The 576,716-nt window shown below is 42.6% G+C and overlaps 2 protein-coding genes across 3 annotated transcripts in view; both read left to right on the forward strand.

The window, feature by feature from the left end:
• The first annotated feature begins 61,165 nt into the window (after nucleotides 1-61,165).
• GPR158 (G protein-coupled receptor 158) lies at nucleotides 61,166-425,405 on the forward strand. The gene is made up of 11 exons (XM_073629786.1): nucleotides 61,166-62,566; nucleotides 139,579-139,684; nucleotides 278,024-278,126; nucleotides 288,336-288,553; nucleotides 316,135-316,203; nucleotides 374,662-374,771; nucleotides 392,314-392,552; nucleotides 397,767-397,905; nucleotides 401,147-401,252; nucleotides 405,137-405,283; nucleotides 417,496-425,405. The coding sequence occupies exons 1-11, from the start codon at nucleotides 61,713-61,715 to the stop codon at nucleotides 419,296-419,298; spliced, it is 3,894 nt and encodes a 1,297-aa protein (XP_073485887.1). The 5' UTR covers nucleotides 61,166-61,712; the 3' UTR covers nucleotides 419,299-425,405.
• A 139,856-nt stretch (nucleotides 425,406-565,261) lies between these two features.
• Nucleotides 565,262-576,716, forward strand: part of MYO3A (myosin IIIA) — a 285,335-nt gene continuing 273,880 nt past the window's right edge. For both annotated transcript variants that reach the window (XM_073629787.1, XM_073629788.1), the window contains exon 1: nucleotides 565,262-565,590. The gene's annotated coding sequence lies outside the window, so the exon portion shown is untranslated. The remainder of the gene's footprint in view (nucleotides 565,591-576,716) is intronic.

Raw genomic sequence — 576,716 nt, forward strand, 5'->3', positions numbered from 1 at the left:
TGAATAGCTAAACCAGCACATAGAGTAATAAGAAACCCCCAAAAGAGGGGAGGACTATGATGTGAAACGAGGGAGGGGGGGCGTGGCCTAGCGCAGCATGTGAATAGACCTGTTCACCGGAGCTCCCGCTGTTGATCCTCTGATTGATCCTCTCCTCGCTTCTCCCGGCGCCCAAAAATCACAGTGACTGGTGCCCACAGCCTCCCTGTCACCCCAGGACACAGATACAGCTGCAAATTTGGGTATGATGACCCGAGGGAATCACAGAGAATCCACAGCCTCGGCCGCTCCGGACTTCCAAGATGGCGCCTGGACATCTCAGCCGCAGAGAACGCCATGAGGCCAGGACAAGAAGGCAGAGCAGGGGGGTAAGTCACAGAAACCCCCTAATACCAAAGACCAACCCAGGGATATGCTATACTACGCACAGAAGCTGGCAGGCTCTGCAGATCCCACACAGAACAGTGCACAGCTCCCAGCAGTGTCCATGGAGCAGGCAGGCAGGGGGGCCACAGACAGGCTGGAAGACACTGACACTATGGAATCTGTCCCTGATCCCATGCGGGCCTGTTTGATTTGCAGGTGGAGGATAGCCCCCAACCTACGCTCAGTGAAATACTGTATGCGGTCCATACTGCATGCGGAATATGTACTGCCTAAGTGGATAATTTTAAAGAAAAATTTGGGGGGTTGAAGGAGACTGTCTCTCTCCTTCACCAGGACATTCAAAAAATCAGAGAGAGAATCACGGCAGTGGAGGGGAGAGTAAGTGATATAGAAGATCAGATGCCTCATCTGAACAGAGATGTAAGGGGGGCCGCACAACATGCGGACCAGGCCTTTGAAAAGACTGACGACATCGAGAACCGCCTGAGACGCAACAACGTCCGTATAGTGGGGCTCCCAGAGAAGGTGGAGTGCAGGGACCCCACGGTGTTCATTGAAGGATGGTTACAGAAAATATTTGGCAAAGAGGCCTTCTCTCCCCTGTATGCGGTGGAACGGGCACACCGTGTACCGCCAAGACCTCTCCCACCAGGAAACCCCCCTAGAGCGATGCTGGCCAGGCTCCTTAACTATCGGGACCGTGAAGTAGTGCTACGACTTGCCAGAGAGAAGGGGGCTGTGCAGTTTAATGGTACCAAAATCTCCTTTTATCCCAACTTCTCAGCTGAAGTGCAGCGCAGAAGATCCAAGTTTACAGATGTTAAAAAAAGGCTGCAACGACTACAGCTTAAGTATGCGATGCTATTCCCTGCCAAGTTGCGAATCACAGCTGGAGACCAGAACCACTTCTTTGAAAACGCGCAAGATGCTGCAAGATGGCTGGACCAGAACGAACAAGACCTGCGTCGCCGCAGATGCGAAAATGAGGAAGGATGACTTCACTTAACCCATTTGTCGTAAGCATAAAGGGCGCCCACATTCTACTGCTGTTAACGCTCCTTATACAGAGGAACTTTCCTTAACACCAAGTACCAGCGAGTGAATCTCAATATTTTATGAGGTTTCTACAATTGTTGTTTAACCATTTAGGTGGATTGCGATTGCGCTCCACACCTGAACTCAACATGTTGCCACTGTTATTATGGCTTGAGTTTTTGTGCCCCATTGGCTCGGTTAGGGCCTACAGAGCCCCACAATACTCGATACCCCTTCGTTTGGCACTGTCAGTGGGGGCTGTTTTACAGGTTCTATTTTACCTCTGGACCTATTACTTGGTTCACTTTACTCTGCAAACGAGTTTACAAACTTTTTCATGAAAATTTGATGCTTCTCCACTACATGTACTGCCTCATCAACACGTCCCGTGATCCACACTGCCGGTTGACCATTTCGGTTTGCACATGGACTGCAGATTGGAAGTCCACAGGTACATTACCCAGTACTATAGGACCTTGTTACACTTATAAGAAATAGATTAGATTTTTGCAATGTCTGATACACCCATAGTGTCCTGGAACGTACGGGGAGTGAACGATCCACTGAAAAGATCTATGATCTCGGCTGGACTGCGGAAGTTCCACCCAGCCATAATCGGCCTGCAGGAAACCCACCTGCGGGTCGATACGGTCAGCTTCCTGCAGTACGCCTGGGTGGGTAAGGCCTATCACTCCACTTACTCCGCTTTTTCACGCAGAGTAAGTGTATTGATACATAAAGCCCTAGCGTACCAGGAATTGGACTCCCTGATAGATATATCTGGTAGATTTGTGTTTCTGTACTGTAAACTATATACAATTATATTGGTATTAGTCTTTGTATATGTGCCCCCTCCATTCTCCAGAGAGGTATTACAGCTGTTAATCTCTTACTTAGCGAACAAACCGGATATACCAATACTAATAATGGGTGACTTTAATTGCTACTTGGACCCTAAACTAGACAGACACCCACCTGTGCAGCCACCTGGGGGTGGACGGGGCACTGCTCTTAGCCATCTACTTGCAGAGGTAGGATGGATCAATTTGTGGCACAACCGTAATCCAGATAGCAAGCAATTTTCTTGTTTCTCTAAGACCCATGGGTCACTGTCTCGTATTGATTTATGCATAGACACCCCAAATCTAGTTGGTAGCATATCTAAAGTCGAACACTTCCCCCGGGGAGTGTCAGACCACTCTCCACTAGCTCTATGGCTAACTACCCGACCCCCCAGTAATTTACCCAGAGCCCCGTGGAAGTTAAACGCTTTCTGGTTGAAGCTTTTTGCTTCGCAGGAAAGAATAGCCTCTCAGATATGGGCTTTTTTTTAAAACACACCGACATTTAACTGATGCCCATTTGAAATGGGAAGCCTTTAAAGCACATCTAAGAGGGATTTATATTCAGGAAATACAACAGGTTAAACACAACTCCTCGGTCCTGTTAGAAAAGGGGGGGGACTTGGTAAGGCAACTAGAATGAACCTATGTAACTGATCCTACTGACTCCGCCATGGAGGCATGGATGTCGGCCCAGGACTCCTTGGACCGGCTGAGATCCTCCACTGCGGAGTGCAAAAGGTTCTTCACGAAGCTGGCGTTCTACGAGGAGGGGGAAAAGACGAGCCGCCTACTTGCTAAAATTGCACGATCGCAACAACAGTCACCAGCCATTGGAGCTATTCGCGCTGCCAATTCGGAAATTAGTTAACTCACCGGAGGTCGTTATATCCGAGCTGGCATCCTTCTACGGAGACCTGTATAGGCCGAGGAATGCAGAGCTAACCGCATATATGTCAAAAATTGATTTACCTTTATTGTCTTCAGCAGCTCAAAAACAATTGGATGCTCCGATAACTCTGGAGGAGCTTCAGATGGCGGCCTGCTCTTTTCCCACATGTAAGGCACCGGGAGAAGATGGCCTCCCTATGGAGGTATTTAGTCAATATGGTGAACAGATACTTCCTGAATTGTTAAAAGTTTTTAATGCTTGCCTGGAAGCAGGTAGACTCCCTGAATCTATGGCAAGAGCGAATGTAATTCTACTTCTTAAACAGGGGAAGGATCCGGTTGACCCCGGCTCCTACAGACCTATCTCATTACTCCAGAGTGATGTAAAGATCCTTGCCAAGGTCTTGGCACTCCAGGTCAATGGGATCATCTCCTCCATTATACACCAGGATCAGGCTGGCTTCATGCCACAAAAGTCCACGGCCACAAATCTGAGGAGATTGTTCCTAAACATGCAAATTGCAAGCAGATAACGGGGGTCAAAGAGCGCTGCTGTCTCTCGACACCAATAAGGCCTTTGACAGCATCAGCTGGAGATATCTATGGGCAGTATTAGAAAAATTTGGTTTCCGGGAACGCTTTATAGCATGGGTTAAGTTACTGTATGCATCCCCTCAGGCCAACATTAGAATGGCGGATAGAGTTTCACAAGCCTTCCCCCTGGGCAGGGGGGCAAGGCAAGGTTGCCCACTGTCCCCGCTGCTCTTTGCGATCGCAATAGAGCCACTGGCAGCCCTGATAAGAGACAGTGCCCAGATCCAGGGGTTTCAATATGGAACTCTACATGAAAAAATAATGTTGTACGCGGACGACATGTTACTCTTTCTGGGGGACCCGAGTCGTTCATTGTCAGAGGTGATGTCTATAATAAAACTGTTTGGCCACCACTCCGGGTTAACCATAAACTGGTCCAAGTCAGCCCTGATGATGTTGGACAGAGATCATGGGGTTGCACTTCCTGATCATTGCCCCATTCCTCTGGTCACTGGTTTCAAATATCTGGGCATACAAATAGCGCCAAAGATTCGAGACTACTGTTCCCTAAACATATATCCCTTGCTGTCTCGGTTTCAAGACAAAATAAATACCTGGAATAACTTGAAGATGTCTCTGCCAGGCAAGGCTAATTTAATTAAAATTCTCTTAATGCCCCAGTTGCTATACTTCCTACACAATACACCGGTAGTAATTCCTTAAAAAATTTTCAGAATAGTAAATACCCTGTTTCGTCGACTACTATGGAATACCAAACATCCCAGAATTAAGCTAGAACAGTTACAGCAGTCTAAGGACAATGGGGGGTTGGCGGTCCCCAACCCCTGGTTGTACTATATAGCGTCCCAATTGCAACAGCTGGTTGGCTCCATGACTCCAGAACCGAAGGGCTCAGCGGCGCAGATAATGCTGATTGCCTCTGGAGTGGAGACCATTCCCATGGGCCTTGAGGCACAACTGTTTGCGAAATCCAATAAACAGACCCCAACGCTGTCACTAGTACAGAAAATATGGAATAAGGTCAGACAACTCCAGGGTGTGCAAGGCTTCACAGATTTCAGTCCTATATGGGGCAACTGCTCTTATACTGAGCTGGGAAAATTACAACAAGGGCCTAGATGGTGTCATTACGGGGTAAAACTGCTTTCACATATATTTAGGAACGGTAAACTGCTTTCCTTTATAGAACTGCAGGCCAAATTTAACTTGCCAGATAACATGCTCTATTCATACCTCCAATTGCGGCATGCTGTCGCTGCGCAGGGGGACGCCGGTGAGTGGACATTGTCACCCACTCCTGTGTTCCATGTACTGCAGTCCAGTAGTGTAACTAAAGGAATTATATCCCAATGCTATCAGATGTTACTAGCAAGACACTTGGGGGCCTATCCATGCAATGCGGCATCTGCTTGGGAGGGGGACCTTGGCCAGATCACAGGTGAGCAGTGGGAGGAGGCCCTACAGTCCATATCCACGTGTTCCCTTAATGTTGCACAAAAGGTTTCCCAATTGTTCATAGCACTGAGAGTGCACTATACCCTGAAAAAGTTACATAAGATGGGCAGGGCGTCAGATCCTTTATGTTCCCGTTGTCAACAGCACGATGGGGACCTTATTCACCTCCTATGGAAATGTCCGAAGCTCCATCGGTACTGGAATGAAGTGATGGGCACGCTCAATGGGGTATTTCAGACAAAGGTTCCCATTGATCCTATGTGCTGTATACTGGGGGTCCTGGAGGAGGAGATCCCTGAGGAGTCGACCAGGGTCGCGTTCTCCAGAGCTCTATTTCAGGCCAGGAAACTCATCCAAATGGGGTGGAAATCTACACTGCAACCAACTAGCAGCTCCTGGGTGGAACACATAGGACAAACCCTCATAAGGGAAAAATACATATACCAACACAGGGGGTGCCCGAGCAGGTTTGAACGTATTTGGTCAAAATGGCCAGACACACCAGGATTAAGCCCGAGAGAGCTTGTGATGTCCAGACTCCTGCAGTCTCTTTAAACAAGATGAGGGGATGCAAGGCAGATTGTATAACACAAACAGTGCGTGCTGTGATGGTGGAACCAGGGAGAGGTGAACTATTGATGTACGGAGAAATGCAATAAGTTGATAGATCAGTTGAATCAAATACTGTATACGTGTACATGAACCAAACAGGAAATAACATTGTATCTGTAATTGCAACCTGAGCTTTGATTATTGTTGGAAAATATGTGAAAGTTCAATAAAACCTTTTTTGATTTAAAAAAAAGAAAGGAGGGAGGGGGCTGTTCTAGGGAGTTGACACTTTTTGGAGTGTCAATTCCCTGGCAAGTTCAGAGGAATATATGTCATTGACAATATAAGTTGTTTATGGAACGAGAAAACTCTGCAAGTAAGCATTTTAAACACTTGAATTTTCTGTACCGTTACCTTTAGTTTTTAAGTCGGCAACAAGGTTTCTTAAGGCCCCTTTTAGACCTGCATGTTTTATTGTGTTTTATTGCAATGTACAGTAACGTGTGCTGCAGTGCCATTCATTTAGAAAAACACCCTATCACACAAGTAAAGTGCCAACCAAACCACAATCAATTACCCCAAAACATACATGCTGTGTATTGTAGTGTGTTGCATTAAAAATTGATACAGTATGTGTTGGCAGCTTTTTTTAAAATGAATGTACTGCCTTAATGCAACTTACATTAACATGTGGACTAATGCATGTTATTATGTCTGCTAAAATAGACCACAAAGGTCTGCAGGGGCCTTTAAAGTGAAACTAAAGTCTGCTGGGTGGGGGTGTGTTCTTGTCACAATGTACATTATACTTAAATACACATACATGTACATGTACACGTTCAACGTGTGCTGTGCACACACAGCCTCTAGTGTGCCTCCTTCCAGGGATGACAGGTCCATGCTTCCAGTCAATACCACTACCCCTGCCTTACTGTCATCATCTTCTCTAATGCTTCTTTCAGATCCCGCATCTTCAGCCTTTGGGCAGTCACTAATAATGTAACCCCTGTGCATGCACAATTTGGCACACCACAGTTGAGCCTAGATAGAAGTTTAAAAAAATTAGGAAAATCATTTTTAAAAAAGAGGCTTTCATGCCTCGTCTGCCAAAACACTCTAACTCCTAGCGCCCACAATAATTGGAAAAAAATGCAAATGTATTTATTTGATTTTATTTTGAATCTGCAAATCATTGCAACCATGACCAGTGGATAGCTGCCACAATGCTCAGATTCCTGCAGACTATTCCTCCAGCCCAGGTCCATACTGCGTAACAGCCCTTTGATTATGGGGCTGAAGGAAATGTCAGTGGACTACAACTGTGGTGGAGTCACAACACTTGTCCAACTGCTGCAGTGGAAATGGGACTTGTAGACTCTCTATTACAGATCTTTGTGAATGGGTGATGCGGCTATGCAGGCAGAGTCACCCAACTGTGCCAACTTAAAAAAAAAATCACAGGAGCCTGAAGAGATGTGAACCTTTGGATTCAGTAAGGAAGGGGGCGGTTTGATCATCTTCTACGTCACAACCTAAATATGTGTGTAATATGTAACATGGTCAGAAAAGTGGACTTTAAAGAGGTTGTAACCCTTAAAAAATAAATAAATAAATAAATTCTGTTTCTTTAAAGCATGTTAAGCATAATGCTTGTGCGGTGTTATTTGTCCTTTTCTATGTCTAAAATACCTGGTTGATCCTGCTTGTTCCTGTGTCCCCTTAGGTGTGCTGACCACGGTAATGTGATCCATGATACCGCGGTCAGTTTATATGCCTCCGTCATCCCGCTGTGTTTAGAGTATCTCTCTCTCCCTCTCCCTCCCTGCCTGTCACTTCCTAGTGTGTGAGCTGATCTCCAAACCCACCCCCCCCTCCTGTCGCTATCACGTGTGGCAGTAAAGTTAGTTATCACAATTACGGCCAGCCCCCTGTTATATCAAGAAATAATACACAGTGTATGTGTTTTTTTTAAATTCTGCAGCTAAATACCTTATTTCACATCGCCGATGTGCGGTCACGGAAATCGCAGCCCCTCTCACTGTAGTCTTTAGATCGGGCAAGGAGAGCAGCAGGTGGTCACGTGACCGCACATCTGCCATGTGAAATAATGTATTTTGCTGCAGAACTTAAAAAAACACACATACACTGTATAGCATATCTTGTTATAACAGAGTGCCAGCAGTAATTGTGATCACTGGCTTTACAACCACTTTAAATTCTGCTTTAAGCTTTTGTGCAAGTAACTTTTTCATCTTAGAAAAAGCAACCACAATTAAAAGAAAAGATTTCCTAGACAAAATGATGATAACAAAGTATCTACATAAAGTGCAAAAATAAAAGTGGAAATGTATTTTTGTACTTTTGTATAGCCAATTGATAGCAGCCATATAAATCCACAAGTCAGCAAACTGACTTCTGTGACATCATGACGGCACTGATGGGAGCGTGGAGTGCCCTGCCAAATTATAGATAACCCCAGGAGTCTTTATTGCATTGTATATATGGAAACTATGAGTAGCCCGATCTGGAGACTGAGCCATCTGAGACTGTAGCTTTGTGAATGTCAACAGATGAGCAGTAATGCATTAGCAGCAATCAATGTGGTTTGAGGGGACTTTTGTCTCTGTAATGGCATTTGCTGTTTCTTAGTAACGTTATAAAATATTTATATTGGATTTGACATCCTGATCAAAATGCCGCTTTGATGTATGTAAAAAAAATCCTCTGTAACTCAGTATCATTTATTTCTGCTGAAATTACTTGGGCTTTCATTATGTTATTCTTTCCACTGCAGAATGGAGAGGCGGCGGAAGGGGGGGGGGGTTCTGCAGGTTAAGGGTGTGGAAGCAACCTATGTACACCACCTACAATTAAAATTATTGTAAAGAGCATTGGGCACCAAGAAGGTTGTATCGAGTTAAAGGAAAAGTATAGCCAAAGCAATTTTGGCTATACTTCTATGGATCACAGTACTGCCATTTTCCTGTAAACCATTTTCAGCCAACAGCGGGTTAAAGCACGCTGTTGGGTGATGTCGCAGAGCCTGTGACCAGCATGTAGGCAGGTGGCCTACTGTATTGTATGTTAGTTACTGGTAGTTATTTGGCTGCCTATATCAGGGGGAAAGGGTTCATATCTTTGTCTCCTTCCTGGAGAACCTTGCAGGGGTCTTCCTGGACCTGTGGTCCACTTCCGGAGCGCCGGCTCATCAGGACACAACAAATCATGGACTTCTCCATTTTATTTTAGCCAAGTATGGACTCTATCCCTAAGGACTTCACATGTGCAGGTACAGTGTGGCAGCTACACCACAGATAGGTGGAGTTAGAAGAAGAATATTTATACATGTTGTACATAGCTTTCAGTAAAAGTAATTTAAACTGCTTCAAGCCTAGTCTGAAGTCATTCAAGGGGCGCATGTTGGATTTGGCGTATTCCTAAGAACCTGGATCTATAATAGCAACATGGGGTATGTGTAACACCATTACGAAATGTTAACCTACAAGGATAAGAAGAGAAGGTAGTTCCCAAAGGTAACAGCAAGGAAGAACAGCTACAGCAACCAGTCATCTGGCGTGGTTAGGTGACAGGTCCTTCGGTACTGAGGGGGTCGGTGTTCTGACTCCCTCCCTAGCAGTCTGTCACCTCCAGATCGATGCTGCATCCATCTAAGTTAGTATGTAGGACTTCTTTTTTTTTTTTTCAAACCCATACTTCTCTTTTAAAGCAGAACTCAACTGTATCTGAGCACCACTAAGTGAAAACACAATTTTTTATGTTTAATATACATAGCAAACTCTCTCATTCATCCATGTCTCCATGCTTAATTTTACTAAGAAATCACGTTGTATCACCCCTAAGCATTTCTGGCCATGGACACCTTATTCAGGTACTGTAGCATTTAATACCCAGACTCCATCTGCGCTTAGCTCAGGTATGCAGGCAGGAGGGTGTGCTTAGCTGAGAAAGCCCTTCCTCCCCCTCCATATGGAAGAAAAAAATGCCCAGGAAGACACCTGGGATTGGGAAACAGAAGCCAACCCCCAAATGCCACTAGGGGGGTAAAAAAAACAAAACAAAAAAAAACAAAACAATGGACCATCTTCTGGAATGTATGACAAACTTTGACCTAAGCCAGAAACCAGAAGGCAATTGAATAAATGTAAAAAAAAGGGTTTAAACAAGCAAATATACCTTCCTATCTATTTACTAAGGCTAGGAGCATACGGCTTAAAATAGTTAATGTTGATTGAGAATGTTTCGTTCTACTATAATTATGTAATAAAGGTCAGTATATGCATTCTTTTTGGATATCACATTGATTTTGTAGTTATATTTATTTTCTACTCTCACATGCAGGCCAAGCTGTCCAATAAAAGGCACCAATATGCAGATTGAAAGTCAGTGTGAAGTCAGAAATCACTGAAACCGATGGATGAGCATGACAGTCAGACAGCTAGAATTCTCAGAAGCAGAGGTCAGCAATGGCATCCTGCCTTTTATCTCCTGTATAATAATAATCTCAGGGCAGGTTTTCTTTAGGCCCCCTTCACATCTGTGTGGTCGGCTGCAGTATGCTAAAATTCGATGTGAATGCTAACAACAAGCTTCTCTTTTTTTGTAGAAAAGGAAGACCAACCTACTTAGGACTTTGAAGGTTCAACATGAATCCAAATATGCAAACACTGTTACAATGATCATAATAATAATCATAACTATAATCATCATGATAATGATCATAATTGTATCATAAAATTATTATAATTTTTACAGAATTTGAGTATTTGGATTATTGTACTACCTTCAACATTTTAAATAAAGCTGGTCTTCTTTTCTAGTTCTATGCATTAGGTATGTGGCACACCCTTAACTGCTTCTTTAGGGAAGATTTACCGCCCTTCATAACCAGGCCATTTTTTGCAATACAGCACTGCGTTACTTTAACTGACAATTGCACGGTCGTGCAAAGCTGTACCAAAATAAGATTGATGTCCTTTTTTCTCACAAATAGAGCTTTCTTTTGGTGGTATTTAATCACCTCTGCGGTTTTTATTTTTTTTGTGCTTTAAACAAAGACAGACAATTTTGAAAAAAATACAATATTTTTTGCTTTCTGCTCTAAAACACATCTAATAAAAAAATTTAAAAAATCGAATTTCTTCATCAGTTTAGGCCAACGTGTATTCTGCTACATATTTTTGGTAAAAAAAAAATCGTAATAAGCGTATATTGATTGGTTTGCGCAAAAGTTATAGCGTCTACAAACTATGGGATTTTTGGGGAATTTTTATTTATTTATTTCTACTAGTAATGGCGGCGATCAGTGACTTATAGCAGGCATGGATATTGCACCAGAAAATTGGACACTAAGTGGCAATTTTGGGGATCAGTGACACCAATACAGTGATCAGTGTTAAAAAATATGCACTGTTACTGTCCTAATTACACTGGCAGGGAAGGGGTTAACATCAGGGGCGATCAAAGGGTTAGATGTGTCCCTAGGGTAGGGAGTACTTTCTAACTGTGGGGGGTGCTTTGGCTGTGGGAAGACAGAGATCCATGTCCCTGCGTAGCAGAAACACAGGATCTCTGTCTTCCCTACTAACAGAACGGTGATCTGCCTTGTTTACATAGGCAGATCGCTGTTCTGCTTCTGTCGGGAGCAATCAGCGGGTCCACTCGCTGATTGGCTCCCATTGTGTTCAATCACAGTGAGAGCTGGTCGCCAGTGGCCCGCGTGCGCGCCGCAGACCCGGGAGTGCAGAATCCTGTACCTGTATGTGATTCTGCGCAGAAGAGCCGCTGCCCCGCAGTAAATGTACGTGGGGTGGTCGTCAAGCTGTTAAAGAGAAAAATGGTTGGAGTGCATATGTTATTTTCTATATACCTGTAATAGAAATTCTCCCTTTTGGTCTGTTAAATATGCCTTTTAAAGCATTTAGCTATCTGTTTGACACGTTTGAAAAAAAAAAAAACCTGTTGATCTTGCTGGAAATCTGATGAACCAATAAGTTCTTGTGCACTCTGCCTGTACTGACTGTTATCATTTACATTGTTCTCTGACAACTGCAGATCTACAACCCTCTGTGGTATGGACAGTAAGAGAGGGGTCAGGTTCTGTATTCCTATCTTTTATTTGTTGTCCTGATACAGTAAGTGTAAGTAAATGTTGTCACTGTAAGACAGGAAGCCTGTAACTCACAGAATTACAAAGCTTGAAAAAAGAAAACAAATGCAGCCACCAAATATAAGAATTGGTAAGCTGTAGTATTACATTTTTCATTTTGGGTTTAGACAAGCTTTATTTTTTAAGTCATTTGAATGGGCTGGTAAAGCACCTCAACATACCAGAAAACGCACCTATACTACTCAACATATTGAATGAATGAATAAATGACTTGTATAGCGCTGCAAATGCGAACTGAATCGCCTCAAGGCGCTTGGTCCATCCTGTGGGTCCAGCTTGTTAGAAGAGGTAGGTCTTGAGTTTCTTCCTGAAGGCCTGATGGTTTTTTCCATACGGATGTTGGTCAGTAGAGTGTTCCATAACCGTGGTCCTTGGACTGCGAATCTTCGTTCTCCCTTTGATTTGTAGCGGGATTTGGGAACGTGGAGGAGGTTTTGGTGGGTTGATCGAAGACTGCGATTAGGTACGTAGCATTTTATTTTCTCGCATAGGTATTGAGGCGCGTTTCCATGTAGGCATTTGTGGGTGAGGCAGAGGGTCTTGAATGTGAACCGATCCTTTATGGTTAGCCAGTGTAGGCTCCTCAGGGATGGGGATTCCCAGGGTATTTTTCCTGTTATCAGTCTTGGTGCGGTGTTTTGGATGAGTTGTAGGCGTGCAATCTGGTATTTAGGTAGTCCGGCATAGAGGGAGTTTGCGTAGTTGAGTCGGGAGTTAATGATAGTTCCAGCTACTGCTGCTTTGTCCTCTTTTGGAATGAAGGGGATAAGTCTGTGTAGCAGGCGAAGAAGGTGGTGAGATCCGCTGACTACTGATCCAATTTGTGCATCCATTGACATTTTTGAGTGAAAAATGACTCCAAGACTTTTGACTTTGGTGCTTGGGGCGATGGTCTGTCCAAAGACGGTGGGCGGTGTCCGAGGGTTCTTGTTTTTTGTATTTTGGTTTGCGTGTAGTAGAAGAAGCTCTGTTTTGGATCCGTTTAGTCTGAGGTATCTAGTGGTCATCCAGTCGTCTATCAATGTGAGGCATTTTTCTAGTTGTTGATAGTGGTCTTTTTGTCCGGTGATGCAAAAGTAGAGTTGCGTGTCGTCAGCGTTCGAGCGGGCGGATATAGATGTTGAAGAGGACTGGTGATAACGGTGACCCTTGAGGGACTCCATACGATTTTGCCCGGGTTTCAGAAGTGAATGCTCCAAGTTTCACTGTCTTGAGAGCGATTTTCCAGGAACGATGCGAACCATTGTAGCTCTGAATCTTTGACTCCCGCTACTTCTGTGAGGCAGATGAGTAGGGTGTTGTGGTCCACTGTATCGAACGCTGCACTGAGGTCCAACAGTACCAGGAGACTTGATTCTCCGTCATCTGCAGCTTCGAGGGCGTCGTCCCATACTTTGAGGAGTGCCGTTTCTGTGCCGTGGCCTGGGCGGAAGCCTGTTTGCAGGGGTCCAAGAGTTTGTGTGTGTCCAGGTGGAGTTGTAGCTGTTGTACGACTGCTTTCTCCATGACCTTGGAGATGGTGTTAAGACTTGTTATCGGCCTGCGGTAGTTGGGGTCTTTAGGGTTGAGGTTGGGTTTCTTTAGAAGAGGTTTGATGATGCCTTGCTTGTGGGCGATTGGGACAGTCCCTTCTTTGATTGACTGATTTATGAGATGTGTTATAGTGGGAGCGAGGATGTCGGAACATTCTTTCAGAAGTTTTGTGGGAATGATGTCATTTGGTGAAGTGCTGTCTCTGAGGCTTCTAATGATGTTTTTGGTGCTGTCAGTGATGATTGGGGTTAGTGAGAATTTTGGCCCTTGTGTGCTGTTCGTATCGATTTCCTCTTTTTGCTTTCGTTGATTGAGGTTGGTTGTTTTTTTCTGTTGAATTGTTTTCCGGATATTGTTGATTTTGTTGATGAAAAAGTCAGATAACTCATTGCAAAATTCTTGAGTTTCATTTGCTGGGGGCTCAAGGAAGGTTGGGTTCATAGTCTGGGCGACTATTTTGAAAAGTTCCCGAGGGCGGTTTAAGGCTGTTGAGATGGTGTTCGAGAAATGTTCTTTTTTTTGCTTTGAAGATTGCTTTGTGATATTTCTCGGTGAAAACGTTGTAGTTTGGTTTTCCTTAGTAGAATTTCTTCTCCAGGCTCTTTCAGCTCTTCTGCGTTCACGCTTCAGTAGAGTAAGGGTGCCAGTAATATTGAATGAGTTACTTTGCTCTGAAAGCCATGTGTGTCGGACTTGTGTTTTTCTTTACTGCAGCCATTAATATATAGTGGACTGCGGTCCGGATCGAGAAACAGTCCTATCTGGATCACGGCCAGGCCAGACAACCTCTGGAAGGGAGGTTCAACGTAAAAACAACCACCAAAAGTCTCTATAAAGCGCTTAGAACAAGGCTGTTTGTGGCATGGGTGTACAGACCCCTCTGTTAAACACCAGATGTTATGTAATGGGAACACCTGACATAACAGGGCGCTGATGGGGATGCCTGATGTATAGGGGCACTCTGATGAGGATACCTGAAGTAAGGTGGGTTCTGTAATGGGGACACCTTATTTAGATGGGCACTGTGATAGGGACACCTGAGGTAAGTGGGCACTCTGATGGGGACGCCTGATGTATGGGGATACTTTGATGGGGACACCTGATGTAAGGAGGCACTCTGATGGGGAGAAATGATGCAAGGTGCCTCTCTGATGGGGTACCTGAATTAAAGGGGCACTCTGATGGGGACGCCTGAAGTAAGGTTGGTTCTGTGATGGGAACCCCTGATTTAAAGGGGCACTGTGATAGTAACACCTGATTTAAGGGGCACGGTGATGGGGACACTAGATGTAAGTGGGTACTGTGATGGGGACGCCTGTTGTAAGGGGGGACTCTGATGGGGACGCCTGATGTATAGGGGCACTTTGATGGAGACACCTGATGTATGGGGGTACTCTGGTGGGGCCACTTGATGTAAGGTGCTTCTCTGATGGCAACACCTGATTTAAAGGGGCACTCTGATGGGGATACCTTAAGTAAGGTGGGTTGTGTGATGGGAATACCTTATTTAGAGGGGCATTGTGATAGGGACACCTGAGGTAAGTGGGCACTCTGATGCGGATGCCTGGTGTATAGGGACACTTTTATGGGCACACCTGATTTAAGGGGGCACTCTGATGGGGGTAAAATGATGCAAGGTGCCTTTCTGATGGGGACACCTGATTTAAAGGGGCACTCTGATGGGGACACCCGAAGTAAGGTGGGTTCTGTGATGGAAACACCTGATTTAAAGAGGCACTATGGTACGAACACCTGATCTAAGGGACACCATGATGGGAACGCCAGATATAAGTGGGCACTGTAATGGGGACACCTGACATAAGGGGGCACTCTGTTGGGGATGCCTGATGTATAGGGGCAATTTGATGGGGCCACTTGATTTAAGGTGCTTCTCTGATGGGAACACATGATTTAAAGGGGCACTCTGATGGGGATAAATGAAGTAAGGTGGGTTCTGTGATGGGGCCATTTGATGTAAAGCGCTTCTCTGATGAGAACACCTGATTTAAAGGAGCACTGTGATAGGAACACCTGATCTAAGGGGTACCATGATGGGGATACCAGATGTAAGTGGGTACTGTGATGGGGACACCTGATATAAGGGGGAACTCTGATGGGGACGCCTAATGTATAGGGGCACTTTGATGGGGATACCTGATGTAAGGGGAAACTCTGGTGGGACCACTTGATGTAAGGTGGGTTCTATTACGGGAACACCTTATTTTGAGGGGCACTGTAATAGGGACACCTGAGGTAAGTGGGCACTCTGATGGGGACACCTGATGTATGGGGACACTTTGATGGTAACACATGATGTAAGAGGCCACTCTGATGGGGACAAATTATGTAACGGGGCACTCTGATGTAAGAAGGTACTGTGATGGGGATGTCTCATGGAAGGGGGCACTCTAATGGGGACTTATATAAGTCATAGCACAAACATAGGATTTATAACTCTTCTGGAAGAAAATTTTACTGACTGGACCTCTTTAAATCTAAATTCAATAGCCCTGATTTAGTACATGGTGGTGCCTTTCAAACTACAAGACACTGCAATGCACTAAAACTCATGTTACTGCTTTGCAAAGGTGTGAAACCAGATTTTTGCTTTGAAAAGGCTTAAAGAATAACTCCACTTTTGTTGAGAAAAAAAACATTCCCCTCTGGATGATCTATGTGTATTGCAGGAATTTTAATAAACTTTGTTGCAGAATCCTACCTTTTGTTAAGAGTGTTTTCCTACTTTTCAACAAGCTGCTTCACTTGCAGGGCTCTAATGAGGAAAGTGGCAGGGTCTGCATCCTTTTAAACGTGGTTCCCTTTTGGGAGTATCTCACCAAAAATGAAATTTCCTGACAGCTCCATGTCAGCCTAATACTGGGTATGCTCCGCCCATACACCCCCCCCCACCTGCAGGACCAAACTCATAAAATTTGACTCCCACCCTCAGGCCGGCATTCCTTTCTATTCCTCCTCACTTAGTAGGACCAAGCAGAACCCCTTACCTGGCTGCAATAAACTTGTGGCCATCCACCTGTTGCTCTCTCCATGCTACCCCAACTTTCAGGGTATCAGATTGCCTGTTTGTGGTTCTCAGAGGTTTACGCAAGGGAGCCATAGCTTCAAGCAGAGTGATTGCTTCTTGGATTGTGAAAGTGATCTCCCTCTCATATAAGGATAGGGGGTTGGCCCTTTCGGAAGAAATAACGGCGCGCTTCACAAGAAGCGTTGCAACCTCCTAGGAAAGGAAAATTGCGGTAAGTACTTGATATAAAATTTTCTGTTTTTTGTTGCACTGGATGCCTTGTAGCTGATTTGTATCTTAGTACAGACTTCTGGGAAAACCAGTAAGCCAATCACACAAGCAGGAAATTATGTTTCTGGGGGGCGTTCTTTACACATTCTGTGTACTGAACATCTCCACGTAGCCATATTGCATTGCAATTTACAGAAAATTACAGCGGCTGCAGATTGAAAAGGAAAGGCAATTTTTAATAACATTAAATTCCAATATGACTTGAGTCGCAGTTGTATACACTATATTATTATTTTTTTTTAATTTGCTATTTTTTTCCCACAAAAGTAGAGTTACCCTTTAAATCTCAGGTGTGGTATTTCCTTTAACCCTTTCCCTGCCAGGTCCGTACATCGTATGGACCTAACGGCAGGGGGTATCACACAAAATTTGGTGTATGCAGCCACCGGGATTGTGTGTGAAACTGACAGGCAGACTCCTGCCTTTCAGGTGAGAGCATTCGGGTGGCTCCGCTGCCCCATGATCGCTCGCACACACCCCGGTACCGGCGCTCCCCCCCGCCATGGTGCCCCGCTTGCCCATCGGCGGGCCTGGGATCTCCATGGCGGCTGCCAGGGGCTGGAGGGGAGGAAGAAAAGCAGGCACACGTCTGCTCTCCTCCCCTTCTTCTTGTAACCCAGAAAGCGATGTCTCTGACTTCACTTCCGGGTCAAGATTTCGGTGTCCCCGGCTCGCTTTGCCAGGAAAGGATGTTTTGCAATGCAATCTACATTGCAAAACATTCAGTGGAGCTCAGGGGAGACATTGGGGGTCTTTTAGACCCTGCATATCTCAATAAAGAGAACCTGTCACCTAAAAATCATCACATCCCCTATATGATAAAAAAAAGTTAAGCAAAAAAAAGTTTGTTTTTTTTAGCAAAAAAAAATAAAGTTAAACCCAAGCACATAAACCCCCCCCCCAAATAATTTTTGAGCCCCCCCAAATCCCAGATATACACAAGCACGAATGTAAACACATGTGTCAGGGGCGCCTACACGTGAAAACGTCGACTGCGATACACATGTTACATATCGCCACGCACGGCGGAGTGAGAGCAATAATTCTAACACAAGACCTCCTCCGTAACACTAAACTGATACTTATAGGGGGCTTTTGAAATGTCACCTATAGAAAATATAGGGGAATAAATTTTGTCGCCATTTCACGACATAAATTTAAGGTTTGGCATGTTGGGTATCTTTTTACTCGGTGCAACCTCATCTTTTGTATTTTACCAAACATTTGGGTAATTTATTGCGTTTGTTTGCCCTAAAATTCATGTTAGTATGTTTTTAACTGAAATTTTGCATTTCCTTTACCTATCATGTGACATAAAAAATTGCAAACAACCACTATTTTATTCTCTGGGGTGTCTGCTTTCAGAAAATATGTAATATTTGTGGGTTTTGTGTAATCTTCAGGCCTTAATTATTTTTTAATCATGTGTGCAAAAAAACGCAAAAACGGCTCTGGCAGTGAAAGGGAAGCACATAAGGCAGCTTTCTAATACTTTTATTAGAAGCCCAATTATTAAGTTGCACCTTTGCCTCTAACCTATTATTGCCTCCTAACAGAATTCAGATGACTGACTAACAGTCGGTGCCAGCAGTGTCCAAATCATTTTCTGTTTATCATTCATAAGTCACCTCCAATTTGTCACTTGGTTCTGGCGAGCTGACCAGCGGCTGTATAGGATCCACGAGTATGCCGCAGAAGCGTGGGGGGCTTTGGCTGTCTATTAAGTGTGTCAGCAAAGATCATTTGCCCCTCAGTAAAAGCCAGCTAAGACTGACTAATCATATTGCACCCTACTGCTTCTTTAATTGCCCTGTTTATCTGTTTACTTCAGTATTTGCTAACAATTGCCACTCGTTGATAGGGATAGTTCCACCTCTTGCTACATATCAAGCAACATGACAAATGGTGGTTATCTAAATCGTACATTGTGTAAAATTATATTCAGGAGATCATTTGATTTGGAAGATGTATGCACTTTCTAAATAGACACTTGTAATATACTCATGAGAGCCACTAATTACACATAAATTAGATTTGTCTTGAAATATTAATATAAATTCGCATTGCATGCTGCAAGGGAGATACATAAAATTCTCATTTTAAAACTTACAATTTGTTCTCCTTTGTCAACAGGGTACATGCTAATTAGGTGGAGATGGCATATTATGCAAAGCTGCTTTATAGCAGAGTAATAAATGAAAATAGAACATCGCATCTCATTACCCTCCATATTTTAAAGGGCCGCCAAAAGCAGACCACAGATTGCATTACTCAATCAAGGTATTAAAAACATCCATAGACATAGATTTCAAAATTTGGCCTGCAATGTTTGAGGTATTTTGCTTTGAGTAAAAGTGAGCCTCTGCTCAGTATTAAAAATTTGCAGTAAGTACTTTCAGTAAAGCTGGCCATAGATGGGCAGAATTGTTAGTGAAAATTCTTGGGGAAGGAAGGGTCTAAGAAAGTTCATACTTTTTTCTAATCATTAGTGGGTCAAATCTGAAAATCCAAAAATTCGAAAATCCAAAAATTCGAAAATCCAAAAATAAGAACGAAAATCCAAAAATTCAAAAGAATGAAAATTTGAAAGTAAGAACGAAAATCCAAAAATTAGAAAGCCCAAAAATTTGAAAATGTGAAATAACTAACTAACTAATAATAACTATTACTAACTATTAAATTATGGGTATTGGAATTTCCTGTCAAACTTGACTGTTAGTGAACGTAATGAATACAAATTTATCCGAAGTTACGAATTATCTGAAATAACGAATGCCGCATCTAAACAAATGGAACGTAACAAATTAATAATAATAAATAATAATAATAAAAAGTTTTTATTATTATTATTTATTATTATTATTTTGTTACGTTCCATTCGTTTAAATGCGGCATTCGTTATTTCGGATACATTCGTATTCGTTAAGTTCACTAACAGCCAAATATGAAAGGAAATACCAACACCTATAATTTAATAGTTAGTTATTATTTCTGATTTTTTGATTTTCGGTCTTATCTTTGGATTATCGTTCTAATTTTCAGATTTTCGTTCTTTCGAGTTTTCAGATTTTCTTTCCTATTTTAGGATTTTCGGATTTACGATTTTTTGGAATTACGAATTTCCGAATTTTCGGATTTCGAATTTACGAATTTTAGAATTTCCGCATTTTTGAATTTACAAACTTATTTGAAATAACAAATTTTGATCATAATGAATAACACGAAAAAAACAAAAAACGAATGAAACGAAAACGAACAAATTTTTTGGCAGTGCACATGTCTAATGAATGGTAAAAAGAGTATTGGTATATTTTCCTGACCTAGAAAAATGGTGGCCTTGGCTCCCTATGTGGCTTGCCACATGACCAAATGGCAATAGAAACTACACTATATGGTCAAAATTATTGGGACACCTCTCTTTTCACGCACATGAACACATGGTGGCATCCCAGTCTTATGCCCCGTACACACGGTCGAACATTGATCGGACATTCCGACAACAAAATCCTATGATTTTTTCCGACGGATGTTGGCTCAAACTTGTTTTGCGTACACACGGTCGCACAAAGTTGTCGGAATTTCCGATCGCCAAGAACGCGTTGACGTAAACCACGTACGACGAGACTAGAAAAGGCCATTTCAGAACCAAGTGCGGCACCCTTTGGGCTCCTTTTGCTAATCTCGTGTTAGTAAAAGTTTAGTGAGAGACGATTCGCGCTTTTTCAGACTCGTGGCTTTCAGATCATTTTCTGCCGTTCAGTTTGTGCTTGTGGGTTTGTATCTGCTCTTCAGTGCGTGCAAGTAAGTTCCGCGTGACTTAGTCATTGTGTTCTTGTTCGTTCATTACTGTTTTTCAGGTCGCTCTTCACAGGCCTTGCTGTTCTTCAGTGCGTTCTGTTACTTTGTTCTGAGCAGCCGACCGTTTTCTAGCCATGTTGCGTATGCGTACTCCTCGTAGAGTTCGTGCTGTGCGGGGGCTTGGTGTTGGGGTCCTGACCTTGACACAAGTCCAGTCCATGAACAGGGTGGGGAGGAGTTCATGGACCAAGAATTGGTTGCTTCAGCGTGACCAGTTCTCTCACATGCCTTTGCTCCGTGAGATCCGTGAGAATAATCCTGATGATTTCAGGAACTTTCTCAGGATGACGGACCCCGTTTCACCGTTTGTTGGCTTCACTGACCGCTTATATTAGCAGGCAGGATACCTGCATGAGGCAAGCCATCACTCCGGAGCAGAGGCTCGTCGCTACCCTGCGGTATTTGGCGACAGGGAGAAGTCTGCAGGACTTGAAGTTCTCGACAGGCATCTCCCCCCAGGCTCTGGGTATCATTATCCCAGAGACCTGTTCTGCCATCATCCAGGTCCTGCAGAAGGAGTATATGAAGGTAAGATTTTTATCCTTTAATATCACATTTTATTGTATTTAATGTTTGCTAATATCTTGTATTTCTTTCCTCATTCCCTAATTACCATGATTGGAATATGCTGTGAATGTCCCCTTTGTCCTCATGCATGCTGGTTTTTTAGGTAATTAATTTTGTAGGTCCTTCATACAGATTGTCCTTCACTAACCTCCCCAACATGGTCTACGGGCCCTATATTCACCTCATGTAGTCACTTAACAATGTATTTTATCAGCTCCATAGTAGTGCTTTACCCCAAACACCCCCTAAAATGTTTTGAAATGTAATTTGTGCTTTAAATTCAGGCAGAGTGCCTGAGGCTCTTTTTTTGTGGTGTCCCCAAATCATTTTTAGTAACCCTCCCTCCCCCAACTGCTAAGTCAGCTGATACCAATGCTCTATCTATCCTCAATCATCTATCTGCTGACTTTGTAAAACCGATACACACTATACCCATCTCTTTTGTGGTGAGATGTATGGATGAATTCCCCAAAGCATGTAGTGCAAGGGCCTGCCTGTATACTTTCCAATGGTAGTGTTTAAACTTTTTAGATCCTATTATTATCTTGATAGGTAATAACAGAATGTCCAAATGTGCTCAAATGTATACAGTGTGTATTTATATCTTTGTATTATGACACTTCTTACCTGTCCAGTGGGCTGCCAATAGTGTAACTAAGGAGGGGCTGTTCCAAGTAATACCCTGTATTTAGGCATTCATCTCTCAATGAAGTGAAGAGTGTTACCTATCCAAGATTTCCCCACCCCCCATTATGTTAGAAATGGCCCATGAGAGGGGGGGGGAATATGATAGGTGTACCTTATACTTTGGTGTTGTTAAATTCCCCTTAATAAATGCTATCTGGAGGTTGCCCCAGAATGTTTGTGCCTAATCTGCTTGCCATGTTTCTGAGCAAAAATATTAATATTTATTTTTTTTCCTCAACAGTTTCCTTCCACGCCACAGGAATGGCAGACTGTGGCCTCCCACTTTGCCCAGCGGTGGGACTTTCCTAACTGCGGAGGGGCAATTGATGGGAAACACGTCCACATCATCCCACCACCCAACTCGGGGTCGTACTATTTCAACTGTAAGGGGTTCAATAGTATTGTGATGTTGGCGGTGGTGTCGGTTAATTACGACTTCTTGTATGTGGACGTGGGGAAGGATGGCCGGATGTCCGATGGTGGAGTCATCGCCCAGACGGAGTTCTACAGGTGTCTCCAGAATGGCAGCTTGGACTTGCCAGCTCCAGTGGACAATGTGGAAGGACTCCCATTTGTGTTCGTTGCTGATGAAGCATTTGCGCTGGGGGACCATCTTATGCAGCCATTCCCGATGAGGACCCTCACCCCGGAACAGAGGGTTTTTAATTACCGGCTGGCCAGAGCCCGAAGAGTGGTGGAGAACACATTTGGAATCCTGGCCAGCCGGTTCCGCCTATTTCTGACACCTATCCATATGGCGGAGTATAAACTTAATCATATAATCCTGGTGTGCTGTATTCTCCATAACTTTTTACGGAAACATTCGGCCAACTATGCTGGCTCAGTTGGGCCTGAGGCCGGAGTGATCCCTGAAACAACACTGACGGCGCTTGAAAGCGGCCGTCCTGGCTTGCCCTCCCTGAGTGCCTGTGATGTCCGGTTACGATACCTGGAGTTCTTTGCGGGTAGGGGGGCCATCAATATGCCTGCAAATTTGTGAAGCCTTTTTCAAATAAAAAAGCAAAAAAAAGAAATTCTTTGTGGACATTTACTGCTTGTGTTTGTTTTAGCTGAGCCTGACAGCAATGTGGGGAATCCTGTAAATTGCGTGATTGTGTAACCTTATACAAAGCACTGTTGGCTGTTATATACTAAAGGCGTATACACTTTTTATACTACAAGTGCTCTTGAAACTGCAATGAAAATGCTCTTGTAGTGCAAAGAGGATTTGCCCTTAGGAAATAACCACCATTTTCTACGAAAACAGCAATTACATCACCACAAAAGTGTTGTAGCGTTGAGACAATAATCCACACATTCTTGATTAACAATCTTTTTAATACCTGCACAATCACATGTGCATTTAGAAACGGTTTTTAAAACAAACCAACATGTTTGTTGTATAACAATTTTTGGGGTGGCATTATCAAAAATAGAAATGTCCATTTACGATAAAAAAGGCCTGTGTAAAACCAAAAAGAAAGACAAAAAACTTGAACTTACAAAGTTCACATATGGTAAAACCTGAAGGCAATATCAGACATGAGTATTGCTTGGAAGTGGGGTACAATTGTCAATTTTAGCAGAGTTCCAAGATGTCGCTTTTTTATTGTCCTTTGTCAACCTGCAATACTTTACCTGTTTAGTACAAGCTTCACAGATGGAGACCCCCCTATAGTATACACTGGAGCACCTGTGTGCCCCCCCTAATAAAAATGGTGTTCTTGTGTCCCACACTAGTGCTCCAGTGTCCAGATGTGAAAACAGCTGCTCAGTGTCCTCTCCTTACACAGAATCTAGTTTGCATTTCATTCTAGTACAAACCCATCTACACAACCAAATATTTTGCATCCAAGTAGGCCCTAAAAAATGTAGGAAAATGCATATGGCCTAAACAATAGTGTTTTAGAGGGCGAAAAAAAAAAAAATGTTTGATACGAACGAATAATGGGCCCATGAACATTAAAATTGACATTTTAAACTGTACAATTAAGAAAAGCATATGGAGCAGCACGAACGTAATAAAGACAAAAAGAATAGGAACACAGCACAACTATTAACTTTTTTGCAGCACTCTCCGGATCTTTCGGTACTGCTCGGGCTCTCTTAATTTTAGGTCCGACCACCACTTCCTGAGCTGATCTTTTGATCGTCGTACCCCGAAATTCCTGTGCAGTCTTTTGACCACTTTCACCATGATCTTGGCCTTTCTGATATTGGGGTTGGGGTAAGGCCCATACTTCTCGTCATAGTCGGCCTTCTTCAGGATGTCCACCATCTCCAACATCTCCCCAAAGGACATATTTGTGGCCTTAAATCGTCTCCTTCTGGATCGGGACGTGTCCGGATCCGGGCTTTCCTCCTCCTCCTCCTCGTTGCTATAATTAGCACGCACCTGCTCTGACTCCGCCATGTGCTCTTCACCCACTTCATGTCACTATTCATTGATATGTTAAGGGAGCTGCCATGTCTGTGGGAGATCAACAACCCACATTACAAGAACCAAACAAAGAGAAAGGCAGCACTGGATAAATTGTGGGAAATTGTGAAGCAGGTGATCCCCACGACAGACATCACATTTTTGAAGATCTTAATTGGTGGCCTGAGGAGCACATATGTAAGGGAGCGCCAGAAAGTCCAGGATTCGCAGAGATCCGGAGCAGCAGATGACATCTATGTCCCCAGGATGTGGTACTATGACAGGCTGCATTTTCTGGCAGGCCAGACTGAACCCAGGCCATCCCTCTCCAGTCTTCCTTCCACGCTTCCTTCCCCTCCAGCTGAGGCTTCTGATGCCCAACCTGGGCCTTCCAGGCACCAACATGTGGAGGAGCCCAGATTGAGCCAGGCATAGCATTCCTCTAAATATTGCTGGTTGTCCAATCAATGATGTTAACTAGATGTTAGTTTGGAGTACTAATTTAGGATTGTGATTGATGAAGCAAAAACTAAAACCATGTCCCTTTTTCATACACAGGGAAGTCTCAGCCAGGAGGTGGCCGGGCCGAGCTGCCTGCCTGATATGCCGGTCCCTCCCCAACACCTGGAAAGAGAAAGTGGCAGGAGGAGGAGTGCCCTAGAGGAGGCTGCCATAGGCCTTTTTTGGAGGGCTACAGAGGCCCTGGGAGCACCACACACCATGGAGGAGGACATCATTGCCTCTAAAAATGCAGAGGATGGAGGAGGGACAACAACTCATGTGTGAGTCGCTCATATTGGAGGCTCTTAATAAAGGTATGAGGGGCCAAATTACATCTCAGACACACCTTTGCGAACTCAGAGATGGTCCTCCTCCTCCTCCTCCTGCAGGTCCTCCTCCTCCTCCTCCTTCTCCTCCTCCTCCTCCTCCTCCTCCTCCTCCTCCAGGTCCTCCCAGTCCTCCTCCTCCTCCAGGTCCTACTCCTCCTCCTGCCACATCTCCAACAGCACAGCCACAGCCCGGAATGAAGCGTGGAAGGAAGACCAGAAAGTGAGGACCCTGGATCCAGTCTGGTCGGCCAAAAGATGCAGCCTCTTGTGGTACCACAGCCTGGGGACACAGATGTCATCTGCTGCTTTCCGGATCTCTGGGACTTCTGGACCAGACTGGCCTCCCTTACATATGGACTCCTCAGGCCACCAATTTTGATGTTCAAGAATTGATGTCTGCCCTGGGGGTCCCAGGCTTCGCTAATTTCTCATGTTTATCCAGTGTTGCCTCCCTCTTTGTTTGGTTCTGAACCCTTAATAAAGGAATTTTGTTTTGAATTATACTTGCCTATGTGTGTTTGACTTCAAAAAGGACAGTTGGTTTGTGAGGATTCAGGTACATTTCAAAAATACAATGTGAAATTAACAAGGGACACCAACAACAAACAATCTCCTTGAGATTAAATAATAAAAGATATCAATGGTGTTGTGGTAACTTGACACACAAAACACACACAAAAATAGTCTGTAGTAAAAATAAAAATAACATTAAACATAGATCAGCCTTGGAAAAAATACAAACATAAAATCTAAACCAAAAATGGCTTTAAATCACAAAAAAAAGAAAAAAAAAATTCTGTTAGATGTGACAAATAACAATATATTCCGGGAATCCCAAGAAAAAAACACAAAAATAAGTTTGTGAGAAGTGTGTGTGAATATGAGCAGCAAAACTACTTAATTCTTGCCACATTATAAAGAAGAAGAGAGTGCGCTGTATTAAACCATTTTTAACATTGCAGCGTGACGAAAGTGCTGTATCCATTGCGAACGCTAAGTTTACCAGACCGAGCTGTTCCGTGTCGGAATTTCTTCTGAGCATGCATGGCACTTTGTGCGTCGGAACAGGCCACACACGGTCAGAATTGACGCAATCGGATTTTGTTGTCGGAAAATTTTATCTCCTGCTCTCAAACTTTGTGTGTCGGAAAATCCGATGGAAAATGTCCAATGGAGCCCACACACGGTCAGAATTTCCGACAACACGCTCCGATCGGACATTTTCCATCGGAAAATCCGACCGTGTGTACGGGGCATAAGTCTGCAGGGTTCAATTTTGAGTTGGCCAACCCTTTGCAACTATAACAGCTTCAACTCTTCTGGGAAGGCTGTCCAGGTTTAGGAGTGTGTCTACGGGAATGTTTGACCATTCTTCCAGAAGCTCATTTGTGAATTCCTCCAATGAAAGTAGGGGAGGGGAAGCGAAGGGAAAGGGTAGCACTCTCACCTAGCAGTAAAAAGGGTTGCTGGTTCGAATCCCAACCACGACACTACCTGCCCGGAGTTTGCATGTTCTCCCTGTACCTGCGTGGGTTTCCTCCGGGTACTCCGGCTTCCTCCCACACTCCAAAGACATGCTGGTAGGTTATTTGGCTTATGTCCAAAATTGGCCCTATTATATGAATGTGAGGGACCTTGGATTGTGGGCTCCTTGAGGGTAGGGACTGATGTGAATGTGCGATGTATGTGTGGAGCGCTGCGTAAATTGACGGCGCTAAATGGGTACCTTAAATAAAATAATTATATAATAGATGAGCATCTTAATGAGACACAATGTACAGGGATAGGGACAATTGTAGACACTCACTCAGGTTGAACTGGATTGACTGGTGTCTTTATTCAACCTTACTAACTATGTGACTATGTAACTGTGCAGACCAGTCAAGTTCCTCTACCCCAAACTCGCTCATCCATGTCTTTATGGACCTTGCTTTGTGCACTGGTCAAAATCGTTTGGTGGAGGGGGGATTATGGTGTGGGGTTGTTTTTCAGGGGTTGGGCTTGGCCCCTTATTTCCAGTGACGGGAACTCTTAAGGTGTCAGCATACGAAGATATTTTAGACAATTTCATGCTTTCAACTTAGTGGAAACAGTTTGGGGATGGCCCCTTCCTGTTCCAACATGACTGCACAGTTTGGGGTGGAGGAACTTGACTGGCCTGCACAGAGTCCTTACCTCAACCCAACAGAACACCTTTGGGATGAATTAGAGCGGAGACTGCGTGCCAGGCCTTCCAGTCCACATCAGTGCCTGACTTCACAAATGTGCTTCTGGAAGAATGGTCAAACGTTCCCATAGGCACACTCCTAAACCTTGTGAACAGTCTTCCCAGAAGAGTTGAAGCTGTTATAGCTGCAAAGGGTGGGCCAACTCAATATTGAACCCTACAAATAAAGTTTGTGTACAAGTAAAGGCAAGCGTCCCAATACTTTTGACAATATAGTGTACAAGTGACCTTTTCAATACTTATTATGCAGGCAAGGTTCACATGAAACCCACCCTAAGAAATGCCATGCAGCTTTTACTGGAGTGAATGGAGCAGGAAGTTGATGTAAAGAGCCTAAAGGAGATCCACACTACTGAGATGCCAATAAAAAAAAAAGGATGAAAAAAGGGTGACAACATGCATTTAGTAACAATTACAATTGTCTAGCAAACCAAATGCTTACATCTGCAATTACTCAGAAGAATACAAAGGACATCGTTGCTAACTTTCTTCTGTAATAAAGTCAAAAGACTTTGCAAAGCTGAAATTGACTTGCTATAAACAGCACTGAAATGCAGAACTTTTTTTTGACATCCCCATAGGGCCCCTAGAGTCTTTAGAGTCTTAGGCCTCAGGCAGTTGCCTATTCTGTCCTTGTTATAATCTACCACTTGGTGGATTGCTTGGGGCATGCATAATTTTATTGGACATACATATTAAAATTACTGTTTCATGTTTTATAAGCGGCACAATTCAAAACTTGACAACTAATGTTAGGATGGAAATTTGAGGCCTCTCTGTAAGAATGGGATTTTTGTTTTTTAAGTAAGGAACCACCTGGGGGGGGGGGGGGCACTTTGCCTCCCTTTTATTTTATTTTACCTACCTGGTTTCTCTACCTCAGTCATGTCTATACCTGTAAATGGCCCAGTCTGAATTGCTGTTTTGTGAATTTCAATGCAAGTATATTATGCTTATTCTCTATGACTAACCGTTCCTCTGGCGATCGAATATAATTTTCTCTCATGGAATGTGCTGGGTCTGAGTGATGTGGTCAAGCAATTTTTTCTATACTTAAATCATACCGCTCTGCGATTGCGTGTCTACAGGAAACGCACTTACAGTCCACTACACTCTCTATGCTGAAAAACCCTAGCTACGAAGTGCAGTTTCATTCCATTCACCGCGCATATTACAGAAGGGTTAGTATTTTAATCTCTAATGATTTCTCTTTTGAATTACTGCATTCTAAAATATTTTTCTATTGTGCAAGCTAGCTGGCATGATGTGTATTGTAGCTAATCTTTATGTCCCTCCACCCTTCTCTGTTGACGGGTTAAATTGCTTGGCGCAATTTATGGCTCCATATCCTGACATACCCCTATGGGTCCCGGGTGATTTTAATAATCTTCTTCACAAAAATTAGACAAATTTTCACCCTCCCCGATGGACACCCCAGGGGCTCAGGGGGAACCACTTAATTTGCGCGACTGATCTGTGAGCTTGGGTTGGGAGATGTGTGGAGGGACAGGTATCCAGATGGGAGATGGTACTCATGCTACTCTGCCACGCACAGAGCGCTATCTTGCATTGATCTTTGTTTGTGAAATTCCTTAGCTATGCCCAAGGTTACCCTGATTGAATATGTCCCTCAAAGCATTTCTGACCACTCTCTTCTATGAGCATTGATTTCTGTTCTGGGCATTCCTGGGGAAAGATTATGGAAAGTAAACCCTTTTTGGTTACAATTGTTCCCTGCCGAGGATCCCCTACCTAGAGCAATCACTAACTTTCTTAGGTGTAATAGGGGTTCAATGGCTCTGTGCATTATCTGGGACGCCCTTAAGTCGCATCTTAGGGGCCTTATTATAAAACAAATATCTGCTATCAAATCTCACACTAGGGAGTGGGAGACTCTGGTGTCTTCTGAGGCTAGGAAGGCCAAGGAACACTACATAGCTCAGCTCTCACCAGAATCTGAATGTAGTTGGCTGGCTATTGGCAGTCCCTATACCAACAAGTCGTTACCACGGCTGCAGAAAAGAAATGCTTTTTTATGCAACAGCGATATTTCGAGGAGGGAGAAAATACTGGACATCTATTGGCAGTGATCTCTTGGGCACAACGGGCAAAGTCACAGATTGATGCCTTTCAGACCCTGGCCGGGGCAATTGTTTACAACTTGGATCAGGTGGCATCAGTGTTTGGGGCATATTTTGAGGATGTGTATGACTCCAAAGTCTCTCCTACAGTTATGGACCTAGCAACCTTCTTAGATCAGTGTCCTGTCCCAGCTCTATCTGCGGGTGGCCGTAAGAAGTTAAACGCTCCTACCACACTGGAGGAACTCACTCAAGCAGTTGCCTCTATGGCCAATAGTAAATCCCTGGGCATGGATGGTCTCCTGGCTGACATTTACAAGCGGTAAAGTGAATCACTCCTTCCTCCCCTGTTAGATACCTTAAACGCTGCTGTGCAATCTGGAAATCTCCCACATTCTATGAATGAGGTTGGTCATACCCAAGCCTGGCAAGAATCCATTGCAACCTGACTCGTATAGGCCCATTTCACTTATAAACTTGGACATTAAACTACTGGCTAGGGTTCTAGCCACGAAATTGACGGAGGTAGTCTCAGGTTTGGTGCATTTGGATCAATCTGGTTTCATACCGGCCAGGTCTACTGCGCTCAACATACGTTGCTTATTCCTGAATATCCAGCTGCCGGTGGATAATCCTGGACATAGGGTGGTGTTCTCCCTCGACGCTGCCAGAGCTTTTGACAGCATCAAGTGAAAATACCTGTGGGCGGTGTTGAAAAAATTTCGAGTTGGAGAAGCTTTTCTTGCCTGGGTGCAGCTGCTGTATTCTGCAATGTCTCAGCTGGAAATGGGCCTACCTAGGGCTCCATTGGAATGCCTAACTGTCCATATGCTTAGGAGACTCTGGAAAGAGCTGAGGAAGCGTCTGGGCATTGAGGGCTTCCTTGATTGTACACCCATTTGGTATAATAGATCCTACCCTGAACTTGGGAAATTGTGTAACCGCTCTATATGGAATACAGCCGTGATTAATCATATGTCCCAGCTGTTTGATGGCACAGTGATAAAGCCCTTCTCTTGGCTGAGAGAGGAGCTTCCTTTGTTACCAAACCACTACTTTATGTACCTGCAGCTGTGCAATGCTGTGAGAATACAGCGAAGATGCTCTGTCTTGCGCCTAGATGACTGACTTCCTCCCCTCTATTTTTGATACTAGGGATAAGAAAGGATTTATCTCTCGCATATATACTTGCCTGCTAGCTCACATCCAAGCCCCAGATCTACTACACTGTAGGGAGAAGTGGGAAACTGATGTTGGCCCTATAGATGGGGATAGCTGGGATCAGATTTTGGCGAATGGCCCCCTAGTTTCTGTCTCCGTGGCTCAAAAGTTGTCACACTTATTTATCCTCCACAGGGTGTGCAGGACCCCAGTACAACTACATAAATGGGGAAGGAGGGATTTCCCCTTGTGCCGTAGGTGTTAGCTGCATCAGGGCACTCTGATCCATCTGCTTTGGAACTGCCCCAAATTGGTGCAGTATTGGCATGACGTTGTCAATCTTATTAATAATATGTATCATCGTCAACAACCAGTAGACCCGATTACATGTCTATTGGGTGGTCTGGTGGAGGAATTGTACCCTCCTTCTACTTATATCACTTTAATTAGGTTGCTTTACCTGGCCAGGAAATTGATTGCAAGATTTTGGCTCTCACCCAGAGCTCCCACATCTGCTCAGTGGGTGCAACAGGTGAATACAATACTTGTCCTATGTTGATTGCCTATCAACATAGGAATTGTAGCACCCTCTACCAATAGGTAGGTGCTAGTATAGGATTTTTACTAGAGAGACTGTCAGCATAGGTAAATTTAGGCAGGCTTATTCTTTATGCTAGGCCTGTTTGTTTTGATTTGGGGGAAGGGAGTGGTCAGAGTAGCAGTGGGTGTGACCACCTGCGCTCTTGTTCTGAGGCACCTCCCCTGCTTCCAGGGAGAATGTTCTGGAAGAGGGGCAGGGCCTAGAACTGGAGTAGCAGGTAGCTCATGTGGGAGCCCTAACCAATCCCCAACTGGTATTGGCAGGGGGTGGGCCTCCTATATAAGCTGAGGTAACATGCCTTTGGGGGTTGTTGTTGGCCCGGAGAAGTGGAGAATGGAGTACTAGACAGCAGCAGGAGGGCACCCCCATCTGGAGGGGTGCGCCGATCACAGGAGGAGACCCAGGGAGAACTGTGAAGGAACTTTGCCTTTACATGGTCATTGGCGAAGTCCTCATCATTACACAGTCATTAATGAGGAACTCCTGGAGCAGAGGGGCAGGTGAAGCTGTCGGAACGTATGTTCCGGTTAAGTTCTCCATCAAGGACTCGGGGCAGAGAAAGTTCGATGAGTGTACCACAGTGGAGGGCTGGATGTGCCAGGAAGTCTGTGAGGGAACTTTACTTTTACATGGTCATTAGTGAAGTCCTCATCATTACACGGTCATTGATGAGGAGTCCTGGATCAGAGGAGAGACTGTGGGGAGTTGTGTCAAATCAATGTGGCCTGAGGGCACAGGATTTGCAAGTTGGGCTGGCTGGGAACAGTAGTCCACCATTCAGAACATGCTTTTAAACTACTAGGTCTCCGGGGAGAGGTATTGCAGGCCTCTGGCCTAGTAGCAGCAAGCAACCAGAGCCAGCATGAGAAACTATTCAGAGTGGGTTCTCTTGCTTACAGAAGAGGATGTGACAGGAAAATAATGTGCTACAACATAAGTTTGTGCAAGAGGAGAGGATTTTCTGGGAACTTCACCCTTACACGGTCTTGGGTGAAGTCCTTATTCTTTACACGGTAACTAATGAGAAATTCCTGGGGAGCAATAGTCTGCAGGAGTTACGCAGAGGAGGAGCAATAGTCTGCATGGTGATGCAGGAAGAGGCCTGTAGCTGTTAAACATGAGCATCATTCCTTCAGGCTCAAACTATGTGCTAATCTATACAATCCCTAAATATGATGGCAAATTGATCTGTTCTATGGGCATCCCATATACCCCTTTCCCCCAACCAAGTTGTACCCCCCAATAAGCAAAAACAAAACAAAGCAAATGACTGATCATTGTCTCTAAAGTGATATATGGGAGTCTGGCAGCGTGGTGATATGGTGGATGTTTGTTACTAGTGACAACTATACCGCTACAGAAATTTACTAAAATCTGGCAGGAGTGGTTGGAGAACCCTGAGGTAGCCCCTCCTCAACTGGTTCTTACTAGATTACTCCAGGTATAGGTAAAGAACATGGAGTGCACTATACACTTCGGGAACTGTATGTTTTCAGTTCTCTGAGTTACGGTTAGTTTAACATTGACTACTTTGTCTGATACTACATTTATTCTGCAGTAGAGTTACCCTAATACAATGTATAACTTGTATCTGATTCTTAGGTATGTTCTATCCGTTGTAACTGTTCATATCTTATTTTATTTTATGTACAATAAAAAATATCTTTTCTGATAAAAAAAAAAAGTAAGGAAGCTTTTCGTTAGTGTGAGGTTCCATGAGCCTGGTGCTGCAAACATCTACAGACCTTCTCATGTCACTGGCTGTCATTGAACCTCTGCACAATGTATGAAGTCCAAAACAAGACCTTTTGATGGTGGCCACTATATGGTCTGTTAAAGAGGAAGTAAACCCTCCTGCAAAAAAAAAACTAAAGACACACCCTGCAAGAGAAAGGCATAATGAGCACACTAGCTCATTATGAATTGCTTACCCAAGAACGAAGCCCCCGCAGCCATCCTTGTCTCCCTCTCAGGCCGCCGACATGTCGCCCGGGGCTTGCTTCCGGGTATCATGGCTCCGGCGCTGTGATTGGCCGGAGCCGCGATGACGTCAATCCCGCGCATGTGCACGGGAGCCGCCGCGATTGGCACAGTACAACTGAAGCAACGGCAAGTACGTGCCATTGCTTCAGTTGGCTTAAGTGCGCATGTGCCGCATGACGTCGGCACATGCAAATACAGGGATATCTCCTAAACCGTGCAGGTTTAGGAGATATCCAGTGCAGCTACAGGCAAGCCTAATTATAGGCTTACCTGTAGTTTAAAGTGGTTGTAAAGGGTTTACAACCACTTTAACTACATACACACTGAAGATTCTGCAAACAAGTATAATTAATAGCAAAATGTATTAGCACACCAAGGATCTCCAGAACGGGTCCAAAGCTTTGTTCAGCAATCACATCATTTCATGCTTGATGAAGGGTTCCTGCGTGGCTCCGAAACATTGCAATCTGCTGTAACAATGTGTTTGCTGAATAAAGCTTTGGGCCCGTCCTGGAGATTCTTGGTGTGCTGGTGGCATTCTCTTCCTCTGACTTGACACAGTTCCAGCCAGTGGTCGCTTCAGCACCCACTTATATGCACAGCCATTTCTACAGAAACGTGTGCGTTGGGAAAAGTGTGTAGTTAAGTTTGTATTGACACCTGCATCAGATCGCAAACAGTGTGGGAAACTCACAGGGATTGCGGTGTTTCCCGCACCACATATGTGTGAACTGGGACTTACAGGATATGAACCCACCCCAAGTCTTCTTAAAATATAAAAAATATCAAATATACACAAAGATTATGCATGGGAAGCCTAAAGAGGGCGCATTAGCCTAGTGCGTTATGCAAAACACCATTTATTTATGGAAATCAAGTAAGCGATTATACTCAAACAAAAATGCATAAAAGGCTCATCACAAGTGCCAGGAAGGAGTTCAGATTAGGGCCTCAAACCGTGCCCCCAGATCGACCAAGATGGCATCAGAAAGGATCTGCAGATGCTGCTGACGCGTTTCCAGGGTGTCCCCACTTCCTCAGCTCAAATATAATTGCTTACTTGATTTTTAAATGGTCTTTTGCATAACGCACTGGGCTGGTGCGCCTATTTTGTCTTTTGTAGTAGACATGTGCTCTGCCAAAAAATGTGTTTCTTTTCGTTTCATCCATTTTTTTTTTTTTTTTTTAGTTTTTCGGGTCATTCGTTATGATCGCAATTCGTAAATTAAATCATTCGTAAATTCGAAAATCCAAAAATAAAGAAAATCTGAAAATTCGAAAGAACGAAAATCCAAAAGTTCTAAAGAATAACTAACTAGCTAACTAATAATAACTAACTATTAAATTATAGGTATTGGAATTTCCTTTCAAATTAGGCTGTTAGTGAATGTAACGAATACGAATTTATCCGAAGTTACAAGTTATCCAAAATAACAAATTCCACATCTAAACAAATGGAACGGAACAAACTAATAACAGATAATAATAATAAAACGTTTTTATTATTATTATTGTTATTTGTTATTATTAATTCATTACATTCTATTCGTTTAGATACGGCATTCATTATTTCGGATAATTCATAACTTAGGATAAATTCATATTTGTTACGTTCAACAGCCAAAATTGAAAGGAAATTCCAATACCTATAATTTAATAGTTAATTGTTATTTAAAATTTTAGAATGTTCAGTTTTTCGGATTTTCGAATTTTCAAATTTCCAAATTTTCAAATTTTCAAATTGACGAATTTTCGAATATTCAAATTTACAAATGTTTAGAAAAATTTGTTAAACGTGTCTTTGTTAATTCGGATGTTTTCGAATCAACTAATTTGTTAAAATTCATTAAAAAACTAATTCGGAATGAAACGATTTGCACGTGTCTATTTTGTAGATCACCCAGGTCTGAAGAGGGCTGCAAGGCATAATAATTACTTGATGACTGGTGATCCCTCCATGGAGAACTAAAAGTATAGACCACCCACCTTCGATGTCTGTCTCATAAACTAATTCGGAATGAAACGATTTGCACGTGTCTATTTTGTAGATCACCCAGGTCTGAAGAGGGCTGCAAGGCATAATAATTACTTGATGACTGGTGATCCCTCCATGGAGAACTAAAAGTATAGACCACCCACCTTCGATGTCTGTCTCATACTTCAGCATAGAAGATTGCTCTGTTCTTTTTATACAAAAATTATAACCACAGTACAACTTCTAAGACTCTATTCCCAAAGCTTTACACAAGGTTATTTATTCCAAGCCATGTGACTGTAATTTTTAAATCCCATTGGACGCCACTGAAAATAACTGTCACCTTTTGAAAATAAGGATCTTTGTTCAGATGCTTTGGCTTTTTGTATTAGGCCAAATATGTATTTTAAAGTGGATTTACAGTGGGGACGGAAAGTATTCAGACCCCCTTAAATTTTTCACTCTTTGTTATATTGCAGCCATTTGCTAAAATCATTTAAGTTCATTTTTTTTCACAGCACCCCAGAATTGTTGACATTTTTACAGATTTATTAAAAAAGAAAAACTGAAATATCACATGGTCCTAAGTATTCAGACCCTTTGCTGTGACACTCATATATTTCACTCAGGTGCTGTCCATTTCGTCTGATCATCCTTGAGATGGTTCTACACCTTCATTTGAGTCCAGCTGTGTTTGATTATACTGATTGGACTCGATTAGGAAAGCCACACACCTGTCTATATAAGACCTACCTTACAGCTCACAGTGCATGTCAGAGCAAATAAGAATCATGAGGTCAAAGGAACTGCCTGAAGAGCTCAGAGACAGAATTGTGGCAAGGCACAGATCTGGCCAAGGTTACAAAAAAATTTCTGCTGCACTAGGTTCCTAAGAGCACAGTGGCCTCCATAATCCTTAAATGGAAGACGTTTGGGACAACCAGAACCCTTCCTAGAGCTGGCCATCCGGCCAAACTGAGCTATCAGGGGAGAGAGGTAAAGAAGAACCCAAAGATCACTGCGGCTGAGCTCCAGAGCTACAGTCGGGAGATGGGAGAAAGTTGTAGAAAATCAACCATCACCGCAGCCCTCTACCAGTCGGGGCTTTATGGCAGAGTGGCCCGACGGGAGCCTCACCTCAGTGCAAGACACATAAAAGCCCGCATGGAGTTTGCTAAAAAACACCTGAAGGACTCCAAGATGGTGAGAAATAAGATTCTCTGGTCTGATGAGACCAAGATAGAACATTTTGGCCTTAATTCTAAGCGGTATGTGTGGAGAAAACCAGGCACTGCTCATCATCTGTCCAATACAGTCCCAACAGTGAAGCATGGTGGTAGCAGCATCATGCTGTGGGGGTGTTTTTCAGCTGCAGGGACAGGACGACTGGTTGCAATCGAGGGAAAGATGAATGCGGCAGGAATATGCTGGATGAAAACCTTCTCCAGAGTGCTCAGGACCTCAGACTGGGCCGAAGGTTTACCTTCCAACAAGACAATGACCCTAAGCACAGCTAAAAAAACGAAGGAGTGGCTTCACAACAACTCCGTGACTGTTCTTGAAAGGCCCAGCCAGAGCCATGACTTAAACCCAATTGAGCATCTCTGGAGAGACCTAAAAATTGCTGTCCACAGGGGCGTAATTACCACCATAGCGACCCATGCGGGCGCTATGGGGCCCGCAGCCAAGTGGGGCCCAGTGAGGACAAGAGCACCGCCGGCACAGTCTCCCAGCCAGGGGAAGAGAGAGGAAAGGAAGAGGCGAGCTGTCCGTATCAGCAGAGAGCTGAATTGCCCGATGTAAGAGCTTTCATTAGAACTTCCAGTGTTGCCGGGGCTCACGTCACATAGCTTCACCTTTTGGCCCGGTGCCTTTGATAGACAGAACGTCGATCCAATGCGGGACATGTGACGTCATCAAAGGCGTCGGGCCAAGAGGTGAGGCTATGTGACGATGAGCCCCGGGAAGACGGGAAATTCAAGTGAAAGCTATTACAGCGGGCAATCCTGCTCTCTGCTGATCTGGGTGGCTTGCCTCTTCCTCTGCATAGGTGGGGCTGTATGGGGCACAGGCAGACCAGGCTGTATTGGGCACAGGTCACGCTGTATTTGGCACAGGTCATGCTGCATTGGGCACAGGTCACGCTGTATGTGGCACAGGTCACACTGCATTGACACTAGGGCAGCTGTGGGGGCGGGGGGGGGGCTGTTTGCAGGGGGGCCCCATACAACATTTTGCTATGGGGCCCTGCTATTTCTAGTTACGCCCCTGGCTGTCCACCAACGTTTACCATCCAACCTGACAGAACTGGAGAGAATCTGCAAGGAGGAATGGCAGAGGATCCCCAAATCCAGGTGTGAAAAACTTGTTGCATCTTTCCCAAAAAGACTCATGGCTGTATTAGATCAAAGGGGTTCTTCTACTAAATACTGAGCAAAGGGTCTGAATACTTAGGACCATGTGATATTTCAGTTTTTCTTTTTTAATAAATCTGCAAAATGTCAACAACTCTGTGTTTTTCTGTCAATATGGGGTGCTGTGTGTACATTAATGAGGAAAAAATGAACTTAAATGATTTTAGCAAATGGCTGCAATATAACTAAGAGTGAAAAATTTAAGGGGGTCTGAATACTTTCTGTCCCCACTGTAAATCCATTGATTTAAAGATGAACTGTCAAGCCATGAAATGGCAGCAGGTTGTGGTTAATGCATTTTACCAGTGCGTTTTTTGTGCTCTTTGGCACGAGTTTTGACTCTTTTTTAATGTGTTTTTGATGCATTTTTGGGATTTGTCTCTTGCTATGCAGAAGAAACCAGCAAAAAATACACTGGAAATAGATCAAGCACTGTGTTTTTTATGCGTTTCCATTGAAGTTTATGAAACAAAAAACGCAACCTGCTGCAGGCAAAAAAGTCCCTGACCCTTTCAAAAAGATGCATCGGTTGAAAACGCACAGATGTGAACGTGACCCATAGGAAATCATGATAACAGGACTGTAGTGCGTTTCTGCAAAACTCTAAACACATTGCAAAACACATAGGTGTGAACCTAGCCCAAATTATGGCCAGCACAATGAATAAGTTGAGTGCACATGCTTAGCGTCATATCCAGAGGCTGTCTTTGGGAAATAGATGTATGAGTGCTGCCAACATTGCTGCAGAGGTTGAAGGGGTCGTGGTTTAGCCTGTCAGTGCTCAGACCATACGCCGCACACTGCATCAAACTGGTCCGCATGGCTGTCATCCCAGAAGGAAGCCTCTTCTAAAGATGATGCACAAGAAAGCCCGCAAAGAGTTTGCTGAAGACACGCAGACTAAGGACATGGATTACTGGAACCATGTCCTCTGGTCTGATGAGACCAAGATAAACTTATTTGGGTCAGATGGTGTCAAGCATGTGTGGCGGCAACCAGGTGAGGAGTACAAAGACAAGTGTGTCTTGCCTACAGTCAAGCATGGTGGTGGGAGTGTCAAGGTCTGGGGCTGCATGAGTGCTGCCGTCACTGGGGAGCTACAGTCCATTGAAGGAACCATGAATGCCAACATGTACTGTGACATACTGAAGCAGAGCATGATCCCCTCCCTTCAGAGACTGGGCCGCAGGGCAGTATTCCAATATGATAACGACTCCAAACACATCTCCAAGATGACCACTGCCTTGCTAAAGAAGCTGAGGATAAAGGTGATGGACTGGCCAAGCATGTCTCCAGACCTAAACCCTATTGAGCATCTGTGGGGCATCCTCAAACGGAAGATGGACGAGTGCAAGGTCTCTAACATCCACTAGCTCCGTGATGTTGTCATGGAGGAGTGGAAGAGGACTCCAGTGTGAAGCTCTCGTGAACTCCATGCCAGAGAGGGTTAAGGCTAGGGCTGCTGAAATTAATCACAGCATCGATGCATCGCGATTCGGGTGTCCCCGATGCGGCATCGATGCATGCGACCCGAATAATCGATTTCTGGCCCCGCCCCCTCCCGGGAGAGCGCTCCGTGCGTAAAGCTGTTATTAGTGTGTGTATATTCCGCTCATGTGACTCTCGGCCGCGCCTCCCTCCTCTCAGTCTCTCCTGATGTCAGCTCCGCCCACTGACTGGAGCTATCAGGTCAGAAGAGAGGCGGGCGGGGCTGACATCAGGAGAGACGTGAGAGGAAGGAGGCGCGGCCGAGAGTCACATGACCGGAATATACACACACACTAATAACAGCTTTACGCACGGAGCGCTGTCCCGGGAGAATTCACTGCTGACCTCAGGAGAGATACGATGGAAAGAATGTGATAGTCATGCCAAGTATCGACAACTGGCGGCTGGAATGGAGATCGGGGGGAGATGGTGAGCAGGCAGATCGCCCTGCTCATTACAGGCTGCCACCGGCAGAGCAGCATGTGAGTACAGAGGGGGAGGGGGGGCGGCGCTGTGACACAAGTCCATATCATAAATTGTCTTCTATGTGCCTTCATCACACCACAACTCTGAATTATTGTCCGCAGTCTGTGCCCATCTCCTGTGCCATGTCCACCGCAGTCTTTGCCCATCTCCTGTGCCATGTCTGCTGCAGTCTGTGCCCATCTCCTGTGCCATGTCCGCCGCAGTCTGTGCCCATCTCCTGCGCCATGTCCGCCACAGTCTGTGCCCATCTCCTGTGCCATGTCCGCCGCAGTCTGTGACCATTTCCTGTGCCATGTCCGCCGCAGTCTGTGACCATCTCCTGTGCCATGTCTCCCGCAGCCTGTGACCATCTCCTGTGCCATGTCCGCCGCAGTCTGTGACCATCTCCTGTGCCATGTCCGCCGCAGTCTGTGCCCATCTCCTGTGCCATGTCCGCCGCAGTCTGTGCCCATCTTCTGTGCCATGTCCGCCGCAGTCTGTGCCCATCTCCTGTAGCATGTCCGCAGTCTGTGCCCATCTCCTGTACCATGTCTGCAGTCTCTGACCATCTCCTGTAGCATGTCCACAGTCTCTGACTATCTCCTGTAGCATGTCTGCAGTCTCTGACCATCTCCTGTACCATGTCTGCAGTCTCTGGCCATCTCCTGTAGCATGTCTGCAGTCTCTGACCATCTCCTGTAGCATGTCTGCAGTCTCTGACTATCTCCTGTACCATGTCCGCAGTCTCTGACCATCTCCTGTAGCATGTCTGCAGTCTCTGACTATCTCCTGTAGCATGTCTGCAGTCTCTGACCATCTCCTGTAGCATGTCCGCAGTCTCTGACCATCTCCTGTAGCATGTCCGCAGTCTCTGACCATCTCCTGTAGCATGTCCGCAGTCTCTGACCATCTCCTGTAGCATGTCCGCACTGTCTGACCATCTCCTGTAGCTTGTCTGCAGTCTCTGACCATCTCCTGTAGCATGTCCGCAGTCTCTGACCATCTCCTGTAGCATGTCTGCAGTCTCTGACCATCTCCTGTAGCATGTCTGCAGTCTCTGACCATCTCCTGTAGCATGTCTGCAGTCTCTGACCATCTCCTGTAGCATGTCTGCAGTCTCTGACCATCTCCTGTAGCATGTCCGCAGACTCTGACCATCTCCTGTAGCATGTCCGCAGTCTCTGACCATCTCCTGTAGCATGTCCGCAGTCTCTGACCATCTCCTGTAGCATGTCCGCAGTCTCTGACCATCTCCTGTAGCATGTCTGCAGTCTCTGACCATCTCCTGTAGCATGTCCGCAGTCTCTGACCATCTCCTGTAGCATGTCCGCAGTCTCTGACCATCTCCTGTAGCATGTCCGCAGTCTCTGATCATCTCCTGTAGCATGTCCGCAGTCTCTGACCATCTCCTGTAGCATGTCTGCAGTCTCTGACCATCTCCTGTAGCATGTCTGCAGTCTCTGACCATCTCCTGTAGCATGTCCGCAGTCTCTGACCATCTCCTGTAGCATGTCCGCAGTCTCTGACCATCTCCTGTAGCATGTCCGCAGTCTCTGACCATCTCCTGTAGCATGTCCGCAGTCTCTGACCATCTCCTGTAGCTTGTCCGCAGTCTCTGACCATCTCCTGTAGCATGTCCGCAGTCTCTGACCATCTCCTGTAGCATGTCTGCAGTCTCTGACCATCTCCTGTAGCATGTCTGCAGTCTCTGACCATCTCCTGTAGCATGTCTGCAGTCTCTGACCATCTCCTGTAGCATGTCTGCAGTCTCTGACCATCTCCTGTAGCATGTCTGCAGTCTCTGACCATCTCCTGTAGCATGTCCGCAGACTCTGACCATCTCCTGTAGCATGTCCGCAGTCTCTGACCATCTCCTGTAGCATGTCCGCAGTCTCTGATCATCTCCTGTAGCATGTCCGCAGTCTCTGACCATCTCCTGTAGTATGTCTGCAGTCTCTGACCATCTCCTGTAGCATGTCCGCAGTCTCTGACCATCTCCTGTAGCATGTCCGCAGTCTCTGACCATCTCCTGTAGCATGTCCGCAGTCTCTGACCATCTCCTGTAGCATGTCCGCAGTCTCTGACCATCTCCTGTAGCATGTCCGCAGTCTCTGACCATCTCCTGTAGCATGTCTGCAGTCTCTGACCATCTCCTGTAGCATGTCTGCAGTCTCTGACCATCTCCTGTAGCATGTCCGCAGTCTCTGACCATCTCCTGTAGCATGTCCGCAGTCTCTGACCATCTCCTGTAGCATGTCTGCAGTCTCTGACCATCTCCTGTAGCATGTCTGCAGTCTCTGATCATCTCCTGTAGCATGTCTGCAGTCTCTGATCATCTCCTGTAGCATGTCCGCAGGCTCTGACCATCTCCTTTAGTATTTTGGAAGAGAGCCTGGAGCTCCTCTGCTGTCTCTTTTTTTCTTAAGAACAGATAGAATAAAAAAAATGGAGTCCTCCTGACTACTTGAATTTTTTTTGATGAAAACCATGAGAACTTGCGGACTTGCGCTGTAATCGTGATGCATCGTGATGCATTGCGGAGTCGAATCGAATCGTTGACTTGATAATCGTAATCGAATCGAATCGTGAGGCCAGTGAAGATGCGCAGCCCTAGTTAAGGCAGTGTTGGAAAAAAATGGTCGCCACACAAAATATTGACACTTTGGGTCCAATTTGGAAATTTTCATTTAGGGGTGTACTCACTTTTGTTGCCACTGGTTTAAACATTAATGGCTGTGTGTTGAGTTATTTTGAGGGGACAGCAAATTTACACTGTTATACAAGCTGTACACTCACTACTTTCTATTGTAGCAAAGTGTCATTTCTTCAGTGTTGTCACATGAAAAGATATAATAAAATACTTACAAAAACGTGAGGGGTGTACTCACTTTTGTGAGATACTGTAAGTCTTATGCCGTGTACACACGGTCGGACTTTTCAGCAACAAAAATCTGACGGCCTGTCTGACAGACTTTTGACGGACTTTCTAACGAATGGACTTGCCTACAAACGATCACACAAAAGTCAGACGGATTCGTACGTGATGATGTACACCAGACTAAAATAAGGAAGTTAATAGCCAGTAGCCAATAGCTGCCCTAGCGTCGTTTTTTGTCCATCGGACTAGCATACAGACGAGCGGATTTCTGGGTCCGGCGGAGTTACGACGTAAAGATTTGAAGCATGTTCCAAATCTTAAGTCTGTCAGATTTGCGACTGGAAAAGTCTGCTGAAGGTCCGGTGAAGCCCACACACAATCGGATTGTCCGCCGGATTTGGTCCGTCGGACCAGTCCAGTCGAAAAGACTGACCGTGTGTACGCTGCATTATAAGCAACACCATGTAAGTCGTTTATGCATATAGTCATGCAGGCATCTTGTTAAAACAAAAGGCTTTAATATAATTTTAACAGGCTCATGTTATAAGTGGCTCAACACACCAAACAGAATGTGAAAGTTGGGAACTTGCAGGATGATCAGCAACTGCGTGATCAGATCAGTGAGTGTATGTTCATAGCAACACCAGATAAGTCTTATAACCAACACCATGTAAGTCTTTCAAGCATATATATAGGCATCTCATTAAAACAAATGATAGGGAAGGGGGAGGCATTAACCCATTTGGCCTCAGGGTATAGATCTTCCCTTCCTTTGAAAAGATTGAACCCGAGTTTAAGATCGCCTGGGAAGATGTCTTAAAACAGTGCTCTACAGCCCTTATGGTGCTTTTGATTTCAGAATACCGCAAAAGAATCATTGATATTGTTGTCAAAATTGATACATTGAATGCACAACTAACTAAGCTTAAAAGACATACGTTATATGAATCATTGGAAAAGAAACGTATTATTATTATTATTATTATACAGGATTTATATAGCGCCAACAGTTTTGCGCAGCGCTATATAACATGAGGGCAGACAGTACACTTACAATACAAATCAATACAGGAGGGATCAGATGGCCCTACTTGTTAGAGCTTACAATCTAGAAGGAAGGGTCAAGTGGAAACAAAAGGTAATAACTGTGGGGGTGTCAGAAACCATGAACCAGACCGAGACAGAAGTACAGTAAAATCACACTTGTTTATTAATAATAATAAAAAGGTAAATAGAGTAAGCATAGTCAAAGCATAGCCAGAGTCCAGTAACCGGATCGGGTAGTCAGCCAAGCCAGAGTTCAGTAACCAGATCAGGTAATCAGCCAGACTAGAAGTCAGGGATCCAAGTAGAGGAACAGCAAGCAGGATAAGGAGCCAGAAGGGATGTCAGCAAAGCCAGTCTTTAAACAGGAATGCAGGAGATAGTTTCTTGTGATGTGACCAAGGAGAAGGCAGGAATGAAGTGAGCTGAAGATCTTTAAGTAGGCGGGACTGACGAGCAGATCCACAACAGCTGGTTAACTGTGGAGAGAGATGAGTGCTGGCAATTTTTTTTGGGGGGGGGGGCTTTGGTGAGATGTCAGGGGTCTAAACAGACCCCTGACATCTCCCCTTTGAGACAGACAAAGGGACTGAGGACACATTCCCCAGTCCCTTTCTCGGCACTAAAGATGAATGAACAGGAGACAGAGGCTCCTGTCCATTCATAAACTGAGCAGAAGAAACACTGCTATCAAATCAAGAGGTAATAAAGGTTGGTTGGTTAACAGGGCAACATTCTTACTTCAGAAACAGACTAGCAAGAGGGCACTAAATTTAACGGGCCATAATTTTGGGTAAGACAAGGGAGATAATAAAGCATTGTAATGTGGACAGGTCTACAGACCGTTAAGCAAAAATAACATACCAGCAATTATTAAAGACAAATAAGCAAAGCAGATAGCAGTGTTTCAGTTTTTGGGTGGAGATGGTTCAGTTAGCACATACCAGCAATTATTAAAGACACATAAGCAAAGCAGATAGCAGTGTTTCAGTTTTTGGGTGGAGATGGTTCAGTTAGCACATACCAGCAATTACTAAAGACACATAAGCAAAGCAGATAGCAGTGTTTCAGTTTTTGGGTGGAGATGGTTCAGTTAGCACATACCAGCAATTACTAAAGACACATAAGCAAAGCAGATAGCAGTGTTTCAGTTTTTGGGTGGAGATGGTTCAGTTAGCACATACCAGCAATTACTAAAGACACATAAGCAAAGCAGATAGCAGTGTTTCAGTTTTTGGGTGGAGATGGTTCAGTTAGCACATACCTGTAGAAAGAGAGAAGAGATTTACAGATGAGACAATCAGATAATGATGAATGCAGAATCAGAAATGCTCCCACTTATAGGAAAAAAAACTTTGAGAAAGGGCCCCAGTTGCAAATGTGCCCCCTGCAAAACTTAAGGATCATTTGGAAAAATTTAATAACCACATTCTTGTCAAGAAGGACAAAAAATTCTATCGTGACAAGAAGGCCTTTAGGGAGGAACGGGCATATACATGGAAAGTATACATGGAATGTAAGCCCCAAAAGGGACTTACAGAAATAACCCCTCTAATACAGCATACAGCTCTAATGTCCCCAAACAATTCTCTTCATTAGGAAATTCCTCACCACCAGCACCGACACAATCACAGGGACAATGTCGCCATAAACGGTCACAAAGAAGTAACACTTCTAATGACGATGGTTCTGAGACGGAAGATTCTTCCTCATCATCACACACCACTGGTCATCACAACAGTTCCCATAGTAACACACAATCTAAAATTTAAGTTTCACACAACACTTCCCGAGGTTCTCTAAAATCTAGTACCCCTCTGTCCACTCCATTCTCAGGGGGTTCACAGCGTGGTGATTTTTTTAGATTTACTACGAGCACAAACCCAAAAACACCAGGACTATACCAAGAAACACAGTCAAGAAACAAGCAGATCTCACAAACCCCAGACTCATTCAACATAATTAATCTATCCTTTTATGTGTTAACCTGGGCGAAGAAATGTGTTTTGAAAAAAGGGCTCACTTTTAGTCCCACCGTTCAAATTAACAAATTTGAAACGATCAAAGATATACACCTGTTTGTGCACAATTTGCTCGTCAAAAGCCTGTTTGTTAAAAAACGGACAGACACAGACCCAACTTACACACTTACAAGAGCTTGAAGCGATTGATCAGCTCACAGCTCTGCTTGAAGAAAATGATTCTGAAGATCAATTAGATTCCATTGATCTTGAGACAATACTAGCTGAAGTTGACGGCATCATTATAACTCCTTCTCCCCCTATCTCCTTATTTAAGGGCTCAAAAAAGAAATCAAGCCTTTATCCAGCTCCTAACTCAAACCCAAATGCTACTACTTTTCTTAAAGCAGTTTCCAAAGACATTCAAGAAATGAAAGTTCCATTGAAAACGGAAGGAAATTTGACAAAAGATGAATCAAAAGCACTAAAATCCCTATTGCAAAACTCAGATATAACAATAAAACCTGCTGATAAGGGTGGTAACATCATTATCCAAGATAATACAGATTACATGCAAATGTGTAAAAACATTCTGGATAATCCTGAATGGTATCATTTGATATCCAGATCTCTGACAATTTTACTGAGGAATTATATGGATTGGTTGATGAGGCACACTACTGTGGGATATTGGATACAATACATGGGAATATGTAAGATCTAGCCACTCCCGAGAGGCTACTTTTTATCCCTTACCAAAAGTGCATAAGAATCCCAAAAAACCTCCTGGTAGACTGATCGTCTCTGGGAGAGGCTGTCTAACTGACAATCTGAGCAAATTTGTAGATAATCAGTTAAGACCATTGGTTGAGGAACTTCCCTCCCATACAAAGGACACTATCCACCTCCTCCAAACGCTGGAGGGCCTCCACGACGATGGCCAAACCATTTTGGTGGCCATCAATGTCGAGGCCCTCTACAGCTCGATACCACGCGACAAAGGTCTGTGTCTTCGACATCACTTTGAACATGTGCGAGTGCAATTTGTGCTGGCAGCCTTAGAGTTCATGTTTAAACACAATTTTTTTTCGTTTCTTGATTCCCACTACCTCCAGGTGCAGGGCGTAGCTATGGGCACTTCATGTGCCCAGTCCTATGCTAATCTGTACCTGGGGGAGTGGGAACACCATCTTTTTCCAGATAAATCAGCATCGATGTACGAGAGCCATGCGTTAGCATGGTATCGATACATCGCTGATATCCTTATTATTTGGGATGGGTCAGATACACTTCTTGACCAATTCCTCCTACACATTAACTCCAACAATGAATTCAATCTCAAATTCACTATGACACATAGTCTTTCATCCATTACTTTTTTGGACTTAACTATTTGTAAATACCCTGATGGGCATGTATTTAGTATATATGTATATCGCAAATCAACAGCAGGTAACACCATCTTAGAAGCATCCAGCTTCCCCCCTTAACCCCTGCTAACCTCTATACCTTATGGCCAGTATATCCGTGCCAAACGTAACTGAGTTTATATGAAATCTCCATTAATAGCTGTAAAATATTGTAATTAGGAATATATATAATTTAGCTTGTATCTATGCAGAGATAGTATCTTTACACATATTTGTGAGAAGACCAGACAAGATGGGCCCAGGCTTTTGTGTACAAACAATGGGATGCAAACCTCATTGTGGTACACAAACTCACTTCAAAGGATCCCATGCTGGGATATACAATGAAGGGAGGCCCACCCGTAATCCCGGGAAAATTCAAGTCAATCTGTGGCTCACAAGGATTTGCAATAAAGGGGGCTGACTTAGGCAAAGTATAGGGAAGCTAACCAACCAGAAGTCACGCTATGCCGACCAATGAGGCACCAGCCTGTATTGATATACACAGACTAGCTGGAAGGAAAGGCGCACTTTTTTTATGGGAAAGCAGCAATCAGAATGGAACTAAAGGGTAATTATGGAAAAGGTCTGTTTTACTTGTAACTGAATATGTTTGTAGATTAATGTTTTAAAGTAATATACTCTGTATTTCTCCATGCAACTCTTGTATTTTAAGCTAATATTTCCTCCTTTGGTGTAAGACTATAGATAGATGTTTGTGTATTAGATAGAAGCTTTCAACTACTTCCTAATAAATGTTATTATATTAGAACTTTCACTCTTGGTCAAAGAACTCTCATTTATGTGTAAACAAGGGTTGTGGCGCTTCCTATGGGGTACTGGATGGGAGGGGTGTTAATAATGTACACGGGTGGTTCCCTCAATGAGCCCCAATACAGGTACCTGGTAGCTACCAGGGACAAACTATGTTACCGTAAGGGTCTGTATGTCTATAACTAGATATACACACATACATCCATATACACCCGCCTGTATCAACAAAAATAATATTCCTGAAGATGGTTCATTCAGACCTAATTAAAAGGGGTGTGGGCTGGTTCATTCAGACCTAATTAAAAGGGGTGTGGGCTGGAGCCCCTGTGGCTGTGATACATATGCCACCACTAGGTAATCATGTGTGTGTAACCTTATAAATGCTCTTCTGCCAAAATAATCCAAACACTCTGCTACCCGTGCCAAGTGAACATACATAAATGAGCATACATAGAATATGTTACCCAAACATTACATATAATAATCAAATGAACATAATGTGATCAAATTAAGTGCAAAGGAAACCAATAATTAGTGATAGTAGTCCATAAAATAAAGAACTTGTTCAAATCCAGTATTCCAAACAATTTCGTGACTTGGGTGCTCTCGGGTAATTCCTGTGACTTTAGTGCTCCCCCTTCAGATCCCCACTCACCAAATACAACAACCCCGTAAAGGGGCAACCAGCATAAGATGTCTCTTTCACGATCTCTTCTCCACGCTGATCTGGCGGGCTTTACAGGATGGTTTCCGTTGGTTATCCCAATAGATTCCCAGATCCGGGTATACAGGTGGCTTTCTAATAGGTAGAATGTTCACAATGGCTCCCTCATGGAAAGGAAAAAATAGGAAGCTTCCATGGTGTAGTATGTAAAAGGCTTTATTCAAAAAACTCCATCAACAATCAGCGGAGTATATTAGGCAAAATAAAGTGCATAAACCATAAAAAATATAATAGGCTAACTCAGACCGAAGCCTGAGAACAGACCCGTAGCGAGGTGGAAGGCGCGTACCGCCGGTAAGAGCTGTGTGCGCTCTGCTTGCGTTCCAACTAAAGTTCGTGTCTGGAAGCGGTATGCGCTCCACCTGCGTGTCAGCTAGGGTCCGTAACCGGAAGTGACGTAGCGTGCGTGGCGTCGTTGTACGCGTTTCGTCATAGACGTCTTCAGCAACGATGCCAGCACGCCACGCGCTACGTCCATTTAAGGAGCCGTCAGTTTCGATCCGCCCCTTAATTTCTACCCCATCCAATCCTATCATACCAAGGCGGGGTGACACTCCCACCTAAGCTGGAGTGTCAGCAGGGATGGTCGTACACCATTATTCGTATTACAAACCCGACTAATGGGTTAGAATCTGCCCTCCTATATATTAAATAATACCAAATGGTTAGGAAGTGGGCATAAGGATAAATATAACGTAAACTACAATTAGAATTTAGAATTAAAAATTAAAAATTAAAAATTAAGATTTAAAATTAAAATTAAAAATGGAATTAAGTTTAATTAAAATTAAATTAAAATTAGATATATAGATATATACCCAGCCCGTTGTGGGATAGTAAATATGGGAAAACCATGAGGCTTATTATGGACCAAGTGTGTGAAGGAAGGAACCTGTCCATAGATTTACTCTCAGACACTTGAGAGCAGGGAAGGAAAAAGGGGATGTTGTTACAAGTCGAGACCCCCAGTATTAGTTATAGTGAAAGTATATATAGGTTTCTGTATTCCAAATATTTGGGGGTATTGCCTTTTGGGTCAGAGGATTTTCTAGAAGGAGATTTGGGGTCACCCCCCTATTCTATGTGTAAGTGGCTAAGAAGCTATATATGCATTACCTTACACCTTATATCCATAGGGGGAAGAGACGGTAGATATTCACAGATATAAGTAATGTACCCCTATCTCTCACGGATTAGCCAGGAAACAGTTTAAATCGATATCCAGGTTGAGGCCCCTCGGAGCAAGGGACCTCAGCCTGTATATCCATGCGGTTTCGTTTTGTGATATAAGTGTGGTTTTGTTGCCCCCTCGCCAGTGATCCCTCACACAGTCAATCCCATAGAAGATCATCCCTGTGGGGTCCCGGTTATGTACTGTGTCGAAGTGGCGGGAAAGATGGTGTTTTGGGAACCCTTTTTTGATGTTTTTTATGTGTTCCCGTATTCTCACATATAGGGGTCGGGTGGTTCTGCCCACATATTGCATTTGGCACGGGCACTCGATGATATAGGTCACGTGTGTGCTCTGACAAGTGATGAGTTCCCTGATCTGGTATTGTTTGTGATCTGATCTTGATTTAAAAGTTTCCCTTTTCCGAGGTTGTTTCTTGGTGACCCTACATGGTAGACATTTTTGGCACCTGTAAAACCCTTTCATGTCTGGGAAAAATCCGAGTCGTTTTGGGGGGGTTTACAACATTATGTACTAAAAGGTGTCGTAGATTAGGCGCTTTTCGATATACTACCTTTGGTTTATTAGGTAATATACTAGCTAGTGTTCTATCCTCCTTTAAGATAGGCCAGTACTTCTTCAGGATCTGCTCAAAATCTTTGTATTGAGAGTTGAAACCTGTAATGAACGTCAATTCTGCATTGTTTTTCTTCCTTTTGGGTTTTGTCAGTAGATTCTTGCGGTCTAGTTTTGCTACGTCCCCCTTCAGCTTATTCAACGAGTCTAGGTTGTATCCTTTTTCATGAAACCGCTCTACCAGGATGCTCGCTTGTTCCAAATAATCATCCATGGTTGCGCAGTTTCTCCTTAGTCTCGTTAACTGGCCTTTGGGGATGTTATCCTTCCACTGGGGATGGTGACAACTGTTAATAGGGATGTACCCGTTTCTATCGGTTGCCTTGAAGAAGGTTTTTGTACACAGGCCATCATTCTTCTTAAATATTTCAAGGTCGAGATATTCAATCTTTTGGGGGTCCCATTTCCCTGTGAAGGTTAGTCCGTATCTATTGTTATTCAGCCCTTGCAAGAATTTTTCAAAGGTCTCAGATGTTCCATCCCAAAATATGATTAAGTCATCTATGTACCTACGGTACAGTTTCACTTGTGGTATATCTCTAGCATAAATGTATTCCTCTTCCCACATGTTCATGAGCAAGTTGGCCACACTTGGTGCGTACCTAGCGCCCATAGCGACTCCCTTGGTTTGAACATAGTAGTTTTGGTCATACCAGAAATAGTTACAGGACATCGCCAGCTCCAGGCCTTCAAGTATGAAATCTATCTGTTCTTGTCTCATACTAGTAAGCTCATGGAGAGCTTTTTCCACACCAAGCAAGCCATCTTGTTGTACAATGCTAGTATATAGCGAATTCACGTCAATAGTGGCTAGTAAATATTTTTGTGCCCCGTCCATTTGCTGTAATTCTCCTAAAAGTTGGGCACTATCCCGTAAGTACGATTTTCCCTTCTTGACAAGCGGTTTAAGGAATACATCAAGATACTCTCCTAGCCTAGAGAATACTGAATTAATACCACTAATTATGGGTCTTCCTGGTGGTTTGTGTAATCGTTTGTGGATTTTTGGTGTATAATAAATCACCGGAGTTTTCGTGGAACTTGAGACTAAATATTCTGCTTCTTTAGTGTTTAGGATTCCAATCTGTTTTCCTTTGTTTACATAGGCTCTCAATTTCTTTTCATATGCACGCTTAGGATTCTTCCCAAGTTTGCTGTAGGTGTTTTCTACCTGAAGCAGGTTCCTCATCTCCTCCTCATAATCTTTCTTATTTAATATTACTAGCCCTCCCCCTTTATCTGCGGGTCTTATGACCACCTCCCTTCTCTTACTCAAAGATTTTATTGTTTTCCAGACATTTCTCGTTTTGTGGTTGTTCTGTTTTTCTAGCTTCCTCAGATCGTCTTCCACCATTTTCTGGAATGCTTCCATGCATTGATTCCCAGATGTTTTAGGGTTAAAGATGGAGTTGTTTTTCAAACTTGTTTGCTCATATATTACTTCTCTCCTGGTTCTTGTATCGGTTTTTGTGAGGAAGTGTTTTTTAAGATTGAGTTTCCTCATAAACTTTTTCAAATCAATATAAGTTTCAAATTTATCCAGATGTTTTTCAGGCGCAAATTTGAGCCCTAAATCAAGAATTTTCATCTCATCTTCAGAAAATTGGACGTCACTGAGGTTAAAGATACCCTTCCCTAATATTCTCGTCTTCGTTTTCTTCCTCCCTCCTCTATTTCCTCTGGTCCTTCCCTGCTCTCAAGTGTCTGAGAGTAAATCTATGGACAGGTTCCTTCCTTCACACACTTGGTCCATAATAAGCCTCATGGTTTTCCCATATTTACTATCCCACAACGGGCTGGGTATATATCTATATATCTAATTTTAATTTAATTTTAATTAAACTTAATTCCATTTTTAATTTTAATTTTAAATCTTAATTTTTAATTTTTAATTTTTAATTCTAAATTCTAATTGTAGTTTACGTTATATTTATCCTTATGCCCACTTCCTAACCATTTGGTATTATTTAATATATAGGAGGGCAGATTCTAACCCATTAGTCGGGTTTGTAATACGAATAATGGTGTACGACCATCCCTGCTGACACTCCAGCTTAGGTGGGAGTGTCACCCCGCCTTGGTATGATAGGATTGGATGGGGTAGAAATTAAGGGGCGGATCGAAACTGACGGCTCCTTAAATGGACGTAGCGCGTGGCATGCTGGCATCGTTGCTGAAGACGTCTATGACGAAACGCGTACAACGACGCCACGCACGCTACGTCACTTCCGGTTACGGACCCTAGCTGACACGCAGGTGGAGCGCATACCGCTTCCAGACACGAACTTTAGTTGGAACGCAAGCAGAGCGCACACAGCTCTTACCGGCGGTACGCGCCTTCCACCTCGCTACGGGTCTGTTCTCAGGCTTCGGTCTGAGTTAGCCTATTATATTTTTTATGGTTTATGCACTTTATTTTGCCTAATATACTCCGCTGATTGTTGATGGAGTTTTTTGAATAAAGCCTTTTACATACTACACCATGGAAGCTTCCTATTTTTTCCTTTCCATGAGGGAGCCATTGTGAACATTCTACCTATTAGAAAGCCACCTGTATACCCGGATCTGGGAATCTATTGGGATAACCAACGGAAACCATCCTGTAAAGCCCGCCAGATCAGCGTGGAGAAGAGATCGTGAAAGAGACATCTTATGCTGGTTGCCCCTTTACGGGGTTGTTGTATTTGGTGAGTGGGGATCTGAAGGGGGAGCACTAAAGTCACAGGAATTACCCGAGAGCACCCAAGTCACGAAATTGTTTGGAATACTGGATTTGAACAAGTTCTTTATTTTATGGACTACTATCACTAATTATTGGTTTCCTTTGCACTTAATTTGATCACATTATGTTCATTTGATTATTATATGTAATGTTTGGGTAACATATTCTATGTATGCTCATTTATGTATGTTCACTTGGCACGGGTAGCAGAGTGTTTGGATTATTTTGGCAGAAGAGCATTTATAAGGTTACACACACATGATTACCTAGTGGTGGCATATGTATCACAGCCACAGGGGCTCCAGCCCACACCCCTTTTAATTAGGTCTGAATGAACCAGCCCACACCCCTTTTAATTAGGTCTGAATGAACCATCTTCAGGAATATTATTTTTGTTGATACAGGCGGGTGTATATGGATGTATGTGTGTATATCTAGTTATAGACATACAGACCCTTACGGTAACATAGTTTGTCCCTGGTAGCTACCAGGTACCTGTATTGGGGCTCATTGAGGGAACCACCCGTGTACATTATTAACACCCCTCCCATCCAGTACCCCATAGGAAGCGCCACAACCCTTGTTTACACATATATTAGTTCACAGAGAATCCTTTTAGGAAGCTCTTTTAAGGGAGGCAGCACACCTAACTTAGTGTCCTAAGCGCAGCTTTTTGTTCTTAACTAAAGAACTCTCATTTAACCCACATCATATCTTTGAGATACTAAATCTTAAATATAATAAACGGGTAACAATTGGCGAGCCCAGAAGTAGAGTACAAGACTGAAAGTATTTAATATAATACCGAGATTTGTGTAATGCAGATTAAGATTATTGGGGGGAATTTAGTTTGTTCAGTTTGTCCGTAATTTTAATTGAAAAAGTTCTTTGGAAGTACCATTATAACCGGTCAATGTAATGGGGAGGAAGTAACTTGGCGGGAACATTTTTTATTTGTTTTTATTTGTTTCTTTTGTGCTCACCAAGCTTCATTGCTCTCTCTAACCATTGTTTGAGCGTGCTTTATGGTTGTAACTGTTCGAACGACACCCTCTTTGATAAGGAGGCGACAGCCCTTCGAATGAGATTACGTGCCCAAGGTTATTCAAACAGCATTCTAAAAAAAGCTTATAAAAAAGCCAAAAACAAAACATGATCTGAGTTATTTTTTCCACATTGGAAAACTGAAACCAACAGCGAGCTCTGTCACTACGTGACAAACTAGTACATAGTGAGCTTATGATAAATAAGACTAAAGTCAAATATCGAGGTACGTACCCATGTGGCCATTGCGGCTACTGTCAATATATGGCTACATGCAAGAATATTATTCTGCCTAACGGAGAGGATTTCCAACCCAAACACTATGTTAATTGGCGCAGAGCAGGGGTAGTATATTTACTGTCCTGCAATTGCGGCAGTTTTTACGTAGGGAAGACTAAATTAGAATTCTGGCACCGCATATATTAACATGCTGTTAATGTTGAGAAAGAAGATCCTTCTCTCCCCCTGGGTAGGCATAGTGCATCAGTACATGGGGATACTATTCCCTATTTTTTTAGCACTGGATCACATTGGTGCTACCCCACGCAGAGGTGACTACAATAAATCTCTTTTACAGAGTGAACCCAGATGGATATTCCATCTAAAAGCTACCACGGCACCTGGCCTCAATGAGGCCTTCAATTTTAGACCCTTTCTACCCGACTTTGAATCAGGAGTCTGTGAACTATATCTCTAATGCACATCACACTAGCCTTTTCAACCCTTCTTCCCAATTACAGATCATTATAGTTGATTACATTGTTTATTCTTAGTAGTCTACCAACAGCGTTGTTTATACCTATATTTATATATAGTTTTTTTCATTCTTTATTGTACACACTGTATCAAACGTTGTATATCATTATCAGATGCCAAGTTAATTGGTTGTCATAATGCCTAGAACTTTCTTGTAGGTTAATCTGCTATGTTTGTGTGTTATATTAACAATTCGATTTCCATCAATATGCTGTCATTGTTTGCAACTTCTATCCATTTGTGTAAGTATTAGTGGTCCTCCTTCCTCGCCCACTTTCCGGTCTGAGGTGCCCTTTACTTAACTCCCAGCGCTTGGGGGTCCGCGGTTTTACTCCTCCAATTTTTTGGGGGGGTCGCTTGGGACATTGTTTTGGCTATGGGTTCCCCGGTTTCCTGGGTTTTAGAGTAGAATTGAAACAAAATGTGAAATTTGGGAACTCACAGGATACATGAGTGACAATGGGCATGATCAGATTAGTGAGTATATGTTCATAGCAAGAGCATGTAAATCTTATAAGCAACACCATGTAAGCCTTAAAGCATATAGTCATATAGGCATCTCATTAAAACAAAAGGATTTAATATAATTTTAATGGACTCATGTTATAAGTGACTCAACACACCAAACAGAATGTAAAATTTGGGAACTCACAGTATACATGATCAGCATCATTGTGATCAGATCAGTGAGTGTATATTCATAGCAAGAGCATGTAAGCCTTAGAAGAATTGTGTCATATAAGCATCTCATTAAAACAAAAGACTTTAATATCATTAGAAAAGAATTAAAACTAAATGTGAATCTTAGAAGCATTTTGTCATAAAAGCATCATTTTAAAACAAAAGGCTTACAAAATGTGAAAGTTGGGAACTCACATGATACATGAGCAAAACATGTTTAAAGCAAGAGCATGTAAGTCTTATAAGCAACACCATGTAAGTATTTTAATCATATAGCCATGTCATTAAAACAAAAGGCTTTAATATAATTTTAATGGACTCATGTAAATCTTTTAAGCATATGATCATATTGGCATCTTATTAAAACAAAAGGCTAATATAATTGGAAAGGACTCAAATCATAAGTGACTCAACACACCAAACAGAATGTGAAAGTTGGGAATTCACAGGATACATTATCAGCACCCGTGTGATCAGATCAGTAAGTGTATGCTCATAGCAAGAGCATGTAAGTCTTATGCCGCGTAGACACGGTCGGATTTTCCGATGGGAAATGTTGGATGTGAGCTTGTTGGCTGAAAGTCCGATCGTGTGTATGAGGCATCAGAAGCATTTTGTCATATAAGCATAATTTTAAAACAAAAGGCTTTAATGTCATTAGAATAAAATTAAAACAAAATGTGAAAGTTGGGAACTTATAGGATACATGAGGGACAATGGGCATATTCAGATCAGTGAGAACAGTTGTGGTCATACGTTTACATACCCTGGCAGAATTTATGATTTCTTGGCCTTTTTCAGAGAATATGAATGAGAACACAAAGATAACATCTTGAAACAAGCCACACCACATGTTTTCAGAGAGTCCTGTATTTCACCTGAAGTTATTTGTGGGTTTTTCTTTGCATCCCGAACAATTTTCCTGGCAATTGTGGCTGAAATTTTAGTCTACCTGACCGTGGTTTGGTTTCAACAGAACCCCTCATTTTCCACTTCTTGATTAGAGTTTGAACACTGCTGATTGGCATTCTTAATTCCTTGGATATCCTTTTATATCCCTTTCCTGTTTTATACTACCTTTTCCCGCAGATCCTTTGACAACTCTTTTGCTTTCCTCATAACTCAGAATCCAGAAACGTCAGTGCGGCACTGGATGAAAGATGCAAAGGTCTGTCAGGAGTCCAGAAACTCATTGACCTTTTATACACACACACTTAAGCAAACAGGTGAGGATGGTTACCTTTAATAGCCATTCAAACCCCTTTGTGTCAACTTGTGTGCACGTTATCAGGCCAAAATCACCAGGGTGTGTAAACTTTTGATCAGGGTCATTTAGGTAGTTTCTGTTGCCATTATGATTTGAAAAGAGTAAACACAGTTGATTGATAATAATTTGGCTTGAGCCAAACACTAACCATGAGTGAAAGAAAAGTTTTCGTGTTATCATTCATATTCTCTGAAAAATGCCCAAGAAATCATAAATTCTGCCAGGGTATGTAAACTTATGAGCACTACTGTAAATGTCATAGTCACATAAGCTTCTCATTAAACAAAACACTTTAAAATCCCTTGAATGGACTCATGTTATAAATGACTTAACACAACAAACAAAGTGTAAAAGAAATATGAAAGCTGGGAACCTCCAGGAGGATGGATGATGGGTGTGATGAGGTCAGGGGGTGTATGTTCAGGCAACCTCCAAAAGGAAAGGTGATGGGTGTGATGAGATCAGGAAGTGTATGTTCAGGAATCCTCCAGGAGGATGGATGATAGGTGTGATGAGAGGAGGAAGGAGGATGGGTGTGATGAGGTCAGGGAGTGTATGTTAAGGGGACCTCCAGGAGGATGGATGATGGGTGTAATGAGAAGAGGATGAATTATGGGTGGGATGAGATCTGGGGAGGGTGGGTGTGATGAGAGGAGGAAGGATGATGGGTGTGATGAGATCAGGGGAGGATGGGTGTGATGAGAGGAGGAAGGATGATGGGTGTTATGAGATCAGGGGATGATGGGTGTGATGAGATCAGGGAAGGATAAGTGTGATGAGATCAGGGGATGATGAGTGTGATGAGAGGAGGGTGGATGATGGGTGTGATGAGAGGAGGAAGGATGATGGGTGTGATGGAATTAGGGGAGGATGGGTGTGATGGGATCAGGGGATGATGTATGTGATAGGATCAGGGGATAATGGGTGTGATGAGACCAGGGGATGATGGGTGTGATGAGATCAGGGGATGATGGGTGTGATGGGATCAGGGGAGGATGGGTCTGATGAGATCAGGGGATGATGGGTGTGATGAGATCAGGGGATGATGGGTGTGATGGGATCAGGGGATGATGGGTGTGATGGGATAAGGGAATGATGTGTTTGATGAGATGAGGGGATGATGGTTGTAATGGGATCAGGGGATGATGGGTGTGAGGAGAGGAGGAAGGATGATGGGTATGATGAGATCAGGGGATGGTGGGTGTGATAATATTACGGGATGATGGGTGTAATGAGAACAGGGGATGGTGGGGGATGGTGGGTGTGATGGGATCAGGGGATGATGGGGGTGATTAGAGGAGGATGGATGATGGGTGTGATGGGATCAGGGGATGATGGGTTGGAAGAGATCAGGGGATGATGGGTGTGATGGGATCAGGGGATGATGGGTGTGATGGGATCAGGGGAGGATGGGTGTGATGGGATCAGGGGATAATGGGTGTGATGAGAGGAGTATGGATGATGGGTGTGATGAGATCAGGGGATGATGGGTGTGATAAGAGGAGGATGGATGATGGGTGGGATAGGATCAGGGGATGATTGGTGTGATGAGAGGAGGATGGATGATGGGTGGGATGAGAGGAGGATGGATGATGAGAGGAGGATGGATAATGGGTGGGATGGGATCAGGGGATAATGGGTGTGATGAGAGGAGGATGGATGATGGGTGGGATGGGATCAGGGGGTGATGGGTGTGATGAGAGGAGGATAGATGATGGGTGTGATGAGAGGGTGATGGGTGTGTTGAGAAGAGGATGGATGATGGGTGTGATGAGAGGGTGATGGGTGTGTTGAGAAGAGGATGGATGATGGGTGTGATGAGAGGAGGATAGATGATGGGTGTGATGAGAGGAGGATGGATGATGGGTGGGATGGGATCAGGGGATGATGGGTGTGATGAGAGGAGGATGAATGATGGGTGGGATGGGATCAGGGGATGATGGGTGTGATGGGAGGAGGATGGATGATGGGTGTGATGGGATCAGGGGATGATGGGTGTGATGAGAGGAGGATAGATGATGGGTGGGATGGGATAAGGGAATGATGTGTTTGATGAGATGAGGGGATGATGGTTGTAATGGGATCAGGGGATGATGGGTGTGAGGAGAGGAGGAAGGATGATGGGTGTGATGAGATCAGGGGATGGTGGGTGTAATGAGAACAGGGGATGGTGGGGGATGGTGGGTGTGATGGGATCAGGGGATGATGGGGGTGATTAGAGGAGGATGGATGATGGGTGTGATGGGATCAGGGGATGATGGGTTGGAAGAGATCAGGGGATGATGGGTGTGATGGGATAAGAGGAGGATGGATGATGGGTGTGATAAGAGGAGGATGGATGATGGGTGGGATAGGATCAGGGGATGATTGGTGTGATGAGAGGAGGATGGATGATGGGTGGGATGAGAGGAGGATGGATGATGAGAGGAGGATAGATAATGGGTGGGATGGGATCAGGGGATAATGGGTGTGATGAGAGGAGGATGGATGATGGGTGGGATGGGATCAGGGGGTGATGGGTGTGATGAGAGGAGGATGGATGATGGGTGTGATGAGAGGGTGATGGGTGTGTTGAGAAGAGGATGGATGATGGGTGTGATGAGAGGGTGATGGGTGTGTTGAGAAGAGGATGGATGATGGGTGTGAAGAGAAGAGGATGGATGATGGGTGTGATGAGAGGAGGATAGATGATGGGTGTGATGAGAGGAGGATGGATGATGGGTGGGATGGGATCAGGGGATGATGGGTGTGATGAGAGGAGGATGAATGATGGGTGGGATGGGATCAGGGGATGATGGGTGTGATGGGAGGAGGATGGATGATGGGTGTGATGGGATCAGGGGATGATGGGTGTGATGAGAGGAGGATGGATGATGGGTGGGATGGTATGAGGGGATGATGGGTGTGATGAGAGGAGGATGGATGATGGGTGGGATGGGATCAGGGGATGATGGGTGTGATGAGAGGAGGATAGATGATGGGTGGGATGGGATCAGGGGATGATGGGTGTGATGGGAGGAGGATGAATGATGGGTGGGATGGGGTCAGGGAATGATGGGTGTGATGGGAGGAGGATGGATGATGGGTGTGATGAGAGGAGGAAGGATGATGGGTGTGATGAGAGGAGGATGGATGATGGGTGTGATGAGAGGAGGAAGGATGATGGGTGTGATGAGAGGAGGATGGATAATGGGTGTGATGAGAGGAGAATGGATGATGGGTGTGATGAGAGGAGGAAGGATGATAGGTGTGATGAGAGGAGGATGGATGATGGGTGTGATGAGAGGAGGATGGATGATGGGTGTGATGGGATCAGGGGATGATGGGTGTGGTGAGAGGAGGATGGATGATGGGAGTGATGGGATCAGGGGATGATGGGTGTGATGAGAGGAGGAAGGATGATGGGTAAGATGATAGGAGGATGGATGATGGGTGTGATGAGAGGAGGATGGATGATGGGTGTGATGGAAACAGGGGATGATGGGTGTGATGAGAGGAGGATGGATGATGGGTGGGATGGGATCAGGGGATGATGGGTGCGATGAGAGGAGGATGGATAATGGGTGGGATGGGATCAGGGGATGATGGGTGTGATGGGAGGAGGATGAATGATGGGTGGGATGGGATCAGGGGATGATGGGTGGGATGGGAGGAGGATGGATGATGGGTGTGATGGGATCAGGGGATGATGGGTGTGATGAGAGGAGGGTGGATGATGGGTGTGATGAGAGGAGGAAGGATGATGGGTGTGATGAGAGGAGGATGGATGATGGGTGTGATGAGAGGAGGATGGATGATGGGTGTGATGGGATCAGGGGATGATGGGTGTGATGAGAGGAGGATGGATGATGGGAGTGATGGGAGGAGGATGGATGATGAGAGGAGGAAGGATGATGGGTGTGATGGGAGGAGGATGGATGATGAGAGGAGGATGGATGATAGGTGTGATGAGAGGAGGAAGGATGATGAGAGGAGGAAGGATGATGGGAGGAGGATTGATGATGAGAGGAGGATGGATGATGGGTGATGAGAGGAGGAAGGATGATGGGTGTGATGAGAGGAGGATGGATGATGAGAGGAGGAAGGATGATGGGTGTGATGAGAGGAGGATGGATGATGGGTGTGATGAGAGGAGGATGGATGATGGGTGTGATGAGAGGAGGATGGATGATGGGAGTGATGGGATCAGGGGATGATGGGTGTGATGGGAGGAGGATGGATGATGAGAGGAGGAAGGATGATGGGTGTGATGAGAGGAGGATGGATGATGAGAGGAGGATGGATGATGGGTGTGATGAGAGGAGGATGGATGATGAGAGGAGGATGGATGATGGGTGTGATGAGAGGAGGATGGATGATGGGTGTGATGAGAGGAGGATGGATGATGGGTGTGATGAGAGGAGGATGGATGATGGGTGTGATGAGAGGAGGATGGATGATGAGAGGAGGATGGATGATGGGTGTGATGAGAGGAGGATGGATGATGGGAGTGATGGGATCATGGGATGATGGGTGTGATGGGAGGAGGATGGATGATGAGAGGAGGATGGATGATGGGTGTGATGAGAGGAGGATGGATGATGGGATCAGGGAGTGTATATTCAGGTTCAGCACTGGACAGCTCCTTCTACCGTTCTTGTAGAAATGGCTGAGCGGTGATTGACATGGATTGCGCCCATACACAGGGAAGGAAGGCTGAGCATACCTATAGGAGGCCGGTAGGTGGGTGGGAGGAGGAGGAGGAGGCTGTACGTGTCTGTCTGTAGAGAAGTGTAGTTGAAGGATCGGGGAGGACGGAAGGCGGACTGTGATTTCTCCGGTAGTGTATTAGCGGGCAGTCCGGCGGGGAAGGTGATGCCCAGCCCGGAGGATCGGAAGGATTATCCGGGAGATGCGGGGAGAAGGGAATATGGGAGGATGGGGATTCAGACGTAAGCAGTGTAGCCTGTGTGCTCCATGGGATGTAACCTGCTCACATCCAGGCGCCTGTCTGCGTAATTCCAGCTGGAAAGCTGCTGGGAGGGAAGGCTGGAGCTTCATCTTCCTCTGCTCTTCCTTCCCCCTGACCACAGGTGACACCTTGCAGGGATATTAGAAGCTCCGATGGTCAGCAGTCGTTAAACTTCCCCGGGAATCATGGCTCCGGTTGCCGTGTTTGCCGCCTTGGTGGCCAATGCCTGCTGGCTGGCGGCGGCGGGGTCTGGCTTGGGTCTGGACGGGATGATGAAGAGCCGCGATCAGCCGCAGCAGCCGATCTACAGCATGGAGCGCGCAGCGCTGTGGATCAGCACCACGGACAGCAGCGGAGCGGCGCCCAGCCTGGCCGAGGACCTACCTAAGCATGTGGCCGCCTTCCTCTACACCGGGGACTCCAATGAACTCCGGCGAGCCAACTGCTCCAAGAGGTACGAGCTGAGCAGCCTGTCAGGGTTGTCCCCCAGAGCCACCCATCAGTCCCTCAACAGCTCGGTGGAACTGCTCATCCATTCAGCCAACTTTTTGAACATGATGTTGCAGAGCAATAAGTCAAAGGAGCACCCAGCTCATAGGGACCTGGAGTGGTACAAAGCCCTGATAAGGAGTATTTTGGAAGGAGAGCCCAGCATCCTGAGGTGTGCCATCACTGTCAATGTGGAGCCACATTCCCATGTCCCACAGGTGTTTCTACAAGGGACTAGAGTTGAGGACAAGATCCTCCTGGAAGACTTGACCTCCTCAGCTTACCACTTGGCCAATGCCAGCCAGGAAACTGACTGGTTCCACACCTTCAGACACAAACTCAGGCCTCACCATCACAAGAGGTCCACCAATGGTGCTAAAACTTTGGAGGAAAGCTGGAAGAAGGGGACCAGCTTCATCACCAACAAAAGTCATGTCAGGTGGTCCTCTCCTTTTCTAGAATGTGACCAAGGGACATACAAACCCAACTGGATCCTAACGCTCTCTGCTGCGTTTTATGGGCTTAAGCCAAACCTTGTGCGGGAATTCAGGTAGGAGGACATTTTTTTCTCAACAGGTTTTTGCTTTCAGCCCATAGCAGACAGAGGCAGACAGTGTATAATAGGTATAGTAGTAGTTCACATTTAGTTGAAAATATTCTAAAATGTTGATGACGTTTTGATACCCACCCAAGTATCTTTCCCAACTTCAGGTAAGGTCCATGAACATACCCCAACATTTATAGTCACTTTTATAGTCACATAGGTAGTAACTCAGTCACCATAATCCAATCACCATAGATTGTATTAAGGCTGATGTGTGGCAAGCAATGGAGACAGAGGCAAATACTGTATAATAGGGCCAGTAGTAGTTATCAACATTCAGTTGGACTTGTTCTGTAACGTTGATGACATTTTGACACGCATCCAAGTATCTTCCCCAACTCAGGTGAGAGCCAGGAACATACCCCAGTGTTTATAGCCACATAGGTTACTCCGATACCAAAATACAATCATTATGGACTGCATTAAGGCTGCACTCATCCTAATATTTTCCTCAGCTCAAGTTAGGGTTAAGAACATACCTCAGCATTTACAGCCACACCATAAACCCATCACCATAGAATGTGCAATGCATTTTGCGATAGATATGTTTCTGGCAGTCTTTCCAGCCAAACAAGCTACTTGAAAGAATGGGTGAGGGCTGGAAACATGCCCTAGCTTTCATAGCCTCGCCATAATCCCATCACCTGAGAAAGTGTTAAGACATTTTGTGGCAAGTAAGGTTGGGTATGTTTCTGGCACTCTTTTCAGCCAAACAAGCTACTTGGATGAATGGGTGAGGGTTAGGAACATGCTCTAGCTTTCATAGGCTCGCCATAATCCCATCACCTGGGAAAGTGTTAAGACATATTGTAGCAAGTAATGTTGGGTATGTTTGTGGAACGTTTTCCAGCCAAACAAGCTACTTGGATGAATGGGTGAGGGTTAAGAACATGCCCTAGTATTCATAGCCTCAGCATTATTCCATCACCATGGAAAGTGTTAATGTATATTGTGGCAAGCAATGTTGGGTATGTTTCTGGGACTCTTTTCAGCCAAACAAGCTACTTGGATGAATGGGTGAGGGTTAGGAACATGCTCTAGCTTTCATAGCCTTGTCATAATCCCATCACCTGGGAACGTGTTAAGACATATTATGGCAAGTAATGTTGGCTATGTTTCTGGCACTCTTTCCAGCCAAACAAGATACTTGGATGAATGGGTGAGGGTTAGGAACATGCTCTAGCTTTCATAGCCTCGCCATAATGCCATCACCTGGCAAAGTGTTAATGCATATTGTGGCAAACAATATTAGGTATGTTTCTGGCACTCTTTCCAGCCGAACAAACTACTTGGATGAATGGGTAAACATCTTGAGCATTACAGAACAAGTCCAGTTGAATGTGACTAACTACTACTGGCTATACCATGATTTGGATAAATGAGAACCTTCAGAGGCACTGTGTAATAGGCAATTTTCTCATTAGAGCTAGCCTTTGCCAGAACGACACCTCGCTGATGATCAGCTAATAATAAGAATGCTAATAAAAGGTTTCACTAAGCGCTGTTTACAAATCTGTGATACTTGGTGGAATTCTGTGAATCGCGTATTTGCATAATAACAACTGCAGACTAATTAAGTTTCTTAATTACACAGGATGTTGTGGAAAGCTAAAATGAATCTATTGTTCAGACAGATAACCCTGGGTACAACTGCCGGCTTAATAAATGTAATAACTGTAGCTGCTATGTTATTACTTACACTACACTGTGTAATTAGTGGCTGCCGTTACATTCATAATTTTACCAACTGGAAAGCACATCTCATTGTTCTTCAAAACAGGCACATCCTGGAATGATGGGCACACATACACACACATATACACACACATACACACACACACATATACACACATATACACACACATACACACACACACACATACACATATATACACACGCACACACATATACACACACACATACACACACATACATGCACACACACACACACATATACACACACGTGCACACACACACACATACTCTATCTTGCTATCAGTCACTTCTTTAAAAGCATTTACTCACATGCTACCTATACATACCTATTTTCTCTTTCTCCATCGCTCATAGAGGTGAAACCTCTATTAACTTGAGGGTAGACACACTCATTTTCAGACACATATTTAACATATACACATACTAATACACCTATATAAAATATGTGCACACACAGCATGCATTGACATTCATAGATAGACACACACACATATTGCACGCACACCTAGATACACACATACGCACACACACACGCCAGCAACAGTTTTCTAAATATAGCTCACTAAAACGGCTCACCCTTTGTGCGCCGGACTAGTGATAAGTCTAAGAAGGATGAAGAAGCAGCATCTGCAGTAACCTCATTATGTCTCTCCATTACTTATTAATCATGTGTTGAAGTACATACAGTACTATAATATATTAATGTCCTCTTCTCCTCTAAATACAAGCATGGACATAAGCCAGACTCAATCTGGGTGATCATGGCAATTGGCAGCGAGACGCAGCGCCAGGCAGTGCGAACAGCTATGCCAGTTAAAGGATTTTACTCCTGAATGACTGAGTCTAGAAGGAATTGGGGTAATTTGTTTTTAAGACCAGGGGATTTCAGTGAATGACTTGACCCTGGGCAAACTCAGTGCAGTTATTAGATACAATAAGCCAATAAAGTCAGGATTATCATCCTCAGCAGCGCACCAAATAGCTGGAGACTGATTTCTTATGGAGCATTAGAGTGGCTGTAGTGTAATAGCACAAGGCTAGTTCTTTGGTTACCCTTTTTTTGCTGTAAATAACACATAATGCAGTTTGGGTTTTTTGTCAACGACCTGAAATATAATTCACTAATTCATGTGTTCAAATGGAGCCAAGCCATGTTTTCTGACAAAGGCTGGTAATTTTCCATCTCATTTTATATTACCACACTTACAATTTTAATATTTAATTTTGTAATGCATCAATAAAATTTCAAGTTCATCTAAACACGATATCAACAGTGCTCTCTCCATTACACATAAAAATGTATCCAGAGTTATAACTGAATAATATGTAGAGACTTCTGTAGCATTATCACTTGTTTGGTTTTGACTTACGGTAATTTTTTAGATTTTTACAAGAAAAATGTGTAAGATACAAATATTGCTGTTACCTTTAAACACGTGTACATAATCACATCAACCATTCAGAAAATTAAAAAAAATAGTGAACTGATTGGCTCAAACCAGGATTCAGCCTTGAACACCGCAGACCTTTGGTGCTTTGTCCCAGGTATGTTTGCGCCATTTTCAGTTTAATGTCCTCATGCATGCCCTCCTGTCTTTCTCTGTTTCAGGCGAGTCTTTCTCACAGCCAACACAACACTCCATTGCAGTATTGGAGTGTTTTTTTGAGTACACTGGTAGTCTCCCTCTTTCCTGTGCAGGAAATTCACCAACCACAATGTATTGTGGGATGACCTCTTCCGCTACTATACCTTTGATAATCATCATAATTTATAATAGTCACAGATGCAGTTCATTTGCTGTTTGTCTACTATAATTCATCAATAATTCTTCTAACTTTCACTTTGTGGGCCATAATTACATAAAAGATGAAAAAAATGCTTGTATTGTCACGTTATTTGTCACTCGCAGTCAGTTAAGCATGACCATTTTAAGTCAATTAGTTATAGTAGTTAGGGAGAAAAACGGAAAGTTATAAGGACAGAATTAGGAGTTTCAGGGTTAGCTGACTGCTTGTCCTATATTGATTATTATTGGTATTTTTATAGTGTTGACAATCTTTTTTTATTTTTTTAAAAGAGTTTTTATTGCAACATGTACAAAAACAAGAGAGGAGCAAATTGCAGATAATTGTTGTACAGAAAAAAACCCCACTATAAACATTGTTTTTCCAGTACAGGACAATCCTTCCATATATTCTACATCAATAGTCCTATAAGTACATATAGCTTTTTATTTTTAAATAACAAACACACGCAAAATCAATTGAATAAAAAAAACATAAGATGATACCTACCTCAGAACCATTGTGGATTGTACTATTACCTTTCTGCTTATATTGTACATCATTTGGATGTGTTCTTCTGAATACATATACTTAGCTAATAGTTAACTTGCAGCTCCTCATGGGCTATCTGTCACTGTATCCATAGATTCTACCCATTTCTCACAGATTTTATTACATTTTTTGGACATCCCCTAGCATCATAAGTCATTTTGTATAGTGCGACATTAGCATTGACTAGGGATTTCCAGGCTGATAATGTAAGGTACTCCTTCCTAATCCAGTGGATTGCAATCAGTTTGCAAACATAGAAAAATAACAGTCGTAACAGGGTTATCATATTATTGTCCATAAGCTTGTCTTAATTATTCCCAAAGGCCCCACCATAGGACTATATATATTCAGGAGGTCGAAAAATTGTCTGCAATGAACTGAGTGACCTGGGATCAGAGGGGGCGAACTCTACTGCACTCCCAGACCATATGTAGAAAGGATCCTTCCATAGTTAGGAGTCTAATCTTAATCTAAGAGGTATATAGTACATTTGGTATAGATATCTCAATTGTATCATCTTATCCCTGGCTAAAATGACCATGGCCATATACGAGGCAAGTACTCCCTCCCAAAGTTCTTCCGTCAGTTCTGGTATGATAATGTGCCATCTATCCCTAATTCTCCTGTTTTTCCATGTTGCAGTCTTGTATATTGAAACCGCCAAGCACTAGATATCCTTAGCTCCATTTGCAGTTGTGCAAAGAATTTGAGTCTACCTATGTCATATATTTAATGAAGATATTTGATCCCAAACTGAGACCATCTGTACCTATCCTCCAAGTGAAAGAATTAATTTAGACATGGGTTGAACCAAAGTGGAGCATTGGGAGATAAATGTAGGGGTTGGTCAGCGATATGTTTTAGGCAAATCCCCAAAATGCATTTAGCAGACTTAAGTATATCCTTGCCCCCTAACTTAGGTACCTCCTCTCTGTAGAAGAAATTCAATAGGGCCTTGTATGAGGAAGCAACTGCTGCCTCCACTGCCACTGCCGCATTATTCATTTTCAGAAACATCCGCCAATGAATATATACTAGTTGAGATGCAAAGTAGTATAGACGGAGATCTGGCAACGCCAGTCCTCCCTGATAAACTGGCAGTTGCAAGATATCTAAGGAAATCGTTGACGCTTTGGAACCCTATAAGAAAGAGTTTAGCAAAGAGATACTATATGTTTATTATTTTTAGGGACATACACAGGGGTATTAGAGAGAGCATTCAATAATTTTGATGGGAAAATTATTTTGAATAGATTTACTCTACCCAATAATGTAAGTGGGAGAACCTTCCCTTTTTGTATCCTGTCTCTAAACATCCTGATAATAGGCCATAAGTTTATATCTATTAATGTCATTAATGGTAATTGAATACTAATTTCCAAATATTAAACTTATCTCTTACTATTATGGGGCAATGGGCAGGAATTACTAGATCAGGCCGTGGGTCCAGCGGGAACAGCGTTGACTAATGCCCTGTACACGCGGTAGGACACTGATCGGACATTCCGACAACAAAATCCATGTATTTTTTCCGACGGATGTTGGCTCAAACTTGTCTTGCATACACACGGTCACACAAAGTTGTCGGAAAATCCGATTGTTCTAAACGCGGTGACGTAAAACAGGTACGTCGGGACTATAAACGGGGCAGTAGCCATTAGCTTTAGTCTCTTAATTTATTCTGAGCATGCGTGGCACTTTGTGCGTCAGATTTGTGTACACACGATTGGAATTTCCGACAACGTATTTTGTTGTCAGAAAATTTTATAGCAAGCTCTCAAACTTTGTGTGTCGGAAATTCAGATGGAAAATGTGTGATGGAGCCTACACACTGTCGGAATTTCCGACAACAAGGTCCTATCACACATTTTCCGTCGGAAAATCCGACCGTGTGTACAGGGCATTAGTCCAATTGATACGAAATCCTGAGAAATCACCGAATTTCTGTATCAACGAAAGTGCAGCTAACAATGAGCTATCCAGATCACTCAAGTACAGTACAAGAGCATATTGTCTGCATATAAAGAAACACGCTCCTCTCTTGTGATGTAACTTTTTTCGCACCTCTCTTGTGATGTAACTTTTTTCGCACCTCTCTTGTGATGTAACTTTTTTGCACCTCTCTTGTGATGTAACTTTTTGGCACCTCTCTTGTGATGTAACTTTTTTCCAGCACCTCTCTTGTGATGTAACTTCTTTCCAGCACCTCTCTTGTGATGTAACTTTTTGGCATCTCTCTTGTGATGTAACTTTTTTCGCACCTCTCTTGTGATGTAACTTTTTTGCACCTCTCTTGTGATGTAACTTTTTGGCACCTCTCTTGTGATGTAAATTTTTTCCAGCACCTCTCTTGTGATGTAACTTCTTTCCAGCACCTCTCTTGTGATGTAACTTTTTTCCAGCACCTCTCTTGTGATGTAACTTTTTTCCGTGCACCTCTCTTGTGATGTAACTTTTTTCCATTAAAAAAACCTTTTTTGGACAACTTTTTTTGCTGATGCACCTCTCTTGTGATGTAACTTTTTTCCATAAAAAAAAAACTTTTTTGGACAACTTTTTTTGTTGGCACCTCTCTTGTGATGTAACTTTTTTCCATTAAAAAAACCTTTTTTAGACAACTTTTTTTGCTGATCCATGGTGTGCTGGCGAAGATGTACGTTCCTCTAGGTCTCCTGTCTGCAGGCCCCGGACACTGTCATCCTCCCTCAGCTTAGCAGCCAACGGTTCAATGGCCAATGCAAACAGGAGAGGAGACAGGGGACAGCCCTGCCTAGTCACTCTGTGTATCTTGAATGAATCTGAGATAAGCCCATTGACCCTGATACTTGCCATAGGTTAATTATATACAGTCGTACTCAAAAGTTTGCATACCCTGGCAGAAATTGTAACATTTTGGCATTACAATTGAAAATATGACTGATCATGCCAAAAACTGTCTTTTATTTAGGGATAGAAATCACATGAAGCCATTTATTATCACATAGTTTTTTGGATCCTTTTTGAATCATAATGATAACAGAAATCACCCAAATGGCCCTGATAAAAAGTTTACATACCCTGGAATGTTTGGCCTTGGTACAGACACAGAAGGTGGCACACACAGGTTAAAATGACAATTAAAGATTAATTTCCCACATTTGTGGCTTTTTAAATCACAATTAGTGTCTGTGTATAAATAGTCAATGAGTTTGTTAGCTCTCATATGGATGCACTAAGCAGGCTTAGACACTGAGCCATGAAGAGGTAGAAAAGAACAGTCAAAAGACCTGCGTAACAAGGTAATGAAACTTTACAAAGATGGAAAGGGATATAAAAAGATATCCAAAGCCGTGAATATGCCTTGAATATTCAGTACTGTTTAATCACTTATTAAGAAGTGGAAAATTAGGGTTTTTTTTATACCAAGCCAAGGTCAGGTAGGCCAAGAAAGATTGCAGCCACAACTGGCGGAAGAATTGCTCAGGATACAAAGAAAAACCCACAGGTAACCTCAGGCTACTCTCCAAAAAGACGGTGTGGTTGTTTTTAAGGAGCACAATTCAACGATACTTGAACAAAAAAGAGCTGCATGGTTGAGCTGCCAGAAGGAAGCCTTTACTGTGCCAATGCCACAAAAAAGCCAATGAGGCATGTCAAGGTGTTGTTGGGCATATTGTAATCAGGCTTTTTTGTGGAACTTGTACAGTAAAGGCTTCTTTCTGGCAATTTGACCATGCAGCTCTTTTTTGTTTAAGTATCATCGTATTGTGCTCCTTAAAAACAACCACAACATCTTTTTCCAGAGCAGCCTGTATTTCTCCTGAGGTTACCTGTGGGTTTTTCTTTGTATCCCGATGAATCAGACTGAGACAGAAGTACAGTTAAATCACACTTGTTTAATAATAAGTCAATACATAGCCAGAGTTCAGGAACCCGGAATGGATAGTCAGACAAGCCAAAATGTCAGGGAGCCAGAGAACAGGTTAGTAGAACAGCAAGCAGGATCTGGAACCAGAAGGAATGTCAGCCAATCAAGTCTTTAACAGGAACACAGGAGAGCGTCTCTAGAGATGCGACCAAGGTGAAGGCCGAGATCATCTGGACTGGACGGCTTAAGTAAGCTGGACTGACGAGCAGGATATCATCAACAGATGAGTCACTGTGGAGAGATAGGAGCTGGCAATTAGCCGATAGCTGAGCGGCCAGCTCAGAGAAGGAAGGGCTGTAGAAAGGGAAGACACTTATAGGAGAGGAGAAAATAGCTGCACACCTCGGGTAATGTCAAAGAAAAGGAATTGTCCCCCATAAGGGGTTTTCTAGGCAGCAAAAGGTTAAAAAAATACTACATGAAATATAATTAATTAAGGTTTTATTATGACATAGTATCAAAAATTTGACAGAATCGGTCAAAGCATGAGCTGTGGTACAAAAGATAAAAACATCAACATCACTCATGTAGCTGTACACAATGATACACAGTGCTCAAACAAGAAAGTAGAGATGATATGTGAAATCCTGACGTGTTTCGACCCCACCGAGTCTTCTTCAGAGGATTTTGTAAGCTGTAGGAATGTTTAGATGTGTTGGAATTCAAATTATAATCATAGAGTAAAAAGAACAATAATAGACATTTTTATATAGTTACCAATCACATTGTGTTGTGCGATGTTTCAAGAGCCTCTAAAAAGAGACCCCCTTACTTGATCCAAGAGTCCCCGTTTGGCCGGTGCATCCACAGAGGGGGGAGGCCAAATGCTCATACGTGTCTTGCGAGGAGTCATGCTAGTGGCAATCCCAATGGCCTAGGAGGGGCATGGAGGCAGATGGACAGCACAGCACCTGCATTTGGGGCATCAAATCACAATGCTATGGGTGTATTTTGGAAATCAGATATTCCGCGCTTAGGATCGGTGTCACCAAGGAACTGCAGCCCCCCAGGCAAACTGGAAACACCGAAGTGAAATCCACGTGATACAATGTGTTCTAAATAGGGGAATGGCGCTGTTCACAAACTATAAAAAACAAAAAACCAACAAACCAAAATAGCACCAAGAAAAAATGAATGATAATCTGTATATGTGGACAGAAAATGTGAAATGTGCACCAAAGTCCACAGCAAGTGCAATATTCTACATAAAACCCTGCAAGCTATTCCATGGCATATATAGCATAGGGTGTGGGTGTGCAGATCACTGGCATTAGTGAAAAAATGAAAAAGCGTGCATGTTACAAATATTGAATAGAAAATACCCTAAAAAATATATACATCAACATTTAAAAATCCCACTCATGTGCCCAGTGACATGAAAATGCATGTGAATGGACCAAATATAAATGAACATTAATACCCCCTCTGACATGAATCGTGAGCAAGAGGTGGGTATGTGTTAGAAAGATGATAATAAATACGATCAAAAAATACATAAAAAATACAATGTATAGTGTATGTGCTGCAAACAATAACGTCCAATATAAATTGTCCAATAGGTGGCCGAAATTCCTCTCCACAGATGGTAGATGTATTTAACAAATGTGTAATCCCCAACGAATATACAATGATGATGTGTCCATGTCAAACAGGCCCCCTCTTGTGCCCTCACTCACCAGAGAGCCCAACCCCTGCAGGGGTAAAGGGCATAGATAGATCCTGTGGCCGGAATCCTGGACGCCCGGAATCCCCCTCTCAGGTCCAGCGAGCTTCTTCCTTCTGAGTCCACAGTGTTCTTTAAGTGAGTATCCACCGGACAAAACCAATATGTATGGAGAAACAAGGAATCCTCATAGAGTAAGTCCGTAAAAACTCAAAGTTTATTAGCCAAAAAATATATAAGTTAAAAGCGGGAGCTGACAATACTCCCCTGAGAAGCAAAATCCAAATACGAGTAGTCTCTGTGGTAGCGAGGTGGCAGCGTGCGTTCCACCAACCTAACTACCGAAACCGGAAATACAGAGTCAAGAACGTAGAAGCGACGTGTGCGTACCGCATGACCACGACTTACGCGTTTCGTCATCAAGACATCATCTGAGACGTGGATGCCTCAGATGACGTCTTGATGATGAAACGCGTAAGGCGTGGTCATACGGTACGCACACGTCGCTTCTACGTTCTTGACTCTGTATTTCCGGTTTCGGTAGTTAGGTTGGTGGAATGCACGCTGCCACCTCGCTACCCCAGAGACTACTTGTATTTGGATTTTGCTTGTCAGGGGAGTATTGTCAGCTCCCTCTTTTAACTTATATATTTTTTCGCTAATAAACTTTGAGTTTTTACGGACTTACACTATGAGGATTCCTTGTTTCTCCATACATATTGGTTTTGTCCGGTGGATACTCACTTAAAGAACACTGTGGACTCAGAGGGAAGAAGCTCGCTGGACCTGAGAGGGGGATTCCAGGCGTCCAGGATTCCGGCCACAGGATCTATCTATGCCCTTTACCCCTGCAGGGGTTGGGCTCTCTGGTGAGTGAGGGCACAAGAGGGGGCCTGTTTGACACGGACACATCATCATTGTATATTCGATGGGGATTACACATTTGTTGAATACATCTACCATCTGTGGAGAGGAGTTTCCGCCACCTATTGGACAATTTATATTGGACGTTATTGTTTGCAGCACATACACTATACATTGTATTTTTTATGTATTTTTTGATCGTATTTATTATCATCTTTCTAACACATACCCTCCTCTTGCTCACGATTCATATCAGAGGGGGTATTAATGTTCATTTATATTTGGTCCATTCACATGCATTTTTCATGTCACTGGGCACATGAGTGGGATTTTTAAATGTTGATGTATATATTTTTTATGGTATTTTCTATTCAATATTTGTAACATGCACGCTTTTTCATTTTTTCACTAATGCCAGTGATCTTCACACCCACACCCTATGCTATATATGCCATGGAATAGCTTGCAGGGTTTTATGTAGAATATTGCACTTGCTGTGGACTTTGGTGCACATTTCACATTTTCTGTCCACATATACAGATTATCATTATGGGTGTATTTTGTTTAACGCTAGTAGGGATATAATATATACTTCCAATACTAAATACTGGGAATGGTGAATGGATGGTTAAAGAATGGACGGCTAAAAAAACACACACATATATAAATATATAAATATATACATATATTTCCTCAATCCTACAGCATATGGTTATAGAAAGTGGATGCATCAATGTGCAAATAAGAAACCAAGGACTAATGAATATAAGTATTTCTAAAAAATATATGTAAGGTGGTTGTATTCTCAAAAATCGCTAGTATGATGGAATGAAAGAAATAAGAAAGGATAAAAGGAAGAATAAAAAAAAATAAAAAAGGAAGGAAGGAGGAACATGGTGTGGAATGAATGTGAGGAAAGGAAGGGGAGGGAAAAAAAGGGGGAGAGAGAAAGGGGGAAAGGGGGAGGGGGAAGACAAGGGTGGAAGGAAGGAGGGGGAGAGGAAAAAATGGGGAACGGAAGGAAGGGGGTAGGGATAAGATGAGCTAAGAAAGTTGGCCAAGAAGAAATGTAGGAACAATGGAATTTGAAAATGTAAAAAAACAGTGAAAAAGTGGAGAGTGTATGTAGTGAAAGTTGAGAGATTACACTGTGTGTATATGGGAGTGCCATGGGAGTGAAATGAATGTGAGAAGGCAGGACAAAACCAAGTAACCATTGTAGTGAACACAAAACCAAAACCAAACAGGGAAAGGGGGAGGTGGTGTGAGTGATGGGATGTGTGTGTTAGTGCAGGCAAAAGTAGACTAGAATAGGATTTTACCTCGTGTGTTCAAAGGGAAATTGTTCCAGCAATAGGAGAAAAAATCTCACTGTAGATATTCCAACTGATTATATAAGCGGTATGGGCAAATCTACAATATCAAGAAATGTATCAACAAATGAATTAAATTGTATATAATGATGAGATATAATCAGTTATTACCATACCTGGTAGCCCATTCAAGCTTCTCTTTAAGAATAAATGAGGGTGTTGTTCAGCCCTACTGGGAGATACTGAGCACTGCTATAGTTCTCTGACTAAGCTGACCCTGTGCTGTAGGTGCACTATGCCAGGTGCATGGTATTCCCCTTAGGTATCATAACATGTGGGGTAGCAGGGGTAGAAATCTGTAAATTCCTTTCCTGCTGTCTGTACTGCTGAACACCAATCAATTGCTGTGGAAATGTCCCCGAAGTCTGCTGGAACACTGACACTATAAGAAGCAGTAGTGATGTGGAGATCTGAGAGAGGAATCATTGAACGCTGCCAGAGACACAGGAGGCCAACACTCCCAGTAGTGACAGTTTCCTAGCGGATTTTGGGGAATGATTTTCCAGCGGTGGAGCAGCGTTTGTCAGTGCAGGCAGGAGTAGTGGTAAGTATTTCAAATATGTGTCTATCCCACCGTGCTACTGTGTGCTATGGCTGAATAAAATCACATTAAATGTAAAAGGATTGCAAAATAATGAGGTTTGCTGCTATACACAAATATGTGTTCCCACATATAAAGATTGGAAATAAAATGAGTGAAGCGCTAGCCCCATAACAAATAATAAAATAGTGTACGTGGTAGTGCTGAATATACAGTGAAAGCTTCCAACATCTAGTAATAGTAATCCATACAAAAAAAACAACAAAAAAATATATATATAAATATTGTGAAAATACACAACAATGGTGCAACCCCCCCCCCCCCCCCATATCAAACTGAACATACACAATCCAATACACGTGCTAATTACTAGAATATACCCATGCATGTAAAAAAAAAAAAACTGTGACAAATGAAATATATAAATAATATAGTAATCATAAGACCCCCTAGTATTCAGGCTAGGTAAATCATGCTGCTCCTGTAGTGATCCAATAAATGTTGAATAATACAAGCAGTAGATACCCAAGCTCAATGGCACAATTGAGAAATTGCTTGCTGAGATTCTCAGACTGGGGAATCCCTACTCCCTTGTTCAACCATCCAAAGCAGAAATTTAGCCGGCAACTCAATAACTCCTTAGGATTATCCTTTATTTGGCTACATCATATACACTGGATCAATTCTGACATGTTTCGTTATTGCAGAGTTAGAAATGTTAAATAATGTCTTAATAAATATACTCAATAGTTCTTCTGTGCTTTTGTGAAAAACACCTTGTGTCCCGCCACCAGCCAATATATGCGCTCACCTTGCCTCAAGACCTGCAAGAGGTCTAGATACGCCTTCCCTTTAGGGGTATTAATCCAGTGGCAAGCAGCTTCTAATGCCCTGTACAAACGGTCGGATTTTCCGATGGAAAATGTGTGATAGGACCTTGTTGTCGGAAATTCCGACCGTGTGTAGGCTCCATCACACATTTTCCATTGGATTTTCCGACACACAAAGTTTGAGAGCTTGCGATAAAATTTTCCGACAACAAAATCCATTGTCGGAATTTCCGATCGTGTGTACACAAATCCGACACACATAGTGCCACGCATGCTCAGAATAAATTAAGAGATGAAAGCTATTGGCTACTGCCCCGTTTATAGTCCCAATGTACGTGTTTTATGTCACCGCGTTCAGAACGATCGGATTTTCTCACAACTTTGTGCGACCATGTGTATGCAAGACAAGTTTGAGCCAACATCCGTCAGAAAAAATCCATGGATTTTGTTGTCGGAATGTCCGATCAATGTCCGACCGTGTGTACAGGGCATATGGGACATCAACACTCCTCTTCTTGGGGGACGTGCTGTTGGTTGTGCAGTGGTCTTCATTCAGGTTTGTGCTTAATGGGATAAAAAAGCCAACATAGTGCTGAACTGCATAAAACCACTATTTTATTCATAAATGCACTCAAAATTATTAGTGCACCCACTCCAGTGCACATGGATGAAAGACTTGACACTTTAGGGGTACATGGCCCCTTAAAAATCATATAAATATCAGCAGTGGCTCAGCTCAGGGAGATCGGGATATACTTCCTACTTTGGCATGATGATGTCACAAACCCTGCTGACGCGTTTCGTCACTTACCACATGACTTCATCACGGAGGAAAGCGGTAAGTATTTACTTTCTTTTTTTCAGGTAACAGCTTTATTTTAAACTTTATATTGGTGATAGAGTCACTTTAACTAGCAATGGTTATTCCTCATGACAACTGGATTTGGCAACACCACCTGATTATACTGTAAGTAAACTTTCTTTTAAAGAAGAATTCCAGGCATGGATATTTTATACATAGTTACATTGGTCCAGCTTGGACCAATGTAGCTATGCATATATAATACCTGGCTGATGCCCCTGGAAACTGGAAATCACTGAAGTAGACACCGCTAGTGGAGTGATGTCCATTTGCTTCTGGCTGCCCTGCTGATTTCTGAACACAGACGATAGGCTGCTCAGCACAGGCACTATTCAGAGAATAAAATGAATAATATAAACACCCGAGTTCATGTAGCACAATATAGTATAATACAATAATAAAGTGAAAGTTTACAACTGTTGTAATAAACACCAAAGTGTTAGCAAATTAATATACAAAAAACAGTCCTTGCACCTAAATGAAATCAAAAGTAAATAAAAAATGTCCAATAAAAGACCTAAGAATCAAACATAATGTGCTGTGTTCTTATACACCCATGTGCTCCAACAACATATAAGCATGGGCTTCACTCCACCATGGAGTGAAGCACATACCTATATTTTGTTGAAGCGCATGGGTATAAAAGGACAGATTATGTTTGACTCTTGATTTCATTTAAGTGCAAGCACTTTTTTTTTTTATTTACCATTCAGGGAATGCTTTGCATTTTTCATGTGAATGGAATGGCACAAATGCAGCTGACCTCCTGTGCTCAGAATGCAGCAGGGCAGCCGATCCAGGGCTTAACTTGGAAGCCAATGGACATCACTTGAGTAGAGGTAGTGATTTTCATCCTTCAGCCAAAAATGGTATATGTATAGTTACAAACTGGACCAATGTGACTATATATAAAATATCCATACCTGGAATTCCTCTTTAAATGAATGCACTTACGGCCCCATCAGCAAAATGGGCATCTGCTGCTTGTCCTCCATATGACAAATATAAGGTGCTGTCATAATACTCATGAACAGAAGCCAAATATTGGGTACGTAGTTGGCATGTATCCAGCAAATCACTCTCTGATTTCCACATTGCCTTATTAAAGTATGTGACAAGGGCCAGAACATCCATCATCTCCGAACTGCACCTGCACGCTCATTTATTTCCTGGTTTCTGTCATTAATTAAGTGGTAAAAAATAATAGAAACATAGGAACAAGCTGAAGACCATTCAGCAAATGCTTTAGTGATAGACCAGTTTAAATAGGCCACTGGGCGCCAAGTGCTAATTGGTATGTGCATGCTCTCGCACACTAATGCGCGCTCGGCATGAATGCATTCTTGCGCCCGAATATGCGCACAATGAGCTGGCACAGCATATGTAACATTGGGCCTTCGCTCATTAAAATGAGTTCGTGTGCAAAGTGCACCAGCATGAGCATAATTACGCACTGGCTTTTTGATGCTAGAAATTCGGTTTATCCTACACTCTTTCTGGTAAAGTGCTTTATTTATTTAGATATCAATTTTCCTTCTTTTTTACTTTTTTTTCCCCATAAAGTGCCATTACATTTTCCATGAAATTACAATATATGAAGTAGACAAAGTCAAGAACATTTACACAGAGCCTTGAAATAATACAGTCCCCAACTGGTCAGCACACAGTCTTCAAGGGTCCAAAAGCACTCCAGAAGGTATCAATAAATGCCAATAGGTATCAGTAGAGAATGCCTAGTATTGTCAAGGATAAACTTGACCTGTACATTCCCATAAGACTTCGACTCCAGCCTTCCATCTGTGGGGTAGTGTTGAGTTAGAACCAAAAATCTGCGAGTCACTCCACTGCTTAAGCTTGTGTCCGTTGTATTACAGGAGTCATAATGTTCATGTATCCAGGGGATGTTTTGTAGTGCCCAATATGTAGTGTATTTAGCTAATCTATCTTTTGTTACGTGTAAAACTTCCTTAATTTCAGTTGCTTTGCTCAGTCTTGTGAACTATTCTTTCAAAGAATTTTATTGAAGAAATGTCCATGTGCTGCCCTTGATTGTGATACTAATGTTGTGCCTCTTGTCCTGTCACTAGTAGCTGATTTGTAATACTGTTTAGTGTATACATAAAAGAAAATTTACATTAAAAGAAACTTATGCTTTTGTATAGTTATTCTTTAGGTTTTTACTCTTTATAAACAGTTATAACTAAACGTCTGTGTAGAAAAAAGAAAAGGTATAAGTAGAAAAGATATTCTCCTGCGCTAGTACGGAGGGCCTTAGTACAAATAGTAGTATTTCCTGGTAGAGAAGTGATCATGCCTACCCCGCTGCCTAGGCCGACTAGGGGAAGTCCGAAATGCTATGTAGAAAAAAGAAAGGAAGGAACGTGGCCTGATGCATGAATCATAATAAAGAGTTTATTATAATAAACAAATGAGTTAATACAGGGGTAGATACTATGTATTCAAAATTAAAATAATAATAATAGCTAACGACAATGTTGTCACTAGATGGACTGATATAAAATGATACCCATACAAGGGATAAAATGAAGTGAATAGCTGGCTAACGCGTTTAGAGGGTTTTCCTCTTCATCAGAGCCTTGGTCTGCGTGTTACAATAGAGCAACATCTGGATGGGTGGTATAACTCTAGTTGAGTGATGTAACCATATGAGTGGAATATCCTTCACTGTTGGGATTTATCCTTCCACATGGCATTGTTCTATATTAAACAGACACCAAATAGACATATGTAGAGAATTGCAGACGCTAATACAAATATTAGAATCATAATAAATAAAATCTGGATTATGGAATATATGGATATATATATATCTAAGGAACACAGTATAAAATCTATCCGAAGTTTAAAAACACATATATATATATATATATATATATATATATATATATATATATATATATATGTATATATGTACATACACGTGTGCATACACACGTACACATGTATGCAAAACCACATGTTCATGCACACTGAGTGTGCATGTAACCCAAATGTGCCCAAGGTGTACACATAAATATGGCACACACTCCTGCGTGTGTAAGTGCAATAAAGCTGGCCTCATCAGTAGTTTGACAGAAACCATAGGACATTTAGAAAATTAAAAGAGTAAGTTAAAAAAAAAAAATTGTAAATAAATTAAATATTGGTAGTTACCATATATTGCTGTGATCATAGACCACTATATCTAAACCACTTAAGCCAGAGTGTGTCCTCTTTTGTGTAATGTAATTGTTATAAAAAATGGAAACATAACTAAAAGTCTCCAGTGTTAAATTTAATAAATGGGAAGGGAAGTAACTCACTTTGTCTTTTTTTTTTTGCTATAAAATACTTGAATTAATGAGGAACTTTTGAAGTTTATTTAATATTGTTTTGCTTGACCATCTGATAATACCCAAATATATTCAAATACCCAAATATATTGGGAGGGGTGTTGACGTCACGCCACCGTTTTCTTGTTTGTTTGTTTTCCATGGGGAAGTGTTTTAAATTCTTGTTAGAGAAGGGTTTGGGACTGAACATCCCGTGGGACTTTAAATGAAACCATGACATGATGCGGTCATGTGTTTCCATCCCTGTACTAGTCTAAGAAAAAAGGAGCAACAAGGGTGGGACTTTAAATGAAATGCGTGAATGCTCAGAAACTAAACCGATGAACAACTAGGAAAATGTATTTAATTCCTAAAAATATAACATGCATATAATAAAAATATATCAATCATAAATGGAAAGAAATATTGGCAATAATAGCAGCAATTATACATGATTATATGAATACAACAATTTTCCATGGTACACCAATTGGATATAAATACACAACCATATAATATAGGGTATTGTCTACAAAATAAGCCTCCAAAAAATTCCAAATAAAAAAGTAGAATCGCATGACGCTGGTGAAAAACGCGACAATGGTAGCTCTACGCGTTTCGAGGCTGTTGTGCCACTCATCAGGAGCAAGCGCGTGTCTTATCTAGGATAGGAGATATAAAAAATTGGTCTAGTGAATATATACATGAAACAGAGGTGGGGTAATTAAAGAGCTCCACACAAAGTGCATGCTTACGCATTGTGATTTGTAGGATGGTGGCCGAAGGCCATACACCGCTCGACAATCGGAGACGCCACCCCCCGGGAGCTGAGGTGGATGGATCTGCGGGGCAACCCACAAGGCACCATCCAAGGTAGGCATGTTCCCCCGAGGCAAAACCTAAGGTGAAAAGTGAGGGTTGAAAATAAAGATACGACCATACCATAGAAGTAAAGGGCGGTGTGTGAGTGAGAATGCAAAATTGATACTGCCCGAAAGAAGGAAAATATGTTACCATGTTAGGGATGAAGGAGAAATCTGGATTGAAACACTGGAAAGAAAGTGCTGAGGAGAAGAAAAAGACTGAGTGCCCAGGAGTAGAGATGCAAAGAAAGGAGGAACGAGTAAAGCATGAGAGGACATGGAAATGACGATACCTGGTGTGCGAGGTGGAGCAATGTGGAGGAAGAAAAGCAGTAGCAATCCCCAAACAAACATGGCATCCAGTGGAGTGAAAGCCTCGAGAGCCAGCACCGCCAAGGCTACGCCCATATAGGCGCCACCACGGGGACCGCCCACCAACGTCACGCCGCAAACACATGGGAGGGGCGAGCGGCAATGCCGATCGGGCACTGAACGCCCGACCCGCCGACGCCAACGCCCCATCCCTGTAGTGTGCGGGAAGGACACCATCCAATCGGACGTGTAAGCATCCAGGGGGGCGCGCACGTCCGATGGGGAGTGCGTGACGCTGACGCGCAGTGGCGGCAAATACACCCCCCCCAAGGGGGAGGGGCCGAGAGGCGCGTCACAGCTCCCGGAGGGGGAAACCCAAAGCAGTCGGCGGTGTATTATGCCAATGGAGCCACCACCAAAACAAACAAACCATTGACATGACTAGTATCAAAATTAGATTGCAAATAAGATTAAAATCCAAAATAGAGATGGCTTAATTAGGATAGTAAGATCGAGCAATTAAATAAGGGGAGGCAAATGAAAAAAAAATGATATATATATATATATATATATATATATATATATATATATATATATAGTACATCACAACAGGTGTGATGAAGTTAAATGACAGAGCAATTTCACGCATTTCCATCCCTATGCATTAATGTTAGAGAAGGGTTTGGGACTGAACATCCCGTGGGACTTTAAATGAAACCATGACCTGATGCGGTTTCCATCCCTGTACTAGTCCAAGAAAAAAGGAGCAACCAGGGTGGGACTTTAAATGAAATGCGTGAATGCCCAGAAACAAAACCGATGAACAACTTCAGCCACCATCTTACAAACCACAATGCGTAAGCATGCACTTTGTGTGGGGCTCTTTCATTACCCCACCTCTGTTTCATGTATATATTTACTAGACCAATTTTTTATATCTCCTATCCTAGTTAAGACACACGCTTGCTCCTGACGAGTGGCACAACAGCCACAAAATGCGTAGGGCTACCATTGTCGCGTTTTTTCACCAGCGTCAATTCTACTTTTTTATTTGGAATTTTTTCAAGGCTTATTTTGTAGACAATACCCTATATTATATGGTTGTGATTTATATACAATTGGTGTACCATGAAAAATTGTTGTACTCATATAATCATGTAAAATTGCTGCTATTATTGCCAATATTTCTTTCCATTTATGATTGATATATTTTTATTATATGCATGTTATATTTTTATGAATTGAATACATTTTCCTAGTTGTTCATCGGTTTCGTTTCTGGGCATTCACGCATTTCATTTAAAGTCCCACCCTTGTTGCTCCTTTTTTCTTGTGTTTTAAATTCTTATGCTGGCAGCTTTATCAATAAAATACTGCACCCATATATACTTATCTCTGGGCTCTGTGTAGTAAGCTTTTTTGTATAGGACCTCGCTCTGGTAACTTGAGGCTGGATTGTAGAGGTGGACCCCACGGATATACGGGATAGGCTATTATACATGCTAATGTATATTGGCTGTCTGGTGAGTGCATAAAGTTGGAGGATTATTCCACTGGTGGCAGAGTGGAAGTGCTTTTTCTGCACTTGGAGACACCAATTCACAGTATTCTGAGAAGATTTGTGATGAATATACAGATTATGGGACATTTATTTTTTACACAAGCACGTTTTTTTGGCTCACACCTAATTGTTTTATACATATGTTTGTGCACTGTGTTTAGCATTCATCAGCAGATTAATAGTGCAGTCATTGCCATGGCCATTCACACTGCTAAATGGCAACACTTTTTTTGTTTTGTATTTTTTTTCTAAATACCTTTGTTTCAATTTTTTCCTGCAGCACTTCCGGCTCTGGCTGCCAAGGCGATTACGTCACAAGGCGATTCCCATGGACTCCTCTATCTTAGGAGTCCATGGGAATTGCCTAATACTGAAATCTCAAGTGATTTCCTACTGGGATGTCCTGTGACAGGTTGCCATAACAATGGGACGGAAACTTCTGGCGCCGCCACCATTGCTATGGCAACCTGTCAGGAAAAAACATGACCGCACAGTGGCATTACTGCGCAGGTGCGAGATTGGTAAGTGCATGCTGGGTAGCCAGCTACACCGAAATGTGGGAATGAAAACAAGCGGGCTTCAACAAACAAAAAAAAAAAAGGATCACATTACTGACAGTATCCTAATTTTACAGTAGAAGTGGTAACAATTATGGGGGAGCATTTAGAAAAAAATGTATATGATTTGGGGGACTGGAACTCCGCTTTCATTTTTCCCCTTCCCCTTTTTCCCTTTTGCTGCTTTAACAGACTCTACTTTTATGGGAAGGCTTTTCACAAGTTTTTGGGGTGGGTCTGTGGAATGTGTGCCCCTTCAGTCAAAAAACAAGTTGTAGGGCCAGGTACGGATATAGGATGAGAAGATCTGGCTCAGGTCTGCATTCCAATTCATCTCAAGGGGGTTCAGTTGGGTTGAAGTCAACTATTTATGCAGGCCACTTGAGTTCTTCCATACCAAACTTATGAAACTACGGTAATTCCTTTTGGATATGGCTTTGTGCACAGGGGCACAGTCATGATGAAATAGAAAAGGGTCTTTCCCAAACTAGTTGCCACAAGGTTGGAAGCACGCAGTTGTCTAAAATGTCTTTGTATGCTGTAGCATTAACAGTACCCTTTAATAGAAACATATGAGCTAAATTATGTTGGGGTGTCCACTTCTTAGTCATATAGTATTTGAACACTCAAGCAAAGAAAATTAAAAGCAACTTACCCATAGCCACACACCAAATTTCTTGCTTCATTTAAAAGGTGGATCTTGATAGTTTTTAAAGTAAATTTTAAAGCAGAAAACTTTCCAAAAAAATGAGTAAGCTATTTCTTTAGTGGCTTGTCCTATACAAAGTGACGCCTGTGGGGATTTGATTTAGTAATTGTGTGCCGGTACTGTTATAGCTCACAATAAAAAGTGCTTTTTATACCAACTGTAGTTCTCCTTTAAGTACCATTTGTGCACCACTGGGGTCTTATTCTTATTGTTCAAAGCTGCTGTGACTTCAGGAATGACCTGGATTTTGCACATTGGGGACTTTAATAAATGACCTTCGCTTTTCTGTCAAGGAACAATGGAAGCAGAAAGCTTTTTTTGAGCTTTTAAAATTACAAGGCTTTTAGACGTGTTTAAAATGGAAAATGTCTACTAGGTTTCGCTATTTCATTTTACAGTTTCCAAAATAAAATAAAGATGCACAATTTCTGGTAATGCCGCGTTTAATACAAAAGATCAACCTTAGTTAAATTGCAGCATTTAGTATTAAAATTCAGAGGCAAAAGTTCCTTGAAAACTTGCCATATAATATATATTTTAGAGTTATTATTGCATATACTGTATAATCTGAAGATTAGTTTGGCCTCTGATTTCACAGTCCATATTTTCATGGTAATATTTCAAAATTTTATTTGATAAAGAATAAACATTGGACAAAAAAATTCACTACTACAACAAATGTCTACCCATTCAAGCATAGTCAAGAACACTAGTATAACAGTATAGTATAACATAATTAAATACAGTTTAGCTAAATAGTGTGCATCTCTGTTTTTCTGGAATACAATAAAAAACAAATGCAGGTGCCTCTGAGTTAGACAGTAAAGTGTGTATTAATAAAAAAACACATAGTAACTTACAGCTAGGTAAACAAGGAAGGGTACATCTGTGGGTAAACGCTGTGTGTGGCATCCATCACGCTGGTCAGTAGAAGGTATGCTGTCTCAGCTGTCTCAGCCGCTCTGTGGGCTCTCTTTGGCCGGCAGGATGGTGGTATGATGGTGGAGAGCTGGAGAAAGGCTTGGAACACTTCCTGGATCACAGTGCTAAAGGGAATGACCTCACAGGCTTGATCGCGACATGTTTCTGGGCTGGCGCACCCTGGTGGTGGGAGGAATGCGCGTTCCTTTTTCAAGATTGAAAAAGGAGCGCGCATTCCTCCCACCACCAGGGTGCGCATGTGAGGTCATCCCCTTTAGCACTGCGATCCAGGAAGTGTTCCAAGCCTTTCTCCAGGTCTCCACCATCATACCATCTTCCTGCCGGCTGGGGGAGCCTACAGAGTGGCTGAGACAGCATACCTTCTACTGACCAGTGTGATGGATGCCCCACAGAGCGTTTACCCATAGATGTTCTCTTCATTGTTTACCTAGATGTAAGTTGTACATATATATAAAGTGCAGCGCTGGACAAGGTGAACAAGTTGTTATCAAAATGAATATATACAGTAAAAGTGAAGTGATAAAAAATCAACACTACTTACAATAAAGTGTACTTTAAATTACCAAAAAAAATAGTGAAAATGATTCAAAACAGTGAAAAGTCCAAAGAAAATGTGAAAAGTCCAAAAAAAATCCAAAGTTGATCGCATATATGAAGGGCGTATTAAAGGACCCCAATATAATACTCTAACTGAGATAGAGCTGCCCGTCAATAGGTGTAAGAAAAGTGGAGGCTTACCAAAAAGCCTGCGACTGCCCTTACTCAGGGGGGTCAATACAGGCTTAGTAGAACTTCACGATCGAACGTAAGCTGATGGTCCTCAACTCTCCTTCCTCCTTCCCAAAAATGTCCTTAGTGATGGCGGGGAACGCTCCAGACAGTGAAGTAACAGGATCCCTTGAAGGCTCAGGCACTCCAGCAAGTAAACCATGTTAAAGAAAAGAGAGGAATTCCCATAGTGTAGATTGCAAAAAATAGGTTTATTTAAAAAAATGCTGTATACATGGCTCGTTTGCAAGATAAAAACAGCAGAAATCCAATCAGAAATAAAAAAGGCTAGTTCGCCATTTAAAATTGAATCGCGCATGCGCAATACAAGTTCACGCTGTGGGTCACAGGCCTCCACTTTTCTTACACCTGGTGACGGGCAGCACTATCTCAGTTGGAGTATTATATTGGGATCCTTTAATACGCCCTTCATATATGCGATCAACTTTGGATTTTTTTTTTTTGGACTTTTCACATTTTCTTTGGACTTTTCACTGTTTTGAATCATTTTCACTATTTTTTTTTGGTAATTTAAAGTACACTTTATTGTATGTAGTGTTGATTTTTTAGCACTTCACTTTTACTGTATATATTCATTTTGATAACAACTTGTTCACCTTGTCCAGCGCTGCACTTTATATATATATGTACATATTGCTTCTTGCCCTTATATCGGGGTTATAGTGTCCAGCAGCAGGACCTCCATCACGGTAGAATTTAATAATAACATTTATTGAGTTTTCATAGCACGTGCGCCTAGCGCAATTCTTTTTTGTATATATTTTTTTTTGCACTAGATGTAAGTTACTATGTGTTTTTATTAATACACATTTTACAGTCTAACTCAGAGGCGCCTGCATTTGTTTTTTCTTGCATATCTTGGAGACCGCTTCTGCTTCCCTGCTAAGGCTGGCCCTGAATCAGTAGACTATTTTTAGGCTGCATAGCAGCCCACTGGCCACTTGGACTTCAGTACTATAGGATCTGTTTCAGTACCAGCGCCACCTGTATATTTATTTCTTCTGGAATACAATAATGGTGTTCTTGAACTAACTGTACTGTTTATTTCCATAATAAACTCTCAAAGAATGCTCTTCAAGAAAATCCAAGAGTAAGGCTTCCTTTGTAATGTTTAATAGGATTTCCCTAATAGCAATGCAAAGTACTAGATAAATAGAGGAATGAGCAGATGTATTATGTGGAGGGATCAGAGTGGCGGCTAAAGTGATACTAAACACACACTGTTTAATTTACATTGCCCCCTTCTATTTCTGTATGTGGATCATGGGACTGTAATTATTTTATTCAAAAAGAACATCTAAGTAATTTTTTCCTAATCGATATACAGCTGTCACATGACCCCGATCCTTCCCAGCCTGTCTGCAGGGAAACATAATCAGGAGGAGCTTCTAGTCCTCTGCTGCTGGTCACATGTTCAAAATAAAAAAATAAAACAGCCTTTGGAATGCAGAGTAAAATAAGTAATTAATATCAATAAACTGTTTTAAATCGGCATACAAATATATATTTGAAATCAAATCTTTATTATTTTGTGGAAATACCATGGTGTGGGCGGATTCCCGCCAGTCACAGGCTGTGTCATGCTCCTCCAGCCTGTGTCTTAAAATAAATGGGAGGTGAAGCAACCATTAATCTACATTTGATATGCCGCCCCTATTGTGTTTAGTTGCTTAGTGGGCATGGAGGAGGTGGGAGGGAGCGGGCTGTCATTTACCACTGTGTATTCGCCCACGTGTGACTCTATAGTCACATCGGCTGCTCAGATGTGATAGGAAGGAAATGCTCGGCATAGAAACTCACTGAAAACTGAGCATGTGCAGAGTTGCCACCACAGCTGCAAAATCCCTAGCTGAATTGTGGACATGAACAGAAAGTGGAGATAGAGAGCAGCAGGATCAACCAGGATTTTTGCAGTTAACAAAAATGAATCTCATAGTGACTGTGTGAGTATGAACAGGATAAAATAATATACCATTTTTTTAAAGTTTTTTTTTTAACATTCAAAGTTTATTGAACATCAACAGTAGTATAGAGATGGTTTAAAGTTTTTTTTATGATGTGCGTTTAGTGACACTTTAAGTAAGAAATGTAAATGAAAACAAAGGGGTAAAAAAAGAGGAAAAAAAAAAAGTGTTGGCGAAGGAGTAGGATTGTGTTCATGGACATATTTCATATATAGATATTTATTATTATCCTCTCTGGAGACAACTGTATGTCAGAGAGTACAGTCAAGGACTGAATAGCCATAAGGACTGAATAGCCAATGGGGCAAAATCACCTAAAAAAGTGAATTCATTACAGTAAAAGTCTGCAGATCAGGCCTACCTCCAAATATAGAAGATGACGTTAATAAATTGTTTTTCAAATAGATGTACAGTCCCAATAAATTTAGTAGAAAAAGGAAAGTGGGTGTGGTAGGTAACTGTTTGAAGCCTATTGTACCAGTTGTACCAGTTGGTTAGTACTGTGTTCGCAAAATAAAAGTATCCCCCTCAATGGTAAATGTGTGATTAATTCAAACGCACACCAAATGTAAAGTAAATACCAAAAAAAGTGCCGGGTGCTATTGACCATAAACTAGTGCTGAAAACAAATCCTCCAATACATACATATGCAATACTAAAAATAAATAAAATAAAATGAATATAAAAAAAATTATATAAGTACAAAATAAAGTGATTTCATAAACATATACTTGATTGAATTGAATAAAAGTACTAAAATATGTTTCCAAAATAATTAATTCAACAATATAATAAGTCCATGTGCAGTTTAGTTTGCAAAATAAAGTGACTGGTGCTATAAAGTCTATAGGAAGTTACTGCCAGTGCAGGTAGATAAAGGGGGCAATGATATAAACACTGGAGGAAACCAGGATGGTGATGGAGATGTATGTAAGTATGTGTGTGTGTCTTGTTGTCTACTAGTGCAGTTTTTTTTTATTTTTGACACACGTTAACATTAGCATTTTTTGCTAGAAATTACTTTAAACCCCCAAACAATTATATGTTTTCTTACAGTAGAGACCATGGAGAACAAAGTGGTGGCAGCTGCAATTTTTTATGTTGCATGATATTTGTGCAGCTATTTCTCACTTAGGTAAAACTACACTAAAATTAATTTCATTGCAAACAAACACACTAGTATACGCAATATTTTTGTAAAATGTAAAAGATGGAGTTGTGTTGAGTAAATAGATACCAAACATGTCAAGGCTTAAATTTGCATGTGTATGTAAAGTCTCAAAAAACGATGGTATCCAAAATTGTCCAAAGGAGAAGTTTTAAAAGCCTTTACAGTTTATCAGTTTAGAGTTAACTATAAATGGTAACCAAAAAAAAGAAAAAACCTAGTGCTCAAGGCACTGTAATACCCCTCTGGATTTTATAGACAGACCAGGTAATGTGGCAAAAAATATATATTTTATTATAAACATATAGTAAAATTGCAAAAGCAAGAGAATAGAATTACATCATAAAAATGTGTATATAACAAATAACAAGTATACTCAAATTAACATTGGTATGAAGCTTGGCTGCCCTGTAAACAATGTTGGGCTAGAAAGAACGCATACTACAAATGACGCCTAACATGTTTCGGACCTTCTAGTCCTTCTTCGGAGGCTTATGTCATTTTTTTGAAAGTCATGAGTATTCTATAATATAAATATGGTAATGCATTAGTAGAGTAATGAATTAGTATAACAATGTTGTAAATAGTAATTTAACAAAAGAAAAATATTTTTTAGTCAAAACAAGTATGCATCTCTAGACACGTTTGAAAACAACATAACAGCAAAAGAGACTATACTTACAAAAGTGAGCAAATCAACGATAAAAGCAACCAGGGGGCCAGGGGCTGTATTCCCACAGATTGAGTGCACAACTGAGGTAGGCCCCAGATGGCAACCGGGTAAAGGTAGGCGGGAATGCACAAAGGGGCAAGAGAGCAAAGAGGCACCTGTCCCAACTGCAAGGATTTCAGGCGCGTACAGTCAAACTCCTGCCAAGATTCTGACCAAAAGGCAATGGAGTCTAGATGTATACTGCAGTAAAGTGCTGTGTATATTTCTCTGTATATGTATAAGAGGAAAGAAACAAAAAAAGGTATAAAGAAAGAGGTACTCATAGAATGTTGTAAAGATGCAGATTGGTAAGTATGTAGACATGGTAGACATAGTTATCTAAGAACTTCACCCCTAGCATAAGTGTGCTAAATAGGGTGGAACAGGTAAAATAAGGTAGATTTAGGTTTCAAAGAGTGAAAAACACTGTGTGCCACTTACATACCTCTGCCTTGTGTCCTGTAAATGTATCGTCCCGCCACCACCACGGCATCACTGTGGATGTCTGGGGTGTGGGTTAATATACCCCTGGTGAGGTTGACTGAAGTCAGTTGCACTCAGTGCAATTGAAATCAGCTGGTGGTCAGTGTGACAGATCGTGGCGCTAAACCAATTGCAACCTCGATCTGTCATGAAGTCCCTCGACGTGATGATGCGTTGCGCAAGCCCGTCACAGGGGGCAGGGTCACGTCCCGCATCACCGCACCCCCGACGCGCGTTGTAAATCACCGGTCCAATCCCTGCCCCATCAACTATAAATGATGGTCCTAGACTTAATGCTCTCAAGTTGATGTTTGCGTCAATCCATCACATGTGTAGCGCTATACATGTGTGTGCACTCCGCTTCCCATTTGCTTTGGGGTTTGCACGGGGGTGACTGGGGTGCTTTTCATTTTTTTAAATTATTTTTATTTATTTTATTATAATTTATTTTTTACACTCTTGTTTTAACTTTATTGCTATCAAAAGGGGGCTAAAAAAACCCAAAAAACCCTATATTGATAGTATGGGCAGGTGCGGGCGGGTTCATTAGTCGCAGGGGGATCGGGTAACCTTCTCCTGCCATTTGTCACGGTCTTGGGTTCTTTCTGGAGGCACAGGAGAGCCCAGGAAGCACTATGGGGAAAGGCCTACACCTTCAGAGCCCTGTAAATCTGATCACTTTTACCTGAAAACCCTTCACCAAGTCTAAAAATGAGTACCCAGTTCATTGCTACAGTAGCAGGCGTGAGCTTCTTATATACCAGAATGTTTATAAATGTACTATGATAGACAAAGTATTAAGTAATCTTGTCCTTTAACCTCTTGACATCGGTCACACGCAAATATGCGGCTTCTCGACGAGTGGGCCTTGACGCCCAGTGGCTGCATATTTGCGTGCGTTAGTGCAAACACAGCTGTGCTGTGAGCGTGCTCTGTGAGTGCTAACAGAAAGCTGCTTGCGATCGGGGAGCTTTCTGATCATGTGACGGCCGTGACAGCAAATTACACAGAGCAAAATATCTTGTTTGTTTATATCTTGTTTAGCAAATTACGCAGGTCACATGATCATAAACCCCGCCCCTCCTCCCGGCATCCTAAACCACTTAAAGGGCCGGGAGGTGCCAGCTCCAAGCAGTTAAAATAAACACAGCATCATATCTCAAAAGATATCCTAAAATTTGCTGTATTACCCTTTAAACAGAATTAGTACCGGTAAGTACAATGACACAAGGTAATCAATCATACTAATTCTTTGTTTCACTTTGCGACGATAAGTTGAAATTGTATCATTTGCTAGGGTTCCTGTTGGCCACTGCACTTTTCATATAGCCATTGCACTACTTTAAAAGGAAAGGACAGCCTTAAGATAAAATAAAAAAAATTTTTTTTCTTCAGAGGAAATGCTGCTTTGCTGGCAATTTTAGTTCTTTGACATAAATAGTGTAGTGTCTTTGAACAGCATTGTCATAGTACCCTTGTTAGCTCATTGCTAGGTAGAAAAATGCTTCCTACTAATGAGCTCTGTTTAGTAGAATATAACGTTTGATGTTCTGTAGCCTCATTATTCTTATTAAATACAGTTCACTTCAAAGGGTTACTAAACCCAGGACCCTGAATTCGCTATATCTGGTCTCCCACAGTACACAGAACATGGAAATGCAATTATTTTAGTAAATATAAACTGCTAAATACCTTTTCGCATTAGCAGTCTTGTGCTTCCATCAGTGTCTGGTTAAAGCTTGTAGGAAGAGTTTTCATACTGCAGTGAGCTGTCCTATGAGCAGGCAGGGCTCCTGACCCTCTGTCTGGACATGTCTGGACAGTGCTGATTGGCCTTGTGCCAATCACGTGCACTCTCCTAAGAAAAAAAAAACTCTCTAGCGATAAACACCAAACTGAGCATGTGCAGCCTGACTCCAAAGGCTCTGTCTTGTCCAGGGGAACAGTGCAGGGAGGGGAGGATCTGTTCATAAAAGATCAAACAGCCTTTTTACACAATGCAGAGGATTAACACCTTAGGTTCCACAGTGAGTATAACAAGCATGTTTTACTGCATATAAAGACTGATTTTACTGTTGTGGGTTTAGTAACACTTTAAGGTCTCTGTATAGAAATAGTGCTCATATTTTATATTTACCAGTTATAGCCAGCAGGGCTCCAAGTTAAAGCACCAGTGTTTTTAAAGATATACAGTAATGTGGCATAAACCTTTATTTTTACAGCTGTAATGTGACATACAGTATATATGAACAGCAGAAGAAATCAGGATGGATGGCTTATAGTAGGGCTACACCCTTTCTTCCCTCTTCCAGCACAGATTGGAATGTCTCTCTTTAAAAAATAAAAATATAAAAACCTGCAAATTAAGTTTATACTTTTTTTTTTTTAACAGTAAAGAAACTTTATTTAAAGTTTTAAACATATATAACATCAGTAGCTGCCATAAAACAATGCCACAGATCAGGTAATATTTATTAGTACAGTATATTTATAGATGTATAAAACCTCACAGAAATTACAAATCGGTGACAGAATTCAGATAAAAAGTATGAAAGTAAAAAAGTGCATATAGCAAAAGCGTATACCACCGCAACGACAAGTCTTTAAAGCGAAGTTCCACCCATTTTTACAAATTACTTTTATCCACATGCCCATCTGCAGTGCATTCCTAAATGGAAAATAATTTATTTCTTTTTATCATCTCAGTACCTTTTTTTTAGCTGTGTATGCAGCACTTCTGGTCTGCCCACCTAGGCAATGTCCTCATAAGATGATTCCCTTGGATTTCCTGGGATATCGACTACATCTATCCCAGGAGTCCAAGGGAATCACCTAATACTGAAATCTCGCTTTATTTCCTTGACTGCACCTGACTTCCCGATTGCGGGTTGTCATCTGATTTACAGGTTGCCATAACAACGGGGAGGGAACTTCTGCCAATGCCGCCTTTGCTATGGCAACCTGCAATCAACAATTTCTAGGACATTTTGTCCAAGTCGTCCTCATTAAAAAAATTTCGCCATTGCTATGACAACCTTCAATCAACAATTTCTAGGACATTTTGGCCAAGTCGTCCTCATTAAAAATTTTCCAGCTGCTGACCAATTTTAAACTACTGTATCCTAAGATTTTGATGGAAATTGGCTAGTGGTGGGACAGTTTCAACTAAGGATAATAGGCCTAACTGCTGTATGCCTAACTTTTATGTTATCTATGGAGCTAGGGAGGTTTGTGCCTGCTACAGTATGAGCTAAGCGAAAACAGGGACAGCTTCAGGAAGCTACTGGCCAATTTCTATATGTTGGTTAAAACAGTCCAATTATAGCTGTGTGAAACAGCATGTGTCACTTTAAAAAAAATCTGAAATTAATTAGATTAAGGTGTTACTGTAGCATGTAAACCAAGCTAACTGTAAAAGAAAATAAACAATGTTACAGTCAAATATGCGCCGCAAGTGCACACTGCCACTAAGACTGACTGTGACAGTTGTACTGTTTCATCCCCCAAGAATGTTAAAAGATGCGTGTAGTTTCCATGTTGACCTTGAAGTTGCATGAAAGGACCCTTACCCCGTTGTACTTTGCTTTAAAAAAATTTACATATCGCCTATGACTGTGCTTGGCTTATACCCATACCCTTATTTTACAGTAAGTTGCATATTAGCCCTAAATATGGCCAGAATTTATTAACAGGATTTGCCCCTTATAGACTTTAATGAGATTAGTCTCTAAATTTAGGTTCACCGATATTCAAACCAGTAGAAGCTGGCCAGATTTGCTGATCCCTAATCTTCATCATGTGGAACAAACCATTTTCAACATGGAGTTTAAAGTTCATCCCTATAAGTATTGGCTTAGAATCTTTTTGACAACCCTGTTTAAAAAAAAAGGTGTTTTCAATTTTATTTACCATCCTTATATAAAATATAAAATATATGAGGTGTGCAGCTGTAAAATGTGTTTAGCTATAGATTATATTTATGACAGAGAAGAGATTACAAGCCAATCCAAGACAATTCATGTTGAATGATGCTTTCACCTCTAACTGTCCTTGAAGGTCATTAGGAGGAAGAAGCCGGGGATTGCTCAGCGGAGGATGTGCAGCTTCTATAATATCCTCACCTTTGCGGCGTGTCTCCTACTCCGTAACTGAAGATGAATCATTGAAATTATATCTTTAACCGTTTACTGGAAGAGCCTGCAATCCCCTAATGTTTAATATATTGCCCTCCCGTAAAAACTGAGAGAGACTAAATTTCGAGATGGCAGATTTTCTGCACGAGTTGATTTATGAGCTCTTGTCGTTGCCACATTTAGAAAACCTTTACTTTATTGTGAGTTTCCATGGAGCCGTGCATTTCTCATTCCATCCAGGAAAGTAATGCAGTGTGCACAAGGAAATTCTGATCTCATTATAAGAGCGCCGGCGTGTTTCAGCTGTCATCGGCTGCTTTGCTACTGAACTGCGCCAAGAATAGGAAAACTTTATCTCATTACACAAGACTTAATACAACAAATAACACTTAAACTAATAAAGGGAGTCACTTAAAGAGAGGCATTTACCATACATGGGGGTACTGTTCATCATTTTTAGCAGACTTTGCAGGCGTTTGTGAGCAAAATAAATAAGTAAACTAATGAGCTTGAAAATGCTATTGGTTTTAGATTATTTTAAATGCTTTTAACTCCTTGTCCCTGATAAAAAAAAAATGTTTAAAGCTGAACTCCAGGAAGGTGTCCAAATACTCCAATGAAATGAAATTCAGCTGCTTTAGCTGCCAAAGGATTTGTATTTCTCTTCATCCAGTCTTAAAATCTACACAACCCTGCCAGAGTACACACCAGCCTGGTGACCTGACTTTTTTAAATGTAGTTCAGCTGGTCACCTCCTTGCCCCCAGTCTGTGAATGGACAGTGAAGGAGCAGCAATAGACTGATGTGAAAAATTGGCAGTTGGAGAGGCAATATGGACTTTCATGGTACAGTATAGACTTACACAGTTGTAATACAAAAATATATATTTATTAAACAAAACATAATTGTTTAAAACATAGACAGATATACATTATACAAGGGATGCTGCTCAAAGGAGAGGCACCCTATTCTCTGACACAATCTGGAAAAATAGGATGGAAAGAATTTCTGCAGTGATTTTACAGAAACAATATTCCAGTTGCAAACTCTATATGTTTCGCGGTGACCCACTGCTACAGGAGTATACTTTCAGAGAATATTAAATCTAGAAATAAAACATATACAATAAGCCAACAGTCAATTATCAAAAGATAAAAAAATTTAATTTACATATAGTCAGGCAACACAAGACTGAGGCAAGTCACCACAATGCCTACCATCATGGTGAAGCATCCCAATCCATGGCCTGAGTAAATAGTATGTTTATTCAGAAAACCCCGGAAAGAAGATGGGGCCAGAAGAGATGTTGATAGGGGAGCAAAATGATACTCACCAACGCTGCCAGCACCAATATGCTTGGGTATCACAAGGCCTGTAAAGGCAATCTCCCGGGCGAGTGCAGGAAACAAGTAAAATACAGAAATGTAGAAAGCTGTTTCAAAAAGAAAAGAGAAAAATAATATACCATGTAGAAACATCCAAAACAAGGATGCCTTTCATAAGGTCTATAGTAGGGATGAGATAACATCTCAAAAACCCACGCCTTATCGATAAAAAACAATTTGGGTTATATAGGATATGATAAAGAAAATACGAACCTAGGATGTCTTCATACAAATATACATGGCAAGGCCGGGAGTGTGGACCATCAGGTGGAGCGCTCTAATCCAAACTGGACAGTAGTTCCTCAAAATGGAAGCGGTGTTCAATATAAAATGTAAAACAAACACCAGACAATACAGTAAGGAGGGGATCATGCCATTATGGCATATGTACAGTATATCCCAATGTGTCAGAACCAACCAATACATAACCGTGTACACACTCACCTAATCAGATGTTAAATCACCAATAGAATCAAAATTTCTCACAGCTATAATGTCTGGAACCCACTGATTCAAGCAGGGAATCCAAACAATAGACAGATACTCAGGTGGGGTGTTTTCACAGCCAAACACAATTTCCAGTCACAAGCATCACCATCCAGGTAACCTAAAGTAAACAGGCATATAAATGACCATCAAAAAACCTTTGCAAGGTATACAAAAATAAGACTAATGCCCTGTACACACGATCACACTTTCCAACAACAAAACCGTGGATTTTTGTTTGAAGGTTGTTGGCTCCAACTTGTCTTGCATACACACGGTCACACAAATGTTGGCCAACAATTACGAACACAGTGACGTACAAGACGTATGGCGAGCCGATAAAAAGGAAGTTCAATAGTCATGTGATATCTCCAATACGAACGCTATTTTTACAAGAACGAGTGCTTCCGGCTCGTACTTGATTCCAAGCATGCGTGAATTTTTGTGCGACGGACTTGTGTACACACGATCGGAAAGTCCGACAACAAAGTTTTGTTGGCGGAAAATTTGAGAACCTGCTAGCCAACATTTGTTGGTGGAAAGTCCGACAACAAATGTCCGATGGAGCATACACACGGTCGGACTTTCAGCCAACAAGCTCACATCCAACATTTCTCGACGGAAAATCTGACCGTGTGTACGCGGCAAGAGTCAAAGGGATACTGACCAGTGAGCCTGCTCCAACAAACACCTCCACCGCTATGCACCCTGCCACAATGCAAGCATAGGGAGACCCGCTCCCATTAAATACACCTGGTTCCTATCCGGCTGATGACACCAGTAGGCGCCGAGGCGCCACCGAATGACATCACCGGACACGGTCTCGGACTGCGCATGCGTCGTCGGGTGCATGCGCAGTACTGCAAAACAGCACTCAACAGAGGGGAACCTGAAGAGCGCCGTCTGTCCATCTTAATAGAAAGGGCATCCAAGGGCACCATGTAGTGGACAACCCCAGGATGATAATAAGGATAGGAGACCACACACTCGCTTGGAGAGATTAAACACCCAAGCAGGAGGAAACGACAGTCAGGACAAATTGCTCCCATTGTAATGGCCACAATGACCACTGGGGAACTCCAAACAGACACATCATACCATATAAAATGTTGAGTTAAACCTTGGTACGCAAAGTATATATACACATTACACTTATACTTATATATACATGTATATACACTTAAATGTAAGTAAATAAATCACAAAGTGCCATAATAAATTTATTTCAATGCTTATATTACCTTAATTGCATTGTCAAAGCAAGGACACGTGGATAAAGGATCCAAGGGAAAATTAGGACCTCAAGGAACAATGGGCCAAGAATTCATCACAGGGTTAGTAAGAAAAATAAACAAGACAATGTTGAATCACAAACAGACAGAAATAACGATGTTAATCAAATGGACATCTTCAGAAAAGGTTTGCATGAATTAATTTAGTTAATTCCTGGTGGGTTGAAAGCAGATAATTTCTCAAGCCAGAGTGTTTCAGATCTCAAAATGCCATTGTCCCAGTCACCTCCTCTAGGGTTAAAAGGAATAATTTATAGTACAAAAAAGGAAACTGAAGAATTTTCAAATTAATGGAGAAGGCCTATATGTCTGGTAACGGGGGTAATAATTCCTATCCTATGGCCCAGTTCGCGTATAGTTTCTCCTACATAAAACACGTGACAATGGCACATCATCAAATATATGCCCCCCCCCCCCCCCCCCCCGCCCGAGTTGTGCAATCTGCATATTGTCATGACTGATGCCAATGACCATCAGGCAAATAAATACCACTCCCTTCAGTAATGCAAGGACAACGGCTACATTTGCAGCAACGATAGGTCCCCCTAGGGGGGTCGAGAGGAAAGATCGGATCCACTTTGATAATGACTAGTAGTGAGGGTATCTCACAAGGAAACAGCCTGCCTAAACACCAGTTCAGGTGTAGGATGTACATATTTAGATAATGTGTGGTCTTCGGCCAATAAATGCCAGTGGTTAGAGATAGATGAGCGAAGAGATTGTTCATGAGCGGAAAAACGGGTATGAAACTTGACTGTGTTAGTCATGGTTTTGGGAGCACTTTTATAGGAGTTCCGATCTAGATCTTGCTCTAACTTTATTGAATGCCTTTCTCAACAAAGTTTTGGAATATCCCCTATCAAGTAGTCTTAGTAGACCAGAATGATGAAAACAATCTTTATCAGAGGAACAGTTCCTGCGCAGGCGCAAATATTGCACATAGGGTATGCTCCCGATCAGTGGAGCAGGTGCGAGCTAGAAGCATGCAAAATAGTGTTCCCTGAACTGGGCTTGCGATAAAGGTCAGTCACAATATAGCCAGTCTTGTCAACAAAAAGTGTAAGATCCAGAAAGGCCGCTTGATGGATACTAAATATATGTGTGAATCTCAGGTTAAAATCATTTGTGTTGAGAGCTTCTAAAAAGTTTAGGAGTTCATCCCTGGACCCAGTCCAGACGATCAAAAGATCACCAATGTAGCGGAACCAGTATTGAACCTTCGTTAACCAAAACATGAACTTCTCATTAGCAAAGATACACCTTTCCCAACCACCCAGATATAAAGTGCCCATTGCAACTCCTTGCACTTGTAAATATGCCTGGTTCATGAAAGTGAAATGATTTCTAGTGAGTATAAACTTAAGTAGATCCAGAACAAAGCCATTGTGGGACCAAGTTGTCTGATCTTGTTCCATCAAGAAGAACCCGATCACCCGGATACCCTGCTCATGAGGGATACTAGAGTACAAGGCCTCTATATCCACAGCTACGAGCAGGGCACCCGGGGGAACATGAGTCCCCTCTATATGTTTCAAAAGGTCCTGTGTATCGCGGATATAGGAGGGAAGGCAGGTGACATGGAGCATCAAAAAGGAATTGACATATCTACTTACTTTTTCGGTAAGTGATTTGTTCCCAGAAATGATTAGCCTCCCTGGAGGGTTTTTTGGGTTCTTGGTTTTTTGATCAATCAACCCCTCACAATATGCATTGGTGCATAATGTTCGTACGTAGTTCATTTGTATATATTTGTTCCTTACCGATTCTAGAATACCACTCTCGATTTTTTCGGATATTAAGGCACATAGACTGATGATTGTACCTCACTACCCTCTCCTGTCAATAAGTTCCTTGTCATGCAGCATACCTGATTGACCCCTTTTGTTGCACCTCCCTCTCATAGTCTGAGTGCTGCTGTATAAGGAATTAAGCTGGCCATACACGGATCAAAGTTTTTTTAACAGAAAAGTTTTAATTTATCTCCAACAGGAGATATATTGTAGTTACATACAAACATACAGTATTATACAATAACTGATATTACCTCATTTTTCAAGGCATATAAAGTAAAGCATTGTATTACAAACAGTAAAACACATGCTAAGAACAGTCATCCATGCGAAAATTGCATTGGTCTATAAGAGGCTCTTATGTACATGGATCAAAGTTTGGCCGATTCATCAACGACTGGCTGAATTTTGATCCAGGTGTGGCCACATTGTTTGAACAGAAGTTGATCTACCAATTTACTTCTGTTCAGCCACCCTATAGGTATTTTTTCACTCGATCATCGCTACAGGCTATAGACTTCAGAGCTGATCTGTTTATTCTGATGGCAGGGAAGTCTCCTCACTGTCAGATTACAATGACAAACCAAGGAGAATACAATGACACACCAAGGAGGATTCATCATCAAGTGTGTGGATGGGGGAATCTGGTCAGTTTTTTTGTTCCACCCTCTGATTGAATGAAAAAAACTGACCCATGTATGGCCAGCTTTATAGGAGGCTCAAATCAAGTTACAGAATTGATAAGCTAAAGGTTTTTGATAGCAGCTCCCCTTCTTGCCTCCATATCATAAACATGTAGGCTTGGCCCAGTTGAGTGTGCATGTGTGTGTGTCAGGGCTGGGCTCAGCCCTTCCTTCACAGAGGTGGCCACTCAGCTGTCAACTTATTGCCAGCTCCTATCTCTAATCAGCTGTTGATGATTTCCTGCTCATCAGTCCTGCCTACGTAAGCCGTCCAGTCCAGAGGATCTCTGCCTTTGCCTTGGTCAACATCACAGAGACATTCTCCTGCGTTCCTGTTTAAAGACTTGCTTTGCTGACATCCCTTCTGGCTTAAGATCCTGCTTGCTGTTCCATTGCATTGATCCCTGACTTCTGGCTTGGCTGACTATCCATTCCGGCTACTGAACTTTGGCTATGTTTTGACTACGTTTGTTCATTTTACTTTTATTGTTAAATAAGTATGATTTAACTGTACTTCTGTCTCGGTCTGATTTCATGGTTTCTGAGAGTATGGAGCTGTCAACAGACAGAGAGGCCTAAGGGTGGTCTGCCTGTTCTTGTACAAAGCTCTATACATAGTAAAGTTTATGCAAAATCAGTGTGATAAATCGGTTTCCTTAAGACTAATGCCCTGTACACACGGTCGGATTTTCCGACGGAAAAAGTGCGATCGGATTGTGTTGTCGGAAATTCCGATCGTGTGTGGGCTCCTTTTTCCGTCGGAATTTCCGACACACAAAGTTTGAGAGCAGGATATAAAATTTTCCGACAACAAAATCCGATCGTTTAAATTCCGATCGTGTGTACACAAATCCGACGCACACAAAGTGCCACGCATGCTCAGAATAAATTAAGAGATGAAAGCTATTGGCTACTGCCCCGTTTATAGTCCCGACGTACGTGTTTTACGGAACCACGTTCAGAACGATCAGATTTTCCGACAACTTTGTGCGACCGTGTGTATGCAAGACAAGTTTGAGCCAACATCCGACGGAAAAAATCCATGGATTTTGTTGTCGGAATGTCCGATCAATGTCCAACCGTGTGTACATGGCATTAGTAAAACCATGCCACATAAGGGCCTGCTGACACAATACATTTAATTTGTGTCCAATCACACAGACTCTTGCTTTTGACTATGTACAATAGTTGTTGGTAGATCTAAAGGTGAATAAAAAGATTGTAAAGTGTATAGTTAGCTGACAAGTGACTGTGTCAGATTAAAAAAATCATTTATATGAAAGGTCCCTGCTTAGGAAGCGTTTTTACACTCAACTGTCCAGCAGCTTTTGTCTCCCCGTTCCAGCACTGCAGCCTTGGTAAGGCTCTCCAGCATTCAACTGTAAAGAACTTACCTTCTTTGGTGGTATCCTGTTCCCACTCCCATCATGTCCCATGTGCACAATGACATACTGTATGCATTTGTGCCCATGGCAGGGCGTACTCCTATTCTGTAGCTCACTCTTCACCATTGTGAACTTGTAGTGTTTTCTTTGTCATAAACTAATACGATGTGCCTTATGGCCTGCTTTGTTTTGTATTTGTTCTCTTTTGAGCTGAGACCTTTGCTCCACTTCCTGGGAGTGACCTTTGTTCCTGACTTCTGATGTATTGCCTGTCCTGTTTAAAGGGATCTTGTTTTTTCCCTTCCTGCCCATGGTACAAATAAGGCCTCATGCACACTGGGCATCTGCCCAAACGTCTTTTACCTGGCAGGAGAAAATCAGGGTCAAAAAGGAGCCTAAAGCCGCATATTGTAAATGGGTTTCGGCACGTCAAGCATTTTTTCCGCCAAAACGCTGCTGTTACAAAACACGCTGGCAATTTTTTTTCCTGCCTTTAAACGCCTCTGTGCATGGACACAGGCTAACATTGAGGGGTGTTTAGAGCAGGGCTTGACAAAACCCAGGCACCAGACCACAATGGCGACTGGGTATTGCTCCCATGTGGCCCCCCCCCCACGGTGCAATGACTACCGTCGGGCTGGCCAATAATTGAGGCCGCGGCCTGCTTGAGCAAGATACATGCTTCTTTGTGCGAACCACCGTCCCCTGGTGGGCAGTGCTGTGATGAGCACGGCTTGCTCTCACTGCCCGCCCATCTCCAACATCATCTTCCCAGTTTGACAGCTGGGGTTGAGGTTGCGGGCTTGATCGGTTGTGATTTTTTACGGAAGTGCCGCCTATCAGTGCCACCTGTCAGTGTCCATCAGTGCCACCTATCAGTGCCCATCAGTTCCTCCTGTCAGTGCCACCTGTCAGTGCCCATCAGTGCCACCTGTCAGTTAGGGTTGCCACCTCATCCCTTTAAAACCAAACACATATTAATTACACAGGTTCTGTGGCTGATTAAGGTGGTAAGTAAATTCACTTAGTGCTTTACCTGCATTAAATTAGCCTCGCAACCTAGGTAATTCATATGTGTTCAGTTTTAAAGGGATGAGGTGGCAACCCTACTGTAAGTGCCCATTAGTTACACCTGTCGGTGCCCATCAGTGCTGCCTATCAGTGCCACCTGTCAGTGCCCATCAGTTCTACCTGCTTGTGCCCATCAGTGCTGCCTGTCAGTACCCATCAGTTCCGCCTGTCAGTGCCCATCATTGCCACCTGTCAGTGCCCATCAGTTTCAACTGTCAGTGCCATTTGTCAGTGCCCATCAGTACCACCTATCAGTGCCACCTGTCAGTGCCCATCAGTGCAGCCTATCAGTGCTTATCAGCACAGCCTCATCAGTGCCGCCTTATCAGTGCAGCCCTTTAGTGTCCATCAGCGCAGCCCCATCAGTGCCCATCAGTACAGCCTCATCAGTGTCGCCTATTATTGCCCATCAGTGCACCCTCATCAGTGTCGCCTATCATTGCCCATCAGTGCACCCTCATCAGTGTCGCCTATCATTGCCCATCAGTGCACCCTCATCGGTGTCGCCTATCATTGCCCATCAGTGCACCCTCATCAGTGTCGCCTATCAGTGCCCATCAACGCAGCCTCATCAGTGCTGCCTTATCAATGCCCATCAGGGCCCATTAGTGCAGCCTATCAGTGCCCATTAGTGCAGTCTCATCAACGCACATCAGTGAAGGAGAAATTATGACTTACTACGTTTTTTTTGTTTTGTTTTTAGGTCTATTTTTACTTAGCATCAGGCGTGAGCAATTCTTATTGCTTGATACCCTGGAAATGCAGTTCTGGGCGCTGTGCAGCGGATTTAAAAAACTGGCTCCTAACTTTTTTTAGCTGGCTCCTAGATTCTAAGCAAATTTGTCAAGCCCTGGTTTAGAGGCAGAAAAGAAAAAGTCAAATACTCCTAAAAAAGTGGTATTTTTAATGCCCAGTGTGCAGAAGGCCTTAGGGCCTGTATTGGTGGGTTTTGTTTGCTTACATTCCCAAATCAGTCTATGGCAATGCAAAAGCCATTTAAAGTCAACTTAAGGCCAAATGCACTTGTCAGTAATTTCTGAATAATTTTATAAGCATCTCAAACTAATTTCCAACTAATGCCGTTGTCATGAGTTTAAGCCCATTGACACAGGTCCTCAGCTTTGCCCTATGCATGTACCTCCTGATTGTTACTCTGGAATTTTAGGCTGGCCAAAGTCTCCCCCTCAGCCAATTTGCTGCCAGACCTGACCCTCAGCTTTTCTTTCTGACTACTCTCATGCTTACAATTGCTCCTTGATACCCCTTCTCTGGTTTGTCTCAATCTAGCCTGTTCCCGACTACTCTCCTTATTTACCGTGTCTCCTACTTCTCTTTGGATTTATGATTTGTCAGGGGCCTTGCCGAAGATCAATGTTGAGAGCCTGTCTTCCAAATAGCTGGTGGGAACTAGTGCTATTTGCTGCACCTTGGCTCACGCCTGGCCTTGGACTATACAGGATCATTACATCAACATTTTCAAGAGTGTGGATACTGTGGCTCATGCCTAGTGCTGTAGTTTCTTCTTCTGACCCCTGCATCACTACAGAACTCAGCAGTGATATAGGGGTTGGAGGTTGGAAGCACAACGAGTTGGGAAACACAGGCATGCAACAATTCATGAAATGATGAAAAGAGAAAGTGCAGTGGTTAAAAGATTTATTACAGGCACAATGGGATTAAAAACACTTACAAGATGGTAAGAGGTCATAGACATATAATGATTTGTCCTCATGCGGATCCCTGTAATCCTTGTCTGTCTGGGGGAGAGAGAGCCATCCTGTAGCTGTCAGAATCCCTGGTGACGTTTTTTTTTGGCGAGGAGGTGAAGATACATTGAGGCGGCGCGGGCTCTGGAACGAAGCTGGAACTCATGCAGCTGATGTGACATCAGGTGAAGGTGGTGGGCGGTAACGCGTTTCGGAACATGCACAGCTCCTTCTTCAGACCACTGCACTTAGAGGCGCCTTTCTCTTTCCTTTATCACCCTCCAGAGCTACTTCTTCTCTACAAAGTGCTGCCTTCAGTGCCATCTCTCCACTGCTACTAAGGACCGGATACCCAGCCTCACCAGAGCGCCCTAATTTCTCCCTCCTTTCTGAATGCCCAAAATGACGAATTCTGAAAGTCTGCAGTGTGTATCATTTTCAAGCAATCATTATTTTTTTTCCCAAACAATGGCTAGAGTTGGGGATGTCTGTTATCAATGCTCTAGTACATAAACAGGCTTGCTTGGGGAATATAAGCATGCATCTTAATGCCAAAATAATTTAAGGCAGTAGTAAAGTCAGTGTTTTGACTTGTACCTACAGTTAAGCATCTACAGTACTCAATTGTCTAGGTAAGCATCTAATAAGGCTTACCCCTCGGTACAGTGAATATCTCTTAAACTTAATTTAGGAGATATTCACATGAGCTCTAGCTGAGTGTTTCCTGAAACTAGAGGGCCATGCCGCAATGATGAAAAGTGGCCAGAGACCATGAACCCAGAAGGATGACTGGGTGAAGATGGGAGCGCCGGCAGTGGTTCATACTAGGACATTATGGCTTTAACTTCCGGGGGGGGGGGTTGTTACAACTGCTATAAGTAAGCAGTTGGCATTTTGGTAATGTTTCATGCCCATCCTCAATCTACTGCTTGCAGCCAACGTAACAGAATGTGGTCTCCCCTATTTAAGGAAAAGCTGTCTATAAAATGAAAGATTGTATATAAAGTCAAAAACCTCTCTTCAGCAATATTAGAAACTGAACAAGGTTATACTGGGAAGAAGGAGACCCTATGCCTGGGACAAGGTAATTCTGCATGTCAGGATACAGTGTCACTTGTGTATTTGTTTCTGTTCTTCTCTGTGACAGTGACACCTTGAGAGGTAAACAATGGGCAGCTCTCTCTCTGCATAGTTATTAGAACACACAGAAGACACTTCCCTTTCTCCGTTGATTGATTTCTTCTGTCAAGATCAACAGGGGGTTCCAGTTATTTAATTAGATTTTCAGAGCAAGGGACATGTTTGCAAATGAGCTTGCGCTGTAAATATCCCCAAAGCCAGCTGGAGAGTTGATACCAAGAGCTGAATAGCAATCTTGGAGCTATACCTGCAAAATACTCTCACTGCAAGGTCAGCCATTTTAAAGTGTCTGATTCCTTACTCATCCATTTGCCTCCTCTGATAAAAGAGAACCTCTGCAGCTTGTTAAGGAAAAACACCAGGGTATTTTCACCTACAATGTATTTAGACTTATAATTGTAATGTCAACCTAAAGTGGACCTGATTTAAAAAAGTGAATTTGCTGTGCTATAAGGGACATCTAGAAATGTTAATTGTCCCTAAGTAATACCCTGATAAAATCTACCTTTTGTCTAGCAGAGCACTTCCTGTGCCTGGTACCTTTATACACTATATTACCTAAAGTATTGGAGTGCCTGCCTTCTTTACACGTACATGAACTTTAATGGCATCCCAATCTTAGTCTGTAGAGTTCAGTATTGAGTTGGACCACCCTTTGCAGCTATAACAGCTTCAACTCTTCTTTGAAGGCTGTCCACAAGGTTTAGGAGTGTGTCTATGGGAATGTTTGACCATTCTTCCATTCCTCCACTCTAATTCATTCCAAAGGTATTCCTATGAGTTGAGGTGCAGGCCAGTCAAGTTCCTCCACCCCAAACTCACTCATCCATGTCTTTATGGACCTTGCTTTGTACACTGGTCCAAAATCATTTGGTGGAGGGGGGATTATAACTTGGGGTTGTTTTCCAGGGGTTGAGCTTGGCCTCTTAGTTCAAGTGAAGGGATCTCTTAAGGTGTCAGCATGCCAAGACATTTTGGACAATTTCATGCTCCCAGCTATGTGGGAACAGTTTAGGGATGGCTCCTTCCTGTTACAACATTACTGCACACCAGTGCACAAAGCAATGATCTCTGCTGAAAAGAAGGACCATTCAATAAGTAATTTTTTCAGTCAAAACGTGGTAAAACAAAGTTGCCAAATATATGGCCAGCATTAAACGCTTTTCATATACAGAATTATAGTTTCACTAAAAATGTATATGAATTGTGTCATGTGGCTGAGGTACAAATTGTGCTGCTCGGTGCAGTTCTTTATTCTGCAAAGCAGCTGAGTTTTCATTTAAAATGTCCATATTGTACTATATTTTGAGTTGAGCCTCATACAGCATTTTGCTTCCTCCAGCTATACATGGCCAGGCGTTTTGTCATATCCAACAAAGAAATGTGACAAAATCAACTGATATTCTTTGCATTAATGAATATTGCAGATGGGAACAAGGAAAACCTTGAAGCTTTACCAACAGAAACACTTCACAATGAGTCTTCAAACTCTCACCAAGGCTGAGGTACACCCTAAGTGTACTTCAGGAAAATTTGTAATAAAGAAAAAAGAAAAAAAAAAGACTTGCTGCAGATACTGTATACTATATATAATGTGCAGGCACCTAGAGGTGTTGGAGCTTGCTGATCCCTAGTGTGGAGTTTACAGGAAGGTTTAGGAGGGGTGTTTGGTTAGGGTTACAGGGAGATTAACCACTTGACAACTGGGCACTTAAACCCCCTTCCTAACCAGACCAATTTTCAGCTTTCGGTGCTCTTACATTTTGAATGACAATTACTCAGTCATACAACACTGTACCCATATGAAATTTCTGTCCTTTTTTCACACAAATAGAGCTTTCTTTTGGTGGTATTTAATCACCGCTGGGTTTTTTATTTTTTGCGCTATAAATCAAAGAAGACTGAAAATTCGCTAAAAAAAAAAAAAAAAAATCTTTGTTTCTGTTAAAATTTATTGCAGAGTATTGGCGAGTATTGGTGAGTATTGGCAGAGTATTGGCAGAGTATTGCAGGGTATTGCAGAGTATTGGCAGAGTATTGGCGAGTATTGCAGAGTATTGGCAGAGTATTAGAGAGTATTGGCAGAGTATTGCAGAGTATTGGCAGAGTATTGCACATTATTGCAGAGTACTGCAGAGTATTGCACATTATTGCAGAGTATTGCACAGAGCAGCACTGTGGGCACTACAGATCCAGCTGACAGCGCTGCTAAAAACGATCCCTCCCCCTCTCCCCTCGCACTGTACAAATTGGTACAGAGAGGGGAGGGAGGAACGCATGATGCCGGTTTGTTTACAAGTGATGTTTGCGGGAGCACGCCCCAGGGGGCACGCAAGAGCAACATTCTGAGAGGACGTCCATGGACGCCCTCCCAGAATAGGCCAACCGCGCTGTAGCCCTCTTTCGGCTATGGCCCTGTCGGCAAGTGGTTAATGCGGGGAGTATAGGGGTCAGTGTTAATCTCGTCTACGAAAATATTTCTGTCATAGTTTACATCAACTGCATGTTTAGAGTTGCACGATTCTGGATAAAAGGAGAGTCACGATTTTTTTGCTTAGAATAAAGATCACGATTCTCGGCGTAACATCATCTTTCACATTATACAAAAAACTGGGCTAACTTTACTGTTTCGATTTTTTTTTAAATAAGTGTATTATTTCCCCAAACAATTGCGTTTGAAAGACGGTGTGACAAATAGTGTGACATAAAACATTTCAACGACCACCATTTTATTCTCTAGAGTCTCTGCTAATATATATATATATATATATATATATATATATATATATATATATATATATATATATTGTACAGGACGCCGTGGCTGGGTCCTGGAAGGACGCTATGTTTCCCCTCTGTTTGGACTGTGGTCCCTTTAAGGGAACAAAAAGGGTTAACTCACCTGTCAGAGGAAGTGGGTTTAAAACAAGACAGGAAGTTGGAGAGGGTGTGGAGGAGTGTAAAGGAGAATGTGGATGGTGGATGGTGTTTGTTGTGCAGCAACAAAAGTGAATAGCAGTGTCCTGCCTGGAAGTCTCCTGCCAGGGGAAGCTAGCTGCAACAGAAATTAAGGACTGTTTAACTGCGATAGCAGTTCTGGACTTTGCAAGTCGGTGAGACTAAAACCTTTTTCTTTTGTTTTTGCTGCTGTAAAGCTATTTAAGTTCAATAAATCTCCTTTTGAGTGAAAAGCCTGTGTCCTGCGATCTAGCTGGTCCCCCAAACATTACAAGTGGTGCTCGAATGCGGGCAGGACAGAGTAACAGGCATTTTTCTTGCTGTTTTTTTTTTTTTTGTGTATTGGACTTAAAACTGACATTTAAAGGGACAGTACAGTGGATTTATGTCCTGGGTTAAAGCCGCACAAACCCTGAAAGCTGAAGCAATGGAGGAGCTAATTAAACAGCTGTCCTTGGCTAATATACAAGCGCAGACTCGCCATGAGGTACAGCAAGAAAACACTCGCCTGTTGGTGGCCCAGTTGGCAGCCCAGCAAGCGACCCAGCAAGAGGTTATGCAGGCTCAAGTGACTGCCTTAAAAGAAGTAGTGCAGCAGCTTTCTCAGGGCCGTGAGCAAGCGGCTGTTGCCCCTGGCAACCAGGTGACCGTGAGGGCAAGCCATTTTTTGCAGAAATTGTCCCTGAGTGATGATGTAGAGGCATTTCTTGCTACATTTGAGAGGACGGCAGAGAGAGAAGGGTGGCCCCAGGACCAGTGGGCCGGCCTAATTGCTCCTTTCCTAACCGGAGATCCGCAAAAAGCCTACTTCGACCTGCCACCAGATCACGCTAAAGACTATCAAAAATTAAAGGCAGAAATATTGGCTCGTTTGGGGGTAACTACAGCTGTTCGGGCCCAACGAGTGCACCAATGGAAGTATCGTCCAGATCGTCCACCACGGTCTCAAATGCATGACCTGGTGCAACTGGTAAAAAAATGGCTGCAGCCCGAAATGTTGTCTGGCCTCCAAATCGTGGAGCGGGTCGTGCTGGACCGATACCTAAGGTCACTGCCAGACGACCTTCAACGGTGGGTCAGCCATGGAGACCCCAAAACAGTGAACCTCCTTGTCGAGATGGTAGAACGATACACAGTGGTGGAGGATCTGCTTGGCCCTACCAAGCGCCAAGGACCCAGTCTGCCATGGCCTATTCGTTCGACTGCTGCCCTTCGAAAGGACGTTCCCCGGAGCCCTGGAACCAACACCCCAGAAGGTCAAGAGTCACTCCCGATACCTTCTCAGCGACCTGTTCCTGTTCGGAGAGGAGGGGATGTACAATGTTGGCGATGTCATTCCTGGGGCCATACCCGGGCCCACTGCCCACTGCAAGAGGAGCCCATGGAATGCGGGGTTCTTCGGAGGGGGTCTTTTTATGCCCATAAAGCATGTACAACACATATCGATCTTGGAGAAGAGAAATTCGAGTGTGAAGTCCAAGTGAACCACCTCCCTGCCCGGGCTTTGCTGGACTCCGGAAGCATGGTAACCCTGATCCATCCTAGAGTGATTGGGAAGATCGGTCCGGTAAGAAAAACTTTACGGGTGGTGTGCATTCACGGGGACACTAGAGAGTACCCTCTCATCTCGGTGACCATCTCCGCAGCATGTGGCACTGGTACTCAAGAGGTGGGGGTGGTAAAAAACTTGGTACATGATGTTATCATAGGACGAGACTGTCCGTTATTTGCAAAACTGTGGGGACAAGGAGAACTACCTGAACGGTCCAGAGACTGGGGAGAAACTAGTCCCTCTGTTCCTGCGGTTGAGAGAAATAACCCTGAAATGCCGAATGTTCTTGAAAATGCTAATGATTTGGTTAATGGTGATGAAAGTAGTGCTGATGTTATTAAGGGTGTCAAAATGTGTGGTTCACAGACCTACCTGAACACTGAAGAGGGGGGGGAACCTTTCCCACTTCAGGTAATGCTGGGGGAAGAGGATGAGGAAGTGGCCGTTACCCCTGCCCTGCCGGATTTGGGTGTTCCGCAGGGGGCATTTGGTACTGCCCAGATGCAGGACCCCACTTTGGCCCATGCACGGGAACAGGTGGTAGTATTAAATGGGGTTCCCCAAGAGCCAGGTGCGAATGAGCGGTGGCCACACTTTGCAATATGTAATGAATTGCTTTATCGGGTTACCAAAGTGAGAGAAAATGTGGTAGAGCAATTATTGGTACCCCAACAGTATAGACGCAAGGTCCTGGACCTGGCCCATGATGATGTTTTAGGGGGACACCTGGGAGTTGAAAAGACGGAGGCACGGATCACCGACCGGTTTTACTGGCCAGGTCTGAAAGCAGAGGTAAGGAGATACTGTACCTCTTGTCCCACCTGTCAGTTGACCGCTCCGGTGACCCACTTCCGGAATCCTTTGGTCCCTCTGCCCATAATTGAGGTCCCATTTGAAAGGATAGCCATGGATATAGTAGGTCCCTTGGTGAAGTCGGCTCGAGGTCACTCCTACATACTGGTGATTCTCGACTATGCCACCCGATATCCTGAGGCGCTACCCCTGCGAAATACCTCCTCTAAGGCTATTGCCCGGGAATTATTCCAGTTGTTTACACGGACTGGTTTTCCCAAGGAAATACTAACGGACCAGGGCACCCCGTTTATGTCGAGAGTTATGGCCGACGTGTGTAAGCTCTTCCGGATTAAACAGCTGCGCACATCGGTCTACCATCCCCAAACGGATGGGTTAGTGGAACGCTTTAATAAGACCCTTAAATCTATGCTTAAGAGAGTTGTACAAAGGGACGGGAAAGACTGGGACTGTCTGTTACCAGCTCTCCTGTTTGCTATCCGGGAAGTGCCCCAGGCCTCCACTGGGTTTTCGCCCTTCGAGTTGGTATATGGGCGGAGACCTCGCGGACTACTGGATTTTGTTAAGGAGGAATGGGAAAGTGAACCTAGTCAGCATAAGAGTGTTCTTGAATATGTTTCCCAAATGCAGGAGAGGATCCGAACTGTGTTGCCACTAGTCAAGGAACATTTACAAAAAGCTCAGGAGGCTCAACGACGAGTCTATAATAGGGCTGCTAAAATAAGGAATTTCCAAGTGGGGGATCGAGTAGCGGTGTTGATTCCCACTGTGGAAAGTAAATTCTTAGCCAGGTGGCAAGGCCCCTTTGAAGTTGTAGAAAAAGTGGGAGAGGTGAATTATAAAATCCACCAACCGGGTAAGAGGAAACCCTATCAAATATATCATGTAAACTTGTTAAAGCCCTGGACAGAGAGGGAACCAGTGACCTCCCTGGCTAGTGCAAGATTGGAGCCTCGGGTTGGGGTGGAGAGTGTCCAAGTAGCAAATACCCTGTCTAAAACCCAAAGCCAGCAGGCAAAGGAGTTCTTGCAGAGAAATAAAGAAAAATTTTCAGACTTGCCAGGGCTCACGAGTACCATAGAGCATGATATCATCACGGAACCAGGAGTCAAAGTTTTTGTCCGGCCCTACCGCATCCCAGAGGCCCAAAGGAAGGCTGTTTCAGAGGAAGTGAAGAAGATGTTAGACCTGGAGATTATTGAGGAATCGCAGAGTGAGTGGTCGAGCCCGATTGTGTTGGTACCGAAGCCCAACGGGACTCTGCGATTCTGCAATGATTTTCGGAAACTTAATGAAGTTTCACGGTTTGATGCCTACCCCATGCCCCGGGTAGATGAGCTTATTGAGAGACTAGGTCCAGCCAGGTATATCACTACATTAGACCTTACCAAGGGATATTGGCAAATCCCGTTGACTAAGGCTGCTAGAGAGAAAACTGCTTTTTCTACCCCAGAGGGGAGTTTTCAGTACAAAAGGATGCCTTTTGGATTGCAAACTGCTCCAGCCACATTCCAGCGAGCAATGGATAGGATTTTATGACCTCACCAGAAATATGCCTCAGTGTACTTGGACGACATAGTCATTTTTAGCAGAGACTGGGAATCACACTTGCCCAAAGTCCAGGCAGTGCTGGACTCTCTTTGGAAGGAGGGGTTTACAATAAACCCTGAAAAATGTGCTTTGGGAATGGAGGAGGTGAAATACCTGGGCTATATCGTGGGTAGAGGGGTGGTGAAACCTCAGGTCAGCAAGGTAGAGGCTATACAGAGTTGGCCCCGTCCCCTCACAAAAAAGCAGGTACGTGCATTCTTGGGCATGGTGGGATACTACAGGAGGTTTGTACCCAACTTTGCCACGTTGGCGGCTCCATTGACCGATCTGACTAAGGGTCGGAAATCGGTCATGGTGGAGTGGAATGCAGACGCTGAGAAGGCCTTTTTGGAGCTCAAGTCGGCACTGTGCCAACACCCTGTCCTGGTAGCACCCAATTTTTCAAAAGAGTTTGTTGTCCAAACTGATGCTTCTGATGTAGGATTGGGAGCGGTGTTGTCACAGGTTATTAATGGAGAGGAGCACCCGGTAGTCTTCCTCAGTAGGAAGTTAACACCAGCGGAAAAAAACTACGCTATAATTGAACGAGAGTGTCTGGCCATTAAGTGGGCTCTGGAATCCCTCAGATATTACCTTTTGGGGAGGAAGTTTAGGCTGATTTCTGACCATGCCCCTTTAACATGGTTGAGACAGGGTAAAGGGAATAATGCCAGGGTTACTCGGTGGTTCCTGGCACTCCAGGAATTTAAATTTGTAGTGGAGCATAGGCCCGGGAGACTGCATCAAAATGCAGATGCCCTCTCCCGAGTCCATTGTTTGAGCTCTACTGTTGCCTCCACCTCCATGGCGTTGGGGCACAGGGGGGGATATGTACAGGACGCCGTGGCTGGGTCCTGGAAGGACGCTATGTTTCCCCTCTGTTTGGACTGTGGTCCCTTTAAGGGAACAAAAAGGGTTAACTCACCTGTCAGAGGAAGTGGGTTTAAAACAAGACAGGAAGTTGGAGAGGGTGTGGAGGAGTGTAAAGGAGAATGTGGATGGTGGATGGTGTTTGTTGTGCAGCAACAAAAGTGAATAGCAGTGTCCTGCCTGGAAGTCTCCTGCCAGGGGAAGCTAGCTGCAACAGAAATTAAGGACTGTTTAACTGCGATAGCAGTTCTGGACTTTGCAAGTCGGTGAGACTAAAACCTTTTTCTTTTGTTTTTGCTGCTGTAAAGCTATTTAAGTTCAATAAATCTCCTTTTGAGTGAAAAGCCTGTGTCCTGCGATCTAGCTGGTCCCCCAAACATTACAATATATATATATATATATATATATATATATATATATATATATATATATATATATATATAATGTTTGGGGGTTCTAAGTAATTTTCTAGCAAAAAATACTGATTTTTAACTTGGAAGCAGCAAGTGTCAGAAAAAGGCGTAGTCTTTAAAAGAGAAGTATTTTTTTTTTTATATTTATACTTACCTAGGTGGATGCAGCATCAGACTGATGCTGCAGCTGTCCCCCAGCACCTCTGCACTGAGAACCGAGCCACCGAACATCGCAGATGGCTTGGATCTCACTCCTTCTCGAGAGGAGAGCTGCTGACTCTCAGTCAGCAGCTCTCCTCTCTGATCCTCCACGCTTATTGGAGCGCTGAGCTGTGGAGAGGCGGGGAGCTGCTGTCTTAGCATCTCGCTGAGACGCTGAGACTGCCATCAGTCAAGGCAGCTGGCGGATTCAGACTTCGGAAGTTGGGATGACGCGCTGCCTCGACTGATGGCAGTGACGTCATCGAAGAGCAGACTTCAGACCGCTCCCTGCTGAAAATGGGTCACAGGAGTGCAAAAGGAATTGCACTCCTGAGACCCTTAGGAGAAGCCCAGCTTAAAAAGCTCACGCTGGACTTCTCCTTTTAAGTGGTTAAACTGACCTAACTTACAGACCGAAGTTCACCTCTTTGATGTAAAGAACCAAATGATACAATGTTTCTTTTTATCTCAGCGCTGAGCAATGTTGTGATAAACTTTGCCTGCTTTTTTGTTTTTTGACAGCTGTGAGCAGAGAACGGCTCTGCACTTGTTATATAGAATCATGGAAATGCTGGATTAAGATCGTGAGGGGGGTTAAATGGAGATCCCAAATTTTTAAAGATTAGTCGTGCAGCTCTAGTTTTCAGTAACGAAAACTAAACAAAACTAGAATTAAGTCAATTGACTAAAACTATCAATTCCAATTATCATTTAGTCTACTAAAATCTCCAGTGCATTTCAGTCAACTAAAATCTAATGGGTTTAGTTAAATTGTAATGCATTATTTAAGCATTTCTCTAGAATTTCCAAACTCATTATATACTCCTGGAGTAAAAATCTAATAATATATTAAATTTTATGGTATTAAGGTTTGAACATGAACTACAGACACAGATTTACCCATTGTGAAATATAAGGTCCTTATAAATAAAACCAAGTTTCATATACAAACAAAGATGATGCTTTTTGAGAAAAACAGAAGTGCAACTTTAAACTATAAAAAATACAAAAACTGTAAACTCTTTTGGCTGTAATGCCAGGCTGCAAGTGGGGATGGGGAAGTAAATGGGAGTGAGGGAGTGCACAGGGCAGGGTGCATTATACTTTGGGGATTGGGGATGAGGAGGTGACCTGCAAGTGGGGACAGGGAAGTAAATGGGAGTGCACAGGGCAGGGTGCATTATACTTTGGGGATGGAGAGGTGACCTGCAAGTGGGGATGGGGAAGTAAATAGGAGTGAGGGAGTGCAGGAAGACAGAGGGAGCCAATACAGCTTGCTGAAGAGGTCAGGGGTCTGGGGCTTTAACAGACAGGTGGAGCACTGAGGAAAGTGGAAGTTCAGGTGGGTAATAGAGATTTTATTTGACTAAAATGTACTGGAGATTTTAGTTGACTAAAATACAACTAAAACTAAAACAATTCAAATAACTAAAATACTACTAAAACTAAAATGGCATTTTAGTCAAAAGACTATGACTAGGGGGGAGATGGGCGGAGCCTAGCGGAGCAGACATGCATTGTTAGAGCTCCACACCGCTGAGGAGAGAAGAGAAGGACAAAGCGGAGCCTGCAGGCTCAAAAGGTATCCATTTGAACCTTTTTGCCCCAGGGAACAAACTGTGAAAGTTTGGGCAGGAAATATGGTACTGGGAGGAAACCATGGCAGAAATAAAAATCACCTCACAAAGAGCTCACAGGCACTCACTGCAACTAAAGCAGCTCCAGTCACCTCACAAGATACAGCATCAGGCGCTCTCACAGACAGAAAATATCACAGCAAGACTCTCCATTTGAGTCAGATACAGAACAAATCCTCTCACAAACTTCTCCACAAGCCTCCTCAGCATCCCCAGTAAAATTATTACAATTTGAAAAGATGCTTCATAAGGCTTTAAAACAAACCTCAGACCAAATAACAAAAAGCCTAACCAAAGAAATAAGAGAGCTGGGAAACCGCACCGCAGCCCTAGAAATAAAAATGGATGAAATTGAAATTACAACCCAAGTACCGTATTTATCGGCCTATAACACGCACTTTTTTCCCCTGAAAATCAGGGGAAAATCGTGGGTGCGTGTTATAGGCCGATCCCCGCCGATTTCTGTGTCATCGGAGCGATCGCGGCAATTGCCGCGGTCGCCGCCGACATACACAGCCGTGGGTAGATTCAAAAATGGCGCCGAGACTGCAGGGAGCCGAGATACACATACTCGAGTGTTCTCGGCTTTTTCCGGCGCCGCCGTCACGCCCAGTCCCGCCCCTGGACCTGTGTTATGTCCATCATAGGGCGGGACTGGGCGTGACTGTGAGCGGCGCCGAAAAAAGCCGAGAACACTCGGGTATGTGTATCTCGGCTCTTGTCGGATCCGAGATACACATACCTGAGTGTTCTCGGCTTTTTTCGGCGCCGCTCACAGTCACGCCCAGTCCCGCCCTATGATGGACATAACACAGGTCCAGGAGCGGGACTTGGCGTGACGGCAGCGCCGGAAAAAGCGGAGAACACTCGAGTATGTGTATCTCGGCTCCCTGCAGTCTCGGCGCCATTTTTTGAATCTACACCGAGTGCACAAAGCTGCACTGACATGGCTGGACTGGGGCAGACCTGCACTAACGAAGCTGCACTGGGGCAAGGCTGCACTGAGGCAAGGCTGCACTGGGGCAAAGCTTCACTGACAAGGCTGCACTGGGGCAAAGCTTCACTGACAAGGCTGCACTGGGGCAAAGCTGCACTGACAAGGCTGCACTGACAAAGCTGCACTGACACTGAAAAGGCTGCACATGGACAGATAAGGCTGCATTGATGGGCATTTTAATGTAAGTTTTTTTTTCCTTAAACTTCCCTCCTAAAAATTTTTTTTCCTTAAAATTCTCTCCTAAACTTGGGGTGCGTGTTATACGCCGGCGCGTGTTATACGCCGATAAATACGGTAAATATAACAGAATTGGAACAATTAAAAGAAGAGAATTTAATACTTCAAACTAAGCTCGAAGATTACGAAAATAGAGCCAGCCGTTCAAACTTGCGCATAAGGGGAATACCTGAAACTGTGACAGACCTGCAATCTACTATTACTGCTCTATTACTAGAACTAAAGCCAGATATCCCTATTGAACGTTTAGAACTGGACAGAGTACACAGAGCCCTCACAGCCAAAAAGAAAGATGGACCCCCACGTGATATAATCACAAAATTTCATTATTACAGAACGAAAGAACAAATACTATTTGCTGCAAGAGAAAAAAAGGAACTTAATTTTCAAGGACACAATTATCACATTTTTGCTGACCTATCCCAACTTACTATTACTAAAAGACGATCCATGAAACCCCAACTAATGGAACTGCAACGCCACAACATTATGTATCAATGGGGCTTCTCCTTTTCAGTCAGATTTAACTACCAAGGTACAATTTACAGAAGCAGATCAGCAGATGAACTACAACAAACCCTTTTAAAATTAAATCTGACAGAACCCACAAGCAGCAACTCTCCCACACGCAGAAGAATGGCATCATCTTCACCTTCAGGCAGCACTCAGAAAATTTCAGAACAAAATGGGAATCATCATTCTCACAAAAGAGGCCGTTATGCCACATCATCCATGGACCAAGAAGATTCAATGGACTGACATCCTAATTCCTGATATCTCTCCATTTATTATACTAAGAGATGGTTCTCTATAAAAAAAACCTGTATTTATAATTGAATGTAACTGCATTCTGATAGTCACACACTGTGTGGGATCATGTTACATTCCAGTTATATTTCTTATTACTTCTGATTCATATAGCCTTAGAATATATAAGTGAAATAAGGAAATACTTGTTCAGTTATATATTATCAGGTAATAACAATAGATTTATTACTTTTTAGGACAAATATGTTCAATAATCCAGAAGTAATGGAAGCTTTTTCTTTCTTTTCTTAAAACAAATATATTATTACCTAACTAGTTCCTAGAATTATGTTTTTGTTTATTCTAATCTGAAGCAATACAACCTCAATTTTATGAGTTAACATATCTAATCAGTTGCATATGAATAAAATATGTAATTGTTTACTCTAAAAGGGTTAAAATAATTCAAACTATCTTCATCAATACCAAAGTTATTAACAGTACCTTTCTAACTGAATTATTTAGCCTAGGGCAAGACTAACCATATACAACCACCCTGGAATAAATAATTTCAACAAAAACTATATTCTGCACTCCAATTAATGAAACATCATTTTGATGTCTTTTGACATAGCACTTCTCTCCTGTAAGCGGAAGATCCGTGTACCCCCATTAGCCCTCCTCATTCTCCCAACCATATTATGTGGGAGTGTGACGAAGGCACTTATTCCCCTGAGAGAGATATTTATTCTCTTTCACGGGTAAATTGTGATTACTTGCAAAAAATAATTTATACAATGTATCATCTAATCTCATATGTTTTTTGTTTACTCTTTACTCCAGAATTCACTGGTTTCTTTTCTATCTATTCATCTCTTCAGTCCACACAGGTTGATCTGCGCAGTCAGCTCTGCATAGCAAAAAATAAGTCAAAACCATTTGATCTGTTGCCATGGCACCACTGAATATACTTTCCCTGAATGTTCAGGGAATAAATGTCCCTCAAAAAAGGACCAAAGCCTTCCGTACTTTCCATAACAAGAAGACTCACATAGTATGCCTCCAAGAAACACACTTCACCAAAGATTCTACTCCAAAATATATTTCTCCTTTTTATCAACAAATTTACACGGCTTCTGCCTGTACCAAGCAATGGGGAACTCTAATTGCATTTCACCGATCCACACCATTCACCTTATCATCAGAAATTAAAGACCCAGAAGGTAGATACCTGATACTCATGGGTTATATAATGGATACAGCAATCACGGTGATTTCCTACTACGCTCCTAACAAACAACCTACACCATTCCTCTCACATATATTACAAGTGATTAATACACACAAAATAGGAACAGTGATAATGTGTGGGGATTCGAACCAGGTCCTCCTCCCATTTCTAGATAAATCACCTTTTACACCATCCAAAATAACCTCTAGATTACCTTTTTCTCAACTTCTTTCCAAATACAATCTGGTAGATTCGTGGAGAGAAAGTAACCCAATGAAAAAGAAATTCACTTATTTCTCGCACCCTCATCAAACCTTCACCAGAATAGATCATATTTTTCTAACAATAGGAATGATACCAGAAATTATTGCATCAGATATAATTCCGATTCCGTGGTCTGACCATAATGCAGTATACACTACTATAGCCTCAGCCATACCAAAAGCGCATGACCCAACGTGGTACTTACCGGACATAATGCTCAAACACCCACTACATCAGATGGCCATTGAACAAGCTTTAAAGGAATACATATCAATTAATAATACAACAGACATCTCCCCAATAACACTGTGGGAAGCTCATAAGCCTGTCTTGCGTGGTACAATACAAAGACAAATGGCACTATTTAAACGGGAACGCAAAAATCTAGCAAAAAAACTAGAACTCAATTTTAATGCAGCCTACATATCATTTCAAGATAATCCATCTCAGAGTACAAAATCTCATCTGGAAAAATCTAGATTGGAATACGATCTATTTCTCACTGAGTCAGTTGATAAATCCCTCAAACGCTCCAAACACAATTTCTACATGAATACAAACAAACCAGGTACATATTTGGCTCGGGCATTAAATTCAACTAACAAATCTTTCAAACCAATACGTTTGAAATGATCAAAAAATGTTTACACTTGTAATCCAGTTAAAATAGTCCATAAATTTCACTCACATCTCGCAACTTTATACAAGACAAACAATGAATTTAATCCTACAGAGGCTGAATCCTTCTTCTCAAAAATAACCTTACCTGAGTTATCTCAGAATCAAAAAAGCAGTTTGGATGAGCCTATAACTATAGATGAAGTTGCTAACGCCATAAAAGACCTAAAACTTAACAAAAGACCAGGCCCAGACGGCTACTCGGCTTTATACTATAAAACATTCTCAGAAATACTCTCTCCCATTCTCACTGAAACTTTTAACAAACTTCTAGATGGACATTCTTTTCGGCAAGAAACGCTAATGGCAATTGTTTGTATGATCCCAAAACCCCTTTCTGATGATACTTCCTGTGTGAATTATCGGCCTATCTCTCTGTTAAACCTAGATATTAAATTATTAGCAAAAATAATAGCAAAACGTCTCAATAGCATTATAGGAAAATTAATACATAGAGATCAAGTAGGCTTCATGACAAATAGACAGGCAGGCGATAAAATACGCAGGGCAGTGTTATTGGCACATATTGCTAAAAAACGGAAAATCCCTTTATGTTTTCTATCTCTCGATATTAAGAGGGCATTTGACACAGTATCCTGGCAATATATGCAATATTCATTACAAAAATGGGGTTTTGGACCCCACTTTTTAACATGGATCAAAGCATTATATAATAAACCCAAAGCCTATATAAAATATGCTGGATACAAATCTGAAGCCTTTAATATCGAAAGAGGTACCCGACAGGGTTGCCCATTATCTCCCTTATTATTTGCCCTTATACTCGAACCCATGGCCCAATACATCAGAACAAACCAAACTATAACTGGCATTGAAGTAGGAGGTATTACACACAAATTATGTATATTTGCAGACGATATATTACTTTTTCTATCATCACCACAGGTCTCTGGTCCTAACTTAATACCAGCTCTTGATGGATTTGCAGCCCTATCCGGCCTTATGATTAATCCTAAGAAATGCCTAGTGCTTAATATTTCACTCACAAACATGGAATTGATCCCGGCTAGGGCTGCACTCCCATTCACATGGGCAGAAAAATCAATCCCATATCTTGGAATTCATTTAACAGCATCTCATTCTGACTTATTCTCAACCAATTATCCTCCTGTATTAAGACAGATCACAAATCTAATAAAACAATGGTCGCAACTTCCTTTATCCTGGATAGGGAAGATTAATGCAATCAAAATGACTATTCTACCCAAATTGCTTTATCTATTCAGAGTCCTCCCTATCCCAATTCCTTCCTATTTTTTGAGAATAGTACAAAAAAGAGCAACTTCGTTTATATGGGGCTCTTCTAAACCACGTATACCTATACACACACTACATCTTCCCAAAAATAAAGGAGGCCTGGGATACCCTAATTTTACTAACTACTACAGAGCAGCACATTTGGCCAGTCTGTCCAAATACCATGCAAAACAGGAAATCCCATTATGGGTATTTATAGAGGCTTCAGAAAATGACCCTCTATTAATATCAAATTTATTATGGCTTGATCCTAAAGACCGCTTTAAAATTCATAATCCCATAACTAAACACTATCTCTCTGGGATAAACTAAAAACCAAATATCAGTTACAATCTCCACACAATCCTCTCCTTTCTTTTACCAGAAATCTGGCCTTTTACCCGGCATGGATCTACCCAAATTCTTTTAAAGCTTGGACAACATCAGGCATTCAGACACTAAATGACTTCATAGCATCTAATTCATTCCTTTCATTCCCATCGCTTAGAGAAAAATATGATCTACCAAACTCTGAGATATTTAGATATCTCCAAATCAAAAATTTCTATACACCATTCCTAAAGGGGGATACACCATTATCCCAATTATCCATTTTTGAATCAATCTGTACAAAAGATCCATTTGCTAAAGGTACAATTTCATCACTTTATAATCAATTATATGGAGTAGCAAATCTTAATAGACCCTCTTACGTTCAGAGGTGGGAGGAGGACCTGGGACGAACTTTAGAAGACACGGACTGGTCTAACATATGGCTCACATCTAAGTCATCTTCACCCAACATCTTAGCACTGGAGACAAATTATAAAGTCCTAACTCGCTGGTACCTTGTACCCGCTAGAGTGGCAAAATATTCACCTAATACCTCAGCTCTTTGTTTTCGAGGATGCCCAGAAATAGGCACATATTTACACATATGGTGGACGTGCCCAGTAATCCAAACCTTCTGGAAGGAAGTCTTCGTGATTGCATCTAAAATATTTAAAAAAATAATACAACCAGATCCATATTTAACTTTACTTAATCTAAAACCGGAATGGTTAGCACTCTCTCAATTCAAACTTATGATCCAACTAATAACGGCTGCAAAACAAACAGTGGCCAAGGCATGGAAATCTCCTACATTGGTACTAGCAGAAACAATTCACAGAATGAATAATACAATGTCCCATGCTAAGATGGTAGCCATCGATCAAAATCAAATTCCAAAATTTGAAAAACTTTGGCATCCTTGGATAAAACAACAGTTCCTGTCAAACTTCAATGACTCTGTCCTGTTGCCATGATAACAGATTAAATGACTTACAGAGACACCCATTCTAAGGCTTCAAAGAGAACTAAAAAGAATAATAAACTGACGAACGGGACAACCTTGTGGACCATACCTCTACCTTTCAACCCTTTTTCTTCTTTCTCTTTCCTTTTCTCCACCTTACGATTAAAGCTCATTATCAGAATTTATTTGACCTATATACACTCTACTTGTAAACAATATGTATAGTAGGTATAAATCATTTAAATACCTACAAAAGTAACTAAGGAAATGATATATATCTTTAATTTAGGTTTACGTGAACCCAATGTTTAATATTTGAAATTTCATGATATTTACCTATATAAACCCTACTGTAAAACAATGAGCTTACTTTATAGATCCTTGTAAACTTACTTTATGTATCTTTATAACATTGTATACTCAATAAACTTCTTTTGACAAGGAAAAGACTATGACTAAAACTAAATCGAAAATGTATGTTAAAATTTACAGTGATGGGGGTTAGGGTTACAGAGAGGGACTGTGTGAGGGTTAGTACTGAGTTTACAAAAGGGTAGTGTGTGAACAAACTGTTCATATGTAATAGTAAAATCATTATGGGAGCTGCCATATTGAATAATTCCCAACAATGTAGTGTCTGATGCTCTATTTCCTATCCTTGGCTATGCTGGTTTTGGTTAGTACTTGTTTTGGGTTCCCTTTAACCATTTGCGGACTGCCCACCGTACATTTACTGCGGCAGGGTGGCTGCTCTGCGTCTGATCCTGTACCTAGTACGTGATCTGACATTTCTGGGTGTGGGGCCCGCACACATGTCCCGCCGGAGACCCAATCCCGCTGTGATCACACCTGCTGAATACACAGGACGCAGGCAGAAGACAATCTGCCTATATAAACAAGACAGATTGTCATTCTGTCAGAAGGGAAGTTATTGATCCTGTGTTTCTGCAAAGCAGGAACACGGATCTTTGCCTTCCCTTAGTCAGAGCACCTCCCCCATACCTTTTGCGCAAGCCAATCAATATACGTTTATTGGGATTTTTTTTTTTTTTTTTACCAAAAATATGTAGCAGAATACATATTGGCCTAAATTGATGAAGAAATTCGATTTTTTACATTTTTTTACTGGACGTGTTTAAGAGCAGAATGTACATTTACATTCTGCTCTTAAACACATCAAGTAAAAAAAAAAAATGTAAAAAATCTAATTTCTTCATCAATTGTTTTTTTTTTTTTCAAAATTGTTGTTTGTTCTTTGTTTATTGCGCAAAAAAAAAAAAAAAAAAAAAATGCAGAGGTGATCAAATTCACCAAAAGAAAGGCCTATTTGTGGGAGAAAAAAGGACATAAATTTTATTTGGATACAGTGTTGCACGACCGCCCAATTGTCAGTTAAAAGAAAGCAGTGCCATATCGCAAAAAATGGCCTGGTCAGGAAGGGGGGGGTAAACATTCCGGAGGTGAAGTGGTTAATTAGGACCTGAATAATACCAGTAAGCCATTGACGTACATATCTAATAACTTATCATGTAAAGCTAAGAATCTGAAAATGGCTCTCACTAAAGACAGGGATATTTGTGGGTTATTTTTGTTTGCAGCGAACTCATCCGTCAAGTCATGTGCTTCAGAATAAAATAAACAAATGACTTTCTGCGGATAAATTGTTTGGCAGAGTCAGTTGACTGTTTTATTCCTTCATATATATGTTGACAGATTTTGCTGTGGGAATTAGATTCATTTCCATTTGAGATATATCATGCGGTGCTGAGTGTACCATATGGCATTCATTTAGATCTGTGCCACTGTTTAGGGCTTAAGAATTCTCATTACTAACTGACTCAGATCACTGCATGGCTCCTCATATCGGTCCGACACTGTGTTAAACTGGCCATACACGGTTTGTTTTTTTATCTGAAAAAAAAAAAGAAAAAACTAACAGGTTCATCTGTCCACTTAAATGAGTTGGATTGAGGAATCCTCCGCCACTGTTAGAATACACTGATCAGTGTGTGCAGCTGATTGGCTGTCGCTGATTGCTGATTATAAGCAGGGGAGGCTAGACACTGATCAACATTTGTCCAGTCCCTTCTGGACTGACAGAATTGCGATCAATGTGCAGCCGTGGCCAAAAGTTTTGAGAATTACACAAAGTCTGCTACTTCAGTGTTTTTAGATCCTTTTGTCAGATGTTACTAAGTGTATACAAAGAGTCAATATTTGCAGTGTTGACCCTTCTTTTTCAGGACCTCTGCACTTCGCCCTGGCATTATGTCATTCAACTTCTGGGCCACATGCTGACTGATGGCAGCCCGTTTTTGCATAATCAATGCTTGGAGTTTGTCAGAATTTGTGGGGTTTTTTAATTTGAATATGTTTTTATTGAGTATAACTGATGAACAGTGTATAAACAATCATACACGACTAAGGACTGTACAGATAATCATGAGTCAAGATAATGGCATCATGTATACAGGCTTACAAATAAAGTAGCATAAGAGAAATCTAGAGGAGAGCTCGAGAAAAATAAAGATAAACCATTTGCAGTGAGCTCGTACTGTCTGATCGGGACTGTCAGGGGAACTATCACTGAGAGAGCAACATTAAACCTAGAATTTTGTCTCCGGGAGATGGACGCTGGTCGTCCCGAGAGGTCTCGCACACACCACCCCTGTGGGATCTCCCTGTAGGTGTGTACAGGGTCCTCCCGGAATCCACGGCCACTCCCGTAGCTGAGGTCGCTATGGATAGAATGGAAAGGCTATAAAAGCAGAGCCTTTCATTTCTAGAATACTGCCAAGTTGACGGAGTAAAAATTGAATAATAGAGAGAACAAAATCCTGCTGACAGCCCAGTCATCAGTCTCTGAAGTTTTCCCCGCGGAGGGAATTACAGGTCATTTTGTACTAAAGGAATGGAAGGGACTAGGTAGCTTTGTGGGGTTATTTGTTCACCTGCCTTTTGATTTTGAGGACTAACCACAAGTTTTCAGTGGTTTTAAGGTCTGGGGAGTTTCCTGGTCATGGACCCAGGATTTCAATGTTCTGTTCCCCAAGACACTCAGTTATCACTTTTGTCTTATGGCAAGGTGCTCCATCATGCTGGAAAAGGTATTGCTAGTCGCCAAATTGTTCTTGAATGGTTGGGAGAAGTTGCTCTTGGAGGATGTTTTTGTACTATTTTTTATTCATGGCTGTGTTTTAGGCAAAATTGTGAGTGAGCCCACTCCCTTGGCTGAGAAGCAACCCCACACATGAATGGTCTCAGGATGCTTTACTGTTGACATGACACAGGACTGTTGGTAGCGCTCACCTTTTCTTCTCCAGACAAGTTTTTTCTGGATGCCCCAAACAATCGGAAAGGGGATTCATCAGAGATAATTACTTTACCCCAGTCCTCAGCAGTCCAATCCCTGTAGCTTTTGAAGAATATCAGTCTGTCCTTAAAGTTTTTCCTGGAGAGAAGTGGCTTCTTTGCTGCCCTTCTTGACACCAGGCCATCCTCCAAAAGTCTTCACCTCACTATGTGTGCAGATGCACTCATACCTGCCTGCTGCCATTCCTGAGCAAGCTCTGCACTGGTGGTGCCCCGATCCTGCAGCTGAATCAACTGTAGGAGACGGTCCTGGCACTTGCTGGACTTTCTATGGAGCCCTGAAGCCTTCTTCACATATGCAGTGGAAATGTTTTTTATGGGATAAGGTTCATTTTAATGGCAAAGAGGGACGTTTCAATTAATTGCAATTCATCTGATCACTCTTCATAACATTCTGAAGTATATGCAAATTGCAATCATATCATCATTTGTGAAAATTAATATTGGTATCATTCTAAATACTTTTGGCCACAGCTGTAGGCTAACTTTAGTGAGATTTCCCCACAGGAGATGACACGATTGCCCCATCTTGAGGACAAAATAAAAGTGGGCTTGATGTCAAACACTACCCTCAATTCTGTCTACAATGTGTAAATTTTCAAAAGGGCAATCCACCTGTGAGCCAGAGCAGTCCAGCTGGTCCATTGATTCCCTACTACTTCTGACCTAACTCCTTGGCGAAGTGACCAGATCTGTGAGAGTAATGCCCCGTACACACGGTCGGATTTTCCGACGGAAAATGTTCGATGGGAGCCTTTTGTCGGAAATTTCAACCATGTGTAGGCTCCATTGAACAGTTTCTATTGGAATTTCCGTTGCACAAAATTTGAGATCTATTTCTCAAATTTTCCGACAACAAAATCCGTTTGCGTAAATTCCGATCGCGTGTACACAATTCTGATGCACAAAGTGCCACGCATGCTCAGAATCAAGCAGAAGAGCAGCACTGGCTACTGAACTCGTCGTACGTGTTGCACGTCACAGCGTTCTTGACGTTTGGAATTTCGAACCAACTTTGTGTGACCGTGTGTATGCAAGACAAGTTTGAGCCAACATCCGTCAGAAAAAAAAACATGGATTTTGTTGTCGGAATGTCCGATCGTGTGTACGAAGCATTAGAGGCATCTAAAGCTGTCTATAAATGGCTTGAATTTAAGGTAATTCCTGTGAATTGTTTGAAAAATTTGAGCTGTGGGTGGCTGTTCCGACACCATCCAGCTTGACATATTTTAAATGAGAAATCAAAGGAGCCAGTGGGAAAAATCAGTGACAGACATTGTTCACGTATTCTGGCATTTGCGGGTGTTGGCTGTCAAAATACAATACCCAGCAGCAAGAGCTTCAGCCATCTATGCTGTTTAGCATGGATGGGGGAATCTATGGATTTCTCTTGTTCTATCAATTAGTCTGAGCAGCCAATCAATCCTTCTGTCCCACACTGAGCTCACCCTCAGGTGTTAGACCAGAAGCAGCATAAAAATGGACATGCTATTGAGAACAGAGGGAGCTTGCTCCAGACCACAAGTTGCAAATGGTTGGTATTTTAGCTGCTCTTTTTAAGATTTACTCATCATAACCAATACAGTAGGGAGCAAATTGGCTCTATTAAGGCACATATTTCTTCTTGATGAGCTTTTTACATTCTTTCTTCCTTTTTGCATTCTATTGCTAGAACCTCTGTATGGCTTTTGTCTGTGGTCTTGTCCCCTTTGGGGAGATTTATCCTTCCTTTCCTGTTGGAAATTTCTTTCGTTTGAATTTTATTATATATTTATAGAAATGACAAGAAAAAGGTAACTGCTTCATATCCAAAAATCTGCAAAAATATGGACAAGTATAGAGGAAGATCCTCTCCGCAAATTTGCAATATTCAACAGTAACATAGAGGTGAAGGACCATTGGTCCCAAGCAGTATCGTACCAGTATATAAACGTTTGTCAGAGCCCTGCCTGGAAATGCGATGCGCTTTGTTTTGTGGAAAAAAACAAAAAACCTTTCAACTAAGGGCCCTTAGGCGCTTAGAAGTACCGCTGTTGCTCGAAAGTATAAAAAGAAAAAGAGAAAAGGGCAGCGCTTTAGCGGAGAGAGTCAGGGGCATGACCCTGCAAGACCCCTTCAGAATAAGACAAGTATTTTCATTGTTCAGCAGTCAGTCATTGATCGGTGAGCTGGAAATTAAAGTGCACATTCAAGGTGTTACTTCTAGGGCAGGAGCTAAATAGGAGACAGGGACCGACCCATGGTCAGTTTTCTACACTTGTATCGAAGGTAGGTGATAGTACTCCTCACCTCAGGCTAATACTCTCCTGGCGAGTCACCAAAGGCAACCAATCAGGGCTCATATTTCAATGTTCTGATTCTGTAAACTGCTGAACTTCACAATCTGATTGGTTCTTATAGATACAGGTAACTACTGATTAATAGAACCACCGGGGTCTTCATGTGTGATAGTTGTGGCAGCAACTTTCTAATATTTGTAAATGAAGAGCCTGTAGGGTCAACTGCACAGACATTTATATAACAATCTATAATTGTAGAAGGGGCATAATTTATTAGCACTTCTCTTAGCTTAGTTTGGCACCTTTCTTTTGACTGTAAATCTTTTCACCTGCTTGGTTCCTAACACCTAACAGAAATGGAACGGTGTCATACATATAGCTAAAAGGAAAAATGTTTACAGAGGAATAATATGTAATAAAATGATTCAACTAGTAACAGTCTCTTCTTTCAATAAGCATGGATGCAGAACCAATATACAGTATCTTAGCTTGTCATGCACAAAACAAGACCAGAGAAAACTGTATGCCCAGATAGATATGGTATGTTTTGTATGTTTAATACATATGCATTTTGTTTAATTTTTTGCATGACAATTTAAACTTCTAAAGACTTCTGTGACAGACCCAATCGGAACAGGGGCTTTTAGAGGGGACTGCAGGCTAGACTCTTGTCTACTGGCTATGGGCCCTGGCATTTAAGGGGGTTCTATTATTTGGCAGGTTTTGGAGTAGTTTTACTTCAGATTCAAGTCCACGTCTCCCTTAAACACACAGATTCTGGGAATTGGAGGACCTGGATACAGATTTTGGGCCTCTATGGCTAAATCAACATTGACTGCGTCAACCCCTCCTAGACTCAGAGCAGATGTTACTATAATCAGCTCAAAACAACCTAATGCTGGGGTCTCCTGCTATAATCTGTTTATTAATGTGTTGTGTGTTTATTGTTAAGTGTGTCTCTCCCATTGTGTGTCTCCTAGGTGTGAATTCCCATTGTTAATTGAGTTAATTGAGTCACCTATTGTTTCTGTCCGTTGGCTAATCCTCTTGGAGGTTCCTACATAATGGGATTAGTCTTGTGCCAACTTAACCTCGTTATCTAACCATTGTGTGATGTTTTGGGTAATATTTGTTTTTATTGTTCATGTGGTAAATGCCCTACTTTTGAAGTGTATAGAAACTTGTATTTCTGTTCAATAAACAGTCATTCCTTTGGTTTTACCTCAACATCTTGTCTGTGTACAATGCTTGGGATAAAAGGGCTGGTATTAGCGCTCAGTCTGCTGGAAGGGTTTGGAGGGCAGGAGGCACTGTTTGGCGGAAGCACCCAATCGGGGTGCCAAGTGGTCCATCACAATTTCCTACAGATAAAACCTTATTTGCGGAGTAGCTGCTAAGCTGAATAATCGCTTAGCATTTTTTTTTTATCTCTTGGAGACTTCAGCGCTAAGATAGCTCTACCAAAATTCTACCTTTTACTACAGCCCTCACAAACCACAAGAAGGGACTAGGTTGAGTATAGATAAGGAGACATCTTTCCATCGTTTGTAGTGCCAGAACCCACTGTTGTTTCTCATGCATCTCATCTCATAGCCTTTGGTCCACGTTTCCTGTAAGCTTTTTGGAAATCCAAACTACTAAAAATAACATTTAATAGTGGATTCAGATTTGGCCATCCATATCTGTGAAATTCGGAACAAAGTTATTGCCGTCCGGAATTTTATGATTGACGTTACCGGACAAACAAGCTACCACTGGACAAATCACCACTGGGGGTTCCAAGGAGCTTGGAGTTAACATTCGTTATTTATGAAGTGAAAGTCAACGGGTTAGGAAGTGAATCAAACATGCAGAAACATAGGTGTATTATCATGCAGTTTTAAAAGGGGCACTATTAAGGAACATACATTTCTGAGCCCAAATGTTCAAAACCTGTCACTGCAAATGGAAATCAGGAAAGGTAGCATTATGGCATGGTCATATTTTTATTTCCACGATTCCCAGTGTGTTCACTATTATGGTGCTCTGTACAGTTTAGCAAAGTATCCTCAAGGTCTCAGCCCCAGTGCACACATTGGTCACTACCCCGTATCCTGCCCCCAGCACACACATTAGTCTCTCCCTGTATCTTGCCCCAGCACACACATTAACCTTTCCCCTGTATCCTGGCCCCAGCACGCACATTGGTCTTTCCCTGTATCCTAACCCCAGCACACACATTAGTCTCTTCCCTGTATCCTGCCCCCCTCATAAACATTGGTTTCTCCCCTGTATCCTGTCTCCAGGACACACATTGGCCTCTCTCCTGTATCCTGCCCTCTTTACACACATTGGTCTCTCTCCTGTTTTCTGCCACTAGCATGCAACTTGGTCTCTCCCCTTTATCCTGTCCCCAGCACACACATTGGTCTCTCCCCTGTATCCTGTCCTCAGCACACACATTGGTCTCTCTCCTGTATCATGCCCCCATTACACACATCGGTCTCTGTCCTGTATCCTGCCCCCAGCACGCGCATTGTTCTCTCCCTTATATCTTTCCCCCAGCACAAACATCTGTCTCTCCCCTGTATCCTGTCCCAAGCACACACATTGGTCTGTGTCCTGTATCCTGCCCCCAGCACGCACATTAGTCTCTCCCCTATATCCTGCCCCCAGCACACACATTAGTCTTTCCCCCTGAACCCTGCTCCCAGCACACACATTAGTCTCTCCCCTGTATCCTGCCCGCAGCAAACAGTCTCTCCCCTGTATCCTGCCCCCAGCACCCACATTAGTCTTTCCCTGTATATTGCCCGCAGCACACACATTAGTCTCTCCCCTGTATCCTGCCCGCAGCAAACACAGTCTCTCCCCTGTATCCTGCCCCCAGCACACACATTAGTCTCTCCCCTGTATCCTGCCTGCAGCAAACACAGTCTCTCTCCTGTATCCTGCCCCCAACACACACATTGGTCTCTCCCTGTATCTTGCCCGCAGCACACACATTAGTCTCTCCCCTGTATCCTGCCCGCAGCAAACACAGTCTCTCCCCTGTATCCTGCCCCCAGCACCCACATTCGTCTCTCCCCTGTATCCTGCCCCTGCGCACACATTAGTCTCCCTGTATCCTGCCCCCAGCACACACATAGCACACACATTCGTTTCTATTCTGTATCCTGCCACCAGCACACACATTAGTCTGTACCCTGTATCCTGCCCCCAGCACACACATTAGTCTCTACTCTGTATCCTGCCCCCAGCACACACATTAGTCTCTACCCTGTATCCTGCCCCAGCACACACATTAGTCTCTACTCTGTATCCTGTCCCCAGCACACACATTAATCTCTCCCCTGTATCCTGCCCCCAGCACACACATTAGTCTCTCCCTGTATCCTGTCCCCAGCACACACATTGGTCTCTCCCCTGTATCCTGCCACCAGCACACACATTTGTCTCTCCCCTGTATCCTGCCCCAGCACACACATTGGTCTCTCCCCTGTATCCTGCCCCAGCACACACATTAGTTTCTCCCCTGCATCCTGCCCCAGCACACACATTAGTCTCTCCCTGTATCCTGCCTGCAGCACACACAACCCTGTATCCTGCCCCCAGCACACACATTAGTCTCTCCCCTGTATCCTGCCCCAGCACACACATTAGTCTCTCCCCTGTATCTTGCCCCAGTACACACATTAGTCTCTCCCCTGTATCCTGCCCGCAGCACACACAACCCTGTATCCTGCCCCCAGGACACACATTAGTCTCTCCCTGTATCCTGCCCCAGCACACACATTAGTCTCTCCCCTGCATCCTGCCCCAGCACACACATTGGTCTCTCCCCTGCATCCTGCCCCAGCACACACATTAGTCTCTCCCCTGTATCCTGCCCCAGCACACACGTTAGTCTCTCCCCTGTATCCTGCCCCAGCACACACATTAGTCTCTCCCCTGCATCCTGCCTCAGCACACACTTTAGTCTCTCCCCTGTATCCTGCATGCAGTACACACAACCCTGTATCCTGCCCCCAGCACACACATTAGTCTCTTCCCTGTATCCTGCCCCAGCACACACATTAGTCTCTCCCTTGTATCTTGCCCCAGTACACACATTAGTCTCTCCCCTGTATCTTGCCCCAGCACACACATTAGTTTCTCCCCTGTATCCTGCCCACCGCACACACAACCCTGTATCCTGCCCCCATCACACACATTAGTCTCTCCCCTGTATCCTGCCCCAGCACACACATTAGTCTCTCCCCTGTATTCTGCCCCAGCACACACATTAGTCTCTCCCCTGTATCCTGCCCGCCGCACACACAACCCTGTATCCTGCCCCCATCACACACATTAGTCCCTCCCCTGTATCCTGCCCAAGCACACACATTAGTCTCTCCCCTGTATCCTGCCCCAGCACACACATTAGTCTCTCCCCTGTATCTTGCCCCAGCACACACATTAGTCTCTCCCCTGTATCCTGCCCCAGCACACACGTTAGTCTCTCCCCTGTATCTTGCCCCAGTACACACATTAGTCTCTCCCCTGTATCTTGCCCCAGCACACACATTAGTTTCTCCCCTGTATCCTGCCCCCAGCACACACATTAGCCTCTATTCTGTATCCTGCCCGCAGCACACACAACCCTGTATCCTGCCCTCAGCACACACAATAGTCTCTAGTCTACCCTGTATCCTGCCCCCAGAACACACTTTACATCCCGGTATCCATAGCAACAATGAGACTGTTAGTACACAATAAACCCATTCATAAACAGGTACACAGGTGAATAGTTTTATTGTTGTTTTTTTTATTATTATTGTATATTTTTAACATAAATAAAATAGCTAATCCTCCAAGTACTAAACCTGATTAAAAATTCCCACTTACGTTTAGTGCTAAGGAGAGCACGACCACTACATCCATCAGCATCACATGCGGATAATACAACTTCTACTGTGCTTTAAACATTTGCCAGGCTGAATAGTTCTGAAAAGTGTCTGGTGTTATATAATTATTACATGTTTGCGAGATTAAAAAGAGAGAGAATGATGAATCTCCTGACAAGTCGCAGATACAGTAACTTCTATCATCAGCTGTGTAATGATGCAGCTTATTGTCAGTCCCCATGGCAACTTGAGTATTTTAGTTTGTGAACATTTAATATAAGGCAGCCTAGGTGCCATCAGAGAACAGAGTCTTAGTAGGTGTTCACGTGTCAGCTTTCATGCAGATGCTGTCATTATCCTTTTTTTATAGAAAGCTAACATGTTGCAAAAGTTATTAACAGTTAAACGGTAAACTAAAAGAAATTTTAGAGCAGTCATGTGGGCTGTGTCTGCGTATCTGCAGTAAATTACTGGAATTTACAATTTGCCAAGGATTTAATCTGTTGCCCTTAGACCCCTTTGTCAGTGTGGCATAGATGTGAGTGGGGCTGTGATACAACTGCATCTAATGGTTCTGATGTCCTACCAGTAAGGCTGTATAGCCGAAACGCTTAAGCCTGTGTTTTGACTGGATCTTACCATGTAGCCAATAAAGATTCATGTTTATAGATGCCACCGAGTTGCTAGCTTTACTCTGTTGGACATGGTTCTGATGTGGTGAAGAGGGATTTTAGTGTAAAACCCCTCTGCAAACAGGTCTGCAGGAGGTTGCATATCGTCCCCCTGATTGCCGGTTAGCTGTGGGCCAGCCACTGCTAACATAGCTATCCACACAGATCAGCTCTGCCATCTTGAAAGGGGCCTAATAGCTAGCCATCTAGGATTCCAAAGAGATATCAATGTTCATACAGTTCAAAATAAGAATAAATCAATACCATTAATCCAGAAGAAGGCAAAACTTGACTTTAAATTGGCAACTCTCAATTTATAATCACATTAAGAAAAAAACACATTCTTTAAGCTAAAGTTTAGGTATGGACTAGGCAAAGTTACATTTGGCCAGCTTAGACTAGTGTAGGAATTCACGTGCTATACCTGGCCAATCTCTGTGGAAGCTGGAAACCACTGTAATAGGAACTGGTACTACAGTGATCACCGCTAACTCTGCTAACTTGCCAAGTTAGCAGAGTCCCATGCCAAGTGTCTGCCCTGCTGCCTCAAGAATACAGAAGTTTGCTTTTTCAGCACAGGTGCCATTTAAAGCACACTTTGCTTTTTTTTCAATGAATGCAAAGCATTCTCCAATTGGGCGAGATGGAGATTGTGATGTCACCGTCCTGCCTCTCCATCTCCCCCAATGAGAAAACACTTTGCATTCCTTGAGGAAATGGAAATGGTGCCCGTGCTCGGAACAGCAAAGCCAGTGACAATCACTGTAGAGGTGGTGCTTTCTACAGTGATTTCCAGCTTCCACAAGGATCAGCCAGGTATGGCACATGCATACTTATATTGGCCCAAGCTGGACTTGCGCAACTTTGCAAAATTGTCTAACCCTAAACTTCAGCTTTATAGCAGAACTAAACCCTTCGATCTGCTGAGGATGGTTCTATCTTAGCCTTTATTTGGATTTTCTTTTGCCATGGTGCTGCACGTGTGATTTGCTAAAACACTAAGCATTATTAAGTGGCTCAAAATTTGAAAGCTGACATAAGCACATAGGTAACCGTGAATGTAGCATAGACTGTACATGTGCTGATAGGCAGAACATAAATGAAAATGCTGCTGAAAACAACATCAGTATATTCAAGGATTTAATAACATTTAATTATTTGCAAACAGTTAATTCGGTGGGTTCATTCTGATTTAATCTCTTGTCTGGGACCATTCACATGCCTGGAGATGTCATTGTTAATAGGAAAGACATTTTATCTACATTTAAATTACCTTATACTGTTCTCTGACACCTCCTTTGGTAGAGAATTTTGAAGTATAGATTACCAAATTTGCCTTCAGCAAGTATTGGTATATTATAAAGAATCTTGTGCCCCTTCAATCAGGGCCGCTGATAAGGCAGTACAGCCAGCCCTCAAGTACTCAAAATAGTTCAAAAAGGGGGGCCCAGGCACCTGCTGAGCAGGAGGGTCGGCTGTACTGACTTATTGCAGACACTGATCCTCTTCTGTCTCCCACTGCATCGCTGACGACTTCTCCTACTCTCCCTCCCTCCGGCTGCACGGGGCCCCCTGTGTGCCCCTTTCCCCCACAGCGCTGGTGGCTTCCCTCCTCTCCCACTGAAAGCCGATGTGGACACACAAGGGGATGTCATTTACTGGCCCCTTCCTTTCCTGAATGAACACAGTGGGTGATTGGTACCAATCACTCCTGTGTCTATTCATCATTGAAGCGTAGTAAACTGGGTTTACTACACTTCGGTTTGTGAATGAGCAAGAAGCCTCAGAACATTCCCTATTCATCTGTGCAACTGAGCATGTAGAAAAAGAAACTAATAGTTCTATGTCCTTGGTCACTTTTGGCCCGGGGGGGTTGTTACCTGTTAGGTAGACTGTATGGGGCCCCGTGATTTCTAACAGCAGCTCTGTCTTCAATGCCTGATTAGTATATATGGAAAAACCTTGGAGTCAACTTTATACATTTTATGGTAATTAGAATTAGTGAATCTTAATGTTCTTTAAATTGTAATAGGAGTTATATTATCCAATGTATAATTGACTTTTTTTACCATCAAGGTATAACTAACCAACAAATCTAGGCCATTCACTGTGCTGGGAAAACATATTAGATAAACTTAATTTAGGGACATACAAGATGTTTATTTTTTTAAGCAGTAGATTGTGAAATGTTTTTGTGTGTAAGTACGGTAATCTCAAATCTATTTCACAAACAGCAATACTAAAAAAATAAAAAAATCCAAACAAGCTAAATAATTTTATTAGAAATATAAGCACACAAACCACTGCCCAATAATCCGGTGATAATCCACACCAGGTTCTCTTCCTGAAAAAATAATCTTTGTTGCTTTGACTTTGTTAATTCAATAAATGGATATTTAACGCAAGCTTAGTTACGTTTATTTTCCAAGCATGTAAATTGCACATTTATTTAAAGAAAAAAATGTGTCACATTAAGCATTATTTTTAGACATCTTCATTTGCTCAGTCTGGGTTGGGCCTTAAAAAGTGCAGATAGCTTCCCTCGGTGCTGTAATGAGCACAGTTTTAAATCAGTTAAAGCCCAATTAAACCCGCAGTTTAAATCAACTAAATACATTCCAAGTACATTATTATTATTATACAGGATTTATATAGCACCAGCACTTTACGCAGCGCTTTACAACATGATGGTAGACAGTACAAATACAATACACTTGGCTGATGTTGCGGCTGCCATAGCCTACCTTCCTTACTCTTTATCGCATTCAACACCCTTTACTAACAACCATAAATAACATTTTAAACATTTTATTCAATTTTCCTTAACCACTTCAGCCCCGGAAGATTTGGCTGCTCAATGACCAGGCAATTTTTTTGCGATACGGCACTGCGTCGCTTAAACTGACCGGTGGTGCATGGTCCCGATGATCAGGTGAAGGGGAGCTTGAGGGAGAAACAGAAGAAGTTCTCCTGGCCGGGTCCCACCGATGACGGGGATTCCTCCCAGCCCCCACAGCGGTAAAAGGAGTCGGCCTCTTAGCCTTAGGGGCTGAAGGGTCCAAGATGGAGCTCTCTGAGCGGCGACTCACCCTAGGGGTCATCTCCGTGCTGAGGCACGCAGGAGGCAGAGACCTCCTCGCATGTGGGCGAGCGGGAGCAGGTGATGCTGTTACCTGGATCACATTGGCAAGCTGGGAATTCAGCCACTGAGGGCCGTTCAACAGTGCAGCAGTCCGCAACCACCCCAGTAGTGCGTCCACGTTTTCCATACTGAAAAAACAAGCAGGGCAAGGGCTACCAAAAATGTCTTCTTCTTGCTGCCGGGCTCAGACTGATCCCAAATGGCTCCTTCCTGACACTGAACCCCCACTGCCGCACCCAGCCCCACCCTGTCCCCCAAATTACCCAATAAGGCAGGCCCCTGGTACTTTATTAAAAACAACAACCTTCTGGTTATAGCCTAACTCAGTCATGTAGGCCTTACACTTATGCTGGGCATGCAGTTCCTGGCCTTTTCTTTAATACAGGAGGAATCAGAGGGCCCTGCTTGTTAGAGTTTACAATCTAAGAGGGAGGGTCAAGACATACAAGAGGTGATAACTGTGGGGGATGGGCTGATGGAGAAAATAAATGTATAGTTGTTAGGTGGGGGCCAGATAGGCTTCTCTGAAGAGATGAGTTTTCAGGGATCGTCTGAAAGTGGACAAAGTAGGAGATAGTTGGACAGATTGGGGTAGAGCATTCTAGAGGATGGGAGAGGCTCAGGAGAAGTCCTGGAGGCGAGCATGGGATGAGGTGACAAGAGAGCTAGAGAGCAGGGGGTCTTGGGAGGAGCGAGGAGAACGATTTGGTTGGTATTTTGAGAATAGGTTAGTGATGTAGCTGGGGGCCAGGTTGTGGATGGCTTTGTAAGTTATTGTTAGTATCTTGAATTGAATTTGTTGGTTGAGTGGCAGTCAATGGAGGGATTGGCAGAGAGGGGTAGCAGACACTGAATGGTTTGTAAGGTGGATGAGTCTGGCAACAGTGTTCATGATGGACTGAAGGGGGGATAGCCTATTTAGAGGTAAGCCAATGAGGGGGGAGTTGCAGTAGTCGAGGCGGGAGATGACCAGGGAGTGGATTAGAATCTTTGTGGTGACATTAGGAAGGGGCGTATCGCTAACCACTTCCCGACCGCCGCACGCCGATGTACGTCCCTATTTTGGGGACGGATATCGTTGTTATAGCAGCTAGCTGCCATAACCCCGGTATCCCCGTGTACTGCCGGCGGCCTGGTACAAGATAAAAGTGGTCTCTGTGCGGATTCGCCGCAAGATCACTTTTATCGGTGGCTGGAGAGGGCCCCCCCGCCACGATATCCGGTGCCCTCCACCGCTTACCGGAGCCATCGGCAGCAGTGGAGGCGATCGCGTCTGTCTCCTTCCTTGGTATGGAGATGAGTGAGGGGAAGATAGCCCCCACTTGTCTCCATACCATAGCGGGGCGGAAGGGACGTCAAAACGTCCCTTCTGCCCATACGTCATAAAGGCACATTTTTTTGTTGTCATTTTTTCAAAATGACAAAATTTTTTTTTTTTTTTGCATTTAAGTCCAAACATGAGATCTGAGGTCTTTTTGACCCCAGATCTCATATTTAAGAGGTCCTGTCATGCTTTTTTCTATTACAAAGGATGTTTACATTCCTTGTAATAGGAATAAAAGTGACACAATTTTTTTTTAAAACAGTGTAAAAATAAAAAATAAAAGGTAAAATAAATAATAATTTAAAAAAATGTAAACGCGCCCTGTCCCGCCGAGTTCGTGTGCAGAAGCGAATGCATATGTGAGTAGCGCCCACATATGAAAACGGTGTTCAAATCACACACGTGAGGTTTCGTCGCAATCGGTAGAGCGACAGCAATAATTCTAGCCCTAGACCTCCTCTGTAATGCAAAACATGCAACCAGTAGAATTTTTAAAATGTCGCCTATGGAGATTTTTAAGGATAAAAGTTTGTCGCCATTCCACGAGCGGGCGCAATTTTGAAGCATGACATGTTGGGTATCAATTTACTCGGCGTAACATTTTCTTTCACAATATATAAAAAAAAATTGGGCTAACTTTACTGTTGTCTTATTTTTTAATTCAAAAAAGTGTATTTTTAAAAAAAAAATGCGCTTGTAAGACCGCTGTGCAAATATGGTGTGACAGAAAGTATTGTAACGACCGCCATTTTATTCTCTAGGGTATTAGAAAAAAATGTATAATGTTTGGGGGTTCTAAGTAAGTTTCTCGCAAAGAAAAACTGTTTTGAGTTTAAACACCACATCTAAAAAAGTGGCCCGGTCTTAAAGTGGTTAAGATGTTGCAGAGGTTGAGGCTGCAAGCTCTGGACAGCGATTGGATGTGGGGCCAAAAGGATAGTTCAGAGTCCAGGATTACGCCTAGGACCCTGGCGTGGGAGGCGGGTTGATAGATGAGCCATTGATTTTGACAGAGAAATCAAGGGAAGAGGAAATCACATGAGCTTGGTTTTGGATAGGTTGAATTTGAGGAAGTGGTGGGATATCCAGGCTGAAATGTCTGTTAGTAAGTTGGCGATGCATCAAAAGAGAAGGTGTTTAATGTCTTACAGTTTATTTTCTTTCTAAATTGGTTTCAGTATAAGGCCCTATTCACACTTGTTAATGAGGCACTTAGCAATTAGGTGCATGAGACTCAGCCAGTGTTACTTCGGGCAGAAGCCCCATTGAAAGCAATGAGAGGCTGACAGCTCCCGCAGCTATTCATGGCTACTCGCAAGTGATCACTAATCAGCCCTGGACTGTCTGCATCCAGGGCTGATCATTGCTAGGTAATTGCTGCTTAAGTGATTACACGAATATCTGCAGGAGCTGTTAGCCTTCCATTGCTTTCAAAGGGGCTTCCGCTTGCAGCCAATCACCAGGAATTCCCCACTGGGTCTTCCACTATTAATCGCTGATGACCCCATTCACCAGTGTGAGCAGGGCCTAAGTAGAAAAGCCTCTCCCATTCCAGCAACTACAGAGTGGGACAGTCTGATTGCAGAGGTCCGACACATCCCCTACTGGGTCAGACCTATACCGCTGCAATGAGTAAAAGTCATGCTTTCTGCTGGTTAGAGAGCTCTAGCTCTAATTCAGCAGGAGGTGTGTTGGACCTTTGCAGAGAGATCACTGCTTCCCCACAGGGAGCAAGGGTCCCACTCTAAGGCATGCTGTCAGGGGACAGGCTTTTCTACTCAGGCTGTGGCTGCTTTCTAAAGGAAATGAAATGTAACACTTTGCACAATACGCTTGGAATGTATTTAGCTAATTTACTCTGAAAGTAAATTGGACTTTAACCATTATATTTAAAATTGCATCAAGTCAAACAGCTGCATACACAGGTTAAACACATACAATATCTAAAACATTTGTTATAAAATGCAGACTCTTTCCCTTAAAATAGTTTTTCTTTTTTTTTTCCAGGGGAGTGCTTAAAGTGGATGTGAACCTGCAAAAAATAGACATTAACCAGTGCTCCAGTGATGGATGGTTTTCTGGAACTCACAGGTGTCAGCATAACAGTTCAAAGGTGAGGAGCAATAATGTCATAAATTGTAATGTATTGCTTCAATATGACATGCAAACTGACTGTAATGATATGCGATGCGATGCAATGCTAGCCTGTATTATTTTTAGGATGGTCAGATACCTTCCTGAAAATATTACGATAGCAACCTACTTAGTCACTATGGAGCCTGGAGGCAAAATGCCCCAAGGTAAAATTCCCCCCATCATCTCTTGCCTGAAGCCTTTTGTGTTGCTACCATCGATTAGGATTTTCCTGCCTGTTCTTGGTTTATACATAATGTAAGCTGCTTAAAGCTGTTCTACAGGCAAACAGCTAAATAGACAGCTGAAATACATATACATACACACATACATACAGTACTTATGCATTAACTGTTTTGAGGATTTGTAAAGGTTTTCTGCCAGTTATGTGGTATGGATGCCAAGTAACATAGTTAGATCACTGTTCTATTTTCTCTGCTGTAGTTAAGCCATACAGGCTGGTTACCAGCCTGTCCCCATCCTGTGATTGGACAGCAGAGGAGAAGCAGGACTCTGATGGAGTCACAAATGCTTCTGTCTCCTGTAAAAATGGTCAAATGCTTTATGACAACACTCTGTGTAAAATTGTGTTGAATGATTTTTAACAAATGATAACTGGATTAAAGATAGCTGGCTTAAAGTGGTATCAATCTCACCTTGTACATTTTGCTCCACAGGTAAGCTTATAATAAGTCTTACCTGCAAGTACCTTGGAAAGCCCCTAAACCTGCACTGTTTAGTAGATACTCAAATCAGCATTAATGGAGCACTGCCTGTGCCGTGAGCGCTGTGCTAAGATGGTGAGCTCCGTGCGCATGCGCAGGAGTGACATCATTGCAGCCCAGATATTCAAGCAACCGGACAGTGAGAACCCAGAAGGAAGACTGGGCGAAGATGAAAGCGTCAGGGGATAGTTTAACAGGTAGGTCTGTCATACTGTGTATACTAGCACATTATGGCATCAACCACCTGGGGTCCACTTTAAAAAAAAACAAACAAACAGATTTAAAGGGTTTCTCTCCTTTTTAAAGCTGCACCTTCAGTGCAGTTACACTTTTTTTGTAGCTTGTGGTATAGCACCCCCCCACACTTCTATTAGCCATCTTTCCTCAGTCCACCAAGCAGTGTCGGGACAAGGTCATCTAGAGCCCAGGGCAAACATGCCAAATTGTGCCCCCCCCCCACCCCAAGATGTATAGGCATTATGTGTCAATGTGTCAGCGAAAATCTCCTCTCCCTCAAAAAAACTGAGTACTAATCTGCAATCTAACCCCCTAAGCATAAATTCTCCTCCTCCCAGTACAAGTACAAATCCCCCCCTGCTAAAATTCCCCCTCCCAGCACAAATCTCTCCCCCCCCCATACCCCCAGCTCAAATTCTTTCTCTCGCCATATGCCCCTAGCACAAATCCCCCTTGTTGCTTTGTGCACTGGTCCAAATCACTTGGTGGAGGGGGATTATGGTGTGGGGTTCTTTTTTCAGGGGTTGGGCTTGGCCCCTTAGTTCCAGTGAAGGTAACTCTTAAGGCGTCAGCATACCAACTCAATTTGGACAATTTCATGCTCCCAACTATGGGAACAGTTTCCTGTTCCAACATGACTGCGGACCAGTTCACAAAGCAAGGTTCATAAAGACATGGATGAGCGAGTTTGGGGTGGAGGAACTTGACTGGTCTGCACAGAGTCCTTACCTCAACCTGATAGAACACTGTTGGGATGAATTAGAGCGGAGACTGCGAGCCAGGCCTTCTCGTCCAACATCAGTGCCTGACCTCACAAATGTGCTTCTGGAAGAATGGTCAAACATTCCCATAGACAAACTCCTAAACCTTGTGGACAGCCTTCCCAGAAGAGTTGAAGCTGTTGTAATTGCAAAGGGTGGGCTAAGTCAATATTGAACCCTCTGGACTAGGACTGGGATGTCATTAAAATTCATGTGCATGTAAAGGTAGGCGTCCCAATACTTTTGGTAATATAGTGTGTGTATGTATATATATATCTATATAGATCTATATAGATATGTATATATATCTATATATAGATCTATATATATATATATATATATATATATATATATATATATATATAGATCTATATATAGATATATATACAGTGGGGACGGAAAGTATTCAGACCCCCTTAAATTTCTCACTCTTTGTTATATTGCAGCCATTTGCTAAAATCATTTAAGTTCATTTTTTTCCTCATTAATGTAAACACAGCACCCCATGTTGACAGAAAAACACAGAATTTTTGACATTTTTGCAGATTTATTAAAAAAGAAAAACTGAAATATCACATGGTCCTAAGTATTAAGACCCTTTGCTGTGACACTCATATATTTAACTCAGGTGCTGTCCATTTCTTCTGATCATCCTTGAGATGGTTCTACACCTTCATTTGAGTCCAGTTGTGTTTGATTATACTGATTGGACTTTATTAGGAAAGCCACACACCTGTCTATATAATACCTTACAGCTTACAGTGCATGTCAGAGCAAATGAGAATCATGAGGTCAAAGGAACTGCCTGAGGAGCTCAGGGACAGAATTGTGGCAAGGCACAGATCTGGCCAAGGTTACAAAAAAATTTCTGCTGCGCTTAAGGTTCCTAAGAGCACAGTGGCCTCCATAATCCTTAAATGGAAGACGTGTGGGATGACCAGAACTCTTCCTAGAGCTGGCCGTCCAGCCAAACTGAGCTATCGGGGGAGAAGAGCCTTGGTGAGAGAGGTAAAGAAGAACCCAAAGATCACTGTGGCTGAGCTTCAGAGATGCAGTCGGGAGATGGGAGAAAGTTGTAGAAAGTCAACCATCACTGCATCCCTCCACCAGTCGGGGCTTTATGGCAGAGTGGCCCGATGGAAGCCTCTCCTCAGTGCAAGACACATGAAAGCCCGCATGGAGTTTGCTAAAAAAACACCTGAAGGACTCCAAGATGGTGAGAAATAAGATTCTCTGGTCTGATGAGACCAAGATAGAACTTTTTGGCCTTAATTCTAAAAGGTATTTGTGGAGAAAACTAGGCACTGCTCATCACCTGTCCAATACAGTCCCAACAGTGAAGCATGGTGGTGGCAGCATCATGCTGTGGGGGTGTTTTTCAGCTGCAGGGACAGGACGACTGGTTGCAATCGAGGGAAAGATGAATGCGGCCAAGTACAGGGATATCCTGGACGAAAACCTTCTCCAGAGTGCTCAGGACCTCAGACTGGGCCGAAGGCTTACCTTCCAACAAGACAATGACCCTAAGCACACAGCTAAAATAACGAAGGAGTGGTTTTACAACAACTCTGTGACTGTTCTTGAATGGCCCAGCCAGAGCCAATGACTTAAACCCAATTGAGCATCGCTGGAGAGACCTAAAAATGGCTGTCCACCAAAGTTTACCATCCAACCTGACAGAACTGGAGAGGATCTGCAAGGAGGAATGGCAGAGGATCCCCAAATCCAGGTGTGAAAAACTTGTTGCATCTTTCCCAAAAAGACTCATGGCTGTATTAGATCAAAAGGGTGCTTCTACTAAATACTGAGCAAAGGGTCTGAATACTTAGGATCATGTGAGATTTCAGTTTTTCTTTTTTTAATAAATCTGCAAAAATGTCAACAATTCTGTGTTTTTCTGTCAATATGGGGTGCTGTGTGTACAATAATGAGAAAAAAAATGAACTTAAATTATTTTAGCAAATGGCTGCAATATAACAAAGAGTGAAAAATTTAAGGGGGTCTGAATACTTTCCGTCCCCACTGTATATATCTATATATAGATATACATATATATGTATATATATATCTATATGTATATGTATATATATATATATATATAGATATATATATATCTATATATATATAGATATATATATATATAGATATATAGATATATATATATATATCTATATATATATATATATAGATATATATCTATATATATATATCTATATATATAGATATATATATATAGATATAAATATATATATAGTGCTGTAAAAAAGTATTTCTCTTTGCCTCCTTCCTGATTGTTTATTTTTTTGCATATTTCTCACACTTAAATGATTCAGATCAACAAACAAATTTTAATATTACACAGAGATAACCCGAGTAAATCCAAGATGCAGTTTTTAAATGAGTATTTCATTTATTAAGGGAAAAATCCTGCCTGCTTGGCCCTATGTGAAATAGTAATTGCCGCCTCCCATGCTGAATAATGAATAAACTGTGATTAACCACAATTTTTTTCTCGACGGAAAAAGTGCGATCGGATTATGTTGTCGGAAATTCGGATCGTGTGTGGGCTCCATTGGACTTTTTCCGTCAGAATTTCCAACACACAAAGTTTGGAGCAGGCTATAAAATTTTCCAACAACAAAATCCGATCGGTTAAATTTCGATCATGTGTACACAAATCCACAAAGTGCCACGCATGCTCAGAATAAATTAAGAGACGAAAGCTATTGGCTACTGCCACGTGTATAGTCCTGACGTACGTGTTTTACGTCACCACGTTCAGAACGATCAGATTTTCCGACAACTTTGTGCGACCATGTGTATGCAAGACAAGTTTGAGCCAACATCCGTAAGGAAAAAAATACATGGATTTTGTTGTCTGAATGTCCGATCAATGTCCGATCGTGTGTACAGGGCATAAGAAAGAGACTGGGCTAAAATGGCATCCATGGGAGAGTTCCAAGGCCAAAGCCACTGTTGACCAAAAAGAAAACAAAGGCTCACCTCACATTTACCAAAAAACATCTTGATTATCCCCAAGACTTAGGCAAATATTCTGTGGACTGATGAGACAAAAATGTAACTTTTTTGGAAGGTGTGCGTCCCGTTACATCTGGTATAAAACTGATACAGCATTTCATAACAAGAACATCATACCAACAGTCAGACATGGTGGTGGAAGCGTGATGGTCTGGGGCTGCTTTGCAGCTTTAGGACGTGGACGATTTACCATAATTGATGAAACCATGAATTCTGAGCTCCACCAGAAAATCCTAAAGGAGAATATCCAGCCATCAGTTTGTGACCTCAAGCTCAAGTGCACTTGGATTATGCAGCAGGGCAGTGACCCGAAACACAGCAAGTTCACCTCCAAATGGTTCAAACAAAGCAAAATGTAGGTTTTGGAGTGGCCCAGTCAAAGCCCCGACTTAAATCCAATTGAGATGCGGTATCATGACCTTACACAGGCCGTTCATGCTGGAAAACCCTCCGATGTGGCTAAATTAAAACAATTCTGCAAAGAAGAGTGGGCCAAAATTGCTCCACAGCAATGTGAAAGACTCATTGCCAGTTATTGCAAACACTTGATTCCAGTTGTTGCCGCCAAGGGTGGCACAACCAGTAATTAGGTTTAGGGGGAAGTTACTTTTTCACATAAAGCCAGGTAGGTTTGGACAGATTTTTTGCCTTAATAAATGAAACCATCATTTAAAAACTGCATTTTGTATTTACTCAGGTTGTCTTTGTGTAATAATAAAATTTGTTTGATGATCTGAGTCATTTAAGTGTGACAAATATGCAAAAAAATTAACAAATCAGAAAGGGGGTAAATACTTTTTCACAGCATTGTATATATATATATTGTGCAGGACGCAGTGGCTGGGTCCTGGAAGGACGCTATATTTCCCCTCTGTTTGGACTGTGGTCCCTTTAAAGGAACAACAATAGTTAACTCACCTGGCAGAGGAAGTGGGTTTAAAACAAGACAGGAAGTTGTAGGTGGGGGAGTGTAGAGGAGACTGTGGATGGTGGTCTTTTGTGCAGCGGCAAAAGTGAACGGCAGTGTCCTGCCTGGAAGCCTCTTGGCAGGGGAAGTTACCTGCGACAAAACCCAAGGACTGTTTAACTGCTATAGCAGTTCTGGACTCTGTAAGTCGGTGAGACTGAAATCTCTTCCTTTTGTTTTTGCTGCTGTGAAGCTATTTAAGTATAATAAACCTCCTTTTGACTGAAAAGCCTATGTCCTGCGATCTAGCTGGTTCTCTGAACATTACAACTGGTGGAGAATGCGGGCAGGACAGAGTAACAGGCATTTTTCTTGCTGTTTTTGCATTGGACTTAAACTGACATTTAAAGGGACAATACAGTGGATTTATACATAGTTAGTTACATAGTTAGTAAGGTTGAATAAAGACACCAGTCCATCCAGTTCAACCTGAGTGTGGGTGCGTGTCTAGAATTATCCCTATTTATTTAAGGTACCCATATAGTGCCATCAATCCACGCAGTGCTCCACACATACATCAGTCCCTACCCCCAAGGAGCCCACAATCCAAGGTCCCCAACTCACATTCATATACCAGGGCCAATTTTGGACAGAAGCCAATTAACCTGCCAGCATGTCCTTGGAGTGTGGGAGGAAACCAGAGTACCCGGAGGAAACCCACGCAGGCACAGGGAGAACATGCAAACTCCAGGCAGGTAGTGTCGTGGTTTGGATTGGAACCAGCGACCCTTTCTACTGCTAGGCAAGAGTGCTACCCACTACACCACTGTGCCGCCCATTACACCATTGTGCCACATTTATATCCTGGGTTAAAGCTGCACAAACCCTGAAAGCTGAAGCAATGGAGGAGCTAATTACAGCTAATTAACAGCTGTACCTGGCTAATATGCAAGCGCAGACTCGCCATGAGGAAGCTAATCAGCGCTTAGCAACCCAGCTGGAGGTACAACAAACGCACCACAAAGAGGCGCTGGCTCTGCAGCAAGAAAATACTCGCCTGTTGGTGGCCCAGTTGTCAGCCCAGCAAGCGACCCAGCAAGGGGTTATGCAGGCTCAGGTGACTGCCTTAAAAGAAGCAGTGCAGCAGCTTTCTTTGGGCCGTGAACAAGCGGCTGTTGCCTCTGGCAACCAGGTGACCGTGAGGGAAAGCCATTTTCTGCAGAAGTTGTAGAGACGACAGAGAGAAAAAGGTGGCCCCAGGACCAGTGGGCCAGCCTAATTGCTCTTTTCCTCTCCGGAGACAGGGTTGCCAACCTCCCGTAGCATTTTTTGCTGACAAAACATGGAAAATTTACTGGCGGAGCACATTTTTTGCTGGCAACCTGAAAAATTAAAGAACTCCTATTGAAAACTAACACAGTGAATATTTAAACAGTATACACATGATATGGAAATACTGGCAATACCTATAACAAAGTAATTTGCTTGGTTTACACTTAAAAAGTCAACACAGCATGAAATTATCAGCTCCTGATATTTACTGGCAGTTGTAAAAAAAATCACTAATTTTTACGAACTGTCAGTAAATCTACTGGCAAATGGCAACCCTGTCCGGAGATCCTCAAAAAAGCCTACTTCGACCTACCACCAGATGACACTAAAGATTATCAAAAACTATAGGCAGAGATACTGGCTCATTTGGGGTGACTACGGCCGTTCAGGCCCAACGAGTGCACCAGTGGAAGTATTGTCCAGATCGGCCACCCCAGTCTCAAATGCATGACCTGGTGCAACTGGTAAAAAATTGCTGCAGCCCGAAGTGTTGTCTGGCCCCCAAATCGTGGAGCGGGTCGTGCTGGACCAATACCTAAGGTCACTGCCAGATGACCTTCAACGGTGGGTCAGCCATGGAGACCCCAAAACAGTGAACCTCCTTGTCGAGATGGTGGAACGATATACAGTGATGGAGGATCTGCTTGGCCCTACCAAGCGCCAAGGGCCCAGTCTGCCATGGCCTATTCAATCGACTGTCGCCCTTCGAAAGGACGTTGCCTGGAGCCCTGGAACCAACACCCAGGAAGGTCAAGAGTCACTCCTGGTACCTCCTTAGCAATCTGTTCCTGTTCGGAGAGGAGGGGATGTACAATGTTGGCGATGCCATTCCTGGGGCCATACCCGGGCCCACTTCAAGAGGAGCCCATGGAATGCGGGGTTCTTCGGAGGGGGTCTTTTTATGCCCATAAAGCATGTACAACACATCTTGACCTAGGAGAGGGGAAATTAGAGTGTGAAGTCCAAGTGAACCACCTATACATGAACCATGTATATTAGGCTCTCGGGTGACAGCATGGCTCCACCCTCGCTGACAAAGTCCCATTGGACGTAACGCCGCGTACGGGGGCGGAGCTTAATTTCTGATGTCACCCGCTGCCATCTCCCAGCTGTTCGGACACGAACAAGCTGTTTTACTGTGTGCTGTGTTTTAACTGTTTGCGATGCACAGCGCGTGTTATCTTTTAATAGACAATTCATCTTAACAAAACACTAATGCCCTGTACACATGATAGGATTTTCTGATGGAAAATGTGTGATAGGACCTTGTTGTCGGAAATTCCGACCGTGTGTAGGCTCCATCACACATTTTCCATAGGAATTTCTGACACACAAAGTTTGAGAGCTTGCTATAAAATTTTCCAACAACAAAATCCGTTGTCGGAAATTCCGATCGTGTGTACACAAATCCGACGCACAAAGTGCCACGCATGCTCAGAATAAATTAAGAGACGAAAGCTATTGGCTACTGCCCCATTTATAGTCCCGACGTACGTGTTTTACGATCGGATTTTCCAACAACTTTGTGTGACCGTGTGTATGCAAGACAAGTTTGAGCCAACATCCGTCAGAAAAAATTCTAGGATTTTGTTGTCGGAATGTCCGATCAATGTCCGACCGTGTTTACAGGGCATTAGAGTCTTTCTTCTTTTGTCTTTGGGATGGCTGTATTCTATATTATACCGGAGGATACATCTTCTTCATTACTGCATTAGAGGGCTGTCCTACTGGATCACAGAGGATATTTAAAGTGGCTGTGCAGCTTCCATCCAGCTTCGATTGTATTTATGCGTTTATGACCTCCTGTAACAAAAGGTCCACCCTATCTGGTAAACACATTCATGTGTCTGGGGTGGAGAATATCGTTTTATCACACAGAAAAATTGGTTTCCCCTTCTTATTATGAGGGATTTTTCCTCTCTTCATATCATGGACTGTTGTTATAATTAATCATTCTATGCGCTGCACTAATATTGTTTTACAAGTGAACCACCTCCCTGCCCGGGCTTTTTTAGACTCTGGAAGCATGGTAACCCTGGTTCATCCTAGAGTAATTGGGAAGATCGGTCTGGTAAGCAAAACTTCACGGGTTGTGTGCATTCACTGGGACACTAGAGAGTACCCTCTCATCTCAGTGTCCATCTCCACAGCATCTGCCACTGGTACTCAAGAGGTGGGGGTGGTAAAGAACTTGGTACATGATGTTATAATAGGACGAGATTGTCCATTATTTGCAAAACTATGGGGAGAACTACCTGAACAGTCCAGAGACTGGGGAGAAACTAGTCCTTCTGTTCCTGCTGTTGAGGGGAATAACCCTGAAATGTCAAATATTCTTAATGTGGTTCCAGTTGAAAATGCTAATGATTTGGTTAATGGTGATAAAAGTAGTGCTGGAACTGTTAAGGATGTCAAGATGTGTGGTTCACAGACCTACATGAACACTGAGAGGGGGAACCTTCCCCACTTCAGGTAATGCTGGGGGAAGAGGATGAGGAAGTGGCCTTTACCCCTGCCCTGCCAGATTTGGGTGTTCCCCAGGGGGCATTTGGTACTGCCCAGATGCAGGACCCCACTTGGCCCGTGCACGGAAACAGGTTGTAGAAGTAAATGGGGTGGCCACATTTCGCAATATGTAATGATTTGCTTTATCAGGTTACAAAAGTGAGAGAAAATGTGGTAGAACAATTATTGTACCCCAACTGTACCCCAACAGTATAGACGCAAAGTTCTGGACCTGGCCCATGACGATGTTTTAGGGGGACACCTGGCAGTTGAAAAGACGGAGGCACGGATCACCGACCGGTTTTACTGGCCAGGTCTGAAAGCAGAGGTAAGGTGATACTGTACCTCTTGTCCCACCTGTCAGTTGACCGCTCCAGTGAGCCACTTCTGGAGCCCTTTGGTCCCCCTGCTCATAATTGAGGTCCCATTCGAGAGGATAGCCTTGAGTATAGTTGGTCCCTTGGGAAAGTCGGCTCGAGGTCACTCTTACATACTGGTGATCCTCGACTATGCCACCCGATATCCTGCGCGATACCCCTGTGGAAAACTTCCTCTAAGGCTATTGCCCAGGAATTATTACAGTTGTTTACACAGACTGGTTTTCCCAAGGAAATACTCACTGACCAGGGCAAACCGTTTATGTCAATGGTTATGGCCGATTTTTGCAAGCTGTCCTGGATTAAACAGCTGCGCACATCAGTCTACCATCCCCAGACGGATGGGTTGGTAGAACGCTTTAATAAGACCCTTAAGTCTATGCTCAAGAGAGTGGTACAAACGGATGGGAAAGACTGGGACTGCCTGTAACCAGCTCTCCTGTTTGCTATCCGGGAAGTGCTCCAGGCCTCCACTGGGTTTTCGCCCTTTGAGTTGGTATATGGACGAGACCTCGTGGACTACTGGACTTTGATAAAGAGGAATGGGAAAGTGAACCTAGATGAGCTTAGGTCTGGCCAGGTATATCACTACATTAGACCTTACCAAGGGGTATTGGCAAATCACGTTGACTTAAGGCTGCTAGAGAGAAAACTGCTTTTTCTACCCCAGAGGGGAGTTTTCAGTACAAAAGAATGCCTTTTGGATTGCAAACTGCTCCAGGATTACTCGGTGGTTCCTGGCACTCCAGGAATGTAAATTTGTAGTGGAGCATAGGCCCGGGAGACTGCATCAAAATGTAGATGTCCTCTCCTGAGTCCATTGTTTTAGCTCCACTGTTGCCTCCACCTCCTTGGCGTTGGGGCACAGGGGGGGATATGTACAGGAAGCCGTGGCTGGGTCCTGGAAGGAAGCTATATTTCCCCTCTGTTTGGACTGTGGTCTCTTTAAGGGAACAAAAAGGGTTAACTCACCTGTCCGAGGAAGTGGGTTTAAAACAAGACAGGAAGTTGTAGGTGGAGGAGTGTAGAGGAGACTGTGGATGGTGGTCTTGTGTGCAGCGACAAAAGTGAACGGCAGTGTCCTGCCTGGAAGCCTCCTGGCAGGGGAAGTTACCTGCAACAAAACCCAAGGACTGTTTAACTGTGATAGCAGTTCTGGACTCTGCAAGTCGGTGAGACTGAAATCTCTTCCTTTTGTTTTTGCTGCTGTGAAGCTATTTAAGTTTAATAAACCTTCATTTGACTGAAAAGCCTGTGTCCTGTGACCTGGCTGGTTCCCCGAACATTACTATATATATATATATATATATATATATATATATATATATATATATATATATATACACACAATGGGGCAAAAAAAGTATTTAGTCAGCCACCAATTGTGCAAGTTCTCTCACTTAAAAAAGATGAGAGAGGCCTGTAATTGTCATCATAGGTATACCTCAACTATGAGAGACAAAATGTTGAAACAAATCCAGACAATCACATTGTCTTATTTTTGAAAAAAATAAGTATTTGGTCAATATCAAAAGTTCATCTCAATACTTTGTTATATATCCTTTGTTGGCAATGACAGAGGTCAAACGTTTTCTGTAAGTCTTCACAAGGTTGTCACACACTGTTGCTGGTATGTTGGCCCATTCCTCCATGCAGATCTCCTCTAGAGCAGTGATGTTTTGGGGGTGTCACTGGGCAACACAGACTTTCAACTCCCTCCAAAGGTTTTCTATGGGGCTGAGATCTGGAGACTGGCTAGGCCACTCCAGGACCTTGAAATGCTTTTTACGAAGCCACTCCTTCGTTGCCCGGGCAGTGTGTTTGGGATCATTGTCACGCTGAAAGACCTAGCCACGTTTCATTTTCAATGCCCTTGCTGATGGGAGGAGGTTTGCACTCAAAATCTCACAATATATGGCCCCATTCATTCTTTCATGTACACGGATCAGTCGCCCTGTTCCCTTTGCAGAGAAACAGCCCCAAAGCATGATGTTGCCACCCTCATGCTTCACAGTAGGTATGGTGTTCTTTGGTTGCAACTCAGCATTCTCTCTCCTCCAAACACGACGAGTTGTGTTTCTACCAAACAGTTCTACTTTGGTTTCATCTGACCATATGACATTCTCCCAGTCCTCTTCTGGATCATCCTAAAAACTCTAGCAAACCTCAGACGGGCCCGGACAAGTATTGGCTTAAGCAGGGGGACACGTCTGGCACTGCAGGATCTGAGCCTCTGGCGGCGTAGTGTGTTACTGTTGGTAGCCTTTGTTACGTTGGTCTCTATACTTTGCAGGTCATTCACTAGGTCCCCCCGTGTGGTTCTGGGATTTTCCCTCACCGTTCTTGTAATCATTTTGACCCCACAGGATGAGATCTTGCGTGGAGCCCCATATCGAGGGAGATTATCAGTGGTCTTGTATGTCTTCAATTTTCGAATTATTGCTCCCACAGTTGATTTCTTCATACCAAGCTGCTTGCCTATTGCAGATTCAGTCTTCCCAGCCTGGTGCAGGTCTACAATTTTGTTTCTGGTGTCCTTCGACAGCTCTTTGGTCTTCACCATAGTGGAGTTTGGAGTGTGACTGTTTGAGGTTGTGGACAGGTGTCTTTTATACTGATAACAAGTTCAAACAGGTGCCATTAATACAGGTAATGAGTGGAGGACAGAGGAGCCTCTTAAAGAAGAAGATACAGGTCTGTGAGAGCCAGAAATCTTGCTTGTTTGTAGGTGACCAAATACTTATTTATCACCATAATTTGCAAATAAATTCTTTCAAAAATCAGACAATGTGATTGTCTGGATTTGTTTCCACATTTTGTCTCTCATAGTTGAGGTATACCTATAATGACAATTACAGGCCTCCCTCATCTTTTTAAGTGAGAGAACTTGCACAATTGGTGGCTGACTAAATACTTTTTTGCCCCACTGTATTTATATATAGAAAATAGAAGTTAAAAGTATGCCCCTCTAATAAAAGCCCCTTTACACTGGTGGTCAGAATAACTGCTCCCTTACATTGGTGAACAATTAAAATGTCCCCTTGGTGGTCATTAGAGAAATTTCCCCTTACAGTAATGGTCTGTCCAAAATGAAACTGGTGGTGGATATGCATATTAGAACTTGCAGCCAGTCATGTCTGTGGATACCATATTGTTGAGGGCAAGAGTTGTGGTTTGTCCTCTACAAGTTGGTATGGGCAGTAAACCTGTGGTAGGGCCTGCAGTTAGATTTGTGCAATGCAGACGTCATATAGCTGAGTACATTAATGCTGGTTTGTCATCACCAAAATGACTCAGTATGGCATGTTGTACCCAGGCGCCATTTTGTTGAAGGCAGTGACAGAACTATAACGGCACTTAACACTTTCATGCACAGTACTGCTTGGTGATGGATATTCACAGTTGCTAGTTTTCCTTTGAGGTGCTGTCTGGTATCATGTTGGTAAAGACACAATATACAGTGTTATGCCCTGTACACACGATCGGACTTTCTGACGGAAAATGTGCGATCGGAGCTTGTTGTCGGAAATTCCAACCGTGTGTGGGCTCCATCTGACTTTTTCCATCGGAATTTCCGACACACAAAATTTGAGAGCTGGCTCTAAAATTTTCTGACAACAAAATCCGTTTGCGTAAATTCCAATCGTGTGTAGACAATTCCGACGCACAAAGTGCCACGCATGCTCAGAATCAAGCAGAAGAGCCGCACTGGCTATTGAACTTCATTTTTCTCGGCTCGTCGTACATGTTGTACGTCACCGCGTTCTTGATGTTCGGAATTTCCGACCAACTTTGTGTGACCACGTGTATGCAAGACAAGTTTGAGCCAACATCCGTCGGCAAAAATCCGATGGATTTTGGTGTCGGAATGTCCAATCGTGTGTACAGGGCATAAGTGTTGTACAATATATTGGAATTTCCATGAGTTCTGCAGCCACCCTGCAGGAGCCAAAGAAGTAAGGATGGTGGTTGTACTGGCCATATTTCCTTTACTGGAGCCAGTAGGCACACAACCTTTGGCACACAAAGTAGCACCCCTCGGCTGGTATCACTTCCTTTGGCACAGAATATTTTCTAGCTTTCTGCCTGGTGTTAATATAATTTGATATTTCATATATGAAATGACTGTTGATAATAAAATGAAACTGTGTGTGGCCAATAACTCTACAGGGACCTCTTTGTCGCTGCTGCATATAGGCACAGGCCTAGAGTGCCTAATGTTAATTCCGGCCCTAAGAGAATTGGGGGAGTCGGCACGGTGGTAGAGCAAACACTTCCCCTCACGTCCTGGGTTTTAACTTTAATACATCTATGGAAAAGCTGTTAGTTTGAACAAGGCCTAATAAAATATCATAATGTTTGTTATGCCATGCCTGTCCAATTATTTAATTTTGCTCCAGTGTATATTTATTACCTTGAACTCAATGTGATGTTTGTGAGCCTGGTGCTTTATTTTCCTCAGTGGAAGCCATCTAATTGCATTTTCCTCTTCATGCACAATATATGTTACTGTCGTTTCTTGTTTTTTGAGACTAATTAAACCCAGCATGGTTTAGGTTTCCTGTAGCGTCTTTAAGCTACAGAAACCAACAGAACAAGCTGACAAGTCCAACTTTCTTATTAGAAGCCTTTGAATTTACAAGCTGCAGCTGATTATATTTTAGTATTAAAGGCTCAGTCCACTCAAAAACCTACCTTGGAATTCCTGATAGATACTCGCTATGCAACCACCAATTAGCTTCTTTTATCTCCCAATGACCAGTGGCAAGATCACCACACCAAAGTTTCCAGCTCTGAACCATCTGCCAGTAATAATGTACCAGGTGTGAAAAGGCCAAGAGGCTGACAGAGATACCCTCAAAATGGCCATGGAAGATATGCCAAGCTGGGAACTCTCTTTTTGTTTGCATTTTCATCTTATGAAGCCCAAAGTAACATTAAAGTCTAAGTGTTTTTTCATAAACCAGATACAAATATTAGTTACATGTATTATCTTTTTTTTTTCAATAAATTTGCTTCCCTAAGCTAATTTTTCAAGGAAAAGAAGAAAGAAATGGCTGCACTGATGCGTTTCACACATACATCTTGTTCTTAATCATTTTTATTTGGTAATGATTAAGCACAAAATGTATGTGTGAAATGTGTCTACGTGACCATATGTTGCTGTCTTTGGTATTATCTTTGTGAACAATAAAAGGCAATCGGAAGTTCTGGATGTGCAGCCATTTCTTTCTTCTTTTCCAAGTTTCCCACGGAGGCGGGCTGGGGCTGGCACTCTGTGAGACATTCCAACTAGTCTTGTTTCCTACACCTGGAGCAACAGTTCCTTATCTTGTATGCAAAGATTATTTTTCAAGGTGCCCCCCAGCCATGATGACACACTCGCCATTCTTTGACTGCTCATTGTGCCCCCAGGACTGGTATGAGTCTCCTGTACATGCGCATTCCTGCCCTGTACTACAGCGCTTCATGCAGCTGCTGCAAGCCCTGAATGCACAGGCAGCTTGAGAGGGGCACCAGTGCTAGTTGCCCGTTCTAATGTAGCCTTAAGGGGGTACACACTATGAGAAAATCATAAGAAAAATTCTGCACAAGGCACGATCGTTCGATTCAGAGTACTTTTCTCGTACATTAACAGAACAAACTATTTTAGTTTAATGTGTAACATTTTTGTATGATTTTCGTATGAGAAAAATCAGAAACAAAAGATTGCGCATGATCAGAAACAATAAACAACAAAAAAAAAGCCTTTGTCATAGGAGAATCTTTGTATATTATTTCCTTCCTCGGTTCCGACTTGCTGAGGAAATTCTGGTCATTTGATTTTATCATAGTGTGTACCAACCTTTAGGGCTCTTTCTCACGGGGCGGATCAGTGATGATCCGCCCCGTGAATATCCGCTTGCTCAGCGGGGATCACTCCGCCGATCCCAGCTGAGCAGGAAGATGACAGGTGCATCGCTGCACACTGTGCAGCGACGGACCTGTCAGAGTGCCGCTCTCCCCTATGGGGGGATCGGATGATGACGGACCGTAGTGTCCGTCGTCACCCGATCCGATCCGAAAACGGATGGAAAAGTAGGTTTTTCCTCCGTTACACTTTTCGGATCGGAGCGGGTCGGATGTCAGCGGACATGTCACCGCTGACATCCGACGCTCCATAGAGATTCATGTATGTCCGTTTTTCATCCGAAAACGGAAGGGTGAAAAACGGACATACGGATCGTTAGTGTGAAGGAGGCCTTAGAGGTCCTCAGACTGAAAACACAGGCTGTATTCAAAGTGTGCCTAACAGTTTCATATACCAGAGCCCTGCAGCTAAAAGGAATGTAAACAGCTACTTGGCAATGGGTTGTATACTGTTATGTCTACTTAAAGTGGTCATTTTTTCAACTTTCCATCTATTTAAATCTTCTGCCTTTGTTGTTTTAACTTTGGATAGTAAAACAGTTTTTTTTGCCAGTAAATAACTTATACAGCCCACTTCCTGTTTCTTGTCTGGTAAAAAGCCTAGGCATATGACATCATGCACAGCTCTCTCTCTCTCTCACTTTCGCGAGAGTTTGCTAGGAAGGGAGGGGGGATAAGTCATAAGAGAGACAATGAGAGCTGCAGGGCTGCAGAGCTGGAGGTGTGCTACTGTGTGTCTGTGTAAATCCAGGAAGTGAACAGGCAGCAGCTTCCGCTGCCCACAGTTAAAATGGTTGCAGCCAAACTTAGTGGAGGGAGATTTCTGCAGCATATTTGGCAAGTACAGAATCACAGTATATATCAAATAATATCCAAAGTGGTTGGAAGGAAGCTTTAGAATGGCATTTTTTTTATTACAAATTATGTGAGCAGACTGCAGTTCCTCTTTGAAGTGTTACTAAACCTAGGACCCTGCATTCACTATATCTGGTCTCCCACAGTACACAGAACAGGGAAATGCAATTATTTTAGTAAATATAAACTGCTAAATACCTTTGCTCATCAGCAGTATATAGCAGTTTTGTGATTTCTATCAGTTCCTGGTGATGCTTGTAGGAGGAGTTTTCATACTGCATTGAGCATTCCTATGAGGTTGCAGTTCTCCTGACCCTCTGTCTGGAGAGTACTGATTGCCCATGTGCTCATCACATGCACTCTCCCAAGAAAGAGAAAAAACCTCTCTAGCAATACACACCAAACTGAGCATGTGCAGCTTGACTCCAAAGGCTCTGTCTTATCCAGACTTGTCCAGGGGGACAGTGCAGGAAGAGGAGGATATGTGCATAAAAGATCAAGCAGCCTTTTTACACAATGCAGAGGATTAAACCCTTGGGTTCCACAGTGAGTATAACAAGCATGCTTTACTGCATATACAGACTGATTTTACTGTTCTGGGTTTAGGAATACTAGAGGAGCTTCAGCTAGGTTTCCAAAAATTAAAAGTCAGCAGTTACAAATACTGTACACACGTGTCTAGGGATCCAGTGCCGTTCTCACCCAGGCCGGTTCTTCAAAAGTCCTCGGCTCCCCGGCACTGGCAACTGTGGAAAGTGGGCTATGACTCCTTGCGACTTCACAGTCAGCTTTCCACTGTGCATGCTTGAGCCATACTGCATCCTATGAATGGTCCCACAGCTCCCTGGGAAGTGCGACGTGTCCTAGAAGGTTACGAGCACGGAGAGGAAGCCAAAGTGGGAGTGGGTACCCACCAAAAATAGGTACGCTTTCCTCCCCCCCAAAAAATTGTAATATGGCAGAGGAGGGGGGGGGGATGAAGAGGAAGAGCGGAACTTACCCTTTTGGGTGAAGTTCTGCTTTAGGAGCTGGAAAACAGTCCCTGCAATTTACTAACAGTGTTTTAGATACTCTTTAGAAACCTGTCTTGCACTTGCGCAACAAATTGCAGAATTTGCAACAGGTTCATATTTGTGTTGGTAAGGTGTATGAATCTGTCGCAACTGTGACAAAACTGTCACCATCAACTTTCCTGCAAAATAGTGGAGTTTTACAGGCAGAGGAACTTTTTGGAAATGTTGGAAGGGTACTCAAATATCAGTTCCAGAGTAACTGAAAGGCTAAGTTCACCTTTATAAAAAAGAAAAAGCCCATATTTTTGCAGGAAAAAAAATGACTAACAATTTAAAGCGGAGTGCCACCCAAAAGTGGAACTTCCGCTTAATTGCTTCCTCCCACCCTCCGGTGTCACATTTGGCACCTTTCAGAGGGGAGGGGGGAACGGGAACCTGTTTTTTGACAGGTCCCCTTTCCCACGTCCAGGAGATCGGGGCCTGGCCCCCTCCTCCTTCCTCCGCCACCGAGCCAATCAGAAAGCACAGCGCGCTTCGCGCATGTGTAGTATAGAACTGCCAGGTTCCCTTACCTGGAATGGCAGCTGCTGCACCCGACAGTCGATCCGAAGATCGGCTGGGGTGCCGACATTGTGGGCTCCCTGGTAAGTGTCCATATAGTAAAAGTCAGCAGCTATAGTATTTGTAGCTGTTGACTTTTAATTTTTTTCCCCAAGGCGGAACTTCGCTTTAAATCAAGTCCATCTATTACTACGCTCTCCACTGATTGACAATGCTGCTATCTAAGGGTTGCTACGTTGCTCCTCCATAGATGCAGCGAAGGAGTGAATGTACCCACCCTAAGGCAGGAGGTATGTTGCTGGTCGATCACCAGATGAAAAAAATAGAATAAATCATTGGATGTGCAGCTTCATCCAATGATTGGTAACCTGCAATATATAACATTTTTTGTCTTGTGTTTAGTTACACTTTAACTGCTTGCCGACCTCCATATAGCACATTTACTGCTACAGGACATCCGCGCTGTGCTGGATCACGTATATGTACGTAATCCTGCACTTCCGAGTATTGGGTGCAAGTGCCTATCGCCGCCGGCTCGCTCCTGCTGTGATCTTAGCACCAGTGTTACCTTGGACACATTTTAGGCCAGTTCATATTTAATTTATAAAACTAAAAATTAAGTACAGCGCTACGTTTAGAAAAAAAGTGAAAAGCAGCCAACACACCTATAGACTCAAGGCAGAAAAAAACAAAAGAAACAAAAGTGTGGCGCTATATATCACATCCACAGCCGTGTGTATCACAATAAAAACATATAAAAATGGTGAATACTACCAAAAAATGTACGACCATAAAATGAATAGTGTCAAATAATTAGTCAGTGTTGATCACATATAAAGTAAATACACAATAATACTTAATCATCAGATGTGCCAGTGATTAATAGAAACCCGTGCTGGTTCCATGAGCCAGACACCAAACATAAAAAACATAAAACTTTAGAAGTCCATAAAAAATGTGTAGAAAAATAGTGAAGAAAACATCAACAGAGTTCAAAGGGGGTGATGCATGGCCAGATGGTATTCACAGAATTTTAATCGCACCAAATCTGGCGAGTGGGTAGAAGGGAGACCACAAGTGTGCATAGATTGTACATCAGTGCCGGGGCCAACACCAGGAGTAGAGGAGGCTTACCGGAAAGAATTGACCTGAAATGGCGTACGCCAGACAAGTCAAAAAAGCATAATAACCACTGGTTCTGGGAAATGCGTCTTTGGTGTTTGGTGTCTGGCTCATGGAACCAGCACGGGTTTCTATTAATCACTGGCACATCTGATGATTAAGTATTATTGTGTATTTACTTTATATGTGATCAACACTGACTAATTATTTGACACTATCCATTTTATGGTCATACATTTTTTGGTAGTATTCACCATTTTTATATGTTTTTATTGTAATACACATGGCTGTGGATGTGATATATAGTGCCACACTTTTGTTTCTTTCATATTTAATTTATAGATTTACCAAATTTCCATAATTTGTTAGCGATGTAATCATCCAGCTGTATTTAGGGTAAATAACAGGAAAAACAATAATTCTTGCTTGAATCCCTTTTAGTAGCGCTATTGGCTGTAGTATAATCTGGCAGCCTTGTGAATTTATTAATTACCTAAAACCATTTAAAACCAGCCATTAGTCACCTTGCATAACCAGACAAATATCAATAGCTTGACTACGTGGTCATATTTTAGCAAGGTTGTGGAATCATTTTACCTGGGACAGGTTACCATGGAAACAGGCCTCTCATGCTATAGAAAAACATCATCATCTGCAGATTGCACTGCTCATTCAGCAAAATAAGGTCAGCATCAATTTAGGAATTAAGCTTGACTGAATGAATCATATGATTTAGGAAACATCAGTGAAACATAAATAGCAGTTATCTATAATTTCCCCTCTTGACATTTTATGTATTTCCAAAGCTTTCTTGCATTTCATCTGAATGTATCATTAGGATTAAATGGTTTGTCAATTAATTCTGCTTTCAAGATAAATGACAATGTCATATAAACATGTACATAAAACTAGACTTGAATGCATTTTAATTAGCAAAAAATAGCGTTAAAAACCAGTTCAGTAGCTAAAAATGCGATAAAAAACTTAGAATGGCTATGAATTTTTTTCCTTGTAAAGTATATCTGTACTAGTTTTAGGTTTCAGTGGTGAATTTTTAGGGGTTTTAGGGTTCTAGTATGTCTACACGAGCTGTGATTTTAACTGACTGCTGGTCATTAACTAGAAGAACATTGATTATATGATCAGGGATCTATTCTGACTGATGCCGTGTTGATACCGTGGTAATATAGGGGTTTTAGATTTTTTTTTTTATATCCAGGAAATTTATTTTGACTTTCTCTGGATCAAAATGCAAGAACTTGTGAGAGGGTCAGCTAATAAAAGGCTGATATTGCTGATCTCTCCTTTTGAGAATGTTTGCTCTTGGCTTCTTTGTCTGACTTCTATAGCTATTGAGTAAACAGAGGAAAAGAATTCAAACAATTACTGGCACTCATTTAGTTCCAGGTTTGTGGCACAAAAGTGTTAAACTAATTAAAGGACAACTTCTTGAACACCTTGCTGCCCCCCCAGCAGTAACTTAGCTGCTGTCCTTTCCAGTAGTGACTCTGCAGCTCAGCTCCCCCTGCTCCCCTCCTATTAGTGAATCAGCAGCTTAGCTCCCCTTGTTCCCTCTAATTAAGTTAAAGCAGCTCAGCTTCCCCTTCTACCTCTCCGATTAGTGAACGAGCAGCTCAGCTTCCTTTATTCTCTCTCCCATTAGTAACACTGCAGCTCCCCCTGTCATTAGTGGTGCAGCAGCTCAGCTCCCCCTGCTTTTTCTCCCATTAGTGAATCAGCAGCTCAGCTTCCTCTGTTGCCCCTCCTATTAGGGAATCAGCAGCTCAGCTCCCCCTATTCCCTCTCCAGTCAGGACACAGCAGCTCAGCTTCCCCTGCTCCATCTCCCATTAGTGAATCAGCAGCTCAGATCCCTCTGCTGCCCCTCCCATTAGAGAACCAGCAGCTCAGCTCTCCCTGTTTCCCCTCCATTTAATGAATCAGCAGCTCAGCTCTTCATGATCCCCCTCCCATTAGTAACATTGCATCTGAGCTTCCCCTGCTCCCTCCCCCATTTGTGAATCAGCAGCTCTGCTCCACCTGCTCCCCCTCCCATAAGTGACTTAGGCACTCAGCTCTCCCTGTTCCTCCTCCTGTTATTGACACAGCAGCTCAGCTCCCCCTGTTCCCTCTCCAGTTACAGCACAGTAGCTCAGCTTCCCCTGCTCCCTCTCCCATTAGTGAATCAGCAGCTTAGCTCCCTTTGCTGCCCCTCCCATTAGAGAACCAGCAGCTCAGCTCTCCTTGCTTCCCTTCCATTTAATGAATCAGCATCTCAGTTCTTCCTACCCCCCCCCCCTCCCATTAGTAACATTGCATCTGAGATCCCCCTGCTCCCTCCCCAATTAGTGAATTAGCACCTCTACTCCACCTGCTCCCCATTAGGGGCTCGTCTTTTCCTGTTCCTCCTCCTGTTATTGACACAGCAGCTCAGCTCCCCTCACTCCCCTTAACAATAATTACTGTATTTATTGGCGTATAACACACACTTTTTCACCCTGAAAATCAGGTGCAAATAGCGTGTGCGTGTTATACGCCAATACTTCAATTTTAGCTGCCTTGGAGGGGACAGGGAGGGGGGCAGGACAAGCGCCATCAGATTACATATAGTGAAAATCTCCTGTTTACTTGGCGGCCTCTGTAATAGGAAGTCCCGTCTCCTGGGCCGCCATTGGACCACTGTTCTGGCTATCATAGGAGATTCTCACGGTATCTATTCTGTCGGCGCTCATCCCCCACCCTGTCCCCTTTAGGCTGCAGATAGGCGTCGATCAGGCTGCACTGATGGCAATGGTGCGGCTGCTGCATTGAAGGCAATGGTGAGGCTGCTGCATTGAAGGCAATGGTGAGGCTGCTGCATTGATGGCAATAGTGAGGCTTCTGCATTGATGGCACTGGTGAGGCTGCTGCATTGATGGCACTTGTGAGGCTGCTACATTGATGGCACTGCATTGATGGCACTTGAGGCTGCAGATGGGCATTGATCAGGCTGCACTGATGGCAATGATGAGGCTGCAGATGGACACTGACCCTTATTTTGCTTTCAAAGTTTCTTATTTAAAATTTAAGTTTTTTTTCCTGAAACGTCCCTCTTAAAATGAATGTGCGTGTTATACGCCTGTGCGTGTTATACGCCGATAAATACGATAATTAGCAGCTCAGCTCACCCTGCTCCCCTTCCCATTAGTGGCTCGGGAGCTCATCTCACCCAGATCTCCCTCCCAGGACTAACTCCAGCAGCCTAGAAGTAGCCAGCTCAGAGCCCAGTTCCGCTGAAAGTGGCCTGTCCAAGTCAATGGCAAGCTTTGGCTGAACAGGGCTGAATAACGTCCTGAGTGGTACAGGCATTTAGAGCCCTATGCGTTCAGAGATGAATGTCCAGGTTCTCCAACACACTGAGTAGGATGCACTGCAGCTGGATGGCCCCATGTGCAAGGGACCCAAGAGAACAACTTGTGCAACTTTGATGCTTTGAATTTTGAGGAATGAATTGCTCTGGTCTGACTATGGCACACTCACAATGATGAATGTTTTAGATCTGAACTGCGTTATTATGTGTTTTAAAGCAGTTAAGACTTTAATAACCTGGAAGTTCTTTCTAAAATAATCATCTTGCAATATATGGAAAAACATACATAATTGCCCCATGATTGACTTTTAACTTAAGAACTTTCAGCTTATTAAAATCTGAAGAGCCTTATTATTTTTAAAGCTTTCATATAGTGTATATATCAGTCAGTTAAGATTTTAATAAGCTTGGATTTTGATTAAAAAAAGAAAACCCATATTATTGTGTGTTACAGTGAAAAGTGAAAGTGGCTGATAATGTCAACTTTTGTGAGCTGGAATACTAGATCTCGATTAAACTGTCTTTTTCTGTAATATATCACAGTATCTTGCATTATAATTTATGTTTTTGGCCTTTTTAGCATGTGTATGCATTGTAAAGGACCGTACACATGGGCCAAATATTGAACTGGCCAACATTCAGCCCCTGTGTGTGGCAGCAGGTCTAACATAAGTTTCTGTCGAAGGGTATGACCGAAAAAAGGTCTGCCAATCAGCACCAGATCAGTGCTCTCAGCCCCCGGTCCCCCTGTCAGAACACAATAGCTCAGCAGGGGATATGTTTTGGCGTGGCAGGCTATGCGTACTGTCGAGATGTGAACCTAGAGGTTGAAAGTATAAATTTATGGACATCAGGATGTGGCATTACATATACTAACACCAGAAAATGCTTGTATATTCCCAAATATTTGAGGTTTTTATTACACTGTACCGAAACTGAGTGTTCATTTATCAGCCATTTTGTTGAAAACTGCGGATATGAAAGTTCAACATTTTGGCAAAGTACATTGACGTCATTAAAAAAGGTAAATTTAAGGTGTGGCTTTAACCCTAGTACTTAAATTGCCATACACATTACAGTGTCAGCATTACTTTTTGATCATATTGCTTAGTAATCACTTCTATATGTTAAAGATACAGTGTAGAAGATTTATGGTGTAATATTGATTTACAGTGTAAAGATAAGGTGTAGAACGGTGGTTGTCAATTTATGAGCTAACGTGGTCCCTGACATCACCGAAGGGCTGCACATAATGTGTAATATATGTAATGCTTGAGAAGACTGTAGGAAAGTGCAGCTCAAATAGGGCAAATGAGGGTCTGAGAGTGTAGACAAACTACATTTTTAGCTGGGGATATACATAGTTACATAGTCGGAGAGGTTGAAAAAAGACTCAAGTCCAACCTATGTGTGTGATTATATGTCAGTATTACATTGTATATCCCTGTATGTTGTGGTTGTTCAAGTGCCTATCCAATAGTTTTTTGAAACTATCCATGCTCCCCGCTAAGACCACCGCCTGTGGAAGGGAATTCCACATCCTTGCCGCTCTTACAGTAAAGAACCCTCTGCTTAGTTTAAGGTTAAACCTTTTTTTTTATCCCTATTGTGGGTTCACCAGTACAGTATTTATAAATTGAAATCATATCCCCTCTCAAGCGTCTCTTTTCCAGAGAGAATAAGTTCAGTGCTCGAAAGAAACCTTTCCTCACCCCCCCAACTAATGTCCTTCAGAACCTTTATTAGCTTAGTTGTCCTTCTTTGTACTCGCTACATTTCCAGTACAGGCGGTCCCCTAGTTACAAACATCCAACTTACAAACAACTTCTACTTACAAACAAAGGGAGACAACAGGAAGTGAGAGGAAATCTACCCCTAGGAAGGGAAATTCACTCCTGTAAGAGTTATTATGGGAAAAAGGTACCTCCACTGATGCTTTATGACCAAAGCTTGTTTCCACAATAACCCAAAATTTTCAAAACCCAATTGTCATTGGGACAAAAAGTGAGGTGAAATCAGGGACACAAACAGCAAAACAAATGTTATAGGGGTGTTAAATCTTTCCTATGCTATCCAAAAAGCTTAAAAAATATTTTTTTGGCTGGAGCTACACTGAAAAAATGTACCAGTCCCGACTTACAAACAGATTCAACTTAAAGAGGAGTTCCACCCAGGGGGTCCAAAAAAAAAAAAAAAAAAATTAAAAGTCAGCAGCTACAAATATTGCAGCTGCTGACTTTTAATTGGACACTTACCTGTCCCAGGGTCCAGCGATGCGGGGGATCGAAGCCCCGATCGCCCCCCCCTCCGCTCGTCGGCACTGGCATTTCAACTGTGGGCGCCGGGCTGTGGCTTCACAGCCTGGCACCCACTGCGCATGCGCGATCGGCGCTGCGCGCCGTGATTGGCCGCTCAATCACCTGGGACCTGTAATGGGTCCCAGATAATTGACAGGAGGGAGGGAGCAGAGCCGAGCCCTTCCTGTGCCGAGGGGGAAGTGATGTCACCAGCCCAGGCAAAGGAAGAGGCAGACTACGAGGGACCACCTAGCAACAGGCATTTAGAGGTAAGTAAAAAAAAAAAAATATCCTAATGTTTTTTTGTTTTTTTTTTTAGAATTTTTCAGGTATTTTTGTTTTTTTGGGTGGAACCCCACTTTAAGAACAAACCTACAGACCCTATCTTGTTTGTAACCTGGGGGCCGCCTGTACATCCTTCCTGAGGACTGGTTCCCAGAACTGGACAGCATACTCTAGGTGCGGCCAGACCAGAGTCTTGTAGAGCGGGAGAATTATCGTTTTATCTCTGGAGTTCATCCCCTTTTTAATGCATGCCAATATTCTGTTTGCTTTGCTAGCAGCAGCTTGGCATTGCATGTCATCTACTAGGACCCCCAGGTCCTTTTCCATCCTACATATGTTACAGAAGACTATATGAAACTGGGAACATGTTACATGAGGCTAGTAAAGATCAATTTTATTACCCTAATCATATCAATAATATGATCAATATCCCCACTACATCAAGTTGGGCACCAAGGGTGTAGAACCTCCCTCATCCAACCCCTTAACTATGTGTGTCCTGGCTCACCTGTGCCCTCTGGGAGCCCAGACATCAGTCTGCTATCAGTGGAGATGAGAAACATCTATTACTTGATCTTCTCTAAAATCAAAGAGTCTGAAAGCCCTCAACTCTGAGCACTTCCAGGTTCCCAGCTATCAGATCCCAGCTGAAAGCAGCTAATAACCCCCTTGTGATATCAATAAAGTTAGCTAAAAAGTAAAAATAATTTTTTAGAACTTAAAATGTTTTAAACTTAAAAAAGTTAAAGTGGAACTAAAGGGGTTAAACTTACCTTTCCAAGGGTCCCTCACCAGGCCTGGCATCTTCTTCTTTGTGCCATCTTCATTGGCCGATGTGGGATGATGCCACTCCTGCTCATGTGCTGAAGGCTGTGATTCTGGCAGTCAGAGCATGCATAGTTCAGTTTATAGTGCCAGAGTAAACAATGAGCAGGCAGGTAGAGGCATTTTATTGCAGAAGAATCATTCCATATCTCTTCTGCAATAAAAGCCTGCCTGCTGGCCATTTGTTACAGCGGAACTTCAGTTGCACTTTAAAGCCATCCTGACTCTGAGTGCATGCACATAATAATTCAAACGTAAGCTTACTGCACACATAGCTACATAAACAGTGATTGCACAACACAACACATACAGTGATTGCACAACACATCACCACACACGCTGTTACAAAAAGGAATAATTTTAGGGCTAATATTTATGGCTAATTAGATGAGCTGTATAGGTTTTGAAGCATCGAAAATTTTGGAGATCACTGCCATTTCATGACTGAACTCAATTTGAATTATTTACATATTAGGTTTACTCAACAACTAAGTCTAATTTTTAAAAATTCTTTACAAAAATGGCCCCTTAATATTATCATTATTTAGAACAAAACAGAAAGCGTAAAAAAAGAAGTAATTAAAAATAAATAAAGAAAGAAACCGAATACAAAAAAGGAAAAAAATGCAAATACAAAGTATTACTTAAATAAATTAAAGAACACTCTAAACACTCCCTCAAAAAACACACACACTGTGAAAAGAAAAAAGATTTATTTTCCCCAAAAGCAAAATTAGCGGCTAAGTGAAAAAATTGGGAGCTTTCCTTTTGGCAAAATTTTCCTGACTTTGCTTTGCTCATCTTTAGTCTTCCTGTAGGAGTGGTAGACAATGTTGAATGATTTTTATTTTTTTTTTATTTCTCCGTCATGAATACATTAGGGGCTTGCCTTATGCCACTGGAGGCCAACAACATACAGCAATAAAATTCACATGAAAATGTTTCGACCACACATTACTTTATAGGGAGTGCATATGTGGCGGCGTCCCTGGACAAAAACTCTTTCATTTATGCTTGCAGTGCACAATGGACATGATTCAAGACAAATTGTAGTACAATATGCATCAGTCTTGTCAGACGTTGCCTAGATGTACCGGCTTTTTTCTCTCCAAATTAGTTTCCAAGGTCTGAGAGTCGGTTACTCTATACTCAGCAGCAGAATCCCATTTCAGCTGGGAGGTGGAAAATATGACAGGAGCCCATTGGGGATATAAGGTTGGTCCATACAGAATCTTTCATTTGTGTTCCTTCCTCTGAGAAATGAAAATATCACACCATTAAAATTACAGTTAGGGTAGATAATAGATCATGCTGCAGCCAGATTCCCCCGAGACATGCACAATGTAAATGGAGATCGCTGCCTCTTACAAGGTCACTGTCATACATTAATGCCACAGTGAGGGGGGATGTGTGTAATGGTGTTGTATGGCATTATATATTCTAAGTATAAAAAAAAATTAGAATGTTACAGAACATGATTAAATAATAAAAATAAAAGCTTTCTGTTAAAAGTGGCACTTAAAAATCGAATTAAAAAAATGTAATGTTTACATAATATGGAGGTTAATTTAACTCATCTAGGAAAAAAATCTGTCATATTTATTATATAGACTTTATCATACAGAGAAATTGATATGACCGATCGAGCTCTCTCCTCTCATAGCTCTCATCTTCAGACCTACCCTTTGTTAAAGCAGAGCTCCACCCAAAAGGGGAAGTTCTGCTTGTTTGCACCTTCCCCCTCCCTCCACTGCCACATTTTTTTATGGGGGGGTGGGGGGGGGCTACAGGTACCTGGTTTGAACAGGTACCCGCTCCCACTTCCGGCTCAGATCACCAGAAGTTCAGCCCCCCTCCTCTCCTTGGGATACACCACAGGTCCCAGAAGACTGCGGGACCATTCACAGGTTGGAAGCCGGTTGTAAAGCTGCAAGGCATAACTGCTGCTTTCCCTAAGTCAAGATGCCGACGCTGCACCCGAGAGCCAATTGAAGAATTAGCTCGGGTGGGAACACCATGGGATCCCTGGACAGGTAAGTGTCCTTATACTAAAAGTCAGCAGCTACAGCATTTGTAGGTGAAGGCTTTTAATTTTTTGGGGGGAGCCTGGAGCCCTAACACAATTTCACTTTAGGCCTGCTGTAATACAATAAAAACAGTATTGCCTGTGTAACAACTCCAGGCAAGAAGTAAAATCTGATCTGCCAATTCTTCTAAGAATTTCTACAATTGGGCCCAGGCAAGAATGTCCTCTTTATATTTAGACCACATTCTTTATTGGAGGAAAGCACCTACGTTTTGACGCTTGAAATTTTCTACACTTTGTCATGTTACAACCAAAATGTAAATGTATTTTATTGGGATTTTATGTGATAGACCAACACAAAGTGGCACATAATTGTGAAGTGGAAGGAAAATGATAAATGGTTTTCAATTTTTTTTTACAAATATCTGAAAAGTGTGGTGTGCATTTGTATTCAGCCCTCCGAGTCAATACTTTGCCTTTCACTGCAATTATAGCTGCAAGTCTTTTTGGGGACGTCTCTACCAGCTTTGCACATCTAGAGAATGACATTTTTGCCCATTCTTCTTTGCAAAATAGTTCAAGCCTCTGTCAGATTGGATGGAGACCATCTATAAACAGCAATTTTCAAGTCTTGCAACAGATTCTCAATTGGATTCAGGTCTGGAATTTGACTGGGCCTTTCTAACACATGAATATGCTTTGATCTAAACCATTCCATTGTAGCTATGGCTGTATGTTTAGGGTAGTTGTCCTGCTGCAAGGTGAACCTCCACCCCAGTCTCAAGTCTTTTGCAGACTCTAGCAGGTTTTTTTCTAAGATTGCCCTGTATTTGGCTCCATCCATCTTCCCATCAACTCTGACCAGCTTCCCTCTCCCTGCTGAACAAAAGAAACCCCACAACATGATGCTGCCACCACCATGTTTCACGGTGAGGATGGTGTGTTCAGCGTGATAACGTTTTGCTTTTAGGCCAAAAAGTTAAATTTTGGTCTCATCTGACCAGAGCATCTTCTTCCCCATGTTTGCTGTGTCCCCCACATGGCTTCTCACAAGCTGCAAACTGGCCTTTTTATGGCTTTCTTTTAATAATGGCTTTCTTCGTGCCACTCTTCCATAAAGGCCAGATTTGTGGAGTGCACGACTAATAGTTGTCCTGTGTACAGATTCTCTCATCTAAGCTGTGGATCTCTGCAAGTCCTCCAGAGTTACCATGGGCCTCTTGGCTGCTTTTCTAATTAATGCTCTCCTTGCCCGGCCTGTCAGTTTAGGTGAACGTTCATGTCTTGGTAGGTTTGCAGTTGTGCCATACTCTTTCCATTTTCAGATGATGGATTGAACAGTGCTCCTGTCAGGGCTGGGCTCAGCCCTTCCTTCTCTGAGCTGGCCGCTCAGCTCTCGGCTAATTGCCAGCTCCCATCTCTCTCCACAGTTACTCAGCTGTTGATGATCCTGCTCATCAATCCTGCCTATTTAAGCCGTCCAGTCCAGAGGAGCTCTGCCTTCGCCTTGGTCACATCACAAGAAACTATCGCCTGCGTTTCTGTTTAAAGACTGGCTTTGCTGACATTCCTTCTGGCTCCAGATCCTGCTTGCTGTTCCACTACTTTGATCCCTGACTTCTGGCTTGGCTGACTATCCGTTCCGGTTACTGAACTTTTGCTATGTTTTGTTCTTTTTACTTTTATTATTGAACAAGTGTGATTTAACTGTACTTCTGTCTCAGTCTGATTTCATGGTTTTTGACAGCTCCTTGAGATGTTCAAAGCTTGTGATATTTTGTTATAACCCAACCCTGCTTTGAACTTCTCCACAACTTTATCCCTGACCTGTCTGGTGTGTTCCTTGGCCTTCATGATGCTGTTTGTTTACTAAGGTTCAGTAGCAAACCTCTGAGGGCTTCACAGAACAGCTGTATTTATACTGAGATTAAATTACACACAGGTGGACTCTGTTTACTGATTAGGTGACTTCTGAAGGCAGCTGGGTTCACTATATTTTAGTTAGGGATATCAGAGTAAAGCGGGCTGAATACAAATGCATGCCACATTTTTCAGATATTTATTTGTAAAAAATTTTGAAAACCCTTAAACCATTTATCATTGGCACAATTATGTGCCACTTTGTGTTGGTCTATCACATAAAATCTCAATAAAATATATTTAAGTTTTTGGTTGTAACATGACAAAATGAGGAAAATTACAAGGGGTATGAATACTTTTTCAAAGCACTGTATGTACCCTCTTTAAAAAAATATATATTTTGGTGATTGTACTATATTGAGTCCCTCAGAGTATACACAGCATTCGAACACTGAGGAAGGAAAAGATTTTTTGTCCCCGAAATGTGTTGGATGTTCTCTTGTGATTAAGTATCATCATAAAAAGGTTTTTGACCCTTCCCTTCTTTAGTCCGGTGCTCTCATTGAACTTTTTATGCATGGATTTTGAAGCTTTGCCCCTCACCACTCCATTTTAGGGTTATCTTGTTTGTGCTAATAGCAGCCTCACTAGAGCCACTTTGCCTCATATGATTTTGACAGATCAATATACATCAACCAAAACAAGGCTTAGGAGACCACTAGATACAGCCGAAGAGTGCAACATTTTAGGGCTACATAGGACGCGTTCCTCAGGTATGTCTAGTTGTACTCTTCCGCTGTGATGTGATAACTTTGAATAAAACCTTTAGATGTTATTTGATGATCCATGGTATGCAGGCAAATATGTACAATGATCTGTTGAGTTTCCAGTCCCCAGCTGGCTGTTGCTGCAGCACCTGCTATCCTTTAGCCCAGAGGTCTCCAAACTGCAGCCCAGGGGCGATATGTGACCCTTTGCTTGCCTTTATCTGGCCCCAACAGTGGGGCCTTATTTCTGCCAATGACACCAATGATGAGACATTATTCCTCCCACTGACACCAATAATGGAGCACCATTCCTCCCACACTGACACCAATAATATTACACTATTCCAAACATTAAAACCAATGATGGGGCATGGTTTGCTCCTGATGCTGGGGTTTGGAGACCCCTGCTTTAGCTTACTCCAGGAATGTGTGCGATGGGAATATTGACAATGGTTCATATAAATTTGATTTTCCACCATTATCCATTGATGAGTTGAATCCAGTGTCTTAAGCACATGCCCTTTGGTTGATAGCACCTACACTTTGGCAGGCTTCTCACTGGGAAATATCTCAGCATGAGTGGAGTGTCCTTGCCTCTGAGTTCTCAACCGACAGGCAGGGACAGGCCATACACAGTTCTAGGACAACTAAAGTGGGATAAATAAGTGTAACAGTAAAGAATGAGGTCAGTGCCTATTGGAAAGACAGGGGAAGCAAGTACAATGAAGAAGAATAGGGAAGAGAGATGATGAAATATGAGTAGAGGATGCTGTCATGGTGTCATTCATGTAATGTCATGGATATACAGGTTTTGTAAAGATTTTGTAAGTGTTTCTTGGAATGTTATTTTAAGCACATTTGAGATATTGTTCCCAGAAAACTGGCTTGACAGCTAGATGCATTTCAGCAGTGAGGTGACCTGGAGTTTTAAAACAGTTCCTGAATGAAAAAATTAAAGTATACTTCCACTTTTGCAGCCACATTTGAGAAAACCCCACTATATGTTTATGTGTTCCCATTCACATGGCATGTCTAAAAATATATTTTTTTAAATGTCTCACTTTTCTATTTGCTTATCTGGAGCAGGCCTCAGGAAGACTGCAGGCTTCTCTGAACAATTTGAAACCAGACGTAACTCAGTCTGTCCCCATTGACAAAGAGGGAGACACAGAGTTTTCCCTCCTAAACAATGAATACAGATTTAAGCCTTTGTTAGAACGGACAGTGTTCAAATCTAGTTTACAACTGATAATGATAACAACGCATTATAGACAGGCATAATTATGGTAAACCTTAAAGGAGAAGTGTGGACTAAGTGTGGATAAACAAACACATACTCATTTCCATGCTGCACCTCCAAAAGCTTGTTTGGCTGTACTTCTCCTGTGACCCATTTTCAGCAGACCAGTCCAAGCTGAGGAAAGATTGCGACCATATGGTTGGGATCTGCCCACAACCCTGGACCGGCGCCTGGCTCTGCTTCTCAGTGAGCCGCTGAGAGCCTGAGTCAGCCGCTCCCAGAGGCTCCAGTGATCTGGGGTCGGGGGCAGAGTACAGAGTGGTGACTGAGGCTGGGTTAACATATGTGCGGCCAGGGGGGTGGGGGGCGGTGCACAGAGCTGTGACTGAGGCCGGGTTCACATATGTGCGGCCGGGTGGGGCGGTGAACAGAGCGGTGACTGAGGCCAGGTTCACATATCTGCGGCCGGGTGGGTGGGGGGCGGTGCACAGAGCGGTGACTGAGGCCGGGTTCACATATGTGCGGCCGGGTGGGTGGGGGAGGTGCACAGAGCAGGGACTGAGGCCGGGTTCACATATGTGCGGCCGGGTGGGTGGGGGCGGTGCACAGAGTGGTGACTGAGGCCGGGTTCACATATGTGCGGCCGGGTGGGTGGGGGCGGTGCACAGATCGGTGACTGAGGCCACAGATATCTGCATCCGTGTGGGTGGGGCGGTGAACAGAGTGGTGACTGAGGCAGGGTTCACATATCTGCGGCCGGGTGGGTGGGGGGCAGTGCACAGAGCGGTGACTGAGGCCGGGTTCACATATCTGCGGCTGGATAGATGGGAGGCGGTGCACAGAGCGTTGACTGTGACCAGGTTCACATATCTGCGGCGGGGTGGGTGGGGGCCGGTGCACAGAGTGGTGACTGAGGCCGGGTTCACATATCTGCGGCCAGGTGGGTGTGGGGCAGTGCACAGAGCGGTGACTGAGGCCGGGTTCACATATCTGCGGCCGGGTGGATGGGGGGGCGGTGCACAGAGCAGTGACTGAGGCCGTGTTCACATATCTGCGGCCGGGTGGGTGTGGGGCAGTGCACAGAGCGGTGACTGAGGCCGGGTTCACATATCTGCGGCCGGGTGGGTGTGGGGCAGTGCACAGAGCGGTGACTGAGGCCGGGTTCACATATGTGCGGCCGAGTGGGTGGGGGTGGTGCACAGAGTGGTGACTGAGGCCACACATATCTGCGGCCGGGTGGGTGGGGGGCAGTGCACAGAGCGGTGACTGAGGCCAGGTTCACATATCTGCAGCGGGGTTGGGTGGGGGGGCGGTGCACAGAGCGGTGACTGAGGCCGGGTTCACATATCTGCGGCTGGATGGATGGGAGGCGGTGCACAGAGTGGTGACTGAGGCCGGGTTCACATATCTGCGGCCAGGTGGGTGTGGGGCAGTGCACAGAGCGGTGACTGAGGCCGGGTTCACATATCTGCGGCTGGATGGATGGGAGGCGATGCACAGAGCGGTGACTGAGGCCAGGTTCACATATCTGCGGCAGGGTGGGTGGGGGGCGGTGCACAGAGTGGTGACTGAGGCCAGGTTCACATATCTGCGGCCGGGTGGACGGGGGGGGCGGTGCACAGAGCGGTGACTGAGGCCGGGTTCACATATGTGCGGCCGCAGTTCCCAGCATGGGGTCCGGGGCGTTCATGTTCACCGGTTCAGGTGTGAATCAGATCCAGATTTTTGCCTGAATTCTTACCTGAACCGGACCCAAACACGCACAGGACCCTTTTGGAATGCGGACTGCGGCCGCCCTGAACCTGTGTGAACTGGCTCTTCAAGAGCCGGCCACACTCGCATGTCATGCGAATTGGATGTGGGGAAACCCGCATATATGTGAACCTGACTTGACCATCACCAGCTCTCTGCCTAACGGAGCTCTGAGAACCGAGCGATCAGCGGTGTTTGATCGCTCGTCTTAGAGGAGGTGGGGGACTGATGCAGCATCCACCTAGGTAAGTTTGATTCTTGAAAAAAAAACAAAACCTATACTTTATTACAAAAATGTAATATTTTGCAGCTGACCAGTTCTTGCAATAGCTTTTTTTTTTGTGTGTTTTTTCCCCCTATTTATATGACTTCCTATGAAGTTATATAAATAAGATTTGCCAAATGGGCCAAAGGTAGCTAGCCATCCCCCCTGCATTCAAGCAGCTCCACGATTTACAGGAAGCTCTTAGTGGTCAATGCAGAAGATTCTATAATTCTTTTTGAAATGTTCTTGCAGATAAAAGAGCAGCCTAATCTGCCCCTGCAATGAGGAGTACATGGGATGTTAAAGCTGTTTACAAATAAAGGAGTGCGTATCATCATCCCTGCCGTTCTGCTATTCAGCCCCAACCTAATGGAGAAATTATCTCAGCAAGAAGGCGTAGAGCTGTAGAAAGTGCAAAAGGAGGAATTACAGCACTAAACTAACTTAATGCGCTCAAGCAGTTTTCCAGCTCCCTGGTTTGCTAGATAATGGCATCCGGCTGTGATTTCCTAACTACAGGAGCCAGTCTTCCGTGCATAACCGCCCACGCTGCAGCATGCCTTTTCTCTGCCTGCAGCTATAATGTGGTTATAAGTTTATGGCAAACATACAAGTCAAGGCTGAAATTACACATTTCGTTTCACAAAATGTCTATGTACACACTCGGTGTGCCTCTGTTAGACTTTTTCATACCAGGCGTCTCTGTTACAAACTCAGCCAGTAAGGCTGGACATAGATGGATCTTTTTCTTTTTTCAGCCAGCTGGCTGATCAGTTGGCTATAGAAAGACAAAAAATTTCCAACAAACCTGGTCGACAGAAATCGATCATTAGATCGATTTCTGTTGCGTGGGAGCAGCTACAGTATTTCACAAAGGTGAGTACACCCCTCACATTTTTGTAAATATTTTATTATATCTGTTCATGTGACAACACTGAAGAAATGACACTTTGCTACAATGTAAAGTAGTGAGTGTACAAAATAACTCAACACAACCATTAACCACTTCAGCCCCAGAAGATTTGGCTGCTAAATATCTAGGCCATTTTTTGCAATACGGCACTGCGTCGCTTTAACTGACAATTGCGTGGTCATGTGACGCTGTGCCCAAACAAAATTGACGTCCTTTTTTTTCCAAAAATAGAGCTTTCTTTTGGTGGTATTTGATCATCTCTGCGGGTTTTATTTTTTGCGCTATAAACAAAAAAAGTGCAACAATTTTGAAAAAAACACAATGGGGGTTATTTACTAAAGGCAAATCCACTTTGCACTTCAAGTGCACTGAACCTGCAGTCGCTGTAGATCCGAGGGGGACATGCAAGGAAAATAAAAAACAGCATTTTAGCTTGCACATGATTGGATGTTAAAATCAGCAGAGCTTCCACTCATTTCAGATCTACCAATCGGATTTGCATATCCAAATGCATATCCAAATGCACTTTCATTGGACTTGTAGTTCAAAGTGGACTTGCCTTTCATAAATAACCTCCAATATTTTGTACTTTTTGCTATAATAAATATCCCCATTTTTTTTTTTTTTAAAGCGATTTTTTTCTTCAGTTTAGGCCGATATATATTCTTCTACATTTTTTGGTAATAAAAATCGCAATAAGCATATATTGATTTGTTTGTGCAAAAGTTATAGTGTCTACAAAATAGGGGAAAGATTTATGGCGTTTTTATTATTATAATTTTTTTTTTACTAATAATGGCCGTGATCAGCGATTTTTATCAGGACTATGACATTATGGCAGACAGATCAGACACTTTTGACACATTTTTGGGACCATTGACATTTATACAGCGATCAGTGCTATAAAAATGCACTGATTACTGTGTAAATGTCACTGGCAGGGAAGGGGTTAACTCTAGGGGGCGATCAAGGGGTTAACTGTGTTCCCTTTTGTGTGTTATAACTTTAGGGGGATGGGACTGACCAGAGTAGCTTGTAGGTACACACGATCTGTCTCTCCTCTTCTCACAGAACAGGGATTTGCATCCCTATTCTGGCTTTCGTGCCCGCAACTGCGCGTGGCCAGTGGTCATCGCGACCGCCGGCCACGTGTATCGGCATCCCGTCAGTGCAGCGCGCACTTGCTATCCCCGCTTAAATGGCGGACATACAGCTACGACATTTCGCGGGAACGTGCCGTCCTGCTGCCGTACAATGACGGCGGCTGGTCGGCAAGCGGTTAATGTGTAAAGCGCTGGCAACAAAAGTGAGTACACCCCTAAGAGAAAATGTCCAAATTGGACCCAAAGTGTCAATATTTTGTGTGGCCACCATTATTTTCCAGCACTGCCGTAACCCTCTTGGGCATGGAGTTCACCAGAGCTTCACAGGTTGCCACTGGATTCCTCTTCCACTCCTCCATGACGACATCACAAAGCTGCTGGATGTTGGGGACCTTGCGCTTCTCCACCTTCCATTTGAGAATGCTCCACAGATGCTCAATAGGGTTTAGGTCTGAAACATGCTTGGCCAGTCCATCACCTTTACCCTCAGCTTCTTTAGCAAGGCAGTGGTTGTCTTGGAGGTGTGTTTGGGGTTGTTATCATCTTGGAATACTGCCCTGCGGGCCAGTCTCCATAGGGAGGGGATCATGTTCTGCTTCAGTATGTCACAGTACATGTTGGCATTCATGGTTCCTTCAATGAACTGTAGCTCCCCAGTGCCGGCAGCACTCATGCAGCCCCAGACCATGACACTTCCACCACCATGCTTGACTGTAGGCAAGACACACTTGTCTTAGTACTCCTCACCTGGTTGCCGCCACACACACTTGACAGCATCTGAACCAAATAATTAGATCTTGGTCTCATCAGACCACAGGACATGGTTCCAGTAAGCTATGTCCTTGGTCTGCTTGTCTTCAGCAAACTGTTTGCGGGCTTTTTTGTGCATCATCTTTAGAAGAGGCTTCTTTCTGGGATGACAACCTCTGGATATGACGCTGAGCACGTGCACTCAAGTTCTTTGGTCGACCATGTTCTGATTGGAACATGGCCTGTTAAACCACTGTATGGTCCTGGCCACCATGCTGCAGCTCAGTTTCAGGGTATTGGCAATCGTCTTATAGCCTAGGCCAGTGATGGCAAATCTTGGCACCACAGATGTTTTGGAACTACATTTCCCATGATGTTCACCCACTCTGCAGTGTAGTTGAGCATCATGGGAAATGTAATTCCAAAACATCTGGGGTGCCAAGGTTCGCCATCACTGGCCTAGACCATCTTTATGTAGAGTAACAGTTCTTTTTTTCAGATCCTCAGAGAGTTCTTTGCCATGAGGTGCCATGTTGAGTGACCAGTATGAGAAAGTGAGAGCGATAACACCACATTTGACACACCTGCTCCCCATTCACACCTGAGACCTTGTAACACTAACAAGTCACATGACACCGGGGAGGGAAAATAGCTAATTGGGCCTAATTTGGACATTTTCACTTAGGGGTGTACTCACTTTTGTTGCCTGTGGTTTAGACATTAATGGCTGTGTGTTGAGTTATTTTGAGGGGACAGCAAATTTACACTGTTATACAAGCTGTACACTCACTACTTTACATTGTAGCAAAGTGTCATTTCTTCAGTGTTGTCACATGACAAGATAGAATAAAATATTTCCAAAAATGTGAGGGGTGTACTCACTTTTGTGAGATACTGTACCTATCAATTGAAATTCATCTGGTCCATGCTGAACTGGCCACATTTTTGAATCTTCTATGGCTAGCATCAGGGCTGCTGTTAGAAATCACAGGGCTCCATACAGCCTACCTGACAGCCCCCTGAAAATTACTAAGGACATAGATTTATCAGTCCCCTTCTCTGCACCCTCAGCTGCACAGATGAATGAATGGGAAGCACTCTGAAGCTTCCTGCTCATTCACAAATAGAAGCACAGTAAATATAGTTTACTATGCTTCAGTGATAAATGGATACAGGAGTGATTTGTACCAATTGCTCACTACATATTCACTGGCCCCTTCCCCTGCTCTCTATCCTAAATCATCCTTGTATATGCTCATAGTAATTGCCAGCTGGAGAAGAGAGGAGGGCAGCTGGCAGTTCTGTGGGGGAAAGGGGCGCATGGGGGATCCCGACAGCAAATGGAATGGGCACACGTGCTGGGACCAATCTTCCCGCAGTATAGCCGGAGGGAGAAAGAGGAGGAGAAGAGCTGGTAGCGTTGCAGGAGGAGGCAGAAGAGGATCAGTGTCTCCAATAAGACAGTACAGCTGGCCCTCCTGCTCAGCAGATGCCCCCCTTTTGAACTAATGGAACCCAGGCCCAGTAAAGGAAGGCTGGATATACTGCCTTATCAGCTGCCCTGGTCAGCATAGAGCATTATATATATATTTTTTAGCAGAGACCCCAGCGCGTAAAAAAGCGATTGTTGCAATTTGTTATGTCACACAGTGTTTTTTTTCAAACGCAATTTTATTGGAAAAAAGCACTTTCACGAATTAAAAACAAAACACAATATTTACCCCAATTTTTTTGTATAATGTGAAAGATAATGTTATGCCAAGTAAATAGATACCTAACATGTCACGGTTTAAAATTGCTCACACTCTTGGAATGGTGCCAAATTTTGTTACTTAAAAATCTCCGTAGGCAATGCTTTAAAAAATTTTACAGGTTACCAGTTTAGAGTTACAGAGGAGGTCTTGTGCTAAAATTATTGCTCTCAATCTAACGTTCGCAGTGATACTCACATGTGTGGTCCGAACGCTGTTTACTTACGTATGCGTTTGCTTCTGCATGTGAGCACGAGTGGATGGGTGCTTTAAAATGTTTATGTTTTTTATTATTTATTTTATTTTTTATTTTTATTGTTACACTGTCCCTTTAATTTTTTTTAATCACTTTTATTACTATTACAAGAAATGTAAAGATCCCTTGTAATAGGAATAAGGCATGACAGGTCTTCTTTTTTGAGACATCTGGGGTCAATGAGACTCCAGATATCTCCTCTACCCTGGAAAGCTTGAGATCAAAAAAAAAAAAAAAAGGACATTGATCTATTCTCCCCAGGTAAAAAAAAAAACTGGCAGTGTTTATATCTGCCAGTGCTGGAAGTCGCTAAGTCCAACCCTTGAAAATCAACCCAACACCATAATCCTCCCTCCACCAAATGATTTAGACCAGTGCACAAAGCAAGGTCCATAAAGACATGGATGAGTGAGTTTGGGGTGGAGGAAGTTGACCTCAACCCGATAGAACACCTTTGGGATGAATTAGAGCAGAGACTGCGAGCCAGTCCTGCTCATCCAACATCAGTGCCTGACCTCGCAAATGTGCTTCTGGAAGAATGGTCAAACATTCCCATAGACACACTCTTAAACCTTGTGGACAGCCTTCCAATAAGAGTTGAAGCTGTTGTAGCTGCAAAGGGTGGGCCAACTCAATATTGAACCCTACGGACTAAGACTGGGATGCCATTAAAGTTCATGTGCGTGTAAAAGTAGGCGTCCCAATACTTTTAGTAATATAGTTTTATTGCAGCTTACCAATCATTAGATGTGGCGGCTGCATTTTTTTTTTTGTTTTTTAGGCTTTTCCCCCTCTGTTTTCACCTGGTAATCTGGCCAGTAACACGCCTTCTGTATTACTCCACTCTGGGTGAAGGAGCACAGGGGGCACCTTTGGACAGCAGCAGCCTGGGGGAGAGGGGAGTGTTAGATGTACTAGCAGATTTAAATACACTAACTAACCCTCTTGAGCTGAGTCCATAAATTGCTACTGCAGGAGAAGGACTGTTACCAAAAACATGTACCCTCATCCGCTAGTCTATGACTTCATCATTATTGCGGTACCATCTGAACCTGAGGAAGTTTCTGCAGTCCTCATGGACGATGAAACAGTGGAACATTTGCTGAATGTCAGCCATAACAGCAATTGGCTCCTGTCTGGAGCAAAGTAAAACTCCTATAAGATTGTTATTTTGATTAGGCCCGGTGAGAAGATTGTCACCTTCATGATGAGCACTGGAGTTGAAGACCAAACTAATTTGATCAGGCTTGCGAGGATGGTAGACACCAAAGTATGGTAGATACCAACATTCTTCTCCTGAGGTGCAGGCTCAGCATAATCTCTCTCAAAAACCTTCTGCATAAAGTCCACAAAGTGCTTTTTCATCTCAGGCTTCCGGTTCAAACTGCGCTTTAAAGAAACAAACCATGATTCTGCATGTCCCCTGTTGTTTGGCAGTCTCTTTCTTGGGGTACAAATTGGTAGAGGTGCTACCCAACTGTTGGAATCATCTTGATAGAACTCTTTACTCATTGTTTTCAATAATTCTTTGTCTTCCATGGTAGCTGCCAACTCATTTTACCACGAACACTGTGTTGCCGATGTTGTCATCCCAGAAATTAAGGGCTTTCTTATCGTCTTGTATGATATGCGGTATTGCACCTTTTCCGAACAGTCTTTCTTTGCTATTATATTGATGTGGTCATTGTGCAGGACCAGTAGTCCGTCCGTTTGACAGGACATGTGTTTTAAAGGAAGAGACTGAGTAGGACCTTCTACCTTTGTCTCGACAGACATTGTCTATGATGACCCAGCCTAGATCCAGACACTGAGCATATGGTGCATCATGTGGACTGTTGATTTACTGATGAACCTTGTGCACCCTTAGGATGTCTCGGCCGTGTAACAGCAGGATATCAGCACTTTCATCGAGGGCTGGTATTTAGTCAGCTATGTCCTTCAAGTGAGAATAGTGAAAGGCAGCTTCAGGAGTAAGGATCTCCCCTGTTTTTTGCTTGGAATCTGGTTGCACTCAGTGATAGTGGGCAAAGATATTTCCACATTGTCATTCAGAGGAGCAACTACAAGACAGCTGGCTCTCCTACCTGTAGTGCCAGCACAAGTGCTCAGGGTATAAGGTCTTCTCTTCTCCTATAAGGTCATCTCATGTTATGTTCAGCAGTTCAAAAAACTGTGTTTTGCATAAGACCTGTTGCTCTGATCATCCAGAATAGTATACAGTCTTATAGAAATTTCAGGTTGACCTTTGGGGTATACACGAACCAAGCATATCTTTGCACAGGATTTGTCAGAGTCCTTCTCCACAGACTTCTGTACATGTAGAGAACACTGGGGTGAAAGGTGCTGTTTGATCTGTGCGCTCCCCTCCTTGCTTTGCCTCAGGAAGATTGTTAGAGTAGTAGAGTTTTGCGGATATTGATGAAGAGCTTGCACATGGTCATCCCTGTCGCACTCTATACATTTGATGATAGCTTTGCAAAATGTTCTGTGAAGGCACAGCATTTGTAGCAAACCCCAAATTTCTTTAAAAGTTCCTTACGTTCTTGTAGGGTTTTCTTTCTGAAGCCCATACATTTCTTAAGTGGATGTGGTTTGTTATGTATCGGACATTGGTGATTTGGGTTCTCAATTTTCTTGTTTTGATCAGTCTTTTCCAGAACTGTAGCAGGTTCAGATAGAACATTAGTCCTTTTCACTAACACTGGACCTCTATGGTCTCTGTGTGTCATACGTGTGTTTATAGGTCTTGGAGAGGGTGAACTGAGAGGGCTACAGTCACCATAGGAGAAACTTGGGTCATTCTTAGTGTCTGCAATTCTTTTGATGAACTCGCAGGTAGGAAAAAGGAGGAAAGGCAACTTGATGATTTTCCTTATACTTTGATCCAAGCACTACCCATTTTCCTTGAATGCCATATGGTAGCTTGAGAACAATGGGGTTGGTGCCACAAGTGGTGTCAAGGTAACTGAGACCAGGTAAGTTGATGTCAGCCTTAGCAAGTTGAAGCTCTAATAGAACATTGTTGAATTCTTGAAACTTTAGATTGTCTCTAGAAGAAATCTTTGGGAAGCTTTGCAACCTTTTGAATATGGCATTTTCAATGGCCTCTGGGCTGCCAAAGGTACGTTCAAGTCTGTCCTAAGCAGCATTAAGGCCTGCAGCAGGGTTGTCAATATGATCTGCCTTGAGCCTCTTGATGCGTTCAGTAGACTGGGGACCTAGCCGTCTGATGACCAGATCTAATTCCTCTGTGGCATTGATGTCTAGGTCACTCATTGTGGCCTTAAAAGTGGATTTCCAGCCTCTGTAATTTTCAGGCTTGTCATCAAACTTGGTGAGGCCTGTCTTAGTGAGCTCTCTCCAGGGCATGTATTTAGCAAACTGTGGCATGTCCATATTCTCAGACTTTAGATGCATGACTGCAGGTGTAACAGAGTTAGTTGTGATGGCTGGTGCATTGACATTGAGTGACTTGGGAACATATGTTGGTGCTAAGGAATTCAATGCTGGAACTGGCTTAAAGTTGGCATGTTGGTTTGTAGCTGTGGATTAGTTCGCTTGCTAGGAGGTATTGGATAAGGGGCAAAGTAAGGTGGACAGTCTGTTATATGCATACCAGTGTCTGGTGCTTGCTGAGATGCTGCAGTCTGATGTACTGGAAGATATAATGGCAAATTGTCTTGAGGTACAGTAGGTGCAGAGAAGAGACTTTGAGTGCTTTGGCTGCTGTGACAGGGAGTTGACGTTCTGGAGAGGTATGTGAAGAATCTGAGGCATAAGATACAACTGAGTGTCTGCAACTGTTGTCTCTTTCGCTTTCACTAGCGGCTTGTTCTAAGACCTTTAACCTTGCCATGGCTGTGGCATGCTCACATTGTTTTTCCAAAACCTCAATTTCTGCTTTTTGGCACGTGGCTTCAGCTTCCTTCTCTGCCTTCTGGAATGCAGCTTGAACTTCCATCTCTGCTTTCTGGCATGCAGCTTCAGCCTCCATGTCTGCTTTCTGGCGTGCAACTTCAGCGTCCATTTCTGCTTTCTGGCATGCAGCTTCAGCGTCCATTTCTGCTCTCTTTTGGGCGAAAGATGCTTGAATTTTAGAAGCTTCGGCATCTGTACGGGCCTTTATGAGTTGTTGACTGAATGTAGATGATCTTGATTGTAGGGATTTGGAAGATATTGTGGATCGTCTAGTAGATGCATAGCAATAAGATCTGTATTCATGAAGCTGTGTTATTCTCACTTCTGCCTTTGTCTTTGTTTGCACCACTAAATTGTCTCTTTCAAGACTGAGCCCCTCAAATCCCTTTAATTCTTCCAATGACCCTTGAGTGATGTACCGCTATAAGAGATCAGTATATTTAACACACAGTCTTTGATAACTCTGATAAGCAACATTCAATTGCGCCCTCTAGTTGTAATGGCTCATGAGATTGTTGGGAGAGAGTAGACATGCATTTAACAGTAGTAGACCATAAGTCATTGATATTAAACAGCAGTTCTTCTTTGTCAGCTTTGTCAAAAAGTGTAGCTGCTGACTTTTAATAATCAGACACTCACCTATCCCAGAGTCCAGCAATGGGGGCGCATGAAGCCTTGCTCCTCTTCCTCTCCTCTCCACAGTGCCGGAATTCTAACTGTGGGTGCCCGGCTGTGGTTGCACAACCAGGCACACACTGCACATGCGTGAGCCGTGCTGCACGCTGTGAATGGCCGGGCAATCTTATGGGACCTATGACGTGTCCCAGAAGGTTGCAGGGTGGGAGGGGGGAGAGGTGATCTTCCTGCCGGTGCCACGGCACCAGGGGAGGAAGTGAGAGCTGGGTGCCTCTAAAAACAGGGTACCCGCTCCCCCCCCCAAAAAAATGTCATGCCAAATGTGGCATGTCAGGGGGTCACCAGAACTTAAAGCAGAAGTTCCATTTTTGGGTGGAACTCCACTTTAATAAGGAGAGGGTTTATAGTAAAGTTTTCCAGCAGCAGAGAAATGTATCAATTTGCTGTGTTTGTTGGAGAAAGGTTTACTTTGACTTTCTTATAAGATTTCACAGACAAAAAGCCATGTGCTAATGCATACAGAGGCAGTGTATAAACTGTTTGTATGGCACAGTTGTATGTATAATATTGTCCTGTGGCTGATGAGTGCTATATTGAGACTTCTTGCAGACGCACACAGGCTTGTGTAGTAATAGCTGCACTGTCTGATAGCTGCTATTTCCAGTGTCCATATAACATCTCACAGTGTATCCAGAGTTAGCAAGGATCAGATCTTTTGATTGATCTTTCTAAGGATGTATTTATTGACTGATTTTTCTAATAATCTTTTGACTGTTCTGCCTCTCCAATCTAAGCATTGAAAGTGTGATCTCTGTAACTTACAGTTAGTTGTGTTGAGATGTCGATAGCCCCAATCTTATTTGGATAAACAGTGACTCGATCCAGACGAAACCTTGTTGACCTTGTGAAGTTTAATCCATAAACTGTGAGGATCTTACAACAATGAACATTGGATAGGTCAAAAGACCATAATGTGATCCAGTCCATGAGACATGTGCTGAGAAGCATTACTGGGAAATTGACAAAGGTTTGAGCTAACTATACAGGATAAGCTGATCTACAGGAACCAAGGACAGAATAATACATAGAACATTTAAAGGCATATCACACAGCATATGAAATATGACACAGAGTGACGGCGGAGCCTGTGACACCATTCCTCATACTCATAAGTGGACGAGGGGGCAGGCAGTTACTAAAGAGCAGGAAGATCATTGAACTATGAGAGCACTCAACGGCACCCTCACAATTCATTGAGAACTACAAGCCATCTGCTGCAACGACAGACAGTAGTTGTAGTTCAGTCATTCACAGAACTCTGTGAATGAATGATGTGGCTGTGTGGGCTGCACTGTTTTCTTTAATTGTGACAGTGGGTGCGTGGAGAAAAATCCCTGCCACTGTCAAAGGGGGAGGATAGGGGGTGCGGGGAACTGCTGGAGCATGTTACACATTAAACCCTAAATGTGGATTTAACATATAACATGCTACCAAAGGTGAACTTAAAGTGGTAGTAAACTCTGTTATGCCACTTATGTCTACAGGTAAGCCTATGAAAAGGCTTCCTTGTAGGTTCTGTGAATATCTCCTTAACTTGCAGGGTTTTTTTTTGGCCCGTGCGCTCTCTCTCTCTCCCTCTCCCCTCTTGCTATTTTTTCAGGATCTGTGATAATATACAGTGTTATTTCAAAGAAATGGGAAATGGGATTTAGTGGACTACCAGGTGACACAAAATGATGAGTGGAAAAATTAAGGTGCTATCATGGAATGTGAGGGGGTTGGGTGATAAGGGAAAGAGAAAGGCAGTCTTTGAAGCAATTGAGTTTTATAAACCTTTAATAATATTTTTGCAGGAGACCCACCTTGAGCGAGAGGATATGAAGCTTTTTAAAAGATCAAGATTTACATATTAAACTCACGCGGTATATTCTACCTACTCTTGAGGCATCAGCATCCTGATCTCTCGCTCGATACGGTTCTCATGCAGAGAGCATTAAAGATCCAGAGGGTCGTTATATTGTACTCCATTGCTCATTAAATGATAAAAACTTTTTGTTGGTGAATGTCTATGTTCCTCCCCCATACAATGACAAAGTGTTGAAAAATGTGTTTAAGAAAATGACACAATGGCCGAATTTACCAACTCTAGTAATGGGAGACTTTAATAATATAATGAATGAGGAGGAGGATAGACATAGCATCATAAAAGGTAAACAAAGAATGAGGAGAACTAGATTTGCTGGCCATACACAAGAAATGGGTTAGTGGATTTGTGGAAAATTAGAGAGAGAATATTCTTGCTGTTTGAGCACATATCTTTGTCAAGAATAGACTTGGCCTTGGGGAATGATAATATTTCCCCATGTATTTCCTCATGACTAGAGTCAATTCAGTATGGCCCTAGGGGGTTTTCTGATCATTCCCCACTTATATTGACTATACATACTGAGGGTCAGTTGGCTCCTCCACCTGGAAAATTAATCCACAGTGGTTATTATTAATGACAGAGGAGGACATGATAGAACAACAGTTAATAGAATTTTTTAAAGAAAATAAAAACTCAACATCCTTATTAGTAGTTTGGGATACTATGAAGGCATATATGCGTGGGTGAATGATTAAAGAAATATCCAAAATTAGGAGATCATCTAGAAGTCGTGAGGAGGAGGTAATGCAAAGGGTGATTCAAACAGAGCAGGACTATATTATGGACCCCACAGAAGAAAAGCGCTTAGCCTGGCAGGAAGCTCAAAAAAGTCACAAAATGTTATTTTTAACTAAAGCAGAAAATAGCAGATTTTTTCTAAACCAAAAACATTACGAGACGGGGGAACAGGTGGGACATATGTTAGCTGCAATAGCCCGGGCTCAAGAGGATCTGATAACTATCGCAGCAGTTAAAGATGCAGAAGGGGTAGTGAAATATGATACAGGTAGCATTCAGAATATATTTGTTGACTTCTATACCTTACTTTATGAATCAAAGGTGGAGAAGGCAATGAACCAAGTAAAACAATTTATGGACAAATTTGTACTTCCAAAACTTAAATTAGAGGAAAGAGATTTTCTTGACAGCCCCATATCCCTGGAAGAGTTAAAACAAGCAGTTGCACAAACACATAATAATAAAGCTCCTGGGATGGACGGGATATAAAAAATTTGGTAAGATTCTGTTGCCAGAATTATTGGAAGTACTAAACGATGCTTTTCAGAAACAAAGACTTCCAGAGTCAATGCAGTAAACGATAATTATAGTAATTCCAAAACATGGTAAAGATTCAATGTTGCCTGAGTCTTATTGCCCTATCTCCCTCCTCACCTCAGATGTTAAGATATTGGCCTGGGTTCTTGCAAATAGATTATCATGCTATATTAACAATTTGATCCATGAGGACCAAACAGGTTTCATCCCAACAAAAGCAACATCAACAAATATTCGTAGACTTTTTTTAAATATACAACTCCCCATGGAAAATAGGGGATCTAGGGCAAAATTGTGTTTGGATGCCCAAAAAGCCTTTGATATGGTGGAGTGGGAATATCTATGGGCCATATTGAAGGCTTTTGGTATAGGCCCGGGATTTTTAAAGTGGGTCAAAATGTTATATAGAGAACCAAAAGCAAGGGTAAGAATTAACAATACGTTATCAAGATTGTTTAATTTGTCTAGAGGGACAAGTCAGGGATGCCCCCTGTCCCCATTATTGTTTGCAATATCGGTGGAAACTCTGGCCCTTGCGATTAGACAATCTATAGAAATAGTTGGGTTTTGACAAGCAGCAAGAGAGGATAAAGTGGCTTTCTATGCAGATGACGCTCTTTTTTTTTCCTGGGGGATACCTCAAAGTCACTAACGGAACTTATGAGCCTTATCTTCATATTTGGGCGAATCTCAGGCTTCCAGATTAATTGGGATAATTCTGAACTACTACCATTAGATAAGTTAAATGTCCTTTTATTAAACCACGTGTCTCAAATTCAAATTAAGCATACAGTGAGATATTTGGGGATTGAGATATCACGGAATGTAAAAGACTATATCAAACTGAACCTTAAACATTTACTGGTGAAATTTAAGGATAAGTGCCGAAGCTGGTGTAAACTACCATTGACAGTGATAGGCAGAGCAAATCTTGTTAAAATGAGTTGGACCCCTCAATTACTTTACTTGTTTAGTAATTCTCCTGTATGGATCACAATATTTTAGTTTAGAAAAATAGAATCCCTCTTTAGAGAACTTATTTGGAAGAAAAAACAACCACAAATAAAGTTAACAACATTAATGTTAAATAAGGAGGCTGGTGGACTGGGGATTCCCCATTCGAAAAGTTAGTTCCTAGCCTCACAAATACAAGTTTTTTTGGGATGGACAGTAATATCAGACTCTGATCCTATACAGGGTCTGCTATTATCAGTATATCCCGACTACCCATTGATTTCCTTATTGGAGACGAGAAACCAATTGTCTAATAAAGGATTTATTACGGGTGAATTGTTTGACAGGGTATGGCAAGGAATGACAAAAATTACGGAAGTAAAAGGTTATACACCCCCATATGGAATAATAGTAGCTATGTGGAACTGATGAAATTGGAAGGGTTTGAGATATGAAGGCTCAAGGGACTAAGGTATATGACACAGCTATTCCAGGATGAAGGGATAAAAACCTTTATTGAACTAAGAGATGAATATAATATCCCAAATCAAAGATTCTTTCAATTTTTACAGCTTAGGCATGCAGTACAAGCACAGGGCCAATTGACAGAAATGAAATTTAATAAATCAGAGGTTATAGCCTTGTTGGAAAAGACAGAAAAAAAGGGTCTGATCTCACAAATTCATGACATACTATATGATAAATTTAATGGAATAGTTGATATACCAGCAAGATCAACATGGTCTTGTGACATAGGGCCAATCTCAGATGAACAATGGGCATTGGCACTGTCGGTAACACCTCAGTCATCCCTATCCCCAACACAAAATCTAACACAATTATTTATACTACACAGGGCTTACTATACACCAGAGAAATTATTTAAATGGAAATGTAGAGATACAGCTCAATGCCCCAGATGTAAAGGGAGCCCTGCTAACTTGATCCATATGTTATGGAGATGCCCCAAACTCCATCGCTACTGGAATGAATTATTGATTAATAGTGCTTTTGGGACCGGCTTGTCTCCAGAACCGGGAGGATGCCTTTTGGGTATCCTGGACGAATGGGGAATCCCGAAGGAATATAGGATATCAATAACCAGTTTCCTATTTCAGGCTCGTAAGCTTATAGCGCAAAAGTGGATATCACTATTCCCTACAATAGCAGAATGGAGGACACAAATAAGGGAAACCTTAGTCAAGGAAAAGTATATATTTTTACATAGAGGCTGTCCAGGGAATTTTGAAAAGATATGGAGAAGATGGCCTGACATTTTGGATGTATAATCTGATGGGAGAGAGGAGAGGGGGGAGCGTGGGTGCCAAGGGGGTGGTGTTTTTTTTTCTTTTCTTCTTACCCCATCTTATCACGTGCTGGGGTTGTATGTTGGGTTTATGTTGTTTGTTATTCTTGTTGTTTTCTTTTTGTATGAAAAAATGATAATAAAAAATGAACTGATTAAAAAAAAACTTGCACAGTTTAGGAGATATTCAGAGTGCATGTAACCGGTGACGTCACTGGCACATGCGCTCTGAAGGTCCGGCATACAGTGCCAGACCTTCAGAGCCTGTGCCATAAACGGCAGCTCCTGCACGCTTACGCAGGAGTGACGTCATTGTGCCCTGGTCACTCGTGTAGCTGGAGACTGCAAACCTGGAAAGAAGACCGGGGAGATGGAAGCCCTCTCAGTGGTGAGATTGTGGCGCTGGAGGGCTTTGTTTTGAGGTAAGTCTTTCATACTGTGCTAGTATGCGATGCATACTAGTACATTATGACATTGCCTTGCAGGGAATTTCTTTTTTCCCTCAACTGCGGTTTACTACCGTTTTAAGCCTAGTACACACCATGCGATTATCGGATGAATGATCGTCCGTTTTTTTTCTTTTTTTTTATGCTAGTCTCCATATCGAAAATGAATAGGTTACTAAAGTATGAAAATTTTCTTACAACAGAATAAAAATTCGGAAGTGATGTAATTTATTTGTATTGTATTTTCGGATAAAATCTGTACTGATTAAATGAAAAGCGTACGATCTGGTATTGTATGAGAACATTTTTTTGTGTTTTCTCCCTTCGGAAAATTTCAGACGACAGCTATGCACTACCAATCAGATTATCGTACAATCGCTTTGAAAGCGGTATTTTTAGTATATTCTGATCGCGTGTACAGGGCTTTATCCTTTAAGCTTCATTGTCCGCTCATATTGTATCGTGTTGGATCACGTTTTATTGTGTTTCCTTGATGTAGGGGTTCATTTGTGATAACTTGGGGGGCGGATGTTGTTACATTTTTAACCACACGGAGGGATTTTCTTAGGCTGTAATTGTCATTCAACCATTACCATTTATTCTATCAGCAGGGTCCTTCTATCTAAGGTCTAAGGGTCATGGTTGCATGCGCACCTCCTCACATACAATCCAGGATTACTATCTTATTATTGTTCTTTTCTGCTTCAGGGAGAAAAGAACAGCTCTGGAGAAAATGATAGGTTAAGAAATACACCTCCCTGCCCCTAGACTAAACAAGCATTTAAAGGGTTAGTTCACCTTTAACCGGTTATGGACCGCCCCACACATATATACTGCAGCAGGGCTGCCCTCCTGTGCAAAATCACGTACCTGTACGTAATTTCATGCACTGGGGTGTGCCACCGGCGACCCGCTGTGATTGGACACATGATCATTCTATGTAAACAAGGCAGACCGCCAATCTGTGAGAGGGGAAGATGGAGATCTTGTGTTCCTGCTAATAAGGAACAGGGATCTCTGTCTTCCCACCGGTCAAAGCACCCCCCACATAGTTAGAAAGCACTCCCTAGGCACACATTTAACCCTTTGATTGTCCCTGATGTTAACCCCTTCCCTGCCAGTGTCATTAGTACAGTGACAGTGCATTTTTTTAGCACTGATCACTGTATTGGTGTCACTGGTCCCCAAAAAGGGACACTAATGCCGCGTACACACAATCAGGATTTTGGTTGGAAAAAGATATGATGGCTTTTCCGACGGGATTTCGCTCAAGCTTGCCTTGCATACACACAGTCACACAAAAGTTTGCTGAACTTTTAACCGTCAAGAACGCTGTAACATACAACACTACAACGAGCCAAGAAAATTAAGTTCAATGCTTCTGAGCATGCGTCAAATTGTTTCCGAGCATGCGTAGGAATTTTCCGCGTCGGAATTGCTACAGACAATCGCATTTTCGGATAGGAACTTTTTCCAACAGAAAAATTGAGAACCTGCTCTCATTCTTTTGCTGGCTGGAATTTGACCAGCAAAAGTCAGATGGAGCATACACACGGTCGCATTTTCCGACCAAAAGCTCTCATCGATCTTTTGCTGGCCGAATTTCCGATCGTGTGTACGCGGCATAAGTGTCAGATTTGTCCGCTGCAATATTGCAGTCCTGCTAAAAATCGCTGATCGCCGCCATTACTAGTAAAAAAAAAAAAAAATTCAATAAATATATCCCATAGTTTGTAGACGCTATAACTTTTGCGCAAACCAATCAATATACGCTTATTGTGATTTTTTTTACCAAAAATATGTAGGAAAATATATATTGGTCTAAACTGATGAAGAAATTAGCTTTTTTAATTTTTTTTTATTGGGAATGTTTTGTAGCTTAGAGTAAATTTTTTTTTTTTCAAAATTGTCAGTCTTTTTTGTTTCAAGCGCAAAAAATAAAAACCACAGAGGTGATCAAATACCACCAAAAGAAAGCTCTATTTGTGGTAAAAAAAAGGATATCAATTTTATTTGGGTACAGCGTCGCACAACCGCGCAATTGCCAGTTAAATTAACGCAGGGCCGTATTGCAAAAATTTGCCTGGTCATGAAGGGGGATAAATCTTCTTGGGCTGAAGTAGTTAAAAACATTTTTTTTTTTAAATCCATATGCATATCCATATTAAAAAAAATCCATATCCATTACAGCTTTGACTGTACATTAAAATGCTCTCTTCCATTTTTAAAATTGATCCTTTCTTTTGAAGCTGCTTTAACCATTGGGTTCACCTCTCTGTCCTGTCTGGATGGCAGTACAGGCTGACCATTGGATGGGCGGCCTCACTCCAAATCCACGAACGAGCACAGGCATGCTCAGTCTGCTCTCTCTTGCAGCAGCGGCTGAGCTTAGCTTTCTGAGAGTGAGAGAGAGCAGTCTGCGCATGCATGGTAAAATGAGTTCTCGTAGCCAAGTGTTTGTTTGGGAGGTGCTAGGGTTATGCATCCAACGGTATGACAGAGAGGGAAACAGGCACAGGAAAAGGGCAGAATGACAGTCGTGTGAAGAGGACTGCCGGTGTTCTGCCGAGAAAGTTCGGCGGATAAGGCCCCCCCTCTACTGCGCAGGCGCTGCGCCTGCGCAGTAGGATCCGGCGGAAATAGCCGAAGATAAATAGGGGAAAATCAGCTGTACACGGAGCCTGTAAGAGGGCCCCTCGTGGGCTCGCTTGGCTCGCCACGCTTCGGGCACGGCCTCGCTTCGCTCGGCTTTTTTAGATTCCCCCTCTAGGTCCACTTGGATGGTGGGGAAGGAACCTGGACCCAGGGCGCAGGTGCCGTGTACAGCTGATTGTAGATTTTGTTGTTCGGCTATCTCCGGCGGCTGCTAGTAGTTGGTACTGCGCAGGCGCTGCGCCTGCGCAGTACAGGGGGGAACTTATCCGCCGAGGGAACTTTCTCGGCAAGACACCGGTATTGGACTGAAAGGGCTCATTTACATTTGTTTTGGCTTCAACAAGGCTTTGGACAGGCTTTGTTAACCGCTCCAGCCCTGAAAGATTTGGCTGCTGAATGACCGGGCCATTTTTTGCGATTCGGCACTGCGTCGCTTTAACTGACAATTGCGTGGTTGTGCGATGCTGCACCCAAACAAAATTGACGTCCTTTTTTCCCCACAAATAGAGCTTTCTTTTGGTGGTACTTGATCGCCTCTGCGGTTTTTCTTTTTTGCGCTATAAACAAAAAAAGAGCGACAATTTTGAAAAAAACACAATAGGGGTTATTTACTAAATAAAAGAAAAATCCACTTTGCACTGCAAGTGCACTTGAAAGTAAAGTCGCTGTAGATCCGAGGGGGACATGTAAGGAAAATAAAAAACAGCATTTTAGCTTGCACATGATTGGATGATAAAATCAGCAGAGCTTCCCCTCTTTTCAGATCTACCCCTTAGATTTAGAGCGACTGCACTTCCAAGTGCACTTGCAGTGGAAAGTGGATTTGCCTTTTATAAATAACCCCCAGTATTTTGTACATTTTGCTATAATAAATATTCCCATTTTTTTTTTTTTAAAAAGCTAATTTTTTCTCAGTTTAGGCCGATATGTATTCTTCTACATATTTTTGGTAAACAAAATCGCAATAAGCGCATATTGATTGGTTTGCGCAAAAGTCATAGCGTCTACAAAATAGGGGATAGATTTATAGCATTTTTATTTTTGTTATTTTTTTACTAGTAGTGGCGACGATCTGCGATTTTTATCGGGACTGTGACATTATGGCGGACACATTGGACACTTTTGACACATTTTTGGGACCACTGGCATTTATACAGCGATCTTTGCTATAAAAATGCATTGATTACTGTAAAAATGTCACTGACAGGGAAGGGGTTAACACTAGGGGTTAACTGTGTTCCCTAGGTGTGTTTCTAACTGTAGGTGGAGGGGACTGACCTAGAGGAAATGACAGATCGTGGTACCTAGCTATTAGGAACACACGATCTGTCACTCCTCACAGAACAGGGATTTGTGTGTTTACACACACACGTCCCTGTTCTGCCTCTCATGCCCGCAATTGCTCGTAGCCGGCCACGAGCGACCACCGGCCGCGAGCATCCGAACCCCCGCAGTGCAGCTATCCCGATCCCGCGAGCCGACGTATAGCTACGACGGTTCGCGGGATCGTGCCGACCTGCCGCAGTATAATGATGGCTGGTCGGCAAGCGGTTAAAGCTCTCTGAATGCCAGTCAAAGCTCACTAAATAAAATGGTTAGATTACAGTCCTGTTTACACCTGCTTTTGCTTTGCTTTGCTTCGACTTCGCTTCAAAAATGATACCCCATGTAGCTTCAGTGGTGCTTCAAAGCATCTTCAAAGCCTCCATAGAAGTCTATGGCAAAGCTCGCTTGAAGCCCCACTGAAGCTCCACCAAAGCCCCATCGAAGCCTCATCGAAGCACCAAGCAAAAGCAGGTGTAAACAGGACTGTAAGTTAACTATTTTATTTACTGACAGGGGCTTTGACTGGCGTTCAGAGAGCTTTAACAAAACCTGTCCGAAGCCTTGTTTTGAAGCAAGTGTAAAGTAGCCCAAATGGAAGCTCGGGACTTTGCTGGAGCATAGAAAGGGCAAGTAGAATTTGCACAAAATCTTTTTTAACACAGGGGAGAGACTGAAAATTAAAATAAAATGGAACTGGCATTCCATTTTAAACAATTGGATAGGGATAAAAAAATGGTTCCAAGCCATCTCCAAGTGATATCTTCAAACTATGTGCAAAACACGCTATGAGGATTGTCCCCTTTAGAAACTCTAACTCCTGACAGCGAGTCTGATAGTGATAAATGTATCTGCTCTTTTTTCTCTTTCCAGTAGTGCTGTTGGATTTGACAATGATATTTGCAGAATACGATTTGTTGGAGTTTTCAGATCGCCTAAGAAAATCATCCTCAATTAGCTTCTGAAAGACATCCAAGCTGCCCAGTTTTGACAGATTAAAAGTGAAGCGTAGCTGCCAGGGTTAGGTGGAACGGCAGAATTGCTCGTCTGGAGAGGAGGCTCTGCCTGCAGCCGACTGCCGCCACTTCATGACCGGCATCTGAAAGTTGGTTCAGCAAGATTGACATTAGCCCTTCAGAAAGTGGAGGAAGTCAAGTGTGGAGATAAGTCAAAGTCACTCTAAGCTCCACATATGTGTATGCGCAAATAAAAAGCTTAATTCTAAACTGCAGGCACATATTTAAAACAATAATAAATGCTGTTGTGTATTACCTTGGAAGCAATGAAATGTGTTTTTGCATTTAGCTAGCATAAGTACTTGAATTTGTCTTGATATCAGTTTCTTGAGATCTCCTGCACAGCGGCACTCTGAGGGAGGAAGGAGCAGTACTGGGAGCCAGGTAGTCTCTGTTGCTGGCATATGTGCTGAAAGAGAACATGCAGACAGAAGGAGAGAGCAGAATGAACAGAGCTGACTTATTAGTTTGTTACTGAGAGGTGTAGAAAAAAAAATCACAAGTTGATAGGTGCGCGCAGCCTATTGCATTAGGGTGTGCACCCAGAAGCTCAAACAGAGTAACAGAGGCAGTAGCTAGGCAGTGGCAAGTGCAAAGCACATGTGAACGAGTCTTCTTTTTTATTTTTATTATTTGATTTTATTTGATTTTTTAACTGCCTTTTTGGGGGGCCTTTGGTATAATAGCAGGGTTCTAAAGAGTTTCTTGATGAAAATATATATATATATTTGAAAATAATAATAATGAAGAAAAATTAATTATTTATAGGAAAAAAATATTAGAAAATTTAATTAGAAAATGTACTTTTAATATAAGGACACTTACCTGTCCAGGGATCCCGCAATGTCGGCACCCCAAGCCGATTCATCAGTTGTCTTCGGGTGCTGGCACTGGCATTGTAAGTAAGGGAAACTGGCAGTGAAGCCTTCAGGCTTCACATCCGGTTTTCTACTGCGAATGCGCGAGTCACACTTCACTTTCTGAATGGTCCTGCCATCTTCAGGGATGTCTGTGTGACCCAGAAGGCAGCGGGAGAAAGAGGAGGGGCCAAAAATGTAGATCGCCGATCAGTGATCTTACCCAGAAGTGGGAGTGTATATCTGTCAAAACCAAGTACCTGCTCCCCCCAAAAAGTGCCAAAATGTGGCATTGGAAGGGGCAAGTGTGCGAGCAAGCAGAGCTTCCCCTTTTGTATGGAGCTCCGCTTTAAACAACTTTAAAAAAAGGTAAACAACACAGGCTTTCTAATTATGCCATGTATAAAAAGGATAAAATTGCGCTAAGTAAAGTCCACAGTGAAAAAAATAATAAATGAATAAATGATTGTATGAAAAAAGTCCCAATATAGCACAAACGATGTAGATGGTGGTTCACCAATCAATTAAATCAGCATAAACTTAACACCATGTGAAATGCAAGCTTACCAGATAGCAAGCCAAATCTCGCAGGTGGCCGTAACCCCAGCCTGGGTTGTAAATCTTGTAATTTGGATCAAACACGTGTGAATTCACTCAAGGCAAGTATCGATATAAATCAAAAAAATATAAAATATGGCATAGTGTGATACTGTAAAGACTATATATTGTGCACATTAGAAACAGAGTGCCCTAACATCGTGCCCAAGAAAGGACAAAATGTCACCTTTGTGAAAAGAACAAACTTATGTGACCCGTCACCACACAGAAGGGCTCCTTACCAAACGCTGGGAGAAAACAGGCAGATGTCTCCTTATAGAGGCAGGATGTCAGTTGTATCCAAATTGCACTTTAGATGTTAAACCCTATTGGCGCTCACAGCGTGGAATCAAAGGGACCGTCTGACCATAGATGCCAATGGTTAGTGACCCAAAGGAAGATATAACACACTATAGTGTAATACCATCATTACTTGTTTAATAAAAGCCAAAAATACACTTACACAAACGATAAAAACTTCAAGCATAAAACGTAAGCCGGCCGCCAAATTCCAAAAGCTCCCGTCCTCCTCGACGAGACGAGCTTGGTGACGTCAGCACGTACCTCCTCAGACACGTTTCGTCATAGCTAACATTCTCAATGGGGAACGGGCAGCGTGTTGAGTCACCACCTCTTATAGAACCACACCTCGGTCTGAGTCACGAGTGCGAGTCAATAGCCGCCATCTTTATCATGGGCAGCCCTTACTGTGTACTGAATTTAAAAGCGAGACCACAAGGAATCAATAGAGAACAGGCAACATGTTAAGTCCCCACCTCCTACGGAACCTCACCTCGATCCAAGTCACAAGTGTGAGTCAGTAGCCGCCATCTTTACCACAGGCAGCCCTTACTACAAAAATAGATGAATTTAGGACGAGACCTTAAAAATAGCAAAAATTGACGAACAAAAATATAAACATAAAACCTCCTTATCAATAAAATTGTAGAGGAATATGTGACCTGAAAAATACCCCATAAACGTACGTGATCTAATATTATTGGGTTATATTATAAAGGTACCAAACCTTTATATTGTGAATGTGTGTAAAAATTTTAGTTACATATCCCTGGCAATATTAATTGTCAGAGGGCATATGTAAACCACAAATATCACAAAAAACGTGTGCAAAATGAATTTATATTTGTGACTATTAACTAAATAAATATATCTGAATAAATGTGACTAAATAAAATAAAAAATATAAAAATAAATATAAAAAATAAAATATAAAATAATAAATAATAAAAATAAAATATTTAAAAAATATATATATATATTTGAAAATAATAATAATGAAGAAAAATTAATTATTTATAGGAAAAAAATATTAGAAAATTTAATTAGAAAATGTACAATATATAAATATAAATAAAAAAATATAAATAAAAAAAGTTGGTGGGTATTAAATACAAAAATAGGTGTACCTGACATGATACTAGCAGCATATGATAATGAATGGGAGGGCAAGATGTAAAGCCTCGCATAGGTGTCTCAGACCAGGTTTACAATCAATCATAGTTAGGAGTTGTCAATAATAGCATTCACGTCTACATCTATGTTGAGCCCATAGGACGCATAAGTTCTAGCTTTATATATCCATGACATTTTGAGCTTAGAAATCCCTCTCACGAGAGAACTCCCACGCCAAATTTTTTATTTTTATCTATTGGTGTTTATAAAATCTAACACTGGTGTGTCTTACAGGTTAGCCCTAGACACTACAGACTAAAAGTATATGTAAATGATCTCCTTGTAAAACTACCCATTCAGTTTAAAATAGAAATAAAAGGCAAACTATTTGTGTATATAAAAAACATTCTAAATTCCTTTTTTTCCCCTTATTTTATGTGATCACATAAACTCCATTCCCTCTGTTCTCAGCTGCATGAGCACTGGGGAGGAGAAACAACACTACACTGAGCTTCCCAGTGCAAGGCTGTGCAGGGGGAGGCGTGTTAGGACAAGTTTGATCACAGGAGGAGAGCAGGCTGAGTTCCCAGCATAGCTAGAGAACTGACCATGAAGTGTTCTCCTGCTTAGTGTGTTTAGTTTTTGATAGGAAAGCAGAGGGACTGACAGGGACACCAGGGATGTCACACAAAGGAAGCAATACAAAGAGAACAGGATACTTTTTCATACACGTACATGGTACAGCAGGCACATATCAGAAATATTTAATTCACCAACCTAACACAGCAGGATACTTATTTTCGAAAATGTGACAGTTATTTTCAGCTATGTCCAATGAGATTTGAACTAAATTTATCTATACCCATAAAAAGGGTATTGGAAGGATCTTTCCTATGCACTAGTACATAATGTTTGGATACTGAGTGATTTTTAAATCCTGATTTAATATTCGTGATATGTTCGTTTAGCCTGACCTGAAGGGGGCGTTTGGTCCTCCCTATATACTGCTTATCCACATGGACACTGGAGTAAGTATACCACTCCGGTTGTGGAACAAGTAATGAAGGGTTTGATGTCAAAACATATCTGGGTACTAGTGGACAAAAAACTGGTAGTTCTCCTATGAGGGCAGCCATTAAGTGAACAAACTCTACATTTGCGGCATTGGTAATAGTTTGTTAATTGATCAAAAAATTTTCTCTCCATAATTATGCCATGTGACTGTAATTTTCAAATCTCATTGGACATAGCTAAAAATAACTGTCACATTTTCGAAAATAAGTATCCTGCTGTGTTAGGTTGGTAAATTAAATATTTCTGATATGTGCCTGCTGTACCATGTATGTGTATGAAAAAGTATCCTGTTCTCTTTGTATTGCTTCCTTTGTGTGACATCCCTGGTGTCCCTGTCAGTCCCTCTGCTTTCCTATCAAAAACTAAACACACTAAGCAGGAGAACACTTCATGGTCAGTTCTCTAGCTATGCTGGGAACTCAGCCTGCTCTCCTCCTGTGATCAAACTTGTTCTAACACGCCTCCCCCTGCACAGCCTTGCACTGGGAAGCTCAGTGTAGTGTTGTTTCTCCTCCCCCAGTGCTCATGCAGCTGAGAACAGAGGGAATGGAGTTTATGTGATCACATAAAATAAGGGGAAAAAAAGGAATTTAGAATGTTTTTTATATACACAAATAGTTTGCCTTTTATTTCTATTTTAAACTGAATGGGTAGTTTTACAAGATCATTTACATATACTTTTAGCCTGTAATGTCTAGGGCTAACCTGTAAGACACACCAGTGTTAGATTTTATAAACACCAATAGATAAAAATAAAAAATTTGGTTTACTTGTTCTCTTGAGTATAATCTGCCAGGGGTGGATGAGTAATGCCACCTACAGACATGACGAATGTCAGAATAAAGAACAATTAGAACGAGTCTCAAGGCTTCTCATGCCTGTGGGCTCCCTTAGGGTCAACATTCCTAGAGTGAGGCTTTGCTCTTGGTCATCATATCACAACTAAGATGAGCTTGTGGGAAACTCGCAATGTATAAATTAAAACTGTAGCTTATACTGTCAGCTTTCTGCACAATGTGCCTCTGCAATGGAGCCCAGAGGTTTCCCGAAGTGTCTTCAGTATTGATTTTAGGTATAGATAGAACCGCTAAGAATTCTGTAGCCCTACCGGCATGTGCCTTCCCTTTTCCCATAAGAGCAAGTAAATTTGAGGCATTTCCCTTTGGGCACAATGGATTCTTCAAGTCAGTAAAAACATAAGAGAACATGACAGGTAATTAACATGATCTACAAAGATGATTATTTCATTTAACTTCCTTTAACATCAAATATGTCAGAAGTGACAAGCTGAGTTTCAAGATATATGATGACTAAGACTAGAGCAAGGATGGCAAGTGTAACTAACTTTCCTGAATCAAAGTAAAGAAAAACATAGACTGTGCCTTCCTTGATTCTATGTCCAGCACAGCATCATGTGACAAGATGCTGTAGTCTTGCAGTGAAGCAGTGTGAGAAGCTTGATGAATATGGGACGAATATGGGACAAAAAGGGACACACTTAAAGGGCCTGTCCACCCAAGTGATATCCAAGTTATAGTTAAAGTGGACCTTCAGTCATTTTTTTCATTTTTCCATCTAATAAATCTTCTGCCCTTGTTGTTTTCAGTTTGGATAGTAAAACATTGGGGGTTATTTACGAAAGGACAATCCACTTTGCACTACAAGTGCACTGCAAGTGCACTTGGAAGTGCAGTTGCTGTAAATCTGAGGGGTAGATCTGAAAAGAGGGGAAGCTCTGCTGATTTTATTATCCAATCATGTGCAAGCTAAAATGTTGTTTTATATTTTCCTTGCATGTTCCCCTCAGATTTACAGCGACTGCACTTCCAAGTGCACTTGCAGTGCACTTGTAGTGCAAAGTGGATTTTCCTTTCGTAAATAACCCCCATTGTTTTCCTGACAGTAAATACCTTATACAGCCCACTTCCTGTTTCTTGTCTGGTAAAAAGCCTAGGCTTATGACATCATGCACAGCTCTCTCTCTCTCGCTCTCCTGAGTCCTGAGAGTTTGCCAGGAAGGGAGGAGGGATGAGTCATAAGAGGGCAAATGAGAGCTGCAGGGCTGCAGAGCTTGAGGTGTGCCTCTGTGTGAATCCAGGAAGTGAACAGGCAGCGGCTTCAGCTGCCCACAGTTAAAATGGTTGCAGCCAGACTCAGTGGAGGGAGATTTCTGCAGCATATTTGGCAAGTACAGTATCACAGTATATATAAAATAATATGCAAAGTGCTTGGAGGGAAGCTTCAGAATGGCAAAGATGTTTTTATTACAAATTATGTCAGCAGACTGCAGTTCCTCTTTAAGGATTGGCAAAATGCCTCTCCACACCCTCCTACTCTGTCTGACTGGATTTTTATGTAAACAGGCTCATTTCTTTTAAAAAACACACATATTTTTAAAGAAATGAAATGAGAAAGTTTAATGCTATCCAATCTGGTTACAATGGCTCGAGATCATGGGAATTGTATTGGAGTGGGGTAATTCTGGTTTCTAAATACTGGTGCACATGTTTGAACGTGGTATTTACATGGTATTTTTCCTTATAGATTTTTTTTTAAGGTCAGTTATAGCTGATACTATTATGTAACTGTATTTATTCATGTGCTATATGTATGTATATATATATATATATATATATATATATATATACATACATATATATAAAACAACTACTTAGGGCATATACACATATTGGTAAGCACATAAATAAATAAAGGTATACAGTGAAAAAAAGGGGACACTCAGTGGAGTATAGACGGAAGGGCTGCGCACCCCACAAGATGCATAGAGAAAACAGGAAACCCCCTAATGGGGCTTTAATGCAGCCAATGATGTACAATTCAAAATGAATAAATGATCAAAAGTAATTTTATTAGTACAAAAGAATATAAAAGTAGTGAATTCTGACATTAAATGTCAAGACATGAACTGGAGTACAAAATTGATAAAAAGCAGACAATACCCATGACCGGGAACAGTGTACAGTACAATAAATCTAAGGCAACAAGATCAAAAATAGTGAAATACTGACGCGTTTCGACCCCAGTGGGTCTTCTTCAGAGGATAGATGACTAACAGCTGTAAGGATGTAAACATGCATCAAAAAAAATTCTTTTAAAACAGCACAAAACAAAACAAGAAAATAAATTTGTATGTATGCATAAACAGCTTCATATATTGCATAATTACCAGTCAAATTGCTCCCAATGACTATAGATGGCCGTGATGTAAAGAAGTTGCCCCCTCTTGTATCCTTAGTTTCCCAGAAGGTGGGCCGGTCCCCCGGAGAGCAGGTATCAAGCCAGCATGCCTTACAAGAGATCACACATAAACTACCCCCCAAAAAGGTTGGAGGAGGGGAGGGGCACGCACTGCACCTACAGTGAAGTAACAATAATATTAAATTGAGAATGAGAATGAAGAGGGGGGATATTTGTTCCCAGCGCAATAGAAGGGAATAACAAATTGCAATAACTTTGGACATGTTGGCCAATGTAGGTTATAGGTAGGTCCATATATGTGCAAGGAACAAGGTGAAAAGGGAGGGAAGGTTGACGTATAGGACAAAAAAAAAGGGGGGGGGGAGGAAAAGGATGAAGGGCATGGAAGGGGGAAAAGTGTAGTGAAGGAAGGGAAGGAAGAAGAGAACAGTGAAAAATCTTATGTGACTAAGGAAAGGTTGGGGAGGAAAAAGGATACTAGAAAGGGGAGAGCAGGTGGGACATATCCAAGGGCTGGGATAACAAGCAACTTGCAGGCATGTATGGACCGTCCAATGACAAGGATGTGAAAAGTAGTGGTAATCGCATTGCAAAGGTGAAGTTGAGGTGCCAAAATGTAAGGTGAGAGAACAGACCAGCCATGGGCTGGAAGGAAAAGGGGAGGACGGGGGGAGTGATGGGAATGGTGGGGTGGGAGTGGAGTTTGGGGAGACGTGAGTAATAGCAAATAGGAGTGAAAGAAGCAAAATCAACAAACAAACCAAAACGTGATGTGTGGAAAAGGAAAATAATACGTGATAAGGGCAATACAAATTACCTTTGGTAGGGGCACAGTCAGTGGGATCAGGATGCCCGAAACTCTAAAGAGTTATAAGTATATCAACATCAAAAATGGGTTGATAAAAATGGGAGATGAGAAGTAAACATGATGTGAACCACACATCAAAGCAAGCAATTGAAAAGAGCATAAGATTCTTACCAGTCAATCTGTGAGATTGCAGCATAAGAGCGTTCGGCAGGATCAGGAAGGTATCAGTGGACCTCCCCCGCCACCCTTTTCATTTATAAGGGTACTAATTGCCCCAAGGTACTGTCAGGTGCAGGTGCCTGTCCACTCCCCTACCTCCTCCTCCAATTGGGGGAGAGAGCAGCACATAGTGGCGCTCGCTGGGTGACCCCCCCGGCTTTCCGGAAGATTGATCCTCCCGGGTCCCCCGTCACTTCCGCCGCAAGTGCGCAGGCGCTGTGACATCACGCGCATTCCGTCGCGCGCGCGTGAGCACGGCGTCCGCAAGAGATCCGGGACGCCGCTGGCAGGGAAGAAAAAGGCGTCCAAACCAGGTGCCGCCACCTGGTGGGCGCATCAGGGAGACGCAGGGCCCTTGCGCCTCCCTTCTTACCCTGCCAGGAAGGCATGTATGACACGATCCCGCCCCCCAGACAAAAGACACAGCCAAGCAAGGGAGATGACCAAAATGGTATCTCTCCCTAGAAAGCGGGTGAATGGAAAAAAAAGGGGGAGGGGGGAAGTCCATACATATAGCCATTGGGCAATGACTGGATAATAAACTTTCATGTAAAATGTAAAAGATCATTTGTTGACTATAGCATAAATACTGTTTACACATCACCACTGTCACGGTGAAGGTAATTACATAACTGATGAACCATAACATAATAAATCATAACATAATAAATTATAATGAACAAGAAAAAGAACTCTGAACTGGCTTTTTTCTAAAGCAATATCCCTATGAGGTATAGATGGTTTCTACTGAGAGGGAGATACAAGCTCCTATACATTGTGCTGTTCAGGTTAAGAGATGGTAAATCACATAGTTGAAAGTATTATATGTGATCAAATGGAATTGCTAACAAGGGGGTAAAAGCGAGGCAGGAATAATCTATGGAATGGAAAGCGTGATTCAAATTGATTTCTCAAACTGTCACCAAAACTGAATAAAGCCCGAAAACAGTATCAGATTTGTTAATAGTAAAGAGGGAGCATTAGGGTCAATTTCTAGGGCACCCCAGGAACAGGTGAAAGGTTGTATACCCCCTCTGATGTAAAGAACTATTGGATGGTATGCATCTTATATGAAAATGGATTTCAAAGTGTGTTCAAATTGAATTCAAAAGTTTCGTCACCATCTGATTCGCTCACTGTGTCTTGCCAGAGGAAAACCCCTGCAATAAAGGAGCGAACGAGATGGATTCGTTAAGGCCTGGGGGGGAGGTGGCCTGTAATTGGAATATCCATCTCTGCTCTTTTTGTAGCAGAGCCTTATTCCAATCGCCATCTCTATTGGGAATATGCATCCTACAGAGGGCCGTGAAGGTGAGTTTCGGGACTCTATAGTTATGTGTTGAAACCACATGTCTCGCAATGGGGAGGTATGGGTTTCCCACCTGCATGCTGTATACGTGTTGAGAAATGCATTTCCGAAATTCCGGCCTGGTTTTTCCCACATAGTAGGCACCACATTCACATTCCATGAGGTATACCACTCCACGCGTGTTGCAATTTACAAAGTGTGTGGGTGTGAATGTGTTTCCATTGGGGAGAACAAAGGTTTTATCTTTTTTAATAATCGAACAATAGGAGTAATGTCAGCATGGAAAAAAAACAACTACGGAACAGTGTTTGGATCTCCTGGTTTCATTTTTGTATTCGCTCTGGGCAAGTTTGTCCCTTAATGACGTGGCTCTTTTATACGTTATAGCCGGTTGTTTGGGGACAAAGTTTCTCAATTTGGGATCATCCGTAAGGATATTCCAATGCCGTTTTATGATCTTTTTAATGGCTGTGTGTTGTCGCGAGTAACGCATGATAATGCGGGTGAGACTACAGTCGGAACTTTTGGGGGATTTAGGTTGAAATAGCAGCTGGAATCTAGATTGTCCTATTGCTTGGTTGTAGGCTTTTTTAAGGCAGGATCGACTGTATCCCCTTGCTAAGAGTCGGCTCTGGAGCCCTTCGGCTTCTTTTTTGAATAGAACATCATTGGAACAATTGCGACGGAGGCGCAGGTATTGTCCGTAAGGAATCGAGTTTTTGAGTGGTGTGAGTATAAAGGTATACAGTACGGTATATATATATATATATATATATATATATATATATATATATATATATATATATATATATTTTTTTTTTTTTTTTTTCTTGCGTTATGTGATGCCTTGTGTGGTATGGTCTGTGTCTTTTATTCGTATTGTCTTAAAGGCCCCTTTCACACTGGGGCGGTTTGCAGTCGCTGTTGCGCTAATAATGGTGCCTGCAAACTGACCCGAAACAGCCGCTGCTGTCTCTCCAGTGTGAAAGCCCCGGTGCTTTCACATTGGAGCAGTGCGCTAGCAGGACGGGAAAAAAAGTCCTGCTAGCAGCATCTTCGGAGCGGTGAAGGAGCGGAGTGTATACCGCTCCTTCACCACTCATGCCCATTGAAATCAATGGGACAGAGCGGCTATACCACCGGCAAAGCACCGACGGTATAGCTTTGAGGTGGTTTTTAACCCTTTCTCGGCCGCTAGCGGGGGGGAGGAAAACCGCCCCGCTAGTGGCCGAATACCTACGGTAAAGCGCCGCTTACAATAGCGGCGTTTTACCGCTGACTCCGCCCCCGCACCAGTGTGAAAGGGCCCTAAGATTGAAAAAAAAAAGGATGGGCAAAATTGAAAGTTTTTATTTCCATTTCCAGTGAAGGTTAAATTAGTATGTTTTCTGGCAATTTTTAAGGGTGCATTGGGCTTTAAATTGCTCCTGATGATTATGGCAGCACTCCTTTCAACAATTCTCTTCTCAATTCATTTTTCCTGCCAAACAAAAAAACTGTGAAAATAAAAAAATAAAGTAAACTGACATGAGGGCAACCTGTTTTCACCCACACAACACATACAGTATGCGTGGCACAATTGGGTGGGTTTTAACGCCCACACACCGCACATATGCATCACTGGGTGGCTGATGTTTCTGTGCTGGGGGTGTGGTCACTGTGCGCTCCCAGCACAGAGATCGAGCTGTCAAAGACAACTCTCTGTCCCTGCTAACAATCAGTAGCCGGCAGGACCGGTTCCTGATCATGTGACCACTTGAACAGCTAATGGTCACCAATTCTTCCTGCCTCCAGCCATTCAGAAACTTTTGAAGGGACACCCAAAACTCACACACAGACACAAATGCAAAGAAAATCTAGATCTAATGTAAACTGCTCATTAAGAAAATCTGATGCCCTGTACACACGGTAGATATGTGCATTTCGTTTCGTCCAAATCGAAATTCGGACTAATTTTTCATTATTCGGAAATCCGTATGCTTCCGAATTTCCGAATTACAAAAGTAACGAATTTAAATGAATCCGAAAAAAACGATCGAATTCTAAAGCAAATTCGAATCGAATTAGAAAAAAATAGAAAAACGATTTTCTAAAAAATACAATAGAATAGAATATAAAACAATAAAGCAATAGAATATATATATATATATATATATATATATATATATATATATATATATATTATATATTTTTTTTTATTATTCTGTTCTATTGTTTTTCTATGCTTTTGTTTTCTATTATTTTCTATTCTATAAGTCTTTTCTATTCCAATTCTAATTTATTCTATATGAAATTCGAATTTCGGAACATGTCTTCTGAAGTTCATATTTCGTAAAGAATGGATTCAAATTTGAATAGAATAGTTTAGAATAGAAAATAGTAGAAAATAATAGACTAGAAAAACAATAGAACAGAATAAAATATAATATATATATTATATTTTTTTCTATTCTGTTCCATTGTTTTTCTATGCTATTCTTTTCTATGAATTCATTCTATACGAAATTCGAATTTTGGAAAAGATGGCTTCTGAAATTCGAATTTTGTATTTAATGAATTTGAATAGAAAATAATAGAAAAGAATAGGCTAGAAAAACAATAGAACAGAATAGAATAAAATATAAATATAATATATATATTATATTTTATTCTATTCTGTTCTATTGTTTTTCTATGTTATTCTGTTATATTATTTCCTATTCTATTCCAATCTTTTCTATTCAAATTTGATTTCAGTCCACATGAAATTTCAGAAGATGTTTTATATATATATATATATATATATATATATATATATATATATATATATATATATATAATTTTTTCTATGCTGGTCTATTGTTTTTCTATGCTATTCTTTTCCATTATTTTCTATTATATTTTAATCTTTTCTATTTGAATGTGAATTCATTCTATATGAAATTCGAATTTCGGAAAATGATTATATAGAAATAGAATGAAATCGAGTTCTAATAGAAAAGACTGGAATAGAAAAAACAATAGAACAGAATAGAAAAAAATATTATATATATATATATATATATATATATATATATATATATATATATATATAAAACCATCTTCCGAAAATGGAATTTGGTATTTTTTTCTATTCTGTTCTATTGTTTTTCTATGCTATTCTTTTCTATTATTTTTTATTCTATTCAAATTCACTTTCATTTAATACAAATTTAGAAATTTCGCAAAATGGTTATATATATAGTTTACTTATTCAAATTCGGTCAAATTTTTTCGAATGCGGTAGAATTTTTTCAAATTTGATAGTTTTTTTCGAATGCGGTAGAATTTTTTCAAATTTGATAATTTTTTTTTTTGAATGCGGTAGAATTTTTCGAATTTGATAGGTTTTTTCGAATGTGATAGAATTTTTCGAATTTGATAGTTTTTTTCTAACGCGGTAGAATTTTTCAAATTTGATAGGTTTTTTCGAATGCAGTAGAACTTTTCGAATTTGATAGTTTTTTTCGAATGCGGTAAAATTTTTTCGAATTTGATCATTTTTTTTTTTGAATGCGGTAGAATTTTTCGAATTTGATAGGTTTTTTCAAATGCGATAGAATTTTTCGAATTTGATAGTTTTTTCTAATGCGGTAGAATTTTTTCGAATCTGATAGGTTTTTTTCGAATGCGGTAGAATTTTTCGAATTTGATAGTTTTTTTCGAATGCGGTAGAATTTTTCGAATTCGAAACGAAACAAATCACGAGTGTAACGAATGCAATTAATTTAACTAAACTAATTTAGTTAAATAACAAAACTAAACTAAACTAAACAAATTTTTTCAACCTGCACATGTCTAACACACGGTCGCACATTCCGACAACAAAAGCCTTCTGATTTTTTCCGACAGATGTTGGCTCAAACTTGTCTTGCATACACACGGTCGCACAAAGTTGTCGGAATTTCCGAACGTCAAGAACACGGTGACGTACGACACGTACGTGGGCACTATAAACGGGCCTGTAGCCAATAGCTTTAGTTTTGTAATTTATTCTGAGCATGCGTGGCACTTTGTGCGTCGGATTCGTCTACACACGATCGGAATTTAAACAATCGGATTTTGTTGTCAGAAAATTTTATATCCAGCTCTTAAGCTTTGTGTGTCGGTAATTCTGACGGAAAAAGTCAGATGGAGCGCACACACGATCGAAATTTTCGACAACAAGCTCCGATCGCACATTTTCCGTCAGAAAGTCCAACTGTGTGTACACGGCATGAGAGTTTCCACTGTAGCAAAATTTCACTGTGAAATCAATTTCATCAAAGTCACCCTGCTGATCTCTAGTTAAAGCATGGTAGGTGAAGATGCATTGATTTCTGGCTTCTTATGCCTTGGACAGTGAATTAAGCCCTTTATAATCACTGACTCTGCTCTTGTCCATCTGGAAGTTTTGGGTGTTCCCCGCTCACCTTTGTTCATTTTCTTCTAAAATAAAAAATGGGCACAGCAATGAACTCAACCAAACACTTAGCTTGCAGTTGCAATGAGCTCCTGCAATGTAAAATTGCTGCAATAATAATTTTTTTTTTAAAAAGCAGGTGTCGGGAGGTGACAGTAGCATCTCCTGAACACCTGCCAGATGCTGCTATACCACCCTATGTAAAGTGATACACTGCAGAATGCTTCTCAGAGGGCAGTAAGCAAATTTACTACTGGTGTGAAAGAACCCATAATGAGAAACAGCTTTTATCTGCTTGACAGCATTAGCCAGCTTGTACATTTTTTGCAGTGGCAACTGATGGGTGGTTAGTTCCTATTGACATAGGCATTACCCCAAAAGTACATCTCCTAAGAATCCTTTCGCTACACTCAGTGTGTGGGAAGCCCTTGAGAGCCTAGGAAGAAGCATTGTTTTGCTGGGAAAGAAATCAACGTATGCATTTGTAGAGGGATAGGAAGGGGCAGGTGGAGTTTTGTAGTTCAGCATGTAGGGCTGGCAATACCGGATTTCAGTTTAGAAAAGGCTCAGGTTTGTCAGCGCAAACAAGAAGTTAGGTACACACTGGCTTTTTTTGGCAAATCAATAGGTACACTCTATTGGCAAAAGTATTGGGACGCCTGCCTTTACACGCACATGACCTTTAATGGCATCCCAGTCTTAGTCCATAGGGTTCAATATTGAGTTGGTCCACCCTTTGCAGCTATAACAGCTTCAACTCTTTTGGGAAGGCTGTCCATAAGGTTTAGGAGTGTGTCTATGGGAATGTTTGACCATTCTTCCAGAAGCAAATTTGTGAGGTCAGGCACTGATGTGAATGAGAAGGCCTGGCTCGCAGTCTCTGCTCTAATTCATCCCAAAGGTGTTCTGTAAGGTTGAGGTCAGGCCAGTCAAGTTCCTCTACCCCAAACTTGCTCATCCATGTCTTATGGACCTTGCTTTGTGCGATGGTCCAAATCATTTAGTGGAAGAGGATCATGGTGTGGGGTTGTTTTTCAGGGGCTGGGCTTTGCTTAGCCCCTTAGTTCCAGTGAAGGGAGCTCTTAAGGTGTCAGCATACCAAGACATTTTGGACAATTTCATGCTCCCAACTTTGTGGGAACAATTTGGGTATGGCCCCTTCCTGGTCCAACATGACTGCACACCAGTGCACAAATCAAGGTCCATAAAGACATAGATAAGCGCGTTTGGGGCGGAGGAACTTGACTGGCTTGCACAGAGTCCTGACCTCAACCCGAAAGAATACCTTTGGCATGAATTAGAGCGGAGACTGCAAGCCAGGCCTTCTCGTCCAGATCAGTGCCTGACCTCACAAATGCGATTCTGGAAGAATGGTCAAACATTCCCAAAGACACACTCCTAAACCTTGTGGACAGCCTTCCCAGAAGAGTTGAAGATGTTGGACCCTACGGACTAAGACTAGGATGCAATTAAAGTTCATGTGCATGTAAAGGCAGGCGTATACTTTTACTTTTATAGTTACCAATACTTTTGGCAATATAGTGTATTTTATATGTACTCAGTGGTTTTATAGGGATAATACACAAGGGAATGTGCTTGTATTGCAGACATGTACTGAATGTATTTATTTTGCACTGATATACACCTCAATCCAACAATTGTTTGCCGGTGCGGTGGCATTGCTGGACTGTTTGCTCAATTTCATGGCCTTTAACCTTATGGCGTCTCTGCTTTCAGGTTTCATATATAAAGACCAATCTGGTATTCCCAGTTTGACCATAATAATAGTTTTGTCTTTTGTCGGTGACAACAGACCCTATCTTCTTAGGCTAATATTCCTTGATACGTAAAAAAAAAAAAAACCCAATCGTTTATTGTAATAAAAAAAAAAACATAAAAAAGTTACAATTGTTGGAGTCTTATCTCAGCCGTGCAGTGAGGTAGAAGTCTTGTTCTGTGCAAAATAATTATTTACTTGTATGGAAAGGGGATTAGCGATTTACATAAGAAGGGAAGTTGGCAGGACAGTGTGTTGCAAAAATAGCTTATTTTCTCATCCACTTAGGAAACTGTTCCCAAAAAAATTTACTGAAAATTACTGCCAGGAAACAGCTTATTTTACATATAGTACAAAATAGCGCTATTGCAGCTGAATAAAATATTAGAGCTCTTGGCAGTTCTAGCGTAGCAAATGATAACATGTAAATAGAAACATATTGAGCTTTTCTCCTTGTTGATACAATTGTACCTCAAGTTTGGAGGCTGTCCAGGTTCTTTGCAGTTTGAAGATGTATTGGAGTACATGTCTCATTTATAGCTTTCGAAAGAATCAGCAGTGACGGGACAGGGTCGGTGTTTGTGACAATGTCGCTGTGCAGTATTGGCTGTCCGTATGGAGAGTTGAATGGCCCGTGACACAGCAGAAACAGTGTTCTATATATAATAGAAACATAGAAAAGTGACAGCAGAAAAAGACCAAGTAGTCCATTGAGTCTGCCCACTTTAGTTATTTCTTTTTCATTAACCTTGTTGTCTGACTATAGATCCAGGGCTGGTACAAGGATTTTTGACACCCTAGGCGAAACCTCATTTTGCTGCACCCCCTATTGGCTCCACCGCTGACTCCACCCCCTTTGTCCTGCCCATGTATACCCCACCTTTTTAATGAAGCGTCCATCAAATGCAGCCCACCAGTGCCCATCAATTGCAGCCTCACCAGTGGCCATCAAATGCAGCCTCACCAGTGGCCATCAAATGCAGCCTCACCAGTGGCCATCAAATGCAGCCTCACCTGTGCCCATTAAATACAGTCTCACCTGTGCCCATTAAATACAGTCTCACCTGTGCCCATCAAATACAGTCTCAGCTGTGCCCATCAATTCCGCCTCACCTGTGCCCATCAAATACGGTCTCAGCTGTGCCCATCAATGCCGCCTCACCCGTGCCCATCAAATACAGTCTCAGCTGTGCCCATCAATGCCGCCTCACCTCTGCCCATCAAATACAATCTCAGCTGTTCCCATCAATTCCCGCCTCACCTGTGCCCATCAAATACAGTCTCAGCTGTGCCCATCAATGCCGCCTCACCTGTGCCCATCAAATACAGTCTCAGCTGTGCCCATCAATTCTGCCTCACCTGTGCCCATCAAATACGGTCTCAGCTGTGCCCATCAATTCCGCCTCACCTGTGCCCATCAAATACAGTCTCAGCTGTGCCCATCAATTCCGCCTCACCTGTGCCCATCAAATACAGTCTCAGCTGTGCCCATCAATGCCGCTTCACCACTGCCAATCAATGCATCCTCATGGGGGGGGGGGGGGGGCTCGGTGCATACTTGGCATTTGGGATTTGGCAGATCAGTGAATATACATATACACAAACATTTGCAAATTGCATGTCATTGTCATTATATAATACAATCTCATTATTTAAGACAGACAGCAACAGTTTTTACTCACCACACCATGTGAGATGATGGTCTTGGGCTCAGCAAACTTGTATGGACGTGACCCTGTGCTGCTTGCTGCCTGTTCCTTGCTCGCACGGTCGCACCAATCTAAAATTCTGCTTTATGCTGTACCTGCCTCTGTGTCGGGTGCCTCTTCCAGGCTATAACTCCACCTGTCCCCAAGCCCGGAGAGCCGCTGCCGGGCGCCACGCTATTTTGTCCCATCATGATTTACTCTGCTCCAGCAGTGGGAGTGTGTGTGTGACGCGGTCAAGGGGGAGGCTGGACCTGGACACTGTCACATGTCACTCACTGTCAGAACGAACTCCGCTCCGAATCAGAGCACAGAGCGGAGAGCGTGCTGGGGGGTAGGGATGGGTTCTGGAGACATGTGGAAACATGTCAGAGCGGCGGAGCCCAGGCGGGGGGGAGTGCTGGACTGTACAGTGGACACATGTCACACAGTGTCAGAGGACCGGGGGGGGGGGGGGAAGCAAGGGCGCTGCTTCACACATATCATAGCGGCTGACTGGTGTTAGTTGTAAGCTCTGCGGACTGACAGTGCAGAAGTAGTACAGGGCGCCGGCCCTGTATAGAGCTATGTTTATCCCAGGCATGTTTAAAGCCATTTACTGTTGACTGTCTTACTACCTCTGTTGGTAGTTTATTCCAATCATCAACTACCCTTTCAGTAAAATAATACTTTCTAAGATTCATTTTGATCTTTCCTCCAGTTAGTTTGAAGTCATGTCCCCATGTTTTTGATTTCGGTTTCATATTGAAAAGACTGCCCTCCTGAACCTTTTTCAACCCCTTGATGTATTTAAAGGTTTCAATCAAGTCTCCCCTTTCCTTTCTTTCCTCTAGACTGTACATATTAAGTTCCTGAAGTCGCTATTGATATGTTTTACCCCCCAAACCTTTCACCCTTTTTGTTACCTGTCTCTGGACTCGTTCTATCCTATCAATATGTTTCTGTAAGTGAGGTCTCCAGAACTAGACACAGTATTCTAAATGAGGTCCCATTAAAGATCTATATAGGGGAATCAGGACCTCCTTCCTCCTGCTGGTGATCCCTCTAGTAATGCATCCTAGTATTCTATTCCACTTTTCCACTACATGGTCACACTGTTTATTCATTTTGCCATCATCTGAAAAAAGCACCCCAAATCTTCTTCTTTTGTAGTACTGGCTAACACTGCACCGCCAATGTCATACTCTCTCAGGGGATTATTTTTCCCTAGGTGCATTATTTTACATTTAGGAACATTGAACTGCAGTCTCCACTGCTTTGACCAGTCTTCCAGCAAAGCCAAATCATGTACCATGTTACAGACACCCCTGGGATATCAACCCTATTACATACCTTTGTATCATCAGCAAAAAAACATATCTTGTACAGACATACAATGTCAGACAAGTATGGAAATGAAAGCATTACAGCAGCCAAACACTTAGTACAGGTACAGACATGCACTTAAATAGGTTGGTGGGCTTCTAAAATACCTAGGTCACCCTTGAGCTCCCAATTTAGAGTCAAATGTTGGGTAGTTCCACAGTTAAAATTGATGTAGGGTACTTTGCTGGGGACCAAGGGCCAGTGTGCCAGTGCCTAGTAATGTACCTGGCTAAATTAAAACATTTATTTTACAGACCACTAAGGCCCCTTTCACACTGGGGCGGTGGGGGCGTCGGCGGTAAAACAGCGCTATTTTTAGCGCTGTTTTACCGTCGTTTTTGCGGCTGTATTCGGCCGCTAGCGGTGCGGTTTTAACCCCCGCTGGCGGACGAAAAAGGGTTAAAACCGCTCGTACAGCGCGGCTATAGCCGCGGTATTGCCGCGGTATAGCCGCGCTGTCCCATTGATTTCAATGGGCAGGAGCGGTGAAGGAGCGGTGAATACACCGCTCCTTCACCGCTCCAAAGATGCGGCTTGCAGGACTTTTTTTACCGTCCTGCCAGTGCACCGCTTCAGTGTGAAAGCCCTCGGGCTTTCACACTGAACAAACAGCGGAGGCTGTTTAGGGGCGGTTTGCAGGCGGTATTTTTAGTGCAATAACGCCTGCAAACCACCCCAGTGTGAAAGGGGCCTAACACTTTGTGAATTGGCAGCATGCATACTAACAATTGTGCCCAACAGCTCAAGTACTTCAATACTGGGCATTTCACCCCCTTCCTGCTCGTGCGGTCACACGTTGAATGACAACTGCGTGGTCATCCAACACTGTACCCAAATTACATTTTTATAATTTTTTTGAGACCGATAACACTTTATTTTGATAGTATTTAATCACCACTTTTTTTTTTTTTGCTAAACAAACCAAAAAAGACAGAAAATTTAGAAAAAAAAAAATGTTCTTAGTTTAATAGCATTTTGCAAATAAGTAATTTTTTTCTACTTCACTGATGTGCGCTGATGAGGCTACACTTATGGGCAATGATAGGCTGCACTGATGAGGTGGCACTGATGGGCACTGATGAGGCAGCATTGATGAGGCTGCACTGATATACGGCACTGATGTGCATTGATATGCAGCACTAATGGGCACTGATAGGTGGCACTGATAAGGAGGCACTGATAGGTAGCACTGGTGTGCACTGATAGGCGGCACTGATAGATAGCACTGATGAGGTTGCACTGATGAGACTGCACTGATATATGGCACTGATGTGCATTGATATGTGGCACTGATGGGCACTGATGAGGCACTGATGTGTACTGATATACTGATAGGCGGCACTGATGGACACTGATAGGCGGCACTGATAGGTATAACTGATTGGCACTGATGAGGATGCACTGATAATCAGGGCACTGATTATCTGTGTAAATGACCCCTGCCGCACGTGCTGGTTACCGGCTCTCCTCTCCTCAGGCTGTGACAGTGTGTGAGGAAAGAAATGCTGATAACTGGCAACTTTGTTTACATGTGATCAGTTGTGAGTGGACACAGCTGATCACATGGTAAAGGGTCACTGTGATTGGCCCTTTACCATGATCTGTGATCAGTTGTGTCTGAAGGATTCGCGTCCAAGAGGGCACACGGGGGGGGGGGGGGCACAAATCCAATGCAAGTGACTTTGACAAGTGTTGGTATCTACAGATACCTGTGCATATCTGCAGATACGTTTACTGCACCTTCTACATTTGAATGCCCTGTGATCAAAAAAGCTTTAGCACTTCTTGGTAGTGATGGAGCGTGCCCATCATCCCCACATATTCCTATTGGTAGCTGTGGGAGTCCATCATAGTAATGGGCCAATAGGAATGCGTGGGCTGCAAGTGGAAGCAGGCAAGCTCAAACATTCCTCAAAGTGTCTATTCAAAAGGTCCATTCTCTACAATCACCTTTTGGGAGTAGAGAGGACAATGAGGTTTGACAGGTATGTGTGGACACCTTTGGGTTTCCACACTTTATAGCTGGAGGAGCTTTATTTATTGATTTCTTGACTGAGTCAGTTTAGGGTAGTGGAAAAAGAAAATCCGACTTGAAGAACAAGTAGCTATCCAGGTTGGTTTATGGCACAGATAGGAAAAATAAATCTATTTATCCAACGTTGTTGATTTAAGATTTCTTTAGCTGTGGAAGAAGTGTTCAGAAGGTTGAATTCGTTTTTGGTTCTCCCAGAAGCCTGTGTTGGGAGGAGGAGAAATCTCTCTTGTCTATTCTCATGGACCATTAGTTAGCAAAGAAAACTGCCCATTAGGGAAATGAGGAAGCCGCTAAAAATATTCCGCACTGTAGAAATAAAACAAATCTGGTAAATGCGTTTTCTCCATGCTGCATTGTCCCATGTGTTCTGTATTTTGTCAAAGTGGACCTATACTCAAACGTTAATTTAAAGAATTTATGGGTAATAGATAGTATTTTTGTTAATATGTTTTTTTATTGATTTATGATGTTCTTTATTCCTTTTTAGTCAGGAAAATATGAAACATGGAAAATGTATATTTTATATGTACAACTTGCAGCTATGAGGTGACAAATACACACAGCCTCCTAATCAGGGCTGGGACAAGGGGTGGGCAGGAGGGATGGCTGCCTTGGGCACTGTGGTATCATGTGAGGTTCGGGGGGCACCACAAAGAGATTGGGGGGACAGGATTTGTGTTGGGAGGAGGAATGTGGGGGGAGGGCGGGAGGAGGTAAGAATTGTTCTAGGAGGGGATATTTGGGGGGTGCTAGGAGTGGTGATTTGGGGGGGGATTTGTGTTGAGAGGAGGGATGGGGAAGAGAATTTCTGCTAGGAGAGGGGATTGGGGGGTTTGTGCTCAAAAAGGTAATATGGTAGGATCAGGGGATTTGTGCTAGGAGAGGATTTTTTTTTTTGGAGGGGGATTTGTGCTAGTAGGGATGTTTGGGGGGCATTTGTGCTAGGAGGGGGAATTTTTGCTTGGATTGAGGATTGGGGAGAGGGGATTTGGAGTGGGGGGTAGAGGATATGTGCTAGGAAGGGGGAATTTTCTTTGGTGGGGGGACGAATCCTGCTGGGAGCATATGCAGAATGAGAGAATTTGAGCTGGGGGGGGGATACGTGCTGGGAGGGGTCTTTCAGCAGGGGGGTTGATTTGTGTTTCGGAGGAGGAGAAATTTATGCTTTTAGGGAGGAGGGGATTTTTGCTGACACACAATGCTCATACATCTTGTGGGGGGGGGGGGGGGCGCAATTTGGCATGTTCACCCTTGGCTCTAGATGACCTTGTCCTGGCACTGCTTCTAATATCCAAGACAAAATACCTCTTTTCTGTGAACAGAAATGATAAGCAGAATATCAAATGATATATACACAGCTCAATGATTAAGAAGAGGGAAACCCAACTACCTTTCCCTGTGCAGAACTAGTGCTGGACTTTCTTACTGCAACCCCCGTCATGATCAACAAAGAGAATATCATGAAATAAAAATGTTTTAGTCTTACATAGTCTTACATAGTTAGTAAAGTTGCATAAAGACACCAGTCCATCCAGTTCAACCTGAGTGAGTGTGGGTGCATGTCTACAATTATCCCTATTTCTTTAAGGTACCCATAGAGCGCTGTTAATTTATGCAGCACTCCACACATACATCACACACTCACATCGGTCCCTACCCTCAAGGAGCTCACAATCCAAGTTCCCCAACTCACAGTCATATACTAGGGCCAATTTTGGACAGAAGCCAATTAACCTACCATGTATGTTAATACCCTATTGCCCACAATCTGTATATAATGTAATTCTAGCACAATGCTCCTTCTCCTTTGGCAAACAATCCAACCGCCGCCCCCCCTAGTCGGTTGGGTCACAGGCACCCTCTCCCCCCCTGGTCAGTCACCAGCCCCGCACTTACCCCATCAAGGTCGCGGGCAGCACTTCCTCTGGGCAGCATCTTCTCCTCCTGGTGCTACACGGTGGCTTCCCCTGCGTCTCCTCCATCCTTGGCGGCCAATGGTATCACTTCTCCTCTCAGCCTATCTGGTTACGGGTCTCAGGACCCGCTTCCTGGTTGGCCGGAAGGAGGATCATGAAGACAGTAGCGAATATTAATTTGCTTTTGTCACACAACTGGGTGGGCTTGGGGCGCATGATTAGAGCCCTGGCTCTAATCATGTGCTTATAAAAAAAAAACCCCATTGGAATCCATGGGTCCGGCGCCTCACATGTAGATTAGGGGGCCGGAAGCATGGATTAGGGGGGCGGCGCCCCTGCACCCTGCATTACTGGCTGCCACTGCCATTGACAATCCAGAACCAATTAGAGGGGTTGAATTACCATGTCAGCAGGACACAGACTGCAAAAAAAAATTTGACAAAAATGTTAACCCTTCTATACATTGTTCATTTTAGGCTATGCTTACATTTCAAAAGACACATTTACTTTAAAAAATCCTGCCCTTAACATCCTCATCAAAGATATACTAAGATATACTAGCTCTTTACAAACCCAAATCTTTAGAGAAAACTGGAGCTGGAACTGGAGAAGACATGGACTTTGCTGTGGCAAAAGGTATTAACACCACACATGTGAGGTATCCCCGCACACATTATAGTGATATTAGTAATGATTCTAGCACCAGACCTCCTGTGTAAGTCTAAACTCAGGGCCGCCTTTAACACAGGGCAAAAGGGGCAGCTGCCCCCGGACCAGTTATTGTTGTGGGGCCCAAAGCAACTGCCCCTTGAGTGAACAAATAGTTGATAAGTGGATTAGGGAGGGCCCAAGAATACGTTTGTCCAGAGTCAGAACAATAGCAAAGACTGCCCTATCTAATTTGGTAACCTGTAAAGGCTTTTTTTAGGTGTCGCCTATGGAGATTTTTTTTTTTAAAGAGGAGCTCCGGTGTCCCCTAGAAAAATGAAAGTCAGCAGCTACAAATACTGTAGCTGCTGACTTTTAATACAAAGACACTTACCTGTCCAGGAATCCAGCGTTGTCCTTACCCGAGCCAAATTCTTCAATTGGCTTTGAAAGCAGGCGCTGACATCTTAAGTAAGGAACACCGGCAGTAAAGCGGGTTTCCCACTGCGCACGTGCTGCGCTTTGTGATGTGTCCCAGAATGCTGTTGGAAAAGGGTAGGCATGAACTTCTGCTCAGATGGCCATGACGATCTGACCAGAAGTGTCAAAACCAGGTCACCGGTGAGCTGCGCTGCGCTTTGTGAATGGTCTTCTGGCACCTGTGATGTGTTCCAGAATGTTGCTGGGAAAGGGTAGGAATGAACTTCTGCTCAGATGGCCGTGATTATCTGACCAGAAGTGTCAAAATCAGGTACCCGCCCCCCCCACCCCAAAAAAGTACAAATAGTTAAAGAGGAGGTCCCTCTTCCATCCTCACAAAGGCTAAGTAGGGTCTGATAGGAGACTTGTATTCTGCTCTGCAAATGGCTGGTAGTGTTAAAGTACAAGTGAGCTGTAGTCGCCATTGGGGAGAGGATTTGGGTCTGTTGGATGATGACCAGTGGATTCAGGCCTTAGAACTCATATCTTCCCTTTCTTTCTTTATCCCAATCACATTGCCTAACACAGTTGTTTATAGTACACAGAGCTCATTATACACCTCAACATTTACACTCTTGGGGTAAATCTGCAATGCCTAACTGCCGTTGCTGTGTTACGAACATGGGCACCCTTATCCATACGTTATGGGGATGCCCCAAACGCTATCGTTATTGGTCTCCCATTTTTCAGATGCCTAACAGTATTTTATCTACTATTATTCCTTATGATCCCAAAATGTCCCTTCTGGTTATTCTCAAAAAATGTCAAAAAACTTGGGAACCATGATTATCATCCACAGTATCCTTGTTTGTGGGTTCAAGTGACTTACTAGAGTAAAGGCGAGTGGTATTTCCCTGCTGGGTATGTGTCTACTGGTATTTCTTGTGTCTATGAAGAAATTCCCTGGTTGCCCCTGTAGCAGATAGAGAGAATGTGTTCTTTCTTGTATCTGGAGTACTTTGTTCATGGTATAAAGATGAAAAGCACAATGTCAAATATTACTGTAACCAAGAAATTCAGTTTCTGTATTTTTCTGTTTCTTGCCCATTGGGCGTGGTTTTGCTTTCTTGTTTTTGGTTGTAACACTGAAAAATTTTTCACAATAAAAATTACCTGATAAAAAAAAATAGAGGAGGGATGAGGATGCAAAGAAGCAGAACTTCCTTTTTTGGGTGAAGTTCCTCTTTAACTGCTTCCGGACCGCACCACGTATATTTACTGCAGCAGGGTGGCCCTTCAGCGCAAAATCACATACCTGTTCGTAATTTTGATTTCTGGGTCTGGGGCGTGCGCGTCGTTGTGTCAGAGGAGAAGATGGAGATCCTGTGTTTCTGCTAAGCAGGAACACGGATCTCTGTCTTCTCCCAGTCAAAGCACCCCCCACAGTTACCAAGCATTCCCAGGGAATACATGTAACACTTTCTTCGCCCCTGATGTTAACCCCTTCCCTGCCAGTGTCATTAGTGCAGTGACAGTGCAATCTTTTAGCACTGATCACTGTATTGGTGTCACTGGTCCCCAAAAAGTGTCACTTAGTGTCAGATTTGCCTGCCGCAATCTTACAGTCCCGCTAAAAATTTCATAAATATGTAGTGGTGTGGTCACCACTTGATTACTATCAATCTGTCAATCACCCTGCTGCCAGACCCCCATCCATCAGTTAAGACAATGAACAGTCATTTGCGCAGTTTTGTTACGTTTATTGCAGGATACAACTTGTGTGGGATAAAGGAAGATATGAGATGCCCATAGCATTTAGCACATTGTAAGACATTATTCAGTGGCCTTGACCTTGCAAATTGATGCACACCTTGCACCCTCCTTACTGCAAACTACTGAAATGCAATTTTCACTTCCATTGGGACAAGAAAGAATCACTCTGAATAATTCCTCCTTGCAGACCATAATGGTATTGCCCCAGCGAACCAAGGAGCCAGAAGCCTACACAGTCTCTCCCCGATGGCTCAATGAATCAGACAGCCACACAGTCTTTTGGAAGGTATTACCAATGCGCTTAACCAGACCAGAGGTATAACGGGAGGACTACTGTTCCCAGCCAGTCCATAACTGTCAATGCTGCGTTCCCCGGCCACAGCATTCTGCACTACTCTCTATAGCTTCTTTTCTTCTGTTTCTGTCACACTGACCTTCACCCAAAAAAGGGATAGTTCTGTGTTCCCGGTTACAGAACGCTCATCTACTCTCCTCCGCTGGGCTGCTACTTCTTCCAGACTGATCTTCTCCGGCATACAAGTCTTGTGTTCCCTGGTCACAGCAACTTGACACCACTTCAGAGATGAAGATCTTTATCTAGGACTCCTTCCTAGCGGTTCCTCCATCCCTCCTCCGCGCATCCCCGCGTGGGGATGCACGGAACAGCAGATCAATGCTCCATTCTGTCTTTTCCTGCCTTCCAGAACTCCCCCCTGGCAGCATGTGACCTCAGCTTATATGGGAGGCCTGCCCCCTGCCAATACCCAAGGGTAATTGGTCAGGGCTCCTCACATGAGCTGCCTGCAACTCAGACCTCAGGTCCAACCTCTCTTCCAGAACAATCTGTCTGAAAGCAGGGGAGGCGCTTCTGAGTCAGAGCACAGGTGGCCACACCTCCCACTACACCAACTCTCCCAGTCCCAAATCAAAACAACCAGGCCCAGCCTAAAGCACAGGCCTAGCTAAATTTACCTGCACTTGGACCCTGAGCTGTATAAAATACTAGTCTAGCACCTACCTTCAGGTAGAGGGTGCTACAAATATATCTCATTGTTTGTAGACGTTATAACTTTTGTGCAAACCAATCAATATACGCTTATTGGGTTTTTTTTTTTTTTTTACCACAAACATGAAGCAGAATACACATTGGCCTAAATTGGTTAACAAATGTGATTTTGTACATTTTTTTATTGGATGTGTTTTATAGCAGAAAGTAAAAAATATTGTTTTTTTTTTTCAAAATGGTCGGTCTTTTTTGTTTTTTGCGCTAAAAATAAAAACCGCAGAAGTGATCAAATACCACCAAAAGAAAGTTTTATTTGTGGGGAAAAAAGGACATACATTTTATTTGTGTATAGTGTCGCATGACCACGCAATTGTCAGTTAAAAATAATGCAGTGCTATATCGCAAAAAATGGCCTTGTCTTGAAGGTGGGTAAACCGTCCGGAGGTTTAGTACCGTAGTTTGGCACTGTTCCACGAGTTTGCGCAGTTTTAAAGCGGGACATGTTAGGTATCCATTTACTCAGCATAACATCATATTTTATATGTTACTAAGCAATTGGGTATTATATTGTGTTTTTGTGTATTAAACTAAAGTGCATTTCTTCCCCCAAAAAATTGTGTTTGAAAAACCGCTGCACAAATTCTGTGTGACATAAAAAAATGCAACATCCTTCATTTTATTCTCTAGGGCCACTGCTTTAAAATATATACTGTATAATGTTTGGGGATTCTAAGTAATTTTCTAACAAAAAAAAAAAAAGTTTTTTACACTTATGTGAGAAGTGTCGAAATAGGGCTCGGGGTCAAGTGGTTAATGAATCCAAAGCTTAATTTGTGTGTTTTATATCTGCTTGGAGTTCAAATTAGTCTTAAGCTAGCCATAGATGCATAGATTTCTCAAAGACCAGAAAATAAAAATGTGATGGGTTCATCCAACCATGCTGGCTATTGTATTCAGCTGTGACACCTGTGGCCGAAACATGTGGCTGATTGGATACAGTTACTGTATGGCCAACACTTTTCCACATGACTCCTTTAATTTTTCAAAGCTTGTTGAGCCAAGTGGTACCGACAGGGCCACCCATGGCTCCAATTTGAAATTCAGAAGACATTGGAGGAAATTTGAGCCATGTGCAGCTTTAGCCTGAATGAGCCCCTTCTTAATTTTTATTATTATTATTATACAGAATTTATATAGCACCAACAGTTTACGCAGTGCTTTACAATGTAAAAGGGAGACAATACAATTACAATACAATGTAATACAAGAGGACTAAGAGGGCCCTGCTCAGAAGAGCTTATAATTGAATAGGGTAGTGTCAGGGCTGGGCTCAGCCCTTCCTTCTCTGAGCTGGCCGTTCAGCTGTCGGCTAATTGCCAGCTCTTATCTCTCCACAGTGACTCACCTGTTGATGATATCCCACTCGTCATTCCGGCCTACTTAAGCCGTCCAGCCCAGATCTCTGCCTTCGCTTTGGTCAAAATCTTCTGCATTGCTTGGCTGACATTCCTTCTGGCTCCAGATCCTGCTTGCTGTTCCACTATGCTGATCTCTGGCTTCCTGACTTTCTGGCTTGTCTGACTATCCGTTCCGTTACCGAACTTTGGCTATGCTTTGACTACGTTTGTTCTGTTTACTTTTATTATTAAACAAGTGTGATTTAACTGTACTTCTGCCTCGGTCTGATTCATGGTTTCTGACAGGTGAGGCAAGTGGTACAAAAGGTAGTAACTGTGGGGAATGAGCTGATGGAAGTTATAGGAGATTAGCTGGAGGTGTGATAGACGTCCCTGAAGAGATGAGTTTTCAGGGATCCCTTAAAAACAGCCAGAGTAGCTGATAGCTGGACAGATTGAAGTAGAGAGTTCCAGAGGATCGGAGAGGCGCTGGAAAAGTCCTGGTGACGAGCATGGGAGGAAGAGACAAGGGAGCTTGAGAGCATAAGGTCTTGAGAGGAGAGGACGGTTTGGGTGATATTTGGAGATAAGATTGGTGCTGTAGCTCGGGGCAGAGTTGTGAATGGCTTTGTATGTTGTAGTTAGTATTTTGAATTTATTTCACTGGGCATCAGTGTAGGGATTGGCGGAGAGGGGTGGCAGACACCGAGCGGTTGGTAACATAGGTAAGTCTGGCAGCAGCATTCATGATAGACTGAAGTGGGGATAGCCTATGGAGAGGTAGACCTATGAGGAGAGAGATAACAAGGGAGTGATTGAGTAGCTTGGTGGTTTCATTCATTAAAAAGGGGTGTTATGGAGGTGAAGTCTACAAGCTTTTGACAATGACTGGATTTGGGACTGGAAGGACATTTCAGAGTCTAGGATTATATCTATTACCCTGGCATGAGGGGAGAGAAGAAAGAAATGTGTAAGTTTCAGTAACTCATAGCAAGCAATTGTAGTTCAATATTCTGACTTAATGAATGCGCTAAATGTCTGACAGCTGAATTTTGATTGGCTGCACAGGTACCTGCTCTTTTAGGGCCCCTTCACACTTTCCCCCTTTGTTGTCCGTTACTGAATGTGTGCTAATGTATGCAGTGTTGCTTTAAAGTGTATTTCCATTTTTGAGAGAGTTGCCATTTTTGGATGTTGTTCTATTCTTCTATTTTACTGCACTTAGTCTGGCGCCCCCTTGCTGTCATGCTGATTACTGCAAGGATCATCAGGACCGCTACCAGGATATCCATATTAACAGCCCTCCAGGCATCTCTCCTGGTTATGAAAGCCATCTGAGAACTATGATAAGCTCTTGATTTTAGTAAATGCTATTTATTAATTGTCTTTTTCCAATAAATGTCTAAAACCTGACTTGTATCTTACTGCAGAGTTCTTCACACAAGCAGGAAATTACATTTCTGGGAGCATTCTGCACACCAACCGTGTACAGAACACCTCCAGGTTGCCATATTGCATTGAATTTTACCTAAAACAGTGGCTGCAGATTGAAAAGGAAAGGTCATTTTTAATAACATTAATTTACAATATGACTTGTGTAGCAATTCTACATGCTATATTATTATTATTTTTTTTGTTTACTATGTTTTTTCCAAAGAAGTGGAGTTACCCATTTAATCCTTGCAGTGTGGGGTGGGGGGGCTACTCCTGTACTTTTTTTCCCTATCTCCCCTCCCCCCTGAACAGCTTGCAAGCTGCCTAGACAGTCTTCTGTATAAACTTGATCAAGGAAACAACTATAATGGTAACAATGTATTTTTGTATTATTATTTTCAGGTAAAATGGTAACAATGTATTTTTGTATTATTATTTTCAGGTAGGTATTATTTTCAAATTGAACCATTTATCACCTGCTCCACAACGCTTGTGGTTCATTTGTTGCAATGCCCTTTTGGGCAGCAATACGTGGGTAGGACCAAACGCACCATGCAGATACATTTGGGTGAACATATTGCCAACATTAGAAATGGTTTTAAACACCATTCAGTTTCAAAACACTATGCCACACACCATAATAGGGATCCAGCCAATACCCTGTTCATAGGTATTGATAGTTCAGTGCTCATCGGAGGGGCAGTTCCCTGGTTAGAGAGCTATCCTGATTGGAAATGGCCTGGATACATAGAGTACGGTGTTAGACCCCTTTTGGCCTCAACATAGAGGTGGATGTTAATGTATTTATAGACAATTCTTGACATATAGACCATTTTGTTGTAAACCTGATTTGAGTTTTTGGATGACAATATCAATTTTTCTAATTAATAAGGTAACTCCTTGCCAATTTTTTTTGTATAATTCCCTCCCTGGGTTTTGTAATATTTTGCATAATTTTTGGGAGATAGAAAGAATTTCCTTTAACATCTTGGGTCAATATAAGTCATCTCAGGAATGGTATGATAGTAGGATTCATTCATTTTATTGATGTTGCAGTTCTGCCGTTTGACAGTAGGGGTCTTTAGTTTTTGACTGTTTGGATAATTAATACCAATATAAATTAGCTCTAACTTATCATTAGGGGTCGCTAAACTTTGGATTTGGCATCTCAAATAAATAATTTCCCTTTTCTCTATCATTAGGGGCTGTGGGTTTCATAAGTTGGGTGTCCCTAGGAATACGTATTTGGTTTACTTCCGTTTTGTTCGTTAGTCTACCCTAGATTAAAAAAGGGTGGTTATAACATTTAAATTTTAAGCCTTCGGTAAGGGTTGTAAGGTGGATCATGGCACTGACACACCAATGAAATTATTACAAATTAGTTCCAACTTAGTACCACCAGGGTCGCTTTTGGATTTAATATCCTAAATAAGTGATTCTGGATTTAATATCCCAAACAAACAATTCTTTTTTCCACCACTGGGGGCAGAGAGACCTGAAAATTGGGTGTCCCCAACTATGTGATTTAGTTTACTTCCGTTTTGATAGTACCGATTTCCGATTATATGTATATAAAATGTGGTTTCCTTTTTTCATGCTTTTCCTTTTCCACCTTTTCTGCATGAAATGAGTGTACCCATATATGCATAGAATTTTAGATCAAAGGGGAATTTAATATTCTAACTTTAAACCCTTAGTAAGAATTGTATGGCGAATTGAGACACTCACATACCAATTTTAACGAAATAAACTTTTTAGTTTTGCATAATACCAAGGGGTTGCCCCTGTATAGTCGAGACAGGTGACATGGTTTCAGCTGTGGAAGGGCAGTGATCATTTGGTCTAACTTTTTAATAGAGCTAATTCAGTAGAGTGTGGACATTTGCCCCCTTGCAAGATGGCGAATTAGGGAAGCGTCACCCAAAGCTCAGCCCGGGGTGTTGTTTTTGAATGGTTGGAGGAATATAAGGCGGTGAATCAGCATGTCGCTCGTGCCCCAGGATGACGTCAGGTGTGATGAAACACATAGGGTGGAGAGACGTGCTGACGTCACTGCGTTCACACTGGTCCCAGAGTGAGGGGCTGCAAACGAGAGGCGGCCGGCTTGTTTATACTACATCTTTTTATTGTTTTAATTGTAAGTGCAATACTTTTCTTTATCTAATAAAATCTCTTAAGATTTTACACTATGGAAGTTTTTATTTCTTTATGAAGATCAACTGGCAACACGTGCTTTTGAAGGATAATACCTGGGAAGACACTGGGATTATCGCTCCATTTCTTAAAGGCCTGGGCTGGGTATTAAGCCACAAGCGTATGTGATCTCCTGTAATAGGAGATCATTTGGTGCCGGTAAGCGGCAGTGTGTGTAGAGGTGGAGGTTATATCTTTCTCAACCAGGACTCTTGGGTGCATCGTGTGTCAATTTCACATCTGAAAATCATCTTAATACTGTGGACTATTCATAATATGATACAATGTGATAACTAATCAATTAATTTTTTATTTTTGCACAGAGTCACTTTATATACAAAAATTCAGCACTACCAATGTTTATTGCACAAATTCACTTTATATGAATTTTTAGCGCAACTTAATATAGAAAGTAGTATATTTATGTCCTTGTTTACCTGGCCACCAGGGGCCAGGAAAGCAGCCGATCAGACCGATCTGTGTCTGATTGGCTGCATGGGAGTCTAGAAGAGAGATTTGGGGTCTGTGGGGGTCACGGCCCATGCTGTCACAAGGGATGTTGTTCATCCCTTGTGAAAGCTATAGAGTTAATAAAAAAAAAGTGTAAACAACATTTTTTTGTATAAAATAAATAATAAAATATATATAAAAACATTTTTTAAAGCGTTCCCTGTCCCACCGTGCTTACGCGCTATAGCGCACGCATACATTACTCCCGCACGCAGGGCCATAGATAAGGGGGTACCACCAGTCCTCCTGTATGGCCAGCAGGGGGGCCCAGGCAGCAGGGGGAATCGGATGTGAGCAGGGGGTGATCAGTACAGCAGGGAGGCAATTGCTGGAACCAATCCCCTGTATGGCTCTCTCTGCAGCAGCTGAAAGCTTTCTTCTTCCCCTCTCCCTCCCATTGACTTTCAGCTGCTGCAGAGACATACAAAGGATTGGTTCCAGCAATTTCACCCCTGCTCACCCCCCCCCTGTGCACCATACGTTTGCCCCTGTATGCCCCCCTACCCCCGCAGCACTGCTGGCTTCTCTCCTCACCTTCCTGTCGGCAGCTGCAAGCACACAATAGCATCCTTTAAGATTGAGAGTGGGGGGGAAGGGTTAGGTAAATATGTCATATTTACCATTTTCCTTTCCTGAATGAACACAATGAGTGATTGTCATGATCACTTACTGTGCTCATTCATAACTGAAGCATTGGCTGTATGGGGCCCCTTGTCAGGTTGCCTGTATGGGGCCCCATGTCAGGTTGCCTGTATGGGGCCCGTGGTTTCTAACAGCAGCCCTGCACGCATGCATTGTAAATGTCTTATTACAAAGGTATTGTCGCGAACATCAGAGCAAGAGCAATAATTCTAGCAACAGACCTCCAGTGCAACTCTAAACTGTTAACCTGTAAAGGCATTTAAAGCGTTGCTTATGGAGAATTTTAAGCTCCGTAGTTTGCCGCCATTCCACGGGCAGACACAATTTTAAAGCGTGACATGTTAGGTATCTATTTACTTGGCTTAACATAATGTTTCACATTATACAAAAAAATTGGGCTATCTTGAGTGTTTAGTTTTTTTAAATTCATGAAAGTGTTTTTTTTACACAAAAGTTGTGTTTGAAAAACCACTGCACAAATACCGTGTGACATGAAAAATTGCAACACCCACCATTTTATTCTATAGGGCCTCTGCAAAAAAAAATATATATATAATGTATGGGGGTCCTAAGTAATTTTTTAGCAAAAAAAGTAGATTTTTACATGTAGGAGCGAAGTGTCAGAATTGGCCCGGATGGCAAGTGGTTAAATAAACTCACCTGTGTTCCATGAATAATATTCACCGTCCTTTTATTTGATGGCGACCTTAAGTGGAGGTAAATTATTCGTGTTTATCCGCAGCAAAAATGTTTGCATTTACTTTCCTAGTTATCAGCTGTGTGTAATCTTCACTGGGAATTTATCAATAAAAGAACAATTGATCACAAGGGAAAGAGCTGATTGAAAGGAAGAAGAATGTTAAACTGTGCAGTAAAGGCATTGTTGGTCAATGATATGGATTTGCCATTAATTGTTGAGCTTCTGAAAGAAGGAATGCAATTAAAGGTGTAATGTTTCCACTAATAACCCATGAGGGCCTGCCTTTGTCCAACTGTCGTCTAGCATTTCCTAGAACTGTAGGTGGGTCACTTTGTGGAGAAACAGTCAAATCTGAATAACGAGACAAAGGAAAATGGGAACAGTTATGATAACGGAAATGTTTGGACTTATCTACAGGATAGTTTTCATGAAAAGATCAGAGGTAAAACCCACATTTGGCAATTTTTTTCTTGGGTTTATATAGATTGGAGAAGTGCTTGAACCTCTGACGGGTTTTAAATACTGAAAAAAATTGTCTGTGTTTGGATGCATTGTGGTATTTTGGCTTTCCAAGTAATGGGCTTTAATATCATATCATAGCACATGTGACACAATATCACTGATTTACTAAAGACAAAGAGGCTGTACACTTTGCAAGGGAATGGGTGCTGCTTACCATTTTACATGTTCTTTTTTTATAACACCAGCACTGAAAAATCCTACTTAGTTGTCTTTGTTTATGAGGGGGCTGGGGGGTAAAGTGGTTGTAATCTTAAAAAAAAATAAAAAAATGATCCTGTTCCTTTAAAGCATGATGCACAGCATATGCTTCTGCAGTGTCATTTGTCCCATTCTATGCTGTAAAATACCTGGTTGATCCTGTCTGTTCCTCTGTCCCCCCTGTCTAAACTAACCACGGTAATCATGGCTGCTGATCCATGATACCGTGATCAGTTTACATGCCTCCGTCATGTGTTTTGAGCCTCTCCCTCTCCCCCTTCCCTCTCTGCCTGTCAGTTCCTAGTGTGTGAGCCACAGTACTGCTGTGCGGTCAGGTGACCTCCTGGCTGACGTCAGAGGGGAATCTCACTGTACTCCTTAGATCGGGGAAGAAGCTTATCGGGAGGTGATACCTCAATGGTGATACATGCATAAGGAATAAACTATTCAGTCTCAGGAAGTGTAAGAAGACATAGAGCAACTCAATGAAACTGGAAAACCTTAAACTGTGTAGGGGGTTTTTCACTGTCGGGGTGGTAAGGATGTGGAATTCACTTCCACAATCGGTGGTGTCTGCAGGAAGTATTGATAGTTTTAAAAACCTCTTGAAAGTGTATCTTAGCGAGCACAGTATACAGGGATACTGGAAATGATTATCAACACGCACACCTGCACAGGTTGAACTGGATGGACTGGTATCTTTATTCAACCTTACCAACTATATAACAATGAGGTCACGTAACCACACAGCTGTGCTGTGAAGTAAGGTATTTATCTTCATAATTAAAAAAAAAAAAACACAAACACTGTGATGTATAGCTTGTTATAACAGAGGGGATGCCAGTAATTGTGCTCACTGACTTTACAACTACTTTAATGTTTGCCATAATTAACCATGTTTGTAATGTACTGGTAGATCACATTATCAGTTGTAAACTAGATTTGAGATTTGAACACTGCCTGTCCTAACAAAGGGTTAAGGATTTAGAGGTTAGGCTTCTCCATTGCATGGCACTGAGCAGAAACTAGGTTTGCTCTAAGAGCCCTTGCACACTGGGGCGGGGGCGGCGTCGGCGGTAAAACGCCGCTATTAATAGCGGCGTTTTACCGTCGGTATGCGGCCGCTAGCGGGGCGGTTTTACCCCCCGCTAGCGGCCGAGAAAGGGTTAAAAACCACCGCAAAGCGCCTCTGCAGAGGCGCATTGCCGGCGGTATAGCCGCTCCGTCCAATTGATTTCAATGGGCAGGAGCGGTAAAGGAGCGGTATACACACCGCTCCTTCACCGCTCCGAAGATGCTGCTAGCAGGACTTTTATTACCGTCCTGCCAGCGCATCGCTCCAGTGTGCAAGCCCTCGGGGCTTTCACACAGGAATACATGCAGCGGCACTTTCGGGGCGGTTTTCAGGCGCTATTATTAGCGCAATAGCGCCTGCAAACCGCCCCAGTGTGCAAGGGCTCTAAAGCTGGCCATAGATGAGTCATTTTGTTTTTGTTCAACCAGCGGGTTAAAAAAACTGACCCGATTCCTCCATCCATACATTCAAGGTGGATGGGGGGATCCTCCTGCTGTGTCTTTGTAGTCTGACAGCAGGGAGAATTCCCTGCCATCAGAATACACAGATCAGAGTCTATAGACTGCAGCACTTATCATGCAGAAATTTTCCGACAGGGTGGTTGAAGAGAAGTTGATCGGTAGAGTTTTCTCAAATCAGTAGAGTTTTCTCAAATTTGACTGCAAAAGTGGAAATATGTGTTAAAGTGGCAAAGTTATTAAACGGGGCATCTTACTTCACTGCTTGATGGTCACCAGCCTGGTTATACCCCGCCATTGGCGAACTACCCATGTTAGTCGGAAGTGGGTATCTGTCTTGGCACAGGAACTGGGTACGCATGAGCGCTGTCATCATACTTGGCTCCACTGGAACATGTACAGAGAACCTTCTGAGCTTTGAGATATCCTTGCTGGGTAAAAGATGGTTTGCTATACCAGGGGTTCTTTTTTTGGTGGATTCCCTCTCTGTTTGGGTGCCCTCCTTGGGCTGTACTTTGCTGTACTTCTTTCTTTTCTCTCATTCTTATCTGCGTTCTCTTCCTATTATCCTATTATGTATGTTTGTGTATATATATACACAGTATATATATATTTTTTTTCCAGCATCAAATCCCCCCCCCCCCTTTTTTTTTCTGCAATGGAACACAGTGGCACTTAGGGTTGGCCTGTTACTACTGACTGTGCATTCTATATTTTACTGGTAAAGTGGTAACATTATGGAGGTGCCTTTTTTGTTCACTGCATACTTGTCTTTTGCACTTGATTATTATCTTTTGAGATGTACCGATGTTTATACCATTGCATTTTCTATTCTCGTCTTGTCATTGTTCACAGGCTCTTTGGTTTTCGGAGCCACTTTCTGAGCCACTTCAAACGGCCCCCATACTTTATACCTTTATTTGTATTTTTTTGTATCTCCATTATGTTTTGTTTATATACCCCCCTTTTGTATGTCCTACTTTATGAGGACATACTTTTTGGTGTTGTATTTTGTATGATTAAAAAAAAATGATAAACTTAGGTTGAACATAAAGTGGCAAGGTTGCAGTGGGTGGGACACTTCTGCCTCCCATCTGCCTATTCATCTACAACACTACAGGAAAAACAAATGATGGATCTGGTGAGAAAGTGTAGTTTGATATCTGTTATTGGCAAAACTGTAGTTTGCATTACAGATCATTCTGCTTTACAAAGGATATAGTGGCAGACGTTCAACTGAAAGGTGGTCATCTGATCAGACTAGTCCAGCCAGTAAATGCAGAACAGGGGAAATTGAAGTAGTGTGGTAATCCAGAATCATACAGAGAAAGATGAAAATCTGAAAGCAAATGATACGTATGATGCAACCAAGGGTTTATATAACTAATGATGATGAAGGCTGCCAAGATTTAATGGCTGATTTAAAGGAAACATTTTCCCCTTATATATTTTTAAATATATGTATAATTCTCAAGTGAAAGGAAATAAATTCCATGTTGGAACAAAATAATTAATGGAGTAAAAAATACAACTTAGATTATTTTTAAAATGTATTTTTTATTCAGATAAATATAAAATATTGTATGTCAAATTTTTTTTATGATTTTACAGCCAGCTGAACAGCAGAATCTCAGGTTATACAACCGCACACACACACCGTGGGCCAAATGTGGCCCTTTGCCAGAGTTTATCTGGCTATGGGGTTCCATTTCTCCCACTGACACCAACAGTAGGGCATAATTCCTGCCACCAACACCACAGATGGAGCACTATTCCTCCCACTGACACCAGCGATGGGGCACTATTCCTCCCACTAACACCTACAATGGGGCACTATTCCTCCCACTGACACCAAGAATGGGGCACTATTCCTCCCACTGACACTAAGAGTGGGGCACTATTCCTCTTACTGATACTAATGACGGGGCACTATTCCTCCCACTGACACCAACAGTGAGACATAATTCCTGCCACTAACACCCCAGATGGAGAACGATTCTTCCACTGACACCAACAATGGGACATTATTCCTCTCACTGACACCAACAATGGGGCACTATTCCTCTTACTGATACCAATGATTGGGCACTATTCCTCCCACTGATACCAACAGTGGGGGCATAATTCCTGCCACTAACACCAATGATCGGGCACTATTCCTCCCACTGACACCAACAATGAGGCCCTATTCCTCTTACTGACCCCAACAATGGGGCACTGTTCCTCTCACTGACACCAAGAATGAAGCATGATTCCTCTTACTGATACCAATGATGGGGCACTATTCCTCCCACTGACACCAACAGTGGGGGCATAATTCCTGCCACTAACACCAATGATCGGGCACTATTCCTCCCACTGACACCAACAATGGGGCACTATTCCTCCCACTGACATCAACAATGGGGCACTATTCCTCCTACTGAAATCAACAATTGGGCGCTATTCCTCTTACCGATACTCGGGGTAGAGGAAGAGGAAAAGCAGAGCATGCTTTTAGCGTCCAATTGTGGTGAGGGGAGGGAGAAGAAGAGGGAAAAAAAGGGGGGGGGGGAAGAGGGCTCAGAAAGTGGACAGCTCTGCTTGCACTGTTAAAGGGTCAGAAGAACACAGAAAACCTGCTGGAAGCAATAAACCTCTGCAGAACATCACTTGCCTCACAGATAGAAGAAGTCAAGGTAGACATATCCTTGATCAGACAAGACTTCCACAAACTTCGAGACCGCGTTAAAGAAACTGAAACCCGCATCAGCGATATGGAAGACACCATTCCCCCAATGAGAACGGAGGTGCACCACATGAAGCAGCAAATCCAACAACTATTCTCCAAGCAAGAAGACCTTGAGAACAGAAGCAGGAGATGTAACCTCCGCCTCATTGGTCTGCCGGAGGGGGCTGAGGGTAAGGATCCCACGCTTTTCCTGGAGCAGTTGCTCATCAAGACCTATGGTGGAGAGGCCTTCTCCCCCATGCTGGCAGTTGAAAGAGCCCATCGCATGCCCGCCAGACCGCCGCCACAAGGAGCCCCACCACGTACTTTTATAGCCAAAATGCTCAACTACAGAGATAGAGACGCTGCCCTGCGACTTGCAAGGGCAAGGGGCAACATCCCCCTAGGCAACGTTAAAATTGCGGTGTTCCCTGACTTTTCGGCGGAGGTGCAGCGTCGCAGACAAAATTTCATGGAAGCAAAGCGCAAACTTAGAAGCCTCAACATGAAATATGCCATGCTGTTTCCAGCGCGACTCCGAGTGGAACACGACGGCCGAGTTTCCTTTTTTGAAGATCCTGCTGAGCTGATGGCCTGGTTGGAACGCAGAAACAACCTGGAAAAGGCGGATTAAAGTGTCTGTGAGTATGTAATCATGCGTTAATCTTCCACATGCACACCTCTGACACAGATGCAACAACAATCCACTATTATTCTCCACTGAACACCCACCCCTATTTACTTCGCCAGTTGTTACCGTTGTGAAGAATAGCCCAAGGGGTAGAGGGACACAGTGCCTACACAAATATCTACATATACTCCCCTCTTGTGGGCTTAGATCCAGTTTGTATTCTGCGGAACATTTCTGATACACAATGCTGGAACTTTCCTGGGACAAATCCCTAAATGATCGAACTACACTCATTACTTTTTACATCTCAATGGAGCTCTGGACTACTGTAGTCCTACAGTCCACAAGCAGAGTGCAGCGTACTCAGCCCCCATACAAGTCTGAACCTGGCGGCCCAAGAAGAAAATACCACAACAACACCAATCTTGATAATGTGCAAACTCCAACTACACACCTGAGTGAAGAGAGGCTAGCCCTCTCTGTGTTTTTTCTTCCATGGAAAGAGAAGTTTGGAGGGGCACAGACAACCATCCTACTTCAAGTACTTTACTTTCATTATTTTTTTTCTCAATATGCCGTCAGGGCCGAGACTATACAGAAAGTTTTGTTATGGGTGAATGCTAGCATCAGTTGGGGAAGATGCAAAGCAGGGAGGGGGGAGGGGGGAGGGGAAACCTACAAGTTAAATTTCAATGTAAGTGTTTTAATGTTTAAGCGTATGGTGCTGACATACCTTTTGTTTCACTGGTGTTCAGATGTTGCATATAGTGAGTTACATCACACAACCAGAAAGAATATAATCATTTCTGTTTTTCTCCAATTAAGGAAAGTAGGGTATAGATTGAGATCACAAAAGCATATTCTATTACAACTCCCGTTCCTATATAAATATGTTACCCTTCAATATAGTGTCAAGTCTAGGTTTGTGGGGAAAGCATTGTCATGCATACACACCGAGACCAATTGGAGAGAATACGTATCAGGGGGGGAGGAGGGGGAAACCAAAAAGCCAGATCCAACTGCACGTGCTCCGGTTGACCTGTGTGTGACAGTGCTATATCCCACGTTTAACTGGTGCTCAGTCGTTACCCATAGCATGTTATACCGCAGATGTATTGGAAGTCCGACACTTTCTGTTCTGTTTTTTCTAAGGAAAGGGAACCTCAGGCTGGGTGCACAGAAATCCGTCTCATTTTATTTATTGCCCTTTTATTATCTCTTCTTTTATCACGCTATTAGATGCAAAAACATAAAGAAAAATCTGTTACTGATACAGGCTGGCACTGACTGGGTGGGGGAGTTTGCTGGGAAGGGGGAGCGGAAAAGGGAAGCTGAAAAACTAGGCTTAAACGTGCACACTTTAACTGCTACGTCCACAACACCAGCGCGTCCCGGTCCCATCGGGTGCTTACTGGACAAATATAATATGGTATATCACGCATCCCTGCTGTTTAACCTTCCTACATCGTCCCGCTACAATGGGGCTAAAAGCTACATTAACATACTAAAATATAAGCACAAACAACAATGCGTAAAATATCACTGAAGTTCCTTACATGGAACGTGAGGGGATTACGTGATAAAATTAAACGGGCGGCAGCCCTTACATTTATTAAAAAACAAAGAGCGGATGTGGTGACCCTGGTGGAGACCCACATTGAGGGTAGACTTCAGATGACACTGCGTCGCCCGTGGGTGGGTTGGGCATTCCACTCAACCCATACATCACACTCGAGAGGTGTCTCGGTACTTATCGCAAAAACAGTTCACTTTGAATTATGTGAGCTACACACTGACCCACAAGGTAGATTTATATCCGCTAAATTACACGGGGAACCCTTTTTGATCTTAGCTGTCTATGTCCCTCCCCCATTTTCCACTTCCATACTACTAGAGGGAATCTCCTTTATAGCAAAATACCCAACAGCTCAGACAATATGGATGGGAGATTTCAATAGTACACTCAATGAGGAGCTGGACAGACTGAGACCAACTTCACCTGCTACAAACCCCCCCAGAGATACTAAACTTGCCAGGCTTTTCTCACCTTTTCACTTGATAGACACCTGGAGGCATAAACACCCGCACACGCGTAAATACTCCTGCTTCTCAGCAACACACAACACCATGTCAAGAATTGACTTTATTTTTATATCCCAAAATCTGTTAGCACGTCTCCTTGAGACAGAGTTTGGTCCTAGACTGCTCTCGGATCACGCTCCATATTGGATCACCCTCACCTTCCATATAGATAAACCACCAACTTCATGGCGCCTTAATCCGTTCTGGCTGACACTGTTGCCAGAGGATGACGACTTGTCGGCCGAATGGGAGACCTTCTTTCTGGAAAACACAAGCACTGCCTCTTTTCCGATAGTATGGGAAACTTTTAAAATACACGCCAGGGCTACCCTAATAACTCGCATCAACAAGATCAAAGCAAACTCATCAGATATATATGAGAGGGCGGAGACTGAATTCTCACGCATAGAACACATATATCAAAATGACCCATCCCAAGCTAATGCCTCCCACTTAAAATTACAATCCAGGATCATGAACCAACTCCAATACGAAAAAGCAAGACAGAAATTATTTTTTGCCAAACAGAAATATTTTGAGCAGGGTGAGAGAGCTGGAAAACTTCTGGCGTCTCTAGCTCGGAATGAGGACAAACCCCCAGTGGTAATTGCACTGCATAGCCCAGAGGGGCAAAAAATCACAGATCCTCCTGTTGTGTCATCCAAATTTAGGGAGTTCTTTGTGGACTTATACAATTCTAGGACCCAGGAGGGACCAGATGATATGATCTCCTTTCTGGAAGGAGTAGCATTCCCGCAACTTACGCCTGAACAAAGGGAACTTCTAGAGGCCCCTCTCACTAAAGAAGAAATAGACGCCGCAATTGCAAGTTTCGCCAAATCTAAATCCCCTGGCTCAGATGGGTTACCCATAGAATTTTACTCACATTACAATGAAATAATCACCCCCAAACTGCTTACCCTTTATAATGTCATGTTTCAACAATTCACCCTCCCACCCTCTATGGGTGAGGCCACAATTGTCTTGATACCTAAACCGGGCAAGGACTTGGGTCACCCGGAATCCTACCGCCCTATCTCATTACTACAGGCTGATATTAAGATTCTGGCCAAAATTCTAGCCATGCGACTCAATCAAGTGATACTCAACCTTATACATGCTGACCAGGCTGGTTTTATGCCGGGACGTAACACTTCCTTTAACCTACGGAAATTATTTATAAACCTGCAGGCCACACATGAGAATGTGGGCACAAGGGTGATAGTCACCCTTGATACTGCCAAGGCTTTCGACTCGGTTGAGTGGGGATACCTCTGGTGCTGTCTTGAACGATATGGTTTTGGTCCAAACTTTATTCAATGGGTACAATTACTGTACCAGAACCCCACGGCCAGGGTGGTGGCAAATGGATGGCCGTCTCAGAAGTTCGACCTCCACAGAGGCACGAGACAGGGCTGCCCATTGTCCCCACTGCTGTACGCTCTGGCTGCGGAACCACTGGCTGTTTCTATCCGGACAGACCCAGAGATCATAGGATTAAAAACCGGAACCCTCACAGAAAAAATCAGCATGTACGCTGATGACACACTACTATATCTGGCGGACCCAGGTCCTTCCCTCCACCGGGCTCTCCAGACAATTGAACGTTTCGGGAAATTCTCGGGCCTCAAAATAAATTGGGGGAAATCCCAAGTTTTACCAATAGACACTTTCCCACCCACGGAATTCCAAGCCACCCTACCATTACAAAGAGTAGACACAATTAAATACTTAGGAATAAATACCTCCAAAAATCCAGCAGACTACATAACACTAAACATTAAACCATTATATTCCCTTATTAAAACTAAAACACAATCGTGGACTAGACTACCCCTAGGAGTGTGGGGTCGCATTAACCTTATAAAAATGATATTACTCCCTAAAATATTATATATACTCTGGCACACCCCAACATACATACCTCTAAAACACTTTAAAAACATGGAGTCCCTTCTCAAGCCCTTTGTGTGGGGAAAAAATAGACACAAGATTGCATGGCAAACCCTCAAAAACCCAACAGACATGGGGGGTACAGCACTTCCGGACCTTAATCACTACTATATTGCGTCCCAACTCTCCCAACTTTACCATATAGATAAGGTGGACAGTGAAAGATTCCGGATGCTAATCTGCCCACAATGGGCCCAAGAAACCTCAGATTCCATATATGCTATCACTGTGGGCACTAAGACCAACGAAGGTAACACACACAAAACATCCCTGTTGTATCAATATAGACGCATCTGGGAACTCGCAAACAACAAACTCAATATACCCAGACACAACGACTTCACTCCCTTATGGTGCAACAGAGACCTACCAGAGCTCCATAATATTCATGACCCGAGACCTTGGTTGGAGAGGGGTATACTCTACTTACACCATGTCTGGTCAAACGGAACCCTTAAAAACTTTGACACCCTTAAAGAGGAATTCCATCTAGCCAACAACATGGTATTCAGATTCCTCCAATTGAGACATGCAATACAGGCACAATTTCCGCAACCCCCACCACAGTCAGCCCCCAATCCTCTAATAGCAATCATAAAAGACACAGACCCAAAAAAATTAATATCCTGTTTCTACAACATGCTCACTACCCCAATAGCCACAAAAATAATATACGGCCTCAAATCCCGCTGGGAAAGGGATCTGGGTAACCTAGAAAATGAGGAATGGGAAGAAGCACTGGACACATGTAAAGAGGTATCTCCCAAACTGTCAGACAGGTTGACACAATTAAATATAATACACCGTACATACCTAACCCCGCATAGGATAGCCAGATACAAACACAACTGTCCAGCAGTGTGTCCAATGTGTAAGTCCACAGAGAGTTCGTTCTACCATCTCCTCTGGTCATGCCCTCAGATACAGGGCCTATGGAAGCAGATAGTAACCTTTCTTCATGACAACATGGGTTCACCTGTGACACTGGACCCCAAACAATGCCTGTTGGGTGTGTTCCCAAGCCCAATGGAAAAATACACCAAGGTATTTCTGCAGGAGACCCTGTTCTCATGCAGAAAGATAATAGCTAGGAAATGGATGCGTCCCTTACCACCCGAGATTAAAGAATGGAAAGCAGAGGTAAATGGGACACTCCCATATAAACGGGTGATATACATAAATAGAGGATGCCCAGACAAACACAATAGAATATGGGATCGATGGCTACAGGACTCGGAAACTTGCTCATGACCAATATAAATTTCTATGTACTGGAGAAATACCTCTCCTCAATGAAAATACTATAATTATACCCTATATTAAACGATAATATCAATAGAGAACATCAGAAGAAATGTACTACAGACCATTCATGTATGTAACCATCTTTATATCACGTACAATTACATTGCAATGTATACATGTATAAATACGTGCAAATGTTATGACTTGTATGTATTCTGATTCACAATAAAAAACTTTGTTGGGAAAAAAAAAAAAGGGTCAGAAGATCTTGGTCAAATCCCAAAGGAAAGTAATGAGATGCCAGTGGCCGCCATATGGCCTGGAACTTCTCAACTTTATCAGTGAAATTTCCCTGGATTTTTACATGTAGAAGGACATTTTTGAACCTAGACTTAATTTTGCTCAGGGATAGAAAACCTATGTAATTTTTTTTTTTTTTACCCCCACTGACCACAATGCCTGAGGCATTGTTTACTCCCTCTGATTTTCTGCTCCCATTAGCCACAGTCCAGCTCCCCTAAAGTCTGAAGGACAGTAAACTGTCCTTTTGTTTAGAAGTTTGGAGACCCCTGCTCTAGATCTTCTATCTACAGTAGCAGTCAACAAGTGCAGACCTAGTGCTGGGCTTTCTTATTAGGCCTCATGTACACTGCAGCTGGTAAACAGACGTTTAGGAGCATTTTTTTCAGAAGAGAGACAGAGAGAGAGAGATTTCAACTGATTGAAAACAACTACAAGTCCCATCTGCTACCATGAATACCATTGCAGTAGTTCTCAATGGACTGTGAGGTCGTTGAGTACTCCTGTAGTTCACACACAAGCCCTGCAGCTTCAAAACAGCCCATACAGAGATACGGGCAGAAACCTGTAGGACTGTAGGAGCCTGACATTGCACCTGTAATGAGAAAAAGAAGGGCCTGGTATGGATTTTTATGCTGGCAATTCTTTTTTTCGCATTTAACTGTCAGCGGGGAAACTCGCTGACAGCTGATGATTCCTTGGTCTTTAAGGACGCGGCAGCTGCCTTCCTAGTGAACTCCTTAGCAACCAGGTATATATACAGTGTGTTTAAACACTCAAGGAAGTATTGGAGGGGGGGCTGCTGCACAGAGAAGGTTTGCATGTAGGTAAAAAACCTTGTGCCTTTACAACAATTTAAGAAATTTTAAGCTTAATGTGACCAAGACCACTAGAGTTTAACTAAAATGTATTTTTAAATATCCTTCTGTAAAAAATTTCTTAAAAAAAACATCTCTAGCTGCTATACTTACCCTAAATCCAGAGCTGTCCTCCGCAGTGCCTCTTTTTTGGCACAAGATGGCCTCCCAGGATAAGTGAGCCCAGCATCAGTCTGCAAGACTGAGAAAAGACAGAGTCCAAGGGCATCATGGTCCGCCCCCTGCACACAGAACCCTACACTTACAGATGCAGAAAGCAATCGTTTTCTCTGCATCATCCAGGACTGTCCACCACCGGGAGAAGACTGAAGAGGAAGAGGACCCAGCACATCGCATGACTAACCAGAAGATATCAGGTAACTAAACAAAAAGAGCAAAGCATACTGCAAGAGGGGGATTTCAAGGAGGGAGGGGGCCTTTGGGAGGAGGGCATAGAATTGAACTTTTAAGTGTTACTAAACCCGGGACCCTGCATTCACTATATCTGGTCTCCCACAATACACAGAACATGGAAATGCAGTTTTTTTTTAATAAATATAAACTGCTAAATACCTTTTTCATCAGCAGTATATAGCAGTCTTGTGACTTTTATCAGTGTCTGGTTAAAGCTTGTAGGAGGTTTTAATTTTCCTCTGACTGTCCTATGAGGCTGCATGACCCAGGACACTCTATCTGGACAGTGCTAATTGGCCCTGTGCTGATCACATGCACCCTTCCCAAGAAAAATACACACCAAACTGAGCATGTGCAGAGTGCCCCCCAAAGCTCTGTTCTATCAGGAGATGAATTGGGGACAGTAAAAAAAGGGGAGGATTAGAGAAGACAGGATCAAACAGCCTTTTTACACAATGCATGGGATTAACCCCTTAGGTTCCACAGTGAGTGTAACAAGCATGCTTTACTGCATATACAGACTAATTTTACTGTTGTGGTTTTAGTAACACTTTAAGCTAATTTGCCTTGTAATGTTGCATGAAAAATGTAAAGGCTAAATTTAATGACGTTTCAGCGACGGGGAAAAAGCTCTCTTCCCTGCAAAATTAAATTTACCTACTCATCTGCAAAAGATCACTACAATGACTACAAACCACATCACATATATACTATAGTGTAAGAACTGTATGCTGTATAATCTGCATGCCACACAGGTGACACTGGAGCAACTCAGGACATTTATAATGTCTGTGTATTACAATTCCCCATTCTTACCCAGATATAAATTGCACACAGATGTAGAGAAATTTTTAGATCAATAATTGGACATATTTCCTTCCTCCAGAGGAGAATACAAGATCCGGTAATATAATTAATCCCACTATTTAGTTTCATTTACTGGTGACATGCTGTAAATATGATGGGCTTCAAACTGTACAGCTGTTTCATCAAGGATACTAAACCAGTGCAGTCAGCGTCATGTCTCTTGTGCGTGCTTTTAATTAAGCTGAATCTTATCTGATTATTTCATTATGTTACCATAATCCAGTGCTGTGCTCTGAACTGTTGGGTTTATTTAAAGGGTCTGTCCACCCAAATATTATATTTCAGCTACAGACGACTCTTTTGGAATGACTCCACTCTTGAATCTAATTAATATTGTTATTATTTATTATTATTATTATACAGGATTTATATAGCGCTGACAGTTTACGCAGCGCTTTACAACTTGAGGGTAGACAGTACAAATACAATACACTTTAATACAGTGGGAATCAGAGGGCCCTGCTCCTTAGAGCTTACAATCTAAGAGGGAGGGTCCAGAGATACAAGAGGTAATAACTGTGGGGGATGTGCTGGTAGAGAAAATAAATGTACAGTTGTTAGGTTGGGGCCAGATAGGCTTCACTGAAGAAATGAGTTTTCGGGGATCGTCTGAAAGTAGACAAAGTAGGAGATAATCGGACAGATTGGGGTAGAGCATTCCAGAGCATGGGAGAGGCTCAGAAGAAGTCCTGATTTCGAGCATTGGATGAGGTGACAAGGGAGCTAGAGAGCAGGAGGTCTTGGGAGGATGATTTGGATGGTATTTTGAGACCAGGTTAGTGATGTAGCTGTTGCCCGATTCTGGTGGCAGACTGGCAGCCAATGAAGGGATTGGCAGAGAAGGGTAGCAGATGCTGAGCGGTTTGTGAGGTGGAAGAGCCTTTTGTGCCGGACTGAAGGGGCAATAGCCTATGTAGAGGTAAGCCAATGAGGAGGAAGTTGCAGAAGTCGAGATGAGAGATGACCAGGGAGTGGATTAGAAGCTTTGTGGTGACATTGGTTATTAAGGGGCGTATCTTGGAGATGTTGCGGCGGTTGAGGTGGCAAGCTTTGGACAACGATTGGATGTGGGATCGAAAGGATAGTTCAGAGTCCAGGATAACACCTAGGACCTTGGTGTGGGGAGACAGGTTGATAGTTGAGCCGGGGAAGTGGTATGTGGGGGAGGAACTATCATGAGCTCAGTTTTGGATAGGTTGTGTTTGAGGAAGTGATGTGATATCCAGGCTGATATGTCTGTTAGTAAGTTGGTGATATGTGAGGAGACTGATGGAGTGAGTTGGGGGTGGAGAGATAGATTTGGATGTCGCCAGCAAAGAGATGATATTGGAAGCCATGGGAGGCAATCAACTGACCCAGGGAGGAGGTGTAGATCTAATATCCCTTGCGAAATTCAGTTAAATAATAATGTGTGCTGGTGTCTTATAATGTCATGCCTCCATTCCCTATTTGCATTTAGAAAGGACTAAAAACATTTTCCATGGAACTTTAACCACTTCAGCCCCAGAGGGTTTTACCCCCTTAATGACCAGGCCATTGTTTTTGCAATACGGCACTGCGTTATTTTAACTGACAATTGCACGGTCATGCGACGCTGTATCCACATACAACTGATGTAAATTTTTCCCACAAATAGAGCTTTCTTTTGTTGGTATTTGATTTTATTTTTTGTGCTATACACAAAAAAAGACTGACAAAAAAAAATAAAAATCCATTTTTTTTTACTTTCTGCTAGAATACATATCCATTAAAAAGAAAAAAAAATCAAATTTCTTCATCAGTTTAGGCAAATATGTATTCAGCTACATGTTTTTGGTAAAAAAAAATCCCAATAAGTGTATATTGATTGGTTGGCGCAAAAGTATTAGCGTCTACAAACAATGGGATATTTTTATGGCATTTTTATTTATTTATTCTTTGCTAGTAATGACGTGATCAGCGATTTTTAGCTGGACTACGACATTGCGGCGGACAATTCGGACACCTAACTGACATTTTTGACACTTTTTGTGGGGACCAGTGGCTTTATTGCAGTAATCAGTGCTAATAATATGCACCGTCACTGTACTAATGACACTGGCAACACCATGGATGATCAAAGGGTTAAGTGTGTCCCTAGGGGGTGCTAACTCTGAGGGGGTTGCTCTGACTGGGTGAAGACAGAGATCAGTGTTCCTGCTTTAGCGGGAACACAAGATCTCCATCTTCTCCCCAGTCGGAACGACAGTCTGCCTTGTTTACATAGGCAGATTGCCGCTCTGCCTCTCCCAGGAATGATAGCGGGTGGCTGGCAGACATTGGGTCTGCTGGACCTCCTGATTGGCATGCCGGATTTGTTTTGGTTTCTTTGTATGTATGGATGGCATGGGTTGTTACCGACATGTGGTGAAAATTTCATGTCAATAGCACCTAGATTTACCTAGAAAAATTGTGACGTGTTCAATACTTATTTTACCCGCTGTATCTGTAATATATATATATATTCCCAAGAGTAATATGCTTGATTAAAAACACAAGAAAAAGAAAAATGTGCATTTTCAGTCATTTATTCACCAAAAATAGCAAAGAATATAAAGCTGATATTTCCCCTTTTAGCAGCAATGGCTTCTTGTGGGGATTTTGTATGACTTTTCCTTGCATGAACTGCCCATTCCAAAATCCTCTCACAAAATATCAGTAGGAATTCATTTATTGCTTTGAATAGGGCAGTCCATGACCCTCTATTTCTTCTTTTTGAGCCATTCCTTGGTAGATTTGCTAGTGTGCTTTTGATCATGATTGTGTTGCTAGACTCAGTTCCAATTCATTTTCAAATTTGGATGGATGTCCTCAAATGCTTACCAAGCACCATTTGATATGATGCAGAATGTATAGTTGACTCGATGACTGAAAGCTGCCCTGGCCCTGAAGCAGCAAAGCTTTACATTTCCACCACAATGCTTCACTGTTGTTATGAGGTTCGTCTCCTGAAGTACTGTCCTTGGTTGGCAGTAAACATGTCTACTGTTACTGTGACTGTACAAATGATTGATCAGTCTTCAGTACATTGATCCAGGTGGTCTGAGCTTTGTTTATATATTTAACCGCTTCGGTACCAGGCACTTTTACCCCCTTCCTGCCCAGGCCAGTTTTCAGCTTTCAGCGCTGTCACACTTTCAATGACAATTGCGCGGTCATGCAACACTGTACCCAAACTTAATTTTTTATCATTTTCTCATAGTTTGTGGACTCTATAACTTTCCTACAGACTAAATAATTTACACTAATTTGGGCTATTTTACCAAATAAATGATGGTATTTAATTATCACAGTTTTTTTTTTTTTTTTTTGCTAAATAAACGAAAAAAGCACGATTTAAAAAAAAACCTACATTTTTCTTTGCTCCTGTTATAAAGTTTTGCAAATAAATAATCTTTCTTTCTACAACATTTCTTTGGTGAAAATAGCCCAAATTAGTGTAAATTATTTAGTCTGTAGGAAAGTTATAGAGTCCACAAACTATGGTGTATACAGTATCTCACAAAAGTGAGTACACCCCTCACATTTTTGTAGATATTTTATTATATCTTTTCATGTGACAACACTGAAGAAATGACACTTTGCTACAATGTAAAGTAGTGAGTGTACAGCTTGTATAACAGTGTAAATTTGCTGTCCCCTCAAAATAACTCAACACACAGCCATTTATGTCTAAATCGCTGGCAACAAAAGTAAGTACACCCCTAAGTGAAGATGGCCAAATTGGGCCCAGAGTGTCAATATTTTGTGTGGCCACCATTATCTTCCATTATCTTCCTGCCTAAACCCTCTTGGACATGGAGTTCACCAGAGCTTCTAAGGTTGCCACTGGAGTCGACTTCCACTCCTCTGTGACGACTTCATGGAGCTGGTGGATGTTAGAGATCTTGTACTCCTGCACCTTTGGTTTGAGGATGCCCCACAGATGCTCAATAGGGTTTAGGTCTGGAGACATGCTTGGCCAGTCCATAACCTTTACCCTCAGCTTCTTTAGCATGGCAGTGGCCGTCTTGGAGGTGTGTTTGGGGTCGTTATCAAGTTGGAATACTGCCCTGCGGCCCAGTCTCTCAAGGGAGGGGATCATGCTTTGCTTCAGTATGTCACAGTACATGTTGGCATTCATGGTTCCCTTAATGAACTGTACCTCCCTAGTGCTGGCAGCACTCATGCAGCCCCAGACCATGACACTCCCACCACAATGCTTGACTGTAGGCAAGATACACTTGTCTTTGTACTCCTCACCTGGTTGCCACCACACACGGTTGACACTATCTGAACCAAATAAGTTTATCTTGGTCTCATCAGACCACAGGACATGGTTCCAGTAATCCATGTTCTTAGTCTGCTTGTCTTCATCAAACTGTTTGTGGACTTTCTTGTACATCATCTTTAGAAGAGGCTTCCTTCTGGGATGAGAGCAATGCAGACTAATTTGATGCAGTGTGTGGCGTATTGTCTGAGCACTTACAGGCTGACCCCCCACCCCTTTAACCTCTGCAGCAATGCTGGCAGCACTCATACGTCTATTTCCCAAAGACAACCTCTGGATATGACGCTGAGCCCCTGCACTCATCTTCTTTGGTGGACCATGGCGAGGCCTGTTCTGAGTGGATCCTCTCCAGGTAAACCACTGTATGGTCTTGGCCACTGTGCTGCAGCGCAGTTTCAGGGTCTTGGCAATCTTCTTATAGCCTAGGCCATCTTTATGTAAAGCAAAAATTCTTTTTTTCAGATCCTCAGAGAGTTCTCTGCCATGAGGTGCCATGTTGAACTTCCAGTGACCAGTATGAGAGAGTGAGAGCGATAACACCAAATTCAACACACCTGTTCCCCATTCACACCTGAGACCTTGTAACACTCACCTGACATCGGGAAGGGAAAATGGCTAATTGGGCTCAATTTGGACATTTTCACTTAGGGGTGTACTCCCTTTTGTTGCCAGGGGTTTAGACATTAATGGCTGTGTGTTGAGTTATTTTGAGGGGAAAACAAATTTACACTGTTATACAATCTGTACACTTACTACTTTACATTGTAGCAAAATGTCATTTCTTCAGTGTTGTCACATAAAAAAAATACTGTATTTTTCAGCGTATAGCACGCACTTTTTCCCCCTTAAAATAGGGGGAAAATCATGTATGTGTGTTATACACTGATATAGGCTGCCATGGAGGGGAAGAAGGGAACGAGCGCCACCGAAATAGACAGAGCCGAATCTCCTGTGTACTAGGCTTGCAGTCACACCCAGTCCCGCCCCCTGGACAGCTCCTAACATTGATATCTTGGCATTGGACTGGTATTATGTCCATCATAGGATCCAGGCCAAGGGGAAGGACTGAGCGGGACGCTGAGCCGAGTACACAGGAGATCCGGCTCTGTCTATTCGGGCAATGACGAGGTTGCAGATGGACACTGATCAGGCTGCAGTGATGAGCAAGGCTGCAGATGGGCACTGATAAGGCTGCATTGATGGGCAAGGCTGCAGATGGGAAATGATGGGCAAGGCTTCAGATAGGCACTGATCAGGCAGCAATGATGGGCAAGGCTTCAGATAGGCACTGATCAGGCAGCAATGATGGGCAAGGCTGCAGATGGGCACTGATTAGGCTGCAATGATGGGCAAGGCTGCATATGGGCACTGATCAGGCTGCAATGATGGGCAATGGCGAGACTGCAGATGGGCATTGATTAGGCTGCAGTTTGGGCAATGGCGAGGCTGCATATGGGCACTGATCAGGCTGCAATGATGGGCAATGTTGAGGCTCCAGATGGACACTGATTAGGCTTCATTAATGGGTAATGGCGAGGCTGCAGATAGGCACTGATAAGGCTGCATTGATGGGCACTGAACCTTATTTTGCTTCAAAATTCTTTATTTAAAATGTAAGTTTTTTTCCTGAAACTCCTCTCTTAAACTTAAGGTGCGTGTTATATGCCTGTACGTGTTATACGCTGATAAATACGGTAATAAAATATTTACAAAGGGGTGTACTAACTTTTGTGAGATACTGTATCTGAAAATTAATCAATCCTAATGTACTGATGACCCATCTCATTTCTTGAGGCCCAAAAATGTCAGTATAGATATCCCCCAAATGACCCCTTTTGGAATGCAGACAGTCCAAGGTATTTAGTAAGAGGCATGGCGATTTTTATTTTTTTTTATCATACTGTTTTTACGATTTTTTTTTACCACACTTTGACCAGAGCAATATAATGTTACTATAGTAACATTGTACTACCCTGGGGAAGTGATCAGTATTTTAATTTTTTTACACGCTATGTTTGCATGCTATATGCAAGCATTTTACTGAATGAAGTTGATTTATTAAGTTTGTTTTGTTATGATTCACTGTGATTGGCCACAGCTGATCACATGGCACAGATGGGCCATGATTGGCCTAGCCCTAGTCTGTACCATGTGATCACTGTGACCAATCACAGCTAGCAACACAATTGTACACAATGAATGGCTTGAAGGAAGCCATCCAGGTTGGCTCTCTTTCTGATTATATGTGCATGGACTTTGACCTTGTCTATTGCAAGAGTTACCTGAATTGCAGGAAATACATTTTAGCATCAAGTGGTCATCGCATAGTTTGAATTTGCTTGGTTGGCCAGTCCTAGACACATTAGCAGTTGTTTGAAATCTTTGCCACTTGCAGATTATTTTCCATATAGTGGAACGATTGACTTCAATTCACTTCAATTCCTTCCTCATTGGCATCCACAATATTCTTTTTGAGGGACTTTTTGATTCTGAGAGCTATATTGATCTTGGCATGATGACATCACAAATGTCAATAGGAAAGAGAACACTACATCCTAAATATTTGAGGTTTAAATAAAATAGGTTCTACCTGCAAACTCCCTTAAAGTGGTTGTAAAGGCTCAAGGTGTTTTACCTTTATGCATTCTATGCATAAGAGTAAAAACCTTTTGTGTGCAGCAGCCCCCACAACCCCTCCAGTACTTACCGAAGCCCCATCTCAATCCAGCGATGTGCACAGACAACAGACTGTCAATTACAGCCAGTGAGCCAATGAGGAGAGAGCAGGGGCAGGACCGAGCCACGCTTCATGTATGAATGTACACACAGAGCAGTGGCTCGGGAGTGAGACTGCTCGGGTGCCCCCATAGCAAACTGTTTGCTATTGGGGCACTCGGCAGGAGGGAGGGGCCAGGAGCGCCAGCGGGGAACCCCTAGAAGAGGGGGATCGGGGCTGCTGTGTGCAAAAACTATTACACAGAACAGGTAAGTATGACATGTTTGTTATTTTTTTTAAAAATGCTGCCTTTAATATCACTTTAAGGAGGCTGTAATTATTGGCACCTAATCTGGAGAGCCAGATCATATCAATGGATATTTTCACATTTTCAGCCTACCTACAATTTTTCATATTTGCTAAAGATACTTTTCTTTTTCTGCAAAGGAGCAATTGACACTAAACTCTGGCTGAAAAGAATATATTTTCAAGTATTTATTCTTAAGGTGATATTAAAGTCTTGTTTTTTTTTTTTGTTTAAAAATATTTTTTTTTAAATAACAAACATGTTACACTTACCTGCTCTGTGTAATGGTTTTGCACAGAGCAGTCCCGATCCTCCTCTTCTAGGGTCCCTCCTCTGTGTTCCTGGCCCCTCCCTCCTGCCGAGTGGGCGGGTAACCCGAGAAGAGAAGGATCGGGGCTGTTGTGTGCAAAACCATTGCACAGAGCAGAGAGGTATGACATGTTTGTTATTAGTTATCCTGGCCCCTCCCTCCTGCCGAGTGCCCCCACAGCAAGCAGCTTGCTGTGGGGCACCCGAGCCGAGACACTGCTCTGTGTGCCCATTCAGACACAGAGCCGCGGCTAGGCCCCACCCCCTCTCTCTTCTCATGGGCTCACTGATTTTGATTGACAGCAGCGGGAACCAATGGCACCCAATTGGCTGAAAGTACAGGCGATCCTATTGGACGCCTAGAACGAGGGGAGGAAACGCACGGCCGCCGACATGGAGAAATAAAGGAGCTGCCCAATGCTGCTGCCTGATCCTGCTGCCGATGCTGTTGTCTGATCCCGCTGCCGATGCCCGATCCCGCTGCTGATGCCTGCTGGCCGATACCCAGTCAATTCGATATTCCAGTCGCACACATTCCCAGACAAATGGCAATAGAACATTAACCGGTGCTGTAACGATTACCAGTTGGGTTCTGGAAGCATCAAACAGAAGTACATCTTCGCCAGCACACCATGGATCAGCAAACAAGATTGTCCAAATAAGGTTTTTAATCGAAAACGGTCACATCACAAGGGAGGTGCAATGTTTCGGGGCTGCGCAGGACCCCTTCGTCAGGCAAGTGATGGGGTGCACAGTAAAATACAACATATATATATATATATATGCTGGCCGTTACCCGCCACCTAGATGGGGTAAGACAGCGAGCGGGCGGGGGCTGGAGGGTTTGAGGTGCCGCTGGCCACCAGGGGGATGGTTGTTTGCCGCCCCCCCCCCAAAAAAAAACATCAGCTGTCACTGATTCACACACACACAAATGCGGCTCGGTCCTGCCCCCTCTCTGTCCTTATTGGCTCACTGAATGTGATTGACAATGGCTCCTGCTGCTGTCTTATCCAATGAGGAGGGAGAGTCCCCAGAGAGCCAAGGCTCTCGTGCATATCACTGGATTGAGAAGGGGCTCGGGTAAGTATAAGTGAGGCTGCTGCATAGAGAAGGCTTTTTACCATAGAATGTATGAAGGTAATAAACCTTGAGTCTTTAGAAACACTTTAAGTAGGAAGGTACTGTACACTGAAAATTCAACAAATGAAAATAATAAAAATTAAAAGCTGTCTGACATCAGTTTTTTCTTTTTTCAATAAAAATAAAAAAGGAGTTTATTTGCACATTTACACAGAGTACATATTTCTGCAAAGCGGCTCAGGGAGGAGGAGAGTGTGAAGTGAAGCCTGAAATATATGTCAGTAAGCTGAAGTATACGAAGAGGCTGCATCAGGTAGCCATGGCAACAGATTGTAACCTAGCCGAACGCAGAAGTGATGTGACATACGAGTGCACAACAACATTCTCCTAAAAGAGAACCTGTCACTTTGTGGTGTTTGTGCCTACAGTCACAAGTTTATAAAAGAATGATTTTATCACCCCTTTGTTTAAAATTTATATATTTTCTACTTTCATTGTTCTCTCTATGTCAGATCCCACAAACAATAAAATAGGGTGAAGGTCTTTACTTTCAGCAGTCAGGGATGTCTGAGTGCCCGTGTGCCTAGTGCTCCGCTATAATTCAGGGCGGCTTCACACTGAGCCAGCGCAGTGTACCCGCTGTTTTGGTACAGGTTAGCTGCGCTTTGCCTTATGCCCCGTACACACGAGCGGACATTTCGACAGGACTGGTCCGATGATCTATCCGACGGACTTTTGGCGAATTTCCGACTGACTTTCCTAACGAACGGACTTGCCTACACACGATCACACCAAAGTCCGACGGATTTGTATGTGATGAGGTACAACTGGACTAAAATAAGGAAGTTGATAGCCAGTAGCCAATAGCTGCCCTAGCGTCGGTTTTAGTCCGTCGGACTAGCATACAGACGAGCGGATTTTTCGACCAGACTCGAGTCAGTCGGAAAGATTTGAAACATGTTTTATTTCTAGGTCCGTCTGACTTTTGGGAAAAAAAAAATTCCGCTGGAGCCCACACACGATCGAATTGTCTGACAGAGTCCGGTCCGCCGGACCAAGTCTGTCGGAAAGTCCGCTCGTGTGTACGCGGCATTAGACATGTCCCGCGGTTTTGATGCATTTTCTGAATGCACGCCAAAAATTCTGCATGCGTTACAAAGTAAAAAATGTATCCAAAAAGCAGATATTAGGGTTTATGCAATGCTACCCCCTGACTACCCTCTATCACCTGGCCCAATAAAAATTGCCTCAGTAGCCCAAAAATGATAAAGCAGTTTATTGCTGACATTTCTTGATAAGTTGGTCATGCGATTTGTGGTGGGCAAATTCTGGCTGTGTATATGTAAATATGGCAGCTCCACTTTACCTGCAAATAAAAAGTTTGGACTATACAGTATCACTAGCAGGCCTTCCACAATTTTGCCCTTGCTTGGACAGAGACAATTCAGGTTGTTAAAGTGTAGAGTCGTTTTTTTTGGATTGTATCATCAGTTTTGTTTCTATACACATCCTATGCCCAATCAGACTTTCTGGATCAGCCTTTACCAGGTTCTGTTATGGGTTCTGATTGCTATCATTTAAAATATAACTCCAGCAGCAAAATTGAGACTCCTTTATAGTAGCACTGATGGGCAACAATGGCGATCCAAGTGTAAAGATTTTGCCTCTACCATCTGAATGTCGCAGCTGAAATCGAGACTCATCAGACCAGGCAACGTTTTTCCAATCCTCTATTGTCCAATTTTGGCGAATCTGTTCAAATTGTAGCCTCAGTTTCCTGTTCTTAGCGGAAAGGAGTGGCACCCGGTGTGGTCTTCTGCTGTTGTAGCCCATCTGCTTCAAGGTTCGATGTGTTGTGCGTTCAGAGACAGTATTCTGCATACCTTGGTTGTAACAAGTGGTTATTTGAGTTACTGTTGCCTTTCTATCATCTCGAACCAGTCTGCCCATTCTCCTGTGACCTCTGACATCAACAAGGCATTTTCATCCACACAACTGCCGCTCACTGGATATTATCTCTTTTTTGGACCATTCTCTGTAAACCCGAGAGATGGTTGTGTGTGAAAATCCCAGTAGATCAGCAGTTTTTGAAATACTCGGACCAGCCCGTCTGGCACCAACAACCATGCAATGTTCAAAGTCACTTAAAGCGGAGTTCCACCCATATAAAATTCAGCAGCTACAAAAAGTGTAGCTGCTGACTTTTATTAATCGGACGCTCACCTGTCCCACGGTCCAGCGGCAAACGAAGCTCCTCTCCCCCTCCTCTCTGCGTCGGCGGCATTGTCACTGTGGGCGCCCGGGTGTGAAGCCACGGCCGGGCACGCATTGCGCATGTGTGAGCCGCAATGCACACTGTGACTGGCCAGGCAATCATCCGTAACCCGTGATGTTCCCCAGATGATTACCGAGAGGGAAGGGGGAGAGGTGAACTTCCTTCCGGCACTGCGGTGCCCCGAGAGGAAGTGGGAGCTGGATCCCTCTAAAAAGAGGGTATCCACCCCCCCTCAAAAAAAAATGACATGCCAAATGTGGCATGTAGGGATGAGCCGAACACCCCCCTGTTCGGTTTGCACCAGAACATGCGAACAGGCAAAAAATTTGTTCGACCACGCGAACACCGTTAAAGTCTATGGGACACGAACATGAATAATCAAAAGTGTTAATTTTAAAAGCTTATATGCAAGTTATTGTCATAAAAAAGTGTTTGGGGACCTGGGTCCTGCCCAAGCAAAAAAAAGTTTTAAAAACGTCCGTTTTTTCGGGAGCAGTGATTTTAATAATGCTTAAAGTGAAACAATAAAAGTGTAATATTCCTTTAAATTTCGTATCTGGGGGGTGTCTATAGTATGCCTGTAAAGGGGCGCATGTTTCCCGTGTTTAGAACAGTCTGACAGCAAAATGACATTTAAAAGGAAAAAAAGTAATTTAAAACTACTCGCGGCTATTAATGAATTGCCGGTCCGACAATATAAGTAGAAGTTCATTGATAAAAACGGCATGGGAATTCCAAACAGGGGAACCCAGAACCAAAATTTTTTAAAAAATGGCGTGGGGGTCCCCCTAAATTCCATACCAGGCCCTTCAGGTCTGGTATGGATATTAAGGGGAACCCCGCGCCAAAATTTAAAAAAAAATGGCGCGGGGTCCCCCTCAAAATCTATACCAGACCCTTATCCGCGCACACAACCTTGCAGGCTGCAGGAAAAGAGGGGGGGACGAGAGATCGCCCCCCCTCCTGAACCGTACCAGGCCACATGCCCTCAACATTGGGGGGGTGCTTTGGGGTAGCCCCCCAAAGCACCTTGTCCCCATGTTGATGGGGACAAGGGCCTCATCCCCACAACCCTTGCCCAGTGGTTGTGGGGGTCTGCGGGCGGGGGGCTTATCAGAATCTGGAAGCCCCCTTTAACAAGGGGACCCCCAGATCCCGGCCCTCCCCCCTGTGTGAAATGGTAAGGGGTACAAAAGTACCCCTACCATTTCATTAAAAAAGTGTAAAAAATGTTAAAAATGAAAAGAGACAGTTTTTGACAATTCCTTTATTTAAGTGCTTCTTCTTTCTTCTATCCTCTATCTTCCTTCTTCTATCTTCTATCTTTCTTTGGTTTCTTCCTCCATCTTCTTCTTCTTCTGGTTCTTCTGGTTCTCTCGTCCAGCATCTTCCTCTGTGGCGTCTTCTTCCCTTCTTCTTCTCGGGCCGCTCCGCATCCACCATGATGGGAGGCTCCTGCTGTGTGATGCTTAAATAACGGAGGGCGGGGCCACCCGGTGACCCCGCCCCCTCTGACGCACGGGGACTTCCCTGTGGCATTCCCCGTGATGTCAGAGGGGGCGGGGTCACCGTTACGTAATGGGTGAACCCGCCCCCCTCTGGCGTCACGGGGAATGCGACAGGGAAGTCCCCGTCAAGTCCCCGCATCCAATTCACATATATGTGAACCCAGCCTTAAAATGGATGTAAACCTGATTCATTAAATTTGAGTTGGGCGCATATATCTGCAGTGTTTTCTTATTCTCTCTCTTCAAAACACCAAGTCCCTTGGCTTTCTCCTGTTCTGTTCTTCTGTGATCAGCCTGATAACTTCTGACAAGTTCACCGACAACTGTGATAAAACCAGGCAGAATTTTGTGTTGTGGGAGGTTGGCGCCCATCATAGGAGGCGGTTCAGGAGGCGGGATTTCGAATGTCACTCGGCCGCACCGGAGAGGCGGTAGATGGAGATCCCCACTCTGTCCAGAGATGCTCGCCTACCCCCTTCCCTTCAGACTGGCAGCCCGCCTGGCGTGCACCCGAAAGCAGCCCCCGGCAAGCGGCCAATAGCCCTGAGCTCCCGGCCAACCCCAGGCCTTGGGACTTGGGGCTAATAATTGTGTCACTGTTACCGAAACCAAGGGTTTTTTGGGGGCCCCCACAGGGCTATAGCCCCAGTCAGCCCCCCCTCTCGACACCACTGGAGGTTGCTATCAATAGATTAGCAGAGAGCTGAACTATTCACAAAGTATCTGTCCATGTGGGGTGGGGGTGTGTTCCTTTCCTCCAATCAGCTGTCTTGGCTGTATGCCCAGATTTCACTTCCAGTGCTGAACAGGAAGAGAAAATCTTGATGTGAACTTTCTAAAGAATATATAAAGCTGAAGACAGCAGATATACATGTAAAACGTATGTAGGGAGATTTGTTTCATATCTGCGTATCATTTAGGGCTGTTCACTGGCTATATGTGATTGTTTACATCCACTTTAATCTTACCAGATTTGGAGTGAGATTTGGGGATGTCAGTACTGTGTAGCTCACTGTTCTCCTTTCTGGAGAGAAAGCTGTACTTCCTACACCTCGCGCCCTACTGCTTGAATATTATCAGCGATCATCTACCAAAATGGCTTCCTCTGCACAGATATGCAGTGCAAGACTAGGCGTGGTAAGTCAGTAATGGGTAAAAGATCATCTGCAGACAATACTGGCACCAGTCATTTGTTCTTTGTCTGCCTTTTTCATAATTACTTGTGCTGCAAATGTTCTAATAAGAGGATCGAGTGACAGAGAGATGAGCTGATAGCATTGTTTAATTACAGTGGAGCTGGGGAGTGCTGTGCTGTGTGGCAGAGCTTTGTGAATCTCAGGAATGTATGGACAACGCTACTGTACAACTCCCTTGGCAAGTAAAACAGCTTCCCTTTATGTATCTGGAGTTCAGCCTCAAGTAACTTATTTTAAAAAAAATCTCTGTTGATGCAGTGGCTAACTTGAAACAGTTAAGCAGATTAGGAGCTCTGACGTTGATGATTAGCATGCTTGTTGTGGGTCAGTGGCTCGGAAAACCAAGACAGCCAGGCAACTTTTATTTTTGGGTCTCATTCACATGTTTCGTCGAATAGACTATTCGACGAAACATGTCTTGGGCATGGTTACACGGCATTCCATCGCACTGACATTAGATGCCGCTGTCTGAGGAGGACTACACCGATCGGATGGCTGGGCCTTAGAAGGTTGGGTGAGAGATACACCAGTTTACACTTCAGGTCCGCTGTGACCGCGGTGCACCGTTGGATCACTGATCCTGTTGCTTGCTGTGCTTGCTGTGGATTTCTTTTTAAAGGCTTTTATGTTTCAGTTTAAAAGTGAGTGTAACCATTGAAGTGTGTTTGAAGTGATTTTAATAAATCTGTCAAAATGGTATCACGCTATGTGGAGCACTTTATTCATTTTTTCACATATGGAGCTGGCTTGATTGGAGTCATGGTTCATCACATGCAACCCAGGTGTGGTTCAATTGCTGTTTTGCCAAACACGAGAGTGGGAGGCTATACAATCTGGTGAGTGTGCTCTTCAGAGGGAGTGGTGTCACTATCACGGTGGTGTGGTGGAAGAGTAGAAGATTTTTCACAAGAAGATTGAAAAACAACTGTTGAACTTGATCATTCATTTCTTGTAATTTATTATTTATTGTGACACTTTTCACTGGGTGTTAAAGAAATTTCTTTTCATGATAAAATTAATATTTTTCATGACACTATGATTATTAATATTTGTATGCATAAGTAGAGGGTCATAGGCATTATACTGCTCTGACCCATTATTTTACACAATTTATATTAGCGCCGCTATCTCTATCTGTACACGTGTGAGAGGTATAGTTTTGGGGATTTTGATCAGTTTATGTATTTATTTAAGTGGCAGCTTTTTTTCACTGTACACTGTGTATGTACACATATTTTGTATTCATTTACACATCTTTGATATAGCTTTGCACTTTTCTTTGGCGCAGTGGAGTAAGAGAGATTCAGGGGCGGTTTATTTGTATATCTCTTGCTACAAACAATATGTAATCTGTGTGGGTACGGGTGCATGGCCCCGAATGCACCCGCATGGATGTCACATCGCCAGCAGAGGCTTCACGTAATGCAGCCGTTGCTGACTTCCCTCCAAGACCTCATTCACATGGGGCCTATGCATCCATGCCCCATGTGAACGAGGCCTTGGAAGGAAGTCAGCAATGGCCGTTTCCATATTCCTCCAAATACATCTTTCCTTTAAGTGGTTTAAAGTACAAGTAAACTCTTTTTGCACATGCTTAGTGCATATCAGAATTACAATGATGGTTTAAAAAATTGCAGCTTTGAAATTACTATATATAGATTTTTTTTTCATATACAAAAAGGATCGATATGATTTTCCGTCTCAGCTTACTGTGCAAATGGTGGGTTGAGATATTTTCCATAGTGTAACGCATCCTGCATACGTCACTGCAGTGTGCTCATGTCCTTTGCCCAGGCCTAAACAGAGCTGATTGGTGAACTGATGGTCATATTGCTTTCCAGGTAGCCACCCAGCGTGACACTCCTGCAAGTCATGCGGGGTGGCTCCATCATCTTGATTGACAGCAAGTGCACTTAAGTGTTTCTCCATAATAATCTGACCCATTTGACACTCATGAACTGTTAAAATGCTTGATTTCCTTGGTAGTCATGATGGCAAAATTACATGTGCTCTGCCACCCTGCAAGATGTGCAGGAATGTCATGTGGGGTGGCTAGTTGGAGAACGAAGAAAGACGACGACCTCTAAAACACTGATAATGGAGCATACACAGAGTGGCAACCCATAATACTGTGGATCATCTGACATAGTATTTCCACTTTGAGTACGGCGGTACTGTCAGGATCACCGGGTATTTAATGTGTGTTAATCTATTTTTTAACTAAACTATGACCATACATAATAAGGGAGAGTAGTTAGTGAGTCAGTGAGGGAAAATAAATGTTTGGGTTTACTGACACTTTAAGGTATTTGTCAGTTTGATGGAGTTTGGCATATTTGCCATATGAAATAAGACTGTGCATCAATGCCAAGTCTCTGTGGTGCTACCATTGCCATCTGCTTTTGTGCATTAGTAAATATGTCCAGGGAAAGGAAATGTAAGCAGGAACTATTGTGTAGCTGGTTACACCTTCTGTTACTAAACAGAGAATCTTTACTTATTTGTTACACACCGTTAAATGATGATATTAACTATGCATGGAAAATATACAGAAAAAGAAAGGACAAAAATCCTGCAGCAGACTTTTACAGTAAAGTAATACAAAGCCCGAGAGTTGGACTTTTAAAAAATGTGCCAGATGACAAGAATTTTGCCTGTCATTGCTGATCTGTCCAGAAAATTCTAACGGCCTGCCTACAATGCTGATGCTTTAGGTTCATTATTGCCTGACCTGTTACAGATCTAGAACAAGTAAAGGGATAAGGATTTCCAACTTTTGTCTGACTTTCTTCAGTTGGATACTTGTTCTAAATATGTGACTTAAGCTAGCCATACACTAATAGTTTTCTTTTTTTTTCCGCTCAGCCTATAGGGCTGGTAGAGGTAGGTAGAGGTCCCCTTAAGGTTGCTCCTCAAAGGATGCTCCTACTACTGGCAGAGCGCTTTGTGGGTATCCTGTTATATGGTTGGTGTTGCTTTAGCTTGAAGCCTTTTTGCCAGGAGAGAGAGAAGGGGCTGCTTCCAGGCATGCTTGTGCTCTCCCCTGTGAGAGGAGCCGACAGAGGAACCTCTTTACATTCTCCACCATCTCTACTACCTTAAAGTTGGAATTGAGGCAAGGAATGTCAATGGGAGAGGCTGGGACAAAATGCCACATAAAGACAAAGGTTGGTGTTTCCCCTTGTCCTTCCCTCTGAGAAGCAGTACCCAACGCTGTGTAAGGAACCCATGTGAGGACTGCATTAGGCTAGCATGAAGCCAACTGTTACTGGATGCTAGGCATCCTTTATGCACTTCTGACTTCAAGCTAATATTTGAAGATATCTGGAGAATTGCAATGCTAGTATTTGATCTGGTAAGATGTATTCTCTCCAAGCCTCTGGAAGCCTCTGTGTGATATCTAAATGAGAAGTGTTTTAGACCTCATGCACACGAGACGCTGTTAAACGCGCATTCAGAGGCAGTTGGACACTTTTTTCAACTGCCCCTGAACCCATTCAATGTTATTCTATGTGTCCATGTACACAGTCTCGTTTTTTGGTGTTTTTAGGCAATTGCGTTTAACCTCGTTTTTCCAGAAGCAGAAAAATGGGTTCAGACGCAAAGTTTTCCACATTTCAGACGCCAAACGCAGCTAAACGCCAGTACCGCGTTTAGACGCGTTTGCATTTAAAAGTTTTTTTTAAAGGAACATTTTACAACCCGACTTTGGGGCCCCATATCTCGGGGCCACTTGGTGCTAGGAACCCCCACTACAACATATCCAAATTTGGGGTTTCTAGCACCAAGTGGCCTTGAGAAATGGGGCCCCAAAGTCGGGTCACAAAATGTCATTCTCTGCTGCAGAAAAGTGTTTGACATTTTGGGACCTGAATTTGGGGCCCTATATCTCGGGGCCACTTGGCACTAGGAACCCCAAATTTGGTGTGCTAGTTGGACTAACACTATAACATATCCAAATCTGGGGTTCCTAGCACTAAGTGGCCCCGAGATATGGGGCCCCAAAGTCAGGTCGGAAAATGTCATTCTCTGCTGCAGAAGTGCTTGACATTTTGAGACCTGACTTTGGGGCCGTGTATCTCGGGGCCACTTGGTGCTAGGAACCCCAAATTTGGATATGTTGTAGTGCTAGTTCCACTGTGTTAGCACACCATATTTGGGGTTCCTAAGTTGGGTCGCAAAATGTCATTCTGTGCTCTGCAGACGCTTCTAGACGCAAACGTGGTAAAACGCGACTAAACGCGGCAAAACGGGCGTTTCTAACCGCCGGTTTCAGCTTTTAAAAACATGTGTTCAGCAGAGTTTGCACCGGCGTCTCGTGTGCATGAGGCCTTATACAGCTAAACCTGGGGAGTGGAGTGTGAGGTGTGTTACTGGTACAAGTCTACCTGCCTGGACCCTGAAAACCTACCTGTGGACCAGGTGGGTAAGTACTTCTGGGAAGAGGGGATTCATTAAATAAAGGACAAGGAGGATGGGAGCCTCAGGCCATCATCTGTGCATGGGACAGTATTGGTTCGGGGCGGGCTGCACAAACGCTCAGCAGCCTGTATTCTCTTGGGGTGAAATCTGGCTGCATGTGACAGTGAAGTGAAACAAGTTGGTTCCAAGCCTGCAAGCTGAACGAAAAAAAAAAAAAACACAAACAGTGGCTGCCTTTGGTCAAATGCAGCTGCGGTTCCTGTTAATACTTTCTAGTAAACTTCTTCTACAAAAAGTCGATTGAATGGAGCAGGGCTGTAAGGGTCACCCACTGAATGAAATGTCTCAGGAAATGGATGAAATTCACACAGTGTTTGGCCTGCTTTCGAAGCATTAAATCTGGAGACACACAGATAGCACTTACAAGAGTAGGCCAATTGCAGCTTCCATATTTCTCCCATGACCGGTGTACTTTAAAGCCCATTTGCGCCTTCTTGTAATATATGTGTATGATGTTCTTTGACTTTTTTTTAGCTGCTAAGGCTACAAGGGTTAAAATACCCAGTGCTTGCAGCACTAAGGAAGGTCAGCTAGCTGTTATTACATCGCAGTTGACTTGCTCTCCAGCGGTCCAGCATGCTTCTCTGAACACTGCTACAATCAACAACGCCGCATAGGGATCAAAGAGACTGTTGAGCAGTGTGCAGAGGGGCGCGCTTGACAGCTCTGCCACTGTGTTTTAGGCTAGGTTCACACTGCTGCGAATTCTATTGCGAATTTGAGCCGTTGCGATCGCTCAAATTCGCAAGTCATTTAAATTACATAGATTAACATTAGTGCCGTTCACATCGACGCGTTGCGAATATAACCTGCGTGAAAAAAAGGTCCTGTGCGAGTTTACTGCGTTGCGTTGCAAATTTAGTCTCCATAGACATCAATGTAAATCGTTCTTGAATCGCATTGATGGTTCACATATGTGCGAATTCCACCACACTACTCTCCACAAAAACCAGGAAGTACACAGGAAGTTAAGACCCTTTTTTTTTTTACATTATGATTCCATTGGCTAGACTATCAATCGCAGCTATATCCAACTCCTGAAATTCGCGGTAAAATCGCGGTAAATTCGCGGTAAAGTCGCGGTAAATTCGCGGTAAAATCGCGTTAAATTCGCACTGCAGCAGTGTGAACCTAGCCTTACAGTGCATCCGGAAAGTATTCACAGTGCTTCAGTTTTTCCACATTTTGTTATGTTACAGCCTTATTCCAAAATGGATTAAATTCATTATTTTTCTCAAAATTCTACAAACAATACCCCATAATAACAACGTGAAAGAAGTTTGTTTGAAATCTTTGCAAATTTATTAAAAATAAAAATGGAAAAAAAATCCCATGTACATAAGTATTCCCAGCCTTTGCTCTATACTTTGTTGAAGCACCTTTGGCACCAATTGCAGCCTCAAGTCTTTTTGATTATGATGCTTCAAGCTTGGCACACCTATTTTTTGGCAGTTTTTCCCATTCTTCTTTGCAGGACCTCTCAAGCTCTATCAGGTTGGTTGGGAAGCATCGATGCACAGCCATTTTCAGATCTCTCCAGAGATGTTCAATCTAGTTCAAGTCAGGGCTCTGGCTGGGCCACTCAAGAACAGAGTTGCCCCATAGCCACTTCTTTGTTATCTTGGCTGTGTGCTATCTTGGGTCGTTGTCCTATTGGAAGATGAACCTTTGCCCCAGTCAGAGGTCCAAAGCGCTCTGGAGCAGGTTTTCATCAAGGATGTCTCTGTACATTGCTGCATTCATCTTTCCCTCGATCCTGACTAGTCTTCAAGTTCCTGCCGCTGAAAAACATCCCCACAGCATGATACTGTCATCACCATGTTTCACTGTAGGGATGATATTGGCCAGGTGATGAGCGGTGCCTTGTTTCCTCTAGACATGACGCTTGCCGTTCAGGCCAAAGAGTTCAATCTTTGTTTCATCAGACCAGAGAAATTTTTTTCCCATCTGTCTGATAGCCTTTTGGCAAACTCTAGGTGGGCTGTCAAGTGCTTTTTACTGAGGCGTGGCCTCCGTCTGGCCACTCTACCATACAAGCCTGATTGGTGGAGTGCTGCAGAGATGGTTGTTCTTCTGGAAGGTTCTGGAGAGACCAGAGAGAAACGCTGGAGCTCTGTCAGAGTGACCATCGGGTTCATGGTCACCTCTCTGACTAAGGCCCTTCTCCCCCAATCACTGAGTTTGGCCGGGCGAACCCCTCTAGAAAGAGTCCTGGTGGTTCCAATCTGCTTTCATTTACGGATGATGGAGGCCACTGTGCTCATTGGGACCTTCAATGCTGCAAAAATGTTTCTGTTCCCTTCACCAGATCTGTGCCTCAATAGAATCCTATCTACAGATAATTCCTTAGACTTCATGGCTTGGAATATGCTCTGACATGCACGGTTAACTGTGGGACCTTATATAGACAGGTGTGTGCCTTTCCAAATCATGTCCAATCAACTGAGTTTACCACAGGTGGACTTCAATCAAGTTATAGAAACATCTTAAGAATGATCAGTGGAAACAGGACGGACCTGAGCTAAATTTTGAGTGTCATGGCACAGGATGTGAATACTTATATACATGTGATTTTTTTTTTTTTTTCGGTTTGTATTTTTAATAAATTTGCAAAGAATTAAAACAAACTTCTTTCATGTTGTCATTATGAAGTATTGTTTGTAGAATTTTGAGGAAAATAATGAATTTAATCCATTTTGGAATAAGGCTGGAACATAACAAAATGTGGAAAAAGTGAAGCGCTGTGAATACTTTCTGGATGCACCGTATGTGAGAGCAGCAGTCTGACTCTCCTATGTGAGGCCAGCACAGAGTATTTACTGCAGCACTTAGCTAAAAAAGTAAAAGAGCAGTATATGTATTATTGTATATGCAGCCCGACAGCATTACAGTAACAAGTTGGGTTTTAAGTTCTAACCTTACACAAGTTTGCTTTGGATTTTAATGTTTGTAGTTTAAAATGTTAAAACTGAATTGTAGGCTAATTGCATAGGTGAAATACATACTGTATAAGGGAGCTTTTTTCCTTCCAGAAAATATAATTCTGTTCATCCAGTTGTGAGGCACACACACAATATACAGACCTACCAAGCAGCACAGATGGATGACACCACTGTTTTTTAATGGTGTCTAATCTCCATCCCCACACTACTGACTGGACAGTGAAAGATCAGCAGTAGATTGATGAGTTCATCTCTCTCACTCTACTATCTCCTGCATGTTCCTTGTCAGCATTTTTGCATACAGCAATGCCCCCCCCCCCCCCCACAGTCTGAATGCCTCTCTATTGAGCTGGAGTCTCCAAACTTTCTAAACAAAGTCCTTCAGACTTTAAGGGGGCTGGATTGTGGCCAATGGGAGAAAAAAAATGCCCAGATGTCAGTGGAAGTAACAATGCCTCACCCTTGGTTGCCAATGGGAGTAAAAATTGCATAGCACCTGTGGTCAATAGCAGGAGGAATAGTGGCCCATCATTGGTATTGGTGGGAAGTAGTGCCCCATCGTTGGTGTCAGTGGGAGGAATAGGGCCCCATCATTGGTGTCAGTAGGAAGAATAGTGCCCCGTCAGGGTAAGTCATAGGGATAGTACCCCATTGTTGATGTAAGTGGTAGGAATAGTGCCCCAATATTGGTGTCAATTGGAGAAATAGTACCCCACCATTGGTGTCAATGAGAGAAGTTATGTCCCATTGTTGGTGTCAGTGGAAGAAATGATGCCTCATTGTTGCATGGTTGAAATGGGAAGAATTATGCCCCACGGTTGGTGTCAGTGGAAAGAATGGTCCCTTATCGTTGGTGTTAGTAGGTGGAATGAGGAATGGTGCCCCAAGGGCCAGGTAAAGGCCAGCAAAAGCCACATTCAGCTGCAGTTTGGAGACCACTGCTGTAGAAGATTGTAAAAGTCTGATATCATGTCAAATGTGGATCCTTTCACTAGCTGCAAAAAAAATCAAATGAATGACTTATTAATGAATACAGGTATGCCTTAGTTTGTCTTTGTAATTGCATGTAGGTCAGCTTCAGGTTCACAAAAAAATATTAGAAACCAGGGTCAGATATTTTGAATGACATATTTTCTAAACCTTTGATTCGCATTTGATTTAAGGCAGATGAAAACGGCAGCTATAGAAAGATTTCAATTCTTCCTGCAGGTCCAAAAATATATGAAACATTATTTGTTCATCTAAATGATGTATAAGAAAATCCAAAGAACAAATTCTGAACAAATGAGCTTTTTTAACTTTAAGCATACAGTACTAAGTTTTCTGTTTTTCCTGCTTTGAATGCTTTGCAATTCAAAGAATTGGTAGGACACGCCTGATAGGCCTTTAGCTGCTGGAGAGACTAGACCCCACGTTGCTTAATCTATTTTCTTGAAAATGTATTAACCAGGCTGCTTAAGTCCACAGGGCCCAAGAACACCTACGTCAGCAAAGCTAAAGATAGCAACAGTGAGAATTGTGCCTGCGCTCTTATCTAGATCCCTTTTACTTTCCACTGAGCTGCCGCTTGGCTGAACTTAGACCGCACTGAGAGATGCTCCTCTCCAAGCCCACTTTGTTCACTCACAACAAAATAAACAAGGTGGAGAAGAAAATGAACATTAAAGGGAAACCATAGACTATTTTTAATGAGCCCCTACTTCGAGTTATTACTGTGACAGCTACCTTAAATTGTAATTCCACTTTTGCTGTCAAATTTGAGAACCCCCTACCTACTATATATGTATATATATTAGTTTTGTGTTCCCATTCACACATCATGCCTAAAAATATTTTTAATGTTTTAAAAAATATTCCCAAAAGGGAAATATTCCCAGAGGAGCCGCTGCCCCTCGCAGTAAATGTATGTGGGGCGGTCGGCAAGGTTAAAGCCAGAACCTGTCATTGAATACAGCCCACCAGCCTTCTTCAAGGGGATTTTGCTTTCCCCTATAAGAATGCAAAACCTTGAAGATGGTCAAATGCAGGAAAAATGCTGTTGTCAATGAATTCTGAATGATCTCAGAAGCATCTAAAAACGGATGTGTCTAACATAAGGCGCAAGAGAAGGAAGTTAACCCTTTGTAAGCTCCAACATCATCCAACACGGAGCTTGCCCAGGGTTTGAAGTCCCATCTCTGTTGCAGGAATTTAGCGGTGGGGTAGTTTCACCAAATGGGGGATTCTCCCTTACAAGAGAACTTGAATGGGCAAAGTGACAGAGAGGGTCATTCACTAAGAAGAGGGCGCTGCACCAGTTCATACATTAATTTGTGCGCCAGAAAAATCATTACTCGAACGTGTGAATCAGTGCACAGTGAAGCTGTAATAAATACCCGCATTTGTAAACTGCAACTGGCGCTAGGCTAACTGTGGTTTTCTTGTTGATAATAGCGCACGCCCAATACAATTGGTTAATTTAACCCCTTCCCGCCGACCGAACGCATATATGCGTCCTCGGCTTTCCGGGGTTATACCGGGATGATGCCCGCAGCTGCAGGCATCATCCCGGTACCGTTGTTTTCAGCGGGCGATCGGCTACCCGTGTATAACAACCGATGCGGCTAAAAGCCGCTCGGTTGTTATACCGGAGGAGCGGGAGGGGACATCCCCCCCCTCCCACCGCCTCCCGCCGCTTCCCGCCGCTGTTACCGGGCCTCCCGTGCGATCGGGAGGCCCGGTGTCCGGTCCGCTGCCTTCGGCGGCTGGGGGCGGACTGGAACGAAGCTGCGAGCGGCTTCGTTCCAGCCTTCTTCTTGTAAATGCGGAAGCGACGTCATGACGTCACTTCCCGTTTACTCGGCTGCCAATGGCGCCGAATTTAAATATATATATACACACACACACACACACACACACACACTGGAGCAGGAAGCAATATACATTGGCCCGGAAGTGAATCTGTACACAGGAAGTAGGTGTGTGTTTTGAGGCCAAATCATTTAGACCCCTTTCACACTGGAGGCATTTTTCAGATGCTACAGCACCTAAAATAGTGCCTATAAAGCGCCAGAAAAAAGCCTCAGCTGCAAACCCAGTGTGAAAGCCCGAGTGCTTTCACACTGGGGTGCTGCGCTGGCAGGGCGTCACGAAAAGTCCTGCCAGCAGCTTCTTTGCAGCGGTGGAGGAGCAGTGAATACACCGCTCCTCCACCGCTCCTCCACTGCTCCTCCACCGCTCCTGCCCATTGAAAACAATGGGGCAGCGCCGCGATACTGCCGGCAAACCGCCGATGCAGTGGCGTTTTGCGGGCGGATTTAACCCCTTTTTGTTAAAACCGCCCCGCTACTGGCCGAATAGTGGCGGTAAAGCGGCGCTAAAAATAGCTGCGCTTTACCGCTGATGCGGCTCAGTGTGAAAGGGGTCTTAGACATAAACACATGACCCACACAAACACCACCCCATGTAAAAATAAAGAAAAAAATATCTTAATTTGCAAATAAGGATCATCTCTTCCTCAGAGAACAGTGAGCGGGGCATTGTGGTGGGAAAAAATTAGCAGGAGTACAAGCAACTTCCTGGAGGGGCGTGATGTCATTCCTGTGTGCTGGCCACCGCATCCGGGAACCAGATATGTGCCACGGGGACATGCATCTTGTTAGGCTGCAGCTGAGAAATCTGTTCCATGAAAATTGTTTAGGAGGGAGTGTAAAATGTATTACTTGGATTGAGCATGTATCTGCAAAACAAATAAAACATAAAAAAATTGCTACAAATTGTATTGGTCAACAAAACAGGACTTGGAAAAGAGCAAGGAAAAGAAAAATATCCCCCCCCCCCACCAAAATATAAAGGCAATTGAAAACACAGTCCATTGAAACACAGAAAATGCAAGTTCACCCAGTGTCGAGACATTACTTCAAAGTGCGTACACCTGTTAAGGATGTCCTTACATTACTAACCCAAAAAACACTCTCTGAGCATGCCCAGAAAAATCCAAGTGCTGTTCACACACAAAAGCTACACCAAAAAAGCAAAGTCCCTGAGCATGCCCAGACCAACCCAAATGCAGCTAGCACAAAATAAGCCACCCCCCGTCCAAAATTAAGCACATCATCCAGCATGCTACAAAATTACAGATGGGACAAATACCCCCTGGTCCGGGGAGCAAACAAACAGCCTAACATGGGCAAAAGTTATACACAAATGCCATTGCAGTCTATGGGAACTGACCTGTTAATTTTGCTAGTTCCCACTTGGCTGGCTTATATTCTAGTTATTGGCCCTAAAATCAGTATGGGGGCCCAGGTCCCACCCTGAGGGACATATAGCAATTTCACCAATTTTGACAACTCCAAAAACGAAATAAGGAGAAGCGCCTTTAAAAATGCAAAATTGCTTAAAAGCTAGTAACTTGGGGGGACTTACTCTGTCTGTAAAGTGGTGCATCTGTAGCACGTATCCAAAATGCTGCTTCAAAGATGTACGGATTTAGAGAAAACTTGCAAATCTACATTGCAGCTGCAAGATTTTAACAAAAAAAAAAGCAAAACCAAAAAATGACCTGCCCCCCCAATACATACAAGGCCATTTGGGTCTGTTAAGACCTAAAGTGAGAACCCCCACGTTAAAAATACCACCCCAAACGAAAAAAAGATTGTGCCCCTCCCAAACACTGACAAACCCCTAGCCAAACACACAGCAAGCCAGCGTATGAAAGGGGGTGGATGCTTGGGGGCAGGAGGGGCTCAGGCACCCCAAAAGTCAACCACCTTGTTCCCCTATTCAGGGGGACAAGGGCCTCTTCCACACAACCCTTGGCTGGGGTTGTAGGGGGCTACAGACAGGGGGCTTTACGGAATGTGGAAAGCACCTTTAAACTAGTGGGTAAAAGGTGCTTTGTGGTTGGTATTGGGCTGAGCCCAACATGCCCCAAAGTCAGAGTGCATGTGGCCTGGTATGGTTCAGGAGGGGCTTGGGTGCTCGCTCTTCTCACCCCTTTTCTAGCTGGCCCTGTTGTATGCTCTGGAAAAGGATGTGATTTGGATTGGTGAAGGCAGCTCATGGCCTTTTGAGAATGGAGTGGAGTGTGGAGTTCCCCTTTAAAAGCAAAAGCTAGCCCCAGAAAATCCAAGGTATTAGAGGGGGGAGACAAGAGCATTGGAGAATGGAGTGTGGAGTTCCCCTTTAAAAGCAAAAGCTAGTCCAAGAAAATCATATGCATTAGAGGTGGGAGCCCATGCCCTTTTAGGAGCGAGAGTCTTTTTACATAATTTTACCAAGGTACATGTCACATGTTGGCAAAGTAACATGCTCATATAACCTGTGTGCGAATCTCATAAAAAAATAAAAATAAAGGTGAACCAGCTTAACCACTTACCGACCGCCGCACGACGATGTACGTCCAAACTTTGGCGGCGGATATCGTTGTTATGGCAGCAGCTAGCTGCCATAACCCTGGTATCCCCGTTTTCGTGCGGCGGCCGGCTTTCAGATAAAAGTGGTCCCTGTGGCGGTGGCACCACTTTTATCGGTGGTGGGAGAGGGCCCCCGCCGCTACCGACGGCGATCGCGTCCTCCTCTGTGGTGTGTCTGGAGACGAGTGAGGCTAAGATGGTGCCCACTCGTCTCCATGACACTGCTGGGCGGAAGCGACGTCAAAACGTCACTTCCGTCCACGCCTCTTAAAGGCACATTTTTTCAAATGTAATTTTTTTAAATTACTTTTTTTTTTTTTTTTAATTGCATTTTAGTGTAAATATGAGATCTGAGGTCTTTTTGACCCCAGATCTCATATTTAGGAGGTCCTGCCATGCTTTTTTCTATTACAAGGGATGTTTACATTCCTTATAATAGGTATAAAAGTGACACCATTTTTTTTAAACAGTTTAAAAATAAATAAAATATTGTAAAATAAATAATAAAAAAAAAAAAAAAAATTTTAAACCCCCCCCCGTCCCGACGAGCTCGCGCGCAGAAGCGAACGCATACGCGAGTAGCGGCTGCATATGAAAACGGTGGACAAACGACACATGTGAGGTATTGCAGCGACCGGTAGAGTGAGAGCAATAATTCTAGCCCTAGACCTCCTCTGTACTGCAAAATATGCAACCTGTAGAATTTTTTAAACGTCGCCTATGGAGATTTTTGAGGGTAAAAGTTTGACGCCATTCCACGAGCGGGTGCAATTTTCAAGCGTGACATGTTGGGTATCAATTTACTTGGTGTAACATTATATTTCACAATATAAAAAAAAATTGGGCTAACTTTACTGTTGTCTTATTTTTTTATTCAAAAAAGTGAATTTTTTCCAAAAAAAGTGCGCTTTTAAGACCGCTTCGCAAATACGGTGCAAAAAAAAAGTATTGCAACAACTGCCATTTTATTCTCTAGTGTGTTAGAAGAAAAACCATATATAATGTTTGGGGGTTCTAAGTAATTTTCTAGCAAAAAAAACTGTTTTAAACCTGTAAACACCTAAAATCCAAAAGGAGGCTGGTCCTTAAGTGGTTAAAAAAAATTAGTCAAGATTAAAGGTGTGCCTGTTCAACACATGCAACTGCATGTACGTTGCTTAACATTTATTAAGATTTTGGGCGTGCAATGAAAAAACTCATGTGAATGGGAGCAGGAGCCGCTTGCGCATGCCCAATGCTAACATGTATCTCACGCAGTTCTGAACGTACTCAAAGGCGCAGCAGGTTCTCTCTGCAAAAAGTTACTTTCTCATTCTATTTTAGGCATGTTTGTTACTTGGGCAGTTGTTACTAAACTTCCTCACATAGACCCATAATATTGGCATCTCCATCTTATGTTAATACTGAATTGGAGATGCCGTGCGCAATGTCCATAGAAGCGCACAGATTGCATTCTCCCGTGCGCCGAGATCACAATAGTAAATGGTGGATTTGAGCTCTGTTACCGGCACACCATGTTGTAAATATGGTAATGTACGTTGCACCTCACCGTGCGCCTCTACTGACGGCGCACTGCTTTAGTAAATCGACCCCAGAGTCTCTCTAATCCTTTCACTACCACCAGCATATGCCATACATTGCCAGAAGCAGCAGCTGCTAAAGAGATTATATCTATGCATATCAGGAAGGCGTGCAAAAATACAAGCTTTCCTGACAAGCAGAAAACACGCTGCCATTTAGTAGATGTGCAGCAGTGCCATTTTGTGCTTGTTCGTAGCTATAGGCGTGAACTAAGACCTGACAAGCTGACTGTCGGTTGTCAGATGGAAGTGATTGGGTGGCTGTACAGCCACCTGATCACTCTCAAGCACCTCTGTTACATTTTCTGATGTAGTCCAGTAAATGTTACAACTGAGCTTATGTCAGTCAACTCACTGTAACTTTACTTTTAGCAGAGAAAAGACCAAGTGGTCCACTAAGTCTGCCCCTTTTATTTATGTATATATATATATATATATATATATGTATATATATATACTGTATATATACACTTTATTGTCAAAAGTGTGTATAATAACTTAATATTGAACCCTACGGACTAAGACTGGGATGCTAGTAAAGTTCATGTGCATGTAAAGGCAGGCGTCTCAATACTTTTGACAATATAGTGTATATATGTGTGTGTGTGTGTGTGTGTATATATATATATATATATATATATATATATATGTGTGTGTGTGTGTGTGTGTGGGTGTGGGGGGGGGGGGGTCAGCCTGTCAGGGCTCAGACCATACACCACACACGGCATCAATCTGGTCTGCATGGCTGTTGTCCAAGAAGAAAGCCTCTTCTGAAGATGATGCACAAGAAAGCCCGCAAGCAGTTTGCTGAAGACAAGCAGACTAAGGACATGGATTACTGGAACCATGTCCTGTGGTCTGATGAGACCAAGATAAACTGGTTCAGATGGTGTCAAGCGTGTGTGGCGGCAACCAGGTGAGGAGTACAAAGACAAGTGTGTCTTGCCTACAGTCAAGCATTGGGGTGGGAGTGTCATGGTCTGGGGCTGCATGAGTGCTACCGGCACTGGGAAGCTACAGTTCATTGAGGGAACCATGAATGCCAACATGTACTGTGACATACTGAAGCAGAGCATGAACCCCTCCCTTTGGAGACTGGGACGCAGGGCAGTATTCCAACATGATAGCGACCCCAAACACACCTCCAAGATGACCACTGCCTTGCTAAAGAAGCTGAGGGTAAAGATGATGGACTGGCCAAGCATGTCTCCAGACCTAAACCCTATTGATCATCTGTGGGGCATCCTCAAACAGAAGGTGGAGGAACGCAAGATCTCTAACATCCACCAGCTCTGTGATGTCATCATGGAGGAGTGGAAGAGGACTCCAGTGGCAACCTGTGAAGCTCTGGTGAACTCCATGCCCAAGAGAGTTAAGGCAGTGCTGGAAAATAATGGTGGTCACACAAAATATTGTACATGTATTTATTTATTATCCCGGGTCACAATGTTTTTACAGTGCTTCTGGGCAGCGGGGCCACAGTCTTTTGTCACATGTTAGAGAGAAGGCCATGCTGGAACTAGGGCTGGGGAAAAAATTGATTTAAATCTAAAATCGAGTTGAGAGGTCAAATTGATTCAAAATTTAAACAAATCGATTTTTTTAGATTTTTTTTTTTCACCGTGCCAGTCCTGAGGCGCTGCGGGCATGAGTTTTTAGGCGAGGCCGTGGCTTCAGCCTGCTTTGGCAGGATGCCGCGGACTAGGCCAAAGCCGTGGCCTCGCCGAAAAGCTCATGCCTGCAGCGCCTCAGGACCGGCGCGTTTTCCAAAGAGAAAAAAAAACAAGATTCGAATCGTGAATCGAGTTTTTTTTAAGAGAATCGAAGATTTTTTTTTTTTTTTTTTAAGAAAATCTCCCAGCCCTAGCTGGAACCAGAGAGCACAGAACTACATGCTCGCTGGTCAGATCCAACACTGTTAAGAACCCTGGCACAGCCTTCAGCTGAAAATGAGTGCCAATTAAAATATTTAGGTTGCTCAGTGGGTAGGCAGCATATCCTGAGTGAAATGAAATGGATGTTAATGTTTGACCGGAATGTACCTCTCATTTTGCAGCAGCAGCTTCACTTCCCACGGGTTCTCCAGAATAATAAACCGGGGAGAACTGTCTAGGGTTATTGTGTATCACACCATGTATAAATGTATATTCCCAAAGGCTTTGTTTGTTTAGAATGTGATGGGATTTGGTTCGTCATGTACATATGTTGATCTGTCTTTGCCAACTGCTTCTTTAATGAAAGAAGATTTTTTTTTTTTTAGTCATTAAATAATCTGTTCAAAGGGATTTTAACTGGTCTCATCCAATTATCTTTATAAAAGGAAATAGATTTATGTAAGGTCTTTTTCAGTAAGGTCTTTTTCTTATTCAAAGTACTAATTCTTAAGTGCTGTAACTCAGAGCAACCAATCACAATTCAATTCGCTGAAGTCAGTGCAGTATACAAACCAATCTGATAGGTTGGTATGGGTTTCTGCATTCAAAGTGGAACTTAAAGTGGAACTTAAGGCAAAACTTTTTTTTAATTTTGGATACAGTAAGGAAGGATTAGAACCCCTTACAGTTTTGTTTTGGCCATCTATATCCCATTGGAGAGATTTCCCTTCACTTCTTGTCCCACACCCATAGAGTGGCCTGGGGGGAGAGCCAGAAGGTGGGTCCAGCGTGTCTGTAGTAGCTTGCTGCCTGCACCTAGAAGAGGCAGCCAGCTGAAGAGGACCAATATGGCAGCGCGGGTCTTGGTGTATGCCACTCAAGCAACGGATTGCAGCAGGACAACGCTGGATTAGCTGTCTGGGTACAACGAGGGGAAAAATTATTTGATCCCCTGCTGATTTTGTACAATTGCCCACTAACAAAGAAATTATGAGTCTATAATTTTAATGGTAGGTTTATTTTAACAGTGAAACACAGAAAAACAACAAAAATATCCAGAAAAACGCATTTCAAAAAAGTTATGAATTGATTTGCATTTTAATGAGTGAAATAAGTATTTGATCCCCTGTCAATTAGCAAGATTTCTGGCTCCCAGATGTCTTCTATACAGGGAATGAGCTGAGATTAGGAGCACTCTCTTAAAGAGTGGCCAAGACCAAAGAGCTGACCAGGGATGTCAGGGACAAGATTGTAGACCTACACAAGGCTGGAATGGGCTTCAAGACCATCACCAAGCAGCTTTGTGAGAGGGTGACAACAGTTGGTGCAATTATTCGCTAATGAAACACAAAATAACTGTCAATCTCCCTCGGCCTGGGGCTCCATGTAAGATCTCACCTCGTGGAGTTTCAATGATCATGAGAATGGTGAGGAATCAGCCCAGAACTACACGGAATCTTGTCAATGATCTCAAGGCAGCTGGGACCGTAGTCACAAAGAAAACAATTGGTAAAGCACTACACCATGAAGGACTGAAATCCTGCAGCGCCCACAAGGTCCACCTGCTCAAGAAAGCACATGTACAGACCCGTCTGAAGTTTGCTAATGGACATCTGAATGATTCAGAGGAGAACTGGATGAAAGTGTTGAGGTCAGATGAGACTAAAATCGAGCTCTTTGGCATCAACTCAACTTACCGTGTTTGAAGGAGGAGGAATGCTGCCTATGACCACAAGAACACCATCCCCACCGTCAAACACAGAGGTGGAAACATTATGCTTTGGGGGTGTTTTTCTGCTAAGGAGACAGGACAACTTCACCGCATGAAAGGGATGATGGACAGGGCATTCACATCATGGGTGAGAACCTCCTTCCCTCAGCCAGGGCATTTAAAATGGGTCATGGATGGTGCCAGAAACCATGAACCAGACCGAGACAGAAGTACAGTAAGATCACACTTGTTTATTAATAAAAATAAAAAGGTATATAGAGTAAGTCAAAGCATAGCCAGAGTCCAGTAACTGGATCGGGTAATCAGCCAAGCCAGAGTTCAGTAATCAGATTGGGTAATCAGCCAGACCAGAAGTCAGGGATCCAAGTAGAGGAACAGCAAGCAGGATAAGGAGCCAGAAGGGATGTCAGCAAAGCCAGTCTTCAAGCAGGAACGCAGGAGATGGTTTCTTGTGATGTGACCAAGGGGAAGGCAGGAATGAAGTGAGCTGGAGATTTTTAAGTAGGCGGGACTGACAAATAGATCCACAACAGCTGGTTAACTGTGGAGAGAGATGAGAGCTGGCAATTAGCTGACAGCTGAGTGGCCAGCTCAGAGAAGGAAGGGCTGAGCCAGCCCTGACAGATGGGTCTTCCAGCATGACATTGACCCAAAACACACGGCCAAGGCAACAAAGGAGTGGCTCAAGAAGAAGCACATTAGGGTCCTTGAGTGGCCTAGCCAGTCTCCAGACCTTAATCCCATAGAAAATATGTGAAGGGAGCTGAAGGTTTGAGTTACCAAATGTCAGCCTCGAAAACGTAATGACTTGGAGAGGATCTGCAAAGAGGAGTTGGACAAAATACCTCCTGAGATGTGTGCAAACCTGGTGACCAACTACAAGAAATGTCTGACCTCTGTGATTGCCAACAAGGGTTTTGCCACCAAGCACTAAGTCATGTTTTACGAAGGGGTCAAATATTTATTTCACTCATTAAAATAAACCTACCATTAAAATTATAGACTGATCGTTTCTTTGTCAGTGGGCAAATTAACAAAATCAGCAGGGGATCAAATACTTTTTTCCCTCACTGGAGAATGTAGCACTAGAGGTAAGAAAACATGGGGGGGTTGAAAATTGAGTACCCCTTTAGGAAGTAGAACCTAAAGTAAATATATAAAGCCAAAACTTTGATGGGCATATTTCAAGTCAGTCTTGGTGTTGTTGACAGCACAGTGAGTTACTAGTTAGCACTCCTGCTTTGCAAAACTAGGGTTCTTTGTACGACTCCTGACCAGGACACTATCGGCATGAGGTATGCATGTTCTCACTGTCCCTTTGTGGGTTTTCCTCAGCGTACTCTGGTTTTCAACTCTAGTTCATGCTTGGAATAGACTTACAGCAGAAATAGTGAGTCAGTCAACAATAAGTGGGTTCAGACATACATGGGACAAACATAGACAGACTAAAACGTAAACAAAAAAAAAAGTATGAAGATTGAAATACATTAGGAAAAGATGGGGCAGACTTGATGGACCACTTGGGCTTTCTTCTGCCGTCTCTCTTTCATGTTTCTATGTTTTCCCTCACCCTATAAAGACAATCTATTAATTAATTTAGACATGTGCAGGACAAAACATTTTTTTTGTTTTGTTTCTGATTCGGTATTTAAATAAATTAGTCTAGTTAAATTTGTTTTTGGAATTCATCTTGTATTCGAATTCGAAAGTTTCAAACGCATTCGAAAAAAATCTGACTGCATTTAAAAAAAAATTTGAAAAAGATTATCGAATCGGTATTTGAATTTCAAAACACACTCGAATTTGATTTATTTTTTTTCCATTTAAATGCAGCTGTTGCATTAGGCTATTGATACTGACTGTCTAACAATTGGAAAATTTGAATAAAATTAGAAAAAAATAATATATAACCATCTTCTGAAATTCGAATTCGAATAGCAAAAGATTAGAATAGAATAGAAGATAATAGAAAAGAATAGAAAATAAGAGAATAGAATAGAAAAGAATTGAAAAATAATAGAATAAATTTAGACAGAATATATAACCATCTTCAAAAATTCAAATTTCAAATAGAATGAATTCAAATTCAAATAGAAAAGACTGGAATAGAATAGAAAAGAATAGAATAGAAAATAATAGAAAAAATATAATAGAAAATAGGAGAATAGAATAGAAAAGAATAGCTTAGAAAATCAATAGAATAAAATAAAATAGAAAGAATATAACGGTTGCATTCTATTTTATGTTATTCTATATTAATTGTTTTTATATTTTTTATTCTATTCTATTCTATTATTTTGGATTCCACTGTTTTGGATTCTATTCTAATTTATTCTATTCAAATTCAAATTTATTCTATTGGAAATTCAGATTTCGGAAGACGGTCATATTCTTTCTATTGTATTCTATTCTTTTGCTTCTCTATTCTATTTTTTTATTTTCTATTTTATTCTTGTCTATTATTTTCTATTCTTTTCTTTTCTATTCTATTCTAATATTTTCTATTGAAATTAATTCTATTCGAAATTAAAATTTCTGAAGATGGTTAGGTTATATTCTTTCTATTCTATTCTATTGTTTTTCTATTTTATTGTTTTTCTATTCTTTTCTATTCTCTTATTTTCTATTATTTTGGATTCCATTGTTTTGGATTCATTTCTGCACTGTGACAGATGTACGTGGGACAATGTTACACTGCGGCAGATGTTGATGTGGCACTGGTGGTACACTGCGAAAGATGTTGATGGGGCGCTGGTGCACAGTGACAGATGTGCATGGGGTGCTGGTGGTACCCTGTGACATATGTTGATAGGACAATAGTACACTGTGAAAGATGTTGGTGGGGCAATGGTGCATGGTGACAGATCTTGATGGGGGTACTGGTACACTATGGCTGATGTTGATAGGGGACTGGTACTCTGTAAGAGCCCTTTCACACTGGGGCGGGGGCGGCGTCGGCGGTAAAACGCCGCTATTATTAGCGGCGTTTTACCGTCGGTATGCGGCCGATAGCGGGGCGGTTTTACCCCCCGCTAGCGGCCGAGAAAGGGTTAAATACCACCGCAAAGCGCCTCTGCAGAGGCGCTTTGCCGGCGGTATAGCCGCGCCGTCCCATTGATTTCAATGGCAGGAGCGGTAAAGGAGCGGTATACACACCGCTCCTTCACCGCTCTGAAGATGCTGCTAGCAGGACTTTTTTTACCATCCTGCCAGCGCATCGCTCCAGTGTGAAAGCCCTCGGGGCTTTCACACTGGAATGAAAGTAGTGGCACTTTGCAAACCGCCCCAGTGTGAAAGGGCTCTTACAGATGTTGATGGGATAAAGGTACACTATGATCAATGTTGATGGGGGACTGGTACACTGTGACAAATATGTGTGGTGCACTGTGGTACCCTGTGACAGATGTTGATGGGACAATGGCACACTGTGGCAGATGTTGCTGGGGCACTCGTGATACACTGTGACAGATGTTGATGGCGCACTGGTACACTGTGACAGATGTTGATGGGGTATAACTGTTATATTCTTTCTATTTATTCTATTGCTTTTCTATTGTATTCTTTTCTGTTCTTTTCTTTAGTATTATTTTGTATTCTATTCTTTTCTATTCTAATGTTTTCTATTCAAATTCATTCTATTCTAAATTAGAATTTCGGAAGATAGTTATAATATTACCATCTTAAGAAATTAGAATTTCGAATAGAATGAATTTGAACAGAAAACATCAGAATAGAATGGAATAGAAAAGAATAGAAAAACAATAGAATACTAATACATAATAGAATAAAATAGAAAGAATATATAACCATGTTCCGAAATTCGAATTTAGAATAGAAAAGAATAGTCTAGAAAATAGAAAATAATAGAGTAGAAAAAAATATAATATAATAAAATAAAATTGAAAGAATATAATGGTTATATTCCTTATATTTTATTCTATTCTATATGAATTGTTTTTCAATTATTTGCTATTCTATTCGCTTATTTTTTATACTTTTCGTTTCTATTATTTTCTATTCTAATCTTTTCTTTTCAAATGTAATGGTTATATTCTTTATATTTTATTCTATTCTATTATTTTTCTATTCTTTTCTGTTCTATTATTTTCTATTATTTTGGATTTCTTTGTTATGGATTCTATTCTAATCTATTCTATTCAAATTTAGAAGACAGTCATATTCTATTTTTTTATTGTATTCTATTAAATTCTATTCTATTCTTTACTAGTCTTTCATTTTTATTCTATAGCTTTATTATTTTATATTCTATTTTATTGTATTCTTTTTTAGAAACCCGATTTCAAATTTTTTTTAATTCAATTTTTGTTTCAAATTTGTTTTTTCAAGTTTGATTCAAATTTATTTTTGAATTTGATTCATATTTGTTTTCAAATTAAAATTTGAATCGAATTTCATCAGTATTTCAGTTCGTTAATTTGGATTTTTTTAAATTCGGTACTATTGTAATTCGGTAATTCGGATACACTTTCCGAATAACGAAAAATTAGTCCAAATTTTGATTCGGACTGAAATGAACTGCACATGTCTAGATTAATTAGCTCAATTGAGTCCACACAAGATGGCTGGATCACCTCCTAAGTCCCCAGGGAGAGAAGTGCTGTATATATATATATATATATATATATATATATATATATATATATATATACAAATAAATTGAAATGCTGTATTTTACAGTCTCTTACTGGAAGAGGGAAATCTTCACCTGTTACAGTAAAAAAAAAAAATCCGTCCCACTTCCTGTTGTGTTTCCCAGTGAGAAACTGGAACAAATGACAATAGTTCCCTAGTCTATCCAACAGCAGAATGAAAAAGGTTTTAGATATCGAATAAAAAAAAAAAAAAATCTTTTATACCTTTTATAAGACTGAAAGTGTTTGTTGATGTGGTGGCCGCTTTTCTTGCTAGCAGTTCTGATGAGCACTGGTGAATTGAGTTGATAGGCCTACAATAGTACAGTGCCCGTTCCATTTCTGTAGTAACAAAGAACTAAAGAAAAAGAATGCAGAGGGAGACAGCCCTGAAGATTCTGTTATTTTATCCTCCTCCAATGTAATCAAACTATACTGCAATCTGCAAAAGTTCTTCAGACTTTAGATTGCGCCAACAGTAGCTTTACAAAATAAAGAGAAACATTAAAGTTATGATGCAATACAAGACAAGAAGGTTAGGAGGGCCCTGTTCATCAGAGCTTACAATCTAAAGGAAAGGGCAAGCAAGTGACATAAAAGGTTAATAATTGTGGGGGATATGCTGATGGAGAAAGATGGATCTGTCTGCCAAAAAAATAAATCTAAATTCCTTGTCTTACTAGAGAACCGTACCATATCTATTACAATCAGTGAAAGGTTTTCGAGAAGCTTTGTTACTAAAATTACAATCAAGAAGAAATTTGGGTAAAAATGTATGTTTGATAGCATCTTTATTCTATGGTATGCATTGGCCATCTGTGGTAATAAAATCATTTTAATACGCTTGACGGGCGATTGTGTCAGTCATGGATAGGCTGAGTCCAACAAAATGAATATGAAAATGATATATGTGAAGAAGCTGCTGACCTGCCATTCTTTGAAGCCTCTTGTAAGTCTACAGACAGTACATTGCTTGTTTTCTTCATTTCAGTGTATGCCACATAAGGGCCATGGATTTGTTCTCGGAGCCTACGAGTGCACTTGCAAGCCTGGATTTTATCATCCTGACATCTTTTCAGTGAATGGCTTTCAAAGTAAGTGCCTTTTGGTTGAGCAAGAAGAAAAAAAAAAAGAGTGACATTAATAATGCACGGCTCCTTTTTATCCTTGTCAGGGTTATACAGTAAATTCCCAGTGGTCTACAACTTTATAATTATATAATCACGTAAAGAAGAACTCTAGACAAGGAAATATTTACCAGTAAGCTTATATAACATATGACATATCTAGGTTTTTACCCTTTTGCATTGTCTTGTAAACCTTAAATGTGTTTTTGGTGAAGGCTGTATATAGGGGTGCACTGATAGAATTTTTTTTTTTACAGCGAGTACGAGCACCGATTCTTTTTTCATTTTGTATTTGCCAATACCAATTGCCAATACCTGCCAGCAACTGTTTTGTTTACGCTTCAGCTGTCAGCAGGGGAACCCTGCTGACAGCTGAATGAGTGATTGGTTGTTAGGGACGTGGTGGCCCCGCTTCTTAACCTCTTTGGTGATAATTTTGTCATTACTTAAGATAACAACGCAATACATATATGTTAGAGCTGCACAATTCTGGTCAAAATGAGAATCACAAATTTTTTTTTTTTTTTTTAGAATAAAAAGATCACGATTCTTGCGACATAAAATCTTTCACATTATACAAAAAAAAATTGGGCTAACGTTACTGATTCGTTTTTTTTTTTTTTTTAATTCATTAAAGTAATTTTTTCCAAAAAAAATTGCATTTGAAAGACCGCTGCGCAAATACAGTGTGACATAAAATATTGCAACAACCACCATTTTATTCTCTAGAGTCTCTACTAAAAAAATAAATAGAATGTTTGGGGGTTCTAAGTAATTTTCTAGCAAAAAAAAAAGATTTTTACTTGAAACCAACAAATGTCAGAAAAAGATTTAGTGTTTAAGTGGTTAAACTTTCCTCATTTACACACAAAGTCTATTCCTTTGACAAATTGTTACAATGTTTATACTTAGTTCCACTGCTAAAGAATGTTGTGATTCTTGGCAGACTGCCCGTTTTTTTTTCTTCCTTTCTTTTGACAGCTGTGGCTTCAGAAGAGCAGAGAGAATTCTTTGCATAGCAAGAATCGTGAAACACTTTTGTCAAGATCGCAGCGGGGAAAAATTTGCGATAACGATTCTTGACAATTAATCGTGCAGCTCTAATATATGTTTTTTTTTTTTTAAGGACAAACAACTTTTTTTTCTTAAATATTGTTTTACAACAATTGATGTTTTTTTCACAATCTTTAGACAATTAAATGTAACAAAACTTAAAAAAAAAACACTTTTCCTTTTTTGAGCAGTGTTAGTTATTGTTATTATTATTATTATTATTATACAGGATTTATATAGCGCTGACAGTTTACGCAGCGCTTAGTTTAAAAAATAATGTTACTGCACATAAAAAGTGTACATTTTATTCTGCAATTTGTCCTGTTTAAATTTACATGAAAATGATGATTCTAGTACAAAGCACTGAAAAGTTATTTACAAATGAAATACATTTATTATTTATTTTTTTCAAGTTTGTACTGTGAAATATGTAAATATATGTTAAAGGTGTAAAAATATTAACAAACAAAGCAAACAAAAATAAAAAAAAAAGTTTTATTCTGAAATTTGCAGCTTACCAATTGTATATGTGCTGGCTGCATTAGTTTTCTTTTCTTTGGTTGTTCCCCTTTCTTTTCATCTGGTGATCTGGCCAGGAATAGAGGACTGAGCAGAGGAGGCACATCAGACAGCAGCATTGTCAAGTCTGGGTGGAAGGTCGTGTTAAATGTATTAGCAGATTTAGAATCACTAATGAATTGACACATTTTATTCTGCAATTTGTCCTGTTTAAAATGACATTAAAATTATGATTCTGGTACAAAGCACTGAAAAGTTATTGAAATACATTTATTTTTTTTCAATTTTGTACTGCGAAACATGTAAATATATGTTAAAGGTGTAAAAATATTACCAAACAAAAGCAAACAAAAACAACAAAAAAAAGTTTTAATTATTAAAAGTTTATACAATAGAAATGAACAAAAAAAAAAAAAAATCATCAGGAAAATAATAATTAAATGAACTTAAGGATTAATAAGGGGTTGAACAGAGGAACATAATAAAATAATAATTAAAAAAACAATAGCTTTTCTTTACTTGACAGGTTGCTTTTAAATGAAACAATGTTTCTTCCTATCTTTCTGTTTTAGCAGCTGAGCAATGTTGTTGATAAACATTGTCAGGCTGCTTTTTTTTGACAGCTCTAATTGCCTGGACATTTCTTTTGTTTACACTTCAGCTGTCTTCAGTTGTTAATGACGCAGCGCCCCCATAACAAAAAAATGCAGATTATACCTCATTTCAAAACACTCGGCATTAACACGACCGGCCGGCTCTCTCCTCCTCTCATCCTGACTGAGGGGGAATCTCAGCCCCGTCCGCTGCAGCTGTCAGATGGGTAGAGGAAAGAGCCGGGCGGTCACTTGAGCACTGAGCGGCGCTCCGAAATGAGGTATAATCGGCATTTTTTAATAAATTACACACACAGGGATTCACAGGATTAGGACACGGAGTGGAAAGTATAAAGTATTTAGAGTGGCTTAGCAACCACTTTAAGTGGTTTGTCTCATCCATGTAAACTGATACATTCTGCTGGAGAGCTTGTGAAAAACAACAGACTTACTGAGATAAAAATAGAAGAAAGAAAGTGCATAAAAAGGAAACTAATACAGCCATCACATTTAAGAATTGGTAAGCTACAATATAATATATGTTTGCTTTTGGGTTTTTTACTGCTTTCTTTTTTATGCCTTTTTCCTTTATTTTCACCTGGTGATCCAGCCAGTAAAGTTGGGTGCACCTTGTTCGTTTTTTTCTTTTCAACTAGCAAGCGGAACAAAAGACCCACAGATTCTTACATTCACACAAGTGATGTGGATGCAGGAACATGACGTTTTTCCAGCAGGACCATTCAACAAAAAATGATCTGCAAAACAGGGAGGGCACTCAGAGATCGAAATTCGTCTGGTCCTTGATGCTTCGGCCGAATCTCGATCCGTGTGTACCCAGCTCAAAGTGATAATAAAGGCACTCATTTTTTTTTTAAATAACAAACGTTATATATTAACCTGCTTTGTGCAGTGGTTTTGCACGCCTGGCGCTCCTGGCCCCTCCCTCCTGCCAAGTGTCCCCAGAGCAAGCAGCTTTGCAATGGGGGCACCCAAGCAGATGCATGTCCATTCACACACAGATTCACAGCTCTGCCCTGCCCCCTCCCTCTCCTCATTGGCTCACTGGCTGTGATTGCCAGCAGCGGGAGCCGCTGCTGTCTCAGCCAATGAAGAGGGAGAGACCCAGCAAAGCCGAGGCTTTCATACACAGTGCTGGAGAAAGATCGGGCTCAGGTAAGTATTTGGGTGAGCTGCTGCACAATTGAGGTTTTTTTTAACCTTCATGCATAGAATGCATGGAGGTAGAAAACCTTGAGCCTTTAGAACCACTTTAAGTCTGTTTTTCAACTTCCTTGAACAGACACAGCTGTCCAGACAAAGTAGCAGTTCGGGGGTTGAGACAAACCATTTAACACTGACAGGGGTGCTTACAATGGTCAGCTTTTATTTATTTATTTATGTAAGACCTTTATTTCAAAAGGAACAGCAGGAACCGACTGAGATTCCAACCATTAATGGGCAGGCTGAATGTGCCAAGTTGATCGATCGACCCTCTAGGGGTACAACCATCCTGCCAGCTTGTGATTATAGCCGCTGCTATAGCCTTTAGCAATATTCACTGGCTGAGATGGCTCCCCCCCCCCTCCGCCGGGAGAAGACAATTGCTTGACAGGAGGGATTCCCCTGTCAACACTGTCTGTCAGTGGTGGCTGGAGCTTTAATTTTCTTGGGGGGGGGGGGTCGGTCGATCGTCTATCCGGGTCATGGGCGGCATCCACCCCCCCCCCAGTTGGTCAGTCAGTATTCGGGGCCCCGCACTTACCCCATCTCGCGGGCAGCGCTCCGGAAGGTGGGCAGCGGCAGCTTCTCCCTGGGCTGCGGGCGGCTGCTTTCTCACTTCCCCTGCGTCTCCTCCCTCCTCCTCCTGGCAGCCAATCCAATCACATCTTCTTTTGGCTAATCAGGTGACAGGTCTCAGGACCCTCTTCCTGATTGGGCGGAAGGAGAATCAGTGTTATAATCGCTATTGTCACACAGCTGGGTGGGCTCAGGGCACAGTGCTCTGCGCCCCGAGCCCTCCCATTTTTGAAGCCTATTAGAGCCTCTGGCTCTAATCACGTGCTTAAAAAAAAAAACCCTGATTGGAATCCATGCTCCCGGTGCCCCGCATGTAGATTAGGGGGCCGGACGCATGGATGGGGGGGGCGTCAACCTTGCACCCCCTGTGGATGGGCCACCGCTACTGTCTGTGTTGATGGGGGAATTGTGCAAATGTATTTCCTTCAAAACTTTTCCTGCAGCCAACAGCTGCATTTGTACTGGGATGACCTTCACCATTTCCAAGAGGAGGAACTATGGATTGTACTATTTATTGGATATAAAATTCCATAGGGGGACTTTCTGAACATCTTCCTGATAGGTGAACGTAAACCATTACATGGTATTAAACCCTAATCCTAAAATGTAATATTTTGCAGCTTACCAATCATTAGATGTGGTGGCTGCATTCGTTTTCTTTTTTTAGGCTTTTGCCTCTGTTTTCACCTGGTGATCTGGCCAGTAGCACACCTCCTGTATTAGAATGCCTTCACTCTGGATGAAGGAGAACAGGGGGCACAGCAGACAGTAGTATTGTCATTCGGGGAGAGGGGAGTGTTCGATGTATTAACAGATTTAGATACACTAAAAAATTGAAGCCAAAAGCTCTAGCTTATAATGCAGTTACATAGTTACATAGTAGGTGAGGTTGAAAAAAGACACAAGTCCATCAAGTCCAACCTATGTGTGTGATTATGTGTCAGTATTACATATCCCTGTATATTTCGGTCATTCAGGTGATTATCTAATAGTTTCTTGAAGCTATCAATGCTCCCCGCTGAGACCACCGCCTGTGGAAGGGAATTCCACATCCTTACCGCTCTTACAGTAAAGAACCCTCTACGTAGTTTAAGGTTAAACCTCTTTTCTTCTAATTGTAATGAGTGGCCACGAGTCTTGTTAAACTCTCTTCTGCGAAAAAGTTTTATCCCTATTGTGGGGTCACCAGTACAGTATTTGTAAATTGAAATCATATCCCCTCTCAAGCGTCTCTTCTCCAGAGAGAATAAGTTCAGTGCTCGCAACCTTTCCTCATAACTAATATCCTCCAGACCCTTTATTAGCTTTGTTGCCCTTCTTTGTACTCGCTCCATTTCCAGTTACAGCAACAGTTTTTGTTCTTTTGGGATAAAGGTTTTACATGAATTAATAAAAGTAGATCATTGTAAGCACACCTGTCAGTGTTAAATGGTTTGTCTTATCCCTTTTACTGATATGCAAGAGAGCCTATCCTTTGAATTAACAACAGACTTACAGCCTGGATCACCAGATGAAAATAGCGAAAGCCTTAAAAAGAAAACAAATGCAGCCATCACATCTTAGAATTGGTAAACTGCAATATTATAAATGTTTGCGTTTTTAAGACCACCTTATAGCTATTTTCTTAGGAATGGATGTTAGAAAATGTTACATTTGTTCTGCAAAATCCAACAAATAGACATTTCATACATATTATAAACATTACGAGGATTAACAATGACTTGTGCGCGGATCCTATCACAAACTAGATCCGGGCCCAAAATAAGAAATACACGGTATAGTCTGAAACCGCAGAGCGGTAATCACAGGCATCTTTAAGTTTATTGAAAAAACAAATGAAGTAATAACTCTAAAAGCGCTGGAGAAGTCGTTCAAGCCACAGCTCGGCGGTAATTCTCCAGCACCAATAAAACAAATGACTTGCATGCAACCTGCATGAAATAAATTAGAATGACAATATAGCTGTACCCTGTAATTACACGATTAGGTTCTCGATTGGCGCTTGTTCTTTTCATTGTTCTGTGGAATTTAGTAAAGGTTAACGTTGTTAATGGCAGTCAAAACTTATCACTTTTTGCACATAATAGCGTTATTTTCTTCACTACACCCGGAGTAGTTATTAAGGGACTCGCGGCTAGTAATTTCCATAAATAAAGGTTGTACATTATAAAGATAATAGAGGATTGGGTTAAAGTGAAATCAGGGTTTACAGCGGAATTGATGTCATTCTTTGAAAGGTAGAAGTGGTAAAAATGACAAATTGTCATACACACAGGCCGGCCAGAGGAGCGTGTCTAGTCATTTTTCACCAGTTCTTTCGCCACCATTTACCTTTAACCACTTCAGTCCCGGAAGCTTTTACCCACTTCCTGACCAGGCCATTTTTTGAGATACGGCCCTGCGTCGATTTAACTGGCAATTGTGCGGTCGTGCGACACTGTACTAAAACAAAATTGATGTCCTTTTCTCCACAAATAGAGCTTTCTTTTGGTGGTATTTGATCACCTCTGCGGTTTTTAGTTATTGCGCTATAAACAAAAAAGTGACAATTTTGAAAAAAATATATATTTTCTACTTTTTGCCATAATAAATATGCAAAAAAAATGTAAAAAAAAACTAATTTCTTCCACAGTTTAGGCCAATATGTATTCTACATATTTTTGGTAAAAAAAAATCCCATAAGCGTACATTGATAGCAAAAGTTATAGCATCTACAAAATAGGGGCTAGATTTATGTTTTATTGTTATTATTTTTTTTTACTAGTAATGGCGGTGATCTGCGATTTTTAGTGGGACTGCGACATTGCAGCGGAAAGATCCAACACTTTTGACACTTTTTTTGGACCAGTGACATTTATACAGCGATCAGTGCTATAAAAACACATTGATAACTGTATAAATGACACTGGCAGAGAAAGGGTTAACACCAGGGGCAATCAAAGGGTTAAATGTTCCCTAGGGAGGTGTTTCTAACTGTGGGGAGAGTGGACTGACAAGGAGTAGAGAGAGATCGCTGTTCCTAATCACTAGGAACAGATTGGCCCCCCGCTAGCGAATGGGCATGCGTGCCCACAGACCGGTGTTCTGCCGAGAAAGTTCCGCTTGGCGTATAAGTTCCCCCCTCTACTGCGCCTGCGCAGTAGGTATCGGCGGAAATAGCCGAAGCAGAACAGCTGAAAATCAGCTGTACACGGCGCCTGTAAGAGGGCCCCTTGCGGGCTCGCTTCGCTCGCCACGCTTCGGGCACGGCCTCGCTGCGCTCGGCACTTTTAGATTCCCCCTCTAGGTCCACTTGGATGGTGGGGAAGGAACCTGGACCCAGAGCGCAGGCGCCGTGTACAGCTGATTGAAGCATTTGAGCTTTGGCTATCTCAGGCGGCTGAGAGTAGTATGTACTGCGCAGGCGCTGTGCCTGCGCAGTACAGGGGGGGAACTTATCCGCCGAGGGAACATTCTCGGCAAGACACCGGCATGTATGCGCCCAACATACAATGACGGTGATTCCCGCATCTGAATCAACCTGCTGCAGTATAACTGCGGCGGCTGGTTGGCAAGCGGTTAAAATCTAGGAGTAGCTAAAATTTCAAAATAAAAAACTGAAAAATCAGCAGAAGGAACATACAGTCAGTAGGATGTGTCCCTTGTGCTAATTCCTCTTCTTCTAGGGTGAAATCCTCCTCTGTTCATGCAGCTCTCCACTTCGGCTGACATAATCTTCCAGTGTAGCGGGGGTTAATAGAACTAAGGGCTGTCAAGAGTGCCTGACTATGCCCGCCCGCCCGCCCTTTCTGACCAGCTCCTCCATTCATAGAAGCCATACTGCAGCTTCTAGGAATGGAAAGCGATCTATGAATGGAGGATGGGGCGGATGATTGAAAGCTGCACCTCCTCCATTCATAAATCGTGCTTCATTCTTGGAAGATATAGTATGGCTACTATGATAAGAGCAGCTGGGTGAAAAGAGCCTGTGACAGCCCCTTAGTTTTATTCAACCCCCGGCCGCACAGGAAGAATACAGGGGTGGGGGTCATGGACAGAGGAGGATTTCAGCATATATAAGAGACATCAGCACAAGGGACACATCCTGCTGACTGTAAGTCATGTCTTATGTGCTGATTTTTCAGTTTTTTTTATTTTGGCTCCACTTAGGATTTAACCACTTGCAAACCAGCAGTTTAATTTATACTGCTGGCCAGTGGCTCTGTTGTTCCCCCACAACATCCCTATAAATCACGGGAAGAAGAGAAAGAGACCTATACCGTGTCAGATACAGAGTATGGTGGTCCCATCCCTGATGCACTGAGCAAAAAGAAATCGCGGGGGAACTTTCGGGTTTATAGGCCCCCTGCTGCTTATGCTGTGCTTTGACACAGCACAAATTTGTTAGCAGGCTTACAGCCAATGATTTTGGCTGTGAACCTGCTAATGACTGGCCACCCACAGCACAAAAATATACTACTGTCTCCAAAAGTAAAGTGTCCCCAAAAACACAGTGCTTGCAGGATCAGCCCCGATCACTGCCAGCACTTGTGTTTAGCCCCCATCTCCAACAATTGCAGGGTCAGTATAATATTGATGCATTGTCTGCGAAACTTCAGTGTTAGTAAGATCAAGCCTGTTCTCTGCTAGCACTAGCAGTTAATTTTATTTCTAGCGTGCAAGTAGTCCCTGATTGCTAGCTTGAAACTCTTTTTCCCATAGTTGCCACTAGGTACCTGCAAAAGTTAGTGCCCAAAATGTCCAAAAAAGATACACTAGTGAGGAGGCGTACAAGATTCTGAGCATGACAGATCAGAGTGAAGGGAGGCCTCACTGTCAGAATCAGGCTCAGAATATAAACCTGTAGAGAGCAGCAGCACCCTGACATCGAGCCCGGACGATGGTAAAGAGGTCCCTGCTAAAATCAGGCGTACCCGACCCCAGGTTGCTGAAGTGCTAAAAACATGATTATGCTCAGATGCTGCAGGGAGGGCACAAGTACTAATGCTGCACTACATTTTGGTAATCTGGCAAGCACCAGCAGCGTAGTACGTCCTGGCATTTTAGACACCAACACTGCAGTACAAGCTGGTGAGATGGCTAGCAATAGTAGCGTAATGCAACCGCAGCCACCAAAAAATTTGAGCACAGGTAGGTAGAACCCATAGTAGCTTTCCAGAGGTACTTCCAAACCCTAATCGGCTGCCCCCACATTCAGCAGCACCTGTTATCCCCCCATTCACAGCCCAACCTGGGGTTTAGGTGGAAACAGTCAACTTAACAATGCCCCTTGACTTTTTTGAGCTGTTATTCACCGAAGACTTCTATAATTTGTGGGCCAAAGTAATGTTTTTATACAGTACATCACCACCAACCAAAATTCATACCTCGCCAGGCCATTTGAGTGGAACCCTATCATAGTTTCCGAATTTAAAACTTTTTTGAGCCTAACCTTTAACATGGACATTACAGAAAACCGAGCAAGTGTGCCAGATATGGGGTCAAAATGTACTGTATAAGCTTTGTTAGAGGGCCACAGGCTATACATATTGCTTTAGGGACAAGATAGTCAAGTGGAGTCCCCCGGATGCCCAGACTACATGGGGAGCAGTGGGAAGATAGTGTGGGACTTGTTGTTGCCCTTGTTCCGTATGGGGTACCATTTGTACATGGACAACTTATATGCAAGCTTGCCACTTTTTAGATGTTTGTTCCTTCAAAAAATTGACTGCTGTGGCACCATGTGAGCTAATCACAGGGGCTAACCCCAACGGCTCATTAACACCCTACTTCGAAAGGGGGAGAAAGGACAAACGTGATGTATTCATCCTGTCTTCCATTTACCCAGACATGACTGATCAAATTCACACAGCGTCTGGTGCCATTGAATAGCCTGTTCATGGATTGGGGATGCGCTCTTTAGTGGACACCTAACAGTAGCTGGAGGATTTTGAAGGAAGAGTGTTTTGAAGCAACATGGTCTATTATTCTATGTTTATATTCAGTGCCATTAAAACATCAGTGGTGATTACCAATATTGTATGTTTTGCCACTGGAAAGACCTATGGATTGCCTCATTTTCTTGTATGTGTATATACATATACACACACACACATATGTATATATATATATATACACACACACACAAAACACACATTTACATTTTAAATGCAGGTTTAATATGTGCCTAGCATTGCATATGTGACTTATGTAACAGCTGTTTTCATTCCTATAGGGCAGAAAGTGGATAACCATTTTTCTCGAGGAGAAATATCTGAAGAGGAATATAAGTGTCTGCCCTGCAGGGAAGGTTGTTCGTACTGTACAGGGGATGCACCCTGCTATGCTCAGGAGGACAAGTATTTGCGGATCGCTGTCATCTCCTTCCAAGCCTTCTGCATGCTGCTCAACTTCATAAGCATGCTAGTGGTCTACCATTTCCGCAGAGCAAAGGTAAATACTACAGCTCTCTCTGATACTCTCCCTCTGATATTCAGCCGGGATGTTGTGGCTATTGTTATCTCTGCAAATATGTCGCCACAGTGCCAGCTTATTAACCATGTCAGTCGGAATTTGTACACAGGGCCAGACTATGCTAAATATGAAGGAGCAATCATTTTTTATAAACCGGTACCAGTACATCTAGGAAATCAGAATAATTTGTAAGCTAGCACATAACAAATATACCTGCTCAGAGCAGGCGGGTTCTATTAATTATTTTGGAGTTTATTGACTGGAAAACCCAAGTTAGAAGACGAAATTTAATTTCTTTTTGACATAGGAAACGTGCTATGAAAAATATGTGAACTTCCTTCTAAATATATGTCAGCCTTCTCTGGCTTCACTGGCTTCAAATAACTGTAGCGCTACCCCTGAAGGAGCCACTGATAGATTTGTGTCCTTTTGGCCCTAAACGGAGCCCCACTTCTGCTCACAGCACCAAAATACCTTGATTGGGGAGTCTCCAGGCAGTTACACAAGAACAATACACACCAACTGTGATGAAAGAAATAACCAGGTTGTATTGGTAGCCATCAAGACAAAAAATAGTAAGGCAATTCAAAATTTCAAAGAGGAGGCAATGTGAATCAACGCAAGGACAATACCGTATAGTCAAAAACCTTTTAAAGTGTGGTCACCTGTCCTGCAGGACTGAGGGTATAAACAATAGCCCTCCAAATGGGAGATCACTCCCCAAGTGAGACTTGTATTGATATCAAGGAATTAAACTGGCTAGCTAACTTGCAGAACCTCATTTAGGAGAGTCTAGGTTTAACTTGGAAATATTCTGTTAGAACTCCTGCACACCAGTACTTCTAAAAGAATAGACCCTGGTTATAAACAGTCTGATGGTTGGTTCTTCTCCCGTCTTAGTTGGGGTCCTTAAGTTGGCGAGCAGTACAAAGTGCTGTCCCTTTAAAATGTGGAATGAACAGGATAGTTCCCTTTAAGTGGCAAGGTTGTTGGCACAGGTCATTTTAAGAGATAAGACTATTGGTGAGGGTCTCTTTTTAAGATATGAAGTTGTTGGCAAAGGTCACTTTAAGAGGAGGTGTGAAATGGTAGGTGTGGTTCACTTTAAAAGTTGAGTTTGAACTTGGGCTGCAAAAGCTCCCTATTTAAATGGCCTGAGTAAACATGGATGCAGCTGCAGGGAAAGGATTCTGCCTGGCAGGGAGCAAAGGGTCAACTCCGATCCACAACCTGCCGGCAGTAATCACAATGATAAACAAAAGAATGGCAGCTTGCAGCAATAAAGGGCAGCAGTATACTTGTCTTCAATATAGACCAATGCTGAAGAATGTTTGCACTCTTAACAGGCCTGGCCGGTAACAAGAACTTAATTCAACTAATAGCAATGATACGTTGGGGCAGCGACCCTCTCACTACTCCTTTTGCGATAATTGGAGATACGGCAGTGATGCATGCGACTCATGCACTTCTGCAGTGAACCAGGTTTCCCCGGAGCAGCCTTCTGTGTGCGGTGTTCTGCTTAACCGACTCTTCCTCAGCTTTCCCAGCTGGTCTGTACTCTCTGCCCAGGTTTCTGCCCAGGCTTTTCCTTTTATATGCTCCCGCCCCTTGTTGATTGCTCATGGGTTCTGTAGTTTAAGTTCAGCCTAACTGTGAAGAAAGTTCTGCCTTCAGCCTAAAACTCCCAGAAGTCTCTGAACACTTATATTAACCGCTTGACGACCGGGCCATAGCCAAAAGACGGCTACAGCGTGGTCAGATAATTCTGGGAGGGCATACTATAACATCCTCCCAGAATCACGCTCCCGCGTGCCCCCCAGGGTGGGCACCTGGGAATGTCAGTGAACGTCGGGTGTCCCAGACCCGGTGTGTCACGGATCGGGGTAAAGGGCCAGTGACAGCGGCCCTTTACCACGCGATCACTCCGTCCAATGATGGAGTGATCACTTGTATCAAACCGGAGCATGTCCGGTTCGGCTCCTCCCTTCTCCTCACACCGATGGTCACAGCATGCGAGGAGAGGAGGGGAGCCAGTGCATCCATGCTCCATCCCTGGCTCATCTATCCTCATTCATGCTCCATGCCTGGCTCATCCATACATCCCTGGCTCATCCATCCACATCCATGCTCCATCTCTGGATCATCAATCTACATTCATGCTCACCCATACTCCATCCCTGGCTCATCCATCCACATCCATGCTCCATCCCTGGCTCATCCATCTACATTCATGCTCATCCATACTCCATCCCTGGCTCATCCATCCATATCCATGCTCCATTTCTGGCTCATCCATCCACATTTATGCTCCATCTGTGGCTCATCCATCCACATTCATGCTCCACCTCTGGCTCATCCATGCTCCATCCCTGGCTCATCCATCCATCCCTGGCTCATCCCCCACATTCCTGCTCCATCTCTGGCTCATCCATCTACATCCATGCTCCATCCCTGGCTCATCCATCCTCATTCATGCTCCATCCCTAGCTAATCCATCCATCCATCCCTTTTTCATCCATCCACATTCATGCTCAGCCATGCTCCATCCCTGGTTAATACATCTACATTCATGCTCATCCATACTCCATCCCTGGTTCATCCATCCATATCCATGCTCCATTCCTGGCTCTTATCCATCTACAGCCATGCTCCATCCCTGGTTCATCCATCCACATCTATGCTCCATCCCTGACTCATCCATCCACATTTATGCTCCATCCCTGACTCATCCATCCACATTTATGCTCCATCCCTGGCTCATCCATCCACAGTCATGCTCATCCATGCTCCATCCCTGGCTCATCCATCCTCATTCATGCTCCATCCCTGGCTAATCCATCCATCCATCCATCCATCCATCCATCCATCCCTGGCTCATCCATCCACATTCATGCTCATCCAAGCTCCATCCCTGGCTCATCCATCCACATTCATGCTCCATCCCTGGCTCATCCATCTACATTCATGCTCATCCATACTTCATCCCTGGCTCATCCATCCATATCCACGCTCCATTTCTGGCTCATCCATCCACATTCATGCTCCATCCCTGGCTCATCCATCCACAGTCATGCTCATCCATGCTTTATCCCTGGTTCATCCACCCATATCCATGCTCCATTTCTGGCTCATCCATCCACATTCATGCTCCATCCCTGGCTCATCCATCTACATTCATGCTCATCCATACTTCATCCCTGGCTCATCCATCCATATCCACGCTCCATTTCTGGCTCATCCATCCACATTCATGCTCCATCCCTGGCTCATCCATCCACAGTCATGCTCATCCATGCTTTATCCCTGGTTCATCCACCCATATCCATGCTCCATTTCTGGCTCATCCATCCACATTCATGCTCCATCCCTGGCTCATCCATCCACATTCATGCTCAGCCATGCTCCATCCCTGGTTCATCCATCCACATCTATGCTTCATCCCTGGCTATTCCATCCTCATTTCTGCTCCATCCCTGGCTCATCCATCCACAGTCATGCTCATCCATGCTCCATCCCTGGCTCATCCATCCACATTCATGCTCCATCCCTGGCTCAACCATCTTCATTCATGCTCCATCCCTGGCTCATCTATCCTCATTCATGCTCCATCCCTGGATCATCCATCCTCATCCATGCTACATCCCTGGCTCATCCATCCTCATTCATGCTTATTTATGCTTCATCCCTGGCTCATCTACACTCAGCGATCCCCATCCATGGCTCATCCATGGCTCATCCATGCCACATCAGTGATCATCCGTGCCACATCCATGCTACAACAGTGCTCATCCATGCCACATCAGTGCTCATTCATGCCACATCCATGCCCATCCATGCCATATCCATGCCACGTCAGTTCTCATCCATGCCACATTACTGCTCATCCGTGCCACATCCATGCCACATCCGTGCCACATCAGTTCTTATCCGCGCCACATCAGTGCTCATCCGTGCCACTACAGTGCCCATCAGTGCCTCATAAAAGTGTAATAAATAGTCAAATTAGATTTGAAATGTATGTCCCTAGAACACCTGACGATGCTCCCTGCATGTTGAGCCTCTTTATGTGGCTAGGCTGTGTAAAAGTCTCACACATGTGGTATCGCCATACTCAGGAGGAGTAGCAGAATATATTTTAGAGCGTAGTTTTTGCTATGTACATGCTATGTGTTATAAATATCTTATAAATGGACAACTTTGTGTAAAAAAAATGCATTTTAATTTTCTTTACACATTTTCCAAAATCTTGTGGAAAAAAATGACAAAAGACTCATTATGCCTCATAGAATATACGTTGGGGTGTTTACTTTCCAAAATGGGGTCATTTTTTGTGCATTTCCATTGTCCTGGTGCTCCAGGACCTTCAAAAGTGTAATGCCACGTACACGGTCGGATTTTCCGACAACAAATGTTCGATGTGAGCTTTTTGTCGGAAATTCCGACCATGTGTAGGCTCCATCGGACATTTTCCGTCGGAATTTCTGAAGCAATTTAAGATCTGGATCTCAAATTTTCCGACAACAAAATCTGTTGTTGGAAATTCCGACCGTTTGTACACAATTCCGATGCACAAAGTTCCACACATGCTCGGAATCAAGCAGAGGAGCTGCACTGGCTATTGAACTTCATTTTTCTTGGGTTGTCGTACGTGTTGTACCTCACTGCGTTCTTGGCGATCGGAATTTCCGACAAGATTTGTGTGACCGTGTGTATGCAAGACAAGTTTGAGACAACATCCGTCGGAAAAAAGACATGGATTTTGTTGTCGGAATGTGTGATCGTGTGTACGCGGCATAAGAAGTGGTCAAGAAATTATATGTACACGGACTTGTTGGGCCTCTTTATGTGGTCAGGCTGAGTAAAAGTCTCACACGTGCTATTGCCATACTCAGGAGGAGTAGTAGAAAGTTTTTTACGGTGTCATTTGTGGTATGCATATGTTGTGCGTGAGAAATAACTTGTTATTATGTGAAAAAAACTTTGTGAAGAAAAAAAAAAATCTTAATTTTCCCAAGAAGGTGTAACTTGGGGGGGGGTTATGTGTACTGTCCTGGCTTGTTAGGGTCTCAAGAAATGAGAGAGGCCGTCAGTACATCAGGTGTGATCAATTTTCAATGGTTGGCACCACAGCTTGTAGACTCTATAAGACCCCTTTCACACTGAGGCAGTTCTCAGGCATTTTAGCGCTAGAAATAGCGCCTCAAAATTGCTTCACATTCATTGCAATGAGTGCTCTCACACTTGGGCGGTGTGCTTGCGGGACGTTAGAAAAAGTCCTGCAAGGAGCATCTTTGGGGGCGGCAAAACGCCCCTGCCTATTGAAATGAATGGGCGGCGCTTTGAAAGCACCGCAAATTGGGACTAGCACCCGAAAAAGCACCGCTAAAGCACCGCAAGAATGACCGGCGCTTTATCGCTGTTTTAGCGGCACTGCAGTGTGAAAGGGGTCTTACTTTCACAAAGATCAAATAATATGCACTTATTTGGGTTATTTTTACCAAAGATATGTAGCAGTATAATATTTGGCCAAAATTTATGAAGAAAAATGACTAATTTGCTAAATTTTATAACAGAAATGAAGAAAATTTCATTTTTTTACAAAATTTTCAGTCTTTTTTCATTTATAACGCAAAAAATTAAAAACCCAGCGGTGATTAACAACCACCAAAAGAAAGCTCGATTTGTGTGAACAAAAGGACAAAAATGTCATATGGGTACAGTGTTGCATGACTGAGTAATTGTCATTCAAAATGTGACAGCACTGAAAGCTGAAAATTGGCCTGGTTAGTTAAAGCGGTTGTATAGTCTTTTTTTAACTTTTACCTACAGGTAATCCTATAATAAGGCTTACCTGTAGGTAAAAAAAATATCTCCTAAACCTGTACGGTTTAGGAGATATTCCCCTTGCTATGAGCCACTGACTGCAGCTGCGCATGCGCACAGGGGATTCACGGCTGAAGGTCTGGCAAATGCCGGACCTTGCCGAGAAAGAAATCCCGGACATCGCGGCTCCAGCCACTCACAGCGCTGGAACCGCGATACCTGGAAGACATGCCGAGGCAACATGTCAGCTACCTTGGCGTGGACCAGGTAAGATAACAACGCCTCGTTCTAAGGTAAGTATTTCATAATGAGCTAGTATGCGGTGCATACTAGCTCATTATGCTTTTTGCTTTACAGGGGTTAAAAAAAAAAAAAATTTCAGCGGGTATACAACTGCTTTAAGAGCCCAGTGGTTAAGGCTGTGACAAGAAAAAGTGCTGAACGCTGCCATCTTGTGGATGGATACAAGTTTACCTTCACAGTAACAATGCACAGTGTTACATAAGCATGCAACAAGTGAAGTCCATTTTTCTGATCTGGTTACAGGTCATACCTTTCCTTCTCTTCTCTGTTGTCCTTTTAGCACCAGAAGCTAAGGAAAATACACCGTACTTGTACTGTATGTATGTAAAACAGCATGTGTCCCAGTTGTGTGACATTGCCGACTGCATTAAAGTAAACCTATTGCTTTGCCCTGCACAGATTTGCTATAACAACTTTGTACCAGCAAGACAGCCAGATAATGCACTTTTTTCAGAAGGAGAGTTTAGCAATTGTAGGCCACATATTTCTTTCATGGCTGTTTTTCTTTAAAATCCCCAACTCCAGGCTCAACCCCCTTAAGTAGCTACCCCCATGCAATATTTATGCCTTTTTTTGTTTTTAATATACTTACCTTTTTTTCTAATTGTTCAGGCCAGTCACATGAAACTTATAGTCCTCTTAAGATTTTTCCCAGTGCTGGGCCATTCTTCAAATGCAGAGATCAGTGCTGACATCATCATGTTAGCGCCTTGATGATTTCACTTTAAAATGTGTGCACTCTCAATATGAATATAGTGAGTGAAATAAGGGCATTGCAGTGATGCCCCCAGGGGACAGGTCCATAACGCCCTACAGTTACAGTATGTCCTTAGTCTTCCAGGTTAAGTGACACTGGGTGTCATTCAATCTAGAAGACTGAGGGCATCTTGTGGCTAAATAGTAGTACTGCAGGAGAGAACATAGATAAATCTAAGTATTATAGCTTAGCCTGTTTTTTTACGTTTTTAAACCTGCTAGAGAACCATTTTCATTTGAAACTATAAGTTGGGAATTTGACTTTTTATTCTACAGATCTATTCTCTCTCTTAGAAAGCTTCTATTGAGCGGTCTAAACACAACAGTAAAACAACTTCTAGGAATCATGTTTAATGGTGCATCCCTTTAATTTAGACCTCCCTAAGGTTTCTTACAAAAAGCAATACCACCTTTCATTCTCAACGGTGAAAATACATTGCATTATTTTCATTTTAAGCGTTTGTTCAGATTACAGGCCTAGTTTAATTTATAATGTATCCCTAATATTACTCTGAGGCATCTGTCGAGTTTGCACTTTGTTAATTTAGTTGAAGAATTCAATCTACATTATATGAGATTTCATACATTATGTAAATGTTATAGACTTTAAATGGCTTTCTTAAACAGATAAAATCATTAAGAGTAGCATAGCAGGAGAATGAAACCAAGCAGAATCTCCCAAATTAAGAATAAAGCAGATTGTCTCAACCCAAGTGAAACACACTGTTCTTACTTTCTCTTTCCTCGCTATGATTTTTCAGTATAAATGATGTGATATACAATATTGTCTGGAAGATATGTACATGTCATCAGTATCAGCTTTGATCCAGTGGGTACACTATCCCCAGTATTGTTGCACTTTCTACTGCCTTGCTTCCCAAAGCCTAAATCGCATTTCTTGTGTTGATGAGATCCAGCAATTCTAAAACAGCTGTATACAGGATGGATAAATGGCTCTCTATCCAAGGCTGTATCTGTATTGTAAATCATCAGTTTCAGATCAAAAGGTGGACACTGGAGCATAAAAAATAATTTAGCTCTACTCACTATTCTTAAAGTGATATTAAAGCCACATTTGGCGACTTTGAGTATATGGGTGCCCCCGGTGCTTTCCAGGACCCATAGAATCTTCTGAAGTCTCTACTTTGTACATGCTACTGTTTAGAATCACAGGCTTACATATACTGTAGTTGGTAAGGTTGAATAAAGACAATAGTCCAACCAGTTCAACCTGTATATTGTGTTTGCTAAGATGCACGTTCAAGAGTCCTTTGAAACTATCAATACTTCCTGTTGACACCACTCGTTGTGGAAGAGAGTTCCACATCCTTACCGCCCTGACAGTGAAAAACTCCCTACGTAGCTTAACCTCTTCAGCTCCGCAAGGTTCCCCCACCCCCCCCCCCCCCCTTCATGACCAGGCCATTTTTTGCAATACGGCACTGCGTTACTTTAACTGTAAATTGCATGGTTGTGGGACGCTGTACACAAATATAACCAATGTCCTTTTTTTCCCACAAATAGAGCTTCTCATGGTGTTTAATCACTTCTGCAGTTTTTATTTTTTGCGCTATAAACAAAAAAAGACCAACAATTTTGAAAAAAAAAACAATATTTTTTACTTTCTGCTATAAAACATATCCAATAAAAAATTGTAAAAAATCAAATTTCTTCATTAATTCAGGCCAATATGAATTCTGCTACATATTTTTGGTAAAAAAATCCCAATAAGTGTATATTGATATGCAAAAGTTATACCGTCTACAAACTATGGGATATACAGTATTTTTTTTTTTTTTTTTTTTTACATTTTCTTTTCAATATTTTTATTAATTTCAAAGAAATATGGAGAAACTGACATAAACCTGGCCTGCAAGGCCCCTTATATTCCATATGACAAGATACCTGTTATTAACGTTAACAGATGTGCTAATGGATCAAAGAGAGCTGGTAACTTATATCTCACCTAAATAGTGTGGTTATCATCTATACAAATAACATTATAACAACCTGTGAAAAACATCTTGGACATTTCGAGACAGATAAACACGACCTGAGGCATGTTTTATAGTCTGAATCCAGTTTGCCCAAGACGAGGCCCCCATTCCGCCCCATGGGTTCACACTGCACAAATGAGTAACTCACCGGGTATCACCACGATCCATACCGTGTCACCCCTGCTTCCCTCTCACAGAGCCAGGGTAAAAAGCACTGTGTTCTTAGTTTCAATGGCTTCAGAGCATTGCCTTAAGAAGTTTCAAAACTAAGTCTTAGATCCAACGCTTTGAAGTAAAGTCTATCAAAGAGAAACTAAAAGGAGAATTGCACAAACCTTGATCGAACACTTTGTATCTTGCCATGTGCAATTTCAAGAATCAATTATAATTGAGGTCCTCCAGTCCCCTTAATTTTGTTGCCCTTCTCTGAACTCTCTCCAGTTCCAGCACATCCTTTCTAAGGATTGGTGACCAGAACTGGACAGAATACTCCAGATGTGACCGAACCAGAGTTTTATAAAGTGTTAGAATTATCATTAATATATGGTAATATTCTGCTGGCTTTGCTTGCCGCAGCTTGACATTTCATGCTATTGCTCATACTGTCATCTACTAGGATGCCTAGATCCTTCTCCATCCTAGAATCCCCAGAGCTTCTCTACCTAGTAAGTAACCAGCATTTATATTTTTTGCCCACAAGTGCATTACTTTACATTTTTCAATGTTAAACCTCATTTGCCATTTAGTTGCCCACTCCATTAATTTATTGAGGTCCTCTTGTAATGTTTCTACATCCTGCTGTGTTATTGCCCTACTCATGTTTGTGTCTTCGGCAAAAAAAAACTGAGATTGAGCTATTTATCCCATCCTCTATATCATTTATAAATAAATTAAACAGAATTGGTCCCAGGACAGAGCCTTGGGGTACCCCACTTACCACTTTTCATACGTGCAGAAAAAGCAAATATGTGGCTTTGGTTTTGTGTCTCTTGCTCTGTCTGTGTGTACAGCGCTGGGAGTGGCTGCACGTAAGCTTGTAGTTCTTGTAGCACAAAGTGGAAACTCCATAGAATCTGGCAAAAGCTCTGCCATGTCGGTACAGGAGCAAGAAAACAGGTTCATTTTAAGGCCTTGTGGCCTTGTGTATGCTGCCTGTTAACATGAAAGTTGAAGGAGAGTTAGATGGGACAGACTCAGCTTTTATTTTGTAAAAAGAGATGATCCCACAAAAAACAAAAACTGGAATGAAAGTGTTTTGTATCTTAATGTTCCTACTAAGAATTGGAAATACCTTTTGTAGCACTACCGCAAAGGAGCTGCTGGCAAATTATGGGCTCAGTTACCATTTCCAGTCATGACCTGCCCCATAACTGAATCCAACAATACACCAATGGAAAAAATTGGCCTTTAATAAAATAGTATTAAGTCCTGGGGAAAGTACTGGTTAAACATGTTTTCAATCATAAAAGCAATAGTTCTGTGAGACTGATGTAATTCAATGATGCAATAGAATGAATATGGTTTGTATTCATTCTTCCTACTGACAGTGAAGGGCCTTGCCTGAAACATATTGGGAGAGTGGAGAACAATGCTGCAAATAGCAATCAATTCAACAAATATCCCTACTATATAGCAGGAGCGATGCTGCTCTCTATTGGGACCTAACTACAGTCAAATAGACCCTAGCTAACCACTGGCCGGTGGGTAAATCTGCACAAAGTCTGCTGGTGATTGGGCCTTAAGAGTGTAACAGTGTAGCACTCAGCCTTCAAAGGGGGGTATTTGTAATTTTGTAATCCAAAAAAGTAAAGGTATCTTTGGAAAGTGTCCCAAACAATTAACAGTAAAGAGGCCCCGCTTAAGAAAGCTCCATCATAGACACTAACATTCCCAAACAGGTGTAAACAATGTTCAGCACAGCACTGGGTGGCCCGAGGCTGCTCACCAATCTGACATCAGAATAATGTACACATTATTATAACTTATAACTTGAAACTTATAGTTTCAAATGAAAAGTCTATCCCCTGATGACCACTCCTGGGGGATGGATGAAGGAGGATGAGAAGAGGGTTACGTTGTCCTGGCAAGATGATGGTGGATGAGAGAGATTGGCCACTCATTCACCACCAGATTTCCCCCGAGGCTTCTCCATCTCACCCTGGAAGCCTAGTGCAGGAGTCCAACCACCCTGCTCTTAGGTCCATTTTTGGTGACCCCTGGACTTTTTTTCTCCCTTGTGGTCTATGGATAACACCTCACAATTACAGCCTGCACACCTCTCTCCTTGTGTAGAGAGGAGTCTTTCTGTCCCTCACTCTCTCTGGTGGTCCATATTTTGTTCCATAGTCTGTCCAAAAAGCAAAGTTAGCAAAGAAAGCTCCACCATAGACACTAACATTCCCAAACAGGTGTAAACAATGTTCAGCACAGCACTGGGTGGCCCAAGGCTGCTCACCAATCCGACATCAGAAGAATGTACACCTGAATACAGTCTATCCCCTGATGACCACTCCTGGGGGCTGGATGAAGGAGGATGAGAAGAGGGTTACGTTGTCCTGGCGGGATGATGTTGGATGAGAGAGATTGGCCACTCATTCACCACCAGATCTCCCCTGAGGCTTCTCCTTCTCACCCTGGAAGCCTAGTGCAGTTGCCTTAATGCAGGAGTCCAACCACCCTGCTCTTAGGTCCATTTTTGGTGACCCCTGGACTTTTTTTCTCCCTTGTGGTCTATGGATACCACCTCACAATTACAGCCTGTACACCTCTCTCCTTGTGTAGAGAGGAGTCTTTCTGTCCCTCACTCTCTCTGGTGGTCCATATTTTGTTCCATAGTCTGTCCAAAAAGCAGTTAGCAAAATTCTTTAGTACTAGGCATAATAACTCAGCTTCATTGTAAATCCCACATATATGTATTACATCCACATGGTTTTAGTATCTAGATGTTAGTATCTGCAGTTGCAATGGGACATACCGGCTTGCCCAGTGTCTTCCAGTTAACAGTTCAAACATTATATCATACTGTATATGTGACATATAGAAACTGATAAAAACTGTTATCCATTACCTAGACTAAAAAAGTTGGTGTTGACAATTTTAAAAACACACTAAAATCTTCCTAAAGCAGCAAAAGATGGCCAGTGTCTCTCCCAGCTTGTCATTAACTACTAAAAACAGTAAAACGTTAAAGCCTATCTTTAGGGATATGATGCCCTCATTCTGCTATTTTTCGACTCAAGTGCGGCCAATCCACCACTGCAGTCCAGGCCCTGGTCTTGTTACCAATTCTTATTGTGACATCATCACGCCAATGCTGAAGCCCTCAGGACCCCACCAATGGACAGCTAATGGGATATGACCATATAGATGACAAGCAGATATCCAGACTTTTCAGAAGAGCAGAGAGGACCACGTGGACATAGATTCAGGTAACTATTTGGGGTATTTACATGTATTTTTTTAATACTAAGGAAATAGTTAAAGGGCGTGGAGAGAACTAAAATTTTGTGGGGTGAATTCCTGGCCAAAGATTGGCTTTAAGAAAAGCTACTTTACATTTGATAGAAATATGCAACCACAGTTATCAACAGACCTATGTTTCTTTCAATACAAACTCAAACTGCGTTTATAATAAATTAATTAAGTGGTTGTAAACCCTTATAAATCCTACATAGGTTGTACCTGTATGTCTCCTCTCTACAGCCTCCCAAAGCACACATTTTACACAGCATTTCCAAATTCCAGAAAGCAGGGGATCTGACATCACAAACCGCACAGCATAGAGCAGGGAGCTGAGTGTAATTTGAGGCCTGAGTGGAGGGAATGAACAATCTCATAGGGAAACATCCACAGCTGAAGCTGTCAATCACTTTCTGTGTGCTGGAAAGGGGGCAGGGCGAATTTGTGGTGTCGGCACAAGTAGTCAGAAGTGATTTATACAGCTACCAGAGGGAGGAGAAAGCAGATAGGAACCACTCTAGTTGCTTTGGATTGAGCCAGGTACAAACTATAGAAGGATATGCTTTGTTCATTTTTTAATTTCAGAGGTTTACAATGACCTTTATCATTAGTAGATCATACTGTCTTTACACACCACTCTGCTTCATAAATGGCACAATTAGTGCAACAATAAGTGGTAGAAAATCATGATCTTGATTTTAAACACATTTGCAAGTCACCTTATCCCACTGCAGTGCCTTTCCCTCTACTGAACACAATGGTGAGTTATTTAGACCTCGTTTAATACATAGCTGTTACTCATCTGGTGTAAAGCAGTGAGCTGATTATATTAAAATAGGCTTTTCTGACCTTCTGTTCCATGAAATGTGTCACCGCGCCACAGCAGTGTGAATGCACAGAATTAACAGAAAGCAATTAAGAAGAATGGCTTGCATCTTTTAACATTATCCCAGGGTGAATAATTACGCACACCAACCCCAATGCTGTAAGTCTTGTCTAAATTTGATGAGCTGTGCATACATCATTTCCTACCTTGTAAGGTTGTGTGCCTGTTCTAACCTTTTTTCTTTCCTTTTTTTTTTTTCCAATAAATTATAAATGTAGAGGCTGTTGCTTTGGAATATAATTTTTTTCCATTATTGTGGTCGGGCATAGTTAATAGGAAGTTAAAATAGTTTTTCAGTGAATTGAATTTTTATGATAAAGGTTACTAAGTTTAAAAACTCAAAAGTCTTAAAAGCAGAATTAAACTGTATCTGAGCACCAGAAACTTAAAATTATATTTAAAGTAGAACTATAGTCAAAAATATATTTTTTTTCATTTTGCAAATAGTAAGGGAGGGTAAATGGTAACCCCAGTAAGGTTTATTTTTGCCATCGTTGTCTCATTGGGGAGATTTGCCTTCAATTCTTGTTCCATAGCCAAAACAGAAAGTGAGCGGAAATCCCTGCTAATTAGGGGAATCCCTTGGGGCCCCCCAGCTCACCAGAACTAGTGTCCCCATTGGAAGATTTCCCTTCTATTACTTTCCTGGGGACAACCCAAAATGTTCTGGGATATTCTTTCACTTTCACTTTTAATGAAATGGGTAAGTGGATGCATATATCGGACAGATAATTTCTAGGAAGTAAATGCACCAGTCCTCAGGAAGCATGTGCTGGAACTGGAGAGAGTCCAGAGAAGGGCAACAAAACGAATAAAGGGTCTGGAGGACATAAGTTATGAGGAAAGGTTACGAGCACTGAACTTATTCTCTCTGGAGAAGAGATGCTTGAGAGGGGAAATGATTTCAGTGTACAAATACTGTACTGGTGACACCACAATAGGGATAAAGCTTTTCCGAGAAAGGGAATTTAATAAGACATGCGTCCATTCACTAGAATTAAAAGAAAAGAGGTTTAACCTTAAACTGCGCAGAGGGTTGTTCACTGTAAGAGCGGTAGGGATGTGGAATTCTCTTCCACAGGCGGTGGTTTCAGCGGGGGGCATCGATAATTAAAAAAAAACTATTAGATAAGCACCTGAACGTAATACTGACACATCACACGCATAGGTTGGACTTGCTGAACTTGTGTCCTTATTGTACCTCGACTAATACGTAACTATATGTAAATACTGCATGAATCATCTGCCCTTACTCAAGATGGCCTCGGCCAGAAATGCTAGAGTGTTTTTCAAAGTGATTTCTCAGAAAAATAAAGCATGGAGACATGGATGGATGAGTTTGCTTTAAATATTAAAAATGAATTAAAGGAGTTGTAAAGGCAGAACATTTTTTTATCTTAATGCATTCTATGCATTAAGATAAAAAAGCCTTTTGTGTACAACAGCCCCCCTAATACTTACCTGAGCCCCATCTCTCTCCAGCATTATCCACGAATCCCTTGGCTGTCTGAGACTCTCCTGATTGGCTGAGACAAAGCAGTGGCGCCATTGGCTCCCACGGCTGTCAATCAAAGTCAGTCAGCCAATCAGGAGAGAGAGGGGGCTGGGCTGAACGGAAGCTCCGTGTTCTGAATGGACACACAGAGCTGCAGCTCGGGTGCCCCCATAGCAAGTTGCTTGCTGTGGGGGCACTCAACAGGAGGGAGGGGCCAGGTGCATAGAAGAGGAGGATCTGGGCTGCTCTGTGCAAAACCATTACACAGAGCAGGTAAGTATAACATGTTTGTTGTTTGAAAAAAAAAGCAAGACTTTACATGCCATGAAAGCAGCCTCACATGCAGGGGCGTTGCTAGGTCTACAAAAGATCTGGGGCTAGAGCCCATAGCAGCAAAGTAAAAGTCATATGCTTGGGGGGGGCATACACTTGTACAGTGCGAACGGAAAGTATTTAGACCCCCTTACATTTTTCACTCTTTGTTATATTGCAGCCATTTGCTAAAATCATTTAAGTTCATTTTTTTTCCTCATTAATGTACACACAGCACCCCATATTGACAGAAAAACACAGAATTGTTGACATTTTTGCAGATTTATTAAAAAAGAAAAACTGAAATATCACATGGTCCTAAGTATTCAGACCCTTTGCTGTGACACTCATATATTTAACTCAGGTGCTGTCCATTTCTTCTGATCATCCTTGAGATGGTTCTACACCTTCATTTGAGTCCAGCTGTGTTTGATTATACTGATTGGATTGATTAGGAAAGCCACACACCTGTCTATATAAGACCTTACAGCTCACAGTGCATGTTATAGAAAATGAGAATCATGAGGTCAAAGGAACTGCCTGAAGAGCTCAGAGACAGAATTGTGGCAAGGCACAGATTTGGCCAAGGTTACAAAAAAATTTCTGTTGCACTTAAGGTTCCTAAGAGCACAGTGGCCTCCATAATCCTTAAATGGAAGACGTTTGGGATGACCAGAACCCTTCCTAGAGCTGGCTGTACAGCCAAACTGAGCTATTGGGGGAGAAGAGCCTTGGTGAGAGAGGTAAAGAAGAACCCAAAGATCACTGTGGCTGAGCTCCAGAGATGCAGTTGGGAGATGGGAGAAAGTTGTAGAAAGTCAACCATCACTGCAGCCCTCCACCAGTCGGGGCTTTATGGCAGAGTGGCCCGACGGAAGCCTCTCCTCAGTGCAAGACACATGAAAGCTCACATGGAGTTTGCGAAAAAACACCTGAAGGACTCCAAGATGGTGAGAAATAAGATTCTCTGGTCTGATGAGACCAAGATAGAACTTTTTGGCCTTAATTCTAAGTGGTGTATGTGGAGAAAACCAGGCACTGCTCATCACCTGTCCAATACAGTCCCATCAGTGAAGCATGGTGGTGGCAACATTATGCTGTGGGGGTGTTTTTCAGCTGCAGGGACAGGACGACTGGTTGCAATTGAGGGAAAGATGAATGTGGCCAAGTACAGGGATATCCTGGACGAAAACCTTCTCCAGAGTGCTCAGGACCTCAGACTGGGTCGAAGGTTTACCTTCCAATAAGACAATGACCCTAAGCACACAGCTAAAATAACGAAGGAGTGACTTCAAAACAACTCCGTGACTGTTCTTGAATGGCCCAGCCAGAGCCCTGACATAAACCCAATTGAGCATCTCTGGAGAGACCTAAAAATGGCTGTCCACCAACGTTTACCATCCAACCTGACAGAACTGGAGAGGATCTGCAAGGAGGAATGACAGAGGATCCCCAAATCCAGGTGTGAAAAACATCTTTCCCAAAAAGACTCATGGCTGTATTAGATCAAAAGGGTGCTTCTACTAAATACTGAGCAAAGGGTCTGAATACTTAGGACCATGTGATATTTCAGTTTTTCTTTTTTAATAAATCTGCAAAAATGTCAACAATTCTGTGTTTTTCTGTCAATATGGGGTGCAGTGTGTACATTAATGAGGAAAAAAAATGAACTTAAATGATTTTAGCAAATGGCTGCAATATAACAAAGAGTGAAAAATTTAAGGGGGTCTGAATACTTTCTGTCCCCGCTGTATATAATATATCAGTATGTGTGTATGTATGTATACATATTTTATATATATATATATATATATATATATATATATATATATAATCTCATATAGTATCATTACATCAGGGTCCCCAAAGCCCCCCTCATTACATCAGGGTCCCCAGAGAGCCTGCCCCGTCTCCTGCCCCCAGATGCTGATTGTTACATACAGAGAAGCTAGGTTATATAGTATACAGAGAGGCTGGGCATACAGAGAGACTAGTGTATACAGAGAGGCTGGGTATACAGAGTGGCTGGTGTATATACAGAGAGGCTGGATAGTACAGTTTCCTCCCTCCCCCTCCCCCATGGTCTGCACTCACCTGCTCAGGAGATTGTGTGAGAAAGTTCCTCCCGACTCTATGATATGGAGAAAGGGAGGAGACTCGCTCTCACACACTGATCTCCTGGCTGTCAGTGTCAGCGAAGCATGGAGTGCAGACTCAGTGAGAGTGCCGCGGCTGTGTGGGACAGTGCTGTGTCAGGCAGCCCGTGACACTCTCACTGTAGGGCCTGCCCTGGACTCAGGGCTATGCGCCCCAGGTTCGGGGCACCAGCCTCAATAGCCACCCCCTAGTGACGCCACTGCTCACATGTGCCATAAATGTAGTCTCACATGTGCCATGAATGCCGCCTTACATATTCCATGAATGCAGCCTCACATGTGCCATTAATCCAGCCTTACCATTGCCATCAGTGCAGCCTGATTGATGCCTATGTGCAGCCTCTGAGGGGACATGGAGGGGGGCGGGACGAGCTCCGACAGATTACATACAGGAGAATCTCCTGTTTACTCTGCGGCCTCTTTAATACAAAGTCCCACCTCCTATGATAGACAGAACAGTCGTCCAATGGCAGCACAGAAGACGGGACTTCCTATTACAGCTGCCAAGTACACAGGAGATTCTCCTGTATGTAATCTGACGGCGCTCGTCCTGCCCCCTCCCTGTCCCCTCCGAGGCAGTGCTAATAAATACGATATACAGTATCTCACAAAAGTGAGTACACCCCTTACATTTTTGTAAATATTTTCTTCTATCTTTTCCTGTGACAACACTGAATAAATTACACTTATCTACAATGTAAAGTAGTGAGTGTACAGCTTGTATAACAGTGTAAATTTGCTGTCCCCTCAAAATAACTCAACACACAACCATTAATGTCTAAACCACTGGCAACAAAAGTGAGTACACCCCTAAATGAAAATCTCCAAATTGGGCCCAACGTGTCAATATTTTGTGTGGTCACCATTATTTTCCAGCACTGCCTTGACCCTCTTGGGTATGGAGTTCACCAGAGCTTCACAGGTTGCCACTGAAGTCCTCTAACACTCCTCCATGACGACATCACGGAGCTGGTGGATGTTAGAGTTGCGCTCCTCCACCTTCCATTTGAGGATGCCCCACAGATGCTCAATAGGGTTTAGGTCTGCAGACATGGTTGGCCTGTCCATCACCTTTACCCCCAGCTTCTTTAGCAAGGCAGTGGTGGTCTTGGAGGTGTGTTTGGGGTGGTTATCATGTTGGAATACTGCCCTGCGGCCCAGTTTCTGAAGGGAGGGGATCATGCTGTGCTTTCAGTATGTCACAGTACGTGTTGGCATTCATGGTTCCTTCAATGAACTGTAGCTCTTATGCAGCCCCAGACCACGACACTCCCACCACCCTGCTTGATTGTAGGCAAGACACACTTGTCTTTGTACTCCTCACCTGGTTGCCGCCACACACACTTGACACCATCTGAACCAAATAAGTTTATCTTGGTCTCATCAGACCACAGGACATGTTTCCAGTAATCCATGTCCTTAGTCTGCTTGTCTTCAGCGGGCTTTCATGTGCATCATCTTTAGAAGAGGCTTCCTTCTGGGATGACAGCCATGCAGACCAATTTGATGCAGTGTGCGGCATATGGTCTGAGCACTGAAAGGCTGACCCCCCACCCCTTCAACCTCTGCAGCAATGCTGGCAGCACTCATACGTCTATTTCCCAAAGACAACCTCTCTATATGACACTTCGCATGTGCACTCAACTTCTTTGGTCGACCATGGCGAGGCCTGTTCTGAGTGGAACCTGTCCTGTTAAACCACTGTATGGTCTTGGCCACCGTGCTGCAGCTCGAGGTTTCAGGGTCTTGGCAATCTTCTTATAGCCTAGGCCATCTTTATGTAGAGCAACAATTCTTTTTTTTAGATCCTCAGAGAGTTCTTTGCCATGAGGTGCCATGTTGAACTTCCAGTGACCAGTATGAGAGAGTGAGAGCGATAACACCAAATTTAACACACCTGCTCCCCATTCACACCTGAGACCTTGTAACACTAACGAGTCACATGACACCGGGCAGAGAAAATTGCTAATTGGGCCCAATTTGGAAATTTTCACTTAGGGGTGTACTCACTTTTGTTGCCAATGGTTTAGACATTAATGGCTGTGTGTTGAGTTATTTTGAGGGGACAGCAAATTTACACTGTTATACAATCTGTACACTCACTACTTTACATTGTAGCAAAGTGTCATTTCTTCAGTATTGTCACATGAAAAGATATAATAAAACATTTACAAAAGCGTGAGGGGTGTACTCACTTTTGCGAGATACTGTATATATATATATATATATATATATATATATATATATATATATATATATATATATCTCCAAATCACCAGGGGGCCGTATTAAACTGCATCGTGGGTCACAATTGGCCCGCGGTCCAGACTTTGGACATGCCTGATTTAAGGGAAAGTCATTTCCATATCTTCTCCTTTATGCTTGGTAATTCTCGATGTACAGTAAAACAATGACAGAGAAAATAGTTATTAATGAAATAACCTCTGTTGAAGTCATGGATCAGGCTTGAAGAGTGCTGGCTCACTACAAGAATCTGCAGTTAGTCTCCATGGCAACACACAACGAAAAATTCATTGGTGAGATCAATGGATCCCTGATTTCTGCTTCCTTGGGGTTAGAAATACCGTGTCACTTTCAGATCTGCGATTGTGAACAATTCACAGCGTGATGCTAGACATCAGACCACCGGTAGAATACAATATGTACTTTGTGAACTGTTCCTGCTAAAACAGAATAAACCAGCTGGTGTTTATTGAGCCAGAGAATGGGGTGTAGATTGCATCAAACAAAAACGAATCCGAAATCCTTTAAATGTTGGTCAGTGAAATTGTCCATCTAAGGGCTCATGCACTAGGGTTGCCACCTTTTCTTCAAGCCAAACCCAAACACTTTAGTGGCCTGGGACACCTTTGGGTGCCCCAAGGAGAATAGTAATGCGGTGCGTATATCACGCTACAGCGAGCAGTGGGTGTGGCCAAATTGCTCTTGCTGACATCATCGCCCTGCCCACCCAGTAATGCAGAACCTGCCCCCCCAGACAGCCGCCCCCTGCTCCTGTACATAAACAGGTTTGTGTGTGACTATCTTGGTTACTTGAGGAGCCCAAGCCTGGTCTGAATGATGTGTCCGGGTTTCAGTCTGCCTGAAACCTGGACACATGATTCAAAACCCGGACTTTCCAGGTAAATACCGGGCAGGTGGCAACCCTATCATGTACACTGCATCTCAAAGGAGCTCAAAGAAGCGTCTCCTACAGGCTTTTGAGCTCTCATTTTTTTCTGCCTAGAAACTCCCCTCCATGTTAGTCAATGTGTCTATGCACATTTTGGCTTTTTCAGGCATATGCGCCTACAGGCAGAAAAAAAAAACTCCAAACTTTTGTTTTTGAGAGGAGCTAGTGCCCAAAAGAGCTAAAAGAAGCTCGGAAACGCGCAAAAACTTTTGTTCTAGCTTTTTGTTTTGTTTATACAGTGGTTAAGAAAATACTATCTAGGAGGCTTTGTAAAAAAAAACACTTATGCTCAAAAAAGCTCAAAGGAGCTTGAAGAAGCTCAATGAAAACATGCACAAGAGCACACTGAAGCACATGTTTTTTCAAGCTGAAATAAAAGCTCAAAGCAGCTTTTTTTGAGCTGCAGTGTGCATGAGCCCTTTATGCTCATGCACACTGCAGCTCAAAAAAAAAACAAAACTGCTTTTACAGGCATTTGAGCTTTTATTTCAGCTTGAAGAAGCTTGTGCTTTTTTCTGCTCTTGTGTATGTTTTTTTTAAGCTTCTTCAAGCTCTGTTGAGCACTTTTGAGCGCCTTTGAGCTTTTTTGACCATAAGCATTTTTTTTCACAAACCCTCCTAGAAATTATTTTCTTAACCACTGTATAAACAAAACAATAATCTGGAACAAACGTTTCTGCACTTCTTTGAGCTTTTTTTTTAGCTTTTTTTTTTTGCTTTTTTGAGCTCTTTGGGGTACTAGCTCTTCTCAAAAACGTGAGTTTGGTGGGGGGCTTTTTTTCTGCCTGTAGGAACATATGCCTGAAAATGCCTGAAAAAGCCGAAGTATGCATGGACACATTGGCTAACATGGAGGGGAGTTTCTAGGCAGAAAAAACGAGAGATTAAAAGCCTGTAGGAGCCACTTCTTTGAGCTCCTTTGTGCTCCAGTGTGCATGAGCCCTTACTGATGGACTGATAGTAAGGCACACTTTGCAAGTTTAGAGCTCCGTGGGCTTCATGGCCTCCAAGTAGCCCTACCAAGTATGTGACCCTGTGTGCCAACACCTTACCATATATGACTATGGCTGTATATAAAACAAAAAGCTTACTTTTAATGCTCAGAAACAAATTTTTCAAAGTAAACGGATAGCAGAAGGAACCATACGTGAGGGTAATGTATTATTTGTGAAATATGGTGTGCAGGATGGAAATAAATTTGTAAACATTATTTAATTTGTATGACTCCAGGGTATTTAGACAGAGAGGGCTTAAAATAGCATTAGATTAATAAGATTGATAATGATCACTGACTGCGGACTGCTTATCTGATGGAAATATGTATTTTTGCTGTAGGTCAAAAAAAAAATTCACTACAATCAGACATGTAATTTCTGTGTGTCTGCCTTAAAGGGGTTGGGATATGCTTTAGCCATTTGTCATTGAATTAAAAAAGTATTGCATGATAGTTAACAAGATGTCATACATGCTTGAGGAAATAAAACTAACAAAAACATGAAACACACATTAAAGTGATTGTAAAGTCCAGTTTTTTCCTCTAAAAATAACGAACATGTTATACTTACCTGCTCTGTGTAATGGTGTTGCACAGAGAAGCCCAGATCCTCCTCTTCTCAGGTCCCTCTTTGGTTCCCCTGGCCCCTCCCTCCTGTTGAGTGCCCCCACAGCAAGCAGCTTGCTATGGGTGCATCCGAGCCGAGTCACAGCTCCGTGTGTCCATTCAGACATGAAGCCCTGGTTTGGCCCCGCCCCTCTCTCTCCTGATTGGTTAACTGACTTTGATTGACAGCCGTGGGAGCCAATGGCGCCGCTGCTGTGTCTCAGCCACCAGCCTCAATAGCCACCCCCTAGTGGCGCCACTGCTCACATGTGCCATAAATGTAGTCTCACATGTGCCATGAATTCCGCCTTACATGTGCCATGAATGCAGCCTCACATGTGCCATGAATCCGGCCTTACCATTGCCATCAGTGCAGCCTGATTGATGCCTATCTTCAGCCTCGAAGGGGACATGGAGGGGGGCGGGACGAGCGCCGACAGATTACATACAGGAGAATCTCCTGTTTACTCTGCGGCCTCTTTAATACAAAGTCCCACCTCCTATGATAGACAGAACAGTCGTCCAATGGCAGCACAGAAGACGGGACTTCCTATTACAGCCGCTGAGTACACAGGAGATCCTCCTGTATGTAATCTGATGGCACTCGTCCTGCCCCCTCCCTGTCCCCTCCAAGGCAGCGCCGATAAATACTATATACAGTATCTCACAAAAGTGAGTACACCCATCACATTTTTGTAAATATTTTATTATATCTTTTCCTGTGACAACACTGAAGAAATTACACTTTGCTACAATGTAAAGTAGTGAGTGTACAGCTTGTATAACAGTGTGAATTTGCTGTCCCCTCAAAATAACTCAACACACAGCCATTAATGTCTAAACCACTGGCAACAAAAGTGAGTACACCCCTAAATGAAAATGTCCAAATTAAGCCCAAAGTGTCAATATTTTGTGTGGTCACCATTATTTTCCAGCACTGCCTTAACCCTCTTGGGCATGGAGTTCACCAGAGCTTCACAGGTTGCCACTGAAGTCCTCTTCCACTCTTCCATGAGGACATCACATCATGAGCTGGTGGATGTTAGAGACCTTGCGCTCCTCCACCTTCCATTTGACGATGCCCCACAGATGCTCAATAAGGTTTAGGTCTGGAGACATGCTTGGCCAGTCCATCACCTTTACCCTCAGCTTCTTTAGCAAGGCAGTGGTCATCTTGGAGGTGTGTTTGTTGTGGTTATCATGTTGGAATTTTTTTCTTTTGCATACCTAATCCACCACTAAGCCAAGAGCTGGTCTGTAAGGTGCTAGGAGCCATTGTTTCAGATGGAACAGGGCAGCACGTACCCTCTTGTGAGTGCAATAGAGTTATGTCCCTTGTTGATATTCAGTAAATAGTTTGATCACACAGCTCAAAAATCCCTAGCTCCGAAGACTTTAGGACCTGTACTGGGTGCTTTAAAAGAGAAGTATGGGATTTAATAAAAATATATATACTCAACTAGGTGAATGCAGCACCAAACCCCCCCTCCCCGAACCCCCGGCCTCTAAAGCTGTACACACATACAATTTTTTTTTTTTTTGTTCAATTTCCTTTAGATTTCCCATCAACTATGTAGTACAAGGGCCTGCCTGATTGCATACAATTTGAAAGTGTTTAGGTTTGACCTCATATTATATGGTTTTGGTAAATCTAAAAGAAAATTGTACAAGAAAATTTTATAATGTGTAGCAAGCTTAAGACTGAGACCCAATGTTCAAAGACCACTGATCGCTTGGTTCTCAGTCTTCAGTGAGCAGAGACCAGCTGACTGTCTGCTCTGCCCCTCCAACACTCATTGGAGCCTGGGCTGTGCAGTAGGAGGGAGCGGATGGCTCAAGCTCTCAGGAGAACGCTGAGAGGCTTAGCCAGCTGCCGTAATAGGCATTCTGGTGGATCCTGACAATAATAAAGTAATAATAAAGTCGCTTTAAACAAGCTTTGACCCCACTTCTGCTTTAATCTGTCTCTCTACAAGGTGTTATATTGTGAAGGATTGTGAAGGACTTTATGGTAAACTCTACCACAAGGTGAGGTCAAAGCAGGGACTGCATGTTTTAAGTAAGGACTGGCAGATTTGTGTGTGACGTGTGCAATATGCTTACCTCTTCCAACTCTAGTGCCCATCTAAAAAAAAAAACAACTGAGGAACTCAACAGGGGCTCACTGTACTAACTATCCGATGTTAGTACAGCAATCTCCACACTGAGCTATTTTGTTCTGACAGGGGGAATCCCGCCCACCAGAATACACTGGTCAGCACTCTCAGCCATTGGCAGATCTTTTTCGGTCATGCCCCTTTGACAGAAGCCGAACGTTCAGCTAGGCTGCCACACGGGCAGAATGTCGGCCGGTTTCTGTTGAACCGACCGATATTTGACCCGTGTACACGGGGCTTAAAAATATCAACATTGTATATTTCTGTTAAACTGAGTTTTATATTAAATTCTGTAGGATGAAGAATATTTTCATTACCTTAAAGTGTAAATAAACCCCCCTATCGTTTTCAGCCAAGGAAGCTGCCATCTTTGCCTCTGTTTGAACTACAAGTGCCATGATGCTGCATGTGTGATCAGTTTGGACACCAGCCATTGGATGGATTGACAGTTTGGTTAAGAGCACAACCAATGGTAGTGTTACATTTCCGGCACGTGCCAGAAATGAAATTGTTTTATGGATCGGTTTACTTCCACTTTAAGCATAGTGGGGGAGATTTGTTAAAGCTGGAGCACACAGAATCTGGTGTAGCTCTGCGTAGAAACCAGTCAGTTTCTAGAATTTATTGTTGAAGCTTAATTGGACAAGCTGAAGTTTGAAGCTGGTTACTTTGCAGAGCTGTAGCAGTTTCAGTGTGCTCCAGTTTTAGTAAGTTCCCCCAAATGTGACCTTTAAGTTTATACATGTAGTAAGGTCCCGGACCCTTTTAGGCCTAATGATGACCTCCAGAGTCAGGGACAGCTGACATCCTTCTGTGTAGAGTGGGTTACAAGGCATGGTGGGTGTACTGCAAGATAAAATGGTGGGCACCAGACACTTTTTGAATGCAAAGAGATTTATTGTCTCTTGAACAGAACTGTGGGAGAGAGGGTTAGGGCCAGGACACCCTTGAGTAGATGCAATGATAATTGGCAGACTCCAGGACTTCTATAGGCAGACAGCTATACAGATGAAGGCCTCCAGCCGGACACCACTTCTGTATAGGTAGGACCGCTGTCTCCTATGGCAACAATCTTGTAGCTGTTACTAACAGTAATCGTGTTCAACTTTTGAAAACACAAACCATCACTCACTGTGGGTCCTCACACGACAAACTCCCAGTCTTTCACTAGACTTCAGATCCACTAGCCACTTTATCCCCTGAGCTCCTCTACTTTTAGCACTCGGTATCTTCCTCAAGCGTCACCCCCGCTTCCCTGCTGGGTCCCTGGCTTGGCACTCACAGATACTCTACAAGCGTCACCCCTGCTGACCTGCTAGGTCCCTGGCTTGGCACCCACTGATGCTCCTCAAGCATCACCTTTGCTGTCCCGCTGGGTCCCTGGCTTGGCACTTGCTGAAGTTTTCCCACTTCTTCGCCGTCCCCGGCTGGTGAGAAGACTGCTCTGGTACTGGCGTCAGCTTACTAACAGCGGTCTCCGGTAACAAGGCGGATGGACCCTTAGTGGCGACAGCTTCCCCTTCTACCTCCGACCACAGCTGAACTGCTACTTCTGGTTGGACTACAAGCCAGCAGTCCCAACCCTGCGCTGCTTCTCTTGCTTCTGGATATGACCCCAGACAGCCTAACAGCCAGATGTCCCCAGGATAGGCCTCAGGATTCCAGCCTAGCAGAATAACACATGTCCACCCAGACAGCTGTCCAGGTGGCAGAGAACCCCGATCACCTGACTCCAATCACCTGACTCCATCCAAATAAATAGGCTCTCCCAGCTGGCCAAGGGACCAAAGGAAATACCTGCCCATTGGCTGAGACACCCCATCCATTCATGTCTGAGCTTGCAAAGCCCCTGTCTTATCTAAAGTCACTAGCACAGTGCCACCCAGGGACAGAAGAGAAAGGGTGCAACAAGTCCAGAGTTAGGAAAGAATCAATTGATCTCCTAACAATTGACCAAGAAAAATATCACCTGGCAACTAAATTTGATAGCAACCCTGCCTAAACATCAGGGTGCTACTACATAATCTTATGGAAAGATGAATTGTTATGAAATGATCAATCTTTATGCTGAGGTCTGTGTCATTGGATTACGCTCTTTATGTGAGTTTCTGACCTATTGCAGTAGAGTCATTAGCAGGGTATTTAATTCAAAAATACATAAATAACATACATACATACAGACAATACTAAAATAAGTGTATAACAATATTATTTTGATATTGTGCATAAATGCCTCATGCTATTCAGCTCTGTCCCCAACTATTATAAGTTGGGTATGCCTAGCAGTACTACAATAGCATACCACACTCATATATCTGGAATATGTTGGGTGTTTGAACCAACCTGAATCTGTCATGTTCACCAAAAGGAACCTATAGGCCCCTTTCACACGGAGTGGATCCGCTTTGATCCGCTGATCCCCGCTGAACAGACGGATGACAGGTCCATCTCCACTCACTGTGCAGAGACAGAACTGTCAGTCCCGTTCTCCTCTATGCAGAGATTGGAAGAAAATGTACAGCCAGTCTGTTTTCATCCGTTCCCATCCGATCCAACCTGCTGGACGGATAGCGAACATATCGCCATCCATCTGTTTTCAGCGGATTTTCTCGGATCGGATGTCAACAGACACATGTCCGCTGACATCCTCCTCCCCATAGAGGACAATGGGGTGGCCCGATCGGGTCCGCCTGAAAAACGGACAGCTGGAAACTGAAACACAGGGGTTCATTTATTAAAGGCAAATTCATTTTGCATTGGAAGTTGCACTTTGCAATCGAATTTTCCCCAGAGCTTATTGAATGTGATGAAATTTCACTTTTCAAAGAGTATACCCAATCATGTGCAAGAGAATTAAAAAAAAAAATTTTTGCTTGCACATGATTGGATAATGGAAGTCAGCAGAGCTTCGCCTTATTCTACATGCTCTGGGAAAAATTTTCTGGCAAAGTGCAACTCCCCTTGCAAAGTGAACAGCCTATTGGCCTTTATTAAATCAACTTCATTGTCAAGCTTATTCAGTAAACAGGAGCAAAGCTCAAGGAGATGTAGAAAGTGCCGGACCTCATAACAACCAATAAGCCGTCAGTTCTTCACTCCATTGGAGTGATCTCGAATCTGATTTGCTGAAAATAGGTTACTGCATTTTATACATTCTCCATGTCTTACAGAATAAACTGTGTATGTCCTTATACAAAAATAAAACTTATAGAGGTTATTTGAAAAGAAATTAAACTCATTCCACTTGCAATGGTGGTGGGGATCTTTAGTAAAGTCTTCTGCTCATTAACTTGTTATTCATATCAATTCTCGTTTAAAAAATCCCTGTAATCACTAACATTCTATTACTAGTATTACTTATTTCCTTGTTACAAATAATACTGTAGTCATTGAAAGAATCTGATTTTATATATTTTTGTTACAGAGTGTTAGAGCATCTGGACTCATCCTTCTGGAAACCATTTTGTTTGGGTCACTTCTTCTCTACTTCCCAGTGAGTACCACAATTCTATGATTTCATGTTTGGAAAATGCTTGTTCTATATAAAATTGCATAAATCTGTGTGAGCTAGAAAAATACCCAGAGGTGACAACCCATGCTCAGTTGTGGGACCTATTGTTGGAAAGCTGTTGCATATATGACTCTTACCATCTAGGACACAGGTTAGAGCCCTTCTTACATTATTGGAAACAACAGGAACACAAGGGAGATGACTTATTAAAGCTAGAGAGTGCAGAATCTCACTTCAATTAAGCTTTGACAAAATACCTGGAAACTGGTTGGCTTTTATGCAGAGCTGCACCAGGTTTTACACTCCTCTGTTTTAGTAAATCAACTCCACAGAGGCAGAAGAGCTTAGTCATGTACCGTATATACTCGAGTATAAGTCGACCCGAATTCAAGCCGAGGCACCTCATTTTACCAAAAAAAATTGGGAAAACTTATTGACTCGAGTATAAGCCTAGGGTGAGAAATGCGCAGCTACTGTAAGTGGAAAAGAGGGTCAACAATGCCTATTTGCAGGCTCACTGTGCCCGTTTGCATGCCTCACTGTGCCCATTTGCAGCCATAGGTCCCCCGAATTTCAAACTCAGTGGTTAAGGGTTCCTAGATGCAGCCAAAATTTGGGGTCTCTGGACCCAAAGGGTCCTGAAATGACATTGCTGCAGATGGACACAGTTGACCGAATTTGGGGCCCCGTATCTCGAGGCCACTTGGTACTAGGAAACCCAAATTTGATGTGCAAACCCAGTGGAAATAGTACTACAACATATCCAAAGCTGTGGTTCCTGGAACCAAGTGGCCCCGGGATACGGGGCCCCAAACTCATGACATTTTCTGAACCGACTTTAGGGCCCCACATCTCGGGGCCACTTGGTGCTTTGGATATGTTGTAGTGCTAGTTCCACTGGGTTTGCACACCAGATTTTGGTTCCTATCATTAAGTGCCCCTGAGTTACTGGTCCCCAAATTCGGTTCAGAAAATGTCAAGCACTTTTCTGGAGAAGAGAATGACATTTTCCGAACCGACTTTGGGGCCCCGTATCTCGGGGCCACTTGATGTTAAGAACCCCAGCTTTGGATATGTTATAGTGCTACTTCCACTGGGTTTGCACACCAAGTGGCCCCAAGATACGGGGCCCCAAATTCGGTTAGGAAAATGTCATTTTCTGCTGCAGAAAAGTGCTTGACTCGAGTATAAGCCGATGGGGGCACTTTCAGCACAAAAAAATGTGCTGAAAAACTCGGCTTATACTCAAGTATGTACGGTAGTTGCATTAGGAAGAACGTTACATTAAACATAACACTACCACCTAGTGGCAGAACTAATAATCACAGTGTAATGTATGAGAATGGTTGTTGCACCTATGTTATATATAAACAGCATGCCAACACCCCCACTCAACAACTACCTATTATATAAATCCCATCTTATTTCAGAGTTCTTCATACTTTAGCCATAGCTGTGGTTTTGTCATAGCATCTGCTATTATTGTGTCATTTTTGCAGTATTCAAACACATTCACATTTTGTTCCATGAAGTCATGGAGGTAATGATGTTTGACATCAATGTGCCTAGATCTGGCATTGATCTTCCACTCTTCACAAGCTTTGTACAACTGTTATTGTCCTCATATTTACTGTTGACAGAGATCTTCAAGTAGCTGGCACCACCAAATGACAAGCTTAAGCTGCTGAAATATACTGTATTCAGCTCAAGTAAAAGATAATGACTTGAAATGTGTTTTTTGCTGGACCAGGATATTGGGCTGTTTATTGCCTATTTGGAACAAGTAACTACATGTAGATTTGCAAGTACTCTAATCCTTCTGGGTTCTGGGCCACCATTTGCAGATAGTCTCAGATTAATGTTTTGAGTCTGTTTTAGGTATTCCATAACTTTTAAAAGCATTCCAGTGCCTTGGTTGTGCTTTTATCTTTTTAAGAGAGTTTTTCTGTTGCTGTAATGTTGTCACATTTATCTGTATCTGCAGCAGTGTTTTGGTACTTTGGTTGTAGCTGAGTCCATAACCTGTTGGAAAGCTGCTGCAGATATGACTCTTACCATGTATTTTGTTGCTAAACATGTGGCTGAACCCTTCTGTGATGATGGAAACAACAGGAAAACACAGAGGCAGGAAACAACATCATAACCATGTAGCTTCACTAGGAAGAGCATAACATTAAACACAACAACCCCACCTAGTGGTATAAGTAATAATCACAGTGTAATATATGAGAATGGTTGTTGCACCTATTTCTGTATAAACATCATGCTAACACAAAAAATGGAAAACTTGATTCAAGAAGTTTATTTATTTACAAGTCGAAGTAACTATGTTTGGGATTATATGGAGGCCTGGAATCAGATGGACATTTTAGTAGGGTATTAAACCTAAACAAAAGTTCACTTATTCAGAAAAAAGTATTTTCGAGACAGGGGATTAGGATGTGCCCAGGACCAAAGAAGGTACTACCCTGTTAGCAGACACTCATGCAATGAAGAAATACTTGGTGACTGGTTATAAGATTAATAGCAAAAAGTAACCAATCACAAATAGCCATTGATCTTGTGATTGTCTGCCTTCCACGAAAGTTCATAAAAAGTTTCATGAAAATGGGTTCTACATTAAGGCAGTTTTCCTATTCCTCCCGCCACTGAGTCTTTGCTTATAGCTGCTTATGTTTCCTTAGATATTTCCTTCGACATCTTGTTCATGCGTATGGCCTGGCGATAGGGAATAATTCAGTGTGCTAAATATAGGCCAAAGGCATACATTTTTTCTGTTTCTGGGCTCCATATGTTTCAAAGAATGTGCCAAGAGCTAACAGGCCCAAAGCTTGGTCTAGCTCTGAAAGGGTCAGAATTTCAACTGATGAGTCTGAGGTCACTACTTCAATTTTAAACTGTAATTAGGAGGACAATGAGGGAGGGTGGGAGATCCTTGGTGTTTGTTGATAGTTCACTTAGCGTTTAATTGGTATGAGAGTCTTGGTTTATTATCACTCTTCCAAAATACCAAAAGCTTTTACAAAAGAAAATAACAGCATTGCCTACCACCCTTACACCTTGTAGCTTTTAATGCACATTGTTTTCTTCCAATCTACAAGTGCATGTCAAGAAGGTGATGCTTTATTAGAAAAGAAAAAAAAAAACACACATAATGGAGACAAACTATGGAAAAAAAACTACGTATAGATATGACCAATTAAAAGGCTTGCAAGAGAATGACATTATGCATCTAGCATATACGTTATGCTATTATAATATGTTATAGGAATGGGCCTGACATTTAGATATGACATTTAATATGGCCATATTCCTGTATAAATAGCTACTGCCTGTACATGGTACGACCTTGCTTTGGGAATTGTGTGGATTATTAAAGGTTCAGCAAGGAAAAAGGGGAAGGTAACACTTAGGCTGATCTTTCAATACCGCTAATGATGAAAAACAAGCCGCACCAGTGCTTCTTTTCCAGGCTACTAATTATAATCAGTCCTTTATAATTACTTTCTAATTACCATTATGAGCTGTAGCAGTGAAAGTGGACACTTATGTTTAAAGCTATAGATACCAGTGGGAATATCTGCGTAAATGGTGGAAGCTTTGGAAATAATTTAGTAAAGAAATATAATTTCCCTATTAAAAAAATTCTATCTTTTGTATTCATCTTCACCAGTGACCTTTTTTGTTGAATTGCCCAGAGTCATTTTAATAGAGGGGCAAAAATGACTTTTCCCAAGACCACCAAAAATGGGAACACCAAACAATAATGGAGCCTAATCTCAGATGTCCTAAAATAGTGCCTATCTTAGACCTCATACGGCTCAATTACCAAAGCATTATACAAAGATAACAATCTTTATCTTTAGCCATGTGACTGTCATTTTCAAACCTCATTGGATGCCACCTAAAATATAGATCATTTGGGAAAATTCATCACCCAAGATTGGTTGGTCCAGGGGTGTCAGCATTAATTGGTGGTAACCTATGGACATGAGATTGTTCTAGGTTGTAAAGGATAAATTCACATTTTGAAAATGTTACATGTTATACCCATCTTTAGAGTGTAACTTGTTTTAGCACCTCCCTCCCTCCCAAACCTCACTGCCTTAACCCCCTCCCCCTGTGACAGTGGGTGGGTTCCTCTCCCCAGCAGCGGCTGTCATATTTAAAATCGGCATTGCTGTGCGGGGCTCTGTGTCATTCATTTACAGAGAGATCTATGAATGTATGAACAACAAGTATCGTCTGCCATCACAACAGATAGCTTGTAGTTCTCAATGGACTACGAGTGCACTGATCAGCATACTCATAGTCCATTCAGTCTTCCTCCACCTTTCTAACTGAAAGCCTAGAGATACAGGCAGAAAGCTGGAGGAAGAGCGTGCAGGAGACTGACATTGCACCCGCAATCCACTAATTTTGGTGCAATACTTTGCATGCTCCCGTGTAATAAACAATTAAGGCTTTTTTTTTTTTTACCAGCAAAAATATGTGCGTATAATATTTTTTATTTAAAGAGTAACTCCACTTTTGTTGAGAAAGAACCCCTTCCCTCTGGGTGATCTATGTACGTTGCAGGGATTGTAACAAACTTTGTTGCAGATTCCTATTCTTTTTGTTATTCTGAAAAAATCCCTGTGTTTTTTTCTGTGTCCATGTGGTCAATTAATCTGTATAGGAGTGGTTTCAAAATTATTAACCACTTCCGGACCGCCGCACGCCGATATACGTCATGACTTTGAAGGAGGATATCGTTCTTATGGCAGCAGCTAGCTGCCATAACCCTGCTATCCCCTTGTTTCGGCCGGTGGTCCGCTTCAAGACAAAAGTGGTCTCTGTGGCGGATTCGCCGCAAGATCACTTTTATCGGCGGCGGGACAGGGCCCCCTCCTGCTGCGCTCCGGCGCCCTCCACCGCTTACCGGAGCCATCGGCAGCAGCGGAGGCAATCGGATGCTTTCACTAGCTGGGCATGGAGACGAGTGAGGGGAAGATGGCCCCCACCCGTCTCCATGACATTGCAGCGCCCATAGCTCTTAAAGGGCCATTTTTTAAAATTCTTTTTTAAATGACAATTTTTATTTTATTTTTATTGAATAAAATGTGCTAAATACCGCGCTGTCCAAAGAAGGGGGGGAAGCTGCCAGCACCGCAAATGACAATTGCAAAAAGTAAAATGGGAAAGTGATGGTGCAGCGCTAGTGACAATTTAAAATTTAAATGGGTAGTCTAAAGTGCATAGATGACCTAATACACATCTAAAATATATCAAAATTAGAATAATTGTGAAGATATCAAACAGTATACATGTGCAATATTGAAATAATGATAACAGGTGATTAAACCGATGTATAACATGCATATAAAATGAAGTGATATTAGGTGATTAAACCAATATATGCCATACACATAAAATACAGCGAACAACTTATTATAAACTCAAAAGCAATAATAGAAAAAATGAATGAACAAAGAAAGAGTCCACTGAGTGAGAAAAAAGTGTTTGATGAAAATGGAAATGTCCAAAACATATGTATCTTGATGCCCCAAATGGTAATTATCAAGCCACCGCTAAACGTGCATGAAAAGGGGGAGATGGAGCACCGCCACCAATAACCCTGAGGCTTACCGAAAAAAAGTGGATTCAGTAGGACATACGCCCTATGAATCAAATAGACTTGTCGGCGATTCTTCACCAAAGATAATAAGGCCCAGATGGATATAGGTGTTGACAGAATTGGGTAAAAAAATCTTCTCACAAGGACCACTGGTCAACAAGAAAGGAGGCTCCAAGATATATAAAACGTCTCATGGATTCAAACATATAAGGCCAAAAAGGAATAAAAAACGCACATAGCGTGAATCCGCATAACACAAAATTTATTAAAAAATGAAAGATTTACATTCACATTTAGAAGAGGTAAAACAAGCGCTTGTTAATCGATAAAATGACACAATGGGAACAGCAGGCTCAGCTGACGCTTTTCATCCACAAAGATATCGTCTGGCCCCGAAGAGATCTTCATGGATGAAATGCGTCGGATCGAGCCTGCTGTTCCCATTGCGTCATTTTATTGAGCAAGCGCTTGTTTTACCTCTTCTAAATGTGGGTGTACATCTTTCATTTTTTAATAAATTTTGTGTTATGCAGATTCACGCTATGTGCATTTTTTATTCCTTTTTGGCCTTAAACGTTTGAATCCATGAGACGTTTTATATATCTTGGAGCCTCCTTTCTTGTCGACTGGTGGTCCTTGTGAGAAGATTTTTTTCCCCAATTCTACCAACACCTATATCCATCTGGGCCTTATTATCTTTGGTGAAGAATCGCCGACAAGTTTGTTTGATTCATTGGGCGTATGTCCTACTGAATCCACTTTTTTCCGGTAAGCCTCAGTGTTATTGGTGGTGGTGCTCCATCCCCCCCTTTTCATGCACGTTTAGCGGTGGCTTGATAATTACCATTTGGGGCATCAAGATACATGTGTTTTGGACATTTCCATTTTTTATTACTTTTGAGTTTGAGTACTTTTTTATTTATGTGTATGGTATATATTGGTTTAATCACCTGACATCACTGCATTTGTATGTATGGTATACATTGGTTTAATCACCTGATATCACTGCATTTTATATGCATGTTATACATTGGTTTAATCACCTGTTATCATTATTTCAATATTGCACATGTATACTGTTTGATATCTTCACAATTATTCTAATTTTGATATATTTTAGATGTGTATTAGGTCATCTATGCACTTTAGACTACCCATTTAAATTTTAAATTGTCACTAGCGCTGCACCATCACTTTCCCATTTTTATTTTTATTACATTTTAGTGTAAATATGAGATCTGAGGTCTTTTTGACCCCAGATCTCATATTTAAGAGGTCCTGTCATGCTCTTTTTTTCTATTACAAGGGATGTTTACATTCCTTGTAATAGGAATAAAAGTGACACATTAAAAAAAAAAAAAAAAAAAAAGTGTAAAAATAAAAGGTAAAATAAATAAGAAAAAAACATTTTAAACGCGCCCCGTCCCGCCGAGCTTGCGTGCAGAAGCGAACGCATACGTGACTAGCGTCTGCATATGAAAACAGTGTTCAAATCACACATGTGAGGTATCGCCGAGATCGGTAGAGCGAGAGCAATAATTCTAGCTCTAGACTCCCTCTGTAACTTAAAACTTGCAACCTGTAGAATTTTTTAAACGTCGCCTATGGAGAATTTTAAGGGTAAAAGTTTGTCGCCATTCCATGAGCGGGCGCAGTTTTGAAGTATGACATGTTGGGTATCAATTTACTCGGCGTAATATTATCTTTCACAATATAAAAAAAAATTGGGATAACTTTACTGTTTTACTTTTTAATTCAAAAAAGTGTTTGTTTTACAAAAAAAGTGCGCTTGTAAGACTGATGCGCAAATACGCTGTGACAGAAAGTATCGACCTCCATTTTATTCTCTAGGGTGTTAGAAAAAAAATGTATAATGTTTGAGGGTTCTAAGCAATTTTCTAAAAAAAAAAAACAGTTTTTAACTTGTAAACAACACATCTAAAATAGAGGCTCAGTCATTAAGTGGTTAATCAGCTGCTGCACATGCAGGGCTCTAATGAGGAAAATTGCAGACTCAGCTTCCCCTTAGACATGATTTCCTATTAGGAGTATCTCACCAAAAGTAACATTATTGTTCCAGGGGATGCCTTAAATCTTGTATCCTAGTGCAGATGTCTGGAAAAATCAGTGAGCCAATTACACAAGCAGGAAATTACTGTACATATCCGGGGGGGGGGGGGGGGTTCTGTAACCATCTGTGTACAGAACGCCTCCAGGTAGCCATATAGCATTCCCCAGATAATTACAGAGCTGCAGAATGAAAAGGAAAGGTCATTTTTAATAAAGTTTGATTACAATATGACTTGTGTCACAATTTTATACGCTATATGGTTTTTAAATTTTTATTTGCTATTTTCTATATTGGTTTCACAATTGTATACGCTATATGATTATTATTTTTTTATTTGCTATTTTCTTCCCACGGAAATGGAGTTACCCTTTAAAGGTGAACTTAGCTTTTAAACCTTATTAGCCATTTTGGGTGACAATTGCATCATGTGTTTGGGTGCCTTAAAGTAAGCCCACCAAAAATGTGTGTATTTCAAAGCATAGGATGGAAAAATGCATAATGACAAGTTATCTTCATTGTAAAACGGGTCAGTTTTATCAGCAGATTCTGTACAGGCAACTGTCAGAACCCAGAAGCTGCTCTGTGTCTGCCTGGTTCTTATTTCACTGAACTACCTGAAATCCTGGAAAGCAGCTAGACCTTAATTTCATTCCCAGATCATCACAGCAGCTCATTTTGTATGTGAGTTTCAACAGTCTCAGATTAAGGAAAATTAAGAAAATTAAGGAAATTGCTTTAGCACAGTTACAGTACATTGCTTGAGTAGGTTTAGTAGTTTACTGATTGTTTTTGCTTATTGCCTAGAATTGGCTCACAGCTCTTGCCCCCTCTTCTTTCAGCTTGAATACTTTTGTACAGTGTATGAATGAAGGCTAGTAAGGCAGATTCACGTACTTATACTAATGTAGGTCCACTTATACGTTACCCCAACATTTCATATTTTTGATATGTGTTTATATTAGCATGCACTTGTATTAAAAAGTATCCTGTGCTCTTTGACTTACTTCTTTTGTGTGAAATACCTGGTGAGGCTATATATATATATATATATATAGAAGGTATTCAGACCCCCTTAAATTTTTCACTCTTTGTTATATTGCAGCCATTTGCTAAAATCATTTAAGTTCATTTTTTTCCTCATTAATGTACACACAGCGCTCCATATTGACAGAAAAACATGGAATTGTTGACATTTTTGCAGATTTACTAAAAAAGAAAAACTGAAATATCACATGGTCCTAAGTATTCAGACCCTTTGCTGTGACACTCATATATTTCACTCAGGTGCTGTCCATTTCTTCTGATCATCCTTGAGATGGTTCTACGCCTTCATTTGAGTCCAGCTGTGTTTGATTATACTGATTGGACTTGATTAGGAAAGCCACACACCTGTCTATATAAGACCTTACAGCTCACAGTGCATGTCAGAGCAAATGAGAATCATGAGGTCAACTGCCTGAAGAGCTCAGAGACAGAATTGTGGCAAGGCACAGATCTGACCAAGGTTACAAAAAAAATTCTGCTGCACTTAAGGTTCCTAAGAGCACAGTGGCCTCCACAATCCTTAAATGGAAGACGTTTGGGATGACCAGAACCCTTCCTAGAGCTGGCCGTCCAGCCAAACTGAGCTGTCGGGGGAGAAGAGCCTTGGTGAGAGAGGTAAAGAATAACCCAAAGATCACTGTGGCTGAGCTCCAGAGATGTAGTCGGGAGATGGGAGAAAGTTGTAGAAAGTCAACCATCACTGCAGCCCTCCACCAGTCAGGGCTTTATGGCAGAGTGGCCTGACGCAAGCCTCTCCTCAGTGCAAGACACATGAAAGCCCGCATGGAGTTTGCTAAGAAAAACACCTGAAGGACACAAAAATGGTGAGAAATAAGATTCTCTGGTCTGATGAGACCAAGATAGAACTTTTTGGCCTTAATTCTAAGCGGTATGTGTGGAGAAAACCAGGCACTGCTCATCACCTGTCCAATACAGTCCCAACAGTGAAGCATGGTGGTGGCAGCATCATGCTGTGGGGGTGTTTTTCAGCTGCAGGGACAGGACGACTGATTGCAATCGAGGGAAAGATGAATGCAGCCAAGTACAGGGATATCCTGGATGAAAACCTTCTCCAGAGTGCTCAGGACCTCAGACTGGGCCGAAAGTTTACCTTCCAACAAGACAATGACCCAAAGCACACAGCTAAAATAACGAAGGAGTGGCTTCACAACAACTCCGTGACTCTTCTTGAATGGCCCAGCCAGAGCCCTGACTTAAACCCAATTGAGCATCTCTGGAGAGACCTAAAAATGGCTGTCCACCAATGTTTGCCATCCAACCTGACAGAACTGGAGAGGATCTGCAAGGAGGAATGACAGAGGATCCCCAAATCCAGGTGTGAAAACCTTGTTGCATCTTTCCCAAAAAGACTCATGGCTGTATTAGATCAAAAGGGGCTTCTACTAAATACTGAGCAAAGGGTCTGAATACTTAGGACCATGTGATATTTCAGTTTTTCTTTTTTAATAAACCTGCAAAAATGTCAACAATTCTGTGTTTTTCTGTCAATATGGGGTGCTGTGTGTACATTAATGAGGAAAAAAATGATTTTCGCAAATGGCTGCAATATAACAAAGAGTGAAAAATTTAAATACTTTCCGTCCCCACTGTAAATCAGTGGTGGGGGCGCAAACAAACTGAAAAAATCTGATAAAAAAACACCATTAAAACACCGCCACTGTGCCATCAAACGCAGCCACTGTGCCCATCAATTGTAGCCACTGTGCCAGCAATGCCGCCACTGTGCCATTAAATGCAGCCACTGTGCCCATCAATTGTTGCCACTGTGCCAGCAAACGCCGTCACTGTGCCATCAACTGCAGCCACTGTGCCATCAAACCCCGCCACTCTGCCCCCACACCAATCGTCTGCCCAGCAGCCCAGTACCACCTCTTCAGGCACTGCTAGCCCTCCTGGCTGCAGCTGCCCTTTTCTCCTGCCCACTCCACAGTCCTCCTGACTGACCTTCCATCCATCCCAGACTGCTCCCAGTCCCATCAGGCATGGATAACAAATAAATAAACGCAAGTCGTAAACATTTTATTCATTTGTAACTTATATGTTAATTATAAATATTGCTCACTATATATTACAGATTGTTTTTGTGATTACTCAGTATGCTTTAAAATGTTGAATTTGTAAGAATGAAAATACATCCTGCATATCAGATATTTATATTTCGAATCATAACAGTCGCAAAATTACAGCAATGAAGGACCAACCAAAATAATTTTACTGTTAGAGGTCCCCACAACTTGGGAAATTTTATCAAGGGGTCACGGCACTAGTAGGTTGAGAACCACTGATCTAAAGGAAAGTTGTACAAGAAAATTGTATAATGTATGGCCAGTCTTAGCCTGCTTATTTCATCAAAAGCTGATTTTGTTATTTTATCTTTTAATGGGCTATTGATTTTTATCTTGTTGTTTTTGGATGGAGCTCTGCTTTAAGCCCCATACACACTATTAGATTTTCTGCAGATTTTTGCCTTCAGATTTACCAAAACCATATAATATGAGGTCAAACCTTAATGCCCCTTACACACGGTCGGATTTTCCGACGGAAAATGTGTGATAGGACCTTGTTGTCGGAAATTCCGACTGTGTGTGGGCTCCATCACACATTTTCCATAGGAATTTCCGACACACAAAGTTTGAGAGCTTGCTATAAAATTTTCCGACAACAAAATCCATTGTTGGAAATTCCGATCGTGTGTACACAAATCCGACGCACAAAGTGCCACGCATGCTCAGAATAAATTAAGAGATGAAAGCTATTGGCTACTGCCCCGTTTATAATCCCGACGTACATGTTTTACGTCACCGCGTTCAGAACGATCGGATTTTCCGACAACTTTGTGTGACCGTGTGTATGCAAGACAAGTTTGAGCCAATATCCGTCGGAAAAAATCCATGGACTTTGTTGTCGGAATGTCCGATCGATGTTCGACCGTGTGTACAGGGCATAAGAGTTTAAATTTGTATGCAATCAGGCAGACCCTTGCACTACATGGTTTTGGTAAATCTGTGTGTATGGGGCTTTAAGGCTGAGTTCACACTGCTGCCAGATGCGGCTCGCAGCAGGGGGTCTGGTGCGTCTCTGTTCTCTGTTTCAGGGATGAATAAGGGCCAAATTTTTGGCTGAATTCGGACCTGAAATGGAGCCAAAGACGCACAGGACCCTTCTGCAAATACGCTCTGCAGCCGCCATGGAGCTATGTGAACCGACTCCATTGGGTGCGGAGAAAGCCACATCCAATTCGCACTAGTGTGAACCCAGCCTAAATCTCGCATTCCTTAGTCCTGATGAAGGGGGAATTTTTTATAACCCCTGAAATGTTTTGACTTGTATTGACTAAAATATATATTAACCAAAATATTACACTTGGCAATCTTTTCCTTATACTTGTAGACTTTGATAGGGAGCTTCCCCTTGCCTCCTGCCAAGGTGATGGGTGACAGACAAAAGAGGAAGTAAAAATATTTTTTTAGTTTGTAGACAACACAAACAGCATTTCAAATGTGATATTGGTTCTATTTTTGATCCACTCTATAAAAAAAAAAAAGAGATAAAATGTTTTTGGCTTTAGGGGTTTGGGGTTTAGGTTGATTTAATAATAAAAAAAAAATGTTTACCCTATAAAGATTTAGTGCTGAAATCTAGTTATTTTTTGGATGAATGGCTTCCATTTTCTGGAATGCTATTTATTTCCCAAAGAGCAAAAAAGTCATAATCACACTGTGAAAAAAATTTAGTAAGGTATTTTAATTGGAAATGTATAATATCTGCAACCTCACAGACAGTGAGAATAAGTAATTGATACTGCAAAATGTAAAAGCAATTAAAAATCAATTATTGTATGTACTGTATTATATTATCTCCCTTAGCAAGTGTCAGAACTCAGCCATGTGGGTTTCTTTTGGGAAATGTAATTTGTAGATGTTAAACTGTCAGAGTTGATATAGGGAGCTTGTATCCGATAAAGTTTTAGACTCAGTAGAGGTCGAATAGTAACTGTTCTTCGTTTAATGCCAAAAAACTATTAAAGCGGAGTTTCGCAAAAACATTTTTTTTTAGATGTCAGCAGCTGCAAATACTGCAGCTGCTGACTTTTAAAATAAGGACACTTACCTGTCCCGGGGTCCAGCGATGTCGGCACCCGAGACCAAACTGTCCCTCGATCCTCGGGTGCTGCCGCCGCCATTCTCAGTGAGGGAATCAGGAAGTGAAGCGTTGCGGCTTCACTGCCCGGTTCCCTACTGCGCATGCGCGAGTCGCGCTGTACGTCTACACTGGTCCCCGTTGTGTTGTGGGAACTATGTATTTCCCACAACACAACGGGGATGGGCGGGGGTTTTGCGGCTAGCTGCGGCTAGCTATTCCCGGATATGGGTGCAGATACCTGTATTATACAGGTATCTGCACCCCCCTCCCCCCGAAAGGTGCCAATTGTGACACCGGAGGGGGGGGGGATCCGATGAGTGGAATTTCCACTTTAGGGTGGAGCTCCGCTTTAAACTATAGGTACCAGTAAAGCTTTTTATTATGTAGTGATGTGCACTGGGTATTATACTTCATTGTCCCGCTCTTATCAGAATGTCTCCAGGAAACACCAAAAAAGCCTCAAGTGATAGCGAAATTACCTGTTTAACCACATCTGTCCGGGCCAATTATTTAATGTTTCACACACATGTTAAAACCATAGTAAACTGCAGCCTATTTTTGTTTTTTTTAATCTGCAAGGTAAAGGCATAATGTGCTAGTATTCATACTAGCACATTATGAAATGCTTACCTTAGAACAGTGGTTCTCAACCTTTCTATTGCCGTGACCCCTTGATAAAATTTCCCAAGTTGTGGGGACCCCCAACAGTAAAATTATTTTGGTTGGTCCTTCATTGCTGTAATTTTGCGACTGTTATGAAACGAAATATAAATATCTGATATGCAGGATGTATTTTCATTCTTACAAATTTAACATTTTAAAGCGTAGTGATTAACCACAAAAACAATCTGTAATATATAGTGAGCAATATTTATAATTAACATATAAGTTACAAATGAATAAAATGTTTACGACTTGCGTTTATTTATTTTTTATCCATGCCTGATGGGACTGGGAGCAGTCTGGGATGGATGGAAGGTCAGTCAGGAGAACTGTAATAAGAGTATTCCTGCACTACCCAATTGGAAAAAGAAAAGAAAACAAGAACTCAGAAAAATAGTAAAAACGCACGTATGCGACTGGACAGCTGCATGCACCGAAGCAAGGGTCAGACATAAGCCCAAAATCAAACTGAAGTATAAGGGGGAGGTGCTGTGCTAACCAGAAGAAAGCTGTAAATCTCTGTCAGTGGTCAATTAATAAAATGACAAAAAATCGCATAATAAATCGCATAAATCGCATAAATAAGTATTGACACTAAAAAACATTCAAGTCTTAATAATCAGCATCATGTGTATGTGAAAAAAGTGCATAAAAATCCTTTTCAATTGGTATATACTAAATGACAAAAAAATCGCATGTTAAATCGCATAAATAAGTGTTGACACTAAAAACCTATAAATCTAGATAATCATGTGTTGGTGCACAAAGGGACATAAACACTACTTCATCTGAATAATTCTAAATAAAAATACATAGAATAAATCAGAAATAACCATCAAAAACATATCCTTATAAATGGTGCAAAACGTACAAAGTGCCAGTGCTTAAAGGTGATCTAGATATCGCAAATAAAACACATCAATCCAACGCAATATGGATAATAAATAATATAAATAAATGTCCCAATAATAGTGATATAAAATATATTGTGCTGGCCTGCGAAACAAATGACCAATGACATGCCAGTAAGTGCAGCAAACTTAAAGTGCCAGTGTAAAAGTCATTGAAGGTGCAAAAGCAAGTTCTGGTGTATTCAATAAAACAACAGTGGGGTGTCTGGGATGCAATTCACTCAGTGTCCTCTTCGTGCATAAAACACTAATGTAAGCAGTGGCCCCTTACCTAGCGGTGCTAGGTCAACCGCATGAATTGTAGCCAAAACGCCAGGTCCTGAGCCTCAATCGCGTCCCTATATCCACACTTGCCGGTGTTGGGTTATCCTAATGGCAGCTGATTACAAGTGGCTATGGTCCTATCAGGGGTCCTGGACCAGCGCGGATCCTAGCTCAGCCTCCACATCTCAGGTATGTATGTACAGGAATATGCAGGACAAAGGTACTTGATAGTGAAGTATGTATTAACCAGGTAATGCTTTATTAAAAATCTTTAAGTAGATGTACTCACATAAAAACAATGCAGAGCAAACCTCTCTCCTATGAGCAGCGAACTCGTTCTGTGTCTAGCAATGTGAAACAGCCTATTCCGTCCCTACGCGTGTCATCACCGATCACGTGACTTCTTCAGGGGATGAAGAAGTCACGTGATCTAAAGAGATACCAAACATGTAAAGATGCAAAAAATGCGCATGTCCATGAAATGGCATCACACTATGGAACCTAAAATTTTTCATAGGCGATACTTTAAAAGACTTTACAGGTTATTTTTGTAGAGTTAAAGTGATTGTGAAGTCTCATTTTTTTTTTTAAATAACAAACATATTATACTTACCTCCTCTGTGCAGTTGGTTTTGCACAGAGCAGCCCCAATCCTCCTCTTCTCGGGTCCCTCTATGCTGCTTCTAGCCCCTCCCTCCTTTGAGTGCCCCTTAGCCAGCAGCTTGCTATGGAGGCACTCAAGCCGAGTCAGAGCTCCATGTATCCATTCAGACATGGAGCCCCGACCTGGCCCTACCCCCTCTCTCCCCTGATTGGCTGACTGACTTTGATTGACAGCTGCCAGTGGCACTGCTGCTCTGTCTCAGCCAATCAGGAGGAGTGCCCTGGATGGCTGAGGGGATCAAGGACATCGCTGGGGAGAGATGGGGCTCAGGTAGGTTATTAGGAGGGCTGCTACACACAGAAGGTTTTTTATCTTAATGCACAGAATGCATTAAGATAAAAACCTTCTGCCTTTACAACGACTGTGGTGAATGATGACCCTAGAATTATTGCTCCCACGCTGATGTTTATGGTGATATGGTACTTCACATGTGTGATGCAATGTCTCCCCTGCCTTCCAGTGCAGTTAATCAAGCACAGATTGTTCTTGACTAGCTGCTTCCCTGGCTGTAGCAGCCAGGGAATGACAGCTCTGAAGCTGGAAGTGATGAAATTATCTTTGCTTCTGCCTTCATTATTCACAAAAGAGACCAGGGAACAGATGTTCCTCCATCTCCTCTGTGTTTAGCTATCCCAACCGTGTGGTCCAGAGCTCCCCAAGAAATAGTGGACTGTGGTCCGGGAACCACAACAAGAGGAGATGGGTGAGGTTGGAGGTGGGGCCCTTCTCTCTACAGTAAAAATGAAAAGGTGGCTCTAGAGCCACCCAAATCACTTTTACTGAACAGCCAATTGCCGGCTGTACAAAAACTATACCAAGCTCATGGAAAATACAACAATATGCCTTTTTTTTCTATAAGCAACAGAATGATACTTACAATTACCCTGGTCTGTACATTTTTTCTATAAACCCTAGCAATGATCTTATTTGCCTCCTTTTGGTCTGTTAAATATACCATTGAAGTATTTTGTTATTTATGTTCCATAAGTTAAAAAAGTACAGCTGATCCGATTAATCGTGTGAGCTTGTAACTTCTTGTGCTCTGTGACTATACTAAAATCACCGGCTGAACTACAGAACACTCCCTTTCCCCCTGTGTAATGGCAATGAGGAGAGGGGGAGATATTTTGTAGTTGTAGCCTACTTTTTCTCCAAGGGCGACAACAACTTCCATAGATACAGCACAGTAAGTAAGCGTGTCACCCTAGGACAGGAAATAAAGAAATAAAAAGCCTGAAAAAAGAAAAGTGATGCAGCCATCATATCTAAGGACTGGTAAGCTGTAATTTATTAATTGATGCACTTTGAATCTACTGTATTAATTGGATTTAAACAGAAAGTTCAGCTGAGCTTTGAGGAGGTAGCTCTGAATATAGCCTTTCTAGCAAAGTGTAACAGAACAGGGAAATTCATAACTCTAATGCCCTGTACACGAGCGGTTTTGGCGTCGGAATAAACTCTGAAGGTTTTTCCGATGGAGTTCCGACGGAATTCCGCTCAAGCTGTCTTGCATACACACGGTCACACCAAATTCCGACCGTCCAGAACGCGGTGACGTACAACACGTAGGACAGGACTAGAAAACAGAAGTTCAATAACCAGTAGCCAATAGCTTCCGTCTCGTACTTGCTTCAGAGCATGCATCGTTTTTGGTGCATTGGAACAGCATACGGATGAGCGGCTTTTCCGATAGTAATTTGTTCTGTCGGAAAAATATAGAACATGTTCTATCTAAGTTCGTCCGAATTCTCGACAGAAAAAGTCCGATGGGGCATACACACGGTCGAAAATTCCACTCGTGTGTACGCGGCATAAGACCTGGTTCACAATAGGGAGATTTCAGATGGACTTGTGTTACACAGAATACCATTACAATGGAAGTCACATTATTCTCCATGGTGCCCATTCACCTCAATCCACCACAGCATGGCGAGTGTTTGGAAAAGGACCGGTCCAAATCATTTGGTGGAGGGGATTATAATTTGGGGTTGTTCTTTCAGGGGTTGGGCTTGGCCCCTTAGTTCCAGTGAAGGGAACTCTTAAGACTTCAGCATACCAAGACATTTTGGACATATGCATGCTCCCAACTTTGTGGGAACAGTTTGGGGAATGACCCTTCTTGTTCCAACGTGACTGCATACCAGAGCACAAACAAGGTCCGTAAAGACATGGATGAGTGAGTTTGGGGTGGAGGAACTTGACTGTCCTGCACAGAGTCCTGATCTCTACCCAATAGAACACCTTTGGAATGAATTAGAGTGGAGACTGCGAGCCAGGCCTTCTCGATCAACATCAGTGCCTGACCTCACAAATGCTCTTCTGGAAGAATGGTCAAACATTCCCATAGACACACTCCTAAATCTTGTGGACAGCCTTCCAAGAAGAGTTGAAGCGGTTATAGCTGCAAAGGGTGGGCCAACTCAATATTGAACCCTACAGACTAAGATTGGGATGCCATTAAATTTCATGTGCAAATAAAGGCAGGTGTCCCAATACTATTGACAGTATAGTGTATGTGTGATATGCATGTTTTTGCACCTGAAGAATATGTCCTCTCTATAATTGCTCTTCTTCCCTTGCCTGTGATTGATATACATGCAAAAATGCCTGTAAAACACCTGTAAAGTGCCTGAAAGATGCCTGAAAAAAACAACTAATGCCACGTACACACGATCGGAAATTCGGCCAGCAAAAGACCGATGAGAGCTTTTGGTCGGAAAATGCGACCGCGTGTATGCTCCATCTGACTTTTGCTGGCCGAATTCCAGCCAGCAAAAGACTGAGAGCAGGTTCTCAGTTTTTCGGTCGGAAAAAGTTCCTATCCGAAAATGTAGCAATTCCAACGTGCAAAATTCCTACGCATGCTCAGAAGCATTGAACTTCATTTTCTCGGCTCGTCGTAGTGTTGTACGTCACCGCGTTCTTAACGGTCGAAAGTTCAGAGAACCTTTGTGTGACCATGGGTATGCAAGACAAGCTTGAGCGGAATTCCGTCAGAAAAACCATCCAAGATTTTTCTGACGGAAAATCCCTCGTGTGTACGCGGCATTACAATCACCAGGAATATGATCTATGTTCAAGCGTGAGGCCTCATTCACACTATGATGCACAATGTCCGGCATCACCCATATGCATTTTTTTGGTGCTTAGCATGCTACATGCATAGGGTAGGCCATTCATTTTAAATGCAGCAAAGAAGTTCACGCCCCTTTTTTGAGCATCGTGTTTTGCACGTTTTGGTAACCACGTGTTTTTCCTTGTGAAAAAGTGTGCATTTGCTTGCTTTGTTTAGGGGGTCATTAACAAAGAATGGCACCACAAGTCCAGCACGTTTCTGTGTGTTTCCTGAATGTACGCGAAATTGCGTTTTTTGCACACGTTTGCACACTGCTATAGTGTGAATGCAGGCTAAAATGCATAGAAACAAACTGAAAAAAATGCCATATGCATGCTGATTGGCTGCTACAGTAACACAGACAGTCCTTTCCTCAGACATCTTGATGAATGGAGCCGTTTTCTTTCTGTTATCACACGGAACACTTCCATTCAGCTCTGCATTTTTTACAGTCAATAGCTGCAGTCTCATGAACGGATAATGAGTGGTTTTACTAATTTGCACACAACCTCTTTGAACATGATCAGCGGGAATAATTCACAATGTTTAAAAGGATTTTTTAATCGTTAATTGGTTAAAAAAAAAAAAAAAGTGGAAGTCAACTGTGGGAATGCTGAGTTATGGGTTTTACATTCCCTTCAGAAAGGTAGAAGGACGGAAATGATTCTTATCTTCCTGTTTTTGATCCATATAGCTTGTGCAGTTTCTGGCAAAATAACAGTACATCCGAAAATGAGTTAATGAGAGTCTTATAATAATCATTTATTTGTGAGCTGCTGATATAATGTAATGCCCCGTACACACGGTCGGATTTTCCGATGGGAAATGTTCGATGGGAGCTTGTTGCTGGAAATTCCGACCGTGTGTAGGCTCCATCGGACATTTTCCGTCGGAATTTCCGACAAACAAAATTTGAGATTTGGATCTCAAATTTTGTTGTCGGAAATTCCGATCGTGTGTACACAATTCCGACGCACAAAATTCCATGCATGCTCGGAATCAAGCAGAAGGGCCGCGCTGGCTATTGAACTTCATTTTTCTCGGCTCGTCGTACATCTTGTATGTCACTGCGTTCTTGACGTTCGGAATTTCCATCAAGATTTGTGTGACCATGTGTATGCAAGACAAGTTTGAGCCAACATCCGTCGGAAAAAAAACATGGATTTTGTTGTCGGAATGTGCGATCGTGTGTATGTGAGCATTAGTATTGGAGAATAATTATTCCTCCATCATATTATGCCGTGTACACACGGTCGGAATTTCCGTCAGAAACAGTCCGATGGGAGCTTTTCATCGAATATTCCGACCGTGTGTATGCCCCATCGGACTTTTTCCGTCAAAAATTCAGATGGACTTAGAGAACATGTTTCCGACAGAAGAAATTACTATCGGAAAAAATGCTCGTCTGTATGCTGTTCCGACGAGATTAGCAGAAGGAGCCCAAGGGTGGCGCACTGGCTATTGAACTTCCTTTTTCTAGTGCCGTCGTACGTGTTGTACGTCACCGCGTTCTTGACGGTCGGAATTTGGTGTGACCGTATGAATGCAAGACAGCTTGAGCAGCATTCCATCAGAATTCCGTTGGAAAAACCTTCAGAGTTTATTCCGATGGCAAAACCGGTCGTGTGTACAGGGCATTACACAAAGCCATAGGAATTTGTGATTTGAAAGCTGAGAAGACAAATCAGGAGGTAATTTAAAGGACATCTTCACCCGGGAAGTTCAGTACACATTTGAACACATTTAGTTGTTTGCGATTCACATACTCCTCAGAACCACCTTCCTTGATGTGCTACATGGCTTCAAATATTTAAGGTGATTTTAAAGGTTGAAATTTTTAACAAACATGTCATACTTACCTGCTCTATGTAATGGTCTTTTACATAGCAGCCCAGATCCTCCTCTTCTTGGGTGCCCCCTCGATGCTCCTGGCTCCTCCCCCCAGGGCTAAGGCAGTACAGCCAGCCCTCCTGTACTGGGTCCGGGCCCCATCAGTTCAAAAGGGGGGGCCCGTTACCTGCTGAGCAGGCATTCCAATGGCAAGATCTCCATGCTTTATTTTTTAGACCTAACATCTCTGCCTCCCCCTGCAGCACTCTCAGCTTCTCCTCCTCTCTATCCCTCTGTCTGCACTGCGCCCCTGCCATCTGCTTTCTGGGCCCCCTGTGTCCCCCTTTCCCCACACAGAGCTGCCGACTTACCTCCTCTGTTCTCCCGCTGGCAGCTGCTGCAGACACACAGAGGGATGTTTTAGGACAGAGAGCGGGGGGAAGGGGGGCTGGTAATTATGACATTTACTGGCCCCTTCCTTTTCTGAATAAACACAGTGAGCAATCGGTACTAATCACTACTGTGTCCATTCATCCTTCAGTTTGTGAATGAGCAGTAACCCTCAGAGCGCTTCCTGTTCATTCGTCTGTGAAGCTGAGGCTGCAGAGAAAGGGAATGATAAATCAATGTCATCAGTCACTTTCAGCCGGAGGGGGGTGGGGGTCTGTCAGGTAGGCTGTATGGGGCCCTGTGATTTCTAACAGCAGCCCTGCCTCCCCCCGCCAAGTGTCCACCATTCTCTGCATTATGATAAAAAGCCTACTTCATGCAGCCCCCAGCCCCCCTTATATTTCACTGAGCCTGATCTCGATCCAGTAATGTGCTTGAGAGCCGGGCTCTCTCCTTCCTCATTTGCCCAGCCAGTGGCTCCTGCTGCTCTCAGTCACGACCAGTGAGGAGGAGATGGACACACAGGGGTTGATTTACTGAAGGCAAATAGACTGTGCACTTTGCAGTTGCTCCAGAGCTTGGTAAATGAGCAGAAGCTCTGCCGACTTCCATCATCCAATCATGTGCAAGCAAATTTCTCTTTTTTTTTTTCTTGCACATGATTGGATACTCTTTGTAAAGTGAAGCTTAACCTCATTTACTAAGCTCTGGCGCAACTGCTCTTTGGAAAGTACACAGTCTATTTGCCCTTTAGTAAATCAACCCCTGCATCAGTGTCCCAAAATAAGAATCCCTTTAAATACTGTAATTTATCCAATTTAGGATAAAAGTTGGGGGAGTCCCCCCCCCCCCCTACACAAACCCCTCAGTGTGATTCCTTGGCCACTCTGCTTGCCTGCTTTACAGACTATTGCCATTTTCCATCATAATGACTTAACAACCGTATTCCAGAGCCAAAGATGATCCCTTGCTGTAATGACCCCTTACATGTGAACATCTGCTCAGAACCGCAAACTATTTCATTCTGGCTTCCCGATTAATTATGTCCCTGAGTGCATTGTGTTGAATAGCAGGTGATGTTTTAATAAGTGGCTTGCTTGTCAAGAACTATAATTAATTAACCAAGTTGCACCATTTAATAGATCTGGATGCTGATACATAATATGGAGGATCCCCAGGAAGGTTGGCAGTAAGTCTACTTTAAAAATAGGTAACATTTTGAAGGAAGGTCGGTTGATGACAACTCACACTTTAAAGGATAATAATTAATTGACAATTTTATTTTACATTTTTGAAGCGTTACAAATGTACAAACTGATGTTTTAACATTTTATATACTGCACATAATGTATATATATATATATATACAGTATCTCACAAAAGTGAGTACACCCCTCACATTTTTGTAGATATTTTATTCTATCTTTTTATGTGACAACACTGAAGAAATGACACTTTTCTACAATGTAAAGTAGTGATTGTACAGCTTGTATAACAATGTAAATTTGCTGTCCCCTCAAAATAACTCAACACCTGACCCAACCATCTGAATGTGGCAGATGAAATCGAGATTCATCAGACCAGGCAACATTTCTCCAATCTTCTATTGTCCAATTTGGGTGAATCTGTGCAAATTGTAGCCTCAGTTGCCTGTTCTTAGCTGACAGGAATGGCACCCGGTGTGGTCTTCTGCTGCTGTAGCCCATCTGCTTCAAGGTTCGATGTGTTGTGCATTCAGAGATGGTATTCTGCATACCTTGGTTGTAATGAGTGGTTTTTTGAACTACTGTTGCCTTTCTATCATCTCAAACCAATCTGCTCATTCTCCTCTGACCTCTGACATCAACAAGGCATTTTCATCCACACAACTGCTGCTCACTGGATATTTTCTCTTTTTCGGACCATTCTCTGTAAACCCGAGAGATGGTTGTGCGTGAAAATCACAGTAGATCAGCAGTTTTTGAAATACTCAGACCAGCCCATCTGGCACCAACAACCATGCCATGTTCAAAGTCACTTAAATCTATTTTCTTCCCTATTCTGATGCTTGGTTTGAACTTCAGCAAGTGGTCTTCACCACATCTAGATGCCTAAATGCAATGAGTTGCTGCCATGTGATTGGCTGATTAGCGATTTATGTTACTAAGCAATTGAACCGGTGCTATAAAAATGCACTCATTACTGTGTAAATGACACTGGCAGGGAAAGGGTTAACCACTAGGGGGCGATCAAGGGGTTAAGTGTGTCCTAAGGAGTGATTCTAACTGTGGGGGGGATGGGCTACCACTGACATGACAGTGATCACTGCTCCCGATGACAGGGAGCAGTAGATCTCTGTCATATCACTAGGCAGAACAGGGAAATGCCTTGTTTACATTGGCATCTCCCCGTTCTGCTGCTCCATGACACGATCACGGGCCCCCGGACAGACATCGAGTCTGTGGGACCCACGGGCACGGTCACGGAGTATGCGGCGGGCGCGCACATACCCACAATGCGGCGATTTAAAGGGGACGTACCTTTGCACTCATTTGCCCAGCCCTGCCATCGTGTCGACGTACATCGTCGTGCGCTGGTCGGCATGTGGTTAAAGTATATTAAAAGCCAAATGTATTTTTTCTTCAAGTTTTAGAGTAGGGAATGATTTATACCATTTATATGTTCCAGACAGATAGAAGCTTTCAGCGCTGGCCCAATCAGTTGCAGCAGAGCATTCCCCACCCCGCAACTCCACGTAAACAAAGGGGTTGGGATGCTCTTGACATCATTGACCTAATATGACCACATGGCTATGCAGTATGTACAGTAGGTTGACTGTAGTGGACCCAGAGGTGGTGGTCCTTGAAACAGAGAACACATTCGCTTGCATTTGGACAGGTCCAATTAGAAGATGAGGATGCTGGCTCCACTGGGATTAGGATATCAGAACACCATGTTTGAGAAGATGAGTGCCGGCATGGCTAATAGAGGCATTCAGCAGGTAGGTCGCCTCTCCTGAGTTTAAATGCAAACTTTTCTTACTTGACTGGAGTGAACCTTTAACTAGCATATTTTATACATTTTCTTTTTGTCAGCTGCTACAGCTGTCCTACTTGGTATTTTTGTAAATCAGGCCACACATTCACTAATATGTACACACTTTTTGATTCAATAGAAATAAATGTTAATAGATCCACACCTTATAATATCCTATAACAATTATGGAGTGTTAGGTCCTGTTCACATCTCATGTAGCGGGAACTCATTGTCCCGCTTGTGACCTTTTTAGCATGACTAACAGGCATTTCCGCTCCTCCTCTACAGTATGTCTAGTGCCCCCATGGTAAGCCGCTTTCCATGGGGGCACTAGTGCATGCTCGCTCCCGAGCCCCACTGCTGCATCCATTCACACGGACAGTGCCCCCCCCTTCTTCCTCATCACTGACTTTGATTGACAGCATTGGGAACAGATGGTTCCCGGTGCCCCAGCAAAGCCAGTGAGACCCAGATGTGAGGGGAGAGATAAGCTGCAGATGTGCACGGCACTGGATGGAATGAGGGCTTAGGTAAGTAGGGCTTACAATGCTGTAAGGCATGGACGTCTTCCCGTGCTCACATTTCCCGCGCGCCCCCTGCGGCGTGTTCTGTGATTGACGAGTCCTTCAGACTCGTCTGATCACAAATTGGGGTAAAGGGCCAATGACAGCGGCCTTTTACCACGTGATCAGCTGTCAGCCAATGACAGCTGCTCAGCGGATGTGAGCAGAAGCTGGTTATCGGCTTTTCTCTCCTCACGGTAATAGCGTGAGGACAGAGGAAGAAAGCCGATAACCGGCTTCTGTAAAGGCACATCGGTCCCAAGATTGCCCACCAGTGCTGCTAATCAGTGCTCACCAGTACTGCCAATCAGTGCTCACCAGTGCTGCCAATCAGTGCCCACCAATGCCTCCTATTAATGCCACCTATCAGTGCTGCCAATCAGTTCCCATCAGAGCCTCATCATCAGTGTCAATTATCAGTGCTGCCCATCAGTGCCGCCTACCAGTGCCTATCAGTGCCACCCCTCAGTGCCCTTCAGTGCCGTCTATTGAAGCCCAGAAGTGCCAACTATCAGTGCAGTCTCATCAGTGCCCATAAGTGCCACCTCATCAGTGTCCATAAGTGCCACCTATTAGTGCTCATCAGTGCTGCCTCATCAGTGCCTGTCAGTGCACATCAATGAGGGAGAAAAATTACCTGTTTGCTAAATTTTATAAACAAACTGTGAAAATGTTTTTCTTTTTCAAAATGGTTGGTCTTTTTTAATTTGTTTAGCAAAAAAAGAAAAAACCCAGTGGTGATTAAATACCATAAAAAAAGCTCTATCTGTCTCAAAAAAATGATAAAAATGTCATATGTGTACAGTGTTGCATGACTGTGCAATTGTTATTCAAAAGGTGACAGTGCTGAAAGCTGAAAATTGGCCTGGGCAAGACGGGGGTAAAAGTGCCCAGTAAGCAAGTGGTTAATGCAAGGAATGCATTAAGGTAAAAAATGTTTAGACTTTAGAACCACTTTAAGCTCATGGACCAAATTTTGGCCCTGAACCAGGTGCGTTTTGCCGTACGAGTTCATTAAGAATGAATGGCACCTAAACGTGTCACGTTTTACCATGATTTCAATGTAACTTGGAGAATTAACGTCAATTCTGCCCGCAATTGCAAATTGCGAAGTGTGAACAGAGCCTTAAATACACATGCAAATACTTTCTCGATCCTTCAGTTCAGAATCCAGCTAACGCTGATTCTTCTATACAACAGAACATCAGCATGGAGATGAAAAGCACTACAAATCCTTGTTTTTTCTTCCCGGGAAAATAGAAAGTCATGTTAAATGGGCAGATCCAGGCTGCTGCTTATACAACGGCTAAAATGTATTTGCTGGAATATGTAAACAGTGTTTGCACAGCAAGAGTGTTAAATAAAACGAAGCAAGAAAAATCTATTAAAGTTTAGCAGCCAGTGACACATCCTCCCTGTGTATAGATCCCACTAAAACAGACTCACCTTTTTCTCAGTCATGGTACCCTTTAAAAGTATGCAAAATCTTGGGGGACCCCTGTTTAAAATGAGGTTTCACATCACATCAGAAGCCCTCCTTTCACACCAGAGTTCTCAGTCCCCCCCCCCTTTCACATCATTCCCCCCTTCAGTGTCACATCAGAGCCCCCCCCCGGCCCTACCTTTAAAATCCCTCCCCAAGTCCTCAATCACCCCTTACATATCAGAGACCTTAGTTCACCCCCTCCCCCCCCCCATTTCACATCAGTCCTCAGTCCCCACCATCCTTTTATATAAGAATTCTCAGTCCCCCCTTTTCACATCAGATTTCATGCCCCCCTCATATTAGAGTCCTCAATTCCCGTCCACCCTTTCACATCAGAGTCCCCAATTTCTCCCCCCCACCATCCTTTTTCACAAGACTTATCTTTTTTTCTTCACTACTAGACATGTGCAGAATGAAAAAAATTTGTTTTGTTTTGATCCGTTATTTTAATACATTTGTTTAGCTAAATTTGTTTAATCGGTTTTTGGAATTCGTTTCCTTTATTCTAATTTGAATCAATTCAAATTTGCGCAATTTGGTTGAAATGAACTCAATTCGACCAAATAAGGAAAATATTATTCGATTTGAATTCTATTCAAATTTGCGGTCAAATTTGAATTGAATTCCATTTGAAAATTGCATTTATTCTATTTGAAATTCAAATTTTGGAAGATGGTTATATTCTTTCTATTCTATTGCTTTTTTCTATTCTATTCTTTTCTTTTCTATTCGATTTCAAATTTATTCTATTCGAAATTCGATTTTCGGAAGATAGTTATAGTCTTTCTATTCTATTGTTTTATTGTATTCTATTTATTTTATTTATTTATTTATTTCAGGTACTTATATAGCGCTGTCAATTTACGCAGCGCTTTACATATACATTGTACATTCACATCAGTCCCTACCCTCAAGGAGCTTACAATCTAAGGTCCCTAACTCACATTCATACATACTAGGGACAATTTAGACAGGATCCAATTAACCTACCAGCATGTCTTTGGAGTATGGGAGGAAACCGGAGTGCCCGGAGGAAACCCACGCAGGCACAGGGAGAACATGCAAACTCCAGGCAGGTAGAGTTGTTGGGATCTGAACCAGCGACCCTTCTTACTGCTAGGCGAGAGTGCTACCCACTACACCACTACACCAATTCTATTCTTTTATTTTCTATTCTATTCGAAATTGAATTTATTCTATTTGAATTTTGGGAAATGGTTATATTCTTTCTATGCTATTTTTTTAATTCTATTCTATGCTTTTATTTTATTTTCTATTCTATTTTCTATTCTATTCAAATTTGAATTTATTCTATTTGAAAATTCGAATTTCGAAAGAAGATTATACTCTTTCTATTTTATTCTATTCTTCATCCCCTTCTAAATGCTGGAGCTGCCCTGGATTAACTTCATGCATTTTCATGGTGCTGGTGGCTGGGCCTTCCTGCACCATAGAAATGTATGATACTGTGAAAATTTACCAGAGGCATCACAGCATCCCAGACACCTGGAGACAGCCCACCAGGATGCCCTTACAGCTTGGTTGAGCTCTGTGTTATTAAAAAGTGTCCTGTGCCACCCCTCATGGTGATGTCACATCTCTAAAGAAATTATAAGGCAGATCAATTTACCCAATAGTTCCTGTAAAAGACTGCCAGATGCTAGATCACTTTGCTTTCCATCACCAGGCACCTGCTGCAACCCTGCACAGTGCACATATCCCACCCCCACGATGTAGTTATGCATGGTGGAGGAAGGAGGCGTGGGCTATCATTTATCCAGAGTGTATATGCCCACATGTGTGACTCTATGGTCATGTGGACAGATAAGAAAAATGTGGAAATGAACAGCTTAGAAGGGAACTGAAACGGGAGCATGCTCAGTAGATGTGGCAACGGCTGGTCTACACAATCTCAAGCTGCAGCAAGGACACAGGCAAGGAGGGAGGGACAGTGAACAACTGGATCAACCAAGTTTTTTGCAGAATAGAAAAAAGGAATCCCATAGAGATTGAGTGAGTGTGAACCGCATGTACTGACAGTTTTTAATGTGGGTTTAATGACGCTCTAAGCTTTTCATCAAGACACTGTTGTAGTGCACCCCATTACCCCCAGTCATTTATGTTTTTGGTAGTCTGGTGATATGGGAACTACTTCTGCTTACCAGTTTCTAATTCAGAAGCGCTATTCCCAAACACGTCATCTTTAAGCTCCTTGCATGTACAGAAAAATTATATATACAGCAGGTAAAATAAGTATTGAACGCGTCACCATTTTCTAAGTAGATATATATTTAAAAAAGTGCTATTGACATTAAATTTTCACCACATGTCGGTAACAACCCATGCAATCTATACATACAAAGAAACCAAAACAAATACATTCAAAAATGAAGTCATGTGTAATAAAATGGAATGACACAGGGAAAAGGTATTGAACACATGGAGAAAGAGAGGTGCAAAAAGGCACGGAGAGCCAAGACACCAGATTAAATCTACAGTGGAACTTACGAGCATAATCCGTTCCAGGAGAATGCTTGTAATCCAAAGTACTCGCATATTAAAGCGAGTTTCCCATTGAAGTCGATGTAAACGAAAATAATTTGTTCCGCATTGACTTCAATGGCATGCAATACCACATGCGGCCAGAGGTGGGGTGCGCTGGAGAGCCTCGGAAACGGCCGGAAAGACCCTAGGACACCTTGGCTAAACTCGGCAAACCTTGGAAAGACTCCATTCCCGGGGTTTGCCATGGTCAGCCGGGCTGTCCTCGGGCCTTCTTTCTGTGCATTTCCGATTGGCGCCGCTTGGCTCCGGCGCCCCCCCCACCTCAGGCCAAACGCGGTATTGCACACACTTTGGCCTGAATCGTGCTCGTTTTTCGAGACAACACTCGCAAACCGAGTTACGATTTTTAAAAATACAGTGCTCGTATTGCAAAAGGCTCGTTAACCTCGTTACTCGCAATCCGAGGTTTCACTGTATCAGTAATTCGAAAGCAATCCTGCCCCTTGTCAGTGCAAATTAATATCAGCTGGTTCAGTCTTAACTGATGGCATATAAAAAGGTGTCTTTTTCCCAAGAAACATCTCATGATGGGTAAAAGCAAAGAGCTCTTTCAAGACCTTCACAACCTCATTGTTGCAAAACATACTGATGGCATTGGTTACAGAAGGATTTCTAAACTGAATGTTCCAGTGAGCACTGTTGAGGCCATAATCCAGAAGTGGAAAGAACATAATTTCACCATAAATCGGCCATGACCAGATGTTCCTCGTAAGATTTCTGGCAGAGGAGTAAAAATAATTATCAGAAGAGTTGTCCATGAGCTAAGGACCACTTGTCGAGAGCTTTAGAAAGACCTGGAATTAGCAGGTACAATTGTTTCAGAAAGACCTGGAATTAGCAGGTACAATTGTTTCAAAGAAAACACTAAGAAAATGTGCTCAACTGCCATGGCCTGTATGCATGCTTACTACACAAGACTCCATTGCTGAAGAAAAAGATGAAGTTCGTTTAAAGTTTGCTGACAAGCCTGTGAAATACTGGGACAATATAGTCTGGTCAGATGAGACCAAAATTGAACTCTTTGGATGCCATAATACACACCATGTTTGGAGGTCAAATGGCACTGTGCATTACCCCAAAAACACCCCCATACCAGCAGTGAAGTTTGGAGCTGTTTTTCAGCATACAGTACTGGCAAACTTCAAATCCTTGAAACAAGGATGAATGGAAAAAATCTTGAGAAAAATCTGCTGCCGTCTACCAGGATAATGAAGATGAAACAAGGGTGGACATTTCAGCAAGACAATGATCCCAAGCACAAATCCAAGGAAACTCTCAATTGGTTTTAAAGAAAGAAAATAAAGCTGCTAGAATGGCCCAGCCAATCACCTGCCTTGAATCCAATAGAAAATCTATGAAAAGAACTAAAGATCAGAGTTCATAGAAGAGGCCCACAGAACCTTCAACCTTCAACCGCCAAAATCACACCTCAGCAATGCATGCGACTAGTTTCCCCATACAAGAGGTGTTTTGAAGCTGTCATTACCAGCAAAGGATTTTGTACAAAATATTAAATGCATTTCAGTTAGCGTGTTCAATACTTTTTTCCTGTGTCATTCCATTGTATTACACATAACTTAATTTCTCAACTTACTTGTTTTTGGTTTCTTTGTATGTATGGATTGTATGGGTTGTTACCGACATGTAGTAAAAATTTCATGTCAATAGCACCTTTAAAAATACATTTACCTAGAAAATTGGTGACGTGTTCAATACTTATTTTACCCGCTGTATATGTCAGTATAATATCAGTCAAATTCAGATCTGCCTTGGACATAAAGCAGAGAGGGGAAGTAACATAGCACAGCCTGCAGGTTTTTTTGCTCACCCATATGTGAGGTTCTGTGTGATGTCTGACTGCATTAAACTCAGATTAAATAAGAATTCAGTATAAATCAGCTAAATAAATTCCAGGTGCATCAAAACATAAGCTGTTAAATATATTTTTTTTTTCTAAAGTAGCTACAGTCTGAGTAGAAAAACCTGTCACCTGCCAGCAGCTTCAGAGTTGACTCTTGCTGTCTGTTAGAAGAAAGCGGTCTTTCTGCAGAGGTCCGACATGCCCCCTAGTGAGTCAGACCTGTAGCTCTGCAGTAAGCAAAGCTCATGCCCCTTTGCCGATTGTGGAGTTCAACTAGGGTTATGTCAGATCTCTGCAGAAGGATCACTGCTTCCCCACAGAGAACAACGCTCGTATTCTGCAGTGCGCTGGCAGGGGACAGGTCTTTCTACTCAAGCTGCGGCTGTTTTTTTTTTATAACCACTTGAGCTCCGGAAGGTTTTACCCTCTTCATGACCAGACCATTTTTATGCTTTTCAGCACTGCACTACTTTAACTGGCAATTTTGTGTTCATGCAAATTAAATATTTATCATTGTTTTCACACATGGAGCTTTCTTTTGGTGGTATTTGATAACCACCGAGTTTCTATTATTTGCGATATAAACAAAAAAAGACTGTAAATTTTGAAAAAAATATCCCCAATATTTTCTACTTTTTGTTATAAAACACATTCAAGACAAAAATAAAAAACATCAAATTTCTTTAATAAGTTTAGGCCAAAATGTATTCTGCTACTTGTCTTTGGTAAAAAGAAATCCCAATATGTGTATATTGATTGGTTTGTGCAAAAGTTATAGCGTCTACAAACTATGGTATATATATATACTGGAATTTACGCAGCTATAACACTATACTGAAAATGACAGTGATCAGCGACTAAAGCCCCATACACACGATAGGACTTTGTACAAACTTTCCCTTGGATTTTTGTACAAAGGGCGTTGGCCAAAAGTTTGTCTTGCATACAGACGACAGGACTTTTCCAGCCAACTTTCACCAATCACGTGGTTTTTCAGCTCTTTACCACCACCCCTTTGGTCAACTTCTTTATTGTTGTCTGATATTGTGTCAATCTCGCCACTTTTATTGGTGAGATTGACACCTTGCGAGCCGGGTTCACACTGGTGCGGGGATCCGAGTTGGATCCCCGCCAATGCCAGGCACTGTGTTTGGTATGAATCTTGAGGGGTAACTCCACGCCAAATTTTAAATAAAAAACCGGCATGGGTTACCCTCCAGGGGCATACCAGGCCCTTAGATCTGGTATGGATTTTAAGGGTAACCCCCTATGCCAAAAAAAAACGGCGTGGGGGTCCCCCCAGAATCCATACCAGACCCTTATCCGAGCACGCAGCCTGGCCGGTCAGGAAAGGGGGTGGGGAGGAGCGAGCGCCCCCCCCTCCTGAGCCGTACCAGGCCGCATGCCCTCAACATGGGGGGGTGGGTGCATTGGGGGAGGGGGGCGCCCTGCGGGCCCCCCCACCCCAAAGCACCTTGTCCCCATGTTGATGAGGACAAGGGTCTCTTCCTGACAACCCTGGCCGTTGGTTGTCGGGGTCTGCGGTCGGGGGGCTTATCGGAATCCGGGAGCCCCCTTTAATAAGGGGGCCCCCCACCCTATGTGAATGAGTATGGGGTACATCGTACCCCTACCCATTCACCTAGGGATTAAAGTGTCAATAAAAAACACAGTACACAGTTTTTTAAAGTAATTTATTAGGCAGCTCCGGAGTCTTCTTCCGACTTTGGGGGTCCTCTTCTGACTTCGGGGGTCTTCTTCCTACTTCGCGGGTCCTCTTCCTACTTCGGGGGTCTCTCCGGCGTCTTCTCTCGGTGTCCACATCTTCTTCCGGCTCCACCGCTATCTTCTGCCGCTCTTTTGCCAGCGGTGGCCCAGACTTCTGGATTATCTTCTTTCCTCTTCTCTTCCAGAGATGTTGACACAATGCTCTCTCCAGCTGGAATGCTCTATGAGTGCTCCGCAATGGACTTATATAGGCGGTGACCCCGCCCCCCTATGACATCACAGTCCCGGGGCATGCTGGGACTGTGAGGTCATAAGGGGGCATGGTCATGTCATCCTATGACCACATCGGACATTTTTGACACTATTTTGGGACCATTGTCATTTATACAGCGATCAGTGCTATAAATATGCACTGATTACTGTGTAAATGACACTGGCAGGGAAGGGGTTAAACACTAGGGGGCGATCAAGGGGTTAAGTGTGTCCTAGGGAGTGATTCTAACTGTAGGGGGGAGGTGCTTCCACTCACATGACAGCGATCACTGCTTCCGATGACAGGGAGCAGCGATCTCTGTCATGTCACTAGGCAGAATGGGGAAATGCCTTGTTTACATAGACATCTTCCCGTTCTTCCTCTCCGTGACACGATCACAGGCACCCGGCGGACATCGAGTCCGTGGGACTCGTGGTCACGGAACACGCGGTGGGTGCCCACAATGCCACATCTTAAAGGGGACGTACCTGTACGCCCATTTGCCCAGCCGTGCCATTGTGCCGACGTATATCGTTGTGCGCTGGTCGGCATGGGGTTAAGGTTCCAGTCAGTTCTAGAAATCGCCCAGATTTCTAAGCTGTGTTCAGAGTGAACGAGGGCTTTAGACCCCTTTCACACTGGGGCGGTTTGCAGGCGTTATTGCGCTAAAAATAGCGCCTGCAAACCGCCCCTAAACAGCCTCCGCTGTTTGTTCAGTGTGAAAGCCCGAGGGCTTTCACACTGAAGCTGTGCGCTGGCAGGAGAAGAAAAAATCTCCTGTCAGCCGCTTCTTTGGAGCGGTGAAGGAGCGGTGTATTCACCGCTCCTAAACCGCTCCTGCCCATTGAAATCAATGGGACAGCGCGGCTATACCACGGTAATACCGCGGCTATAGCCGCGCTATACGAGGGGTTTTAACCCTTTTTCGGCTGCCAGCGGGGGGGGGTTAAAAACGCACCGCTAGCAGCCGAATACCGCGGTAAAACAGCGCTAAATATAGCGCTGTTTTACCGCCGACGCCCCCTACCGCCCCAGTGTGAAAGGGGCCTAAGGTACACTGAATAGATTTTCTGACCTTACCACACTGTAGGGTTTTACGAATAACTTTTGCAGTTCACTGAAATATTTGACGTGCCGCTTGGATCATCGCTTCTACCTGATTTTTAGCTGAACGCCAGGAGCCTGTACATCCTAACTACAGACTTCAGCAATAATTGAGGTCATTGTAAGAGAAACACAGTTGCAATATTAACAAATACCTGTGAAAGGGAATGATTCACTGCTATAATTGTTCTTTCTTCCTAAATAATATATCAGGATTAGACATGGTACACTGGATAATATAAATTATTAAATTCAATCTGACACACTACTGCAAGTTACACTTGAACTTTGTTATGATGTTAGCCTTCCATTTACCATTTAGTGTGTGAATTGTATTCTTTCAGCCTATTATGTGATCAGTTGTGGCTTGCGCTAGTATCACATTGAGGTCATTGTGGAAAAGCAGTAGAGGTTTTGTTGGACTCTGAAAAGAAAAGTATAGTGTTTTGTATGTACATTTTATGTATTTATTTATTTGCATTTTTTTTACATTTGAAACACTTTGTACAGTTGAAATACTTCACTATCTTTGTTGATTCATTGCACCACTTTGTTATGAATAGGCAGTAGCTTGATCTGCTACTCAGAGTATTACCAAAAGTATTGGGACGCCTGCCTTTACACGCACATGAACTGTATCCTCCCTGGCGGTATGATTATGTCAGATTTTTGAATCTCAAAGCGGTACACTGTTTTGCATAGAAATTTGGCATTTTATATTTTAGGCCTGTAATTCTTAGGAATAACTCACTTAAATCTGTCCAAACAAGAGTCTAGTAGACATCCCGGGTATGATAAAGTTTGATAATATAGTAAATAACTATAAATGATTAAAAATAATAATATAATAATAATAATAAAATGAATTTCCCCACGATTCACTATCGCTCAATTCTGCAAGTGTTCTAATTTACTATCGCTGTTTTCTAGCTGGTCTAAAACCACTTTTGACGTAAAGGGACATTTGGTTGCTATGGACAATCTCCAGTTTCCAGGCAGAAAGAACAGTATATATAATATAAAAGTGCATGCAGGGCATTGGACAAAGCATTAGGGACAAAAGGGAGGTGAAATGATTTGATACAGTAATGTAATCGTACAGATTACAATGTACTGTATGTGTTATGTATTATGAACTTTTTGAATTTGCCACCGGGTTCCGCCCCCCATGCGTCGAGACGCTTGCGTGGGAACAAAGCACGGCACACAGAACACCGGGCGGAGGATCCAGCGAGGGACACTGCAGTGGAGGGGGAATCGCAGGATCCTGGGGACAAGGTAAGTTACCTGGACAAGGATTCTGCAATGCAATGCCCGTGGCTTGGGGTTACCGCTAATGGTACTGAAATTTAACTCCAAGCCACACTCGGGATTACCGCCAGGAGGGTAATGGCATCCCAGTCTTAGTCCGTTGGGTTCAATATTGAGTTGACCCACCCTTTGCAGCTATAACAGCTTCAACTCTTCTGGGAAGGCTGTCCACAAGGTTTAGGAGTGTGAGTAGGCCTGGCTCCCAGTCTCCCATTCATCCCAAAGGTGTTCTATGGGGTTGAGGTCAGGACTGTGCAGGCCAGTCAAGTTCCTCCACCCCAAACTCGCTCATCTATGTCTTTATGGACCTTGTTTTATACACTGGTCCAAATCATTTGGTGGAGGAGGGATTATGGTGTTGGGCTTGGCCCCTTTAGTTCCAGTGAAGAGAACTCTTAAGGCGTCAGCATACCAAGACATTTTGGACAATTTCATGCTCCCAACATTGTGGGAACAGTTTGGGGATGGCCCCTTCCTGTTCCAGCATGACTGCACACCAGTGCACAAAGCAAGGTCCATAAAGACATGTATGAACGAGTCTGGGGTGGAGGAATCTGACTGGCCTGCACAGAGTCCTGACTGCAACCCGATAGAACACCTTTGGGATGAAGTTGAGTGGAGTCTGTGAGTCAGGCCTTCTTGTCCACATCAGTGCCTGACCTCACAAATGCGCTTCTGGAAAAATGCTAAAACATTCCTATAGACACACTTACAAACCTTGTGGACAGCCTTCCCAGAAGACCTTGCATTGTGGCAATAATCATCTGGTCTCACCTAAATGGGTTTAGGGAACTGATGTTCAGACAGCATCAGCCAATCAGCAACAATGCCCTAGCAGCTCTGCACCCTTTAAGAGACATTATTTGCCCAGTGACTAGGCTTTATTAATATTATGAGAACAAATTCTACAGCAGAGGTATTTAACCTACTATTTTTACGGAACATGTTTATGGGAATATGTTTCTTAAGTTCATATAGGTCTATTTTAAGAAGAAAATCATCCTAAGTAGTTAAAAGCCTGTTGATCTATTGGGCAATGAATGGTAAGATTTTCTTTTCATTGTTGTATCCGCTGGGTTTTCCACAACCAACTTCATATAAAGCATTCTGGCCTTCTGTCTTCCGAAACTGTTATCTTAAGGTTTCAGTCAGTTCTAGAAATCCCCCAGAGTTTTAGCATGCTGTATCTAATAACATTTAAACATTGGCTGCATTCTATTGATATTACAGCTTTGACTTTAATAACCTCCACAAGACAGTTGAAGAACAGCAAGGTTATAGATGCCTTGTTAAAAGTTTCTTATATGATAAAGTCACACCAAACCAAAATGGTATTTAGGTTGTGCTGTGGTGAGGAATAAATACATAATGGTATTTTTGTGAGAAAGAAATAAAATATCTGTACTAGAGGGCATTTCTTATGGCCAATGTCTTCCTAAACATGAAGGTTGGTTTTCTTGATCATTCATGTTTAGGTTTATGGAAAGAGAAAAAAAAGAGACACACATCCAACATCTCCTCATGTGAAGTATCTGGCAAACTCTAATTGGCCAAAAATCTGCACGATCTTCTCAAAAATTGCCCAATCAGGAGATTGTTATTTAATGTCTTTGGACACTGTAAAGTAAACCTGCACTTCATGTGAACAATTTAAAAGTAAAAGCCCTGCATAAAAGAGAATAATACAAGATGCATGTTGTTGGAAGTCAACATGTTTTTATTATCAGATATTTCTGGACTGTTGAGACCAGGTTATACTGAAGACATCTGGATAGGGCTGGGGCTGTATTATTAAGAAATGCCTCTTCTGTGCCAATATAGGTTCACTTTATTACCAACTTGCCACTTTGTTACTAAGTCCCCCATGTCACGGCTGTTCTCCACCAATTGCTACCCCACAGTGAGAATGCCTTAGTTGCCAGAATGGCAGTTAGCCATGACGTCAAGGAAAATCAGCCTTCAGTATCAGCCATCTTCTTGGGTTTGCTCTAATACAGGAGTCTTCAAACTTTCTAAACAAAGGACTAGTTTATTGTCCTTTAGGCTTTAAGAGGGCCGTACTGTGCCAGAAAATGCCCCAGCATCAGTGGTCAGTGGGAGTAAAAAAAATTACAAAGCGCCTGTGGTCAGTAGGAGAAGGAATAGTGCCTTGTCATTGGTTTTAGTGTGAAGACTAGTGTTCCATTGATAGTTTCAGTGGGAGGAATAGTGCCCGATTATTGGTGAAGTGGAAGGAATAGTGCCCCATTGTTGGTGTTAGCAGGAAGAATAGTGTCTTGTATCAGTGGGAGGAATAGTGCCCCAAGGGCCAGATAAAGGCAAGCAAAGGGCAGCATCTGGCCTGCAGCCTGCAGTTTGGAGACCACTACTCTAATTAATTAATTAATTAATTAATGAAATCTTATCTGTGATGTATGGGCTATTAACCTTTGTCATTCCCTATACAGTGAACATTTGAAAATGTGCTTGCCTGCCACATGAAACAATGGAGGCTGCAACCTCAGGTGAAAGTGCTTTCTGCATTGCCAGTTTTTCTTTTCCCACATCTCTTTTAAAAAAAACTCCCTTGAATTCCAGCAATTTTTTGGCCAGCTACATGACATCCCAGGTTCCTCTTCCTCCAACCCCTGCTACATGTTTTAATACTGCAGAGAGTGGAGCAGACATCATCATATATTATACTCCAGTATTGTACTGTCTACCATGAAAATGTGGTGATACACATCTAGGGGGTAGGCCTATGACACCTTGGGCCCACTGGAAGTTGGTTGAATAATGCTGACCATCATTCAGCCTGGTAAAGGAATCATATTGGACCTCAGAGAGTTTGTAGGGAACAGCTCCTGGTAGAAGATGCGTGTTGCAGTAAAAATGCGGTGGCTGAATTATTTTTATTTTGTTAGTGTTTTTTTCTTTTGCTGTCACCTGATGATCCAGCCAGTAACATACTTCCTTTCTTAGGGTGGTAGCGGTATTTGTTTTCTTTAGGAATAAAGGTGTTACAAAACTGAAAAAAAACACTAACCATTGTAAGCATCCCTGTTAGTGTTAAATGGTTTAACACTAACAGGGTCTCAACCTTAACACTATGGTCTCAACCTTAAATTTACTTTTTGCTAGACAGCTTGGTCTGTTAAATGAAGTTGAAAAATACTAGACTAACTGGCTTGATCACCAGGTGAAAATAAGGGAAAAAAAGACTAAAAAAAAAAAAATGCAACCACCATATCTAAGAATTGGTAAGCTGATATATATTTAATTATTGCTGTTGGGTTTATTTACACTTTACATACTAGCTCATTATGAAATACCTTAGAAAGAAGCCCTCCAGCAGCGCCCGCACACCGCTGTCACGGCTGACATCTTCCCCGATGTTTCTTCTTGGTTTGTGGGCTCCGGCGCTGTGAGTGGCCGGAGCCGCAATGACATCACTGGGCTTTGAAGGTCCGGCACAGTAAGCATGACCTTCAGAGCGCATGTGCCAGTTAAGTCGTAGGCTGCATGCACTCTGAATATCTCCTAAACTGTGCAAGTTTAAGAGATATTCACAGTACCTACAGCTAAGCCTTACTATAGGCTTACCTGTAAGTACAAGTAAATAGAGTTCACTTCCTCAAAAGGAAAATGTTAAATTATTTTTATAAATTCATTAAATTCCGCGCTTAGATAATGTAGATGTGGCTGCTGCCTGCCCCGGAAACTCCACAAAGTGAAGTGTTGGTGACTAGAAGTAGGGGAGGATAAATGGCGCTGCCAATAATATAAAAAAATGTGTGTATTGCCACAATAGTGACAAATTAAAATCTTAGTGCCTGCTCATTAATATGAACCTTCATAGAAAATTTCCACAAGTGTAATATAAAGTGTTAAACAAAAATGTGCTCATTAATGCAAAAAAGTACAAAGTGATAATCAACTAATAGGTTCATAAGGTAACTCACATATATAAAGTGCTAGTGTACATGTTCATAGTCCAAGTAATGACAGTAGGAAATGACAAAAATAGTGTCCTTATATTGTGATCTTCCAAAGTGACTTGTGCATAAATATGCAACAAAGCCCAGCCCCCCCGAGAGCTTACATATTTGCGAGCGCTCGGCTCAAAGAGGTAAAATATTAGGGTAAAATATTTATTTTATAAATTAACATTTATCACACCTTCCATCCATAACACTCCATACTTAGTTTTCTAATAGGAAAGCCTAGATTTGCCTGTATGCATCTCTAAACTCTATTTTTCTATTTTTAGTACACTAGCTGCAGAAAGAGTGTTCAAAAAGTGACAGCAAGTTATAAATATCACATCTTCATGTGCATATTTACCTGATTAAAAAAACAAACAAAAAAAAACTTTTTGCTCGTTTTCCAAATAAAAAGTGTAAGTTTTAGTTCTAAACTTTATGAATTAGTAAAGAAAAGTACATGTTAGCTGTTTCATTATTTCAAGTGAAGTAGGTCACATTGTATTTTGGGATTTCAGCAATTCCTTCCTTGGGAAGTTTTTAAATAGTGAAATCACTGAATTCACAGCCAACTGCACTATATTATAAGAACTTAAAAGAATTCAGTCTTTATTTTATCTTTCAAGTTGATTTCACAATGCTGCTGTGCGCTGTATAAATGGAATACACGTGCGCGGTGTTGGTCGCTTCTCAGTGGGTTAAAGACTCCTTCAAGCGAGAAAGCTGTGTGACCTACATACCCTCTCCTCTTGCCGCTGTTAGCATAGTGATATTTGCTTTTTGAAATATCTTCCTCTTATGCCCTCGGAGCATTGCGGAAAAATGTGCCCATTAAAACAGAAAAGACAAACATTGCATATTCCCAAGACAAAACCCCCTTCTGCTTTGAATTTCCGTAATTCCGTAACGTTTTAAATTATTTTTTTTTCATAACTTACATAACTCTGTTATTCTCCCTTGTGCTTTAGTCCCATGCATATGGCTGGTGGTTTGTGACTGCCTTTGATATCAGGTAGGGATGGCACCTTGTGGGGTCACAAATGAGTCTCAGCAATAGAATGTGACATAAGGTTCTGGTCATCTGTATAATTTTTATGCAAAGTATGGCATACAGTAGGTACCACTGAAGACACATATCTGCACTGTGTGTGGCAATAGAGAACACACAGCTGGATTTCTTTGAAAAAAGTTAGTGAACACCATAGGGCTCACCAACACCTGAGGAGTGATTACATATATTTGCATATACTAGACCAGTGGTCTCCAAACTGCGGCCCGGGGGCCAGATGTGGCCCTTTGCTTGCTTTGATCCACCCCTTGGGGCACTATTTCATCCACTGACACCAACAATGGGGCATAATTCTCCCCACTGGCACAATTCCTCCCAATAATACCAATGATGGAGCACAATTCCTCCCAATGACACCAACAATCGGGCCCTATGACATCAATGATGGGGCACAATTTCTCCCACCTACACCAATAATAGGGCGCATTTACTCTCACTGAAACAAACAATGGGGCGTTATTTTTTCCCACTGATGTCGAAACCTTTACTCCCACTGGCCACAGTCCGGCCCTCCTAAAGTCTGAAGGACAGTAAACTGGCTCTTTGTTTAAAAAGTTTGGAGACCCCTGTACTAGACTATGCAGGCTTCAAACACTGAATACGTAAATACATATATGGCACAAGAAAAATATTTATACCTTTTTAAACCCACATTACATTTGTGGCTCAGAAATTATTTTATTAAATTATCAAACTAGTCATATAATATAAAAATGACAGTCACCAAGATTAAGAACAGGACAACGTTGTCGCTAAAAACTTTGCTCCGAACTTCAAGACTTTTCTGTAGAAAAATGTTTCCTTTTTAATTTTGGTGGCAGAGAGTTTTTTAGTTATATGATTATTTTTAGCAATTTAATAAAGTAAAACATTTGGGGGTATATTTACAATTTTCACCCAAGATTCCCACATGTTTTTAATTGTTTTTCATCAGTCACAAAATGTGTAAAGCTGAGTTCAGATATATGCGAATTGGAGCCGGTTCACACAGGTCTGGGACGGCCACAGAGCGGATTGCAAAAGGGTCCTGTGCATGTTTGGGTCCGGTTTAACAGTTGTACAGACACGCATCGAACCCCAGGCACGAACTCGTGGTCGCACATATGTGAACCCGGCCTAATGCCGCGTACACACGATCGGAAATGCCGCCAGCAAAACTCCGATGAGAGGATTTGGTTGGAAAATGCGACCGTGTGTATGCTCCATCGGACTTTTGCTAGGGGAATTCCAGCCAGCAAAAGATTGAGAGCATGTTCTCTATTTTTCGGTTGAAAAAAGTTCCTATCCGAATATGCGATCATCTATAGGCAATTCGAACGTGCAAAAAATCACACATGCTCGGAAACAATTCGACGCATGCTCTGAAGCATTGAACTTCATTTTCTCAGGCTTGTCTTAGTGTTGTACGTCACCGCGTTCGAAAGTTCAGAGAACTTGTGTGTGACCGCGTGTATGCAAGGCAAGCTTGAGCGGAATTCTGTCCGAAAAACCATCCAAGTTTTTTCTGACGGAATTTCTGATCGTGTGCATAGGGCATTAATCTTGGGTGAAACTTGTAGGAATATTGTGTGAAAATTTTTATAAGTAGAACCTTGGACTTCCAAAATTTTGTTTATAATTTTATAACATTGTTTATAATTTTGGTGATGGTGATTTTTTTTTTTTTTTAATATTTTTTAACTATTTCATGAAATTAAGTACTTTTTGAGAGCACAAACCTAACCTAACTTTGAAAAAAGATTATTTTATGTTCTATATATTAATGTTTAGTGGTTTAATTATGTTCAGGAGTATAAAGGATTAAAATTTTTTTTTATATTTTTACATTTCTTTTGGTCAAACAAATGTAGTTTACGCTGTGCTATACACAGGATTGCAGGATATTAATTTTTACACACACACACAGCAGAAAGATTCAACTAAATAACTCAAAGAAGGGACACAGACCCCTCCTTTTGGCCTAGTAGATACAGTGACCTCTAGAACTGTAGCTCAGCTGTACAGCATACACTGAACTATGGAAGCACCATGTACTACATTTTAATTTGCAAAATTATCAAGTAAGACATTCATACAAATAATAACATTTATACACTATAAACTTAAATTAATGTACCAAAAATAGTTTCCTTGTAGTGCAGTAGCCAGGGGCTAGATCCCCTCACCCAGGACACATATCCCAGGTCTTCTTCTGGGTGCTACAGGTTTGTAGTGTTGCTATTATACCAAGTGTTATTCCATAATCAATTATACTTTCATTTTTATATATAAATTTTAATTTACTAATATAATTTATACAGTACAGTATATATATATGCTTTGCCGAAAGTTACACAAAAGTGGGCATAATTAATTTATTAACATACATAGGTTATTCAAATTTCAGATGTTGGTAGAATAACTCTTCCTGTACTCAAAGGTACTACTCAACATAGTTTCCATCCAAGCTATGCATGTGTGCCATCGTTGAAGCAAACTCTTGAAACTTCCTTGAAAAAAATATAAGGTGTGCCCACTTCTTCACAGCCACTTCCATCTTGTCTGTGTCATCAAATCGTTTTCCTTGAAGACTGTCCCTCATTGGACTGAACAACCTGTGAGCATTGCTCTTGTCATTAGTGTCATCTCCATAAACATTCTATAGCTTTCTGTGGATTTCGGCCTGACAGCCTGCACCCCAGTTTTGTCAAGAACTCAAAGACGGAATGTTGCTTCTGCTTGGAATCCATTATTTACCTGCAATGAAAAAGAAGATTTACTATAGAGGAAGAGTTATTCTACCAACATGTGAAATTTGAATATATATATATATATATATATATATATATATATATATATATATAAAATTAGACTCAGATCTGATTCAAACAGAGCTTTTTAAAGGCCAATGGCAAGCAATTTAAATTAGGTCAGGCAATTAGGTTAGGTTCTGAGGTGTTTTTGGTATCCTTTTGGTGGGCTAGAGTACTAATGGCTCAGGTTTGAGTGAGTTCAATTGTAAAACGGAAAGAGACCAAAGAGAGAGAAAACAGCAAAGAGAAATAAGAGAGAAATTGGAAGAGATAATAGAGAAACAACAAACAGCCTCAAAGTAAGCAGAGGGATGACCTCATCAGTCTGCTGCTGCTTTTTTACTCTCCGATCTGCAGCCTTTGGGTGGAGAAAGGTCGCCATTGCATTCCCACAATATTCCTTTTTTATTTACAAGTAGCTATTTACCTTTTTGTCTGAAAAAAAATACAATAAAGAGTTGATGAAAAAATGGATATCAGGTATTTTGGAATGCTGCTCACTATTTAAGCTACAAATTATTCATGCACAACAGGAACAAAGATAGAAAAAGTGAAGAATGTAGATTGCAGATACTGTACATTGTAAACAAATGCTTCCTTCAGCGCTGTGACATAAAGTACAGAGAGAGGATGTCACAGTGTGATGAGATTCAGAATCAAAGGCCATATCAGCAGGTCCACCATACAGAGCCGCATTTGACCCAGAGCATTTGTCATCCTGACACATGAAAGGATGAGTCCGTCAGATTGTCAGTTTTTTTTTAGACAGGTGTCATGTGTTAAATGTTTCATGAATATTCAAGAAATTCAAACACAAACATACACTTTGACAAGCAACTCCACGCAAAAAAAATTATTCAGTGAATTGCTGATGCTGTTTGGGACAGCATGTTCTAAAAGTTAAAAATTCTGCCCATTTTACCTGTAATCTGAGTTTTATTTATTTAATTGCTGCCAGATTCAATCAATTTTTCAGCAAGGTTTTGTATGAGGGCTGTCCCGAAATTCCTGAAAAAGTGGGCATAACATTTTTCTTAAAATACAGGGGTCGTTAAAATTTCACATGTTGGTAGAGTAACTCTTCCTCTGTAGTAAATCATTCTAATTTTCATTGCAGGTGAATGATGGATTCCAAGCAGAAGCAATGTGCCATCATTGAGTTCTTGACGAAGGAGGGGTTCAGGCTATCCAACATCCGCAGAAGGCTACAGAATGTTTACAAAGATAACACCTTTGACAAGATAAATGTTTTGTCACTGGTGACTCTTGTCAATGGTGTCATCTCTGTAAACATTCTGTAACCTTCTGTGGATGTCAAACAGCCTGTAACCCTCCTTCGTCAAGAAATCAGTGATGGCATGTTGCTTCTGCTTGGAATCCATTATTTATTTGCAATGAAAAAGAAGAGTTACTGTAGTGGAAGAGTTCCTTTACCAACAACTTATGGAAGTTAAAAAGATTTCATGACAACTTTGCATTACTTTACTTTATTGGCTCCCGCTGCTGTCAGTCAAATCCTGTAAAGAAGGAGCAGGAGGGATCTAGCCTGCAGGTGTGCCACCATAGGAAGCTGACTATGGTGGCACACCAAGAATAGGAGGAACAAGGAGCACCAGTAGGGGACCCCAGAAGAGGAAGAATGGGGCTGATCTGTGCAAAACCATTGTACAGAGCACGTAAGTATAATATGTTTATTATATTAAAGAAAAAAAAATTACAGTTTGAAATCACTTTAAGACCACTTATACATAGAGATACCATTATCTACATAGATTTAGCTAGTGAAGATGTGTAGTTCTATTAAAAAAAGCCAGGACAAAATTACGAGCTACTTAGTTGGGGCAGTGCAAAGAGTTGCTGTCACCTGTCCAGCAAGGTATACTTCACTCACTCCCTAACCAGTGCCTGATGCATGAATCCACCCTGAGTAAGCTCTAGTTTCATATAGTGTTTGACCTACCCCGGATGGATACCATCATAAAGCACAGCCCTGTCTAGCAGTCAGGAGACTTGATCTTTCTCTGCTGCAGTTAAATAATACTTACAGGTCCCTCTTCCAGTCTGGGACTAAACAGCGAGGATGGGTTCACACTGCCGTGCGGAGCAGCTCACAGCAGGGGTCCGGTGCGTCCCTGTCCAACGTTTCAGGTCCAAATTTGATCCATATTTTTGGCTGAATTCGGACCTGAAACGGACCAGGAGACACACAGGACTCCTGTGCAATTCAATCTGCAGCTGTCCCAGAGCTGTGGGAACAGGCCCCATTGAAAGCCGGTCACAATCTCCTGACATGCATATTGGATGCGGGGAAACCTGCATCCAATTCGCAATAGTGTGAACCCAGCCTCACAGCAGATGTAACTCTCTCTGTCTCTCTTTTCTCTTCTCCTATCAACCTGTCCCATATTAACACATGAACACTGCAACACAACTGATTGGCACCTTGTGCTGCTTCTCAAAGTCTGAGCTCTTCTGTGCAGGGGATTGCAAGAGGCTTATTCCAAGTCAAATTCAATTGCTTACCCTACTTTAAATAATACATTTACTGATAAATTAATAAATACGTAGCTCTAATAATTTGAAATTAAATCTGAATTAAATCTTTTTAATCTGCCTGCAGTTTAATGAAACAATGCAACCAAGTATTGTAGTCAAGGAGACACTAGTACAGGATGTTCAGTTACTAAAGAAGAGACCACATTGTTGTTTTCTAAATGGTCTAAAAATTCTAAATTATTTTATACATAGCTCACATTATATTAATGTGCAAAGACAGAATCTATTTTTGTTCCTTGGAGTCATAACACTTCCTTTCTTTGCAACCCGAGAGTTTCAGATAAAAAGATTATTATCAGCTATTGTGTTACATCTTGTCATTCTCCGCTCAACTTCCAGTGGATGAGGACTATAGGACTAGACATAATCTTGGAGACAATTCTCTAACAAATTGAGTAGGAGATAATACACCCATGTAATGTACAACTACCCCTTATAGATGGTAAGACACAGTGGTATTGATTTACCAAGACTGGAGAGTGCAAAATCTGGTGCAGCTCTGCATAGAAACCAATCCAATCAGCTTCCAGGTTTATTTGTCTAAGCTTAAAGGAGAAGTCCAGCCTGAGCTCATTTGGCTGGGCTTCTCCTAAGGGTCACAGGAGTGCAATTCATTTTGCATTCCTGTGACCCGTTTTCAGCAGAGAGCGGGCGATGTTGGAGTTCTGACACCTCCAGCACTGAATGTATGTAATGGCAAGGGGTGCTGGTGTGTGCTTCAGGATATATTATTGCTGGCTGCTGGGAATCTATTGTCACTGGAGGGATCTTTTTTTGCCAGAGGGGCAGGTCTATTATTGCTGGTGGGAGACCTATTGTTGCCGGAGGTGAGTCTTCTGTTGCTGGGGGGTATGTTATTGCTGAGAGAGATCTACTGTTGAGGGAAGCAGTCTATTGTTGCTGGCTGCTGGAGAGTCTATGGATGCTGGCTGCGGGGGATCTGTTTTTGCTGCCAGGGTCCATTGTTGCCGGGGGAATCTATTGTTGCTGGGGTGGTCTCTTGTTGCTGACTGCAGGTGATCTATTTTACTGCTTTTATTGTTATCATTTACAAATTTCATACAAATTACTTAATACGGCAAATGTTACTTGGTTCTATATTCTCTAAAAGGGGCGGTACTGGGAGGTGGGTAGGGGGTGGAACCAAAGAACGATGCTCGGATGTTGGTAGGGGCGGAGACAAGAGATACTTGGAAATAGGGAGTTCCTGCACCTACTCCCTGAGAAATAAACCCTGCCTATTGCCAACAAGAATCATAAAAGGGACAGAGTTACCTTTTAGACCATATTGATGGGGACCCAGTGCATGGATTTTAAAAGAATAATGGAGTAATGACCACATTTGCGGTAGATTCAACACACCATACATTGGCATAGAAAGCACAGTTTGACTTCTATCACAATAGGAAGTCAACGTTTGATGGAGAGAGGGCACTAAGGAGTGAAGACACATGCACCTTTTCTATTTTAATGAAGGGCGTGGGTGGCTTGGATTCTCTTAAATGCACAGAGCATTTTATATCACGTGGACTGACTTATTATAATAGCACAACATTTACTGTAGATACTATCACATATTGATATAGTGAATATTAGCGCTGTCTTCCTTAGCAAAGGACTTGATTCACAAGATTCAGAATCAGTCCGGTTATCTAAATAAATGTTAGTGTATGAATCTAAAAAATGATAGGCAGGTTAATGGAGGGACATTCAGGAAAGATAAGACACCTTGGTCCGTTTATACCGACTTTAAGACCCGTGGACTGTTCAAGTTTTTGAATGTCGTACCAGAAGCACAGCTGGGCATCTCATAACATGTGGAACTTCTGTGCAGAGATTAGCAAAAATGCATTCACTGTGCATGAGGCCTGAAGCAGCCTTGTAGACAGTTCTCATGAAGATCATGACTGTAACCCTACGGCAGAATATCCAATATAGAAACTTGTCTAGCGAATGTCTGGAGCACAGCAGATGTGTTAAAAAAAAAAAAAACTAAAGTAAAATTACCAGAGTTGCAGATATGTCCAAATTAATTTACAGTTTCATTAACTGATGTTAATGCAAACTGTCAGCGCACCACATACTGCTAAAACACCAAATGCCACATTTTTACTCACTTATTTGTTTTATCTATTCATTACAGCAAAATTATTTTAAGGTATGGTGCACCCATTTATGTAATACTTCTTTTTAGATATACATGTGAACATATTCAGCTTAAAGCCCATTTTCAACCTAAATGTTTTATTCATTTTAATTTTGAAAAAGCTTGGAATGTTTTGAAGCTCTGTCAGACTTTTATTGCTATTGGGGATCTTTCCCTTTACCTCAGGACAGGAAGTGATGGCAACTTTCTCCAATGGATAATGAGCACTGTCCCAGAGGGGCTGATGTCACCACTCCCAATAAACTTTTGACACCAGCCTTTTAATGGGTATCTTCATTTTGGCTTTTTCTGAGAAAAGACTGGAGGATGAGAGGTAAATATAAAGCGGTCAGGGGTGGGCATTAGACAAAATTACTTTAGCTGGAAAAGGAAGAGTGCCAGGATTTTTTTTTAAATATCACTGGATGAGACCTTGTATACAGGTATTTTTTTTTAATGTTTTTTAAGCAACTCTGTAAAAGAACAGTACTACTATTTAGCAGTCCCACAGCCAGTGAATCGAAATTTTCTCTATTGAAGAACTATCTTCTACCTTGTCTGGTAGAACCTTCAGCATCCATCATTTTCAGTTGTGGTGGATGCTTGCATCCCCCCATTGCAGTTAAACAGAGAAGGCTTGCCGCTCCAGGTGAGATAGAGAAGTCTAATGGAAGTCATGGGTGCCCACCGCAGCTCGCCCTTGCAATCAATACAAGAACTCGTGGGTGCCCTGCTCTTGTGGTGTCATTCTTGAATGTCCCAATAAAGGATTTTGGATCACAGTTGTGGTGTGCAGCCTATTCTTTTTCTTGTATCCTCTATTGCATGCTTGTGTTGGATGCTGAATATTCAATTAGATCTTCCATCTATGCAAGATAGTTAAGATCTGATTTACCTGCATTTTATTTATTATAAAAATGGCTGTAAAATGATGTACCACATGTTCCCTAGAGTGTAGTATATCTAAGAGAATTTGAACTTTACTGGTACAAAAGAGGGCAAACACATCAATAGTAAAGAAAAGCCAAGGAGTTTATTACAGATCTAAAAATAATAGAATAACATTTCAATTTTAACCAGAAAAGACTAATCAATAGCTATTATGCCCATAGTTACACCAAGAGATCAGAAAAGGTTGACATGTTTCGTAATCCTTGCTTCCTTGGAACCTTGTATTCTTGTATATAATTAGCAGCCGGGGTATTATTCTTGAGTGGAAAAGATATGGCAGCAGATAATCAGTGAGCAACAGTAGCTTGGAAGGGCCCAAAATGGTACTACACCATATTAGATACAATCCCAATGAGAAGAATTGGTTACCAAATGTTAGAGCATTGGATGATAATACTAGCAGGGTCTCTATTGCTGTAAAGCCCCTTAGGGAAAAGATAACAGTAGATTCCAGTGTAATCCCCAAGTGCAGATCTGTCTATGTGTTTCATCAGAGGCCAGCCAAATACTTTATAGTATGAGATGTTCCACAAATCCAGAAACTCCCAGACAGATCTAAATTATTCAAAGCAAACACCCGTGCAAATGCTTACCACTAGGGATGGGCAAACGGTTCGGCCCAAGCAACAAGGGCCTCATCCCCACAACCCTTGCCCGGTGGTTGTGGGGGTCTGCGGGCGGGGGGCTTATCGGAATCTGGAAGCCCCTTTAACAAGGGGACCCCCAGATCCCCCCCTGTGTGAAATGGTAAAGGGTACATTGTACCCATACCATTTCACAAAAAAAGTGTCAAAATGTTAAAAAAAAAAAAACAAGACACAGCTTGGGGACAAGTCCTTTTGTTAAAAAATAAAAATGTAAAAATGTCCCACGAAGTCCATTCATATTCTTCTATCGCTCCGCCGACGGACCGAAAAAATAAGAAAACGCCAAAGATCCGCTCCCACCGCGTGGCGCGTCCTCGCAGGTGACGGTTCTTACATAACTGAGGGCGGGGCCAGTCAGAGGGGGCGGGTGACCCCGCCCCCTCTGACGCACGGGCACTTGTCCCAAGTGCCCGTGGCATCAGAGGGGGCAGGGCCACCTGTTTAAGTAACTGATAAGGTTCCCCTTAATTTCCATATCAGACCCGAAGGGCCTGGTGTGGATTTTAGGGGGACCCCCACGCAATTTTTAAAAAAATTTTGGTTCGATGTTCCCCTTAATAGTCATACCAGACCCAAAGGGCCTGGTAATGGACTGGGGGGGGGGGATCCCATGCTCTTTTTTTCAAAGAGTTTTATCTATATTGTCGAGACCCAACAATTCATTACAGCTGCGAGCTGCGAGCAGTTTTAAATGACAATCTTTCCTTTAGAAATGTTATTTTGCTGTGGTACTGTTCTAAACACTGGAAAACTGCGCTACTTTACAGGCATACTATAGACACCCCCCAGGCACGATATTTAAAGGAATATTTCATTTTTTAGTTTCACTTTAAGCATTAAAAAAATCACTGCTCCCGAAAAAACTGATGTTTTTAAACATTTTTTTTGCATTGATACATGTCCCCTGGGGCAGGACCCGGGTCCCCAAACACTTTTTATGACAATAACTTGTATATAAGCCTCTAAAATGAGCACTTTTGATTATTCATGTTCGTGTCCCATAGACTTTAACAGTATTCGTGTGTTCTGACAAATTTTTTGCCTGTTCGGTATGTTCTGGTGCGAACCGAACAGGGGGGTGTTCAGCCCATCCCTACTTACCACATGCAAAGCCATCATTTCATCATCCAAGGTCCCCTCAAAGCATCCCACCATGTATGTCCGCCACCAACACCTGGTGCTGGATTTGTGGAACCTCTCATACTATAAAGTATTTGGTTGGCCTCTGATGAGACCCAGACGGATCTGCACTTGGGGATTATACTGGAATCTACTGTTATCTTTATCTGGGTCCAAATTCAAATTCTCTTAAATATTGGTTTACCTTCAGTGGGGCTGGAAAGCAGTAGTACTGGTCTTTTTATGTACCTTTTTATATATATTTTATCTTTTTGTTTTTTTTTGTTTTCATAACAAAATCACTACCCCAGTTCTTCCTTCTAAAAATCATTAGTAGCCCGCACATTCTATTATCATGGGTCTTAAGTGGCTCATGGCTTTAATTTATGTTTCAAAGGATAATCTCTCAATGCTTGGCACCTCTAGGGAAGAGTACATTTTGCTGGAACCAACCAAACGACAAGGTTTCAGGAGGTTAATGCCGCGTACACACGGTCGGACCTTTCATCTACAAAAGTCCGACGGACTAAAGTCGGCTGACAATCCGATCGTGTGTGGGCTTCCCCGGACTTTCAGCGGACTTTTCCAGCCGCAAATCTGAGGGACTTTAGATTTGAAACATGCTTCAAATCTTTATGTCGTAACTACGCCGGACCCAGAAATCCGCTCGTCTGTATGCTAGTCCGACGGACAAAAACCCACGCTAGGGCAGCTATTGGCTACTGGCTATCTACTTCCTTATTTTAGTCCGGTGTACGTCATCACGTACGAATCCATCTGACTTTTGTGTGATCGTATGTAGGCAAGTCCGTTCGTTAGAAAGTCTGCCGCAAGTCCGCCAAAAGTCCGCCAAAAGTCCATCGAAAGTCTGTCGGACAGGCTGTCGGACTTTTGTAGCCGAAAAGTCCGACCGTGTGTACGCGGCATAACACTACCTTCATCACTTATCTCTTTGATTTCTTTGCCAGTCCTCTCCTTGCTTGCAGAATCCTATGTGTTTTACCTTTTATTTAATCTGTCTTGTTCCCGGAAAGCTCCACTGAGAATCATTTTTACATTTAATAGCAAGAAGGCCGTTACTGAATAATTAAATGCCCAGTTTAATATCAATTAAACACAGGTGCAAATGAACAGTGTTGAAAAAGTTATTCAGTGATCAGTCACCATAAGGCAATAAAAACTAAGATAAATAAGTGTACAAATAAGCAATTGTATAAATTAATTTCTGTTGTAAAGTGAACCTGTACTTTGTCCATGATGGCGAATATAACAGTTTAGTTTTATATGTAGTGCCCCCCTGGTACCCTTAGGGCCCTTCCACACTGGGGCGGTTTGCAGGCGCTATTGCGCTAATAATAGCGCCTGCAAACCGACTCGAAAGTGCCGCTGCTTTGTCTCCAGTGTGAAAGCCCCAAATGCTTTCACACTGGAGCGGTGCGCTAGCAGGACGGGAAAAAAAGTCCTGCTAGCAGCATCTTCGGAGCGGTGAAGGAGCGGACAGCGCGGCTATACCGCCGGCAAAGCGCCTCTGCAGAGGCGCTTTGCGGTGCTTTTAAACCCTTTCTCGGACGCTAGCAGGGGGTAAAACTGCCCCGCTAGTGGCCGAATACCGACGGTAAAGCGCCGCTTACAATAGTGGCGCTTCACCGCTGACACCGCCCCCGCCCCAGTGTGAAAGGGCCCTTAAAGCAGAATAACGCCTCCAGAAGCAGGTAGCGAGCTAGTAATTACTCCAGGCTGAGTCCATGGCTGTGGAGAGCTTTGAGCAGAAATTGAGCTCTAATCACTTTTGGTCCTTTAATTCTTTTGGTCCTCCAAAGTTTTAATGTTGAACCTAAAAGGAGGTAGAAGGAGACAAGGTTGGGGGTCTCAAATACCACAGCAGATCACTTAAAGATTCCTGGTATCCAACACAAAGTACAGCTTCACGGTTTCAGAACCTTTAAGCCGACCTGGCAACACTGCAAGCACATTTTCAGATCCAGAACATCAGAGTCCAGCTTTACAGGTTTAGGACCTTTAAGCTGACCACTGCAGGCACATCTACAGATTCTGGTGCATCCTCCAAGTGAGTCACCAGGCCCTTCTGAGAGACCAGGTTTCATCATGGCTCTATCCAGCAAGGGGCCTCCCCTGGATGTTCTTACCTTGACTTGGCTTCCTCCACACCGGGCAGGGCGGCCTCAGGACCACCTCAGTGTACGTAGGACCTAAATAGGCTTTTGGGCCTAAGCACAGAGCTTCCTTCAGCAGCACCTTCTCAGGCCTCAGCCTCAGGCAAGGGAGCAAGCACATGGCCCACCCCACATATTTATATCCTCTCCCAGCATGCGCCAGTGGCCATAGACCTCCTACTGGGCTGGCTGCAAGAAATATAAGTATTCATAACTCAGTCTAGTACAATCGCATACTATGACCTGTGATATCAATGACACCTACTAATGCACAACCCAACTGAGCTTAGGGAAAGGACAGATATAAACTGTACAATCCGTCTGAGCTGCCTACAGCCCAGCCAAAATCTACATTTACATAGTAGCCCCAGTTTAGGACCAGGGGGCTATACTTATCATGCACAATAAGAATCCTGTTCTTACTTTACCCTGTACTTCACCACTGCTGCCATAGAACTGTGTCCACCCAAAACATTTTTGTAACTTTGTATAGAAAGGGTGAAGGTTAGATGCTCTGCCAAGTTTTTTATGCTCTCTGTGACCTGTTCCAGGAGATTAGCCTTTTTTCCTGTGCTAGTATCACGTTCGGCATTGCCATTCGTTTGACTTCCTGCCACACCCATGGTCGGTTTTACACAGATAGTGGTAACCCTAGATTCACCCGTCTCTTACTGTATAGTCATCAGAACAGAAAGTGAGATGAACCTCTCCAGAGTAGACAACAATAAGAACACTTTTTGTAGTACAGTGGGAAAAGGTTAAAGTTATAAAATCTGCCAGGTTTTTATTGTGGCCTCTACTCGAAGTCTCTCATCTTGTCCCGTATGGTTAAAATATGGTAGATATTCTGAACTTTACCTACTTAAAAACAAGTTTTGGCTGCTGTTAGATTTTAGAACAACTCTGCTATAAACTCTGCTATAACTAAAAAGTGACAACTATAAAATGTCTCCTGCACAAAAGTGTGATAGCCTTGTACAGGTAATGCAGATAACTTCATGTCACAGGGGTATTGCTTCAAGTCTTGCTGCCCTCTAGGACTGAGGTGTCCTGAAGCCACTACAAAAAAACAACAAAAGAGGGCGCATCAGCCTAGTGCAATATCCCACAGCATTTATTAAAAATCATCACGAATTATACTCCCAGACAAATGAATTAAAAACGCTCATCAGACCACTCATCTACTGAGCTACAGTTGAGTAGTTTGATGATCATTTTAAATTAATATGTCTGTGAGTATAATATATGATGATTTTTAATAAATGCTATGAGATAATGCACTGGGCTGGTGCGCCCACTTTTGTTTGTTTTTTTTAATAACAAATACCCTGCAAAAGAAGAGTATTAAAGCAGAATTCCAGTCTAAAGCTAACTAGTTGTCAAGGTCAGGGGTCAGGCTCAGTGATGAATAGTTATAGCAGTTATTCACCCCAACCAGCATGATAAGCACGCCGGCAGGTCACCCTGGTGGATGACGCTGGCTCAACTGGAGCATGGGGTCTAAGCGCCAACCGGTCTTCACCAGAACTTTTGATGGTGTAGACAGGTTTTGCTGTGTGCTAGTGCTAGGCGGCAGTCCTCAGGATCGTTCCACTAGGAGGTGAGCAAGCCAGGGTCCAGATGGTGCTGGTAGGAATCAAGCAAAAGCGTAATCAGTAAACAAGCCAAAGGTCAGTAATAAATGGTTGCATTTTGGGATCAATCGGAAGTGTAGTCGAGGAACAAGCCAAAGGTCAGTAACAAATGGTTGTGAAGATATGGACGGCAGCAGGAGCGAAAGGTGGGGAATATTAGCTAGAGAGGAGCACAATAATCTGGCAAACAGGAAGTTTATGGGAGGAGCAAAGGTTTCAAGGTTCCCCAGAAACAAGACACAAAGCAGCGTTGTCCAAGGAATCAGGCAGGGAGCTCTCCAGCATCTCAGATGGCACAGCGAGAAGAAGAAACATAGCCAGACACCACAAAGATTCCAGGTTCAGCTCTGGATGCAGAGATGATGGATGCAGTGAAGTAGCAGCTAACAGGTGGTGTATGTCAGATGCTTGAAGTATACCTAAAGCCAAATTTTCCTTCACTTTCTTTCCCCTTGGCAATAGTTGCTAATTGGAAAAATAGATTGGTGAATCTTCCATCCTCCCAGCTTCCCAGAAAGGGTTTCTAACTACACCCAAACAAAAAGTTTTGCCTTAATATATTTCCTGCATCAGAGTTGTTTTAAGAAAAAGTACTGGAAAAAAAGGCATAGCTCGTGTGTTGCCAAGCTGGTATATTTTGAGGTTTATGCTACTCAGGGACTGTCTGCATTGTATTGTTTTCCCTGTATGCCAAATGATTTGAGTTTGTGTATTATGCAGATGAGAAATATATTTATCTGTATTTCACAACATTTTTTGCTTTTTTCTAATGATGTGTAACACAAAGACAGCTTCACAATTTTTGTCCTTTGGTCTCCATGTGTTGTATTGCTAAATCGCCCAACAAACGCTGCAGACAGAAAGTCCACACAGGTCATGTTTTTCTTACATTTTAATTATTTTAGGTGCAATATTTCAAATAAAGGAGACTTGAAGAGCTCTGGTCTAATTAAAAAGCGGAGTATTTTTTAACAAGAGGATCTTTTGATATTACTAAATATAACCAACTGCAACCGTTATCTCTTTTTGCTTGCAATTAAGTAGCAGTTTAATTGTGATGTAAATGCACCTAAAGGGAAACTTTTCGCCAATTTAAACCTTAAAGTGTTACTAAACCAACAACAGTAAAATCAGTCTATATATGCAGTAAAACATGCTTGTTATACTCACCGTGAAACCTATGGGGTTAATCCTCTGCATTGTGTAAAAAGGCTGTTTGATCCTGTCTTCTCTGATCCTCCCCTTCTTCCACAGTTCTCAATCCATCTCCTGATAGAACAGTGGCTAGGGGATAAGCTACACATGTGCAGTTTGGTGTGTATTTCTAAAGAGGTTTTTTTTCTTTCTTGGGAGAGTGCATGTGATCAGCGCAGGGCCAATAAGCACTGTCCAGACAGAGGGTCAGTGGTCCTGCAGCCTCATAGGACAGTCAGAGGAGAATGAAAACTCCTCCTACAAGCTTTAACCAGACACTGATAGCAGTCACAAAAGTGCTATATACTGCTGGTGAGAAAAGGTATTTAGCAGTTTATATTTACTAAAACGATTGCATTTCCATGTTCTGTGTACTGTGGGAGATCAGATATAGTGAATGCAGGGTCCTGGGTTTAGTTACACTTTAAGAACAGTGACCAGAAGGTGTCTGCTGTTATCATTGTTGCAGCTTGGAAGGATATCAACTGCAGCTCAAAAAGAGGTCAAATACACACGTATAAGAAACCGAATAAAATTCAGGAGCATCTCAAACTGATGACAAATGCAAGTGAGATGCACCTTTAAGCAAACTGCAATTGCTCATCTACACAAGCCTAAGCTTAAAGCAGTTGTATACCCGCTGTCTTTTTTTTTTTGTTCTACACCTGCAAGGGAAAAGGCATAATGAGCTAGTATGCGCCGCATATTAGCTCATTATGAGATACTTACCTTAGAACGAGGCGCCGGCATCTCACCTGGTCCACGCCGAGGGAGCTGACATCTCCCCTCGGCGTGTCTTCCGGGTATCGGGGCTCCGGCGCTGTGAGTGGCCGGAGCCGCGATGTCGTCACTCCCGCGCATGCGCGTGGGAGACTTCTGCCCGGCAAGCTCCGGAGTTTGCCAGGCTGTCAGCCGAGAATCCCCTGTGCGCATGCGCTGCTGCAGTCAGCGGCTCATTGCGAGGGGAATATCTCCTAAACCGTACAGGTTTAGGAGATATATTTTTTTACCTACAGGTAAGCCTTATTATAGGCTTACCTGTAGGTAAAAGTTAAAAATAAAGGTATACAACCGCTTTAAAGTGGTTGTAAAGTCAGAAGGTTTTTTCTCTTAATGCATTCTATGCATTAAGATAAAAAAGCCTTCTGTGTGTAGCAGCCCCCCTCGCCCCTACTAATACTTACTGGAGCCCATCTCTGTCCAGCGATATCCACGAGTTTCTTGGCCATCCTGGACTCTCTCTCCTGATTGGATGAGACACAGCAGTGGCACCATTGGCTCCCACTGCTGTCAATCAAAATCAGTTAGGCAATCAGCAGAAAGATGGGGCAAGGCCGAACCGCAGCTCCATGTCTGGATGGACACACAGAGCTGCAGCTCGGCTTGGGTGCCCCCATAGCAAACTGCTTTCTGTGGGGGCACTCAACAGGAGGGACGGGGCAGAAGCACAGAAGAGGAACCCGAGAAGAGGAGGATCTGGGCTGCTCTGTGCAATACCACTACACAGAGCAAGTAAGTATAACATGTTTGTTATTTAACAGCTTTACCTTCGTGTAAATATGGTGAATAATATAAAGAAAATTGATGTAAAAATAGAAACTATACATTAAATACTCTCTCTAAAGTGGAACTTCACCTGAAAAGGGAAGTGCAGCTCATCCTCCTCTCCCCCCCCCATAATTGAGCAGTTTTTTTTAGGTAGTGGGTACCTATTTCTGACAGGTACCCACTCATGCTCACCTAGGTAAGAATTGTGGAATTTGCCCCCCCCCCCCCACCTGCAACTACTGGGACAAATCACATGTCCCAGAAGAATGTGGACCTTTGAGAAAGCGCAGCATGTCTCGCTCATGTACAGTGGGAAGCCAGATGGAAAAAAGGAAGTAACAACTGGCTTCCCACGCGCAATATGGCGGACCCGGGGACCCAAAGATCGGTGAAGAACCAGCTCAGGTGATGATAGAGCTGGATCCCTGGGCTGGTAAGTGTCTGTATGTTAAAAGTCAGCAGCTACAGTATTTGTAGCTGCCGACTTTTATTTTTTTTCAATTGACTGCAGCTCCTTTTTAAAGTGGTGTAACGGCAGACTTTTTTTTTTATCTTAATGCAGCCCCTCTCAGCCCCCTTAATACTTACCTAAGCCCATCTCGATCCAGCGATGTTGCACAAGAGGCTCGGCTGTCCGGGACTCCCTTTTCTCATTGGCTGAGACAGCAGCAGGGCGCCATTGGCTCCGGCTGCTGTCAATCAATGTCAGTGAGCCAATGAGGAGAGAGAGGGGGAGATGCTGGGCCGCAACTCCATGTCTGAATGGACACACAGAGCAGCAGCTTGGCCCGGGTGCCCCCATAGTAAACTGCTTGCTGTGGGGGGACTCAGCAGGAGAGAGGGGCCAGAAATGCCGTGGAGGGACCCGAGAAGAGGAGGATCCAGGCTGTTCTGTGCAAAAACAATGCATAGAACAGGTAAGTATAACAAAAAGTTTGTTATTTTTAAACAAAAAATCAAGACTTTAGTGTCACTTTAAGCTTTTTAAGCCACATTTAACAGAATAATTTTTTTTTTTTTTTTTGGTCCTTCGGAGTTGTAGGGCATTTTGTATAAAACATGAAGTTCACTTTGTATTGTATTCTTTTCTGTAATAGGGCACTGAAAACACTCACGAGCATTTGTAGCAAGCATTTTTGTGCATCTTGGCATCTTGCAGGCGTATTGGAGATGAAAACACACTAAGCACTAAGGCTAAGGTCATACTTGCAAAAAATTCTAATGCTGACACTAATGCGAACCAATGCACCTATATCATATATAAAAATGCACCCAGAGGCCCTATGAATGATTTTTTTTAATAATGGTGAGATGTTTTTTTTTTCACCTCACTGATATTTTAGGAACACTACAGGTGCGTTTACGGTGCGCTACCATAGACTTATGGAAGGAGTTGACAAACTCCTCCCACACTCAATAAGTAGCTTAATTTTTCCCAAACAGCAATGTGAAGCGATGCAAATAATGTTTTTCAAATGTGAGCTGCTCTGTCCACTGTCCCTGTCCATATTATTCATTGTAGACTACTATGCTAGGTGTTTGGGGAGTGGCAAAAATTCACCCTAAACTCACATTTCTAATACAGGGTGAACAGGGCCTCAAAGTGTATGTATGGCCAAACTTTTTTTTTGTTTGCATAGAGTAGGTGTCTGGTAAAACCGAAATATGAACACATACTGTAAAAAATAACCAATGCAGCATTGTGAATGGAAGCTTTTGCATACTAATACATAGCAATAGGTGAACATGATTATTTTGATTGTTCTAAACTGTAAAGGTGACATTTGATTGGTTGGTATTGGTTATGACACTTCACGATCATCATAATTCTTTGAGTTTTCTATGCCTGACTCAAGCATTATCTATCTATCTATCTATCTATCTATCTATCTATCTATCTATCTATCTATCTATCTATCTATCTATCTATCTATCTATCTATCTATCTATCTGTCAAGTGAATATAAATATAATGATATGATAGTGTAACAGTTTCTCTTGATTGATATGAGTCTTTTGTCTGAAACAGGTTGTGATCTTATACTTTGAACCAAGCACATTCCGATGCATATTGCTCAGATGGGTTCGGCTGCTGGGCTATGCTACAGTCTATGGGACCGTAACACTTAAGCTGTACAGGTACACACCTTTTGTTCTTACTTTGTGTAATAATATAATCAAGTGTGACACATGGTGAGCATTGATGTCAGCGGGGATGAATTGTACTGAGCCAAGTTTTCTGCATATATTTGCAATCTAAAGTGGCTGTTTTAAATCAAAAAGCCTTGCAATTGCAATTTGCAAAATAACTTAGCTGAAGTTGACTGAGTTTTAAAGTATACATGCCACAACATATCACATATCACCAGCACACCAAAACACAATGGGGTTGATTTGCTAAAAGCAAATAGGTTGTTCACTTTGCAAAGGAAGCTGCATTTTGCAAGGGAATTTTCCCTAGAGCTTAGTGAAAGAGGTGAAGCTCTGCTAACTTCCATCATACAATCACGTGCGTGTAAAAATGCTGTTTTTATATATTCCTTGCATGTGATTCGGTATTTTTTGCAAAGTGAAATTTCACCACAATGGAGAAAATTCTCTTGCAGTGAAATTTGCCTTGCAAAGTAAATAGCCTAGTTACCTTTAGTAACTCAACCCCATTGTCTGTCGGATAAAGGCGTCCCTTCCTGGCCCTGAAAACATTATTGTTGCTTCCATTGGGGGCTTTACAATAAAGTCAGATTAAATATTAAATCTATTGTTTAATATTGAGCGGAGATCTCCAGGGAACCCTACTCTATAAGATGTCCATCAGGGACTACATATTTTTGGATAACTGGGCTTTCATGTAGCGGGAGGCTTCCCCAAACTGACTTAGCCAGTACCTGATTAGAAGTCCTGGATATTCTCTATCGTCTGTGTCAAACACCACTAACCACCCTAAGTTATTTGGCGTGAGGCTACCTTATAGACCATTTTAAGAAGTGATCTGAAGATCTGTTTCCCTGGATTCCTATCAGTGCTAAAGATATTACTCTCTGCTCAATTTTTTGCTTCTCGTTTTTGATTAATAATACGCCATAACCTCCTGAAGAAGCTTCTGTTGAATACGCGCAACATGTAGAGCTGAGTTTTAATATGACACACTACCTCTTCAATGTTTTTCAATACTATGGAGTGATCTGTTTAGTCCACTGATTTTATGAAAAATACTTTCTGTGTGTAGGTGGTGCATTGTTTATGCTCATAGGCACATTTTGTGAATGAATTAGGAAATTTTATGTAATTGTCTTGATTCTCTTTTTGTAATAAATATATTTTTAATATATACTTGTGTTATGCCTAAAAAGTCCATCATCCAAAAAATGTATCTATGTAACTATGTGAGCATATAATGAGAAATACATACACTATATCATCAAAAGTATTGGGACGTCTGCCTTTTTTGGGACGCAGAGGAACTTTAATGGCATCCCAGTCTTAGTCTGTAGGGTTCAATATTGAGTTGGGCCACCCTTTGCAGCTATAACAGCTTCAACTCTTATTCCAGAAGCGCATTTGTGATGTCAGGGACTGATGTTGGATTAGAAGGCCTGTCTCACAGTCTCCGCTGTATTTCATCCCAAAGGTGTTCTATCATGTTGAGGTCAGGACTCTGTGCAGGCCAGTCAAGTTCCTCCACTCCAAACTCGCTCAAAGTTGGGAGCATGAAATTGTCCAAAAATGTCTTGATATGTTGACACCTTAAGAGTTCCCTTCGCTAGAACTAGGGGGCCAAGCCCAAGCCCTGAAAAAAAAAAAAAACACTCCATATGTCCCCTCCACCAAATGATTTGGACCAGTGTACAAAACAAGGTCCATAAAGACATGGATGAGCGAGTTTGGGGTGGAGGAACTTGACTGGCCTGCACAGAGTCCTGACCTCAACCTGATAGAACACCTTTGGGATGAATTAGAGTGGAGACTGCGAGCCAGGCCTTCTCATCCAACATCAGTCCCTGACATCACAAATGCGCTTCTGGAATAAGAGTTGAAGCTGTTCAACATCTTAGACTGGGATGCAATTAAAGACCATGTGCATGTAAAGGAAGGCGTCACAATACTTTTGGTAATATAGTATATACGCAAATCACAACTTTTCCTGTGAAATTTATCTTGGCCCCATCCCTATCACCTTCTAAAATGACCTTATTCAACTATACATAAAGAGGTGACACAAAAGTCTCTTCATCTTCTGATTATTTTGACATTTGCTGTAAACTAAAGGTAATCCTTACCCGTGTTTTCATCATGTTGAATTTGCATTGACCAGATACATAACATGCTTGATATAAAGCAAACCTGGTGAATTCTAATGCCCCGTACACACGGTCAGATTTTCCGATGGAAAATGTCCGATCGTAGCGTGTTGTCAGAAATTCCGACCGTGTGTGGGCTCCATCGGACATTTTCCATCGGATTTTCCGACACACAAAGTTTGAGAGCAGGCTATAAAATTTTCCGACAACAAAATCCGATCACGTCAATTCCGACCGTGTATGGCCAGTTCCGACGCACAAAGTGCCACGCATGCTCAGAAGAAATTCCGAGACGGAACAGCTCGGTCTGGTAAAATTAGCGTTCGCAATGGATACAGCACTTTCGTCACGCTGCAATGTAAAAAATGGTTTAATACAGCGCACTCTCTTCATCTTTATAATGTGAGAAGAATGAAGTAGTTTTGCTGCTCATATTCACACAGACTTCTCACAAACTTCTTTCTTTATTATTTATCGTGATTACCTCAATATATTTTGATTTGTCACATCTGACAAAACTTTTTTGTTGTTTTATTTATTTATTTTTTTTAAAGGCTGTTTTTTTTTTTTTTTTTTTGGGGGGGGGGGGGTTGTATTTTTTTCAAGGCTGATCTTTGTTTTATTTTATTTTTCGTTTTACTCCATAATATTTTTGTGTGTGTTTTGTGTGTCAAGTTACCACAACACCATTGATATCTTATATTATTTAATCTCAAGAAGGTTGCTTGGTGTTGGTGTCCCTTGTTAATTTCACATTGTATTTTTGAAATGTACCTGAATCCTTACAAACTGTCCTTTTTTAAGGAAAACACACATAGGCAAGTATAATTGAAACAAAAAATCCTTTATTAAGGGCTCAAACAAAGAGGGAGGCAACGCTGGAGGAACATCAGAAATTGGCGAAGCCTTGGACCCCCAGGGCACACATCGATTATTTTACATCAGAATTGGTGGCCTGAGGAGTCCATATCTAAGGAAGTGCAGTCTGGTCCAGAAGTCCCATGAAAGCAGCAGATGACATCTCCCCAGGCTGTGGTACTATAAGAGGCTGCATCTTTTGCCAGACCAGACTGAACCCAGGGTCATCACTCTCTGGTCTTCTTTCCACGCTTCCTTTCACGCTGTGGCTCTGGTGTTGGAGATGTGGCAGGAGGAGGAGTAGGACCTGGAGGAGGAAGAGGAGTAGTAGGACCTGGAGGAGGAGGAGTAGAAGGACCTGGAGGAGGAGGAGGACTATGTGTGAGGTTACAAATGTGGGTAGCACATTTTGTTTGGCCCCTCAACCCCTTATTGAGAGCTTCCAAAATTAAGGACTCACACAGGAGTCGTTGGCCCTCCTCCATCTGCAGCATTTTGCAGGCAGTTATGCAAGCAAAGTCCTCCTCACTGTGGGGGCTTCTCAGGGCCTCTGTAGCCTTCCAAAACAGGCCTATGGCAGCCTCCTCCAGGTTACTCCTCTTCCTGCCACTTTGTCTTTGAAGGTGTAGGGGAGGGACCTGGATATCAGGCAGTCTGCTTGGCCCGGCCACCTCCTGGCTGAGACTTCCCTGTGTATAAAAAAGGGACATGGTTGTAGTTTTTGCATCATCAATCACAATCATAAATTAGTACTCCAAACTAACATCTAGTTAACATCATTGATTGAACAACCAGAAATATTTAGAAGAATGCTATACCTGGCTCAAGCTGGGCTCCTCCACATGTTGCTGCCTGGAAGGCCCAGGTTGGGCGTCAGAAGCCTCAGCTGGGGGGGAAGGAAGCCTGGAAGGAAGATTGGAGAGTGCTGGCCTGGGTTCAGTCTGACCTGCCAGAAAATGCAGCCTGTCATAGTACCACAGCCTGGGGACATAAATGTCATCTGCAGCTCCAGATCTCTGGGAATCCGTGACCTTCTTGTGCTCCCTTAGATATGTACTCCTCAGGCCACCAATTAGGATCTTCAAATAGGTGATGTCTGCCGTGGGGATCACCGTCTTCACAAATTCCAACAAATTATCCAGCGCTGCCTTCCTCTTGGTTTGGTTCTTATATTCAGGGTGGTTTATCTCCCATAGACAGGGCAGCTCCCTGAACATATCAATGAAGATTGCCATAAAGTTCTCATCTTTCAAGATATCCATTTTCACTGCAAGACACAACACAAGACAAACCCTAATGTCAGCCTAAAGTCTTCTAAACTTGTGCAAATACAGGCCTCAATCTAGAAGCAGTATAGGCCCAATGTTAAATCTTACCTTCGTTATCACGATCTGCGCCTCCGTTACTCCTTCCTCCGCTCACAGATCGTACGTACTACACACGCGTGTTACGCTTTATAGACACTGCGCATGCGTGAAACTCCACCCGCCCCTGACGTTCTTTCTAGTCTATTCCCCACCCCTTCTCGTTCGTGGGGAAGAGCACATGGCGGAGTCAGAGCAGGTGTCTGATATTTACACCGAGGAGGAGGAAAGCCCGGAGCCAGAAACGTCCCGATCCACAAGGAGACGATATAAGGCATCAAATATGTCCCTTGGGGAGATGTTGGAGATGGTCGACATAATGAAGAGGGCCGACTATGATGGAAAGTATGGACCTTACCCCAACCCCAATGTCAGAAAGGCCAAGATCATGGCGAAAGTGGTCAAAAGTCTGCACCAGAATTACGGGGTACGACGATCGAAAGATCAGCTCAGGAAGCGGTGGTCGGACCTAAAATTAAGAGAGCATGAGCAGTAGAGAAAGAGCCGGAGAGTGCTGCAAAAAAGTAAGTAGTTGTGCTGTGTTCCTATTCTTTTTGTGTTTATTACGTTCATGCTGCTCCATGTGCTTTTCTTAACTGTTATCCAGTTTAAAATGTCAACTTTCATGTTCATGGGCACATTATTCGTTCGAATCAAACATTTTTCTTTCGGCCTATAAAACACCATTGTTTGGGCCATATGCATTTGCCCACATTTTTTAGGGCCTACTTGTCTGAAAATAATTTGGTTGTGTAGATGGGTTTGTTACTAGAATGAAATGCAAACTAGATTCTGTGTAAGGAGAGGACACTCAGCAGCTGGTTACACATCTGCACGCTGGAGCACTAGTGTGGGACACAAGAACACCCTTATTATTAGGGGTCCCACACAGGTGCTCCAGTGGATACTATAGGGGTGTCTCCATCTGTGAAGCTTGTACAAAACAGGTAAATTATTGAAGCTTGACAAAGGACACTAAAAATTCAACATCTTGGAACTCAGCCAAAATAGACAATTGTACCCCACTTCCAAGCAATGTTTCATATTTATAGTTCTTCCCTCAAATATCTGTGTGCTAAGTTTACCATTTTTTTTTTTTTTACATAGGGGAGAAAAGACTCGGAGGACACCCCTCATCCGAGGAGACCAGAGACCCCCCACCTCTGGAAGAAGGGGAAATCCAACCAAGACAAGAAGAGCAGGAGGAGGAAGACGTGGTGCAAATTGGCACCACAACAGGTGAGTGTCTGTGACCACAGGCTCGGGTAAGAGATGGATGCCGCCATATTTATAATACATGTTTTTTTTTGGTTTCTATCTTTTTAGGTGATCGTGATGTTGTCGATCCAGATCCTTTCACCTCGGAAAGTGCAAAGATCCTGATCGGGGAGATCATGGGGTGTAATAGGGACTTGGAAAACATCAATAAAAACATCAATGATGTTCTTCAAAAAAATAAGAACATCATTGATGTTTTGGGGAGAGTTTAAAACCCCTCCAAATCCCTTTGTTTTTTGGTGTGCTACAATGTTAACATTTTTTGTCAAATAGTAGAAAAGCCAAATTTTGAAGAGGCACACAGTGTGTCAACATGTGCTATCTGCCATCACGGGAGATCAATGGACGCGTTTTGGGGGTGCAACCCCTTCCTCAATAATAAAGTAGCTGAGAGGAAGGGGTTGCTCCCCCAAAACACGTCCCTTGATCCCCCATGATGGCAGCTAGCACATGTTGACATTTGGCTATTTGTGTGCATCTTCAAAATTTGGCTTTTCCGGGGGTGACTTCCCCCCATCTGAACGCAATATCAAACACAGTTTCTAAATACTCATGTCTGATATTGCCTTCAAGTTCTACCAAATGTGAACTTTGTAAGTTCAAGATTTGTGTCTTTCTTGTTGGTTTTAAACATGCCTGTTTTATCTTAAATGGACATTTCTACTTTTTCTAATGCGACACCAAAAATTGTTATACAACAAACATGTTGGTTTGTTATAAAAACCTTTTCTAAATGCACATGTGATTGTGCAGGTATTAAAAATATTGTTAATCAAGAATGTGTGGATTATTGTCTCAACGCTCCAACACTTTTGTGGTGCTCTAATTGCTGCTTTCTGTGACAATGGGGGTTATTTCCTAGGGGCAAATCCACTGCAAGTGCAATTTCAAGTGCACTTGTAGTGCAAAGTGTCCTTGCCTTTAGTAAATAACACCCAACAGTGCTTTGTAAGGTTACACAATCACGCCATTTTCAGGACTCAACACATTTCTGTCAGGGTCAGCTAAAAGAAACACAAGCAGTAAATGTCACCAAAGATTTGCTTAATTTTTTTTTTATTTGAAAAAGGTTTCACACATTGTCTGGCATATTGATAGCCCCCCTACCCGCAAAGAATTCAAGGTATCTTAGCCGGACATCACAGGCACTCAGGGAGGGCAAGCCAGGATGGCCACTTTCAAGCGCCGTCAGGGTTGGTTCATTTTGAATTCCTGCCTCAGGCCCAACTGAGCCAGCATAGTTGGCAGAATGTTTCCGTAAAAAGTTGTGTAGAACACAGCACGCCAGGATAATATGATTCAGTTTATACTCTGCCATATGTATGGGTGTAAGAAATAGGCAGAACCGGCTGGCCATGATTCCAAATGTGTTCTCCACCACTCTTCTGGCTCTGGCTGGTCCCCCAGCGCAAAGGCTTCATCCGCAACAAATATGAATGGGAGTCCTTCCACATTGTTTTCTGGAGGCGGCAAGTCCAAGCTGCCATTCTGGAGACACCTGTAGAACTCCATCTGGGCGATGACTCCACCATCGGACATCCGGCCATTCTTCCCCACGTCCACATACAGAAATTCATAAGTAGCCGACACCACCGCCAACATCACAATACTATTGAACCCCTTATAATTATAATAGTACGACCCCGAGTTGGGTGGTGGGACGATGTGGACGTGTTTCCCATCAATTGTCCCTTCGCAGTTAGGAAAGTCCCACCGCTAGGCAAAGTGAGAGGCCACAGTCTGCCATTCCTGTGACGTGGAAGGAAACTGTGGAGTAAAACCAAAAAAAAAAAATGTGTCTTTTTGCACATAAACATGGAAAGCAGATTAGACACTTAGATTAGATGATTGAGGATAGATAGAGAATTGGTATCAGCTGACTTAGCAGTTGGGGGGGAAGGAAGGGTTCCAAATGATTTGGGGACCCCCCAAAAAAAGCCTCTGGCACTCTGCCTGAATTTAAAGCACAAATCACATTTAAAAACATTTTAGGGGTGTTTGGGGTAAAGCACTACTATGGAGCTGATAAAATACATTGTTAAGTGACTACATGAGGTGAATATAGGGCCAGGAGAGCATGCTGGGGAGGTAAGTGAAAGCAAATATGTATGAAGGACAACAAAAATAATTACAAAAATATCAAGCATGCATGAGGACAAAGGGGACATTCACAGCATATTACAATCATGGTAATTAGTGAATGAGAAAAGAAATATAATATATTATCAAACATTAAATACAATAAAATGTGATATTAAAGGATAAAAATCTTACCTTAATATACTCCTTCTGCAGGACCTGGATGATGGCAGAACAGGTCTCTGGGATAATGATCCCCAGAGCCTGGGGGGAGATTCCTGTCGAGAACTTGAGGTCCTGCAGGCTTCTTCCTGTCGCCAAGTACCGCAGGGTGGCGACGAGCCTCTGCTCCGGAGTGATGGCTTGCCTCCTGCAGGTAAACTGCCTGCTGATATAGGGGGTCAGCAAAGCCAACAAACGGTGAAATATGGGGTCCGTCATCCGGAGAAAGTTCCTGAAATCATCAGGATTAATCTCACGGAGCAAAGGCATATGACAGAACTGGTCACGCTGAAGCAACCAGTTCTTGGTCCATGAACTCCTCCCCACCCTGTTCATGGACTGGACTTGTGTCAAGGTCAGGACCCCAACACCAAGCCCCCACACAGCATGAACTCTACGAGGAGTACATATACGCAACATGGCTAGAAAACGGTCGGCTGCTCAGAACGAAGTAACAGAACGCACTGAAGAACAGCAAGGCCTGTGAAGAGCGACCTGAAAAACAGTAACGAACGAACAAGAATACAATGACTAAGTCACGCGGAACTTGCTTGCACGCACTGAAGAGCAGATACAAACCCACAAGCACAAATTGAACGGCAGAAAACGATCTGAAAACCACGAGTCTGAAAAAGCGCGAATCATCTCTCACCAAACTTTTACTAACACGAGGTTAGCAAAAGGAGCCCAAAGGGTGCCGCGCTTGGTTCTGAACTGGCCTTTTCTAGTCTCGTCGTACGTGGTGTACGTCACCGCGTTCTTGGTGATCGGAAATTCCGACAACTTTGTGCGGCCATGTGTACACAAAACAAGTTTGAGCCAAAATCCGTCGGAAAAAATCCATGGATTTTGTTGTCGGAATGTCCGATCAATGTCCGATCGTGTGTACGGGGCATAACTCTGTAAATGATGAAATATAGATAATTAGAGGTAGCAAAAATGCATCCAATTATATGTCTTTCTGTGGATTTTGGTAGATAAAGATATATGCAAAGTTTTACAGTAAAAGTCAAGTTTGGTCTGTTACACCCAGCCACCTAAGCAGTTCTTTCAAGCTTTTTTTTAATAATGGTCTGCCCAGCTGACATATAGGGAAACCTGGGAAGGGTTGGGACCAAGCTCAGCCTTTATAGTAAAGTCAAGGTTTGCATATTATTATATAGTGCCAACAGTTGGTGTAGCACTGTACACAATGGAGACAGTACAGTTCAATACACGAGGAATCAGAAGGCCCTGCTCGGTGGAGCTTACAACCTAAAAGGCAGGGGCAAGTGATACAAAACGTAACTGGGGGGGGGATGAGCAAATGGAGAAAGTAAAGTTTTCAGGGATCACCTAAAGGTAGATAAAGTAGTCATATAAACTCAACTGTCTATGTCCTTTGGTGATGGTTTTGACATGAAGGTTTCCCCTGAGGAGCCTATGTCAGCAGGGTTATATTACTTAGTTATCCCCCTTTCCACACATTCCTAAGGCTTGGTTCACATATATACGAATTGGATGCATCTTAAAACGCATCGAATTCACATGACATGTGAATGTGACCTGCTCTCATTGGAGCCGGTTCACACATGTCCGGGGAGGCCATAGTGCGGTTTCAAAAAGGGTCCTGTGCATTTTTGGGTCCCGTTCAGGTGCAAAATCAGGCAAAAATTTGTACCTGAATCGCACCTAAACCAGCGCACAGACACGCATCGGACCCCGCACTGTAAACCTCAGGAAGAAGACAAATCTGCCACAGTCACCGCAGGAGGCTCTACTGGTGATACCCTGTGCTCTGTGTGCACCGGGACCTGGGTAAGCAGCCTTATACATTCATTACTCTCTCCCCCCTTCTACCCCATTGTACAATTTGCACCAATTTCTTATATATCTTTGATTACATTGCTATTGATCTTGTGTCTATTTGCAGATGTATTTCTTGATGAAGCGGCCTATCCTGCAAAACTAGTCGAAGTACTTTGTATGCCCAAGTCACCTGTTTTAATTCTACTGTTATGTATTTTGTATTAATACATTTTCCGTAAATTTTACGATTGTCTATACGTCCTATTTGAACCTTTTCTGTATTGTACCGAGATAGTCCACTTGCCTCCCTGCCTCTGGTGAGACTTGGCTGTCTGTAATGCGATCAGCACTATGGACATCTTAGAACACACCATCTCTTCGCATTCAATTTAATCCAACATGATTAGTAATCCGATGTTAATGGTAAGTTGTATGCGCTATGACTTATTTTGCATTCATCGGTGCATAAAAATAAATTTGCATGGCAAAGATGAATCATGCAAATACTTAAAAGAGGTCCCATGTGAAACATTTTCTGCATGGAACTGCTTCATTTATCAATCTTTAGTGAAGCAAGCCCTATAAAGTCTAAAGACTATGAACGGCTAACATGACTTAACCGATAAAGAGAATGTACAGTATATGTAATTATTTTCTAATGCCAAATAACATTGATAGGTCTATTAAAATGGATACAGTACTCTTTAACATGGAAGATTCTATACTTTACATATCTGCAAAACAGAGATATTTTTAGGCTGTTGGTTAGACTAAATCACTTATTAAATTTCATTATAAGACGTTCCAGCAAAACGATAAAAATATCTATATATAGTCTGTGTGTGTGGGAATGAAGTAAATCAATATCCCATTGCAAGTAACTTCCGGGAAATCAGCGCAGTGTGTCATATCTGTGTAATAATGCTTCAGTAGATGAAAGTAAAATAGCATTACTTTACTGCAAAGGGATAAACTACACTAATTGATTACTATATTCTTCTAGTAAGGGCATTGTGATTGTAAAACATCTTTGTTAATAGGGGGGCTCATATATAAAATGTTCAAATACAAAAACGTTCTGTATTTCTCTTCAGCAACCAATCCGCCTCTTTCTCTTACTAGGGCAAGTTAGAACATATAAAGGTGCTACTTACTGGTTGCTTGTAGGAAAGCACAGACTGCTGACCCAAATACAAGGACCTCCTCTTAAATAGTAAGAAATGTAAATTTTGGATATGAGCTTGTTGTAGGTAAATCCGACCGTGTGTATGCTCCATCGCACAATTGTTGTTGGACTTTCCGCCAACAAATATTGGCTAGCATGTTCTCAAATTTTCCGCCAACAAATGTGTGTTGTCGGACTCTCTGATCGTGTGTACACAAGTCCATTGGACAAAAGTCCAAATTACAAACACGCATGCTTGGAAGCAGAAGTGGTCGGTCTTGTAAACTAGCGTTTGTAATGGAGAATTAACATTTGTGACATGGCAAATTATGAAATCTCCAAATGCAGCGCACATTCTCTTCTTCTTTAATGGGATAATAATGAACCTGGTGATACTGATGGAGTTATTGCATACGATTTTTCAAAAGCTTTTTTTTTCTAGTGATATCAAGAATAATATTATTATGTTTTTTTTATTTGTGTAAGTTACCACAACAACATAATCCCGTAGTTTATAAGATCAAATATACAACTATGTTGGTGTCCCTTGTCAATTTTACATTGTATTTTTTAAAATATAACTGCCTACTCAAAAAATATCATTTGAAGTAAAACACATAGCCAAGTATTATTCTCCACAATTTTTTTATTGTGCATTAAAAAAAAAAATAAAATTAGACATGATATCTGCCAATAGAAATTAACCAAAAAGTGCATTCTATGCATCCAAAAATATAGAAAATATACCAAATCAAATCATTATTCTTCAACCCAAAAAATAATGTCAAAGCAATAACTCCAAGGCCAATAATAAATAACACGTTATCTCCTCCGAATCCTCAACATGGCTGGTTGACGAACGGCCATTCAGAAACGAACTGAAAAGCACGAAATGAAAAGCGCTAAATGAAAAACGCGAAAAGAAAAGCGCAAATCAACACTCACCAAACTTCTACTAACACAAAATTAGCAGAAGGAGCCTAAAGGGTGGTGCTAAAGAGCTGAAAAACCATGTAGTACGTCTAGTACGTCAATATATTCGCAATTGTTGGTCAACATTTGTGTGACCATGTGTATACAAGACAAGTTTGAGCCAACACCCTTCGGACAAAATTCCACGGTTTTGTTGGCGGAAAGTCCGATCGTGTGTATGAGGCATAACACCCCGCTTATGCCCGCGGCGCCTAGGTGAAGGTGACATCATAATAATTTTGGTGAGATTTTGGAAATGCTGAGAATCCTAAACATGTGCAGAATGAAAAAAATAGTTTAGTTTCGATTTGTTATTTACATAAATTTGTTTTATTAAATTTGTTTAGGTAATTTAATTTGTTTTTGGATTCGTTTTGTTTATTCGAGTTTGAGTTGATTCATTATTTACATAAATTAGTTTACTTAAACTTGTTTAATTACTTTAATTGATTTTCACAATTCATAAAACTCTAATCAGTTTGAATTCCATTCGAAATCTGTTCGAAATCTGTTCGAAATCAAATTTTTTCCTTTTTAAAATTTGAATTTTGAAAGATGGTTATATTCTTTCTATTCCATTCTATTCTTTTGTTTTTTGTTTTTTTTATTCTATTCTATTCTTTTATTTCCTATTCTATTCTTTTCTGTTCTATTTGAATTTGAATTTATTCCTTTCCAAATTTGAATTTTGCAAGGTGGTTGTTAATTTTTTTTCTATTCTGCTCTATTGTTTTTTCTATTCTATTCTTTTCTATTATTTAATTTTCAATTCTATTCTTTTCTATTCTATTCTATTCTTTTCTATTTTATTCAAATTCAAATATATCCAAAATTTGAATTCTGGAAGATGTTTTTTTTATTTATATTTTATTCTATTCTATTCTTTTATCTTCTATTCTATTCTAATCAATTTTTTTCTATTCTATTGGAATTCAAAATGTATTCTATTCAAAATTCTAATTTTGGAAGAAGGTTATATTGTTATATTTTTTCTATTCTATTCTATTGTTTTTTTTTGTACTCTATCCTTTTCTATTATTTAATTTTCAATTGCTGTAAACGGCGGCTCCCACACGCATGCCCCAGAAGGAAGACAGGGTGAAGATGGAAGCCCAATAATCATTTAAAGTGCATCTAAGGCCAACATTTTATTACTTCGGTTTTGGATATCATACTGATGGATTAGAACTTCTGTCTGGTTTTTATTGCTGTTAGGGATATTTATGGCCCATTCACACCACCAAGCTGGAGTGAAGATTTTCCCAATATGACTCAGGTGGCCAACTAAATTCCATGTCAGGTGTTTGAACCCCTCCCTATTCCCAACAAAATGAAACAAAAACATAAAAGTTTGGCTTTAGATATACTTGAGTTGTGATACATGGATTTACTACACTTGGGAACTCCCAGGTACCATATTTTAGGTTCTCGATCATTGTTGCTATTTGAGTCCATGTGCATATATTGATACCATCAAGAAAAATAACCAGTTAGTGTTAAATATATTATCCAAAAGGATAGCCTTCTATCTGAGATGCAAATGTCTCAGTCACCTGGTATTATAAAGAAAGGGGAGGAGAGTGTGGGACTTTGTATGAATCATGCAGCCAAGGAGATAACATGGCAGGGTGTGTCTGGTGGGTAATACATAATTAATAAGAACCACATATGTTACATGATAGCACACTGCAAAAAAAAAAAAAAATATATATATATATATATATATATATATATATATAAAATAGAGTTTATTCCATATAGCTCGATGCGTTTTGTGGCTGAACGCCACTCATCAGGAGCAGAAGAAAGGCAGGAGTCTATAACAATGATATTAAGAATTAAAAATAAAATTTCCAGTAATATAAGGTTAGTTATAATAAATCCATCTAAACAGGAAAGATGGAAACGATGGAGATATATGTATATATCCAATCATACCTACAGACCACCATGCTGGATCTGGGTGCAAGCATGGGTGCTGTGGCCAAGAAAAAATGAAGGTGAAAAGACTGTGCCATAGAGTAGGAACAGAGTAGTAGACTAGTGAAAAAATATATATTGTAATATAATATATCCCACAGAGGGGGATAAAAGTGGGTGCAACCAAAACTTAAACCCAGGGCACAATGATACAAAAAGAAAACAAGGTAAAAAAGTGAGAAAGGGGAAAGCTACCACAATTATACCTGTATGGACAATGAAGTCCATATGGTGCACCGTGTCCATGGAAGGAAAAAACATGGGGAATGTCTTGTTAGGCTGGAGGGAGTATATACTCCAAACTGGCTGGAGGTAAACCACCACCATCACACTGGCGGCCAATGGGGGAAGGCGCCAACAACCAAGCAGCATTGCACCGTTCGACAGCCGACGCCAACCCCCTCGTGGAGGACGCCGAGAAGGAATCACAGCGCCGACGTACTTACGCCACCAATAGGTGATGGCCTACGATGCCAGAGGTGTGATGTCGATGCGCTGCGGGACTTTCGCCCAAACCCTCACACAGACCAGGGGGGAGGAGGGAAAGGGAGGACTCCCGGAGTGCATAACAGCTCCCGGGACTGGGAACAAGAGCACCCAAACCACCCAACCCAACACACCGCCACCAGAGCAAAGGATCTGCAAGGAAGGGGTGCATAGTAACCCTACATGTAATAGATGATGGAAAAACTAAGGATAGAAAATAAATATATTATAAGGATATTGTAATGAACACCTGGACTAATGCTGGCAATGGGTAGTACCAAAAAATAAAAATAAAAAATATATATAATTGGTGCATGATTCCATCCCTGATTGGTTAATAAAAAGGAAACAATTGGGACTTTATATGAGGCTTTGAACAACTAGAACAAATACCTCCATCCCTAGTATATGAAGAAAGGGGAGGAGAGTGTGGGACTTTGTATGAATCATACAGCCAAGGAGATAACACGGCAGGGTGTGTCTGGTGGGTAATACATAATTAATAGGAACCACATATGTTACATAATATAGCACGCTGCAAAAATATATATATATATATAAAGTAAATAGATTGATAACATGATAATAGCATAACATGGTAACATGTAAGTTCATATTGTAGGCAAGGATAAAAACCAAACTCATTGACTTGTATCTCCATGGTAAAAATTATTAAAATATAAATTAAATCGGTACACCCAATAAGCCTAGCACAAGTAATATTGATGAATCGGTACATTCCAATAAGACTCGCATATGTAATATTGATAAGATGGTAATCTTGTATTGTATTAAAAAAAGGCATATAATAGCTCGACGCGTTTCGTGGCTGAACGCCACTCATTAGGAGCAGAAGAAAGGCAGGAATCTATAACAATGGTACCATATTTTAGGTTCTCGATTGTTGTTGCCATTTGAGTCCATGCGCATATATTGATACCATCAAGAAAAATAACCAGTTAGTGTTAAATATATTATCCAAAAGGATAGCCTTCTAGCTGAGATGCAAATGCCTCAGTCACCTGATATTATGTATTATTTTTACAATATTATATTAAATGCATGAGCAGTTGCACTTTTTAATGCTATCTTTTACGTTTAGTCTGTAGATTTCAATAAAAAAAAGCTTTTATAAGCAAAATATTAATGTGAAACATTTTTACATGTATTTATATAGATCACAGTCCTTGATACTCCATCAGAATCACAATTAGGTTAAAAAAAAGTTCCTCCACTTACTCAATGTGGCCTCCCTCTAGTGAGTGGGCTGCCGTGCCCACACCAACGTGGCACGAAGAGCCACAGTTAGCCTTACAAAGCAATTTCCACATGTAACTCTCTCTCAGGTAGTTTTCCTGAGTCGCAGGTCAGAGCACCACTTGCACCAGCTCTTCCTTCTTTATTCCATCTGCTGCTGGTCAGTTGGACACAAAACCCGGCTCAGATTCCACACTGCCAAGGTGACCTTGAAAACATAGATGGGATTTCACCTTAGTTTCCCACATGTGAGGTGAAACACCATCCCTAAACCACCTCGCCTTTCATTATGTTACTATATATACAGTATCTCACAAAAGTGAGTACACCCCTCACATTTTTGTAAATATTTCATTATATCTTTTCATGTGACAACACTGAAGAAATGACACTTTGCTACAATATAAAGTAGTGAGTGTACAACTTGTATAACAGTATAAATTTTCTGTCCCCTCAAAATAATTCAACACACAGTTATTAATGTCTAAAATGTTGGCAACAAAAGTAAGTACACCCCTAAAAGAAAATGTCCAAATTGAGCCCAATTAGCCATTTTCCCTCCCCGGTGTCATGCGACTTGTTAGTGTTTCAAGGTCTCAGGTGTGAATGGGGAGCAGGTGTGTTAAATTTGGTGTTATCGCTCTCACTCTCTAATACTGGTCACTGGAAGTTCAACATAGCACCTCATGGCAAAGAACTCTCTGAGGATCTGAAAAAAAGAAATGTTGCTCTACATAAAGATTGCATAGGCTATAAGAAGATTGCCCAGACCCTGAAACTGAGCTGCAGCACGGTGGCCAAGACCATACAGCAGTTTAACAGGACAGGTTCCACTCAGAACAGGCCTCGCCATAGTTGACCAAAGAAGTTGAGTGCACGTGCTCAGCGTCATATTCAGAGGTTGTCTTTGGGAAATAGACGTATGAGTGCTGCCAGCATTGCTGCAGAGGTTGAAGAGGTGGGGGGTAAGCCTGTCAGTGCTCAGACCATACGCCGCACAATGCATCAAATTGTCCAAAATGTCATCCCAGAAGAAAGCCCCTTTTAAAGATGATGCACAAGAAAGCCCGCAAACAGTTTGCTGAAGACAAGCAGACTAAGGACATGGATTACAGGAACCATGTCCTGTGGTCTGATGAGACCAAGATAAACTTATTTGGTTCAGATGGTGTCAAGGTGTGTGGCGGCAACCAGGTCAGGAGTACAAAGACAAGTGTGTCTTTCCTAGAGTCAAGCATGGTGATCTGTGATGTCTTCATGGAGGAGGGGAAGAGGACTCCAGTGGTAGCCTGTGAAGCTCTGGTGAACTCCATGCCCAAGAGGGTTAAGGCAGTGCTGGAAAATAATGTTGGCCACACAAAATATTTACACTTTGGGCCTAATTTGGACATTTTCACTTGGGAGTGTACTCACTTTTGTTGCCAGCGGTTTAGACATTAATGGCTGTGTGTTGATTTATCTTGAGAGGACAGCAAATTCACACTGTTATACAAGCTGTACACTCACTACTTTACATTGTAGCAAAGTGTCATTTCTTCAGTGTTGTCACATGAAAAGATATAATAAAATATTAACAAAAAAGGGGTGTACTCACTTTTGTGAGATACTGTGTGTGTATACTGTATATATTCATGTTTTTTTTTTCTTAATTGTACAGTGTGTTTTTAAAATAAATATCATTAACCTTATAGTGATTCTGGTGAAGTAGCAAGCTCTGTGCTCTGCTCTTCCTCACCTCCTTATCTGTCCTGTACTAATGATGGATGGTCTTATTGACCAATCATGAGACTGGCTTGGTAATAGTGAGAAAATCCATGCTTGATATTGGTTCATTTAATTTTATAGGCAACAAACGGCTACACATTTCATTCATGATAATAGATTATATAATTATATTATCAATATGATGATGACTTGTTGTTTTGTTTCCACAGAGTTCTAAAGGTGTTCCTTTCTCGTACTGCCCAGCGCATCCCTTACATGACCAGCTGTAGGGTCATGCGAATGTTATCTGTCATTCTGTTATTAGTGGTGTGGTTTCTGGTTGCCTGGACATCTGCTTTGTTCCAGAACATGGACCGAGATATCCCGATTATTGTTCAGGGGCAAACTTCTGACCACCTTCTGTTTAACATGTGTCTGATAGATCGATGGGACTACATGATGGCAGTTGGTAAGTTGCTTAGTATATTCTGTTCCCTAATGGAAAACATAAGCCAGGGTTGCCATTATAGTTACATTGCTTACATTGTGCTAGAGTGATGTCCCCTATAGCAGGACCTTCATGGTGGGATCAGCGGTAATATTTTATTGAAAGCTGCAAATCTAATAGAATACTGAAAACAACTTTTGCAAATATATTACTATGTTAAGACTGAACTCTAGGCAGACACTCATTAGATTTGTAATCATTATTACATAAGTGGATATATTTTAAATGCAAATACCTAAATGTGACCTGGTATCAGCCTCTTGCAGTCCCTGTAGGTACAGCAAGGCTGGCTTGTGAGATGAAGAAACTGTGCATGTAGCTAATGGCTGATGCGCTGACAAGAAGCATGCTGATAGGAAGCAAAAGCAGAGTGTTGGAGGAATGAGCTCATTACTGTGCTGCTTTTCATTTCACTGTCCAGTCACAGGCTGGGGTGGGTCCGGGATGACCTTGGCTCAGAGGGAATGGGTTGAATGATGCAGGCCATTTTTGTTGTCTCATCGGACTGAGGACATCTAGCAGCCGAAAAAAGTACTGTGAGGAAACCTCTGAATTGAAGCAAAAAATATTGCAGTATAAGATAGTTCAGTTATTATGTCTTTTAAAAGACTATTTATATTATCTTGAGAGTTTAGTGAATAGGTTTATAGATTCTTAATCAGTTTGACAGTCTCTGAATTTCTAAATAATTCAGTAGCATGCAGTAGATGAAGCCAAACTCTTTTCACCAAAAACAGGGGTTGTGATATCTGATTTTTCCTGTACTGCCATCTCCTGGTGATGTCAAGTATTATGGAAGTTGCATTTCTGGGCTCACCAATGAACCTAAATGGTAGGATGTTAGTTTGCTGAACAGTGTAAATAACATTATGTTTAGGACCCCATTATTTATGATGGAGCTGCCAAATGTTTAGTTCTTTGGTGCCAGTGTGTACAGCAGCAGTGTGTACACGTGGAAGCAAGTAAAAGTTAATTTTGCTAGTTTTGTTTAGAGCTGTTAGAACATTGTGAAGTTTACACATTAGTATTCCATTACAAGCAATGCTACAAAGTAATTTAAAATGTACTTATCTTAAAATGCATGTATATGTTAATACCATGCAAATGAGCAGCTACAGCAGTTACAATTTCCCCCAATCTTTTATATTTAAAGTAGGACACTTGATTAATTTCCATTATCTCAGCAAACACATTAAAGTTTGAGACACGCTTAATACCACTTTTAAGCTTTGTTCTTTGATAATGTGCTCTGATCATAATGAACAAACACTGCAGTGGGATGGGATTATGGAAGACCAATGTCCTGGAAAAAAACATAATTAAGAAAAATATATATTCCAAGTTTTTTTTTTTTTCCCCCTAAACTAAATTTTATATACTTTGTGCTCTAAGAAATGTCAGTACACCTAATATTAGTATCTATTTTTTGGGGGTAATATTTTATGTCTTGGGGACTCCAGCAGCGAGATTGCTGATCCTGAATTTGCAAGCCTGTCAACCTGCAATAGCTGTTACAGAAGGATATCTTCTGTATATCTTATGTTACAGAAAATGAGACACAAGAAATAAGATGCCGCGACAGAAGGGGCAAAGCTAGCAAGTTCATTGTGTTAGTAAAAAATCTTTGGCTAATTCAGTCGGTCGGTATCCAGCTACAATTGAAGGTGAAAGTGAAACAAAAACAGATCTAATTGTTCAGAGCATTTAGCCATGTATAGCAAGTGACTACTCTTCTCTTAGGTTAAGCGACACACAACTTAGTATGCCTTCCTGCTCCAAATTTAAAACTTCCATGTCAGGACTCAATACAACCCTAATAGCAATGTACTTACCATGTACAACATTTAACCCTGCTTCAGTGCTGCATAAATTGTTGGCTCTGTATAAATAGCTGTGATGAGTAATTTATAAACCACCTAGGCTTTAACCTCAGACACCATGGACTTACCCCTAGCAGTATGTCATTGGGTTCCACAGTGAAAATCATGGGGCCAAGACAAAGGGCTCAAAAACAACTGCTAAATACGCAAGTGGGACAGACCAACTTTACCATTGATGCTCTGAGATAGAAAGTCGATGAAATTAAACATAGTTTGGCATCAAAACTACATACTGAGATCTTGGAAAGAATGGTTTACATAACAAGCTTAACTATAAGCCACCATGCTAAGGGCAATGAAGGACAGATCAACATAATCATCAACTTGCTACTACAGATCAGCAATAACAACAGAACAGGGGAGTTAACCAGAAGAATAAAGGATGGTAGCAGAACAGTCCAAAGCAATAAGGTCACTTGAGTAAATAATCTTGCAGACATAGAGCTTACTTAACTGGAGAATGAAGTCCAAATGACTGAACTTTGCTATGTCACCCCAATGTGTCCCAGTGATGGATATCATCACATCTACCGAATCTTTCATCCATAACCTGTGCTGTGGGATCACCTATATCTCACATTGTAGCTTACCTTGGATGAAGGAGGTGGAGAAGAGAGCCTTGATCTCTTCCAGATGAATAAAACAGTCATTTGTTCAAGTATGTGGATGATATGTAGGTGTAGGTCATGTTTGGCTCCACATTGACAAACAGACCTATTTGATCACTCTCATTAACATCCTCTCCTTTGGCAGCAGTGACTTCAAGAAATCGCTTTCGATAGCTCTGGATCAGACCTGCACAACTATCAGGAGGAAAATTTGGCTATTCCTCTTTACAAAACTGCTTCAGCTCAGACAGGTGTGAATTGGTTTCTTGAGGTAATTTCACAGAAGCTCTATGGGGTCAAGGTCTGGGCTCTGACTGGCTATTCCAAAGGCACATTTCCTTTTTCTGAAGCAAGTCTGTGGCGGGTTTACTTTGATGCTTAGAGTCATTGTCCTGCTGCATCTCCCAACTTCTAGTAAGCTTAAGCTGGTGGACAGCCACCCTGGCATTATCCTTTAGGGTGATTTGGTGAACTTGGAATTCATGTTCTCCTCAAAGATGGCAAGTGGTCCAGGCCCTGAGGCAGAAAAGCAAGATGGTAACAACAAACACAGAGTATAAAGACAAAGGACACAGACACCTCAGGAGTGTTTTGTAAGTTTGTGGTTACTCAGACAGGGCTTTCGTTAAGGCATCTCAAGGTCTCAGCAAAAACATGAGACCATCAAACAGAGGGGAGAAGCAGAACACATGGAGAAGTATAATCATCCCATGTGTAGCTAGAGTGTGGGAAAAATCAGAATGATTTTTAACAAACATTGCACCCCTGTGTTCAAACCCAGCAATACATGTATACAGATGTTTGTACATCTAAAAAGACCCAACACCTAAACACAAGCAAAGTAACATGGTATATGCAGTGTAGTGAGTAATGCTTTGACCTGTATATTGGGGAGACAAAACAATCTCTCAACAAATGAGTGGCCCAACATGGGAGGGTAGGTTTTATAGGTCAAGACTCAGCAGTCTTCTTACATTTTATGGAAAAGGCGCATTCTTTCGAGGACAATGAGGTACACAATTTGGACAGAGAGGACAACTGGTTTACAACAAGCATAAAGAAGGCCATCTAAGTCAGACTGGAACAACCATCCCTGAACAAAGGTGGGGAACTTCAACACAATCTGTCTACCACACACTGTTTAATGCCACTTTAATGTCTCTAACCCATGATTTGACAACAATTTACACATTTAGACATGTAAATTGGAGAATTGAAAATTCTCTTTCTTGAAATCACCATCTACATATTCCATGGTGATTGGTTTATGATGTCTGTGCTACCTGTGTGGAAATAAATGCTTCCTGACACTCATTGGAACAGAAGAAGTGGCATTGGGAAGCTATGAAATGTCTTCAACAGAACAAGAACAAGTTGAATGTGACTAACTATTACTAGCTATATCATGACCTGATAAATGGGAACCTTCACAGACAACTATGTTGTAGCCTTTTCCAGACAACAGCCTTTGTTGGATCCTTGACGTAGTTGCATTGAATAATTGTAGTACAGAGGAGAGTAGTCACTGTTTGCATGGGAGGGGGGGGGGGGATCTTAAGCATTTTAAAACCTAAAGCATTTTAAAACCTTGGGTAAATAAAACAGTTCACATGCATGTATTTCAATGACATATTTAGATATTTACTGGGCTTCAACTTTAATTAACAGGTTTTGACACTGGATGATAATTACAGGCAAATATGTTGTCAAGAAAACTTGTCAGTTTAACTCTATACTCTTTAAACCAGCATATCTTTTTTTTGCAGTTTTATAGTGTGGATAGATTAGGCTCAGGCAGTATTTTTATTGTTGCCTGTATCCCCCCAGCTTTATTATCTCTATATGTCCTCGGGCCCAATGTCACAGAGACTGAAAGTGAGGGAAAATCTGAACATTTGAGTTGTCATTGGGTCAGAAATAGAGGGCAAGTCTTCCAATGATTGGGACATTTGATCTGGTGACAACTGTCTAATGCCCCGTACACACGGTCGGATTTTCCGATGGAAAATGTCCGATCGGAGCGTGTTGTCGGAAATTCCGACCGTGTGTGGGCTCCATCGGACATTTTCCATCGGATTTTCCGACACACAAAGTTGGAGAGCAGGAGATAAAATTTTCCGACAACAAAATCCGTTGTCGGAAATTCCGATCGTGTGTACACAAATCCGACGGACAAAGTGCCACGCATGCTCAGAATAAATAAAGAGATGAAAGCTATTGGCCACTGCCCCGTTTATAGTCCCGACGTACGTGTTTTACGTCACCGCGTTTAGAACGATCGGATTTTCCGACAACTTTGTGCGACCGTGTGTAGACAAAACAAGTTTGAGCCAACATCCGTCAGAAAAAATCCTAGGATTTTGTTGTCGGAATGTCCGAACAAAGTCCGACCGTGTGTACGCCCTATAAGAGAGGATTTACCTCTCGCTTCTTGTACTGTTTCGAGACAAAATGGAAAGAAAATCTCCACAATGGGACAGCAAAAAAGTTGACTGGGGTTAAAGCCGTTTCCTTCTCTATCTAAAACTAAAATATGTTTTTGGCTTTTGAAACACTTTAATTGTAGAATCCATTTAAGAAAATGTATGCCTCTGCTACAGTTTAGAGTAGACCATAGTTTTACTTGACAAAGCTTCTGCTGGTCTGTTTGGAATAATCTGCTATTTCTTTACTTTCTTATCCTCCAGGTGAATTTTTATTTCTCCTTTGGGGTGTGTACCTCTGTTATGCGGTACGAACTGTCCCATCTGCATTCCATGAGCCACGCTACATGGCTGTTGCTGTGCACAATGAACTGATTATGTCAGCTATCTTCCATGCTATTAGGTAAGTGACTGAAAATAACATTATCTAGAAATGTGGTTTTGTTACATTGTGTGGAAAAATAGGAATATATCATGTAAGGGCTTGTGATTTTTAAGTTTACCATACACTTTACAGTCTGACTGTACAATGCTATTTAGATCTACCAAAAACTCTGTGGTGCCAGGGTCTGCTTGATTGGATACAAATTGATTAGATAGATTAGGTAGATTAGAAATCATATTACATTTGGTAAATCTAAAGTTGAATGTACAAAAATTGTTCTAGAACTCAGATTGTTATTACATTTGGTAGCATAAGTAGAGATATGTTGGAGGCATTGAAAGGGGTTTCTCTAAAACAGTAAAGAAGCCCAACCAGAGGAGATGCTGAGAAGAAACTTTGGGTCCTAGTGATCATCAATGGCTTTGGCTAATAGAAATTCATATACAAAAACAAACGTTTTTGATTTCAAAAGGACACATGTTGCTGAAATGGGTACATTTCTTAAAAATGTATCAAAAATTTGGAGTAAAACGGCAATAGTCAGTCATTTTTGGGCATTATTAAAGTCTACCCTCCTGGAGGCAACTAAATTATATGTTAGGCAAATTAACCACTTCAGCCCTGAAAAGGTTTACCCGCCTTCCTGACCAGAGCATTTTTTGCAATTTGGTACTGCGCTACTTTAACTGAAAATTGCGCATTCATGCAACACTGTACCCAAACAAAACTGATGTCCTTTTTTTCCCACAAATAGAGCTTTCTTTTGGTGGTATTTGATCACCTCTGCGGTTTTTATTTTTTGCGCTATAAACAAAAAAAGACCGACAATTTTGAAAAAAACAAAGTGGGGGTTATTTACGAAAGGCAAATCCGCTTTGCACTGAAAGCTCTAAATCTAAGGGGTAGATCTGAAATGAGTGGAAGCTCTGCTGATTTTATCATCCAATCATGTGCAAGCTAAAATGCTGTTTTTTATTTTCCTTGCATGTCCCCCTCGGATCTACAGCGACTTTACTTCCACATGCACTTTCAGTACAAAGTGGATTTTCCTTTAGTAAATAACCCCAATATGTTTTACTTTCTGCTATAAAACAGAGTATATTGATTGGTTTGCGCAAAAGTTATCGTGTACAAACTATGGGATATTTTCATTGCATTTTTATTTTTACTAGTAATGGCAGCGATCAGTGAATTTTAGAGGGACTGCGACATTGTGGCAGACAAATCTGACACTCCTCCTACTGGCACCAGCGATGGGACACTATTCCACTAACTGACACCAACAATGGGGCACTATTAATACCAATAATGGGCACTGCTCCTTCTTCTATTGACCACAGACACTATGGGATTGATTTACTAAAGGCAAATAGACTGCACTTTGCAAAGTGCAGTTGCACTCTGCAATAGCAGTTGCTCCAGAGCTTAGTAAATGAGCAGAAGCTCTGCTGAATTCTCTCATCCAATCATGTGCAAGCAAAAATGCAGTTTTTTTTTAATCTTCCTTGCAAGTGATTGGGTATTCTTTGCACAATGAAGCTTCACCTCATTTACTAAGCTCTGGAGCAACTGTCCCTGCAGAGTACAATTACACTTGCAAAGTGCACTGTCTATTTGCCTTTTGTAAATCAACCCCTATGTATTTTTTTATTTTTTTACTTTCTCTGATCACCAAGCCCCAGGCATTTTAGACTCCTGGTGGCCACAGTCCGACCCTCCTATAGTCTGAGGGACAATAAATTGGCCCTTTGTTTAGAAAGTTTGGAGACGAGAAAGTCCAGAGCGAGTCCAGAGACGGAGAGTGGAAATGGTGAAAGGTCTGAGGGATAAGGACAGCCTTGAGGAAAGAGGGGAAAAGGACATGACTGAAACCTTTAAATACATCATGGTTGTGAATAGGGTTCAGGGGGACAGCATTTTCAGTATGAAGCTAAGATCAAGAACACAGGGACATAATCTCAACTTAGCTCGGAGAAAGTTCAAAACTAATCCTAAACAGGATAATGCTCTCAGTAGTTAATGTTTGGACCGGACTTACAACAGAGTTAGTGAGTAGATCAGATCAACAGTAGGTGAATACCAACATGCATGGAGAAAACATAGATCTATACTCAAACAAAAATTCTATGCATAAAGGTAAAAAATCTTCTGTATGCTGCAGCCCCCCTAATACTTACCTGAGCCCCCTCTCGATCCAGCGGTGTGCACGAGAGCCTTGCCTCTCTGGAGACTCGCGCTCCTGATTGGCTTTTGGCAGCAGCGGGAGCCATTGGCTTCTGCTGCTTTCAATTATAGCATGTAAGGCAATCAGGAGATGTAGGGGCTGGTCCGAGCCGCGGCTCCGTGTGTGAATGGTCAGGAGGTCAGGAGCGTGCCCTCAGAGCACTGCTTGCTGTGGGGGCACCTGGCAGGAGGGAGGAGCCAGGTGCGCCGGCGTGGGACCCGAGAAGAGGAGGATCTGGGCTGCTCTGTGCAAAACTCCTGCACAGAGCAGGTAAGTATGACATGGTTGTTATTTTAAAAAAAAAAGAAGAAAAAAATTCTTTAAAATCACTTTAAGCTGCAAAGGCGGCTGGAGGGGATAATGCACATGTTGCACCCATGGCAAAAATGTAAACCCCCCATGTTGTGTTCAAGTGAGTGGGGCCACACCAAAACTGCTCTGCAACCGTGTGCAAAGCAACTGGCATGGTGGTGCAGGCTTTTAAGGGTTAAAACAGGCACTGAACAGGCAACATGTCAGCTCCCAGCCACCTGTCACGTGCCCTCTGAAAAGTTATCCCTTGCAGGCAGCTTTTCAGAGGAGCGGCAAGGGCTGCCACAATTGTAAGCGATCTTCTGTACTTCATACGCAGCTGACATTCCCCTAAACATTCCCTTTTACAGACCATAGGATGAAAAATGAATAAGCTAAATCTTTATACTAACCTTGTATCTCTTTATAATTATTTATTGAGCTATCTTCCAGGTTTTTTCCCAAACAGAACAAAAAACAGTTTAAAAACTTTCACTGCAATGTATACCTCCAATCCCTCCCCCATCCCTTTTATGAACATAGTTTAGCAATGCTGATATGATTATGGTAGGTTTTTATATTGCTAAGAAACAATCAGAAATCTCATTTAATTCTATTTTTAACTAATGAAACAGCGTTCTGAAAGACGTCCGTATGCTTGTGTAATCACTGCTGCTGAAATCAGGACTAAAAAATAACAACTGTAATTTGAAATAGATTTGCTAATTATTTTCTTCGTTGCAGGTTTGTACTTGCAGCAAAACTTCAGCCAGACTGGATGTTAATGCTATTTTTTGTCCACACTCATCTGACGGTGACTGTAACAGTGGGGTTATTGTTAATACCTAAGGTAATGAAATTTAAGCCATGTACAGTACATGTAGTATAATCTACCTTCTCATTACTTCAGTTGTCACTGAGGCTGTACTGCACCTGTCCACCCCACACCCTTTATTCTGTAACTTGGTAATCCTGGAGCATGTCTGCTGGTGATAATGGAATACACATTGCAGACTCCTTCCTGAATCCTGCCTCTCACATACAAAAGTACCAAATTAAAACGTCAGTATTAAAGTGGCTGTAAAGGAAAAAGTTTTTTTTTTACCTTAAAGTGTTACAAAACCTAAAAATAGTTTTTACCTTAATGCATTGTTTGCATTAAGGTAAAAAAAACTATTTCAATCTCTCTGTGCTCCGCTTCCCCTGTGTGAAGAGTAAGAGAAGGGAGAAGAGATCAGCGCTGTGCACAGCTGTATCTATTCTCCCCTTACTTCCTCTTCACACAGCATTCGAGAAGCAGCAGGAGCCATTGGCTCTTGCTGCTGTCAATCAAATGCAGTGAAGAGGAAGTGGGGTGGACCTAAGCGCGGCTCCATATACACAGGTCGGGAGCATACAGACCACATTTACCCCCAAAGCAAGCGGCTGGCTATGGTGGACATAAAAAGGAGGAGGAGCCAAGATCGCCGCCGGGGACCCCAGAAGAGAAGGATCGGGGCCACTCTGTGCAATACCACTGCGCAGATCAGGTAAGTGTAACATGTTTGTTATTTTAATTAAAAAAATTCTGACTTTAGTAACACTTTATATGCATTCTCTCCATTAAGGTAAAAAACATTCCAATAACAGAAACCTTTACTTACCTGAGTCCTGTATCGATCCATCACGGTGCCTGGCTTCAGTTCTTCTCTCCCTGCTCTCACAGACTAGGCTGAGAGCAGTGGGAGCCATTGGCTCCTACTACTGTCAGTCGAATCATCTGAAAAGGAAGCAGGGGTTGGTGCCACACCACGCTGTGCGTGTTTATGGATGCACACAGCCTGGCTCAGCAGACACTGAAGAGGAGGCGCAGACAGTGCTAGCAGGGGACCCCAGAAGAGTAGGTTAAAGGCCGCTCTGTGCAAAAGTATTGCACAGAAAAGGTAAGAATAACATGTTTGTTATATTTTTTAAAAAATAATAACCTTTACAACCACTTTAAAGTGGTATTAAAGCTTTGTTTTTTTATTTTTTTTTTAAATAACAAATGTGATACTTACCTGCTCTGTGCAGTGGTTTCAGGTTCCCTGTCGGCGCTCCTGGCTCCTCCCCCTTGAGCAGTGCCCCCAGAGAAAGCTGCTTTCCCCGGGGCACCGCTGGGTGCTCGCTCCCGAACTACTGCTCTATGCATCCATAAGACACATAGAGCCGCGGCTTAGCCCCCTCTCCACTGCTCTCTTCCCATTGGCTCACTGGCTGTGATTGACAGTAATGGAAGACAATGGGCTCCCCCTGCTGCTCCAGAAAATGAGGAGGGAGAGTCCCGGGACAGCCAAGTCTATCGTGAACATTGCTGGATCGGAGGGAGCTTAGGTAAAGATTGGGGGGGGGCTGGGGGGAGCGCTGCAGAATGCATGAAGATAAAAAACCTTCAGCCTTTAGAACCACTTTAAGAAGTCAGCCACAAAAGAGATGAAAACTGCCTTGTTTATTTTAATGTGATTTTCTATACAGAGAGAGAGTAAGTTGCACTACATTGACTATAGGAAGTACAATTCTACTCCCCTATCATTGACCTTAATTGAGCAACATGTGCTTGTGAATGCATCTTTTTACATATTCACAGCAAGCAGTAAGGTAAAAACAAACCCCAAGTGACCTCTGTAGCTGCAGACATTGTGGAGCAATTAATCTTCAAAGTTCACAATAGAAGCACTAACATACTCTCAGAAGGCCAACTCTCTCTGCTCCAACTCCCAGCAGAGACTCAGTATCTAACTGTACCTTGCTTCTCCCTCCTAGCACTGATTATGCATCTCAGCTCACCCTGCATCTCCCTACCAGCTCTCCATCATTCAAATTGCTATTCTAAACACATAGCAAAAACAGAAAAAAATAGCAGAAAGGGGAAGCAAGGTTAGCTTTGTTCCTGAGTCCCTGCTTTGGGGGGGGGTGTATCACTGACTTGCAAGTTGAGTGTATAGTTGCTGTAGTGAGTTTTTGAATTGTACAATAGCATAAACAGCCAACCTGTAAATATATTAGTAACTCACCTACTCCATTCACCCTGGATATAGACAGGGAAGCAATTGTATTACACAAGAAAAAGAGAAGTGGGACTTTAAATGAAGCACACAGCAGCACAAAAGCAGGTCAAGTGACCAAAATACATTTATTTGGTATAATCCATGGTATGTAAAAAACATTTTGGGCATCCAACCTCTAAAATACTGTGGGCATTAAGCCTCTATATAATAAACCATGGATTAATTATACATAAATTATACAATAAATCATGATCCTTTGTCATACACAGAGAGCAAAGATAACAATCAATATACATGTGTACATTTGTTACTATGATTGGACCCAAAAAGAGCCATAAAAAATAAAGACAGAAAATTCAAATAATAAAAGACTTAATGCCATAACAAATACTTATCGAGGTAGGTGGAATCATTGAATTCTTGATATTCCATGATAAAGGAAGATTGGTAATATTTAAAGCTCTACGCGTTTCGCGGTATAACAACCGCTCATCAGGAGCATACGTCATGGAATGATTCTAAAAAATATTTTTTATTTAAAAAAAAAATTATATTTAATAAATGTGCAAGAGATGAAAAAGGTTTTTTATATAAGAATAGTTTAATTGTATAGAATTAATTAAAGGTTGTGCGTCCAAACTCACGTCTGCATCAGCGATCCAGTAAAACTGCATCCAGAATCGCAGAGAGCTGCAAAGCAACGCCGCCGGACAACAGGGTGATCTGCGGGAATGAGAACAACCGCCATAGGCAAAACCGAATCTGGATGCAGTTTTACTGGATCGCTGTTGCAGACGTGAGTTTGGACACACAACCTTTAATTAATTCTATACAATTAAACTATACTTATATAAAAAACATTTTTCATCTCCTGCTCAATTATTGAAGAAAATTTTTTTTTTTTTATAAATAAAAAAATATTTTTAGAATCATTCCATGACGTATGCTCCTGATGAGCGGTTGTTATACCACGAAACGCGTAGAGCTTTGAATATTACCAATCTTCCCTTATCATGGAATATCAAGAATTCAATGATTCCACCTACCTCCATAAGTATCTGTTATGGCATTAAGTCTCTTATTATTTGAATTTTCTGTCTATTTTTTATGGCTCTTTTTGGGTCCAGTCATAGTAACAAACGTACACATGTATATTGATTGTTATCTTTGCTCTCTGTGTGTGACAACGGATCATGATTTATTGTATAATTTATGTATAATTAATCCATGGTTTATTATATAGAGGCTTGATGCCCACAGCATTTTAGAGGTTGGATGCCCAAAATGTTTTTTACATACCATGGATTATACCAAATAAATGTATTTTGGTCACTTGACCTGCTTTTGTGCTGCTGTGAGCTTCATTTAAAGTCCCACTTCTCTTTTTCTTTTTTAAACCAATGACCGTGATGGAGGCGAGCATCCCTTTGGTGCCAGCCTCATTTAAAGTCCCAAATTTACTTTTCCTTTTTTGAATTGTATTACGCAGTCACTATGTAAGGTAGGATCTTCTGTGTATCAGGTGCCCCAGCATTACTTGTAGAAATAAAGACACATAATTACAGGAATTCTTTCTAGCAAGTAACTAGGTTTTTTCTAGCAACTAATCCTGTAAGACAGAACAAGCTTATAATTGTAAAATATTTTTATTATTACCATTATTTTTTTATATTACTTATATATTTTTGTATTAACATTATTATGTTAGTTTTCACGCTCCCATAACAATCCAAGAGACGACATAGCAGCAGAAGCATATGAAGATGAGTTAGACATGGGGAGATCTGGATCCTATTTGAACAGCAGTATCACCTCAGCATGGAGTGAGCATAGCCTGGACCCTGAGGATATACGGGTGAGTTCATTTCATGTCACATCAACGTCCTTCTGAGTTCTTATAGTCAGGTACAGGGACCATGACAAAGATTCTCCAAAAAACATTCCTATAATTTATAAAAAAATATTTTCTTTATGGTGATTAAAGGTAGGCTGTCAAATTCTTCTTTTACATTTTTATGTAAATATGTTGTTAAACATAATGTTTTAAAAAAAAAACTTTCCTATTTTTTTTATAACAGTATATTGTAGCCCCATTATGAGATAATAATAATAATAATAATAGTTAGGTAAGTGGTGTAGTCACTTGAGCTCTGTGCAATGTAGTTACTAGACATGTGCGGTTCATTTTGTTCCGAATTAATATTCGGACAAATTTTTCGTTATTGGGCGATATATCCGAATACCCCAATTACAATATAAACAAATTTTACTGAATGCTCCGAATAACGTAACGAAATTCGTCCAAATTTGGGAAATTCGGACTGAAATTCGAATCGAATTTCACATTGAACTCCAGTCGAATTCTCACTACACATATTGCTGAAATCAAAGATTGTGTGTGTTATTAGAGTACAATTTCAAAATAATGCTGTTTTTGTTAAGTCAAAGGTAATTTAAAGAGTCATTGTAATCATTTGATGAAGAATTTTTTTTTGTTTGTTCACTTTGCTGCATTTGAATCAAACACCATACTGTATAACATTTTCGTTTCGACCGATTCGAAAATTTATTGATTTGAACGATTTTAATCGAAAAAAAGGGTAAATTCGAAGAAAATTAGAAAATTCCGAATAGGAATTTTGAATACGAATTCCGAAAATGGATTGAACGAATCAACCGAATTTAACGAAATGAAATAACTAGATTAATGAATCAAAATGAAACAAAACTAATTTTTTCCTCATGCACATGTCTAGTAGTTCCTCAATTTTTTTTTTACTTTAGGCTTCTAATATTGTACCATTGTAACAGAACTAATGTGATACGGTTATCTAAACAGCAAAATAATTTCTAGTGGTCTATGGCAGCCCTAAATAGAGATTGTGTTTCAGGGAATCAAGAGGTTGAACTTGAAGTTAGAAATTGCATACAGACATTGGGGTTGATTTACTAAAGCTGGAGAGTGCAAAATCTGGTGCACCTGTGCATAGAAACCAATCAGCTTCCACTTTTTGTTTTTTGTCAAAATTTAATTGAACAAGCTGAGGTTAGACGCTGATTGGCTACCATGCACAGCTGCACCAGATTTTGCATTCTCCAGTTTTAGTAAATCAACTGCATCGTATTCTGTCATGTATTTATTGTACATTATGGTAGTCAATATTCCCCCCAGTGCAGGTCTATTTTACAGGTGGGACCTAAGTATGATAATGGAATGCATTCTTCATCTATTATATATTTCATATTTGCCTGCTATGACTATATCAGAAATGTTTTGGACCAGGGTGGTGCTGTGGAAAAAGCATATCTTGATTGCAGCAAAGCATTTGATATGATTCCACATAATTCTTGCATAGAAAAAATTGTACAAGCTAGGACTAAAACCTTGGATGGTGCATAGTAGATACGCAGTTTGCTAAAGTATAGCAGAGTTTGGCTCTAAATGGAGTTCATTCAGAACAGAGACTAGTCGTTAGTGGTGTACTGCAAGGCTCAGTACTGGGTCCTGTTCTATTTTATCTGTTTGTAAATGATATATCTGAACTTTTTGTGTCAAAGGTATGTCTTTTTACTCATGACACAAAGGTGTACAAAAGGGGTTGAGTTTCCATATGGTGTTTGTAACATAGAACATGATATGGCATTGCTGGAAATTGGTCAAAACAGGAAAACTACAGCTCAATCACCAGAAGGAGGAAGGAGATCCTGATTCCCTTATATAGATCTTTAGTTATCACCAGAGGCATCACCAACAGGAAGAAGGAGACACTGATTCCTTAATATAGATCTTTAGTTATCACTAGAGGAATCAAAAACAGGAGGAAGGAGGTCCTGTTTCCCTTATATAGATCTTTACTTATCACCAGATGGATCACCAGCAGGAGGAAGGAGGTCCTGATTCCCTTACATACCGTATTTATCGGCGTATAACACGCACCGGCGAATAACACGCACCCCAAGTTTAGGAGGGAATTATAAGGAAAAAAATGTTTTAAGGAAAAAAACTTACATTTAAATGCCCATCAATGCAGCCTTGCACAGCGTCCATCTGCATGCTTGTCCAGTGTCAGCCTTGGTGTCATTTGCAGCCTTGCAGTCAGCAGCCTTGGTGTCATTTGCAGCCTTGCAGTCAGCAGGCTTGGTGTCATTTGCAGCCTTGCAGTCATTTGCAGCCTTGCAGTCAGCAGCCTTGCTGTCATTTGCAGCCTTGGTGTCATTTGCAGCCTTGCAGTCAGCAGCCTTGGTGTCATTTGCAGCCTTGCAGCTTTGCCAGTGCTGATCTGCAGCTTTGTCTGTGTCCTTTTGCAGCCTTGCCCAGGCGCTAGGTGTACAGATATTGTGAATAAAATTGTGAATAAAATAAAATTATGAATATAAACCTGTGAAAAGGTATCCTGCGGCTGAGCACTATAACCCTGATAGGGGGCACCACTAAGCATGTATACAAAAAGTTCAGCGCTGGATATAAATAAACATTAAAGAAGTACTGTGTTAAATACAAACAAACTCTGAAAATATATAAAATTAAAAGAACTGTGCACAATCGTTCGCTTGAAATAAATATTGTCCATGAGTATTCCCAATATAGTGAAGACAAACTGAAATGTGAATAAAACGTGCTTATTCATTTAAAATAGTGTCCATAGAGACATTTGTGAGAATCGCTGTTGGATATATATATAACTTCCACCGCTGTTAAACCCGTCACCACAGAGAGATTAAAGGCTTACCAGACAGCCCTTAAAGAAAGGCATGAAAACGACCTCCACTTTGGATGTTGTCCCTTAGGTGGATAGGTCCGGATCAGATGGATCTCAGGTTAGTGAGATCAGATGAGCATGTTGCATTAGCCTGCCGGCCTTAGATTATCACCTGGGCGTTTTCCTGGGAGATTTCCTCAGCCTCACCCTGTTTATTTATATCCAGCGCTGCACTTTTAGTATACATGTCAGTGTCACTGCAGTTTGAAAATGGCGCCGCCAGCGCCGAAATACACAGAGCCGGTCCTCGGCTCTTCTCGGCGGCTCTCGTTCACTTTCGGCTCCACTCATAGTCCCGCCCGGGATGGGCGTGACTGTGAGCGGAGCTAGCCGAACCTAGCCGAGTACACTCGGCTAGGTTCGGGCGGCGCTCGAGTGAAGCCGAAAGTGGCCGAGAAGAGCCGAGGACCGGCTCTGTGTATTGCGGCGCCATTTTCAAATCGCGGTCAGCGATCGATCCGCTCAGTCAGCGGGGGATCGCAGGGGACCTGATTTTAAGGGGAAAATAGTGCGTGTTATATGCCGATAAATACGGTAGATCTTTAGTTATCACTAGAGGGATCACCAACAGGAGGAAGAATGTCTTGATTCCCCCATATAGATTTTTTGTAAGGCCTCAGATAGAATACTGTGTCCAGTTCTGGAGACCTAACTTACAAAAATGTATTGATACGAAGAACAAGTCCAGGCATGGGCAACACACACAATGAAAGGTCTGAGGGATAAAAAAATATGAGAAGAAACTGCAGGAATGTACAGACTGAAGGAAAGAAAGGAAGGGATATGACTGAAACCTTTGAATACATTGAGGGTACGAGTTAGGTTCAGGAGGGCAGTATTCTTTATTATTGCCCTCCTAAACCTAATACTGCCCCGAATGTATCAAGAACATGAGGAAAGTACTTCAAAATAGCAGGGAAGTTGTAAACTAACCTTAGAAAGTAGTATTTTTCCAAAAGGGTTGTTAAAGCTTGAAGCAGACTTCCAGCAGAGATACTGGGGTTAATTTACTAAAACTGTAGAGTGCAAAATCTGGTGCTGCTGTGCATGGTAGCCAATCAGCTTGCTTCTAACCTCAGCTTGTTCAATTAAGCTTTGACAAAAAAAAAACCTGGAAGCTGATTGGTTACTATACAGAACCGCACCAGATTTTGCACTTTCCAGTTCCAGGTCATAGAGCCCATGGTTTTCATGCACAATGGCCAGTATAATGAATTCCCACTGGTGCTGTCTTACTTATGTTGATACAAGTTAGTCTGGTTTTTCATTACAGACACCTGATGACCAGTGGCGATCTAGCAGCAATGGCTATGGGGCCAATGTTGGGATCAGACAAATTCATGTGAGCAGAGAATGTGCTTTTGTATCACCTAGCACAATCAGCACAATCAAGCTCCAAAGGCTAATCAATTAATGATAACCTGTATCATTAATAACTATGCACTCAGTGTTGGTTTTAGAGCACGTTTGTGGTCATGTTTCTTGTTCCTGATTGTGAATGTATTTATCAAATTAACAACACTGATACCTATATATACACTGAATGATGTGTGCAGTAATGCATGTATAAAAAATAACTGACACACTGGATGAGTATTAAACTGCACTTGATATAAAATTTAAAAAGGGCATTGTCCAGATAAATGTTTATATAATAAACTACATAAAACACACTGCTAAGACACCCCTATTTTGTGAAAAGTCCTGTTTATGAACAGTGTCTGAAAGGGGATAGGCATTCTGAAAATGGTGGTGTGGCTGTATTAGGGCAGTATTTTGGAAGGCTGGAGTAAAGTTAAGGGGCCAGCAAAATTGATTTTTAATTTGCAGCAGAGAGTGTAATCCCCCATCAGCCTTATGTCTACATTCGAGTTATTCATTCTGTTATAAGGTGGGATCGGAAGTGAGTAGTATAAGTCACTACTGTGATTTGTGTGTAAATTTCAGATTAAGCTATTGACCTCTGTGAACAACAAACTTTGTCAATAGGAAACAAAGAGAAATAAAAAAAAACACATTAAAAGTAGCCTAAGAATCCACCTGTTGCCTGAATACAGTATTCAGATTTAAAGTATTCAGTATTTCGTATTTATGAGACTGGGAAAAGATTTTTATATTTTAACATTTTACGTTTTAAGTCCTGACCATAATAAAGAAAGGAAATATGTACACAATGCTAAACTTAAAGGGGTTGTGTCAGAAGAGTTAGTAGACCAGACTGTGTGGACTGCACAGAGGTAACCAAAAACGCATGGAAAGTGAATAGTAATGATATTTATTAAGATAGGTGATAAATAAGAAAATACAAACAGTGCACAACCAACCCAACAAACCCACCAACAACAGTATATACAGCAAGGGGCAGTACCAGGATCACAGATGTCAGCCAGGCCAGGGTCATACACAGCAGATCAGCAGAAAGACAAGGAATGTTCCAGAAACGTAAACATTAGCCAGGCCAAGGTCATACACGGGAGATCAGTAGATGAGGCACTGGGAACCAACAGGACAGGGAGGGGATGGATCGGGCTAAAGGGTAAACGAAAGGGTACAGGAACACAGGAGGGACAGCGAACAAGGTCAGGGCTCAAGGAGAGAGATACCAAGGCAAGCATGTGAGGGCTTGCCGGGTATTTATGGGACTGACAATAATTGTCTTCATGTAACACCTGAGCACAGGAAGTGTTGTCTGCTCCATACTGCCAGGATCCATCCGCTGGTGGACGTCAGTACTGCGGCCAAAAGATGAGATGACATCAGCAGGGAAAGATTCCCCTGACAGTTCCAAACTGCCAGGAGACACCTGCTGGTGGACCCCAGTACTGCACGCCAAATGATATATCTTACCAGCCTTAATTGTCCATAGTCTGTGGCATCGGGCAGAACGGTGGAAGAGATTATTTCAGGCTGGTCGTCAGGCACATCTGGGCAGACAGCTGGTACATCCGGGTCATTGAGCTGGGCAGCGGGCTCCCTACTGGCAAGCTGTGTAACAGGCACTGACTCGGCAAGCAGAGTAAGGGGCATTGGTTTGACAGACTGGGGCACCAATATCAAGACAACAGGCTGGAAAGCGGGCACATCAGACTGGGAATCGGGCACATCAGGCTGGAAAGCGGGCATCAAGACATCAGGCTGGAAGGCAGGCATTGAGACATCAGGCTAAAAGGCAAGCATCGAGACAACAGGCTGGAAGGCAGGCACCGAGACAACAGGCTGGAAAGCTGGCACATCAGGCTGGAAAGCTGGCACATCAGGCTGGAAAGCGGAGACATCAGACTGGAAGGCAGGCACCAAGACATCAGGCTGGAAGGCATTCATCGAGACATCAGGCTGAAAGGCAAGCTTCAAGACAACAAAGCGGGCACATTAGACTGGAAAGCAGGAACATCAGACTGGAAAGTGGGCACATTAGACTGAAAAGCGGGAACATCAGACTGGAAAGCGGGAACATCAGACTGGAAAGTGGGCACATCAGACTGGAAAGCGGGAATATCAGACTGGAAAGCGGGCACATCAGACTGGAAAGCGGGCACATCAGACTGGAAAGCGGGCACTTCAGACTGGAAAGCGGGAACATCAGACTGGAAAGCGGGCACATCAGGCTGGAAAGCGGGAACATCAGGCTGGAAGGCAGGCACATCAGGCTGGAAGGCAGGCACCGAGACTTCGGGCTAGAAGGCAGGCATCAAGACATCAGACTGGAAAGCGGGCACATCAGACTGGAAAGCGGACACATCAGACTGGAAGGTAGGCACATCAGGCTGGAAGGCAGGCACCGAGACAACAGGTTGGAAGGCAGGCACCAAGACATCAGGCTGGAAAGCTGGCACATCAGGCTGGAAAGCTGGCACATTAGGCTGGAAAGCGGAGACATCAAACTGGAAGGCAGGCACCAAGACATCAGGCTGGAAGGCGGGCATTGAGACATCAGGCTGAAAGGCAGACACCGAGACATCAGGCTGGAAGGCAAGCTTCGAGACATCAGGCTGGAAGGCAGGCACTGAGAAAACAGGCTGGAAGGCAGGCAGTGAGACAACAGGCTGGAAGGCAGGCACTGAGACATCAGACTGGAAAGCGAGCACATCAGACTGGAAAGCGGGCACATCAGGCTGGAAAGCAGGGACATCAGGCTGGAAAGCGGGCACATCAGACTGGAAAGCTGGCACATCAGGCTGGAAATCTGGCACATCAGGCTAGAAAGCTGGCACATCAGGCTGGAAAGCTGGCACATCAGGCTGGAAAGTGGAGCCATCAGACTGGAAGTAAGGCACCGAGACATCAGGCTGGAAGACATGCATCGAGACATCAGGCTGAAAGGCAAGCTTCGAGACATCAGGCTGAAAGGCAAGCTTCAAGACATCAGGCTGGAAGGTAGGCACTGAGACAACAGGCTGGAAAGCGGGCCCTGAGACAACAGACTGGAAAGCAGGCACATCAGACTGGAAAGCGGGAACATCAGACTGGAAAGTGGGCACATCAGACTGGAAAGCGGGAATATCAGACTGGAAAGCGGGCACATCAGACTGGAAAGCGGGCACATCAGACTGGAAAGCGGGCACTTCAGACTGGAAAGCGGGAACATCAGACTGGAAAGCGGGCACATCAGGCTGGAAAGCGGGAACATCAGGCTGGAAGGCAGGCACATCAGGCTGGAAGGCAGGCACCGAGACTTCGGGCTAGAAGGCAGGCATCAAGACATCAGACTGGAAAGCGGGCACATCAGACTGGAAAGCGGACACATCAGACTGGAAGGTAGGCACATCAGGCTGGAAGGCAGGCACCGAGACAACAGGTTGGAAGGCAGGCACCAAGACATCAGGCTGGAAAGCTGGCACATCAGGCTGGAAAGCTGGCACATTAGGCTGGAAAGCGGAGACATCAAACTGGAAGGCAGGCACCAAGACATCAGGCTGGAAGGCGGGCATTGAGACATCAGGCTGAAAGGCAGACACCGAGACATCAGGCTGGAAGGCAAGCTTCGAGACATCAGGCTGGAAGGCAGGCACTGAGAAAACAGGCTGGAAGGCAGGCAGTGAGACAACAGGCTGGAAGGCAGGCACTGAGACATCAGACTGGAAAGCGAGCACATCAGACTGGAAAGCGGGCACATCAGGCTGGAAAGCAGGGACATCAGGCTGGAAAGCGGGCACATCAGACTGGAAAGCTGGCACATCAGGCTGGAAATCTGGCACATCAGGCTAGAAAGCTGGCACATCAGGCTGGAAAGCTGGCACATCAGGCTGGAAAGTGGAGCCATCAGACTGGAAGTAAGGCACCGAGACATCAGGCTGGAAGACATGCATCGAGACATCAGGCTGAAAGGCAAGCTTCGAGACATCAGGCTGAAAGGCAAGCTTCAAGACATCAGGCTGGAAGGTAGGCACTGAGACAACAGGCTGGAAAGCGGGCCCTGAGACAACAGACTGGAAAGCGGGCACATCAGACTGGAAAGCGGGCACATCAGACTGGAAGGCGGGCACATCAGGCTGGAAGGCGGGCACATCAGGCTGGAAGGTGGGCACATCAGGCTGGAAGGAGGGCACATCAGGCTGGAAGGAGGACACATCAGGCTAGAAGGCAGGCACATCAGGCTGGAAGGCAGGCATCAAGACATCAGACTGGGAAGCGGGCACATCAGACTGAAAAGCGGGCACCGAGACTTCAGGCTGGAAGGCAGGCATCAGGACGTCACACTGAAAAGCGGGCACATCAGACTGGAAAGCAGAGACATCAAGCTGGAAGGCAGGCACCGAGACATCCGGCTGGAAGGCAAGCACCAAGACATCTAGCTGGAAGGTAAGCATCAAGACATCCGGCTGGAAGGCAAGCATCGAGACATCCGGCTGGAAGGCGGGCACCGAGACATCAGGCTGGAAGGCGGGCACCGAGACATCAGACTGGAAGGTAGGCATCAGGACATCAGACTGGGAGGCAGGCACATCAGACTGGATAGCAGGCACATCAGACTGGAAAGCGGGCACCGAGACTTCGGGCTGGAAGGCAGGCATCAGGACAGACTGGAAAGCGAGCACATCATACTGGAAAGCGGGCACATCAGACTGGACAGCGGGCACATCAGACTGGGAAACAAAGACATCAAGCTGGGAGGCAGGTGCAGAGACATCCGGCTGAAAGGCAAACACCGAGACATCCGGCTGGAAGGCAAGCATCGAGACATCCAGCTGGAAGATGGGCACATCAGACTGGAAAGCGGGAACATCAGATTGGGGTACAGGAACTTCAGGCAGAGACACTGGCTGGATATCAGGCAGAGGTTTGGCAGAATCAGGTGAGTTATCAGGTTTAGCTGGCATGCAAGCAGACTGGAGCAGGTTGGTTGGTGTGGAAGCAAGTTGGGTTACTGGCAGGATCGTGTGGGTAGGAAAGAACTTTCGTTTCTTTTTTGGTTTAGCCAGCGCAGCCTTGTAGGTAATTGCAGGGCTGTAAGAAAGGGATGTAACTGGGCAAAAGGAAGACCAGGGAACAGTGGCTGGAGGAGGGGTTTGTGGGATTGTTACAGGTGGAAGAGAAGAGGCAGGTGGATTGGAAGCAGGATAGGTGCAGTGAGTAGAGACTGGGTAATAGCACTTACTGGGAAGCTGTGTATACTGGACTGTAGCTGAGGTTGCCATGGGCGACTGGGAGAAAGATTCTTGGGAAGGTAGGTGGCTAATGGCGGGGCTGGGTTGCTGTGGCTTAGCTAAATGCAGGAGATCTGACCATGCTTGTAACACAGGTTGAACAAAAGTTGGTTCACATACAGCCTGTCTAATCAGAGATTGTATTGAACAAATGCAATCGGATAACACCTGCTGGGAACAAGAGGAATAATGTTCTTCAAAAAAAGCCGGATCATTCTCTAACAACCATACCAGGGATTCAACCTGGTCACCACTGAAAGGAGGGGAGAAATCGTCACTTCCTTAGGGAAAGCATGACAAGGCTGGCTTTGCACATAATTGGATTAAAGGCTGAACATCCTCAAATAACATACGACCCTGATCTACTAGAAAATGGGCTGATCGGATCGTTTCCAGCAGTTGGTCACTGGTCCAATCTTTAAGAGTCTGGCGGCAATATTCATTATCCTCTGCCGCCAGCAGAGAAATAATAGACAATTTCATTAAAGTCCATCTTTTATCTTTTGCGCGCCCACCGTACCAGGGTGGTTTCTCAGTGCAGCCACGTCTGGTCAGGGATGGCCTTGGTATACTGTCAGAAGAGTTAGTAGACCAGACTGTGTGGACTGCACAGAGATAACCAAAAACGCAAGGAAAGTGAATAGTAATGATATTTATTAAGATAGGTAATAAATAAGAAAATACAAACAGTGCACAACCAGCCCAACAAACCCACCAACAACAACAGTATATACAGCAAGGGGCAGTACCAGAATCACAGATGTCAGCCAGGCCAGGTTCATACATAGCAGATCAGCAGAAAGACAAGGGATGTTCCAGAAACGTAAACATTATCCAGGCCAAAGTCCTACACGGGACATCAGTAGGTGAGGGACTGGGAACCAACAGGACAGGGAGGGGATGGATCGGGCTAAAGGGTACAGGAACACAGGAGGGATCGGGTCAGGATAAGCACGGAAGGTCAGATGCAGGCTCAGGATCGGGTAACAGGTGAACAAGGTCAGGGCTCAAGGAGAGAGATACCAAGGCAAGCATGTGAGGGCTTGCCGGGTATTTATGGGACTGACAATAATTGTCTTCATGTAACACCTGAGCGCAGGGAGTGTTGTCTGCTCCATACTGCCAGGATCCATCCGCTGGTGGACGTCAGTACTGTGGCCAAAAGATGAAATAACACCAGCAGGGAAAGATTCCCCTGACAGTTCCAAACTGCCAGGAGACACCTGCTGGTGGACCCCAGTACTGCACGCCAAATGATGTATCTTACCAGCGGATGGACCCTTTCGTGACAGGCTGTAAAGTCAGAGGGTTTTTTATCTTAATACATTCTATGCATTAAGATAAAAAAGCATTACGTGTGCAGCAGCCCCCTTTGCCCCCCCTAATACTTATCTGAGCCCCATCTCTGTCCAGCGATGTCCACGAGTGTCTCAGCCGTCCGGGAATCTCCCTCCTGGTTGGCTGAGACACAGCAGCTGCGCCATTGGCTCCCACTGCTGTTAGTTAGCCAATCAGGAGAGAGAGGGGGCAGGGTCAAACCGCATCTCCATGTCTGAATGGACACAGGGAGCTGCAGCTTGGCTTGGGTGCCCCCATAGCCAGCTGTTTGCTGTGGGGGCACTCAACAGGAGGGAGGGGCCCGGGAGCACAGAAGTGGGAGCCCAGAAAAGGAGGATGGGGGCTGCTCTGTGCAAATCCACTGCACACAGCAGGTAAGTATAACATGTTTGTTATTTTAATAGAAAAAAACATGAGATTTTACAATCACTTTTACACTGAGGCTTGATCCTTAATCTAATCCTAAATATTACCCCTTGAATGGCAAAGCAACTGGTTCACATTAATGTTGACTCCACAGACCCACATATCCCTCTTGCTCCCCTGCCAGTTCAATCAGCTGCCGGAAGTCAAAGAAAAATCCTGTGTAAGCTACAAAATGCTAGAGTTTTATCCCACAGGGGACTGTGGACTCCCCATGTGACAATGCCCTTACATATCACACAGTACCAGATATTTCTTTACAAAGCTAAAACTTTTTTTGCTTTGGGTAAAGTATGGAATGGTTATTTTTAGTTTTGTTGCCTGTGTGCCAACTGGGATATTTCTCTTCACCTTATGTCCCAGAGACACAGCTGTGTAGGATGAAGCATCTCCAAAGTGAGGGTAAAGTCCCTCATTGGCTCCAAAGCAGTTGTCCCACTGGAAGATTTCCCTTTGCCTGTTCCAGCAACAACTCCAAAATTTTACATTTCCCATCAATTTTTGTACCAGAGATAATGGTCACCAGGATAGACTGTGGCAAAGAATCTTCCAAGCTGGGACCTTCCAACTACAGGCCCTAAGCAGCAATAAAAATCCTGATAGAAGATTTAGCATGTCCATACTCTACACAAATATGAAATAAAAATGTTTTGGATTTACATACATTTTTATATTTCACCTAGTTACTAAGAAAACTATCACCAAATCTATTGGACAGTATAAAAAGCATACGGTTGCCACATTGTTCAGTGTCAAAAATTCAGTCAGTTTAGTGTATTAATTCATATTTCATGTGGGCATTTATAAGTATATTGTTCCACATGTAATAAATTTTTAATTCTTATAATGATAATATATTTTTTTAATCAATTTTTAATACTCTTTGTGTTTACAAATTCTAGGATGAGCTGAAGAAACTGTACACTCAGTTGGAGATCTACAAAAGGAAAAAGATGATTGCAAATAATCCTCATCTTCAAAAAAAGAGGTGTTCTAAGAAAGGTTTGGGGCGATCAATTATGAGAAGAATAACAGAGATCCCTGAATCTGTTAGCCGGCAGTGTTCTAAAGAAGACAAAGAAGGTGGAGATCACAGTAACCCAAAAAACACCAGTAAGAAGAGTCACCAGGATTCAAATGCTCACAATGCAAAATTAAAGGAAGACTCCACAAAACACCGGCCATTTTCGCTGAAAAAGTCCCATAGCACCTACGATCATTTGAGAGGGCAAGATGACAAACCCAATGGAATTTCCACAGAAAAGATTGATGTGTCTGAAAATTCAATACGGAATTCTGTGAATGGGAAAAAACTTGGTCACAGGGAGGCTGAAGAACTAGAAGCCGTTTCTGCTGAATCAGTGCCCTTGGTCTGCAAGTCTGCAAGTGCCCATAATCTCACTCTAGATAAGAAACCATTGCATCCAAGTTTATCTGTCTTGCAAAAATCACTTAGCGCGATTGCAAACTCTAAGGATAAAAGCTTAGGTTTAGGCGAAAAAACAAAAAGCTTGGAAGACTCTGAAAAATATAAAAGAATTGATTCTAATGACAAAGAGGTTCAAAGAGGCAAGTCTTGTCCTGACAAAGAGGAGAACATAGATCAGCAGCAGCCAAGAACATCAAGCCCTATTGAGGAAATCCAAAAAAGTCACAAGCCTGGCATAATGAAGCAACAGGCAATGAATTTGACATTGTCGGAAGCTGATAAAGCAATAGGTGCTCTAGGATTTAAAGAAAAATTTGATATCGAAGAAGTGTGTCCTTGGGAAATGTACGATCTTACACCCACTGCTGTGCCTTCTGAAAATAAAGTACAAAAGCATGTCTCCATTGCTCCTTTAGACTCTGAAAAGAATCACACATCCCGCTCCAAAAGCAAATCTCACAGTCGAACTAAGACAACAGAACAAGGACATCATCAATCAAAACAGAAGAGCTCAGGAAAATCTGACCTAAATACAAAGGATAGCCAAGAACTGGCTTTGAAAGATGAAAGTTCCAAAAAACATCATCCTGGTGATGGTGGAATAGCAGAGCAAGAAGCACCAATGAAACAAATATCTGCTAGTTCACAAGATAAAGAACACAAAAAGAATCTCCCTATCATTGAAGGCATATTACCACCTCTAGATGGCCATATTAATTCCAATAACAATTTGCCACAACCCTTAGCTCTTCAGGCAGAGATATGCCCATGGGATTTTGAACCCCAGGATGGATTAAATGTAATAAGAGGTAAATATTCACCTACCAGCCCTGGTTTGAGTCCTTCATCTCCATCCAGAGAGATGCCAACATCTCCTTCAAAAAAGAGGGTACTGGCCATGCCAGCAAAAAATTCTGCAACATCTTCAAAAAAAGATGAAAATATTGAAAAGGATAAAGGTCGAAATAGAGGTCATGAAAAAGAATTGGATCCAAAAAGCTCAAATGTGAAAATGGACAAATCTAAAAGTGCAGAGGTTTGCTCAGCAGTTGGAGACCACATGTTAGCTGTTCCAGTAAACAAAGGTAAAAGTACCTCAAACCAACATGGCATAGACAAGTGCAAATTAGTCGAGGTATGTCCTTGGGAAAATCTTTCTACTTCACAATCAGAACAAGATACAGAAGCCACTGACAGTAAACACAACGAAACAATGCAAAAAACAAATATGGTGGACATCTGTCCATGGGACTACCATGGCAATGATGACAAATAAAGATAAATAAACAGCAGCTGAACGTGATACTTTAAACATTAGAAAGAAATGGAACTTTTGGTTCGACTTATTTAATCCTGATAACACTGCTAACTTAATGCATCCCAAAAAGATACATTTTATAAAATGACTGGTCTCGTTTTCTTATTAGTGTGTATGTTTCCTGTACACAGTTGTGTCCCATGTTAAAGCATTCCAGATTGTATAATATTTGCAAATAACTGATATATTGTGACACAAAACATTTATGCAAATTTACAGATATTGTATTGATATTGCAACCAAAATACCTGCTATACATTTTGTTTATAGAGTTTCTGTAACTTTTCACTTGGCTTTGAAAGCCACATATTGTACAAGAACTATTTTTTTGTTTGATGTGGTTTATATTGTGATTTGATTTATTTTTTTGTTCACCTCAATATAATATTCAGTACTCTAGTTTGATACTGTTTTAACCAGGGTTTCTTATTTTTAACAAAAGGAATGTTACAGTACCTGTTTGGCTTATATATATAATATATTTAGTGCTTATAGCCTTAGATTTAGTAGAAATCAACTGGTCCTACCTAAATATGAGTATGTGTAACTCAGAGGACAAGTTACTTATTGCCTATGGTTTCATTAAGAGTCCATGAAAAGGAAGTATCAGTATTTTCATGTAACTGTAGTAATTTGTCAGGGACGGACTTCACACCCATTAAAGAACCCTTTTACCTGTTTTTTTTTTTTAAGCTTTCACATCTTTGTAAAAAAAAGTGAATGTTTAACTGTAATTATTTTACCTCTGAATCGCATCTTTATTATCATTTGTAGAATAATAAGAGAGATTGGAAAGAATAATAAAAAATAAGGAAAAAAATAAAAATGATATAAAAAGTGCCTGCCCTTTTACAGTTTTGACTAGACCACTGAAAAGTAGGGAATCTTCACTGAATTTAAATATGTTACACTTTGATATTTTGAAAAATGAATTCATAAGCACAGGAAGACCTACAAGATGCAAATGTTCTAATGGTAATTGCACTTTAATTGTCATTGAGATAGCTTTAAGTTCTACCATGACCCATGTAATATCCAACCTTATTTACTTGTCTTTGGGCAAGACAATGCTTACTTTTGCAAAGCCACATCCATCCCAACCTGATCACTCCCTTAGGAAGAATAAAAATATTCCCCCGAAATTTTAACTCCATACCCAAAAGTACTGTAATATGTTTGGGTATGCACTTGCATATGGCCTACTACAGTGCATACCATTGTCCTGAGATATTTATTTCATGTGGATTCACCCCCCGAAACCTCATATGTTATACATATATATAGTGTTTGGATCTATACATCGACTTCTTTTTATGCATACTCAAAACTAAGCAAACACCTGTGTGTAAAGTACCAGCAGCTTTAAAGTGTATGCATTGTAAGCAGTTTTTTTCTGTTAACTATCAGTATTTGTTTTTTTTGTTTTTTATTACAGTGTGTTACAGCACAAAAAAGTAAGGCATGCAGGACAAGATGGGTCATTGACAACGTTTCTCTTTGTTGTTTGCATACTTGATGCGTGCAAGTAACAAGCAGCTTACTATGATACAAATTCTGTTGGTCAATATTTTGATGTTCAAATGAACCATTACAGAATTATTTAGGCATAATGAGATCAGCTAGGCCATTCCAAACTCTTGTTGATAGATTAGTGGTGTACATTGGAAGCTTAATCAACAGAGCAATATTTTTGCAGCAACAACCAGGACAATGATTTCATTAGTTGCTATCTATTAAAAATCATAGCACCATTTGGACTTCACTAGGAATTCATATGATTAGGTTTTTGTTGAATGAAATATAGACATATGTCAAGAAAGGGACAAAATCGTAACTTAAAGTGGGTCCATGCCCCACAGATAGTTAAGGCAATATTTTGAGGAATACTGCAAATCAACTTCCAAGAAACCTAAGAGGTCACTTACATGCAAGGCATTTTGAAGTTACTAGATTGTTCAGTGGATTTACAAAGTGTTGGACATCCCCTTGAACCCTGATGCAGGGGCAAGCTAACCTTGTTTTGCCTGGTTTAACCCAATGCGTAAGTCTTTCCACAGTATTAAAAATTGGTTGTTGTTTCTTCTTTGTCCTGCAACCTTTCATCCAAATGTTGACCTACAAAGCTGAAGGAGCCTGAAAGTGGGTTATTAAGGATAATGTGGGATTGTAACAGAAAAAATCTGGGAAAGTTCTAGAGTTTTGGGATTTGGCCAACTGCACAGTAAGGCTTGAACATCTACATTTGAAAGCCCACATTTGTGTACAAAATGTCAGGCCGCTGATGCAGTAAATACTGTACAGTGTCACACTGCTTATTCCGTAAGTGTCACTTTGTTGATTTTACTATCAAAAGAAATATTTTTGATTTTTTTTTGTATAATATAAGATTCAGTATGCCTGGTGCAGGATAGCCTATTAGATATCATACTGGTCCACAAATATTCTTACAGCTGCACCTCTAGCAAATGCTGTATTACCAAATTAGGTCTCCTAGAGACAATTTCAGTAATTTTCGGAGGTCCTAAAGTAGACCTGTCAGTTCCAAAGACCTGCTAAAATGGCTACACTTTCTAATTGGCCAGTGAAGTTCCCATCACAGAGATATGGTGGTTGCAAGGAGATAGGGCAGCTCTCAACTTTACTAGGAAAGTCAGAAACTGCTAATTAGATTTGCATCCAGAATACTTGTGAAAATATTGGATATATGCATGCACATCTAGATGATGAGATTTTATTCATGTGATTTTAGCTTTTTTTTTTTCAATTGGTGGGTATACTTTTGAGTTAAAGTGTATGTAAACCCAAAAACAACATTTTTTTTATTGCAGCTTACTAGTCCTTGGTGTGGTGGCTGCATTAATTTTCTTTTTTTGAATTTCTTTTGCTTTATTTTCACCTGGTAGTCCTGCAGATAATACACACCATGTCAGTTCTCTGCTGTATCTATGGAAGTAGTCATTGTTGTTCCCCTAGGCTGCTCTCCTGATATGTACTACAAACATGTCTGCATCTCCTCATCTGTATTACATGGGGAAAGAGGGGGGAGGCATTTTAATCTGTATTTTACAAAAGATAGCTATGAAGGAAGATAATCTTTGGTGCAGCTCACAGGAAGTGACAAACACTCTGCTTTTTTGGCAAGATCAATGTATTTGTATTTGCTGAAAATGTTCTTAGCTGGAAAAAAGTAACCTACTGCAGCCACAACATCTAAGGACTCGTAAGCTGCAAAGTATTGCATTTTTGTTCCTAGGTTTAGATACTCTTTAATAATTGACTCATGTTTTAAGTGACAAAATGTGAAGACGTTAGGGAGATATAATATATATGGAGGTGTAATGTTCTACACTTCACAATTTTATTTTTGACTGGCTGTGATTCACAAACTCAGCATGGAATTCCTGGAAACATTGAAAACAGTGTGCTTGTATTCCAGGAATAATAAAATTGATGCTATGTAACCAGTGGCAGGTTTTAATTACCTTAAATTGCGTGATCACATATCTCTAAGCCGTCAAACCATTCTTCAATGCAAGGTTTGTCTGCTAACTGTACATTTGACAGCAGCTTAAGCAGTGCATTGTGGGCTGAGGGCTTTTGTGCATGGGAACTTGTATGTACTTTTCTCTTTGTACAAGTCAATAAAAATGCAAAAGCAGACACAAAACAACTCAAAAGGAGGTCAGAAGGAACCTCAGATGCATCTCAAATGAAAGCTGAATGCACTTAAAAGCACACAGCATTTGCCCATCCAATACAAACATTTTAAATGTTATGTTAAAATGTAGTATCCCTAATTAGTAAAAATTAATAAAAGGTTATTGTTGCAATACTCGCCTCTCCCACAAGGCTCACTGCTCCAGTCATCCAGCACCAGTCCTCTTCCAGGTTCAATGACACCCAGCATCATTTAACCCACTTCCTATGTCTGCAGGGTGTCATGGACACGCCTTCTTAAAGCGGAGGTCCACCCAAAAGTGGAAGCTCCACTTATCTGCTTCCTCCCCCCCTCCGGTGCCACATTTGCCACCTTTCGGGGGGGAGGGGGAATAGGTACCTGTTTTTGACAGGTACCCGTCCCCTGGCTGTGGCAAGGTCCCCCAGAAGTTCACCCCCCCTCCTTCCCCCACTACCTGGCCATTCACAAAGCGAAGCCCTTACAGGCAATGGTGGCAGCAGCACCCTAGAGCCGATGGAAACATCAGCTGGGGTGCCGACATCGCTGGATTTCAGGACAGGTGAATGTCCTAATATTAAAAGTCAGCAGCTACAGTATTTGTAGCTGCTGACTATTAATTTTTTTTTTCGTGGGGGGGGCTGGACCTCCTCTTTAAGGGAATCACCATGGTACCCTGCAATCACAGTACAACGATGTACAGTACGGTTCTGATGTCATTACATCAGCCACTCTCTGCTTTACTGAGTACTGCCCAGTACTAGAAAAGAGGACCCTGTTTGTCAGGGGATAGGCAAGAAGATAACTGAACAAAGGTAATTATAGAAAAAATATACACAGGGGACTTTAAGGGAGAAGAAATTAGCTCTAAGAAAGATGGGCGCTAATAAAAATAGGTTAAAAGTGCAGTTTTCCTTTGACATCCAGTTGTTTGTGTGTAACTGGCATGGGGTTTGATTTACTAAAACTGAAGAGTGCAAAATGTGATGCAGCTGTGCACAGAAACCAATCGGCTTTCTGTTTTTTTTTTTTGTAAAAATGTAATTGCACAAGCTGAAGTTAGAAGCTGATTGGTTTCTATGCAGAGCTGCACCAGATTTTGCACTCTCCAGTTTTAGTAAATCAACCCCAATGTGCTTAAGTGGTCAACAGCACCTAAAGCCAAGTTCCACCAAAACCGTAGAATACTTTTTTCACTCAAAAGCTCCAGCGGCAAGATTTTTCAACTACAGTGTGCTTCTCTGCCCCTGCTCACAAACAGGAGATTTACAAAGACTAGAGCACTCAGAATCTGGTGCAGCTGTGCATGGTAGCCAATCAGCTTCTAGCTTCAGCTTGTTTAGTTAAGCTTTGTGAATAAAACCTGGAAGCTGATTGGTTTCTGTGCAGAGCTGCAGCAGAAATTGCACACTCCAGTTTTAGTAAATCCCCCCAATACTCTCTTGCAAAACAACCCTGTGGTTCACTGTTTATTCAACATTATAAAGAATCTATTGGGGCAGCCTGTTGAGTATCTGTTGAGGCAGTTGGGTGCATTTACTAAATGGAAACAGGCTGGCCACCTTGCAGGGGAAGTTGCACTTTGCAAGGGAATTTTACCCAGAGCTTATCGAATGTGCTGAAGTCACACTTTGCAAAGAATACCCAATTACATGCAAGGAAAGTAAAAAGAACTGCATTTATGCTTGCACATGATTGGATGATGGAAGTCAGTAGAGCTTCGGGCCATACACTAAGCTCTGGCGAAAATTCCCTTGCAAAGTAAACAAAGTGCTTTAGTAAATCAAACGCAGCGGTTGGCTATAATTGGAATCCCCAATATATAGAATTGTTAACAAAAGCACAAAAGAAGAAATATTTTGAATAGAAATTGTCTTTTATAAACAGACGTTTCCCCCATATATAACTTTTCTAACAAGCAAATGGTAAGTTGTCCTCTGACTGCATGCATTAATTGCACTCCACCGCTCATGTCTCTCTCCTTTCTAAAGGTGTTGGTTTCAAAACAAACAGATTCTATGTTTTTTTGTTGTTTTTTTTTAACCTCATAACATATGCAGCACAATAATATTTGGTCACTGACAAGGACATTCTTTGCATAAAATCTGTTGGTAGTTTTAGTTTTAAAGCCTAGTTTTTTGCATGCTAGTGGTAGATAGGACCAAGAAAACACTGCCTTCTTTTAGTATTTCTCTAGAAATAAAATATGCATAATACATAAATTGTAAGAAAATTCACCCTAATCTGTGTTACTGGAGAGGATATATATTATAATGGTATTTATTGTACAGCATCCACCATTAAAAAAAAATTTGATAGACTTATGTTGTGATGTGTCGCAGCATGTAAATATTATATTAAATACAATAAAAACACATTTGTAAGAAAACTGACTCGTGTTCTACTATACAATTTGATTGACTATATGACTTTATTTCAAGTAGACTATACACAATAATGTTTGCTCTAATTTGTGTAATCTTCTGCCAGTGGCATCTGACACCCGTAAGGGTCCATTGACATATGCACGTTGCCACAACATGCACTAAAATGCACATTTTACCATGCTACCACAAAGGATATTAAGATATAATCTTTAGTATTACAATAGATTGCAACATGCTTGCCATGCATACTTGTTAATATTTTTTTATGATTCAGCAATGGTATACATTCATTGAATTAAGAAAAGACTAAAAAAATGTAGCCGAATTGTGCAGTATAGGACATGTATTCATAGACCATGGGTTATATGCAGGTTATCTTCAAGTGATAGGACACTGGTAAAAAACTTGCTAGGGCCATCTCCAATGCATGCTCATATAACCCTGCCCACTCTGTGAGACTCTGTTTTTTTGCTAGTGTCCTTAGGTGATGGACCTGTTCTCCACTGAAGAAGTATTTTTCTTTTTTTAGCCATTTCATTTTTTTCTCTGATGCTTCTGTTAAGTTCAGACTGCTTATTGCCCTGGGCTCTCTAGCAGTTTCTGAATTGCTTACCCTCAGGATGTACCTTGGGGACCATACCTGCACCCCACTATGTGGGGCCAGCCTCTAATGTTTGCTTTGGGCACTTGATCCTGCGTTAGATGCTCACCCTACCAAGTAGTGCAACATATTGTTAGCCACAGGGTGCTATACAGGTCCTGGACTGTGGTCTATTTCTATGGTTCCCAGACCCTAGGCCCTGTTCACATCTGAGCGATTTTTTGCTTAAAGCTTGTAGCTCTAAAATGCTCAACAAGCCAAATCCCATTTATTTTGATGGCCCCTGTTCACATCTGAGCATTCTGTCGCCTGAAGCAAAATGCCTGTCACTCAAAAAAAAGTACATGAGCTTCTTTTTGGCCCATTAGAAGCGTTTTAGACCCCATAGACTTCAATAGAAATGCCTCACTTGTGCATTTTACAAGTGTTTTGTTGCTCGTTTTCTGCTCAAACAGCAGCTCTCCACCCCTAATTTCCTCTCCCTCTCCTCCCCCTAGTGCTTTCTATTGGCTAAACAAAACCGCTTGAAGCTGTAAATCCCTTGTAAAAAGCTGCAAAAACGCTTTAAATAAACACCTGAAAAACACCAGTAAATTGCTACACTCAAGTGTGAATGGAGCCTAAAGACCCCTTCCCAGACCCTGAAGACTACGTCAGGGGACCTTTAGTTGGCCCAGCTTTGTGAATAAGGTAAGACAGGGTTTCCCTTTATGTTATCATAGGTTCCTTAAACTTAAGCTGGGTACATCCAATCAAACTTATGATTGGAGCTGAACGTTAAATCCCTGATCGTCATTCCAGACTGCTGGAAACCTGCTTTGGTCAGTGGCTTGCATCCAATTGGCTGCAACAATGATTAGTTTATTCTGAACTTCTAAACTGGTGGCCCTATAGCTGTTGCGAAACTACAAGTCCCATGAGGCATTACAAGCATGACTCCCACAGGCAAAGGCATGATGGGTCTTTTAGTTTTAATTCAATCTTATTTTATTCATATAGAGAACAAGAGAGATAGAAGAATATATAAACATTACAAACATTGGTAAGGTACACCAATGATAAGTATCATGTACGTCAGAACAAATGCATATCCAGGTTACCTAAAAATGGAGTGAAAACATGTTTATGTGGCACATCAGGAGACCATCTGTGTTAGCAACCCCTGAAAACATTACAGGTTAAAGTAACATTCACCATCATTTCAGAAAAGGGGATCACGGTTGTCCCATACGTAATGCATCAGGAAAGGTTATTTGAAAAACCTGTCTTTATGAAAAATAATACGTCGTAGGGGTCACCCACTGAAGTATCAATGGATAAGTCAAAGTCATGGTCCATTTGCTCAATGGATTCCTAAGGGTGTATTTAGACATAGAGGAAAAGGAATAGGCAGAAAAGAGGGGGCAGAAAGACAGGGGACAAGAAGCACTCCATCATGGTCCCAAGGCGATGTCGTCTAGGCCACTCTCAGCCCAGGAGATAAACTCTGAGGAGTATCGGAACATGGACCATGAAGTCCAAATGAGAGAAAATTGTTCGTCTTTACCCTATTCCTCCGCCAACAGACGTTCAACGTCCCTTATGCGTTCCACTTCAGTAGCCCAATCCCCCAGGGAAGGCATGATTGTCGATCTCTAGTGATGGGGAATCACTACTCTGGCCGCTGCAAGAAAGTGTTGCAATAAATCTTTTTTAATAGATTTGAATTTGCCAGGGAGTATAGATAAGAGAGCCACCTCAGGTGAAGGTTGAATGGAAGTCGCCATCAGTTTACAGTATAGTTTGAAGATCTGTTTCCCAAAATCCCTGTACAGGAGGGCATTCCAACCAGATGTGGAGCATGGTAACCCAGGAGCTAAGACACCGCCAACGGGTATCTGGTACTGCCGAGTTGAAATGGTGTATAGTAGAAGGGCATCTGTACCATCTTGTTAACAGTTTAAATCCTTTTTCCTGGGTCTTAGTGGCTAGGGATAACTTGTGCGTTTGGATAAAATATTTTTGCCAGTAAATAGGGGAGACAGAGTAGTCTGTTGTCTCTGAAGCCACTGCATGGGGTGTCGGGAAAGCGAACCGGGAGGGGTATCTGTCCTTAAAGTGGGCTCTGCTCAAAGGACCTGGGCAAGTCTCATATGATCTTCTTTTCACCATGGTCTGAATCCTGTTATGACATAGCTGGCGGAAAGGCCTGGGACCCAAAGAAGGGAGTCGTAGGCCCCATGTGATTCAATAGGCTCCTTCTGGACAGCATGCGATCCCAGATCTGAATTGTTTGAGGGGTAAGGTCGTTGAGGGGGCCTGAGCCCCCCCCGGATTGTGGGCAAGGTCCATGGGAGAGCGGAGAGTTCAATTGGGTTCATATGGCTTTCCAAGTGAACCCAAAGCTTAGTTGAAGAGTGGTGAAACCAATCTAATATGCGAGTGAGCACCGCTGCTTTATGGTATAAATGGCCCAACTGTTATGCCTTGGATAGAGGAATTGTTATGTAAAGCCAAATGTTCCTTAGTAAGAACACAGAGGAGGGGGGAGAAGGGACACCCCTGTCGTGTCCCGTTAGAGATAGAAAAGGCAGGAGACAAAGAACCATTCAGTCTAATCCTGGCAGATGGAGAGGAGTAAAGGGACATTATCCTTGCTATCATACTAGTTCCCAAACCTATTTGTTGCAGGGATAACCGAAGGAACTGCCAGTCTACTCGGTCTAATGTCTTCTCTGCTGATAAGAGGCATAATGGAATATCATGGGTCCAGGCATAGTTAGTTAGAAGAAGGGTCTTCAGGGTATTGTCCCTAGCTTCACAGCCACTCACAAAGCAGACCTGATCTAAGTGGATTAACCCGGGTAACAATGGTTGTAATCTATTGGCCAGTATTTTAGCAAAGACTTTCAAGTCGACACCAATTAAAGACATCGGGCTATAATTTGCCCATAGAGTTGGGTCCTTGTCCGGCTTTGGGATGAGGGATATATGAGCCTCAAGTGTTTGTGGAGGGAACATTGAGCCCTATGACAAAGAGTTGAACATCTTAGTGAGGAAGGGCATGAGAAGGGGAGCAAAATTTTTTTTTAAAATTAGGAGTGAAGCTGTCAGGGCCTGGGCTCTTTCCACTTGGTGTACCCAGAATGGCTTTGGCATCTTCATCCTCCGTGATAGGAGTTTCCAGATCTGTAATGGTGTCACCATCCAAAGTAGGGAGCGCAGATTCCAAAACATAGAATAATTGGTCTTCCACCAAGGTAGAAGGGGAACCTGGCAATCCCTGTAATCCCTTACAGGGATTGATAAAAGTCCCTGAATTCCTCAGCCATCTTGAAAGTTGAGGAGATCAATTCTCCCTGCGCCCCCCAAATATGGGGCACAAAAGTGGAAGATACTTTTGGATGCAGGGAGCGAGCCAATGATCTACCACATTTGTCTCGAAATTTATACTGGTAGAAAGTGAGCTTATCCGCATATGTGCGTGCAGAGGTTTAATACAGTTCTCTGAGTTGTGATCGGACCTTGGAAACGTCCACCAGCGTCAACACTGTTGGGAAGCGTTTGTACTCAGTTTCACCCAATTGAATAACGATTCCATGTAAAACTGCTTTTAGTGCCTCCCATTAAATGGGAGGCACTAAAAGCACATGTACACTTCCTGATCGGAGTGGAGGGGAGCGGGAATGCCAGGTGTATAGGAGAATGGTCAGACCAGACCATTGAGTCTATGTCGCATTGAGGAGACTAATCCAGACAGCTGTGGTCACTCATTAGGTAGTCTATGCGACTATAAGTCTGATGTACATGAGAGAAGTGGGTATAGTTACGGGACGTGGGGTTCAACACCCTCCGAATGTCTACAGAATGCAGATCATAAAATGCACGTTTCAAAGCCCTCAGTTTGGGGAATGAGATACATGACCGCGAGGTGGAGGAGTCTAAAAGTGGTTCCAGAGGGGTGTTGAAATCCCCACCTAAAATGAGCTTACCCTCCATGAATCCAGACAGAATCCTCAAATACTGCAACGTTGATGGCACTTGATATTCGGTAGGTTAGCTACCGTAAATTTGGTACCCCATAGCAAGAATTTCACAAAAACATACCTTCCCTGAGGGTCAGAGAGTTGATCAAACACTTCTATAGGGAGTGTCTTATGGAAAGCAATAGATACTCCCTTGGCTTTCTGGGTTGGGTTAGTACTGTGGAACCATCTGTTGAAATATCTGTTGGAACAGGAAGGGGTGGAGGCAGAGTGAAAATGTGTCTCTTGCAGAAGAAGCACATTAACTTGGCGTTTGTGCATTTGATAGAGGATTTGTCCTCTTTTGGAGGCAACATTGAGGCCATTTACATTATACGAGCAAAATTGTAGCCGGGGGTGAAGAATCACCGTGTGGGCCATGATGAAGTGACAAGAGGAAAAGAAAATAAGAAAAATAAGGGAGAAAGGGGAGTGAGGTGGGGGGGAGTCAAGGGAAAGTTGGGGAGGGAGGGGATAGGAGAAATGAGAGGAGTGGGAAAGAGGTTGGTCAGAGAGAACAACTGGGCAAGGTGTCTCAAAAAATACTAAAGCATCCACAAAAGCTTAACACTGGGTTAAATATCACGTGGTAGGCACAAACCATGCCAATCCTATTTAGGGAGGGAGGACAAAGTTAGAATAGCTGAGTTGTGATCCCAACAACTTTGCAGGCATATATAACGTACATGTAGCACACCCATTGACCGTGACATCTATTGATTAAATTCTTAGTTACTAAAGAGCACAGTGTATACCTTAGTCACATTTCGGGGAAACACTGCGGGTGCCCAGTCTTGCTCAAAAGCATATGGAAAATAAAATTGGTGAAGAACAGGATATGAGCAGACTGGGGACAAAATAAAGGCACAAGTATTCCTATATGGTCATGTGTAGATTGAATACACTCATTACTACATCTATAACACCATTATCTACGATCGTCATCATAGTTTAGCTCAAGTAGCAGTGTAAACGCACATTAGTTACTATTGATAGGGTATACTAATCCCAAACTACAGAGACAGGTCCGGCACTGAGGAAAGACTTGAAAGCCCCAGGACAAGTCAGGAAACACCAAGTCAGTCCGCAGGCCTAATGTATTGAGCAAACATAGCTACAATAGGAACAGCCCCATGAGAATCAATAGTTGGCTCTGCTTGGGCCCAGACCGCTGCCCCCTTTAACCACTTCAGCCCCCGAAGAATTACCCCCTTCCTAACCAGAGCACTTTAATTGTAACAATGAGCAGGAGTCAATAGGAGGGAAACAGGTCAAGCAAAAAAAAACATAGTTAAGGCAAACCTGGCCGAAGTCCAGGACAAGAACTATAACCTCCTTGTAGAGACATGGAAAAAGGAACCAGTTTAGGTCGTATTTGAAAGAGTACAGGTCAGTCTTCCGGTGACATGGGTCGCCGTACTCTAGGACCGGAGAACACCGATCTAGATCTTGGGTGTCTACTGAGTTGCGGGGGAGGGCCCAGGCCCAGCAACCTCTGGCGGTCATCTGGAGGGTCCAACCAGTTTGGGACAGTGATAGGGTCTTGGTCCAGGAAGAGGAAGAAGGCAGAAAGTTGGTCCGGATCTGACCGGACAAATTTGTGGTTATCATCCTGGGTTACTTTGATACTGAAGGGGTGGCGCCAAACGTAGGTTGCACCTTCTTGGCGAATCAAATCTAGCAGTGGGCGGACCACTTGCCGCTTGTTCAGCGTGTTGCGGGAAAGATCTGGATATAGGTGTATTGAGGATCTGTCAAAGTTCAGTGGGCCCAAGCACCAGGCCTTGCGCAAGATCTCTTCCTTCAGGGTATAGTAGTGTACCCAGCAAAGGTCGTCGCAAGGGCGATCTCTTCGGTCACCCCCCATGCCCCCCCTCTATGCACTCTGTCCAGTTCAATAGGGGACGTAACTTCCCTGCCCAGGACCAGATTGAGGATAGAGATGATAATGGGTTTGAGATCAATACCTAAGGTTGCCTCCGGGACACCTTGCAGCCTGATGTTGTTTCTGCAGCTCCGGTTTTCACTATCCTCTATTCGGAGATGGTGTTGCCGTAAATAGTAGAGATGAGCCATGGATACAGTTTCAAGTGCTACTCTAGGGCTTTATGGTCTTCTTGGGTGGTAACCAGGGCAGACACTGCGGTCTCCGATGCCGAAACCTGCTGCTTGAGGGCATTCAGTTCACTGTGGAGAGAAGTTTCCATCTTGGACGCCCAGGACTCAAAGTCAGCCCATAAGGCAAAGAGAAGGACGGTGGATGTAGACCCTGGAGTCCATCCTGAGGTTGGGGGGGAGCAGGTCTGCTGGGACAGTGTTGGCGTTCGTGGTAGAGGAAAGTTCGGATCCTGTTAGGGGAGTTGGAGAGTCCATCAGAGGGGCCGGGTGCTCACCTGAGTTATCCCCGCTTGTAGAGGAAGCTGCTGCATTCGGGGGAGGAGGCTTGGGTTTAACTGGAGTTCGGCTGGCCGCCAGTTTGTCTTTCCCCACATGGGAGTCCTGTGAGGATGTATGTAGCAGGTAGCACTGGATAGTGCCTTGCGGTAGATAAGCAAAGTCAGTGAGGTTAGAGCTGGAAGCCGCCATCAGCTGGTCGGGTGTGATTAGCTGGGAACACAGCCTGCAGTTGTCGGGAGAGCACAGAGCTCAGCGGTACATGTCTTCAGCCGTCCATCATCAGCCACGCCCCCATAAGAGAAATAGTGGAGCAGCTAGTGTGACCTGTGTCGCTGGTTGAAATGATCGTTTGCTGCAATACTATTGTGGAGCAATGATCTGACTAAGCAGGAAGCTCCAGTGACTATATATATATATATATATATATATATATATATAAAATATATATATATACACACACACACACACACACAATGGGTCAGGTGCAGAGGAGTCAGGAGATCAGGGGTGCTTGCTAGGATGTAGCAAGATGGTCCTGTCCTTCTTCCAGACAGCTGAAGGAGCAGGGGAGTGCCGGTTTGTAGATAGCAGACAGCGGTGTGAAAGTCTGGGCAGCTCCAGTGGCTAAGGCACAGGTGAGCTGCGATTGAGGGTGAGTGCAGGCACCAGGTAGGGGTGGAGCAAGATGGCCATTGCATCTCTTGCTGGAGCAACGGCTGTGGCCTGTCAGGCGATATGGAGGGCAGAGAGCGATGTGATACTGTGTGCGGGCGGCACGCTGACAGGCTGGGAAGCTCTGGGGGATTGTGTGGAGAGCAAAGAAGGCAAGGTGGAGGGGATAAGAGCCGTAAACTCAGCTGGATGGCAGGAGATCTCCCCTCACACGTCCATACAGGTCGACTTCCGGTCCCTCCCCCTGGGGGATTGTAGTTTTGCAACAGCTAGAGGGCCACCAGTTTAAGACCCCTGCTCTACAGAGACAGCACCAGGAGCACCAGGTCAGTGCCTGGGTTCAAGCAACTCTTGTATCTAGGCACAAAAACTCCATCTATCCCAACATCCATTGCACAAATACCCCACTGGGGATCCCTTCAATTTAATAGATCACAGGCACAAGGCAGCTGTGACAAAGGGTCCAAATAGCATGTATTTTGCAGATGGCCTACAGGAAAATCAGGTGGATAACTATTCACTTGTCCTGGAGCAATGCCCTATTATGACACTGCTACCTTTGACTCCAGCTCCCTTTCAGGCATAGCATAAACACAGCTTCTATGGGCACTAAAAAATAGCTAAGTCAAGAAAAACTTTTCCAATACATGTACATATTAATTGGGCACTTTATGAGGATGGACACAATACTGAAAAGGTATACTCCTAAGCTTTTTATTGGAATTTATTCAAATGAAAAGGAATTTAAGAAGAAATGGGCTGTTCCATCAGTAGATCCTGCCATTTTTGTTCTAAATAAACACTTTACAATTCCAGTTGGTGATAGGCATCTGGAAGCCCTCTTTAAAGTGTTGGAAGGGTAAATACCGGTAAATACATTAAAAAAAAATCTATATACTTACCAGCGCTGTGCAATGGAATTGCACAGAGTGGCCCGAACCTCCTTTTCTTCTGTCCCCTGCCTGTGCTCCTGGCTCCTCCTCTATGTCCAGTGCTCCCACGGGAAGCCATTGACACAGACAGCAGGACTCTGCCCCGCCCCCACTCCCTCATCATGGGCTTTGATTGACAGCAGCGGGAGCCAATGGCTCCCAGTGCCCTAGCAAAGCCAGCGAGACCTGGAAGTGAGAGGAGAGAAGAGCTGCAGACGTGCACAGCACTGGATCAAATGAAGGGCTCAGATAAGTAAAAGGGGGTAGGGGGGTGGGGGGATACTGATGCCTAAACATTTTTTTACCTTAATGATAGGAATGCATTAAGGTAAAAAATGTTTAGGCTCTTGAACCACTTTAAGGTCTCCTTTGCCCTTGCAGGTCCTGCTCTACAGCCAGCTATTGCTGTCATGTCTATTTGTCAGACTATTGCTAACTGGACAAGACAAATATACAGAGACCAGAAACCTGTCATTGAGGACCCTGCTCTCTCAATTACAGCTGATGCCCTCAGCGTGATTGTTTTGTGTTGAGACTCTACAGCAGTGATGGCGAACCTTGGCACCCCAGATGTTTTGGAACTACATTTCCCATGATGCTCATGCACTCTGCAGTGTAGTTGACCATCATGGGAAATGTAGTTCCAAAACATCTGGGGTGCCAAGGTTCGCCATCACTGCTCTAGAGAATGTAAATCGGCGAGGCTCTAGAGAATGTAAATCAGCAAGTCTCTAGAACAGTGGTTCTCAACTCCAGTCCTCAGGACCCACCAACAGGTCAGATTTTAAGTATTACCTTGGGGAGTTGCAGACTAGAATACTGCAATCACTGAGCAGCAAGTGATATCACCTGTAATGTATTTCAGCTATCTTGCAAATCTGGCCTGTTGGTGGGTCCTGAGGACTGGAGTTGAGAACCACTGCTCTAGAATTTCCCTTATCCCTGTGTATGTGTGCAGAATTTTGTGGTTAACAGCTTGGTCTACTGAACCTGCTTGTAAAAAGCATCTTCTATGCATGCCTTTTGATGGTAAAATGTCTATTTCAGGAATCCCTTAATAACTTTATCAAAGTTGTCACTGGGGGAAAGGTACTCCTAACCCACAAAAAAAGTCTCCTTCCTACGGCTACTACTTCTACTCACCTTTTTACTCTTCCCAAGTGTCAACCTACAAACCAAGGCTTAACCCCACAAGTCGTAGACTCCCAAGTCCACCGAGGCTGACCTGAAACCCTCTTCACAATGAAGGGGCACCTCCACTCTCTGATTGGGGGCCACGTGTTGGTGTTTGCTCCAGATTAAATCAAAGACATCCAGCCCAATCTGTCATTTCAAAGGTGTACAAGATTGTCATTTCAAAGGTGTACAAGCGCCTCCTCGCTTTTTCCCTTCCAATTTTCCAGATTTAATGACTGCCTTGCACTAATTTTGTGGTGTTTGTACTATAATACACTTCGAAGCTCATTTAGGCTTCTTTGTCAAGACTTTTTCATATATAGCCAAAACATCATAGTTTTGGATAGAGTAAGAAAGATTTAAACCCCAACTAGTTATTTTTTGCTGTCCGTATACTATTAGGGGAATTTCCCTTAATTTTCTGTCTCAGAGGTGCAACACGAGGTTGATGGAAAAATCCCAAAGTGAAGGGAGTCACCCTCTTAGATGGTTGTCCCTGGCACTGGTGTCCCCATTGAAAATATAAATAGAAGGAATACATCTTCCTAATGGCGACGTTGACAGCAACAAAAGCTTAACAGAGGGTCTAACATTTTCCAACTCTATCCACAATAAAAATAATGTTGTTTTTTTTCCTAGATCTACCATCTTAATTCAGAAATAATGAGACAAATCACACATTGCTTGCCATATCAAACGATTAATTAAAGGAAATAAAATTAAAAATAAACATATGCTTGCTATTAATTCAAGCAACTGAATCTGGAGGTAAAAAGATCAGCCATCTGTGATTCTTCATTACCAGCATCCCTAACCAACTGAAGTCTCTTCTACAATTGGTTAGGGATGCTATAGGCTCATTACACAAATCTAACAGACAAAGATACTTAAAAAAAAATCATTCACTTGGCTGAAAATAAAGCTCCTTCTATGTCTATTATGCAACAAAAAATTCTTAAAGCAGAACTAAACTCTCAGAAATACTCACCTCCAGCAATCCCTCACCAGCCACTGTAATGTTCTCTCTGGGCTACTTCCAGGTGTCAGGTTTGCCGTGGGGTTGCATATTTGTGTATCTCCCTATGTGCTGGGAGCATGCCGCACAGTACACTCCAAGCTCTCACTGAGAGCCTAGGGCCCAGTACTAATGATCGGGACCCGGAACTCCTCAATCCGGGTCACCTGATCGCTGTGGTCAGTCACTGTTAAGCTCACCCCTGTGTTTCCCTCTCTGTGAATGGAGAGGAAAGATACATTGTATCGTTATTTATTTATTTAGCCATAATAAAGGAAACTGACGATATTCAGCAACGACAGCTACATAGATACCGCACTTTCTGATTCTCACTGTGCATGATGACTTCAGCCAAAAAGCCCCACCCCTACGCATTTTGTCACCAGGACACGTGACTTCCTCAGGGCAAGAGTGTAATAAGGTGTGGGCAGCTGTGTGGATTGATTTTTTATTCTATTTTATTTTATTTTTTTGGTTGCTAGCAGCACAGAGGTTTCTTTGATATACGTATGTTAAAATGCAATATATTATTCTCTTTTTGGGTTTAATACCACCTAAAGTGCCAGTGATGACCAATAATTGTGGGATTGTTCATGGAAATATAAAGAAATGAAAGGTGAAAAGAATTTAAAATGTAAGGTAAAATAGTAATCGTGAGTCAAACTATCACAGCACTAAAAACGGATAAATGGCCTAGTGATGGAGGGGTATATACAGGTTAGTGCTTAATTGGTAAAAACAATCCTTATATGTAATTTTCAATATGGCTAGTATAAATACCTGAATATAACTGTATAATAGCTTTATGTTAACCTTTGCACAGCAAGATTACAGGATTCAAATTATCATCTAGTCACAAGATGTGATAAAAACACTATATTACCAAAAGTATTGGGACACCTGCCTTTACACGTGCATGAACTTTAATGGCATCCCAGTATTAAACCGTAGGGTTCAATATTGAGTTGGCCCACTCTTTGTAGCTATAATAGCTTCAACTCTTTTAAGAAGGCTGTCCACAAGGTTTAGGAGTGTGTCTATGGGAATGTTTGACCATTCCTCCAGAAGTGCATTTGTGAGGACAGGCACTGATGTTGGACGAGAAGGCCTGGCTCACAGTCTCCACTCTAATTCATCCCAAAGTTGTTCTATCAAGTTGAGGTTAGTGCAGGCCAGTCAAGTTCTTCCAACCCAAGATCGCTCATTAATGTCTTTATGGACCTTGATTTGTGCACTGGTGCACAGTCATGTTGGAACAGAAAGGGGCTTTCTCCAGACTGTACCCACAAAGTTGGGAGCATGAAATTGTCCAAAATGTCTTGGTATGCTGACACCTTAAGAGTTCCTTTTACTGGAACTAAGGGGCCAAGCCCAACCCCTGAAAAACAACCCCACATCATAACCCGCGCTCCACCTAATGATTTTGACCAGTGCACAAAGCAAGGTCCATAAAGACATATATGAGCGAGTTTGGGGTGAAGGAACTTGACTGGCCTGCACATAGTCCTGACCTCAACCCGATAGAACACCTTTGGGATGAATTAGAGCGGAGACTGCAAGCCAGATTTTGTCATCCAGCATCAGTGCCTCACAAATGCGCTTCTGGAAGAATGGTCAAACATTCACATAGACACACTCCTAAACCTTGTGGACAGCCTTCCCAGAAGAGTTGAATATGTTATAGCTGCAAAGGGTGGGCCAACTCAATATTGAACCCTATTAACTAAGACTGAAATACCATTAAAGTTCATGTGCGTGTAAAGGCAGGTGTCCCAATACTTTTGGTTATATATATATATCTCAGGTCCATCGCTCATCTTATATTTAGGGGTGGTTGTTTTTTTGGTTCTCTGTCTTCCAAGGTCTGACTTAGCAGAGCCCAAATATTTTTATTCATGTTTAGGTTATGTCATTTTAGAAACATTAAGTTTTGTTAATTTTTGTGGGAGGCCATCTGTTCTCCAGATCATACAGGGTTACCTTGTTAATGAACTGGAGTTTTCTGTGCCACTGATCTTAATGTGTATTTTAGCGATCATTAGGAGGCTCATTATAGAGCTGTGCTCTATTTAGCACATTAGATAGGCTGCTTAATGTGCACTCTGAAAAAAAAACCTGTAACACTTACAAAATAAAAATGTATTATATACATTTTCTCTAAAATGGTAACCTGTAAAGGCTTTTAAAGTGTCACCTATGGACATTTTTAGGTACTGTACTTTGTTACCATTTCATGGTAGTTTTAAATCTTGACATGTATGGTATCTAGTTACTTGACGCATCATCTTTTATATTTTACCAAACAAATGGGTATTATATTGTTTGTGTGCACTAAAATTAATTTGTATGAGAATAACAGAGAGGGGCAGGGATTGGAGTTTGTGTGGACAAGATTTTGGTCTGTCCGACCCAGAAATTAGAACAAAGAAAAAAAAGCGAATGCCAAAGGGCATGGTTGGAACCCCTATTGCTATCTATATGCTGTCTATTATAGACAGCAGTGGCGGAAGTATAGGGGTCGCTGAGGTCGCCATGGCGACTGGGCCCCATGCTGCAGGGGGCCCTTGAGGGCCCCCCTGTTTATCTTGATAGGAGGAGCGGCTGAGATCGACCTCCCCATCGTTAGCCGACCTGTTATTGGCACTGTGCGGGGAGCTTATCACACTGTTCTAAAGTGAAAGCAGTGTGTGCTGTGCTCTTTGTCTCCCCCTATAGTGCAGTACCCGGCAGGAAGAGGTGAGGTAAAGCACTGCCGTTTTTAAAAAGGCTTTCTGTAAGTGTGTGTTCATGTATGTTTATATGTGTGTTCATGTATGTTTATATGTGTGTTCATGTATGTTTATATGTGTGTTCATGTATGTTTATATGTGTGTTCATGTATGTGTTTGTATGTGTTTATGTGTGTATTTATATATGTATATGTGTTTGTGTGTGTATATACAGTATATGTGTGTGTATATTATGTGTGTGTTTATCTATGTGTATGTGTGTGTGTTTAGATGCAATGATGGCCCGTGCATTAAGGGCGCACGGGCGCCGCCCTCTCTCTCCAGTCACCCCTCTATCACCAATAGATAGATTCATGCATTGCATGAATCTATCTATGGCCGCCGCTGCCACCCCCCATTCAGGCGCCCAGCCCCTTTTTGGGCGCAGGGAACCTGAATTACAGCTGCAGGGGGTGTTTTTGAAGCACCGGATTAGAGCCATAGGCTCTAATAGACGCCTATCAGGAGGAGAGGACGGGAGATGTGGACAGCAGGAGACACATGGAGGACCCCACTCATCGCCGTCACCCGCTGCCCCGCCAAGACAGGGTAAGTGCCGATGAGCGGTCGGGGGTCACACTGGGGGCATTCAAGGGCACACTGGCAGCATTTAATGGGCACACTGGCAGCGTTTGATGGGCACACTGGCTGCGTTTGATGGGCACAGTGGCAGCGTTTGATGGGCACACTGGCAGCGTTTGATGGAACACTGGCAGCATTTAATGGGCACAGTGGCAGCGTTTGATGGGCACACTGGCAGCGTTTGATGGGCATAGTGGCAGCGTTTGGCACAGTGGCTGCGTTTGATGGGCACACTGGCAGCATTTAAGTGGCACAGTGGCAGCATTTTATGGGCACAGTGGCAGCAATTGATGGCACAGTGGCTGCGTTTGATGGGCACACTGGCAGCATTTAAGTGGCACAGTGGCAACATTTTATGGGCACAGTAGCAGCAATTGATGGCACAGTGGCTGCGTTTGATGGCACACTGGCAGCATTTAAGTGGCACAGTGGCAGCGTTTGATGGGCACACTGGCAGCGTTTGATGGGCACAGTGGCTGCGTTTGATGGGCACAGTGTCAGCGTTTGGCACAGTGGCTGCGTTTGATGGCACACTGGCAGCATTTAAGTGGCACAGGGGCTGCAATTGATGGGCACAGTGGCTGCAATTGATGATTTTTTTTTAAAAAATGTTTGCGCCCCCCAAAAAATTTTGAGCACCAGCCGCCACTGTTTAGATGTATGTATGCACATTTTATGTATGCACGTTTAATCCTGACACCCTATATGTGTACAATCAGGACTGATTTTTTTTTTCTTGCTCGTTCAAAGTACCAGCAACAAAATGCTATTCCTCTGAAAAGCGATCCATGCTCAGATCGCTTTTCAGAGGCATTTGACAGCTGGTAAAGAGGCAATATGTTGCCTCCTGACCACCTGTTTTAACCCCTTAAAGTGATTGTAAAGGTTTTTTTTTTTAAATAACAAACATGTCATAACTTCATTGTGCAGTTAGTTTTGCACAGAGTGACCGACTTATAGGGTCCCTCAGCGGCTCTCGTTGCTCCTCCTCTTATCAGACATCCCCCTAGGAAAAGCGCTGTCCAGGGGTCGGGGGGCCCTTCATGATTTCTTGCATCGGGGCCCTGAAGGTTTTAGTTACGCCACTGATAGACAGCATATAGATCAATACATAAAAACAGTATGTGATACCCAAATGTACAGTTGTATGAAGAAACCACTATCCTGGAACTGAGCAGACTAGTGATGATCCATACAGACGTAAGCACCTTACATGTTATGAACTGCAAAGTCCTTCTTCAGAGGTTAATTTAAGTCAGATGGGTACAGATTTTCTAAAATAGAAAAAGTATGCAAATAGTACAGTTTAGTATACAGTAATTAACAAAAGTAAAGTAATCAATATCATAACAATTGCAAAGGACACTGGAAGTATACAGAAACAATCATGTATGTTTAACCATGTGTGTGGACTACTTACAGGATAAAATAATCCAGACAGTGTAAGTCTGAGGGATAAAAGATGAACTTAATGGTCATTCCAACCATGGGAAGCATAAACGATTCACTCCAGGGCCCAACAAATTCCGGAAAAACACAAGGCAGCCAATGCTTCACTAGAAGGACTCAAGACTATGGAGAAAATAGCTCCTGCTTGGGCCGATGTCACTGTATTAAAAAATATAAAACATAACAAAATATCACTACTGTGTCTATTAAGTGCGTCCAATGGAGTACAAGATAAAGACTTGGCAGCGCCGATAAGGCTGCAAAAGGTGAAGGTCTGTAAAAAATAACAACAAGTAAGATCAGCATACCTTAAAGTACTGGATGTCTGCAAAATGTACTACTTTTCAACCATGGAGTTCCTCAGCATGTGTAGTAAATGCTGGGAGTGCAGGTATAAAAGGACCTGTGTCAGAGCGTCAGGCCAATCACAATCATTGATTGTGATGGCCATCAGCTGGCCTCAATAGGCGAAATTGCAAACTTCACCCATAAAGTCCCTCGGCATGATGAAGCGCGGCACAAGCCCGCCCAGAAGGGGCAGAGTCACATCCCACGGTCCCGTGGTCCCATCAGTGCCACCTACCAGTGCCACCTATCAGTGTCCATCAGTGCGCCTCAGTGCCTCTTTACCAGTGCCCATCAGTGCAGGCTATCAGTGCCCATCAGTGCAGCCTGTCAGTGCCCATCAATGAAGGAGAAAAATTACCTGTTTGCAAAGTTTTATAACAAACTATTAAAAAGTTTTTTTTTTAAATATTCTGTCTTTATATGTTTCTTTAGCAAAAAATAAAAACCCCAGCAGTGATCAAATACCACTAAAAGAAAGCTCTATTTGTGTGAAATAAATGATAAAATGTTGTTTGGGTTCAGTGTTGCATGACCGCGCAATTGTCATTAAAATTGTGACAGCACTGAAAACTGAATATTGGCCTGGTGAGGGAGGGGGTTAAAGTGCCCAGTGGGCAAGTAGTTAAACTTGCTAGAAAATATACTAGTCAATTCTCTAGCATAGCCTATTGCCCGATTACACAGCATAGCTCATGCTCTTCTGGGAGTGCCTATTTACTTTCTGTGCTGGTCCAGCTCCTTTGCCCATCCTCTCACCTCCCTGCATGAACATTTATATAGCTGTCAGGGGAGAAGTAAAGGGGAATATGATAATGCAGACTGGTCGGTAAGCAGTGTTAATTTTGGCAGCAAATTTCGATTTAGTTTTAGTCTTAGAACTAAAATGGCATTTTAGTTTTAGTCCCATTTTAGTCTTCTGCAAGTGTTTTAGTTTTAGTCGTATGTAGTCAACTAAATCTACAGTACATTTTAATCGACTAATATGTCCTACATTTTAGTCGACTAAAATCAAATGCGTTTAGTTAAATAATGCATTACTTAAGCATTTCTCTAGAATTTCATTATACACTCCTGGAGTTAAAAAAAAAACTAATATCATGTTATTATTTATGATTTGAACAAACTACACAGACAAAGATTTAGCCTAGAGTCACACAGCTTCATTTCTAGGTATAAGTGCATGCTACTTTTCTGTTGTTGAGAATGAGAACACGTAGCCCAAAGCTCACCCACACACTGCACAGTCAATTAAATCACTGTGTGGACAAATGCTTGCACGAGTGGGACATATCAAAGAGGAAAATCCTAAGTGTTATAACAGACAGTAATATCATGGCAACAAACCACAGCAGCAGCAGCAGCAGAAGCAGAAGAACCACCCAGCTATAGGGAGGAAGACTCCCCCATGACAGAAAGTGCCTGTGAGACTGAGTCCAAAATTAATGATCTGCGGTGAGCCACTTTTATTATTCTTTACATGATGACACTACAGTCAATTATCAAATGCATATGAAATGAATGATCTTGGGGCTGTCTGCTCTACTGGGGTATCTTTGTTATTTTTCTGCTTTATTTGTATTTCATGTAATACTATTTCCATAAAATGTTGGACCGGACACCGTGTGTGGTTTTGTCTGGTGCATCGAGGCAAAGGTTAAAAGAATTTTTGATAAAGCAAGATCAATAGTGAACGTCTTCAAGTCTTCCATTCCATTGCAACACTGAAGATATTGGAGCATTGTGGCCTTACTCTTTTAAATGACTGCCCCACATGCTGGTCCAGTAATACTACTATAGTACATACAACATGATCAAAAGACTCCTCAAGCTGAAAGAGTCGGTCTGCCAAATCGCAAACAACATGGGATGGGACACAGCTTGCTCCCTAGTTAAATGGAAAAAGCTCACATCATTGCATGACCTACTGCTGCCTTTTGCGGAGCGGAACATACTAAAACCCTCCAGAGTGACACATCATATCCATGTCCCTGCCCTCTTTGATCTACTCTACTCAGCCACCTTAAGACTTTAAACAGAACACTAGCTACCAAGACCATGCCACAATTGTACAGAAAATGAAAGAGAATGTGAACCAGCGTTTTGCTCCATTCTTAGATCCAAGTAACTGATGAAATGTTCTCGCCAGTGCTTGCAGCAGCTGCTTGTTTTTTGTCAATCCTCCTGTCTGTGAAAACCCTTGTTGATGTGGTGGATGAGAATATTCAAGAACTGCTTAAGAAGGCAGAGGAGTATGCCCGTGCCGTGAGAAAATCCACATTGTCCCACTTACAAAATGAGGATCTGTCTGACTCTGAAGATGATGTGTAAGATGAGAATATTGAAAAATCACAAGAAGTGGAAGAAGCACCATCCACATCGAAGCAGCCAGTCTTTTGCTTTCTTTCAAAATGCCACAGAAGACCCAGGCAGAGCATCTCCCCAAACAGGCAGCATAGTCTGACTGGTAATCCGGTGCACACAATCCATTTTTCTATGACCTTCACACTGGCCTCAGTGGCCTGTTGTTCCGTAGCGTCAATTTTGTATTTTGAAACACTTAAAAGAGCAGTGCAAATAGTTTGCTGTTGTGGTTCACTGGTTTGACTTGGCCTGTCATTGGAGGTTTTATATATCTGTGGGGTTGAATTAGGGGGAAAAAAATAAGTTATTATGATTTTACTTTCTCTCTCACCCCACACAGTCAACTCTAAGTTTTCTCTCTATAATATACTACATGTATAGCCATTCCCAGGGCTGGCCTTAGGCCTTTAGGTGCCCTGTCCTGTGCGAAAAATTATTGAGAGTGCCCCTTCCAGTGACCATATCCTCTATATATATTTTAGTGAGATACTTCAGTTCTGGGAAAGCAGCAGCTGAGAGATATTATGAAATCAAACCAAAAAATTACATACTGCGCTATCCCAAAAAATATTCAATAAACAAAAAACATGTGTCTGTGAAAACAGAAAATTGGTGATGCTGCTGCAACCATAAATGTGAGACAGCCTCCACTTCAAAATAATATACATAAAAAGGCTGCGCTGCTGTTAATTAGGTAAGTGTGATCATGAACCGTTTGTATGACCACAACTAGTGCACCCATATGTGATAACAAATAATTGAAAAACATTTTTTTATATTACTGAGACAAATATTAAAACTTGATTCCCACAGATTAAGACATGTATAATTAGTCTTTGAATATGAACAATCGGACATCCAGCATAATATGCAAAGTCCATGCAAAAACGTTCCTTGCTGAGAGTATCTTTCACAGGGAAAAAAAAGGAGAAAACACCACTCTTCTAACGATGTGAGGCATGCAAGAATGTGATGATAGGAAAATTCCTCCACCTCAAAACAATCTGCCTCTTACCAGATCTTTTGATCTCTTGTTACAGAGATCGTATGTGCAAGTGGCTGTGTCCCCCAGCCACTGGGTCTCTGCTAGAAAGTATGGCTCCAAGGGTCACCGCTCAAGGGGTCCACTGGATGGTATGTTAACACTCAGATCCCAAGGGTAAATGGAAAAAAAAAGGCTCCATAGCGTAATACTGATAACATTTATTAAAAGAATGCAAGAAATACACTTACAGTGTAGTGGCTTCAAATCGCGTGTATACAAAACAAATGCAGGCCGCGTGTATACAAAACAAATGGCGGCCGGCTCACAGCTGCTGCCCGGGATCAGCGATGGATGGTGGTGACGTCAGCACGTCACTCCTCCCATTCGTTTTGTATACACGTGATTTGAAGCCACTACACTGTAAGTGTATTTTGGCATACCATCCACCCTTGAGCGGTGACCCTTGGAGCCATACTTTCTAGCAGAGACCCAGTGGCTGGTAAGATCAAAATATCTGGTAAGAGGCAGATTGTTTTGAGGTGGAGGAATTTTCCTATCATCACATTCTTCAGGGTGACAACATTGCATGCCTCACATCGTTAGAAGAGTGGTGTTTTCTCCTTTTTTTTCCTGTGAAAGATACTCTCAGCAAGGAACGTTTTTGCATGGACTTTGCATATTATGCTGGATGTCCAATTGTTCATATTCAAAGACTAATTATACATGTCTTCAGCTGTGGAAATTCATGATCACACTTACCTAATTAACAGCAGCGCAGCCTTTTTATGTATAATATTATGAAATCACCCCTATTATGATTCAGTGACTAAGTGCATAACATGATAGACAATCTGCCTGCAAGAAAGTTTGTTTAAAATCCCTGGAATGTACATAGATAATATATATAGATAATGTATATAGATAAGCCTGTTCTCAACAAAAGTGGATTTAAGTGTACTGTGCTAACCTTTGTATGAATTTCGGGATGAGTTGTCCAAAATGTCCGCAAATGATGCCACAAGTTTGTTCTATTTTTATCAGCAAGTGTTGCTCAACATGGTTTACAAAGGCTCTTGTTGTCCTTAAAGGGGTTGTAAAGGCAGAAGGTTTTTTATCTTATTGTATTCTATGCATTAAGATAAAAAACCTTTTGTGTGCAGTAGCCACCCCAGCACCCCCTAATTACTTACCTGAGCCCCATCTCTGTCCAGCGATGTCCACAAATGTCTAAGCCATCCGGGACACTCCTCCTGATTGGCTGAGACACAGCAGCAGCGACATTGGTTCCCATGGCTGCCAATCAAAGTTAGTCAGCCAATCAGGGGAGAGAGGAGGCGGGGCCGGGTCGGAACTTCATGTGAAAATGGACACACAGAGCTGTGACTTGGCTCCAGTGCCTCAACAGGAAGCTGCTGACGGGGGGGGGGGGCAGGGAACAGGAGCAGCAAAGAGAGACCCAAGAAGAGGAGGATCCAGGCTGCTCTGTGCAAAACCAACTACACAGAGGAGGTAAGTATAACATGTTTTTTATTTAAAAAAAAACAGACTAGACTTTACAATCACTTTAACATTACAGCTCTGGAAGGTCTGAGGACAGTGAGGATGCCTGTAATGCTGCAGAGTGCCCTGGACGGTGGTCTGAGCTTACCTCCCAACATTTTTTGAGATTTGAGATGGGAATGAGGGACACCTACTAACAAACATATGTAGGCATAGGACACGCGCCCTGCCACACCCACTTAAAGGAGAATTAACAAAAAAAATGGTTAATTAAATCCACAAGGGCCTTTTGTTACCACTACTCTTCCTTTATATTGACTTTTAAAATTTACAAATGCAGCAATTTAGAAATCAGATAGAAGGTTTAGCACTGGGAAACACTTTTTGAAAGATAAAAAGTGCATTTTAGATACAACTATATGGATCAGATCAAAATGAGGGACAATTGAGGAGGAAAGAGGGACAGAGGGACAGTTGGGAGCTATGGTCTGAGGAGGCCTGTAATACTGCACAGTGCTCTGGACGGTGGTCTGAGGAGGCCTGTAATACTGCACAGTGCTCTGGACGGTGGTCTGAGGAGGCCTGTAATACTGCACAGTGCTCTGGACGGTGGTCTGAGGAGGCCTGTAATCCTGCACAGTGCTCTGGACGGTGGTCTGAGGAGGCCTGTAATACTGCACGGTGCTGAATGGTGGTCGTCTGAGGGATGGCCTGTAATGCACTTCTTTTATAAGTGCACTGGATGCCACTGCCAGTGGTCAGTGGAGGCCTGCAATGCTGCACAGTGCTGGATGGTGGTCTGGGGGATGGCCTGTAATTCACAGTGCCCTGGATGCCACTGCCAGTGGAAAAAGGAGGCCTGTAATGCAATGTAATGGCGCGGTCATCTAGTAAGTCAGGACTAGGCGGTGGGACAGACTCAGTCTCATCAGGAGTCAGGACTCAGGACTCAGGAACCCTCAGCCTGGCTTGCACAGTGCTGCTCTCTCTGGTCTCTGGCACTGGCAGTCTCGTCACGGTGCAGTCGAACGCGCTTGCTTGCTAGGAGCGGATTGCGGAAGCCGGCGGAGCTCTGTGGAAAAATGGAAGTTAGTTCACGAGGGTAAACGTCCCTGCCTCCCATTTTCATCCCGCTTTCGTTCGTTAATGGAAACAGATTTGATTTTCGCCATAGTTTTCATCAGTGGACGAAAATGTGCTGCACTTTTTGTTTTGTTTTCGTCACTGTAAAAATGCCGCTGATGAAAACTTTGACAAAAAAGTTTTCGTTGACAAAATTAACACTGTCGGTAAGTTGAGCTGGGAATTTGTATAGTTTTGTTGAATATGATAATGTGTCCTTTCGGTGATAAATCTGGGTCTACTGGGACTACTGACATCACATGCAAGATGGCAGTGCTCAGCAGCAGTCTCAGGCTTTTGAATGTCTACACAAGAAAGGCTTTTACAGGTAAAAAAAAATGCATAAAATATGTTAAATGTAAATATCCTATGGGAGAATTTTTGTTGAAATGGTCTAGGGACAGGGTCTCTTTACTCACTGCAACTAATTTCCAGGAACAACACTATTTATAATAATAAACCTAACAATCTATCTATTGTATCTTTATATGTCATAATATGTTTTACATTTATTTTTGGTCTGGACCCTTTTTTAACATTTTATTCATTACAAATAAAGCCAGAACACAATATTACTCATATGCAATAGATAAAATAGGAAAGTGTTCTAAAACATCTGAACTATGAAGAAAGGTGTGAAATAATGCAAAATACAATTTGGCATTAAATAAAAAGAATGTGAATAGGACTGGTGCATATTTATTATTTTAAACAACCTAGTTGTAATATTTGTGGGAGCCATACGTGTCCTTGAAGTTGAGAACCAAACCCTTCCTGTGATTAGTCACTTGTCCACCAGAGGGTGCTGTAGGAATGGATTTGAATATTGTGTGTAAACCAAATTTCTGTCACATTTTTATGAATATTCAACCATAAGTAAAAAGATTGATGAAAATGCTATTTCCTTAATACTTTGTTATGTTATTATTTTGGCAATCATTCCTACAGTTTACATGGGATCTTTGCTTCTGATGGTGTGTATAAAAAAACTGTTAAACTTGTTTAACAGTCATTTTGGTAGCAGCAATTCCTTTTAAACAACCCCATGTGTGAGTTGCAGTTACACAACTAAGACCATTGTATTGACTCCAAAAAAGAAAAGACCCGGAAAATATCGGGAAGTTTTGACACTTCTTTTATAAGAGCAAAGAGCAGAAGCCCATAGCAAGAAATCAGAAATGTTTATTTATTTTTTCTCTCATCTTACTTAAAGGGAATGCATAGCAGTGTCTGTACATCTTTTCTTTTATGTCCTCCTATTAATTATGGTTATAATAAAAAGAATATCTATATATATCTATATCTATATATAGATATAGATATAGATATATATATATATATATATATATATATATATATATATATATATACACTATATTGCCAAAAGTATTGGGACACCTACCTTTACACACACATGAACTTTAATAGCACCCCAGTCTTAGTCTGTAGCGTTCAATATCGAGTTGGCCCACCCTTTGCAGCTATAACAGCTTCAACTCTTCTGGGCAGGCTGTCCACAAGGTTTAGGAGTGTGTCTATGGGAATGTTTGACCATTCTTCCAGAAGAGCATTTGTGAGGTCAGGTCCCAAACTCATTCATCCGTGTCTTTATGGACCTTGCTTTGTGCACTGGTGAGCAGTCATGTTGGAACAAGAAGGGGCCATCCCCAAACTGTTCCCACAAAGTTGGAAGCATGAAATTGTCCAAAATGCCTTTGTATGCTGACACCTTAAGAGTTCCCCTCACTGGAACTTAGGGGCCAAGACGAACCCCTGAAAAATAACTCCACACCATAATCCCCCCTCCACCTAATGATTTGGACCAGTGCACAAAGCAAGGTCCGTAAAGACATGGATGAGTGAGTTTGGGGTGGAGGAACTGGACTGGCCTGCACAGAGTCCTGACCTCAACTCAATAGAACACCTTTGGGATGAATTAGATAGGAGACTGCTAGCTAGGCCTTTTCATCCAACATCATTATCTGACCTCGCAAATGCTCTTAAACCTTGTGGACAGCCTTCCCAGAAGAGTTGAAGCTCTTATAGCTGCAAAGGGTGGGCCAACTCCACTAAGACTGGGATGACATTAAAGTTCATGTGCATGTAAATGCAGGCGTCACAATACTTTTGGCAAAATAGTGTATGTATATATATATATATATATATATATATATATATATATATATATATATATATATATTTTGAAGTTTACACCACCACAGATTATCAGAAGCAGTGACCCATTCCCTGCTGGATGGTTTCTTCAGTGGTTTCAATAAGAGAAACACACCAGTAACACACCTCCTATCCTAGGGTGACAAAGTTTGCTTACCGTGCTATATCTATATGTAGCACTCACCCCCATAGGAGCTGCTGATGAATGTTTAATCCTGTGCTCTGCCCATCAACCCCAAGAACAGACTCAACCCCTCTGGCACACCTGTGTGATAATGTTAGTGTGAGACCCAGCGATAAAGAGAAACACAGCAATGGTACACTATATAGTGTATTTACCATAGCCTTGGAACTCGTCACTTTGCCAGCTGTAGTAAGAGATGGAGTCTCACACATGTTGTCAATTAAACACTTAAGAAGTTTACTGAGAAAATACTTAGCACAATAAACACTGGTAACTTAGGAATAAAGAATAACAATAGATAACAGTCAATGTGTACATGAAACTTCAAAATTAAATGACCACCACAAGGATGTACATGCAGACAGGCGCACAGTAAGACAGACGCTCAATATCCTCAAATACTTAAATTGAGCGCCTTCCCACTGACCTCCAAGCATGCACACCAAATCTGCAATAACTGTTATGAACACACAGTAGTACAACACAATAGATATATCCTGTGCTCAAGGGCTCCCCCTAGGTTGCGATGCAATGTCCCAATATGCAGAGTGAACTATAGTACTCTGTATAAGATGATAGAAGTCCAATATCTTCTTGATCTTCAGCTAGCTCATGTATTAGACTGCAGTATTTGTAAATCCAAACAGGGGAAACAAGTAGACAGCAGACTGTGGAATAAGTACTGCGCTGATGATTGTGTATTGGCAAGCAGAAGGGGCACTTATAATACTTTCTCCTTATCAGTGGATGTGATGCAGCATCAACTTATAGCACAGAGAAGGCCACCCTGAAGTTCCACTGCATGCAGCCTATGGATAAGTGAGATTCTTCTGTAGGACTACAAGTCTCACACCGGCAGTCTATAGCTGATACACTTAGTCAATAATACACTATACTGATCTGGGCAAGTGCCCGCTCACCACAACAGGCCCAGATGCTTGCAAGGCTCCTTTCCTGATATCTCAGTCCGATCCAAGCTGGCGCCGTCACACCGCACAGCTCCTTCTGATGGCTGATGACTATAATGCAGGAAACCTTTAGAAATCTTGGGTCCTCAGGTCCATCTGCACGCTGATCCAGCTGACTGTGCTCTGGAGCTCCTCAGAGGCCACACAATTCTGCACCGCATCTTACAGGCCACAGTCTGTCGGTCACACTCACAGACCTCACTGCAGGCAGCTGATGAATGGCGTCCCAAGAGGCCGGAAACATGCCACGCCTGTCTCTTTTATCTGCTTTTTTTTTACAAGAAAACATTTTTTATTCAAGATTTAAACATTACAAGCGATGCATAGGCACATTTAAATATGATATCAGTATACATATAGTCACAAGATAGATGATTAATTTCCTCATATAGACAACATAAAGAAGTATGAGAGCAATACATGACATTGCAGCAAAGTATCGGTGTATAGGTGACATATTAAAACAATCAATCAAGGAGGTACTGTGGTAGGGACTGGGGGAAGGGGGAGGGGGGGGCGGATTAAGTAAACTTAGAAGATGAGGGAGGGCAGGAGGGGGAGTCAAGGAAGGAATCACAATACCGCAATATCTTAACTGAACATGTACACTAGGTGAAGTTTAAAGAGAACTCAATCATGTTGTATAATCATATGGCTGGTATCTTTGTGTCAACTTGGACATCATTCACAACCTCAGCACCCCATGCATCTATCCATCCCGACCATATCTTATCAAATTTCTTGGGGCAGTTACGATTAAGATACGTGAGTTTATATAGTGGGAGTATAGAATTCATTGCTAGGTGCCATGAAGATACTAGGGGGTAATGCATCCTTCCAATGGAGAAATATTTCTTTTCGGGCATAGAACGTAGCATAACTCAAAAATAGTTTGCTATATTTACCTCTAATATTGGGGCTCAAAATATTCAATAGCATTGCCTTGGGATGAGCTCCCACATCTAAGGAGGTAACCTGGCTGAGAGTGTTAGCTATTTCTGTCCAATAGTCTCCGAGGCGAGGACAAGACCACACCATATGAAGAAAGGAGGCAGACTCCAGACCACACCTGGCGCAGGCCACTGGACTGTCAGGTGTCATAATTGTCAGACGTTTTGGGGTGTAATAGGCCCTGTGGAGAAACTTGACCTGCATAAATCTCTCTCTGGCCGATATCGTATTTATCACGAAGGAGGATACACACGATTCCCCTCTGATAAGTCAGGAATATCTGCCTTCCACTTGACCAGAGTTTTTTCAAGTTTCTTTGCAGGGGGTATGGACAAATGAAAGTACAGAGTAGATAGTGGTCTATCTATGATTTTAGATGTAAGTAATCCCTCCACAGGGTCTGATTCTAACTGGAGGAGAGATGGAAACTGCTTCCTGTAGGCATGTCAGAGTTGATAATATCTAAACAGCATCCAACCTGGTAATGAATAAGCGTTTTTGAGATCAGAGAAAGTTCTTAATTTACCCCCCAGCACAATGTGTTTTAGCTTAACAATTCCCTTTTTTGCCCAGACTTGAGGATCTGGGACCGACTTCAAATGTGGCAATCTAGGGTTGCCCCACAAGGGAATGTGCGGGGAGAACCTCTCTGGATTGTTAAAACTATGCCTGACCCTGTTCCAAACTATAATGGTGGTGTTCATCAGATCCGTAATGCCAGGGTGGGATTTTATCCCTCTGAACACCACATTGCTAAGAGATGAGTAGGACCCCATGATGGCGGCTTCCAGGGTCACTGCCGGGTTATCGCGTAGTTGAGAGAACCACCACCTGACCGTCACCAGGACGGCCGCCCAGAAGTATACCTGGAAGTCCAGTAAGGACAGACCCCCTTGAGTAATGGGCAGCTGGAGGGTAGACATGGCCAGTCTCGGGGGCCTTCCATTCCAAATAAAGGAAGACATTATACCTTTCAATTTAACAAAAAATGAAACTGGGGGAATCAGGGGAGAATTTGAAAAAAGTATAAAAATTTGGGCAAGTATATCATTTTAATTAAATTTACCCTTCCCATTGGAGAGAGGGGGAGGGTTTTCCATGTTTCCATGTTATACATTTTTGGGAAAGATTTTTTAGTAATGGCTGAAGATTCAATTCAAAATATGTGGACAGTGGAGCTCTAACCCTTACCCCCAAGTATTTAAATTCAGGTGTCCAGTTTAGGGGGGTACCTGTCCGGTGGGTTTTGATTGGATAGATTTAATGAGAAAATTATCGATTTTCCCCAATTTATCCTAATGCCCGAGAAAATGCCGAACTCATCAATTATTTGAAGTGCTGGTGAGAGGGAGGATATGTCTTTAAGAAAAAGTAAGGTATCATCAGCATAAAGGGATATTTTGTCTATCACTACTCCCACCTGAATGCCCTGTACCAAGGGGGAGGCTCTAACACGAGCAGCCATGGGTTCCATAGCCAATGCAAACAGTCCAGGAGAAAGCGGACAGCCCTGCCTGGTACCCCTAGATAAAGGAAAGGATGAGGACAGTGAGTTGTTTGTTCGTATGCGTGCTGAGGGATTATGGTATAGCATCTGCACCCAGCTAATGAAGCGAGGGCCAAATCCAAATTTGCGCAGGACAGCCCAGAGGTAGCGCCACTCCACCGAGTCAAAAGCCTTCTCGGCGTCAAGAGAGGCCACCACCTCCGAACTGTAAGAAGACGTCTGATATTTATGTCGGTCCCCCTGCCTGGCATAAATCCAGACTGGTCTGGATGGACCAGTGCCGTGATCATAGTGTTCAACCGTCTAGCCAGCACTTTTGCCAGTAGCTTAGCGTCAACGTTGAGGAGTGATATTGGCCGATATGAGGCGCACTGATCAGGGGGCTTGCCAGGCTTAAGAATGACCACAATGACCGCTTCAGCCATAGTCGGGGGTAATGAGCCCCTCTCCGTGGCTTTCTGGAGCATTAACCGAAACGATGGGAGAATTTCTTCAGCGTATGTTTTGTAGAATTCGGCTGGAATTCCGTCAGGACCTGGGGTCTTACCGTTTTGCAAGGAGGCTACTGCTCGTTGGATTTCTTCTAATTGGATCGGGCCATCTAATGCCTCCCTAAACGTGGATGTCAGGCAAGGGAGCTCCACCCCATCAAGGTACCCATTCAGTTCCTCATCCGAACATCCCATCCGAGAACCGTAGAGGTCCCGATAGAATGAAGCAAATTTATTGTTAATATCCGTGGGATCATTCAAAATCGTCCCGTCTGAATCGGAAATAGTTGAGATGGTCACCGGGGAGGAGCTTTCCCTCGCCAGCCATGCCAGCATACTGCCTGTTTTTTCTCCATGTTCGAAAATTCGTTGTGACTGGTGTAAGAATTTGGTTTTTGTGGCCGCCGTGCGTAGTAAAAGAACGTCTCTCAACGCTGCCTGAAAATCTGAATATGTCTCAAGGGATCCCGTTGTGGAATATGCCGCCTCCAATGCTGCTACCCTCCCCTCGGCTGTCTGTGTTTCTTTCCTCAGATCCTTCCGGATCTTTCGGATATGTGCTTGAAAGCTGCCCCTAGTGAAGGCCTTAATTGCGTCCCAGGATGTGGTCATAGTCATTGATTGGTCTAAGTCTCTCCAATAATGTATCACCTTTGGATCTATAGGGTTCAGATACTCTAGTGTCGTTCAACCAGAATCTGGACAACCTCCAAAGATTCTCCCCCGGGGCATTAGATACACAAAGTTTTAAAGCGAGCGGAGCGTGGTCGGATATGCCACAGGGGAGTATTTTGATGTCCCGGACCATGGGCAAGACAGACCCCCCCACATAGGCAAGGTCTATCCGTGACAGGGTCTTGTGGGAAGCTGAGTGACAAGTGTAGGCGCGTCGAGAAGGATGACGCCACCTCCACACATCAGTCAAGTTAGACGCCTCAGCCCATGAGGACAGCTCTGATGGTGAGCCCGTCCCCGATGTGAGCCTGTCCATTGTAGGGTCCGGGACCAGATTAAAATCGCCCAGTATTACCACATTATCCGTACCAAAGGCAGCTATTTTAGAGATAATTTGGTTAAGTACCCGTATGGAGGCCGGGGGGGGTAGGTATAGTCCCACCACCACCAACTCTAATCTGTCCACAATGGCATGTAAGATTACAAATCGACCATCAGGGTCAAGCTCCAGCACCAGCAATCTAAATGGTGTGGACTTGTGCACTAAAATGCTAACCCCCCTGGAGTAGTTAGTATACGTGGAGTGGTATTGGTGTCCCACCCAGGGTCGTCTTAGACTCAACAGTTTACTTCCCATCAGATGGGTCTCTTGTAGTAATCATATTTGTGGGTGGTATGTTTTGAGGATTTGGAATACCAGTGATCTTTTAACAGAGGAATTCAAACCCCTGGTGTTCCATGAAATTAGGGTACAATCAGCCATCTACACTCGAGAACATATTTTGTATCCATATATTACCATAGAGAAACAGATGCAAGGCCCGGGCCCTTGATAAGGTCAGGACCCGGCACCTGGCGCATCCTGTGACAGACATAAGTACATCGCTTGTAAAAAAACAGCAAATCAACAAAGTATAACAAAACTTTCCCAACCAAACCCCCCACCCCCCAGCCTGCCAGCCCCGTCCCAAACCTCGGGGAGGCTCAGGATCCCAACTCAGAACCAAGGCGAACACGCCTGTAATGGGGTATCGTGAGCGGAACAGCAACCACAGTGCAGCAGTCAGATGATGAAGAACATCCAGTCCTCTGCTGGAGATCGGATCATAATAAGTGGGTGCAGTCTCCCGGCAGCCGCTGGGGGTGTAAACTTAAACTTCAATGTTGCAGGAACAGATATAGTTTCTTGGCCATGACCGACATTATCGGGGAGAGTGAGGGAGGAGAAGGGGGGGAGGATGGATGCGCATAGAAACAGTCATCTCCCATTCCTCCTGTTAAACATCTCAGGAAACCAATAGACATTTAGGAGGCCAGTGGACCCCCGGGCTCCCGTCTACCATAAGGCACATTAGTGTAAATCACAGAGGGATCCGATTGGGTCAAAAATTATGATCAGGCCATTAAACAAAAGAGGCACGTCTCTAGATCACCGGTCGGCCATGGCACATATAACTAGAAATAAACAGATTTTTCTTGTGTGGTGAAACTTATCTGCAAGGTAGCGTGTCGATCCACATGGAGGCATCCTCAGGAGAATTGAAGAACCGCACCGATTCACCATCTTCCACTCGCAATCTTGCCGGAAACAGCATGCTGTATTTAATATGCTTGGCTCGAAGTCTGGCTCTCACTGCGTCGAAGGATTTCCGTTGTTTCTGCGTTTCCAACGAATTATCTGGAAAGATCAGGAGTTTGGCATTTTCAAAACGGAGTTCTCCCTGTGCCCTCGCCTCCTTCATCACCAGGTCACGATCACGAAAGTGAAGTAATTTAAAGATGAAGGTGCGAGGTGGCGCACCTTGTGGGCCTTTGGTGAAGGGTATGCGATGCGCTCTTTCCACGTGAAGAATGGCGAAAACCTTGCCGAGGGGAGTAACTGTTGCAAGAGACGCTCAGCAAACGCGGTGGGGTCCGTACCTTCTGCTCCCACTGGAAGCCCCAAGATCCGCAAGTTGTTCCTTCGGTTGCGATTCTCGGCATCCTCTGCCCTCGCCTCCAGCACTTTAACTTTGGTTTTTAACACGTGTAAATCAGCCCCGTGGTCACGTACCGTGTCTTCATTTTGTGAAACCCTCTGCTCCACCTCATGCATGCGGCCTCTCAGGGTATCAAAGTCCTTCCTAATAAATTCCACACGAGTCTGCATATGATCCACTTTTTCCGTTAGGGAGGTTATGGCCTGCATGACAGCTTTAAACTTTGCCGCCGAGTCCGGGGGCCGCTCCGGTTCAGTCGATCCACCGGCCTGGTTCTCCATGTGTGCAGGGAGTTTAGGCGAGACCGCGGCCTCGGCCTTGTCCACGGTTCTCTGCGGGGCGGCCTTTTTCCGAGCTTTTTGCTGGGAGTTCCTCCTATACATACCCCAGAAATGCCTCAGGGATGATGGGGGGACAGGATGGTCTTTTGCCCGGCGTTTTTACCCAAAAAAAGGCGTTTTTCCCGGTCCGCGCCGGCCTGGTTCTCTGTGCGGGCAGGAAATTCAGGCGAGGCCGCGGCTTCGGCCTAGTCCGTGGTTCTCAGCGGCCCGGCCTATTCCGGAGATTTTTGGTGGGGGATTCCACTGAAATATACCCCAGAGGTGTCCCAGAGGTGAGAGCGGGCACAGGAGGATCTTTTGTGCTGTGTCTGCACCCCAAAATATCAGGAATATAGGCCGATCTGTGGGAGCTCAGGCCTCACACACCTGCTCCCTCTGCCATTCCGGACACGCCCCCCTCTTTTATCTGCTTACCCAGCAGCCTGTTCTGTGACTTGGGCTTGTGGGTAGGTGAACTGGGCATTGTGGGTCAGTAGTTCACAAACTGAGTTTTAGCACATGAGTCACTTCCTCATTCACTACATCTCCCACAATGCTTTGGAGCATGGCTTTAATGAAACCAAACAAAAGCATTAAATAGAAAGGATACTAGAGGGAGCTCTTATTTAACCACTTGCTGCCCGCCCACCGTCATATGACGGCGGGACGGTGCAGCTGTTATCCTGGGCCGCCGTCATATGACGGTGGCCCATTCAGGTCCCTCAAAAGTAAAAAAATTGTGTTTTTTCCAAACTTGTCACTCTTATTTTGTTTATAGTGCAAGAAATAAAAAACGCAGAGGTGATCAAATACCACCAAAAGAAAGCTCTATTAGTGGGGAAAAAAATGATAAAAATGTCATATGTGTACAGTGTTGTATGACGGCGCAATTGTTATTCAAAGTGCAACAGCACTGAAAGCTGAAAATTGGCTTGGGCAGGAAGGGGGTGAAAATGCCCTGTATGGAAGTTGTCAAAGAACATCATATTGTTTAACATAGTAACTTGGGTGGCAAAACCCCATGCACTACATATACATATATAGGAGCAGAGTCAGCACCCTAAGACAGAAAGTATGTTAGGACTAAAGAAACCCCACTCATCATCTCCATAATATAGGAGAGTGAAGATAAGGAGTTGTTCTGTAGTCCAGGATAAAGAGAACTGTGCATGGCTGATAACACTGCATATAATTTTGGTGCATTTCAAACAGGAAGTTAGAAGCTCACTGGATTTCTGTAGGGATCAGTGGAAATGTTTCTGCACTAGCATGTATTGAATACATGTACTGATTTATTTTTAAGTATAACTAAAGGCAAAACTTTTTTTTTTAGTTTTGGACAGAGTAGAGATGGGTTGTAAAACCTGTAATTTTTTAATGCAGTCTGTGCCTCCATTAGATTAGGGAGATTCATCCTCTCCATTTGTCCTGTTTAGCATTGAAAATAAGGTGTAAGAAATCCCCAAATTTTGGGTTGTCCCTAGAAAAGTGGAAATCTTCCAATGGGGACACTAGTTCTGGTGACCTGGGGGTCCCCAAGGAATTTCCTTAATTTGCAGGGATTTCCTCTCACTTCCTGTTTGGCTATGGGACAGGAAGTGAAGGTAAATCCCTGCAATGAGACAGAGGGCAATAAAAAAATCTGACAGAGTTTATAAACCTCCCTTGCTCTGTATAAAATGAAAAAAAAAAAAAAAAGTTTTGCCTATAGTTCTACTTTAATTTTGCCCAGACATACACAATAATACAGATACATTTTTCTGTATTTAACCACTTGTGGAAACCCACCGTGAATATACTGCGACAGGGCGGTGGCACTGCTCCAGATTACGTACCTAGTACGTGATCTGACACTTCTGGGTCTGGGACGCTCACGCGCACAGCTAGCGGTCTGAACATGCTGTGATTGTACACAGCGGGATCTGATCAATGGGTAGGGTGGACTCAATGTCCGCTGGCACCCGCCGATCCTTCAGTACAGAGGGAGAATGGCGATCTGCCTATGTAAACAAGGCAGATCGCCATTCTGTCAGTACAGAAGGCATTGATCCTGTGTTCCGATCCATGCCTTGCTCTGGTACAAGCACCTCCCCCACAGCAGGAAAACACCAGCTAGGCACACAGTTAACCCTTTGATCGCCCCTGATGTTAACCCCTTCGCAGACAGTGACATTAGTACAGTGATAGTGCATATTAATTAGCACTGATCACTGTATTAGTGTCACTAGTCCCCAAAAAGTGTCAAAAGTGTCCAATATGTCCACCGCAATATCGCAGTCCCGCTATAAGTCACTGATCGCCACCATTACTAGTAAAAAAATAAAATAAAATAAATAAATAGAAATATCCCATAGTTGGTAGACGCTATAACTTTTGCACAAACCAATCAATATACGCTTATTTTTTGTTTTTTTACCAAAAATATGTAGCAGAATAAATATTGGCCTAAATTCATAAATTAGATTTTTTTAAAAAATTTTTTATTGGATGTGTTTTATAGCAGATAGTAAAAAAAAATAGTTTTTTTTGTTGTTTTTTTTTTCAAAATTGTCGATCTTTTTTGTTTATAGTGCAAAAAAAACCAAAAACCACAGAGGTGATCAAATACCACCAAAAGAAAGCTCTATTTGTGGGGAAAAGGGACATCAATTTTATTTGGGTACAGCGTCACTCGACCGCGCAATTATCAGTTAAAACAACGCAGTGTCGTATCACAAAAAATGGCCTGGTCATGAAGGGGGTAAACCTTCCAGAGGGCAAGTGGTTAAAGTGGTATTACATTCATTTTTTTTTTCTTTTAATTAAATGTGCCCCAGGAGGTTTATTGTGCCATAATGCGCTAGTATGCACAGCATGTTAGCATGTTATGACAGACTTACTTGTTGAACAAAACCCTTCAGCGCTTAGCTGTCACTGCTCCTGGCACTTCCATGCCTGGTCTTCCTTCTGGGTTAGCATTCTCTGGCCAGTTGAATAGACGGCGGGCCACGATAACATGAATCCCACACGTGCGCATGGAAATCACAATAACGGCATGGAATTGTCTGCAATCATGGCACAAGCAGTGTATTAAATGTACAATGTACTGTGCCCGTGCAAGTGACATCATCGACCGGAGATGACAACTCAATTTCCAGGTTTAGATGGTTTTGAAGGTACCTACAAGTAATGCCACGTACACACGACCAGACTTTACGGCATACTTTGTCCTGTGGACTTTTCGACGGACTTTACGACGGGCTTTCCGAATGAACGGACTTGTCTACACACGATCAACCAAAGTCCGACGGATTCGTACGTGATGACGTACGACTGGACTAAAACAAGGAAGTTCATAGCCAGTAGCCAATAGCTGCCCTAGCGTCGGTTTTTGTCCGTCGGACTAGCATACAGACAAGCAGACTTTTCGACCGGACTCGAGTCCGTCAAAAAGATTTGAAACATGTTTCATTTCTAGGTCCGTCAAACTTTTGGGGAAAAAAAGTCCGCTGGAGCCCACACACGATCGAATTGTCCGACGGACTCTGGTTCGCCGGACCAAGTATGCCGTAAAGTCCGGTCGTGTGTACGCAGCATTAGACTTATTATGAGCTCTAATATAGGGTAAAGTTAAAAAGTTGAGTCAAATACTGCTTTAAAGAGAATTTCCAGTTAAACTTGGAAGTCCACCATTCACTTGCCATGTTTTCCTGGGACACAAGTTTCTCCAACAGCGCAATTCAACCAGTATAGAAAAGGTTGTATTCTGATAGTAGGCCAAGTACATTGAGTAATGATTTGGAGAAGTCAGCATTATTATTATCTACATGGGTGATAAGTTGTATTTGTCCGGTGATACTAAGAGTCATAGTTACTATCTATCTATCTATCTATCTATCTATCTATCTATCTATCTATCTATCTATCTATCTATCTATCTATCTATCTATCTATCTATCTATCTATCTATCTATCTATCTATCTATCTTTACAATAAAAACCTTAAATCTTCCTGTATTTCAGATGTATTCTAATTTAAAGAATGTGAAAATCTAACATCACAGTTTGTGGTTATTATAACTGATACACTGCTGCCCTCCAATGCCAAATAATGATATTACATCGCCAGTTTAAAGAATGAAAATTGGTATTTTGTCTGAAATAAAAAGAAATAAATGTAAATTAAGACTCATTTTCCTTCCATAGTTGCATAGTTACATAGTAGGTGAGGTTGAAAAAAGACACAAGTCCAACCTGTGTGTGTTTTATGTCAGTATTACATTGTATATCCCTGTATGTTGTGGTCATTCAGGTGCCTATCTAATAGTTTTTTTTTTTAATTATCAATGCCCCCCGCTGAAACCACTGCCTGTGGAAGGGAATTCCACATCCTTGCCGCTCTTGCAGTAAAGGACCCTCTACGCAGTTTAAGGTTGAACCGCTAATCTTCTATTTGTAGAGAATGGCCGCGTTTTGTTTTTTTTTTCCCTTTCGCGGAAAAGTTTTATCCCTATTGTGGGACATCAGTACGGTCTTTGTACATTGAAATCATATCCCCTCTCAAGCGTCTCTTCTAAAGAGAGAATAAGTTCAATGCTTGCAGTCTTTCCCCGTAGCTGAGATCCTCCAGTCCCTTTATTAACTTTGTTGCCCTTCTCGGGACTCTCTCAAGTTCCAGCACATCCTTCCTGAGGACTACATTTTACTCCTAATTTATATCTGGCAAAGTCCAATGACTAAGATCCTTCAGTACCTTCAAGGAAAAATCACTAGTAAAAAGTTTAAGAGTAAAATTCTTCTTCGAACACTTGGCGGTATTTATATAACACATGCAGACCTTTTTGCATTAATGTGTGTTGCATTATGGGGGCCTATTTATTTTGAATGGGCTGCCAATGTACCTTAACCACTTCAGAAGAATTTACCCCCTTAATGACCAGAGCATTTTTTGCGATACAGCACTGGGTCACTTTAACTGACAATTGCGCAGTTGTGCAACACTGTACCCGAACAAAATTAACGTCCTTTTTTCCCCACAAATAGAGCTTTCTTTTGGTGGTATTTGATCACCTCTGCGGTTTTTATTTTTTGTGCTATAAACAAAAGAAGAGTGACAATATTGAAAAAAACACAATGGGGGTCATTTACTATAGCAGGGCAGTGCGAATTACAGCGAATTAGCGCTAATTGCACTAATTAGCACTAAAAGGGTATTCACTATAGAGCTGGTAAAAAATACTCCCAAAATCGAATTTACTATAGTTCCCTGAAACTAAATAGCGCCCAAACCCTTACTCTGCTAAAACCTGGAGAATTGCACATGGAAATAATGTTTAGAGCATTATATAATTGCCTAAAAAGTACTGAAATATGCAGTATATTATTTAATGATAATTTGCTTTTAAATTGTGTGAAAAAGTGATTTCTACACTGAAATATCTTTAAAAGAATGAGAAGAGATAAATTCCCCGTTTTTGTACAACTAGGTGCCAATACAACTGAGCATGCTCAGACCTGAAAATAACGCTCATTTTAGCTCCAGTGTCTTTTTTACAGGGCGCTATAGTAAATACCAAAATAAGCGCTGTGTTAAAGAGCGTTTTTTGGAAGTGAAAATCGGCGCTATTATAGTCCAATGCAAGTTTTAGCCAATGATTCTAATGGAACAATTGTAACTTTCACAAATAAATCCTTTTAATGTTGAGATGAAATGTATCTTTCTTGGAAATGCAATTTCCTTTGCAACATTGTTGCTTCTGCTTCAAATATTTTGTTTTTTAGAATGCTAGAATGTGGAATGTTTTGATGTTTTGGTAAAATATATTTTTCTCTGTCACTTTCACTTGTTACTTTCCATCTCACAACAATCTTTACCCAAACTCACACAGGTGTCTTTACAAAGCACAAAGAATAACAAAGTATTCCAAAGAAAATCAATGAAATAGTGGCGCTGTAAAGAAAATAACTATGAGTGAATACCAAAAATGGTGTTACTAACTATTTTAGTATTCACTCATAGTTATTTTCTTTACATCGCCACTATTTCATTGATTTTTTTTTTAATACTTTGTTATTGTTCTTCTTTTTTAAGTTGGCAGCTATAGTCACTGTTAATTTTACACCGGAGCACAGTGGAGGGTCACCAAGTTTTTTTGTGCTATACTTGATTACTCTTTTTAAGATTTAAAGCACAAACAATACCACTGCTGATGCAATTTAAAATGAGTCACAATTTTTTGTGCTTTTTATTATCTCCAAATAATCATAATTTGAGCCCAAAAAATGTGATATGTGTACCTACATCAGAAATCAAAATGTAATTCCCAAAAATTTGAGGGTAATATCACTATTCTACACTGACCCACAAAGAACTAGCAAAAATCACAGAATAAATCAAGAAGTATAATTCTTGAGTAATGTAATTCCATCACCTGTATGTCCAAGGAAATGCAGTATTTATATGTATTTATGTGTAGGAGGTTTTCACATGTGGCAGCTCTGAGGCTTAGAGATTAGAACTTCTGCTTAGCATCCCTAAGTGTCTGGGTTTGAATCCCAAACTTGTAGAGTACCTGTCTCATCTTCCAGGTCCTAAAACTATGTCTAACTGTAGTATTTATGTGTAGGAGGGTTCCACCAACATTATAAATCTTGCCAGATACCCTATCTAGTCAAAAGTATTGGGACATATGCCTTTAAACACACATGGCAGCCCAGTCTTAGTCCGTAGGGTTAAAATTTGATTTGGCCCACCCTTTGCAGCTAGAACAGCTTCTGGGAAGGCTATGAAGGCTGTCCATAAGGTTTAATGTGTCTACGGGAATGTTTGACCATTCTTCCAGAAGTGCATTTGTGAGGCCAGGCACTGATGTTAGAAGAGAAGGCCTGACTCGCAGGCTCTGCTCTAATTCAGCCAAAGGGTGTTCTGTCAGGTTGAGGTCAGGACTCTGTGCAGGCCAGTCAAGTTCCTCCTCCCCAAACTCACTCATCCATGTCTTTATGGAACTCGCAGGCTCTGCTCTAATTCAGCCAAAGGGTGTTCTGTCAGGTTGAGGTCAGGACTCTGTGCAGGCCAGTCAAGTTCCTCCACCCCAAACTCACTCATCCATGTCTTTATGGAACTCGACTGGCCTGGGCAGAGTCCTGACCTCAACACAACAGAACACCTTGGGGATGAATTGGAGCGAAGACTGTAAGCCTGGCCTTCACTTCCAACATTAGTGCCTGACCTCACAAATGCACTTGAAAGAATAGTCAAACATTCCCATAGAGACACTTCTAAACCTTGTGGACAGTCTTCCCAGAAGAGTGGAAGCTGTTATAGCTGCAAAGGGTGGGCCAAATGAATTTTGAACCCTACGGACTAAGACCGGGATGCCATTACAGTTAATGTGCGTTTAAAGGCAGGCGTCCCAATACTTAGGCCAATGTATTGCATATTGCTTGTGACACTGAGCATGGCTATGGACTTAGGGATGGTTCACACCACAGAGATGCAGAGAACATGTGTGAGGCTGCCTGCTGGCTAAGAAGGTAGCAGTTCTGTTTAGCAGCACTGGGGATGCTGGTTCAATTCCCCAACATGCTAATGCTTGTGTTGAAGTTTATATGTTCTCCCTGTGTGGATTTCTCACCACAATCCAAAGACATGCTGGCATTTTATTTGTCTCCTGTTGAAATAGTCTCTAATGTAAGAAGGTTAGTTTTGGACTTTAGATCTGAAGCTCATTGCAGGCAGGGACTGATGTTAATGTTTGTTAGCACTAATCATGCCCAGGGACTTGGACATTTAAAATTGGAGGGTTTACAATGCACAGGTACATATTCTTAGAAAACCGTTGCTTTGTTTATGTGCATGCAAATGGACTTTGAACTTTGGCCTGTAGTTGGAGATTTGATGCACATAGTTACATGGTTACATAGTAGGTGAGGTTGAAAAAAGACACAGGTCCATCAAGTCCAACCCATGTGTGTGATTATATGTCAGTATTAAATTGTATATCCCTGTATGTTGCGGTCGTTCAGGTGCTTATCTAATAGTTTCTTGAAACTATCTGCCCCCCGCTGAGACCACTGCCTGTGGAAGGGAATTCCACATCCTTGCTGCTCTTACAGTAAATAACCCTCTACGTAGTTTAAGGTTAAACCTCTTTTCTTCTAATTTTAATGAGTGGCCACGTGTCTTGTTAAACTCCCTTCTGCGAAAAAGTTTTATCCCTATTGTGGGGTCACCAGTATGGTATTTGTATATTGAAATCATATTCCCTCTCAAGCGTCTCTTCTCCAGAGAGAATAAGTTCAGTGCTCACAACTTTTCCTCATAACTAATATCCTCCAGACCCTTTATTAGCTTTGTTGCCCTTCTTTGTACTCGCTCCATTTCCAGTACATCCTTTCTGAGGACTGGTGCCCAGAACTGGACAGCATACTCTAGGTGCGGCTGGACCAGAGTCTTGTAGAGCGGGAGAATTATCGTTTTATCTCTGGAATTGATCCCCTTTTTAATGCATGCCAATATTCTGTTTGCTTTGTTAGCAGCAGCTTGGCATTGCATGCCATTGCTGAGCCTATCATCTACTAGGACCCCCAGGTCCTTTTCCATCCTATATTCCCCCAGAGGTTCTCCCCCCAGTGTATAGATTGCATTCATATTTTTGCCACCCAAATGCATTATTTTACATTTTTCAACATTGAACCTCATTTACCATGTAGTTGCCCACCCCATCAATTTGTTCAGATCTTCTTGCAAGGTTTCCACATCCTGCAGAGAAGTTATTGCCCTGCTTAGCTTAGTATCTTCCGCATATACAGAGATTGAACTGTTTACCCCATCCTCCAGGTCATTTATGAACAAATTAAATAGGATTGGCCCAGCACAGAATCCTGGGGGACCCCACTACCCACCCCTGACCATTCCGAGTACTCCCCATTTATCACCACCCTCTGAAATCACCCTTGTAGCCAGTTTTCAATCCACGCACTCACCCTATGGTCCATGCCAACGGACCTTATTTTGTACACTAAACGTTTATGGGGAACTATGTCAAATGCTTTTGCAAAATCCAGATACACCACGTCTACGAGCCTTCCTTTATCTAGATAGCAACTCACCTCCTCATAGAAGGTTTATAGATCATGAATTCATGAATCCATGCTGATTACTGCTAATGATACTGTTCTCATTACTAAAATCTTGTATATAGTCCCTTATCATCCCCTCCAAGAGTTTACATACTATTGATGTTAGGCTAACTGGTCTGTAATTCCCAGGGATGTATTTTGGGCCTTTTTTAAATATTGGTGCCACACTGGCTTTTCTCCAATCAGCTGGTACCGTTCCAGTCAGTAGACTGTCAGTAAAAATTAGGAACAATAGTCTGGCAATTACATCACTGAGTTCCCTAAGTACCCTCGGGTGCAAGCCATCTGGTCCCGGTGATTTATTAATGTTAACTGCCAAGGGCTAACACAGTTGCAAATAGTATTATGTGTTCCTGCTCCTCAGGTGCAATCACTTTAGACATACACGAAGAGACAGATTGAAAGATACTGGTGGACGTTTACTTCTATTGGGTGTGTGTCAGTGTGCTAACAATACAACCAATCTTATATAAAGAGCTGCAGTAGGGGGGGTTTGTTTGGCCTGAGAAGTCCAGTTTTTTTTTTCTGTGATTTGTGGTGGAGAAGGAATGATATTGTGCCTATTGACAAATGCCCAACTAGGGCTGTTTGATGAAATTCTTGTGCATTTTTTCAATCAAAAGTGGGTTTATGTGAACATGCTGTCAATGTTGTGTGTGTATTGTTCCTGTCTGACCATGTAAACATGGTTTGGGAGCATGTGCTGACCTTCTCCTCTTTGATCTCCTTGCTTAATCATGTACACAAAAATGCAGCTTCCAGCAGAACCGGGGCGGATCCAGAGTCTAGTCTCGGGAGGGGCACTGCCAGAAAATAAGGTGTACCTGTACGCCATTTTGTGCAATAGCCAGCAAAGGCATGCGTGCTGATTGGCCAGAGGGGGAGCCAATCAGCGAGTCCAGCAGAAGTTATATCTGCGGGCCACTTGCAATCGCTCCCCACAGAGATGGAACAGCGGTCTGCTGATGTAAACAAGGCAGATCGCCGTTCTGTCAGAGATGAACAGAGTGATCTTGTGTTCCTGCTAACCAGAAACACGGATCACTCTGTTCATCTAGTGAGTCCATCCCCACACAGTTAGCAAGCACCCCCTAGGGACACAGTTAACCCTTTGGTCCCCCCCAAAATCCATACCAGACCCTTATCTGAGCACACAGCCTGGCCGGTTGGTAAAGGGGGTGGGGACAAGTGAGCGACCCCCCCCTCCTGAACCATACCAGGCTGCATGCCCTCAACATGGGGGGTGGGCGCTTTGGGGCGCCCTGCGGCCCCCCCATCCCAAAGCACCTTGTCTCTATGTTGATGAGGACAAGTGCCTCTTCCCGACAACCCTGGTCGTTGGTTTCCGGGTCTGTGGGCGGAGGGCTTTTCGGAATCCGGGAGCCCCCTTTAATAAGGAGGCCCCCAGATCCCGGCCCCCCACCCTATGTGAATAAGTATGGGGTACATCGTACCCCTAACCATTCACCTGGGGGAAAAAATGTGTCAATTAAAATAACTTATTAGGCAGCTCCGGGGGTCTTCTTTCGACTTCGGGGGTCTCTTCCGACTCCTCCGCTCTCTCTGGCCTCTTCTCCGGCCTCTTCTCCCAGTGTCCGGTTCTTCTCCTGCTCTCCAGCCTTTTCTCCCGCTCTCTGGCCTTTTCTCCAGGTCTCCGCTTCTTCACCCGGTGACTACGCCCCATGCCTATATAAGTCGTTGCGCACCTCGCACACGGCATTACAGTGGGAGAGAGCGTTGTGTCAACATTGGAAGAAGAGAAGAAGGAACAAGACGACGGAGAAGACTGGGCCACCGCTAGCAAAAGACCGGCAAAAGAGCAGAAGATAGCGGAGGAGCCCGGCAGAAGAACCGGAGAGCGGGAGAAGAACCGGAGACCTGGAGAAGAGGCAGGAGAGCGGGAGAAGAGGCTGGAGAGCAGGAGAAGAACCGGACACCGGGAGAAGAGGCCGGAGAGAGCAGAGAAGTCGAAAGAGACCCCCAAAGTCGGAAGAAGACCCCCGGAGCTGCCTAATAAATTACTTTAAAAACCTGTCTAGTGTGTTTTTTTATTGACACTTTTTTCCCCCCAGGTGAATGGGTAGGGGTACGATGTACCCCATACTCATTCACATAGGGTGGGGGTCCAGGATCTGGGGGCCTCCTTATTAAAGGGGTTTCCCGGATTCTGATAAGCCCTCCGCCCGCAGACCCCGACAACCATTGGCCAGGGTTGTCGGGAAGAGGCGTAGGGGGTTCACCTTAACATCCATACCAGACCTAAGGGCCTGGTATGCTCCTGGGGGGAACCCATGCTGGTTTTTTATTTAAAATTTGGCGTGGAGTTCCCCCTCATAATTCATACCAAACACCTGTTATCAATGCTTGTCGCTCATCAGGAAAGGAAAAAACACATTTTTCCTTTCCCGATGAGTGAGCCAGTTCGGCGCTGGCTACCACGACGGGGATCGCAGGTGTCAAATCTCACCGATAACAGCGGCGAGATTGAAACAATATCGCGGTCACCTACTGTATGCATTTTTTAGTGCGTTTTGCAGTTTTCAGAAGCACTCTACAGTCCACATCTATGCGTTTTGCGGCCAGTGCGTTTTTGGAAATGATCGGGGACTTTTTTCACGCGATTTGCAGGTAATAGATTTCAATGGAACCGCACCAGAAACGCAACTGTTACGTTTGTGATGTGATTTTTTATGTGTTTTGCGGTTATTATTTTAACACTGTATATAGCTGGTTGCTAACCATGGGGCCGAGAAGCCAGCTGCCACGTCCTTAACCAATGAATCTTTAGCTGTCAGTGGCTTCCCCACTGAAAGTAAAAAAAAAAAAATGGCAAAAAAACGGCATTGGAGTCCCCCCCAGGTCTATACCAGACCCTTCGGGGTCTACAATGTACCTGATACCCATTCATATGGGGGGGGCTGGGATCTGGGGGCCCCCTTACTAAAGGGGGCTTCCAGATTACGATAAGCCCCCACCCGCAGACCCCCACAACCACCTGGCAAGGGTTGTGGGGATGAGGCCCTTGTCCCCATCAACATGGGGACAAAGTGTTTTGGGGCGGACTGAATTTGTAAACAACAGACTCACGAACAGGAAGTGAGCTGAAGAGTCGGCCTGCTGATGTAACGAATCGCACACTGAAATCGACAAAGAGCATGGGTGAGTGGTCTGTTCAAATATCCTCCGGGCTCCTCCCATAAATTCAGGCCACCATACTGGCCTTTTTATAGAATATATTCTAGGCTGAGAGCTTAGTTTAGAGTTAGTTTAGAGATAGCTTAGAGTTAGGGACTGCTCTGTACAGAAATGCTTTGACACGACATGTGACTGTACATGTATTTGCAAATGTCTGCAGCAAAAGAAAGCACTTTAATCTAAATATTAAAGCAATAATTATTATTGCATAATTATTGGTTTTATACGTTTTTTGCATGTTGGGACCCACAGCATTTATGCAATTGAATAAGAAAGTTTGTGGGTTACAGTGCTGCCAATCATACTCTATCTGACTTTTGGTTTGCAAAGGCATTTGGGAACTTAAAGTGGTTGTAAACCTCTGAAATTAAAATATAACAATGCATATTCTTCTATAGAGTGTGTTTCAAATCACCTAGTGTGATTTCTGTCTCCTCTCTCATTCCTCTGCAATTTGTATGACTTCTGACAGTATATGCCGACACCAAGCAATTCTGAGAGATGTCCTGCACCCCTCTCCAGCAAACAGCCTGTGTTTAACAGGTACTGCTGTGCATGTTTCAGGCTGGGTTCACACTGCTGCGATGTGCGACGCTGCATGTGATTTGCACCGTACTGCTGTGCAAATCACATGCAATGTCTGTGTGATGCAAATTAAGCCATACAGAATGTATGACTGAATTCACATCGCATTCAGACCAAAGTTGTGCAGGAGCCTTTATTTGGTCCGTACCAGAATCAGATCAATTCCTGTCTGAATTCACAGTTTGCATTGACAATATGCAAACCGATCTGGGGGTGTCATTAACTTTGTATTGACATTCCCAGCAGTTCGCAGAGGGCGGTGTGAACTGCCTGCGAGTCAGGTGCAATGCAGGAACCCACAGTGGATTTGCAGGGTTTTCCGCAATGCACCAATGTGAATTGAGCCTTACTAAGAGACTGTGTAGAGGTGGAGGGTGTGTCCATTGATTCCACTCAGGTCTCAGATTACACTCTACGAGATTATGCTCCCTGTTCTGTGCAATGTGTGACGTTAGATCCCCCCCCCTCTGCTTTCTGGAGCTAAGAAATAGCATTTGTGCACTTTGAATGGCTCTAAAGAAGAGTAATGCAGATGAACAGGTACAACTTATGTAGGAGGATATGTTTCATCTCTGTGTATCACCATAGGCCAGTCACTTAGTAAAGTGATACACAAAGATGAAACATATGCTCCTACATAAGTTTACCTGCTCATATGCAGCCTTCTTCTTTAGAGCCATTCAAAGTGCACAAATGCTATTTCTCCGCTCCAGAAGGCAGGGGATGGGGATCTGATGTCACACATTGCACAGAACGGGGAGCGTAATCTAGTACAGTGTAATCTGAGACCTGAGTGGAAGGAATGGACACACCCCCCACCTCTACACACTCTCTTAGGGAAACATGCGCAGTTGAGCCTGTCAAACACAGGCTGCGTGCTGGAGGTGGGTGCGGGGCATGTCCCAGGGTATATATATGTTTTATAATAACTTTAATAGAGACATTTCAGATATCTGTAATAGCGGTAAATACAATGACACCTTATGATTTTTAAATAAATACATAGCAGGACTATAAAATGATTGTATATATTTCTGGAGCTCTGCAGAAGCCAATATACACTGAAATAAAACCAAATGCTGATGTTGAAGGATTTTATTTTTCAGACCATTGCCCACTCCAGATATTTTTACTGTTCTTGCAAGATGTAGATTTTATTAATCTACCAAGACAAAGCTTTCCCGTGTACAATAACCTTTGTGCATTGCCTGGAAAAAAAGTGCCTGATTGCTACAATGTGTGAACCATTCATCACACTGGGAAGATTGCTCGGTGAAAGCCTCCCTACTGTGCCTGTGTAAGAGGTGTATGTGCTCAATTATTCCTATCGAATAACAATGTATGCTTCAGGCTGTTCCTTTCCTCCTTGCAAGTAGATTAGGCTGCAGAGTTTGAAGCATTTGAGGACATTACCCATCAGCCCCTTGGATTATGTTATCAGCAGAAAACAGATGGAAAATATTGGCGCGGTGTCACTCATCGTCTACCTGTTGATCATATATTAGAGCTTAAGATGTGAATTGCTGGGAAATGTGAACGGATGAGGTCGGGATCAAGGAAAGAAAAAGACGTCATCAAGTTTTATGATCAGAGACTAAAACCAGATGACTCAGGCTTTACCATCTGACTGCAAAAAGTGCTGAGGTTTATAAAATGCACTTTAAAATTAAATTGTAATACTGCACTCATGATGGATTTGTGGAAAATTTAATTTAATTAACCCCATGCCAACCGGGTTGGCTCGGCTGCGCGAATCGTCATAGGTGTACATCTGTCTCTTTATTGGCTATAGCAAAACAGATCTCCATTCTGTCAGGAGAGGAAACAGATTTGCTGTTCCTAGTGATCAGGAACAGCGATCTGTCTCCTCCTCCAGTCACTACACTGCCCCCACAGTTAGAAACATCTCCCTATGCAACACAACCCCTTGATCGCCCCCTAGTGTTAACCCCTTCCCTGCCAGTGTCATTTATACACTGATCAGTGGTTATTTTTAACTCTGATCACTGTAATAATGTCACTGGTCCCAAAAAAATTTCAAAAGTGTCTGATCTGTCCGCCACAATGTCGCAGTCCCACTAATCACTGATCACCGCCATTACTAGTAGAGAAAAAAATTTATAATAAAAATGCCATAAATATATCCCTTATTTTGTTATTTTGCTATAACTTTTGCGCATACCAATCAATACACGTTTACTGCGATTTATATGTAGAAGAATACATATTGGCCTAAACTGATGAAGAAATTCATTTTTTTATTTTATTTTTTTTTTGGATATTTATTATAGCAAAAAATAAAAAATATTGTTTTTTTTTTTCAAAATTGACGGTCTTTTGTTGTTTATAGTGAAAAAAATAAATACCGCAGAGGTGATCAAATGCCACCAAAAGAAAGCTCTATTTGTGGGAAAAAAAGGATATCAATTTTGTTTGGGTACAGCGTCGCATGACCGCGCAATTGTCAGGTAAAGCAAAGCAGTGCCGTATCGCAAAAAATGGCCTGGTCATTAAGGGGTAAATCCTTCCGGGGCTGAAGTGGTTAAGGGAACCTAATGAACTTTGGCACCACAATGAATGCACCTTACCAGACATGCACAAATACACATAGATGTCCTTTTTAGCACTTTGGGCATCTAAAGTCTCAGTTAACAGTAATATGCAATTTAATATGCATATAATATGCAATGCAATGGAATATAACTTTTCCTCATAGTGCTAACAGCTGACCTGTCTCTCCTACATCTTTCTAATGGCCTTCACTATGATGGATAGCCTTATTGGCCATTAAAGTGGAACTAAACTATATCTATGCAGCACAAACTAAAAATGCTATTTAAATCATCTTTAATATTCAAAGCAAACTCAGCCATCCATGTCTTCATGCTTTTTTGTTGAGAAATCACTTTAAAAAACCATGCCCCTAACATTTCTAGCCGCAGTCATCTTGAGTAAGGGGAGATGATTCATGTAGCATTTACCTCTTGCAATCCAGCTACCCTTAAGTCAGCCATACCAGCACGAGGGTGTGCTTAGCTAAGAAAGCCACTCCTTCCTTCAGATGACAAAAAGATGACAAAAAGCAAAAAGAAAATGCCCATGAAGTCTCTTGGGATGTATGACATCATTTTGGCTTAGGCCAGAAAGCAGGAAGTAACTGAATAAATGTAAAAAAAAGTTTAACCACTTCCTGCCGGGAGGCCATGATATGACGTCCTTGACTTTGAGTGGAGATAGCTGAATGATGCCTGCAGCTGCAGGCATCATTCAGATAGCTTTATTTTTTAGCAAGCGATTGCCTTCTCTTTCCTCATAGCAGCTGTTTAGCTGCTTGATTGCTTTTACAGGCAGCGGGGGGGGGCTCACCCATGCGAGGCAAAGAATGAAACCACCAACAGCGATGGTTTACCATAGAGCTGATCATGGAGCAAATGGTCCCCGGCCATCTCTATGAGCCTCGGAGGCCGGAAGCGATGTCATGACATCACTTCCGGCACTGGCAGATGTAAACACTGCTGTTTTTTTTTTCTCTCAGAATGACCTGCATGGTTGACCTCCTGCGTTCAGTATGCAACAGTGCAGCTGCTCAGCACGAAACCTGGGGGCTAGCAGCAATCACTGAAGTAGTGGTGAGTAGTAAAGAAAAAAACTGCGCTTAGAAGGTAAAGAGAAATAAACACCAGCTGCGGTTACAAGTGTAGCCCACCATATAAGATCAGAAAATAAGGAAACCGCGCTATAACTGATAAAAAGAGTCCAAATTACAGTCCCAAAAATGAATAGTCCCAATGTTGATCCGGGTCAAAAATTTTTTCATCCAAACGAGACAGTAATAAATAAACACAATCAGCGGAACACTCCAACATCAGTTGCGCTTACCAGAAGTAAGATTGTAAGGGCGAGTGGCCTAAACCCAGCCTGGGCCTTTAGATGTATACTCCAGATGGAACAGGAAGGGCGCCCTCATCCCGTGTATCCACAGATAAAGTGCAAAAAAATATAAAAACAATATTACACTATATATTTTTTATATATTTTTTTGCACTTTATCTGTGGATACACGGGATGAGGGCGCCCTTCCTGTTCCATCTGGAGTATACATCTAAAGGCCCAGGCTGGGTTTAGGCCACTCGCCCTTACAATCTTACTTCTGGTAAGCGCAACTGATGTTGGAGTGTTCCGCTGATTGTGTTTATTTATTACTGTCTCGTTTGGATGAAAAAATTTTTGACCCGGATCAACATTGGGACTATTCATTTTTGGTTATGGGACTGTAATTTGGACTCTTTTTATCAGTTATAGCGCGGTTTCCTTATTTACTGAAGTAGTGGTGTCTACTAGAGTGATTTCCAGCTTCCACAGGGATCTTCCATGTATGGCACATACATATTTACATTGGCCCAAGCTGTACCAATATAACTATGCAAAAATATAAAGGAAACAGCAGAGGGCACCAACCAGTGGCAACCCATTCATTGGGGGCGCACGGGCGCCGCTTCCCCTATCCATGCGTCCGGCCCCCTAATCTAGATGCAGGGCGCTGGATGCTTGGATTCCAATGGGGGGGTTTGAAGCAAGTGATTAGAGACAGAGGCTCTAATAAGATCCATAGAAAGTACAAGCTGGCAACTCAACAGCTTCTTCATAGAAAATATTTATTTAACCACTTCCCGCCCGCCCCATAGCGGATTGACGTCCGGGAAGTGGTTCCGTTATCCTGACTGGGCGTCATATGACGTCCAGCAGGATAACATGCCACTGCGCGCCCCTGGGAGTGCGCATCGCTGCGATCGGTGGAGCGGTGTGTCAGCCTGACACACCGCTCCACCGATCTTGGTAAAGAGTCTTCGGCGGAGGCTCTTTACCACGTGATCAGCCATGTCCAATCACGGCTGATCACGCTGTCAATGGGAAGAGCCGTTGATCGGCTTTTCCTCACTCGCGTCTGACAGACGCGAGTAGAGGAGAGCCGATTGGCGGTTCTCCTGACAGGGGGGGTCTGCGCTGATTGTTTATCAGCGCAGCCCCCCTCAGATCACCACATTGGACCACCAGGGATCGACACTAGGACCACCAGGGAAGGGGCAACATGTGGATGGCCAGGTATGTACCCCATGGCCATCCACATGTGCCCAATGTGCCAAATCTGTGCCAATCAGTGCCCACAAATGGGCACTGATTGGCACCATTATGTTCCAGCAATGCCCCCAATGTTTTATGAGTGCCACCTGTCATTGCCCATCGGTGCCACCTGTCAGTGCCCATCGGTGCCACCTATCGGTGCCCATCTGTGCCCATCAGTGCCCACCTATCAGTGCCCATCAGTGCCACACATCAGTGCCACCCATAAGTACCCATCAGTGCCACCCATATGTACCAATCAATGCCACCTACGAGTGCCCATCAGTGCCACCTATGAGTGCCCATCAGTGCCACCTATGAGTGCCTATCGGTGCCACCTATGAGTGCCCATCAGTGCCGCATACCAGTGCCACCTATCAGTGCCCATCAGTGCCGCGTATCAGTGCCCATCATCAGTGCCCGTCAGTGCCACCTCATCAGTACCACCTCATTGGTGCCACCTCATCGGTGCTCATCAGTGCCGCCGTATCAGTGCACGTCATTGCAGCCATATCAGTGCCCGTCATTGAAGGAGAAAACGTGCTTATTTACAAAAAATTTTAACAGAAACAAAGAAAAACGTGTTTTTTTTTTCTAAATTTTCGGTCTTTTTTTATTTGTTGCGCAAAAAATAAAAACCGCAGAGGTGATCAAATACCACCAAAAGAAAGCTCTATTTGTGGGAACAAAATGAAAAAAAAATTTGTTTGGGTACAGTGTAGCATGACCGCGCAATTGTCATTCAAATTGCGACAGCGCTGAAAGCTGAAAATTGGCCTGGGCGGGAAGGTGTCTAAGTGCCCGGTATTGAAGTGGTTAAGCATTAGTGTAATAACATCATCCAAAAATTCTAATGCGTTTCGGCCTTAGGCCTTCATTAAAAGCATAAAAATATGACATTAAAAAACAAGTATATATAAGGGAAGCAGCCCTTGTGAGGTATGAAGGGCAAAAATCACTTAATTAAAAAAATCAACCCATTAATTGGTTACAGATGGAGATGTCCAGACCTGGGCCAAACAAAACACAATTGCTACAATTTGATTATATTGTTTAGAGTAAGTAGTAACAAAATGGATTTTATCTCTATTACAATGGGACTGTCTTTTCATACTAGGGTTCTCTGCATTTTTTAGCATGCTACCTCTATAATTTTTCTCCGCCTTGATCCTGCCATTATCAATCAAATGAATATTCACTATTGTCACACTGATCCTCCTCCCAGCCACTCAGAAAGCAGGTCCTGACACCCGTCACCCGATTGGCTGAAAGGACAGGCGATCTTATTGGATGCCTAGGAGGAGAAAGGAGGAGGCGCACAGCAGAAGCTGCCATGATGCAGAGGCTATCTCTGAGGAAGGGGGTGCACCCCGAAATGCGTTAGCTGTACACCGTGTTCTTTGCATGTCCATGCATTGTTTTTATGGCCTTTTGTCAGTTGCATTTTGTGAGTACCCACTTTTGTATAAAACATTTTTATTATTAAATTATCTGTGGTAATGCACTAGGTGTGCACGCCTTCCATTCTGTTTTTCTTGTACTTCCTTTTGGATTACCCCATCTGAGGAAGGCAGCATCCACCCAATTTTGGATACCATATATACCTTTCACACAACCATTCTATTTGACATCTGTTACTCCACACCTTGGAAGACCTATGAGTGCTGGAAGTGACTGTGTTTTTTGTACACATATTTATATAATAGAGCTGGCAGGAAAATTGATTAGGTCCACACTAATATGGCTGCTTAAAGTCTGTACCATACTAATGGGCTTCAATAAAATGGCCTTTTAAGGTCTGTATCAAACAAATGGACTACAATAAAATAACCTCACAGTTATATGATATGATTACATTAAAACTATATGATATAACCTGTTCATAGCAACAGATCAAATACGTGCTATCTCTTCATCTCAAACTATACATGTCCTCTTTATGTGGCAGTGTACTGTACATTTCAGATCCCATTAGGAGGCATGCCTATCCTGGTGTTAGCAAAAAGATATAAGTCTTTGACCCATCCCACAGACCAGGCTCTTTCCTTCCCATCATTCGACTATCCAGAGCTAAGCTCCACCCAGGGTTTATAAAGGATCCTGCAAGGAAGGATGTGACATCACCTAATTTCCTGAAAGGATTTACTGCAAAAATTCTTCTTAAAGGGGCAGTAAGTTAACCCCTGCCTACAAGTTGCTGTGCACTGTTTTTTTGAGGAAGGGGAGAAAGACACATGCTTACTACTACTAGGCTTTTCTAAGGGCTCTGGTAAAGCAGGAAGCAGGTAATTGTGGGGGTCTACAAAGTATCTACAAAGAAAAGATCAGTGAATAAGGTTAAACCTTTTATTTTACCTTCACTGTCCAAAGTGACAAGGTTACTTTGTTATACATTACCTTGAGGCCTATTTTTGGCCATTTTGGGCAAAGTAACAGATGCTCATTGTATATCACCTTGTCTGCTATCAATACCTGTGATACAGTAGTCTCAACCAGGACAGAGGCTTTTGGAGGGGACTGAATGCTAGCCACTTGCCTACCGACTATGGGCCCTGGCATTTGAGGGAGTTACAAGCTTTTGGAAAGATGTTCTGTTTGCAAAAGGACATTATTAAAAAGGCCATGATGGTCTCTGACAGCTTGGAACTCATAGCTGATATTAATGTCATCAGCAAGCCACCTGTCTGGGGTCCCCAGCCAAAATGTGTATATTGTAAGTAGGTCTAGTGTTTCGGCTAAGGGTCTTTCACCCATTGTTGTTTGTGCTAATTAACTCTGCCTAAAGGTGTTCTGTGTTTATACTTATGATAATGTGTATTGTAGTTTGTGAGCTAGGAGACGGCAAGTCTGACCTGGAAGGTCAGACCTCTGAGTTATCCAGGGGGTTAATTGACATCATGTTTATCGTATATGTCTGTTGTTGTAATTATATTCCTGTGTGCAGTTTGTATTGTTAGGGTAATCTGATCAGAAGGGGGGAATGTCCTTCTCAAGTGTATAACAGCCTGTATACTTGTTCAAATAAACAGTTATTATCTTGGTTTACTCCAAAACTGGTAGTGCCTAGTTATTGGGGTAAATATAGCCAGACTTGCGGGTCTCGTGTTCCAGGTGTGTTGGACAGGCCCACAGGTTTTGATTTTGTATATTGTCATGCTGGTATACTGGCTCTCTTAAGGTCTTTTAATGTCAATGTTTTGTTTTGCGCATCGAGGTCTTCAGGTAAGACTGCGTAGGTCAAGCATTTTAATAAATAAATAAAATAAATAATTAAATAGAGCTTGGGAAGCAGCTTCTTGGCGGAGATACCCAACAGGGTGTCCGGAGTCTGCAGTTGGATGCTTCCTGAAGTCTGGGACATCCAAACCTTCACCGGGATCCAAGATCGGGATAACAGACTTCAGTTACACCAGCAGACATATGGATCTGGCATCAGTGATTCCGGGGCTGCTTCAGTTCGTCCTTTCAGCATACTCCAGGACTACCTGGAGCTCAGGCAGCAGATTTGGGTAGGGCTCTGGATTGGAGCCCTCCAAGTCGCTGGTATACAGCAGGGCAAGTGCTTTCCAACCCCAGAGTAACGGGCCAGTGACCAACGGGATTTACGGATGCCATTCCTGGGAGAGTGGCCCCAGGAGCAATGGGTGACTGAGTTGGATAGGCTGGTCCAGCAGGAGATAGAGCTGGACAATCGATATCAGGCTCTGCAATGGCACTCAGAGCAGGGATATTTAGGGGAGACAACAAAATGCTTTCCAGAGGGATATGACTTTGGCGGCCCTGGATTGCTGTGGGAGAGCCTTACAAATGTTTTTGTGTGTGGCGATGAAGGGGAACACCCTTGAGGACCTGCTAGAATACAGAGAGACTATGCTTGGTCTTGTAGGGGTCTCAGAGCTTAAACCAGATCTGGAATATTTGCTAAGGAAAGAACAGCATCCGGAAAGGGCATACAGGGAACTGCTAGAACACGTTCAGCAGCATGCCAGAGAATTGGCAGCAGAAACTCCGGAGATGGCCATCCCCAAAGCCGAAGTGCTGACAACAGGGCATGCGTAACATCTTCTTCGTTCTACAGACAGGAGATGGTGAACCTATATCCCCAGAAACCAGTTCCAGAGACTGGGTATTTAGTTGACTTTTCCACTGAGGAAAAACAACCATGTGAGCCTCCAGCAGAAAAGCTGGCATCAGGGCCAAACATCACTGAGCTCTGCCCAGCACCAACAGCAGCTTTGGCCATCCTGAGACAAGAGGCAGTCAGCCTTTCTCCCACAACACTGACAGGGACATGGGATTTCCTGCCAGCAGCATCTGTGGAATTACAAGAAACCTCTCCAACTGAAGCACTGGCAACCGGACAGAGGGTCTGAGACATCTGTCCCACACCTGCGGCAGTTCCGGATGTCCAGGGTGAGAAGGAGATGGTAATTTCCCGGCAGCAGATCAGGATCCAGGGGGAGAAGGGAGAGGAGGTTGTTGTCCTCCCTTCCCAACAGTCAGACAGAGTGGAACAAATTGTCTTTACTCCCCAGCCAGGATCCATGCACCTGGGAGACAGTGACAGAGAAATGTCATCCCAGCAGCCAGGTGAGGGAACGGAAGAGGAAGCAGCTGGGTGACCTCCCCAATGGCAGCTACACAGTTTGGAAGAGACGGAAGTCCTCCTTCTTCCCCAACAGCAGATACACAGTTTGGAAGTGGAGGAAGCCGGCCTCCCGTCCCAATGGTTAGCCAGAGCGAATGATGTGGAGTCCCCAGCAGAATTGCCGGCAACAGGGCAGAGTGCTACCAACCTCTGTCCAGCACCGGCAACAACTGAGGAGTTCCAGGGAGCCGTGGCGTCGAGCCCCTCTCTCCAGCGAGAAACTGATGTAGTGAAGCTTCTACTCCCAGCTGAATTGCTGCCAACAGGGCAGAGCGCCGCTGGCCTTTGCCTAACACCTACAGTGCCTTCACAGCTTCAGGGAGCTGGGGCGATCAGCCCCTCTCCCCAGCAGTCCGAGCCCCGGAATGTTACAAACCACCCATCTGAAGCGCTGGCAGCCAGACAGAGTCAATGACTTCTGCCCCACGCTTACTGACGACAACTACTCCTGACACTATTCCATGCAGCTAAGAATGGAGATCATGCAGACTGACTATATGAGTTCACTTTACCCAACTAACGCATGTCTAGACCAGGTGGAGGTCTAGGACCTTGTTAGTCGACTTTTTATGGGGGGGGGAGAAATAGGATAGACTCACCCGGGACAGAGGCTTTTGGAGGGGAGCCTACCGACTGTGGGACCTGGCATTTGAGGGAGCTGCAAGCATTTGGGAAGACGTTCTGTTATGTAATGCAAAAGGAAATTATTAAAAAGGCCACGATGGTCTCTGCCAGCTTGGGACTCATAGCTGATGCTGATGTCATCAGCAAGCCACTTGTCTGGGGCCCACTGCCATAATGTGTTTATTGTAAGTAGGTCTAGTTGGGGTAACTTAGCCAGATCTACTGGTCTCGTGTTCCAGATCTTAGGAAGCGATATACTGAAGGAAGCACTCAAGCAGAGTGTGGGAAGCGATTCTGTCGCAATACTTACCTTGTGTGTCTTCATTAAAGGGGTTTTATACCCTGCTTGGTCATTTTTACCTACACTTAAGCCTATAATAAGGCTTACCTGTAGGTAAAATTAATATCTCCTAAACCTGCACGGTTTAGGAGATATTCACCCTCCATGCAGCCGCTAACGTCAGCGGCGCATGCACTCTGAAGGTCTGGAAGATCGTGCGCGGGAGTGACGTCATCACGGCTCGAGCCACTCACAGTGCCGGAGCCCGCAAACCCAGGCGAAACACTGAGGGAACATGTCAGCCCCCTCAGCGGTGATTGGGCGCGCTGTGGGAGATTCGTTCTAAGGTATTTCATAATGGGCTAGTATGCAACGCATACTAGTCCATTATGCTATTATCTTGCAGGTTTTGTTTTTTTCAGCGGTTTACTACCGCTTTAAGTCAAAAATGTATAAATGTGTCGCTTGCACAGGGCTAACAACCTTCTCTGCACCCCAAAGTGACAGTGCACAGGCCATGCAATTGGCAAAAAGGGGAGAAGGTAACGTAACGCCCAAAGGGACAGGTTTTCTTGAATTCCCTTAGCTTGAGACCCAAAGTGCTATAAAAAAAAAAATCTAACTTATATTTGTGCAGGATACATGTATAACAAGCATAGAATAACCTCTTTTTGTATAATGAGCAGCACAGAAAAGAGACATCTGCCACAAGACATAACAGGGCCACTTAGGAGCAGTCTTCTACAGACAGACGTGCAAGGAAGTTCACGGTTTTATAAAAACAGATGTGGCATTTTACTGTGAGCTGGATGTTTAGGCATCAGCCGCAGCAATGAGGGCTTTTTGTACAAGTAGAGAAGAAGAGACAGAAAATTGCAGGAGAGTCAAGAGGAAGGAGGGGTTGTAGCCATGGAGACTGCAGTTAATTAGAGCATGTCACTTCAGGGTGGCGGAGGAAACGGCCGATCGTGACATTTTAACAAAGGATTTGTAACGTTAGGAGAGAAGGTAGAGGAAAGACCTAGACATATGAACCTCCGATTTTTTTTTTTAAATCCAGTAATACGCTGTCATTTTCAGCAATACATACCACCATATGAAATGTCTTTAAAACAGAGATACTGATACTGAAATTGTAAATTAAAAATCCCTGCAAAATTGTGTTTCGTGTGGCTTGCTCAGTAGGTTTTGCAACTGTGGCACAGTCACAGCAACAGTACCTAGGATTCTCCATGACCTCTGCACAAACAAGGTCCATAAAGACATGGATGAGTGAATTTGGCGAGGAGGAAATTGACTGGCCTGCACAGAGTCCTGACCTAAACCCAATAGAACACCTTTGGGATGAATTAGAGTGGAGACTGCGAGCCAGGCCTTCTCATCCACATCAGTGCCTGACCTCACAAATGCGCTTCTGGAAGAATGGTCAAATATTCCCATAGACACACTCCTAAACCTTGTGGACAGCCTTCCCAGAAGAATTGAAGCTTTTATAGCTGCAAAGGGTGGGCCAACTCAATATTGAACGCTACAGGCTAAGACTGGGATGCCATTAAAGTTCAGGTGCATGTGAAGGCAGGCGTCCCAATACTTTTGGTAATATAGTGTCGTTTCCAAATGTTCCTCATTTGGAAGGACTGTCCCTCTTCTGGAGCCAAATCCATCTGTGCCTCTTTCCTCCTTAGTTGTCCCTCTTTGTGTTTTGATGTATACACTTCTATAATACAAAAAGTATTATTTAACTATCAAGTGTTGTACTGCGCTAAGGCACTACCCTGTTTCCCCGAAAATAAGACCTAGTGTGATTGTCAGTGATGGCTGCAATATAAGCCCTACCCCCCAAATAAGCCCTAGTTAAAGTCCTTGTAGGTCTTATTTTCAGGGTAGGGCTTATTTTCAGGGAAACAGGGTAGGGCGTATTTAGGGGGTAGGGCTTATATTGCAGCCATCACCGACAGTCACACTAGGTCTTATTTTCGGGGAAACAGGGTAGCTACATATGCATGGTGCATCAATTCACAATGAACCCCAAGGTACTTAAAATTGCACATTACCATTTTTTCTAATGCAGCGCACATTCGGCACTCTACAATGCAGGTGCTTTGCATAGTGGGCTGGAGTGCCGTTAAAAATGAGTGGCAGCACAATGCATGTTATGGACACAGAGGTGTGAATGTGGCCTTAAACTTGTATCTAGCCTCTTAATGAATCTATCTGCTATTTTTAAAGTCCAGTAAAAAAAAAAAAGCCATGGTGGTGTAGCACCCTCCCAGTTGGGCTGTTAGGAAAATGTAGTTTTTGGCTCCACTGTAGGGATCGGAGTGGTGGTTGATTGTTTGGTCGCCTCAGGATTTCTAGGCTGAGAGTTTGATTGCTTCCATCTGCCTCTGGATGAAGCTACCAGACCATACGGAAGGAGATTCAAATGACCAGCTGAATATTAATTATGGCCTGGCCAATCCCTGGAAGGGGGCATCCAAAAGATGGCTGAGGAGGTGATAAATGTACAAGATCCCTGAGCAGAGTGTTCTTTCCTCCTCAGGGAGGGTTCTGGTACTTCGTGGGCTGTGGTCCTTAGGAGAAGGATCATTAAAGGGTAACTCCACTTTTGTGGGGAGAAAAAAAAGCAAATAAAATAATAATAATAATAATAATATAGCATATACAATTGCGACTCAAGTCATATTGTATTTTAAATGAATGTTATTAAAAATTACCTTTCTTTTTCAGTCTGCAATCTGTCATTTTCTGTAAAATGCAATGCAATATTGCTACCTGGAGGTCTTCTGTTCCCAGAATGTGTATAGAATGCCCATTAGACACATTATTTCCCACTTGTGTGATTGGCTCACTGATTTTCCCAGAAGTCTGATTTTTGGCATCCCCTGCAGCAAAAATGTCATTTTTAGTGAGATGCTTCCTAGATACTAGGAAATCACCTCTAAATGGTTGCAGGCCCTTCCTCATTAGAGCCCTGCAGGTGCAGCAGCTGATTGATAATTATGAAACCACTCCTTTTATATTATTTTTCCACATGGACACAAACACACAGGGATTTCTTAAGAATAACAAAAGGTAGGAATCTGCATTAAAGTTTGTTAAAATCCCTGCACTGTACATAGATTACCCAGAGGGGAATGTTTTTTTCTCAACAAAAATGGAGTTACTCTTTAAGGCAAGAAACCACTGTTTGGGCCTCAGCATTTACTGCGCTAAGGGGCCAAAGAAGACAGCTACAAAGAGGATACCTGCTGAACGACACTGTATTAGAGTCAAGGACTGGAATGCCATCTGCATTTTTGAGGACCCAGGCTGGGTGGCAGACAGTACTTAGAACACTGCGAATAGGGATCTTCTTGGGGATTGACCATTGTGTAGAGGAAAGAATCAGTTGCTAGCGATTGCCCTGTGGTCAACAGCTATGGGGCCTTAGATATTCTGACATCCCTAACTACCTCCAGAGAAGGTGAGATTGAAAGACTTGCGAGAAGTTAGTTCTTTTTTTTATTGCTGCTGATCACTTTAAATATCTTGTGACCTTAAAGTATATGTAAACCCTCATCTTGAAAAACATCCCATTCAGTTGAAAATTAAACTGAAAGGCAAAACATTTGCGTATGCATATAAAATACATTATAAATACGCTTTTCTCCTTTTTCTATAAGTGATCACATACCCTTTGTTCTCAGCTGCATAAGGAGCTCAGAGAGCTGGAGGAGGAGAAACAGCAGTACACTGACCTTCCCAGTGAATGGCTGTGCGGGTGGTGGGGTGATTCAGAAAAAGTCTGGTCATTGGAGGGGAGCAAGTTGAGTTCTCAGCACAGCTAAAGGAAAGCAGAGGAACTGGCAGGAACATCGGGTATTTCACCCAAAAGAAGCAATACAAAGAGAGCAGGATACTTTTTCATACAAGTACATGGTACAGCAGGCACATATCAGGGATATGAACTTTTGGGTTTACATATTGTTTAAACCCCTCTCCTGTTATATTTTTTGAGCAATAAATCCTAAAACACACTCCCTAAACTGCGCTTTAATTGTTGGTATGCTGGGGTGACTGGTGGCCTCTGTACTACATAGGGAGAAGCTGTCTGTTGCCGGTGGGGGTGAGTGCTACTATAAAAAAAAAAAAAAAAACACACACTTGGTTTTAACAAAATATTTTTTGCCGTAACTTGAGGCATTGCAAGGGGTTGTGTCCTTTGTCCACATACATTGTGCTATACTGTGTCCCTCACTTTAGAAAGTTTACCTCTGGTTTGATCTGGTTGACTAGTTCAGTGATCATAGGCGTTGATTTACTAAAGGCAAATAACCTTTGCACTTTGCCTTACTAAGCTCTGGAGCAGTTGCTCCAGAGCTTAGTAAATGAGGTAAAGCTTCACTTTGCAAAGAATACCCAATCACTTGCAACGAAAATTAAAAAAAAAGCATTTTTGCTTGCACTTGACTGGATGATGAAAGTCAGCAGAGCTTCTGCTCATTTACTAAGCTCGTTGTAAAGTGTACAGTCTATTTGCCCTTAGTAAATGAACCCCCATAGGGGGGGAATCTGTTTTTTTCTTTTCAGTCTGCTGGATGTATAATAAACAACTACCCATTTACGGCCAGCTTAAAGTGGTTATATACCTTAGACATGAAATATGAACAAAGCATATCACTCAGAAATTACACTTAGAGCTCTGGATACAGACAAGTACATATTTTAGTCTGCTGCCCTGTTTCTCTGCTATCTGCATTAGTCAATTCTGACAAGTTTTCCTTTCACCAAGAGAAAAAAGGCGACTGGGGAGGGATCTCCAGCACACAGCCTGTGACTGACAGCCTCAGCTCTGTTCTTGTGTCCTGTGCGAAGGGGGGTGTGTCCCTTCCTTGGCAATCTTGTTATAGCCTAGGCCATCTTTATGTAGAGCAACAATTCTTTTTTTCAGATCCTCAGAGAGTTCTTTGCCATGAGGTGCCATGTTGAACTTCCAGTGACCAGTATGAGAGAGTGAGAGTGATAACACCAAATTTAACACACCTGCTCCCCATTCACACCTGAGACCTTGTAACACTAATGAGTTACGTGACAAGGGAGGGAAAATGGCTAATTGTGCCCAATTTGGACATTTTCACTTAGGGGTGTACTCACTTTTGTTGCCAGCAGTTTAGACATTAATGGCTGTGTGTTGAGTTATTTTGAGGGGACAGCAAATTTACACTGTTATACAAGCTGTGCACTCATTACTTTACATGGTAGCAAAGTGTCATTTCTTCAGTGTTGTCACATAAAAAGATATAATAAAATATTTACAAAAATGTGAGGGGTGTACTCACTTTTGTGAGATGCTGTATGTATGTGGGATTTTTTCATGTTTTATTTTTAATACATTTGCAAAAATTTTAAACAAACTTCTTTCATGTTGTCATTATGGGGTGATGTTTGTAGAATTTTGAGGAAAATATTAATTCATTTTGGAATAAGGCTGTAACAACAAAATGTGGAAAAGTGAAGCGCTGTGAATACTTTCAGGATGCACTGTATGTTGGCAGCAGCAGGGTTTTTTTTTTTACTCACTTCCAACTGCTGCAGCAGCTAAGAATGTGTGTAAATCTGACAAGCCGATTGACGGCTGTGAGATGGAAGCAATCAGTTAGTTTTACACTAGGGGAGTTTTTGTCCCCTATGTAATATAAAAAAAACAATGCAGTAAAAAGTTACCACATAAACATTTATGCCGCGTACACACGGTTGGACTTTTCAACCGGACTGGTCCGACAGACTTTCCAGCGGACTTCCGACTGACTTTTTATTGAACGGACTTGCCTACACACGATCACACCAAAGTCCGACGGATTCCTACGTGATGATGTACACCGGACTAAAATAAGGAAGTTCATAGCCAGTAGCCAATAGCTGCCCTAGCATTGGTTTTTGTCCTTCGGACTAGCATAAAGATGAGCAGATTTCTGGGTGCGGCGGAGTTACGACGTAAAGATTTGAAGCATGTTCCAAATCTAAAGTCCGTCAGATTTGCGACTGGAAAAGTCCGCTGAAGGTCCGGTGAAGCCCACACATGATCGGATTGTCCGCCGGATTTGGTCCGTCGGCGTCCGTCGGACAAGTCCGGTTGAAAAGTCCGACCGTGTGTACGCGGCATAAAAATTCTACCCCCAAAAAACTTTTTGAAGCATTGATTGCCCTACTTACATATCGCTGGAGGGAGAGCAATAATCCTAGGGCCGTTATACATGGTTAACTCCAAACTGATGACCCGTAGGGACGTTTAAAATGTCACCTATGGAAAATTTAGCATGGTTCATTGCCAGTTCACATGTGCACACAATATTAAAGCATGAAATGATGGGTATCTATTTACTCTGCGCAACCTCATCTTTTAGGATTCATGCACACTGTCAAGCATTTGGGTGTGAATGGATTCCATTGGCCAGAACATTAATTTATTTTGGTCACTGGAATACATTAACATTCAAACCTACCTAAATTAATCTAGAGTTTAGATGCGTTTACGCGCATCAAGCATTTTTTTCTGCTCAAAAGCTCCTGAGTGTGCTGGCGATGGATTTTTTCTTTTGGAGCCTGTAAACGTTCTTCTGCTAATACACCTGTAAATGCCTAAGTGTGCTTGGACAGGCCCCCACAGAGCCCTGATCTCAACATCATGGAGTCTGTCTGGGATTACATGAAGAGACAGAAGGTTTCGAGGCAGCCTACATCTACAGAACTGTGGTTCGTTCTCCAAAATGCTTGGAACAACCTACCTGGCGAGTTTCTTCAAAAACTGCACAACTGCACTATGCACAAGCACTGGGGAAGGTTTACTAAAACCGGTGCACCCAGAATCTAGGATAGCTGTGCATAGTAACCAATCAGCTTCTAACTTCAGCTTGTTCAGTTAAGCTTTGACAATAAAACCTAGAAGTTGAATGGCTGCTATGCACTACTGTGCCAGATTCTGGGTGCACCAAATCCCCCCCACTGTGTGTACCTAGAAGAACTGATGCTGTTTTGAAGGCAAAGGGTGCTCACACCAAATATTGATTTGATTTGGATTTTTCTTCAGTTCATTTACTTTCCATTTTCTTCATTGATAAAAGTAAACTATTAACATTAATAACATTAGTAATAGAATATTAATAATTCTATTACTGAAGTATTCGTAATTTACAGCATTTTTTCAAACATGCCTAACATTTTTGCACAGTACTATACTTTCATGTATGATTCAAGAAGAAAGCTGTCATCTTTGTGCTATACAGTATCCATTTATTATCAAGGAACAGTATACAGCCATACAAAAAGCCTATAGGTTTCAGCCAAGTAGACCTAAGGCCCCATTCACACCTGAGTTTGGCCTTTTTGAGCTTTTTTACTGCGTTTTGTCGCGCGTATTTGCGCGTTTCCATGCAGTGTTTTCCGGCGTTCTTGAGCTTTGGCGCTTTTTTTATTAGCCAATAGGAAAAATGATCATCTGTTTCATCATTTGTTGTCATCTGCTTCCTGCTCCAAAAACGCCCACATCTACCCGATTCAAGCGAAAAAAAGGGTCCAGAACTTGTTTGAGCTTCAGGCGTAGGGCTTCAGGCGTTTTGGAGTGGAGATGTGAACCATCTCAATAGAGAATAATGGAATTTTTCCCCTCCAGCGTTTTGTAGCTTGAGGCTTCAAGCTACAAAACGCTCAGGTGTGAATGGGGCCTTAGTCCTGGATCATATGCATACTTTCTGTAATGTCTATAGCAAAAAAATGTTTTTAAACCGGGGTTCCACTCAAATTTTTAACTTAATCTTACCCCCTTCAGATAATTGCATAGCTGTTGAAATGTCGCACAAATTTTTTTTTTATCGCTGTAATTACCTTTATATTGTACTTTATTGTGGCACTTCCTGTCTCTCCTCCCATGGGAGTAGGCGTGTTTATTGCCTTTCCCCGGCGCCGCACTGTCTCCTGGGAGCTTAGTGTCAGGCTTCCCAAGATTCAGTGCGGGAACAATGATCATGCGTGTGAACAAGCTGTGAATGAACAGCATTCACCGCATCCAGGAAATCAATGCTTGTGGGCTTCACATGCCCACAAGCAAGATGGAAACAGCCAGCATCACATTTTTAAAGTTATTCTTCAGTATGAAAACAGAGGCGGAAATATTACACCCAAACTGTGAGTATTATTTTGGGATTAGCAAAGTGTCTCAATGACCTAAAAAAAAAAAAAAGATTGGTCGCCGGACTCCCACTTTAAGGAGTAGGTAAGAGTTCAGGGTCATGGTCAGCCACACTGTAACTGAAAAATATTTTTGACTCCAAAAGACCAAAACGATACATACTGTTTTTTAGCAGGGCTTTATAGCATTTAAGTAGGTATTTTTCAGGGTTTTTTTCACAAATATGTAACTTTAAAGAGTACAACAGTGCCATCTGCTGATATAAAACAAACTTTATTCAGCAGTGAAGAAAACATTGTATTAACATACTAAACAACTGAGAAGGATCAAATTAGCAGTATAACATGAACTCATACAGATTTCCTAAAATTAGAGCTCTAGGATGCATCACTAGAGGGGTCACCAGCAAGTGGAAGGAAGTTCTGATTCCTTTACAGTATATACAATGCCTTGAAAAAGTATTCACACCCCTTTACATTTTCCACATTTTGTCATGTTACAACCAAAAACGTAAACATATTTTATTGGAATTTTATATGATTGACCAACACAAAGTGGCACATAATTGTGAAGTTGATGAAAAATGATAAATGGTTATCAACATTTTTTACAAATAAATATCTAAAAAAGTGTGGCGTGCATTTGTATTCAGCCCCCCTAATTCAATACTTTGTAGAACCACTTTTCACTGCAATTACAGCTGCAGTCTATTGTAGATCTAGACAGTGACATTTTTTCCCATTCTTCTTTGCAAAATATCTCAAGCGCTGTCAGATTAAATGGAGAATGTCTGTGAAGAGCAATTTTCAAGTCTTGCCACAGATTCTTAATTGGATGTAATTCTGGACTTTGACTGCGCCATTCTAACACATGAATATGCTTTGATCTAAACCATTCAATTGTAGCTCTGGCTGTATGTTTAGGGTCGTTGTCCTGCTGGAAGGTGAACCTCCGCCCCAGTCTCAAGTCTTTCGCAGACTCTAATGCCCCGTACACACGATCGGACTTTCCGACAACAAAATCCATGTTTTTTTTCCCGACGGATGTTGGCTCAAACTTGTCTGGCATACACACGATCACACAAAGTTGGTCGGAAATTCCGAATGTCAAGAACGCGGTGACGTACAACACGTGCAACGAGCCGAGAAAAATGAAGTTCAAGAGCCAGTGCTGCTCTTCTGCTTGATTCCGAGCATGCGTGGCACTTTGTGCGTTGGAATTGTGTACACACAATCAGAATTTACGCGAACAGATTTTGTTGCCGGAAAATTTGAGAACCAGATCTCAAATTTTGTGTGACGGAAATTCCGATGGAAACTGTCTGATGGAGCCCACACACTGTCGGAATTTCCGACAAAAGGCTCCCATCGAACATTTTCCATTGGAAAATCCAACCATGTGTACGGGGCATAACAGCTTTTCTTATAAGATTGCCCTGTATTTGGCTCCATCCATCTTCCCAGCAACTCTGTCCAGCTTTCCTGTCCCTTCTGAAGAATAGCATCCCCACAATATGATGCTGCCACCACCATGTTTTACGGTGGGGATGGTGTGTTCAGGGTGATGTGCAGTGGTAGTTTTCCGCCACACATAGTGCTTTGCTTTTAGGCCAAAAAGTTCAATTTTGGTCTCATCTGACCAGAGCACCTTCTTCCACGTGTTTGCTGTGTCCCCCACATGGCTTCTTGCAAACTGCAAACGGGACTTCTTATGGCTTTCTTTCAACAATGGCTTTCTTCTTGCCAATCTTCCATAAAGACCCGATTTGTGGCGTGTATGACTAATAGTTGTCCTGTGGACAGATTTACCCAACTGAGCTGTGCAGCTCCTCCAGAGTTACCATGGGCCTCTTGGCTGCTTCTCTGATTAATGCTTTCCTTGCCCAGCCTGTCAGTTTAAGTGAAGGGGCATGTCTTGGTAGATTTGCAGTTGTGCCATACTCTTTCCATTTTCGGATGATAGATTGAACAGTGCTTCGTGAGATGTTCAAAGTTTGGGATATTTACTTATAACCTAATCCTGCTTTAAACTTCTCTACAACTTTATCCCTGACCTGTCTGGTGTGTTCCTTGGCCTTCATGATGCTGTTTGTTCACTAGGGTTTTCTAACAAACCTCTGAGGGCTTCACAGAACAGCTGTATTTATACTGAGACAAAATTACACACAGGTGGACTCTATTTTCTAGTTAGGTGACTTCTGAAGGCAATTGGTTCCACTAGATTTTAGTCAGAGTATAGGAGGCTGAATACAAATGCACGCCACACTTTTCAGATATTTATTTGTAAAACATGTTGAAAACCATTTATCATTTTCCTTCCACTTCACAATTATGTGCCACTTTGTGTTGGTCTATCACATAATATCCCAATCAAATACATTTACTGTACCTTTTTGGTTGTAACATAACAAAATGTGGAAAATTTCAAGGGGTATGAAGGCACTGCAGATCTTTAGTTATCACTAGAGGGATCACCAGCAGAAGGAAGGAGGTCCTGATTCCCCCATATACAGGTGCATCTCAAAAAATTTGAATATCATCAAAAAGTTAATTTATTTCAATAATTCAATTCAAAAAGTAAAACATATATTATATAGATTCATTACACACAGAGTGATATATGTCAAGCATTCCTTTTTTTAATTTGAATGATTATAGGTTACAGTTAGTGAAAACCCCAAATTCAGCATCTCCGAAAATTACAATATTGCGAAAAAGGTTCAATATTGTAGACTTGGTGGGGTTGATTTACTAAAGGCAAACAGACTGTGCACTTTGCAAAGTGCAGTTGCACCCTGCAAGTGCAGTTGCTCCAGAGCTTGGTAAATGGGGTAAAGGTTCAGTTTGCAAAGAATACCCAATCACATGCAAGGAACATAAAAAAAAATGCATTTTTGCATGACTGGATGATGAAAGTCAGCAGGTCTCCACTGCATTTACTAAGCTCTGGAGCAACTACTCTTGCAGAGTGCAATTGCACTTTGCAAAATGCACAGTCTTTAGTAATTTTCCTTTAGTAAATCGACCCCATTGTGTCACACTCTAATAAGCTAAAACACCTTTAAAGGTTTTCTGAGCCTTTAAATCAGGGGTCTTCAAACTGCGGCCCTCCAGGTGTTCAGGAACTACAATTCCCATCATGCCTAGTCATGTCTGTGATTGTCAGAGTTTTACAATGCCTCATGGGATGTGTAGTTCTGCAACAGCTGGAGGGCCGTAGTTTGAGGATCCCTGCTTTAAATGGTCTCTCAGTCTGGTTCAGTAGGTTACACAATCATGGGGAAGACTGCTGACTTGACACTTGTCCAGTAGACAGTCATTGACACCCTCCACAAGGAGGGTAAGTCACAAATGGCTATTGCTAAAGAAGCTGGCTGTTCACAGAGTGCTGTATCCACGCATATTAAGAGAAAGTTGAGTGGAAGGAAAAAGTGTGGTAGAAAAAAGGTGCACAAGCAACAGGGATAACTGCAGCCTTGAGAGGATTGTGAAGCAAAGGGCATTCAAGAATTTGGGGGAGATTCACATGGAGTGGACTATGGCTGGTGTCAGTGCTTCAAAGAGCCACTACACATAGACATATCCAGGACATGGACATGCGTCAAGCCACTCCTGAACCAGAGACAACGTCAGAAGTGTCTTACCTGGGCTAAGGAGAAAAAGGGACTGTTGCTCAAAAGTCCAAAGTCCTCTTTCCGGATGTTGGTAAATCTTGCATTTCATTTGGAAATCAAGGTCTCAGAGTCTGGAGGAAGAGTGGAGAGGCACAGAATCCAGTGTGAAGTTTCCACAGTCAGCGATGATTCGGGGAGCCATGTCATCTGCTGGTGTTGGTCCACTGTGTTTTATCAAGTCCAAAGTCAGTGCAGCCCTCTACCAGGAAATTCTAGAGCACTTCATGCTTTCCTCTGCAGTAAATCATGCAAATGTAGCCCGACCAAGCGCATACTATACGGTACAAGGACATACTTTTTAGTAATACACAATTTATGTAATACAAATCCTTTTTTTTTATTGGTCTTATGTAATATTCTAATTTTCTGAGATACTGAATTTTGGGTTTTCACTAGCTGTAAGCCATAGTCATCAAAATTAAAACAAATGAATGCTTGAAATATATTACTCTGTGTGTAATTAATCTATATAATATATGTATTTCACTTTTTAAATTGAATTATTGAAATAAATTAACTTTTTGATGATATTCTAATTTTTTTAGATACACCTGTAGATCTTTAGTTATCATTAGAGGCATAGCCAACAGGAGGAAGGAGGTCCTGATTCCCCTATATAAATCTTTAGTCATCACTAGAAGGGTCTCCACCAGGAGGAAGGAGGTCCTGATTCCCCTATATAAATCTTTAGTCATCACTAGAAGGGTCTCCACCAGGAGGAAGGAGGTCCTGATTCCCCTATATAAATCTTTAGTCATCACTAGAGGGGTCTCCACCAGGAGGAAGGAGGTCCTGATTCCCCTATATAAATCTTTAGTCATCACTAGAGGGGTCTCCACCAGGAGGAAGGAGGTCCTGATTTGCCTATATAGAATTTTAGTTATCACTAGAGGGATCATCAATGGGAAGAAGGGATTTCTGATTCCTCCATAAAGATCTTTAGTTAGACCTTATTTATATATAATGTATCCCGTTCTAGAGACCTCACTTACAAAAACATATTTATAGGATGCACTAGGGTTGATTTACTAAAGGGAAATAGACTGTGCACTTGCAAGCGCAACTGCACTCTTCAAAGTACATATGCTGCAGAGCTTGGTATATGAGGCAAATCTTCAGGTTGCAATAAATACCAATCATATACAAGTAAAGAATAGTAAAGTTTTTGCTTGCACATGATTGGATGATGGAATCCAGCAAAGCTTCTACTTACCTACTAAACTCCGGCACAACTGCACTTTGTAGAGTGCAACTGCATTTGCAACGTGCACAGTCTATTTGCCTTTAGTAAATCAACTCCAATAAGTCCAGAGACAGCACAAAAATGACCAAAGATCTGGGTGATAAGATATCAGAAGAGACTTCGGGAAGCTAATGTGTACAGTGAAAAAAGGGAAAGGTGAGACATGACTGAAGCCTATAAATATATTAAGGGTGTGAATAAGGTTCAGGAGGGCAGTATTTTCAATATAAAGTTAAGATCAAGAATACAGGGATATGAACTCAAACTAGCAGGAGGAAAGTTTAAAACTAATGTAGCCCTCTTTTGGGGGGTTTATGAGAAATGGTCCTCCCCAAACAGGATATTGTGCTAAACCTCCTGTAGGTAAATAAGAGAACCAGAACCTTCAGTAAGTGGAAGAGTGGGTTTGATAATAAAATTGGCAGTGCCTCCACCCAGGACAGTGCCTCTATGAACTGAACCTCTATGAGGGGATTCCCTTCCTGGGAAATGAATCAGTAATCTTAACAAAGTAATCAGGAGCAGAAGAACTGCTGAAACCAGCATATAATATGAACCCTAAGCATATAGATGCACACCAATATAGAAATAATGCAAGCTTTTTATAAGAAGAGATTATTAACAATACATACTTCCAATGTGCAAACCAATATTAAAAATGAAGGGCCTGAAAGAAGTCTTGGTGGAATGATGCACATATACCCAGGTATATATTCGTTTCAGCAAAGTCCAGTTGCTGGTGCCCCTGAGAATGATGCAGCCACTATCTTTATGTCAGAGATTTAAAGACAGGATCATAAATCATGGGGGATCCTCCAACTGTTGTCCAACCAGCCAGGAATGCAGTCTTCACTGGCAGGAACTGTGATGTGGCACTGGAACTCAGAGTCTGCCTATCTATTTTGAGCTTTAGTCCCTCACTTTCTAATTTGACATGCAACTGGACCTCTAAGCTTATGATACTGAAGTGGCCAGCAGGAGATAAGTGGCCAGCAGGAGCAATAGCCTGGCTCTGCTCTATGCTGGTTTTCATGCCTCAAAGCGGGATTCCATCATTAAAAAAAAAAAAATTTAAAAGTCAGCAGCTACAAACACTGTAGTGTACTTACCTGTCCTAGGTGCCCGCGATGTCGGCCGCTCGAGGCCGACCCGTCCCTTGGCTCTCTGGTCCCGGCACCGCCATCCTAGGTAAGGGAAACAGGCAGTGGAGCCTTGCGACTTCACTGCCAGTTTCCTACTGCGCATGCACGAGCGCCACGGCGCTTTGTGAATGGGACATGATGTGTTGTGGGACACACACAGTTCCCATAACACACCGTGCCCCATTCCCCAGAAGACAACACGCGGAGCAGAAGACTGAAGATCACCGCCGTGTAGGAAGAGGCAGATTAGGAAGACTGCCTAACAACAGCCATTTCACGTAAGTAAAAAAATGTTTTTTTCTTTTCCTCCATTTTTTTAGGTATTTTTGGGGCATTTTTTTTTTCAGGGTGGACCTCCACTTTAAGCTAAAACTAGCTATGGAATCCCAGACCAGAAGGGACAGGGTTAACTAGAATAACAGGAGCTGCATATAAACTATAGTATACTGCAATAGGCAAGTTCACCTACTAATATACTAGGAAGTGACAACTACACATAGCACAGACCTAGCTATCTGGCACTGTGCATATGAAGTAAGTAGACATGTGCATGATGAAAAAATGTGTTTTGTTTTGATTCCTTACTCTAGTTATTTTGTTTCATTAAATTTGGGTGATTCATTAAATTTGTATTCGGGATTCGTTTTATGTCTTTTAGAATTTTTTTAGAATTTACTGTTTTTTTTTCGATACATTTTGAAACGGTCGAATCCAAAACTTTTTTTCTCGATCTGAATGTGGCAAAGTGAACAAAAAAAGAAAAATCTTTATCAAATGATTACAATGGCTCTTTAACAAAAACAGCATTATTTTGAAATGGTACTCTAATAACACACATAAGGGTTCATTTACTAAAGGCAAATAGACTGTGCACTTTGCAAAGTGCAATTGCACTCTGTAAATGAGCTTTGTAAATGAGCAGAAGCTCTGCTGACTTCCATCATCCAATCATGTGCAAGCAAAATGCTGTTTTTTTATTTTCTTTGCACGTGATTGAGTATTCTTTGCAAAGTAAAGCTTGACATCATTTACCAAGCTCTGGAGCAACTGCATTTGCAGAGTGCAACTGCACTTTGCAAAGTGCACAGTCTATTTGCCTTTAGTAAATCAACCCCATAGTCTTTGATTTCAGCAATATGTGTAGTTAGAATTCGACTGGAGTTCAATGTAAATTTCAATTTGAATTTGAGAAATTCGGACAAACTTTGTTTCCTTATTCGGAGCATTCAATAAAATTTGTTTATATTGTAATTGGGGTATTCGGATATATCCAAATAACGAAAAATGCGTCTGAATATTAATTTGAAACGAAACGAACTGCACATGTCTAGAAGTAATAACAAAGACAGGGCAGAGAAACTCTGTCTGTCACAATGATATAGATATATACACTCAGCAACTTAAAGTGGTTGTAAACCTTTACTTATATAAGCTTACCTGTAAGTACTGGAAAAATCTCCTAAACGTGCACGATTGTGCCGTTTCTACAGGGCCCGTGCCGTGACTGTTGACTCCCACGCGCATGCGAGGGAGTGACGTCACGTAACTTCGGCCAATTACAGAGCCGGAGTCCCCGGCCCCGGAAGGAAGAGGGGTGAAAGTGGACGTGGCCACCAGCAGGGACATTGCGGGCTTCGTTTGCAGGTAAGTGGCACATACAGGGCCAGTATGCGATGCCCATGATGCTTTTACTTTACAGGGAACAAGAGAGGAAGTAAAACCCATCAGGGTTTACTTCCTCTTTAAAGGCAAAACTTTTTTTTTAGTTTTGGATAGAGTGGTGAGGGATTAGAACATCTGCCAGTTTTTATTGCTGTCTGTACCCCCCTTAATGAGATTCACCCTCTCTATTTGTCCTGTTTCTCATTATCATTGAAAGTGAAAGTAAAAGAAATTAGTAATAGAGGGGACATCTTCCAATGGGACACTAGTTCTGGTGACCTGGGGGTCCCAAAGATTTATTTACAGGAAGTGAAGGGAAATCTCCGCAATGGGACACAGATGGCGAAAAAAAAAGTCTGACAGGGGTTATAACCCTTCTTTACTCTATCCAAAATGAAAAAAAAAAATTGCCTATCGTTCTACTTTATGCATTCTATGCATTAAAGTAAAAAACCTTCTGTGCTGCTGCTTCCCCCAGACCCCATTTTTCTTACCTGAGCCCGATCCGATCCAGCATTGTGCACGAGCCCAGCGACTCCAGCTGCTGTATTTCTCCTCATTGGACAGATTGATAACAGCAGGAGCCAATGGACGCAGCAGTGGGACTCAGGAGCGAGCCCGCATTGATGCCCCCAGGGAATGCAGCTTTTTGTGGGGGCATCTGAAGAGGAGGGGCCTGGAGCACCGGCAGGGCACCCCAGAGGAGGAGGATTGGGGCTGCTGTGTGCAAACCCTTTGCACAGAGTAGGTTAGTATAGGCATGTTTGTTACAACCCCTTTAAAATGCTCTATTACCATTTTCGAATACATACAATAGAGAGGTCAGGATGATGGGTGTGATTAGACTATAGGCCACATTTAAGATGGACTTGGATCTTCCAAAAGACTGCATTGAATTTTAAATATTTGCAGGGCTTTTTTTTCTCAGAAAATAGGTGCAGGAACTCAACAGTAGATGACCCCCAAAACCCCCCCACGCACACAATTTCGCCAACAGTGGAAGAGTCTTATACCGAGAGTGCATTACTTACAGAGTGCAGAGTTCTGGGGGGAAGTGTTTTCAGAGTTCAGAGGTGTGCTATTTGAAGAGTTTAGGGGGTTCTATATACATAGTGCAGAATTCAGAGGTGTACTGCATACAGAGTGCAGAGTTCAGGGGTGCACTACACAGAGTGCAAAGTTCAGGGGTGCAATACACACAGAGTGCAGAGTTCAGGGGTGCACTACACAGAGTGCAAAGTTCAGGGGTGCACTACACACAGAGTGCAGAGTTCAGGGGTGCACTACACACAGAGTGCAGAGTTCTGCCTTCTTCCACAGCTGCTAACCTCTGCATCCCCCATCCACATCTCACTTTCACCCCTCTTTAGCTCTGACCTCTGCATGCAACTCCCCTTCCACTGCCCTCATTTTCTCCCTCCCTCCTTAAAAGCTCCACCATCTTCCACATGTCTTACTTGTGTTGCTGTATTACCCTGAAGCACCCAGCCAGCTCAAGTACCTCCCCGCACACTCTAGGTGGCTCTGCCTCCTCACTTGCAGGGAGATCATCCAGTGGGGGTGCCGGGATCTGCACTGCACCCCGGCACCAGCATCTCCCTTCTCCCCATACTGCACTCAGTGGGAGTCGCTCAGGAGATCATATCTGTGGAGGCCATTAGGAGACAAGCTGCCACTTGTGAACACAGAAATCGGACTTTTGTGTTTACAAGTAATAGTGGTGAGCAGGGAGCAGTGGGCCTGAGCCAGAGGTGGTGGAACTGAGTTCCACCAAGTTCCAGCTGAAAAAAAGCCCTGACTATTTGTGTACATAATAAAACAAATATATGAGCTGGACCCAGCACCAGGAGCTACTTATTTTGGTGTGTCTTTTACATTTGTTTTCACATAAGAGCATATGAGATATGAGAAAAACTGAACTCAAAATGGTAGGAGGAGAGCTGAACGCTCTGATTACTACTACACCACCAGTATCAGAACATTTTGATAAGCTGACATTATCTAAATAATACGCTTTACCAGCAACCATTATCTCCCAGCAGTGAATCACACCTCGTTCTCATCACACAACAAAAGGCATGACAAACAGCCTTTTACTCAGTATTCTGCTGTCATCTGGATGGGTGCGTGCACGCTTGTGTGTTTTCCTGTACATTGTGGTATTTTATGACCAAGTTTTACTATTAAAAAAAAAAAATATTTCAAAGCCAAAGACCCTACAAATCTGTGGGTTTGATTTACTAAAGCCAAATTGACAGTGCACTGTCAAAGTGCAGTTGCTCCAGAGCATAATAAATGAGCAGACGCTTTGCTGACTTCCACCATCCAATCATGTGCAAGCAAAAATGCTGTTTTTTTTTCCTTGGATGTGATTGGGTATTCTTTGCAAAGTGAAGCTTTACCTCATTTACTAAGCTCTGGAGCAACTGCCTTTCGTAAATCAACCCCTATATCAGGGTTTCTCAGCCAGGGTTCCATGGAACGCTATGGTTCCTCCAGACGTTGCTGGGGGTTCCTTGAGCAATGAACAATGTCTGCCTCTCAGATAAGTTCCAACTGACACCATTAATCTTTTTAGCTATCTATAAGGGGGTAATTCTTCCAAATGACCACAAGTTTACCCTCCCTGGCGGTATGATTATTTCATATTTTTGATGCTGAAAGCGGTAAAATTGTTTTGCATGGAAATTTGGCGTTTTATATTGTAGGCCTGTAATTCTTAGGAATAACTCACTTAAATCTGTCCAAACCAGAGTCTAGTAGACATCTTGGGTATGATAAAGTTTGAAACACGAAATCATAAATTATAATATAATAAATAACTATAAATAATTAGAACAAATAATAATATAATAATAATAAAAATTATTCAATAATGTAATCAAATCAAAAACACTAAAATTTGCTCAGTTGCAGAATTGTCGCTGTCATTACTTTTCAGTGTTTAAAAAACTGCATGCAGGGCACTAGAGAAACCACTATGGACAAAAGGGATGTGAAATAATTTCATACAGTAATGTAATCCGTAAGATTACAGTATACTGTATGTATTGTGTGTGTTTCACTTTTTGAATTTGGCGCCGTTCTCCGTCCCCGTGCGTCGCAACTCTCACAGGGAACGGAGCTCGGCTCCGTGATGAATCGAGCGGAGGACGAGCCGCTCACACTGCGGGGAGACATCGCAGGATCCAGGGGGCAAGGTAAGTAAGCTCTTCCTGGATCCTGCGATGCAATCCCGAGTCTGGCTCGGGGTTACCGCTTTTGGTTCTGAAATTCCACCCTGAGCCAGACTCGGGAATACAGGTGAGGTTAAGGACCATTCTTCCCACCGACCATCACACTAATGTGTCATGGGTAGTAATTTTTAGCAGGGGTTCCCTGAGACAGTAAAGCTATTTCAAGGGTTCCTCTGTGTTGGAAAGTATTTAGTGTTATTTAATAGCAGAGACTATAAAGATAAAGTTATACAATATTAGGGGTGGCCCGTCCGTTAAGGACGCACGGGCGCTGCCCCCCCATCCATGCGTCCAGCCCCCAAGCAGCCCCCTGGATGCATGAATTCCAATTGGGGGGGTGCACGTGATTAGAGCCAGAGGCTCTAATAGGCTTCAAAAAAGGGTGGGCTTGGGATGCAGAGCACTGCGAGCCGAGCCCACCCAGTTGTGTGACAATAGCGAATGAATATTCACTATTTTCACACTGATTCTCCTCCCGGCCAATCAAAAAGTGGGTCTAAGACCCGTTTTCCAATTGGCCGTAAGGAGAAGCATTCCGATTTGCCACTGAGGAGGAGGGAGGAGGAGGGAGGAGACGGAAGCCGTCGTGATGCCCGCCGCCTGTTGCCCGGGTGAAGCGCTGCCCACCATAGACTGGGTAAGTGCTCCGGACCTAACCAACCGGAGGGGGTGGGGGTGCGGGTTAAAAAATGACCACCTTCTGCAACTGTACAATATATAGTATCCCATAACCATGGGTCAAGGATACTGCATTTGTGGCAAGAAAATACATTTCAAAAAATGAAATCTAATGCAGCCACCACATTTAAAGTGGAACTGCACTGCATCTAAGCAAAAAAACAAAAAATGCAATATAATTTATTTTTAATATTCAAAGCAAATCCTGCATCCATCCGTGTCTCAATGCTTTATTTTGCTGAAAAATCATCTTGAAAAACACCCGCCTGGCATTTCTGGCAGTGGCCATCCTGAGTAAGGGAAGATGATTCATGTAGCATTTACTTTCTGGAAATCATCTGCCATTAGCACAAGCATGGGCTGAGCTGAGAACCTTCCCTCCCCTCCTGAAGACTCCTGGGATGTATGACATCATTTGTCTAGGCATGGAACCAGGAAGTGAAAGGATCATGTAAAAAGCCCCTTGTGTTTTGTAATCTAATATACAAACTGCGCCTTTTGTAATAATATGAATCTACCATCATTACTCCATTTTGTATGAAGTCCCTTATTGTGTAAGTTCTAATTTGTGTAAGAATGTACAAGAATGTTTGCACAGCATCTGCCCCCCCCCCCCCCCCCCTTATATGGTCACTGTGGTCAAACCTGTTCTCGGAATGTATATCCTGTTTAGCTTTAGGCGATCAGCCAAGATATGTGACTAATGACCAGATGTCTTATCTAACTTGTGATCTATATATCAAGTAACAAATTAGTATAACCCTAGACACGTATGCATTAAACTAACCACTCCCCCTCCTTTGTTCTATACTGAATATAAGCTACTCTAAAAATCTACTCTGCTTCATGATTCATCAGCAAGGCAATTTGTATTAATATATATGGAGCGTTATTTCCTGTGTTAAATCATATAAAATGTGACACTATATACATTTATAAAGTGATCATTGTGCATAAGATAATACTTGAAGCAAATGTGATTCAATATAATGAAAATTAATAGAGTGACTGATGCATAGACCACAATATAAAAACAGTGCTCAAAAAAGTGCAAATTGAATAAACATTAAATAAACTTAAATAATAATAAGTGCCTTTTGTGACTCTTATTTGTAACACACAAAGTTCATATATTGAACAGATGCAGCATATGTGGAATCTCATTCAGGCAATTTCAATCACTGAGCATTGCAAGGTGGCTGATATGTTCCGCTTGAAAACAATTACATATATTTGAAGATATGATGTCTCATAAGGTAAAAGTTGGCCTCTTACCAGATATGGTGGACCCCTGTTGCAGAGATCAAACTCGCTGTAGGAGTATATTCGCCTGTCTGGATATCACCCACTTGGTTGTCCTGCAGGCTGCTTTCATGCAACTCACAAACTTGAATTCAGGTGATTCAAAGACCAAGGAATTAGATTGCTTTCATGGGCGTTCAGCATATTAACTGGCTTGGAAATCTCAAGTGTATTGATACCAGATCTTTATATCCATAACAATGTAAAGGAATTCCAAATTTCAGGAAATCATATAGATAAGGAAAGAAAAAGCCTCATAGTGTAAAACTGCATGGATTTATTAAAAAGATTATAAAGGTTACACTAATGCCCTGTACACACGGTCGGACTTTGTTCGGACATTCCGACAACAAAATCCTAGGATTTTTTCCGACGGATGTTGGCTCAAACTTGTCTTGCATACACACGGTCACACAAACTTGTCAGAAAATCAGATCGTTCTAAATGCGGTGACGTAAAACACGTACGTGGGGACTATAAACGGGGCAGTGGCCAATAGCTTTCATCTCTTTATTTATTCTGAGCATGCGTGGCACTTTGTCCGTCGGATTTGTGTACACACGATCAGAATTTCCGACAACGGATTTTGTTGTCAGAAAATTTTATATCCTGCTCTCAAACTTTGTGTGTCGGAAAATCCGATGGAAAATGTGTGATGGAGCCTACACATGGTCGGAATTTCCGACAACAAGGTCCTATCACACATTTTCTGTCGGAAAATCCGACCGTGTGTACAGGGCATTACACTTACAACAGGGCAGAAATTTCAGGCATGAAAAAATTGTAGCATCTGGCGGCGATATCATTCGTCTAACTAGTTGGGTGGCAATATAGGCATTCTACGATATGACAAATTTCCCCAAAAATGTTGTCTACTGGGAATGGAGGCAAGGCAAGGCAAAAACAAGGCAATTTGTAGCAAAGTCACTATCAAGGCTCCATTTAAAAGTTACCTCTAGAGCCTGTGCTTCAGTGAAGCTTCGTACACACGATCGGATTTTCCGCAGACAAAATGTCAAACTTTTGTCCGAAGGGTGTTGGCCAGGAACTTGTCTTGCATATGTAGCGCCCACCTACTTAGGTGTGTGCTAAAAGGTTAGAGAGGTTTAGAGTTAAGCGTAAATTTCAGGCATTATCCTTTTTGGTTTAAGCCTGGCTGCTTTTTATTTATTGGGGAGGAATGATAGTGAAGGATGGGGGGTGTGACCACCTGCATTCTGCTAAAGTGACGCCTGGTCTGACCAGTGAGAGGTGCTGGAGAACAGGTTGTTTTAACACAGGATGTAGTTAGTGGTATAGGTCACCCTTAGCCTATCATTAATTTGTATGGGCAGGGGCTAACAGGCCTATACAATTGTGGGTCACATGCTTCCAGGGGTTTTTGCTTGCTAATGGGAAGAGGACAGCAAAGGAGTACAGAATGTAGACGCTGGTACAGCTTAAGAACTCTCCCCTTAGGGGAGAGGAACCTGCCTTAACAGGAGGAGGGATGAAGGAAACAACTGTGGGAATCTGCAATATCTAAAAGGAGAAGCTGCTACCCCCAACATAGGAAAAGATTTGGGAGAGGACCTTCTTTTGGCAAACATGGATGGTCGCTCAAATGTACACGTGAGTGCATACCCAGAGGAGAAGTTATCTTCATAGGCTGAGGGTGTTGAGGATCACCTGTGGGAATTCCTAACAGCCGGTCCGGGAACTCTATTCAGAGTATTGTTCTTGGGACTTAAATTGAAGATTCTGTGCGGTTGGGAAATAGTAGTGAACAGGAAGGAGAAGATTTGCAGTCCATTACAGGAACCAAGGCAGCTCATATTTCTAAAAGACTTTGTTTATATTCTTTCTGCAACGTGCTATGGGAAAGAATAAAGTTATTGTTCTTTTGTTTTAAGACTGTTTGCGGTGTCATTAATGCAGGGAAGTGGGGGGTAATGGAACCAACTGGGAGAAAGGAACAAACTACCCAGCAGCTCCTATGGGGGGGGGGGGGGGGGGGGTGAAAGCATCACATACAAATGGCAAGGAATTGTCAGCCAATAAGCACAAACATTTCTTAAGCATTTTTTGTAATATCTTGTCTATTTTAAACAGGCACACTGTTGCTAGTGTAAAATAATATTAATTTTATTAATTTTTTTACACTATTACATGTATACACTAACGTATACACTAATACATGTATTCATGTAACATAGTCATGTTCAAACACATGCTGTCTACCTTTATACACTCTGCAATCCTCTCCTGCATTGCCTACCATCATTTGCTCTGTATTCCTTTCCTGCACATGTTGCCTACTATCATATGCTCTGCATTCCTTTCCTGCATTGCCTATCATCACATGCTCTGCTCTCTTCTCCTCTCTCGCATTGCCTACCATCATACGCTCTGCACTCCTTTCCTGCATTGCCATCATATGCTTCGTACTAGGGTTACAAAGGGTTGCCATACTAGTATCGGCATCGGGACCAATACCGAGCATTTGTGCGTGTACAAGTACTGGAACAAAAGCTCTAGATGCCTTATCTGATACCGCGGGCGGAGTCAGAGGATGAACGCAACCGGAAGTCAGCTGGTGGAGTCAGTGGGCGGAGAGAGTGGGCGAAGTCAGCGAGTCCTCAACGGCAGTGAAACTAGCTACGTAAGCTGGCAGGGCAAGCTAGCAGCGGACATCTTGTTACACCCAGCCCATATAGTTCGGCTACTGATTACTGCGGCCGAGTGCAGGATGTACCAAGATGGGCGTCGCAGCATTGCATTTCAAACTAAATCCTTTCTTCTCATGTCATTTATTACTGCATTTCAGTGCCTGCCCATCAGTGCCCATAAGAGCCACCTATTAGTGCCAGCCACTTGTCAGTGCCACCTATCAGAGCCATCTAATAGTGCCAGCCTTCAGTGCCAGCCACCTATCAGTGCCAGCCATCAATCAGTGCTCATCAGTCAAACTGTCACATGACTTTTAAAAAAAGTATCAGTAATCGGTATCGGCGAGTACTTGAAAAAAAGTATCGGTACTTGTACTCGATCTTAAAAAAGTGGTATCGGGACAACCCTACTCGGTACTCCTCTCCTGCACATGTTGCCTACTATCATACGCTTTGCACTCCTTTCTTGCACATACTACCCACAAAGACATTTCTTAAGAATTTTTTGTAATATCTTGTCTATTCCAAACAGGTACACTGTTGCTAGTGTAAAATAAATCTTAAATCCATTAGGAAGAGTGAAAACCCTCATAACAGCCACATCAGGTGTGCCGAGTCAAGGAATCAACATAGAAATATAAAAACGAATAAATATCTCACCAACAGAGTCAACAAGAGCTATAAGGAACTGTCGGGTGATTTGCCTGTATGTTTACACTCTACGACATTACCTGTGAGTGCAAGCCACTTCCACACATCCATATCCAAGGTTTTGCACACATGCAGGGAGACATACAATATGAATGAATCTCAAAACTGGCACAGTGTATCCCAAAAAAACAAAAAACAATTAGCTCAGATAAGACAGAATCTGGTTGGCTGCTTTGGTTTGGTTGCTTTGGTTAACTGCTGATCTTTTTCTGTTCTCTGTGCTTCCATTTTTGCAAAAATCTGCATAATAAGTGTCATTGTAGCATCAATGCCGCTAGATTGTACACCACCTGTACATGACTTGAAGTTAAATGAGTAAATGTCTCATTTGTCCACATGGGGGCAGTCTTTCATTTGTAATCTCACTTCATCACTAAGAATTGCTATTATTATTTGCATTATTATAGATATTATTATTATTATACAGGATTTATATAGCGCCAACAGTTTGTGCAGCGCTTTACAACATGAGGGCAGACAGTACACTTACAATACAAATCAATACAGGAGGGATCAGAGGGCCCTGCTCGTTAGAACTTACAATCTAGAGGGGAATTATTATTGTTATTAATATTATTAGTAGTAGGAGTAGTAGGAGTAAATGCATTATTATTATTAGTAGTAGTATAATTCATTATTTTCTAGAAGAATACTTTTTACAAAATATTATATATTACCACACTTTATCAATGCATTGTCAATGACATCTATTTGTGCCCAAGCCCTCTTTTGACCGTATGGAAATAAAAGCATAATGACTGGTGATTGCTCATTTTCTAGTGGGAACGAGGGAGAAAATATTGCTGGTTCCCATATTAACCTCTTAGTGAGCCTCCATTAGGTTTCTTTGTCTTCTCCTATCTAGTGCTGGGCTGCAGCTGGCCATGTTATGCTTGACTAATGCCATAGTGACACGGATGGTGGGCTCTGATAGACACATTTAGGAAGCATATTGTCACATAATTGCATGCCAGGCAGTCACCTATTTATGACACGCCTTAGAAGATAGACTGTGGGGTTATTATACACATGAAAGCGCAAAGGATGTTCAAAGGACAGCCGGGGAGAGGGGGTGCTGTCATCTGTACCCTCCTTTGTTCATTCTACCTCCAACAAAGGATAATAGATTCTAGGCATAAGAAAATCATTGAAGACTTCCAATAATCACTGTCTACAATATGCAGGTAATCCATGTAAGATTAGGTGGACTATTCCCCACTTTTTCCCAGAAATATATAACATATTATTAGTATTGTCTTGATTGTGCAAGTTTCCTAAAGCAAATCGTTCGTTGTCTGCTATCATGACCTACCTCCCTCCCTGTGCAAAAATAAGCAGGGTCTTCACCCCTCTAAGTAGTGCATGCATGCTAGCACCAACCATAGGGAATGATGAATTGCCTGTAATTTATAAAAATGATGATCCGTATATCACTTTTCCTCCTCAGTAAATAGGAAAAGGAAGTACTAGAGGGAGAACCTCCTCCTCCTACCTCCTCCTAAGTTATGGAGGACTTTAACGGCTGTGGGGTTGTCAGTGAGGTAACGCATCAATCAACTATTTTGTAAAAGTAAAAAAACACAGCTTTATTATGCAAAGATAAAAACAACCATTGGATCCAATTGACCATTCAAATTTCTTATTTAAAAAAGGTTCCAGTGATAAAAATACAAAACAATTACCTTGAGCAGCTAAACAGAGTTGATATTCATAGTACCAGATATTCTGTTCCAACGCATTCCACAGAATATATCTGCTTCCTTAGAGAACTTCAGTATATACCTGGAATTTTATCATTCCAAAGATGTGTTATTCAGTATTTACACAATTACAGATACATACAGTACATAATCAAATGAAATTACAGATACATACATAATCATATGATTATGTACAGTATGTATCTGAAATTGTGTAAATACTGAATAACACACATTTGGAATGATACTTTTCCAGATATACAGTTGTGCTCAAAAGTTTGCAGAATTTGTGAAATTTTGGCATTAATATTGAAAATACGACTGATCACGCCAAAGAACTGTCTTTTATTTAACCTCCCTGGCGGTTTTCCCGAGTGTGGCTCGGGGTTAAAATTCAGTCCCATTAGCGGTAACCCCGAGCCACACTCGGGATCGCATTGCAGGATCCTGGGGCGGCGTTACTTACCTTGTCCCCGGGATCCTGCGATGTCCCCCGCAGTGTCCGAGGGCTCCGTCCTCCTCCGAAGCCTCTCCGTGCCAGGCTCCGTTCCCTGCGAGCGGCGCGACGCACGGGGGCGGAGCCTGGCGGCAAATTTAAAAAAAAGTAAAAATCATAACACATACAGTACTGTAATCTTACAGATTACAGTACTGTATGAAATGATTTCACATCCCTTTTGTCCCCAGTGCTTTGTCCTATGCCCTGCATGCAGTTTTACATGATATACACTGTTCTTTCTGCCTGGAAACTGGAGATTGTCCATAGCAACCAAAAAGTGTCCCTTTACGTCAAAAGTGGCTTTAGACCAGCTAGAAAACAGCGATAGTAAATTAGAACACTTGCAGAATTGAGCGATAGTGAATGGTGGGGAAATTTATTTTATTACTATTTTTTTAAATTTTTTTAATTATTTATTTTTATTTATTATATTATAATTTATGTTTTTGTGTTTCAAACTTTATCATACCCGGGATATCTACTAGACTCTGGTTTGGACAGATTTAAGTGTGTTATTGTTAAGATTTACAGACCTACAATATAAAACGCCAAATTTCCATGCAAAATAATTGTACCGCTTTCAGCACCTAAAATCCGAAATAATCATACCGCCAGGGAGGTTAAGGATAGCAATCACATGAAGCCATTTATTCACATAGTTTTTTGGATCCGTTTTAAATCATAATGATAACAGAAGTCACCCAAATGGCCCTAAAAGATAATGTACCTACCCTGAAATGTTTGGCCTTGGTACAGACACAGAAGGTGGGACACACAGATTAAAATGGTAATTGAAGGTTCATTTCCCACATTTGTGGCTTTTTAAATCACAATTAGTGTCTGTGTATAAATAGTCAATGAGTTTGTTAGCTCTCACATGGATGTACTAAGCAGGCTAGACACTGAGCCATGAGGAGTTAAAAAAGAACAGTCAAAAGACCTGCATACAAGGTAATGAAACTTTACAAAGATGGAAAAGGATATAAAGATACCAAAAGCCTTAAATATGCATGTCAGTACTGTTTAATCACTTATTAAGAAGCGGAGAATTAAGGGCTATTTTGATAACAAGCCAAGGTCAGGTTGACCAAGAAAGATTGCAGCCACAACTGGCGGAAGAATTGCTTATGATACAAAGAAAAACCCACAGGTAACTGCAAGAGAAATACAGGCTGCTCTCCAAAAAGACCGCGTGGTTGTTTTTAAGGAGCACAATTCAACGATACTTGAACAAAAAAGAGCTGCATGGTTAAGTTGCCAGAAGGAAGCCTTTGCTGCGCCAATGCCACAAAAAAGCCAATGAGGTATGTCAAGATGTTGTTGGGCATATTGTAACCAGGCTCTTTTTGGGAACTTGTACAGTAAAGGCTTCTTTCTGGCAACTTGACTATGCAGCTCTTTTTTGTTCAAGTATCATCGTATTGTGCTCATTAAAAACAACCACACCATCTTTTTCCAGAGCAGACTGTATTTCTCCTAAGGTCATGTCACTAGGCAGAACAGGGAAATGCCTTATTTATAAAGGCATCTCCCTGTTCTGGCACCCCGTAACACGATCGCAGGACACCGGCGAACATTGAGTCAGCGGGTCCCACGAGCACGGTCATGGAGCACGCGGCGGGCGAGCGCGCCCTGTCGGTGGCGTGCGCCCGACCTCAATACCGCTTCTTAAAGGGGACGTACCTGTACGCCCATTTGCGCATCCGTGCCATTGTGCCGACGTATATCATCGCGCACTGGTCGGCAAGCGGTTAAATTGTATAGTTAACAGAACATAAGGGAGCAAATAAGAGAAATGTATTGTTCTAATTGTGTCATAGACGGGGTTGAGTGGATACAATCTTTTACATGACAAAAGACTCTACACAGGACATGAGCTCTTGCTTTTCTATTGCACAGTGTGATTCAATTGTATTTAATAATTGTGGCCTTTCCACCATTATTTTTTTTTTGAAAATCATAATTACAAGCATTTCCAACCATCTAAATAGTACATTTACATACAAAAGTTTAAGTGGTTGGAGGGTCCCTTTAAATTTAGAACTTTTCATAGATGCAGTTTAATTCTGATTATACAGTCTTAAGATAAGATGAAAAAGCTCTGACCCCTTTTTTATAAACTCCGTAATGTTAGTAATATTTCATCTGTAAGTCACAACACTGATTAATCTTGCATCAAGCGCTCCATTAATGAATATTCACTTTTGCTCCCACAAATAAGGCTCATAAATCAAGATATTATTTGGTAATATGATGGCCCCTTTCGCTCATTCCATTTTCAATATTTCTTTTTTATCTCTTAATATTTCTTCATGCTGAAACATTATCAGTCAGAGCTGCTTGGCTTTCCTTTTTACCATTGATCTTCAAACTATCATTATCAGAAGTATCGCAGTACGCTTCATAACTCATTTAGACCGCATTTACTAAATATATTTGCATACATATACAGGCATACCCCACTTTTAAGTACACAATGGGGTTTATTGTGTATATAATGTATAAAAGAAACTGAACAAAATCTATTATTTTCTTATAGTATTTAACCTTAAACTAACTCCTAAGATGGACCTGTCATCAAACTTCATCAATAACAGACTTGTCAGGTTAACAATACTATATAGACAAATAGACTGTTCATTTTGCAAGGAAAATTGCACATCACAAGGGAATTGAGGTGAAGCTTTGTTGACTTCCATCATCCAATCATGTACAAACAAAAACAAAATTTTATTTATTTTTCATTTTTTCGTGATTGCATATTCTAGACAACGTGAAGATTCACCACATTTGCCAATCTTTGGGGCAAATTCCCATGCACAGTGAACAGCCTATTTGGCTTTAGTAAATCAATCCATAGTCTCTGTATACCACATAAAGTGCATTGGGGTTGATTTACTAAAACTGGAGAGTGCAAAATCTGGTGCAGCTGTGCATTGTAGCCAATCAGCTTCTAACTTCAGCTTGTTTAATTAAGCTTTGACAAAAAAAGGCTGATTGGTTTCTATGCAGAGTTGCACCAGATTTTGCACTCTCCAGCTTTAGCAAATTAACCCCATAGTTACAATATTGTATATACAGAGCAGTCAGTCATACTGTATATAAAGCAATGTATCAAGCTTACAAATGGCAAACTCAAAAAAGAGGTCCCAAGTCTGACAGTTTAGGGTCCATCCTGACCCCTTTCTGAGGAAGACCTACCTTTCTTAAGCACTACAATACAAGAAACAGCAGCCAATGGGGTGAACCACAGCACCCAGTAGGAGGACATACTCCTAGGGTGATGAAAACAGTAAGGATTTCACTCGTCTCGTGTGCTGGAGAGGTAAGTACTTCTTAAATTCTATTGCGAAACACGACTAATTTATTTTCTTAATGGAGGAACATGGCCCCCTTGAAGAGAACCAGTCACTGTTGGGCTCATGTAAAAATTTAATAATTTAGTCGTAAATTGGTATGAATGTGCAGATTTAATTATGAAAGGTTTTTATGCGCTCTCCTGTTTAGCTAACCTTACTGAAGCTGGCCATAAATGGATTGAAATTCGGCTGGTTCAGCAGGGACCAGGGCAAATTTTGATTAATCTATAGCCATTCCCACTCAACATTTTTGCTGAATGGGATGTTGGAGATTTCTCATTCAATCAGCGGCTGCACCACTGATCAGTGTGTTCTGATTGTAGAGGAGTCCTCCATCCACCTCACTTGTGTGGATGGGGGAAACTAAAAAAATGTTTTATCAGCCTGGTTACTGATCAAAAAAAAAAAGATTTATGTATGAGCAGCCTTATTCTGAGCTTGACCCTCTGCATCACACCCCCTAGCAATTCTGGTTGTGGCCATCTTGAGTAAGGGCAGAAGATTCACGTAGCACTTATTTCTGTGAACTGAAGAAATGTAAAAAAAAAAAGAGAGAGGTTAAAACAAGTAAATATGATATACTTTCTAGTCTATTTAATAATGTTGGCAGCCTAAGGATTAAAAATAGTCAATGGTGATTGAAAGAGTGAAGTTATACTTAGGTATAAGCCTATATCAGGGGGTCAGTGGTCATCTGGAGTCTTCACATAATGTAGAGGCTGGAAAACATTGACCAAGTTCAGACAGTTGGTAAGACCTTTGGACAAGCTGGAATCTCAAAAATGCCAAAGTAAAGATAGCAACAAAAAAAGGGGGGGGGAGATAAACTGCCCAAAAGGAACTAAATAATTGTACGAATTTAAAAAATATGTAAAGCACAAACTTTTCTTTATAGTGTTGATTAGAGTTGGGAATGGCTAGAACCTTTGTTTTTTTCCAACTTGGGATATTTAGTTCCAGCCCCAGAAATAAAAAAGGGAAATGATAGAAAATTTCTCCAAAGGAAAGGAAATCCACCCTTAGCTGTCATGAGTCCCCATTGAATAATTTCCCCTCTATGCTTGTAAAAATGTTAACATTTTCGATATCCTGTTAATTTCTGATTGTCAGCAGGATGAATGGAGAAGGTGAATAGCCTCAGAAGGAAATCAAAACAGCAATAAAACATTAAAATTGGGGTTTAACACTTGAAAACTCTTATCTAAAAGTAGAAAAAAAAGTTTTGGCTTTTGATGCACTTTATTTTTGAATATATAATTGCATATGTCCAATTATTAAAACCCTTTTTTCCAATCTTCAGGCCATTATGTTGACACACTGTCACAGGTCATTCCTCTTCTTTCGAGATGGCAGGTGGTCCTTTATATTAGAAAGAGAAGCACTCATGAAATGATGTGTGAGAAATTCTCAGTCCAAGACTACTGTGAGCCCAGGCTATGTGCTGACACTGCTCCAACGTAGGCCCATGACAGCCTGGTATTTTATTTATTTATTTATTCATTTATTTAATTTTTTTTTACAGAGGCAATGCAGCATTAAGCAATAAAATCTTTAGGTTCCAGTATTAGTTTTAATAGTTATGTAAAATAAAAATCAATGAAATGCCAGTTTGTTTATTATATATTTAGATACACACAGATAAACTTGCATGGGTGTAGTGCACAATTCAGTCTTTGTAGCCATATCCTATTATTGTATTGTACTATTGTATTAGTGTATTCTGCACAGTACATTTTTATGTCTTTTTTAATTGAGTGCTTATTTTAAGCATCTCCTCTGCATGGCTGCCTCCTGGACATTGCAGGCCTGTCTTCTCTGTTTGAGATGATCACTTTGTCAGATTGCCACTAGTGTTGCCATTTGTAAACCAGTGAAGCAGCAAATTAGACTTTTTTTTTTAGGCAATTCTTGGAATATGGGATCATACTCACATATGTGATGGCTACGTAGGAGGATCAGAGTCAGTGGAACAGAGAGGATCATCTTTCAATGAAAAGATAATAGCATACAATAACCATAAAATACATGCATTATCAATGAACTTCATGATAAGGTTTGGTTTATTACAATGTCTAAAGAGAAAAAATATATAACTATTCTGGTTAAAGGTCAATTCACTAAACTGAAGAATGATGCGTGTAATATTTTCATGAACTTTCTGGCTACTATCAAAATGTTATCAATTTACTAAAGGTTTTATTGTACAGATCAGTTGAATTTCCTCATGATTATTATATTATCAACGTTTGCTGTATTTTTATATGTAAAAGTCAATATACAAAGATTATAAAAAGAGATAGATATAGTGTTCCGTGCCAGGAAAAAAAAATGAGCTGCAGCCCACCCCAGCTGTACCCACAGGTGTGGGATCAGTGAAGGGGTAAGGGAAAGGTATAGGGTGAATTGGCGTTGTTTAGTGATACAAAACTTAATGAAAATTATTTCGAAAATTATATACGGTGTGCTATCTCTTTGAAACATCATCAAATAAAGTGCAAATGTGTTGTGTGTGCAAACACAATTTATGAAGTGTTCTAGTGCTAATCAATAAATATGTGTCCAAAAATGTGTTCATTTCTTCAAAGATTCCAAGATGCATAAATCTGTAAAAAAGCAACACCAACTTGTCAGCAAAAAAATTCATAAAAAGTCCACTCAATTTTGTAAGTTCAAAAAAAGTGATGGTGAAGTGAAGGAATTTCTAATCAGCAAAATTGGTGACTCTTCACACGTGGCCCCCTCAGGTCTGCACTCACAAAAGGGATGTACCCCTGCAGGGGTAAAAGGCCTCACAATGGAGTTAACTCTTTATCCTGTGTTCCCTCCTTGGCATCCACGATCGTTCGATACACAAAGGGATATGTCCCTGCAGAGATAAAAAGGCCTCACAATGGAGTCAGCTCCTTGTCCTGCGTTCCCTCCTTGGCGGCCACTCCTGATGACGTTTGCACGACGAAACTCATAGGGCGGAGCTTTCAGCGTAACTACGTCACTTCGGGTTTGGAGTTTCTGGTTTGTGGAATGCAAGGCATCCCAGACGATCTTGTTTTATAGTCGTGTACTACCTTATAGCACTAGTGGCAGTGCTTTTTAAAACTTTTATACAATACATTTTTATTCACGGATTTACGCGATGGGATCCCCCTTTTTCTTATCCATCTATATATGAGTGTATCGAACGATCGTGGATGTCAAGGAGGGAATGTAGGACAGGGAGCTGACTCCATTGTGAGGCCTTTTTATCTCTGCAAGGACATATCCCTTTGTGTAGCGAACGATCGTGGATGCCAAGGAGGGAACACAGCATAAAGAGTTGACTCCATTGTGAGGTCTTTTACCCCTGCAGGAGTACATCCCTTTGGTGAGTGCGGACCTGAGGGGGGGCACGTGTGAAGAGTCACCAATTTTGCTGATTAGAAATTCCTTCACTTCACCATCACTTTTTATGAACTTACAAATTGAGTGGACTTTTTATTAATTTTTTTGCTGATACATTGGTGTTGATTTTTTACCGATTTATGCACCTTGGAATCTTTGAAGAAATTTACACATTTTGGACACATATTCATTGATTAGCACTGGAACACTTTACAATACTTTATTTGATGATGTTTTAAAGAGATGGCACACCTTATATAATTTTCAAAATAATTTTCAATACGTTTTGTATCACTTAACAGCGCCAATTCAGCCTATACCTTTCCATTACTAATATACAAAGATTGTTGCACAGGTTAGCTCTTTCTAAAGTGTGACTGTGTCTAAACCAGTGGCGGCTGGTGCTCGATAATTTGGGGGTGGGGGGCAGAAAACCAATGCCACCCCCACCCTCGGCGGGAGACAGACATTAACATGGGGAACACCCCCCCGCCACTGTGGGAGACGGACGGCCTCCTTAACTCTGTCCTGCCCAAACGCCAATCTCCCCTCCTTGGGCCTGGGAGTGCCATATTCTGGATGGTGAGCCATCCCTGGAGTGGTGACTGGTGGGTCCATCGGTGTTCCCCTTGCTTCTCCCCCAGCCACGCCTCTCCTCCCTCCTCCTTCTCCCCCTTGGTCAATAACATGGCTTCTCCTGTCGGCCAATCAGGAAATGGGTATCACGACCCACTTCCTGATTGGCTGGGGGGAGTATCAGTGCTAGAATAGCGAATATTAATTATCACACAACAGGGTGGTCTTGGAGTGCAGTGCTCTGCGCCCTGAGTCCACCCTCTTTTAAAACCTATTAGAGCCTCTGGCTCTAATCACGTGCTTAAAAAAAAAAGACCCCCCATTGGAATCCATAGTCCGGCATCCTTTATGTAGAGGTGCCGGACGCATAGAGGGGGGGGGGGCGGCCCGCGTGCCCCTAATGGACAGGCCACCACTGGTCTAAACTATACTATATAGGCATTTGAGTGTTTACATATTCTGAACAAGTAGTGATGAACTGTAAAACAAGTCCTCATTGACTTCTGTAGCTACAGGCACTGTGGAAAAATTAATCCTCAAAGTTTATTGCAGAAGTACTAAAGGAAGTCATTAAAACTGTTCTCTTAGCAGCTGATTTCACCTTGCTCCTGTTTTCTACAGCACTAGCTCTGTGTTTACATTGAAAATTAAAAGGCTGGAAGAACTGTTGGGAGGGAGAGCAGGGGGAGCTGAGCTGCTCAGAGTTTGACTGTTCTGCATCTGCACTGTCTCTGAATTTAGAAGATGAACTTCTCCACCAAGCTTCCAAGGTATTTGGTGGCTTGTTTGAAAGCTCATCTACTGCTTGTTAATAATCATGTAAATATACTATATTACCAAAAGTATTGGAATGCCTGCCTTTACACGCACATGAATTTGACATCCCAGTCTTAGTCCGTAGGGTTCAATATTGAGTTGGCCCACCCTTTGCAGCTATAACAACTTCAACTTTTCTGGGAAGGCTGTGCACAAGGTTTAGGAGTATGTCTATGGGAATGTTTGACCATTCTTCCAAAAGCACATTTGTGAGGTCAGGCATTGATGTGGACAAGAAGGCCTGGCTCGCAGTCTCTGCTCTAAATAATCCCAAAGGTGTTCTATCGGGTTGAGGTCAGGACTCTGTGCAATCCAGTCAAGTTCCTCCACCCCAAACTCGCTCATCCATGTCTTTATGGACCTTGCTTTGTGCACTAGTCCAAATCATTTGGTGGAGGGGGGATTATGGTGTGGGGTTGTTTTTCACAGGTTGGGCTTGGCCCTTTAGAAACCTCTCAAATGCAAAGGGTGGGCCAACTCAATATTGAACCCTACGGACTAAGACTGGGATGCCATTAAAGTTTGTGTGCATGTAAAGACAGGCATCCCAATACTTTTGGTAAAAACAAAAATTGCGCTTACACTAATATATATAAGCAGCGACTAAAAAGTAGTAAACCATAAATCATATATATATCAAAAAAGTCGTGCTAAAAATTAGAGGTAAAAAACTTCATAAAGATATGAAGGTGAATAGTGATCATTAGGTAGATGAGTTTCATAAGAGTGCTGAGCAATGTAAATACACGCTTTAAAAATAAATGCTGTTGGTTAAATAGGACACAGAAATCATTGACTATGTCCGTATGAAAGGATCAATATTGCATGACCCAATCGGTGACAAGTGAATATCTCAAATAACTGTAGGGATAATAATGTGACAAATCTGTGACTAAAAAATCATTAGAGACAGACTGTTTATGCTTATAAAAGGGAACTGAATCATAAAAAGAAACTAATAATAACAAAAAAACAAAAACAAACTATTACTGCCTAAGAATTATCTATAAAGAATTATCTATAAAGGCGTTAACATCTACATCAATGTTAAGACCAAAGGGGGTGTAGGACTTCAATTTATGAACCCAGGCCATCTCTAATTTAGAGATGCTACGTACCAGGACACTCCCCCTCCAGTGGGGCTTAAACTTATCTATCCCCAAAAAAATTGTACCCGTGGGATCTCGACGATGAGCTGTCAAGTAGTGTTTCGACACAGAATGTTTTGTGAACCCTCTCCTAATGTTATTAATATGCTCATTTAATCTCACCTGCAGGGGTCTTTTAGTACGGCCCACATACTGCAGGCCACACGGGCACTGCAGCAAGTAAACCACCCCCGTGGTGGAGCATGTAATGAGGGGCTCGATGGTGTAGGACTTGCGTGTACACGTGGAGATAAAATTCATCGTTCTTCTACTCCTACATCCATTCAGCGAACAAACCTGACATCTTCTGCATTGAAAATATCCTGTCAGTTCAGAAAAGAAATTAGGCCTCGAAACTGGGGGATCAAAGATATTGGGTGCCACTTTGTCCTTAAGTGAAGGTGCCCCCCTGAACACCACCTGCGGTTTGACTGGCAATATAGATGCCAGCACCCTATCATTTCTAAGGACATGCCAGTATTTATTAATAATACGTTTAACTCTAAAGTGTTGGCAGGAATAGTCAGTGATAAAAGGGCAATGAAATGGAGCATCAACCCGATCCCCAACTCTTTCCACAAGTAAATCCTTACGGTCCACTTTCTCAACCTGATCCAATGTGCTAGCCACAAAATCTGGGGAATACCCCTTGGCAACAAACCTCTGAGTCAAGATTTGTGCCTGATTACGAAAGGTGGCAACATCTGTGCAGTTCCGCTTAAGCCGAAGGAACTGGCTCTTAGGTACAGATTTAAGCCATGAAGCATGGTGGCAGCTATCATGGGGGATAAAGGAGTTCCTATCAGTTGGTTTGAAATATGTAGAAGTGACAAATTGGTTATTACTGATAGAAATAGTGAGATCTAAAAAGTTAATCTGTTCTGGACTAGCTTCATAGTTGAGCTGAATGCCCCTATCGTTGTTGTTAAGAAGGCACATATACTCAGATAGATCGGAGGTCGTGCCATCCCACAGGAGGAGGATGTCGTCTATGTAACGAACCCACAAGGCCATCTGAGGCCTTGGCTGGGCATAGACGACATCCTCCTCCCACCTGGCCATGAAAAGATTCGCCAGGCTAGGGGCGTATTTTGCCCCCATAGCAACCCCCCTATCCTGACGATAATAATTCCCGTCAAACCAAAAGAAATTATGCGTTGCCGCAAATTCCAACAATAACATAATGAATTGAATTTGTTCATCCGGGAGATTAGACAATCGGTGAAGATGGTCCGACACGGCCTCCAAACCTAATTGGTGGGGGATGACCGTATAGAGGGAGGTGACGTCAGCCGTTACCAGCAACATCCCTTCCCTCGGTACGTGATTTGAAAGGAGGTTGATGACATCACGAGTATCTTTGACATAGGACCTCATAGTACGTACCAATGGCTGCAAGTAAAAGTCTATGTATTTGCCCACCCGGGACGTGATGGAATCTATCCCACTGACTATGGGACGTCCCGGGGGGCAAACAAGGCTCTTATGTATTTTCGGTAAGTAGTAAATAACCGGTACCCTGGGTGCCCTAGGGATCAGAAAAGACTTTTCTTTACTGTTCAAAATGCCGGAGCTATGGCCTTTAGTGACCAGAACCTCCAACTCCATTTTGTAAGTAGCGTTAGGATTAGATGGTAACCGAGTATAGGTCGTGTCATCACCTAGAATACGGTACATTTCATGCATATAATCACTCCTATTCAGAATGACGATCCCACCCCCTTTATCCGCAGGGCGGATGACGAGTTGTTTGTTATTGCACAAAGACTCAATACCCGACTGAATGTCCTTCTTATTCCTAACGAATTTTACATTCATATCGTCCAATTCTTTTAAGGCCAAGTCTCTAAAGACTCTAAGAGAGGGAGAGAGGTGACCAGGGGGGTTAAACAAAGACGCGTTAGACAGACCTGAGTGGGAAAAGACATCGTTCACAGTTCTGGAGGGATTGGTGGAATTTGAAGCCATATATCTTTGGATATTAAGTTTTCTAACGTATTTGTGAATATCCATATACGTTTGGAACTTATTGATATTCTGGGGTGGGGCAAATTTTAAACCTTTGTCAAGCACTCTGATCTCAGAGTCAGTTAGAACCTGTGAACTAAGGTTGAAAATTCCATTACCATCTATGTCCTTGGTCTTTTTGGATTTAATGCACCTCCCCCCTCTAGTTCCTCTCTTAGTTCTACCAGTCTTTTTGTACCCTGGTTGGCCCTGGGAAAATCCCAGTTCTGATATCCAGGCTGATAAGACTGGTTAGTTACAGTGTCTTCAATGGGACAAGGGGCATATTGCCTTCCAGAGCTGTCATTGCCCTCCCTAGGTCCAGAGGGTGGTTGGTGAAAATCTCCTTCTGGGTACCTCATATCACCCAGAGGTGCAAAACTATTTTGAACTGGTACATTATAATCAATACTATAATTATCCTCATAATGGACTACAGATTGTTCGCCATAATGATTGGGGCGGACATATCCAGGGCCTCGAAGATGGGGTGGAATAGACATACGCTGATCTAGGTGGCCTCCTTGTGGGTGCCCATTATAGGTATAATTATTGTAGTTGTAACTAGTATTATTTCTAGGAACACTGCCACGCCCCCGTGTTGAGGGTGGGCCTCGCATATTGCCTCTTCCCCGGCCACGTTGCAATCCTCGGTGGGGTGAACTGAATCTATATGGCTGTTGAGACAGAGTTCCCTCCTGAATGTATTGTGCACCCAATCCAGCTTGGCTGGAATATGGATACGGAATGGAAGAACGTCTGATGTTCATTTTCTGGGGGGGTGGTAATTGAGCCCTGCCCGGGAGCATACGTGCCCCCTGAGGTGCTGCCGCAACATTGTTATTCGCAACATATGGGCCTTTCTGAGTGTTAATCATGCCCTGATTATCAGCAGATGGAGTGATATCCATCGATAGAGTGGCCTCCCCGTTTTGTTCTGCAAATAGTTTCTTTTGCCATTCAAATACTGAGTGAGACTCATAGTCCGCTATATCCCTATTAAATTTCTTCCTTTTTTTTAATTTTTGTTCTTTATCCTCTTTCTCCAAAAGTTTAAGCAGGCCTTTGGATCTATCCAAATACTCTTCTCCCGTTTGAAAAGGGGTGAGCTTCTCCTTAATCTGCTTAATTTCCTCATCAAGTCTGGCCAGTTTACTGGCTTTTCTCTCGAGTAGGAACCTCAGGAGACTAATACCTGCTTCATTGAAATGTTTGTACCAGCCTTCTAAATCATTCTCACCTTTCTGGGGGCCTACATCCCACCTAAGGCTTCGGGGTACCATATGTTTTTTGACATAAGTTTCTAGAAAAGCGATATCCCACTGGGTATGAATCTCTGAAACGACCAGATTTTTTAATCGCATGAACAATCCCCCAATATCGCTATCACCATTCTTATAAGGTTCAAAGACACCTTCGGTGTTAACCACCCTGGTGGCTCTGAACTCAAAGATATCCATAAGTAAGGTTGGGTAATCGCGGCCAACTCAATGAGGGCTAACCGTGAGATAATGTGAGTGCTAGCAGCAATAAAAATTACAGAATCTAGAAAGGTAAAAACAAAAATTGCGCTTACACTAATATATATAAGCAGCGACTAAAAAGTAGTAAACCATAAATCATATATATATCAAAAAAGTCGCGCTAAAAAATTAGAGGTAGAAAACTTCATAAAGATATGAAGGTGAATAGTGATCATTAGGTAGATGAGTTTCATAAGAGTGCTGAGCAATGTAAATACACGCTTTAAAAATAAATGCTGTTGGTTAAATAGGACACAGAAATCATTGACTATGTCCGTATGAAAGGATCAATATTGCATGACCCAATCGGTGACAAGTGAATATCTCAAATAACTGTAGGGATAATAATGTGACAAATCTGTGACTAAAAAACTGAACCGTGATGAATGAAGAAAAAAATAAAATATAAATGAATAAAAAAATAAAAATACAATAAACCCAAAATAAGTCCGTGACTCAACAAAAACAATAATAATGGAAGTCCATCCGTGCTAGATTGATATGCAAAGAAAATAACTTGTCTCCCAGTGCTCTGTGAAATAATGTAACAAAATCTTGCTGTGGTAAAAATTAGAGTGCGTAGACAGACCTCCACCTCTTGGAAAAATTGCTGCCTCTTACCAGACAAAAATGGTCTCTTAATTACAGGAGACCCAGGGAGCGGATGGCTGCAACCCCAGCCAGGGATCTTAAAGGCAGGCACTCAGCATCCAGATCCAGGGACTCTCTCCCACCAGCCTCCGCAAACAAGGAAATGTCACCATGCAAAAAACAGAAGTGCTCCACATAGCATAAAACCAGCGTTTTATTGAATATAAAAATTAAAGGTTGCACTTACAGAAGTATAAAAGTAAAACACGTAAGAAAAAGCCGGCCGGCTTCAAAGTAACCCGTGTCTTCCGGGTATATGGATCGCGGTGTCGTCGGGACGTAGCTCCTCCTCCCTACGCCGTTTCGTCACAACAGGACGTGGTCACGGGATATGGGCAGCGTCCCGACTCACCGCTTATATAGACACATCAACAACATCTCATTGCCACAACAGGATGAAAGCGCCATCTCAACTAAGGGAAGCAGTGTGGGCAGGGACAAAACGTTACCTAAGTAATAGATGTTTAAGGCACAGAAAAATGATAAATAAAACATCTTTAACAAGACTATAAAAATCAAACAAAAAAGGCCAAAAATTGCAGAATTACTGCTGCAACAAATTAATAAGTTAAACCCAAAACAAGGAAAAAAGGCCCCTCATAAATACTTTTGGTAATATACTGTACGTTAATATCCATAACCTGACAAAACTTAAGCTGCACCCAAAACTTTTTTGGGGCCTTGTATAAATTGAGAAACAGTTCTCTGACAGGTTGTCTGTGGTCCTATTTCTGCAGGACAATGTTATCACCAGAGAAAAACGGTGGGTAAAGTCCCCAAATGAGGCCACAGGCACTTTTAACCCCATCAGAGGTTCTTACCCTTTCCCAGTCTTTCAAAAAAAAAAGTTTGGGCTTCAGTAGCACCATGTTGCTAGATGGACGTGGCTGGACTTACTATTGGGCTTGACTCAAGCCCATGGGCCCCGGCCAATAGGGGGCCCCGCAGGCCCCACCAGTTTCGAAAGCGGCCGAAAGCCACCGAAAGCCAGCGAGAGCGGCCGAAAGCTGCCAAAAGCCGCTGCTATTTATTAGCAATGCCCTCAACCAAGATGGCCACCAAAGGTCACTTCAAGTGCAGTGCCCAATCAGACAGCTGCTCCTCCTGTGACACCTATGGAGGTTTGTCATGTACCTGGTGGGTAGAGCCTGGTTTATGCAGAGGAAGGCCTCTCTTGCAACACTGACTTGGGGCCCCTGGTAGAGTATACAGGTAGCGCAGGAGTGAAGAGTTGCACTAGTTCCGGTAAACGTGCTTGCTGTTGGGCTGCTGATCCAGTAGTCCGCCAGATGGCAGCGGGTCTCTGTGGGCAGGATCAGGCTGGTACTTAGCCGAAGAGCTGGTCCCAATGGTAGCTGGACAGGTGCTAGCAACTTGGTAGCTCTGGAGGGGTTGGAACGTAAGCAGAGTCAGACAAGCCGGGTCATACACAAAACGATCAGATTAAGTACAGATGCGGAGGCAGGAGAATGGTCAAAGGACAAGCTGGGGTCGATGCAGGTGGAAAACAGGAACAGTCAAGAACAAGCCGGGTCAATACTTCAAGAGCAGATGCAGGTAACAGGAAACAGGATACTCACAGAATGCTGTAGAGGAGACAACATTGATCCTGGGTGCTGATCCAGCTTAACCACTTCAGACCCGGAGGGATCAGGCCATTTTTTGCGATACGGCACTGCATCGCTTTAACTGACAATTGCGCGGTTGTGCGAAATTGTACCCAAGCAAAATTGACGTCCTTTTTTTTCCCACAAATAGAGCTGTCTTTTGGTGGTATTTGATCACCTCTGCTGTTTTTGTTTTTTGCACTATAAAAAAAAAGAGCAACAATTTAAAAAAAAAAAAAATATTGGTATAATAAATATCCCCCAAAAAATGTAAAAAAAAAATTTCTTCACCAGTTTAGGCTGATATATTCTTCTACATATTTTTGGTAAAAAATCGCAATAAGCGTATATTGATTGGTTTGAACAAAAGTTATAGCGTCTAGAACATAGGGAATAGATTTATGGCATTTTTATTATTATTATTTTTTTTACTAGTAATGGCAGCGATCTGCGATTTTTATCAGGACTGCGACATTGCAGCGGACAGATCGGACACTTTTGACACATTTTTGGGACCATTTTCGTTTATACAGCGATCAGTGCTATGAAAATGCACGGATTACTGTGTAAATGTCACTGGTAGGGAAGGGGTTAACACTAAGGGGCGATCAAGGGGTTAAATGTGTTCCCTTTTGTGTCTTTCTAAATATGGGGGGATGGAACTGACTAGAGGAGGAGACATATCGCTGTTCCTACTTAGTAGCAACAGACGATCTGTCTCTCCTGTCAGAACAGGGATTTGTGTGTTTACACACACACATCCCCATTCTGGCTCTCGTGCCCGTGATCACGCGTGGCCGGTGGACATCGCGCCTGCCAGCCACGCGCATCGGGTCCCCCGCCTGCTATAGCTGTTTAAAGGGCAGACGTACAGCTACGACGTTTCGTGGGAACGAGCCAACCTGCCGCGGTATAATGACGGCGGCTGGTCGGCTAGTGGTAAATAGCCCATTTGCCGCCCTTATCTGTCAGGGAAAGTTAGTATGCGCTAACGCTCCTCTTCTTCCAGGCATTCGGGGAACAGGGATTCTCCTGCGGCTATTATTCTGTCTTCTGACAGAGCCTTCCTGACAAGGCTGAAGGGGAACATCTTCCTCTTAGGTCTCCACTCCATCCCAGCAACAAGGTGACACCCGCTAGGTTGCACCTGCCAACATTCCTGCTACAGAACACATCCCCTCAATGTTATGGAAAATAAAAGAGGAGGTATTGTTTTGTAGTCTAGAAGGGGAACTGGGCAAGGCTGACAAGGTTATTTGGGATTTCAGTGCGACAGAGATTGTCAGCCCAAGTAGGAAGTCAGGAGCTCACTGGATTTCTGGCAGATCAATAGGTTTTGTTCTGTATTTGCAGCATTTTTCAGGGATAAAACATGAGGAAATGTAAGATGTACTTCATTTTTTATTTTGCAGGGCTTTATTATAGAACAAAAAAAATGCAGAGTTACCCATCCAGTGTACAGTATCTGTATGTGCATTCCTGTTGTGCAAGTTGGGCAAAAACAAATCTTCTTAAGGCTTTTATCTATTCTGAACGAATGTTCTTTTATTGTGGGCAGTACTAAAATATCACCTTGTGGCCACTAGATAGCACTGAGGAGCATAGGGAATCCATACACCTTTGTAACAACAAATATAATTGTAACGATACTTGAGAATGCTAGGAGGTGTACATTCTCTGGTGCCCAACCTGCAGTCTGTTGGTTGCATTCAGCCCTTTTGGCCCTGGGGGCTCCTGCAGACACTATACTGTGTATCCCTATTTATAGCAGTGATTTCTATCAGTCTCATGTAATAGGTCTCCAGTCTCTGACAGTCTCCTGCAGTATGTCTGCAGTCCTTGACCATCTCTTGTATCATGTCTACAGTCTCTGACCATCTTGTGCACCTCTCTGACCTTCTCTTGCACACTGTTCACACATTATGTCTGCAGCCTCTGACCATCTCCTGCATCATGCCCAGTGCCAGATTTATAGGGGGGAGAAATGGGCAATTGCGCCGGGCCCCCCTTCCAGAGGGGGCCCTCCTGCCAGACTTCCTTTACAAAAAAATGAAACTTATTTTCCTTGAGACTTCAGTAGTGTGTTTGTTGGGGAAATTTGCCAATCTCTGGGCATGTAATCTCAACAGGCACATTTATTACATGATGAAGGGCTTGCTGATATCTTTCCAGGTGTTAATGTAGCTCTTAGAATATATTTGATCATGATGATCACTAGCTGTTCAGGAGAGAGGTCATTCAGAAAATTGGCACTGATAACAATGACTCATGAAAGACTAATGCCCCGTACACACGGTCGAATTTTCCGATGGACATTGTCCGATCGGAGCGTGTTGTCGGAAATTCCGACCGTGTGTAGCTCCATCGGACATTTTCCATCGGATTTTCCGACATACAAAGTTGGACAGCAGGAGATAAAATTTTCCGACAACAAAATCCGATCGCGTCAATTCCGACCGTGTGTGGCCTGTTCCGACGCACAAAGTGCCACGCATGCTCAGAAGAAATTCCGACACGGGACAGCTCGTTCTGGTAAACTTAGCGTTCGCAATGGATACAGCACTTTCATCACGCTGCAATGTTCAAAATGGTTTAATACAGTGCACTCTCTTCTTCTTTATAATGTGACAAGAATTAAGTCGTTTTGATGCTCATATTCACACACACTTCTCACAAACTTCTTTCGTTACTATTTATCGGGATTCCCTCAATATATTTTGATTTCTCACATCTGACAACATAATTTTATTTTTTTTTTTGTTACTTTAATGTAGAATCTTTTTTTGTGTTTCTCTTTTTTAATTTTTTTTTTTGGTGATTTTGATTTGTACTCCCGAAAATGTTTGTGTGTTTTTTGTGACAAGTTCCCACAACACCATTGATATGTTGTTCTATTTAATCTGTAGGAGATTGTTTGGTGTTGTTGTCCCTTGTTAATTTAACTCACGGAACGTCCCACACTCCGCTTGAGTGCTTCCGTCATATACCACTTCCTCCCAGTCTGTATACAGATATCCCAACCTCTCTGAGCACAAACAAGGCGACACTTGCTTGTTGCTACCAAGAACTCACTTTATTTAGAATCAAAGTTACAAGACTTTATATGCCGTTGGAACCTCCTCTAACAATACAACTGTAACTTAATTAACATGAGCTAATTATCTAATCCTTTATACAGCCTAGGTGACTGAGACATGACCTTTCGCCCAGACTTGTGGTCACCGAGCTTCACACAGTTATATCAACACAATAGCAGCTCCAATAGGAGTCGTCCCGTCTCCTACATTGTATAGAGGACAATGTCATCAGCTCATTCAATTAACATAAACACAGGTTGATGATACCAGCATCTCCTCAAAGGATGTGTCCCAACAGAATGAATCAGTCTTATCAGCAGGGGGCTGCTGGAGGAATCCCCCCCTCCCTCTTCAGGGACACAAATCTACAGTAAGGAGTCCCCATACAATATATACATATATACACGACTGAGTCCGATTAGTACAGTTCAGCCTGGATTTCTCATTCACCTCACAAAGAGTATTGTTCCATTGTAAATCCAGGGCCCATAATCAAAAGGCAACAGGCTTGCATACAGTCCACTCCAACAGCCTCTGTTCTGGCTAGGTCTGTCACATTTCTCCCCTTTCGGGCAGGAGACTAACACAGGAGGAGACCCCAGACGGGTTGACTCCGAAGTTAGTCCATAGTTCCAGTCCTCTACTGCCTGTACCCACACAGTACCCCAAACAAATTATTCCAAACAGAGTATTACTCACCCAGCCATCCTCTGCCTCTCTCAGAGAACATATCTGCCACTGGGGAGAGGCCCGGACTGGCCCTTCTCCCTGGAATCCTTTCTGCCGCTGGAGAGAAGACAGGGGGACTGGGCTCACTCCATCCTGCTGTTGGGGATCTGGGCCGACTGCCCAGCATCCCTGGGGTATACAGGTGGGAACAGAAGCCCCATCAACCGACACCAGATCAAGCTGCAGTTGTGAGGTGATGACTGCATTCTCTCCTTGGATCCTGATCTGCAGCTCGCGATAGACTGCCACCTCCTCACCTTGGGCCTCCACAATTGCTGCAGGTGTGGGGCAGAGATCTTGGACCCTCTGTCCGGTTGCCAGCACTTCTGCTGGGGGTTTGCCAGGTGGTTCCTCCTCTACAGAAACGTCTATTAAATCCCCAGTCTCTGGAAGTGGTAAAAGTGTGGGACAGAGGTCTTGGACCCTCTGTTCAGTTACCAGATCTTCAGCTGGAGAAGTTTGTTTTAACTCCATAGATGCTGCTGGCAGAAAATCACATGTCCCTGTCAGTGTTGTGGGAGAAAGGCCGACTACCTCTTCTCTCAAGAAGGCCGAAGCCACTGTTGGTGCTGGGAAGAACACAGTGAAATTTGGCCCTGATAGCAGCTCTTCTGCTGGAGGCTCATCAGGTTGTTCTTCCTCAGCAGAAAAGTCTATTAAATCCCCTACCTCTATAACTGGTGTCTGTGGATAGAGGTTCACCATCTCCTGTCTGTGGAACTCAGAAGATGCCATCAGTGCTGAGCAGAGCGCAATGAAGTTCGGCCCTAATCCCAACTCTTCTGCTGGGGGCTCACCCGATGGTTCTTCCTCAGCAGAAAAGTCTATCAAATCCCCTGTCTCTGCAACTGGTGTCTGGGGATGGAGGTTCACCATCTCCTGTCCATGGAATCCAGAAGATGCTATCAGTGCTGGGCAGAGGTTAGCAGAGCTCTGCCCTGTTGTCAGCACTTCAGGTTTAGGGATGGCAATCTCCAGATTTTCCGCTGCAGATTATCTGGCATGCTGCTGGACAGGCACATTCCTCCATCCAAGATCATCCCATGCAGAAACAGGATCATCAAGGTCAGTCAGCACTTGCTGCATCCGCCATAAGACCTCCGCCTCCCTAGCTGTGGGGGCAGGTTGGCAAAGCACACTATTGCTCTGCCACATTGCCGACTCTTCAGCCAGGATTTCAGGGTTGTCAGCTGGTATTTCCTGATAGTTCCAGGCAAAGGGAGCCCAGCCCTGGCACTGAGCAATGTCTAGCAGCCGTCTGTAGGCGATCTCTAGCTCCCATTCCTGAACGGCCAGAAACTCCAAATCTTCCTGTGCCCAGTGCACTTCCGAAATGTTCAGTAGCCCTTCTTTGAAATCCATGATTTCGTCCAACCGCCACACCAAATCACTCCCAAAGTTAGAGTCCCCTGTCAGCTTCACATACAACAGTCCCAAGCCGCCGTAGCTTAAGCCTTCCGTTGGGCTGTCATCCGCTATCCAGGGACATGCTTGGGATACATGCCACCGGAGGGCTCTGTAGCTCTCATCCAGCTTTATCTCTGCCCAGACCAGCCTGCTTAATTCAGCTGTCTGCTTCTTGTGTGGTTTTTCTCCCAAAAACCGCACCCGCAGTCCGTACTGCGACCAGTACCTTTCCTCGATGGAGGGGAGAACTTTTCCCTGGTGTCGCTGCTCACGGGCTAGCGCTTCCTTCCAGAGTTTGCAGCGAATAGAATCACACCATCCCAGCAGGACCTGCTCCGATACTGGTCCTCTGTGCTGTATCTGCATCTCTCGCAACCTCCTTCTGAATTCCTCATCCATGGCGGCTGGTATCTGTACCTCTCCTGCTATCCTGATCTTGGATCCAGATGGAAGTTTGGATGTCCCAGACTGCAGGAAGCTTTCCCGCTGCTTGCCACCAATGTCACGGAACGTCCCACACTCCGCTTGAGTGCTTCCGTCATATACCACTTCCTCCCAGTCTGTATACAGATATCCCAACCTCTCTGAGCACAAACAAGGCGACACTTGCTTGTTGCTACCAAGAACTCACTTTATTTAGAATCAAAGTTACAAGACTTTATATGCCGTTGGAACCTCCTCTAACAATACAACTGTAACTTAATTAACATGAGCTAATTATCTAATCCTTTATACAGCCTAGGTGACTGAGACATGACCTTTCGCCCAGACTTGTGGTCACCGAGCTTCACACAGTTATATCAACACAATAGCAGCTCCAATAGGAGTCGTCCCGTCTCCTACATTGTATAGAGGACAATGTCATCAGCTCATTCAATTAACATAAACACAGGTTGATGACACCAGCATCTCCTCAAAGGATGTGTCCCAACAGAATGAATCAGTCTTATCAGCAGGGGGCTGCTGGAGGAATCCCCCCCTCCCTCTTCAGGAACACAAATCTACAGTAAGGAGTCCCCATACAATATATACATATATACACGACTGAGTCCGATTAGTACAGTTCAGCCTGGATTTCTCATTCACCTCACAAAGAGTATTGTTCCATTGTAAATCCAGGGCCCATAATCAAAAGGCAACAGGCTTGCATACAGTCCTCTCCAACAGCCTCTGTTCTGGCTAGGTCTGTCACATTAACATTGTACTTTAGAAATGTACCTGAATCGTCACCAACAAACTGTCCTTTTTGGATGAAAACACACACAGGAGAGTAGAATTTACCTAAAAAATTTTATTAAGGGCTCACAACTATAAACAAAGAGGGAGGCAACGCTGGAGAAACTGCAGAAGTGGGCAAAGCCTTGGACCCCCAGGGCAGCCATCAATTATTTAAAAGCAAAATTGGTGGCCTGAGGAGTCCTTATCTAAGGGAGGGGAGTCTGGTCCAGAAGTCCCAGAGATCCGGAAAGCAGCAGATGACATCTGTGTCCCCAGGCTGTGGTCATACGAGAGACTGCATCTTCTGTCAGACCAGACTGAACCCAGGGCAATCACTCTCAGGTCTTCCTTCCACGCCTCCTTCCAGCCTTTGGCTGTGGTGGTGGAGTTGTGGCAGCAGGAGGAGGAGGAGGAGGAGGATCGTCGATCTCAATGACATCCGTCTTGTGTGTCAGTTCCCCACTCTCCCCCTTACGTAGGACTTTATAAATCAGGTCCTCAGAGATCTTGCGTTGACCCTCCTGCATGCCCAGCAATTTGGTGGCAGCCATGCAGGCAAAGGCCTCTTCAGGACTGGGGAAGGCTCTGAGGGACGCAGAAGCCTCCTGGATCAGCCTGTATGCTGAATCCTGCACAGGACTGGGAGTGGCCTTCCTGGCCCTTTTGTATGGAAGGCGGAGGGGAGGAACCTGAGACTCAGGCTGCGACTTGTCCCAGGCTTCTCTTGGCTGACACTTAGCCCCGCCTCCTCCTGGCTGCCACTAATCCCCGCCTCCTCCTGGCTGACACTAATAATCCCCGCCTCCTCCTGACTGCCACATTCCACAGCCTCCTCCTGGCTGAGGTCTTCCTGTGTATGAAAAAGGGACATAGTTTTAGTTTTTTTTACATCAATCACACACAATTTTCACCTCCTGACTGCTGCAAATTCAATGTTAACAAATATAACAGACTATCCTTCTGAGCCCAGCATTTTGCATTCTTGTCCCAATTTTTGGTGCCCACTACTGTCTATTGATATGTAAAACACATTTTTTAATCAGCAATTAATGATCAATAATAACATCTAGTAAACATCATTTATTTATTGCCCAGAAATCTGTAGAAGAATGCTATACCTGACTCCAGCTGGGCTCCTCCACTTCTTCCTGGCTGGAAGGCCCAGGTTGGACATCAGAAGCCTCAGCTGGGATGGAAGGAAGAGTGGAAGGAAGAGTAGAGAGGGATTCCCTGACTTAAGTGTGGTCTGACAGAAATCGCAGTCTCTCGTAGTACCACAGCCTGGGGACATAAATGTCATCTACTGCAGCTCCGGACCTCTGGGAATCTGTGACCTTCTTGCGCTCCCTAAGATAAGTGCTCCTCAGGCCACCAATTTTGGCTTTTAAATAAGGGATGGTTGCTGTGGGGACCACCGGCTTCACCAACTCCAGCAGTTTCTCCAGCGCTGCCTGCCTCTTCTGTTTGTGATTATAGTGGGGGTGTCTCACCTACCACAGACAGGGCAGCTCCCTGTACTTGTCTATGAACAGGGGCAGGAAATTGTGGTCGTTGAACCCATCCATTTTCTCTGCAAGACACAACACAAGACAAACCCTAATGTCAGGCCAAACTCCCCTAATCTCGTTATAATATAGGCTTCCATTTCGAAGCAGTATAGGCCCAAGTTTAGATCCTACCTTCGTTAGCACGATCGGTGTCTCCGATGCTCCTTCCTCCGCCCACAGATCATACGTAAGACGCGCGCGTTACGATTTATACACATTGCGCATGTGTATAACTCCGCCCGCCCCTGACGTTCTTTCTATTCTATTCCCCGCCCCTTTTCGTTCGGCGCAGTGGAGGAAGAGCACATGGCGGAGAGACAGCAGGATCCTGATAATTGGAGCAACGAGGAGGAGGAGGAGGAGGAAAGGCCGGAGCCTGAAACGTCCCAATCCAGAAGGAGATTAAAGGACTCAAATATGTCCTTTGGGGAGATGTTGGAAATGGTGGACATCCTGAAGAAGGCCGACTATAATGGAAAGTATGGGCCTTACCCCAACCACAATGTCCGAAAGGCCAAGATCATGGCGAAAGTGGTCAGGAGTCTGCACCGGAAATTCGGGGTACGACGATCGAAAGATCAGCTCAGGAAGCGGTGGTCGGACCTGAAATTACGAGAACATGAGCAGTACAGAAAGATCCGGAGAGTGCTGCAAAAAAGTAAGTAGTTGTGCTGTGTTCCTATTGTTCTTGTGTTTATTACGTTCGTGCTGCTCCATGTGCTTTTAGGAACTGTTGTACAGTTTAAAATGGCAACTTTCATGTTCATGGGCACATTATTCGTTCGGATCACACATTTTTATTTCGGACTATAAAATACCATTGTTTAGGCCATATGCATTTGGCCACCATTTTGAGGCCCTATACTTGTCTTCAAAGAATTGGGTTGTGTAGATGGCTTGGTTACTAGAATGAAATGCAAACTAGATTCTGTGTAAGGAGAGGACACTCAGCAGCTGTTTTCACATCTGGACACTGGAGCACTAGTGTGGGACCCCAGAACACCCTTTTTATTAGGGGGGCCACACAGGTGCTCCAGTGTATACTGTAGGGGGGCTACATCTGTGAAGCTTGTACCAAACAGGTAAAGTATTGCAGGTTGACAAAGGACACTAAAAAAGCTACATCTTGGAACTCTGCTAAAATAGATCATTGTACCCCACTTCCAAGCAATGTTTCATCTTTCTAGTTCTGCCATCAAATATCTGTGTGCTAATTATACCATTTTTGTTTTACATAGGGGAGAAAAGACTCGGAGGACACCCCTCATCTGAGGAGACCAGAGACCCCCCCCCTCTGGAAGAAGGGGAAATCCACCCAACACAAGATGAGCAGGAGGAAGAAGACGTGGTGGAAGTAGTCACCACAACAGGTGAGTGTCTGCAACCACAGGCTCAGATAAGAGATGGATGGCGGCATTTTTTTTCGACCTAATTTATTTTGGGTTTCCTCTCTTTTTAGGTGATCGTGAGGTTGTGGATGAAGATCCTTTCACATCAGAAAGTGCCCAGATCGTGATCGGGGAGATCATGGGGTGTAATTTACAATTGGAAAACATCAAGCAAAACATCAATGATGTTATTCCAAAATATAAAAACATCATTGATGTTTTGGGGCGAGTTTAAAGCCCCTCCAAATCACTTTCTTCTTTTGTGTGCTACAATGTGCGAAATGTTTTTGTGATTTTTCCCAAAGCCAAATTTGGAGGATGCACACAATGTGTCAACATGTGCTATCTGCCATCACGGGAGATCAATGGACGCGTTTTGGGGGTGCAACCCCTTCCTCAATTATAAAGTCGCGTTGAGGAAGGGCTTTCTCCCCCAAAACACGTCCCTTGATCCCCCGTGATGGCAGGTCGCACATGTTGACATTGTGAAATTTGTGTGCATCTTCCAAATTTGGCTTTTCCAGGGGTGATTTCCCCCCATCTGAACGCAATATCAAATACAGTTCCTAAATACTCATGTCTGATATTGCCTTCAAGTTCTACCAAATGTGAACTTTGTAAGATCAAGATTTGTGTCTTTCTTGTGGGTTTTACACATGCCAGTTTTCTATAAAATGGACATTTTGATTTTGGATAATGACACCACAAAAATTGTTATACAACAAACATGTTGGTTTGTCAGAAAAACCTTTGGTAAATGCACATGTGATTGTGCAGGTATTAAAAAGATTGCTCATCAAGAATGTGTGGATTATTGTCTCAACACTACAACACTTTTGGGGTGATGTAATTGTTGTTTTATGAGAAAATGGGGCAAATCCACTTTGCACTACAAGTGCAGTTTCAGTGCAGTTGCAAGTGCACTTGTAGTGAAAAGTGCCTTTGCATTTAGTAAATAACAGCCAACAGTGCTTTGTATAAGGTTACACAATCACAACATTTTCTGCACTCCACACATTTCTGTCAGGGTCAGCTAAAACAAACACAAGCAGTAAATGTCCACAAAGAAGAGCCTGGGGGGAGATGCCTGTCGAGAACTTGAGGTCCTGCAGGCTTCTCCCTGTCGCCAAATACCGCAGGGTAGCGACCAACCTCTGCTCCGAAGTGATGGCTTGCCTCATGCAGGTATCCTGCCTGCTGATATAGGGGGTCAGCGAAGCCAACAAACGGTGAAACACGGGGTCCGTCATCCTGAGAAAGTTCCTGAAATCATCAGGATTATTCTCACGGATCTCACGGAGCAAAGGCATATGACAGAACTGGTCACGCTGAAGCAACCAATTCTTGGTCCATGAACTCCTCCCCACCCTGTTCATGGACTGGACTTGTGTCAAGGTCAGGACCCCAACACCAAGCCCCCGCACAGCACGAACTGTACGAGGAGTACGTATACGAAACATGGCTAGAAACCGGTCGGCTGCTCAGAACGAAGTAACAGAACGCACTGAAGAACAGCAAGGCCTGTGAAGAGCGACCTGAAAAACAGCAACGAGCAGGCAAGATCACACAGAAAACTCTGATACGAACTGACTGCACGCACTGAAGAGCAGATACAAACCCACAAGCACAAACTGAACGGCAGAAAACGATCTGAAAGCCACGAGTCTGAAAAAGCGTGAATCGTCTCTCACCAAACTTTTACTAACACGAGATTAGCAAAAGGAGCCCAAAGGGTGCCGCGCTTGGTTCTGAACCGGCCTTTTCTAGTCTCGTCGTACGTGGTGTACGTGACCGCATGGTTGTCAATCGGAAATTCCGACAACTTTGTGCGACCGTGTGTAGGCAAAACAAGTTTGAGCCAACATCCGTCGGAAAAAATCCTAGGATTTTGTTGATTGTGTGAAGTGATTGTAAAGTCTAATTTTTTTCTATTAAAATAACAAAAATATACATACCTGCTCTGTGCAGTGGTTTTGCACAGAGCAGCCTGGATCTTCCTCTTTTCGGGTCCCTCTTCTGTGCTCCTGGCCCCTCCCTCCTGTTGAGTGCCCCCGCAGCAAGCAGCTTGCTATGGGGGCACCGAGCTGAGTCACAAGTCCCTGTGTCCAGTCAGACACAGAGCCGCAGTTTGGCCCCACCCGTCTCTCGCCTCATTGGCTAACTAATTTTGATTGACAGCAGCGGTAGCCAATGGCGTCACTGTTGTGTCTCAGCCAATCAGGAGGGAGACGGCCAAGGCACACGTGGACATTGCTGGATCGAGATGGCGCTCAGGTAAGTATTAGGGGGGCTGAGGGGGGTTGCTGCACACAGAAGGCTTTTTGTTTTAATGCATAGAATGCATAAAAAAATAATAAATCTTCTGCCTTTACAACCTCTTTAAGTTAAAGATTTTGCAGATGCTAAGTGAACAAAGAAAGACGTTTTGTAAATATTGTTTTGTGATGCATAACTGTGATGTACAGTATGTCTTGCCAGTTCCAATTGCCTGTGTAATGTGTATTCCTCCAGTCAATTAAATTGAGATTAAAAAAATTCAGACAAGTGTCTTCTTTGGAACCTAACATATTTTTTTTAGAACAAATGTGGCTTATAATTCATTGCAGTTCACATTTTTATTTGTCATATAATTACATTTCTTTATTGAGGGGCCTCCCGAACGTAAAGTGCCCCAGGCCCCCCAAGGTCTAAATCCGGCACTGACATGCCCTTATGCCGCGTACACACGGTCGGACTTTTCGTCTACAAAAGTCCAACGGACGCCGACGGACTAAAGCTGGCTGGTAATCCGATCGTGTGTGGGCTTCTCCGGACTTTCAGCAGACTTTTTCAGCCTCAAATCCGACGGACTTTAGATTTGAAACATGCTTCAAATCTTTACGTCGTAACTACGACGGACCCCGAAATCCGCTCGTCTGTGTGCTAGTCCGACGGACAAAAACCCATGCTAGGGCAGCTATTGGCTACTGGCTATGAACTTCCTTATTTTAGTCCGGTGTACGTCATCACGTACGAATCCGTCGGACTTTTGTGTGGTCGTGTGTAGGCAAGTCCGTTCGTTAGAAAGTCTGCTGCAAGTCCGCCGAAAGTCCGCCGGAAGTCTGTCGGACAGACTGTCGGACTTTTGTAGACGAAAAGTCCGACCGTGTGTACGCGGCATTAGTCTTTGACCATATCCTGATGTGGGTCTGCTGTCTCTGACACTATCTACTGAATTTTATGTGCGATGATGTCGAGGGCTGCGCTTGAGGCTCCCCATAGCAAGAAAATTGATCACCACTGAATTAGCTAGTAAATGTAACCAGTAACCTAAAGAATATTTGTTTTTGCCCAATTTGTAAAGAACCAATGTATATTTGTTGGGTGAATGGTTATACACATTTTTTATAAATAGTCCCATTAAATTTTAAAGCTATACAAAACCAACTGTGACTTTGAAAAAAAAAAAGGATATAAAACGTAAATTATACAGCGCTGTTATGCCCTGTACACACGGTCGGACATTGATTGGACATTCCGACAACAAAATCCATGGATTTTTTCCAACAGGTGTTGGCTCAAACTTGTCTTGCATACACACGGTCACACAAAGTTGTCGGAAAATCCGATCGTTCTGAACGCGGTGACGTAAAACACGTACGCCGGGACTATAATCGGGGCAGTAGCCAATAGCTTTTGTCTCTTAATTTATTCTGAGCATGCCTGGCACTTTGTGCGTTGGATTTGTGTACACACGATCGGAATTTCCGACAACGAATTTTGTTGTCGGAAAATTTTATAGCAAGCTCTCAAACTTTGTGTGTCGGAAATTCCGATGGAAAATGTGTGATGGAGCCTACACACGGTCGGAATTTCCGACAACAAGGTCCTATCACATATTTTCCGTCTGAAAATCCGACCGTGTGTACAGGGCATAAGTCTTGCTTGGGATTGGGGTGGAAGGCAAAGCATGACAATCACTGAAATATTTGCAATTCCTTATAATGCAGAACAACTAGAATCCAGTAGGGAGAACCATTACCATAACAGAAAAGTCTACAGCTAAGAAAGAAACCATTATGTTGCCTAATTTCTACAATATGTACATTTCTACAATATACAATAGTACATTTCTACAATATGTACCTGTGTACAATAACATGTTTTACCTAATAATTTAAGCAGCAATATGCAGGGGTAGCCATATAATACCTGTATAAACCATGAACACTGAGAATGCACTTGAAGCACCAAGAGGGTCGAAGTTTCTGCATCCCAGCTGCTTTAATATACATCATCTGTGAACCCCTGTGGCCTCAACAGCAGAAAGTCCTTTTAGCAATAACTGGTTGAATATGGCAGAAAACCGTACTGCCTAGCTAAAAATACTGATCTTGTTCAGCAAAGCCCCAGTCCATTTTGTGCAGCCGTAATAACATATCTGAGCTGCATTACTTGGGGCATGTTGACAAAACAAAGAGCGCATTCCATTTTATTACTGGCATGAGTGTCCCACTGAGCTCGCCTTTACACTGAATGTCACTGCTTACAATTAATCAGTTATTACAAAAGCACAATGGCTATTTAAATCACCACTGAACCTTGTCAAAAGCTTAGTAATGTTTATATAGGATGAAAAGCTCCCAGTAGCTCACATAATATCAGGTTAGGTGCCTTATAGCTGTTTCATTGAAAAAAATTGCTAAGCATTAATGTAATCTTAACAAACCACTAATAATTTGTGAAGCATCTGTCCTGTTTTGGGCAGCAGAGACAGAAAAATAGCAATTATAGGCGAGGCTTGGGCACTTCCTAAGAACTAAAGGCTTACACCCTAGCAGCCTGGGTATATTATGAAGAGCGGAAAATCTCATATCCAGGTAGGAGAACATTGGAAGCATCTATCCATGGGTGTGATGGGTTCTGAGCCAGGGGTGGACATAGAGCCCAGTCACACTAGAAGTGGACCGGGCATATTCCAAACCCTCCAACGTCACATAGACATCTTCTAGCGTAGGTGAGAAACAAGAACCATACTTCATTATACCTTTTCTGTGTTCTTGGTTTTAAATACTCAAGATAAGCTGGACAGTTTTATCCTTCACCCCAAGCTTGAGCATTTCACATTGGCACCATTTGGAGTAGAATTGAAGGGTATATTTGCTATGTGACTCTGGTAATATACTGTTGACCATGGGAAAGTACAGGGCATTAAATGGGTCATATGCAGAAAGTAGATATTTTCACTTGTGCATAATAGTTGAATGGGGCCCTAAGAATTGTTCTTGCAAAGGGGCCTTTGGTGACTACACCTGCCTCTGATCCACTGACATCCATCTTGAGGTGATGGGATGAATATATGCTCAGTAGGAAATTTACCTGTGATTTTCAACTTAAACTCTAAATTCACTTTTTTTCATAAATTGGCCCATGCAGATAAATGGTCCCAGTAATTTAAAATACATTGTGAAGTTTCTAAAAATATTGTTTAATGCAAATGTCATACCTGTAGGCCATTTTTGCATTCCTACATGATGGCTTGTTTCTAGCAGTGATTGGGCGCTCATTCCTAGCATTGCAGGTGCAAGCATGCTTTCTGATGCAAAAGCTGTGCATGTGCAGTGCACTCTCTTCCATTGCAGCAAAGATTTTTCAGTCGCACATCTCCAGTATTCTCACACTACTGTAGCCCCTTTCCATCTCATGCTCTGGTACACAACAAAATGGCCAACAAGCATCCTTCTTTGAGGACAACTAAAGGGATTATCCCTTTAGTTGTTTTTTTAAAAGATGAAGACTCGGCAGCCATTTTGTTGTAGTCCATGTTCAGGAAATAAGCAAGGACAAATGAATGTAAACTAGAAAACCTGCTCACGAATACAAAGTCCAGACCATCAAAGGTCCCTAAACATAGCTGCAGTAGCTTTCAATGCCCCCATTTCTCCTGAGTGTTTGGCCCATAAGGTAGTCTGCATGTGCAGTGCACTCTCTTCCATTGCAGCAAATATTTTTCAGTCGCACATCTCCAGTATTCTCACACTGCTGTAGCCCCTTTCCATCTCATGCTCTGGTATACAACAAAATGGCCAACAAGCATCCTTCTTTGAGGACAACTAAAGGGATTATCCCTTTAGTTGTTCTCAAAGATGAAGACTCGGCAGCCATTTTGTTGTAGTCCATGTTCTGGAAATAAGCAAGGACAAAGGAATGTAAACTAGAAAACCTGCTCATGGATACAAAGTCCAGACCATCAAAGGTCCCTAAACATAGTTGCAGTAGCTTTCAATGCCTACATTCCTCCTGAGTGTTTGGCCCATAAGGTAGTGTTGAAGCTTGCCATCCCCTCCCAACTCCTGCATATTCTTATTGGCCAGCAAGGTAGTCCATTCTAGTAGTGGACCAACAGAAATGTATGAGAGCATTTTAGGGAGGGGAAAGCTTTGACATTACCAGGAAATGTCAGAGATTGTCCAGCCAGAATGAACCAGCATGTGGGCAGATTAACAGCTGCTGCAGGCATATACCAACATCTCTGGGTGCTTGGACATTATACCTGTCAACAACATTTTTTTTTTGGTAAACAGACATTTTCAATGCTTGACAGATTCATTTTAAAGTCAACCTAAAAAATAGTAAAGCATCAGTGATATGGCAGGCCCATCCAGACAGATGTTTTTCAATTTAGAGTTTCTATTGATTGCTTTGGGAGTCCAGAACCAGGGACACACTACTAAACAAATTTTGGCCAGCTATTGTGGTTGAAACCCTGGCCCTTCCCCATACCTCCATTGTGTGCCACTTTATTGGCCAATGAGAATGCCCAACACAGTGATCAGTTGATAGTGAGGTGGGAACATGTGGGGCTAAATTGTCCATTACAGAAGCTGCTTAACATTGAACTTAGCAAAGCTTGTCACATCAGCGGCATTTCTAATTTAACACTGCCAGAGAACATTATCACTGATTTCATCTTTTAATCACATTTGTTTCTCAAAAAATATTTGATTTCTATTGTCTTGATCAGGGTGTACATAGATTTATTTTGCCATGCCATGCTCCTCTGCTGTACTTGTTATATAATAGAGCAAGACTTATCCAGGCTCTTCTATACCGCCCCTATCTATGTACAGAAAGGTATCCTGAGAAAAGGGAATATAGATGTCGGCATGCAAGACTGGATTACACTGTCAATAATACAGACTGGCTAAGGCTGTTTAACATTTCACATTTGCCCTAAAGCAAGGTATGCTAAATACAAAACAAGGTATTTGAATGGGAAATTTCCAACAAGAAGAGGAATGGCAATGCAAATCTACAAATAAAAAAAATAGTTTAGTTAGTAAAAAATTTGTAAAAATTTTTTATGCCTGATAAAAATACTTTTGGTCATTGTTATAAAACAAAAACAACCTTAAAGTTTATAGAAGCTGTAAATTCTAAAGCTTTTAAAAGCCCCCAATGATGGATTGAATGTTGTCTGATTCCTGTTGAATCGGCCAAAATTGGAGCTGTGGGTGACACTGCAAACATCACCTGGCTCCTATCAGATGCAGTCACTGTTTGGAAGCACCACTGTATTCAGAGAGTAGACATTTTGGATGCATCCGTTCATTGAAGAATTTTATATTTTTGGCCGCTAGTTCAACCCACCAAGAGAAATTTCATGAGCTGATTGGACAATAGTGACTGGCGTCATGTGCATCCGAATTAATGCATGGAATGAAATTCGGATCCATTCGTTATCCGAATTATCAAACAAATTCAAAAATGCATGCACCAAAAACCATATTCAACAGAAACCTAAGAAATGTATTGATGGGTACTGTACATACAAATTCTAAAATGGCATTCCTGTCCAGGACTTATATACCATGTCTGTGGACTGTGCAGCTGTGGCTCTTTGGGACTTAAAGTAGAGTTCAAGTCTAATGCCACGTATTTCCGATAGAAACTTTTTCTGTCTGAAAAATTGAGAACGTGCTCTCAATCTTTTGCTGTCGAAAATTCGGCCAGCAAAAGTCCGATAGAGCATACACACGGTCGCATTTTCCGACCAAAAGCTTTCATCGATCTTTTACTGGCCGAATTTCCGATTGTGTGTACGCGGCATTACACTAACTATTCTTAAAAATGTTCCCGCCCCCCCCACCTACCTACTATGCATACCCTGTATAAAAAAAAAAGAGATCTGTATACTTAGCCTTGTGATCTGACCCCCCTGTGGCAGTGAGCGGCAGCTGCAGAGGAGAGAAGGAAGTACCAACAATGGCTGGGCCATGGGAGCCTATGGGAGACATCATGGCTCTTGGAAAAAGATAAACATGCAGATCTTTATTACACGGGGTAGGCAGGATAGGTAGAAAGAGGGAACATTTTAAGCATAGTAAGTGTTAGGCTTGAATTCCACTTTTATTGCCCACATACTGTACATTTTAGATGTGGGTCAGTTTGCTGCTAGAACCCCATCCTGCTGTTATGTAGAGCTGGACAGATCTTCATTGTATCTAGCTACAAACCTATACTGTACACAGGACATAACTGTTTTTACTTAGTCTGTACTCACGCACAAAAAAAATCTCAAACAGGGGCTCTTTGGCGACCTCGTCCTTCAATAGTGGTCATTGTGTACTCCTAATGTCTCAGTTGGATCATCTTTAGGACAGAATCTAGCAGCCTGCACATCGTGGGAAATACTCCATTACAGTCAGGTAAGTGATGTGAATTAAAGCGTTTGTTAACTCAAAAAAAAATATTGATTCTGTTCCTTTAACCACTTTAAACTTAACCCCTGGAAGGTTTTACCCCCTTCATGACCAAAGCACTTTTTGCAATTTGCCACTGCGCTATTTTAACTGGTAATTGTGCGGTCATGCAATGCTGTACACAAATTAAATTTGCATCCTTTTTTTCCCACAAATAGAGCTTTCTTTTGGTAATATTTGATCGACTCTGGGATTTATTTTTTATATATACAGACACGTCTTGGGTAAAAAAAATTTCAATAACCGTATATTTATTGGATTACGTTATAGAGTCTACAAACTATGGTACATTTTCAGAAATTTACACATCTTTTAGTTTATGACTGCCTATCTCATTTCTTGAGGTGCTAAAATGGCAGGGCAGTACAAAACCCCTCCAAATTACCATTTTTTGGAAAGTAGACACCCCAGGGAATTTGCTGAGACATAATGAGCCCATTTAATATTTTATTTTTTTGTCACAAGTGATTGAAAATTGACAAAAAAAAAAATGTTTACACAAAGTTGTCACTGAGTCTATGGAATATTTTATATTTTGCCACAAGTTTCGTGAAAATTACATTTCTTTTTTTTACACAAAGTTGTCACTAAATGATATATTGCTCACACATGCCATGGGTAGATGTGAAATTACACCTCAAAATACATTCTGCTGCTTCTCCTGAGTACGGGGATACCACATGTGTGAGACTTTTTGGGAGCCTAGCCGTATACAGGACCCCAAAAACCAATCACCGCCTTCAGGATTTCTAAGGGAGTACATTTTTTATTTCACTCCTCACTACCTATCACAGTTTTGGAGCCCATGGGAAGATAGCACAACCCCCCCCCCCCCAAAATGACCCCATTTTGGAAAGTAGACACCCAGCGCTATTTGCTGAGAGGCAAGGTGAGTATTTTGCAGATCTTGCTTTTTGTCACAAAGTTTTGAAAATTGAAAAAAGAAAAAAAATGTTCTTCTGTTCTTCTGTTCTCCTTTTATTTCTTCATTTTCTAAAACAGATGAGAGCTGCAAAATACTCACCATGCCTCTTAGCAAATTGCTTGGGGTGTCTACTTTCCAAAATGGGGTCATTTGGGGGGTTGTGCTATCTTGGCATTTCATGGCCTCCACAACTGTGATAGGTAGTGAGGAGTGAAATCAACAATTTTACGCCCTTAGAAAGCCTAAAGGCAGTGATTGGTTTTGGGTCCTGTACACGGCTAGGCTCCCAAAAAGTCTCACACATGTGGTATCCCCGTACTCAGGAGAAGCAGCAGAATGTATTTTGGGGTGTAATTCCACATATAACCATGGCATGTTTGAGCAATATATCATTTAATGACAACGTTGTGTAGAAGAAAAAAAATTGTCAATTTATCAAAACTTGTGGCAAAATATAAAATATTCCATGGACTCGACATTCCTCTCAGCAAATACCTTGGGGTGTCTACTTTCCAAAACGGTTTCATTTGGGGGGGGGGGGGGGTTGTGTTATCTTGGTATTTCATGGCCTCCGAAACTCTGATAGTGACTCTGGTAGTGAGGAGTGAAATAAAAAATGTACTCCATTAGCTGTCAGATCGAGAGGGGAGAGAAGCGACCAGTCACATGGGTGATCAGCGGCGCTGTGAAATAAGGTATAGCAGGCATTTTTTTAATAAAACACAGACATGGGATCACCTAGGATAACAAGACAGAGAGGATTATATAAAAGGTTTCAGTGGATTTAAAGTGGTTCTATGGGCAGGTTTCTTTTTTTAATCTTAATGCATTCTATGCATTAAGATAGAAAACCATCTGTGTGCCTCAGCCCCCCTAATACTTACCCGAGCCCCATCACGTTCCAGCGATGTTGCACAAGAGCCTCGGCTGTCCAGGACTCTCCCTCCCATTGGCTGAGACAACAGCGGACACCATAGGCTCCCACTGCTGTCAATCAAAGTCAGTGAGCCAATGAGGAGAGATGGGGGTGGGGGCAGAGCCGCAGCTCCGTGTCTGAATGGACACACAGAGCAGCGGCTCAGCTTTCGGTGCCCCCATAGTAAGCTGCTTGATGTGGGTCCACTCGACAGGAGGGAGGGGCCAAGAGTGCCAGCGTGAGACCCGAGGAAAGGAGGATCTGGGCTGCTCTGTGCAAAACCATTGCATAAAGCAGGTGAGTATAACACGTTTGTTGTTTTTAAACAAAAAAAAAAACAAACAAGACTTTAATATCACTTTAAGCTCACCATACACTGACAGAATTGTTTTTTTTTCAAAAGATTTGTTCAATTTTCTAATGGTTGGTGGGGTATAATTAAGATTAGTTTTTAACCATAATGACAAGAAAATTCATAGACGCAAGATGAAAAACTTTCTTGAACGAATAAATGTGGTTTTCGTCCAGGAAATTACATTAAATTAAAAATATTAAACTTTAACAAAATTTTAAGTACTTTTCATGGGGATTTTATTTTATTTTTATTTTATTTTATTTTGTTTTTATTATTTTACTATATGTTGATAGAGCCTTTCTTTTATGTTACACTGCTTTTTGAGTGAGCTTTTATTTAAGTGGTAGTATTTCAGAGCTTTAATTTCTTTTGTGGGTTTTTTATTTTTATTTTATGTTAAAAGTGACTTTTTTAAGTTTGGGGTGCTCAGAAAGCAAAACCATTGCATAAAGCAGGTGAGTATAACGTTTGTTGTTTTTAAACAAACAAAAAAAAAAACAAGACTTTAATATCACTTTAAGCTGACCATACACTGAAGTTGTCGACTGTACTGAGGATTTTTGTACGAATGTTCAATTTTAAATCTGTTAGTGTATGACAGCTTAAATCTGTAGGGAAAAAAAATGTTTGTTTTACTAAACTGCAGCTTCAAGTGTTCATTTTATGGGGTTGGTATAGTGTTATGCTTAGGAACAGTGATAGGGATAAGTGTGAGGGTTATGATCAGTGTTAGGGATAGGTGATAGCTGAGGGGGTTATGTGTTGACAGCAAAATCTATGTTCTGGGTGATTAAAATTCCAAATATTCTGCACCAGGTGAGCTAAAACCGAACATACTGCCCATTTCTGTCACAAAATCGCTGCTCAGCTGTCATTGCTTATCAACTGCCATGTAGGCCTTGTACATTCAAGCACTCAATGTTCTCAGCTACTTTGAATTCAAATAAAAAAATAAAATATTGCACCAATTTGACTGCAATTATACCCGGTTTCTGGGAGCACTTTGTCTTTCACACTGAATATAAATTCGATATAAAACTTTTATTAATTCCTTCTTTTGTGTATCAATTTTTACCTTGGCTTAGACCGGCAGGCTGACACATTAGCTGCTTGCCCATTATTCTAATTGAAGGTTTTAATATTTTAGCAGGCAGTACATAGGATTAGATTCCACTACCTTACAAGGTGTACAGCGCCAAACTGGGCTGCTTTTTCTGCATTCTTACTGCGGAATTCATTGATGTCATTAGACTTATAAGGAAACTATAATGATTTTAGGTCAGTTTTCTTTCATTTTTTTTTTCAGTTCACAGGTTTTAAGCTGTTGTATGTACATATATATATATATATATATATATATATATATATATATATATACACCTGCCTTTACACGCACTTAAATGTAATGGCATCCCAGTCTTAGTCCATAGGGTTCAATGTTGAGTTAGCCCACCCTTTGCAGCTATAACAGCTTCAACTCTTCTGGAAAGGCTGTCCACCAGGTTTAGTAGTATGTCTATGGGAATATTTGACCATTCTTCCAGAAGCGCATTTGTGAGGTCAGGCACTGATGTTGGATGAGAAGGCCTGGCTCACAGTCTCCGTTCTAATTCATCCCAATGGTGTTCTATCGGGCTAAGGTCAGGACTCTGTGCAGGCCAGTCAAGTTCGTCCACCCCAAACTTGCTCATCCATGTCTTTATGGACCTTGCTTTGTGCACTGGACTCTGGGACACCTGTGGAGCCAGGCCTTCTCATCCACATCAGTGCCTGACCTCACAAATGCGCTTCTGGAAGAATGGTCAAACATTCCCATAGACACACTCCTAAACCTTGTGGACAACCTTCCCAGAAGAATTGAAGGTGTTATAGTTGCAAAGGGTGGGCCAACTCAATATTGAACCCTACGGACGAAGATTGGGACACCATTAACCTCCCTGGCGGTATGATTATGTCAGATTTTTGATGCTGAAAGCGGTACATTGTTTTGCATAGAAATTTGGTGTTTTATATTGTAGGCCTGTAATTCTTAGGAATAACTCACTTAAATCTGTCCAAACCAGAGTCTAATAGACATCCCGGGTATGATAAAGTTTGAAACACGAAATCGTAAATTATAATATAATAAATAACTATAAATAATTAGAACAAATAATAATATAATAATAAAATGTATTCAATAATGTAATCAAATCAAAAACACTGAAATTTGCTCAGTTGCAGAATTATAGATGTCATTACTTTCAGTGTTTGATGAAGAATTTCCCCACGAATCACTATTGCTCAGTTCTGCAAGTGATTCTAATTTATTAGAGAAATTCTATGAAAATCAGACTGCGGATGCAAAATTTTCTCCTTTTTACCTGCTTATTGCTACAGGGAATATTGAACAATGCACAGCTATGTGAATGGGCCTGTAGCATACAATTCTATTGCATTCTGTATAAAACTGGATGCACATAAATGAAAAAATGTCTAAATATAATGATAATGTATTGCTAGAGCACTATAGCTTAGCTAAAGAGACAGCACAGGAGACACAGTTTGCTTTGAGCCTTGGTTTATTCCATTGAAGCTTCAGACGGAGCCTATTCTGCCCCACTTTCATTTATTTTTTTACATCTGGTAATGAACTGTATGAGGTTATTGCTATTCTGTAGTATGCTGACATCTAGTGGGGGTTTCTGGCCACTATAAATTGCTTACAATGTAATTTTGGTACCTTCCTCTGTCCTCCCCTCCTGTTTAGTGCTAGTTAGTTTAGTTTTAGCTAGACCCTCCCTGCTACTTCCATGTTCCATCGGTCAATGTTAGTTATGGGGTTCTAGAAAGTAATTGTCTTCCTAAACTTCAAAGGACTGGAAAAACATCCTCTGTACTCAAAGCTGTTGTAGGGAAAGCGTACAGAAAAGCTGGCAAACTGCACAATGAGAGATTAGGGTCAGTTGGGAACTTGTACTCTTTTTCTGATCGCTTGCTTTTTGAGCAATCAGCTCCTTTGCTGCCTTTTTTTTGTTCTTCTTATTGTCCTATTATTGGGGGCTTTTCTTGTCTTTCATTTTTTTTTGTGGTTCATTTGAGGTCAGACACCACTTTTAGCCGCTGTCTCATCCATAGCAAACACATTTTTTTGATTCAAGGTTTCCAAAAAAATGGGCTTTTGTTTCATGGGGATAGTATTTTATTTTTATTATTTTACTATATGTTGATAGAGCCTTTATTTTATGTTACACTGCTTTTTGAGCGAGCTTTTGTTTAAGTGGTAGTATTTCAGGGCTTTAGTTTCTTTTGTGGGTTTTTTATTTTTATTTTATGTTAATAGTGACTTTTTTTAAGTTTGGGGTGCTCAGAAAGCAGCATTCATTTTTTACTGACCATCTGTTCTTGAAGCTGCATCTTTGAAACGAAAAAAAAAACCGAAATGCCATAACATCATGTACGAATCTGCTGCCCTCTACTGTCTGAATTTGTAAATGCCTGTGTAGAGCCACCCCCGAAGGAGCCGCTTGGTAAATTTGGGTTCTCTGATCTCCACCTCAACCCCAAAAATGACCTCAGCCCCTCTGGCACACCTGGTTAAATTAAATTTCTGCAAACACATTTAAAGACACATGTGGAAAATACTGTTATCCTGGCTGTGGATTATCACCAAAAACAGACACACACCTGGTAGTGATAAACAAATTGAATATATTATCACGGTTTAAAGCATATAGAAGCTTACAACAGTGTTAAACCTTTCTGCAAAGAATTAATACATTAGAAAAGACAACCTTCAATACTTAGCAACTGTAAATTTAGAAAAGGGCAGTAATCTATATGCCCATAACACAGACGCTGAGAGAGAGGAGAGAGGATCTATTAACTTCTCAGCTCCTTCTGGGCCACAAACACCATTGAAAGTAACAATACTAAAATAAGAAATGGGTTAACAGGTACAGTAAGCACAGTTCTGTAACGTTGCAGGTCCTGAGTTGAAGGGTACTAGTGTCTTCTGATAGCAAACGTTGAGGGTCCTTTGTAAAGAGAGTAGGTTTAATCATTCAAAAGTGAGACAGTAATCCTCTAGGAAATCCCATTGGGTAGTGGTTTGTAAGAACAAAATGGATAAAAGTGGCAGCTCCAAACAAGCATCCTCTGACAGTAGAAATGGGAATAGGTGCCAGCATGCAGTGTCAGTACTGTGCTAAGGAAGATGTTGGTTTTACACCCACTCACCAATCCTCTGGGGTATAACACAATGAACATCCCAAATGGTGGTTCAGGCTCCTGGCAAAGTTGTAAGGCACTGGATCACCTTCTGTCGGCTGATCAGGATGGCTGGTAGCTGAACTGGCAGGGTAATCGGACAATGGCCAACATGACACCTGGATGGGTCTTATGATCCCCGAAATGGTGTGTGGGTTGTCTCTGCTGGGCTAGATGGTGCTAAGTTGTTGAGCAGGGTCCCTGGGCTGAACAGTGGAAGACCATGTGGGTGACACTGTTCCTGGCTCCTTTATCCTCAGTCTCTCGGTAGCAGTCTTGGGAAAACCATGTCTCTCTCTCTCTCTCAGATGCTGGTAGACAGTGTGGCCCTCTCTTTCTTAGGTGGAGCTTCACTGCCCAGTCCCGTCACCTCACCACTCCTGTCCTCTATCCCCTCTCCTCGCGGTAACTCTCCCCGGTAGTCTCAAGAGACACGTGGCTTTCTATCCCTCTGTTGGTTCACATAATCCCTGGTGTCAGCGTGTGTCTCTCCCCTTAATCAGATGCTGGTACCTCAGACCACTCTCCTCACTCTGTTCAGACAGCCCTCCTCATATCTTCTGTCAGCACTGTAGTGCTGTGTGGAAAACCTGTCTCTCTCTATTTCAGTCATCTCAGCATTTCCCTCTCTTCAGTCTCCTGTCAGCACTCTCTCTGTAGTGCTGTGTGGAAAGCCTGTCTCTCTCTCTTTTCTTTCACCTCAGCACTTCCCTCTCCTCATTTACCACAGCACTTCCTGAAAACTCCCCTTTTTCCCAGTGTGCTTTGTGTCTCTGAGTTTTCTAGAAGGACAATTCAGCATCTCTCTGTCTCCATCTTGTGGCCAAAAGGAGGAATTGCATTACAACATGTGTGCTACATACTCCCCCCACCAAAGAACCTTTGGTCCCCAAAGGAAGGACAGAGTCTATCAACATATAATGTCCACAACCTGTTACATGCTTTCAAAAATACAACGGGAGGCAAAAACAGGTTAGTACATGCAAGAAAACAAGCAATTGGAATGCACGTATGAACCTGGCAAGGGGACCTCCCACCATTTGTCATTAGAGGTGAGGTTGTCTTGCCCACAAGCCACCGATATTGGGATGGCCCACCTAGATGTGCCAGGGGGTGAGTTGGAGTCGCCTTCCACTAAACCTGTAGTGGGAAGGATCGGCAGGCTGTGCATTCTCTGAGGATCGCTTCTTCAGAACTTTCGCCTAAAGTATCGTATGTCAGCCTTTTTGGTGGGAGAATTGTTCACTTTCCTCTCTGCTCTTTGGGCTCAGGCATTTCACGTATCGTAACGTCTTTCTATGATGCTGCAGAATGTTGAGGAGCTTCTATGTCCTCTATAGTTGGGGAACTCGGAAAGTCTCCTTGGCTTGCCAAGGGTTGTCTCTGTGGGATGAACTCTGGAGCCTCAGGCCTGAGGGTTCACGCATCTGCTTCCCTGGGAGAAAGGGGAGTGCCAGTCTCTGCCAGCATAGACTGCCACAGCCAATCCATGCCCATTTCTTCATTCTCACTGTCTTCTGCATCCATGTTTGTTTGTAAGGATTGGGACCTGGTTACTGGAGGTGATTCGTGAGAGATGGCTTGAGTAGGCTGTTAATTTGGTTGATGAAGTATACGAACTGCTTCTGATAAAGGTAGCAGATGATTTCAGTGCCAGGTCTTTAGTGGGCCTGTGCTTCCTTCTGGGCGAATCTGGTATACTGTCAGTCCTGGCAACTGCTTGCAGATAATGTAGGGCTGCGACTTCCAATTAGCCAGTTTGTGTTTCCCAGGGACGCCCAAGTTCCTCAGTAACACTCTGTCACCAGGCTGCAAATCATGTACTCTCACCTTTAGGTCAAAGTTTTGCTTGTTACGCTGGCCCCGGGTGTCTGAGGCAGCCTGGGATTTCTCATATGCTGTCTTCAGAATCTTCCTCAGGCAGTCCACATTTTCTTTGTGTGACACCATCGTGGTATGATCTAAAGAGGTGTCAAATGCTAAGTCCACCGGTAGTTGAGCTTTCCTACCGAACATCAGCCTATATGGTGAATAGCTTGTGGCATCGTTTTCAGTGCTATTATAGATGTGTACAATAGCTGCAATGTGCCTGCTCCAATGCTGTTCTTTTCAGCCGTAAGAATCCCAAGCATATCCAGGAGGGTGCGATTAAAGTGTTCTGGCTGGGGATCTCCTTGAGGGTGGTAGGGGTTGGTTCTTGACTTCTGAACACCTAACAGGTCTAACAGTCTTTTAAATAATCCACTATCAAAGTTTCTCTCCTGGTCAGAGTGAATACACTGAGGTAGGCCATAGTGGACAAAGAACTTCTCTACCAGAATTTTGGCCACCGTAGATGCTTGCTGGTCCTTAGTTGGGAATGCCTGGGCATACCGGGTGAAGTGGTCGGTCACCACCAGAACATTTCCCTGTCCACTTGAGTCAGGCTCCAAACACAGAAAATCAATACACACTAATTCCAGTGGTCCTTGACTTTGAAGATGGCCCATTGGGGCAACTCTGTTGGGTAAAGTCTTCCCCTGTATATGCCGTATGCAGGAGTGACAATATCCCTCAACTTCAGCCTGCATACAGGGCCAATAGAACCGGTCTCGCACCAGTTTGAATGTCCTCTTATGCCATAAGTGGCCATGATTGTCATGCAAGGCAGTCAGCACGGTCTCTCTATGCATTCTCGGCAAGAATAGCTGCCACTTATCTTCAGGATCATCTGAGGGGCCCTTCGGTAGACCACCCCATTGCGTAACTGCAGTCGATCCCATTCCTTGTGTACTAGTCATGCTCCTGTTGGAGAGTCTGTTAGCAGTAGATTTGTGCGTTGGCCCTTCAGGACCTTCAGTGTTAAACTACAGAGGGGATCTGCTATCTGGCCATTTCTTAAGTCCCTATCTGAAAGCTTAGTTGGCCATTATCTCTGACCTGGGACAAATCACAGTATTATTTGGGGATACCTACCACTGAGTCACCAATGGCTTCTGCCCCAGTTGTTCCTCTGGCTTGTTGTTCCGCTCCCTGACACAAGGCTTGTATCCCTTCTGGAGTCAGTTGAGTCCACTCTTCAGAGGAAATCCCAAAGTCACAGGGTCTTGTCGACAGGGCATCAGCATCTCTGTTCCCAATTCCTGGGCGGTATTTTAGGCTGAAGCGGAACCCTGATAGGGCGGCCAACCACCTGTGCCCGATGGCATCCAGTTTGGCTGTGGTGAGTATATATGTGAGTGGGTTGTTGTCAGTTTTGACCACGAAGTCTGCACCATACAAGTAGTCTTTCAACTTGTCCACCACTGCCCACTTCAGAACCAAGAATTCCAACTTGTGAGTAGGGTAGTTTTTCTCAGCAGGTGCAAGACTTCAGCTCACATAAGCAACAGGCTGAAGGTGTCCATCGTGCTCCTGATACAGTACCCCGCCCAGCCCATCTCGACCAGCATCAACATGCAGCTCATATGGCTTGGCTGGATTGGTATAGGCCAGAACAGGAGCAGTTGTTAGACTCCACTTCAGCTGCTAAAAGGCCTGCTCACACGGGTCAGTCCACTGTTCCTGGATTGACTCCCAAGACTTCCTGGGCCCTCCATATTATTTGACCAGCTTCGTTAGGTCTGGGTCATCATTCTCATCCTTGTTCTTTAGTAACTCATTAAGGCGGCGGGCTAATCTAGCAAATCTTTCAACGAAACTCCTGCAGTATGAGCAAAATCCCAGGAATGACCTAAGCTCAGATACATTATTAGGTGTTGGTCAAGAGGTGACAGCTTCTAGCTTCTGGGGGTCAGTAGCTATTCCTTCAGCGGAGATAACATGGCCAAGGTAATTAACTGAAGGCTGGTAAAACTGACATTTTTCCAGGGACAGCTTCAATCTCTCGTCATGGAGTCTCCTCAGAACCTTCTCCAGACGCTCTTCATGTTCTTGGAGAGTTTTGCCAAAGACAATGATATTGTCCAGATACACCAGCACTTCGGTTAGGTTCATGTCACCTACTGTCTTCTCCATCAGTCTCTGGAATGTTGCTGGAGCACGGGACAGAACTTGAGGCATCCTATCAAACTCAAAGAACCCTACTGGGGTGATAAAAGCAGTTTTTCCCTGTCCTCAGGGTGCATGGGGATTGGATAGTACCCACTCTTCAGGTCCAGCACGCTGAACCACTTTGCTCCCGATAGGCTCTGCAGGGCATCTTCTATCCTTGGTGGTGTAATGATTAGGGATGGTCCTCCTGTTGAGCGTCCGATAATCGATGCACAGCCTCAGGGACCTGTTTTTCTTCTGCACCACCACTATGGGGGAGGCATAAAGGCTCCTAGACTCCCTGATGATGCCTGATCTCTTCAATTCTGCCAGCTGCCCACATAAATCTTCTAGGTCCCCCCTTATTTCTGAAGGCGAATCCGGTGCTAGGCACTTTTCGCACACCCCACATCAAACTTATCTATCGAGAACATATTCTGCCATCTCAGTAGCTGGGCTTTGACCTTTTCTTTCCGCTCAGGTGATAGTGTGGTGTTTTGTGGTTAAAACTGTTCTATGGAGATTCCGTCCTTCTCTCCCTTCCCAAAATCAGATTGGTGAGACTGGGGTGGCTGGATTTACTTGTCCTAACAGCACGCAGGCCTGCAGTTTCAATGGGATCTTCCCACGACTCCGTTGCAGAGCCCTAATTGATATGACTTCTGGGATTACCTCCACTCCCGTGTCCTCTCCCTGGCGGTCAGCTTCAAGGACAACAAAGGGACCCGGTTGTTCCCAATTGAGCTTGACTAAAGCTTGTAGACACACCACCTCTCCAGGTTGTAGTATCTTCTCACTTCTGTCCAATCACCAAATCTTCCCCACTCTTTCAGCTGGGGCTCTCTCTTCGACTAGGTACTGATACAATTGTCTCAGCATAGGGTGTATGCCTTTGGTTGGGGTGTCAGACTTCAATACAAGAGGAGTGAGCGGCCTTCTGAAAAGGTTGGTGTTTGTTCCTATTATCAGAACTCTTGTTGGCTCCTGATGGACGAGGGTATACAATGGCTAAAGTATCAAACGTTTCTGTTGGTTCGGTCACAGAGGGGTCGAAAGTCAACTTGACTGGTAAGTATACATCATATGGGAAATTTTGGATTCCAATATCTCATATCTCCAGTTCCTCCAATTTTTACAGGGGTAAGTGTTTGAGGTGCCGGTCTTAAAAGTCTCTATATAGTAGGGTAACTTGCGCCCCTGTGTCCAGAAGGGCTTTTGTATAGATGCCTTCTACTTGAATTGACACGATGGGAGAAGGTCCCACTAGTTTGTCAGGGAATCTACTCGAAGTAGAGTAGTTTGTTTGTCCTGTCGTCTGTATTTGTGCCCCCTTCTTGATGGGCTTCGGGTTTTGCTGGCATCTCTGTTGGGCTCCAGAGGGCTGGTATGCACCGACTCTCCGAGACCGGGCACTTGAGGTCGATGGGAGCGGATTGTCTGGTCATTCAGAAACAGTAGTGAGGGCCCTCTGCGACAGTTTAGGCTTCCGCTGTGGCTTCCCTGGGTCTTTGCCTTTTGAGCTAACTGATGTAGGTGGGCACCCGTTTGGCTTCTTCACCAGGGTCCTCTGAGGTTTCCTGACGGCTTTTCGGAACCAGCTGACATGTTTTAGCGGACTTGTGCAGTTGTGTTGGTAATGACCCACTCCTCCACAATTAAGACTACTTGACTCATAGGCTTCTCTGCAGAAACTACTGTAGGGTTCGAAGTCTGCTTGGGCTCTGAGGCATTCTCGTTAGCTGGTGGGGTGATCCTGGTTGCAAGCAGCATCATCATCTCCATCATTTGCGACACCTGGGATTTCAAGAGCTCTATCTCTGTGTCATCACTAGTTGCACTAATCACTCTGACCTCAGTGACAGACTCTGGCTTCAGGTTTCTTTTTTTTCTCTCCAACCGAGCTTCTTCTTCTCGCACCGTCCAGATTAATTCAGGGTGCTTCAAAATTCCACCATCTCTTCGAGTTTTCAACCGGATCATAATAGGATCTAGGATCTAAGGGCTGAGCCCCCCTTAAAACCTGTTGTGCCCGGCAGTATCTGGTGCATTATCATGTCAAGGCACCTTATATATTCAGACAGTTTCTCCCCCTCATCTTGGTAGGTATGCTCAAACTGATAAACGAGGTCAGAGGCCTTTTCTGTTCTCCCAAACACTTCTTGCAAGATACCTAAGTAGTCATGAGCAGTGCAGTCCTCTTTGCTAAGTTTCAGGTTGGGAATAGCTTCTGAGGCTGGCTACCTCAAACTCTCTGTGATTCACTGCTTTTTCTGAGCCTCAGGGATGTCCCACTCATCTAAGGCTTGCATAGCTGGCTGCAGCCATTTCTCTCTTCACTGACAGGAACATGCTGTGTTCCAGAAAAGGTTCCCAGCTTTTGGTATTCGGACCCAGTGTATAGTGGACTAATCTTCCGACACTTTGCCACAAACTCTTCCAAGGCGGCAATGAATTCCGGCCCTATCATGGCTACAGGTGTTGTAAGGTAGCTTTTTCCGATGGGGCTACTTAGCCTGAACTTTCTGGGCTCACATCGACAGGATCCATCTTGATGCTTTCAAGGGTGTTGTCTTGGTGTTTTGCTAGCAGAACAGGAAATCCCGGATGAGCCCCCACGTGTAGCACCACCCCCGAAGGAGCCGCTCTGTAAATTTGAGTTCTCTGATCTCCACCTCAACCCCAAGAATGACCTCAGCCCCTCTGGCACACCTGGTTAAATTAAATTACTGCAAACACATTTAAAGACATGTGGAAAATACTGTTATCCTGGCTGTGGGTTTGTCAGAAACCATGAATCAGACCGAGACAGAAGTACAAATAACAGAATAAGTGTAGCGCTAATAAGACAAAAAACAGATGACCATGTGTTATATGGTGTGGAAACCAATAGGTTTCACAAATCAGCACATCAAAATGTGCAGGGGGGGACATAAAAAAGTAAATCAAAAAGGTCCTCAAAGTCCTCAAAGAATATAACATGTAAAATGTTAGGATGATAGTCCTCAGTATGCGTGTGACTTCATATTAAAACGTATCAATATGCAGAAATCATCTGGACTGAAAAGACAGCACCACCAACAATGAAGAGGCTTACCGGAACGTTTGAACGCAATAAAACATACGTTCAATTGGGTCAAACAAGCTTGAATCCTGAATGGCTGGTGGAGATCCGTAGAAGGTGGAAGAAGGTCCAAGGATATTCCGTGTGATGGTGTAAGCCTAAGGGGTGTTGTCCGCAGTGGATGGTAGTTACATTGGACAAGAAGAAACAAAAAGAGGCCACATAGTATAATCCTGTATGGAAAATAAGTACCAAACTTTATTTAAAAAAGGAAATACACTCACATGTAAATGGATAAAAAACAGCGCTGTGCAAGTAAAATGGCGGCAGTGGGGTCCTACCCGACGTGTTTCGTCACCTTGGACATCGTCCCCCAGACATACTGTATGTGCCCACGGAACCTACGGGAGTCAACAATGGACTGTACTTCATACTCCTCATGGTCATCAACCTGTACAGGGTGAGGACGTGGCACCGAGGTGGTAAAGCAGTTGCAGACCAAAGGTTTTAATAAGGAGGCATGAAATACATTTGAGATATGCATATTAGAAGGAAGGTCTAACGCTTAAGCCACTGGGTTAATCCTGCAAAGAATACAAAAAGGCCCAATAAACCGAAGTGTGAACTTCAGAGAGGGAACACGAAGTCAGAGATTGCAAGATGACAGCCAGACCCTGTGCCCAACCTGGTAGGAAGGCGTGGGCAGGCGTCTGCAATCAGCTTGGAGTCTGTACCTATCATTAGTATGTCGCAAAGCCTCCTGGACTTGTGTCCAAGTGGAGCGAAGACTACAGAGATGCTCCTCTAATGCCGGAATACTCTGAGTGAGTACTCAAATGAGTCAGGCAATATGGAAGGTTGGAAACCATAGTTCACTATAAACGGGGACAATCGGGAAGCAGAATTCAAGGCACTATTGTGAGCAAACTCAGTCCACAGTAAGAAGTCTAACTAGTTGTTCTGAAGGTTAGAAATATAGCAACATAGGAATTGCACAAAAGGCCCCCCAGAACCGGGACACAAACTGACTATCCCTGTCCGAGACAATCACCTTGGGTAGCCCATGTAAGCGAAAGATCTCTCGAGCAAAATTGGAAGCCAGTTCCTTAGAACTGCTGGAGCGTTACAAAGGCCAAAAGGCATTACGAGGTACTCATAATGGCCTGTTCTAGTATTAAACGCAGTTTTCCACTCGTCGCCTTCCTTAATCCTCGCAAGATTGTAAGCCCCTCTCAAATCAAGCTTTGTGAAAACCGTCTCTCCCTTGAGGCGGTCAAATAACTCTGTAATCAATGGAATTGGATAGGCATTCTTAATCGTGAAACGATTGAGACCCCTATAATCAATACAAGGTCTCAGTTCTCCACTCTTCTTCTTCACAAAGAAGAAACCAACACCAGTAGGAGACGAGGATTTGTGGATAAAACGCTCGAGAAAGTGCGTCTGCAACATACTCCTCCATGGCCTTATCCTCCAAGACCGACAAAGGGTAAACCCAGCCACGAAGGGGTATGGCACCAGGTTAAAGGTCAATTGCGCAATCATATGACCAGTGTGGAAGCAAACTACCAGCTTGACCTTTGTCAAAGACATCACTAAAATCCAGTGTTAATTTTAGTCTTAGGACTAAAATGGCATTTTAGTTTTAGTCCCATTTTAGTCTTCTGCAATTGTTTTAGTTTTAGTTGTATTTAGTCGACTAAATCTCCAGTACATTTTAGTAGACTAAAATGTCCTACGTTTTAGTCGAATAAAATCTCCAGTACATTTCAGTAATTGCAATTTAGTTTTAGTCATAGTCTTTTGACTAAAATGGCATTTAGTTTTAGTTGTAGTTTAGTCATCTCAGTTGTTTTATTTTTAGTCGTATTTTAGTCGACTAAAATAGTATTCATTTAGTCGACTAAAATGTTTTAGTCATTTTAGTCAACTAAATTAACACTGCTAAAATCGCGGTACTCCTCTGGCAGGGAGGAGAGTGAAGAGGTGCACAGGACCTTGTCTACCTTCTGGAAGCATGTCTTACTGCATTGTGGCGACCAGGAGAGAACCTCAGCACGGAGCCAATCAAAAGAGGGGTTGTGCCTCTGTAACCAAGGATAACCAATAACCAGCGGAAACTTAGGTGAGGAAATAACTTGGAATTGGATTATCTCATGGTGAAGAGCCCCTATGGCCATGAACAGTCTCATGAGTCACATGGGCAGGCTGTAGAGGTCTCCCATCAAGAGCCTCAATGGCAAGTGGAGTTTCATGCAGCTGCAGCGGAATCGAGTGCTTCGATACAATGGCAGCATCAATAAACAGGCCTGCAGAGTCGATTAGAGCCTGTATCTCGACGGATGACTCAGCCCAAGAAAGGGTAACCAAAACCAGGAGCTTATCCTTCTGGATAACTGGGGACGAAACAATGCCACCTAAGGTCTGTCTGTGACGGGACCTCAAGGTTTGGGCATTCCCTGGACGGGTAGGACAAGACTTCAAAAAGTGACCTGCCTGGCCACAATAAAGGCACAATCTGTCCCTCCTTCTAAGGGCTCTCTCATCCGCAGAGAAAGGCAGAAAGGCATGAAGCCCAAGTGAATAGGTTCATCTTCACTGACCGAATCGGTACCAGGAGACATGGGAGGTGAGGGATGCAAAGCTCGGAGACAAAAGTACCAGAAGCTTCTGCAAGCACTCCTTAAAAGAGAGTCTTTCTCTGAGTCTGGAACCAATGAGGATGACAAACGTGATCAACTTCTCTAGCTCAGTGGATATATCTCGGGCTGCTATCTCATCCTTTAAGGTATCCAAGAGACCATGAGAAAAAGCAGCCATGAGGGCCTCATTGTTCCAAGCAACCTCTGCTGCTGCCAGAGTATGAAATTCAATGGCGTAATCGGCAACAGTTCTTGTACTCTGTTTGATGGACATGAGGCAATTGGCAGCAGAAGCAGAGCATGCGGGAACGTCAAATACCCTTTTAAAAGAAGACACAAACTCTGGGGAACTCAATAGGTTTTTGCGTCTCCCATAGAGGGTTTCCCCAGGCCAAGGCTCTCTCAGAAAGCAAAGATATCATGAAACCTATTTTGCTTCTGTCTGTGGGAAACGCCTGGGGCAGCTTCTCAAAGTATATCTCAATCTGGTTGAGAAACCCTCTGCATTTTACTGGATAGCCCCCAAATCGGTGGGGAAGCGGAGCGGAACCAGACATACCTCCCATAGAGGTAATACTGGAGGCAGGTGCCTGCACAGAGACTGGAGCAGCAGCAGGAAAGGCCTGCAACACAGGTTGTACCAGATCCACAGTGGGAGATTCCAGGTGAGCCATGCGACTAAGGAGCGTTTGTAATGCCATGGCAAACTGATCCATGCGGTGATCCTGCTCATCCAATCTGGAAAAAATATTAGCAACAAGTGGATTGACTGCATCTTCTGAATCAATGGCCTTCGCCTACTGTCAGAAACCATGAATCAGACTGAGACAGAAGTACAGCTAAATCACACTTGTTTATTAATAGAAGTAAATAGAACAAACGTAATCAAAACATAGCCAAAGTTCTGTAACCGGAAGGGATAGTCAGGCAAACCAGAAAGTCAGGAAGCCAGGGAACAGCAAACAGGATCTGAAGCCAGGAATGTTAGCCAAGCAGGTCTTTAACAGGAATGCAGGAGACTCTGTGATGTTGACCAAAGCGAAAGCAGAGATCATCTGGGCTGGATGGCTTAAGTAGGCAGGACTGATGAGCAGGATATCATTAACAGGTGAGTCACTGTGAAGAGATGGCAGTTAGCCGACAACTGAGTGGCCAGCTTAGAGACAGAAGGGCTGAGCCCAGCCCTGACAGGATTATCACCAAAAACAGACACACACCTGGTAGTAGTGATAAACAAATTGAATATATTATCACGGTTTAAAGCATATGGAAGCTTACAACACTGTTAAACCTTTCTGCAAAGAATTAATACATTAGAATAGACAACCTTCAATACTTAGCAACTGTAAATTTAGAAAAGGGCAGTAATCTATATGCCCATAACACAGACTCAGAGAGGGAGGAGAGAAGATCTATCAACTTCTTAGCTTCTTCTGGGCCACAAACACCATTGAAAGTAACAATACAAAAAGAAGAAATGGGTTAACAGGTACAGTAGGCACAGTTCTGTAACGTTACAGGTCCTGAGTTGAAGGGTACTAGTGTCTTCTGCTAGCAAACGTTGGGGCCCTTTGTAAAGAGAGTAGGTTTAATCAATCAAAAGTGAGGCTGTAATCCTCTAGGAAATCCCGTTAGGTAGTGGTTTGTATGAACAGAATGGCTAAAAGTGGCAGCTCCAAACAAGCATCCTCTGACAGTAGAAAGGGGAATTGGTGTCTGCATGCAGTGTTTGTACTGTGCTAAGAAAGATGTTGGGTTTACACCCACTCACCAATCCTCTGGGTGATGACACAACGCAAGTCCCAAATGGTGGTTCAGGCTGCTGGCAATGTTGTAAGGCACTGGATCACCTCCTGTCGGCAGATCAGGATGGCTGGTAGCTGAACTGGCAGGGTAATGGGACAACAGCCAACAGGACACCTGAATGGGTCTTCTGACCCTGAAGTGGTGTGTAGGTTGTCTCCGCTGGGCTAGATGGCGCTGAGTTGCTGAGCAGGGTCCCTGGGCTGAACAGTGGAGGACCATGTGGGTGACACTGTTCCTGGCTCCTTTATCCTCAGTCTCTTGGCAGCAGTCTCCGCAGAAGCATGGCTCTCTCTCTCCCAGATGCTGGTAGACAGTGTGGCCCACTCTTTCTTAGGTGGAGTTCCACCGCACAGTCCCGTCACCTCACCACTCCTGTCCTCTATCCCCTCTCCTCACAGTAACTCTCTCCGGTAGAGAGAAACATGGCTTTCTCTCCCTCTGTTGGGTCACGCAGTCCCTGGTGTCAGCGTGTGTCTCGCCCCTCAATCAGATGCTGGTACCTCAGACAGCCCTCCTCATATCTTCTGTCAGCACTCTGTAGTGCTGTGTGGAGATCTCTCTCTCTTTTCTCTCACCTCAGTACTTCCCTCTCCTCATTTACCTCAGCACTTCCTGAAAACTCCCCTTTTTCCCAGTGTGCTTTGTGTCTCTGAGATTTCTGGAAGAACGAGTCAGCATCTCTCTGTCTCCATCCTGTGGCCAAAAGGAGAAATTGCATTACAACATGCCTGCTACACCTGTAAGTTTATTATATATTCACTTTTTGCCCCTGGTTTGTTGGCTTTGAGACTCCAGAAGGAGGAAGTGGAGAGAGAGAGAGAAGCTCTCAGCTACATGTCCTGTCCATGTTGCTAGATCCTGTACCAGAGTGTATATTTAAATCCTTGTGACAAACAGAGTAGTTCTGCCCTCTCTTTGTTGTTATTTTACATGCACAGTGCCAGATAGCTAGGTCTGTCCTACTGTATGAGTAGTGGTCACCTACAAGTATATTAGTAGGGAAACCTCTTTATTGCAATATAGTTTATGTATAGCTCCTTTTAGTTTAGTTAACCCTGTCTCTTTTGATCTGGAATTCCGTAGCTACTTTTTGCTTAGGGCTTGATAACTAGCATAGGCTAGAGCCAGGTTAGGCTTCTGTGGCCATGTCAGGATCATAGGATTAGTGGGTCCATGCACATGTCAGATCAGAAGCTATTGGGGGTGAACTAAAGTGCAAAGTAGATAGGCTGACCCTGAGTTCCAGTGCCAGACCACAGTTCCTGCCATGAGAATCTCTGTTCCTGGCAGGTTGGACAACAGTTGGAGAATCTCCTCGTGGCTGGAAAATCTTGTCTTCAGGTCTCCGACACCACATCACCCACATCAAACTCAGGGGCTCCTACAACTGGTCTTTGCTGCAACATTCAGCTGAAGGTATTTCTATCCATAACTATTTTACCAGGGTATACAGTGGCAAAAATTATTATTTAATCCCCTGCAGATTTTGTAAGTTTGCCCACTTACATGGAAATTAAGGGTCTATAATTTTTATCATAGGTGTATTTTAAATGATAGAGACAGAATATCAACCAAAAATCCAGAAAAAAACACATGATATAGATGTTATAAATTGAGTTGCAGTTCAGTCAGTAAAATAAATTAGAAAGAGAGAGTTGTTGGGACTTTATATGAGGCTATGACCATCCAGTACACAGGTCTCCATCCCTGATAAAATGGAATAAAAAAGGGGAAAATAGGGGCAAAAGGGGGCATTGGGGCTTTACATTTGTTTCCTGGGTGGCCCGCCCTGTTGCTGCTTTGTCACCACCTCAGCTCCCGGGGGGGTGGTTTTCTCATCCCCTGGTGCCTCTTATCATCAGTATTTTTATCATCTACATTCTTTTACAATTCTACTATTTACCCACAGGTAAGAGTGCTAGGACCATATTTGTTCCCTCGCTTCTTGTGTCAAGTAATAACCATTAATTACCTATTTACAATTCATTATAGGCATTCCCAATTAGCTGTTCCTGATGAGTGAATACAAATCCACGAAATGTGTCGAGCTTTCATATTTGATGTCATGACACAGTAATCATGTGTTTACCATAGGTTTCATTCGGTTGAGTCATCAATTAATTCTATTTGAAATATATACAATATGTCTGGCTTATTTTGGGTATATTTTTTATATAATTTTTAATCATGTGCTACATTGTTTATTATACTACTTAATTTTACTATGATATGATTTATTAATCATGTTTTATCTACTCTGTATCATACTTATTGATTTAATATGTATATCATTTATTGTACTATGCCCAATGTTGTCACCAATAAATATCATGCTCAGCATACTGAATGATTCATCCTACCTGAGTGTTGTGTTTCATACAAAGTCCCAATGCCCCCTTTTGCCCCTATTTTCCCCTTTTTTTATTCCAGTCAGTAAAATAAGTATTTGAACCCCTACCAACTAGCAATAATTCTGTCTCTCACAGATTGGCTGCAGTATGTGCTCATGTGGTACACAGATTAGTCCTGTCAATTTAAGAAGGTGTTCCTAATGACAACAACTTGTTATGTGTATAGGATACCTGTCCACAGAATCTTTTTTTTCCATTCAAACCCACCATAATGGGCAAGACCAAAATGCTGTCAAAGGACATCAGGGACAAGATTGTAGACCTGCACAAGGCTGGAATGGGCTACAAGACCACCAGCAAGAAGCTTGGTGAGAAGGAGACAACTGTTGGAGTGAGTATTCGTAAATGGAAGAAATACAAAATAACCATCAATCTGGAGCTCCATGCAGGGTTTCGCCTCATGGGGTTGGGATGATCATGGGAAAAGTGAGGGATCAGCCCAGAACCACACGGGAGAAGCTTGTGAATGATCTCAAGGCAGTTGGGACCACAGTCACCAAACAAACCATTGGTAACACAATACGCCGCCATGGATTGAAATCCTGCAGCTCCAGCAAGGTCCCCCTCCTCAATAATGCACATGTACAGGCCCATCTGAAGTTTACCAATGAACATTTAAATGATTCAGAGAAGGATTGGAAGAAAGTGCTGTGGTCGGATGAGACCAAAATTTTGCTCTTTGACATTAACTCAACTCACCATGTTTGGAGGAAGAAAAGTGCTGACCATGACCCTAAGAACACCATCCCTGCAGTCAAGCATGGAGGTGTAAACATTATGCTTTAGGGCTGTTTCTCTGCTAAAGGTACAGGTCAACTTTGCCACATTGAGGGGCCAAGGGACGGGGGCCATGTATTGTAAAATCTTGGATGAGAACCTTCTTTCCTCAGCCAGAACACTGAAGATGGGTCGTGGATGGGTCTTCCAGCATGACAATGACTCAAAACATACCGCCAAGGCAACAAAGGAATGGCTCAAGAAGAAGCACATTAAGGTCATAGATTGGCCAAGCCAGTCCTCAGACCTTAATCCTATAGAAAATTTATGGAGGGAGCTGAAACTTCGAGTTGACAAGCGACAGCCAAGAAATCTTAAGGATTTTGAGAAGATCTGTAAAAAAGAGTGGACCAAAATGCCTCTTGAGATGCAAACCTGGTAACCAACTACAAGAAACATCTTACCTCTGTGCTTGCCAACAGGGATTTCTCCACCAAGTACTAAGTCATGTTTTGCTTGGGGATCAAATACTTATTTAACTCACTGAACTGCAACTCAGTTTAGGACATTTGTATCGTGTTTTTTTGTGGATTTTTGATTGATATTCTTTCTTTATCATTTAAAATACACCTATGATAAAAAATTATAGACCCTTCATTTATTTGTAAGTGGGCGAACTTACAAAATCTGCAGGGGATCAAAAACATTTTTTTCCCCACTGTATGTGCACAATTTCATCAGGACTCCTATTGGGCCCTTTGCTGATACTACCTGTTTGTACATTGGATGTACTGATATTAATCTTTTCTTATATAAAGCTTGTGGACAGGGCCTAACTTGCCCGTGCACACGGGGGCCTTTTCTCTGTCCTCCTCCCTCTCTGATGTATATGCTCATTAATGCCCCGGACTAGACGGGGCTGTGGTCATGAGAAAGTCAGCATTAAGGTGGTGCTTAGAGATGAGCCGTTTACTGTGTGTAGCTGTGTAACATACAGAGTTCCTCTGTGAAGTGTTCTGTCCCATGTTACTACGTACCTTTGTTCTATGAATGTTACTTTTAGGAGGGACACCACTGAGCCCATGCACTCTCCACCAGTTTAGCATATCTCACTCCCAGTGACAGAATGGGGTCCTGCCATGCACTAAGTGCAGACCTCATGCATGCACTTAATTAACTCCTTCTCCCTCCCGTACCTTATGGCTGTATACATGGTGTCTCCATATCATGGGTTTTGCCCCAGGTACTTTTGAGGAATCGACTCAAGAGAGAGGTAGTATATGATTAGGAATCCCCTCACTACCGGAGGACCTGTCACTTGAGTCTGGTACTGCTCCTCGATGTCTGGCTGCTATTCACTTCCCACCAGTTAATGGTTACCCATAGAAGCTGCGCTCCTACTCTGAATTTTCTGTCAAGTTAACCCTTTGTAGTGGTCTTCCTCTTGTACCCCGTGTGTGCTTTATAGGCCTGTTTTTCTGATACACCATGTACCACCATGGACCGCTTTGAATAATTTCAGACCAGGCATAAAACAGTTAATGAAACTTTACTTGGAATTTGCAGCAGCACTGCCCATAACTCTCAAGTCCCTAACTGACTATTTCTCCATGGCCCAGGCATACCTTGATAGGTAGAAGTCCATACTGATAAGGTTTCTTAATAGGTGGGTTCCCTTGGAGAGGTGCTAATCGTGGGTTGCTCCGGGTTACATCCTTGACTGGCTTGGACTATCTTCTCCTTTTCCCATGCGGTCCTGCTCTCCGAGCCTGTCCTTCCCCCTAATTTTATAGGCCGGAGTTTTAGAGGCTATAGTGTTTCATGCTCCCTATACCTGAAGATTTTTGTATTTGCACTAGGCAGCAAATCAGAGCTTAAAGTGGTTCTAAAGGCATAAGGTTTTTTACATTAATGCATTCTCTGCATTAAATTAAAAAAACCTTCTAGTATCAACTCTCCCTAGCCCCCCTTCCAAATACTTACCTGGTTCCTCTTTCGAACCAGCGCTGTGCCCAAGAGCAGCATCGCTGCTCTCTCTCTCCTCAGAGGCACAGAGGCAACAGGGGGCCCGGGGCCAAGCCACACTGTGTGTGTCTGTGGATACACAGAGTTTGGCTTGAACCCACACATGCGACCCCATTGCAAGCGTCTTGCTATGGGGGCAGACACAGAAGAAAAGGAGCCAAGAACGCCGGCGGGGGGACCCCAGAAGAGGAGCAAGTAAATATAACATCTTTATTATTTTAATTAAAGAAAAATGTTGAGCCTTTACAATCACTTTAATCAATGAAAAAGGAAGTTTTCAAAATTAATTGTAATTGTAAATCTTCATTGTAATTACAGCTGATAAAATGGATGCTTCTTAAAACACATTAAAGTAGTACTTTCAGAAAGCTTTAAAAGGGTATCATTTAGGCTTAGAACACTAAAAGTAAAGGAGTTATACATTTTACTTTCTCAAATACAACTGATTTGTACTTTTTTACAGAGTTTGGCAGCAGTGCTTTAAAATTAGGTAAATGCATTGCCATCAGGGATTGTGTTCCTAGACTAAACTTAGTGCTGCTGGGCTGTAATCAGCCTGTGCTCTAATTGATAGTTCTGCTTTCCTTGATTTTTCCCTAAGGTCAATGTTATTGTTTGCTTCTGCTTGCTGTTGAGGAGTGCCCATGGCAGTAGTGTGAAACGATCCAATATAAGTAACCTGGTTTATGAATATTTTCTCTCTGGCCAATGACTAGGAGGTTTATTGCCAGTGGCGCACCCTGTGGAAGCATACAAATATTTGGGGTGACCTTGGGTGGCCTGGGCAGGGTATGTTACTGTGTGTTCTTGTCCTCCCAGACCTGCCGCCTGGGGAGAGTGTGCTATACTACAAGGAGGCCCAAGTCCAGGTCTGAAGTTTCCTGCTATCCTGCTTGGGGGGTATGTCAGTGGGTTGTGGAACTGATAGTTGATTATCTGGAGCACGAGGAGTAAAACTCAGTCTGTTAAACAATGTCCTGGGGAGTTGAGTAGAAGCTGTGGACCTTGCAGGAGGTGACTCATCCAAGGAGAAAGTGTATGGAATAAAAGCTGTTATACAATCAGAATAGTCAAAGCCTTATAGGTACATCATAGATGATCTGAAGGGCTGTCCCCGAGAGGGCTTTCTTACATCTACAATGGCCTTACAGGTTTCTTCTATGCAACCACCTATTGAACGTTTGTTTTTCATATTTGTTTTTGTGCCTATATCGGCCACCAAAGCTGAGCTGCCCTATTGGTTTGGATTTCAATCTGGGTTTTTTTTTTTTGAAGCACATAATTAGAGCCTGAGGCTCTAATTGGCTTCAAAAAAGGGTGGGCTCGTGATGCAGAGCACTGTGCCCTGAGCCCACCCAGTTGTGTGACAATAGCGAATTAATATTCACTGTTGTCTTCCTGATTCTCGTCCCGGGCTAACAGGAAGCAGGTCCTGAGACCCAATTGGCCAGGGAGTCTTAGGACCCACTACCTGTTTGGCCAGGGGGAGAAGAAATGGCCCTGGAGTGAGGAGGAGCTGGAGCGAGGAGCAGCAGCCCTACCCCGGATTCTTATCATCTGCCTCCTAAGGTAAGGAGGCCTCTGATCGCCGCCTTCCAGTCCATCTCCCGCGGGAAAGATGAAAAAATGACTGAAGGTCCGCTTTAACTATCATCTCATATTTAGGACAACTATCTAACTACCATCATATATCTAAAACAAAAATAGGTGCCCATATAGTTGTTTGTCCCTGCCAGTTACACCCAGTCAGTTGATCACTGCTATGTGTCATACGTTGCGGTATGCCCCTCCTTTGCTATACCGCTATATTTATGTGAAATCTGCTTTAGCTCATTAGCCTAGAGAGGCTGTTTAGGATTATCCAATAAAAAAAAGATGGTGGGATCCAAACTGAAATTGAAAGTTAGTCACATTTTCACAGACTGGTATTTAAATCGAATAACTCCGCAAGGGAGAAAAAAAACAAAACAGTAATCTGTTGCTGCATAGTGTTCTTCTGTGTTTCGAGCTCGGGAGGGTTAAAAATTCGGTGACACGTTAAATCCTCTTGTCAGCTGTGTGGAGATTTGCAGCTACACCTTCTCTAAGAAACCCTCAGAGGGATTAAGTATTTCTGGAAGTTTGAGTTTCACTAAGTAGGCTGCATGCACAATAATGCACTGTTGCGGATTCATAGCTAATCTGCAGGCTGTTCTAGGAAATACCTGTAGGTTCCAAGAGATAACAGTTGCCTTTGTCATGGGAGCTTTGTTCTGACCATTAATCTGCTGCCCATTGCCACCCTAGACAATGGAACCAGGAGGGGGAAATTTATAGCGCAGCGTGAGTAAGGGAAGACTATCTACGTTAAAATGACACCAGCTTGACAGTTTACATCGGTCATCGGTATGTTTACCTTTAAAATTTTAATGCCCTGCACATCACACAACAGACATGTAAAGGGGAAAGACACTTGCCACAGCTCAGAGGAAACTGCACGGAGCCGCTCCTGCCTTCCTATAGGTGAGTAGAATGTCTTTGTTTTATCATTGTGACATGAATAGGATCTACTGCTACGTGTTATAGAACTGTAATATTACTGTTTATTTGCTTGGTGCATGTGATAAATGTTGTTAAACTACTATAGGGAAACATATAGGGGTTGATTCACTAAAGGCAAATGGACCAGGCAGTTGCATTCTGAAAGTGCAATTGCTCCAGAGCTTAGTAAATGAGCATAAGCACTGCTGACTTCCATCATCCAATCATGTGCGAACAAAAATGCTGTTTTTTTTTCCCTTGCATGTGATTGGGTATTCTTTGCAAAGTGAAGCTTTACCTCATTTACTATGCTCTGGAGCAACTGCACTTTGCAAAGTGCACAGCCTATTTGCCTTTAGTAAATCAACCCCATAGACTGTTTACTTTGCAAGGGAAGTGTCACTTTTCAAATACATTTTCCCCAGAGCTTAGCGAATGAGGTGAAGCTCTGCTGAGTTCCATCATCCAATCATGTGTGAGCAAAAATGTTTTTTTTTTTTTTTTTTTTTTTACATTCCCTGCATGTGATTGGGTACTCTTTGAAAAGTTAAATTTCACCACATTCACTAAACTCTGTGCAACTTGTCCTACAAAATGAACAGACTATTTGCCTTTAGTAAATCAACCCTATTGCATACTGCATACTGCATACAAGCAACCCTATTGCAAAAAAACAAAACGAAAAAAAAACTAACACCTGCAAGACAAAGGCATACTGAGCTAGTATGCATAGCATACTAGCTCATTATGTAATACTCACCTGAGATCGAAGCCCTCGCTGCGGTGCCCGTACAAAGCATCGGCCGGCGACATCACTCCCGGGGGTTACTTCCGGGTATCGCGACTCCGGCGCTGTGATTGGCCGGAGCCGCGATGACATCACTCCCGGGGGTTACTTCAAGGTATCGCAGCTCCGGTGCTGTGATTGGCCGGAGCCACAATGACATCACTCCTGCGCATGCACGCGGTAACGGCACACTCACTGAAGCAACGGCACATATGTCAGTTTGTGTCATTGTGCATGTGCCGATGACGTTGGCACATGCAAATATAGGGGATATCTCCTAAACTGTGCAGTTTTAGGAAATATCCGGGGTAGCTACAGGTAAGCCTTATTATAGGCTTACCTGTAGCAAAAAGTGGTCTGTAAGGGTTTACAACTACTTTAATTGTATGTGGTTCATACTTGTAATGGGAGTGCTCAGTAAATGTATTCCTTTTTTTATTTCACATGTGTACATTTACATGCAGGCCATACTGGCCAGCAGATGTGATGGTAACAGTGTTCAGGACAAACTATAACATATCTCCCAAATGTCCTTCATTTGGAGGGACTGTCCCTCTTTTGAGACCAAATCCCTCTGTCCCTCGTGCAGCCTTGGTTGTGCTATTTTTGGTCTGATGGGTACATCTCTCTACGAAATGTAATATATTTTACTACCGAAATTGTTATGCTACACTAAACTTTTTATCCAACCTCTTTATTACTGACTTTGAAAAGCCAATATAAAGGAAAAATAGATGTCACAAAAGCACTTGTGTGGTTTATCCGATCATTTTCTGCATGTTAGATATTTGTGATCCGTGTAACTGTGGCCATTGCATGGAATGTGTCCTTTACCTGCATACTGAATGCTAAAAGGTGTCCTTCTTTATCATTTCAGAAAGTTGATAGGTATGCTATTACAATAACAAGGGTGCTTATAATAATGTTTATTCATACAGTGCCTTGAAAAAGTATTCATACCCCTTGAAATTTCCACAATTTGTCATGTTACAACCAAAAACGTGAATGTATTTTATTGGGATTTTATGTGATAGACCAACACAAAGTGGCACATACTCCACCGCTCCACAGATGCATCAGCGTTCGTCCTCTCAAGCCGGATTGTGTTACGCCTTTCATACCAGCTCATCAGGGGTACCCTGCAACTGAACTGTGCCACAGGGCTTAATTGGAGCTATTGGTGTTAAAGGCCTTTAGTTATTTATCCGGATATATAGATACATATGTACACTGTTCTTCTCAGACATATGTACATTCTTCCTGTTATTGCTTTGGTTGTATGTAATGCCATCGCTTTATCATATATAAAGTTGCACTAATCACCTGCTGGTATGTCTGCATATCTTTACTTTTAGACATCTATGCTGGGTGTATTAGTACTACTACTGTCAGTTATTTTGGGTGAGTTACTAGTTATTGTCCTAGAAAGGGATCATCTCTACATACCCTGGAGCCCTGTTCTAGGTGAAGGCACTGCCAATTATATATTCATAATCCACTCTTTCTTTAGCGAAGGCTCTGGCTCCTTTGGTTACGTGCAGGTTAGCGCCATAGCCTGTGTGGAGAGGACAACTTCATATGAGCCCCCCTATAACAGGGCTACATATGGTTGTGGCAGTATCATGTTGTGGGGATGCTTTTCTTCAGCAGAGACAGGGAAGCTGGTCAGAGTTGATGGGAAGATAGATGGAGCCAAATACAGGGCAATCTCAGAAGAAAACCTGTTATGCCCTGTACACACGGTCGGATTTTCCGACGGAAAATGTGTGATAGGACCTTGTTGTCGGAAATTCCGACCGTGTGTAGGCTCCATCACACATTTTCCATCGGATTTTCCGACACACAAAGTTTGAGAGCAGGCTATAAAATTTTCCGACAACAAAATCCGTTGTCGGGAATTCCGATCGTGTGTACACAAATCCGATGGACAAAGTGCCACGCATGCTCAGAATAAATAAAGAGATGAAAGCTATTGGCCACTGCCCCGTTTAAAGTCCCGACGTATGTGTTTTACGTCACCGCGTTTAGAACGATCAGATTTTCCGACAACTTTGTGTGACCGTGTGTATGCAAGACAAGTTTGAGCCAACATCCGTCGGGAAAAAATCCTAGGATTTTGTTGTTGGAATGTCCGAACAAAGTCCGACCGTGTGTACGAGGCATAAGAGTCAGCAAAAGACTTAAGACAGAGGTTCACCTTCCAGCAGGATAATGACCCTAAACATACAGCCAGAGCTACAATAAAATGGTTTGGATCAAAGCATATTCATGTGTTAGACTGGCCCAGTCAAAGTCCAGACCTAAATCCAATTGAGAATCTGTGGCAAGACTTGAAAATTGCTGTTCACAGAGGCTCTCCATGCAATCTGACAGGGCTTGAGCTATTTTGCAAAGAAGAATGGGCAAAAATGTCACTCTCTAGATGTGCAAATACTTACCTGCTCTGTTGCAGAGGATTTGCACAGGGCAGCTCAGATCTTCCTCTTCTCAGGTCCCTCTTCCGTGCTCCTGGCACCTCCCTCCTGCCACGTGCCCTTACAGCAAGCAGCTTGTGCTATTGGGGCACCCGAGCCGAGTCACAGCTCCTTGTGCCCATTCAGACATGGAGCTGCAGCCCGGCCCTGCCCCCTCTCTCTCCTAACTTTGATTGACAGCAGCAGGAGCCAATGGCGCCAATGCTGTGCCTCAGCCAATCAGGAGGGAGTGTCCTGGACGGCTGAGGGACTCGTTGACATCCCTGGACAGAGATGGAGCTCAGGTAAGTATTAGGGGGGATGAGAGAGGCTGCTGCACACAGAAGGCTTTTTATCCTGATGCATAGAATGCTTTAAGATAAAAAACCTTCTAAAAGCTGACTCCTCCAATTGTGTCCTTCTGGTAGAGATTTGTTTATTCGATAAAGCCACATATAAAACAAAAAGAAGGGGGTGGGTATTTTTTGGGGACTTTAAATGAGGTGTATGGGATCACACAGCTCCATCCAGGGCCGTCTTTAAGGCAGGGCAAAAGGGGCAGCTGCCCTGGGCCCTGACATTGTTGTGGGGCCCAAAGCAGCTGCCTCATACTTGCCAACTATCCCAGTTTAAATTCCCTTGTCCCTTGAAGTTTTAGTCCTGCGCTGTGTCCTGATATCTCAGTGTGAAGTGCAGCTACTAATGCTGCCCAGCTTTGCCCTATTGTTGTGTACAGGTGACTCACCTGCAGACCCTGTGTTTACATGTAAATAACCATCATTCATATGTAAATAGCTGCATCCGGTGGCATAGATATGTAAATAAAGCCAGCATTCATATGTATATCATGCCCCCTGCAGTGAAGAGATGATGTGCTGTAATCTCTAGCAACCAATCAGTGAGCAGTATTACTGTACAGTAATCTCTAGCAACCAATCAACAAGCAGAAATCATGTGCTGCAACATCTAGCAACTAATCAGTGAGCTGTAATGTGTGCTGTAACCTCTAGCAACCAGTCAGTAAGTGGTAATGATACACTGGCCTCTGGCAACCAATCGCAATCGCTGTCTTCTCTGATACAGTAAACTGATTTTAAGTCTAGCTGCTATTATATGTCTCAGAGCAGGTGGAGAGCGAAATTATATTGGGGGGGGCCCAAGAAAACATTTGCCCAGGGTCCAATCAATATTAAAGACGGCCCTGGCTCCATCCCTATCTATATGCAAGAAAAAGAGGGTTTGGGACTTTAAATGAAGTAGATCTAGCATGGCTAAAACGGTGAGTCAATGTAACAAGACATGTTTTAATCATTAAAAAATATGACATGGCAACATTAGTACATACAAAGTAAATAGGCATAATAATCACATGGTGTTGACCAGATATTCATAAGCCACATATATCTCCAGGGGTTGTGAAAAGAAATTTACAAAGGTTTGGCAGGCATGGTTGCATTCCTCCTCTACTGTAGGGTAATTATTAGATGATGAATGGAACAACTAGTGGATTTACTCTTGTGCAGTGGGCGGGGCGAGGGCCAATATAACAATGATTGATGGCTTAACATTGGGGTCCTCTACCCTTATAGTATCGGAGATCACGTGTGCAATTTTTTTGGCTGCAATGTATGTGACATTTACAGACCTGGTGATCTGAGGGCCCATCCAGCTACTACTATACTCTTGATATGGGAGCTGAATTATACCACTGCATCGCTCCAGTCCAATGGGGCTTCATGGTTGGGAGGCCGTTTTGGGGTTGGTTGGGTGGGGGTGTGGTCTCATTAGATAGTTAGGAGTAAGTGTTTTTGTTACACAGCCCTGTGTGGCCGATTTACGGCGATTTCTATTGTAGTCACCAAATGTGGTTATGTTTAAAGGTGTAAAACTCAATAAAAATACGTTTAAAAAAAAAAAAAAAAAAGATAAAAAATCTTATGTCTTTATAACACCTTTAAGGGCTCATTTACTCCCGAACATGGTGCGGGGGAAACTCACGTTCCGTGGTCATTTACCGCACCACGTTCCAAACGCACTGGGTGTGAGATCTGCTACAAGTGTCAGTATAATCCTAATGACACCCCCAAACCCAAATCGCAAGCACAGTGCGTTTGCCTGCAGCGGATTGCATTATGCCGCAGTACCATGTGATCCGTTGCCGAGCATTTTTTTTCTAACTGCAAATCAGGTGCAAGAAAAATTAAAAAAACAACAGCACTTTTGCTTGCACATGATTGCATGATGGAAAATTGTGACACTTTACCACATTTACTAAGCTCTAGGGAAAATGAGTGCAACTGCATTTGCAAAGCGCATAGTTTATTTGCCTTTAGTAAATCAACACCCAAAGTGTCCATGCAGGTTGAACATGCAGCCAGGTGCTAGCCCAGCTCGTTACTGACAATCGCTGAATTTGGTATAATGGATAGTCGCACATTGGCATATTCCAAAGTGCTTCTTTATTAAAGGGGTTGTAAAGGTATTTTTTTTTTTTTTTTTTTTAAATAACAAACATGTTATACTTACCTTCACTGTGCAGCTCGTTCTGCACAGAGTGGCCCCGAACCTGGTCTTCTGGGGTCCCTCGGCGGCTGTTTCAGCTCCTCCCCGCAAGCATTTACCACCTTAATGCGAGCTCCCTCGCATGGTGGTGAGTGCTTGCGGGCGCGCTCCCGTGATACAGCCGGCGGCTATAGCCGCTCGCTGTATCACTCGGCCCCGCCCCCGGCGCGCCGCGTCATCGGATGTGATTGACAGCAGCGCGAGCCAATGGCTGCGCTGCTTTCAATCCATCCACTGCAGCCAATCAGCGACCAGGCTGAGCTGCAATGAAGATGACGAGGACGAGGAGCGAAGATTCGAGGCGTCAGGTAAGTAAAAAAGGGGGGGCTGGGGGCGGCGGTACTGTCAAAAGTTTTTTCACCTTAATGCATAGAATGCATTAAGGTGAAAAAATGTTTACCTTTACAACCCCTTTAATTCATAAATGAGAGGTACACATGAGATTAATAGAAAGCTCTGATGCATTTGATGCATACAGGCGCTTACTTAAAGTGGAGTTCCACCCACTTTTACAACTCTTCAGCATTCCTCACTAAACTGTGCACTGTAAACAAATTGGATATTTTTAATTTTTTTTTCTTAGCACCTACTGTATATCTGCTGTATTCATTTTTCACTTCCTCCTCCCTGGCCGCGGCCCATCGCATCATTTCCTGTTTGGAATGCCTTCTGGGAAGGGGCGGCAACTTCCTCTGAAACTGCCGTTGCTATGGAAACCTGATCTGAAACCTATTACACTGCTTGTACTGCACTGAGCATGAGCGAGATCTCCAAGGATGAGATCCAGGAAGAAATACAGTCTGGCTTCAGATGCCCACACTTAAGATGGCCACGGCCTGCTGTAAGTTTATAAAATAACAAACTACTGATATAAACTAACAAAACAGACCTTAGTTGACAGACTAACTTTACGAGAATACATTAAGCTTGTGTATTATAGGGGTATTTTTATTTAAAAAGTATAATTTCGGCCGGAACACCACTTTAAACCTATTCTACGAGTAAACGCTTGTGTGCGTAAAATGGGTCAGAATTCTCCATTCATCTCATATGTACCCCTCTTTCATGAATTAAAGTGGGTGTAAACGCTTACGTATACCTAGTGAAGTGACCATCTCTGATATACAGAGATTAAACAAATCCTCCTACATAAGTTGAACCTGTCTTCTCTACATCCGTTCAAAGAGCAAAATTTATAAAGCTTGTGTGAGAATTCAGAGAAAAGGGGGGGGGGGCTTAAATTACACTTTAGAGCTCAGTGAGGAGAGCTCTGAGAGCTGATTGGAGGGAAGAGACACGTCCCCTTCACACAGCACACAGGAACAGAGTTGAGGCTGTCAATCAACCAGAGCTCCCTCCCCTGTCACCTTTTTTCTCTTGGTGTCAGGAAAATTTGTCAGAAGTGAATCATACTGATAGTAGAAGAATAAAGCAGCAGATAGAAATGACACTTAGTACTCTTAATTGAGACAAGCACACACTATAAAGGGATATGCATTGTTCATATTTCATATCTGAGGTTTACAACCACTTCAAAAAAGAACTCTGAAGTGTACCTTGTGTTGGTGCCAACTGTCATAGTTGTAATCCTCTGACCTCTGCCCCCTCCCATACCCAACAGCTGTAATCTTCTAGGGGGGGGGGGGGGTAACATGAACATTGGCCCTGTCATGGGCATTGTTAAAGTGATTGTAACAATTGCCTTATAAAACAACCCAATCAGTTTAAAATATAAATAAAAAGCAAAACATTTTATGTATGGATGTAAAAAAAAACATTATAAATACCCTTTTTCCCTTTTTTTATGAATGGTCACATTCCCTCTGTTCTCAGCTGTATAAGAGCTGGGGGGAGGAGAATCAGCAGCACAATGAGCTTCCCAGTGACAGGCTGTGGAGCGGGGGCGTGTCAGATCTTTGGAGGAGAGCACACTGAGATCCCAGCATATCTAGAGAACTGACCATGGTGTGCTCTCCTGCTTAGTGTGGTCATTTTTTAATAGGAAAGCTGAGGGACTGGCAGGAACATCAGGGATTTTACACAAAGGAAGCAATACAAAGAGAACAGGATACATTCTCATACAAGTACAGTGCCTTGGAAAAAGTATTCATACCCCTTGACATTTTCCACATTTTGTCATGATACAACCAAAAACGTAAATGTATTTTATTGTGATCTTATGTGATAGACCAACACAAAGTGGCACATAATTGTGAAGTGGAAGGAAAATGATGAATGTTTTTCAGCATTTTTTACAAATAAATATGTGAAAAGTGTTGCCAGCATTTGTATTCAGCCCCCTTTAGTCTGATACCCCTAACTAAAATCTAGTGGAACCAATTGCCTTCAGAAGTCACCTAATTAGTAAATAAAGTCCACCTGTGTGTAATTTAATCTCAGAATAAATACAGCTGTTCTGTGAAGCCCTCAGAGGTTTGTTAGAGAACCTTAGTGAACAAACAGCATCATGAAGGCCAAGTAACACACCAGACAGGTCAGGGATAAAGTTGTGGAGAAGTTTAATGCAAAGTTAGGTTATAAAAAAAAAATATCCCAAGCTTTGAACATCTTGCAGAGCAACGTTCAATCCATCATCCGAAAATGGAAAGCGTATGGAACAACTGCAAACCTACCAAGACATGGCCGTCCACCTAAACTGACAGGCCAGGCAAGGAGAACATTAATCAGGGAATCAGCCAAGAGGCCCATGGTAACTCTGGAGGAGCTGCAGAGATCCACAGCCCAGGTGTGAGAATCTGTCCGCAGGACAACTACCAGTCGTGCACTCCACAAATCTGGTCTTTGTGGAAGAGTAGTAATAAGAAAGCCATTGTTGAAAGAAAGCCAAAAGAAGTCCCATTTGTGGTTTGCGAGAAGCCATGTGGGCGACACAGCAAACATGTGGAAGAGGGTGCCCTGGTCAGATGAGACCAAAATTTAACTTTTTGGCTTAAAAGCAAAAGGCTACATGTGATGGAAAGCTAACACTGCACATCACCCTGAACACACCATCCCCACCATGAAACATGGTGGTGGCAGCATCATGACTGAGGGACCTGCAGAATGCAGAGGCTATGATTATCTATAAAACATTAAACATTTGAATAATCACCCCTTCCAAAATGACCAGACGACACATTTTAAATGGCCATAGCAGCCTTTTACTAAAACCATTAAATACATCATTCACAAGAAAACAAGTTTAATGCATATAATACAGTCAATGCATAACAAATAAACCAATCTCAGCTTATGCCCGGTCTAAAGTCTTTGAAGGCCTATATACTCACGATTAACCGGTTGTATCTGCCACCAACACAGGAAAAAGGAGCACCAAGTACATATAGAGAGGATAGACAAACATCCTGTTATATCATAGATAATATAATGGACAACATTACAATACTACAGCACTACCTGCTGCTTAGACAGGCGTAATGCATATGCAGTATATATATATATATATAGTCAGTTTATATGCAACTTTGCTGTTGTACTCCCCCCCCCCCCCCCACACCCAGTACAGAACACACCCTTTGCCTTCAGCTCTTCAATCTGCTAAGCAGCCCGCATCATATCAAATTCACCCCCTAATACTCCGCCTCTTCTGCAGGCCCCAGTCATGCTGGCCCTCCTCCTAGTTTTACTCAGCTCCAGGCCAAATACTTGACTGAGGGACCTGCAGAATGCAGAGGCTACGATTATCTATAAAACATTAAACACTTGACCAATCCCCCCTTCCAAAATGACCAGACGACACATTTTATTTGGAGTCGAATGGTCATAGCAGCCTTTTATTACAAATCAATAAATGCAACATTCACAAGAAAACAAGTTTAACCACTTCAGCCCTGGAAGATTTGGCTGCTCAATGATCATGCCATTTTTTGCGATACGGCACTGCGTCGCTTTAACTGACAATTGCACGGTCGTGCGACGCTGTACCCAAACAAAACTGACGTCCTTTTTTTCCCACAAACAGAGCTTTCTTTTGGTGGTATTTTATCATCTCTGTGGTTTTTATTTTTTGCGCTATAAACAAAAAAAGAGCGTCAATTTTTTTTAAAAATGCTATTTTGTACTTTTTGCTGTAAAAAATAGCCTCATTTTTTTTTTAAAAAAAGGTAATTTTTTCCTCAGTTTAGGCCGATTTGTATTCTTCTACATATATTTGGTAAAAAAAATTGCAAAAAGCGTATATTGATTGGTTTGCGCAAAAGTTACAGCGTCTACAAAATAGGGGATAGATTTATGGAATTTTTATTATTATTTTTTTTTTTATACCAATAATGGCGTCGATCTGCAAATTTTTATCGACACTGCGACATTATGGCGGACATATCGGACACTTTTGACACATTTTTGGGACCATTGGCATCTATACAGCGATCAGTGCTATAAAAATGCACTGATTACTGTATAAATGTCACTGGCAGGGAAGGGATTAATACTAGGGGCGATCAAGGGGTTAACTGTGTTCCCTATGTGTGTGTTCCAACTGTGGGGGATGGGACTGACTATAGGAGATGAGAGATTGTGGTTCCCAGCTCGTAGGAACTCACAATCTCTCTCTCCTCTCCTCACAGAACTGGGATGTGTGTGTTTACACACACACGTCTATATATATAATAGCTGGCATCAATCCACGAGCGCCGAGCTCATATCCTACTGCCCAGATTTTGTAGTTAGATGTTCAAGTCCCTCTGTTAATATCCTCAGTATGCAGGGGGAGTTTTAGGCACAAAGAAAGGAAATGCCCTGAGTGTAATCCCGTATAACAAGGTTTATTAAACACAAGCAGAGTAAAAGCAAACACTCACGTTTAAAAGCAGCAAAATAGCAGCAATCCACGAGCACCGAGCTTGTATGTACAACCAGTTCCTGGTAGACCTATTGCTCCAATCCTGACACGTATCGTCACATCAGGTGACTTCATCAGAGCATCCTACATACTGAGGATATTAACAGAGGGACTTGAACATCTAACTACAAAATCTGGGCATAAAGATACGAGCTCGGCGCTCGTGGATTGATGCCAGCTATTATATATAAGTGAGTTCATTTATTATACGTGTCACCACAAACTACCTCATATGGGATTACGCTATGGGCTGTCTCTTTTTTTCTTTTTTATCTAAACCCCACATACTGAGACCACAATCGTTTAGGTTCACTGGAGCTGATCAAAAGGACGTTTGAAGATCACCTATAATTCCTTCTATGCCATATACCTTACGGCAGTAAGGTGAGAGGCTTGTGCACACAGAGGTGCCACCATTAGAAGATTAGCTGGGCACCGATCGATT

Source organism: Aquarana catesbeiana, linkage group LG05 (genome assembly GCF_042186555.1).
Source record: "Aquarana catesbeiana isolate 2022-GZ linkage group LG05, ASM4218655v1, whole genome shotgun sequence".
NCBI lineage: Eukaryota > Metazoa > Chordata > Amphibia > Anura > Ranidae > Aquarana > Aquarana catesbeiana.

Excerpts from the sequence above, each read along its gene's own strand:
- GPR158 (XM_073629786.1), top strand. The coding sequence starts at position 61,713 with ATGGCTCCGGTTGCCGTGTTTGCCGCCTTGGTGGCCAATGCCTGCTGG. Across the intron at positions 139,685-278,023 it reads GTCAGCATAACAGTTCAAAG|TGTATGCCACATAAGGGCCA; the intron begins GTGAGGAGCAAT and ends TCTTCATTTCAG. Across the intron at positions 401,253-405,136 it reads GGTTATTGTTAATACCTAAG|TTTTCACGCTCCCATAACAA; the intron begins GTAATGAAATTT and ends TTATTATGTTAG.